Raw genomic sequence first — 576,716 nt, 5'->3', positions numbered from 1 at the left:
CTTAAAGATCAAATAAGGGAACAGCAATCTAGACTACTCATCCTTTCACAATGTCATCAGACAGTATGAGTAGTAACATAGCATATTTATTCATTTTTATTAATGCTAACAATTTTTAAAACTGTATTACTGAATAGCCAGGGAAATGTATCATGGCTATTTCCTAGACAGCTTAGACAGGCTCAAAAGAGAGTGAGAAAAAGAGAGAGAAAACATAATTTTGCCTACCCTTAATTTGCAGAGGAGCTAACCGACTTTCCCCATTTAGACAGTAGGAAACCTAAAACAGGTTTCATATCTGTCGACACTGTCAACCCCTATTTATGGCAACTGGGCACAAACAACCCTGTAGTAGGTAAATAGCATATTTAGCTAGCTAGAAAACATTAATAACTAACCACCAATTTCTTTAGCAATTGTAGTAGTGTAACATGAGGGCGCATACATTCAAACTAAATCCCATTGCCTACTTATCTCAGCCCTTGCACAGTAATCTTTAAGCTAAAACCAATATTTGTATATACATGGCAGAGCTGTGCTCTAATCATGGCCCACATAAACTGAGCCTTCCGTTTGATCATATGACTGCGCAAAAACTTGCTTTTGCCAAAAATTTTAAGCAAAGCTTCTCTTTTCTCTCCCTGCCCAGTCAACTCGTCTTTCAAAAAATTTCAGAGATCAAAGTGTCAAAGCAAACCCTACCTTTAGCCCTGCTGGGCTGCTAAATGCAGAACTCGACCTTTAAACTTTACCAGCTGGCCTTTTTTGTGCAAGGCTTTTCCATGCGTTTTTTCCAATTCAAAGTGACTCTGGAGAATGACAGCTGAAAGGCAGTCCTGTTCTGTTCCTGTTTTTGCCAATAATTTAAAGTTAGGATAATAACTTCTGCTGGTTTTTCATTCATATTTTCAATTGTGTGCAGTGTGTGGTGTGCTATTCTAGCAGTATTGAGGTCAGCTATTCATGCTATACTAAAATGTGTACATTACTGAATTCTGAGACCAGTTTGAAAACTGCTCTGAGGCAGAACTGCTTTTAAAAGGTACATTTTGCTCAAATTCGACTTTCGTGCTAGGGGCCACTTAAAAATGAATAACCCACAACGTGTTGGCATTTTAGGGATCTCCAGGGTGTCCTCTAGATATCCCAGAGATGGGGATCAGAAATGTATAAGGTAAACCCTTATAAAATGAGTTTTGCACTCCTGGGTAAAGTGACATTTCACATTTTAGTCCTCCCCCATTGTGGTAAAGCGTCACTTAAATTCAACTTTGATGGTAGGAGATTACAGTATGATTATTTGGCATCATAGATATCAAAAAACAATTTTAGTGCACTTATTTTCAATAAACATTTTTTTTTTATATATTCAAAATTTGATCACCAACCCTTTTATGGTTTCAAGTATGAAAAGCGAGCCTCAATCCTTTAAATTCATTCATATATAAATATAAGCACAGAAGCTTTACTTCAAACATGAAAAGTCTGCGTCACTTTTTAAAGGACAGTTACTATTTAACATCAGAAACACGGATGTACTTAGGTAAAAAGGCATTACAAAAGGAAATCCCTACTTTCAATCTTTTCTCAGTTATCCAAAATATTGAAACTGTCTTTTGTAACTTTTAAACTCAGCAGTCTTTAATGCACGCCTTTATAGAATGTTGGCACTAACTTAAAATCTAGTTGACCCAACAGTTTCCTTGTGAATTGGGACCAAGAATAGCCATGTATTATTGACACAGCTGTGCTCTTTCCCAGCAGGTGTCACTTTACACACCTCTGCCAGGAGAAAAAACACAACTTTTTCTGTATTTGTAATGTCCTGAAAGAGATTAATCTCCATTTGTTGTCTCAGACAGCTTATTCTCAGTGAGACAGCTGAAACACAGCTGTTTGAAAGCTTTTTTTTCTAGCGTTGAAAGTAAGCACAGTCACAGTCTATTTAAAAGTCAGGCATTTCAAGCCCATCAAAATCTATCGTTTTGTAATATGGTGTTTATTTCAGCAACAACCAATTCACTCAGATGATGTGAATGACTTTTAATAACTAATACAATGTATCTAAGGAGAATGCTGTAACATTTTGTATTTTAGTACTAGTGATTGCAAAGCACACGATTTTGCTTTTGTCTTCCTTTCTATGAAGCCTATTTTATTCCTATTGAATGTGGATTCTATTTTATCTTCAGCATTGTGGAAATTTGTACATATCTATAGTTTCTTACGTTGTCAATTTTAATGGTGGTAGCGTGCAGGTATTTAGCATATGTTACATAACTCATTTCTGGATTTTTTTTAAATGTAATTCATTCAATGACATTTGAATAACAGAATGATGGCCAAAAAAACACATTGAGCTCATTCCAGACATTTATAGAAGGTGGTCATACACTCAGAACACACAATACAGCGCGCTTAAGGCTGGCCATTCTTACACAAAGAGCGCAATCGCTACTCACTCACACAAGTACCACCGATGTCAAACCACAAACCACATAGACATTCAAACACACAATTAACCCACAAATCAACACTTAGGACAGAAACAAAACACAGCCCACAGACTATACTGAAGCAAAACCATTTGTAAATAATAATTGTAAGTCATATTTACAAGAAACGCTCTCAAAACTGGCCCCAAAAAACTGCACAAAAACGTCCCAAAGCCAAAATACACCAAATTCGCCAGTTTTGGCTGGCAGAACACTAAAAAAAGATCTTTGCATATCACGAATTATGAAAGTTACTAAGTGTGCAGATTAGGATCCTTTTTATGTACATATTAAGTTCCATGGGGTACTTATTCATCAAGGAAGAAATACCTTTTTATACCTAAACCTTTTTAGGTATCCCCTCTATGGGAGCCGGCTGATTCCGTTCTAGTTCTATATGGGTACCTCCAAGAAAGCAGCACATTCTTCGATGTGCACTTGAAACAGGCAGGCCACGAATATTGCAGCATGTACAATATTATTTGCGAAGTGGCACTTAAATTAATGCGTACCATTCAAGTTAATAATTTAGAGAAACATTTCCTCATTACCTGCCTACATAAAATGCAATTTGCATATAATCACACAAATAATGATAATCACATTAATGGCCAATACAAATCAAGCACATGTCGACGACCTTACCAAGCACAAATCTCCAACCTACCACTGCCAAGTTCTGAATGACCTAACGTCGTTTTAGAATACTCAAGCAAAGAAGTTCTCAGTCGGCAGTGGCTACCTCCTGGAGCTCCAGATCAGGGAAGAACAGAAATATACTGGGCTGGAAAGACACACAATCTCTGTGCACAGGGTACCTCCTCAGTAGATTCCTGTCCTGTCCTCTTCAGTAGATTCCTGTGTCCTGTCAAGACCACTCCCTTGGATAGCCTCTTTTCCAAAGAGGTCCACATTTGGGCGCTATTTGAAGAAATAGAAACCTTCTAAGGGGTTCACTGATACAACTGCTCCTTTAAAAGAACAAAGAAGAAATTGGCACAGAAGCTGTAATATAAAAACAATGCATTTATTAACCTCACATTAGTGAGACGGCATCACACAGTACCCTCAGGCTGCTGTATGAGACAGTCTAAAGAGTACAGAGAACAGGGGCCTTATACATGCATAGGTTACATAGTCAGCATAAAACCAAGGGGAGGTCCTGGCACATACAAGCATGCTTATTGACTAATATGGGTATACAAAATATGCTTGCTCAACAAAGTGGGAGGGGAGACTAAACTGAACACATCAGTAAGTATAGCTCTGGGAGAGGGAGAAAGCACATGACAAGCACATGGCTAACTAAAATGGTTGCCAAGAACAAAATGTATGACTTGTGCCTGAGTGTTGCGATGTGTGCATGTTTATGCCTCAGTTTTTGAATGATTGCGTGTGTTATGAGTGGGTGTTTAAATGAGTGCATGGGTTATGCCTGGGTGTTTGAATGACTGCATAGGTACAGCTTTGATGGCTGTATTATATATGTGGATGGATAGTGCCTGGATAATTGGACGAATGCATGAATAGTACCTGCGTCATTCAAGCAGTACATAATGAGTGCCTGCATGATTGAAATAGTGCATGTGTAATGCCTGTGTGATGGAATAAGTGCAGGGATAATGCCTGAGGGATTCAATAACTGCCTAAATAGTAGCTGAAAGCTTGGATGAGTGCCTGAGTAGTGCCTGGGTGAGTGTAAAGTATCTCCATTGCTGTTAGATACATAACAGTTGTGACGATATCTGTAACTCATTGTTTACCTCCTTCTGTTTTAGTGCATCTGTCCTTTTCTAATGAGCTATGTTTCAGAAAATTCTAGATATCACCTTTATATATAATAAACTCATCTGCTACCACAAAAACATATCTTACCACCTAAGCATATACAAACTGGTCATATAAGTAAACAAATCACATTGACAAACACTTCCTAATGCATAAATAACAAGTAGTGCTACTTCATAATACATATACAGGTGCAGTACATTTTCTTATCTTTTTTTCGTGACTACTCTACTCCTGTTTAATAATGTGACTAAAAGTACTACAATTCCCAGAATGCAAATGACATAGATGTAGCTATTCTGCATGTGATGCTTAGACATTTAGAACATTCATAGTATTAAATACAATACTCATTGTAACTTTCGAAATATATGATACAGTTATGTTTCTATAAACAACTCAGTTGAATACACAGCCACTAATGTATTTAATTCTCACTCCCCAACACATTTGATAATAACATCTTAAACAAACACACTGATATGAAACAAAGTATGAGATTAATTTTATATATCACTGTGATACTCTTTTTTATCAAACTCCTATATACATCTTCATTTTTTTAAATATTTACAAAGGTTATGTACATAACAGTGAATTGAGTTTGTAGATTATATTGTTGTTTTATTTCTTTTAAACAGTTTTGAAACAGTCAAAATGTGTAGAAAATAAGTACAAGAATGGTACAATACTCTCATACAAAGCAACCATAAAATGGCAACCTCTTCAACTTTCCAATCTTTGATCTTGCAAAAGGCATCAAATTAAATTGTGTCTTTCATTTTAGAGTACTGATGAAGTCATCAGCGAGGTCATTTGAGATGTCATCAGTGATGTCATGAGTGATGTCACTGACCATGTCATGAGTGATGTAATATGTGACGTCATCAGCAGTGGATTGCGGGCGCGTGAGTTATAGTAAGCTGAACTAATTATAATGGGGGAATTTCAATGGTTTTGTATGAGTGAAATGACCAGCTAACTATAACATGTGTGAAACCTATGGTTTTTTCAGTGAATTTCTAAGGTTTTTTAAATGCTAATTCCTAACTATAACGTCCCTAAAACTTATGTTTTTTCAGTGAATTTCATACGATTTGTAAATGACAATTTTTTAATGTATTAATTATTATATTTATTTCTTTTTATACTAATTTCCTACATTTTTGTAATAATTATTGTTAGGTATTTTATTTTTTAAATTACATTAGATATTTTGAATGTAAAATATTAAAAAACAAAATTCTAAAATAAAAAAAAAAAATCAATATATTAAAATTTCATTTTATATATTTTCTTTTTGCATTTTTTTGTGGTAAACGTATGGTAAACGTACGGTGCTTGCATCATCCTTTGTATCTGTACTCGCACTGTACGTGTACCCGCGCATACGTTACGAATATGTTTTGACGTTCCGCGTCACATGGGCACTTCCGCGTGACATCATGTACGTTAGTCCGGCGCATCGTACGCTTACTCCGCGAAAGTTTCTTAATGTTAAAAAAGATATATCTATGTTTTTAATGTAAATATTAAGGCAAGACATTATCTGAGATAATCATCAAAACAGTTTTGTTTTACTTTTGATAAGCATATATTACTTTTAAAAGCAACTATGCAAATCGCAGCAGTACATCGTACGTACGCACACCATACGCATACCGTACACGCACGCCATGTGACTTCAAAACAAGAGATTTGATTGGTTCATAATACTTCCTATTCCAACTGTTGAAAGACCCCACCCATTTTAATTATTCTTTTTGACTTTCACAGAGGAACCATCTCTTTTCTGGAGCTCCTGTGTCTTAGAAGAGAACTTTAAAATGGCTGCACTTCAGCAAGAAGATTCTTCTGAACACTCTTCAGAAGAGGATTTTGTGGCTAAGTAGGCACAGCCAAAAAGAAAAGAGGCTTTAATTTGGATTTTTTTCACCTTTCCAGATAGAGAGATGAAGGTAAATGCTTTGAAGGTCACCTGCAAGGTGTGTGGGACCAAACAATCTAGAGGAGATCCGACCAAAAAGTACTCCTTTGGAACCGCCAGCAGCATTCGTCACGTGAAGACAGTCCATCCTCGCAATTATACGAGAGCTTAATGTGATAGGCTGCGGGACGACCCTCCACCTGCTGTTCTCAGCACTTCAGCAGCACCATTCACAGCACCATCCAGTCCACATCCGGACATCCGTCCTGATTTTGGAGACTTGATTATTCTTTGTAAATTTTGCAAAGAGACATTGTGCTATGGGGAGCAATCAATTGATTTGATTTGCCAGCGCAAACAGGAGCACCATTGCTCCTGCCGCTATTTTTTTGTTTTTGTTTATTTGCTCGCGTTGGACACTTTTTTTGTTTGCACAGTTCCTTTTTTTCCTTTAAAAAAACCCCCAAAATTTCAAAAACTTAACAAAAAAATTCACAACCAACAAAAAGACAAAAAAATAGTTATTTTAAGAACTGACTTCACTGGTCAAAAAAAGAGCTACATTAGTATAATAGTGTGTAAAAGTTTTTTGAATGAATGTGTAGTGCATAAATGAATGAAAGAATACATTAGTAGTGTATGATGAATGTGAAAGTGCAGAACTATAAAGAAGTGTTACAGCATAAGTCTATAAGGTGTTTACTTACAGTATACTGTAGTACTTCCGAAGAATTTGAAAGTAACATATGTACATAAACATGTTACACGTCTATGCTTCCCTTTGCACTGCTGGTGAAACTGCCTGGGTGAATTTGTAAGTATTAGGGGCATATTTACAACCCCCTTGCACCTCTTTTATGCCGTTATTGCAACACTTTTGCGACGCAGTGACGGTGCAAAGACGCGCCAAGGTCCCTGGGAGATGCGTCATGTTGTACAGCCCTGCGCCAGAAGGATGCGTCCCTGCACAGGGGGGGGTGGGGGGGGGCGTTCCGACGGAGGAACGCCTCCTAAAAGTGGCTGAGGGAAATCTACAAAATTTCACTCAGTCACTTTTGGGCCCATGCTGCATCAAAATCTGGCGCCTGCTTGAAGCAGGTGTAAGGATTGACACAGCATTGTGAGCATAGGGTCCCCAGAGCATTGTTGGAGCTGTGTAGTCCTTGTGTTGCGCAACTCCAGCAATGTGCCGCCTTTACGGCACAGATGCGTTACGCATCTGCCGTTTTTGCCCCATTGTGCGCCACCTTGTAAATGCGGCGCATCCATGGAGGTGGTGGCATGGCGCACAATAACTGGCATAGCCCTGGGGAAGCGCCTGTTATCTGCCCCTTAGTGTTTTAATGCAGTGAATGGATTACTACACACTGATGAATGAGTCACTACAACAGTGCAACAGCAGTGACAGAGTGCTTGGTTAAAGTGTAAGGATATAGACTGGGGAATGGAAGGTGTGAAACACAAGTGAACAGGTGGATACAAGACTACATGCATAGTGCATAGAGGTTTGAAGCAATGCATGTCCTAAGGCGTACTTTCCTGCATCAGTACTTGGGTACTGAGTGAATGATTACAGTTCTGCAAGGAGAGTGGATGACTGAATTTATAAGTGCTTCACATTTAGCCCAGTGAATGGATAAGCACATACTGCTAAAAGGGTCAGTACAATACTGAAACAGCAGTGAGGAGTGATTGGTGGAAGTATAAGGATACAGACTGGGGAATTGATGGTTTAAAAGACAAGTTTACAGGTGCATAGAAGACTGCATGCATAGTCTATAGGGGTTTGAAGCAGTCCATGCCCTAAGGCCTACTTTGCTGCATGAGTACTTCGGTACTCACTTGATGATTATAGTTCTTCATGGAGAGTGCCTGACTTAATTTATACCAGCTTCACTTTTAGCACAGTGCATAGATAAGCACATACTGGTAAATTGCTCGCTACAATACTGAAATAGCAGTGGCAGAGTGTTTGGTGGAAGTGTAAGGATACAGACTGTTATGTTATGTTATGTTATGTTATTATATATTTATTAAGCGCTCGTACGCCCAGAGGCTTCATGGCGCTATAGGAGGGAACACAACACAACAGTTAAAAATGGAAGCAAATAATGATCTCAGCAATAGGCCTGCGAAAATAACCAGGTTTTAAGGGAATGTCTAAAATTAAGAAGGTTGCCACTCAGTTTCAACTGCAAGGGAAGGGAATTCCAAAAGGTGGCCGCCAGATGGTCAAAGCAGCAACCACCTAAGCGCTTCCTTTTATAGGAGGGAACAATCAGTAAAGATTTTTGTGCGGAACGTAGGTTTCGCGAGGGATCATATCTGAGAAACAGGTCTTTTATAAATTTAGGGCCAGCGTCTTGTAAAGATTTAAAAAGAATACAACCTGTTTTAAATGCCACACGCTGCGCAACAGGAAGCCAGTGCAGGTGCTTCAACCCAGGTCTAATGGATTGTCTGTTTGAGATTCCCAGAATCAGTCTAGCCGCCTGATTCTGGACCCTCTGAAGACGTTTTAATTCTCCAATTTGGAGCCCCAAATAGAGACTATTGGAGAAATCCAAACGAGACAGGACCAGAGCAATTGTGACTTGAATAAGGGCAGCCTGTGAAAGAAAGCAGGCAATTTTTCTTATCTTTTTTAACTGAAAAAAGCTGGAAGACACCACCGCGCCTACCTGTCTTTTCAAAGAAAGATCTTCGCTAATTAGTACACCCAAACTTTTAACTGAGGACGATCTAACCGGTGGGGCCCCCATGCTAGATGGCCAGAAGCATGGGCTCCAGCTTAACACACTCTGTCCAGGCAAGACCAGTTCAGTCTTGCCTGGGTTAAGTTTCAGATGGTTACAACTCATCCAAGCCTGAATGTGTGCCATGGTGTTTTGGAATTCCTCCACCGAATCCTTGGTGTTCAGAGGAAAGATGAGTTGTAGGTCGTCCGCATAATTAAAGATGGTAACTTTCGCCTTTCTTAGGGAGTACAATAGCGGGCGCAGATACAGATTAAAAAGTAGAGGTGACAAAGATGAGCCCTGAGGAACTCCGCAAGTAGTGGAAATAGTGGGAGCTGTAAAAGGGCCCAACCTTACGGATTGGGTGCGGCCCGTGATAAATGAACGGATCCAGCTCAGTGCAGGTCCCCTAAGGCCAGCCTGTTCGACACGGTTGACCAAGATGGTATAGTCAACCGCGTCGAACGCTGCCGAAAGGTCCAACAAGACCAGGGCCTGATGAGTCCCGTTATCCGCATTCCGCCTCAAGGTATTTTGTACCGCCAGGATGACTGCTTCAGTCGAATGGCAAGAACGGAAGCCGGCTTGATTAAATTCAAGATAATCTGTTTCTTCAATGAATTTGGACATGTTAGCACAGACATGTGCCTCCAACAGCTTCGCACAATACGGCAACAATGAAATGGGCCTGTAATTTAACGGGTCAAGGGGGTCGGCTCCTGCTTTCTTAATTAGGGGAATAAGTAAAGCCTTTTTAAGGTTGTTGGGGACTTTACCCTGTGAGAGAGAGCTATTTAACAGAGGAAGTATACCTTCAGGAATGACAGTGCTGACCTCTCTCAGGATGTACGGGGGACAGATATCATCAGGTGAACCCGATTTGACCCGGCCAAACAGTTTAGAAAGGGTATCACCATCAATAGCGGGTAAAGATTCCAACGTCTCACAGTTATAATACGTATCATCCGACAGAGAGGGGGACAAAACATTAGAAATACTTAGTTTTATTGTACAAATTTTGTTAAGAAAAAAAGAGTTCAACGAATTGCAGAGATCCTGAGTAGGAGTGACCAGTGGTGTAGTTCTGTCACTGCTACTAAGACCATCTACAATATTGAACAACTCCTTAGATTTATTCTGAGAATGCATTATTTTCTCAGAGAAATAGTCAGATTTATGTTTCAGGACAAGTTTCTGGTACTCTTTCCGAGCTTTACAGTAATTGGCTTTATCTTGTGCCAGATAACCGGTTCGCCATTTCCGCTCCATTTGACGAACTTCTAATTTTTGGGATTTCAAGTGAGTTGTATACCACTTATGTGCATCATTAAGGCGGGAGCGGGGAAAGTTAGAGCAAGGGGCATGAATGTCTGCTGCCTGGCGTAGCCAGTTGGAATAGGCTTCTTCAGTGCCATCGATGTCCTGAGGCATAAGGGGGAGAGACAACTTCAGAGAGTCTAAAAAAGCTGAAGTATCAATGTTCTTCCACAATCTGACTTTCCCACCTGTTTGAAATGGCTGCTTTTTGCTCCTCACAATGGCGAGAGTGAAATGTATCAAAAAGTGGTCCGTCCAAATACAGGGAGTGATGGAACAAACCGACAGGGGAATATTCTGAGACCATATTTGATCCAGATGATGACCTTTTTCATGGGTAGGCAGATGAATCTGTTAAATTAAGTTCAGATCTAATAGTACCTCTTTCAATGCAGCTGCCTGGGTGTCCAAATCAGTGGCATCAAGCCAGAGATTAAAATCACCCAGCAGCACAATATTTTTATAATTAATATTAAGAGGAGCTAGATGTTCTGCCAGTGAAACAGCAAATGCGGGCATAGTTTGGGGGGGGGGGCGGTAGATAAGGATCATAAGTAATGCCCCACTATCAGTATCCATTTTAAAAACAATATTTTCTGACCCCATAAGGTCAAGAGAGGGTAATAATGAGAACTTGTAAGTATTGCGAATAATAGCTGCTACTCCTCCACCCCTTTTATCAGCAGGTCTGTTGGCATTTAAAATGTAATAATCAGAAGGAACGGCTGCCAGGATATGTGGTAATGAATCAGCATTAAGCCAGGTCTCCGTGAGGAGCAAGATATCAGGTTGCTCAGCTTTTAACTTAAAAACTACGTCCATATGATGTTTAGCCATTGACCTAGTGTTCAAATAATAGCATTTAAGCACAGTATCTGGTTCCAGTGGCAAATGAGGAGGGCGGCGGGGGTTATAATGCAAATCATTACCAGCTATGTACTCAGGTTTAAGAATACCATGAGAGGCAGCACGATTAAGTATGTACGGTGGTAGTGGAGGGTATAAACTATCTAACGGTTTTAACAGCAGCAAGTCCTGGGAAGTATAAGTGTGTACACGACCAGGGGAACTGGCCCCAGGCCCCGGTCGGCCGCGGACGGGCGCAGACGGGCTTGACTTAAGCGTGACTTCGGCGCGCATTCGTCGCGCCCGCTGCGCTCGTCCGCTGCGCTCCCGGATACACATTTAGTTTTATGCCCTGCCTCCCGGAATGGCTAGACCGGTAGCTCCAGGCTAGCCCCACCCAAGATGGCACCTCGCCTCGCCCTCCACACAAACAGCACCAGCCACGGTGGAACGGGGCGGGGTACAGATGAAAATCAACACAGTCGATAGAGGGTAGTGAGTGCTATCGATTTTACATTAAAAATTACAGGCATAAAATAATATGCAGCGCTGACACCTAAATCGTGCCAGTACTGCAGCATTCACCCAACATTAACTGCGCGTTTTTAGAAAGGCTAAAGGTTCCCAGAGAGCTGAGATGCTGCCACCAACCTCACGTTCTCGAGGAGCCCTGGGCGTTTGATCGTTTTATGCCCTGCCTCCCGGAATGACTAGACCGGTAGCTCCGGTCTAGCCCCACCCAAGATGGCGCCTCGCCTCGCCCTCCACACAAACGGCACCAGCCGCGGTGGAACGGGGCGGGGTACAGATGAAAATCAACACAGTCGATAGAAGGTAGTGAGTGCTATCGATTTTACATTAAAAATTACAGGCATAAAATAATATGCAGCGCTGACACCTAAATCGTGCCAGTACTGCAGCATTCACCCAACATTAACTGCGCGTTTTTAGCAAGGCTAAAGGTTCCCAGAGAGCTGAGATGCTGCCACCAACCTCACGTTCTCTGGGCAATTGAAGGTTTAAAAGACAAGTTTGCAGGTGCATAGAAGAGTGCATGCATAGTGTATAGGAGTTTGAAGCAGTCCATGCCCTAAGGCCTACTTTACTGCATGAATACTTGGGTACTGACTGAATGATTACAGTTCTGCAAGGAGAGTGCCTGCCTGAATTTATAACTGCTTTACTTTCAGCACAGTGCATAGATAAGCACATACTGCAGAATGGCTCACTTCAATACTGAAACAGCAGTGGCAGATTGTTTGTAAGAAAGTGTGAGGATACAGACTGGGAAATTGAACATTTAAAAGACAAGTTTGCAGGTGCATGGAAGAGTGCATCCATAGTGTATAGGGGTTTGAAGCAGTCCATGCCCTAAGGCCTACTTTACTGCATGAGTACTTGGGGACTGAATGAATGATTACAGTTCTGCAACGAGAATGGATGGCTAAATGTATAACTGCTTCAATTTTAGCACAGTGCATAGATAAGCACATACTGCTGAATGGCTCACTACACTACTGAAACAGTAGTGGCATAGTATTTAGTGGAATGTAAATATACAGACTGGGCAATTGAAGGAATAAAGGAGAAGTTTGCAGGTGCATTGAAGAGTACATGTATAGCGTATAGGGGTTTGAAGCAGTCCATGCCCTAAGGCCTACTTTGCCTCATGAGTACTTGGGTACTGAATGATTGATTACAGTTCTGCATGGAGAGTGGATGGCTGTATTTATAACTGCTTCAATTTTAGCACAGTGCATAGATAAGCACATACTGCTGAATGGTTCACTACAATACTTAAACAGCAGTGGCAGAGTGTTTGGTGGAAGTGGAAGGATAAAGACTAGGCAATTGAAGTTTTAAAAGACAAGTTTGCAGGTGCGTATAAGAGTGCATTCATAGTGTATAGGGGTTTGAAGCAGTCCATGCCTTAAGGCCTACTTTGCTGCATGAGCACTTGAGTACTGACTGAATGATTACAGTTCTGCAAGGAGAGCGTGTGGCTGAATTTATAACTGCTTCAATTTTAGCACAGTGCATAGATAAAACATACTGCTGAATGGCTCACTACAATACTGAAACAGCAGTGACAGAGTGTTTGGTGGAAGTGTAAGGATATAGACTGGGCCATTGAAGGTTTAAAAGACATGTCTGCAGGTGCATATAAAAGTGCAGGCATAGTGTATAGGAGTTTGAAGCAGTCCATGCCCTAAGGCCTACTTTGCTGCATGAGTACTTGAGTACTGACTGAATGACTACAGTTCTGCAAGGAGAGTGCCTGGCTGAATTTATAACTGCTTCACTTTTAGCACAATGCATAGATAAGCACAGACTGCTGAATGGCTCACTTCAATACTGAAGCAGCAGTGAGAGAGTGTTTGGTGGAAGTGGAAGGATATAGACTGGGGAATTGAAGGTTTAAAAGACAAGTTTGCTGGTGCATAGAAAAGTGCATGCATAGTGTATAGGGGTTTGAAGCAGTCCATGCCCTGCTGCATGAGTACTTGGGTACTCACTTGATGATTACAGTTCTACAAGGAGAGTGCCTGACTTAATTTATAACAGCTTCAGTCAGTCAGTCAGTCAAGTTCACTTTATTCGATTTGTTAAAAATCATTAAAGACTTTAAAATATGTAAATACAAATTTACAAATTTACAGGATACATACATTTACAATGACCAGGCAAGAGCATTATATACAACACTAGGACACAAAGGCGATACAGATAAATGATATTTGAAGTGCAGCTTAAAGAGCTTAGGTAAGGTCCCCCAATGCCACCAAATTTGTTTTCGTTCTGTGAGCCGCCACCAAAAAGCTGGCTACTCCAAATATGATGGTAGTACTACCCAAGGACATTAAGTAAACTAGAGCCGGTCTAACTTGAAGATAGCCGGCCTCTCTTAGAATTGGGACCAAATATTTTTTCCTGGCATCCGAATATAAACTGCAAAACATAGTAAAATGCATAGTGTCCTGGTGGTAAAAATCATCACATTTACACGGCGGGCCCTCTTCTGGTATACTCCAGGACGGGTAACTGTCCAGGGAATAATGGATTAAATTAAATCTAAATGTTATTAATAAATGTCTATGGAAGGGCTTAGTTACAGTTTTGAGATAGGGCTCAAGGGAAGGGGAACTCAGCAGCAAATAATGTGATCTGAAGGTGGGTTTATTCAATTCTTCCTCCTCCCGAGTCAATCTGGCCCTATCCATAAAGATCGCTTTGGTCCATTTGATATCCTCCCTCTTAATGCAGGAAGGGGAATTAAAAAGTTCCGGACGTCCTAGCTGTAAGAAAGTATGTCTCACGTACTCCAGCCAGGCTATTCTCTTTACATGGTCCAGGGTCATAACATCGTGTAAAATAGCATGGTTGAGGGTTAATTCATCATTTAGCCAGGTCTTTAACCAAAATAATAAAGGAGCCAGTCTAAGTTTATCGGTAACGTAGTCTAGGCCCACCTCCCCATGAATAGAAAAGGTAGGGGTAGACTGAGGGACAGAGAGAAGAGGCCTCAGGAACTTGTTTTCCACTGTTTGTATTGCGTCCTGAGAAACGTACCCCCACAGTGTAGACCCATACATAACAACAGATATACACTTAGAATTGTAAATTTTTAAAAGTGCCTCCATGGGCCTGGCCCTTAACCTGTTTGCAAATCCTAGAAGGGCTGAGAAGGCCCTCGCCAGAGATAAACTTTTGATCTTAATTTGAGGTCCCCGTGAGCCCTTGTCATCAAAACTAACTCCAAGATAAGGAAAAACTGTCACCCTGGACACTGCCTCGCCCTTGCATAAGAAGGATATAGGCTTACCCCTATTTCTATGGCGGCCCACCACCATCGTGTGGGACTTCTTTTCGTTAATTTTTAAATCAAGATGGTCCATGAAGGCACCAAATGATGCCAATAAACGCTGAATTCCCAGCCCAGTGTGAGCTATCAGGACTGCATCGTCCGCGTATAGGAGAGCCGGGATGTTAACTTCTCCTACACGCGGGACGTCCCCCTCCAGTGCCTCAACATGCTTACCCAGACCATTTATATAGATGGTAAAGAGGAGGGGTGCCAGGATGCAGCCCTGGCAGACTCCTCTCTCTGATTTAAAACGATTGGTGCACCTGCCTTCCTTCGTAACCCGCACTGTGGCAAACAGGTCTTGGTGCAATGATGCCATAAAACTCACAAGTGATTTGTCGATCTCAGACACCAATAAGATTTCCCATAGTTTTGACCTGTTCACCAAGTCGAATGCCGAGGAGAGGTCCATGAAGGCCAAGAACAAGGACCCCTCCTTGGCAACCGTATACTTGGATATTAACAGGTGAAGGTTGGAACTCTGATCCAAGGTACCTCTTTTTGCCCTGAAACCGTACTGGATATTTGATAAGCTCCCACACCCCTCGATGTTGCCTCTAAGTTTGAATAACAAGACTCTGCCTAAGATCTTAATTGCAGAGTCTAGGAGGGAAATGGGCCTATAACACCCTGGGTCATTGCGTTGGCCCTTTTTGAAAATGGACACGATGATTGAAGTGGACCAACTACTAGGGAAAATATTTTCATTTGCAGCTGTAAAAACGTGGGTTAAAACCCCTGCCCAGAATTTAGGGGAGTACCTGTAGAAGTCAGCCGGGACCCCTCCGGCCCCGGAGCTTTCTTCTTAGAGGTCTCCAAGATAGCTCTCTCTACCTCGGCTTGGTTAAAAGTTAGGGGAGCGCACTCCAAGGCTGTCCATGGCTGTTTGGGGGCACCAGGCTTGTTGTCACCATATACCTCTCTAAAGTGGCTAATCCACTTTTTGTCTGGAATAACACAATCCAGGACCGAGTTGTCCACATCTAGGAAGAGGGGTTGGTTAACTATGGCCCAAAACTGGGAGCTGCCGCGAAGTATGTCAGTAGACATTAGTTTTTCCCAGGCCGAGTTTTTTATGTCCTTTTTCCTCTCGTTGATTGTTGCCTTATATTCCTTTCTCAACGAGGCTACCACTGACCTGTCTCTCGGGGAGGTTTTTAGGGCTGCCATTAACGCCTTATGGGCTTTAGAGCATTTTGTGTCAAACCATCTGTGTTTCTTATCCACCATCTGAGATGGCTTGGCCGTCAATGCTCCCGAGATTTGGACACAAATACTCTCAAATGCCCCCATGATCTCTGAGGCAGAAGCGCAATGGTCCTGGCAAGTTGTTATATACCCCTTGATGGTGGGAAATAAGTGATCCATAAAGTTCCCCAGTACTACGTTGGCCTATTTAAGTCTTCTCCCTTGATCTACAGGGCGTAGGGAAGGCCCCGGAATGTCAGGACGAGGTTTAAATCCCATGTGGTCTTCCCAGAGTAGTTTAGGCAAGACCGGGTTGTGATCACTATAGGTTGAGACTATGGCATTGTAGAACACAGCCCTATGTAATATGCCCGGGGTCATGAAGACATAATCCAGAATGGTACCGGGGTCAGAACCTTTAAACGTAACAGTTCTTATCCCTCCCTCTGAGATGCAGGCTTCATACAAATTATGATTAGCAAGCAACTCCTCAAGGGCCTCCCCTGACTTAGTGTGCTCAGAATGGGGGGTCCCAGTGCCTAGCAAACCCTCCTGTTCACCTAGAAAACACGGGTCACCACATGGATGAACGTTAAAATCACCTAATAAAATACATTCAAAATTAGTATAACTTTTGTTTTGACTGAGTATAATAAGAGCATGGTCCAGGGCACCTATGTGGTTGTTTCCATTGGCCCTGTCCCAAGAATTATAAAAATTTAATATTACAATTTTGCAGCTATGTGATACAGCCCACTCTACGATCAGTAAGTTTAGTGAACCACTTGGGATCATCTTACAAGTGCCCTTGAGATTCAGTGAGAATAAGAGGCATAAGCCACCCTTTGGTCTACCGGCTATGCTCGGTACAGCTGGGATTGCAAAAGTGGTAAAACCATCCAGCCAGAAATTTGGGGAGGTATCCCAAGTTTCTTGGCACGCTATAATGTCATGGCTGCTGATGTACCCAGTCCAGGCAGCATCCGCCCTCTTTGATCTGGAGTCAGCTATGTTCCAACTGATCAGTTTGCAGAGCCCGTGGTCAACAGGGGAGATGGTACTAACACTATTGGACAGTGGAATGGTTGACTGTCAATCAATTTCCTCTATGTCAGATAGGGGAGAAAAACGATTTCTCAGGGGTAGCCCATCAAACTCCTTACTTTGGTGCGTAGATTGTATAATTGGGACTGTCTGGATAAGGTCCCGCCTTGGTTTAGAGTGTGTGTACTGTGTGTAACCCGCTTGCCCTGTCCCGCTGACTTCATTGTTTGGGCTCCTTCTTACTTGCGCTGAGTAGGTAGGCCTGGTTTGAGTCATAGGTGATGGGTAGAAGAACCCGAGGGGGATTGGTCTCATCTGATCTCCTCCCCTAACATCAGAGCCGTCCCAGAAAAGTCTATCGGCCATGTCAAGGCTGTCAAAACTGATAACGACACAGTCCCCCTGTACTAACTTTGGTCGTTCCCCGATCCAGCCCACCCTTAGCGAATATGATCCTGTCAGCCACTCGAGTCCCACCACTACTAGCATCTGCACACCAAGACTTAGCCTTAATTATTAAATCAGCCGCTGATTCTGTCGTTCCCTCTACTAATGGGGGTACGCCAACAAAAATGGCCACCAGTGGCACGGCCGCCGGGGGTAAATCAAGAATCGATTTACTTCCCCTGGCCCTCGGGCCTGAGTTGGGTGGGTTAAGTGGATGACTAACACTCCCTTGGAATCCTGCCCTGTGGCGTCCTGCGCCTGCGGCTGTATTAGCGCTCAGAGGATTCACTTCGCCCTCCATGGTTGCAGGCAATCCAGAGCTACAAGAGGCCGGCTCTGGGGTTGTAACCACCAAACCTCTACCAGAATCAAGTGGGGCGACCCCTGTGACAGAATGTAAGACTGGGGTAAGATCATTAAACAATTTATCAATTAATGAGCATTTCTTCAATAACCCAGAAAGGCAAGTGTTCAGTGTGTCCACTATGTCCTTAGCGATCCCCACTAGCAGAGGCTCGATCCGAGCAAGGAACAATGTCTCTAACTGGTCTCCCAGATTAATATCAGGTCCAGGGGGTACAAATGAAGTACCCTCGGTGTACTCCAGCTTCTCCGAGTTCCGTTTGGCAGCACTGCCAGTGGTTTGTTGGCTCAATGACGAGTTCGGGACCACAGAATTCCCTTGTGAAGAACAAACAGTTTGTATCAACGGCAAGTTCGCATTGGATATGACCACCTTATGTTCAAGAGGGTTTACAGGAGCATGTTTGGCGACAGAAGATGGTGGGGGCGTGGGAGATAGGGAGGGCGATAAGCCCAGTTCAAGTTCGGCGTTTGCAATTTCCTTAGACAACACTCCCATTGCAGATGACAGGTAAGAAATGATAGACTCAGAGTGTCTGGGTAACTTAGCCTTCTTTCCCCCCTCATCAGTCAACAAATTTTTCTTTTGCTTACCCATTGCGTGAAGTCAAGGGAGTGGCCCTGCCCTGCCTCCTCCGGCCCCGGACGGCCACAGAAGGCCCACACTCTGCCCGGGCTCAGCCTGGCGCTGCCGGCGCGCTCCCGCGATGCGGGGAGTGCGTCGGCAATTTGAGTGCCTCCTGGTGCGGCTCGCCGGTGTGCGGCTTCCGGCCGCGATGCCTGCCGGGAAGTGTAGTCTGGTGCCCCACATGCTCTCCCCCTCTCGGCAGCCGCGGTAGTATGGTGAAAGTGGCGGCGGGGGGTGAGCGTGCACGACCACACAGGAGCAGCAGTCCCGCCTCTGCAGCGGCCCCCAGAGACCAAGTGTCAGGCAGCAAGGTATGCCCGGGATGTTGCGGCGAGTCCCCCGCTCCACCGGGTTTGCGTCGCCAATTTGAGCGCCTCCTGGCGCGGGTCCCCGGTGTGCGGCTTCCGGCCGCGATGCCTGCCGGGAAGTGTAGTCTGGTGCCCCACACGCTCTCCCCCTCTCGGCAGCCGCGGTAGGATGGTGAAAGCGGCGGCGGGGGGTGAGCGTGCACGACCACACAGGAGCAGCAGTCCCGCCTCTGCAGCGGCCCCCCGAGACCAAGTGTCAGGCAGCAAGGTATGCCCAGGATGTTGCGGCAAGTCCCCCGACTTAATTTATAACAGCTTCAGTTTTAGCACAGTGCATAGATAAGCACATACTGCTGAATGGCTCACTACAATACTGAGTGCACAGTGTGATTCTAGACAAAAAATATTGAACCTTGCATTTAATCAAAACACATTTACTAGTCTAGAAACAGTAAAGTTACTAAACACAATCTACATATATGACTGCTGCATTTTACTATACAGTTCTGATTCATTTTGCAAATACATAAGCAATTTACTACATTATTGGTGCCAACATTACATACAAAAAGTGACACAATAGAACCACAAAGAGGCAAAAGGGGCTTGTAAATCTGCTCCAGAGTGTATGCAGCAGTGTATATATGCTGACTGGGAAATTGTAGATTTGAAACACAAGTCTGACTCTAGACAAGCAACACTATAAATTACACTTAATGAGCTAATATTACTGCACACATCCCATAAATATAAATACTGCATTTTACTGTACAACCATGAGTCATTTTGCAAATACAAAATCAATAACTAGTTTCTAATTCTATGAAAACTTGAAAAGGGATAGATTTTTAAGCACTTATGTGTCTGCAAACACAAAACGTACAAAAATGCTTCACTCAGAATAATTCCTAAATGCACACAGACGCACAGTGTGATTCTAGAAAAAAAATATTAGACCTTGCATTTCATCAAAACACATTTACTAGTCTAGAAACGATAAAGTGACTAAACACATTCTATATATATGACTGCTGCATTTTACTATACAATCCTGATTCATTTTGCAAATACATAAGCAATTTACTGCATTATTGGTGCCAACATTACATCAAGAAAATGACACAATAGAACAGAAAAGAGGCACAAGGGTCTTGTAAATCTGCCCCAGAGTGTATGCAGGAGTGTATATATGCTCACTGGAAAATTGTAGTTTTCAAACACAAGTCTGACTCTAGACAAGCAACACTCTTAATTACTGTTGAAGACCTAATATGACTGCACACATTCCAGAAATATAAATACTGCATTTTACTGCACAACCATGATTCATTTTGCAAATATAAAAACAGTATCTAGTTTCTAAATCTGTCAAAACTTTAAAAAAGGATAGATATTTAAGCACTTATGTTTCTAGAAACACAAAACATACAAAAATGATTCACTCAGATTAATTAATAAATACACACAGACGCACAGTGTGATTTTAGACAAAAAATATGAAACCTTGCATTTTACCAAAACACAATCTACTAATCTAGAAATGGTAAAGTGACTGCACACATTCCATGTATATAGCTACTGCATTTCACTGCAAAACCCTGACTCATTTTGCAAACACATAAGCAATTTTCTGCATTATTTGTGCCATCATTTCATCAGAAAATGACGCAATGGCAGCACAAAGACGCGGAAGAGGCTTGCAAATCTGCCCCAGTGAGTTTGCAGTAGTGTATGTATACTGACTGGAAAATTATAGATTTGATACACAAGCCTAATTCTAAACAAGCAATACTATTAACTACTCTAGAATTGAAAAAGTGACTGCACACATTCTATATTTTTAGTACTGCACTTTACTGCACAAATCTTACTCACGAAACTCATTAACTTACCAAATGGTTTTCTCACAATGGTTATCCAAATGCAGACAAACTCGGAATGCGATTCTACACACTTTAGAAGGACAAACACATTACTCTTACTAAAAACAAAATGCCAGTCACACAGCAGATATTCTTATACAGAATCTCTCTACTTCAGTGTTCTTAGCAAAACCAGAACATGGCACACTTTCCCTCTCAATTTACACATATATACATGTTAATAACAAATCAAATTGCTTTGCACATTAATTCAAAACCAAACACACATTTCTATTGACTGAACATTTGAACCCTTTCCAACTGACATAATTTTGAACCCTACCCCCAATTTGTTTTGTGCTGTTACCATACTAACAGATCATGAAAAACTCAACTGACCACAGAGGTCAAAAGTTCAGCACACTGTAAAACACTCCTCCTCAACAAGTTTATGCTCTGCATAGGTATTTACTTATAAATACCAATAAAGAGAAAGGTTCTTGTTAGAAATCAACCAACATCTAAACACATTGGGGCCCAATACGATGTCGTGCAGATCGCCACTGTCATGGTGGCAGTGGCGATCCGCCCGACATTCATGCCCGCCCGCCACCCATTCCCCCCCACCATATTACTATGGTGGGGGGACCGCGGTGGACGGAAACAACATCCGCCGCTTTTCCCCCCTGGTCGCCTTGCGGCTGGGGCGGAAAAGGGTTTATATGGTGGCGGTGTCTATCAGACACCACCAGTCATATTAGGATAGGCTTACAACAATGCCTTTCTGTGGCGGCAATAAATGTCAATAAATATCAGGGCATATAAAACCAATTTCAGGAGTGGGGCCGCTGGAGGAACATGGCGGCCGCTAGCCAGACGGTCGCGGCTGCGCTCACCTCACAGGTAACGAAATGCGGCTTTGAGGTCTCGGCGATGATTTCTCTCTCTTTTTTGTGTCCCGCATATTTTAACTCCCTGGACGTCTGAGGATCCATGCGAGAGGGTGCGAGGGGTGGCTGCAGCGCTGGCGAGTAGCCGGCTTTCTCTGATGGGCACGAGCACGACCATACTGCCTGGAGGTGGGAGGAGGCTGCACGGCTGCGGAGACGCCGCAACGCTGTCTGCTTCTGGGTTCGTTCTCCAAGCGGCGCTGAATACACTGAGCCTGCGCTTGGGGGCTCTGAAGCAGGCATATTAAAGATAAGTAGACTGCTGAGTCATTCGTCGAACAGAGGAGTGGGTGGGCTTAAGGACAGTGAGGTAATCCGGGGGCAGTATAGTCTCCCAGGAGAGCCTCTGAACACTAGCCTTCCTTCCGTTGTGGCCTCCGGGACACCTAGGTGCTGGGAGACCTGAAGTGTTTTTTTCCCGTGCTGTATGGAGGTGGAGGTGGGGGCTACGAAGCCAGAGGCGGAAAAAGCGGCAGGAAAAGCGGCAGAGAAGGCAAAAATAGGTCTCTCCTCCCTGCCCCCAAAAGCAAGTCGCTATACTCCAGGGCAGCACACTCGAAGCACAATTCAGACATTATTCTACCGATAGTGACCCCCAGGAAATCTCCTCAAATCTTGGTGACGGGCGATAGGGGTCCACAAAAGAGACAAGGTGTAGCCACTGGGGAGGTGGAAGTGGAAGCAGGAGTAAAGGCAATGGATGTTCCAAAAAGTAGACGGAAAAGTAGGGGGAAGAAAATAATTGTTTTTAAAAACAAAATAACCCCTTCCTTAAAAACCAACCAGCGAGTTATATCTTCTACAACTAGATTGAGCAGTGCAGCTGAACTAAACACTCAAGAGGAAATGGAAGGAGGGTTGCCTAAAGCTAAGGTCAAATCTAAAACTAAAACTAAAGTACCAAATGACGACAGTGAAGCCTCCCCCCTGTTGACACCGTTTCAGCAATGTAAGCAGAGGGAGAACAGGCAGCCTACTGTAAACCCCCCTAGTCCTCACCCGGGTCCCACCTAGAAGTAACGCTGTCCAATAGATTCAATGCCTTAGGGGTTCAGGATTCGCATGTTCAGCCTAATCCCCCATTTGAAGTTCTGAGAGAGAAGACGGCTGAGGCTCAAGCTGTAACTATGGGGGGTGCAACCATGACAAGTGAAACTGGGGGTGCGGAGTCGGAGAAGCCTGGAAGTGTGGGGTCAGGGGTGCACACTCTGTCGGACATCTTGATTGCGATGAAAGGGGAGAAAACTTCAGAGATGAACCAGGCAGATCTAGCGAATAGATTTTTGGTTTCTGAAGCCAATCAGGTGGCAATCAAGTCTTCCTGTCAGGTGCTGGCCCTGAAATTAGAGGAGGTGGCCGCCAGAACGGACCAAATAGAAGCAGAGATACCAATTATTAAGAAAGCGATCAAGTCTGCCACAACAGACATGGCAAAGTTTGCAACCCAGAACAAGGCACTGGAAAGGCTTGAAAACCACTCACGAAAAAATAATCTGAGACTCCTGAACATACCAGAGAATCTTGAAGGGACAGACCTTAAGGGATTTAATATTCTGCTGTTACAAGGGACAGTCTTTAAAGGTTTCCCGGATGTAAATTTGATATCAGAGATCCAAAGGGTCCATCGGGATCCCTTCAAGAAAAAACCCGGCCAACATAAGCCTAGGAAGATTTTGGTTAACTTCCTCTCCTATACTATCAAAGAACAGATATTGTCGGCAAGCCTTAAAGAAGGTTTAGTTTCCTTTTCAGTTACAGGCCGTGAGCCATTTGTTTTTCAGATAAGGTCAGATATATCCCATACAACGGCCAATAGACAATGGGAGCTAGGGTGTAGGATGGAGGAGTTAAAAAGCCTAGGTGTGAAGGCCCAGTTGAGATTTTCAGCCCATCTAAGAGCTATGTTTAACAACCAAATGCACCTCTTCCGTACAACCGAAGAGGTGGACGAATTTATGGAAAAGATCAGAAGGGAGAAATTCCGAGAAATAACAATACAGAATTGAAACGCTAGAAGAATGGCCATATAAGAACATTTTCCATCGCAGCATCTTGGACTGTTTACTTATCTCCTTGTTGTTGTACAAATTATTTTTTTTGTTCTGTGAGGGGGCGCAGCCATATAGGTTCACCTATTCTGGAAGGGAGGGTTCCTTATGGGAGTTTAGGGGCACAGGAGGGAGGGGAGGGGGGTAGGGTGCATCGGGTGGGATAAATACTCATCCCACTCTAGGAGTTTACTATTTGGGCGAGCTGCTTTAGACAGGAGACTTCTAACCAATGGCAGGGGTAACAGTTCAATGTAGAAAGAAGTGCTTTATCTCCTGGAACTTTAATGGATTGAGATGCCCAAGGAGGCAGAGACTGATCATGAAGTATTTAGAGCTTTCCGAGGCGCATATTTGTATCCTTCAAGAGACACACTTGAGTGCCGAGGAATCTAAAAAGCTGTTTTCTAATACCCCCTGGGTTGAGAGCTTTTGTTTTTCTAGTCAAACCATAAACAATCAGGGAGTTGCAATTGTGATAAAGCGGGGGTTGGCTTGTTCAATTAAATCCATCCAACAGACCAAACGGGGAGGTGGATTGTTGCTTGTTTGACTATTGAGGGTAAGGATTTGACCTGTGCTTCCTTTTACGGTCCGAACGTGGACGATGCATCCTATATCTCCAAACTTTATTCATAGCTAATTTTGGAGAACCCGCCAATGATTGTGGGGGGAGATTTCAATGTCCTCTTGGATCCCCTAAGGGATAGGTCAAACCAAAGCCAATATAAAGGGGCACCCCATATTCGGCGTGCAATGAAGAACCTGATCCACAACTTAGATTTGGCAGATGCCTGGAGAGGGAAGATGAGTGAGGTAGCCGGGTCACTTTTTATGGTAAAAAAAACATCACTTCTCTAGGATTGACTATATATTAGTGAGTAAAGAACTCCTGACTAAAACATTTTCTATATCCATCCTACCGTTTCTTCTTTCAGACCATGCCCCGTGCTGTTTTCATACAATGAAATAATCAATCCAACTCAGACTAGGTGGACACTTAATAGGGGGAAATTGGCTGACTCTGACATTGTGCAGAGCATTACAATAACCTCTTTAGAGTTTTGTGAGATCAATATAAGTTCCACGAGCATGGAAATAGTTTGGGATGCCTTTAAGGCTAATCTAAGGGGTCGGCTCCATGGCCTTGTACGCTCCAAAAACCGAGCTGACAGTCAGGAGTTAAAATTGAGTGAGGTAAAAATTAAGAGCACAATAGGGGGGCCTCCGGAAAGGACGATTAAGGTGCAGGAAGACCTTGAACTAGCCAGGCAAGATCTTAGAGGGAAGTTAGAGGACAAATGTAAGGCCCAATGGCTAAATAAGAGCATGGAGAATTATGAGTTTGGGGAGAAGGCCAGTGCCCTACTTGCATGGAAAGCTAAATCTGACTGCATTAAAAATAACATTAGCGAACTTATTATAAATGAAGGTGGGGACAAGTCTAAGGATATAGAAGATATAAAGAACTGTCTGCTCTCCCTCTTTTCAGATCTATATAAAGAGAACATATGTCCCTCACAACATCAAATACGGACATGGCTTAACACCAAAACTCTATCCTCCCTCTCGCAAGCAGCTAAAGATCTCCTGGATTCCCCGATCTCTTCGAGAGAGATAAGAACCCAAATTAGGTTATCAAAAAACAAGAAAGCATCCGGCCTGGATACCCTCCCAAATGAGGTATATAAACACCTGGTGGACGAGGTCACCCCAGTCTTGGGAACTCTGTTTCAGTCAATTTACAACCCTACAGAGAAAGTCCCCAATTCATGGAGAGAGGCAACTATCGTTTTAATACCCAAGGCTAGGAAGGTCCCCCTGAGAGCAGACTCCTACCGTCCGATCTCCCAGCTAAATTCTGACTATAAAAACTTTAAGGGTATATTAGCAGGGAGATTAGCCAAACTGGCTCCCGGATTGGTCAATCCTGACCAAAAGGGATTCATCAACGGACGATATATACAGGACGAGACACAGCTTGTCATAGGTAACTGTTGTATTTAGCTAGTCTCTTTTCTGCCTGTGGGATTTCATTGTCACTCACATGATGTCACCACTGGAACGTTGGGTGACATCATGGAGTGTTGGGGGCTTAGCCTGGTGACAACTGGCAGTTGGAACCAGGCAGGCTGAGTGACAAGTAGGTCACTCCTGGTGGGTTCTTTATATTAACATCTTGAAGACTTGACCTGAAATCTATCTTGACTAAAACAACCTAAGTTATACCCGGCTCCAGACTTCTATTTACAATAGTAACATCGATCTCGCCGTAGTTAGAGCAAAACCCTTGGCGGTAATCGCTTTAGATGCCGCCAAGGTGTCCGACAGAGTTTGCTGGTCTTATCTTTGGGAGGTATTAGAAGCAATGGGCTGTGGGCTTGTGTTTATTCACACCCTAAGACAATGTTATGAGGGAGCCTCAGCAAAAATCTTGATTAACGGCTCACTCACTCCCAGTTTTGAGATACAGAGGGGAACCAGGCAAGGGTGTCCCCTATCACCCTTACTGTTTGACTTATATATAGAGCCGTTGGCCCAGGCAATAAGGCTAGATGATCAAATCCCCCCTTTTAAATCTCAGCAGTATTCGTCAAAAATAGCACTATATGCTGATGATATCATCCTTTTTACTAGCGACCCAGCAGCAACTATCCAGAGGGTTGAAACCCTCTTGGGGAATTCGGCTTAATTTCTGGCTATTTGGCCAACTCCTCCAAGACGGAGGTAATGTGCTGGAATATCGAGCAGTGGAGGGGACAGGCCATTACGGATTTTAAATATCTAGGCATCACTATTGTTAGAGAATTGGACAAGATTGCCCCTTTGAACCTGGGGAAAGTTACTAAGGAGTTAGACCGTCTGTTTGCAAGATGGAGGAATCTCCCCCTAACCATATTCAGCAAGGTAAACTTGGTCAAGATGACTATTCTGCCCAAACTGACCTATATTTTTAATGCTGTCCCTCTGGCATCCCCCCAGCAAGGTATTAAGAAAATACAGAGTAAGATTGGGAGTTTTGTATGGGGAGACAAAGGAGTGAGACTTTCATGGAAGAAACTAAGGCGGCGGTTGGTCAAGGGTGGGCTAGCTCTTCCTGACATCAGCTGGTATCTGGTAGCATTCCAATTTAAATCCATTCGGATGCATCTGGCAAATCCGGCAGGCTCAGCGTGGAGAGCACTGCTTGGAGAGCTGGTCAAGAATGTGGGGGCGACTGCACAGAAGGGTTTCTCGATCAATTTGGGCCACTGAAATTTTTCAAAAAAGTACGCTTGAAGGTCCTAAAAAATGCACTTGAAATCTGGCTTAAAGTAAGGAATATGTGCGGGATATGGTACTATTCAGACCACGCCCCTGTCTAAGACTCCCCGGGGACCCCTCCCTGTCTTAAAGATGGGTTGGCTGTACCTATTAGGAGAGCTGGAGTCTCTACTTGGTCATATGTGGGGGATACAAATTGTATACATCCATGGGAGGCACTAAGAACTAGGATAGGCCCCGGTATATCCAAGCTCAAGTTTTTGCAATTAATATCCTGGTTTGAGGTGGAGAGCGGGGAGTAAGGGGTGACTGGGACACAGAGCTTCTTTTTTTATCACCACAACCATTGAAGAAAGAAGTTTCAATTTGGTATAGATAACTGGTAGAAGCAGATGACCAGAATATCCCAACACAGGCCTCTGCTTGGAATCAATCTCCCTTTGAGTCCACAATTGGGGATCTCTTGGAACCTTCTCTAAAACTTCTTTATAAATTCACAAAATCAGCCAGTTTAAAGAAGAACCACTTTTTTTGTCACCAATAAAATATATTATACCCTAGCAGAAATTGCGAAATTTGCCCCAGCCCCCGAGCCGAAGTGTTACAGATGTATGGTTCCTAAGGCAGATGACATCCATGTTTTTTTTTAGTGTCCCGCACTGGACTTGTTTTGGAAAGGGATTGGGAAGTTTCTTTGCCGGATTTTTGATCTGAATATAGTGGTAAATGGATCTTTGGTCTTCTTTGCTGACAACTGTATTTCAACCAAGGACCTGGCAGCGGGGGAGAAAGAACTATTACTATGTCTTATTCTGTTGGCACGTAGAGAAATCTGTGCGAAGTGGAAAGACCCAAGCCCCCCAAGAGCGGGAGAATGGCTCAAATCAGCACTTGGCAATGGCCTGCCTCGACCTTGCCGATCCCAGCAGTACTCGGACTAATCTTTGGCAACCCCTCATTAACATGGGCCAAGAGCTAAGGTTGCTTAGGTAATTAACAGCGCAGGCACCCGGTCCTATGATTACACCATAACTCCAGTGAAAGGAGTTGGTCGGTAGACCTAAGCAATTGCAGTTGGCTGGAGGGAGCCCAGAGACAATGGATGTAACACTCTGCTATATGCTTATAGGTTATATGAGGAAAAAAAAAACAATAAATATCAGGCTTTTAAAAAACAGAAAATGGCACCCTAGTTTTCTGTGTAAAATGTTTTCAAACAACCAATCATTTCTTTTCTTTTTTCAAAACTGCATCTTACTTTTCAAACTGCCATTTAATTACAGAGACCATCTGAGTGCATCCAGACCTCTCTTTAAGATGCTTAGAATGTGGATTGTGGGGCACAGCTATATTTTCTGGAGCCAAAGGTACGCAGAACAGAAAGGAATTCACAAAGACCTAGGTTTACCAAATGTAGACATTAAATGGATTGGACAGAGAGGGTTAAAGTGGCACCAATTGATGCCATTGGTGAAATCCTTTTTACATCTCCAACACCCTGACCTCATAATTGTGCACTGTGGTGGTAATGACCTAGGCACTTTGACTGGGGTAGATCTGGAATTGTTTATGAAGGACACCTTTACAGAACTGATGTCACTTTTCCCCCAAACTGCCTTTGTGTATTCCAACATATGCCAAAGACAAAAATGGAACTGGTCCAATCAATTTGGTCCACAGATTGAGAAATCTAGAAAACATGTGAATAAATCTGTTTCTGCTTTTCTCTGAGACTATAGAATGGGGTCCATTTACAACAACAATCTGCGTTTCAATATCCATGTCATCTATCGGAGAGATGGTGTACGTTTTACTGATGAAGGGAACAGAGTCTTCCTCATGAACTTTAGCCTCTACTCTGCTTCCTATCTTCCAAGCAGTTTGCTATGGTAGGGTGGGAGCCACAAAGCTCCCGCCCTACCATAGCAAACTACAGTGTCCCGGAGGTAGGCACCCCGGGACACTGCAGGAGCCTGCCCTGGGGGGTAACGGTCCCCAGAGCCTCCACAAGGCTCAAGGAGGGGTGCCGCGTGGCCCCCCTCCCAACGATTAAAAGAACCAGGGGTTGGTGGTCCCCGGGGCTGGGGGGCATGTCACGGACCCCCCCAAATTTAAAATGTAGTGCCCTGGGAGGTGGCCCCCCACAGGTATTTTTTTTTTAAAAACAGGCTCCGGGGCATGGCGGACCCTGGGGCTGCGGGGGGCCATTAGCCCCCGCATATGTATTGTTAAAGCCCCGGGGGGCGGTGATCCCCGGGGCTGGGGGGCCGCTCTGGGACCACCATTATAAATAAATACATTGCCCCCGGGATTTGGCCCCCCGGGGGCAAAATGACAATAAAGCAGGCTTCATGTTTTTTTTAACTTTTCACGCCGCACTCGTACCGTACTCGTAAAATGCCATTCAAAAAAAATTATAATAATTTAGGCCTTGAGGGTCCTTGTGGGACCCCCTGAGCTTCTTTTGCGCACTTCTTTTTCAGTTTTCTTGTGCCTCGGTTCTGCCAAGACACAAGATGGCTGCCAACACTTCCTGGTTTGGAGTGTTGACAGACAGTTGACAGCCAATTAGCATGCAGCTCGTGCTCATAATGGTACGCGCACCGTCCTCGGACGGTATGCGTACCATACGCGTATGGTACTTCGTCTATAGATATATCTGTGATTTTACTTTTGATTTTCATAGGAACTACTGAACAGATTTACACAATTTAACGGAAAATGTAATCTGCGAACCAAACTCTAAATTTTTGCCAAATTTGGTGTGATTCCGTTCTGCAGTTCAGGCTGTAGCCGTGTCTGAAGGTCCCTATCGAAAATTGCATGGAGAAAACATGTTTTGGGACCCTCCTTTTTTCTCAGCCCCCACTTGACAAATCACCCCGAAACTTTTAGGAAAGGAGCGGAGCGCCCCATCTTCTTGGAGAATTTTGTGAAGATTAGTTGACCGGCGCCAAAGTTATTCCAAATAGAATGTTGTGGATTTCCAATGGAAACTAGGTCCTAACTATAACTACCTATTGGCGACCGCCAGTATATATATATATATATGTATGTATATATATATATATATATATATATATATATATATATATATATATATATATATATATATATATATATATATATATATATATATACGAACGAAAAACATAAGGAAAAAATTTAAATTCACTTGCAAACAAGTTGTTATTTTTTCGACCGATCTACTGCTGAGTGTGCTTTCAAAATAGGATGCTTTGCAGTAAATGTTAAGTGATGGCTGTCCAACCGTGAAAGCTGCACCAACCTGGGAATTAGGAGGGAGCCGTGGAGCTTGGAACTATCCGAGCCCACATACGAAACAATAGTATAAGCAGGAATCACTAACAGACTGCAATGTGAAGGCCCACTGGAGGTAGATGAAACGTAATGAATAATGTGTTAAAGCCCGGAACCCCCGAAAGGTAATAATATTATGAAAAGACACTACGAATTCCAGCTTGCAACACGTTCTAAATATTGTTGGAGCCCGCTAGAGGGCATTACTATGAAATGATGAATCAGTCAAACAAAATGTTGTCATTGCTACCGCACTGAAACATGAATGCCTGTGATGAAGGTGAAGATGCACCGAAACGTGTAAGGCAAGAATTGATATTCACACGCAAACAAGTTGGTGTACTTTGAACAATCTACTGGTAAGTGCGCTTTCAAAAGAGAATGATTTGGAATACATTACCTACTGGCGGTCGCCAGTAGGTATATATAGTTAGGATTTTTTCTCTATGGGTTTTTTGAAAATTCTATGTCTAATAACTTTGGCGTTTGTGGACGGAATTGGCTGAAATTTTCAGGAAAATGGCACATTTTGTTTCTGAGCAGCCCTTGAAAATTTGGGGGGGGTTCGTCAAGGGGGGGCCGAGAAAAAAGGGGGGTCCCAAAACGTGTTTTTAACATTGAGTTTTCCATAGGGCGGTTGGCCTCACTTTTAGCCCGAACGGCTGAATGGATTTGCACGAAACTTGGCAAAATTGTAGGGACTGGTAGCCCGATGTGCCTTTTGTAGGTCTCAATATATGTGCTCCAGTGGATTTTGAGAAATTAACGTTTAAAAAAAGATATATATCTGTAACAGCGGACCGGGCAGCGTCCTAGGACGCGTACTTTTCGCGCAACGGAGCTTTGTGAAGCGAAGCTGATTGGTTCTCCGGCGTCTGTCAACATTCCAAACAGTCCGTAGCGGCCGCCATCTTGTCTCTCGGTAGGATCGAGAGACAAGAGGAGGCCAAAGCGAAGGGGCAAATGACCATAAGGGGGAATAGTAGATCCTCGCTGACCCCCTAGGTTTGATGTGGAGGTTTTAAAAGGGCCCCGCGGGGCAAAAAAAAATAATAATAATAATAATCGAACACCTGAATGGATTTGCACGAAACTTGGCAAAATATTAGGGACTGGTAGCCCGATGTGCCTTTGCTAGGTCTCAATATATGTGCTCCAGTGGATTTTGAGAAATTAACGTTCAAAAAAAGATATATATCTGTAACAGCGCTCCGCTTCGCGTACTTTTCGCGTTACGGAGCTTTGCGAAGCTGATTGGTTCTCCGGCGTCTGTCAACATTCCAAACAGTCCGTAGCGGCCGCCATCTTGTCTCTCGGTAGGATTGAGAGACAAGAGGAGGCCAAAGCGAAGGGGGAAATGACCATAAGGGGGCATAGTAGATCCTTCCTGACCTCTTAGGTTTGATGTACCATTTTGCCAAGTTTGGTGTAATTCCGTTCAGCCATTCAGGCTGTAGACGTATGTAAATGTCCTATGGAAAATTGCATGGGGAAAACACATTTGAAAGTGTTGAAATTTAGAACCAATTAAAATGTTACTTTGGTTTTGTATTTGTGTGTGATGAAAGTTAATTGGTTATGTATATATGTCAAATGAGAGGAAACCACAGCCATTTTGTGATACTACTGTCTGAGGTACATTTGTGAGGAATTTTTGGTGGTGAATTTCTGGTGTTTGATTTACACAGTACTAACACTTCTGCTACTTTTAAAAAGGTGAGTTGTTAATTTGTAAGGGGAACTATGTTGTACACTTGAAGATAATTTGAAAAATGTTTTCTGTTATTTATTTGCAGTCCTTCTGTTATACTAAATACTTGATGAAGTTAGTTTTATATTATGTATTACTAAAAACGATAAATGAAAGTGATTATTTTTTTCTGCAATTTACAGCAAGCAATTTCAAAATAAAATGGCTCACAATGAAGAGACCGTGGCAATTTCTTTTGAATTGTCCACTACATTGATTGAAATTGAGAGCACCAATAATGAAATATTGTCACAAGGAGGACATGACTTGTATGATTCCATTAGATTGATTGAAATGGACAGCACCAAGAATGAAATATTGTCACAAGGAGATGACTTGAATGATTCCACTACATTGATTGAAATTGAGAGCACCAATAATGAAATATTGTCACAAGGAGGAGATGGCTTGTATGATTCCATTAGATTGATTGAAATGGACAGGACCAATAATGAAATATTGTCACAAGGAGGAGATGACTTGAATGATTCCACTACATTGATTGAAATTGAGAGCACCAATAATGAAATATTGTCACGAGGAGATGACTTGAATGATTCCACTACATTGATTGAAATGGACAGCACCAATAATGAAATATTGTCAGAAGGAGGAGATGACTTGAATGATTTTTTTGATCAATCTCTTGATGGCGAATTTATCGAGTGTTTGGAGACCATAGAGTTACAAGAATCATCATTGCAGACTTTTAATGAGGAGATTCCAGATGAGATGATTGAAGAGGAAATTACTGATGAGGACATGTTACTAGTTGTTTCAAATTTAGAAAATTTTGAAGAATAAATTTATATTTAGAAATCAAAAATTGTTTGAGACATTATTTATTTTTATTTTTAATTTATGAGGTTGTAGCGAAGTGATTGTAGTATAAAATGAGACTTATAGTATAGAGTGCAACATTTTTATGTTACATGGTAAGTTTACTCATATTTACTTCCCTTCTGCCACTATATTATCTCCAATGTGTATTTGACATGTCTTCTTCATCTCCGGCCTCCTTTCTCTCACTGTGTGTCTCCGATGCATCTTATCGCTGGTATTTTGTGTAATTACAGAAGAGAGTAAAATAAAATAGTTCGGAACGTGAAAAGGGGGCAAAGTAGAGTACTCCTCACCCCCTAGGCCTTTTTAGGCGGTCCCAAAAGGATCAGTTTCTGCTTTCCTGAGAGATTATGGTATGAGTTCCATATACCACAATAACTTGCATTACAACATGCAAGATATCTATCTCCTATTACCAACTTTTGGAGATATTCGCGCTAAGCGCGAATATCTCCAAAAAGTAACACCTGCCCTGAGCAGTTCTTAGCCATGTTATCCAATGGGAGGTGGATAACATGGCTAAGAGTATTAGCTCGGTAATGCATGAATATCGCTGAGTTTTTAGCGATATTCATGCATTGCGGCCGTTTATTATCGCATTTGCGATAAACCTTGATAATAGTAAGGTTTATCTTCGATAATTTCTGACGATGCTTAGTGGTAAAAAATTGGTTGGTAAGCATCGTTAGCGATAAATATCGCTTAACTTTGGTAATATGCCCCAACGTCTGTTAACGTTCGATTCGAAGGAAATGAGGAAGTGTTGAAAAACATTGTCTGCGCCATCTTGCCTTTTTTGAAATGCCACACTTTTGTCGTGCACGGCAGCCATTTTAGATGTCTTGACCAGACCCACTCTCTGCACGCTGTCGATTCGTAGCATGGCTCCTCACCCTCGCAAGCATCTTCCCCAGGCACTGGTCACCCCCGCTCTCTGTCTTATGCATGGGCAATAAACCTCCCCCCATCTGCGCTGCTCTTCCCTGAGAATCACACTGTGCCCGCCCGACACCTCCCTTTCGCCCTATTCACTACCGCACCCTGTGACACTCCTCTTCCTCTGTGTCCGATTGTCCAGGCTATCAGCTAGCCCTGCAGATGTAGTTTATGGCCCCAGCTGTAAAGAATCACCCCTCTTCAAAGGAGTTATAGTAGATCAAGGCCCACACCCGATGAGATCCGTCACACCACACGTGTTCCTACTATCTGAAAACTATCCTGTATTGTGATTGGGGAGGGGACCGAGCCTGAAGCGGAAGATTCCAGGAATGACTCTTTGTACATCAAAGTTTTTACAATTATGTGTCACATAAAAAATATATAGCACTCCAACAAAGTAGTAGGAATATAAAACTTTAATAACATATAAATATATACAACAAAACAAAAACAGTAAAAACATTTAAACAACGAAGAGACCGTGGCAATTTATTTTGAATTATCCAATAGATTTATTGAAATTGACAGCACCAATAATGAAATATTCTTGTCAGTAGCGGTCTGTTGTGCGAATAGTTCCAAGGCAGCAGAACGCGCTGAAATCTGGATGTCACGAAGGTGATGTCTAGCAAGTTGCCGCCCAGCAAATAACGGCGTGGGGCGCCGCGGGGGTGAGTGAGTCCAGTAGGCACCAGAGCTATTCTTACCGGCATTGCAGAATTACTGCTGGGGACAATGCCTGTGCTGGAGCAGGGTCACAGCAGAAACAAAAAGGATTCTGTTGAAGATGTTGTTGGTTTTCAATTTGAAAACAGTTCTGGTGTCAACTGCTATGCTAATGTAGTGGTTAATGTTTTGTTTTCTCTAGAAAATGTAAAAGAGGGGGAGGCAGTCCAAAGTTCCGTTAAAAGGGCAAAGGAAAGGATCGGTGGTTTGAACTATCAGTCAAAAAGGGGAGGGGGTGCAACAATTTTTCCTACCGGGTCACACTGTGCTTTCACCGGAAGTGAGGTCTGCAGGATTCTAGTAATTCAAAGTGAGGCTGGCGCCGACGTCCCGCGGATACAGTTTCGTCACTCCACGGGTGATCATGGCAGTCATTCCCCATCGGGGGTGGGAGACTCCCGCGGCTCCTCTAGAATCTTCAAGGTCGTGGAGGACTACGGTGGTGGAGTCAACCAGTGACCGGGCCATTTCTTTATGCTGGGCCCGCTCTTGCCAGGTCGACCGCCATTTTGAGAGTTCGGTAGCTACTGGCGATCGCGGGGTCAAATGAACGGACGGGCTCCACCCTGCCGGGCGAGACGTTGCAGCATGGCCACAGTGGAAGAAATCTTTTCCGGGCGCCTGGACCGCTGAGGGTGCAGCTGGGAAGCCTACACTGGGGAGGCGGGAGAGGCCTGTTCGCACCGTCTCTCCCTCCCAGTGCACCCCACGGCGTCTCGCTTGAGATTTGTTATGGCCGGACCAGGCGATGAGGACGAGGGGGGGGTCGGAGGCATGTGCAAGACATCCCCCCCCAGTGTTGTCGCAGCCATTATAAAAGAAAAAAGTGTCCCGTCCGTCTTCGGGCCGGGCTTCCGGTGGATGTCGGCCGGACGCCCCTGGCTCTGGCCCCATGAACGGGTTTCTTGGTTTATCGGCTGCAGCCGGATTCCGTCGGCCTCGGCCCCCCGACCGTTGGTGGCCGGACCGGAAGAGCATGTGGCGGGACTACCTGCAACTCTCAAGGGCCACCGCGGCCGGACTGGGAGAGAGAGGGGAGGGTCGAGGAGACATTCCCCCCCCCTGCAACTGTTCAGCGTTGTAAAGGCAATCCCCTGGCCGGGTCCCGTTGGTCTCGGCCTCTCCTCCGGCTACACCCTACGTTAGGATCTCCTGGCCGAGGCGTGGCAGCAGGACCTGCCTTATATGGGCTGCTCCCGGCTGGGCGTAGCCGGAACCCTGCCCCACCTTGGAAGTTTCCAGAGTGGGGGCGGATGTTCTACTGACTTGCATTTTCCCTAGTCTATCGATTTTTTTGGCGTGGCAGGCGGTGGGACAGCGAGGGGTGATTTGGTTTCTCTTACTGTTTTTCTGGTCTCTCACCACTGGCATATTTTAACGTTTTCTTGTTTCTAGGACATTAATAGGTTTTATCATTACGTTATGTTATCGTTTCTTTGTTCGTTGTTTAATAAAAGTTCATGTTCATCAGTGGCCTACTGATTTTCGTTTTCCTATTCTTTTCTTTCCAGGTTGTTTCATGCTAAAGTTTCTGTTAACAGGATACAGTGATCACTTCGTTATTATTGCATATGTCCTTTTCACTAGGGGTGCTCTCTGGTCGGGCCAGATGACGTATGTCTAGTAAATGGTCCGGGTGAAACAGGTGCATCAATCAGTGGGGATAGGCATGATAGATTACAACGGGGGAGAAAGGTCCGCATTACGTACCCTTTCACTACTTGCAAAGATTTTCCTACGTTTATTTGCAAACAGGGAATACCTCCAAAAAGAACTAATTCCCAAACAGTCAATGTTCGGACAATCAATCAATCAATGAGGAATGAAATAGGTACGACGTGTTAAAGGCTTGCGTTACCTACCCTTCACTATCTGCAAAGGGAGAGAGAATATTCCTATTCTTCCTCGTTTGCAGGTAGAGAAGATCCTTAAGAGAATTAACATCGAACAATTCAATGCTCGATTGAAACAATCAACAAGGGGTACTGTGAACACAAATGAACGCCGCTTATGTACATACGCATTGCTATTTTCAACAGGTTGTTCCTAATGTTTCTATTTTAGCGAGGTCAAAAAGAGATCCCATTAGTGGCCTACTGATTTTGCTCGATTCCTTTTGTTTTTTTACACGATTTTTCGCTATCTGCAAAGACTAAACAGAGTATTGCGACTCTGTGCTTGTTTGTAAATAGAGAATGAACCAAAGAGAACAATCAATCAAATGGAGAGAGAAGCAGGCACGACGGATTACAAAGGGGGAAAGGGCTGCGTTAACTACCCTTCACTATCTGCAAAGAGAGAGTACTCCTAATAGAAATGAGGGGTGGGGGGCAGCAATCAAAGCAGATCAGTGTGCATAAACACGAAAAAAAAAATTCTTACCACGTACTTGACATTCGACAGCTTATGATATTTGCTATTAAAAAACCATTGAAATTCACTGAAAAAACCATAGGTTATAGACCATATATAGTTAGGAATTAGCATTTACAAAACCTTGAAAATTCACTGAAAAAACCATAGGTTATAGACCATATATAGTTAGGAATTAGCATTTAAAAAACCTTATTTTACTCACACAAAACCATTGAAATTCCATATATAGTTAGTTGCACTAACTATATATTGCGCACCCGCAATCCACTGCTGATGATGTCACATATTACATCATTCATGACATGGTCAGTGACATCACTGATGACATCACTGATGACATCTCAAATGACATCACTGATGACATCTCATTTGACATCAATGACCACATCACTGATGATATCATTCATGTGACAATACAATGCATCTCCTCACATTTTAATATAACCTCTGTTTCACCCAGTGTTAAAAACAGAGTATAATTTTTGAAACCATTGACACACCAATACTAGTTACTACATACGTACTCACTGATTCCTACGTCTACACACACATTCACTCATTCACCCATACAATCATTCATACATACAATCACTCATGTTTACAACACAATCATATGCACTCATACACCTATACAGACACTCACACTCTGCCACTCATCCATGGAGTTACTCACACACCTAGTCAGTCCTGTAAAGAATCAATCACACTTCCATTTTCTACTCTATACAGTTAAACATAGAGCACCTTACGTTTTCAACCATATACTAACACATACTTACTCTCTTATACAATCATTGATACAAGTACACATTGATCTGTACAGAGTCACACACCTCCCATCCAGCCACACACACACTCAGTCTCCCATGCAAATACTTGGGCAATCAATCAATAACCCATATAGTTACTCATATAGCTACTGATCAACACATGCAGCAGTTTACAGAACAACAGACATAATGATGCACAAATTAAGACAGTTTAGTCACTAACCCATGCACTCAGTGAGACACATTTAATCACTCACTCATACATTCAGTCATGCACCTACTAAATCCTTCGTCCAGACACTTATACATCCACTCATTCTTCAATATGTAAGACATATTTTAACTTTACAGAAACATAGTCACTGGATGTTGTCATCAGTGATGTCACTGACCATGTCATGAATGATGTAATATGTGACATCATCAGCAGTGGATTGCGGGTGCGCAATATATAGTTAGTGCAACTAACTATATATGGAATTTCAATGGTTTTGTGTGAGTAAAATAAGGTTTTTTAAATGCTAATTCCTAACTATATATGGTCTATAACCTATGGTTTTTTCAGTGAATTTTCAAGGTTTTGTAAATGCTAATTCCTAACTATATATGGTCTATAACCTATGGTTTTTTCAGTGAATATATATATATATTCACTGAAAAAACCATAGGTTTAACACTCGTTATAGTTAGGAATTAGCATTTAAAAAAACCTTTGAAATTCACTGAAAAAACCATAGGTTTCACACCAGTTATAGTCAGCTGAACATTTCACTCATACAAAACCATTGAAATTCCCACGTTATAGTTAGTTGGACTCACTATAACTCGCGCGCCCACAATCCACTGCTGATGATGTCACATATTACATCATTCATGACATGGTCAGTGACATCACTGATGACATCACTGATGGCATCACTGATGACATCTCAAATGACACCACTGATGACATCACTGATGACATCATCCAGTGACTGTTTGTTTCTGTAAAGTTTAAATATGTTTTACATATTGAAGAATCAGTGGATGTATAAGTGTCTGGATGAAGGATTTAGTAGGTGTGTGACTGACTGTATGAGTGAGTGATTAAATGTGTCTTACTGAATGCATGGGTTAGTGACTAAACTGTCTGAATATGTGCATCAGTATGTCTGCTGTTGTGTAAGCTGCTGCATGTGTTGATCAATAGCTATATAAGTGGCTATATGGGTTATTGATTGGTTGCGCAAGTATTTGTATGTGAGTCTGATTGTTTGTGTGGGTGGCTGTGAGGTGTGTGACTCTGTGGATAGATGTGTGACCAGTTGATTCACTAGGTGTATGGGTTCAAGAGTGCATGTGGAAACAGCTGTATGGGCGGTTGACTGTGTGCATGGCTGTGTTGATGAGTGAATGGATATCTCAGTGGTACATGTCCAAGTAAGTACATATGTAAAACACAGTGCATGTGAGAGTTGGCATATATAAATGACTATACATGAGAGCCAGTGATTGTGTGAGTGGCTGTGTGGATCAATGTGTACTTGTATCAGTGATTGTATGAGAGAGTAAGTATGTGTTAGTATGGGTTTTTATATTTGAGGTGTTGTCTGAGGTGTTGTCTGTATAACTGTATAGATGAGAAAATGGTAGTGTGATTGATTCTTTGCATGTCTGACTAGGTGTGTGAGTAACTCCATGGATGAGTGGCAGTGTGTGAGTGTCTGTATAGGTGTATGAGTGCATATGATAGTGTTGTATTGATGAGTGTCTGTATGTATGAGTGATTGTATGAGTGAATGAGTGGATGTGTGTGTAGACCTAGGAATCAGTGAGTGCGTATGTAGTGACTGGTATTGGTGTGTCAATGGTTTCAGCAATGGTAGTTTGTATTTATCACTGGGTTTTTCAAAGGTTAGATTACAGTGTGAGGAGGTGCATCGTATTATCACATGGATGATGTCATCATTGATGTCATCAGTGATGTCATTTGAGATGTCATCAGTGATGTCATCAGTGATGTCATTTGAGATGTCATCAGTGATGTCATCAGTGATGTCACTGACCATGTCATGAATGATGTAATAGGTGACATCATCAGCAGTGGATTGCGGGCAAGCAAGTTATAGTGAGTCCAACTAACTATAACGCGGGAATTTCAATGGTTTTGTACGAGTGAAATGTTCAGCTAACTATAACTGGTGTGAAACCTATGGTTTTTGCAGTGAATTGAAGAGAGTGGAAGGGAAGTGAAGAAAGGGGGACTGAAAGAAAGTGAGTGTGGGAGGGGAGTGAGGGGAAGGGGAGTAAACATGGGGAATGAGGATAAGTGAGGGAAGCGGAGTAAGAGAACGGGGCTGAGAGAGGGTGAGAGAAGAGCAATGAGGTTGAGGAAAGAGTGGTAGATAAAGGCAAGTGAGCGTGAGACAAGGGGAATGAGGGAGTGAGGAGACAGAGGGAGTGAAGGAAAGAGTGAGAGAAGGGGACTGAGTGAGGGAGCATAGAAAGGTAAGTGAGGGAGTGTAGGTGAGTTATAGGGAGTAAGCGTGACGGAAGAGGAGTGAGAGAGTGACGGGACAGAGGTAATGAAGCTAAGAGAGAGGGAGTGAAGGAAGGAGAATGAGGATGTGATAGGACAGAGGGAGTGAGAGAAAGAGTGAGTGAAGTGGAGTAAGGTGAGTGAGGGAAGGGAAATGAGTGAGGGAGCGAAGGAAGGGAAAAGAGTGGAAGGGAAGTAAAGCAGGGGAACTGAAAAAAGTTTAGTGTGGGAGGGGAGTGAGGGAAAGGGGAGTAGACATGGGGAATGAGAATAAATGAGGGAAGTGGAGTAAGGGAACGGGGGTGAGGGAGGGTGAAAGAAGAGTAGTGAGGTTAAGGAAAAAAGTGATGAGAAACTAAATTTTGTTTGTCAAACTTACCTTATAAGAAATGTACACTTAATTACATATTTTTACTACATTTAATATATGTGGAAGAGGAAAAAAAAGTTATCATTTTTATAATATATATTTCAAAATACAAGAGACAAGGCAGGAGATTAAAAGTCAAAAAAGGGTACTAAGAGAAAAAGTAGGAGTGAAGGACACAGAAAGGGAAACAAAGGAACGGTGAAGGACAGAGAGTGGGAAAAAGAAATAGAGGGTGAGCAAATTACTAAGAGGATAATGAGGTGGATAGATTCAGTGACAGAGAGGAAGAGAGGGAGAGAGAAATGAACTGAAGGTGAGTAAGATACTAAAGGAATGTGAGTTAGCAAAACTAAATGAGGAAAGCGGAGTAAGGAAAGGGGAGTGAGTGAGAGGGAAGGGGGAGTGAGTGAGGGTGCATTCCCGACAATGAGGGATGGAAGGTGAGGGAGAGTGAGTGAAGGGGCGTGAGAGAGTGAGGGGACAATGGGAGTGAGGGTAACAGAGAGGGAGTGAGGGAAGTGGAGTGAAGAAGTGAGAGGATAGAGGGAGTGAGAGAAGGAGTGAGTAAAGTGGAGTAAGGTGACTGAGAGAAGGGGAATTACTGAGGGAGCAAAGGAATGAAAGAAGGGGAAGGGGGTGAAGCAGAGGAACTGGGAAAAAGGTGACTGTAGGAGGACAGTGAGGGTAAGGGGAGTTAAGGATGGGGAATGAGGATAAGTGAAGAAGATGAATAAGGGAAGGGAGGTGAGGGAGGGTGAGAGAAGGGCAGTGAGGGTGAGGAAAGAGGAGTGATAGAGGGTGGATAAAGGCGAGTGAGCGTAAGACAAGGAGAATGAGGGAGTGAGGACTTAGAGGTAGTAAAGGAAGGAGTAAGAGAAGGAGACTAAGTGAGGGAGTATAGTGAGGTAAGTGAGGGAGTGTTGGTGAGTTAAAGGGAGTGAGTGTGAGGGAAGGGGGAGTGACAAAGTGAGGGGATGGAGGGAGTGAGAGTAAGAGTGAGAGAGTGAGGGAAGGGGAGTGAGGATGTGAGAGGAAAGAGGGAGTGAGAGAAGTAGTGAATGAAGTTGAGTAAGGTGATTGAGGGAAAGGGAATTACTGAGGGAGTAAAAGATAGAAAGAAGGGGAAGGGGAGTGAAGTAGAGTGACTGAGAGCTGGTAAGTGGTGGAGGGGACAGAGGGGAAGGGGAGTAAAGGAATGGGGAATGAGAGGTAGTGAGGGAAGTGGAGTAAGGGAACGGGGGTGAAGGAAAGTGAGAGAAGGGCAGTGAGGGTGAGTAAAGAGAGGTGATAGAGGGTGGATAAAGGCAAGTGAGGATGAGACAAGGGGAGTGAGGGAGTGAGGAGACAGAGGGAGTGAAGGAAAGAGTGAGAGAAGGGGACTGAGTGAGGGAGCATAGAAAGGTAAGTGAGGGAGTGTAGGTGAGTTATAGGGAGTAAGCGTGATGGAAGAGGAGTGAGAGAGTGACGGGACAGAGGTAATGAAGCTAAGAGAGAGGGAGTGAAGGAAGGAGAATGAGGATGTGACAGGACAGAAGGAATGAGAGAAAGAGTGAGTGAAGTGGAGTAAGGTGAGTGAGGGAAGGGGAATGAGTGAGTGAGCGAAGGAAGGGAATAGAGGAGAAGAAGACTGAAGCATAGGTACTGAGAGAAGGTGAATGGGGATGAAAGTAAAAGGAAGGGGAGAGAAGGATGGGGAATGAGAGGTAGTGAAGGAACCGGAGTAAGGGAACAGGGGTGAGGGAACAGCAGAGAGCGTGAGTAAAGAGGGGTGAAAAACGGTGGATAAAAGTGAGTGAGGGTAAGACAAGGGGAATGAGAGAGTGAGGGGATAGAGGAAGTGAAGAAAAGAGTAACAAGAAGGGACTGAGTGAGGGAGCAAAGAAAGATAAGTAAGGGAGTGTGGCTGAGTTATAGGGAGTGAGCGTGACGGAAGAGGAGTGAGAGAGTGAAAGGATGGAGAGAATGAGGCTAAGAAAGAGAAAGTGAGAGAAGGGGAGTGAGGATGTGAGAGGACAGTGGGAGTGAGAGAAGGAGTCAGTGAAGTGGAGTAAGGTGAGTGAAGGAATAGGAATGACTGAGGGAGCAAAGGAAGGGAAGAGAGGGGAAGGGAAGTGAAGCAGGGGGACTAAAAGAAGTTGAGTGTGGGAGGTAAGTGAGAGGAAGGGAAGTGAACATGGGGAATGAGGATAAATAAGGAAAGTGGAGTAAGGGAACGGGGGTTAGGATGGGTGAGAGAAGAGTACTGAGGTTAAGGAAAAGAGTGATGAGAAAGTAAATTTTGTTTGTCAAACTTACCTTATAAGTAATGTAAACTTGATGACATATGTTTAATACATTTAATATCTATGTAATTCTAAAGCTTATAAAGTGCATGGTTACACTTACCAGTGTGTCCCCACGCTGAATAAACCACTGAGGAACCCATCCTGGCCTGTTCCTGTGAGGCGCCCAACTCCTGGGCTCCCCCTGGTGAAGCCAGGCATCCTTAGCGATTAGGGCCGGTGTGGAGACTAAGCAAGCTATTGCCCAGAGTTGCAGCGTGGGACCCCATGATTAGAGTAGGCACCGTGCCGAGAATTATCGGGTCCGCGGACATTTGAGCTCACGACCCTGACGCGACGGGAATTGAACCCTGGTCCCGGGCCAGACCTCTGCATCAGGGTCTGCCGCTCTAATCAGTGAGCCACACTCCTCCACTGTAGAAAAGGAAAAAATAATTACTTATAATTTTTATTATTTATATTTCAAAATGCAAGAGACAAGGCAGGAGATTAAAAGTCATAAAAAAGATACTAAGAGATAAAGTAGGAGTGAAGGACACAGAAAGGGAAACAAAGGAATACTGAAGAACAGAGAGAGGGGAAAATAAACAGAGGGAGAGCAAATTATTAAGAGGATAATGAGGCAGATAGATTCAGTGACAGAGAGCAAGAGAGGGAGAGAGAAATGAACTGAAGGTGAGTAAGATACTACAGGAATGTGAGTTATCAGAACAAATGGAGGAAAGGGAAGTAAGGAAAGGGGAGTAAGTGACAGGGAAGGGAGAGTGAGTGAGGGTGCATTCGCGACAATGAGGGATGGAACGTGAGTGAGAGTGAGTGAAGGGGCGTGAGAGAGTGAAGGGATAGAGGAAGTGAGGGTAACAAAGAGGGAGTGAGGGAAGAGAAGTGAGGAAGTGAGAGGGCAGAGAGAATGAGAGAAGGAATGAGTAAATTGGAGTAAGGTGAGTGAGAGAAGAGGAATTACTGAGGGAGCAAAGGAAGGAAAGAAGGGGAAGGGGAGTGAAGCAGAAAAACTGGGAAAATGTGACTGTAGGAGGACAGTGAGGGTAAGGGGAGTTAAGGATGGGGAATGAGGATAAGTGAGGAAGAGGAATAAGGGAAGGGAGGTGAGGGAGGGTGAGAGAAGGGCAGTGAGGTTGAGCAAAGAGGAGTGATATAGGGTTCAAAAAAGTGATTGAGCGTGAGACAAAGGGAGTATAATATATATTTCACAATACAAAATTCAAAATAACTTGTACAACATGTTATATGGTTTATTTTTGCTGTTCTTAGAATATATTGAATTTCACTTAAAACAGTGACTTCAATACTACTCATCATATGACAGCGGGCAAAAAAAACCACAATCAAAAAGATTGTGTTTAAAAAACCCATACAACGTTTCAATAAAAAATGTAAAATTTATAAACAACATATCTTAACTCACTTTTGATCCACGTACTTTTCCACGAGGCCAAATAGTATATGGAAAGTCCTTTTCTTTGGAAATTGCTCAATAGTATTCTTAAACTTCCATTTACCAGAGTTTCTGAAAGAAAAGCTCCAACATTTTTACATCATGAAACAATAGTTATATTTCCACCTCTGGCTTATTCATGATTAACATTTCCTATAATACTCATATCACTCACTATGTGATACACTTACACTACCTCTATGACAACTACAAGTGTTTTATTATCTTGATCACTCTCACTCACAAAGTAATTTTGAACAGCAAACTAAGTTTTAATAACTGTTCCAATCTTCATAGGCCAATTACCTTTCCTAAAATTTCGGTTGTAAGAACTCTAGGCAAGAATTTGGTAAGTCAAAATGCAAACGTTGTTTGAAAGTCAATTGCGTATCATTACAATTAGTCCAGCCTTTTTGACATTTTAAATAAGCTGCGTAATGTCCTGATGTTGTCGAAAGATCATCATGGAAAATAATTGCTGCAGTTGTAAAGGTTCTTCCTGAAATTGATAATTGAGAAGCCACACATTTTCTAATTAAAGTTCTCCATTTAGTTCCATCAGGTCTACATCGTTGGAACATTAAAATTACATACTGTCCATATCTTTGTATAAATAATGTTGATAGCATTGCAGATTTACATTGAGTACAGACCATGTTTTAATTTTCTTCTCTAACTAGATTATTAAAAGACACTGATTTGCAGTCCTGTAAAGTCAAATATATAAATCTTTCAGTGTCTATTATAGTAGTACTTGAAAAGGAACAATTGTCGCAGTTATGTTGCCATTTATAAGAAAGGCCAAAAAGATTTTCTACATCTACACCTTCATCTTGCAATACAACACGCATATACATTAGAAATTCCTGACAATTTGCTGAATATTCTGTGAAAATTGTTTAGACCAGAACATATGTCTAAAACATTTCGAGTTTCAGAAACACTTTGTATTTTTGTTCTATCACTACTACATTTCTCAAACACAAAATTCAACAAATAACAAAATCTTTGATCACGATTTTCAACAATCTGTTCTTGTACAGTTTGGAGAAAAAAAACAACATTAACCACTACATTAGAATAGCAGTTGACACCAGAACTGTTTTCAAACTGAAATCCAACAACATCTTTAACTGAATCTACAAATGGGGGTGGGGTCGCACACTACTCACACACTGGCGGTGTCGCCCCTAAGGACTCTGGTCAATGTAGTAAAGTGTTCGCGATGCATCATCTTTCGATCTTCTGCTATCTTCGCTGTCTTTGCCATCCCTGGACACGTGTTTCAGGGTATCACCCCTCGTCAGCAGGGATAGGCCCCAGTACACAGCCTATCCCTGCTGACGAGGGGTGATACCCCGAAACATGTGTCCAGGGATGGCGAAGACAGCGAAGATAGCAGAAGATCGAAAGATGATGCATCGCGAACACTTTACTACATTGACCAGAGTCCTTAGGGGCGACACCGCCGGTGTGTGAGTAGTGTGCGACCCCACCCCCATTTGTAACGTTAAAGCTCCCGTGAGCAGTGGGCTGACAAGCCTGGGATCCCGCACCTACGCGCCTGAGTGGTACTATACCTGGCAGATATTGGCAGCCATCGGCAACCCCAGTACACTGCCTATCCCTGCTGACGAGGGGTGATACCCCGAAACACGTGTCCAGGGATGGCGAAGACAGCGAAGATAGCAGAAGATCGAAAGATGATGCATCGCGAACACTTTACTACATTGACCAGAGTCCTTAGGGGTGACACCGCCGGTGTGTGAGTAGTGTGCGACCCCACCCCCATTTGTAACTTTAAAGCTCCCGTGAGCAGTGGGCTGACGAGCCTGGGATCCCGCACCTACGCGCCTGAGTGGTACTATACCTGGCAGCAATAGGCAGCCATCGGCAACCCCAGTACACGGCCTATCCCTGCTGACGAGGGGTGATACTCCAAAACAGGTGTCCAGGGATGGCGAAGACAGCGAAGATAGCAGAAGATCGAAAGATGATGCATCGCGAACACTTTACTACATTGACCAGAGTCCTTAGGGGCGACACCGCCGGTGTGTGAGTAGTGTGCGACCCCACTCCCATTTGTAACTTTAAAGCTCCCGTGAGCAGTGGGCTGACGAGCCTGGCATCCCGCACCTACGCGCCTGAGTGGTACTATACCTGGCAGATATTGGCAGCCATCGGCAACCCCAGTACACGGCCTATCCCTGCTGACGAGGGGTGATACCCCGAAACACGTGTCCAGGGATGGCAAAGACAGCGAAGATAGCAGAAGATCTAAAGATGATGCATCGCGAACACTTTACTACATTGACCAGAGTCCTTAGGGGCGACACCGCCGGTGTGTGAGTAGTGTGCGACCCCACCCCCATTTGTAACTTTAAAGCTCCCGTGAGCAGTGGGCTGACGACCCTGGGATCCCGCACCTACGCGCCGGAGTGGTACTATACCTGGCAGATATTGGCAGCCATCAGCAACCCCAGTACATAGCCTATCCCTGCTGACGAGGGGTGATACCCCGAAACATGTGTCCAGGGATGGCGAAGACAGCGAAGATAGCAGAAGATCGAAAGATGATGCATCACAAACACTTTACTACATTGACCAGAGTCCTTAGGGGCGACACCGCCGGTGTGTGAGTAGTGTGCAACCCCACCCCCATTTGTAACTTTAAAGCTCCCATGAGCAGTGGGCTGACGAGCCTGGGATCCTGCACCTACGCGCCTGAGTGTTACTATACCTGGCAGATATTGGCAGCCATCGGCAACCCCAGTACACGGCCTATCCCTGCTGACGAGGGGTGATACCCTGAAACACGTGTCCAGGGATGGCGAAGACAGCGAAGATAGCAGAAGATCTAAAGATGATGCATCGCGAACACTTTACTACATTGACCAGAGTCCTTAGGGGCAACACCGCCGGTTTGTGAGTAGTGTGTGACCCCACCCCCATTTGTATCTTTTACTGAATCCTTTTCCTTTCTGCTTACAATTACTGGTTCACCTACTTTTTTTCTTTTTGCTACAACTTCACTACAATTTTTCTAATTTCTACTTTTTCGGCCTACTACATGCTTTTCAAATAGAGGATATTGAGGTAAATTTGGAGCATACTCTCTTCTTAACCTATTATATTATTTTACACAATTTAGATCTGCACTAATCTTTGTCTCATCAAAATCAATCAAGTACAATCCAGATAAAGTTCTGACCCGAGATAAAGCAACATATGCCATACCCTCCTTGAACACAGAACTTCCAATTTTCACCAAAGCACTATCTACACTTAAACCTTGAGATTTACGAATAGTCACCGCATATGCCAAAGAAACAGGAAACTATTTTCGGTGGACATATAAATCTTTTACAAGCAAAAATTGAGCAGCACAACGACTGATTTGTTGTACTTCTTCAATACTACAACTTTAATTTTTAAAAATTAAATTCCATCTCTATTTCGGTAATTCACAAAATCAACAACATGACCCATTGCTCCATTTACTAAACCTCTTTCCACATGTAAATTCCGTCGTAAAATTATACGACAATTTAAACATTCATACAGAGTCTTTTCCAAACCAGCAGTTTTAGATATTGTTTTCTCTAAAGAATCCAATTTTGATTTCAACTTTTCTGACAAAATAATAGTTGCTCCTTCATGCTCTATTTTATCAATAGCTTCCAGTTTCACAATCTTTTGATTTTCTAACTTTAACATTTTGTTGTTGAAGATTGAACATTCTTGCAGAGTTGGCATCAAGCATATGACAGATTTGTTTTCAGGAATTTTCTTAAAAATATTCTCTGGGAGAATGTTTTCGTTTGGAAACAAATTTGAAATTAATCGTGCATGTAAAGCTTCTTTGCCATGCTCACTTACTTTTCCAATTCTTACATCTTGTAGAATATTTTTATAATCTTCATCCTTTGCCTATCGCATATTTTGAAGCAGTTCTGCATATTTGAAATTTAACCATATGTTAACATTTCCAATGCTTCCTAAGCACTTCCTGGTATCTTCATGCGTAAGCATTTTAAACACTGGTTGTCCTTTCACTGGAGTTAGCTGCAGTAGATCTCCAAAAAAAGATGATGTGTTTGCCTCCAAATAACACATCATACTCTGTTTTAAGAATTTCTTGCATTCTTAAATGCACAAAAGCAAGCCTTACATTTGATACCATGCTTACCTCATCAATGATAAGAAGTTTCATTTTCTTTAGGACTCTTGAAGCTTCATAACAAGCTTCTCCAGATAGCTTGTGGTATTGTAATTTATTATCATGCTCTACTGGCAGCATCAATAAACGATGTAAAGTAATCCCTTTAATGTTATGTGCTGCCAACCCAGTTGGAGCGGTAACAACATAAGACAGCGATGACTTCGTTCTTTTCTGCAGATAAGTTGCAATTGCTTTAATCAGAAAACTTTTTCCAGTTCCTGCTTCTCCACTCACGTACAGTCGGACAGGTATAAATGATGTACATGAGCACTCTTTTTTCTCATGACATAAACCATGCTCAATCTGTTCTGTGACTTCGTCATGTATTTGTCTCTGCTCAACATTTAGTATTTTTTCCAAATCTTCTAAGTTAACTACATCCTCCTGAGCTTGTTCCATGGCTCTTTCCACTTCATCCATGGCAGTGGCAGCTTCATTTTGGATAATTGGTCCTCCTAGTGGATCCTGACTCAATGAAGCAGAACTCTGACTGTCTTGAGAACTGTCTCTAGCAATCTCTGCTGCAATTGTAGCTTCTTGCTGTATTTCCTCGTTCAACATTTGCAGATAATTTGAAAAAACAGGACATTCTATGGTATCCTTGGTTGCATTGAACGAATCTCCATAACTGAGAAAATCTCCAAGTAGTTCCTCTTCTGAACGCCATGGCTTAAAGAGTTGCAAAAGAGCTAAATGGTAAAATTCCCTTTTGTCAGGAGATTCACAACTCAATTTTAGATGATTAATCAAATGGCCTTTTCTTTGTTTCACCAGACATCCTTCACATCCAATTACAGCATATACACCTTTATTGATATCTTCTGTGATGTTCCTCTTAAAAGTATAGGTTTGCAGAACTTCATAGAGACAAACGTTCTCAAGATGACTACTTCTATTTGGATAGTATGTATCCAACATGTTTGTCTTCAAAATATCTGTACTGTTCTTTCTCCGCCAAATACTCTATTTCTTGTACAGATTTCAAAACTCGGTTTCGTGTTGCAGCAAGACCTAGACTCACCCAAATGATAGTTCTAGATTTGGCATATAGACTTGCTGATGATAACCGATCAGAACATTCATATGCTCCAATTTCTTGATGCGACAACATCTTCAGACTGTAACTGTATCATTTCTTACTTAGACTCTTTTCATGTGAAATTTCCTCCCACATTTCCTTCAGTTCCGTCTTTTCTGATTTTGTGATGTAAGACGTCACATATCGAGCCACAGCAATAGAGTTGTCAGCAACATATTGAATATCCATGTTAGCATTCCACATGGACAAAATGACTGGGTTGTAGTCATTTATGTATTTCGACTCTTCATTTCTTCTTAGGTTGTATGTATTTTTCAGTGATTTTATTGTCACAGTATGTTGCAGAGAAGACATCAAATTATTCACTCTTCCTTTCGATGTTACTGGACGTGGAAATGCAAAACGACATTTTGTGTAGAACTTTCCTTGGAATTGTATTTTCGACGACAGTATTTTCCACAACGATGGGTTTGAAAGCATAAAACTTGATGTCTTAAATTGTTTTCCTCTGTACTTTTCGGAACAGCACATGTAGAATACTGTTCAATGAAACTCATCACATTTCCATCCGAATCTGTTCCAAATTTAGGTGCATCTTTGATCCATAGCAGCATATATATGTGAGGAGCACCTCTTGCTTGATACTCCTTTCTCCAAAAGAAATCCCAAACCTCTCCAAGCGGAGGATTTTTTTAATTTGTGATAAAAGACATCATAGCTTCAAACCTATGATTGAAATACCTGCATACATTAACTGGATCCAAAGAGCACAGTTCTCCAGGTGTCTTGTATTCAATATTTTCAATGTTTTTATTTGCCTCTCGTAGAAATTGAAGTAAGTCTTCCCAAGCATACACAGCACAGCTAAGAGTGAGGAACCATGTAGGAGTTCCTAAGTTTCTTAGAATACATTTCAATTCCCCATGACGATGGTACCAATACTCGTTAGTACCACGCTGACATGCCATGAGATTAATTAGCTGAGATTCCAAAACACTGTCTTGCAGTTTCACTTTATCCATAAAGTCCCTTGCCGAAACATTTTGCAGATGTACTCCACTTTTCAGTATAAGGTTCACTGCATAAGAAAGTCCAGACAAGTCACTCTCAAACAGTAGATGAAACAAATATGGAATGCATTGACGAAACCTTGGATCTTTTGCATATAATCTTAAAGTCTGGCATTCAGATGCAGGAATTTGAACAGGTCGGTCGTCATATCGTCCACCTTGACCTGTTGGAAATAACTGTGGAAAACACAGAGCTTCCAAACTTTCTTCCCATGCACTAATGGAACTTCCTTTTGCTTCTTTCATTTGAAACAAGTCAATAGCATTCCCCATTACTTCTTTGGAATGCAATGGATGAACACTATAATGTTCATACATTTGTTCACTTCTAGAGACAACAACTTTTTCAATTTGCCCAGCTGAGAAATCACTGTCCTCTTCCACAGTTGTTTCCTCTTCTCCAACATATACATTTTTGTAGTAGTGATTATTTTTTACCAAATACAATGTTGCCTTTTTGACTTTCCTAACATCCACTAATTCTTGCCAGTTTTTTTTACTCTTTGTTGGAACACCATTAACTAGAATAACCAGGGGTTCCTCTTCTACTTTTTCTACACCAATTGTATCAATATTTTTCTTAAAATCTAGAGGCAAATAAACAACTCTTCCCTTTAATCCTCTCTGTAAATCTGAAGGAGGCATTTTCCCTGTCTTAGCCTCCATGCGAACAATAGCCTGAAAAGGATGCACACATTGAATCAGAATAGACTCATAGGTATTTAAATCCATCAATTCAGAAGGAATGTCTACCAACTCCAGATTATTATGAACAGCTCTAGCAGGCATTTAGTTTTCATTTAATTTATTATAACAATATTTACAAATATGTTGATCAGAACCCAAATCAAAACAATTTTCTACCAACAAATAACTTGCAAAATCCTCCCACTCATCATTATTTTCCATTTCCCTTTTTACATATAAATCAACTAATCTAGTCTGATTCTTATAATGAGTTCGTCGACAACACACAGAAGAAAAATTAGGCCTTTCACTTGAATTGACCTTAAACTTTGTAATTTCATGTTCAAATTTTTCTGTACTTGAAATCTGTACATTTTCTTCCACATTACCTTCTATTACTGTATCAGTTTCTGCACTGTACTCTTTTTCACCAAAGTAACAAAACTCAATTTCTTCTCAAATGTTCTTCACATCTAATTCAGTTCCATGCAAAAGAGCACTGTTTAACTGTTTTAGCTTAAGTGCTGGACTTTTTGCATAATACAACCTTCTCACTAATTTCCTCACTTTATTATGATGCACTGCTAACATCCTAAAATGGTGAAAAACACTCTGACATACTTTTCTTGAAAGACAAGCCAGTGAATGCCCATGCAAACCTGTTTTTTCTCTCACTCTACAAGGATCTAACTCTTACAAAATCTTCATCTTTTGTTTTAGACTTTTCTTAGTATATGTCCGTAAGAAATTGAGAAACAAATCAATTGAGTCCTGTCGCACACTACAAATCCTACTACAATTCCAAGTATACACTGGAGCCTTAGGACATCTCCCTAAAACTTCATCAGCTAACACCTCTTCTGCATTTCTAGGCACAATTTTTTCTTTTTCAACCGGACAACCGTCCTTCACCTCATATGCTCGACCACTGGTGTCAACTGCATGCACCAAATCATTATCCTAAAAGTAACTTTCTTCATTAAAAAATGGCTCACAACTTGAACTATGCTTCCATTCTCCCAAAAAAAATCATAAAAATTAGTCCGATTAATTACTCTTTTCCACTTACATTTTGATTTGAAAACATTGATTACCTTATCTAGTGTACAAATTTTATTGATTACTAACTCATATAATTTATTTTTCACTTTAAATGCCTGATCCACAATCTTCACTATGCTTTTTTTTCTTTTAAAAAGCACTCTTCTTTTGATACATCTTTACATTTTTCAAAATTTAAAACAATTCTGTTATAAAACATTCGTCTACGAATGTCAATAAATTGATTTCTTCGTCTATTGCTATAGAGAATATCATCTCCTTCTACAGGTCTAACATTTTTTGTGGGGCACAGTTTTTTCTTTGTATTCAGAGATGTTTTTTTTCTTTGAAAGAACATCTTTTTTTTTTTACATTTCATTAATTTCCTTAAAAACTCCTTTGTTTGCTTACCAGGAGCATTCTTTTTTTTCACTGAAGATTGTGTTTTGTATAAATCTTCTATTTGTGTTTTCTTGGACCATGAATCATGTTTATATATTTTTTGTCGTCTTTCCTTCGTCGTCATATTCTTTTATCTTTCTATAGATGATTACAATCTGTGGTAAAGAAAAAATAACATATTATAGACCACTACAAACATACTACATAGCAATTAAAATAAGTAAACGATATAAACACTAGTTTACAACATAAGTAAGTTTATACCACAGCAACTGTGTCACAGCAACAGTGCAGTACAGTTTCATTAGTAATCTCACTCTCTGTCTGCACCATCTCACTCTGTGCCTGTGTCTCATGTCATGTTGTGCCTCTGTCTCATCTCACTCTGTGCCTGTGTCTCATCTCACTCTGTGCCTGTGTCTCATCTCACTCTGTGCCTGTGTCTCATCTCAGTCTGTACCTGCCCCATCTCTCTCTTTGTATGTGTCATTTCTCTCTTTGCATGTCTCATCCCACTCTATGCCTGTGCCTTATCTCACTCTGTGCCTGTGTCTCAGCTCACTCTGAGCCTGTGTCTCATCTAACTCTGTGCCTGTGTATCATCTCACTCTGTGCCTGTGTGTCATCTCACTCTGTGCCTGCCCCATCTCTCTCTCTTTGTGTGTGTCATTTGTCTGTTTACGTGTGTCTCATCTCACTCTGGTAAATGTTTATGGTAAAAAGTATGGCTTTAACATTTTTGACAAGGATCACACTGAGTGTCTGTATGAAATAAGGAATTATATTTTCACATTTGTCAATAATGTCACCTGTGTCTGCTCACAGTTTGCATCTCTAAGCTTAAAGGGTACTCTGTGCCTGTGTCTCACCTCACTCTGTGCCTGTGTGTCATCTCACTCTGTGCCTGCCCCATCTCTCTCCCTTTGTGTGTGTCATTTGTCTGTTTGCATGTGTCTCATCTCATTCTGGTAAATATTTTAAGGTAAAAAGTATGGCTTTAACATTTTTGACAAGGATCACAGTGAGTGTCTGTGTGAAATAAGAATTATTTTTTCACATTTGTCAATAACGTCACCTGTGTCTGCTCACAGATTGCATCTCTAAGGTTAAAGGGTACTTTGTGCATGTGTCTCACCTCACTCTGTGCCTGTGTGTCATCTCACTCTGTGCGTGCCCATCTCTCCCTTTCTGTGTGTCATTTCGTAAAATGTATGGCTTTTTTTTTACAAAGATCGCACTGAGTGTCTGTATGAAATAAGGAATTACATTTTCACATTTTTCAATAATTTCACCTGTGTCTGCTCACAGTTTGCATCTCACTGAGTGCCTGCCCCATCTCTCTAACTCTCATCTACTAGTACATATCCTAAAGCTTAACTGACTTCAAGATAACATGTATTCCCATATTTTTAAACACATCAACTAAGCAAATTATTCACCCAGATTCATTTAAAATCAAGCTTGACTCACAGTGTGATCTTAGGCACATGACCAGGATGTTACATGAAATCTACCATGTCTGTCTCTGCCTCCACTATGTGTCTTTGTGCTCATACTATCTCACTGTCTCTACTGGCAAAAAACAGACCACATATATATAAGCAAGACATACCATTCCTTTTTCATTTCAACGGCACACCCTGGATCTTTATTGCACAGCTTAGAGCCTATTTTTGAAGTAAGAGGCCTAACAGACATGCTGCCTAAGATTCCCTACTAGTGCATATCCTAAAGCCTAACTGACGTCAAGAATACATGTATTCCCATATTTTTAAACACATCAACTAAGCAAATTATTCACCCAGATTCATTTAAAATCAAGCTTGACTCACAGTGTGATCTTAGGCACATGACCAGGATGTTTCATGTAATCTACCATGTCTGTCTCTGCATGCAATATGTGTGTCTCTGCTCATACTATTTCACTGTCTCTACTGGCAAAAAACAGACCACATATATATAAGCAAGACATAACATTCCTTTGTCATTTCAACAGCACACCCTGGATCTTTATTTCACAGCTTAGAGCCTATTTGTGAAGTAAGAGGCCTAACAGACATGCTGCCTAAGATTCCCTACTAGAACATATCCTAAAGCCTAACTGACTTCAAGAATATATGTATTCCCATATTTTTAAACACATCAACTAAGCAAATTATTCACCCAGATTCATTTAAAATCAAGCTTGACTCACAGTGTGATCTTACGCACATGACCAGGATGTTTCATGTAATCTACCATGTCTGTCTCTGCATGCAATATGTGTGTCTCTGCTCATACTATTTCACTGACTCTACTTGCAAAAAACAGACCACATATATATAAGCAAGACATAACATTCCTTTTTCATTTCAACAGCACACCCTGGATCTTTATTGCACAGCTTAGAGCCTAGTTGTGAACTAAGAGGCCTAACAGACATGCTGCCTAAGATTCCCTACTAGTACATATCCTAAAGCCTAACTGACTTCAAGAATACATGTATGCCCATATTTTTAAACACATCAACTAAGCAAATTATTCACCCAGATTAATTTAAAATCAAGCTTGACTCACAGTGTGATCTTACGCACATGACCAGGGTGTTTCATGTAATCTACCATGTCTGTCTCTGCATGCAATATGTGTGTCTCTGCTCATACTATTTCACTGTCTCTACTGGCAAAAAACAGACCACATATATATAAGCAAGACATAACATGCCTTTGTCATTTCAACAGCACACCCTGGATCTTTATTGCACAGCTTAGAGCCTATTTGTGAAGTAAGAGGCCTAACAGACATGCTGCCTTAGATTCCCTACTAGTACATATCCTAAAGCCTAACTGACTTCAAGAATACATGTGTTCCAATATTTTTAAACACATCATCTAAGCACATTATTAACCCAGATCCATTTAAAATCAAGCTTGACTCACAGTGTGATCTTAGGCACATGACCAGGATGTTACATGTAATCTACCATGTCTGTCTCTGCATGCAATATGTGTGTCTCTGCTCATACTATTTCACTGTCTCTACTGGCAAAAAACAGACCATATATATATTCACTGAAAAAACCATAGGTTATAGACCATATATAGTTAGGAATTAGCATTTACAAAACCTTGAAAATTCACTGAAAAAACCATAGGTTATAGCCCATATATAGTTAGGAATTAGCATTTAAAAAACCTTATTTTACTCACACAAAACCATTGAAATTCCATATATAGTTAGTTGTACTAACTATATATCGCGCACCCGCAATCCACTGCTGATGATGTCACATATTACATCATTCATGACATGGTCAGTGACATCACTGATGACATCACTGATGACATCTCAAATGATATCACTGATGACATCACTGATGACATCTCAAATGACATCACTGACAATTTTCAAGGTTTTTTCTGAACGCCATGGCTTAAAGAGTTGCAAAAGAGCTAAATGGTAAAATTCCCTTTTGTCAGGAGATTCACAACTCAATTTTAGATGATTAATCAAATGGCCTTTTCTTTGTTTCACCAGACATCCTTCACATCCAATTACAGCATATACACCTTTATTGATATCTTCTGTGATGTTCCTCTTAAAAGTATAGGTTTGCAGAACTTCATAGAGACAAACGTTCTCAAGATGACTACTTCTATTTGGATAGTATGTATCCAACATGTTTGTCTTCAAAATATCTGTACTGTTCTTTCTCCGCCAAATACTCTATTTCTTGTACAGATTTCAAAACTCGGTTTCGTGTTGCAGCAAGACCTAGACTCACCCAAATGATAGTTCTAGATTTGGCATATAGACTTGCTGATGATAACCGATCAGAACATTCATATGCTCCAATTTCTTGATGCGACAACATCTTCAGACTGTAACTGTATCATTTCTTACTTAGACTCTTTTCATGTGAAATTTCCTCCCACATTTCCTTCAGTTCCGTCTTTTCTGATTTTGTGATGTAAGACGTCACATATCGAGCCACAGCAATAGAGTTGTCAGCAACATATTGAATATCCATGTTAGCATTCCACATGGACAAAATGACTGGGTTGTAGTCATTTATGTATTTCGACTCTTCATTTCTTCTTAGGTTGTATGTATTTTTCAGTGATTTTATTGTCACAGTATGTTGCAGAGAAGACATCAAATTATTCACTCTTCCTTTCGATGTTACTGGACGTGGAAATGCAAAACGACATTTTGTGTAGAACTTTCCTTGGAATTGTATTTTCGACGACAGTATTTTCCACAACGATGGGTTTGAAAGCATAAAACTTGATGTCTTAAATTGTTTTCCTCTGTACTTTTCGGAACAGCACATGTAGAATACTGTTCAATGAAACTCATCACATTTCCATCCGAATCTGTTCGAAATTTAGGTGCATCTTTGATCCATAGCAGCATATATATGTGAGGAGCACCTCTTGCTTGATACTCCTTTCTCCAAAAGAAATCCCAAACCTCTCCAAGCGGAGGATTTTTTTAATTTGTGATAAAAGACATCATAGCTTCAAACCTATGATTGAAATACCTGCATACATTAACTGGATCCAAAGAGCACAGTTCTCCAGGTGTCTTGTATTCAATATTTTCAATGTTTTTATTTGCCTCTCGTAGAAATTGAAGTAAGTCTTCCCAAGCATACACAGCACAGCTAAGAGTGAGGAACCATGTAGGAGTTCCTAAGTTTCTTAGAATACATTTCAATTCCCCATGACGATGGTACCAATAATCGTTAGTACCACGCTGACATGCCATGAGATTAATTAGCTGAGATTCCAAAACACTGTCTTGCAGTTTCACTTTATCCATAAAGTCCCTTGCCGAAACATTTTGCAGATGTACTCCACTTTTCAGTATAAGGTTCACTGCATAAGAAAGTCCAGACAAGTCACTCTCAAACAGTAGATGAAACAAATATGGAATGCATTGACGAAACCTTGGATCTTTTGCATATAATCTTAAAGTCTGGCATTCAGATGCAGGAATTTGAACAGGTCGGTCGTCATATCGTCCACCTTGACCTGTTGGAAATAACTGTGGAAAACACTGAGCTTCCAAACTTTCTTCCCATGCACTAATGGAACTTCCTTTTGCTTCTTTCATTTGAAACAAGTCAATAGCATTCCCCATTACTTCTTTGGAATGCAATGGATGAACACTATAATGTTCATACATTTGTTCACTTCTAGAGACAACAACTTTTTCAATTTGCCCAGCTGAGAAATCACTGTCCTCTTCCACAGTTGTTTCCTCTTCTCCAACATATACATTTTTGTAGTAGTGATTATTTTTTACCAAATACAATGTTGCCTTTTTGACTTTCCTAACATCCACTAATTCTTGCCAGTTTTTTTTACTCTTTGTTGGAACACCATTAACTAGAATAACCAGGGGTTCCTCTTCTACTTTTTCTACACCAATTGTATCAATATTTTTCTTAAAATCTAGAGGCAAATAAACAACTCTTCCCTTTAATCCTCTCTGTAAATCTGAAGGAGGCATTTTCCCTGTCTTAGCCTCCATGCGAACAATAGCCTGAAAAGGATGCACACATTGAATCAGAATAGACTCATAGGTATTTAAATCCATCAATTCAGAAGGAATGTCTACCAACTCCAGATTATTATGAACAGCTCTAGCAGGCATTTAGTTTTCATTTAATTTATTATAACAATATTTACAAATATGTTGATCAGAACCCAAATCAAAACAATTTTCTACCAACAAATAACTTGCAAAATCCTCCCACTCATCATTATTTTCCATTTCCCTTTTTACATATAAATCAACTAATCTAGTCTGATTCATATAATGAGTTCGTCGACAACACACAGAAGAAAAATTAGGCCTTTCACTTGAATTGACCTTAAACTTTGTAATTTCATGTTCAAATTTTTCTGTACTTGAAATCTGTACATTCTCTTCCACATTACCTTCTATTACTGTATCAGTTTCTGCACTGTACTCTTTTTCACCAAAGTAACAAAACTCAATTTCTTCTCAAATGTTCTTCACATCTAATTCAGTTCCATGCAAAAGAGCACTGTTTAACTGTTTTAGCTTAAGTGCTGGACTTTTTGCATAATACAACCTTCTCACTAATTTCCTCACTTTATTATGATGCACTGCTAACATCCTAAAATGGTGAAAAACACTCTGACATACTTTTCTTGAAAGACAAGCCAGTGAATGCCCATGCAAACCTGTTTTTTCTCTCACTCTACAAGGATCTAACTCTTACAAAATCTTCATCTTTTGTTTTAGACTTTTCTTAGTATATGTCCGTAAGAAATTGAGAAACAAATCAATTGAGTCCTGTCGCACACTACAAATCCTACTACAATTCCAAGTATACACTGGAGCCTTAGGACATCTCCCTAAAACTTCATCAGCTAACACCTCTTCTGCATTTCTAGGCACAATTTTTTCTTTTTCAACCGGACAACCGTCCTTCACCTCATATGCTCGACCACTGGTGTCAACTGCATGCACCAAATCATTATCCTAAAAGTAACTTTCTTCATTAAAAAATGGCTCACAACTTGAACTATGCTTCCATTCTCCCAAAAAAAATCATAAAAATTAGTCCGATTAATTACTCTTTTCCACTTACATTTTGATTTGAAAACATTGATTACCTTATCTAGTGTACAAATTTTATTGATTACTAACTCATATAATTTATTTTTCACTTTAAATGCCTGATCCACAATCTTCACTATGCTTTTTTTTCTTTTAAAAAGCACTCTTCTTTTGATACATCTTTACATTTTTCAAAATTTAAAACAATTCTGTTATAAAACATTCGTCTACGAATGTCAATAAATTGATTTCTTCGTCTATTGCTATAGAGAATATCATCTCCTTCTACAGGTCTAACATTTTTTGTGGGGCACAGTTTTTTCTTTGTATTCAGAGATGTTTTTTTTCTTTGAAAGAACATCTTTTTTTTTTTACATTTCATTAATTTCCTTAAAAACTCCTTTGTTTGCTTACCAGGAGCATTCTTTTTTTTCACTGAAGATTGTGTTTTGTATAAATCTTCTATTTGTGTTTTCTTGGACCATGAATCATGTTTATATATTTTTTGTCGTCTTTCCTTCGTCGTCATATTCTTTTATCTTTCTATAGATGATTACAATCTGTGGTAAAGAAAAAATAACATATTATAGACCACTACAAACATACTACATAGCAATTAAAATAAGTAAACGATATAAACACTAGTTTACAACATAAGTAAGTTTATACCACAGCAACTGTGTCACAGCAACAGTGCAGTACAGTTTCATTAGTAATCTCACTCTCTGTCTGCACCATCTCAATCTGTGCCTGTGTCTCATGTCATGTTGTGCCTCTGTCTCATCTCACTCTGTGCCTGTGTCTCATCTCACTCTGTGCCTGTGTCTCATCTCACTCTGTGCCTGTGTCTCATCTCAGTCTGTACCTGCCCCATCTCTCTCTTTGTATGTGTCATTTCTCTCTTTGCATGTCTCATCCCACTCTATGCCTGTGCCTTATCTCACTCTGTGCCTGTGTCTCAGCTCACTCTGAGCCTGTGTCTCATCTAACTCTGTGCCTGTGTATCATCTCACTCTGTGCCTGTGTGTCATCTCACTCTGTGCCTGCCCCATCTCTCTCTCTTTGTGTGTGTCATTTGTCTGTTTACGTGTGTCTCATCTCACTCTGGTAAATGTTTATGGTAAAAAGTATGGCTTTAACATTTTTGACAAGGATCACACTGAGTGTCTGTATGAAATAAGGAATTATATTTTCACATTTGTCAATAATGTCACCTGTGTCTGCTCACAGTTTGCATCTCTAAGCTTAAAGGGTACTCTGTGCCTGTGTCTCACCTCACTCTGTGCCTGTGTGTCATCTCACTCTGTGCCTGCCCCATCTCTCTCCCTTTGTGTGTGTCATTTGTCTGTTTGCATGTGTCTCATCTCATTCTGGTAAATATTTTAAGGTAAAAAGTATGGCTTTAACATTTTTGACAAGGATCACAGTGAGTGTCTGTGTGAAATAAGAATTATTTTTTCACATTTGTCAATAACGTCACCTGTGTCTGCTCACAGATTGCATCTCTAAGGTTAAAGGGTACTTTGTGCATGTGTCTCACCTCACTCTGTGCCTGTGTGTCATCTCACTCTGTGCGTGCCCATCTCTCCCTTTCTGTGTGTCATTTCGTAAAATGTATGGCTTTTTTTTTACAAAGATCGCACTGAGTGTCTGTATGAAATAAGGAATTACATTTTCACATTTTTCAATAATTTCACCTGTGTCTGCTCACAGTTTGCATCTCACTGAGTGCCTGCCCCATCTCTCTAACTCTCATCTACTAGTACATATCCTAAAGCTTAACTGACTTCAAGATAACATGTATTCCCATATTTTTAAACACATCAACTAAGCAAATTATTCACCCAGATTCATTTAAAATCAAGCTTGACTCACAGTGTGATCTTAGGCACATGACCAGGATGTTACATGAAATCTACCATGTCTGTCTCTGCCTCCACTATGTGTCTTTGTGCTCATACTATCTCACTGTCTCTACTGGCAAAAAACAGACCACATATATATAAGCAAGACATACCATTCCTTTTTCATTTCAACGGCACACCCTGGATCTTTATTGCACAGCTTAGAGCCTATTTTTGAAGTAAGAGGCCTAACAGACATGCTGCCTAAGATTCCCTACTAGTGCATATCCTAAAGCCTAACTGACGTCAAGAATACATGTATTCCCATATTTTTAAACACATCAACTAAGCAAATTATTCACCCAGATTCATTTAAAATCAAGCTTGACTCACAGTGTGATCTTAGGCACATGACCAGGATGTTTCATGTAATCTACCATGTCTGTCTCTGCATGCAATATGTGTGTCTCTGCTCATATTATTTCACTGTCTCTACTGGCAAAAAACAGACCACATATATATAAGCAAGACATAACATTCCTTTGTCATTTCAACAGCACACCCTGGATCTTTATTTCACAGCTTAGAGCCTATTTGTGAAGTAAGAGGCCTAACAGACATGCTGCCTAAGATTCCCTACTAGAACATATCCTAAAGCCTAACTGACTTCAAGAATATATGTATTCCCATATTTTTAAACACATCAACTAAGCAAATTATTCACCCAGATTCATTTAAAATCAAGCTTGACTCACAGTGTGATCTTACGCACATGACCAGGATGTTTCATGTAATCTACCATGTCTGTCTCTGCATGCAATATGTGTGTCTCTGCTCATACTATTTCACTGACTCTACTTGCAAAAAACAGACCACATATATATAAGCAAGACATAACATTCCTTTTTCATTTCAACAGCACACCCTGGATCTTTATTGCACAGCTTAGAGCCTAGTTGTGAACTAAGAGGCCTAACAGACATGCTGCCTAAGATTCCCTACTAGTACATATCCTAAAGCCTAACTGACTTCAAGAATACATGTATGCCCATATTTTTAAACACATCAACTAAGCAAATTATTCACCCAGATTAATTTAAAATCAAGCTTGACTCACAGTGTGATCTTACGCACATGACCAGGGTGTTTCATGTAATCTACCATGTCTGTCTCTGCATGCAATATGTGTGTCTCTGCTCATACTATTTCACTGTCTCTACTGGCAAAAAACAGACCACATATATATAAGCAAGACATAACATTCCTTTGTCATTTCAACAGCACACCCTGGATCTTTATTGCACAGCTTAGAGCCTATTTGTGAAGTAAGAGGCCTAACAGACATGCTGCCTTAGATTCCCTACTAGTACATATCCTAAAGCCTAACTGACTTCAAGAATACATGTGTTCCAATATTTTTAAACACATCATCTAAGCACATTATTAACCCAGATCCATTTAAAATCAAGCTTGACTCACAGTGTGATCTTAGGCACATGACCAGGATGTTACATGTAATCTACCATGTCTGTCTCTGCATGCAATATGTGTGTCTCTGCTCATACTATTTCACTGTCTCTACTGGCAAAAAACAGACCATATATATATTCACTGAAAAAACCATAGGTTATAGACCATATATAGTTAGGAATTAGCATTTACAAAACCTTGAAAATTCACTGAAAAAACCATAGGTTATAGCCCATATATAGTTAGGAATTAGCATTTAAAAAACCTTATTTTACTCACACAAAACCATTGAAATTCCATATATAGTTAGTTGTACTAACTATATATCGCGCACCCGCAATCCACTGCTGATGATGTCACATATTACATCATTCATGACATGGTCAGTGACATCACTGATGACATCACTGATGACATCTCAAATGATATCACTGATGACATCACTGATGACATCTCAAATGACATCACTGATGACATCACTGATGACTACATCCAGTGACTGTATAATTCTGTAAAGTTAAAATATGTCTTACATATTGAAGAATGAGTGGATGTATAAGTGTCTTGATGAAGGATTTAGTAGGGGCATGACTGACTGTATGAGTGACTGATTAAATGTGTCTCACTGAGTGCATGGGTTAGTGACTAAACTGTCTTAATTTGTGCATCATTATGTCTGTTGTTCTGTAAACTGCTGCATGTGTTGATCAGTAGCTATATGATTAACTGTATGGGTTATTGATTGGTTGCCCAAGCATTTGTATGGGAGACTGAGTGTGTGTGTGGGTGGCTGGGAGGTGTATGACTCTCTGCATAGATGTGTGAGCAGTTGATTGACTAGATGTATGGGTTCAAAAGTGCATGTGGAAACAGCTGTATGGGCAGTTGACTGTGTGCATGAGTGTATTGGTGAGTGAATGGATATCTCAGTGCTACATGTTAAAGTAAGTACATACATAAAATACAGTACATGTGAGAGTTGACATATATAAATAACTGTGCATAAGAGCCAGTGAATGTGTGAGTGGCTGTATGGATCATTGTGAACTTGTATCCAGGATTGTATAAGTGAGTAAATATGTTTTAGTATATGTTTGAATAAGTAAGGTGTGTATAACTGTATAGTTGAGGAAATGGAGGTGTGATTGATTCTTTGCATGACTGACTAAGTGTCTGAGTAACTCCATGGATGAGTGACAGTCTATGAGTGTCTGTTTACACTGAGTGTATCTAAGGTTATATTAGAGTCTGAAGAGGTTCATCGTATTATCACATGAATGATGTCATCAGTGATGTGATCAGTAATGTCAAATGAGATGTCATCAGTGATGTTGTCAGTGATGTCATTTGAGATGTCATCAGTGATGTCATCAGTGATGTCATTTGAGATGTCATCAGTGATGTCATCAGTGATGTCACTGACCATGTCATGAATGATGTAATATGTGACATCATCAGCAGTGGATTGCGGGTGCGCGATATATAGTTAGTACAACTAACTATATATGGAATTTCAATGGTTTTGTGTGAGTAAAATAAGGTTTTTTAAATGCTAATTCCTAACTATATATGGTCTATAACCTATGGTTTTTTCAGTGAATTTTCAAGGTTTTGTAAATGCTAATTCCTAACTATATATGGTCTATAACCTATGTTTTTTTCAGTGAATTTCATTGGTTTTTTAAAAGCTAATATCTGTAGCTGTAAAATGTATTCTTCTTTAAATCCAAAAATATATTTTATATGTTTATTAATAATTTTTTTTTTAATACTTTTTTTTTGTTCGCTCCCGGTTCGCGAACCGGGAAGCTTCCCTTTAGCTCATCTTGATGCCGCGACCCAGTCCACGAACCGGTAAACGTTCCGTTAGCGCAACTGCCGCGTTAGAAATCAACATCGTGACGCGTCGCGGAAGCGCGACGTATCACGTTGTCGCGTAATGCGTCTTATGACGCGCCGCGTTAGCGCACCCGGAAGTGCTCCGGTACGCGAACTGAGACGCGAAGCGCAGCTCCCCGGAAGCGATCCGCGGCGCGTCGCGAAAGCGCGACGTATCGCGTTGCCGCGTAATGCGTCTTATGACGCGCCGCGTTAGCGCACCCGGAAGCGCTCCGGAGCGCGAACCGAGGCGCGAAGCGCAGCGACCCGGAAGCGATCCGGGGCGCGTTCCGCAGCGCGTAACTTAAGCGTAAGAGGTCATGTGACTTGTTAATAAAACTTTTCATTGGTTCATTTCACTTTTGGTTTCATAATGATGTAAGGCTAGGTCAGGTGACCTAAAAATAACACTTTTCATTGGTTTAGAACTATTGTTTTTCCCAAATGATGAAAACCCCTCCTTCTTTCCTCACTCTGACTTTCATCTTTGTGAGAGGAAGACCTTTTTGGATAGTTCAGCAATGGCTTCATTAGTTGCTTCAGCTGGTGCACCCCCACCACCACCTCCACCTCCTCATGGGAAGAGAGGACCACCTCCCCAGTTCATCAGCAACACAGAGGAGGAAGAGGATGAACTAGAGGAAGAGGAGACAGAAGGACCACAGTTCTTACAAGAGGTGCCCCGGGTTTCCCATCGGAAAGCCAGTTTCATTTGGCAGTTTTTTAAAATCCCTCGAGGGCAGAAGAAAGTAAATGCTAGGTATGTCACCTGCCTCATTTGTAAAGACCGATTATCTAGAGGCACTGACAAAAAGTATAGCTACGGAAACTATACAATGCATCGTCACATGACCAGGTGGCATCCATTGAACTACAGCCAGGCGGAGATACGTGACATGCAAGATAACCCAACAACAACTCCTGTGGCCAGGTCAACATCACTGATATCGTTGACAGGAGCAGAGGCACGGGAAACCGTGCCAAACATACAGGAGAACTTTGCTCATATGAAATTTACTTGTATGTATTGCGGTGCATTGCTGTCATGTGGTAACATGAGCATTACGTTAATCAACTTAGCTTATGTAAATCACAATTGCCCTAACCGCCCCAGACAGTAATTTTTTTTTGTTGCTCCTGTTGAGCCCTTTTCAATGCCTGTTTTTTGTTGTTTCCCCTCCATCAAAAATACAAAAAAAAAAAAAAATTTCAAAAAATAAAAAAAAATATAAAACAACAAAAACATTAAAAAAAAAGTTCTTTTCAGAACTACCTCCCCTTTCAAAAAAAATTTGCTAGAATGTTTAGCACTCTGGCAAGCTCTATTTCTTTTAGTTCGCTTCCCCGTTCGCTTCCCGAAAAGAAGAGTAAGTATAAGGGAAGTAAACAGAGAGTAATGTTAAAAGAAAGACAGCTATAGGGAGTAAATCAGAGATACTGTTTAATGGATCTATTTACCGAAGAAAAGATGGAAGAGGGTATAATTGTGAAAAACAAAATAGATAAGGAAGTGAAAGAAAAAAAAGAGAGTAGAACAATAACAAAGAAGAGTTTCTTGGAGAATGTGAGTGAATGTTCAAAATCAGATTAAAACATGTGGAATAACAGAGAGAAAAAACAGAAAACAGAAAAGAAAAAATAACAGAAAAAGATTAATTGAAACAGCAAAGAAATGTAAATAACATAGAGCCATATCATCAACATAGGCAATAAAAGTTTTGCAGCTTTTATCGGCAGAAATGTGTCGCTAAAGCCACTTTTGCGGCGGAAAACTGCCGCTAAAACCACTTTTGCAACAGTTTTCTGCCAATAAAAACAGCAATAATTTTATTGGCTGTGTTCATAATATGCCCCTTAGTGTGCTTCAACTACACAGAAGAAGCATAAAGAACAAGTAGTGAAAGAGTGATCAGTCAAAGACACTAAGAGTAATAGAGACGGAGTGAGTGAACAAGAGTGAGGAACTATGAGAAGAGAGGGACTGAGAAAAGGAGTGGAAGGAGTAGAGTAAGTAGGTAATAGAGAAACGAATGAGGGAAGTAGCAAAGGCAGGAAACTGAGGGTTAAAGAAATGAAGCTGTCGAACTACTAGTAGGTGAATCTGATAGAAATGTAACGAAAAGAGTACAAAACATTTACCTTATAATTGTCGTTAACTTACTCACTTTTTGTTTTTATACTTTCAATCTGTGAAAGAGATAACAAACATTTGAAAAATATTAAAACATGTATTTAAAAATTAGAAAAGACAAGGGAAAAGATTGAAGGAGAAACAGTTTTTCAACAACTTTGACACTTACAGAAGCTTCTGCTTCTCCAGGCCCCCTACACAGTCCTAAAGATATACATTTTAAACTAACAGTATCTTGATGCAGATGAAGTGAGGCCTATCTTGGAACATGGTGCATCTTTTGCACTGCTGTTGTCTCACAAAAGTGACGCAATGGCAGCGCAAAAGAGGTGCACAATCATCATAAAACTGTTCCTAACATTTTAAATGATTGTTTCAGGATGGCAATAAGGTGTGTCCTATCCAGACGTTTGTTTGAGGTGAGGCCTACTCAGGGTTCCAAATGAAATTTCGAGTTGTTGAAGAGAACAGAGGACATAATACATGTGAAGGCCTACCAATGAAGTAAGTCATGTCCACTTCACTCTTGAACAAAGGCCAGACCTCTTCTGTGTCCGTGGACAGACCTAAACTTCATCTGCACAATGTCATTCGTAAACTTAGGAAACACAGGTGATGTAATTGAAAAATGTGGAGTTTCTTTTCCTCATTTCACAATCACATCACCTGTGTTGCCTTTGGTTAGGTATCTCATAGTGCAGATGGAGTCTAGCATATCAAAGAGTACATAGAAGTTGAGCAGTATATACAACAATTTTGACATTTACAGAAGACTTAGCTTCTTATCTTGTTGGAGATGAAATGAGGCCTGTCTTGCAACATGGTGCATCTTTTGCATCACTGCTGCATCGGTTTCATGTGGCACGGGTTTTTTACAGCATGACACATCTGCCTAGATGCATCAATTTGTAATTTTGTCGCCTCATAGCAAATCTTTTGCACCGCCGCTGCATCACAAAAGTGACGCACAGTGGCGCAAAAGAGGCATACACCTATCATAAATCTGTCCCTAACATTTGAAATGATTGATTCAGGATGACGATAAGGTGTGGCCTCTCCAGAGGTTTGTTTAAGGTGAGGCCTACTCAGGATTGCATATCAAATTTATGCTTGTTGAAGAATACAGAGGAGATAATACACGTGAAGGCCTACCAATGAAGTAAGTCATGTCCACTTCACTCTTGAACAAAGGCCAGACCTCTTCTGTGTCCGCGGACAGACCTAAAATTCATCTGCACAATGTCATTCGTAAACTTAGGAAACACAGGTGATGTAATTGAAAAATGTGGAGTTTCTTTTCCTCATTTCACAATCACATCACCTGTGTTGCCTAGGCTTAGGTATCTCATAGTGCAGATGTAGTGCAGCATATTAAACAGTACCCAGAAGTGCAGCACTGCATGCAACAACTTTGACACTTACAAAAGCTTCAGCTTCTGCATGCCCCCTACACAGTGCTAATTATATACATTTTAAACTGATGGTATCTTGCTGGAGATGAACTGAAACCTATCTTGCAACATGGTGCATCTTTTACACAAAAGTGACCCACAATGGAGCAAAAGAGGCGCACGGCCACCATAAATCTGACCCTAACATTTTAAATGATTGTTTCAAGATGCCAATAAGGTGTAACCTATCCACAGATTTGTTTCAGGTAAGTCCTACTCAGGGTTGCAGATGGAATTTAGGTTTGTTGAAGAATACAGAGGAGATAATACATGTGGAGGCCTACCAACGAAGTGAGTCATGTCCACTGCACTCTTGAACAAATGTCAGACCTCCTCTGTCTCCAGGAACAGGCCTAAACCTCATCTACACAATGTGATGTGTAATGTTAGGAAACACAGGTAATATAATTGAAAAACGTGCAATTTTTCTTGCTCATTCCACAATCATATCACCTGTGTTTCCTTTGCTTAGGTATCTCATTGTGGAAATGTAGTCTATCATATGAAAGACTACGTAGAATATGAGCACTGTATGCAACAACTTTGACACTTACAGAAGCCTCTCCTTCTCCATGCCTCCTACACAGTTCTAAATGTACATCATAAATACAAACAGTACAGAATTAATTATACATGTTAAATGGTTTATTTTTGCTGTTCTCAGAATGTATCAAATTTCACTAAAAACAGTGACTTGAAGGTATTCATCATATAACAGCGGGGAAAAAAACACAATCAAAATGATTGTGTTTAAAAAACCCATACAACATAACAAATCAGAATTCCGAACTCCTTAAAGTTAACTTACTTTCCATGACGTCGAAGGATGTCCTATGAACAGCTTACACTCTGTTGTGCTGTTATTACTTTCAGACCGCCACTTTCTGAAAGAAAACCTCCATCGTTTTGAAAAACATGTTACATACAATAAATGACTTCTTGCTCTCTACCACATGTTTCCACAAGGCCAAATCATGTCAGAGCCATTTATAACTCTTAGAATTCTTGTAAGCCAATCCCGTCATGTTGTATTTCCGCAACTTTCACAATTAAAATGTTGAAGATCATTTTCACAATCCTGGACTAGTAAGATCTTCCCCTTCTCGCTCAGTCATGTTCTACATTTCCTATGACACTGATACTGCTTACTATGAAGCAGACTTACACTATCTCTATGACTACTACAATTATTTAATTCTCTACATCACTTTTAATCACAAAGCAATATAAAACAGTAGACAGCATTGCAGACTTACATTCCCTCTACTCCATGTTTTGATTGGCTGCTTCAATTTGCTTATAAAAAGAAACAGTTTTTCTGAATTCATTCAAAGAGCAATTATTTCTCCATGACGTCCAGTGTTATGGTAAGAAGTTATGTCTCTGTACTACACTTATCCTCAAGGCCAAATCGTGTAGGAGCCATTAGAACTTCTTGAAATTCCTCAGAGCACATCCCGAGATTCTTTCCCTAAAATTTTGGTTTTAAAAACACCAGGTAAGAGTTTTTAAGGTCATACGGCAATTTTTTTTTGAAAATTAAAACAGAATCATTGCAGAATGACCAGCCATTTCTAGACTTTAAATAAGCTGTGTAATGTCCTGATGTTATTGAAGGACCGTCATGATATATAATTGCTGCAGTTACAAAAGTCCTTCCTGATATTGACAACTGTGAAACCACAAAATTTTTAATTAAAGTTGTCAATTTTGTTCCATCAGGCCTACATCGTTGGAACATTAAAATAACATACTGGCCATATGTTCGTATAAATAATGTGGACATCATTTCAGATTTACATTGGCTACACTCCATGTTGTGATCAGCTGCTTTTACTAGTTTATTAAAATAGACTGATTTACTGTCTGGCAAAGTTAAATATATAAATCTTTCTGAGTCTACACTAGTAGTACTTGATACCCTACAGTTCTCGCAGTCATGCTGCCATTGATAAGAAAGCCCAAACAGGTGATCTACATCTACACCTTCAGCATGCAATACATCAAGCATATACATTAAAAACTCCTGACAATCTTGCTGAATATTTTGAGAGAATTGTGTTTGGCCTGAACATCTGTCTAACAGATTTCGAATTTCAGACACACTTTCTATTTTTGTTCTATCAGTGCTACATTTCTCTAACACAGAATTTAACAAACTGCAAAATCTTTGATCAGAATTGACCACAATCTCTTCTTTTACATTTTCTAGAGAAAACAAAACATTAACCACTACATTAGCATAGCAGTTGACACCAGAACTGTTTTCAAATTGAAAACCAACAACATCTTCAACAGAATCCTTTTTGTTTCTGCTTATAATTTCAGGTTCATCGACTTTTCGTCTTTTTGCTACAACCTCCCCAGTATTGGTCACATTTCTTCGTTTCCGGCCTACCACACGTTTCTCAAACAAAGGATATTGAGGCAAATGTGGCGCATACTCTCTTCTTAACCTATTGTATTCCTTAACACAATCTAGATCCGCACAAATGTTTGTGACATCACACTCAATCAAGTACAATCCCGATAAAGTTCTAACTCGTGACAATGCCACATATGCCATACCCTCCTTGAACACAGAACTGCCAATATTCACCAATGCACTGTCTACACTTAAACCTTGCGATTTATGGATTGTCACCGCATATGCCAAGCATACAGGAAACTGCTTACGGCGAACATATAAGTCTTTTACAAGCAAAAATCTAGCAGAACAACGACCAATTAGCTGTACTTCCTCAATGCCATCAAATTTAATTTTTAAAAATTCAATTCCATCTCTATTTCTGTATTTTACAAAATCAACAACATTACCCATTGATCCATTTACCAGACCTCTTTCAACATGTAAATTCCTTCTTAAAATTATACGGCAGTTCAAGCACACATTCAGAGTCTTTTCAAAACCTGCAGTTTTAGATATAGTCTTCTCTAATGAATCCAATTTTGTTTTCAAATTCTCAGACAAAATAATTGTTGATCCCATATGCTCTACTCTGTCAATAGCTTCCAGTTTCACAATCTCTTGCTTTTCTAAATGCAACATTTTGTTGTTGAATTTGGCACATTCTGCAAGAGTTGGCATCAAACATATTCCAGATTTCTTCTCAGTAATTTTCTGAAAAATATTCTCAGGCACAACATCTTGTTCTGGATATAAATTTGACAGTAATCGTGCGTGTAAAGCTTCTTTCCCATGCTCGGTCACTTTTCCAATTCTAACATCTTGTAGAATAGTCTTGTAAACTTCATCCTTCGCCTGACGCATATTTTCATGCAGTTCAGCATAATTGAAGTTTAACCATATATTGACATTGCCAATGCTCCCTAGGCACTTCCTGGTATCTTCATGCGTGAGCATTTTGAACACAGGTTGCCCTTTCACTGGTGTCAGCTGCAGAAGATCTCCAAAAACAATGATGTGTTTGCCACCAAATAACACATCATACTCTGTTTTGAGAACTTCTTGCATTCTCAAATGCACAAAGGCAAGCATGACATTGGAAACCATGCTTACTTCGTCAATGATAAGAAGTTTCATTTTCCTCAAGATTCTTGAAACTTCACAACAAGCATCTCCAGATAGCTTGTGATATTGTAATTTGTTGTCATGCTCCACTGGCAGCATCAGTAAACGATGTAAAGTAATCCCTTTAATGTTATGTGCTGCCAGTCCAGTTGGAGCGGTGACAACACAAGACAGCGATGACTCTGTCCTTTCCTGCAAATAACATGAAATTGCTTTAATAAGGAAACTTTTTCCAGTTCCCGCTTCTCCACTCACGTACAGTCGGACAGGCTTCAACGACGTACATGAGCACTCTTTCTTGTCATGACTTAATCCATGATCAATTTGCATGGTAACTTCGTCATATATTTTCCTCTGCTCAACGTTGAGTTGTCTTTCCAACTCTTCTAAGTTAACCGCATCCTCCTGAGCATGTGCCATGGCTCTTTCCACTTCATTCATAGCAGTGGCAGCTTCATTTTCGATAACAGGTCTTCCTAGTGGATCCTGACTCAATGAAGCAGAACTCTGACTGTCCTGAGAACTGTCTCTGGCAATCTCGGCTGCAATCGTTGCTTCCTGCTCAATTTCCGCATTCAACATTTCTACATATTTGGGAAAAGCAGGACATTCTATGGTCTCCTTGGCAGCATTGAAAGAGTCTTCGTAACAGAGGAAATCTCCAAGCAGTTCCTCTTCTGCACGCCAAGGCTTGAAAAGTTGCAAAAGTGCTAAATAGAAAAACTCCTTTTTTTCAGGAGATTTGCCACTCAATTTTCGATGGTTTACCAAGTGGCATTTTCTTTGCTTGACCAGACATCCCTCACTTCCTATTACAGCATACACTCCTTTCTCAGTATCTTCTTTGATGTTCCTCTTGAATATGTAATTTTGAAGAACCTCATACAGACAAACATTCTCGAGGTGACTGCTTCGATTTGGATAATATGTATCCAACATGTTGGTCTTCAAAATGTCGGTACTGTTTGGCTCCTTTTCCGCCAAATACTCAATTTCCCGCACAGGTTTCAGAACTCGATTACGCGTTGCAGCAAGACCAAGACTCGCCCAAACGATACTCCTGGACTTGGCATAGAGACTTGCTGAAGACAACCGGTCAGAACATTCGTAAGCTCCGATTTCTCGATGCGACAACATCTTCAGACTGAAACTGTACAACTTCTTACTGAGGCTCTTTTCATGGGAAATGTCCTCCCACATATCCTTCAATTCTGTCTTCTCTTTTTTGGTGATGTAAGATGTCACATACCGAGCCACAGCCATACAGTTATCAGCCACAAACTGTATATCCATGTTAGCATTCCACATGGACAAAATCACCGGGTTGTAGTCGTTGATGTACTTGGACTCTTCGTTCCTCTTCAAATTGTATGTGTTTTTAGGTGATTTCTTCATCACATTATGTCGCAGCGAAGACATCAAACTGTTTACTCTTCCTTTAGAAATCACCGGTCGTGGAAAGCCGAAACGACATTTGCTGTAGAACTTGTCCTTGTTTCGGAATTTACGACGACAGTACTTTCCACATCGATGGCTTTGGAAACGTAGAACTTTTTCTCTTAGGCTTTTCTTCTCCTTTGCGTTTGGAACAGCACACGTAGAATACTGTTGTATGAAACTCATCACTGAGTCTTCTGGATCCGTTCCAAATTTAGGTGCATCCTTGATCCACAGCAGCATATGTATATGAGGAGCACCTCTTGCTTGGTACTCCTTTCTCCAGAAGAAATCCAACACCTCTCCAAGAGGTGGATTCTTCTTATTCATGATGAAAGACATCATAGCTTCAAATCTATGTTTGAAGTACCGGCATACATTGACTGGATCCAAAGAGCACAGTTCTCCGGGTGTTTTGAATTCGATGTTTTCGATGTTTCCATTCGCCTCTCGTAGAAATTCAAGTAAGTCTTCCCAGCCATACTCGGAACAGCTCAGAGTGAGGAACCATGTGGGAGTTCCTAAGTTCCTCAGCATACATTTTAAATCACCATGACGACGGTACCAGTACTCATTAGTACCACGCTGACACGCCATGAGATTAATCAGGTGAGAATCCAAAATACTGTCTTGGACATTGACTTTATCCATAAAGTCACTTGCCGAGATGTTTTGCATGTGTATACCACTTTTCAAGATGTGGTTCACTGCATATGACAGTCCAGACAGATCGCTTTCAAACAGGAGATGAAACAAATAGGGAATGCATTGTCGAAACCTAGCATCTCCTGCATACAATCGCAAAGTCCGGTATTCAGAAGCAGGAATTTGATGAGGTCGCTCATCATATCTTCCTCCCTGACCTGTTGGAAAAAGCTGTGGGAAACACCGAGCTTCCAAACTTTCCTCCCAAACACTAATGGGACTCCCTTTGGCTTGTTTCATTTGAAACAACTCAATAGCATTCCCCATGACTTCCTTGGAATGCAAAGGATGAACACTATAATGTTCATATATTTCTTCACTAGTACAGGGTTCTACTTTCTCAATTTGACCAGCACACAAATCGCTATCCTCTTCCTCACTTACTTCCTCTTCTGCAACATATACATTCTTATAGTATTTATTATTTTTTTTCAAATACAATGTTGCCTTTTTAACTTTCCTAACATCCACTAAATCTTGCCATATTTTCTTATTCTTTGTCGGAACCCCATTAACTAAGATAACCAGAGGTTCCTCTTCCACTTTTTCTACTCCAATTGTGTTAATGTTTTTCTTCAAATCTAGAGGCAAATAAACAACTCTTCCCTTTAATCCTCTCTGTAAATCTGATGGAGGCAATTTCCCTGTCTTTGGCTCCATTCTTACAATAGCCTGAAAGGGATGGATACTTTGAATCAAAATAGATTCATAAGTATTTAAATCCTTCAATTCAGAAGGAATCTCAACCAATTCCAGATTATTATGAACTGCTCTAGCAGGCATCTGGTTTTGATTTAATTTGTTACAACAATAAGTACACACACGTTGATCCAATCCCAAATCAAAACAATTTTCTACCATCAAGTATGTTGTGAAATCCTTCCATTCACTATTATTTTCCCTTTCACTTTTTGCATATAAATCCACTAACTTAGTCTGATTCTTATAATAAGTGCGTCGACAACACACACAAGTGAAATTTGGCCTCTCACTTGATTTCACCTCAAACGTCGCAATTTCCCTCTGGAAATTATCTGTACTGGAAACCTGTACACTATCTTCCACATTACCCGCTTCTTCTTGGTCAATTTCAACATTCTCCTCTTTACTTCCAAAGTAACAAAACTCAATTTCTTCACACATATTCTTCACATCTATTTCAGAACCATGCAAAAGAGCAGCGCATAATTGTTTAAGCATAACTGCTGGACTCTTAGCATAATACAACATTCTAACTAATTTCCTCACTTTATTATGATGCACTGCTAGCATCCTGAAATGATGAAAAACACTCTGGCATACTCTCCTGGAAAGACAAGCCAGTGAATGACCATGCAAACCTGTCACTTCTCTCACTCTGCAAGGATCTAATTCTTGCAACAACTTCATTTTCTGCTTCAAACTTTTCTTATTAAATGACCGTACAAAATCACAAAGCAAATTGATGGAATCCTGTCGCACACTGCAAATACTACTACACTTCCAGGTGTACACAGGATTCTTAGGACGTCTTCCTAAAACCTCATTACCTAACACCTCTTCTATCTCTGTTGTCACAAGTTTTTCTTTTTCAACTGGACAACCATCTTTCACTTCATAAGCTCGACCACTGGTGTCAACTGCATGCACCAAATCATTATCCTGGAAATAACTCTCCTCATTAAAAAATGCCTCACAGCTTGAACTATGCATCCATTCTCCAGAAAAAACTTCACAAAAATTACTACGATTAACTATTCTCTTCCATCTACTATTTCTTTTGAAATCATAAATTGCCTTGTTTAGCTTCCTAATTCTATTGATTATCAAAATAAATAACTTACGTTTAATTTCAAATGCCTGATCAATAACTTTCTCAACTATTTTTTTTTCTCTTATAAAAAACCACTTTCTGTTGACCTTTCTTAATATTTTTTAACAAATTGCCAATTATCCTGTTGCGGAACATTCGTTTATGAATGTCCCTAAACTGTTGTTTCCTTCTACTATCATGCACAGAGTTATCTCTTGCTCTAGCAGTAACATTTTTCATTGGCCTTTCCTTTCCGTTTGAGTTGCTTCTCTTTTTCTGGACTGAAACATTTTCTGTAGTAATATTTTTTTACTACAGATATTTCTTATGAATGTTTTTGTACTCTTACCCGGTGCTTTCTTGGTGACTTGACAAATCTTTTTGTTAGAGGACTGCTGCTTTTTTTCATTGACCTGCTGTCTTTGACGTTTTGCAGCCTTTCTCAGTCTTTCTTTGGTTGGCATGCTGAAATCTTGAAATGATCTGCAGTTGAATCTGTGGTAAAATATAATAAAAAATGTTATTAACCACTATTACCCAACAGTAAATCAATAACAGTAATCAAAAACTTAAAACACTACTTGACATTTTTACATAGAAGATTTTTTAGTGCTTGGCAAATTTAGAATACAGAAATAGCAGAAAAGAAATGGAATTTATATTCATTTTACCTGTGCTGTTTTATATGTGAATCTGATCTAATTTTATGAGCATATTTTAATATTTTATTGAAGACTCTACACATAACCTGTTTTTGAAGGTGTCTTTATTTTTAAATTAAACGGTTTACATTTTTACTTTTTATTTATTATAAATTTTTAAAATTAATGTTTATAGTTCCATAGGCTCAAGCACGTCAGCTTCCCATCCTATGTCATACAATTCTGACAAATCTGCATCCTCATCATGTTCTTCTTCATCCTCAGGATTTAAATCATCCAAGGGATCAACATCCACTGATGTTACAATTACGAGTTCAATGATGAGGTCGAAATCAACTGATTGCTGATTGTCGCTCATGTTGATGTTGTCTTTATCTTTAAAGAAAGATAACAACAATGAGATGTTGCAGAGTAAGAGACAAATCTCAGAGATTATAATAGTAAAATTGTTTAACAAGAGTAACATTTTGCAGCTATTATTTAGCCATGTCCAGCGATGCTGAGGAGGTGAAGCCTGTGTCCAATTTATCAGTGAACAGGACTCATCTCTTCTTAACCTTGGATAAGCCTCACCGACTCTGTGTCCCCTGCACATACTTAAATATAAAGGGGCAGATTTATGTTAACTGGCACATCCCCAGGGATGCACCAGTTAACGTGCACCGCTGCTGTGCCACCCATGGTGTGCCGCATTTACAATCAGATAGGACAAAGCTGCGTCAAAACCCTGCACCTGCTTGAAGCAGGCATAGGTCTTGACGCAGCACTGTGGAGATAGGGCACCCCTGAGCCTTGCTGGAGCTGCATCGCACTTGCGATACAACCCCAGCAATGCGCCACCTTTACGGCACAGATGCGTCACGCATCTGTGCCGTTTTTGCCCCATGGTGCGCCGCATTGTAAATGCAGCACACCATGGGTGGCGGAACAGCGGCGCAGGATGACTGGCACATCCCTGGTGATGCGCCAGTCATCATAAATCTATCCCTAAGCTTCTTATCTTGTTAGAGATGAACCGCCATATGTATCATCAAACTATTTTGCATTTCCTAAATAGCGAATTTTAAGGAATAAATAGCGATTCTTTACCATTCCTAATTTGCGATGAGCAAATTGCTAATTGCAAATTACCCATTCATTTCCATGGGCCAGGAGGCCCATAGGAATGAAGGTGCAATTTGCGATTAGCAATTAGCTGATCGCAAATTAGGAATTTTTCCAAGGGTGCAGGGGTGTCTCAAGAACACCCTGCTGCACCCCTGAAAAAGAAATTTGGGGGCATATGGCGCACATACATGCCCTAAGGGCATGTATTGGCGTCATATGGCACCTTTTGTTTTTTGGAAAAAAAGCTTTTTGAAAAGAATTCGCAAATTACCACCAACTAGAAGTTGGTGGTAATTTGCAAATCCTTAATGGCATTTTTTGCATATTTTTTGTTTGATACATTGCATTTAAGGAATCGCAAAATTTGCAAATCCTTAAGCGCAATCGCAAAATAAGGAATAGCAAATTTTGCTATTCCTTATTTTGCATCAAACTTGTTTGATACATACCATTTGTCTAATTAGCATTCGCAAAGGCCGAAATTCGCAGAATTTCGGCCTTTGCGAATGCTAATTAGCTTGATACATATGGCCCCAAGTGAGGCCTGTCTTGCAACATGGTGCATCTTTTGCATCACTGCTGCATCGGTTTCATGTGGCACGGTTTTTTTACAGCATGACACATCTGCCTAAATGCATCAATTTGTAATTTTGTCGCCTCATAGCAAATCTTTTGCACCGCCGCTGCATCACAAAAGTGACGCACAGTGGCGCAAAAGAGGCATACACCTATCAAAAATCTGTCCCTAGCATTTTAAATGATTAATTCAGGATGACGATAAGGTGTGGCCTATCCAGAGGTTTGTTTAAGGTGAGGCCTACTCAGGATTGCAGATCAAAGTTACGCTTGATGAAGAATACAGAGGAGATAATACATGTAAAGGCCTACCAATGAAGTAAGTGATGTCCACTTCATTGCGCCAGTCATCATAAATCTATCCCTAAGCTTCTTATCTTGTTAGAGATGAACCGCCATATGTATCATCAAACTATTTTGCATTTCCTAAATAGCGAATTTTAAGGAATAAATAGCGATTCTTTACCATTCCTAATTTGCGATGAGCAAATTGCTAATTGCAAATTACCCATTCATTTCCATGGGCCAGGAGGCCCATAGGAATGAAGGTGCAATTTGCGATTAGCAATTAGCTCATCGCAAATTAGGAATTTTTCCAAGGGTGCAGGGGTGTCTCAAGAACACCCTGCTGCACCCCTGAAAAAGAAATTTGGGGGCATATGGCGCACATAAATTTTAAAAACATTCCTTTACCTCAAAAACGATTTTCAAGTCATAATTTGAAAACACTGCCCACGGGGAAATGACTTAAAATGTCCTTAAGACACATGAAAGTGTTTTTTTAAAGCCTTTGCAACTTTTTTGGGTCACTTTTAACATGGCTATGTAACTCAAACAGTCAAAATCTAAATTTACCATGCACAGGTGGGAGCATATTTACAAGGAATTTGCTCCACGGGGAAAGGTCTTTTAATTTAATATGAGAAAAATAACATCAGAGACACTGAAATGCCTTATAAAGAAGCATACACCATTATGTCCTTGTCATAAATTTTAAAACCATTCCTTTTCCCCAAAAACGATTTTCAAGTCATAATTTGAAAACACTCCACATGGGGAAATGACTTAAAATGTCCTTAAGACACTTGAAAGCGTTTTTTGATTGCCTTTGCAGCATGTTTGGGTCACTTTTAACATGGCTATGTAACGCAAACATTCAAAATCTAAATTTGCCATGCACAGGTGGGAGCATATTTACAAGCAAATTGCTCCACAGGGAAAGGTCTTACATTAAAATGGGAAAAATAACATCAGAGACACTCAATTGCCTTATAAAGAAGCATACACCATTATGTCCTTGTCATAAATTTTAAAACGGTGATGTGCATACCTATTTAGCATTAACATTATACCAACTAGAACTTCACTCCACAGTGGTACTAAGTTATTGAAATGCACTAATGTTTCTTCTCATGTCATAATACAATTTCACCTTTGTTGGTTACTTCAAGCTCATTTCTCCGTTATCATTGATTATATATATATTTCAAGGTCTTTTCCCCGTGGGCAGTGTTTTCAAATTATGACTTGAAAATCGTTTTTGAGGTAAAGGAATGTTTTTAAAATTTATGTGCGCCATATGCCCCCAAATTTCTTTTTCAGGGGTGCAGCAGGGTGTTCTTGAGACACCCCTGCACCCTTGATTTCTTTAATTTAGATAGAGAATAGTGTGCTTTAAGGAGAAAATTATGAAGAAAGTTGTGTTTTTCAAATGTTGCTTTGTCTCAAGTGTTTTACAAATAGATTTTGTTTCTTTGAGAAATTGTAATTGGAGAAAATGTGAAGTATTAGTACTGACAGGGTTTTTTTGGTTTGGCCACAGAGGATTAAAATGTCACCAATTGATACCATTGGTGAAAACCTTTATGCATTTGCCAAAACCTGACCTGTTAATTGTGCACTGTGGAGGTAATGATTTGGGCACTTTGACTGGGGTAGGTCTGGAAATGCTTTTAAAGGACACCTTTGAGCAATTGATGGCACTTTTTCCTCAAACTGCCTTGGTATATTCAAATATATGCCAAAGACAGAAATGGAGGTGGTCAAACCAATTTTGTCCACAAATTGAGAAGTCGAGGAAGCATGTAAACAAATCTGTTTCAGCTTACATGAGAGACCATGGAATGGGCTCCATGTACAACAATAACTTGCGTTACTACATGCAAGATATCTACAGAGGAGATGGAGTTCACTTCTCAGATGAGGGCAACAGAGTTTTCATTCTGAATTTAAGACTGTGCATTGGTACCTACTTATAAGTACATAAATGTACCATAAACCCAAAAGCTCTTCTCAGAGCTACCCTACATCTGATCACTCACAATTATTATTTTTCTCTAACTTTTTTCACTAATTTTCAACAAAGTACGCTCCCCGGGGCGCTACCCGGTACGCGAACCGGAAGCTAACCTCGCGAAATTTTTTAAAAAAATGTTTTTTTTCGCACATATAAGCCTCCTCAGCCACCCTCAGAAAACCTAGGGGGTCAAGATAAGTCTACCGTGCCCCCTTCTACCCATTCTGAACATTATTTGCCCTCCATCTTGTATCTTAAGTCGACCGAAACACAAAATGGTGGACTCCCGTAACGCTTCAGGTTCGCGTACCGGGGCGCTCCCCGATAAGCGCACCATCAAAAAAGGTGGGAAAGTAATTTACAGAAAAACGACTGGAGACACTCTCACCAAATATAGATTAGCTCATACTACATACCAATCCCTATCATTTTCACAAATTTGATTGAAATTCCATTTAGCCATTTAGCCTGTAGACCTCTCTAAATACCGTGAGGTAAATTACTTCTCAAAACACATCTGAAGTGTTGGAATTGACAACCAATGAAAATGTTACTTTCATTTTCTACTTTTATTACCTGACATTTGATTGGTTATATACCTGAATATATATAAAGGAAGAGAAGGAAACACAGTCATTTTGACTACTACTTCCTGGTGTACATTTCAATTGGATTTTCACTAATCACTTCAACTTCTTTGTAAAGGTAAGTTGTTATTTTTAAAACTGAAGTATATTGTGCACCAAAAGTTAATATGGTAAACTTTTTCTGATAGTTATATACTATCCCTCTGTAGTAGTTATAGATTTAGATAGACTTCTCTGTTATAGTTATGGATGGAGTTAGGTTTCTCTTGTATAATTATGAAATTACTTACGTTAAATCACATACACTTTTTTATATTCCTACTTCCACTCTGATACTATACACTGCCCAAAGATAAATTCACTGATAAAAACTGCCTATCTAAAATTAATCCCAACACTGCCCTATCTCTACTAATATATATTTCTTTTATCCAAATTTCAGGCAACATGGAAGGCGAACAGAAAGTTTCATTTCAAATTGTCCTGCAAGAGAGCAGCCAAGAATTAATTGATCCAAATTATATAGAATTTATTGATGAAACTTGGGACCAAGAACTACTGCAATGTGTGCAAGCAGTAGATAACCTCCTTCAAAATGAGGACATTTTACACCCTCAGAGATTACAAACTATGTTCAATGAAAATGACGACATTTCAGACAGTGAAATGTTAGAAATGTTATTAAATTTTGAAACACAATCACAATAATAAATAATTGCTTAAAAAATAAAGAAATAAAAAAATAATCAACAAAACCAACAATCAATTAACATACAGTATTTGAAAAGTCTATCATTCTTTTTTCCTCATAGTACGCTCCCCAGAACGCTTCCCGGTTCGCGAACCGGGCGCTCCCCACGCAAAAAAAAAATTTCTTTTTTTTTTTTGCCCTGCGGGGCCCTTTTAAAGCCTCCACATCAAACCTAGGGGGTCAGGGAGGATCTACTATGCCCCCTTATGGTCATTTCCCCCTTTGTTTTGGCCTCCTCTTGTCTCTCGATCCTACCGAGAGACAAGATGGCGGCCGCTCCGGACTGTTTAGAATGTTGACAGACACCGGAGAGCCAATCAGCTTCGCTTCGCGAAGTTCCGTTACGCGTAAAGTACGCGAACCGGAGCGCTGCCCAGAGCGCGCTTACAGATATATATCTTTTTTTGAAGGTTAATTTCTCAAAATCCACTGGAGCACATATATTGAGACCTAGCAAAGGCACATCGGGCTAACAGTCCCTACAATTTTGCCAAGTTTCGTGCAAATCCATTCAGCCGTTCGGGCTAAAAGTGAGGCCAACCGCCCTATGGAAATTAACATTGGAAAAACACGTTTTGGGACCCCCCTTTTTTCTCGGCCCCCCCCTTGACGACCCCCCCCCCAAATTTTCAGGGGCTGCTCAGAAACAAAATGTTCAATTTTCCTGAAAATTTCAGCCAATTCCGTCCACAAACGCCAAAGTTATTAGACATAGAATTTTCAAAAATCCCATAGGGAAAAAATCCTAACTATATATACCTACTGGCAACCGCCAGTAGGTAATAAGCAGTACATAACATTCCTTTTTCATTTCAACTGCACACCCGGGATCTTTATTGCACAGCTTAGAACCTGTGTCTGCTCACAGTTTGCATCTCTAAGCTTAAAGGGTACTCTGTGCCTGTGTCTCACCTCACTCTGTGCCTGTGTGTCATCTCACTCTGTGCCTGCCCCATCTCTCTCCCTTTGTGTGTGTCATTTGTCTGTTTGCGTGTGTCTCATCTCACTCTGGTAAATATTTTATGGTAAAAAGTATGGCTTTAACATTTTTGACAAGGATCACACTGAGTGTCTGTATGAAATAAGGAATTATATTTTCACATTTGTCAATAATGTCACCTGTGTCTGCTCACAGATTGCATCTCTAAGGTTAAAGGGTACTTTGTGCATGTGCCTCTCCTCACTTTGTGCCTGTGTGTCATCTCACTCTGTGCGTGCCCCATCTCTCCCTTTCTGTGTGTCATTTCGTAAAATGTATGGCTTTTTTTTTTACAAAGATCGCACTGAGTGTCTGTATGAAATAAAGAATTATATTTTCACATTTTTCAATAATTTCACCTGTGTCTGCTCACAGTTTGCATCTCACTGAGTGCCTGCCCCATCTCTCTAACTCTCATCTACTAGTACATATCCTAAAGCCTAACTGACTTCAAGATAACATGTATTCCCATATTTTTAAACACATCAACTAAGCAAATTATTGACCCAGATTCATTTAAAATCAAGCTTGACTCACAGTGTGATCTTAGGCACATGACCAGGATGTTACATGTAATCTACCATGTCTTTCTCTGCCTCCACTATGTGTCTTTGTGCCCATACTATCTCACTGTCTCTACTGGCAAAAAACAGACCATATATATATATATATAAGCAAGACATAACATTTCTTTTTCATTTCAACAGCACACCCTGGATCTTTATTGCACAGATTAGAGCCTATTTGTGAACTAAGAGGCCTAACAGACATGCTACCTAAGATTCTCTACTAGTATATATCCTAAAGCCTAACTGACTCCAAGAATACATGTATTCCCATATTTTTAAACACATCAACTAAGCAAGTTATTCACCCAGATTCATTTAAAATCAAGCTTGACTCACAGTGTTATCTTAGGCACATGACCAGGATGTTACATGTAATCTACCATGTCTATCTCTACATGCAATATGTGTGTCTCTGCTCAGATTATCTCACTGTCTCTACTGGGAAAAAACAGACCATATATATATATATAAGCAAGACATACCATGTCGTTTTCATTTCAACAGCACACCCTGGATCTTTATTGCACAGATTAGAACCTATTTCTGAACTAAGGGGCCTAACAGACATGCTGCCTAAGATGCTCTACTAGTACATATCCTAAAGCCTAACTGACTTCAAGAATACATGTATTCCCATATTTTTAAACACATCAACTAAGCAAATTATTCACCCAGATTCATTTAAAAGCAAGCTTGACTCACAGTGTGATCTTAGGCACATGACCAGGATGTTACATGTAATCTACCATGTCAGTCTCTGCATGCAATATGTGTGTCTCTGCTCATACTATTTCACTGTCTCTACTGGCAAACAAAGACCACTTATACATAAGCAAGAAATAGCATTCCTTTTTCATTTCAACGGCACACCCTGGATCTTTATTTCACAGCTTAGAGCCTATATGTGAAGTAAGAGGCCTAACAGACATGCTGCCTAAGATTCCCTACTAGTACATATCCTAAAGCCTAACTGACTTCAAGAATACATGTATTCCCATATTTTTAAACACATCAACTAAGCAAATTATTCACCCAGATTCATTTAAAATCAAGCTTGACTCACAGTGTGATCTTGGGCACATGACCAGGATGTTACATGTAATATACCATGTCTGTCTCTGCATGCAATATGTGTGTCTGTGCTCATACCATCTCACCATCAATCACCATCTTACATTTTATCAAAAAACATGTAGCATAGTAAATCGTTTTACACACAGAGCAGAGCCCGTTTAAATAATCACTACATTACAAGAAACCTGACTCATTTCCAAAATACATTTCCAATATGCACCATATATTTTTTTGCTAGCATTACATAGAAACATGAGGCACAATGCAAGAATAAACAAGCCCAATATGCTTCTTCATCTTCCCCATAGTGCATACAGCAGTCTATCTATATTAAATGAATCATAACTCACCTTTAAAAATGCTTTAGAAGATTTAGAACAGTGTCAGTCGCACACACCAGATGTTCTTAAGCAGAATCTCTGAAATGCACCTCAAACACTGCAACCAGAAATGGCCCTGATTTCCTGTAATTCTTCACACATATCCCTGGAGTTAACCAATCAAAATTCTTCCCACACTATTTCAAAACCAAACTGACATTTTAATTGGTTCTAGATTTCAACACTTTCAAACTCACATAATATTCACACATCCCCCCAGTGCTCATTCAGCCTGTTACCATGGTAACTCCCACCTAACTCAGCACACAGGTGAAAAGTTCATCATACTATGTTGCAAATGAATCCAGCAAGGTTGTTTGAGCTCTCAATATACTATCTGATCATGTGCAATGTTTCTTTCAATGACTTTTTCTCAACCATTAGAATTACTTCTTTCAAAAAACAAAAGCATGCACCCTAATTTTCAGTGGAGAATTATAAGAAACCACCAATCATTTCTTCTTTTTCAAGTGCACTGAATCTCAACCACTTGTTTTCATAACTCCTACTTTCAAACTGCCATTTCATTTACACAGCCCATCTGAGTACAACCACATCTACCTTCAAGATGCCAAAATATGGATTTTGGGTCATAGCTTTGTTCACTGGAGTGAAAAGTATGCAGCAAACAGAGGTATTCCCAACCTTGATTTACCAAATGTGGATATTATGTGGATTGGCCAGAGAGGATTGAGATGTCAACGATTGATATCATTGGTAAAATCCTTTATACATCTACCACACCCTGACCTCATAATTGTGCACTGTTGAGGAAATGACCTGGGCACTTTGACTAGGATAGGTCTGGAAATGCTTTTAAAGGACATCTTTGGGCAATTGATGTAACTTTTTCCAAAAACTGCCTTGGTATATTCTAATATATGCCAAAGCCAAAAATGGAACTGGTCCAACCAATTTTGTCCACAGATTGAGAAAACAAGAAAGCATGCGAATAAATCTGTTTCTGCGTTACAACATGCAAGGCATCTATAGGAGAGATGGTGTACATTTTACAGTTTAGGGGAATAGAGTCTTCCTCTTGAATTTTAGACTATGCATCGATACCTAACTACTCTAAATTATTTTTTTACTCTAATTTTTTTCACTGTTTTACCCCGTGGTGCGCTCAGGGTACGCGCATCGGGAAGCGTACAAGAGAACGCACCCAGCGCTTACCCCGCGATTTAAAAAAATATATAGTTTTATTGCCCTTCAGGGTCCTTCTAGGCCCCCCTCAGAAAACCTAGGGGGTCAGGGGGTGTCTACCCTGCCCCCTTTTAATCATTTCCCCCTTTTTTTTAACACCTCTTGTATCTCGATTCTTCCGAGACACAAGATGGCGGACTCTCCGGACTGTTTGGAATGTTGACAGACACCCGAGAGCCAATCAGGGTTCCGCTCGCCCACTTCCTTGGCACGCCGGGTGCGCTCACCGGTACGCGTACCTGTAAGCGCTCGAAGCGCGCATATAGATATATATGTGTTTTTGAAGTTACTTTTCATAAAAACCGCTGGAGCAATTTTAAACAAATATGGAAAAGGCACTTCTGTGTACCAGTCCCTACAATTTTGCAAAGTTTGGTGTAATTCCGTTCAGCCGTTCGGGCTGTATCCGTGTCTAAATGTCCTATGGAAAATTGCATGGGGAAAACACATTTTAAAGTGTTGAAATGTAGAACCAATTAAAATGTTACTTTGGTTTTGAATTTGTGTGTGATGAAGTTTGATTGGTTATGTATATATCTAAAATGAGAGGAAAACATGGCCATTTTGTGTTACTACTGTCTGAGGTACATTTGTGAGGAATTTTTGGTGTTCAATTTCAGGTGTAAGATTTACAAGTACTTACTCTTCTCCTACTTTCAAAAAGGTGAGTTGTTAATTTGTAAGGGGAACTATGTTGTACACTTTAAGATAATTTGAAAAATGATTTCTCTTAGTTATTTACAGTCCTTCTGTTATAGTTATGGATTGAGATAGGCTTCATCACATGCAGTACTTTATATTTCTAGTTCCTGCCTGATACTATACACTGCCCAAAGAAAACTTCACTGTTAAAAACTCAGAAGTACCTTTGTCAACTTGACCCCTACAGTGCCCTAACTCTACTGATATAGTTATATTAATTTTTTTTTAAATGTGCATATTAATTTTAAAGAACTAAATACTTGATAAAGCTAGTTTTATATTATGTATTACTAAAAACGATAAATGAAAGTGATTATTTTTTTCTGCAATTTACAGCAAGACATTTCAAAATAAAATGGATCACAATGAAGAGACCGTTGAAATTTCTTTTGAATTTTCCACTACATTTATTGAGATTCTAAATGTCCCGGATATTGACAGCACCAATAATGAAATATTTTCTCTTCGAGGAGATGACATGAGTGATTTTTGGGATCAGTCTCTTGATGGCAAATTTATCGAATGTTTGGAGACCATAGAGTTCCAAGAATCATCATTGCAGACTTTTCATGAGGAGATTCCTGATGATGTGATTGAAGAGGAAATTCCTGATGAGGACATGTTACAAGTTCTTTTAAATTATGAAAATTCAGAACAATAAATTAATATTTAGAAATAAAAATTGTTTGAGATATTATTCATTTTTATTTCTAATTTATGAGGTAGTAGCAAAGTGATTGTAGTATAAAGTGAGACTTATAGTATAGAGTGCAACATTTTTATGTTACATAGTAAGTTTACTCATATTTACTTCCCTTCTCCCACTATATTTTCTCCAATGTATATTTGACATCTCTTCTTCCTCTCCTGCCTCCTTTCTCTCACTGTCTGTCTCTGATGCATCCTATCACCTCCATTTTGTGTAGTTTCAGAAGAGAGTGACATGTAATAGTTAATAACGTGAAAAGGGGGCAGGGTAGAGTGCCCCTGACCCCCCAAGCCTTATCAGTGGGTCCCAAAAGGCTCTGTTTCTGCTTTCCTGAGAGACTAAGGTATGCGTTCCATATACCACAATAACTTGCGTTACAACATGCAAGATATCTACAGAGGAAACGTTGTACATTTCTCAGATGAGGGAAACAGAGTCTTTCTGTTGAATTTTAGACTCTGCATCAGTACCTACTTGTAGGTACTTAAATCATCCACATAACACAACAGCTCGTTTTAGAGCTACCCTACCTCTAAGCACTCCAAATTCTTATTTTACACTATTTTCTTTCACAGTTTTTCCCTGTGGTATGCTCAGGGTACGCGTACCTGAAAGTGTATACGGGAACGCACCAGGCGCTTATCCCGCGAAAAGAAAAAATAAAAAAAAATTTTTTTTGAGCCCTTCAGGGCCCTTCTAGGCCCCCCTCAGAAAACCTGGGGGGGTCAGGGGGTATCTACCCTGCCCCCTTTTAATAATTTCCCCCTTTATTTTTTCACTTCTTCTGCCTCGATTCTACCGAGACACAAGATGGGGGACTCTCCGGACTATTTAGAATGTTGACAGACACCCGAGAGCCGATCAGCTTTCCGCTCGTGCACTCCCGTGGCGCGCCGGGTGCGCTTACAGGTACGCGTACCCCAAAGCGCTCGGAGCGCACATATAGATATATACATTTTTTTTAAGTTAATTTTCGTAAAAACCACTGGAGCAATTTTCACCAAATATAGAAAAGGCACTTCTGCGTACCAGTCCCTACAATTTTGCAAAGTTTGGTGTAATTCCATTTAGTGGTTCAGGCTGTAGCCTTGTCTATTCGTCCTATGGAATTTAACATGTTTTGGGACCCCCCTTTTTTATTTATTTTTTTTAAATCGCGAGGTGCGCGCACGTCGACAAAAACCCCATAAAAAATACAGTTAAATAAAAAGTTTGAGTGTTTAGATGTTGGGTGCCTCTAAAAAGAGCGTTGTGTTCATTGAGTGTTTTTTGTACCTACAAGTAAGTACCAATGCAGAGTCTAAAGTTTAAAAGGAAGTCTCTGTTCCCGTCATCTGTGAAATGTACACCATCTCTCCTATAGATGCCTTGCATGTTGTAACGCAAGTTGTTGTGGAATATAGAACCCATACCATAATCTCTGAGGATAATAGAAACAGACTTATTCACATGTTTCCTTGCTTTCTCAATCTGCGGACGATATTGGTTAGACCAGTTCCATTTTTGCCTTTGGCATATATTATCCGTGGGACCAGTCTATCCTCTTTTGTTTTGTTCTTTTATTTTCACAGGCACAGGGGACAACATCGTTCTGCCAATCGGTAATCTCTAACGGAGCCCACATTTTTTCCAAAGGCTTTAGTAGCGCCTGGGATTTCTTTCCACCTAATATTCTGTAAACTGGACTTTTATAGTCTCTCACTCGTATGGATGAGGGAATAGGTAGGGAGGAGAAGTTATTAAGTCAATTGCACCTTGTGTGACATTTTACCTAATCCTGATATACCCCTCAACTCCACTTTACGTCCTATTACCCGGTCAACAAAGTGGCTATTTATCTGTTCCACCCTCTAGGGCAGGCAGGCATTTATTAGTGCAACAACCACCATGACTATGGGGCCTGCAAACGGGACACATACGCATTCAAGTAGCTATTATGACAACAAGCATAGCTTATTAGTATGAGCTATATTTGAGAGGGGACGTTTATAATCATTGGGTTTTTACTACAGTATCGCACCTTTCTTTAGAGTATATGAGCATCAAGATTGCTTGCGCTGCGCATATGTTGGGGAGTAGTCCTTCCCTTTCTGCACATGCGCGGCGCGTCCTTAACAACTGAGCATGCGGACTGACCCTTCTTAATTCACTAGGATGTTCCGGTGAAGTTAATCACATAGCACACCTGACCCCTTAGATCTGCTTTAAATAACTTCCGCGGAATGCGATGTCATTTCCGGGCAGACGCAACGATGGGGTAGGTGTGGAGGAGACAGCACACAAGCGAATCTGTGAGTAGAATTTGGAAGTGAGTCGGGTACAGCTATGACTGAGCACCCTTGATATGGCATTCCGAGTCCGTTTTGTTAACCCCAAGTGATTATTTGTTACCTTTACAGCCTGTTAATGCGGGGTGTGTTCGTTGCCTGCTGCCGGTGGAAGCGTTTCCTCAGTGTAGCGAGGTGAGCACGCATTTAGAGTCTACAGCATCGGGGCATTAATTTTAGATGAGGCCCTACTAACATCATGTTTTACAGGGTTTGACAAATTTGGTTTTTAGGGTGGCAATATTCACGAGTGGGCCCTTCCCTTAACCACCGCATTTTATTTAGCATAAGATAGGGGTGTTTATTCCCTTTTTGGGCGCATTAGATGCACAAAATCAGGCCTAGCTGGATCTGGGCTTCCAGAGTTGCCTTGTGTAAGCCTGTGTCCCCTGTGTCTGCTACTCTGGTTGTTTCAAAATTTTATGTGCACACATTGGTGGCACATGATGTGGCGTCAAGATGTTTCTGATGCGTAAAACTGTATTATATTGTCCATTTTCTTTCCTAGGTATTGACCAGGAGCGGTTACAACATGCAGCTGTAGCCAGATGTCGGGTATACAGGTTACTGCCCGCCCTGGTTGATCATGAGGGTATTTTAATCTATTTCCACGTGCACCACTTATTTTTACATATTCTGGTCCTGACGAATTGCCAACGACCCTTAAGGCGACACAGGCATGAAACATGTTGACCTATGTCTACACCCTGGCATAATATGCCCTTGGGGCTAGATTTTATTTATTTAGCAGTTAAGACTGCTTTGGGTACAAATTACAAACATTCGCTGCATGGTTACCCACTAAATATTTTACACAATATTTGCACGCACTTTCTATCACCCTCACATGACCCCCTACCCCGCCCACCCACATGCACCATCCGGCAGTGCTGAAAAGATCTCCGATAAAGAGACCCTTCGGGGGCCCGTAGGGAATTGCAGTGCCGGCCCTACGAGGAGCAACTGCCCAATGATGAAGAATGACACCTCTCGAGGTGTGTGAGGGCAACAGAGGACACTAAATGTTTTCCCTGTTCACTGTGGGTCACTTTACCTAGGAATTCTGTTTCTTTTTCCTTCTTGGTTTGTAAATATGGGTGTCTTTTTGCACCCGCATACACAGATTACTTTTTGCACCTTGTATTAGGAACAGTGTCCCCTTTGTTGTAAGTATGATTTAATTAGGAGCATGGACACTGGACCTGGTCAAGCTCCTTGGTCCCTCCCCCTCCATTTTTTTAAGTATATATTAGAATATGCCACGGCAGTTTGTGGTAAAAGTGACATCAATTGCCCAAAGGTGTCCTTTAAAAGCATTTCCAGACCTACCCTAGTCAAAGTGCCTAGGTCATTTCCGCCACAGTGCACAATTATGAGGTATGGGTGTGGGAGATGCAAAAAGGATTTTACCAATGGCATCAATTGGTGACATCTCAATCCTCTCTGGCCAATCCACATAATATCCACATTTGGTAAATCAAGATTGAGAAAGCATCTATTTGCTGCATACCTTTCACTCCAGAAAATATAGCTATGTCCTACAATCCATACTCGAAGCATCTTGAAGGCAGATCTGGTTGTACTCAGATGGGCTCTAGAGATGAAATGGCATTTTGAAAAATAGGTGTTTAGAAAGAAATGTGGCTGATATTCAGTGCACTTGAAAAACATGAAATGATTGGTGGAAAAAGTAATTGAAAAGAACATTGCACAGGATAAGCTGGAATATTGAGAAGTCAAACACACTTGCTGCTTTGGTTTGCAACATTGAGAGATGAACTTTTCACCTTTTGAGTTCAGTTAGGTGTTGTATGGAGAGTTACCATGGTAATAAGCAGGGAGAGCAGTGGGGGAAGGTTGATAGTGATGAAATGTACAACCAATTAAAATATGAGTTTGGTTTTGAATTTGTGTGGGAAGAAATGTAATTGGTTATATACTTGGATATGTGTAAAAAATTAGAGGGAATCATAGCCATTTTGTGGTTGCAGTGTCTGAGGTACATTTCAGAGATTCTACTTAAGAAAATCTGGTGTGTGATTGACACTGTTCTAAATCTTCAAAAGCATTTTTAAAGGTGAGTTATTAATTTGTAAGGGGATATATGTTGTGCACTGTAAGTTAATAATAAAAATGTGTTGTAATGTGGAAGTTACTCACTTTCCCTGTCTTTCATTCTCGCTCACTGTCTTCCTCTCTCTCCACCACTGTTCTTTTTCCTTCCTCTCTTTTTCTATAAATCCTTCTGTTTCACTTACTCCTTTTTCCTTTTTCTTAAAATGCTTTTTTTATCACTCTCCTTTCCTTACTCTCATATCTTTTTCCTCACTGTCATTATCCCTTTACTTTACTCCTGTTTTCTAACTCCCTCTCTCCATGTGATTTACTTCCTTTTGTCTATTTTTCCCTCTCATTGTCTCTCTCTTTCTCTCTCCCTCACCTTTGCTCTCTTTATACAACACTACTAGCAAGACCCCCTCCTCCCCCCTTTCACTGTAGTAATCATTTGACTGAATTGAAGGATTTCTGTTATGTGTCTAAGGCCACAGTGTAAGTCTCATGTTTGCATGTAATGCTGGCAAAAAAGTAATGCTGCAAATTGGAAATGTATTTTGAAAATGACTCAGGTTTCTGCACTATATTGTAGTGCTGACATAGATAGGCTGTGTTATGTCTCCTAAACTTTTTCAAGTGGTAAATGTGTTTTGGTAAAATGTTTGGTTTTAAAATTTTTGTCCAGGATCACACTGAGTGCCTGTGCAAATTAAAGAATTATATTTGTACCGTTTTCTACAATCTCCCCTGTCTGTTTTGATATTGTGTCTCATGTTTTGATTAAATGCTGGTATATACATCTGCAGAGGCTTATTATGATATGGCTGCTGGTGTGTATTACACAGCGCTACCATGCTAAATCTTTTCCTTCTCTGCCTGTAGTCTCGCACCATGTCTGAGTCTGCTTGCACTATCTATGTCTCTGCTTCAACCATTTCACCCTCTCTCTGCACCATCTTTTCACTGACTGCACCATCTGTCCCTCTGCCTGCAGCCCTGCACCATCTATCCTCTGATTGTACCAGTTTAGTCTCTGCCTCCATTATCTCATTTTCTGTCTGCACCAACCCTCTCCCACTGCCTGCACCCGCTCATGTGCATCTGCAGAGGCCTAATAAGATATGGCTGCTGGTGTGTATTACACAGCGGTACCATGTTAAATCTTTCCCTTCACTGCTGTAGTCTCTCACCATGTCTGTGTCTGCTTGCACTATCGGTGTTTCTGCTTGAACTATTTCACCCTCTCTCTGCACCATCTTTTCACTGACTGCACCAGACTGCAAATCAATGACTTTTAATAATCTAGTTAGAGAAGCAAATCAAAACATGGTCTGTACCCAATGGAACTCAGAAATGTTATCAACATTATTTATACAAAGATATGGACAGTATATAATTTTAATGCTCCAACGATGCTGAGCTGATTGAACAAAATTGACAACTTTAATTAAAAAGTTTATGGCTTCTCAAATATCAATTTCAGGAAGAACTTTTGTAACTGTAGCAATTATTTTCCATGATGGTTCTACTACAACATCAGGACATTACACAGCTTACTTAAAATGTGCAAAAGGGTGGACTCATTGTAATGACACTCAATTGACTTTTAAACAATGTTTGCCTTTTGACTTACCAAATTCTTACCTAGTGTTTTTACAACCCAAATTTTAGGGAAAACAATTGGCCTAGGAAGATTAGTGCTGTAAAAAAAGGCTAATCTGCTGTTGAGAATCACTTTGTAAGTGAGGGTGATCAAGATATAAAAAAACTTTTACTTGTCATAGAAGTAGTGTACGTGTATCACATAGTGAGTGATATGAGTATTACAGGAAATGTTGATCATGAATGAGGCAGAGGTGTTTTAGATTTGTTTTACTTGTCGGACATGTTGGTGAAATTTTGTATTCCCTTGTAGAGGTTTCTTTTAATGGTATACAGCTCCTTGGTAAGATAAAGGATGAGCAGAGTGTGATCGTCATACCAGATGATGTTGAGGTTCTGATAGCATGCTATTTGTTTAAGGTTCTATGTTCATTATAAATAGCATCGAGTGGAGGTATAACCATTGTTAGATGGTCCAAAAGATGTGGGTGCTTTTGTTTCAGAAGGTCGGGAAACGGACGCTTAAGAGAACTATTAAGTCACTTCCAAACTATGGATTTCGCAGATACTATTTGGCAAACAGATGACTATTTCGGGTAAATGTTATTAGTATATGTTTGGACGTTACTTTATTCAGAGTGTATAAGAAATAAGTAGTAATGTTTTGTAACTTTGTGATTGTTCTTCACATTCCTTACTTACGTAAGAAATTCCTGTTTGAAAAAGACATTTAGGATATGTTTTTTTCTAATTGTTTCATTGTTAATGAAAATGTTGAATGGGTTTTTTAAACACAATCTATTTTGATTGTGGTTTTTTTTGCCCGCTGTCATATGATGAGTTGTATTGAACTCGCTGTTTTTAGTGAAATTCAATATATTCTGAGAACAGCAAAATAAAACATATAACATATTGTACAAATTATTTTGTATTTTGTATTGTGAAATATATATTATAAATCAATTGTTTATTCTCTTCCACAGATATTATATTTATAAGGTAAGTACGACAAACAAAAAATACTTATTCATCACTTTCTTACTTCTCTTTCTTTCTATCCTTTCTTCACTCTCTCTCTTACTCCTTTACCTTTCCTCATCTTACTCCCCTTCATTCACCTTTACACTCCTTCTCTCATCATCAGTACTCTTCCTTCACCCTCACTCATCTTGTCCAACTCCCTCTTTCCCCTTTCTGTCCCTCACTTGTCTTTTCTATCTTCCTCCATCACTACCCTTGTCTTGCTGTATCAATCAGTCTCTTCTCACTGCCCCTTACTCTCTTTCCTTCACATCATTCCTCAGTGACCTTCACTCACTTCAATTCTTTCACTTCGTCATTCCCTTTCGGTCACTCCCCTTTCTTTCATCCGTCTCTAAGTCTGTTCCTCTGTGTCAGTCAGTATAACTGATTTACTCCCTTACAGTCTGTCACTATCCCTCTGTTTCTCTCTTTTACTATCTCCCTTTCTCTCCAACAGTCTTCCTTTTCTTTTCTCTCTCTTTCCATAAATCCTTCTCCCTCACTTACTTCATTTTTCTTTCTCTTAATATGCTTCTTTTTCCTTCACTTCTCTTCCCTCATCCTTATATCCCTTCACTCACTGTTACTGCCTTTCATTCAATCTAAGTCCTCTTCCCCCACTTCATGTTATCATCACTCTGCATCAGTCCTATTCCCTTTCTCTTGCTTCTATTCTCTCACTCACCCTCACTCTCTTTCACTTACTCCATCCGAAAATATCCTTCCCTTATTCCTCTTTCACTCAGTCTAACCACTTCACTCACTTTTAGTTATTCGTTCTCCCTCTCTTTCTCTCTACTCTCTCATTCTCTCTCTCTCCTTCACCCTTCCTTTCTTTCCCTTTCTGTTTACTTCACTCCTACTTTCTTTTGTATTGTGAAATATATATTATAACTCCATTTTTTATTGTCTTCCACAGATGCTATATTTTTTTAAAAAAAAGTTTTAAAATCTTGTCATTATATATAAGGTAAGTTTGACAAACAAAAAATACCTTTCCATTACTCTATTATTTCTCTTTCTCTCATTCCCTTTCTTCACTCTCTCGCTTACTCACCTTCCTTTTCTTCATGTTACTCCCCTTCCCTCATTCTCTGTACTCCCCTTCATTCACCTTTAGACTCCTTCTCTCACCATCGGTACTCTTCCTTCATCCTCACTCACCTTGTCCAACTCCCTCTTTCCCCTCTCTGTCCCTCACTTCTCTTTCCTATCTTCCTCCATCACTGCCCGTGTGTTGCTGTATCGCGCAGTCTCTTCTCACACTTCCCTTACTCTCTTTCTTTCACATCATCCCTCACTCTCTTTCACTCACTCCACTTGTCTCACTCCCCCTCACTCTGTTTCCCTCACTCCATCTGTCAGTCCCCTTCCCTTACTCCCCTTTCTGCATTCACTTTTGCTAACTCCCATTCATTTAGTCCCACACTCCCCTTCACTCCATGTCTCTCTCCCTCTCTCCCTCTATCTCACTCAGTCTAACCACCTCACTCCCTGTCAGTCACTTGCTCTCCCTCTTTTCCTCTCTGACTCTCTCTTTCTGTCTTTCCCTCACCCTTTCTGTCTTTCTCTTTCTGTTTCCTTCACTCCTACTTTATCCCTCAGTCCCCTTTCCTCTCTCTTAATCTCCTTCCTACTCTCTCATTCCCCTTTTGTCACTCTTAAACTTATTCTTTCACTGTTAGTGCCTTTCACTCACCCTCAGTACTTTTCCCTCACTCCCCTTCCCTCACTCTCCTTCCTTCACTCCTTTTTTCTCACTCCATCACTCAATCTCATTTACTCCCCTTCGTTTATTCCTTCCCTCACTTTTCTTTCTTCATGTTTTTCTACCTGTCTCCCTTTCTCCCACTCACTCTAACTGCCTCACTCCTTCTCAGTTGCTTGCTCTCCCTTTCTCTCATTGTGTCTAACTGTCACTGCCCTTCATTCACCGTCATTCCCCTTCCCCCACTCCAGTTCCTTCTGTCTGTAATTCTCACCCTTTCACTCCCCCTCACTCTCCTTCTTCTTCTCTCACTCCCATTTTCTAACTCCCTCCATCCCCTCACTCCACTTCTCTCTCCCTCACTCCACATCTCTCACTTTCTCTTACCCCCTTTCTCAAACTCATACCCCTTCTCTCCCATTCCTTTAGTCTCTCACTCGTCTTCTGTACATTTTTCTCTCCCTCTCTCCCTGTGTTTCACTCAGTCTAACCGCTTCACTCCCTGTCGTTCTACCTCTTTTTATCTCTACTGTCTTTGTCTCTCTCTCATCACTCATTCTTCCTCTCTTTCCTTTTCTGTTTCATTCACTCCTCCATTATCTCTCAGTCCCTTTTCCACTCTTTAAATCTCTTTCTTTTTCTGTCATTTCTCTTTCGTCACCCTCAAACCCTTTCTCTCACTGTTACTGCCTTTCACTATTCTTCACTCCCTCACTCCCCTTACGTCACTCTGTTTCCTTCACTACTTTTTCATGACTCCCTCACTCCATCTCACTTACTCCGTTTTGTTCACTCCTTCTCTCTCTTTTTTTTCTGTATGTTTTTCTTCCTTTCTCCCTGTGTCTAATTTATTCTAACTGCCTTACTCCTTCTCAGTCCCTTTGCCTCCATCAGTGATGTCATGAGTAAGGTCACTGACCATGTCATGAGTGATGTAATATGTGATGTCATCTGCAGTGCATTGTGGGCGCGCGAGTTATATTTAGCTGAACTAACTATAACGGGGGAATTTCTATGGTTTTGTATGAGTGAAATGTCCAGCTAACTATAACTGGTGTGAAACCTATGGTTTTTTCATTGAATTTCAAAGGTTTTTTAAATGCTAATTCCTAACTATAACCTCTGTTAAACCTATGGTTTTTTCAGTGAATTTCAAATGTTTTTTTAAATGCTAATTCCTAACTATAACGTGTGTGAAAACTATGGTTTTTTCAGTGTATATATATATATATATATATTCACTGAAAAAACCATAGGTTTTAGGCCTTATCTAGTTAGGAATTAGCATTTGAAAAAACTTTGAAATTCACTCAAAAAACTATAAGTTTTAGGGGTGTTATAGTTAGCTGGACATTTCACTCATACAAAACCATTGAAATTGCTCCTATATAGTTAATTGTACTAACTATATTTCGCACACCCGCAATCCACTGCTGATGATGTCACATATTACATCATTCATGACATGGTCAGTGACATCACTGATGACATCTCAAATGACATCACTGATGACATCACTGATGACATCATCCACGTGACAATCACATACACCTTTTCATACACTAGTAAAATCTTTCATCACTCCTTGTAAAATACAGAGTATCATATTTGAATCCATCGTTACAGCAATACAAGTATCTAAAAACCCACTCAGTGATTCATAGATGCATACACACATCTAATCACTTACCTGTAGATTCACTCATACATGCTGTCAATGAACAATAGAACACTATCAAAAATACTTATACACCTAAATCGACATTACACACCAGCACACATCCTATTCACATATGACGTCATCTTACTCACTTATGCAAACAATGGATCATATTTACATATTTACTTAGCTACACACTTATACAAACACAACTTCATCTATTCATTTAGATAGTAAGTCATACTTAGTGAATTATAAAATCATTATTACAAGTATAAAGTTATCCATACAGTCACTCACACAATCATTGAGTCTTATGTATACTTATTTATATACAACAACTGACACATACATTGCTTTTATTTTTCTAGCTTGTTGGACATGTACCATTAAGAAATATATTTGCTCATCACCACACCCATAAAGATATTCACTCACCCAAACAACTGTTAGAACATGTAGTTTTAACTTCATATATCTAGTGAATCAACTATTCAAACATCTTTGGGCAGTCACACCCCCCCCGCCGAACCGCACACACATTCACTCTCCCATACAAATACTCAGTTAACTAATCAATAACTAATATAGACTTTCACATAGCTAGTAACCAACAGGAGAACCAGTTTACACAACAACTGACAAAGTGATACAGATATTCAAACAGTTTAGTCACTATCCACTATATTTAGTGAGACACTATAAATTGGTCATGAATGATGTAATATGTGACATCATCAGCAATGGATTGCGTGTGCGCGAAATATAGTTAGTACAACTAACTATATAGGAGAAATTTCAATGGTTTTGTATCAGTGAAATGTCCAGCTAACTATAACACCCCTAAAACTTATAGTTTTTTGAGTGAATTTTAAAGGTTTTTTAAATGCTAATTCCTAAGTATATAAGGCCTGAAACCTATGTTTTTTTCAGTGACTGTATATGTATATATATATATATATATATACATATATATATATATAATATATATCCGAATTACTGTTTGAACGCCACCTCCAAGAATTATTTTTGCAGCAAGCAGACACAGACCCAGGTTTGGTGCAAAGAATGCTTTCGCGTTTTAATCGGCCATTACGCGTTTCACCATCGAGGTGGCTTGATCACATGACAACGCCAAACAGATTGTAGACCAGTTAAAAACCCCCGCACCGTTGCACGTGACTTTGCAGTGAGTAATAAACATAAAAGAAATTTTTGTTTCCTCATAATACAAGACGACATTTAAAATAAGTTATAATCATTCTATCCCAGTATTCACAAGGCAAGCAAATGCAATTATTGTGTAAATACATCGATTTGCACATTGATATAAATATAGTTTAAAATACATATATTCCCTCTATCCTAATGCAAAAAATATATTTAGTACAAAAATATATTATAGTACAAAAATATATATGGACTTGTATTTAAAATCAATAAAAAAACATGTTATGTTCACAATGTTTCTGATTTCATAATACTTGCATAAATGCATTGAAAAATTGCCAATGATACAATAATTGCAAACAGAATCATAATCTATCTGACCTGTTGTATTGCCAAACTGGTTTAATTTGAAATTTTTAGCTTTAAATGCTCGTTTCTTGGAGTCAAGATTTACAAACGTGAGTGTAACCTTGTCTAATACTCCGTAATTCTTCATTGCCCAAAAAAATGAGGAAATATAATTAGAAGAAAGTGCATAAGGTGACTACAGGTTAAAAAACCAACATATTTTATGGTTAAGGGAAGGTATCGGCGGCTCATGGGAAAATGAAACATTTCTGATCATTTAAGAAACAAATATATTCAATTTGTATTGTAGATTCATAATGACTTAAAGGCGATATTCAATTATCATTTATAGGTCATATTAGAGCATTTAGAAGGCAGAAATAGGAAAAGGATTTATGGGGTAAAACCAAGCAAATTCGAGGAAACAAATGCTAGTTATTATACATAGTTTTCATAATTTTATTTTGTTCATAGGCATGTGTGTAGATCTTCAGTGGTGTTTAGCCCTCCTGGGTTCTTGCTATTAAAATTGAGAATGTATTGTGTCTCCAGTTTGCGCATTTTATGTTCCCTGTCGCCTCCTTTTTGGTTTTAGGGATGGTGTCAATTACATAATATGAGAGGTCCTGTAAGCTGTTGTTGTGGACCTCTTGAAAGTGCCTGGCGACAGGGTAAGTTGGGTCATGATTGACAATGGCCCGAATGTGTTGCAACACCCTCTTATTAGCAGGAAGCTTGGTGCTGCCCACATATTTTAATGGGCAAGTACATTCCAAAACATAGATGGCGTATTCGGTTTTGCAATGTAGAGGCTTGGAGATTTTAATTTCTTTCTCACTAAAAGCTGAGTGATACCTTTACTTGTTTACACCATATCCACACGCCTTGCATGAATTACATTTGGTAAAGCCATTAGATGTCTCTAACCATTTGTTGGGCAAAGTGGATTCAGGACAACTTGATACCAAGTGGTTGTACATAGAGGTTGCCCTCCTAAAAGTTATGCTGGGTCTTGGTGGCATATCAGTACCGATCACAGGGTCATTTCTTATCAGGGCCCAATTTTTGTTAATGATCTCGGTGATCGCTTTTTCCTGGGCACTATAGGGTATGATTAATCTCACTGATTCAGGGTTGCTTGCGTCTTTACCAGCTGGTTCCCTGAGTTTTTTGGGGACAAGGAGAGAATCCCTATCTAATTCAGATGTTTTATTAATGGCCGCTTGTATAGTTTTCAATGGATAACCCCTAGCAAGGAGTCTTTCATTGCATTGAAGTTGAGCCTCCACTAGGTCTAATGGATTGCTGCAGATTCTTTTTATTCTTAGCATTTCCCCATAGGGAATGCTATGTACTAGGTGCCTAGGGTGAAAACTGGAAAAATGCAAGACCGAATTGCCAGCTGTACTTTTTCTGTATAGCTTAGTTTCCACTTTATTGTTCGCCACATAAATTTCCACGTCCAGAAAGTAGATACTAGCCATATTAATAGATGAAATAAAATGCAAATTAACATTGTTAGTGTTAAGAACCTTGACCCATTCCTGGGCCTCCTCCACTGAACCATCCCAGACAAAAAGCAAATCATCTATGTACCTGTAATATAGTTTTACCTGCTTGTTATACCATTCAGCATGCGTGCCTCTGAGGACCAGCTCCTCCCACCAGCCCATAAAGATACAGGCATAATTGGGGGAGAAGCTGGCCCCCATAGCCACACCTCTTATTTGCTGATAGAATGTTTGATTAAAAGAAAACACATTGTTATTCAGACAGAAGGTAATCATGTCTACAAGCATGTTATCATGTTCGGGGCACATTGCTCTTCTCTTATTAAAAAAAATTCCAAAGCCCTCAGACCATCTTTGTGGTCTATACAGGTGTACAAAGATGATACATCTAATGTCAAAAGATGAAATTTGGAATTCCACTTGAAATCCTTGATTTTACTTAATAAATCACTGGTATCCCTCAGATACGAAGCCAAGCTAGTTACACAGTCTTGCAAAAAGAAGTCAATGTATCTTGAAGCATTTTCTAAAAGGCTCAGTCTGGCCGAGATAATTGGACGTCCCGGTGGTTTTAAGGCATCTTTATGCACTTTCGGAATGAAATAAATGTTTGGAATGACTGGATAATCATTTCTCATAAATTGGTATTCATCATTTGTTATGAGACCAGTACTTTTCCAGGCAATTAATTTCATGTAAAAAGCATTGGCAGTTTCCTTGATGGCTGATGCACTGCTGAGCCTGTAGCAAGTCCGATCATTTAATATATATATTTACTGAAAGAACCATAGGTTTCACACATGTTATAGTTAGGAATTAGCATTTAAAAACCTTAGAAATTCACTGAAAAAACCATAGGTTTCACTCATGTTATAGTTAGCTGGACATTTCTCTCATACAAAACCATTGAAATTCCCCCGTTATAGTTAGTTCATCTAACTATAACTCGTGTGCCCGCATGCCCGCAATGCACTGCTGATGACGTCACGTATAACATCACTCATGACATGGTCAGTGACATCACTCATGACATCACTGATGACATCACAAATGACATCACTGATGACATCACTGATGATATCATCCTTGTATAGAGTGGCAGACCTCCTCTTGGTGTAATATAACCTATGATACACACCTTTAGAAATAGAAAGTAACATTTAAAAAAAAAAATGGAGATACCAATACCACTTACCAACAACCTATTCGGGAATTTTAATGGTTTTGTATGAGAGAAATGTCCAGCTAACTATAACATGAGTGAAACCTATGGTTTTTTCAGTGAATTTCTAAGGTTTTTTAAATGCTAATTCCTAACTATAACGTGTGTGAAACCTATGGTTTTTTCAGTGAATTTGCAAGGTTTTTTAAATGCTAATTCATAACTATAACATGTGTGCAACCTATGGTTTTTCAGTGAATTTGCAAGGTTTTTTAAATGCTAATTCCTAAATATAAGGTGTGTGAAACCTATGGTTTTTTACATGAATATAAATATAACACAACAGCTAAACACTCAAACTAGTTATTTAATTTTTTTTAGGTTTTTTTACGAGCGCGCAACGTGCACGCACCTCACAATTTTTTTTTAACTATATATATATTTTTTTTTTCCTAAGAAGGCCTAGGGGTTCAAGGAGTCTCTACCCTGTCCCCTTTTCACGTTCTCCACTTTTGTTTTAAACTCACTTCTGCCTCGAGGGTGCGGGCAAGGTGTGCGCACCTCGCGTTTAAAATTATTTTTTTTTTGCCCTTTGGGGTCCTTCAGGGACCCCCTGAGAAGACCTAGGGGGTCAGGAAGTCTCTACCCAGCCCCCTTTTCATGTTCTCCACTTTTTTTTTTCAGTCATTTTTGCCTCGAAGGTGCGTGCAACATGCGCACACCTCGCGATTTTAAAAAAAAATGGGTTTTTTGCCTTTCGGGGTCTTTCAGAGACCCCATGAGAAGGTCTAGGGGGTCAAGGAGTCTCTTCCCCGCCTCCTTTTAACGTTTCTAAAAGCTTTTACGAAAATCGGGTAAATCGACATTTATATGCGCCGGTCGCGCAATGTGCGCGCATGCGTGCGCACACGTTGCGCGCACGTAAAGTCATGTGACATGAAAACAACACTTTTGATTGGTTTATAGTAGCTTTTGTTCCAGAATCTTCAAAAACTCCACCCACTTCCCTCACTATCTGTTTTGGTTTCCAGAGAGAAGGATATCTGCTTTGGTACAGCTACTTGAAAATGGCAGCACAGCAGTCCCAGAGCTCATCTGACTCAGACATTGGCATGGTGGAAGAGGAGCCACGTTCCAGAAAGATGAAGAACTCCTTCATTTGGCAGTTTTTCCCTTATCCGGAGGGGCAAAAGAAAGTCAATGCTCCAAAGGTAAAGTGTATCATCTGTGGCAGTGTGTTGTCAAGGGGAGACCCCAAGAAGAAGTACTCCTTCAGTATTCACACAATGCTAAGGCACGTGAAGAACTTGTGTCCACATAATTATGCACTTGCGACCACTAGAGCCCTGGCCAGGGATCTTCCACCTGCTGTGCCCACCACCTCTTCGGCAGCACAATCTCCAACATCAAGAGTGCTGGACATCCGTCCAAATTTTTCAAGAGTTCACATTTCTTGCAATGTTTGCAAATAAATTTTACGTTACGGTGAGCAGAGTGTGGACTTGATTGATAATAAGATTACACAGCACGTATGCCGCCGCAGTTAATTTTTTTCATTTAATATTTTTGTTCCAGTTAAACAATTTTTTGCTACCTGTTTACTTTTTTTTTAAACCAAAAAATATATAAAATTGTTTAAAAACTAAAAAAAATACATAACAAAAAAGAAAAAAGAAGTTATTTTCAGAACTAACCTCACTTCTCAAAGAAGAGATATATCTTTTATATACTGTGTCATACTTTTTTTGAATGAATGTGTAGTGTATAAATGAATGACTGCAATGACTGAGTGAAAAGGAGGAAAGGATTGATGGAATGAGTGAGGAAAGGGTAGTATGGTGAGTGAGGAAAGGGGAGTCAAAGAGTGACTGAAACAAGGGGACTAAGGGTAGGGGAGTGAGGTAAGTGGAGAGAAAGAGTAAGGTTAGGGCAGTAAGGAAAGAAAAGTGAGAGAGGAGGAGTGAGAAAGGGGGAGCATGGAACAGAGACAGAGAAGGGGGTAAGAGATGGAAAAGGAGAAGTAGAGCAGAGTGAAGGGAGTGAAGGTAAGAGAAGTAGATTGACGGTGAGGGAAGGGGTATGAAGGTGAGGGAAGGGGGCTAATGGAAAGTGAGAGATGGGAAGTGAGGGAGAGAGAAGTGGAGTGAGGGGATGGAGGAATTTAGAAAAGGGAGTGAGAGAAGGGGAGTAAAGAATGGAGTGAGAGAAGGAGAGCGAGGGGGAGTGAGGAAAAGGGAACGGGAAAGTGAAAGGGTACAAAGTACAGACAGGAGAAAGTGGAGTGGGGAAGGGTTGTGACGGTGAGTGAAGGGCAGTGACACTTAGGGAAGGTGTATGAGGGTGAGGGAAGGGAATGAGAGAGAAGGAAGGAGATTAGGAGAGAGGAAAGGGGACTGAGGGATAAAGTAGGAGTGAAGGAAACAGAAAGAGAAAGACAGGAAATGTGAGGGAGAGAAAGAGAGAGAGAGAGTGAGAGAGAAAGAGAGGGAGAGCAAGTGACTGAGAGGGAGTAAGGCGGTTATACTGAGTGAGATAGAGGGAGAGAGAAATGGAGTGAAGGGGAGTGTGGGACTAAAGGAATGGGAGTTAGCAAAAGTGAATGAGGAAAGAGGAGTAAGGGAAAGGGACTGACAGATGGAGTGAGGGAAAGAGAGTGAGGGGGAGTGAGAGAAGTGGAGTGAGTGAAAGAGAGTGAGGGATGATATGAAGGAAAAAGAGTAAGGGGAGAGTGAGAAGAGACTGAGCGATACAGCAAGACAAGGGTAGTGATGGAGAAGATAGGAAAGAGAAGTGAGGGACAGAGAAGGAAAAGACAAAGTTGGACAAGGTGAGTGAGGATGAAGGAAGAGTACTGATAGTGAGAGAAGGAGTGTAAAGGTGAATGTAGAGGAGTAAGGAGAATGAGGAAAGGAGAGTAAGAGGAAGAAAAGGAAGGTGAGTAAAAGAGAGAGTGAAGAAAGGGAATAAGAGATAGAGAAATAATAGAGTGATGAAAAGGTATTTTTTTGTTTGTCATACTTACCTTATAAATAATGACACGTTATTAGTACTTTTTATTATAAATATAGTATCTGTGGAAGACAAGAAAAAAATGAGTTATAATATATGATTCACAAAACAAAAGAAAGTAGAAGTGAATGAAACAGAAAGGGAAAGAAAGGAAGGGTGAGGGAGAGAGAGAGGGAAAGAGTGAGACAGAAAGAGAGGGAGAGCAAGTGAGTGACAGGGAGTGAAGTGGTTAGACTGAGTGAGACAGAGGGAGAGAGAAAAGGAGTGAAGGGGAGTGAGAGACTAAAGGAATGAGAGTTAGCAAAAGGGAATGAGGAAAGGGAAATAAGGGAAGGGTATTGTCGGATGGAGTAAGTGAAAGAGAGTGAGGGTGAGTGAGGGAATGGAAGCAAGAGAAAGGGAATAGGACTGATGCACAGTGAGGAGAACATGAAGTGGGGGAAGAGGACTCAAAATGAATGAAGGACAGTGACAGTGAGGCAAGGGATATAAGATTGAGGGAAAGGAAGTGATTGAAAAAGAAGCATCTTTATAGAAAGAGAGAGAAAATAGAAGGAAGAGTAGTCAAGAGAGAGGGAGACAGTGAAAGAGACAAACAGAAGGAGAGTGAGGGAGTGCGGAGGAATAAATCAGTTATAGTGACTGAGACAGAGGAAGATATTTAAAGACAAATGGAGGAAAAGAGAGCGAGGGAGGGAATAAAGGAAGGGAACTGAGCGGAAGAGAGTGAGGGAGTAAGAGAAGTGGAGTGAGTGAAGGTGAATGAGGAATGATGTTATGGAAAGAGAGTAAGGAGGAGTGAGAAGAGACTAAGCGATACAGCAACACAAGGGTAGTGATGGAGGAAGATAGGAAAAAAAAGTGAGACACAGACAGGGGAAAGAGGGAGTTGGACAAGGTGGGTGAGGGTGAAAGAGAGTACTGATAGTGACACAAAGACTGTAAAAGTGAATGAAGGGCAGTAATGAGAATGAGAAAAGGAGAGTAAGATGAGTAGAGGAAGGGGAGGAAGAGAGAGATTAAAGAATGGGAAAGAGAAAAAGAGAAGTAAGAGAGTGAAGTAAAAGTGTTTTCTGTTTGTCATACTTACCTTATAAATAATGACAACTTAATAGAATATTTTTATATAAATATAGTATCTGTGGAAGACAAGAAAAATTTGAGTTATAATATATATTTCATAATACAAAAGAAAGTAGAAGTGAAAAAACAAAAAGGGAAAGAAAGAAAGGGTGAGGGAGAAACACAGAGGGAGAGAGTGAGAGAGAAAGAGAGAGAGAGGAAGTTACTGACAGGAAATGAAGTGGTTAGACTGAGTGAGACAGAGGGAGAGAGGGAGAGAGAAATGAGTGAAAGGTTTGAGAGACTAAAGGAATGAGAGTTCCAAAAACGGATTGAGGTACGGGGAACAAGGGAAGGGGATTGACGGATGGAGTGAGCGAAAGAGTGTGAGGGAGAGGGAGGGAATGGGTGCAGGAGAAATTGAATGAGAGTGATGCAGAGAGAAGAGAACATGACGTGGAGGAAGAGGATTCAGATTGAATGAAGGGAAGTGACAGTGAGGGAAGGGATATAAGGGTGAGGGAAGGGGAGTGATGGAAAAAGAAGCATATTAAGAGAAAGGAAAAAGAAGTGAGAGAGAAGGATTTGTGGAAAGAGAGATAAAAGAAAAGGTAGACTGGTGGAGAGAGAGAGGGAGACAGTAAAAGAGAGAAACAGAGGGAGAGTGACAGACTGTGAGGGAGTAAATCAGTTATAGTGACTGACACAGAGGAACAGACTTAGAGATGGATGGAGGAAAGGGGAGTGAGTGAAAGGGAGTGAGGAAGTAAAAGAAGTGAAGTGAGTGAAGGAAAGAGAGTAAGGGGTAGTGAGAAGAGACTGATCGATACAACAAGACAAGGGTAGTGATGGAAGAAGATAGGAAAGACAAGTGAGGGACAGACAGGGAAAAGAGGGAGTTGGACAAGATGAGTGAGGGTGAAGGAAGAGTACTGATGTGAGAGAAGGAGTGTAACGGTGAATGAAGGGGAGTAAGTAGAATGAGGGAAGTGGAGTAATATGAGGAAAGGTAAAGGAGTAAGAGAGAGAATGAAGAAAGGATAGAGAGAAAAAGAAGTAAGAAAGTGATGAAAAAGCATTTCTTTTGTCGTACTTACCTTATAAATATAATATCTGTGGAAGAGAATAAACAATTGAGATATGACATATATTTCACAATACAAAATACAAAATAATTTGTACAATATATTATATATTTTATTTTGCTGTTCTCATAATATATTGAATTTCACTAAAAACAGTGTGTTCAATACTTCTCATCATATGCTTCCAGGCAAAAAAAAAAAACAATACAACGTTTCAATAAATAATGTAAAAAATAGAAAAAAACTTATCTTGAATGTTTTCTTCCAAACACCAATTTCTTACGTAAATATCAACAATCACAAAGTAATAAAACATTATTACTTCTTTTTTATACTCTCTAAGTAAACTTATGTACAAACATATATTAACAACATTTACCCGAAAGACTCATTTTTGATTGACATACTTTTCCACATGGCCAAATAGTATATGGAAAGTCCTTTGTTTGGAAGTTACTTAATAGTACTCTTAAACTTCATTTTCCTGACCTTCTGAATCAAAAGCTCCAACGTATTTTCTATCATCTAACAATAGTTATATCTCCACCCGATGCTATTTATCATGTACATAGAACCTTAAACAACCAGTAAGCTATCAGAATCTCAACATCATGTGGTATGCTGATGACACTCTGCTCATCCTTTATCTTAGCAAGGAGCTGTATACCATTAAAATAAACTTCATTAAGAGAATCAAAAATGTCAACAACATCTACAGCAACTATAACTAGTCTAAAACACCTCTGCCTCACTCATGATCAACATTTCCGGTAATACTCATATCACTCACTATGTGATACACTTACACTACCTCTATGACAAGTACAAGTTTTTTTTATCTTGATCACCCTCACTCACAAAGTAATTCTCAAAAGAAGACTAACCTTTTTTAACAGCACTAATCTTCCTAGGCAAAATATTTTCCCTAAAATTTGGGCTGTAAAAACACTAGGTAAGAATTTGGTAAGTCAAAAGGCAAACGTTGTTTAAAAGTCAATTGAGTATCATTATAAAGTGTCCAGCCTTTTGGACATTTTAAATAAGCTGTGTAATGTGCTGATGTTGTAGAAGGACCATCATGGAAAATAATTCCTACAGTTACAAAAGTTCTTCCAGAAATTGTTAATCGAGAAGCCACAACATCTTTTGTAAAAGTTGTCAGTTTTGTTCCATCAGGTCTACATCATTGGAGCAATAAAATGACATACTGTCCATATCTTTGTATAAATAATGTTGATAACATTTGTGAGTTACATTGGGTACAGACCGTGTTTTGATATGCTTCTCTAACTTGATTATTAAAAGACACTGATTTGCAGTTTGGTAACGTCAAAAATATAAATCTTTCAGTGTCTATTTCAGTACTACTTGAAAACGAACAATTGTCACAGTCATGTTGCCATTCATAAGAAAGGCCAAAAAGATTTTCAATATCTATACCTTCATCTTGCAATACAACAAGCATATACATAAGAAATTCCTGACAATCTTGCTGAATATTCTGTGAAAATTGATTTAGACCAGAACATATGTCTAAAACATTTCGAATATCAGAAACACTTTCTATTTTTGTTTTATCACTGCTACATTTCTCAAAGACAGAATTCAACAAACAACAAAATCTTTGATCCCGATTTTCAACAATCTGTTGTTGTAAAGTTTGAAGAAAAAAAACAACATTAACCACTACATTAGCATAGCAGTTGACACCAGAACTGTTTTCAAACTGAAATCCAACAACCTCTTCAATACTATCCTTTTTCTTTTTGCTTACAATTACTGGTTATTTTAGTTTTTTTTCTTTTCTCTACAACCTCACTACAATTTTTCTCATATCTTCTTTTTCGACCTACCATAAGCTTTTCAAATAAAGGATATTGGAGCATATTCTCTTCTTAACCTATTATACTCTTTCACACAATTTAGATCTGCACAAATCTTTGTCTCATCAAAATCAATCAAGTATAATCCAGATAAAGTTCTGACTCGAGATAAAGCAACATATGCCATACCCTCCCTGAACACAGTACTTCCAATATTCACCAAAGCACTATCTACACTTAAACCTTGAGATTTATGAATAGTCACTGCATATGCCAAACAAACAGGAAACTGTTTTCGGCGGACATATAAATCTTTTACAAGCCAAAATCGAGTTGAACAATGACTCAATTGTTGTTGTTCTTCAATTTCATCAAATTTGATTTTCAAATATTCATTGTCATCCCTATTTGGGTAATTCACAAAATCAACAACATGACCCATTGCTCCATTTACTAAACCTCTTTCCACATGTAAATTACGTCGTAAAATTATCCAAAAATTTAAACATACATATAGATCTTTTCTAAATCAGCCATTTTAGATATTGATTTGTCTAAATAATCCAATTTTGACTTCTACTTTTCTGACAAAATAATAGTAGCTCCTACATTCTCTGTTCTATCAATAGCTTCCAGTTTTATAATTTTTGATTTTCTATCAACTTTAACATTTTTCATTGAAGATTGAACATTCTTGCAGAGTTGGCATCAAGCATATCACTGATTTATTTTCAGCAATTTTTCTATATATATTCTCTGGGAGAATATTTTCGTTTGGAAACAAATTTGAAAGTAATCGTGCCTGTAAAGCTTCTTTGCCATGTTCACTCACTTTTCCAATTCTTATATCTTGAAGAATTGTTTTATAATCAGCATCCTTTGCCTGTCGCATATTTTGAATGAGTTCTGTATATTTGAAATATAACCATATATTAACATTTCCAATGCTTCCCAGGCACTTTCTGGTATCTTCATGTGTAACAGTTTTAAACACTGGTTGTTCTTTCACAGGAGTTAGCTGTAGAAATCTCCAAAAACGATTACGTGTTTGCCTCCAAATAACACATCATACTTTGTTTTAAGAATTTGTTGCATTCTTAAATGCACAAAAGCAAGCATTAAATTTGATACCATGCTTACCTCATCAATAATGAGAAGTTTCATTTTTTTCAGGACTCTGGAAAATTCACAACAAGCTTCTCCAGATAGCTTGTGGTATTTTAATTTATTTTCGCACTCTACTGGCAGCATCAATAAACGATGTAAAGTAATCCCTTTAATGTTATGTGCTGCCAACCCAGTTGGAGCGGTAACAACACAAGAGAGTGACGACTCAGTTCTTTTCTGTAGATAAGTTGGAATTGCTTTAATTAGAAAACCTTTTCCAGTTCCTGCTTCTCCACTCACGAACAGTCGGACAGGTTTAAATGACGTACATGAGCACTCTTTTTTCTCATAACATAAACCATGCTCAATCTGCTCTGTCACTTCATCTTATATTTGTTTTTGATCAACACTTAGTTGTTTTTACAATTCTTATAAGTTTATTACATCCTTCTGAGCTTGTTCCATTGCTCTTTCCACCTCATCCATGCCAGTGGTTGCTTCTTTTTGGATAATTGGTCCTCCTAGTGGATCCTGACTCAACGAAGCAGAACTTTGACTGTCTTGAGAACTGTCTCAAGCAATCTCTGCTGCAATTGTAGCCTGTATTTCCTTGTTTAACATTTGTATATAATTAGTAAAAAAAGGACATTCTATAGTATTTTTGCTTGCGTTGAATGAATCTTCATAACTGAGGAAATCTCCAAGTAGTTCCTCTTCTGTACGCCATGGCTTAAAGAGTTGCATAAGAGCTAAATAGTAAAATGACCTTATGTCAGGAGTTTCGCAACTCAGTTTTCGATGATTAATCAAATGTCCTTTTCTTTGTTTCACCTGACATCCTTCAGATCCAATCACTGCATATACACCTTTATTGATATCTTCTGCAATATTCCTCTTAAAAGAATAGCTTTGCAGTACTTCATAGAGACAAACGCTCTCAAGATGATTACTTCTATTTGGAAGTATGTGTCCAACATATTTGTCTTCAAAATATCTGTACTGTCTGGTTCTCTCTCTGCTAACTACTCAATTTGTTGTACAGATTTCAAAACTCGGTTTCGTGTTCTTGCAATACCTAAACTCACCCAAATGATTGTTCTAGATTTGGCATATAGACTTGCAGATGATAAGCGATCTGAACATTCATATGCTCCAATTTCTCGATGAGACAACATCTTCAAACTGTAGCTGTACAATTTTTTAATTAGGCTCTTTTCATGAGAAATTTCCTCCCACATTTCCTTAGTTCTGTCTTTTCAGATTTCGTAATGTAAGATGTTACATATCGAGCCACAGCAATGGAGTTGTCTGCAACATATTGAATATCCATGTTAGCATTCCACATGGACAAAATTACTGAGTTATATTTATTCATGTATTTTGACTCTTCATTTCTTTTTAAGGTGTAGGTATTTCTCGGTGATTTTCTTCTGACAGTATGTCGCAAGGTTGACATAAAATGTTTCACTCTTCCTTTTGATATTACTGGTCGTGGAAATCCAAAACGACATTTTGTGTAGAACTTGTCCTTTGATTTATACTTTCGACTACAGTATTTTCCACATTGATGGGTTTGAAACCGTAAGACTTGATGTTTTAAATACTTTTGTTCTGTACTTTTAGGAACAGCACATGTAGAATACTGTTCAATAAAACTCATCACTGTGTCATCCGAATCTGTTTCAAATTTGGGGGCATCTTTGATCCATAGCAGCATATGTATGTGAGGAGCACCTCTTGCTTGATACTCCTTTCTCCAAAAGAAATCCAGAACCTCTCCAAGAGGAGGATTTTTTTTGTTTGTGATAAAAGACATCATAGCTTCAAATCTATAATTGAAATACCTGCATACATTAACTGGATCCAAAGAGCACAGTTCTCCAGGTGTCTTGTATTCTATATTTTCTATGTTTGCAATTGCCTCTCGAAGAAATTGAAGTAAATCTTCCCAAGCATACTCAGCACAGCTTAGAGTAAGGAACCATATAGGAGTTCCTAAGTTTCTTAGCATATATTTCAAATCCCCATGACAACGGTACCAATACTCGTTAGTACCACGCTGACATGCCATGAGATTAATTAGCTGAAATTCCAAAACAGTTTCTTTCTGTTGGACTTTATCCATACAGACCCTTGCCGAAACATTTTGCAGATGCACTCCACTTTTTAGTATATGGTTCACTGCATAAGAAAGTCCAGACAAGTCACTCTCAAACAGAAGATGAAACAATTATGGAATACATTGGCGAAACCTTGGATCTTCTGCATATAATCTTGATGTCCGCTATTCAGATGCAGGAATCTGCACAGGTCAGTCAACATTTCGTCCACCTTGACCTGTTGGAAATAACTGAGGAAAACAACGAGCTTCCAAGCTTTCTTCCCAAACACTAATGGGACTTCCTTTTTCTTCTTGGATTTGGAATAACTCAATAGCATTCCCCATTACTTCTTTGGAATGCAGTGGATGAACACTATAATGTTCATAAATTTGTTCACTTCTGGACACATCCACTTTTTCAATTTGTCCAGCTGACAAATCACTGTCCTCTGCTACAGTTGTTTCCTCTTCTCCTACATATACATTTTTGTAGTATTGATTCTTTTTAACAAATACAACGTTGCCTTTTTCACTTTCCTATCATCCACTAATTCTTGCCAGATTTTCTTACTCTTCGTAGGTACGCCATTAACTAGAATAACTAGAGGTTTCTCTTCCACATTTTCAACACCAATTGTTTCAATATTTTTCTTTAAATCAAGAGTCAAATATACAACTCTTCCTTTTAATCTTCTCTGTAAATCTGAAGGAATCAATGTCCCTGTCTTAGGCTCCATACGAACAATAGCCTGAAATGGATGCACACATTGAATCAAAATAGACTCATAGGTGTTTAAATCCATCAGTTCAGAAGGAATATTTACCAACTCAAGATTATTATGTACAGCTCTAGCAGGCATTTTGTTTTCATTTAATTTATTATAACAGTATTTACAAATACATTGATCAGAACCCAAATCAAAACAATACTCTAACAACAAATAAGTTGCAAAATCCTCCCACTCATTATTATTTTCATTTTCACTTTTAACATATAAATCAACTAACCTAGTCAGATTCTTATAATGAGTTCATCGATAACACACACAAGAAAAGTTTGGCCATCACCTGAAGTGACCTTAAACCTTGTAATTTCTTGGTCAAAATTTTCTGTACTAAAATTCTGTACATTTTCTTCCACATTTCCTTCTATTACTGTATCAGTTTGTGCACTGTCCTCTTTTTCACAAAAGTAACTAACCTCAATTTCTTCACAAATGTTCTTTACATCTAATACAGATCCATGTAAAAGAGCACTGTTTAACTGTTTTAGCTTAAATGCTGGACTTTTTGCATAATACAACCTTCTCACTAATTTCCTCACTTCAGTATGATGCACTGCTAACATCCTAAAATGGTGAAAAACCCTATGGCATACTTTTCTAGAAAGACAAGCCAGAGAATGCCCTTGTAAACCCATTTTTTCTCTCAGTCTGCAAGGGTCTAATTCTTGCAACATTTTAATCTTTTGTTTAAGACTTTCCTTAGTATACTTACGTAAGAAAATGCGAAAAAAATCAATTGAATCCTGTCGTACACTACAAATATTACTACAATTCCAAGTGTATACTGGAGCCTTAGGATGTCTCCCTAAAACTTCATCAGCTAATACCTCTTCTGCACTTCTTGGGACAATTTTCTCTTTTTCAATCGGACAACCGTCCTTCACCTCATATGATCGACCACTGGTGTCAACTGCATGCAACAAATCATTAGTCTGAAAGTAAGTCTCTTCATTAAAAAATGGCTCACAACTTGAACTATGCTTCCATTCCCCAGAAAAAACATTACAACAATTAGTTCTATTAATTAGTCTTTTCCACTTACTTCTCGCTTTGAAAAGATTGATTGCCTTGTCTAGTGTACAAATTCTATTGATTACTAAAATAAACAACTTCTTTTCTAATTTAAAAGCCTGATCAACAATACTTTCAATTCTTTTTTTTCTTATAAAAAGCTGTTTTCCTTTTACAATTCTTTACATTTTTTAATACATTTAATACAACTCTGTTGTAAAACATTCTCTTGCGAATCTGAATAAACTGATTATTTTGTCTATTACTATAGACAATTTGATTGCCACATACTTTTCCAACATTTTTCTTTTTTATCTGCTTTTTCTTTGTACTTCCAGATAATTTTTTTATCTTTTCCACATTATCCACACTTTTTTTACTTTGGGTTAATTTCTTTAAAAAAATCCTTTGTTGTCTTACCAGGAGCATTCTTCTTATTCTCTGTACAATGTTCTTTAGATAAATCTTGTAATTGTGTTTTCTTGGAAAAGTAAGCCTGTTTATATTTTGTTCTTTTGGCATTCTTTGTAGGCATGTTGTTTTTTCTTTCTGTAGTTAATAACAATCTATTGGGAAAAAAACATGTTATAGACCACTACTAACATACTACATAGCAGTTAGAACAACTATATGATGTAAACACTTGTTCACTTCATAAGTAAGTTTAAGGTACAGCAACAGTGTCTGAGCAGAGTAGGAAATCATGCAGTGAGTGCTGTTTCTGAGTTTAGGGCAGTGCAGTGGTGTTTCAACATTATAGGGGAATTTGCTGAGAATGGTGTGTCAGGGTTCAGAGCAGTGCAGTGGTGTTTAGGCAGTAAAGGGGGTCGTGGTGGGATTGATATTTCTGACTTAGGAGCAATACAGTTGTGTGTAGGCAGTGTATGGTATCAAGCAAGGGCTACGAGTAAAAAGCACTGGATGTCCTAAAGTCTAACTCACTCCATGAGTACATGTATTTCCATGTCTTAAAACACATACACCGAGCAAGTGATTCTGACACAATATTTATAAAAACACACTGACTTGCATTCTAAATGAAAAAAGATAGAAAAATGCCTTGAAATTCACTGAAATGATTACTACATGTTACAGAAAGAGTTGGTATGGCGTTTCTACAGCACAACCAGGATCTTCAGTACACAGCATGGAGACTATTTGTAAATTAAGAGGCCTGACAGACGTACTGCATAGCAGTTTCTAGCACTACATATCCTAAAGCCTGACTCACTTCATCAGAACATGTATTCCCATATTTTTAAATACATCAACTAACTAAATTATTACAATAGTACAAAAAGACTCTCAAATCATTTTTAATTCTAAATCATAACTTTATTCTTCAAACATTTCATACTGTAATAAAACATCCAGCATGATTTCATCTGTAATTTCGTTTGCATTCTCGTCAACTTCAAAATTTGCAACTTGAAACTCAATGTCATCTACTGATTCTACCAAGTCAATGTCCAAACTTTGATAAAAAAAATCACTGCTTAAATCTCCTTCTCCATTATCTTGTGTATCAATGTTGTCTTCCAAAGGTACATTTAAGTCCTCTATGACTTCATTGGAAATTTCAAAATTGACTTGAAAGTCGTCCTGATTTTGATCCATTATATATAGTACAATGTTGCTGGTCCTTGCAAAAAAATAAAAACACTTAATTATATCATTTTCACTAATAGATAATAAAAAAAACTACCTTTATCAACTTCATAAGTACATGTATTCCTATATTTTTAAACACATCAACTAAGCAAAATATTCTGCCACATACTTCTGAAATGTACACTGACTCACACTGTGATCTTAGACACATAACACTATCCCTTGCAATTCAGTAAAATGACTACTTCAATGAAAGGGAGTCTTGCTGGGAGTATTCTTTCAGAGTTTACAGCACTGCAATTGTGTTGCAAGAGTTTAGAATATTTTTCTAGGAATGGAGTTTCAGGGTTTATAACAATGAAGTGGAGTTCAAGCAGTGTAGAGAGTCAAGGTAGGACTGAGAATGTACGAATGAAAATTCACTGAAATGATTACTACATGCTACAGAGACCGTTTCTTTTGCATTTCAACAGCACACCCAGGATCTAAATTGCACAGCATAAACACAATTTGAAAATTAAAAGACACATACTGCATAGGACTTTCTACAACTACATCACCTAAATCATGACTCACTTCATGATTTAGGTGATTTAGTACATAGAGGGGGAGATAGTGAAGACAGAGACAAAATGGTACAGCAGAGGGTACGAGACTACAGGCAGAGAGGGAAAAGATTTAACATGGTAGCACTGTCTAATACACACCAGCAGCCATAACATATTAGGCCTCTAAAGATGCACATGAGAGGGTGCAGGCAGAGGGTTCAGGCAGAGGGAGAGGGATAGGGCGGACAGAAAATAAATTTCCAATTTACAGCACTATTTCTATACCAGCATTTAATCAAAACATGAGACACAATATCAAAATAAAGAGTACCCTATAAGCAGAGAGATGCTAACATGAGGAGACACAGGTGACATTATAGAAAAAGGTGCATATATAATTCTTTAATTTACACAGACACTAAGTGTGATCCTAGTCAAAAATGTTAAAACCATACATGTTACCAAAACACATATACCACAGTAAATCGTTTAAGAGACAGAACAGAGCCAATGTAAATGAGCACTACATTACAGTGCAGAAACCTGACTCATTTCCAAAATACATTTCCAATATGCACCATTAGTTTTTTGCCAGCATTACATCCAAACATGAGACACAATGCAAGAGGAAAGAGGCCCAATATGCTTGTAAATCTGCCCAAGAGTGTATACCGCACTCTATCTATATTAAGTGGGTCATTGCTAAGAGGAGGTCTACTAAAACAGAGAGTATTATGAAGAAAGCAGAGGGGGGGAGTATAAAAAAAGGGGAACATTAGGGGACAGTAAAGACAACCACAACAGAGGGAACACAAGAAACAGTTTAAAAAAATAGCACTCTCAAGAAAGACAAGAAAAAATAAGGAAAGAGTGGAAATTTCAGAAAACAAAGAACAGTATAAGCAGAGAGAGGTAGACTGTGAGGACAGACAGGGGAGATTGTAGAAGAAGATCAAAATGTAATTCTTTCATGTAGACAGACACTCAGTGTGATCCTGGACCAAAAATTTAAAACCATACATTTTACCAAAACACATTTCCCATCCTAAAACATTTAACTGACAAAAAACATTCAATGTATATGACCACTACATTTCAATTAACAATCCTAAGTTAATTTTCAAATATATTCTAAATTTACTGCAATATTTGTTCCCAACATTACAACCAAAAACAATACATGGTGCAGGGCTGCAGGCAGACGAGAGTTGCTGCAGACAGAGGGCATATAAAACAGAGACAGGGTAATATGGTTAACACAGAGAGACAAATGGTGCACACAGACACGGAGATAATGCACACAAAGGGATAACATGGTACAGCAAGAAAGAAATGCTGCAAACAGAGAAAGAAATGTTACATGCAGAGGGGAGATGAAACACACAGAGAGGGAGATAATACATACAGAGAGAAAATGGTACAGAAAGAGGGTAAAAAGCTACAGGCAAAAAGAGAAAAGTAAATTATTCTGCCAGAATCCTCTGAAATGAATACTAACTCACACTGTGATCTTAGACACATAACAGAAATCCTTGCAATTCAGTCAAATGATTACTACAGTGAAGGGGGGGGGTCTTGCCAGTAGTGTTCTATAAAGAGAGCAAGGTAGAGAGAAAGAGGGAGACAATGAAAGGGAAGGAATTAACAAAAGGAAGTAAATCAGATGGAGAGAGGGAATTAGAAAAGAGGAGTAAAAGAAAGGGATAATGACAGTGAGGAAAGAGATATGAGGGTAAGGAAAGGAGAGTGAAAGAAAAAAAGCATATTAAGAAAAAGGAAAAAGGAGTACGTTAAACAGAAGGATTTATAGAAAAAGAGAGGAAGGAAAAAGAACAGTGGTGGAGAGAAAGAAAGACAGTGGGAGAGAGTGAAAGAGAGGGAGGGTGAGTAACTTCCACATTAGAACACATTTTTATTATTAACTTAAAGTGCACAACATATATCCCCTTACAAATTAATAACTCACCTTTAAAAATGCTTTTGAAGATTTAGAACAGTGTCAATCACACACCAGATTTTCTTAAGCAGAATCTCTGAAATGTACCTCAGACACTGCAACCACAAAATGGCCCTGATTCCCTCTCATTTTTCACACATATCCATGTACATAACCAATGAAATTTCTTCCCACATGAATTCAAAACCAAACTAACATTTTAATTGGTTGTACATTTTAACGCTTTCAAACTCACATAATGTTCAACCTTCCCCCACTGCTCTCTCTGCCTGTTACCATGGTAACTCTCCATAGAACACCTATCTGAACTCAAAAGGAGAAAAGTTCATCACTCCATGTTGCGAACCAAACCAGCAAGTGTGTTTGACTTCTCAATATACCAGCTTATCCTGTGCAATGTTCTTTTTAATGACTATTTCTAAACCAATAGTATTATTTCTTTTAAAAAACAGTAGTATGCACTCTAGTTTTCAATGTTAAATTATCAGAAACCACCAATCATTTGGTTTTTTTTCAAGTGCACTAAATCTCATCCACATGTTTTTTCTAAACTCCTATTTTTCAAACTGCCATTTCATTTCCAGAGCCCATCTGAGCACAACCAGATCTACCTTCAAGATGCTTAAAATATGGATTGTAGGACACAGTTTTTTTTCTGGAGTGAAAGGTATGCAGCAAATACATGCTTTCTCAACCTTGATTTACCAAATGTGGATATTATGTGTATTGGCCAGAGAGGATTGAGATGTCACCAATTGATGCCATTGGTAAAATCCTTTTTGCATCTCCCACACCCTGACCTCATAATTGTGCACTGTGGTGGAAATGACCTGTGCAATTTGACTGGGGTAGGTCTGGCAAATGCTTTTAAAGGACACCTTTGGCCAATTGATGTCACTTTTTCTACAAACTACCTTTGTATATTCTAATATATGCCAAAGGCAAAAATGAAACTGGTCCAACCAATATTGTCCGCAGAAAGCAAGGAAACATGTGAATAAGTCTGTTTCTGCTTTCCTCAGAGACTATGGTATGAGTTCTATATACCACAACAACTTGTGGTACAACATGCAAGGCATCTATAGGAGAGATGGTGCACATTTCACAGATGAGGGGAACAGAGTCTTCCTTTTAAACTTTAGACTCTGCATCGGTACTTTCTTGTAGGTACAAAAACACTCAATGAACACAACGGCTCTTTGTAGAGCCAACTAACATCTAAACACTCAAACTTGTTATTTAACTGTCTTTTTTTGTTGTTTTTTTCCACCGTGCGCGCACCTTGCGATTTAAAAATAAAATAAAAAATGTTTTGCCTTTCAGGGTCGGTAAGGAACCCTCTGAGAAGGCCCAGGGGGTCAGGGAAACTCTTCCCTGCCCCCTTTTCATGTTCTTCACTTTTATTTTTCACTCTCTTCTGCTTCGGACGCAAAATGGCGGCTGAAGGGTGCGCTCATCGTGCGCGCACTTCGCATTTACTTTTTTTGTAAAAAAATGTTTTGCCCTTCGTGGTCCTTCAGGGAACCCCTGAGAAGGCCTGGGGGTCAGGGAGTCTTACCATACCGCCTTTTCACGTTCTCCACTTTTGTTTTTCACTCTCTTGTGCCTCAAGGGTGCGTGCACCGTGCACGCACCCCGCGTTTAAAAAAAAAAATAAAAAAAAATATTTTGGCCTACGGGGTCCTTCAGGGACCCCCTGAGAAAGCCTAGGGGGTCAGGGACTCTCTACCCTGCCCCCTTTTCATGTTCTTCACTTTTATTTTGCCCTCTTTTCAGCCTCACACTGACAAAATGGTGGACAACACTTCCTGGTTACCACCGAATCGAATGTTCACAGACGTCTAACAGCAAATCAGAATTCCGCTCGCGCACACCGGATGCGTGCACCATGCGCGCACGGTGCGCGCACCATGTGCGCACAGTGCGCGCTTATACATATATAATTTTTTTCAAATTCAATTTTCTCAACAACTACTGGAGGGATTTACACCATTTAAACAAAAGGGTGATCTGCGAATAAGACTCTACCATTTTGCAAAATTTCTTGAAATTCCGTTCAGCCGTTCGGGCTGTAGCCGTGTCTAATCGTTCTATGGGAAATAACATGGCGAAAAAACGTTTTGGGACCCCCCCTTTTTTCTCAGCCCCCACTTCACGAATTCCCCTAAAACTTTCATGGAAGGAGCAGAGCGGAGCGGGCCATCTTCTTTGAGCAATCCACAAGGATTCATCAACTGGCGCCAAAGTTATTACCAATAGAATGTTGCGGATTTCCTATGGAAACTAGGTCCTAACTATAACTACCTACTGGCGACCGCCAGTAGGTAATATATATATATATATATATATATATATATATATATATATATATATATATATATATATATATATATATATATATACACTGAAAAAACCATAGGTTTGACACCAGTTATAGTTAGCTGGAAATTTTACTGATATAAAACCAATGAAATTCCACGTTATAGTTAGTTGGACTCACTATAACTTGCGCGTGTAATGCACTGCTGATGACGTCACATATTACATCACTCATGACATCACTGATGACACATCCAGTGAATGTGTGTCTTTCTGAAAAATAAATATGTGTTACATATGTATATATTATTGAATATCTTAGTGAATACATGTATTAGTGAGTAATGCTTAAATATTTAAATATATGTATTAGTATTTCACTTTGTGTATAAGTGGCTGCATGGGTTGATGAGTAGGTACATGTGTATGTATATAGGTTATTAGATGTTTTTCTTAGTATCAGTATGAGTGTTTGCATGGTTTGGTGGGGGTATTACTTAGTACATAGATGGAAGAATGACTGAGTCTCTGTTTGTATGTGTTTTGAAGACAGCATATGTGCAGGACTGTATGGGTGGATTAGTGTGCATATGTTTGTGTTAGTGAGTGAATGACTTTCTTATTAGTGTCTTTATCAGTAACTACATATGATTTAATGTAGTATATGTGAATATTGATGTATATAAGTGACTATATGTGAGAGTGAGGGATTGTAAGAGTTCCTGTTTAAATTAGTATGTGTTTCTATAAGTGATTTTTTAAGAGAGTAAGTATGTGTAAGTTTCCTTAGAAGTAAAGTGGTAGTGTGTGTATAGCTGTTTATGCAAATAAATGGATGTTCAATAGTTTATTTGCATGTGTGAGTATGTGTGTGAATAACTTTTGGATGACTGTCGGTGTGTAACAGGATGTGTAGGTGTATCACTACATATGATTAGTGAATATATGTATGAGTGACTATATAGAACTGTTGGTGAATTAGTGCATGTGTATATAGATGGTGGAATTATTGAATTGGTTGTTGTAACTGGTGTGAGTATCTCCATTTTTTTGAACATTTTAGTTTCTATTTTTGAATATGCGTTTCAAGGGTTAGATTACAGTGAAAGGAGGTCTGTCACTGTGTCACAAGGATGGTGTCATCAGTGATGTCATGAGTGATGTAATATGTGACGTCATCAGCAGTGCATTACACGCGCAAGTTATAGTGAGTCCAACTAACTATAACGTGGAATTTCATTGGTTTTATATCAGTAAAATTTCCAGCTAACTATAACTGGTGTCAAACCTATGGTTTTTTCAGTGAATTTCATAGGATTTGTAAATGCTACTTCCTAACTATAACGTGTGTAAAACCTATGGTTTTTTCAGTGAATTTTATTGGTTTTTAAAATGCTAATTCAAAAATATCTCGTGTATACAACCTATACTTTTGTCCATAAAGTTCTGGCAATATTTTTTTCGGAAACAAGCCGTTTTCTTCACTGTTCGAGTTGCATAGAGACTCCTTGTAAAGCGATACAGAATTAGAAAGTCTGTACCTTGCCTTTTTTTCAACACATTAAAATTTGTCTGTAAATAAAAATAGCCTTTCTAAACTTTCGTGCGCGACCCGGTGTGCGCACTCTCGGCAACAGTTCTCAATAAAATGGATAGCGCATTTCCAGGCTTTCGTGCGCGACCGTGTGCGCGCACCCACCTACATATTTCGTGAAAACTTTGCAATCTGAACTTATTGAATTTCTTCATAGACCCATCAAAGAACTTATACTACGTCAAAGACACTAAACCTAGGCTTCTTTTTTATTATTATGAAAATTTTCATTAAATGGAGCCGAATGTCTTTTTAAACTTTCATGTGTGACCGAATGTACACACCTTGCTATTTTCAAAAAAACATATAAAAGGTTTTATACTTTAACAATTGTATGCTTGAATCGAGCTCAAAAGATATATTAAATCCGGATATGTTTGAATTTACTCCTTTTCACGTTTTGAAACTTCGTTGAATTAGACCGCTACTTCCAAATGGCGTACGTGACTAGATACTATCACCGCGTACACGTCCTGAGACGCGCATGTGAAGTCATGTGACTTGAAAACAACACTTCCAATTGGTTCTTAGTAGTTTCTATGCTGCGTCAATACCTACGCCTGCTTCAAGCACATGCACAGTTTTGAAACAGCATGGGCCTGAAGGGAAACGACCACTAGAACGAGGCCGTTTCAACAAAAACTTTAACCACGCATGCATTACAACGCATGCGTGGTTACAACGACAGCCTTTACCACGCATACTTTTACTACGAGGTACGTAGTAAAGGCATGTATGGTAAAAGGTACATATAAAAAAGGGGAGTTTGGGGGGGGCTTCCCCCCCCAAAAAAAAACACTCACCATTAGACGTGATGTGCAGGCAATCGACATCTGAGAGGAAGGAAAAGGCCGTTTTTTTTTTTACTAATGACGTTACCACACTAAAATACGTGGAAAAAGATAGGCGTGTAAATAGCATTCCGTTGTAACGCATGCGTGGTAAAGGCATGCGTTACAACGGAGTTCGTTGAAAAAACATACAACCTGGGCCTGAAAGTCACTGAGTGAAATATCATACATTACAGTCAGCCACTTTCAAGACGCATTCCTTCAGAGGAACACTTACCGTTTATTAGAGGTAGATCGTCCGACTCCACCGGAGGACACCCCTAATAAAAAAGACATATATAAAAAATGCGGACTAGCTGCTGTATCGTACTAGCAAACTTTAACTTAAAAATCGTTAGAGAAAACAAAAAGAATAGAGCAAAATCAGTAGGCCACTGATAGGATCTCTTTTTGACCTCGCTAAAATAGAAACATTTGGAACAACCCCTCATGAGAAATATGAAACTAGTGAGAGAAACCGAGCTCGATGCCATGATGGCTGCAAGATAGCTCGGCGCCGCCGCCCACCCCGCCCAAAATAACGACAAACCCTATGCAAATATTATAAATAAATACAACACACCAGCAAAGTAACTGAGTAAAACGTTTTATTAAATAACTATTTACATGCCAGCCTGCTGCAACATGAAAACAACACTTCCAATTGGTTCTTACTAGTTTCTATTCTGGAATTCACACGCAGCTATCTTTTCTACTCTCAAGAGAGAACAACGTCCTACATTTTTCGGAAGACTTTGGTGAAATGGCTACCGTATCTCATTCATCTTCCGAATCTGAACAAAATGATCGACTACCTTTAAGAAGAAAAAAAGAATCTTTCATCTGGCAATTTTTCACTTATCCTGAAGATCAAAAGAAACTAAATGCACCAATACTAACCTGCACGATATGTGACTCGTTTCTCTCAAGAGGAAATCCAACAAAAAAATATTCCTTTTCCATACATACCATGGTGCGGCATGTAAAACAAGAGCACCCTGTGCAATTTACAGAGGGATTGACAAAAGCCCTGGCCACGCTATTACCATTAGAGGTGACCAGCACATTTTTTGATCGACGACCTGTATCTCCATCGAGTGCAGAGATAGACTTGAGATATTTAACTATATATGGTCTATAACCTATAGTTTTTTCAGTGAATTTGCTCCGCCGCCCACCCCGCCCAAATTAACGAGAAACCCTATGCAAATATTATAAAAATATACAACACACCAACAAAGTAACAGGGTAAAACTTTAATTAAATAACTATTTACATGGCAGCCTGCTGCAACATCGATCCAAATGCACGACACTGTTCCTGTCAAGGTAGCATAGCTGGCGGCCTAGCGGTGGAGGACCGTTGTGCAAATACCCCGGGGAAGACTCTGCATATGCTTGGTCCCTGACATTCTTCGATGTCACTGCCTTCCATAAATGTCATAAGTCCTGGATGTTGGGTGCCATAGTTGAGGGATTTACCTAAAGACACGTCCTGCGGTGCCCTGGTCCAACCATCACATATACCTGCGCCAGGAGACGGTGTGGGGTGCACTGGAAGGGAGAGGCGGCGCGAACGAGCCTCCCCCACCTCCCCAGGTGGAGGTTTCTCAGCTACACCCCTAAAGACACGTCCTGCGGTGCCCTGGTCCAACCATCACATATACCTGTGCCAGGAGACGGCGTGGGGTGCACTGGAAGGGAGAGGCGGCGCGAACGAGCCTCCCCCACCTCCCCAGGTGGAGGTTTCTCAGCTACACCCCTAAAGACACGTCCTGCGGTGCCCTGGTCCAACCATCACATATACCTGCGCCAGGAGACGGCGTGGGGTGCACTGGAAGGGAGAGGCGGCGTGAACGAGCCTCCCCCACCTCCCCAGGTGGAGGTTTCTCAGCTGCACCCCAACACTTCACTCGACATAGGCGGCCGGCTCCCAGGGTCCGGCGGAACTTTTAGCCTTTTGGTGACTCTTCCATTCTGGACCTTGTCCCACAATCCGTTTGACCTGAAGACACGTCCTGCGGTGCCCTGGTCCAACCATCACATATACTTGCACCAGGAGACGGCGTTGGGTGCACTGGAAGGGAGAGGCAGCGCGAACGAGCCTCCCCCACCTCCCCAGGTGGAGGTTTCTCAGCTGCACCCCAGCGCTTCACTCGACAAGCTGAGTTGCGCCCGCTCCTGCAGCACATTGCCTCGCTCGGCCAGCTCAATTACGCCTGCTCTTGCTATTACAGCGTCTCACCCGCCATCCGGCTGAATTGCACCCACTCTTGCGGTACAGCGACAGGCGGCTGCCACAGAGCTCAGGAAATGGCGGTCGGCTCCACAGACTTGGGCCTGGCCTGCAAGGATGGCTCTGGACAACCTTGGAACTCGGACGCTTCACTGCTACGGCATGGGTCCCATTCCCAAAAGCGTCCCATCAGCCTTGAAGATTCTACAAGAGTCACCGGGGCGCCCGACTCCCGCAGAGTTCCGGTGGGGAGCTTCTGCCATGATTGCTCGCAGAATGGCCACGACGTAGCCACGGGGTGCTCTCATGCTAACGCCAGCTTCAGTCTGAAACTTCCAGAAACACTGTAGACTACCAATTCAATCAGTTCCGGTGGAGCCCCAACGACGTATCGCGTTGTTGCATAATGCGTCATATGACACGCCGCGTTAGAGCACCCGGAAGTCCTCCGGTGCGCGAGGCGTGAAGCGCAGCTTCCCGGAAGCAATCCGGGGCGCGGAGCGCGTAACGTAAGCATAACAGGTCATGTGACTTGTTAATAAAGCTTTTCATTGGTTTAGAAATATTTTTATGAGCATATTTGACTATTTCATTAAAGACACTACACATAACCTGTTTTTCAAGTTATGTTTAATTTTAAATGAAACGGTTTACATTTTCACTTTTTATTTCCAGTAAATTTTAAAAATAAATGTTTATAGTTCCATATGCTGAAGCACGTCAGCTTCCCACCCTATGTCATACAATTCTGACAAATCGGCATCCTCATCATGTTCTTCATCATCCTCAGGATTTAAATCATCTAAGGGATCCACTTCCACTGATGTTTCAATGACAAGTTCAATGATAAGATCGAGATCAACGGATTGCTCATTATCACTCATGGTTAATGTTGTCGTTATCTTTAAAGAAAGAGAACAACAATGAGATGTTGCAGAGTAAGAGACAAATCTCAGAGACTATAATAGTAAAATTGTTTAACAAGAGTAACATTTTGCAGCTATTATTTAGCCATGTCCAGCGATGCTGAGGAGGTGAGTCCTATGTCCAAGTTTTCAGTGAACAGGACTCATCTCTTTTTAACCTTGGATAAGCTTCACCAACTCTGTGTCCCCTGCTCATACTTAAATGTAAAGGGGCAGATTTATGTTAACTGGCGCATCCCCAGAGATGCACCAGTTAATGTGCACCGCTGCTCTGCCACCCATGGTGTGCCGCATTTACAATGTGGAACACCATTGACCAAAAACAACACAGATGCGTCACGCATCTGTGCCGCAAAAGCAGCACATTGCAGGAATCACGTCATAAGCGCGACATGTCTACTGTAATGCACAGGAGCAAGCCACACATTGCATGGTGCATCACTCCTTATGCCTGTTTCAAACAGGCGTAACGATTTGATTCCGCAATGCTATAAAGCTGACTCAGTGAAATCTTCTAAATTTCACTGTGTTAGTTTTACAGGGCTTTCATGCAAATGAATGCCCACCCTGCAACAAAACGCCTATATGAAACCTGACGCAGGTTTCATGTATCGTTCCTAAACTGAAAAGCCAGAGACCTTCATCCATTTATTAACATATAATGAGCCTTATTTATGTTAAAAGTAACGCACCGGCGGCGCAAGGCCTTCATAAATCTGCCCCAATATACTTCCTCATAAGAGTGTATAATTAATTTTGCTAAACCATATTCATTTTTCATCAACTATACCATTTGTATTTTATGTACTAGTGGCTATACCGATTACTTTGTTTTTTACAATGTCTGCACTCGTATTAGATAAGAAACTTGCCTTGAAAACAGTGCATTTCTGAATAAACATTTCAAATATACACGTTCTCTCTTTTAATCCATAATCTCAACTAAAATGATTGTATATTGAAACAGTATTCATGAGTTCCACGTAACTTCAGCTGTACTAACTTAATATTTTCTTTTGTCGACCTGATTTACTCATACTAGAACCCACAGGCCTATAACAGCCCGTGAACCCTTTCTTTTACAGTACATGACAAAACAAACAGTTACAGACTTACCTTTACCAATGCTTTGTACGATGTACAACAGTGACAGTCACAAAATAGATATTCGTTTGACGGAAGTCTCAATTATGCTGCTATCACTGCAACCAAAATTCAATGGCACAGATATCCAGTCAATACAGACTCATATATGTCTCTTCAGCCAATCATATTTCCTCCCGCAAAATTTTGTATTCAAATTCACATTTCAGTTGGTTGTCCCTCACAATATTTTCAATGTCACATAAAAGTCACCCATCACCCACGGCCATCTCTGGCTGTTTCCATGGTAACACCTCATTCTGCACCTGGCTGAAGGCACAGGTCAAAAGTACATATCTCAACGTTCTACAGCAAACTAACAACACTGTTTTCCCTCCAGAAACACCTGCCTATCCACAGCTCTCTTACATGTCATTTTTTTCACACCCATTACTACTTTTTCTTTTACATAACATTAACATGCAACGTAGTCTTCAATCTTCACGTATTAGAATCAACCAATCATCTTTTGTTTTTCAACCACACCAAGCCTCATCCATTTTTTTTTATCCTGAATTTCAGCTTCTAACTGCCATTCCACTTCCACAACCCATCGGAGCACGACTGCATCTGCCTTGAAAATGAAGGTTTGGCTTTTAGGACACAGCTATATTCACTGGAGTGGAAAATATGCAGCAAGCAGACGAATTTCCAACCTTGATTTACCAAATGTGCAGATAACGTGGATTGGGCAAAGAGGATTAAGATGTCACCAATTAATACCATTGGTGAAAACTTTTATGCATCTCCCAGAACCAGACCTTATAATTGTGCACTGTGGTGGGAACGATCTAGGCACATTGACTGGGGTAGGTCTGGAAATGCTTCTAAAAGACACCTTTCGACAATTGATGACACTTTTTCCTCGAACTGCCTTGGTATATTCCAATATATGCCAAAGACAGAAATGGAATTGGTCCAATCAACATTGTGCACAAATTGAGAAAGCAAGGAGACATGTAAATAAATCTGTTTCTGCTTTCCTCAGAGATTATAGCATGGGTTCTATTTACCACAACTTGCGTTACCACATGCAAGACATCTATAGGACAGATGGTGTTCATTTCACGGATGAGGGAAACAGAATCTTCCTCTGCAACATCAGACTCTGCATCGGTACATACTTATAAATGCAGAAACAACTCAATTAACACAAGGGCTCTTTTCAGAGCCACCTTATATCAAAGCACTCAAACTTCTGATTTATCTCCATTTTCACACTCTTGTAAATAGGTGTGCGCGCCCGAGTGCGCGCACCCCGCAACTTTTTTCCCAACAAAAAAAATATATATTTTCGCCTTTAAGGACCTTACTGCACACCCTGAGAAAACCTACGCAGCAAAACAATCTCTACCTTCTCCCCTTTCCATGTTCCAACGCTTTGAAATGACAATATATTTACTCGCAGTGACAAAATGGCCGTCAACACTTCCTGATTTCCTTCGAATCGAACGTTAACAGACGTCACGCAGCAAAAAAAATTCCGCCCGCGCGCAGCCGCTTGAGTGCGCGCACCCGTCCGCGCTTACAGATATACAATTGACTTTGACTTTAATTTTCTCAGCAACTACTGAACAGATTTACGCCATTCCACAAAAAGCGTAATCTGCGAGCCGGACTCTACAGTTTTGCCAAATTTCTTATAAATCCATTCAGCCGTTCGACCTGTAGCCGTGTCTAAACGCCCTAAGGAAAATAACATGGAGAAAACACGTTTTGGGACCCCCCTTTTATCTCAGCCCCCACTTCACCAATCCCCCCCAAATTTTCAGGGAAGGAGCGCAGCGGACCGAGCCATCTTCTTTGAGAAATTCGCAAAGATTCATCCACCAGGGCCAAAGTTAATCCAAATAGAATGTTGACGATTTCCTATGGAAACTAGGTCCTAACTATAACTACCTACTGGCGACCGCCAGTAGGTAATGTATATCTATATATATATTACCTACTGGCGGTCGCCAGTAGGTATATATAGTTAGGATTTTTTCTCTATGGGTTTTTTGAAAATTCTATGTCTAATAACTTTGGCGTTTGTGGACGGAATTGGCTGAAATTTTCAGGAAAATGGCACATTTTGTTTCTGAGCAGCCCTTGAAAATTTGGGGGGGGTTCGTCCAGTGGGGGCCGAGAAAAAAGGGGGGTCCCAAAACGTGTTTTTAACATTGAGTTTTCCATAGGGCGGTTGGCCTCACTTTTAGCCCGAACGGCTGAATGGATTTGCACGAAACTTGGCAAAATTGTAGGGACTGGTAGCCCGATGTGTCTTTTGTAGGTCTCAATATATGTGCTCCAGTGGATTTTGAGAAATTAACGTTTAAAAAAAGATATATATCTGTAACAGCGGACCGGTTAGCGCTCTGGTTCGCGGACTTTTCGCGCAACGGAGCTTTGTGAAGCGAAGCTGATTGGTTCTCCGGCGTCTGTCAACATTCCAAACAGTCCGTAGCGGCCGCCATCTTGTCTCTCGGTAGGATCGAGAGACAAGAGGAGGTCAAAACAAAGGGGGAAATAACTATAAGGGGGCATAGTAGATCCTCGCTGACCCCCTAGGTTTGATGTGGAGGTTTTAAAAGGGCCCCGCGGGGCAAAAAAAAATAATAAAAATAATAATTGAACGGCTGAATGGATTTGCACGAAACTTGGCAAAATATTAGGGACTGGTAGCCCGATGTGCCTTTGCTAGGTCTCAATATATGTGCTCCAGTGGATTTTGAGAAATTAACGTTCAAAAAAAGATATATATCTGTAACAGCGCTCCGCTTCGCGTAACGGAGGTTTGCGAAGCTGATTGGTCATTCTGTCACTGGGCTATAGTTGGGCTACATCTGGCTGATATTTGGGCTACATTTGTTTTTTTGTGTGTCTGGCGGCCATCTTTGGGCTACATTGGGCTACATTGGGCTTCATTGGGCTACATTCGGCTAATTAGCAAATAGCTCATCGCAAACTAGGAATGGTAAAGAATCGCTATTTATTCCTTAAAGTTCGCTATTTAGGAAATGCAAATAACTTTGATGATACATATGGCGGTTCATCTCTAACAAGATAAGAAGCATAGGGATAGATTTATGATGACTGGCGCATCACCAGGGATGTGTTAGTCATTCTGTGCCGCTGTTCCGTCACCTATGGTGTGCTGCATTTACAATGCGGCGCATCATGGGGCAAAAACAGCACAGATGCGTGATGTATCTGTGCCGTAAAGGTGGCGCATTGCTGGAGTTGTATCGCAAGTGTGATGAAGCTCCAGCAAGGGTCGGGGGTGCCCCTGTCGCAGGGTTTCTGTTCTCACACAGAACTGTGGACAGAGGATTGGAACCTCGGCGAATTAGGGTGTCCCAAAACTCACGTTAGTAATCAAAAACTATTTAGCAAGCTAGGTACAGTGTCACATTGGATATAACAAACTCTCAATGTTTAGACAATCCAGAATATGAACTTATAGTACCTCAGGATACGTGGAACTCATGAACAGTCGGTCGTTATAGATTTCTTAGAAACCAGAACATGGAGTTAAGAAGAACAGATGTGTATTTGAAATGTTTATTTACTAATGCTGTCTTCTCAGGCGTAGTACCTTAGATAATAAAAGTACACATATTATCAGTAGCAAAATTACCAGCATAGTTACTAGTACATAAAAAGTGAATGGTGATAGTATGTTAACATGCTGTAAATGAATAAGAGTTAGCAACACTTATAAGCAGCCGCGGGCCGTGGAGGGAGTTACGGTGGGGCAGGGAGGCGGGGAGGGGGAGGGGCAAGGTAGAGAGGGCTCCACCCTGCTTCTCCCCCTCCCCGCCTCCCTGCCCCATCGTAACTCCCTCCACGGCCCGCGGCTGCTTATATCTCACCCTCCCTAATACACATATTATATTATTTGCTAAGAAGGTCTCTTTGTGTTGGTTTAGGGCGTGTCCATACTTTAGTGTCTTAGATTTGAAGAAATCACATCAGCATACACCAGCTCTCTCTTCATGTGAACCGCATCAACTGTTGTGTATGTGTGTTCGGCAAAGCAATATAAAACCCGCCTCATGCCCAGAATTGGCAGAAGTTGCACTTATGTTATGAGTATGAAGTCGTGGAGATCAGACCTCATAAAAATTCTGTATCGTGTTGTTCTTGAAACTTTAGCACTCGCTGTACAGATATAGTTTAACAAGTAAAGCAGATAGTAGACCAATAACATATTATTCTCATGTAAACCACGATGAACTACTAGGTGGAAAGCTAAAGCAACAACTAAGTGTCGTGTGCAGAAGTTGCAAAAAAGGAAAAATGGCGTTTAAACCGGTAATGAGCCCATGCTAACTTAACACGGTGTAAAGATATCCAGGACCTAGATGACACCTCCTCATGATCCGGAAACGAACTGAATAAGATAATAGAAGTGCCATCTCATGAGAGCAGATTGCAAGTTTATATGTGGACGGTCCGCAAGGTAAAGCATTAAAAACTAGGAAAATTCAATGCTAAAGAAAAATAAAACAGCCAAGTACTTTATCGAGTCTTAAGCCAATAGGCAAGGTAAATAATAAAAACTTGACAAATAAGTCAATGAATTGTCAATGAAATGCTAGTACTCAGCATATCAAACATGAAAAAGGTCTATGACATAACTGTGTATGCAAAATAAGCTGCAACAGCCTCCAATAGGAAGTCACCGTCTTCATCCGAAAACAGTTCAGCCATCCAATTTAAAAGCGGAAAAGAACATACGTGCTCTCCCAGCACCGGATCCTCTATCACCATCAGAGGACAGCTCGGTGGGTTTTCAAGAAAGCTGTGTTCCAAGAAAGACTGTGCTGCCGCCAGTAAATTCCAGGGACCAAGTAGTCCATGCATCAATGCCACAGCCATAATCCTTTCGCCAGGACAAATCAACTCGTGAGTAATGATAGGAGTCATCAGCTGATTAAAGTCGACGTCAGGAGAAACCGGTCCGCAGAGACACAAATCAATGGCCCAATCGAAATCACAGGTCAGGCAGTGAAATACAGGCTGGACACAGGTGAAGTAGGAGAACCGAAAAGATAATCCATATGCCGTGCTTAATATCGCCAACGGCATTGTGCCATAATATTCTAGCATGCGATTGCGGAACAGTGTCAGCAGCTGCAGGGTCGGAGGTTGCATAGGAGGGACATCCATATTTAAAAATGTAAAAAAGCACAAGAGCGTCCGCTGGTAATGCAAGTAAAAATGCCAATCCACGAACCAGAGTGCAGAAAATACAATGAAAGGGAGCAGGGATGACTCCAAAGATTTTCTCAAATGAAGTCACGAGACCACTGGTAACAACTTTAAAAAAGTGTGCCAGGGATTTTGTGGAGGATGCGTTAAAGATAGTCGGAAACATGTTGCTGAAATTGAAAGGCAAACCTGTGTACGGGTGTTCGCTATGTGAAGTACGAAAGTTTCACGGGCCGAACTCAAGGCCACCTCTCTCTGAGACAAAAGAGCTCTTATTCTTGCCATGCCGTTGAAACGTGTCCCAAGGTTGGTATTTGTGGCCAGATTGAAAACTCCCTATGTTCATGTGTGGGAGGAAATAGAACATTTCTGCAGCAAATAACCCGTTCACTTACTGTTACGATAAAAGGAATACTTTTAATTAACTCAGAACAATCTTCATTATTGAGCATCAAATAACTACCATTTTCCAACAACTTGAACGTGGGGATGATAGCAGGAACTGGCGTGCCTTGCAACACGCAAGCCATATTTGGTCGGTGTTTGTTGCATGAATCGTGTAACTGTATGTGCCTACACATTAGTGAATGATCTGGCGTCTCAGTGCATTCCTCTCCATTCAGATAAACTTCTTGATCATCTTTGAAGCATCTGTATGTGTATGGAAGCGACCAGACCTCATGAACAAAAGCACTACCTAAAGGTTCATAAAGACCTATTGGTATATATTTCATACAATTTGAAAACTTATATAAAGCAAAAGGCAGCGTTATTAAACCGTGGATAAGGCATGTTGCCAAAAAACCCGCAATCCTCTGCTGATGATGTCACTGAGCATGTCATGAATGATGTAATATGTGACATCATCAGTAGTGGATTATGGGTAATAGTATCTCTAGTTTACTCCCCTATAGCTGTCTTTCTTTTAACATAAGTGTGTGTTTCCTTCCCTTATACTTACTGTTTTTGGTTCGCTTCCAGTTCGCGTACCAGCGAGCGAACTAGGAAGCGAACTAAGAGAAATAGAGGTTGGCACAGTTCCAAATATTGTACCAATTTTTTAATAACGGGGAGGTAGTTCTGAAAAGAACTTTTTTTTTTATTTTTCTGAACATTTTTTTACTGTTTTTGAATTTTTCGGAACAGTTTTATATTTTTTGGGGTTTTTCTTGGAGGGGGCAATGAAAACGATTCATTGTAAAGGGCTCAACAGGAGCAACAAAACAAAAAAAAGAAGTATTTATTATTTTGGGCGTTTCGGACAAACTTGCATATGATAGTCAATAGCTCTGTTGATCAGAGTGATGCTTCTTTCTCCGTAGGAAATGAATCCATCGCAAAATACGCAGGTGTGTTTTACTTCACCAAATCTCATTTGTATATTTGGCACCATCTCCCTGCCCTCTGGTCCCGTTACTTCCGGTACAACAGATCTTCTGGCCATAATAGGGAGATTATCTAGGTCAGTGTTTCCCAAACTGTGGTCCGCGGACCCCCAGGGGTCCGTGACACATTCCCAGGGGGTCCGCAGGCAACAGTTTTAAAAGCACAGAAACTTTCTTGGATAATTAGCAGCTTTCCAGCAGCAATAAAAGTGTCAAGATAAAGCCAGTGATTAATGTATCTGCTGGAGCATGAGGAGAGTTTTGTTTAGTGGCAGCTTTGACTTAACTAATGTAGCACAGAGGGTTAATGTGCCTACTGCAAAGAACGTGTAACATGCATTTTAAAAAGCAGCATTTTATGTGCATAGGTTCGTGGTTACTGCTTTTGTCACAGAGATTCTTTTGTTACTGTGCACTTCATAAGTGACAATCGTAATGTAGCAGAGGGACCTATAAACTGTCATCAAAGAGCTGCTTGCAAACTGCATGGTACCAGTTAGTAACTTTTGTTTTTCCCAGTTATTCATTATCCTGATGCTGCTAAAAAGATTTATTTGGGTGGAAATACATTTTTAATGTTAAAGTCAGTGCTAGCCACTGTGTTATGTTCTGAATCCTGAGTTTGTGCTTTTCCAGACCAAGCACTCTTTAAACATTTTATATACACACTGATTTACATGTACAATTCAATGTCTCTATATGTGTGTGATGTAAAGTGCTCTGACATCCTACAATGGTATGAGAGATGCTATAAAACAAATGAAATACATGTGACAGAGGGTCTATTACTTCAATATAAAATACTAAGGGCCAGATGTACGATCCGTTTTTATATGCGTGAACGGGTTTGTGAACCCGCTTTCACATGCAAAAACGTATTGGGCCATGTTCATTGCCTATATCGTGAGTCACAATTTGTTTGCGACTCGCTAAAAAGGTTTTGCGACTTGCTATTTGGAAGGGGCATTCCCTTCCAAATAGCGAGTCTTAAACCATGTACAAATGTTTTGCGGTCGCAAAACACTCGCAATTACAACTTACTTCAAGTAGATGGTAATGCATTTGCAAATGGGAAGGGGTCCCCAGGGGACCCCTTCCCCTTTGCAAATGCATGCAAAATTATTTTTTAAGGGCAGGCAGTGGTCCCAGGGACCTCTGCCTGCCCTTAGAAAATGAAACTAAAACGTTTCATTTTCTTTTTTTTTTAATGCATGGTAAATGGGCTGCATTTTTTTTAAACTGCTTTATTTAAAAGCAGTCCCAGATATGGTGGCCTGCAGAGCCCAGCAGGCACCATACCTAGGAGGGCTGGCATTCCCAATAGGCTCTCAAATTGAGAGAGGCTCATTAATATTAATGAACCTCGCAATTTGCGACCCCATTGGGAATCCGAAACAGTGTTAAACACACTGTTGTACATTTCATTTAGCGACTCGCAATTTGCCACTCGCAATGTGTCGCCAATTGCGAGGCGCTAAATGAAATGGTCGTACATCTGGCCCCAAAATCCTTAGGGGCAGATTTACAAGCCCCTTGCGCCTCTTTTACGCCGCTGTTGCGTCACTTTCGTGAGGCAGCGGTGACGCAAAAGATGCACCATGGTGCAGGGTATTTACAACGTGACGCATCTGGGAGATGCGCCACGTTGTAAAGCCCTGCACCAGAAGGAGGCGTTCCGGCGCAGGAACACCTCCTAAAAGTGGCTGAGTGAAATCTACAAGATTTCACTCAGTCACTTTGGGGCCCATGCTGCGTCTAAACCCTGCGCCTGCTTGAAGCAGGCGTAAGGATTGACGCAGCATTAACAAGATTCGGCCCCCCAGAGCATTGCTGGAGCTGTGTCGCGCTTGCGACGCAACTCCAGCAATGCGCCACCTTTACGGCACAGATGCGTCATGCATCTGTGCTTTTTTGCCCCACGAGGCGCAGCATTGTAAATGCGGCGGCATGGCGCACAATAAGTGGCGCATCCATGCTGATATGCATGGATGCGTCACTTATTGTTAATCTGCCCCTAAGTACTTTGAGTATTTGTTTTGTGTCCACACGTGTGTATTTTTGTCGAATTACTGTTTTAATATTTGAAATTTAACTCATACAAATTGCTTGGGGGTCCCCGGCTTCCAGTGGTGACTCAATGGGGGTCCTCAGGAGTCAAAAGTTTGGGAACCACTGATCTAGGTCGTTCCGAAACTGTGCAGCACTGTAGTTGTTAGGATGCCACCTAGTCATATGGCGATGCATTGTGTAGTTTCCGAAACTGTATTTTTTGTCGGTCCCTCTGGACAGTCTATCTTGACATATAAGGCAAGTTACGTATCTTGCATTTACTTTTTTCTGACCTTTGGGAATTTTAAAAAATTGCCAAATGAAGTTTTCTTTCCGGTGAGACGTCTTGGGCTGCTCAGGCAAAAACTGCCTCTCTTCGTGCTCGTCCTCCTGTTCCTCTTCTTCTTCTTCTTGTTGAATTACAACTTGAGCAGGTGGTCCACTCTTCCTTGGATGTGGTGGAGGTGGTGGGGAAGCACCAGCTGAAGCTACTAAAGAATCCATTGCTCAGTGATCACAAAGGGTCTTTCTCTCACAATGATGAAAGTCAGAGTGAGGAAAGAAGGAGGGATTTTCATCATTTGGGAAAAACAAGAGTTCTCAACCAATCAAAAGTGTTCATTTTAGATTATATGACCTAGTCTTACATCATTAGGAAACCAAAAGTGAAATGAACCAATGAAAAGTGTTATTACCAAGTCACATGACTTGCTGTGTTTACGTTAAGCGCTTTGCAGGGCCTCCCGGTTTGCTTCCAGAAACCTGCGCTTTGGCACTCGCTTCGCGTACCAGTTCGCTAACGTAGCACGTCATATGACGTATCACGCGACAACGTGGAACGTCATGCGGACGGGAGGCGTCACGATGTTGTTTTCTAACGCGGCACTTGCGGTAAAGAAACGTTTACCGGCTCGCGGTCTATTTCGCGGCATCAAGGTCAGCTAACGGGAAGCTTCCCGATTCGCGAAGCGGGAACAAAGAAAAAAAAATATTTTAAAAAAAAATTATTCATAAACATATAAAATATATTTTTGGATTTAAAGAAGAATACATTTTACAGCTACAGATATTAGCTGTTAAAAAACCAATGAAATTCACAGAAAAAACCATAGGTTATAGACCATATATAGTTAGGAATTAGCATTTACAAAACCTTGAAAATTCACTGAAAAAACCATAGGTTATAGACCATATATAGTTAGGAATTAGCATTTAGAAAACCTTATTTTACTCACACAAAACCATTGAAATTCCATATATAGTTAGTTGCACTAACTATATATCGCGCACCCGCAATCCACTGCTGATGATGTCACATATTACATCATTCATGACATGGTCAGTGACATCACTGATGACATCACTGATGACATCTCAAATGACATCACTGATGACATCACTGATGACAACATCCAGTGACTGTATGCTTCTGTAAAGTTAAAATATGTCTTACATATTGAAGAATGAGTGGATGTATAAGTGTCTGGATGAAGGATTTAGTAGGTGCATGACTGACTGTATAAGTGAGTGATTAAATGTGTCTCACTGAGTGCATGGGTTAGTGACTAAACTGTTTTAAATTGTGCATCATTGTGTCTGTTGTTTTGTAATCTGATGCTTGTGTTGATCATTAGCTATATGACTAACTATATGGGTTATTGATTAGTTGCCCAAGTATTTGTATGGGAGACTGAGTGTGTGTGTGGGTGTCTGGGAGGTGTATGACTCTGTGCATAGATGTGTGAGCAGTTGATTCACTAGATGTATGGGTTCAAAAGTGCATGTGGAAACATCTGTATGGGCGGTTGACTGTGTGCATGAGTGTATTGGTGAGTGAATGGATATCTCAGTGCTACATGTCAAAGTAAGTACATATGCAAAACACAGTACATGTGATAGTTGACATATATAAATAACTGTGCATAAGAGCCAGTGAATGTGTGAGTGGCTGTATGGATTATTGTGAACTTGTATCAGGGATTGTATAACAGAGTAAATATGTGTTATTATATGTTCCAATAAGTAAGGTGTGTATAACTATATAGTTGAGGAAATCGAGGTGTGATTGATTCTTTGCAAGACTGACTAGGTGTGTGAGTAACTCCATGGATGAGTGACAGTCTGTGAGTGTCTGTTTACACTGAGTGTATCTAAGGTTATATTAGAGTCTGAAGAGGTTCATTGTATCATCACATGAATGATGTCATCAGTGATGTGATCAGTAATGTCAAATGAGATGTCATCAGTGATGTCATCAGTGATGTCATTTGAGATGTCATCAGTGATGTCATCAGTGATGTCACTGACCATGTCATGAATGATGTAATATGTGACATCATCAGTAGTGGATTGCGGGTGCGCGATATATAGTTAGTGCAACTAACTATATATGGAATTTCAATGGTTTTGTGTGAGTAAAATAAGGTTTTCTAAATGCTAATTCCTAACTATATATGGTCTATAACCTATGGTTTTTTCGGTGAATATATATATATATATATATATATATTCCTTTAAATCTCAAAAACTACTGAATGGATTTACACCACTTCTAAGAAAGTGTGATTTCTGGAACATGTTTTGGGACCCTCCTTGACCAATAACCCCTAAACTTTTAAGAAAGGAGCTGATCAAAAAAGAGTAACTTTTTGGAAAATTTTGTAAACATTCGTCAAATGACACCAACGTTTTAAACACATGGAGTGCTCCAGGAGAGGGGCCGCGCAACACCACTCCCAACATGAATGAAGCCGGGGACTGCAGGGACCCAAGTGAGCCCCCGCAGCCCTAGAGAGCCACAGCTCTTTTAAAAAAATAATTCCCACGAGACTTAACCCACCCCTGGGTCTCATTAAAATAAAATGCAGGAACTGCACCATTTTCTTTTTATTGTTATAAAAATGCTTTCTTTGGCCCTGGGGGTCCTTCTGAGACCCCCTAAGCATGCCTAGGAGGTCAGGGTGTTTCTACCATACCCCCTTCTCTTATTTTATACCTTTGTTTCTCTGTTTTCTGGTGACTCGCTTCCACTGAGTCACAAGATGACTGCCTACACTTCCTGGTTTGGAGTGTTGGCAGCCAATCACAGTGAAGCTCGTGCACTGGACTTAGGTTCCGCCCATGATATCAAAACTTTTATTTTTCTAATTTCTCAGCAACTACTGGACGGATTTCCACCATTTAAAAAAAGGTCTCTTTCTGAACCAAGCTCTACCTTTCTGCCAAATTTGGGGTTATTCCGTTCAGCAGTTCAGGCTGTAACACGTCACAAAGTTTCCTGTGGAAATTAACATGGGAAAAACATGTTTTGGGACCCCCCTTCTTTCTCAGCCCCCGCTAGACGAATCACCCCCAATGTTTCAGGAGAGGAGCTGACCTGGATAGACTTTTTGTGAGGAGAATTTCGCAAAGATTTGTGAAATGACGCTAAAGTTATTAACAAATCAAAAATGCTTTTCCTATGGAAACTAGGTTGCAAATAATAATTATTTTCATATATACAATTATACAATACATTAAAATTAATACTTTATTAATTGCTTTAAAGTAAATATATATATATACGTTATTTAAATGTGTCTGTTGGGCAGTGGGTCGTGACACTGACGAAGGCTTCTGCCGAAACGTTTGTTGCTGTGGAATAAACTACACGCTGCTTAGTAACCGCCGGAGTGCTGCTCTTTCTTTTCCTAAACACGGAGGAGTGTTCGAGCGTTCTATATATATATATATATATATCTATATTACCCACTGGCGGTCGCCAGTAGGCAGTTATAGTTAGGACCTAGTTTCCATAGGAAATCGGCAACATTCTATTGGGAATAACTTTGACGTTGATGGACGGAATTGGCTGAATTTCTCCACGAAAATGGCCAGCTCCGCTCCGCTCTTTCCCTGCAAGTTTAGGGGGGATTTGTCAAGCGGGGGCCGAGATAAAAGGGGGGTCCCAAAACATGTTTTCCCCATGTTAATTTCCTTAGGGCGGTTGGACTCACTTTTAGCCCGAACGGCTGAATGGATTTCCACCAAACTTGGCAAAATTGTAGGGACTGGTAGCCCCATGTGCCTTTGCTATGTCTCAAGATTTGTGCTCCAGTGGATTTTGAGTAATTTAGGTTAAAAAAATGTTTTTATATATCTATAAGCGCGCCCCGGTACGCGCAACGGTGCGCGCACCAGCGCGCTACGCGAGTTCGCGAGCGGAAAGCTGATTGGCTCTCGGGTGTCTGTCAGGATTCCAAACAGTCCAGAGCGGCCGCCATCTTGTGTCTCGGTAGGATCGAGACACAAGAGGTGGCAAAAACAAAGGGGGAAATGACCAAAAGGGGCAGGGTAGACCCCCCCTGACCCCATAGGTTTGATGTGGGGGCCATAAAAGGGCCCCGCGGGGCAAATTTTTTTTTCGATTTTCGCGGGGGGAGCGCCCGGTACGCGCACCGGGGAGCGTACCGGGAAGCGTACCCTGGAAAAGAAAGAATGACAGAGTTTTATTAAAATGTAGCATTTTTTTATAAATTGGAGGTAGTTCTAAAAAGAACAGTTTTTTTTATTCTTTTTGTTGTTTTATATTTTTTATTGTTTTTTTGAACATTTTTTACTTTTTTTTGGCTTTTATGAACAATTTTATATTTTTTTTGTAATTTTTATGGGGACAAACAAAAAACAGGGAATTGTAAACGGCTCAACTGCAGCATAAAAAATCAGGAAAAAATTAAGGTTTCCTTTTGCAGTTGTGGTTGTCTCCAGCACGGTTGATCAATTTGATACTTTGCTCTCCATAGGAAATTGTAGTCCCGCAAAATATACAAACTATTTTAAAATCTCCAAACTGGGGTTGGATATTTGGGACCATCTCCCTTGTCTCTGGACCCGATGGAGTGGGTTGTTTGCTTTTGGAGGTGCTCGGAGAAGATTGGGGAGGGTTTCTTGTCAGTTCTCTGACCTCTGCCACAGCATAGTTGTTTGGGTGCCTGCGTTGCATATGGCGAATCACTTTTTTGCAGGGTTCCCCCTGGAAAGTACAGTGCCACAGATCAGACATGTCACTTTTGGCGCATTGACTTTCTTTAGTCCCCTTGGGATTTTAAAAAACTCCCACACAATGTGCTCCTTCGGTTTATAGGGGGTATTATCTTCAGGCAGGAACTGCCTCTCCTCTTCCTGATCCTCCTCCTCTTCTTCTTCACCACCACTGTGGTGTTGTGGTGGTCCTTGTGGTGGTGGTGGTGGTGGTTGAGATGCTCCTGCTGCTGCTGCTACTGTAGCCATTTCTCACTTACTAGAAACAGGTCTTCCTCAGTCAAAGTACAAAGTGAGAATGAGGAAAAAAGGTGGGGGCTTTCATCATTTGGAAAAAAACTGTTCTGAACCATTGAAAAGTGTTATTTTAAGGTCACATGACCCGATGCGCTTATGCTACGTGCCCCGGGGAGCACCCGGGGGTGCTTACGTTGCGCGATCGTATGCGCTCGGGCGCTTCCAGGTGCGCTTACGCCGTGCGTCATAAGACGCATCACGCGGCTACGCGATACGTCACGATGATGTTTTCGTTCGCGGCAATAGCGCTAACGGGACGCTCACCGGTACGCGCACCGGGGCGCGCCGTAAGACTGCGCTTACCGGTACGCTCACCGGTACGCGCACCGGGAGCGCTCCAGGGCAAAAAATAAATAAATAAATAAATAAACATGAACAATATACATAAAAAAATAGTATTACATAAATATACAATATAGGATTCATTATAAAAAATATTAAATTTCATAGCTATAGAAATTTGCTATTAAAAAACCTTTGATATTCACTGAAAAAAAACCATAGGTTTCACACCAGTTATAGTTAGGAATTAGCATTTAAAAAACCTATTAAATTCACTGAAAAAACCATAGGTTTGACACCAGTTATAGTTAGCTGGAAATCTTACTGACATAAAATCATTGAAATTCCCACGTTATAGTTAGTTGGACTCACTATAACTGCGCGCCTGCAATGCACTGCTGATGACGTCACATATTACATCACTCATGACATGGTCGTGACATCACTCATGACATCACTGATGGCACCATCCTTGTGACAGAGTGACAGACCTCCTTTCAGTGTAATGTAACCCTTGAAACACATATTCAAAAATAGAATTTAAGATTTACAAAAAAATGGAGATACCCATACCAGTTACAACAACCAATTCAGTAATTCCACCATCTATATACACATCTACTCATTCACCAACAGTTCTATATAGTCACTCATTCATATACTCACTCATCATATGTAGTGATACTCCTATACATCCTGTTACACACCGACAGTCATCCAAAAGTTACTCACACACATACTCACACATGCAAATAAACTATTGAACATCCATTTATTTGCATATACAGCTATACACACACTACCACCTTACTTCTAAGGAAACTTACACATACTTACTCTCTTAAACAATCACTTATAGAAACACATACTTATTTAAACAGGAACTCTTACAATCTCTCACTCTTACATATACTCACTTATATACATCAATACTCACATATACTAGATTAAAACATATGTAGTTACTGATAAAGACACTAGTGAGACAGTCATTCACTCACTAACACACACATATACACACTCATTCACCCATACAGACCTGCACATATGCTGTCTTCAAAACACATACAAACAGTGAGTCAGTCATTGATGCATCTATGTGCTAAGTAATACCCCCACCAAACCATACAGACACTCATACTGATACAAAAAAAATAATAACTGATATACACACACATGTAGCTACTCACCAACCCATGCAGCCACTTATACACAAAGTGACACACTGATACATATATTTAAATATTTAAACATTACTCGCTAATATATGTATTCACTAAGATACACTTAATAAGCCAGTTAACCAATCAATTTTTTTTTTTAAAACATCCATTTAGACACTTATTTAAACATTTATTCTTCCATCGACCTTTACATATACATATATAAAACATATTTATTTTTCAGAAAGACACATTCACTGGATGGTGTCATCAGTGATGTCATGAGTGATGTCACTGACCATGTCATGAGTGATGTAATATGTGACGTCATCAGCAGTGCATTGCAGGCGCGCAAGTTATAGTGAGTCCAACTAACTATAACGTGGGAATTTCAATGGTTTTATGTAAGTTAAATTTCCAGCTAACTATAACTGGTGTCAAACCTATGGTTTTTTCAGTGAATATATATATATATATATATATATATATATATATATATGTATATATATATATTTATATATATTTTTTCACTAAAAAAAACATAGGTTTCAGGGACGTTCTAGTTAGAAATAAGCATTTAAAAAAAACTTAGAAATTCACTGAAAAAACCATAGGTTTCAGGAACGTTATAGTTAGTTGGACATTTCACTCTTACAAAATGATAGAAATTCCCCTGTTATAGTTAGTTGAGATAATTATAACTTGCGCCACCACAATGCACTGCTGATGACATCACATATTACATCATTCATGACATGGTCAGTGACATCACTGGTGACATCTCAAATGAAATCACTGATGTCATTTGAGATCACACAGAGACATTCAATAATAAAAGAATCAATAGTTTGTACTGCAGTAAAGTATGGACAGTAGATGTGAAGTAATACAGAAAAATATTCTATCGTAAAAGAAACACAACTTATGGTATACTGAGGCACAATTAATATATCTGAAATGATACACAAAAAGATTGCATCATAAAGGGTCCATTAGTTCTAGTGAACTCTGATAGCCACATCAAACTCATTCAGCATGTCAACAACCAGCAATGATGTGTGCTGTAGACGGGCAGGTCGTACTACAAGTAATATCTGTTGCCATCAATAGAACATCATCTGCAATAGCAACTCAATTTAAATTGTGAACACTGCTGTCTACAGTGTAGACCAGAGAGAGTGGTCAACAAGGGCCCACAGCTACGTAAGGTGGAATTCAGCTACACAGATTGTCATACGCGAAGCAACAAAAAGCGTGTCTGGAGCCTGTAATAATACCTATGCATGGTGTAGACAGAACACACTGAAGCAATGTCTTTTCCTACAAAACTGAGTCATCTACAAGACCAACTTGACCTGAAATGTGAACACTGCTATCTGCAGTGTTAATTGTAGACAGTTCTCACACAGATATTCATGAGTACTTTCTCTCACTTCCTCTTCACAAAAGACAACAACATAAATTGCAGAAAAATCTGCAATAAATAAAACAAAATAATTCAAATACCATTTTTGCTGTGTGCTGTATGGACTATTCAGTGTTCCTTTGCACTTACAAATTAAATTTGGTCATTGTAGTAAACCTATAAGTCATTTAAAAAAATATCTTCAAGCAAGTATACTAAAACATAATATGTATATTCCAATAGGCATTGTAGTTACTTGACTACTGGATTCTATAATTAAACAATCAGTACTCAATCTGAATTGTGAACACTTCTGTCTGCACTGTAGTCCAAACTCACAATTCAATAACACCTGAAAGCCATGTACCATTCAATTAAAAAACATGGACTTGGTTGCAGCAGATCATAGAGGGTACACAGAAATAATAACAAACTTCAACTTCTCTATACATCCTCAATCATACAATCAAGACCCTGTTTCACTGTTCGGACCTGCTGTACCACGGTGCACTCCACCCACTGGTGTCAACCAATCACAATATTCACACAGAGACATGTGCAACAGTTAGCTACGGAAGCACCGAGTCTGATGCACCTCAACGGGGGGAGTTCTAAGAAAACCAAGGAACAAGTAACATCTTCCATTGTGGGATCAAGACACTGTTCCACTGTTGGGATCTACTGTTGCTTGCACCTGGTCGAAGGGAGTACCTTCATCTCCACTCTCAGATGAAGTTCTAACATCCTCCATTGTCAGATAAATACACTGTTTGACTATTGGGACCTAGAGTTTGATGCACCTCATCGGAGGGGATACCACAAATCATCACAAACTGTAACTTCTGACATCCTCAATCATAGAATCAAGATCCCGTTCCACTGATCGAACCTGCTGTACCGTGGTGTAGTCCACCAACTACAGTCAACCAAGACCATTAATCATGTGCAGCAGTTAACTATGGAAGCACAAAGTCTGATACACCTCAACAGAAGAAACTCAGAAAATTCACCTGCACGTTATATTGGACATTGTCCATTGTGGATCAAGACACCGTTCCACTGTTGGGACCTAGAGTTTGTTGCACCTGGCCAAAAGGAGTACCTTCATCTCCACTCTCAGATGCAGTTGTAACATCATCCATTGTGGGATCAAGACACCGTTCCACTGTTGGTACCTAGAGTTTGATGCACTTCATCGGAGGGCTTACACAGAAATCATCACAAACTTTAACTTCTGGCATCCTCAATCAAAGAATCAAGACCCCGTTTCACTGTTTGTACCTGCTATACCACGGTCTATTCCAGCGACAGCAATCAAGCAAGCCCAATAATCATGTGCAGCATTTAACTACAGAAGCACAAAGTGTTATGCACCTCTACAGAGACAGTTCTGTGAAAATCCAGTAAAAGGTTATATCGGACATTGTCTATTCTAGGATCAAGACAGTGTTCCACTGTTGGGACTTAGAGTTGGTTGCACCTGGTCGAACAGAGTATCTACATCTCCACTCTGAGATGCAGTTCTAACATCCTCCATTGTGGGATCAAAACCCCGTTCCATGGTTGTGACCTAGAGTTCATTGCACCTGATCAGAAGGGGTACACAAAAATCATCACACACTTTAACTTCTGACATCCTTAATCATATAATAATAATAATAATAATAAGGGAGATTTATAAAGCGCCTGGTTACGCACAAAAGGCGTGTCCCTGCGCTGTGGTGAGTGGAGTCAACAGAGTCACAGGCCGCAAGGTCAGCCCGGCTTACTGCGTGTAGAGGTGAGTTTTAACTTCTTCCTAAAGCCAAGTTCAGATGGCTCCAGGCGAAGGTCCAATGGCAACGCATTCCAGCTTTTCGCGGCCAGGTATCTGAAAGACCTACCTCCCATGAGTGCCTTTTTTATCCTAGGGACCTTCAATAGCCCTGCCCAGGAAGATCGCAGAGCGCGCGCCGGCGCATACCGGGTGATCAAACCCTGAAGCGGAGCGGGTGCCTTACCACCCAAAATACGGTGGCATGTGCAGAGGGCTTTAAACTCGACCCTGCTCCATACTGGGAGCCAATGAAGGGCCTGAAGGGCTGTCTTGGACGCTGATCTTTTAGGGAATTTCAAGATCAGGTGAGCTGCTGCATTCTGCAGCACCTGGACGCGGTTGATGGCCTTGCCGGTGGCTCCCAGATAAAGCAGATTGCCATAATCCAGGCACGATGTGACAAGGGCATGCACAAGCGTCCTGCGGGCTGTCGTAGGGAGGAGATCTAAAACCTTCCGCAAGCTTTTCAGGACGCCGAAGCAGACCCCCACCACACGGCCTATCTGAGGCCCAAAAGAAAGATCCGCGTCAAACCACACTCCCAGGTTTTTTACTTCTTGACAGGGTGTGGGGACATCCCCTAAACAGGGTGGCCACCACGCCGATGACCAAACAGACGGCCCCCCCACCACGAGCACCTCAGTCTTGCTGCCGTTTAATTTAAGGCAATTGGTGGACATCCAGATCGCCAGTTCCTGCACTAAGGGCCCTGAACCTGTCCACCGCAAGACTGGGCGCGCGTGATAGGGAGATGACCAGCTGTGTGTCATCGGCGTAGGACACTATGTGCAGGCCGTGACTTTCAGCGATGGGCGCCACCGGGGAGACATAAAGATTAAATAAGGTTGGGCTCAGGGATGAGCCCTGAGGCACGCCCTGGCCCAAACCAATCTCCCTAGAATAGCAGTCTCCCTGTCGAACCTGGAAGCCTCTCCCTGTCAGAAAAGACTGGATCCATTCCAGTGCAGCTCTTGATACCCCTCCATCATTCAGACACTGTAGCAAGGTGGTATGAGCTACAGTGTCGAATGCTGCACTTAGATCCAGTAGGATGAGAGCCATGGTCTGGCCCTCATCCACCCCCTGGCGTAAGGTCTCCACTGCCATCAGTAACGCTGATTCAGTAGAGTGGCGGGGACTTCTGACATCCTCAATCATAGAATCAAGACCCCGTTTCACTGTTCGGACCTGCTGTACCACAGTGCAATTTCAACTTCATGCATAGCAATGGCTACTTAATTTTCCAATATTGCTCATCCAAGAAGATCGTGACTACATGGACCACTAGTTTCACTATCTTGAGAACTTTCCTTACTAATTTCAGCTGTAATAGTCTTTTCCTGTTCAACTTCATCGGTCAACATTTTTAAATATATAGCAAAAATTGTTCATGCAACGTTACCTTTCCATGTATTACAAGAATCTTGGTAACAGTCAAGGTCGCCAAAGAATTCACTTTCATTACACCGTGGCTTAAACAGTTGCAGAAGTGCTAAATAGTAAAATTCTCGCTTATCTAAAGTTTCACAACTAACTTTCTTGTGGTTTATGAGATTAATCTTTGCATGTTTTACTAAACAACAATGACATCCAACTACTGCATATTTTCCTTCTCTTACATTCTCTTTAATATTTCCTTTCAAGCTGTAATCTTGAAATACTTCATACAGACATAGCTGTTCCCAATGTTGACTCCTTTTCAGTTAGTACATGTCCAACATATTAGTTTTAAGATTGTCTGTACTGTCTGTTTCATTTACTGCTAATTCTTCAATTTCTTCAAATGATTTCAAGACTCCATTTCATTTGCAGACAAGACCTAAACCTACCCAAATAATTCTTCATGACTTTGAATTTAAACTTGAAGAGCACAATCAGTCTGAACATTCATACAATCCAATTTCTCGATGGGAAAGCATTTTCAAAGTAAAGCTGTACAATTCTTTACTAAGGCTTTTCTCTTGTGCAATTTCTTCCCACAGGTCTTACATCTCTATTTTCTCTGATTTTGTTATGTACGATGCAACATAACATGCAACAGGTATTGAGTTATCTGCAACATACTGAATGGCCATGTTCACATTCCACATTTTTTAAATGATTGGATTGTAATCATTGATATACTTTGACACTTCTCTTCCTTTTAACTTGTAGTTATTCTTTGGAGATTTCCAAGTTATTGTGTGCCTTACAGAAGAAAAACGAAACCAACATCTGGTGTAAAATTTTCCTTTAGACTTTTATTTTCTTCTGCAATACTTTCAACAAATGTGACTTTGGAAACGTAAAACTTGCTATCTCAAGCTTATATCTCCTTCTCTTGGTATCTCACATGTCACATACTATTCAATGAAAGACAATACTGTTTAATCAGAATCATTTCCAAATTTAGGTTCATCCTTGATCCTTAGTAGCATATGTATATGAGGTGCACTTCTTGCTTGATACTTCTTTCTCCAAAAGAAATCAGTAACCTCTCCAAGAGGTGTACTCTTTTTATTTCAGATAAAATACATCATAGGTCGAAACCTATCATTACAATATCTGCACACATTTACAGGATCTAATGAACACAGTTCACCATAAGTCTTTATTTCAACGTTTTTTATATTGGAATTTGCTTCTCTTAGAAAGTCAAGCAAATCTTCCCATGCATACTCTGCACAGTTAAGTGTGACAAACCATGTTGTTGTACCTAGGTTCCGTAACATACACTTGAGTTCTTCATGACGACAATACCAATACTCATTTGTTCCATGTTGACATGCCATCAAATTAAGTGTCCTTCTAAATTTTCATCTCTTTATTGAACTTTCTCCACAAATTCTTTCGCCAAAATAACTTATTGATGAACTATAGTTTTAAGTATGTGGTCACTGCAAACAACAGAGAAGAAATATCACTTTCAAACAAAAGGTGAAATATGTATAAAATTCACTGTTGAAATCTAGGATCTTCAGTATATAATCTGGAATTTCAAGTGATCAAATTGAGAAAGTGGACAAGTCAAGGACTGAAGATATTTATGAACATCACACAATATATCCTTTGCATTCAAAAGAAGTAATAGGAAGCAGAATTGAGTTATTTGAAATTAAAAAAGCACAGGGAACTCCAATGAGTGTATGGGAAAAAACCTTGGAAGTTCATTATTTTCCACAGCTATTTCCTACAGGAGAAGGTGGACGGTATAATGATCAACCTGTACATAATGCTGCTTTAGAATATCGGTCAACAAGATTCATCTTCCAAACGTATTACCTGTTAACCCACATTTACAGTTTTGTAATAAATATTGTTCTATTTAAGAAATAAGGTAGCCTTTTCAACTTTATTAACACCCACACATTCTTGCCATATTTTCTGACTTTTTGTTACTACAACATTTCCTAGAATGACTACTGCCTAATTTTCCTCTTTCACTCCAGCAATAGTTTCAATATTTTTCTTAAAATCCAAAGGTAACTACACCACTCTTCCTTCAAACCTCTTTGCAAGTCTGTTGGTGGCAGTTTACCTGTTTTAGGCTCCATCCGAATTATAGTTTGAAAAGAATGAAAACCTTGAATTAGAACTCATATGTATTCAATTCTGCCAGTTCCTCCGGAATAGCTACAAATTCTAAGTAATTATGTACTGCTCTAAAAGGCATTTTGTTCTCTTCTAATTTACATGTACTTTGATCACTACCTAACTCAAATTGACCTCCCACCAAGTAAATTGCAAATTCTACCCACTTACCTTTGTTCTCCTTTTCACTTTTCAAATGCAAATCAACATTCCTACTTTGACTTTTATAATCAGTACATTGACAACAAACACAAACATAGTTTTGTATTTCAGGCCACACTACATTAAACTTTCCAATTTCTTCTTCAAACAGATCAGTGCTAATCACTTTCCCATCTCCTCCAACATCTGTAATTGTCAAACTTTCACTTTCTATGAACTGCTCCTCTGAACCAAAATATCGCATTTCAATATCATCACACTTGTTTTGAACAACTAATAAAGACACATATAAAAGACTTGTACTCAGTTCACTTAAAAATAATGCATGACTTTTTACATAGTCCACTTTCCTCACAAACTTCCGCATTTCTGAATGATGTACTGCTAGTGCTAACATCCTCAACTGATGAAAAACACTTTTACAAACTTTTCTTCAAAGACAAGCCAGAGAATGCCCATACTTCTCAGTATATTTTCTTACATGACATGGATCTAGTCCTTGTGACAACTTAACGTTCTGTTTAATACTTTCTCTTCAAAATCACAATGAATAACTTCTGTTTTAAATTGAAAGCACTATCCACTATACTTTCAATACGCTGCTTCTCTTTGAATTAAAAAACTTGCATTTTATATTTGCAGCATGTTTTCATTGAATTCTGAATCACTCTAGATCGAAAAAGTCTCTGACGAATTTCATGAAACTGCTTTTGTCTCCGAGTAATAGATACTATTTCTTTATCATGTTTCCTTTCCCTTGTATTTGAAATTGAACTCTGTTTCACCTTACTTAAAAAATTCTTCTTTTTCCTCTTGTGAGATCCTTTTTCATTAAATATTCGTAATATTTTTTTTTACAAACTATCTTGTACTTATAGTTGAACAAAACATTTCTGTATTGCTTGCATTTTTTTCTAATTCACGCTTTTGCCTTTTTCCTGAAATATATATTTTTCTTCTCCTTTCTTTTTTTTTTTCACTTCTTCTTGGCATTTCCAAATTTTAATCCAAACTAAATAATTTGCTGATGTTAAAATAATAACATACAATTACAAAACTTCCACTAACGACACCCAGTGCTGCAACATGATTGAGCACGGCAGAGCAGCACTAGGATGACAAGTAGTGCCATAGAACATACAGCAAGTATTTATTTAAATATTTACGTACACCTTGACAGTTTATATGTAACTGCACTACCTCGTACTTTTCACCTCTCTGCTGCACCCTACCACCCATACCACTCTCTCTGCAACCCACTGCAGACAACTTTATAGATAGTATTTTTAAAAAAAATGTAATCTATGTACTTAAGATGATATCATCAACCAAACAGCACACACAAAAATTACCATTATTAGCCTACAACTACAACTTCCCAAACATAACACTGCCCCCTCGGCTTTAAGTGGGGGGGGTTTCTGTGGGGGACTCAGCACCAACACTTTATTTTTTGGGGCCTTGAAACAGGTCTTTATGGGGGTCTATTTTTGGTCCTCGCAAACCTCATCCATTTTTTTTCTTTATTGCACTGCAGTGAGACTATGAAAGCATGTACATTACTCACTACTTAGAAGTGCAGACATCATGCAAGGTGATTCACACTGTAGGAGAAGGGAAATCCTTTAAAAACGCACATTTTCTCTCAGAATTTCCTTTCTCTTTTTGCAACGCAGGAGCAACATCATCATGGGGTAATTATCAAACAGACCACCAGGTGCATATCACCTCTCAAACAGCTTCCCGGGTGCGCACACACAGCCGCACCCGAGTACTTCACAGGTCTTCAAAAGATCATTTTTTGGTAAAGAAGACTCAATTCTTTTTCACCCCTTTTTACAGCACCTAAATCTCCACTCTGCCTATTGCTGAAAGAATTAGGCTCCCCCGAAATTTAACTCTGGTTGCGCCTCTGGAAATGACCACAAGCAGGAAACTCCAGCACAAACCTGCTCTGACCTTAAACACTCTCTTGTTTTAGTGCTACGAAAACACACGCTTTGCCTAGCTCACTTAGTTCTCACACCCCCTCTTTAATATGAACATAAAAGCTTTCCAATTACTCTTATATTCCTATATTCCTATACTGTGCTTCACATGGAAATATAGAACTCAGGGTTCTCACCACCACAAATTAGCTCTCTGGTATACTTTCTCAAATGCAAGCAGTACAAGTATTCAGTATCTGTCAGTCATGGCCACTTTAAAACAGTTTACCTATACACAACTCGACAAAATGTTATGTTTCTAACTTAACGTCTTACACTTAAAAGCTCCTTAACATTTCTTTCGCAAGATGTACCTTTCTTTAAAACACCACCAGAGAAGGGTGGTGAAGTATGCTCCACAAAGAGTAACTCAAAGCTGTGTTATTCTTTATAAAGAAATCTGCCTGTCAATGCTTTTCGCAAGCCTTTTTGACCCCTTAAGAGGCTGGATGGATGAGTATAATACGCAGTATTTAGGATCGGGGACGGACGATGCATGGAAATAAGATCGTATCGTTAAATAAAGGGTGAGTGGATGCATGGCCAGATGCATCAATGCATAGATACATAGATGGATGTATCAATGTGTGGATGGAAGGATAAATGAATACAGGGACCAGTACTTACGATAGATGGGTGAGCTGCTAGATGCTTAGGATTGGTTCTGGGATAGATGTGTCTATGGATATATAGGCGTATGGCTGCATGAATGGCATAGTGCTCACAATAGGCGAGTGGGCTCATAGATGCTTAAGATAAGTGCAGGAACAGATGTATGTATGTATATAAGTAGGAATGTATGCATCAATTAAAAGATGGTTGGATGGCGCAGTGCTCAGGATAGATTATTGCTGGGCTCTAATTGGGCCGGGTCTGATGACCGGCACTTCGATTTCAAAAACTTTATTCGAATTTTTGCAAATTCATAAAAGCAATACAGACAATCCCAGATAAAATACCATATTTACAGTAGTTAAAAACAGCAATATAAAAACAGTTATGAATATGATTTTCAGATTTACTAAGGGTTCTCCATTGTTTTACGAACATGGGTAATGACTCTTAGAAAAGTGCTAGTGCGGAATATCAGCTCTTCATTATTCAAAGTCAATAACATCAAATTGGATTCCACTAAAGAAAGTGGCCTGTGCTTTTTAAAATAGGGTGCTAAAAACCATTTAAAAGATTTTTGATAAAATTTGCAGAAGAAAAATAAATGTAGATCAGTTTGCAGGCTGGTATCATCAAATGGGCACAAATTATTACCAGATTTCAAAAAGGTATAGCCTAGTGGGAAAGATAATAGGAATCTTACAGTACCTGCCCTGAGGCGAAAGAGCAAAGATCTTTCCCACTTAGACATTGGAAGCGTAAGGTACAGAGGGATTGGTTGTATATACAGATCTTTACTCACATAGGCCTGAATTGTTGGTTTAGTAAGCTCCCTTGCCAATCTTTCTTCTCTATAGAGTGCGTATAATGCAGTTTTTAAATCGTTTTTGTCCTTAGATGTAATTTTGCTAGGATCGTGGAAAAGATGACCTTTGCATACGCTGCTTAATTTTTTAAACACTCCAGAGAGCTAAGGGATTGACATCCCTTTATCACAGTTAAGGCAATCTCTAATGATATCCTGGGTTAGACCAGCCATGTCATTTTTCCATATAGCAAGCCAGAACATTGCCGGTCTGGAGGCAATAAAATCTGATGTATAATACAGATTCAATTCGCAATGGCAAATATATTCTGAGGAGGAAATAGGTGCTCCAAGGATTTTTCTACAGAAGCGGTTTTCCTCTGTCTGGATGCTTGGAGTTTTTCCCAGGCCCCAAATCTCTGCCCCATAGGTAGCGACTGGTACACATTGTGATTTAAATTTTTTTAAAATAGCCTTTGTAGCATCCACTTTCCTGGGCCGTGGGAGGCTGAGAATAGAATTAATGGATTTTGAGAGCTTGCTCGTGGCGTGGGCTAAATGTCCACTCCACGAGCCGCTCGCAGCAAAAACCATTCCTAAGTAGGGAAAGGAGTTGGTAGAATAAAGTTTATCAACACCCACTGAAATAGTACTTAATTGTCTCTTACCCGGGCCACAGGACATAATAAAAGATTTTTTTAAATTTACATTAAGATCAAGTTTTTCCATGCATTGCACAAATTCTTTTACCAGGCTACGCACGGCGTTCGGGGTGAGGCCCATGAGCACCGCATCATCTGCATAAAGCAGAGTTGGTAACAGTCTCCCCCCTATTTTCGGGACATCTGGGGTTGTTGATATTATGGATTTGTTTAGTCCATTTATATAGATAATAAATAACAGGGGTGCTAAAACACACCCCTGCCTGACTCCTCTCTCTACTTTTATGGGTTCTGACAACTCCCCCCCCATCCCGATCCTTACTTGTGCCCTTGTGTCAGTGTGCAAATATGCAAGAAAATAGACAAGCAAATCATCCAGTCCGTATTCTAAAAGAATCGCCCACAATTTAGACCTATTTACTAGGTCAAATGCGGACGATAAGTCCATAAAAGCTAAATGGATTGGTACAGACCGAGCAATTGTATATTTGCCAATTACTAGATTTAAGTTTAAACACTGCTCGGTTGTTCCAACCCCGCTCCTGAACCCCATTTGGCAGGAATCTAAGATCCCAATTTCAACTGCCCACTCATTAATTTTGTTATATAATACTCTTCCCAAAATTTTAAGAGTATTATCTAGGAGGGAGATCGGTCTATAGTTTTTCGGGTCTGTTCTCTCTCCTTTTTTATATATAGGCACTATTATGCTTGTAGACCATGTGTCAGGTATGGGCGCTAAAGGTAGGCTATTAAATACATTTGTCAGAATGGGTGCCCACAATTCTGGTTTCCATTTAATAATATCAATTGGGAGGCCATCCGGCCCTGGGGCTTTATTGCCGAGGCTTTGTTTAATACCGGCGATGACCTCTCCCAAGCTAATCTCTAAAGGGCGCAACTCGCCTAATACAGAATTGTTGTTAACATTTGATGGTATTGCATATACTTTAGAGAAATGGTTTTCCCACTGGTTGCTGGAAATGGTGCAGCTTATTGCTGACATTTGTGTGCCCAAATTCCGCAGCTTTTTTACAGCGGCCCAGAAAGTGGTGCCCTTTTTTCCAGAGGCTGAGTCTGATAGCTCCTCCCAACGTTCTGACAAAATAATTGCCTTACGTTTCCCTATTTCAGCTTTATAACTTTTCCTCGCCTCCCTAACCTTAGTTTGACATCTAGGTTTAGCATTCAGTGCATTACGTAGGGCCCTATTTGCGGCAGAGCAATTGTTATCGAACCACTTAGGGTCCATATTAGTTTTACCATTAGGGACAGTTAAAATTGTTTTTATAACTAAGCACAGATTAGTAAAATCTGAGATCACCCTTTGGTGATTCCCATCAACAGTGGTACAAGAATCTATAAAATTTTGATGTTTGGTAGTGAGTTGGTTAATTATATTACCACAATCCACTTTCCTCCATTTCAATCTTGAATTATTCGTAGTGGGCGTTATATCTCTGGCCCCCGCAGTGATTTTAAATACTGGGGGGGGGCCTAGTCTTATATTCGCAACCAGTGCATTATGATCCCCGAATGCAGTCTCAGTGATCTTAGCCATCGTTAGACTGTCAATAAGTTCGGGTGACATACAAATATAATCTATAGTTGAGGAATAATCTCTACCTCTAAATGTGGGGACATAGTTATCATTAGGAGTTGGGCTTGCATCCATGATGTTAACTAACATGTGTTCACGGATGAGCAAGTCCAATTCTTGCCCCCTTTTGTCTGCTCGGTCGTTACGAATATTAGCCCCTAGTCTATCTAGATTAGGGATTTTAGCATTAAAATCCCCAGCTAGAATGATCCTTTTTCTTGTAACATTTTCTAGGGGTTCAGTTAAACTTCTCAAGATTTTGGCTAATTCAGTAAAATTAGTATTAGGGATTGAATAGAAATCGTTATTATAAAAATTAATAATATAAAGGGGAACCTTTCTTTTGTATTCGATAATCTGAATATTAGGGCTTTTCGTTGGTATTACCTTAATACTCCCACCTGCAGTAATCCTAATGCCAGTTAACAATCCACTTACCGGTCTACCAAAATTAGGTTTGCCCGCAGTTACACTATTACAGTGAAAGCCCTCAATGTGCAGATTAGTAGTGGCCCATGTTTCCTGGAGCATAATTATGTCTATGTTGGATAGAGTCTCTAACCAATTTAGGTCAGACAATCTTGACTCCAAGCCGGCCACGTTCCAACTAAGGATCGCTAGATCAGAATTAGGCTTAGTTGGTATATTAAATATATTAGTACTAGCATCTACGGTACTTTCAGCAATTACAAATCTTTCTGGCGGGATTTCCCTTGCGGGTGACATGCTATCTATACCCTCACTCTTGCTTGACATTGTTATTTCCTTTTTGTCATTACTAATCCTCGTAGGTGGGGGGCTAGGAGTCTGATCGACATTAAGCGGCTGATTGTTTTTGCTATTGTGCTTGTTGTAACCACCCTGTTCTTCATATGGATTAATGGTTGGTGTCAGTCAGTCGACCATCTCTAAGCAACTATATCTGTTGTAAGTAGGAAGCCCCATGAAGTTATCCATAGGGCCCGCATCTCTTCCTGTATTCCCTCCCCAGTTACCCAGGTTCCCTCCCCAACTTCCCCATTCTTCACCCCAGTCTTGGTAGCCTGATCTACTCCAGTTTCTATCATTGCCCGGCCACGCACGACTCCTGGGGGGATAGAAGAAGGAGAGTCGCTTTGTTTCTATATGTTTATAGGAGCCCTGTGTATTCCAAGAACATATATAATCTACAGTACGAGGATCCTCAAAGTTAATTATAACACAGTCACCCTGGGTAGTTTTACGCTCTTTTCCAATCCAAGGTACTCTACGGACTGTTAGAATCCTAGTAGTGTAGTGTTGGGGTAACGGTCGATTGGCATTAAGCCAATATTGTACTTTATTTTTTAAAGACCAATTAGTTTCAGTAATATGATCGGCTACCTCTGGGACCCCAGTCATTACTACTACCAATGAACTTGCCTCGGGAGGCAGGTGTACCGTACGCCTATGCTCTTTTTCTCCCTTCTTTTGGTCCTTATCCAAGGGCAGGGGTATTGACTTTGTTTGACTCTCTGATTGTTTAGTAGATTGGGGAGGTACAGAATCATTTGTCGATTTCAATTTTTTTTTTTTTTACTTGGGCTGTTGGAGTCCTAGTTGTTGTTGCAGTAGTAGCGCTCAACACTTGTGCTATGGTCTTCTCGGGCCCTGGACCTACGGTTTTGTTATTTCCAGTTTTGGTCCCACCAGCTAAAGGGCGCTCAGAGTTAGGTGTGTTTGTTGCAATCTTAGGGTTAATTTGTGATGGGGCATGCAACCCAGCTAGATGTTTTTCAATAAATGAAAGTCTGGTCTCTATTGGGGCAAAATAGGATCTAAAAAGTTCCCCAATCTTTACTAGCAGGGTGCCGGTTGCCTCACAACAATTATGTGTATCCTTCCCTACTGCGCATGTCTCTATGCTTCCTAATTCCAGAACCTCGGTGGTCTCAGCAGTGGTTATTCTGCTATTCCCATTTAATGTTTGGCAATTTGTTACTTTGCTGCATTTTTTAGATGGTGCATTTTTCTCCTTAACCAATGCCACTTTATCTGGTTTCTTTTGCTTTGGTATTGCACCCTCTCTCTTGCCACGTAACTGTGTGTTCCCTACTTCGTCTGGTGTATGATTAATAAGTAAATTCGGTGATTTTTCTAAAGCCAGACTCAGTTGGGAATCTGATAAAAGTTGGGATGCAGACAAGTCAACTATATTCGGCAAACTGAACCTTTCTATTCTAACATCATTTGAGGCACATAAATCCTGGGATTGTACTGGGGTTCTTGCTAGTGCGAGGAGTCCCAAAGATGAGCGCCTAGCTATTTCTAGGTCTTGGGATACTCTACGTTCAAGGAGGACTATGCTCTGATCTATGGTTTCGTTCACCCTTGTTATAAAAGTGTCCAATGGCCCAATTTTCTGACCTCCCATCGCCGCAGTTTTACTTCTGCTTCCCCTTGTGGACATATTATAAGTTAATTCCTTATAAGTTTGGTAAGAGCGTGCAAACGTCGAGTCTCAAAAGCGGAAACAGTACAAATACCAGGGAACCAAAGAGCCAAGAGAGGGGGCCCGGTCCGGTCACAAACTGTCTCTATCGGGCACAAACGGGCCTGCCCTTGGCCCGGGCTTCGCCCGGCGCTCCCGCGCGCTCCTGCGCAGCGTGGAAATGAGTTCCTGATGTAGATGGGAGAAAGCGACCAGGAGGCGGGGCAGTCAGGGTGCGCAGACCAGATGTCAAAGGTCAAGCAGGGACTCCTGGGAATGCGAGTCCCTGCAGCGCTCCACCCCTGATTCCCTCACACCTCTCTCCCCTCAAGCAGAGCAGCAATCAACAAGGTGATGGCCCCGGGCGGCGTCACACGCCGCGCAGCGGCTCCCGCGAAGCGGGTGCGGCAAGATGTAGCGAAGGGGCTCCCGTCCAGGAGACAGAAAACAGCAGCGTCCCAGGTACAGTTCCCCACAGATAGATACAGGCGTCCAGGCATCCAAGGTTCAAGGTTCCCGCCGGTGCGTGGGAGGCCGATTTGTTTTAAAGGGGGTCAGCCGTCCAACCGGCACTTATTTTCAGGGTGCCTCCAAACGGGTCTCTATCGGGCTCTATTTTCGGCCCTCGCAAACATAGTCAATTTTCTTTTATTGCACTGCATTGAGAGCATGCACATCGCTGTATGCATGCCTATTTTGCTCACTACTGAGAACTCGAGACATCACGCTAGGTTACCCATGTTGTATAAGGAAGGTAAATCCTTTAAAGAATGCTTTTTTCCGAACGTAGGACAATTGGAGAGGATTTTCTAAAGCACACAATGATACTTATCTTGTTTTAGACCACGGCCCAACTTGCATAGTCCACACCCCGTTAAGAGCTTTGCCCCCCTTTAGAGCACCTCCACTTTTTCTTCTCCCACTTACAACACTAACTGCACTTTAGTAACACAGAAACAGTGTAAGCTTCCATTGAAATCTACAATGGCACCAAGTTTCATAATTTTCCATCAACGCTATCAGCCTTCTACCACAGTACAAGAGTGTCTATCAGCACAAATATTTCTTATCCACAGAAATGTTGTGTAATTTGTGTACCTGTCTGCTGGAACACTCATCACCAAAAGGCCATAAAACATGGGAAGTTACCAGAAAAACATATACCATACCATAAAGCGATTCATAAATGGGCACACTGCCACTGCACTACCCTCTTCCCCATCCTTCCTTAACTTTACAAAATTAAAGAAAGAGCTACACCAAGCCAAGTAGACACACTATAGCAATACAGGAACTCAATTTCAACAACTGTCTACCAGAACGCTCATGAGCAAAGCGTATTAAAACATGCAAATTTGCGGGTAAAACAAATGACATGCCATAGGGCACTTCATAAGTGCTTCTCGTGGTACTACATCACCTTTAGTAGCTCCACATCTGTACGCTACTATATTCTGTGTTTTACTCAGAAACATAACCACCTCCCCACACCCACCCCCGCCCTTCCTTAACCGTACAAAATCAAACAGAAACCCCCACCATTCCTATTAGCGCCACTATACCCATACACAGGCTTAATTTTAACAGGTGTGCGCTGGAACACTTATCAACAAAAAGTATTCAAACATGGAAATTGGTGGAAAAACATAAACAATCCCATAGTACTGTTAATAGATGGGTCCAGTGAAACTATATTACCTTTACTAACTACACATGCCCACGTTACAAATGTCTATCTTATAATCCGCAACATACGCCCCACCCCCACCCATACCCATGCTTAACCTTACAAAATCAAACAACGAGCCCCAGCACTCCCAATACCGCCACTATAGCCAAACATGGACTTAATGTCAAAAGGTGTCTGCCGGAACGCTCATCAACAAAAGCTATTAAAACCTGCATTTTGCAACTCAAACATACACCATACCATAAGACGGTTTATAAATAGTCACAGTACTACTACACCACCTCAACACCCGCCCTTGTCTAACTTTATGCAATAAAAGAAAGAGCCCATGCAAAGGTAGAAGCGCCACTATAGCCATACAGAGGCTTAATTTCAACAGATGTTTCCCGAAAAGCTCATCAACAAAACGTATTACAACATGCACATTTTTGGGTAGAACATATACCATGCCCTAGGGCGCTTTATAAGTGCTCACAGTGGTACTACATCACCTTTAGTAGCTCCACATCTGCACGCTACTATATTCTGTGTTTTACTCAGAAACATAACCACCTCCACCACACCCACCCCCGCCATTCCTTAAACGCACGAAATCAAACAGAAACCCCCACCATTTCTAGTTCTGCCACTATACCCATACACAGGGCTAATTTTAACAGGTGTCTATCGGAACACTTATGAGCAAACCTATTCAAACATGCAAATTGGCGGGTTAAACATAAACCATCCCATAGCACGGTTTATAAATGGGCCCAGTGAAACTACATTACCTTTAGTAACTGCACGTGCCCACGTTACAAATGTCCACCTTATAATCAACAACATACACACTTCTCCCACCCCCACCCATGCCCTTGCTTAACTTTATGAAATTAAACAACGAGCTACAGGACTCCCGTTACCACTACTATAGCCATACATTGACTTAATGTCAACAGGTGTCTATTGGAATGCTCATCAGCAAAAGCTATTAAAAACTGCAATTTTGCAATGTAAACATACACCATACCATAAGACGGCTAATAAATAGTCATAGTACCACTACACCACCTCAACAACCGCCTTTGCTAAACTTTACATAATAAAAGAAAGAGCCCCAGCAAACGTAGAAGCGCCACTATAGCCATACAGAGGCTTAATTTCAACAGATGTCTCCCGAAACGCTCATCAGCAAGAAGTATTAAAACATGCAAATTTGCGACTAACACATATCCCATGCCATACCGTGCTTTATAAGTGCTCCCAGTAGTACTACATCACCTTTAGTAGCTCGACATTTGCATGTTACTATATTCTGTGTTTCAATTAGCAACACACCCACCTCCCTCACACCCATCCTCGCCCTTAATTAACTGTACAAAATCAAACAGAAAAACCCACCATTCCTAGTAGCACCACTATACCCATACACAGGCTTAATTTTAACAGGTGTCTGCCGGAACACTTATCAGCAAAATTATTCAAACATGCAAATTGGTGGGTAAAACACAAAACATCCCATAGCACGGTTTACAAATAGGCCCCGTAAAACTACATTACCTTTACTAACTACAAATGCCCATGTTACAAATGTTTGTCTTATAATCAACAATATATGCACCTACCTCCACCCCCACCCGTACCCATGCTTAACCTTACGAAATCAAAGAACGAGCCCCAGCACTCCTGTTACCGCCACTATAGCCATACATAGACTTAATGTCAACAGGTGTCTGCCAGACCCCTCATCAACAAAAGTTATTAAAACCTGCAATTTGCCCAAGCAAACGTAGATGGGCCACTATAGCCATACAGAGGCTTAATTTCATCAAATGTCTCCCGAAAGCTCATCAGCAAAACGTATTAAAACATGCAAATTTGCGGGTAAAACATAAAACATCCCATAGCACGGTTTATAAGTGCCCCCAGTGGTACTACATCACCTTTAGTAGCTCCACATCTCTTTACTATATTCTGAGTTTCAAACAGCAATCTAACTACCTCCCCCACACCCACCCCCGCCCTTGGTTAACATTACAAAATCAAACAGAAACTCCCACCATTCCTAGTAGCGCCACTATAACCATTCACAGGGTTAATTTTAACAGGTGTCTGCTGGAACACTTACCAGCAAAAACTATTCAAACATGCAAATTGGCAGGTAAAACATAAAAACTCCAATAGCAAGGTTTATAAATGGGCCCAGTTGAACTACACCACCTTTATTAGCTAGACATCTGTATGTTACGAAATTCGTTTAAACACTCTGTAGACTGTATAGCAGGGCATGGGGGGAGTAAACAAAGATCTAATTCCCAAACTTTTGATATACTGTCCCTTCACTGTGTTTATATTAAAGATATTAAATGAAATTAATAAATTGACGAGTGTCTCAAAAGGGATAGTGAAGCTCAGCATCAGTAAAACACAGACCACTTCTACACCTACATATATCCACCACAGCGACACAGCCTAACAAATAGTATCACTTAAAATCACATGTAGTTCTCTAATGTCAACAAAGTCATACAGAAAATGTACTACACATTTTCATTTTTTTTTCTCTCACACATTTATAAAACATCTCTTCTAAAGAAGCACTCCCCAACCTTCTATTCCATAAGAAAAGGCAACAATTAATACGTTTACTACCATATATTTTACTATATCTACCTTTTCATTAATCACTAGTAAGAAACTACAAAACAATTAACTATACCCAAATGCAAACCAGAAACCATGTTCATATCATATCTCAACCTAGGATCACATGATTCAAACTATGCGTACATATAAAAGGTAGGTATCACTTTTCCTATCTCCATCTCCTCTCCATGTAATCTGCAAACACTGTAGACGGCCTCACAGTACAACAACCTACCTTGACTTACATTCAAATCTACCTCTCAGTGTCTAAAATGAGACCACAACCTGCCCACATAACATTTCTAGATTTAGTTTTATCACTTTTAACTGAATAACACATACATCTCCTACCACTACAACCCACCCCACTATTGCCACACAAAGTATAATTTGCAAACGTATGCCATTTTGTATATCTCCCCGAATACATTAGAAACCCAAACTAACGATGTACCTCATTTTCAAAATCATAGTCCTATAAAGATGACAAACTACACTTCTTCTCTGTGAAAAAGTTCCTAAACATATATAAAGTACTTATTTACCAACAGCTCAAACTTTATGCATATTTCATAACCAATTTCAAACACCATACTTTACTAACACTATATTACTTTGAAATAAAAAATACTTTCAAAATTAAAAACATCACTTCAAATACTTAATCACTACTACAGAACACATAACACACCTTGTTCATTTCTAACTCATCTTTGTAGTTGGTATGCAGATTGCAAATATCACACACGCATGGAATTCTTTCTTTGTCACACACTACATGTAATGCACCGCTTTCATCAAGAATGGAACCAGTAATGGCACAATTTCTCTGTCGCTCCACACATAAGTATATGTAAAGAACAAATCTGAATACTTCACAACGACATTCCAAAACTTATCTCCATTGGTTAATTTTGAATTTTCCATACCAAATAGCTACTTAATATTCCGCGCCACATACAGGTTACAAGTTCAACCTATTTTATCACCACACTTTCTGGAACATTCTACGACACCTGCAGGTGATAATTTCACAGCATAAGACACACAATTTGGGCTCATCCTTTAATCCCCGAATCCTGCACCAGCTCACCTTAGCAGCATCACACTCTAGGCAATATCTCACTTAATTTTCAAAGCCTACCACTTTTAGACCGGTAGGTCTGACTTGTTCACTTTGCACCCCCTGTATAGCACACCCTAAAAACCTCACAGAGGTTACCATGATCCTACCCTTGCCTTTTCCCGCTTTTTTCGCCCTATTTTCAAATTACTTGCTTCAACGGAATCACAAAATGGCGGACAACACTTCCTCCTTCCATGAGACTCTAGACAATATCTCACATATTTTCCGTACCCAGGACTTTTACACCAGTACTGGTCAGTAGTTTGTCCTAGTAGGTATAAACACATGCTGACACTACTCCACAAGTATAGCGCAGCGGCCACGACACATGATTTCACAGCATAAGACACACAGTTTGCTCTTGCGCTTTAATCCCAGAGTCCCGTACAACCTCACCTTACCGGCAACAGCCTCTAGACAATACCTCACTTAATTTCCGTAACCCACCACTTTCACACCGGTATGGGTGAATACTTCTCTTCGCACCCCCTCTATAGCACACCCTAAACACCCCACAGAGCTTACAGTGCTCCTACCCTCCTATTTCCCACGTTTTCTGCCCTTTTTCCCCCTACTTGCTTCAACAGAATCACAAAATGGCAGCCAACACGCCCTAGTTGCAACCGCACACACCGCTCGCAGCCAATAAACAGCAAGCTCGTGCTCGTAACGCCTCAATCAATCAGATGGCAGAATTCCCAAATATCGATATCTGTAAATTTTGATATTTCTCGAAACTACTGAAGGGATTTACACCAAATAAACACAAGCGTGCTTTCTACACCAAGACCCTTTTTCCTGCTAATTTTGGGGTAATTCTGTTCACCCGTTCGACCTGTAGCCTTGTCTAAAGTTTCCTACGGAAATTAACATTGAAAAAACATGGTTTGGGCCCCCTTTTTTCTCGGCTCCCCCTTGACGAATCACCCCCAAACTTTCAACATAGGAGCTGATCTCAACAAAGAATAACTTTTGAACATTTTGTGAAGATTTGTCAATCGGTGTCAAAGGCATTGGGAATGGAATGTTGCCATTTTCCTATGGTAACTAGGTCCTAACTGTAACTACCTACTAGCGACCGCCAGTAGGTAATATATTGTAGTGTAGTTCCTATATTCCCAATAGGCTCTGCGCATTGGAATAATATATCCTGCAGCTTAGACATAGGACTTTAGTCGACTAGGTCTCTGCCGAATATACTAGACTTAATTGTGAGTGCCAGCTAGCTCAGAGGTCACTAGAAACTTTCTCGAAAGTAAAAGAAGGGATTAGTCTCTGACAACCATATAACATGACAACTTTGTTTCCTCAGAATGAAACGTATCTCTAGAGTCGTGGAAACAACAGACGGCTATTTCACTCAGTCAGATGTGCATGCGTCGTTTCACCAAAGTTGCACAGAAATAGAGAGACGGGCGTTTTCAATAAAAGTATTTATTGAACAGTCTTATTTCTTAAGCATAGGAAATGCACTGCTACAATTGAAATGCTGGTTAAGAAGTACAATGCATATAATACGAATAGTATTATAAAATAGTACTGTAAAAGCACAATATGGTTTCTAAGCCATAAACATAGAATACATAAAATGCATAAAATACATACAGTGATAAAATAGTGGCTAAAAGTACTCAACTGGTGCTTCTAAAATACGCCTACCCCGGTGTACCTAACCTAAGTCTAGTACGAGGGAGGATTAAATGTGGTGTAGCTTAAGTCTAGTAATTTTCTGCCAAGAATCTGTTCCAAGAAGTGTCTAATCAGCTCCGTACCTTGGTTTTAGAATTATAGAAGTCTTGTATCTCTCTCTCAGGACTCGATCTCCCAGCAACCCGCAAGGGCAGCCTGGAAACACCGGAGCTAGATTTCTCGGCAAAAGAAAAGACAGCGTCTTCTCAGTGCATCAGTTGGAGGGTCGGCTTCCTTCGGCACTTGCAGCAGCAGGGCGTCGGCAAGTAGTTTGTCGATCTGCTCCTAAACCACTGTGTGCTTGACTGGGCAAATGTAGGCATATTTATACTTTGAAGGTGCCAAGTTTGATCTAAGATTGGACATAATATTGTCACCAGTGCCTCAGTTCCTTGAAAACTCCAGGAGTTCTTGGATAAATTAATATTCAAGCAGGGGGAAGTCCCTGACTGCTGAAGGCGGGTTTTTCCAAGAAATCGTTGTGGATTCTCGGAGTTTAGTGGAAGTAGCCATGCCGTATTTGGGCTGCATAGGCTAAGGCTAAATAAGGTAATGATTCCTATGCCTATATAAGGATTGGGTGAATTATACCTATATATGGGCAGGAATCTGGAAAATTACACTAGGGTCCTAGATTCCTACATAACACCCACTCCACGATTATTAAGTTCAATAATACCTAAGTACTGAACATATCTAAAGCAAAGTGTTCACAATCCCACCCCAAAATACAAAAATGCATTTGAATAGGCTTGTTCACATGAGTATATACTGTATGCAAACGTTATAGGCGTCATCTGAAATCAAGCATAAATCATGAGCATATATTCTCTCATTAAACAAAACAAAAGTACATTCATCCATTGATACCTGAAATCTGTCCCATAGCATAAGTCTTTAACTGTGTTTATTTTCGAGGTTGAAGCCAAATATTGTCATTTAGGAAGTTCAAACACGAAATCATGTTCTCTAAGAATAGTTCTACTTTAAGCAGATTACTCTGTGCCAAAAATTATATTTTTGAAAAAGTTCAAATTAGTAGATTGTTTTGAAAAATAAAGGCCGAATTGCAGAGTTCAGGGAACGCTGTGTGAAATAATCAAAAGTTATTCTCAGGAGTGTCAGGAGAAAACATCAGATCATCTAGGCTCGCAAAAAAAACATCTACCGTAGTAGGTGACATTGGAACCACTTCAGTTAGCAGATCAAAAGTGCAGAAGTGTGGATCATCGCCGTCAGCGTTTGATGCATTAGCAATGTCCGTAGTAGATGGTACCTGTACGCCTGTAGTTTCTCGTATCTAACCCTCCGTTAGACTTGCCGGTGAGACCTCAATGAATGCCGTCATCAGAATAGGCAGCCGTTGGGGGCAACACGATGCATGAGCCGTTACTGGACCTTGCAAAGCGTCAACATCCGATGGCAGTACTGATGGAAGTGTAAGACAAATGTCCAACAGGCATTCCTGTCTGCAAAGCAGGCATCGAAGAACAGGTAAGATGCAATCTTGCCAGATTGGTCTGAACGATAGAAACCAAGGTTGTATTCAGATCTCTTAAACGAGCCAAGACAAGAATCTGGAAAATTCTCTCACGATACCTCATGGCAAGGAGGCATTGTCCCATGGTAGTTTGGGTGTTGCTGGTGACCGGACTTGCCATATTGGAGCAGAAGCAATAAAAATAGAATTCCTGCTACTAGTCCCAAGAGGAGAGGCAGGCCGCCGAACACAGAGTGCACGAAATTTGGAAAAATGTCGAGGACTGCTTCAAATGGTGTTAACAGTCCCGAAAAAATTGTCTTAAATACATATGCGATGCCGCTGGTATCAGACATATTTAAGATTTGACTTAACATTTCTGCTAAGTGTACTGGGCAGTTTGTTGATAATAATGCATGTATCTCTGCAGAAGACCTTGCTACTTGCAGATCATACGTTTCTCTAGACGAGGTCAGTGGCTCATTTTTTTGTAAAAGAATGGCTTTCAGTCTGCTTAAAGTATCAATTCATATAAAAGAGATTTTCAGTGAAGGCCATAAAGCTGTCTCCCTTCCTGTCTCACTTTTTGGATACAATACTTGCATACAACAAGTGACCGTGGATGACACAGTTACGAGATAACTTTTTCCTGGCAACATGCCACATCAGCTATGATCATTGAGCATAACGTAGCTGCCATTGGATAGCTGCCTGAAAATAGGTACTATCGCTGTGAAGGTGAACCGTGCAGGTGGCAAGAGAGGTTATTTGCAGAACCGTCGCAGGCTCCATGCAAATTAATACCCTGGCATAAAAGTGTACCACTCAGTGAGTTTTTATAATTCTTACCACTAAGGAATACTTCCTGTCCCCCATTCCAACATTTGTGTGTGTATGGTAAAACCCAGGTTGACTTATTGTATTCTTTACCCAACCTTTCATACAGGCCCACTGGTATATGCTCCAGACAATACTAAAATAGGACGTCACTGGTATCGTAATGGTGCCATGAATTATCCATTCAATGACAGGTTTCTCAGAAACTGTTATTTGTAATCTTTCGAGTTTTTCAATGCTCAGCACCATATAGTCTGCTCCTCTTTGTGCCAAAGAGATTTGTTTATCTGTAAGGTTAAATACAGCAAACAATGACGTGGTATTGATTAGATGTCATGGCGCATAGCCTGAACGCAGATTTTGCAACGTCCAGCCTAGCAGCATGACAGAACATAATTGAGACTGGCCATGTTGTAACATTACCAAGTCTTGTTCTAGCTCCTTCAGCTACGCCAACTAGGAACACCACGCCCATCAGGATTCCATACTTGAACACCCGTTCGCTAGTGAAACACTCCGAGGACATTTTTATCTTACTATCTAACTCCAACCCTGACATGCTCCTGCTCACGGAGACTTGGCTGACATCAGACTCCCTTCCGGACATCTTGGCTGCCCTCCCCCCTGATTATTATATTCTCCACGCCGACCGCCCTGATGACCGGCCCGGGGGTGGGGTGGCAGCCATTATATCTAAACGCCTGACCTCTATCTTCTCCTACTCCCTTCCCCTCCCGGAGGTGGAGAATTTACTCATCAGTGTGCAAACCGACACCGGCCCCTTTACTCTCCTCCTCCTATACCGGCCTCCCCATTCTATGCCTTCTTTCTCTTCCATTATGAGTGAACAACTGTCCACCCTGTTAACGATGCACTCCTGCTTTGCCATTTTTGGCGACCTAAACTACTGGTTTAATGACACCAACGCAGGTCTCCATGCTACCGAGCTCTTCGAGACCCTTAAAAATCTGAATCTCACTCAACATGTCTCTCAACCCACCCATATCCAGGGACACATTTTGGATCAGATCTGGGCCTGTAACCTGGCCTTGTCCCCACCAGACATACTCCCCTGTGTCTGGTCAGACCACCACTTGGTGGACACCACCATCACAGTCGCCGGCCAGATCTTGGCCCCCCGGATGGCTGGTGGTCTGTCACGGAAATGGAGCACATACGATGCTCAGGGCTTTCTTATTGCCCTTGCCGACTCCTGCCCAGGCTCTCACCCCTCCACTGACATAGACGAACTAGAACAAGATATAGGCTCCTGGTTAGAGTCGGCCAGCGACCTGGTTGCTACCTTAGTTAAATTCCCTCGCACCAGGCATCGGAATTCCCATAGGTGGTTCTCGGACGACCTCAAGGCCCACAAATTAAAAACGCGCCAGTTGGAACGCACTTGGAGACGTGACTACTCTGACTCTGCCAGACAGTCCTATCTGGCGACACGTAAAGACTATAAAGCAGCCATCAGGTCAGCTAAAATGGAACACTTCTCTAAAAGGATCTCATCGGCAGCAGACAAATCCAAGGAGGTATTCAGAGTCCTGAATGAGTTAACTACAGATGACAGAACCCTTCCAGCTCAGACCCCCACTCAGGAGGCCTGCGACACTCTGAACTCTTTCTTTCTGGAAAAAATCATAAAAATCAAAAAGTCCATCCCCCTTTCCCCACTTCTCCTCTAACAACCCCTTGATTCTCACCACCTTTCCTGCTCTGGATCCTACCTCCCTAGCGGAACTTGCCACCCGTGTGAAATCTGGCTCCCAGAACGACTGTTGTCCACCATCTGTCCCACGGAGCATATGTCTCAATCTGCCAGACTGCATTCTACACTTACTCAACAGATCCCTCAGCAGTGGCACTGTTCCTGCCTCTTTCAAGGAGGCCATCTTGGTACCCCTCCTTAAAAAACCCGGCGCCGATCCTGCGGAGCCGTCGAATTACCGACCCATTTCCCTCCTTCCCTACTTCTCCAAACTCATAGAGGCCCATGTCACTCGGTGCCTGTCAAACTTTATTGAATCTTCCTGCCATCTCGAGCCTAACCAGGCTGGCTTTAGACCTGCCCACTCCACTGAGGCCGTCATCCTGGCAGTCCTCGACACACTCAGGAGCAACGCGGACGTGGGGCTACCCCAAGCCCTCGTCCTCATGGATCTGTCGGCCGCATTCGACACGGTGGATCACAACATCCTTCTCCACCGTATCGAGCAGGCAGGCATCCAGGGCACCACTCTTGAGTGGGTCAAGTCCTTCCTCACTGGAAGAACACAGGCGGTCCGCCTGGGCCCTTACACCGCCAATAAATCCCCCACGTCCTGTGGAGTCCCCCAGGGCTCTTCCCTTTCCCCGCTTCTATTCAATTTATATCTCCGGCCACTGATTCAATCTCTTCTGAAATGGGACATCATAGTCTATAATTACGCCGACGACCTGCAACTCATCCTTTCACTTAACTCACCTCATGCCATCAACACGTTCCACGCAGTCATGATCCATATTCAACTCTGGATGAACCAGAATCAATTAAAGTTGAACCCCGGAAAAACCGAGCTCCTTCTCCCTGGACTCAGTCACGCCCATTGGGGCCCGCAGTTCTGGCCTCCAGAGCTCGGCTTCCCCCCTATTCCAGCAAAAACAGTAAAAAGCTTAGGCGTAATCATTGACGCCGAACTTTCCCTCAAAGCCCAAGTTGGAGCGGTAGTCTCATCTTGCATGCACCAACTTCGGAGGATTCGCAAAGTCCGTCACCTTCTCCCCCCTGTGGCACTCACTCAAACTGTTATCTCACTTGTGCTCTCCCGCTTGGACTTTTCTAACTCTATTTATCACGGTCTTCCACAATTTTTGACACACCGCCTCCAAGTCGTCCAGAACCAAGCGGCCCGCTTGATTCATGGAACCCCTAGATGGCAATCAGCCAAGCCCCTACTCCATAGCCTTCATTGGCTTCCAATAGACCAAAGAGCTGCTTTCAAGGTGGCTTGTCTCACCTTTAAAGCCCTTTACTGTTCTGGCCCTGGATTTCTTAAATCCCTCATCCATCCTCACTGTCCAACACGCAACCTCCGATCAGCTCACCGTGACTTACTAGTCACTCCAAAAAACAAAACTAAGAAATTCGGCGGTCGCCGTTTCTCCTACCTCGCTCCTGTGCTCTGGAACCTCCTTCCTCTTCCAATCAAATCTTCTTCCTCCCGCCTTAACTTCAGAAAATTGTTAAAAACCCACCTTTTCCCCTCCCTAGGTTAGGCTTTCGCTTCCTGCGCTCCCTCCTCACTCACTCGGTTTATCAGCGCCAGGAAGCTTCGGCGTTAGTGCGCTCTACAAATGGCACCTAAGATAAGATAAGATGATGTCAATGGCAGATGACACGATGCTGTCCAAAGAATAAATTCTGGAGGACAGAGTCGTTAACCCATTGTCCACTACAGAGAGGCTTTTTTCTAAATTAATACGATCAATTTCTCGTATTCTTTCTGAAGTTTCCATTTGCGTCACTTTCCATAATTCGTTGTATGCCGCGTATATGCCGGCGTATATGAAACGTTTTGGCTGTGGTTTGCAAGGCCCCATTAAGAAATCTCACAAATCATTGCTTTCTTTAAGTAAAGATAAGTGTTGTTTAATTTCTGGAAGTTTAGATTTCTGAAGCCACTCATGGCACAGCTTCCCTACACTGTAAGTGGTTACTATCCCTGGATGTTGTCTCTGGGAATATCTTGGATCTGGCCTATTCACCGTGAACCCTTGTGTCTTGTTCAGGAATCTATCTTGAAAGTTATTAGTCTCTGTTTGCCAGATTAACCATTTTTTCAGGATTTCAGGATTAGTTCTGTTCTGTTTAATTATATAGGGGACGTCTACCTCCTCATCTGAAGTGCTATTAATGTCACTTGTGGGTTTAGGTATAGACGGTTTGTTTAAATCTTTAATCTTAGCCAGGCCAAGACAAGACGTCTGTAGAACAGTGTCATTTTTCAAACATAATTTGTTCTGGGATGATGCAGGCTCTAAATAAGGCTTCTATACCTTACACCTGCCAATCTTTAGTGCCCCAGACAGTTTTCGTCTCAATGTTGTCTTTCCAATAGTTAAAACCTAATGCAGACAATTGAGCATAAAAGGTTGCAGAATAAATTTGTTTAGTATTGGTCAACATTGTTTTCATTCCTGTCTTACTTAGATTTTGAAAATAAAATGTTTCTGGATTGGTAACATTAAACCCTGAGAAATATGAAAACTTTTCTTGAAATGTTTTATAGCTGCCTTTCGGCGGAGCAGGACAATGTTCCCATTGATTGTAATGAAACACATTTCTAGGGCTTGCATATTTATGCAAATAATGGTGACCATAATGATTAAAACAATACATTTGTTCATAATCTGATGACCCTTCTAAGTAGTCATGTTCTGTAAATGTAGCTGACATTTCTAAATCTTTCATCATGTTGTTAACAGTCTCAAAGTCCCAATCATCAGAAAATGTACTGGGTGCAACAAAGTCACTCAAAGAAACCTTAACCCCTTGCATGCGGCCGCGATTCTGCGCCTGTGCGGCAAAATTGCAAGTGGGCGGGTTCATGACGGCCCCCAGCCGTCATCAGCACACGAGCGCCGTAATGCATGACGGCTGGGGGCCGTCATCAGCATGCAAGGGGTTAAACTGATGTGAAATCTTCAATAATTCTACCGGACCATAGATGTCATAATCAGTTCTGTCCCATGCTATACCCCCAGGTATAGGAACGGCAGTGATGTTCACTGCTGACAGGCCTCTTCTTTCACGATGAGATGATTTGTAAGGTTTCAGGACCAAGTTGATTTTCTTACTTACTGTGTCCATAGTACTATATTTTCCATCAATCATCCTTCCCAAGCTTAACACTAGTACGAGCCAGAGCAGGAGGAAATATATACCTAATCCAATCCAAAATTCAATCCATGGTGAAACCAGATATGTTTTTTCCAGTAGATGAAGGAGTTCACTGGGATCCTCAGAAAAGTTATCGAAGTTGATAAAGTAGCCAGAAGCAGTTCTGTCAATTGTTGGGATTGCATCAGGATTACTTGCAATCACTGGAGCTGTTTCTTGTTTGCCATGTTTGTATAGTCAGATGTCACATCATTGTAGACAGGTGTGTCTTGACGAACTGTTATTTGGGTTTCCAGAGGTACAAGTTCCATGGCTTTGTTGCATAGTCCTTCTTTTCTTACTGCAGGTTTATCAAAAGTGATAAGTCTTTCAGCTTGTACCTCTTGGATTGTAGCAAGAGTTGGTCGTCTGCTACTTCTCGGGAGTCCACTGGACCTACTACTTATTATCGGCCACATGTTGTGGTTAGACCAGGTCGATGGATATACAACTCTGTTCTCCCTTTAACCAGCAAGGGGCGGTAGTAAAACTGTTCTTGTTCTGTAAGAAGGCCCAAATTCCTTCTTTACTGCGATTTTCTCCCTGACCAGATCCCCAATCTTTGGAATCCAGACAGGCCTTGCTGGGACAGGTGGTTTTTCCTCAGTGGGCGTTTGCTTCTCTATTGTATTACTCAGACTTCTTCTTGTTTCATTTAAGTCCTGTAAAACAGTCAAACGATCTTTGACATCAAAGGGTTTTTGTTCCACCACTGAAGTCTGACAATCGAGGTCTTCGATTATCATTCTAGTACCAAACATTAGTTCATACGGAGTGACTCCACCCAGAGAATTTCTTGGCAGATTGTTAAGACTACGTTGGACACTTATTAGATGTTTGACCCACCCATCACCCGAACCTAATACGTTAGCTGTTATGGATTGCTTTATGTCACGGTTTTTTCTTTGCACTATCGCATTACCCTCAGGATGGAAGGGACTAGAATTCCACAATGCAACTCCAAAGCTAGCCATGGCCTCCTTGTAAGCTCGAGAGCTAAACGCTGGACCCTGGTCAAAATGCAGGGTGCCAATTGCGTATGTGCCGATAAAGACTCGCAAATCCTTTGTAACAGTTCTGGCGTCAGCCGAGCACTGGGGCCACATCCAAATAAATCGTGTGCAGGAATCCACTGTGACCATAATATATTTATAGTTACCATCCCTTTGTAAGGGACCACAGTGGTCCAGATAAACACACGCTAGCGGTTTATCTGAAATCACGAGGGGCATCTGTGCAGGACATTTCACTGTTGACACTTTAATTTTCTGGCAGATTTCACACTCTAGATCATACGGGCACATGCATCAAGGTAAATTGCATTCACAAACAGTGCGAATCGCAAAATTCGGCCGTTTGCGAATGCAATTTCCTTTTTTGGATGCATCATGTTTTTTTATTTTTTCGCAATTTAAGGAATCGCAATTATGTTACGATTTCTTAAATTGCGATTGCATTTAAGAAATCGCATTTTGCTATTTCTTAAATGCAATGCATCACAATTTAGAATTTGCGAATTCGCAAATAGGGAGAGGTAAATTACCATGAAGTTCACCTTCATGGTAAGTTGCGAAAACTTTAAAAAATGCACAAAAGTGAATTTTTCAAAGTTTCATTTTACACACACACATGCCCTTGGGGCATGTGTGTGTGAAAAATGTTCTTAAAGTTAAATTTCAGGGGTGCAGGGGGGGTCCTTTGAACCCCCCCTGCACCCTTGAAATAGCATTCTCATTTTGCGATTCCTTAATTGCGAATCGCAAAATGAGAATGGCTTCCCATTCATTCCTATGGGCCTTTAGGCCCATAGGAATGAATGGGAAGGGATTCCTTAATTGCGATTCACAAATTGTGAATCGCAATTAAGGAAATGTAAGAAATCGCAAAAAAGATTGCGATTTCTTGATGCATAGCCGTTTGCGATTTCTTAATTGTGATTCCTTAATTTTCGCAATTAAGAAATCGCAAACGGCAACAATGATGCATGTGGCCGATAGTTTCTAGTTTGTTTCCTCATGCGCGGCCACCAATATCTCTGTTTTAATAATGATACTGTGGCGGAACTGACTGCGTGTGCAGATGCCAGTCCTTCATGTGCTGCTAAGATCAGTCCTAACCTATATTCCATGTTTGGAATTGCCCTATCCCCCACTCCAGAGATTCGAACAAAAGGAACATTATTCGCATCAGTTATATATGAGTACTTTATTGGAAAGCCTTTCGGGAGTGTCTTACCACTGTCTTTAACTGAAGCAGTGACAGCTTGCATTATGTCGTTGTCTATTTCTGTTTTTGACCGAGTAATCGCAGCTACGGAAGCCGTTTGTACAGCTGCCTTCGCGACTTCATCAGCCAATGAATTCCCTGCAACGTGAACGCCATCACGTTGATGACTCAGAGTATGTATCACGGAGTTTTTTGTAGTTCTTTCTGTAATAGAACTATTTGTTCCAAAATCATTTTATGCTTTATTGTGCCTCCTTTTGCGTCTTTTAAACCGTTTTGAACCCAGTTCTGCAGATATTCATTGTAAGACTAGACACAGTAATACGAATTGCACACTGTGAGTGTGGGGAATTCGCGATCGGTATTTTCAAGCGCCATCTTAAAAGCTTGTAGTTCAGCTCGCTGAGCTGTACAGTCTCCAAGTGATTGAGTTTTAGTGACCATAGGTCTGAATTTACCTTCGCGCCAGCGACCTTTAACAATCGCGCACGCAGCACTATAGGCTTGTTTACCCCCAATTGCGGGTTGTGCTGGTCCGTCTGTATAGATTATACAGCTGTAATGTTATAGGGGTAGAATTTCGGTCGGCAGAGGACTTTTGTATTCGTATTGTAGGAATTCTTGTGTCTTCAAGTAGGGGTCAAAAATGTATTCAACGTCTGTTGCAGCAAGAGAATTAACCCATTGTATCCTTTTTAGATGTAAAGTTTTAGCATTTGGAATGCTCGCTTTCGTCACTGCCTCTAAGGCAGGTACAGGTGTAAAGATCATTATGTGTTTACCCTGCTCTCTCTTTTGCTACTGCAGTTTGAACCGCTGTCAGAATTTTTTCTGTTGAAGTGAATTTCATTTCAGCTTGTGTGTACAAGTGTGATTTGTATGCAATTGGTACCTTTTCACCTTCATTAAAGTTCAGGTATGTGAATATGCATTTCCCTGGGATGACACGGATCACGAGATTGCGCGCATTGTCCCGTGTATCTAATTGTGTTTTTACTAACATGTCTGTTTGTACTGAACGCAAAATTTCTGTATGTTTCTGAGTCCAATTTGTTGGTTTGAAATCAGGTTTGATTAGTTCGTAGAGAGGTTTAACCCTTTCTGCGTAATTTAGAACATAAGTTCTTCCAAAATTTAGGAAACCTAGAATTGACTGTAAGTTTTTCAGCGTCCTTGGAGGTTGGAGCAGCGCACATTTCTCAAGAAATTTTGCTGTCAGGCTTTTGCCTTAACTTGACAACTTGTATCCTAAGAATAGGATGTTGAGGTGGGCAATTCGTGATTTCTTAAAATTGAATTTGTACCCTTCAGAAGTGAACCCAAGTATTTTGGTATTCACTTTTTTCAAGTGCACGTCCAAATCATCATCTGTAAGATATATGTCATCGACATAAGATAATGCCTCATCATCGTATATGTGTAGTATTGCTGTTACTCTGGCTGAAAATAACCCTGGACTATTCTTGAATCCCTGGGGGAGACGGCAAAATTGTCACTGTGTCCCCAAGATTGAGAAAGTGGTCAAGTGCCTACTTTCGGGTGCAATGTTTTGACAGAAAACCACATTTACCTACTTTGCAGCCAAGCGGAAGGCATCAGTTTCACGCACCAGCCAAGCAGCGCATCAGTCTCCCAGCCTCCCGAGCCCATCTCTCGCCGCACCCGCTTCGCGGGTGCCGCTTCGCCGGTGGGTGTTGGTAGAGGCACCATCTCGTAGGATTGAGGCGAGGATACCGGCAGCAAGACTCCAAGGCGGTAAGGGGCGCGAGGGACCAGCGGGGCTGCGAGCGTGCGGGGACTTCATTTCCCAGAAGTCCCTGCAAGACCAAGGAAGAGCTTCCGGTCCGCTCTCCCTGCTGGCCCGCCCCCCGCCCATCTAAGCCAGCTAAAAGCGTCCCTCTCCCTCCACCTCGTGGGACATTTACCTACTTTGCAGCCAAGCGGAAGGCATCAGTTTCACGCACCAGCCAAGCAGCGCATCAGTCTCCCAGCCTCCCGAGCCCACCTCTCGCCGCACCCGCTTCGCGGGTGCCGCTTCGCCGGTGGGTGTTGGTAGAGGCACCATCTCGTAGGATTGAGGCGAGGATACCGGCAGCAAGACTCCAAGGCGGTAAGGGGCGCGAGGGACCAGCGGGGCTGCGAGCGTGCGGGGACTTCATTTCCCAGAAGTCCCTGCAAGACCAAGGAAGAGCTTCCGGTCCGCTCTCCCTGCTGGCCCGCCCCCCGCCCATCTAAGCCAGCTAAAAGCGTCCCTCTCCCTCCACCTCGTGGGACATTTACCTACTTTGCAGCCAAGCGGAAGGCATCAGTTTCACGCACCAGCCAAGCAGCGCATCAGTCTCCCAGCCTCCCGAGCCCACCTCTCGCCGCACCCGCTTCGCGGGTGCCGCTTCGCCGGTGGGTGTTGGTAGAGGCACCATCTCGTAGGATTGAGGCGAGGATACCGGCAGCAAGACTCCAAGGCGGTAAGGGGCGCGAGGGACCAGCGGGGCTGCGAGCGTGCGGGGACTTCATTTCCCAGAAGTCCCTGCAAGACCAAGGAAGAGCTTCCGGTCCGCTCTCCCTGCTGGCCCGCCCCCCGCCCATCTAAGCCAGCTAAAAGCGTCCCTCTCCCTCCACCTCGTGGGACATTTACCTACTTTGCAGCCAAGCGGAAGGCATCAGTTTCACGCACCAGCCAAGCAGCGCATCAGTCTCCCAGCCTCCCGAGCCCACCTCTCGCCGCACCCGCTTTGCGGGTGCCGCTTCGCCGGTGGGTGTTGGTAGAGGCACCATCTCGTAGGATTGAGGCGAGGATACCGGCAGCAAGACTCCAAGGCGGTAAGGGGCGCGAGGGACCAGCGGGGCTGCGAGCGTGCGGGGACTTCATTTCCCAGAAGTCCCTGCAAGACCAAGGAAGAGCTTCCGGTCCGCTCTCCCTGCTGGCCCGCCCCCCGCCCATCTAAGCCAGCTAAAAGCGTCCCTCTCCCTCCACCTCGTGGGACATTTACCTACTTTGCAGCCAAGCGGAAGGCATCAGTTTCACGCACCAGCCAAGCAGCGCATCAGTCTCCCAGCCTCCCGAGCCCACCTCTCGCCGGTGGGTGTTGGTAGAGGCACCATCTCGTAGGATTGAGGCGAGGATACCGGCAGCAAGACTCCAAGGCGGTAAGGGGCGCGAGGGACCAGCGGGGCTGCGAGCGTGCGGGGACTTCATTTCCCAGAAGTCCCTGCAAGACCAAGGAAGAGCTTCCGGTCCGCTCTCCCTGCTGGCCCGCCCCCCGCCCTTTGCACCTCCTACAAAACAACACTTCCCTCCCGCAGCGCGGGACGCAGCTCGGGCAAAGACAGGGCAAAGACAGGGCCGTTTGAGGCCGTTCGAGGACGGCAGAGGACGGCCCAGGCCCTGTCACCCTGCACCCCACGACAACCCCCCTGGGCCCCTTTGAATTATTTAACGCACATTATTGGGGATCAGGATGCGTCCCAAAACAAGAAGCGCGTCCAAGAAAGCAACACTGGTGACGCAAGTGACCGGCCCTATAGACCTGTTTATATCCAGGGTAAATGACACCATTGACAAAAGCATCATCTTACTGGAGAAAAGAGTCTCTTTAGACCTCATACAGGCAAAACGATCTTCGCTCGGCTCAATTGCTACCGCAAATTCTCCTGTCCATCAGGGGGCAAATAATAATAATTGCTCCTTACCTCTGCCATTAACCATCGTTCCTATGGTGACTGTTCCAAACTCAGTAGACTTATCCGTAACCCAATCGGACTCCGATCAATCATATGTTGATCTGGACGCAACTCCTGATCTAGAAGCTTGCCAATCACCGGATGAGAAATTAGTTCAAAGTCCCATTTGTAATTCTTTACCACCTGAGCCAGAAACGCATGCAGAACCAACAAAAACAAAGGAAATCATCACTACTTTCACAAAGGAAATGCCAATCATCAAGGGAAAATCAAAAATAAAGAACCATAATTTGATCACACCTACCCCAAGTCCCTCGGCAGGTATACCCTGTTGGGTGGAAAACATGGTTATGGATCTAAAATCTGACCTTGAAGCCAAAATTACAGCACAGATCAAACCACTCATATCAAAGCTGGACAGACTTACGTCATTAATTAACACTAAATGCAGTTGTAAATTAAGTAGGAATGGTCCTGCCCCAACACAGGGAGCTAAGGAAACTCCTCACCAATCACCCAGCACTAAACAAATAACAGGTAAAACAGTCAATCCTAATATTTCACAAATTAAAAAAGCGGCAGAAACACTTCCTTTAGCAAAAAAAGGGAGCAACTTGGAAGTCTCCCAAAACACTCCGGAGGTGGTAGCTCTTCCTTCTGCCACACAAACAGGTTTAGTAGGTCAATCAAAAACAAATAATAGACAAACAAAAGGGAATCTCACTATCCCACCAGAGACCCCCTCTCAGGAAAAACCATCAGATCTGAAGACAAAGCAACCTCGGCCCAAAATAATTAACTTACCCCCGGAAGCCTCTCCCCTCGTGGTGGTGCTAACAGCGGTGCCCCCACTGAAGGAGGGTACGAGAGAAACCTTTGCAGAGTTGAGGAACAAATGTGCCCAATGGCTCCAACTCCACAGACCATTACCCGCACATATTAGGGGTGACATCTTCTCTGTACGTAGAGGAGACTGGGTTGGTAGAACCCCGAAGGCAATAGCGGGGGACGTCATCAGTATCAAATTCAGGGAGATTGGGGCGTCAAATTATATCTGTAATTCGCCCAACAGAGGTCCTGCCACAAAAATAAATCCCCTCCCCTTGTCTTACTTTTTATCCTCACCTTCAAGGCAGAATTTTCCCTTTTATGCATATCCATCAAACCCCGGCCCTGCCAATCCCCCCGAAAATAACATATATCATCCCCAACACTACTTAGATAGGCCTAATTTCCCACAAAAACTTACAACATTCAGTTTTACAGTGGCAACCACCGGCCTTATTTTCCCAATTCGCACACCATGCAACCCAACACCCCATCAACCTACCACAATATCCACATCACACCACCCAACAAGGGTGGCAACCTCACCAACCTCAGCAACCAATGCATTTTAGTACCCATCCTTGGCAACAGCCGCGGCAAGGATGGCTTCCCCCATTCAACCCACTAGGCCCAAATCATCATGGCAGAAATAGGGACGAATGGAGTGGCCAGGACCACCGGATAAAGTGCAACGATTCCACACGTTGGGATAGCTGGAATGGCCCCCAATTAGTAAACAGATACAGCCCCCTGGAATGTGTTGATTGACTACCACAATCACAACCTCAGGAAGACTCCCAACCTCAAATAGAAAGCCCGTCAGTCTCCCCAGACTCAGAGACCCTACCAGCTCCCGAGATCCGAAATGAATTAAAAAGTACAAAAAGTTCAAGGGATAGCGTAATAATCCTGAGCTTGATCTCGTGGAACATTGCGGGATTAAAGACAAAAATAGAGGATGGGACAATCCTGTACCACACGCTTAATCACCAAGTACTATGCTTACAGGAGACATGGTCCCTACAAGAATACCACCTGCAAGGATTTAAAACGTACTCGTCCCTTGCGCAGTCGGGACATACAGGTAGACCAAAGGGAGGTCTCTGTATTTTTATAGCCAACACTATCCAAAACGTTAAAATAAAGGTCATCGAATTGGCACAAAATTTGCAGATCCTTGGTCTTTACTTCCAGAAAAGAGAGTCGATGATCATTATCAATTTTTACAACAATCTGGATGAATTGGACTTCGAGAAAGTCTTGGCCCACCTTCACGAGAAATTAATTAATTTAAGAATGAAACAAGGAGAAGGAGGCCCGGTAAACATATTATGGGCAGGCGATTTCAACCTACATGCCTGTACCAAACCAAAAAGAAAATGTCCCGGCATGGTGACGGAAGAAGGCCTCTTACTCACTCACTTTTCCCACAATAAAATGGGAAGGCAAATGAATGATCTCCTATCCGATCTGGATCTCCAGATAGCAAACACCTCGGACTATGGGGAAAACTCACTTGCACCCACCTATATTGGAAGAGGCTACCAAACTACGGTAGACTTTATAATTATATCAGCATCCTTACAACTAAGAGTAAAGAACTTTGAAGTAATACCAAATTCCCAAAGCGACCATGCAATTCTAACTCTGGAAGTCTCATTAATTCACCAGAAATGTTCTTCAGAAATAATAGCTAACGCACTGACTCAGGAAGATATTAACATGGATAAAGTAAATGGGTACTCTATAAAATGGGAGAGGACAAATCCAGAGGAACTTACTAAAGAGCTAATAAGATTAGTCCATCCCCAAATTGAAATTTGTCTGGATACAGCCACCAATGATACGGATCTTTTAACCAACTTCGCCCAAATCATGGGAAAAATTAAGGTGCTACTAACAAGAAAACAAAAACCTAGCTCATCCAAGCCTAATGGCTGGTTCAATCAAGAGTGCACCAAGGCTCATACAAATCTAAAGCTAGCCCTAAATAAAAAAGAAAGGGATCCCAGAACAATAGCCACTCTTAGAAGTGAATATCTAAAAATAAGAAAAAGGAGGAAAGAGGAACTGAAGCGAGAGCTGTGGAATGAACTTCACACCAGTGCCCAGGAAAAAAACTCTAAAGCTTTCTGGAAAATTATAAGAACTCCTTTTTTGGCAGACGACATATGCCCAAAAATCGAAGCTGCCATAGACGCTGTAACTTGGGTGTCACATTTCACCAGCATCTTCCGAAAACCAACCCACGATCAAGACCTGGAAGAAGAGGAAAAAATACTCTCACCATACCCAATAGATATAAGCTTTGATATTCCCGAAATTCTCGTGGCACTGAACTCCACCAAAAAAGGGAAAGCTCCAGGGCCGGACGGTGTCCCGGCAGATCTTTTCAAACATCAAACAGATCTCTGGGCACCAATTTTAACAAGAGTCTGTACCGCTACAGCAAAAATAGGAATCTTGGAGTCTTGGACTAGGTCCATTATGGTGCCGATTTTTAAAAAAGGCAATCGCATGGACCCCGCCTGCTATCGCCCAATCTCCTTGTTGGACTCATTGGGAAAAATAGCAGGAAGAGTGATTTTAGAAAGACTTCAGGACTGGGCAGAAGAAAGAGGTATCTTATCCGACCTTCAATTCGGATTTAGAAAAGGATTAGGTACCGTGGAACAAGCCCTAAATTTATCATTAATTTTTGGAAAATATGTGCATGCAAAGAAAGCAAAACTTTATATGACCTACGTAGATTTGTCGGCGGCGTTCGACTGCGTCGCCCATACAAAATTGTGGTCCCTCCTGGCACAGATGGGGGTTGATCCCCCACTCCTGAATTTTCTAAGGGAACTCTATTCCAATCCATCTGCAAGAGTTCGTTATGGAATAAAGGGAGAACTGACGGAGTCCTTCGCAGTAGAGCGCGGGGTCAGACAAGGTTGTGTCCTGGCACCCTTCCTTTTCTCCCTCTACACCAACAACTTGGAGGTTGAGCTACTAAAGGGTGCCCGTGATCTCCCCTTGGCAAAACATCGCCCGATCCCCGCCCTGCTGTATGCGGATGACGCCGTCCTTCTTGCACAAACTCCCCGTGAACTCCAAAGGTCCCTTAATAGTTATTCCCAGTTTATGAGAACTCTTGACCTCCACATAAATGTGAAAAAAACTTTTGTAATGAATGCTGGGGTTGGGAAAAAACAGCAAAACTCTATTTACCTTGATAGTCAAAAAATTGATTCAACCAAAGAATACTCTTATCTGGGGGTCATGATAGACAATAAACTCTCCTGGAAACCAGCAATAGAAGCCAGAAGCCACTGCTTTAAAAGAGCACTAGCCGCTTTGGTATCGTTCTCTCAAAAATTAGGAAAACGTCCACCTAGAGAACTGATAACTACATATAAAGCCAAATGCCAATCCACAGCTTTATATGGAGCAGGTTTATGGGGACACATGGACGTCACCTCTCTGCAAACTGCAGAAAACAAATTCTTCAGATTTATCCTATCTGCCCCCAAAACTTCCTCCACTTACGCCTGCCACTTGGAACTAGGGGCACCATATATTGAAGACCTTGCCAAGTTACAACCAATTTTACTTTGGCGACGTATCTGGACATCGGATAAAAATGCCCTCACAAAAATGATAGTGGCGGACGCAATGTCCCTGGATTATGTTTTGAGAATTAAATGGCTGGCCTACATTCGGACCTTTCTTCGAGATCTTGGAATGGAAAAATATTATTTTAATCCCGAAAAAATTGGAGAACTCGCAAAGGAGAATTTAAAACAGCGAGCGTTGGACCATTTGATCAAACTAAGACTTCAGGTTGAGGCTGGGAAACAGTCGGCGCAACACGCCATGTTGGTTCAATCTACTCTTTCAATGCAGCCCTATTTAAATCTTGACATTGGTACCTTTGAACGATTCCTCCTGATAAGATTCAGACTGAACTTATTTCACAAACTGGTGGTTTTCCCAACACCAAACGTGTGGGACCCAAATTCACCTCCATGCCCATGTGATGGGATATCAGGTCAATCCACGCTTCATACAGTTCTGTTCTGTAAATTTTATCAGGAACACCGCAAACTCTGGCTACTGACCCTCTTAAAATCGTGGGGTCTCAGACAATGCAGAGTGGCCATGTTGAGCCTGCAGCTTTTGGATACCGAAGCCACATGTTACCATGTCCTTAATTTCTTGAAATGTATATACAGACACAGGAAAAACCTTTAAGAAAATATATTTGTACTGTATATACTAATGAAATTCCTTTTTGCAATCATTTTAAGTAACTAATAACTAGATCTCTTTGAAGATTTTTTAAATTGTATTGCTTTTATGGATTGTAATAATCCGAATAAAGTTTATTATTATTATGTCTAATGTGGTTTTATATTTTTTGCGCACAATGTCATTCATCAGTGCTGCACTATGTGAATTTTGTACTGCAAAAGTTTTGCAACAAGAGTTTAGGTGTCCGTAATCCAAAACTAGACAATATGAATTGTCTGGCTTGGAGACAGGAAACAAAGGATTGTTCATAGATGAGGTGCATGTTTCAATCCCCCTTGATATTCAAGTTGATCTAAGATCTCCCTGACTTGTTTTTTAGCTTCTTGCTTCACTAGATACTGCCTCTGAGCAGTAGGTTGATTTTTTAACTGGATTTTGTGGTGAGGAGAATCCTCATCCCATCCTACGTGATTTTTATATAATGCTGGAGCCTGAGCTACTGCCAATTTCCTGGCATATGTATATTTTTTATGAATTGGAATGTGATTTGAGAAGGCTGGCATAATTATCTCTTCGCCGTGTGGGCACTCCCTAACAACTGCTGGTGTCCAGTCTCTTTAAGCTAGAAGTATGTCATATTCCTTGGAAAGCTTGTCCCAAAAGAGAGCTTTTATTTTTCTAGTTTGTCCCCCTCCATCCGGAGTGTTACTTCATATACCTTGTGGGGTACACTAACCCTGGTGTCGGCAGTTTCAACTTGAATGCATCATTCAAGTCCACTGTCTCCAGATGATCCTTCAGGTTCTTGCGAACTATGGTTACTTCTTCTGCGCTGTCTAGCATTGTCTGAGCCCATTCCCCGTTCTTGAGTTGTGTCCTCAGAATCGTCGGCATGTCTGATCTTTACACTTGCTACCTTCTCCTTGGAGAATTGAGTTTTCTTATTTTTTGGAACGTGCTGTTCGTCTTTGGAATTCACGTGTTCTTCTTTCTGTTCTGACCGATCTCTCCTTTCTGATTTCTGTGGTGAAGTCTGAAAGGTACGAGAGGAACGTGTATCATTATCTTGATATCTATCAGGTTTTCTTAAAGTATCCCTATTTCTGAGGTTGTACCTCTTTTCAGAAGGCTCCCGTTGGGGAGACCTACCTCCTCGTTGCGGAGATCTTCCTCTGAAATGGGAATGCTTCTCTCTAGGAAGCGTTTGTTTAGTGTTCTCCCACTTCTTTTTAGGAGTAGTGAGATTATTTTTAATAAATGTTTTTTCAGCATTCTCTGTTAGTTGTGGTTTTAGTGGTTTCCCACCCAAACTATCTCTACCTAGTTCTTCATAGGATTTTTCAATAATTCTGGCAAGCTCATATGGTTGCTCAGTAATATCTGTTTCTTTTAGTTTCTGGCGGATTGCCACTGATGCTGCTTCACCTTTAATTTTGGCTAATAGTATAGCCGAGACCTGTTTGAAATCTTTCAGTAATTTCATACCTAGATTTAAAGCCGGTTCTGGACCGTATTCAGTTTGAATCTGTCTCAGAACGTCTTGTATCACTGCCATGGACGGTACATCATGTGTTTTAGTGTAGATTGAAGCAAAGACTGTGCCCCAAGTGTCACAATCCTCTACATGTGGTGCAATCCCCATAGGTAAACAGATTGTCAGAATCCTCTGTTTCTCATGAGGCGTACTATCAGGAAATACTGCCTCTATTTGAGTAATTTTTTGTGCTAACCAGAACAGAATTTGTTCTCGTTTTGCTGGTAGTTTACCAATGACTGACTGTATAGTCTGTGGTGTGATTTTGTTTGTGTTCCCCTGGTGAGGAGTGTGCTGTGGAATTCTTACAGCTGGTTGGACTGTTAATGTCCGCATGACATATTGAACCAATTGTCTATGTATTTTAATTAACTGTTTTAGCTGAGCTAACAATTCTGCTTCTGACATCCTTTCAATGTCTGGATGTGGTGTATAGCTGGCTAGTACCGGCCATGTTGCTCCTGGTCTACCTAGTGGACCGAGCCTGGTAATGTGATTTTGATGTTTTAGGGCACCTTTGAATCAGAGCTGATGCTCTTGGTAAGTTAATGGAATTGCAATGTCCTAGTAAGGAATGTATTCCTCGGGAGTGTGGTAAATAAATAATTAATTACCGGTTCTATTTTTGACTATAATCAATAAACAGGTAGCTCAATAAATGAGTCAAGATTCGAGGTAGCTGGAGTTGACAGGCTTTATTTAAGCATAAAAGGACAGGAACAGGACAGCCTGCATGGGAATAGGATGGCAGCTGCCGGGGGCAGGAATAGGCTAACTTTTAATAACAGTGCACAATATTTATAGTTAAACAGAATACATTACATTCAATATAGTAGGCGTAGCAGTAGGCGGGGTTTGTAGCAGTCGCGAAAGATAAGGGCAACATGATGTAACAAGAAGGCGTGTACAGGGCGTATACATAGACATGTGATGTAAACGTAACAGAATATGTCATAAAAGGGGCGGAAACATGGAGGGGGCTACCTGAGCAGCTGGGACCTTTAACCTAGTGGTGCGCGCAAACTGACAATGACGTGTTACCAGGGAAAACTGGGGGCTATGACTTCTGCGCTAGAAGAGGAGACGAAAGTCTGGAGTGTCAGAGCGACATGTACCCAGGCATATCTAGTATCTGGTGTTTATAGTACATGTTGATAGAATCCAAAAGTTATCAGGGAAAAGGCTAACAGACATTAAGACTGGTGCATGCATTATTCTATATGTAGTGCGTGTGTGAGGAATATTCTATGAACATTAATACAGTATTTCTCTTACATGGAGACATAAAGGCTAGACCATGACGGAAACTATTGATGCGATTCAGTAGCTTAGGAATGCAGAGAAGGAGGGCTGGACTGATAACTAGAAACATAACATATTCTTGGCAGACTGGGAGGCAGAGCCAGGCCTAGCCGGGCACTGCGAGGCATGAAAGTAAGCTAAGGGTCAGGGATACAGGTGGGGGCTGTATCACTCCTCGGAGAGGGTTCAGGAAACAGGAGCTGAATCTGAGTCCGGGCCCTTTTGAGGCCTAGAAATGGGGACAATTCAATGAATTAACGTGCACACTGTAAAACGTGGCAACGTAGGTTTACATAGGCCTAATATTCGTTGTTTTCACGAGGACTGGAAATTGGCATACTAGAGATGGACACAACTGGAATTGCGTCTTTAATCGATCAGAAAGGGGATACATGCATATCGATCATGCACATATGACATAACATGGGGAACACGTAGGCACATATAACATGGTAAAATTTACTTTTCCACATTCCCTCCTTGTGCCCTACGTTTCCGTCAGGAAACATCTATATTCATGATACCATCTATCATTTCATATAGCATCATTTGCTCGTCTCGAATTGTCTTGGAACGGGATTTAGGACTAGGAATACAAGAGGTAGCGCACATGCCGCAAATCGCAGGGCCACATTGTATACAGAGGCAGCAACTGAATATGATCATTACTGCAATACCTAGGAATGACAATACTTTCCATCCCCAGGCAGATATAATACTCCAGAGCCAACCGGACCATGTCCAGGTGCCTGGATTCTGGTGTAACTGATGGGCAATTTTATGAAGTCTGGTTATAGCTGAATAAACACACGGCGCGTTATTAGGAATGAAAATGCAGCAACTAGATCTGATGACTCTACATGCTCCTCCTCTATCGGCCAGTATGACGTCAAGAACGAGACGATTTTGGAGCACGACAAATCTCATAGCAGATTGCTCTTCGGTTAAGTTACCTAGAGCAGAAGTAGTCTCATTCACTACTGCTTCAAGGGTTCTGGTTAATCTACGTATTAACTTACTATTCTGGACAGGTCCTATAAAGAAGAAGAAACCTTTATTAAAGTCTTGATACTGTTCTAGAGTAGTTTCAGTTTGATCGACAATTGGGGACTCGATCTCCCTTCTATGTCTGACGTGTACTAGATGTGTGTTTCTGTGATAATCAGATGGGGCTAGAAAAACTGGTGGCAGTAGAAAGGCAATGTAACATGTTCCATCCCAATCGAGGGGCAGACGAACATATGCGGTCTGACCACACACAAAATAAGAATGACGTGAGGCTTTGAAAATAGATTTCCCACTGTCACTATACTCGACAGTAGTAGTACAATCACTATGTCCTACATGTGCGGAACCATTATTTCTGACACATAATTCGCCTTTGACTGGTAGTACTGAAATAGCAGGTAAGTCTGGAGTAGTATCAGACTGAACATTCAGGACCATAAAATTCGAAGAATAATTACCTAAATTATAAACCTCATTTTCTAGATTTAACCCTGTTCTATGGGAGAGACCTTGCTTGTCTGGGAAACATGTTCTATTCAGAAGGGACATATCATTTGAAGATGACGTTAACATGGACCATGCTCCACACGAACCATTATGTGAAAACGGATAAGGAAAGAGTGGCAAAACTCCCTTCGGTGTCTGGAAAGGGGGGAGTCGACCACACACCCAACAATTAGTGGCATTGCTGGTCTGGTGTGAATAGTGTAACATTCGGATGAATGTATTATTACGCATAGCAAGACGATAGGATAGCTCGTGAGGAGGCAGATCACTAAATGTGTGCTCTACTGTAGCATTAGAAAACTTATTTACATGAGAAATTGGAAAACATAAATGCAATGCATAACTTGTGCAGGTAACCATCAAACTTAGAAACAATATAAAACTGAGAAAAACGATACATCTGATAGAGTTTTGACTAACTCTCTCACTATGGGGGTCTATCTCATACATGTCAGATACCTGTCTAACCGTTTCACCCGAGAGGGACTTAGACAATTAAACTGGCTGACTTATTTTACTAGACCGGAGTTTTAACTTATACTCCTGCTGCGGAGTTTTCTCTAACAGAGGAACTTTTAATTCAGATTTAAGTTCTGGTTTCAGGCAGTCTTTAGAAATGGAACAGTCCTTTTCGAATGTCTTTTTACGAAGTCCATGGAATTTCTTGATGTGGGACAGATGGACCCATCCCTTGCGGCCTTCCAACTTCACGGCCGTGCGGGTGGTCAGAAGGACTAGTCTCGGCTCCTTCCAGCGAGGCTCCAGCGGACTTGAACGATCAAAGTTCCTGACCAGTACTAGGTCACCTGGGATGACCTCATGCGGTTTCACTTCGGTATTATCTGGAAATGCAGCGGCAACCTGTGAACGACAAGAGTGTAGGGCAGACATCAAGGAAGCTAGGTAATCTGTCAACATATTACTGGAAACATCTGTAATACTGCGGGGTCTAGGTGTACCCCACATGTTTGGGGGGCGGCCGAATACGACCTCATAAGGAGACAGGCCTGATCTGGAATGTGCGACCATTCGCATAAAGAATAAAGCGACTGGCAGGGCAACTAGCCAGTCTACACCTTTCTCTTGACATGTCTTGGCAATACGGACTTTCAGAGTTTGATTATGTCTCTCTACGAGACCGGCTGCTTCAGGATGGCGCACACAATGGAACTTCCACTGGTACCCTAACAGAAGGGAAACATGTTTCATTAACTCGGATGAGAATGGCTGGCCGTTATCAGAATACACGACCCTAGGGAGTCCATAGCGGGGAAAGAATTCACGAACCAACTGCTTGGCAGTGGTCGCGGCTGTATAATCTGGAACTGGATATGCTTCTGTCCATCTGGACAAAGCGCATACAACTACAAGGACATACTTGAAACCTCGACATCGCTCCATCTGAATATAATCCATCTGGAGGACTTCAAAAGGGTGGTCAGAAGGTTGGAATCCACCTTGTTCCACCGGGACACTTTGTCCTGGATTGAACTGGCAACATATCATACAAGTACGGACTTTCTGCTTGGCTGCAGCTCGTAAGTGCTTGTTGAACCAGAGGTTCTGTATACTGTCTAACATAGCTTTTTCTCCTAGATGTGCTGGACTATGTGCGGTATTAATAATGACTTGAACCATAGAGTCGGGGAGAAACCATGTGGCTTTTCCCATCGTCACCCATCCTTGATCTGTCTGGACCCCTCCTTGTTCGGACCATTTCTTGATTTCTTCGGGAGTAGCATGTAACTGTATGTCTATGACATCTTGTGTAGGGTCCTTAACTGTCATACAAGTAGTCTGTTCTGGAATGGATGTCTGTGTCTTGTTAACTGGAATGTCTGGAGTCTGAGCTGTAAGCTTGGCTGTTCGATCTGCTAGATTGTTACCTTGAGAAATGATGTCAGTAACTTTCGTATGTGCCTTGCACTTCATGATAGCGATAGCTATCGGTAAATGTATTGCATCTAACAGAGCTTGAATGAGGATGCAGGCTTGGGTCAGAGCAACTAGCTCTGCTGCTTGAGCAGACAGGGTGTCAATACGGTGTGTTTCAATAACTTCAGTGTCAGTAGTCACTGCATACGCGGCTACTAGTTCTCCTGTACTAGTTCTCATACATGAACCATCCACATAAAGTGTCAGGTCGGGATTAGGTAATGCAATGTCTGTCAGGTCTTGTCTTGGCTTAGTCATAGTGTTAATGACTTCCACACAGTTATGTGTGGCACGATTTGAAGTAACTGACGGTAACAGTGTAGCTGGATTTAAAACGTTGCAGCGTCTGATTTCTATGTGTGGCTGGAACAGTGTCAGTTCATAACCTGTTAAACGTGCAATTGTCAAGTGCTGAGTCTGTGTTCGGTTTAAAAGAACTTCCACGGAGTGTGGAACTTGTACTGTCAGGGAGTGTCCTAATACTATGGAATCACTTTGTCTGATTGCTAGAGCTGTGGCTGCAACTGACTTGAGGCACGCAGGCAGAGCCTGGGCTACTGGATCTAATGTGCTTGAAAAATAAGCACAGGGCTTGTACTGTCCGGCTTGATCTTGTGTGAGAACAGATAATGCAGTACCATCACGTTCTGTGACAAAAAGTGTAAAAGGCTTACTGTAGTTTGGTGTAGCTAGAACAGGTGCTTGGCATAAGGCTTTCTTTAATTCATTAAAAACAAGTGTATGTTCAGATGTCCAAGGGAGGACAGTCGATACGGCTGCCTCCTGTGTCGTTAACTGTATCAGTGGCTTTGCTAGAAATGCATACTGAGGAATCCATTGTCTGCAGTAAGAAGTGAGGCCAATAAAAGCTCGTACCTCCTTCTGTGTCTTGGGCTGTGGAAGACTCACTATTAACTGGATACGATCTGGTGTCAACTGCCTACCCCACTTGGACAGTAAGTGGCCTAAGTAGATCACTTGCTGGACACATAATTGTAATTTGGAAGGGGACACCTTGTGCCCCTGCTCGGCCAGAAAATACAGGACTGTAAGTGACGCACGCTCGCAGTCACGTTCAGAACGGGCTGTGATCAGTAGATCATCGACATACTGGAGCAGGGCAGTGTCAGTTGGCATGTGAATATTGTCTAGTTGTCTCTTAAGTGCTTGACTGTAAATACTAGGACTTTCTGTGAAACCTTGAGGAGCTCGTGTGAATTTATAGCTCCTTCCACTTAAACAAAAACCGAAAAGGTACTGGCTTTCTGGATGAATGGGGACACTGAAAAATGCATTCTTGAGGTCTATTACAGTAAAAAATGTAGCTTCAGAATCAATGGCTGTTAATAGGGATGAAATATCTGGGACTACTGGATACTGAGGTATGATACATTTATTAAGTTCTCGAAGGTCAATCACTAATCGATATACTGGAGGTGCATTTGGATCAGTACGTTTCATGACTGGAATGATAGGAGAATTACATACATTGGAGTCAGTTTCTACAACCACTCCTTGAGCAATGAGCTCGTCAATAATTTTGGATAAGGCTGCTACAGCCTCAGGTGGCAATCTGTACTGTCTGATCCGTGGCAGGACTATACCTTGCTTGAGAGTCACACGATGGGGTGTGATTTGCATAAAACCTACATCAGTTGGACCTTGCGCCCATAAATGCTGTGGTACATTTGATAATCTTGGATCAAAATCGCGTAATACATAGTGACCTTTAAAGTCCCTTAAGAACAATCATATTCCTTCTGGGGAACAGCAAATAACTGCACCTAATTCTTTCAATGTTTTAATGCCTAACAAATTTTCTGGACATGACTTCGTAAGTAACAAATCAGTAGTTCGGGACAATGGACCAACTTCTAGGGAAACTGGTTTTGAAATCTCGTTCACAATAGGCTTTCCTGAAAATCCAAGGGAAACATTTCTAGAGCCTGAGAGCGGAGCCCCTGGAACCTCGTCATGACTGATAGTAGTCCTACTTGCCCCTGTATCAATCAAAAACTTTCTGTCTTTCCCTAATACTTGACTGTGTACATAGGGACCCTCTTGATCTACAGGTATCTCGATGAGAGGCAAGCCTACCTCCCTCTCTAGGCTGTTTCATGAATACGGTTGATACTCTGGATACTCTGTCTGGGCATACTGGTACATCTGCTGTGTAACATGCTGTGTTGCAGCGATAGGCTGCGGTGCTGGAACTGTCTGTTGTGCATTCTGTGGTGACTGAGAAGTCTGTGAAACTTGTTCTTGTCTAGGCGGACGTGGTCTTTCTTTAGTCTTACCAGTTGCTATGTTGTGTTTCAGAACTGCACACTCGTTTATAAAATGACCTGGCTGTTTACAATAATTGCATGTCCCTTTAACGGGAGCTGCAGGATGACTGGCTTGATTCGGACCCCTCTTCTGACTGTCTTGTGGAACAGATTGTGCAACTAGTACTTTCATTTTCGTATCTTTCATACATTTCCTTTCGTGTTCTTGCTCTTCCCTGATTCTATTCTGGTGATACTGGAGCATCTGAAGCATTTGTGATGGGGTACTAGCTTGCCAGGTACTTTCGACTTTCAAAACTCGATTTTTAACTTGTGGACTTGAATTCTCGACTAGTTTAGTAACAAAAAGATGAGGGTATGACTCGCTACCTGTCTTCTGGGTACGTGTATTCTCCCATACGGAGCATGTCTTTTAATTCTCGATGGAACCCTGCTGGATCTTTGTCGTGACAAGGAATTAATTTCTTCATCTCTAAGAGTTCCATCTTTGTGATGGGGGTGTAAACAAATACTCGTTGCATTTCACCACCCTCTGTCCTAACTGGGTGTACTTCCCGTAATGGATGCTGTCTATCTATGTAGAATGATTTACTTTCTGGGGGTGAGACGTGAACAAAATGCGGGTTCAGGAACGTTCTATATTTGTGGCGCTGTTCTAGAATGACACTAATTAAATCTGTACCTAAACCTTTCCATCTATACTGGAGTAACTCGTTCAGAACATCATGTAACGGACCTGGATCAGAATGTTGCCCCTCATACAGTGTAATGAGGTGCTGGATCATATACATACCCACCAGTCGCTGCTCGGCTGGGGGCAGTTTCAGAAACATTTGTGCCACTATTTCGTCTGGAAAAGTGGTAGAATCAGTAGTCCATCGAACTGCTGATCGGGCTAATTCTTGTTCATGCATAGTACTAAGTTCACTATAACCGATTCGTGATTTCAGAATGTAATCGGTAGCTTGAAATACTTGCTCAAGAGAACCTTGTTCTGGTGCTGGGGGAGGAAAAACTTTCTTGTGTTCTAGGCGTGAATGTCGGTCGGGAAGTCTAGATTTACCTACATACGCTATTCTGGTGGGATTCTCGTCGTTTACCTCTTCAGTATCAGAGTCGTCTTCTTTCTCGCTTACTTGTGCTGCTTTTCGTTTCTCGTGTAACTTTATTATTTCCTTACGAATTTTCTTGTACATACTTTCTATACTACTGAGTGTCTTGTGTCTACCCTCAGCTATATTATCACTCCACCTTGTCAGGACTTTCATTTCGGTCGGATCTTTAGTCGGACAATCTTGTTCCCTTACTAAACAATTAATTAGAAATTTTAATAGCATGAGCTGGGTCTCAGCTTTCCTTAGAGACATGATTTCGCCAATACTGTCTGGATCGTCTCCTGTACGGATGAAACGATATATTCTGTCTAGATCTTCTTTCATATTCGGTAGGGTGTCCAAATACTCGGTCACCCGTCTTACACGCAATGAATATATAACCATATTATCATCGCCTGGGACTGGATCATAACGGCATTCGGTGAGAGCTCGTCTGATATCTGCAACGGACTGATATTTGGGCGTACGCTGTAACGCACGTTCATGTAACTCGACTAATGTTACACGTTTGTGTGGCGGCGGGGTACCAGGAGGACCTCCCCCCGCGGCCCCTATACTAGAATCGTCGACGGATACTCTTCGTGCTGGCAGAGTGACCGATGTAGCGGGAACTTGTACTACGGGCTGGACCGGGGGTACCGTAACAGGTGCTGTAACAGGTGCCCCGGTGTCTGGAAGAACAGGAATTACATTATTTACAGGAGCTGGCAGAGCAGGATTTGCATATTCTGGGACTGTGTCGTCCAAATAGGACGAGAGAAAAATATCAGCTGCGGTCGGTTTGTGACGTAGCTTAATCGGAACTAATGGCGGCGGGAAATTACATGGTGCTTCCGGGGTTGCTTTCGGCAAGCCCTCGGCAAGAAGAGGATACATACCCTTAATGAGGGCATTTCTCTGTCTGTCTGACTGTTCGGCTTTAACTCGTTCACCTACTTCGATTAATTCCCTTTCTTGGGCTCTTTCTGAGGATTCTCTACTTAATTCTGACTTTCTGATTTCTTTTTCGGTTCTTTTATGAGATTCTTTGCGCCATAACTCGATGGCATCTTTCTGGGACTGTCTGGATTTCTTTTTCCATAATGCTTCTTCTACTCGCATGATGCACTCGGCATCCCATGTACCTGATACAGGCCATCTATATTTCTCTTCTAGATCTTTAGTATACTCGACCCATAAGTCTAGATATAATATGGCACTTATGCCATGCTTATGATACATAAAATGACCTGGACTGTCCCTAGGCGGGACAGGAACTGCTTCTTCGAGCAGACCTTTTCTGGTTTTTAACTGACGTAACTTCGAGAACAGAGGCATGACTTAGACTGGAATCTGGACACAAATACAATACACGATAAACACAATAATAACTTGAAAACAAATCACTCATACCACAACATTGAAAACACATGAAATAACATTTAAAATAACAGTTCGGACAGAATACTACCTGGAATACTGAAAACAGAAACACATGAATTTCTCGAGAACAAAACATAACTTACTGGAATGACTAGATGCACTGCTAAAACAGTACGAAACTTACCGGTCCCATAAAGAGACACGTGAGGACCCGCATCCACCTAGGTGGACACTTCGTGTTGGATCTGTGTACCCAAACCCACGGACCAGAGACAAATTAATTGACCCTGTCTAGATACTACCCCAGCAACGGTACTCACCGGGCAGCAAGAACGGAAGGCCTCGGACTGGACTGGACTGCTACGACGACAGACGGATGAACTTCGGACTTCAGTTACAGGTGGGCCTCCGGATACCTCGGACCTTGGACTCTCGGCTTGGGCTCTGGTCGGGACTCGCCGCGTTCCTCCACCGCCTCGTCTGGACGCTGGACCGCAACCTCCGTCTCCTCCGTGGGCCTGAGGGATACTTGAAGCAGAAATATCTGCACGTGGCCGGTATGGTTCCGTCACGGCTGCAGAGGATCAGGGGGCCTGCGTGGCTTCTCCGGCGCGTGGGGAAAGGGCAAGTCCCTATTCGGGCGCCATTATGTGGTAAATAAATAATTAATTACCGGTTCTATTTTTGACTATAATCAATAAACAGGTAGCTCAATAAATAAGAGTCAAGATTCGAGGTAGCTGGAGTTGACAGGCTTTATTTAAGCATAAAAGGACAGGAACAGGACAGCCTGCATGGGAATAGGATGGCAGCTGCCGGGGGCAGGAATAGGCTAACTTTTAATAACAGTGCACAATATTTATAGTTAAACAGAATACATTACATTCAATATAGTAGGCGTAGCAGTAGGCGGGGTTTGTAGCAGTCGCGAAAGATAAGGGCAACATGATGTAACAAGAAGGCGTGTACAGGGCGTATACATAGACATGTGATGTAAACGTAACAGAATATGTCATAAAAGGGGCGGAAACATGGAGGGGGCTACCTGAGCAGCTGGGACCTTTAACCTAGTGGTGCGCGCAAACTGACAATGACGTGTTACCAGGGAAAACTGGGGGCTATGACTTCTGCGCTAGAAGAGGAGACGAAAGTCTGGAGTGTCAGAGCGACATGTACCCAGGCATATCTAGTATCTGGTGTTTATAGTACATGTTGATAGAATCCAAAAGTTATCAGGGCAAAGGCTAACAGACATTAAGACTGGTGCATGCATTATTCTATATGTAGTGCGTGTGTGAGGAATATTCTATGAACATTAATACAGTATTTCTCTTACATGGAGACATAAAGGCTAGACCATGACGGAAACTATTGATGCGATTCAGTAGCTTAGGAATGCAGAGAAGGAGGGCTGGACTGATAACTAGAAACATAACATATTCTTGGCAGACTGGGAGGCAGAGCCAGGCCTAGCCGGGCACTGCGAGGCATGAAAGTAAGCTAAGGGTCAGGGATACAGGTGGGGGCTGTATCACTCCTCGGAGAGGGTTCAGGAAACAGGAGCTGAATCTGAGTCCGGGCCCTTTTGAGGCCTAGAAACGGGGACAATTCAATGAATTAACGTGCACACTGTAAAACGTGGCAACGTAGGTTTACATAGGCCTAATATTCGTTGTTTTCACGAGGACTGGAAATTGGCAAACTAGAGATGGACACAACTGGAATTGCGTCTTTAATCGATCAGAAAGGGGATACATGCATATCGATCATGCACATATGACATAACATGGAGAACACGTAGGCACATATAACATGGTAAAATGTACTTTTCCACAGGAGGTTCCTCTACTTTGTAGTAGTGAAACTTGTGCGTTCCACCATCTGCTGGAGGAAAATGAATCCATGAATAGAATGCCTCTGTCTGCCGACTTTTATGAGCCTCTATAACAAATATTACTTTACCCCCTCTAGGTGATACTCCATTATTTATGAGTCTGTAAGTTATAGTTTGTCTTATGTTTACCGGGATGATTATAGCATCCGGGTCATTCTGTAGCCTATTTCTGTCATCTAAATCTGTGTGTACTGCTGCTGCAGCTAATTCTTCATCAGTAACCATTATTTTTACTGTTTGAAGAGTTTGCAGAATAAGTTTCAAGGAAACAAAGATTAGGTGCACAATATTTTGGAACACTGTATCCTTCAACGTTGTAAAAACCAAAAACTAATACATAGGATTTTTTGTCCTACTCAGTTTTGGCGGATATTATCCTTTCACCCACTCCAAACGTCTTTTGGAGTTTTTACGGGAGAAAAGGGGTCTGTGTGAAAAGCACGACTGAGTTACTTTAGTATCTAGCGTTAAATTATCGCCTTACCAAACGTTGGGCACCATGTAGTGTAGTTCCTATATTCCCAATAGGCTCTGCTCATTGGAATAATATATCCTGCAGCTTAGACGTAGGACTTAAGTAGACTAGGTCTCTGCCGAATACATTAGTCTTAATTGTGAGTGCCAGCTAGCTCAGAGGTCCCTAGAAACTTTCTCGAAAGTACAAGAAGGGATTAGTCTCTGACAACCATATACCATGACAACTTTGTTTCCCCAGAATGAAAGGTATCTCTAGAGTCACGAAAACAATAGACGGCTATTTCACTCTGTCAGATGTGCATGCTTCGTTTCACCAGAGTTGCTCAGAAATAGAGAGACAGGCATTTTCAATAAAAGTATTTATTGAACAGTCTTATTTCTTAAGCATAAGAAATGCACTGCTACAATTGAAATGCTGGTTAAGAAGTACAATGCATATAATACGAATAGTATTATAAAATCGTACTGTAAAAGCATGATATGGTTTCTAAGCCATAAACATAGAATACATAAAATGCATGAAATACATACAGTGATAAAATAGTGGCTAAAAGTACTCAACTGGTGCTTCTAAAATACGCCTACCCCGGTGTACCTAACCTACGTCTAGTACGAGGGAGGAGTAAGTGTGCTGTAGCTTAAGTCTAGTATTTTTCTGTCAAGAATCTGTTCCAAGAATTCTCTAAGGGTCTAATCTGCTCCGTACCTTGGTTTTAGAATGATAGAGGTCTTGTATCTCTCTCTCAGGACGCGATCTCCCAGAAACCCGCAAGGGCAGCCTGAAAACACCGGAGCTGGATTTCTCTGCAAAAGAAAAGACAGCGTCTTCTCGGTGCATCAGTTGGAGGGTCGGCTTTCTTCGGCACTTGCGGCAGCAGGGCGTCGGGAAAGTAGTTAGTCGATCTGCTCCTAAACCACTGTGTGTTTGACTGTGCAAATGTAGGCATATTTATACTTGGAAGGTGCCGAGTTTGACGTAAGATTGGACATAAGATCGCCACTAGTGCCTCAGTTCCTTGAAAACTCCAGGAGGTCTTGAATAAATTGATATTCAAGCAGGGGGACGTCCCTGACTGCTGAAGACGGGTTTTTCCAAGAAATCGTTGTGGATTCTCGGAGTTTAGTGGAAGTAGCCATGCCGTATTTGGGCTGCATAGGCTAAGACTAAATGAGGTAATGATTCCTATGCCTATATAAGGATTGGGTGAATTATACCTATATATGGGCATGAATCGGGAAAATTACACTAGGGTCCTAGATTCCTACATAACAATATGTATTACATTTCATAAATGCATGTTTAATTTTTTTTTAATTACATGTATTTGTTATATTTTTTTAAATGCATAATACATCTGATTAATTTTTTAAGTTAATGTTATTATTTTATATAATTAATATTAGTTTTTTATACATATATTAAAATCGATATTTTGCATACCTATATTGTTTACATTGATATTTGTAACTCAATTCTTTTGCGCCAGTAGACTGTACACAGCCGGACACGTTCCCTCCAGTTTTTGGGGTGCCGCCAGTAGTGGCTCCTGCTCTCCGACTTGGGCCACAACAGAACAACAGGGCCCTGACCAGGCTAATCATATAAACAAATACCCCGTCACCATGGACCGTGACAACGGGACGACGGGTAGGGGCCCGCAGGAAGACCCAGAGAACGGAGGCCCGGATCTCTCCATAAAGGATATAATGAGGGCAATCGAGGACTTCAGGGCGAATCTTGAGCCTAAATTGAACTCTGTAACAGAGGAGGTGAACCTCCTGAGAGCAGACTTCAGGAATAAGGTCTCCGTGGCTGAGACTGGCGTTGGGAGCCTGCAGTCCAAAACTAAACGGCTTGAAGAACAAGTGGCCACCCTCACGAAAAATCAAGAAGATATCTATGCCCAACTGGAAGACCAGGAAGGGAGAGCCTGGCGCAACAACATCTGCATAGTGGGGGTCCCAGAGGGGATGGCGGCGCCAACTATTGACTGATTCATAGAAGAACTGGTGCTCAACCACCTGAAGCCCAAACGCTTATCGAACTTCTCTCTTGAACGGGCACATAGGGCATTGGGGGGAAAACCATGGCCTGGGGTACCACCTCGCACAACTATCACCTGCATTCTGAACTTTAGAGATAGAGATGCAATCCTGCAGGCTGCACGGATGCATGACACGCTTCACCTGGATAATGCAACCATCTGCTTCTTCCCTGACTTTACGATACGGGTCCAGCATCAGCGGCATTCCTTTGATGGAGTTAAGAGGGACCTTAGAGACCAGTGAGTGAAATACATGATGCTCTTTCCTGCCAGGTAAATATGGGCAAATTTTGCGGGTCTGCGGTCCGCGAAATCTCAAAAAAATCTGCTAATTTGCCGATTTTCCAGCTAGCTCGCGGATTTTTTTGCGATTTGCACTCTGCTCAACTGGAGTACTCTACTGGGTAACCAGTAGGTGCTACTTCGTTGGGTAAATGTATAGTGCTTTTCCTACACTGCAGCTGCGTAAAGGGCCAGAAGATTTGTCTCCACTGACCATGTGTGCCTGTAACTTTGCCACCACGCCAAAAGGCGCCGAGGTCCCTTGAGTGAGCTGTCTATCATAGTTGGGAAAGGGCGGGAAGACGTTTGATACCGCTAGTGTGTGGTGCGGGGCTTCTATGCATGTCAACATGCCTCTTGTGAATAAATGGTCAGAGAGCGAGCGGGGCAGCAGGTGAGGAGAAAGCAGCCTCCTGGTCACAGGAACTACACGGGGATTTTGCTCAAGAAACTCATGAATGCAAAGACCTCCCTCGAGTATTACAGCTAATTTTCTACGGCAGATATGGGGTTAAAGCACACTTGCCCAGCCTCGACCATGCTCACTAATGTTTTATACTGATTAAAATGTTACTGAATTTGAGCTTCAACTCAGGCACCTGCTTTATATCTGTAAGTGCTTCCTGTTGAGGTTTAATTTTTGTGACAGGAGCCTCGTGCCAGAATGAATCCTGCCCTGCATAGTTATTCACGAAGATGCCACCGTTTTGTGCAATACCTCTACTCAACTGGAGTACTCTCTACTGGCTAATCAGTAAGTGCTACCTCGTTGGATAAATGTATAGTGCTTTTCCCACACTGCAGCTGCGTAAAGGGCGAGAAGATTTGCCGCCAGTGACCCTGTGTGCCTGTAACTTTGCCACCTCGCCAAAAGGTGCCGAGGTCCCTTGAATGAGCTCTCCATCATAGTTGGGAAAGGGCGGGAAGACGTTTGATACCGCTAGTGTGTGGTGCGGGGCTTCTATGCGTGTCAACATGCCTCTTGTGTATAAAGGGTCAGAGAGCGAGCAGGGCAGCAGATGAGGAGAAGGCAGCCTCCTGGTCACAGGAACTACACGAGGGTTGCGCTTGAGAAACTCATGGATGCAAAGACCTCCCTCAGGTATTACAGCTAATTTCGACTGCAGATATGGGGTTAAAGCACACTTGCCCTGCCTCGACCGTGCTCACTAATGTTTTGGACTGATTAAAACATTACTGAATTTGAGCTTCAACTCGGGCACCTGCTTTATTTATATCTGTAAGTGCTTCCTGTGAGGTTTGATTTTTGGCCCACAGGAAGCACTTACAGAGTTAAGGTAGGTGCCTGAGTTGAAGCTAACTTTGTAACCATTTTAGAATGGCGCCGGCAAGCTGCCAGAGTTGAAGTTGCAACTTCAACTCTGGCAGCTTGCCGGCGCCAGTTAAGGCCATTCTGCCTTAATTGTAAGTGCTTCCTGTGGGCCAAAAAACCCAATACGCCCGCGAGAGGATTTGCAGATTTTTAGGCAATTTCGCAAGAGTCGCTGATCGCGAAATTGCCGAAAATCCGGAACAGATTTTTAGCCCACACTTACTGCCAGGCTTAAAATCCTTGATGGTTGGAAAGCCTACTTCATAGACACGCCGGAGGAAGCTAGCGACTGGCTGGTGGGTTGACGCACTCTTGGTTGCAGAGGTGGACAGCCACGCGCTAAAGCAAGTCAACAGGGCAAAGAGCAGGAATAGGTGTAAGGCCCTAGACCGCTTTGGTTATAAAATGATACACCACTCAGGATTTACATCCGGGGCACGGGGTGGGAATTACAGTACGCAACACCTTGCCCCATGTTATCTCGAGCACATGGGCGGACAAAGCCGGCTACTTCTGCTCCTGTTATATGCCCCCTGGCCTATACTCCATCAGCCTCCCGAAGTTAAGCTCCTTCTTAACTGACCTCCCCTCTGGTGTTCTCATTGGAGGGGATACAAATGCTATTATGAATCCGGAACTGGATCGTTCCCATCCCCAAATGGGCAGGCAGGGAGAATGCAGGCTAGTAGACTTCATCACAGGCCTGGGCCTGTGCGACCTCTGCCGGGCACGGAACCCATCACTCAGGCAATACATTTTTTACTCGATGCACCATGGGTCCTTTTCCAGGATAGACCACTTTCTCACCTGTAATGAACAAATGGGAGATTTCACCAATACCAAGCATATGGGAAGGGGGATTTCAGATCACTCCCCCATTGGCCACACCCTTAGAGGTCTGGCTGTAAACAGGGCGGTGTTTCCATGAATAGATCCTTGGCGCCTCCATGATCCGGCACTTGGGGAGAAGCTTCAAGAGGGCTCAAAGCTCTATTTCGAAGAGACTCGGAGTTCCATGGACTCCCAAATTTCACTGTGGGAGGCCCACAAGATGGTCCTACGGGGCCTGGCTCAGGTACTGATTGGTGCACAGAAAAAGAGAAGTCCATATAGATCTGACAGCTTGAGCAAGAGATAGAGTAGCTAGAGAAGGACGATGCAATGACCTCATCTGTGGACTTACACCACAGACTGACGCTAAAGCAAAGAGATCTTAGGGTTTTGACTGAGGGAGAGGTGCGGGCCTATGCACTGGCTACACAACATCAGTTCTATGATGTGGGAGACAAGGCATTTAAGTTACTGGCATGGCTGGAACGCCATGATAGAGATCGCTCGTGGGTATCCAAAGTGAGGCACGCATCTGGTCTCTCCACTCGACAAGCATGGCCATAGCTGAGGCCTTTGCAGCCCAACAGGTATACTCCCCAGTATGCACTAGGACTGCAACTGATTGTGAGGAATTCTTATGGGACTTCGCGATACCCATGTTGTCCACAGGGGCACATGACCGGCTAGAAACTGATCTCATGGAAGAGGAGCTTGGTAATGCTCTGAGCTTCCTACAGTCAGGTCAAGCATCTGGGCCTAATAGGCTCCCTATCGAGATTTATAAAAGGCAGGCCGCAATCGTAACAGCCACCCTTCTTCAAATGTGTACAGAGGCGTGCAAGACTGGTAGGTTCCCTCTGGATCGGAGAAAAGCCACGATACTGGTGATTCACAAAGCAGTAAAGCCACCTGATCAGTGCAACTCATACCACCCGATATCGTTAATCAATGTGGAAGCCAAGGTCCTTGTCAAGGTCCTGACTGACAGATTGGTGTCCTTCTTAGTGGAGTTGGTACTCGTCGACCAGCCCGGTTTTATGCCTCGGAGAAGCACCTGTCTTAATTTGCGGCATCTCTATGTTACATGACCGAAGAGGTTGAGAGCTCTCAAACAGCATTGATGGCGCAGTATGCCTCCATGGCCTTTGACAGCATTGAATGGCCCTTCTTGTTCATGGTCCTTCAGAGGCTGGGTTTCGGACTGATCTTTGGCAGCTGGGTAAGACTTTTATACAAACTACTCATAGCCCGAGTGCAGGTTAACGGGGCTATATCCAGGACTTTCCCCCTGGACGAGGCACAAGGCAGGGCTGTCCCATGTCTCCCTCCTCTTCGCACTTGCGCGGGAACTATTGGCCCACTGGATCAGAAGGGAGCCTACGATTTGGGGCATTTTGATGTCTGAGGGGTGGGAGGAGCGTATCTCCCTCTATGCGATGACATTGTCCTGTACCTGGTAAGACCGATACCATTCGATAGCCCAAGCGCTGTACATCTTTTAACTGTTTGGTAGCTATTCCGGCTATACTATAATTGGTCAAAGTCTGTGATCTTTCCCCTGTCGCGTCCCTCCCTGGACTCCATCTAGGTGAATGGCCTCAGTAGTCATCGCGGGGTTTAAGGACTTGGGGGGTTATGTCACGCGACTCAAGAAGGTGTTCCTGGACAGGAATGTCGAGCCCCAGCTGAGTCGTCTGGGAGCGGATGTGAGTCACTGGTATACCTACCCACTTTCACTCATGGGTAGGGCGGCTTTGTTCAAAACGCTTACTCTCCTGAGACTCCTCTACATTCTGCAGAACACACCATATCCTATCCCTCTGCCGCTTTCAAATGGATAGTGCTGGTGGTGTGAACTTTGTTGTGGGAGGGAGGGTCCCTGAGAATAGCATTGTCTAACCTTCAAAGGGGAGTGTACGACGGAGGTCTGGCGATCCCCCATGTCAAGTTATACAATTGGACCTCGCAGCTCCAGGTGATTAATGGTTTATAAAGACAGTAGTGAACCTGCCTACAGGGTAGATAGGTTGGTTATGCCTGGGGGCAATTGAGATCCTCTCCTTTATACCCGGAAGATGCAGGCGGGTGGCCTGACCACACCAGGGTGGTACTACAGTGCTTGAAAGAGGCTGATAAACTCCTCAGGTGGGCGGGTAAACTGACCAGGGGAACCCCACTGTGGCTGGTTGACCATTTGCGAGAAGTGACTGCCTTGGCTGGTTTCAAGGGATGGAGGCTGATAGGGATCGAATACTTAGGTGATGTCTTGAAATGGCATTCCCCCCGCTCATTTGAGTACCTCCAAAAAGAATATGACTTACACCAGTCTCAGAGGTACCAGTATATCTGACTTTTGCATGTCCTAAGAATCTATTTACAGAGTGGTACGTCTGTTCCGGAATACTCCCCAATGGAGGATAGGCCACTGCTTGATCCCGATCGTGGAGAAACCCACGTCCACGGTCTATCGCAAGCTAATAAACAATACACCTGACCCCTTAATCACTCTCAGAGCAGCTTGGACCATCGACCTTGGTAGCCTGGACGATGAGGACTGGCAAGATGCGGTACAGAGTCCTAGAGAGATCGCAATCTGCTCCAGATTCAGACTGGTGCAGCTAAAAATCCCACACCGTACCTACTATCCCCACACACACCTATACAAATGGGGAAGAATCCAGTCAGGAAGGCACTTTTTTCATATTTTGTGGGAGTGCCCTGAGATCATTCACTTCTGGGTGAAGGTTGCTGAAATCATGTCCAGGTTGTGGGGCAGGCAGTTCCGATGAATCTGAAGTGGCTCTTATTGATGGTCAAGGGTGATACTGCATGGTCTAGGTATGTGGAAATGTGGTTTGTCCTGGCTGCAGGAGTGGCAAAACGCAACATTACTAGGTCCTCGGGGCACAGTTACTCCACAATTGGAGGACTGGAAGCAAGACCTTGACTGGTGTCAAAGGGCAGAAGAAACCATGTACAAAAGTAGGGGGTCTGCTAAAAATAGACGAAAGTGTGGGTGCTCTGGTGGAAGTACAGAGATTCTGGGACACTCAGGGAGGGGTGAGGGTGATGGAAATTGCTAATTGTCATTGTTGTTCCCTCATGATTATCTTCCTGCTGTTTTTTGCATTATCTCCAAATGTTAATTGTTGGTACTACTTCGTACTGTATGGTCTTCTGAGCATTGTTAAAAAAAAGATTTTAAAAAACTAGATATATGTACAAGGTATGCGAAATTCTATTGTTTGGAAGAAGAAAGAAACAGCCCAGCCTCATTTGCCCGCAATCCTAACGGCTGCCACCAGCAGCAGCAGCCACGGAGGACCATGGCAGCCCAGTATGGGGGCATTTTCAGGAATAACAAGGTAACATAACAACGCTGGGCAATTGTTAGAAGGTCTACTTGTTAGAGCCTCGGTTTCGCCTGACCGCCCCCTCAGTGGAGTTGTTGGAAACAGCCTGGGTCAGTTGGTGTGTCTCCAGATCTCCACTTCTTTTCCATTATTTCTAAACACTACGTACAACTACAGTCTGACGCTGTCTGCTCCCATCCAGAAGTCTGCGTATCGGGTGCAGTAATTGTCTTTTACAGCAATTGACTTTCACCTCTGGGACGTTGTCTTAGAGAAATTAAAAGGTGGATCAATATAGCCGCCTCCAAATACATTTTGGTAAACCTGATCTACCCCTAGGAAAGAAGAGAACTGCTCTCCCTGCTCTGTCCATTCTGATCTTTTTTTTAAATCCTGACACTACGGAACAAAGTTGAGTGTTTTTGTTTTTGTTGGAGGAGGAGGAGCCACGCTACTGGTGCCGCTGTTGCTATCGCTGCCCTGCTGCAGCCGCTGCCTGCTGCTGCACTCAGCTCCTCTCATCTCCTCCTCGTTCTGTCTGGTGCACCTGCTGTCACGTGCCACCAAGTGTGCCGCCTGAGGCTGTATTCGGCCTTCAAATGCAGAAATGAAGGGAAGGCTGCAAGTGACAGTAAGCAACAAGTCTCATTGGAATAGGTTGACTAACGAACCATTGGATTATTTCCAAAAAAAGCCATTTGAGTAGAGGCAAAAGTTTGCTTCCTTTTAACATTTAAGTACGCCGGTGCGAGATGTCCTCCAAAAAATTACGCTTGGACGTGTATTTTTCTCGTCCCCAAGTAGTATAAGCAGATTAGGGAGATCCTATAGCGGGTCGAGACATTTACAGCATCACTGTTATAAAGTTTAACCAGCCATTACAGGCTTCTTCCGCAAAACTCCTCGGTCTGCTCCTGTGGAGGCAATTCTGGATCAAGAAGGCTTGCTCATAAGCCCATCCTAGTTACATCACCTCATTAATCCATGGGAGAAGTACGGAGGATCCCTTGTGACCTTGCAGGGGGTCAGACAAAGTATTGCGATGGTGCCACGACCCAGACAAATTTAGGAGTGGAGGACGGCTCAAGTGGGCAGCAATCGGATCCCCCTCTATGTATAAATATGGGCCTCAGTTCTCCCATCTGTCATTCAACCAAACAGAGCCTGCAGAGTAAACAACACATCTCTCCAAACCAATCAAACTTAGAGCATCTTACTTCTGGTTCATTCACCACATCAGTCATTGACTTTTATGCAAAACTGGACTTGGGACATCTCTCTAACCAGCAGAGTCATCATAACACTACCGTGAATAGGGGAAAATCTAGTACTGACTGTGGCTGCATCTGTTGTCTCTCCGGAGCAGGGAGGCACTGACATAGGATTAAGTGATGACTGTGCACCTTATCATACCAGAGGCCCCCAGAAGGTTTCAGGGGGGATTTTCTGATTATGGATGAGAAGGCAACAGCATACAAAAGACTCTACCCAAGGGAAGCTTTAACACTTCCAGACATTGATATAGAAGTACAATCAAGGGGTTGGGAAGTCCCTTATGATCAAGTTGACAAAGATGTCTATTCTAAGAGTAGATTTAGGGAGAAGAACACCCCAATGTTAAGCTCTTCCCCCAGACAACTCTCACTGCCGTTTTTTATATTGTAGTACAAGTCACCTGATTGGTAGTTCCCTGGAGTCTGATCACGATGCACATGATGTACATGATGTTTTCTTGCCTTGTTCTCAAGTGAAGCCGGGAAATGAAAATGAGAAGCATGACGTGCCCTCTGAATATTTGGTCTGTATCGAAAGAATACAAGGGTCCATTGTGTCTTTACTGGAGAAATCTATATTAAGTTCAGACCACATTCCTGAAATGATTTCTATAATTTTGTTCGAAGTGCAAAAGGTAACAAAATCTGACATCACTAACCCTTTGCTTAAGATATGTATGCAAACGGAAGAACAGACAGATGCTAGGATTCGTTGTCCGGTTCCCCAGAGAGAGCTGAGAGATGTGTCTTTTCAAGCAGGAATACCCCTTTTCTTATTGCCCCCAATTGAACCTTTGTGTAAATTTGACAAGGAAGACCATTGTTTAAACTCACTCTTCGGGGACTCCATAGTGGGGTCCCCTCTGGGAAATGTCACACTAAAATCTTACCCTTTGTTCATCAAGGGAAAAAAGGGGGGCATTATGGTTATGAGAAAGATGAGAAAATCAGGAGCTATGTGGGGAAAAAAGGTAGAGAAGAGATGGAGGGGGAGGCTCCATTCCCTTCCACCTCACAGGGTCTATCTCCTACTTCATCGAGGAAAGGGAGGCCAAAAGCTAGGAAAGAGAGAGGTCCCGCAATAAATCCAAAAGGGGATAATATGAAAAAGAAACATAAAAAGATAAGACGATTTTCAAAACAGAAAATAGCAAAAGTACATTTCCCACGGATCCCCGATTGTCAAAGTGATCCCCAAATTACAATGGAGGAGGGAGGTCTTAAATTGCCTGTTGAGGAGGGTGCTCCTAGAGACCCGACTATAGTGCATTTTACATCAGACGTGAGAATGGGGGCAACAGGAATGGCAGATATTTCATCAAGTCCAGTGTCGCAATCTCCACAATTACCTTATTCCCTGCTGACAAGTGAGTCGTGCGCTCCCTTGAGTAGGGGGGTTTTCAAGGGAGGTGGGGCAGCTATACATCAGACGGCCTAGAGCATTGGGGGCAACAGTGGATGCAAGCCTAATGGTGGGGTCGCATGCACTGGGCAACATACAGATGGGATGTAATAGAACTTTCACAGGGACAACAACATCACATAACAGAACTTCAGATATTCCAATTACCACTACAGTGTCGCACCTAACGACTCAGTTTAATGAGGAGGCACAAGCTGTCAGTCTTGGTAATAGAGTGCCTCTATGGTTCCCTCCAAGAGACGGTGTAAAGAAAGATAATAGGGTGCCGAATGTCTCTTCTTCCATCGTGGATTTTATCTGGCTATTTGATGGTGAATCCTGTCCGGTAAACAGAGGATTCATTCTTAAGCTCTTTTATGAAATGGAAGCACTAAAGTTGGTGGAAAGTAGGGATATCTTGTCCGTGAAGATTAACCTGCATGAGAGAGTCTTTTATTCCAGGGCCATCTTGAGCTCTCTAATAGTGGCAAATTTGGTCATGCAGAACTGCAAGCATTTTTTAAAATGAGCACTGGATTTAATGCCTGTATTAGATTCTAAGGAATATCCCACTTTGTGCCCTACATTTCACTACCCCACAGTACAGAAGGCCGATAATCCTGTGGTGTTAGACGCTTTAGGCCCTGACTCAGAGCCCCCATCGGGTAATGCTAAAAAAATTATGGTCTCATTAAATAAAAGGGGTCGCTCAATGAATTTGGTGTCAGATGCCCTAGGCACCTACAAGGATACAAACATAGATGGCGATTTGGCTCAGTGAAGATGGGTTGCAAAAACCTTGAACACCAACTGTTCGGTGGTAGAAAGAAGTGGTTCTTTTAGATAGCCAGGGGGGGGTACCTCTGTCCTGGAATATGGCTGGTTTAGGTCATATAGATTAGACATTTTTTAAATCCTTGAATCCCATGATGGTATGTTTATCAGAAACCTGGTCATATAAAGATTTTGATTGTGATGGCTTTTTTGTTTTCTCTTGTTTAGCCAAGCACTCCGAAAAGGGACATGCTAGTGGGAGGGGGTATCCATCTTGTTCAAAAACATGATAAACTGGAATCAGAAAGTCTTTCGTCATCCATCAAATCTTTGAATTTGCATCAAGCTGTCATGTTTGGGAGAATCTGGCAGTCTTATTTTCTTTCTGGTGGCAAATCTATATATCCCTCCAGGGAGAAACTTTGACCATTTGTCATATATTCATGAGATAGCTACCATGGAAGAATGCCATTTGGTTGCATCAATGGGCGGTATGAACGCGAACATTTTGAATTTTGCACTGGAGACAAATCCAGACAAAGAAGAAATCTGGCATATTCAAGGTTCTCTACTACCAAATAAAATAAAAACAAACAAACAGGGTCTTTTCTTGCTCGATAGTATCAAAAGCATGGACTTGGTCATTTTAAATGGGAGGGTACCGCTTGATAAAATAGCAGATTTTACTTTCAACTCCCATCATATACAAAGCCTATTAGACTATGTGGTTGTCTCCTACCAAATGTCTGGGGCCTGTGAAAATTTAGTGGTATCTCCGTCAATATGGAGTGGCCACAGTGTAATGGGTTTGACAATAGCCTTTAATTTACACGCATTGAACCAAGGGAACCTGGACCAGGGATTGGTTGTTTTTAATAAAGCTGATGGACACACATTTTGGACCCCAAAAGATACCACAGAGGTAGGTGTGATAGTGAAGAAAAGGCACATAGAATGGCAGGGTTTTGATTCCTTAAACATTATACAGTTTTTTGAGGTACAAATGAAGGAGATAAAAAATGTAAGTACTTACTCAACTGGCCCCCGTGTTGCTAAGCAGGGTTTGCCGCTGCTGTAAGTATTAAATCAAGAAATTAACTGTATGAGATCACAAAATTAACTGTTTAGCCAGAAAACAACATTTACAATTCTCTATTGGCAAACAACAGGAAATTAACTACCTTAAGCAAGCTAGAAAACTTGGAGAAAAGAGAAGGGAGTTGATGCCAAATGGATTGGGTTGAGGGAAGCCGCAAGAGCCAAAGACTCAAAGAAATACTGGCACCTGATATCAGAATACTGCAATTCAAGACAGGGGGCTCAGCCTATTCCGATCCCAGAAAAGGAGTGGGTGGTCTATATTTCACTACTATATAAAAATATTGGTTCGGTACCTTTTTTGATGCCCGCAATGGAGGAGTTTTCTCTTCTGGAATATGGTCCCCCATCAAGGAATGAGGAAGTGGGTTACATAAAGAATACTAAAACCTCCAGAGCACAAGGGCCGGATGGAATCCCGAAAAAGGAGCCAGCGGGTTCGGGAGCTCTTATAGCGCCATTGTTTAACTTCTGTTTCCGAATTATTAATATCCCCTCCTCTTAGAAAGGGAGTATTAGAGTTCCTTGTATGAAAAGGACCCGAAGAGTCAACCTACTAGTTTTAGACAGATTGCGTTATTAGACGCTTCGGGTAAACTATTTGCAAAAGGATACTGTATCACCTGCAGCAATGCGCTATTGATCAGAACATCTTACCAACCGAACAGGCATACTTTAGAAAGAACCATGGAACCCTGGACAACATTGCGGCCGTCCAGACCATGATAGAGAATTATAATTTCTCACAAAGCATGCCAGTTTATACGGCTTTCATGGATTTCTCCACATAAAGTGGATCGTCAAACACTGTGGAGAAAGCTTCACCATCTTGGAATGCCATACCATCTACTGGGCCTCTTGATAGAATTACATACTGACACTTGGTGTCAAGTGATGATGGGAGGCCCACAAGGTCTATCTTGTAGGATCGAGACTGATAATGGGCTAAAGCAGGGCTGACTGTTGGCCCCTCTTCTCTTTTCCTTTTATATATATGATCTTCCAGGCATGATAAAATCCAGTGAGGGGGATGATCCTAGAATTGGTGCATTGTCCATAGGTTCCCTACTTTATGCAGACGAAGTTGCAATTTTTTATTTAACTCCTATTGGCTTGCAACGTCAACTGAATGCCCTAACTAAATATGCAGTGGACCATTTTCTGAAAATCAATATTTCCAAAAGTAAAATCTTAATCTTCCTCAAGAAAGGTCATAGAATAAAGAAAGGGTATAAGTGGTTGCTAGAGCATGAAGAACTATAACTGGTCGATTCATATTTGTATCTGGGAAAGCTTTTTGTAAAAACAGGCGTGATTCAGAACATATTAAACTATGTGTTGGCAAGGCTGCCTCACAGGCTGGAGCTCTGAACAGAGTTTATAAAATTTGAGGGAGATGCCATTTTAGTCATGTCCATGTCCTGTCAGTATTCAAGGTTAAAATTCAACCCTCAATAACTTATGCAGCAGCAGTATTGGATAATACCAACTGGCTCACCTTGGACAAGGCTGAAGGCCGCTTCTTCTGCCAAATTTGTAATCCAAATTCTCTGGCCGCCCCACATGTTCTACGCTTGGAATTTGGTCTAGTCTCTTCTTATATTTTAGCTTTGTCAGCGGTCTTGAGGTGAGGGTATACTCTCCTTTGGGGGATGAGGGTTCCCTTAGGGCAGCCTTGATAATGGAAATCTTTGACAAGCTAAAGGATCAATCAGAATTTCTTAGATCATTTGTTTACGCAAATGAACTATTTTGGCTCAGTTTAAATAGTAACTCACCTATCCCAAAGTCTGCATACTCTATTATTATGGAAAGAGATATAGCTTTAAGTAAATCTAAGTCCCAAAATGATTTGTTCTGTGGAAGTGCCTTTGGGAAAATGCTGCAACCTTATGTAATTTGGAATCATCCACATGGGATTAGAAGACAGATTCTTCTTTTGAGAATTAATCTGTTGCCCCTAAGATATGTTTCTGGCATTTCAGATAAAATCCTGAGAGAGGAGAGAATTTGTGAATTGTGTCATATTCAAATCCAGGATCTTTGTCATGTCCTATTTGTGTGTCAGGAATTACAAAGGGCCATCATTTATTAAATGTAATATTCATTCTGCCAAGGAGGCCCGAATATTTGTTTTATATCCTCCAAAATGAAATGGTTTGTTATAGGATATTCCATTTTTTTTAAAGTTTTCTGGCTATTTATTAGGAAATATTTAAAATCTCGTTATCAGGTTGTAATGTCTAATGGTTGGATACCAAAGAAGTTTGCACTGTATAAAAAGTATATTCATCCTTCTCTCCCACTTTTTAACCTATCGTTATATTTTGGGGAAAAAGGGAAATATTTGTAGTATTGTATTTAAAATATGTCCTTTTTACTGAATTGATGCATTGTTGTTGACCTCAGTAGGAGTCCCTTAACAAATAAAAAAATTAATTGAATTAAATTGAAATAGAATTATATTTTCCTCAGGAAATATTCAAAATCTTTCTTTTGAGCATATTACCTTTTAAGGAATACCAAACCAGGGATTACTCTAGCCCCATTCATCAAGAGGACACACCTTATGAGTGTAGGCAGACATTAGGGTTCTCTTGTCAGTGATCGTTGTGTCATGAATGATAAACATGACATCTTTGCTGTAGGTCCGATTGGAAGCTCTCCATTTTACCGAAATTCCTTGGGTAGCAGAAGTGTTATCACTGAAAGTGACATCATATCACCTTTGACACTTGATATGTCAAGGGAAATTTTACCGGAATTGTAGTTAGTGAGTGACACAAGTGAGTCTCACACAATCTGGGAGAATTGCTGGATGAGTGGGATCCTCTCTCCTAAGAAAATAGTGAAAGAAATAGGTTCTATTATGGTCTTTAAAGCAAAGTTTTCACATCAATTTGATAAAAAGCCATAGATTCCAAAAAGACACTCATTAAATATGTCCTTTGGTGTAGTGCCAAGCTAAGGAAACTTGAAAGACCCCTTGAGTTACAAAAGAAGTTCAAAAAAGTTTGCATGGCTGTCTTGGAAGATAACATGTTAGCTCTGGAAATGAACAAATCCACGGTGGTGCAGCACCAAATAATGACTACACCGTATAACATCCAACCATGTCTACTGTGCTGTATGGGGGGATATGACAGATACGTATTAACACATTTCAGATTTGGGTCTTTCCATCGTTTGATCAGTTACCCAGACATGAATAATTGGTTAAGGGATCTAAGCCTGTGTCCTTGTGACAACATCTCTTCACAAACAACAATTCATGTAATCCTATTCTGTAAATTCTATGCAAACGAAACACGTAGCTGGATTAAACCCTTATTAAAACAGGGGGGCTCGAGACAATGTCATCCAGCTCTATTGTATTTACAGATGTTAGATAGCTAATATTGCATCGCAACTATGGTGGGTTTTGTGAAAAGCGCATTGAGAGCAAGGAAAACTATAAATGCCTGGAAGTTTGAGGGGTCACATATGAGAAGTTTTAATACTGTGATGCATTATTTTGGCACAGAGGTCATATGCTATAACTGTTCAAATAATAGGAAAAACTGTAGAAACTGAGCAGTTTTTTATGAATTTGTATATATTTATGTAGATCATTTTATTTTTAGAACTGAGATGAGATGTTTGTATTGATTGTATTGATGATTTTATATGCCTAAAATCGAATATAGCTCATTTTGACTTTGACTTTGACCCCTTGATTTAATCCCAATTTGTTTTTGAAGTTTCCCATGGGTGTCCATGGAGGTCAAAAACTACACTCCTTTATAGGGTAAGAATTTTGGCATGGGTGACATTTTGGCCCACACATTAAAAGAATGTGCCAGATTTTTTGCCAATACTGCCACTCGTGCACTATGGATGACCCGCATCTCAAAAAGTATATCTAGTATAGTGGGGGCAGCATTTTGTCACAGATGCCCCTGACATATGCAACAGATGTCCTCCCTCATTCCATGAATTTCCACCAGTATGCCAGGGCCACCATTTTCCACTGGTTCCTCATGGCAAGATTTACCTTGAGTGTACCAACACCACCATTTTGCAGTGTGCCAGGAATTTGTATGGGTGTCTTTATAAGCCAAGAGGCATGCCAGGTCCAGCAGTAGCTTTGCAAGCATGAGCATTCTCACTCATGCACACTTACATTCACTGAATCACATTCAATCTCTCCACTACTAATCACTCTTGCTCAATCTTTTTCACTCACTTGCACGCATTCATTTTTACTTGGTCTCTTGCACTCACTCGTACCCTGACTCACAGTTTTGCACTCTCTCACTAGGTTTTAACCTGACGCGCTTATACTTATTCATTTCAATTCACACATACAATCTCCCATGAAACATACATGTTCACATATATACGTGAACTCGCACAAACTCACTCTCACCCACATGGACACACTTAAAATACATTTACGAGCTTTTTACTTTACATGTTACTTACCTAAGATGCCAGTAAAGGTCCTGTTTCAGGTCCTGCTTCTCAAAATTTTGTTACACTAAAATTAAATGTGCAAGGTAATTAAATGTTAATGTAATAAAGAATAGGCAGAAAACACGTAGGTTGGAGCCTGATACAGATAATGTGAGAGACCCCTGTGTACATGACATTGATTGTGCCACCTGTGAGGCAAGGGGTCACAAAAGCAGTGCCAGGGGTTACATGGGGAAAGCCAGGGAGTAGCAGGTGCAACCCCTGGCAACCCCTAAATGACATTCATGCCCATTTCCAATCTTTGACAATTGACGTTTGAGTGGAGCTTCTAAAGGAATTGGCAACATTCATTTCAAACATAGATAATAACTTGAATGAAGTACTGGACCAGTAGCAGGGTGGAGGATGTTCCGTGGGGCGGTGTGGTAGAGCGACGGGGGGGCAAGATGGCGGGGGTAGTAAACACCGGAATATGGATGAACAGAGGTAAATAAAACTGGACTAAGGTAATAATTACTCAGAATTCTTGTCGTACCTCAAAACAGACAATCACTTTTTTGATCCTTGGTTACATTACAGTACGCGAACTCCCCAGTACTTTGTTAGTTACTATGGATCCTTAGAACAAAACAAAAACCCCAGTTTTTGTGCGGAGGAAAATTCTTATGAAACTGACAGCAGAACCTATAAGTGGCAAATGAGAGCTGGGAGATGAAAAACCTTTTGTGGAAGGTAGGAAAGAAAACCAATGAGCTACAACTAAGGAGAAAAGGATAGAGAAAAATTAAAAAGGTAATCAATAAAAAGTAGGAAAAAAATAAGAAGTTGCTTAAAAAGGTGAAAAGGTCAAATTTGATTCATCATTAAGAGAAAATGCTACACAAATGGCCAAGCAGTAGAACCATTGTCAATTGCTTGGTTAAAGAATGGAACGGGGAAAGCAGGACTATATTAATATGGATATCCATACCCAGATGCCTGGTGTTTCTTTTGGGTGAGGCCAGCAAGGGGCTAATAGACTTACAACATCAACCGAAGAGTGGGTTCGTCCTTCAAAGAAGCTTAACTAAGCATTGTTGAAATCTTTTTTATTCCAATGAAGATTTACCAAATAGTGATAATACAATACATAAATCGGTAACTATTTTAACTTCAGTAGCTGAAGCTAAGAAGCCAGTTAAAAATGACATGTTCAAACAACCTGTTAATAATAAATAGGTAAGCAAAACTCAATCGGAATTCACTGGTGCTACTAAATCATTCAATGCTGGCTTTCAGATGGTCCTATTGTTATGGACCCAAGCCAACTGCTTAAAATTCAAAAGTTACCCATAAGTACAATTATTGAAATGGTCATACTGTACAATCAAATTGTTACATTTTCTACATTATAGCTCAAGATAAACAAGTACATATCAATTCAGAAACACTTTTTCAAAAGCTTACAACCCGGGTGTGACTAAAAAAACAATGAAATAACTAAATGGCTTAATGAATCATGATAAAAAAATATATGCCAGTTGGGGAATTGAATTATCACAGTCCATACAACGGGCTTGTCTGACAATTTAAGGTGCAACAGCAAGGAAATGATAGAATATATGGGTAAGACTAATATTTGGTGTCCATTGTATTGAAGGACCCTGTGGGGGGGACACACTTACAAATAAAAACGCATAAAATATCCTCATTTATTATCACCATGGAGCAGACAAGTGTAGTGTCACTCTAGTAAAAAAGACAAAACACCTGTTTATGATTTTATGGATGTATGATTTGATGAATGATACTTCATCCTTTGGGGTGGCGGAGAACGTTAGCACCACCCTGACAAACTAGCCTCCTCCAAACTAAGACAGCCCAGACGTTATCTCCTGACATTGAATGGAACCATCACCAAGGGATCATCCTGGACCCTAGGCTAGTGTTAAAGTGTACTCCTTCTAACAATTCCTAAAAACTGTGATTTAGAAAAGTTTTTGGAACTATAGACCTCTGGAGAAATGGGACCAAACTTCCAAGCTAACCCTACAAAGGTATGTTGATACTGGGCCAAAGATTCAGGTTGTACTGTTGTAGACGAATCTAGGACTCTAGTTAAATATTCCCGATTTATGCCCTTATGTGGTTATATCAAATCATATCCTTATATAGGCATAAGAATCATACCCATATTAAGACATAGCCAATGCAGTCCAAATACGGCAAGGCTACTCCCATAGACTCCTAGAAAGCACAACGTGTTCCTAACCAAACCAATCCTCCAGCAGCCAGGGAATTCCCCCTGCTTCTGTATTGATTTGTCCTAGAACTCCCGGAGTCCTGAAAGAACTGCGAGTTCTTAGTGACGTCTTATGTCCAACCTTACGTCAAACTCGGCACCTTCCAGGTATAAATATACCAGTATCTGCCCTAGCAAAACAGACGGTGGTTTGGAGCAGATCGACTATCTACTTGCCCGATGCCCTGCTGTAGCAAGTGCCGAAGAAGCCGACCCTTCCGCTGACGCACTGAGAGAGACGCTGTCTTTTCTCCTGCTGAGAAATCCAGCTCCAGTGTTTCCCTGTCACCCTTGCGGGTTGCTGGGAGATCGAGTTCTGAGAGAGAGATACAAGACCTCCTTCATTCTATAACCAAGGTACGGGCTGATTAGACCCTTAGAGAATTCTTGATTTAGATTCTTGGCAGAAACTATCTTAACTCAAACTACAGCTCACTTACTCCTTCCCATGTACTAGGCTTAGGTTAGGTACACCAGGGTAGGTGCATCTTAGAAGCACCAGTTGAGTACGTTTAGTCATGATTTTATCATTGTATATAATTTATCGATTTTAAACACTGTATGGCTTAGAAAACATGCCATGCTTTTACAGTATTATTTTATAATACTTTTACTGTACGCACTTTACTTTATGACAAGTATTGCGATTGTAGCAATTCACTTCTCTTGCATGAGAAAGAAGACTGTTCAATAAATAACCTCTTTTACTGAAAACGCCTGTCTCTCTGTTTCTCTGCACTTCTGGTGAAACTAAGCATGCACGATTGACTGAGTAAAATAGCAATCTATTGTTTCCGCGACTCTGGAGGTATACTCCTTATTCTTGAGGGAGCAAAGTTGTCATGTTTATGCGGTTGTCAGAAACTAATCCCTTCTTGTGAATTCGAGAAAGTTTCTAGTGACCTCTGAGCTAGCTGGCATTCATAATTAAGTCTAAAATATTCAATAGAGACCTAGTCGACCTAAGTCCTACGTCTAAACTATTGTTTATGTTATTCCAATGCGCAGAGCCTATTTGGAATATAGGAACTATACTACATGGCACCCAACGTTTGGTAAGGCGATAATTTAATGCTAGATACTAGAGTAACTCAGTCGTGCTTTTCACACAGACCCCTTTTTCCCGTAAAAACTCCAATAGACGTCTGGAGTGGGTGAAAGGTTAATATCCGCCAAAACTTAGTAGGAAGAGAATCCTATGTATTAGTTTTTGGTTTAGTCAGCGTTGAAGGATATAGCGTTCCAAAATATTGTGCACCTAATCTTTGCTTCCTTGAAACTTGCTCTGCAAACTTTCTGTCAGCAAAAATGCCAGAAAGTGACGATGAAAGGGAGAGAGCTAGAAAAGCAGCTCAAGCAGTCTTAGATGACACAGCTCTCCAACAAAATGACCCGGATGCTATATTCATCCCGGTAAATTTAAGGAAAACCATAACTATAAAACTTATAGAAAATGGAGTATCAGCAAGAGGTGGTACTGTCATATTTGTGGTAGAGGCACATGAATATCGGCAGACCGAGGTATTCTATTCATGGATAACTTTACCAGCAGCAAATGCTGTGACACACGAGTTCCACTACTACAAAACAGAGGAACCTCCGGAGGAATACGTCCCTTCGAGGACGTTGAAATTCCACTAACTTACCAAGACCATCAGCTCTGGTTTAATGGCGCCCTAAAACATCAAAATCACATTACCAGGCTCGGTCCACTAGGTAGACCAGGAGCCACATGGTCGGTTCTAGCCAGCTGTACACCACATCCTGACATTGAAGGAATGTCAGGCCGAGAACTTTTAGCTCAGCTAAAACAATTAATTAAAATACATAGACAATTGGTCCAATATGTCACGCGGACTTTAACAGTCCAACGAGCAATAACAATTCCACAGCACACCCCTCACCAGGGAAGACAAATAAAATTACACCACAGACTATACAATCAGTCATTGGCGAATTACCCGCAAAACAGGAACAAATTCCGTTCTGGTTAGCTAAAACAATTACTCAAATAGAGGCAGTATTTCCTGATAGTACACCTCATGAAAAACACAGAATTCTGACAATCTGTCTACCAATGGGCATCGCACCACATGTGGAGGACTGTGACACTAGGGGAGCAGTATTTGCTTCAATATACACAAAAACACGTGGTGTTCCGTCTATGGCGGTTATACCAGACGTACTAAGACAGATTCAAAATGAATACGGTCCAGAGCCTGCTTTAAATCTAGGTATGAAATTACTGAAAGACTTTAAGCAAGTCTCAGCTATACTATTAGCCAACATAAAAGGAGAAGCAGCATCCGTGGCGATCCGCCAAAAATGAAAAGAAACAGAAATAACAGAGCAACATTTTGAACTTGCCAGAATAATTGAAAAGTGCTATGAAGAATTAGGTAGAGATAGTTTGGGTGGGGAACCACTAAAACCACAACTAACTGAAAATCCTGAAAAAAGCTTCATTAAGAATAATCTCATTACTCCAAAAAAGAAGTGGGAGGGTAATTAACAAACCACTCCCAGAGAAAAACAGTTTCAGTCCAGAGGAAGGTCTCCCCAACGGAGAAATAGATCTCCAGGACAAGAGGACAGGTCTCCACAACGGGAGTCCTCTGAAAAAAGATACAACCTTAGAAATAGGGATAATTTAAGAAAACCTGACAGATATCAAGATAATGATACACGTCCCTCTCGATCTTTTCAGACTTCCTCACAGAAATCGGAAAGAAGAGGACGGTCAGAACATAAAGAAGAACGCGTCAAGTCCAAAGACAAGGAACCTGCTCATCAAAGTAAAAAACTACAATTTCCCAAAAAGAAGGTAGCTAGTATTAAAATAAAACATGCCGAGGATTCTGAGGACACAACTCAAGAACAGAGAATGGGCCCAGACAATGCTAGACAGCGCAGCAGAAGTGACCATAGCTCGCAAGATCCTGAAGTATCATCTGGAGACAGTGGACTTGAATGAATGCATTCAAGTTGAAACTGCCGACACCAGGGTTAGTGTACCCCACAAGTTATATGAAGTAACACTCCGGAGGGAGGGGGACATAACTAGAAAAATAAAAGCTCTCTTTTGGGACAAGCTTTCCAAGGAATATGACTAGGGCTCCCGGTTTTATGGTATTTATTTTTTTGCCATTTCCGTCTGTATTTATCCATATTTATTTTTTGGGCATTTTTTCTGTATTTATCCACATTTATTTTTGGAACAAACAAAAGACGACGCTAGAGCTAGTATTTTCCCACATTTATTTAAATTGAAAATTTTATTCGTTTTCTTGTACAATATAGTCTATATTGTACTAGAAAACAAATAACAAGCATTGGCATAGCCAATAGATCTCGCCTTTGGGACTTTATAAGTATTTAGTTATGCAGCACAATATCCTTGGTGCAACAATATCAACTGTTACATGGATAAAGATGTATAACGTCCCAAAGGCGAGACCTATTGGCTATGCCAATGCTTATTAAGGTTCATGTGGCACCAGTTTGCATGTGGAAGAATAGGTGCTTCAACAGCTGAGCACTGATTTTGAGGCTACGCAATAATAGTCACAGTATGCAAGTGCAACAAAAGCGTGCACATTTGTAAAACAGTTAAACTTGCATTCAACCCTTAAAAATTAATGCCCTCATAGGAAAATAGTTATCAGGTTTAAAAGATTCCAACCAAGCAGTATGTCATAGCTCAGGGAAACCAACATTAATGACTAAATTAAACAAAAATTTAAATTAAGTAACAATATATTCTTAACACAATGTTCTCTTGCAGACTCTATAAACAGAAAAAAATGGTCAGTGTTTTTTTTTTGGGGGGGATGTGTGGTCCCTACTTGTGAGATGCTTTTTCACTATTTCACTACATGCATTTCCCCACTGTGGCAATACAAATAAAATAAAAAGTAAGAAATAGCAAATAGGCAGATTGGGAACACATGGGATACTGGAATCAGTCAACAAAACCTCTCTAAGTAATGTAAATGCTCCTTTGAAGACCTGTGAAAAACATGTGCTTGTCAGATAAGACGCCAGAAACAACAGCTCGAGCTGCAGCAGCAGCCCGGGCCTGGACACAGGACGGAGGAGGATGGGGGGTGGAGGGGGTGAAGGGGGTGTTGCATTCCTTTGAGCCCTGTGATCGGCGTGCAGCCTGATGACAGGTAACTGGAGACAAGTCACAGGGCATGTGCAGGGCCATTAGGTAGCGCTTTCGCGTGCTAATGTCCCTGTAAATCACAGAAGGCAGAGGGAATTTCCTTTAAAAAGACAGTTAACGAGGCTTTGTTGTTTATTTCTCCCCTTCTAACCAGACTGCAGGCAATGTCTACCCACTGTGAGAGCTGCCTTTTACACGGGTGCTACGTGCCCAAGTCCATTAGCAAAACTTTGCTACCATCTGTCAGTGTCCCTTTGTTTCTACTTGGCGCCCTGCTGCTCTCTAAAGCCCTTGCCTTATCTTATCTTATCGCGCCTTATCTTCCATTCCAAGTGCCCCGTCGGTAGCAACACCCGACGCCAGTGTGCCAAATTTACTAGTATTTTGCAGTTTATAAATATAAATACAGACATAGGAGATATAGATTTCCGTCTGTATTTATATGTATAAATCCATAAAAACGGAAAACCAGGAGCCCTAAATATGACATACTTCTAGCTTAAAGAGACTGGACACCAGCAGTTGTTAGGGAATGCCCACACGGCGAAGAGATAATTATGCCAGCCTTCTCAAATCACATTCCAATTCATAAAAAATATACATATGCCAGGAAATTGGCAGTAGCTCAGGCTCCAGCATTATATAAAAATCACGTAGGATGGGATGAGGATTCTCCTCACCACAAAATCCAGTTAAAAAATCAACCTACTGCTCAGAAGCAGTATCTAGTGAAGCAAGAAGCTAAAAAACAAGTCAGGGAGATCTTAGATCAACTTGAATATCAAGGGGTGATTGAAACATGCACCTCATCTATGAACAATCCTTTGTTTCCTGTCTCCAAGCCAGACAATTCATATCATCTAGTTTTGGATTACAGACACCTAAAATCTTGTTGCAAAACATTTGCAGTACAAAACTCACACAGTGCAGCACTAATGAATAACATTGTGCGCAAAAAATATAAAACGACATTAGATATTTCAAATGGTTTCTTCTGTCAAAACATTGCACCAGAAAGCAGGTATTTGACCGCTTTCTTCAGTATGGTGGGCCAGTGGCAATTTTGTCATCTACCCCAGGGATTCAAGAACAGTCCAGGATTATTTTCAGCCAGGGTAACAGAATTACTACAAATGTATGATGATGAGGCATTATCTTATGTCGATGACATCTAACTTACAGACGATGACCTGGAGACGCACTTGAAAAGAGTGAACACCATTATACTGGGGTTCACATCTAAAGGGTACAAATTCTACTTTAAAAAATCCCGAATTGCCCACCTCACTGTCCTATTTTTAGGATATGAGTTATCAAGTGAAGGCAAAAGCCTAGCAGACAACTTCTTAGAGAAGTGTGCAGTACTCCAAGCTCCAAAAACGCTGAAAAACTTAGAATCAATTCTAGGTTTCCTGAATTTCTGAAGAACTTACATTCTAAACTACGCAGAGAGGGTTAAATCCCTCTACGAATTAATAAAACCTGATTTCAAACCAATTAGTTCGACACAGAAACACAATTTTTTTTTACGATCAATACAAACAGACATGTTAACTAAAACAAAACTGCAAAAACGCGCAAACAAACGCAACCTTGTAATCCGAGTCATCCCAGGAAGATGCGAACCGGAGGGCTTACTTGATTTAAGAAGCACACATGGAAATGGGTCTGAGGCACCAGGAGATCTTGAAATCTCTAATAGAATTACAATCACAATACTGGTGGCCGGGGATGAGCGTGCATGTTTATAACTTTGCATTAGATTGTCAGGACTGCAATGGAGATCGCAGTTGTGAACCGGACCAGATACCAGCCCAGACACCTCTATTAGACAGCATTAGGCTATCTACACGCAGACGTCCACACGAAAAAATGCGATCCCATAAATATTAAGACGAGATTCATTTGGATGTGACCCCAGTGCTCGGCTGACGGCAGAACTGTTATAAAAGATTTGCGAGTCTTTATCGGCACATACGCAATTGGCATTCTACACTCTGACCATGGTCCAGCGTGTAGCTCTCGAGCTTACAAAGAGGCCATGGCATTGCATTTCGGTACTCTAGTCCATTCCATCCTGAGGGAAATGTGGTAGTGGAGAGAAAAAAACGTGACATAAAGCAATCTATAACAGCGAGGGCATTAGGTTTGGGTGATGGGTGGGTCAAACATCTAATAAGTGTCCAACGTAGTCTTAATATTCTGCCAAGACATTCTCTGGGTGGAATCACTCCGTATGAACTTTTGTTTGGTACTAGAATGATAATTGAAGACCTCGATAGTCAGACTTCAGTGGTGGAATGAAAAACCTTTGATATCAAAGATCGTTTGGCTGTTTTACAGGACTTAAATGAAACAAGAAGAAATCTAAGTAACACAAAGGCCACTGAAGAAAAACCACCTGTCCCAAGACCTGTGTGGATTCCAAAGATTGGGGATCTGGTCAGAGAAAAGATCGCGGTGAAGAAGGTATTTGGGCCTTCTTACAGAAAAGCAGTACCTGTCTTAGCCATCAGCGGAACAGGATCAGTAGTACTACCGCCCCTTGCTGGTGAAAAGGAGAACAGAGTTGTATCAATTGACCTGGTAAAACCACAATCATGTGGCCAATCATAAGTAGTAGGCCCAGTGGACTCCCAAGATGTAGCAGAAGACCAAACCTTGCTACAATTCAAGAGGTTCAAACTGAGAGACTAATCACATTTGATAAACCTGCAGTGATTAAAGAAGGACTATGCAACAAAGCCATGGAACTTGTGCCTCTTGAAACCCAAATTGCAACAGCTCGTCAAGAAACACCTATCTACAATGATGTAGCCTCTGACTATATTAATATGACAAAATAGGAAGCAACTACAAAGATCATTAAAAATCCTGAAGCAATTCCAACAATTGATAGAACTGCGTCTGCTTACTTCATCAATTTCGAAGACTTTTCTGAAGATCCAAGTGAATATGAAGGAAAGCCAGCAAATAAATATTTCAAAGACAAAATAACTGAACTCTTTCATCAACTTGGAGAAACATATCTGATTTCACCATGGATTGAATTGTGGATTGTGTTAGGTGTACTTTTCCTCCTACTCTGGCTAATTTTGGTTTTAAGCTTGGGAAGAATGATTGATGGAAAATACAGTACAATGGACACACAGATCTTCTCACATTGAAAAAAGAGAACTATCATCAATCAATCAGGAGTTTGTTAAAGCGCGACTACTCACCCGTAAGGGTCTCAAGGCGCTAGGGGTGGGGGGGGGTTGGGGGGGTGCAGGTTCCATTCCATCAAGGAGGGGGTCTGTCGAAGAGCCAGGTTTTGAGGTTTCTTGCGAAGATGGGGAGCGATGTTGTCTGTCTGAGGTGGAGCGGAAGGGCGTTCCATGCTTTGGCCGCGAGGAAGGAGAAGGAGCGGCCTCCCGATCTGGTCTTTCTGGTGCGGGGGACCACAGCGTAGGAAAGCTGGGCTGATCGTAGGGTCCTTTGGGGTGCGTGGAATTTGAGTCGGCTGTTCAGGTATGCTGGTCCAGTGCCGTGGAGGGCCTTGTGTGCGTGGGTGAGCCTCTTAAAGGTGATTCTCGCCTCGACGGGGAGCCAGTGGAGTGTGCGCAGGTGCTGGGAGATGTGGCAGTGTTTTGGTAGGTTGAGGACCAGTCTTGCGGCGGCGTTCTGGATGTTCTGTAGCTTGCGGATGAGGTTTTTGTTTATTCCGGCGTAGAGTGCGTTGCCGTAGTCGAGTCTGCTGGTGACCAGGGCGTGAGTGACTGTCTTTCGGTGTTCGAAGGGGATCCATTTGAAGGTCTTACGAAGGAGGCGGAGGGTGTGGAAGCAGGAAGATGAGACAGAGTTGATCTGGCGGTCCATTTTGAGCTCGGAGTCCAGGATGATTCCCAGGTTGCGTGCGTGGTCTGTGGGGGTTGGCGGGTTTCCGAGGGCGGTGGGCCACCAGGTGTCATTCCAGGCGTCGGGGTTTGGGCCCATGATGAGTACTTCTGTTTTGTTGGGGTTTAGTTGTAGGCAGCTGTTTTTCATCCATTTGGCGACGGCTTCCATGCCTTCTCGAAAGTTGCGTCTGGCGGTATTGGGCTCGTTGGATAGGGAGAGGATGAGCTGGGTGTCGTCTGCATATGACACGATGTTGAGTCCGTAGGTTCTGACGATGGGGGCAAGTGGAGCCATGTAGACGTTGAAGAGCGTCGGGCTGAGGGAGGAGCCCTGGGGGACTCCGCAGGTGATAGGTGTGGGGTCCGAGAGGAAAGGGGGGAGTCTGACCCGCTGCGTCCTGCTGGAGAGGAAGGAGCAGATCCAGTCGAGGGCCTTGTCCTGGATTCCTGCATCGTAGAGTCTGCGTATTAGGGTGCGGTGGGAGACTGTGTCGAACGCCGCTGATAGGTCGAGGAGGGTGAGGGCTACTGTTTCTCCTTTGTCCAGTAAGGTGCGGATGTCATCTGTTGCGGCGAGGAGGGCAGTTTCCGTACTGTGGTTTTTTCTGAAGCCGGATTGGGAGGAGTCGAGGATGTTGTGTTCTTCAATGAATGTGGCGAGTTGGCTGTTGATGGCTTTCTCGATGACTTTCGCTGGGAACGGGAGCAGAGAGATGGGTCTGTAGTTTTTGAGGTCGGTGGGGTCCGCTGAGGGTTTCTTTAGGAGGGGGTTGACCTCGGCGTGTTTCCAGTCGTCGGGGAATGAGGCGGTCGCCAGGGAGCGGTTGATGGTTTGGCGGAGCATGGGTGCGATGGTGTTGGCGGCTCTGTTGAAGATGTGGTGGGGGCAGGGGTCCGTGGGGGCCCCTGAGTGGATTGACTTCATTGTCTTCAGTGTGTCTTCGGTGGTGAGGGCTGTCCAGTCATCAATCGCTGGTTTCCGGGTGTCGGGGGTGGTTGGTGAGGGTTCAGTGTGTTGGTTGTCTTCGTCGAAGTTGTCATAGATGCTCTTGATTTTGTGGTGGAAAAAGATGCTGAGTTTGTCGCAGAGGTCTTGTGAGGGAGGGATGTCGGTAGACTCGCTGGTGGGTTGGGCGAACTCCTTGATGATGCTGAAAAGTTCCTTGCTGTTGTGTGCGTGGGTGGAGATTCTGTCTTCAATCGCTTTTTTCCTCGTTTCTCTGATGAGTTGATGGTGGGAGTTGGTGGCGGCTCTGAAGTTGTTGTGGGCTTCTGTGGATTTGGTGTTTCTCCAGGCCTTTTCGAGGCTGCGGCATGTGCGCCTGGACTCTCGAAGTTCGGTGGTAAACCATCTGGTTTTCTTGGCACGGGTATTGTTGTTTTTCTTGAGGGGGGCTATGGTGTTGGTGCTGTCCGAGATCCATCTATGCAGGGTTCGGGCTGCGGTGTTGGGGTCGTCGTTTTCCGCGATGGTTGGGGTGGAGTTGTTGAGTGAGGAGGTGAGCTGGTCATCGGTGATTTTGGTCCAGTTTCTTTGTGGAAGCAGGTGCTGGTGTCTGTGGATGGTGGGTGTTCTGAAGGTGAAGTGGACGCAACGATGGTCGGTCCATGGGAGTTCGGTGGTGTGGCTGAAGGTGATGGAGTTTCCTGTAGTGAAGAGGGGGTCGAGGGTGTGTCCTGCTGAGTGCGTGGGCTCGGTCACGATCTGGCGGAGTCCAATGTTGTGGAGGTTGTCCAGGAGGGATGTGGTGTTGGGGTCCAGTTGATTGTCGAGGTGGAAGTTGAGGTCTCCCAGCAGGGTGTAGTTGGTGGATGCGATGGCCTGCGGGGAGATAATGTCCGTAATGGAGTTGGCCAAGGGTCCGCGGGGTCCAGGGGGTCGGTAGATGAGGGTTCCTCGGAGGGCGGCGGTGGGGCTGGCCAGTATCTTGAAGTGAAGGTGTTCCATCAGTTCTGTGGACTCGTCAGGGAGTGTGCTCAGGCGGAGGCTGGATTTGTGGACGATGGCGATTCCTCCTCCTGGGTGGATGGGGCGGTCCTTCCTGGAGATCTTGTATCCTTGGGGGATGGCGATGGCGATGTCCGGTCCCGAGGTGGTGTTGGTCCAGGTTTCGGTGAAGAATGCTACGTCTGGGGTTGTGCTGTCGAGGAGGTCCCAGATTTCTGTGGCGTGTTTGTGGAGGGATCGGACGTTGAGGAGGATGCATTGCAGGGTCTTCGGTTCGGTTGTGTTCTTGTGGGCGGGTTGTGCTGGATCCATGTTCTTGGCGGTGCTGCAGGTGTGCCGGCAGCGGTGACAGCTGAAGGGTCCATGGGTGTCGGCTGGTGATGCTAGCTTGCAGTTCTTGTTGCAGCCTGGGTTGAGTGCGTGGAGTGCTGCTGGGTCGTAGCGTTGGCGGGGCGGAGGTCCAGGGTTCCTGGTGCTGGTCGCGGACGGGTCGCAGACGAGCGCAGACGTGCTTGCCTTTGACGCACCTTCGGTGCACCAGCGGCGCGCCCGCAGCCCACGGCCGCTGTGCGGCCGCGCAGTGGCCGCCATTAAGTAGGGGTCGGGGAGGGCTGGACAGCTGGGAGGCGGGAGCGGGGAGGGGAGCTGGATTGGGCCGGTCGTGCTGGGGGGGGAGGGGCCGCGGGGGCAGCAGCGGCGGGGAAAGGTAAAGGGGGGTAAGAAGGGATAAAGAAAAAAGGGAAAATAAGCAGAAATAAGGCACAAAAGAGCAGAGATGCAGAAAAGAGCAGAAAGGAGAAAGATAGAAAGGGTAAAAAAACGAGTGAAAACGGGTGAAGGAGCAGAGGGAGAGAAAGGGAAAATGGGCAAAAATAAGGCACAAAAGAGCAAAGGTGCAGAAAAGTGAAAGATAGAAAGGGAAAAAAACGAGTGAAGGAGCAGAGGGAGAGAAAGGGAAATGGGCAAAAATAAGGCGCAAAAGAGCAGAGGTGCAGAAAGGTGAAAGATAGAAAGGGGAGAAAAAGGAGTGAAGGAGCAGAAGGAAAGAAAGAAAGGAGACAGAGGTCCACTGGACCACCAGGGATGAGGCGCAGGGAAACCTGCGGGTGGAGGAGGGTCTCGATCACCAACACTCAAGAGTGCAGGGGCAGGGGCACCTCACTTAATGGTGGAGCTGCGAGGGTGGGAGAGCAATTTCACTGACAATGAGTCAGTGGTCTTGCTCGCCTGTCCCCGCAGTGGCCGCCATTAAGTAGGGGTCGGGGAGGGCTGGACAGCTGGGAGGCGGGAGCGGGGAGGGGAGCTGGATTGGGCTGGTCGTGCTGGGGGGGGAGGGGCCGCGGGGGCAGCAGCGGCGGGGAAAGGTAAAGGGGGGTAAGAAGGGATAAAGAAAAAAGGGAAAAATAAGCAGAAATAAGGCACAAAAGAGCAGAGATGCAGAAAAGAGCAGAAAGGAGAAAGATAGAAAGGGTAAAAAAACGAGTGAAAACGGGTGAAGGAGCAGAGGGAGAGAAAGGGAAAATGGGCAAAAATAAGGCACATAAGAGCAGAGGTGCAGAAAGGTGAAAGACAGAAAGGGAAAAAAACGAGTGAAGGAGCAGAGGGAGAGAAAGGGAAATGGACAGAAATAAGGCGCAAAAGAGCAGAGGTGCAGAAAGGTGAAAGATAGAAAGGGGAGAAAAAGGAGTGAAGGAGCAGAAAGAAAGAAAGGAGACAGAGGTCCACTGGACCACCAGGGATGAGGCGCAGGGAAACCTGCGGGTGGAGGAGGGCCTCGATCACCAACACTCAAGAGTGCAGGGGCAGGGGCACCTCACTTAATGGTGGAGCTGCGAGGGTGGGAGAGCAATTTCACTGACAATGAGTCAGTGGTCTTGCTCGCCTGTCCCCGCAGTGGCCGCAATTAAGTAGGGGTCGGGGAGGGCTGGACAGCTGGGAGGCGGGAGCGGGGAGGGGAGCTGGATTGGGCCGGTCGTGCTGGGGGGGGAGGGGCCGCGGGGGCAGCAGCGGCGGGGAAAGGTAAAGGGAGGAAAGAAGGGATAAAGAAAAAAGGGAAAAATAAGCAGAAATAAGGCACAAAAGAGCAGAGATGCAGAAAAGAGCAGAAAGGAGAAAGATAGAAAGGGTAAAAAAACGAGTGAAAACGGGTGAAGGAGCAGAGGGAGAGAAAGGGAAAATGGGCAAAAATAAGGCACATAAGAGCAGAGGTGCAGAAAGGTGAAAGACAGAAAGGGAAAAAAACGAGTGAAGGAGCAGAGGGAGAGAAAGGGAAATGGGCAGAAATAAGGCGCAAAAGAGCAGAGGTGCAGAAAGGTGAAAGATAGAAAGGGGAGAAAAAGCAGTGAAGGAGCAGAAAGAAAGAAAGGAGACAGAGGTCCACTGGACCACCAGGGATGAGGCGCAGGGAAACCTGCGGGTGGAGGAGGGCCTCGATCACCAACACTCAAGAGTGCAGGGGCAGGGGCACCTCACTTAATGGTGGAGCTGCGAGGGTGGGAGAGCAATTTCACTGACAATGAGTCAGTGGTCTTGCTCGCCTGTCCCCGCAGTGGCCGCAATTAAGTAGGGGTCGGGGAGGGCTGGACAGCTGGGAGGCGGGAGCGGGGAGGGGAGCTGGATTGGGCCGGTCGTGCTGGGGGGGGGAGGGGCCGCGGGGGCAGCAGCGGCGGGGAAAGGTAAAGGGAGGAAAGAAGGGATAAAGAAAAAAGGGAAAAATAAGCAGAAATAAGGCACAAAAGAGCAGAGATGCAGAAAAGAGCAGAAAGGAGAAAGATAGAAAGGGTAAAAAAACGAGTGAAAACGGGTGAAGGAGCAGAGGGAGAGAAAGGGAAAATGGGCAAAAATAAGGCACAAAAGAGCAGAGGTGCAGAAAGGTGAAAGATAGAAAGGGAAAAAAACGAGTGTAGGAGCAGAGGGAGAGAAAGGGAAATTGGCAGAAATAAGGCGCAAAAAAGCAGAGGTGCAGAAAGGTGAAAGACAGAAAGGGGAGAAAAAGGAGTGAAGGAGCAGAAAGAAAGAAAGGAGACAGAGGTCCACTGGACCACCAGGGATGAGGCGCAGGGAAACCTGCGGGTGGAGGAGGGCCTCGATCACCAACACTCAAGAGTGCAGGGGCAGGGGCACCTCACTTAATGGTGGAGCTGCGAGGGTGGGAGAGCAATTTCACTGACAATGAGTCAGTGGTCTTGATCATCAGTAAACATCACAGCCATTCCTATACCTGGTGGTGTAACATGGGACGCTACTGATTACGCCATCTATGGCCCGTTTGAACTCTTGAAATATCCACACCAGTTCAAGGTTTCCTTAAGTGACTTTGTATCACCTAGTACTTTCTCTGATGATTGGGACTTTGAAAATACTAATAATATGATGTCACATTTAGAAATGTCAGCAACATTTACAGAACATAATTATTTAGAAGGTTCATCAGATTGTGAAGAAATGTATTGCTTTAATCATTATGGGCACCACTATTTGCATAAATCGGCTAATCCTAGAAATGTTTTCACTTACAATCAATGGGAACATTGTCCAACACCGCTAAAAGGCAGCTCGAAAACATTTTATGAGAAATTCCCATACTTCTCAGGGTTTAATAACACTGATCCAGAAATGTTTTATTTTAAGATTATAAATAAGACAGAAATGAAAAACATGTTGACAAATACTAAACTGATATATTCTGCAATATTTTATGGTAAATTGTCTACATTTGGTTTTGAATTTTGGAAAAACAACATTGAGACAAAAACTGTCTGGGGTACAAAAGACTGGCAGGTACAAGGTTTAGAATCATTATTCAGAGCCTGCATGATCCCAGAACAAATAATGTTCCTGAATGACACCATTCAACAAACAACCTGTCTTGGCCTAGCCAAGATAAAGGACTTAAACAAACCGTCTATACCAAAGCCCATACCTGATAGTAATAGCACTACTGATGTGGAGATAGAAGTATCCCATATTTTACATCAAAACAGAACTAATCCTGATTGGAGAAAATAGTTGATCTGGCCCACAGACACTAATAACTGTCAAGATAGATTCCTCAACAAAACACAGGGGTTCAAACAGAACAGGCCAGACCCAATATATTCCCATAGACAACATCCAGGGATAATAACAACATACAGTGTAGGAAAACTATGCCTTGAGTGGCTACAAAAATCCACACTACCTGAAATTACGCAACACTTGACCTTACTTAAAGAAGGTGCTGACTTGCGAGATTTCTTATTGGGACCTCGCAAACAGCATCAAAAACTTTTCATATACACCGGTATATATGCTGCTTACAACGAAGCTTGGAAAATAACGCAAATTGGAACTGCTGAAAAAATATGAGAAATTGATCGTATTGATTTGGAAAAAACACTGTCTGTAGTGGGCAATGGGTTAACAACTGTTCTCCATAATTTATTCAGTGGACAGCATTGTATCATCTGCTACTGATATAATAGAACAGGATATGGTAATGTTACAACATGGCCAGTCCCAATTACGTTCTATTGTACAGTTAGGCTGGGCGTTACAAAATCTCCGTTCAGGCTACGTGCCATGGTGTCTAATCAACACAACGTCATTGTTTTCTGTCTTTAACCTTACAGATAAGCAAATCTCTTTGGCACAAAGAGGGGCAGACTATACGGTGCTCAGCATTGAAAAACTAGAAAGATTACCATTGACAGTCTCCGATAAACCTGTAATTGAATGGATAATACATGGCACAATTACAATTCCGATAACGACTTTTCAGTTTCAATATTGCCAAAAGCACATACCAGCAGGCTTGTATGAAAGGTTGGATAAAGGGGACATCAAGTCAACCTGGAATTTACCTTACACACATAGATGATGGAGTGGGGGGAAAAAAGAGGTATTTCTTAGTGGTAAAAACTGTAAACATTCACTGAGCGACACACTTCTGTGTCAAGGAATTACCTTGCAGGGAGCCTGCGAAGGTTCATCAAATAACCTTTCATGCCACCTGCACGGCACCCCTGCTATACAAATAGAGCCTTTTTTCAGACAACTTTCCAACAGCAGTTACGTTATGTTAAGTGACCGCAGCTGTTGTGGCATGGTGCCAGGAACGGCCTATCTCGTCAGTGTTACATCCAGGGTCACTTGCTGTATGCAAGTATTGTATCCAAACAGCAAACAAGACAAGGAGGCAACGATATGGCCTTCTCTGAACATCTCTTCTATTCGAATTGATACTTTAAGCAGAATGAAATCCATTCTTTTACAAACAACAGTGCCTTTAACCTCGTCTAGAGAAACGTATGATCTGCAAGTCGCAAGGAAGGCAGCAGAGATACATGCATTATTATCAACAAATTGCCCCGTACATTTCGTAGAAATGTTAAGTCAAATCTTAAACATGTCTGATACCAGTGGCATCGCCCATGTATTTAAGACAATTTTTTCAGGACTGTTAGCACCATTTGAAGCAGTCCTGAGCATCTTCCCGAATTTCGTGCACTCTGTGTTCGGCGGCCTGCCTCTCATCTTGGCACTCGTGCAGGAATCTTATTTTTGTTCCTTCTGCTCCGATATCACAAGTCCAGTCACAAACACAACTCAGGCTACAATGGAAGAAACGCTCCTAGCAATGAGATGCCGAGATCGGATTACTAAAGTCCTCGGCTTGGCTCGGCTAAGAGATCTGAATACTACCTGGTTTCTTTCGTTCAGACCAATCTGGCAAGATTGCATCCTACCTGTTCTACGATGCCTGCTCTGTGGAGAAGAATGCGTGTTAGACGTCCGTCTCACACTCCCATCAGCAGTACCTATGGATATCGATACTTTTCTTGGTTCGGTAACGGCTCATGCAACGTGTTGTCCCCAGCGGCTACCTATTCTGATGACGACATTCGTTGAGACCTCACCATTACGACTATGTGGCGGTGAGGTACGAGATGAAAGTGGCACACAGGTACAACCTTCTGTGACCATTGCTGATCTAGACACTGATGACGGCAATGCATTTCACATATGCACTATTTCTACTTTTTCAGACATGGTCCAACTGTCCCCTACTGTTGTAGACGAATTCTTTGCCAGACTATCTGAGTTAATGTTCTCTCCTAACAACGAGAATAGCTTTTGAAAACACGAGCACACAGCATTCCCTGAACTCTGAATTCAGCCTTCAGTTTTGATAAACAGAACTTCTAAAAACTCTGGAACTATTTTTTCCCTGAAAGCAAAATTATTTTTTCCACGTTCCCAAAATATTTACTTTTTTGGCACATGATACTCTGCTTAAAGTAGAACTATTCTTAGAGAACAAGGTTTCTATTTCTGAAAACTCTAGAGACAATATTTTGACTTAGCCTCTAGCACATGTACAGTCTTGTATAAATATGTGATGAAATGGTCTCGACCTTCTCTTCAGTATTAAGAGCCATTTCATGAATGTAATTTTCGTGATTCATTCAGTCAACTTTCCAATGTACAAACAAAAAAGGATACACTGTTCCCCAGAAGGGACAAGAAATCGTGGTAACCAAGCGGAAAAGATCAGGTAGGAGGGGGAAGGGGGGAATCCCCCTTACGGAACTAAAACCCTCACACACCCAGCAAGCTAGGTGTCATGCTTCATCATCTGGGTTCTGCTCTTTGTCAGACTGGTGCTGCAATGTCTGACGGGCACCCGTAAAGGGGCTCTTTATCGGAGATCTTTTGTTCCTGCCAGTTGGTGCATGTGGGTATGAGGGCTTTAGGTGGGGTGCAGACGTGAAGTGGTGCAAGATTAAAAAAGGTTGGTGAGTCCACGACAATTTTATTGGTGTGGTACACTACCTTAATAAAAACAGTGACATGACAGAGCACGCTGGTGCGAAGATCCAGTGGTGTCTATCTTACCTAAAGGTCGACATGGACATGTTTCATGCTATTGAAGCAATTCGTCAGGACCTACAATTAAAATTAGAAATGAGTTCTACACGGTCGGGAAGGGGAATCCTACCTTCCTCTGGAAGTAGGACTACAGGCCAGATGGTCCTGCTCAGTCCAAATGGGACCTAAGAAAGGGCGACAAAAGGGAAAACAGTAAACCCAAAAGAACGCACTTATAGAAGACTTAGGTTACCGCCTGTAGCTACGGTCCAAGGGCTGATACACTGGATCCCGTAAAATATTGCCCTTCTAACTCCCCCTTGTTGTTGAAACTTTCCAATGTACACATATATGCATTATCTGAATGATACCACTGCTTGAAAACGTACAGTATAATACTCATTTTTCGTGTATATACCATTTCAAATGCATTTTATGTATTTTGGGGTGAGATGGAAAACACATGCATAGATCTGTTTCAAATTGCTTAGTATTTAGTAATGATGGACATTATACGTGGAGTGGGTGTTGTAGACGAATCTAGGACTCTAGTTAAATATTCCCAATGTATGCCCTTATATGGTTATATCAAATCATATCCTTATATAGGCATAAGAATCATACCCATATTAAGACATAGCCAATGCAGTCCAAATACGGCAAGGCTACTCCCATAGACTCCTAGAAAGTACAACGTGTTCTTAAACAAACCAAGCCTCCAGCAGCCCGGGAATTCCCCCTGCTTCTGTATTGGTTTGTCCTAGAACTCCCGGAGTCCTGAAAGAACTGCGAGTTCTTAGTGACGTCTTATGTCCAACCTTACGTCAAACTCGGCACCTTCCAGGTATAAATATACCAGTATCTGCCCTAGCAAAACACACGGTGGTTTGGAGCAGATCGACTATCTACTTGCCCGACGCCCTGCTGTAGCAAGTGCCGAAGGAAGCCGACCCTCCCGCTGACGCACTGAGAGAGACGCTGTCTTTTCTCCTGCCGAGAAATCCAGCTCAAGTGTTTACCTGTCACCCTTGCGGGTTGCTGGGAGATCGAGTCCTGAGAGAGAGATACAAGACCTCCTTCATTCTATAACCAAGGTACGGGGCTGATTAGACCTTTAGAGAATTCTTGATTTAGATTCTTGGCAGAAACTATCTTAACTCAAACCACAGCTCACTTACTCCTTCCCATGTACTAGGCTTAGGTTAGGTACACCGGGGTAGGCGTATCTTAGAAGCACCAGTTGAGTACGTTTAGTCATGATTTTATCATTGTATATATTTTATCCATTTTAAACACCGTATGGCTTAGAAACCATACCATGCTTTTACAGTATTATTTTATAATACCCCTTTTACTCTATGCAGTTTACTTTATGACAAGTATTGCGATTTTAGCAATTCACTTCTCTTGCGTGAGAAAGAAGACTGTTCAATAAATAACCTCTTTTATTGAAAACGCCCGTCTCTCTGCACTTCTGGTGAAACTAAGCATACCGATTGACTGAGTAAAATAGCTATCTATTGTTTCCGCGACTCTGGAGGTATACTCCTTATTCTTGAGGGAGCAAAGTTGTCATGTTTATGCGGTTGTCAGAAACAATTCCCTTCTTGTGTATTCGAGAAAGTTTCTAGTGACCTCTGAGCTACCTGGCATTCATAATTAAGTCTAACAAATTCAATAGAGACCTAGTCGACCTAAGTCCTACGTCTAAACTATTGTTTATGTTATTCCAATGCGCTGAGCCTATTGGGAATATAGGAACTACACTACAGTACCCACTTGGAGCTTTTCCACAGCAACAAATCCGATTCTGTCGGACCTCATTGAGAGATTAAAGTCACTTTGGCTAAAGCTTCAGGCTTGTCCCTCTGGAAAAATCCTAGCTCCAAAAAACTGACTACATCTAATGGCAGAAATCTTTACCCGACAAAGGCAGCCAGGTGAGGGCCCTGCCTTGGGAGTGAAATGCAAATTTCTTCTGCTCCGAGCTTTCCAGCCAAAAGTCAATGGCTTCACTGGGACCTCATACAGTGGCTATCTGACAACATAGAGCCTTTTCAGCCACTGTCCGCTTCCTTGCCCTACTGAAATAATTTGGCTTCCATATCAGAGATTAAGGACCTGATTTAGATCTTGGCGGATGGATTAGTCTGTCAAAACAGTGACTGGTATCCCGTCCCCGAAACATAAATCCCATAGGATATAATGGGATTTATATTTCGGCAGAAAAAATATCCATCACCTTTGTGAATGAGTGACCCATCCGCCAAGATCTAAATTAGGCCCTTAGTCTGAAAGTAGAAATTCCGACTGGGTCGAAATTGGTTTCTGTATCAGACCCCCACTACATCGCTCTCACCCTGACACTTAATGCTTTTTGGTGCTATTTTTACATTTACACTTTAAAAAGATGCCTAACTTTGTTTTTTCTTATTGGACTTTTGTCATTTTGGTGTCATTTTGGTATATTAAAATTTACTTTGATTTAGCAAATTGGTATGGGATTTTACTTATGTTGTGTTTTGACTTTATTACTGATTTGGTACTGCATAAATACTTTACACATTGCCTCTAAGTTAGGCCTGTCTACTCCATATCATAGCTAACAGGGGTTGATCTCAGGTTAGTTCATTGATTTTAATGCTTCACCTAATATGGTTTGAGTTTGTTACCTGATGGGGCTACTCACTCCCTCAACTAAAACCCCAGTTTTATGCAATGGGACATTAATTATATTTTGACACTTCTTCTTCAAGGATTAGGGGCAAAGATATAATTGACAGTTTGTGGTTAATGTCAAGTATGATCATCAAGTACAAAACAAAAGCAAAGGGCAACAACAGTAACCTTTGGAGAGTTGGTCTAGCGACTGTTAAGAGCATTGACGGTAATTTAACAGCTGGCACAATTTTGAAATGGGACGATTTTGCAAGTTGGATGGTCGCAGATGACAATAACCTAACAAAAGCATCAAGGGGCCTCTGAGACATTCAAGATGCTATCAGTTTTTTCTAACAGCCCTTAATCTCAGATCTGGTGGACAGAGCAAATGAGTAAAATCAGACAAAGTCTATCATCCTAGCCCATTTTTGGAGCGGTCATGTGGATAGGTATCTAAATGTAGGGTTTTCACTTCTCCTGATCAACAAAGAGCAAACAATAGCCACAAAAATATGAAAACGTAAAGGAGAATTTGAATTGAATGAAGGACTCAACATGTGATAAAAAAAATCTAAGAAGGTAAGCAAATGAGCAAAAACATTTAAAAAAATTCTGGGATCTCATGAGCTTAATAAAAGGTCAAATGTAAAATCATTAAAATAAATGTTTCCTACCTGAGGACTACATCCAATATGTTAAATTGGAATACTGTTGGGTGGCGGTTAATTATTGGCTGCTTATCAAGAATAAGCCTCTGTGCCTAGTAATAATAGCTTGTTCTTCCTAAACTGAAATCCATTCAAGAAACTGGTGCACCATGTTCAAATGATGTGTCTTTCAATGTGTTTAAAAGATAATTTATGTTTTTAATAAATATTTATTTTTTCTTCTGGCTCGACATATTTTTCCTGAATCTTGCAGTGGACCAGTCTCTGTCTGCTTTTTGTTTTTTAAATGGAAAGATCAGTAACCCACCAGATTATGGATTGATAGCACATTTAGGCCCTGATGTAAAACTGCATGCAAAAATATTACTGAATGAAGTTGGTTTGGGTAAAAAGAAACTAAATGTGGCCTTGAGTTGGGCATAAGATGAATAAGACAGGTAGGGACTGAAAGCAGATGAATAATCCTCAGTTTCTGGAACTACTCACCCATCTTTGACAGAATTAACTGGTCACTTATTAGGAAAAATTTGTAAAAGGTGATAAATAAGATTCTTTTCTAAGAGAAATCCAATTGGTAAATTGGAATACCTGGGTGTACATCAAGTTTGGATATGATCTAAAGCTATGATACCAACTAATCACAGGGGTGTGTATTGTCCCCATTGTCTATTAATCTGTGTATTGTATGTGCACGGGTAGGGTAACATATTTTTCACCCAAGTTAGAGGGACAGCACATTCTTCTGCTCCAGTATGTCAAGAATATGGTGATATTGGACTCTGAACCTTCATAATAGTTATAACTGTCAGTAAAAGTTGAAAACAATAGCATTCAGTTTCATTTTCAATATCTATAAAACTAAGAATCATTGTCTAAGAAAATAGTCGGGCTTTGCCTTGAATAAAACTAGATTACGTTGACACGTATGAACAATTAAATTGTGTATTCAGATAAACAGGCTCATCTGAAGCTACATTTGAAAGCATTGAAGTTGGAGGCGCATATCTTCAGTGTCATCAACCCCTTGGCTGACAAACCCTTTTCCCTATAGAATGCTAAGCCCTTTCCTGGCTATTTTGGTTACTTCGTGCTTACGCCTTTATAGCTCTTTTACCACATAAGTTATCCATGGCAAATATATGCGTTTCTTCCAACATTTTAAGGGTTCTGAATGTATTAAGGTTTTGTGGATCCCCATGGAAGGGACAGTGAAAATAGCCAAATATGTAACAAAATTTTGTTTAGTTTCACAAAAAATGGGAAAAAGTGCTGCACACGATGGCATTCTTGTCTAAAAATGGTAGCATCTTCCCAGCTTTCAAGAACAAGCACAGCTGTATCAACAAACCAATTTTTAATAGGTAGTCAATTTTTCCTAATTTTTGTAGTTTCAACCTACTTGTAGTTTGCAGTGGAAACAGGGGTAAAATCCATGGGTGATCTTTGAAAGCTAAACATCTGTGAAAAGTAGACAAAGGTTTGAATTCGGCAAGAAGTTACTTGTGTAGATCCCTCAAAGTGTTCTCAAAGAAACAAACTGTTAAAGTAAAAACAAAATATAAGTAGCATAAGTAGTAAACCTGCAAGGAGCTTCAGTTCAAAGGGGAAAGAGCCAATGTGAAGCATAAAAAAGGGGAAATAAGAATGTTACTAACTCATCATTTAGTGTTCATGATTACCTAACAATCATCCTTGAAGAAACCTATTGTGTGCTACTGAGTTTGTTTACTATACCAATAACATGTTAAAGGCATAGTGTGGTCATGGGGCCACTGTCTGGCAGGATTATGACACATATTTCAGGAGGATAAAAGGGCATGACTCTCATATTAGGTTGTATCAGACAGAAGATACAGTGAATTGACTCAGTGCTAGCATGACATTAATCTTAGGGGCATAATGCCTGTAGGCCCTTTCAAGCAGACTGGATAATAATGGAACAGTCTAGGTATTCAATTGTAATACAACTAACAGAGCAGCAGAAGCATGGGAATTTAAGCATGTGTGTGACTAAGAAAGCATTGTATTCCACTTGAAATAGGAATGTGGCAAAAAAATGTAGATGTAAGGACAAAGATACACAGAAGTAGAACCTAAGTCAAATAACTAACCCTATCTCATAAAAATCCACCTCTTACCTTCGACTCCAAAAGTTCAATTCCTGCTACCTGGCCACGTCCCCTACCCCAATCATCAGGCTGCAAAATTAATCGCCTCTCTCTAATCATTGGGTTTCAGTCATCAGACATCCATTTAGGGAGCAACACATTTTGCAAACATCACTTATCCATACATGTGTGAAAATGCCATCTTTCTTGCATTGGTATGCCCCCACTTTTTGCTGAATTGCTGATGTGCTTTCACTGAGTGTGCTCTGGGCTCCTGCCAACCAGGTGCCCAGGGCCTGTGTTCCTTCCCTAAAGCTGTGTTGAAACTAAATACCAATTGGCATCTCTGGCCACCTGCTAGCCCATAGTAAATGGTCCTGATATTGTGTGCTTCTAATATCAGACAACTAAGGCAGTTTGTGTTTACCTGCACAGATTAGACACTTTAAACTCTTGTCATGCAATGATTAACTTTATTTGATGTTCCTTGACCACAAGGAAAATGTGTGGCTCATCAATTTGTTTGCTTTAGATTATTAATCTGTGAGGAAGTCGTCTTTTGCATTGATGAGTCAAGATTTGCTTTTTTTTCTTTCTTTTTCTTTATATTGTATACTTTTCTATGATGATGTGTTTTAATATGTTTTATATGAATTATGCATTAATGACTGGTTTCCAGTCGATAAAAGTTGATTGACTGACTGACTGATAAACCTCCAAGGATTGAGACCTCACAAAAGTGAGAACACTCGTGAAAGGGAAGTTACACTTTTGGCAAGGTGCTTGTAAAATCTGAAATACTCCTGGTGCACCAGGCCAACTACAAGTTTCTGGTTTACCAACACACGACGTGTGGTTCTATAATTAGTATATACTATTGGTCTTGCACTTACTTTGAACGATAATTTTTTTCCCATGCTTCTGCTGCTCTGTTAGTTGTATTACAATTGAATACCTAGACTGTTCCATTATTATCCAGTCTGCTTGAAAGGGCCTACAGGCATTATGCCCCTAAGATTAATGTCTTGCTAGCACTGAGTCTATTCACTGTAACTTCTGTCTGATACAACCTAATATGAGAGTCATGCCCTTTTATCCTCCTGAAATATGTGTCATAATACTGCCAGACAGTGGCCCCATGACCACACTATGCCTTTAACATGTTATTGGTATAGTAAACAAACTCAGTAGCACACAATAGGTTTCTTCAAGGATGATTGTTAGATAATCATGAACACTAAATGATGAGTTAGTAACATTCTTATTTCCCCTTTTTTATGCTTCACGTTGGCTCTTTCCCCTTTGAACTGAAGCTCCTTGCAGGTTTACTACTTATGCTACTTATATTTTGTTTTTACTTTAACAGTTTGTTTCTTTGAGAACACTTTGAGGGATCTACACAAGTAACTTCTTGCCGAATTCAAACCTTTGTCTACTTTTCACAGATGTTTAGCTTTCAAAGATCACCCATGGATTTTACCCCTGTTTCCACTGCAAACTACAAGTAGGTTGAAACTACAAAAATTAGGAAAAATTGACCACCTATTAAAAATTGGTTTGTTGATACAGCTGTGCTTGTTCTTGAAAGCTGGGAAGATGCTACCATTTTAGGACTAGAATGGAAAATCCAAATCGGATTCAATGGAGGCATCCAGGTTGGTCATGTAGATGTTGAGGACACACACAGAATCATCAAATTACTCCTGTCGAAAACTAATTAGTTAGGAAAAGGGGATTCCATATGCCTCCAAGTAGCTCCCACCTTGTTGCTTTATCAATTCTCCAATGTAAACTCCTCTGCTTCAAATGAGCCAGCATTGACCCCACACATTTGTCAATGCATTATTTTACTATTGGGTATCAAACTCTGCAGCTATGACTGGTTTGAACTTCAACAATCTGAAATGGCAAGTGATTGACTAGGGTTTTCTTAGAACCCAAGAGGAGACGAGCAGTCTTCTCTCCAGAAGAGAATTATATTGGATCGATAAATGTGACTCAGTAGTACTTGGCCTGAATACTCTTGAGGACTGGAGGCAGGCTGCCCACATGTGAACGGCGTGATTTAAACTGGGCTGAGATTGACCATACACATAACTCTTTTGACAAACTTGGCAATGTATGCTAGTACTACTTTAATCTTTTCCCACATATTCAACCATCACCAGGATGAGACAAAACTGTTTTTTTTCTTTAAGAAATGTGGTTGTTGTTTTTGCATATATACTTGTATGCGTTATAAGGGCTTGACTTGTGGAGAGAGACATATGTGTACATGTACATATATCTTTGTTTATAATCAAAATAAGGCTTTTTAATACATACCTTTTTATGTTATCTCCCTCCCAAGAACCCTATATAATCACATTCCTATTTCTTTTCAATTAATACATTACATACAGCCGTTACAATGAAACACATGTATGGGTCTTTCAACATTCATGCCTAGATAAGTTAGGTCTATTTGAGGCATGGAACTATAATGTATGTTATGTCATTACAAGAGGCAGTATTTCTTCACTTTTTAAATATGTTTTCATTTTCTGCCCAAAAACACTTTGCTGTAGTAATATGGTTTTTATAATGAAGTTTGTTTAGCCGGACAATATGTCTGTTATTCTATGATTCAATGATACACTATTTAAGATAGTGAAATTAGATTTTTCTCCTCACATTTTGTTAAGTATAATAGTAAGATGCATGATATACGAATTGGTGTAGTTAATCCCTGAAGATCGTAGGACTATTGCCCTGATCCATCTGGTATGTCAATGTTATTAACATTTTCCCTAGAACATAATAACTGGGATACCCACATCACTCTTTCTTCTCTTTAGGTGTCTCCTTCTATCCTTTGTCCTGATGATGACCCTTCTCTGATTCATTACGCTATGTGTGGGTCAAAAGGTCGACCATTTAAAATGAGGACTGTTTTTTAATTTGATGTTGGATAACAACATCCGTGACATGCGTGTTGTAAATAACCTTTTGCTATCCCTATCAGACACATGTATATGATATTTTATAAAGCAACAGCGCACTATTGTTTCAATATATAATTTTTCACTGCACCATCACCATATAGGAGCACCTGGTCTTTATATTTGATTTTACTTTATTTTTGAAATTATAGTTTCTTTGAATGATAAATAAATACATTAGGTGTAGACACCTTACTTGTAAGAAGGGTTGGTTAAGAAACTATTGCCATCGAAGTCAAGTGCCACACTTCCCCCATAGGGACCATTTGTGTTATCAAGTATGGTTTCAACCATGGGCAGTGCAAGAACTCGATGTTAGGTCTTCTGATTGCTACACGCATTATGTTTGCCTAACTATATTTTATATATTTGTAGGCTTTCTTATGCTCACCCAGTTTTGTGTATTCTATTTTACTATATAATGGTTCCCAAGCAACTGTGGGTGGTAGGCTATTCTTTCATGCAACATGCAGCTATCAGGATCTAGAACAATAAGAGGCTGATTGAGATCTCGCTAGGAAAGCCCTCCGTATGACTTGGGTCTGGAGGGCTTTCCTAGCAATTTGCGCTCTGCGTGTCCGAGCGACCAATTCCGATGTATCCCTATGGTGCAGACTCAGTTCGCTCGGACTCCCATTGAACTCAATGGGAGCCTGTATACTGAACTCGTACATAGGCTCCCATAGCAAAAAGGGATGGGTGGGGAAAACCGTACACCCTGTGGCCGGCACCCCATGGTACGCACCACACTGTGCATGCATGGAAAGGGGGGACCCATGGGTACCCCCAGGGGACCAATCCGGAGGGCCCCGGGTGAAGGGGGGCCTGCTACTGCCCACTGAAGTCAGATTCCCACAGCCGTTTTGTCTCGCTGAGACTGAGTCAATACGGCTGTCTGAATTGTGCATCGTACTTGATCGTTTGGAATCCGGCTCCATTGCGCAGCAAGATTCGACTGCGAACGAGTCGGACTGACAGGATTGGCTTTGGAAACGATTTGGTCATTGCAGACGAGATCTTCACATCGTACTTGGTCATTCGGAATGGGGGAAGATACGGTCAGAGGCATAGGCTCCGAATCGTATTTGCTCATTCCGGAACCCGTCTGGAGGCCTTCCTAGCGAGAACATATTCGGCCCCTATGTTGCCAAGGGCTCGGATGACAACCTATATGTAGTTTAAGTAGTTGGACATCTGAATTATTCCTCACAGAATGGGATTATCAAGATTGCATTGTAGGTAGACCATAGGGCTTTAGTCACTAACTTGCATACAAGGGATCTTGCTGTACCTGGGAGTGGAAGGGGTGGGACGAGGACTTGCATCCAGTGGGGTTGTTTCCTAGTGGTATTCCCCAAACTGCAGGATATAAGTGGTTTTGACTGTGCCACAGGGTGACTTAGAGAAATTGCACAGACTAATTGTTGATATTCTCGGATAGTACTGTTTGTCTTGTTAACTACAATATAATTATTGGTAATGTATGTATCTTATAACTGTTGTCAAATCGATGTTGTAAAAAGAAACATGATCCCTCTTTAAACCATAAACTTTGGGTTCTCATTGGTTTTGAGACATTAACTCTACAGGGAGGGGGAGTCTGTACTGGATGCATCCCCAGCCTATTAGATAAGAACAGGATTAGGAGAAGAAACAGAGACTCAAGTATGATTTAGAGTTTGGCAGAAGGGTTACTCTAGCACAAATGAGACGGATGTCCCTTTTAACTTATTGTAAGTGCCATAGGATATAATGCACTTGTAAAAAGGCAGATGGGGTATCTGTCATATGTGTGATGGAGTAATCAGTCCGGACTAACTATAAATGAGGCCCAAAGAGTCTATAGGTGCTAGATTCCAATCACCCACTACTATTACAATGCTGTATCTTAACCCCACTATTCATTCTTCTGGGGCTAAGGGAAACCTTAGCCAGAATCAGTGAATGGTGATTGGGGATGCCTGGTGGGAGGGCTAGCAACTTTATTTAATAAAAAAAACCTGGACTTAATTACCACCCACGTGAAAAAGTGACAAACTTTCCAAAATATTCCAGGTTCACTCCACATAAGAGCAAGTTTTCAGTACAGAATCACTGTACATAATAGGCATTCAGATTACCCAGTCAGTGGTACTTATTTGATCGACCTTTAAAGTATGAATATCTCAGGTGACCACAGGAAATTACAATTTATGAACTTCAGATTGCTCAGACTTCCAGATTAGGAATTTTACTCAGAACACCACATAAATACTAAGACCCAGATTTATTAAGACTTTGTGTTTCCCTTGCTTGCTCAAGGGGCGATATGCATCACCTTGCTTGGCTCTGTAAAAGAACGTAAAGCAATAAAGCTGCTTGTGCCAGTTACATTACATTCCAACTTGGGATGAGTTCTATGGGTAGAGCATGGGCGTTCCCATGCATCCACCTGTGGATTTTGGTGCATTCACATATGTACTAAAGCTAGTATGCCTGGAAATGCATGAAAATGCTACCCTTTTCTCATTTAAATATTATTTCTCCTCACTACTTCCTCTTTCCATATGTGCTTCATTCTGCAGCCCACCTATAATGCAGAAAATGTGTTTTATTTGTGGAAGAAGGTGTTCTTTTCTGCACATAAACAATCCTGTATGTAGCACAAGCACCATTGCACTATGGTGCAAGGATTCCTGCATTGGCCCAAGGCAGCACACAGTGCTCCACCTCCAGGAGAGAGCAGAAGAACTCCTTACCTTTACAGATATTTAGCATTTCTGCCCCATCCCTTCCGTGCAATGCAGAGCAGCAACGTTGCTTGCTTCCTTTCGTTGCCTAAAATATTAGACTGAATACATTAGTTTCTAACTTAGCTAAATGGCTAAGTCACCCTACGTAAGGTGCTACATGTATTCAGTATGCCTCAGTTTCCAATACAAGTACAATAGCCAAGGAACAATTCCCGCAGGACTGTAATTCTACTGTTGACAATAAAAAGGAGTTTGCTAATAAGTGACTTCTATTTTTAATATGATGAAATAATTGTTATCCGGTGCTCTCCCCATGGTCAAAACTAGTATGGTTTTGATATACCTTCCGCATATTACACATATTGTGCTTTATAGGGATAGGATATTTTTAACTGCCTACTTAAAAATCAGGATGCGGATCCTCATATGCAAATTCTTATGTCACTTGTTCCTCTGAACAGCTTAGCTTAGCAAGGTTTCATATTGATATGTGTGACATTATAATCATTTCAGTGAAATTATGAGTGACATTCAACAACTATGAGAGAGCAAAATAAAGTAATGAAAACGAGGGAAACATAAATAGCAGACACTGCACCCGTTTGAGCAATGGGAAACAGTAAGAACATCTTAAAACTGCTGCAAATCCCCTGTACCCTGATAATGCAGCCCATCAATCTGGACTCCAGGCCGCTTTCTGTCCCACGTGGGACCTTGGGACCTGGCGAGACTCCCAGGATTTGAAAGGCCCCAACATAGATCTGTTGTCAGCTGTCTAATATTATTATAGTCAACAGTCTCACCATATGCCCTTCTCCCTTCCAGGCAGACAGCACAAGGCATCGAGCAAGCCTCAAGAGAAGGAGGCTGAGGCCCACATTTAGGTCACAGCCAGGCTGTATTATTTCAAAAGGCAATAGTTTAGCAGCCTCAATCCTAATAAGTAACAAACTGAGCCGTCAGCCATACAGCAGCACCACATCACTCGAGCCAGCAGACTTAATGACGCTCTGGCTCGGCAATGAAAGTTAAGTAGTTGGACTCGACCAGGAGAGGTATCAGGTTACAAGGGCTTTGCAGCAGTTTTAAGATGTTCTTACTGTTTCTCACTGCTCAAAGTTTCTGATATTTATATGTTTCTCTCATCTTGATTCATTTATGTTGCTCGCGAGAATGTGTCACTCATAGTTGTTGAATATCACTCATAATTTCACTGGAATTATTATGTCACACATATCATTCTGAAACCTTGGCAGCTAAGTAAAAGTTGCCTGAAAAATTCAAATCTTGACCGCACCTAGCTCTCAGTCATGATTGAGCACTGACTCCTGACTTCACGTGACGTCAGTGAATGCTCAGTAATGCTGCGCCATGGTGTTGAGTGGGCATCATTGAAACATTGTTGCAGAGTAGCAGCTAGAGCTGCTCACAGCTCAGCCAGATTATTAGCCTACCGGAGCTGTGCGCACCGCGCTGTCACAACTTTTACAATCAGTATTGTAATTGTGCATTATAGCAGCACTCCAGCTTGACAGCTGAGGAGGCGCTATAATTCGTGACATCGCATTTCAGTGCGGTGATGCGAATCACCACACTGAAATGCGTTAGTCTAAGCCTGATGCGGGATACTTGGCAGGGCTGATTAACTGAAAATAGTTTGCCATTTCTAAGAAGTTCAAAACGTGTACTCATTATAAAGCCACTCGGTCAGCTATTATCTCGCTTGTGATTTAAAGCAGAGGGTATTGTATGGATGAGGCAGTCTTTCACACCTACACCTAAACATTCAAAATACATCTATCAGAGTGTTTAGCCTTATGTGGAGAAGACAGGGAAAAAGTGTTCCCTCCTATCTCCCGGGTAGTAGGCCTCGCTGGTTTCCATCAATCCAGGCCAGCTCGGCGTCGCTTGGTACATGACAATCAGCTGACCTGAAGAGAGCTTCTACGACTCCCCTGAGGCTGCATTGATCTACTTGTATGACGCTAAATATATAACTAGATCCGCAGACATACAAATAAAAACGTCCACCCTATGAATAGAATGTGGTCCTATTTAAAACTTTAAATTATAGCCATATTTTCATGATAATGACAGTATACTTTTCCAGTTTCCGAATTCTGTTCTTACACACAGAAAGCATAAAAACACAACATTTCCACCATCTATGGAAGCGCAGAAAATGAACATTAAAATTAAATTTCAGTGTGCATTGCTAATTATTTACACATGTTTAGGCTCTTATCCAATGACCTCCTAATTATTTTTAAAGCTTATAAGACGATCTCATTAATAATCTATTGTGACATGCAGCCTTTCGCACCCCCTAGGGGGTTGCCTTCCTGATAGCACAACTAAATGGAGTAATTGCACCATGGTGTTAGAGCTCATGAATATTTAAAATTATAAATATTGTATCAGATCAAAACATCTTTATCACACTGTTTTTTATAGAATACGGCGAACTGTCGAAAGCTCTAGCCACAATGTTTTTCCATGAACCAATTAAAAATAGCTTTTTAATACTCCAGAATGATGTACTCTAAGCAAACCTTCAATCAGCATAAATTAAATGTTCAATAAGCATAAATTAAATGTTATTAATAACAAGTCTAATAAGGAGACTCATTTGGAATGCTCAATTCTCTTTTTCTTTTTCATTTCATTTTTCTTTTTCACTAATTATGTTCTGATTGTTTTATCTATATCGCCCAACAAGCCCTAACTAAAATATATTGTTCTGATGGAAGGTAATTCAATTCAATTCAATTAGTCTTTATTCGTTTATAAACAATCATAAAAGACACATGTACAAAAAGACATAACTGGCGTGAGCCATTTTTGACGAGGCGCCTTGTATGCAGGGCAGACAAAGAGGATATGCAACAGAGTCTCTTCCTCACATAGACAGGAGTGACAGAATGAGTCTTGATCAGACTCCCAGTTTTTAGTGAACAATTTTGTAAGGAGGCTTCCCACTCTAAATTGGTGGTAAAGCGTCCTGCCTCCAAAACTGGTAATGGAGTCCCAGTAGGCCTCCATACTATGCTCAGTTTTATGGCAAAGAAAGAGGCCTGTTAAGGAATCTCCGTTCACCTGAGAAAAGGATTTATGCCAGATCATCTCCCTGTATAAGGCTTTGAATTCCGATTTTGGGGGAAACGAGTTCCCTTCTGGGTCCAACCATAGGTGGGTATGGCCCATACTTATAAGAGCAACCTTAATCTTATGTAACCATGTAATCTTATTGGATTTATCAGCCTCTCTAATATTCTTAAGTGCCTGTGCATAGGTTGCCAACTCCGGGGTGGTCCAATTAAATGTCAGGTGATGCTTGAGTATGGATCACATTGGCTACTTTTGTCTTGTTCTGACACAGAGAACGTGCCACTTGTGTTGTTTGGATTGCAATAATACTCGGTTAACGTCAATAAGCAAAGGTGCAATGAAAGCTATTTGAAGGATAATGGTCCCTACTTACCACTTGTTAAATATTAAAATAATTACAATATCTGAATGCTGTGGGCCCTTCAAGGCCCTTGGCTTCACTACAACTGCACCGGCTGCGCTAATAATATCTATTCCCTACTCACATTGAATTTTCTCGAGTATGTTTTTAAATATAATGCATTTTTCACTATCAAATTCTTGTCCCACCAAGTTCATCTCATTTACTAACACAGTTGAATATATTTTTCCATTTTGCATTAAAAGAAATGAAACTCCCATTCAGGGACACTTTCAATAGACAAACTTAGTCCCTGACCACCAGCCCGCAGTGGTGGCAGTTCCGGAAATGCTGCCAAGCTGGCAGGATCCTGGCAACCATATAACAAGATCATTGCGGGGCTGGCGGGGTGTGGGAGGTGGTGTCGTGGTGGCGGCATGCTTTAGCTCTGGAAAAGAGCCAGAAGCTAATGCTGTTCCAACTGCGGTACCTCCAGCAAGTCGGGTGTACTGTTTTCATTAGTCATGTTTTGCAAACCTAACAGTGCACGAAGCGACATGATGGCATCATTACACATGGGCACATTTGCTCTAGAGCCATTTAAATGACTTATTACATGCCTTTCCTCCGCCGTTTTCATGGCGGTGTCTCTGCAATGAAAAGGTTGGTGGAAAGGCAGATCGTAATCAGGATGCAGGAAAGGCGACTGCCTCCATTGACTGCCTCTGCCTCTCCTGCTACCACCACAGGAGCAGGAATCTTGGTGACGGCCTCCCCTTCCCCATCGTAATCCGGCAGTTGAACCGCAAAAAAGCAGTGGTGGTTCCCTGACAGCCAGGATCATGATTGGCCCTTAGTTCTTTGTATTTACTGGCTTATCTTCTGGATTACGTACTTAGCAGCACAGATATCCTTTAACACAACCTACGTGGAATGTTATAGCTTCCTTATCAGAAAGATGATTCTTGCAGATAAATCAATGAGGTTCTTTTATTTTTATATGGTAAGATTAGGTGATACTTTGAGCTACTAAGCACCAGTGAACTGGCCTACACACCCACCTTTGTCACAGTAAGAAGGACACAGGGATTCACCATCTACCACAAATTATTCATGGCTGTATACAACACTCAAATGTGCTGAAAGTCCTTCATTTCAGCCCTACCTTCTCAAATAATCTGAATCGTCCATCCCATTTGAAGACTTCAGTATGACTGCTGAGGACTTGACACCCCAATGGTGGTAATGCTATACTTACAGTCCTTCCTAAAACTCTACTGCCCACTCAGAGTCATCCTACACACAGGGCACCAAGACATCAATCCATAATACCCCATCTTGAAACGATTTTACTGTATCCCCCTGGATGCCTAAATCTCTTTTAGCTGGCTTGTTCCACCAAAAAAAACCTACACTGCAAAATGAAATACAACTGTTTGATGGAAAATAGTTTTTACAATGCAAATTTAGATTGCAGTGCCTTTACCTCGCATTTATTACCACATACATTTTTACCATGTATAGGCCTTTACCACACATGACATTATAACAATTAAATATATATACAAATATATATGCTTACCTTACTAATGCATACTTTAGTTAGACTAATAATGCATGAGAAGGGTGATGGATTAAGGTTTCGTGTGTAAGAATCTTGCTTGGACTCAACCCTCTTGAAATAACATGTAATAAACTAACCAACATGTTTTGAGAATACTAATAATTGCACCACACAACATTTTCTTTATCTAGGGGAAGCTTTTAAATGTGCTTCACTAACAAGTAATCCGAATGTCTTAAAATGGCTGCGGAAAATGCGGGAACTCTTCTTCGCATGCGTCTACTGCATCTACGAAGTATGACGTATTTTGCTTTTGGTGGGAATTCTTTGCAGCTGCGCGATAGTAATCAAAATGGCCGCTTTGAATCTCACATGCTAATGCATATGGCTATGCTTAAACTAAATCACGTATGTCTTGCTAATTTGCTAACGCAATAGTTAAATAGAATAATAATAAGTGGTATACAGTGCATTAATTTATTTTCGTATTTTAACATGTACTTCTTTGACTTTATTATTAGCTCGTATTTGGGCCTGGAGGGTGACTGAAATCTCCATCTTGAAAATATGTATGCAAGCGTTGGGGACACTGAAAGACCTCGAGCAATGACATTGAAGAGCTGCCAAATCCCATCCTACCAGCGATGTGCCTGGGAACTTTACCTCTTTCCCCAAGAAAAGAAGACAATTTTAACAAATATTGTATACATTGCACAATAAATAATGTGAATGCTGCTGGGAGGATTAAAGCATGGGAAAGTAAAATTAAGGGTGGGACCTTAGAACAATTAAACCAAAGAAGATGACTACATATTAGTATGGTGTGATGACCTCTCCCCGTCTCACTGACCAATCGAATGAAGGGAATACACACTAAGAATAGTATAACTAAGGTAGGCTTAGTCAGTTAGATTGTCCGACTTTTCACAGATCTGTCACTGACCCAACGTTGCTGAAGGAGATCATGGATGCCAAGGAGCTCAGAGGGCTTGTCGAGCACTCTGAAAGAAGAATCGGGAGATTGCTGATGGAGAAGAATCTGACCATTTAGAAGGGGAACGAGAGTAGCACCAGAGAGGGGTGTAACACTGGCGTTGCATTTAGCAGAGTTTACCTGTCCTATCCAGATCTGTTGGCTCCTGATTAGTCTGGAGCCCTTTCTTTCCAGCCTTGGCCAGGGGTTGTTCCTCGCACCATTCTGGGTAAATATATATCTGTGTGGCATGTCCTTGTACCGTATCCCTTTCTCACCCTTCACAGGTACCAATGTCTAGAGATTTTACTAAGTCTTTAAAGATGTTCGCTTTGATCATTATTTTTCTCCTTGAGAGGTTGGTGATTGACATGTATTCGTATTTGACTCACAAAATATTGCATAGATAAAAGTTTTTAAACTCTCCCAAGTCTGTGGTCATTCAAAGAAATAAGAGTAAATGTATATTCATGTCTATTATGCTAACAACCTGATATATCGATCAGAGGAAATTAAGCACTAAGGTGTTAAAGTTTGGTAAGATAGGTGTACAGGTAAATTATAATTCAAGTCAGATACAGTACCTGATTGTGCAGCGCAGGATTGCCAGCCTATTGTATGAATGTTTAGGGCCCAGGTGAGTATGGTGTTTTAAAAATAATTCAAGCTGGTAATCTCGCTCCATCAAGGGCATGCAAGGTAAAAGCATATGCATGCTAAATAAATATGCAGTAAAAAATGCATTGCTAAGGTATGCAATGTTTTTACCTGCGTTGTACCATCATAAAACCCTGTTTGATCCCCAGAGGGATACAAACCACCATAAGAAAATTACAGCTGGAAGTTGGCCTAACGGTTAGGGCGGTCAGCCTCGAATCTGGGGAACTGGGTTTGAGTCTCTGCAATGACGCTGAACATGATTCTGGGCCAATCACTTAATCTCTCCATGCCTAACAAAAAAATGAATGTGTCCTCATGTAACACAGCTGGTGCTATGTAAAGCTCTCTGATACCCGATCCCTTTGGGTCAAGTTCGTGCTATATAATATTCTGTATACCAAAAAATATATATCCAAAACAAGAAAAAAACACAAAACTGATTAGCAATATATCCTTAATATGTAGATGGCTATGAAGATGGCTGGAATCCCAGAAACCGGTCCTCGGAAGCTTGTTTCCGGTCAAGGGAAGGCATGGCTTGGCAGTTCGGGGTGGACCATTCCCATGAGGCACAGGGTCAGACTGATTTGCATATAGCCATGTCTGAACTGGGGTGGCAGAGTGGGCTAAAGAACGGTGATGGATCAAACCCAGATCTTTTGACTGGGTGTGAGTGTTTGATTGGTTCAGATGCTCCGTCCATCACCACCCCCTTATGTATCGCTTTGGCCGCCATAAGTGTGGCACGGCATGCTCAGACGTGAGTCCCTTGCTCACTTTGCCACTGGATTCAAGCAAGCCGGGCTGAAGACGGCTGGAATGCCAGAAACCGGTCCTCGGAAGCTTGTTTCGGGTCCAGGGAAGGCATGGCTTGGCAGTTCGGGCTGGACTGTTCCCATGAGGCACAGGGTCAGACTGATTTGCATATAGCCATGTCTGAACTGGGGTGGCAGAGTGGGCTAAAGAATGGTGATGGATCAAACCCAGATCTTTTGACTGGGTGTGAGTGTTTGACTGGTTCTGATGCTCCGTCCATCACCACCCCCTTTTGTACAGCTCCAAGCAGGTCCCCCATTCCTCCAAGGCTTCCGGTCGGTGGCCGAGGGTGCCCCCCTGTCGATCCCTGCACCAAGAGGGGAAGTGCCTGCCATGCGGTGCAGGAATTAACAGAACTCCCATTTCTCCATGAGAGCTTGTGCTACGACCGGTTTATGGCCGCAGCACAAGTTCTCATAGAGAAATGGGAGTATACGGCCACACCATGTGCGGTTGCATTATAATGCTGTGGTCAGGACCAGCGACCAAAGGTCAATTGGACCGGATTCGGCAGAGGCGTCGGGCGGGACATCGAAATTAGGCCCCAAGGCTTTTGATACACAGTGTTTCATTTTCAATTGAACCAGAGCCTACAGGTCCCTTGTTTTTAGACTTTAGTGATAGGGAGGAGGCACTTGATTAGACTCTATAAAAGTGCTCTCATTCTCCCATTTGTGATTTTAAGTATTTTTGTTTTGTACCTACACCGGGATGGTTGATGTTATATCATTGATACTTTAATTCAGCCTGATACCTTTCTAACTGTATTTTGTGATATTTGTAAAGTACTTTGATATCTTTGTGTCTAGAACATGCTAGGTAAATATATTTTATTCATCAAATAAATATCACATTATCTTCTCCTGATCAGACCATTGGTGCTCCCAAATATAATGCATCTTGTGTTATTCCCAGAATCAAATCTGAGAAGATCAGTTACAGTAGAGTGAGCATATACTTTGTTACCATTATTAGGTACACTTTGGGGCCAATTATGATGTCGGTCGGTATTAAGAATTTAGGCAGTCAGAATTGAAACCGGAAGGTCATTTTGGCTGGATTCCAATGGGCTCAAGAAGCCCGTCGGACAGTCGGATGCCCCAACGTAATTCATGAGGACGGAGATACAGACGCTGGGATTACAATGTTAGTTTCCAACAGGTTTTCCATGTTGGGGTTTACAACATGGATACCCTAGCAGGGTCGCCTTCACCCTGTGGCCTCCAGTTGGGGGATGGGAGGGACATATGATGCCCCCCTGTTAATCCCTGCACCATGTGGCAGGTACCCTGAAGTGCCCGCCACACAGTGCAGTGATGAACAGAAACTCCTGTTTAGCAAAATGGGAGCTTCTGCGATGGCCGGTTTACAGCCTAAGCACAAGCACTCGTGGAGAAATGACAGTGAACGGCAACACCATGTGCGGTCACATTGTAATGCTGTGGTCAGGACCAGCGACCAGAGGTCAATTGGACCCGATTCGGCAATTGTGTTGGGTAGGACATCGTAATTAGGCACCAAGGCTTCTGATACACAGTGTTTTGTTTTCAATTGAACCAGAGCCTACAGGTCCCTTGTTGTTAGACTTTAGTGATAGGTAGGAGGCACTTCATTAGACTCTTTAAAATTGCTCTCATTCTCCCATTTGTGATTCCAAGTCTATTCATGTCTGGCACCAAGTTTCTGTAACAACAGGCCTAAGTAAGGTACATGTTGGTCGGTGATAACAATTTAGGCGGTCAAAATTGAAACCAGATGGTCATTATGGCAGGATTCCAATGGGCTCAAGGAACCCATCGACCAGTCGGATGCCCCAACATAATCTCTGAAGACTGTGTTTCTGCCAGAAGAGGGGTGGGAGCACAATGCCTCACCTCCCAGCACAGTTCACCCCTTAGCATTGTGGTAAATGCAGTTCAGTGATTTCTTACTTGAATTTTAGTTGTAGTGGTTCACCAAAGTTGGTGCAGGTTAGTGCTGTAAATCTCTAGACACATGTGTTTCTGGATGTTATCCTTCATCAGTAGAGATAAAAAATGAAAATTCCGTCTGGGGTTGCTGGAAAGGCTGCCACAGTCTCTCAGGTCTCAGTACCTCTCTCTGGCGCACAGGTGCATCTCCGAAAGCTCGTCAGCTCAGTGGCTCAAGGGAGCCTTTTCAAACAGAAGGGGGATGAGAGCACACTGCCTCACCTCCCAGCACAGTTCGCCCCTTAGCATTGTGGTAAATGCAGTTCACAGTGATTTCTTAATTGAATTTTAGCTGTAGTGGTTCACCAAAGTTGGTGCAGGTTAGTGCTGTAAATCTCAAGACACATGTGTTTCTGGATATTATCCTTCATCAGGAGAGAGAAACAATGAAAATTCCTTCTGGGGTTGCTGGAAAGGCTGCCACAGACTCCCAGATCTCAGTACCTCTCTCTGGCGCACAGGTGCATCTCAAAAGCTTGTCAGCTCAGTAGCTCAAAGAAGCATTTTCAAACAGAAGGGGGATGGGAGCACACTGCCTCACCTCCCAGCACAGTTTGCCCCTTAGCAGTGTGGTAAATGCAGTTCACAGTGATTTCTTAATTGAATTTTAGCTGTAGTGGTTCACCAAAGTTGGTGCAGGTTAGTGCTGTAAATCTCTAGACACATGTGTTTCTGGATATTATCCTTCATCAGTAGAGAGAAACAATGAAAATTCCTTCTGGGGTTACTGGAAAGGCTGCCACAGTCTCTCAGCTCTCAGTACCTCTCTCTGGCGCACAAGTGCATCTCCAAAAGCTCGTCAGCTCAGTGGCTCAAGGGAGCCTTTTCAAAAAGAAGGGGGATGGGAGCAGACTGCCTCACCTCCCAGCACAGTTCACCCCTTAGCATTGTGGTAAATGCAGTTCACAGTGATTTATTACTTGAATTTTAGCTGTAGTGGTTCACCAAAGTTGGTGCAGGTTAGTGCTGTATATCTCTAGACACATGTGTTTCTGGATATTATCCTTCATAAGTAGAGATAAAAAATGAAAATTCCTTCTGGGGTTGCTGGAAAGACTACCACAGTCTCTCAGGTCTCAGTACCTCTCTCCGACACACAGGTGCATCTCCGAAAGCTCGTCAGCTCAGTGGCTCAAGGGAGCCTTTTCAAGCAGAAGGGGGATGGGAGCACACTGCCTCACCTCCCAGCACAGTTCGCCCCTTAGCATTGTGGTAAATGCAGTTCACAGTGATTTCTTACTTGAATTTTAGCTGTAGTGGTTCACCAAAGTTGGTGCAGGTTAGTGCTGTAAATCTCTAGAACATGTGTTTCTGGATATTATCCTTTATCAGTAGAGATAAAAAACGAAAATTCCTTCTGGGGTTGCTGGAAAGGCTGCCACAGTCTCTCAGGTCTCAGTACCTCTCTCTGGCGCACAGGTATATCTCCAAAAGCTCGTCAGCTCAGTGGCTCAAGGGAGACTTTTCAAGCAGAAGGGGGCTGGGAGCACACTTTCTCACCTCCCAGCACAGTTCGCCCCTTAGCATTGTGGTAAATTCAGTTCACAGTGATTTCTTACTTGAATTTTAGCTGTAGTGGTTCACCAAAGTTGGTGCAAGTTAGTGCTGCAAATCTCTAGACACATGTGTTTCTGGATATTATCCTTCATCAGGAGAGATAAAAAACGAAAATTCCTTCTGGGGTTGCTGGAAAGGCTGCCACAGACTCTCAGATCTCAGTACCTCTCTCTGGCGCACAGGTACATCTCCAAAAGCTCATCAGCTCAGTGGCTCAAGGGAGCCTTTTCAAATAGGATGTGGATGGGAGCACCCTGCCTCACCTCCCAGCACAGTTTGCCCCTTATTATTGTGGTAAATGCAGATCACAGTGATTTCTTACTTGAATTTTAGCTGTAGTGGTTCACCAAAGTTCGTGCAGGTTAGTGCTGTAAATCTCTAGAGACATGTGTTCCTGGATATTATCCTTCATCAGTAGAGATAAAAAATGAAAATTCCTTCTGGGGTTGCTGGAAAGGCTGGAACAGTCTCTCAGGTCTCAGTACTTCTCTCTGGCGTACCTCTCTCTGTAGTGATTCACCAAAGTTGGTGCACTGTGTTTCTGCCATTGGGATTATGATGTCAGTTTCTAACAAGCTTTCCATGTCGGATTTTGCAACATGGAAAGCCTGTCAGAAAGCGACTTTGGGGGCTCCTAGCAGGTCCCCCATTCCTCCGTGGCCTCCGGTTGGTGGCCGAGGGTGCCCCCTGTTGATCCCTGCACTATGCACCATGTGGTAGACACCTTGAAGTGCCTGCCATGCGGAGCAGGAATTCATATAACTCTTATATCTCCATGGGAGCTTGTGCTTGTGCAAAGCATAAAATTGTACCATTAACCAATACAACATCTAGGCCAGTGAAGGGAGCTAACTTATGGAATCACCAGAGAGGACTTTTTCAACCAGCAGCAACATACATGGTTAATAGTTACTTGTAGTCGATCATTTATGAATGCTGACTATCAATCAATTGATGAAACTTTATTATGATGCATTGTAACATCCCTAAAAGTAAACACAATAAAACAGCACAAAAGCACGGCAACATATTAAAAGACTATCAAGAGGTTTTAAAACAAAATGACCTCTGCGCATGAACAGCAGGTTTTGAAAAATTACCCTACATACAAAACAGCTTCCTCATTTAAAAGATACAGTAAAAATCTTAAAGCAGGTCTACATTCAGTAACATTAAAAAAAATGTTTATTGAATCAGAAACAATCTAGCATACTCATTATAACATTTATTTAAAAAAATCATAAATTGGCCAGAAGACTGATCGCAGGGACAAGGCTTGGATTCAAGATTAGATACGTAACCTAAGGAGAAGCAAAGGTATTTCACAGTATCAGATCTAAAACAGAACAGCAAAGAGCATGTACTGGCCAGACTGATATAATCAGTGGAAAGATCAGATAAATTCGAATGAAGAAATTGAATGCTGACTAATTATTTGGTAATTGAATGTCACTGAACATATCTAGATTTCTTCATCTATCTATTTCATCCAAAGTGCCTTCAGATACTGTACTGTATTTTGTAGTGACTAACATAATCCTTAATGAATAAATAATGAGGCTGCAGTCAAGTGGGCTCCAATTGTATATGTTAATAAGTGTGTTTGGGGAAGCGAAATTACCATTACATTGCAGGCATTACAATGTAATGCCATTACGACTGCATCACAACGCAGATACAATTACAATGCATCCCTTTACAACACATTTATGGTTAAAGTAAGTGTTCAGGTGAGTTTAAATATATTTATTTGTCTTTTGTTATTTTAATAATTGTTGTAATTTTTTTAATGAGTATATAATTTGTGATTTTTTAACATTTATGTTATTTAAAAAGGATATTTACATAGCCTTATAGGATTGGGGTGTGTAAGGAGTATTGAGTGGGGAACAGTATTAATGTTCCGCTATTAATTTTAAATAAACAAATAAGATGTAATTAGTTGTTAATAATTTAAAAATTCCTAAAATATGAAATACAAACTTTAAACCACAGGGAGTGAGGGATTTAGGGGTTGAGGTTTGGGAAGTGTATTATTAGCCAGGTATTCATGTTAATGCCTGAGTATTAATTTATTTAGAGAATTAATCAATAAAATGTATTATTTTTTAAAGAAATCATTTATAATAAGAGAGGGTTTGTAACCTAACCCCTTAGGCATGGGATGTGAGTGATTTAGGGGTACTGATTGGGGAAGTGCACTATTACCCATGTATTAATTGTAATACCCAAGAATTAATTTATTTAAAGAGTTAATAAATACAATTTAATATTTTTATAAAAAATAATGTATAATAGGAAAGGGACTGTAACATAACCCTTAAAGTACGGGGTGTGAGGGATCAAGAGGTTATGGGTGGGGAAGTGTATTCATACTCAGTTTCTAATTTCAATACCTGACAAATAATTAATTTAGAGGATTAATACATATAAATGTAATATTTTCATAAAAAAATAATTTATAATAAGAAATGTTTGTACCCTAGCCCTTTAGGCACAGTATGTGAGGGATTTAGGGATTAAGGTTGGGGAAGTGTATCAATACGCAGGTACTAATTTTAATTCCTGAGTAATAATTAATTTAGACAATTAAGATATATAATGTAATATTTGTATAAAAATAATTTATAATATGAAAAGGTTTTGTAACATAACTAAGCATGGGCGTAAAATCCGTTCCGCTCGCGGATTTTTCGCAAATTCGCAATCCGCGAACTCTTGCGAATTTGTCGAAAATCCGTGAATTAGCTCGCGGCGGATTTTTTGCTTGGTGATACAATATTGCGGCGCGCGGCGTGGTGCACGGCGTTTACTTTCCGTCATTCAGCGGGAGTTTGGCGCCCGCGAATACGTAATCGCGGCTTGCCACCTTGCACAGCGCGCTTCGCGAGAGTTCGCAATTGCGAACACGTAGTTGCGGGGGAAAGGAACAATCTCGCACTCGCGAAATAGAGATTTAGCAATTCTGCACAAGAAATCCACCAGCAAACAGGATAAACCTTCAGAAAATGATGATTTTTATCAGAATCACTCCTCAGGTTGACATTTGCATGGCCTTTTTTTTTGCAAGGAGTCCATTTTTTTGGGGGGGGGAGGAAGGAAGTGCCCCACAGTCTCCAACTTCCTGTTCCTGTCCAGCAGGCTCCTCCCAGTGCTTTCTTCATGTGCTGGTCACTTTCATTTGGACCTTGACCTGGAAGGATTACTTTTTGTGGGTGCTGCTGGATATTTGGATTTGAGGCCTTTTTGACTTTCTTTGGATCACTTTTGGATTAGAAATCAACTTTCACAAGTAAGTTTGTTTGGGGCATTACAGTTGCTGCAACTACAATTTTGGAACTTTTTTCAGAACATTAAATAAAATATATTGTGGGTAGCCACAGTATCCAGTAGGACCAGTGTTGGTTATGGGTGCATGATACAACTGTTTTGTTGTATTTAAACACCATTGAGGCCATGGATGGGCTGGGATTGTGCTGATTTTTGTTGTTTTTGTCGTTTTGTTTGGGGCTGCTGGTGGGGCCCTTTGCCCAGGGGTGGTGAGTGTTGCATGGGCCTAGTCTTTCTGTGGGGTGTCTTCTTGAATGTAAACATCATTGAGGCCATGGATGGGCTGGGATTGTGCTGATTTTTGTGTTTTTGTCATTTTTTTGGGGCTGCTGGTGTGGCCTTTTGCCCAGGGGTAGTGGTGCTTGAACTGAGTGTGCCTGTGGTGTGGTATCACTCTCTTTAATGTAAACATCCTGGATGGCATTGGATTGTGGTGATTTTTGGGTGTTTTTCTGGTTTTTTGGGGTGTACTGTTGATGTGGACTGGCCATGTGGGTGGTGGTGGTGGCCATCTTGAGTGCTGGCTGGTACAGGCAACATGTGCTTGGGGTGCAAGGGGCCATTTTGAAGAGAGGCAGTGTCTGAGGCCTGCACTTATTTTGCCTACTTTTCATCCATTATCCCCAGGGGTAGTGAGTGTAGCATGGGCCTAGTCTTTCTGTGGGGTGTCTTCTTGAATTTAAACACCATTGAGGGCATGGATGGGCTAGGATTGTGCAGAATTTTGGGGTTTTTGTCGTTTTTTGGGGCTGCTGGTGGGGCGCTTTGCCCAGGGGTGGTGAGTGTTGCATGGGCCCAGTCTTTCTGTGGGGTGTCCTCTTGAATTTAAACACCATTGAGGCCATGGATGGGCTGGGATTGTGCTGTTTTTTGTGTTTTTTGTCGTGTTTTTGGGGCTGCTGGTGTGGCCTTTTGCCCAGGGGTAGTGGTGCATGGACTGAGTGTGCCTGTGGGGTCTCACTCTCTTTAAGGTAAACATCCTGGATGGCATTGGATTGTGGTGATTTTTGGGTGTTTTTCTGTTTTTTTGGGGTGTACTGTTGATGTGGACTGGCCATGTGGGTGGTGGTGGTGGCCATCTTGAGTGCTGGCTGGTACAGGCAACATGTGCTTGGGGTGCAAGGGGCCATTTTGAAGAGAGGCAGTGTCTGAGGCCTGCACTTATTTTGCCTACTTTTCATCCATTATCCCCAGGGGTAGTGAGTGTTGCATGGGCCTAGTCTTTCTGTGGGGTGTCTTCTTGAATTTAAACACCATTGAGGGCATGGATGGGCTAGGGTTGTGCTGAATTTTGTGGTTTTTGACGTTTTTTGGGGCTGCTGGTGGGGCCCTTTGCCCAGGGGTGGTGAGTGTTGCATGGGCCCAGTCTTTCTGTGGGGTGTCCTCTTGAATTTAAACACCATTGAGGCCATGGATGGGCTGGGATTGTGCTGTTTTTTGTGTTTTTTGTCGTTTTTCTGGGGCTGCTGGTGTGGCCTTTTGCCCAGGGGTAGTGGTGCATGGACTGAGTGTGCCTGTGGGGTCTCACTCTCTTTAAGGTAAACATCCTGGATGGCATTGGATTGTGGTGATTTTTGGGTGTTTTTCTGTTTTTTTGGGGTGTACTGTTGATGTGAACTGGCCATGTGGGTGGTGGTGGTGGCCATCTTGAGTGCTGGCTGGTACAGGCAACATGTGCTTGGGGTGCAAGGGGCCATTTTGAAGAGAGGCAGTGTATGAGGCCTGCACTTATTTAGCCTACTTTTCATCCATTATCCCCAGGGGTAGTGAGTGTTGCATGGGCCTAGTCTTTCTGTGGGGTGTCTTCTTGAATTTAAACACCATTGAGGGCATGGATGGGCTAGGAATGTGCTGAATTTTGTTGTTTTTGTCGTTTTTTGGGGCTGCTGGTGGGGCCCTTTGCCCAGGGGTGGTGAGTGTTGCATGGGCCTAGTCTTTCTGTGGGGTGTCCTCTTGAATTTAAACACCATTGAGGCCATGGATGGGCTAGGATTGTGCTGTTTTTTGTGTTTTTTGTCGTTTTTTTGGGGCTGCTGGTGTGGCCTTTTGCCCAGGGGTAGTGGTGCATGGACTGAGTGTGCCTGTGGGGTCTCACTCTCTTTAATGTAAACATCCTGGATGGCATTGGATTGTGGTGATTTTTGAGTGTTTTTCTGTTTTTTTGGGGTGTACTGTTGATGTGGACTGGCCATGTGGGTGGGGCCATTTTGAAGAGAGGCAGTGTCTGAGGCCTGCACTTATTTAGCCTACTTGTCATCCATTATCCCCAGGGGTAGTGAGTGTTGCATGGGCCTAGTCTTTCTGTGTGTTGTCTTGAATGTAAACATCATGGATGGCATGGGATTGTGCTTATTTTTCTGTGTTTTTCCATTTTTTGGGGTGTATAACTGAACTGATGTTCCTCTGTCTTCCATTGCGTTTAGGTGCACAAGACTCTAGAGAACCACCAGTGCCAGGAAGAAGTCCTGCAGCGGTGTGTGTGACACAGACAACTCTGCAACTCGTGCAACTGCTGCCTGCTGTTCTGAAGAAGATGGCCCCAAAAAAAGTTACCTGTAGCTCCTCTAGCAAGAAAGTTGCCAGTAAGGAGCAGAAGAAGCAAGTTACCAAGGAGACTGGTGTGCCGGCCGCCCCTTTTTTTGGGAGTAAAAAAAAAGTATGCCTGCAGCAGCAGCGGGATCTGCTGGGGACCAAGCTGGGAGCAGCACCCCCGCTCCATTGGGCTCAGTGCCACCACCACCACCACGCCAACTTAAGTCCAAGCCCTTCAGTGCTGCAGAGGCACTTAGTCTAGTTGTTCAATCACCATCGACCAGTGATGTTGGCTCATCGCAAGAAAGTAGCAGCAATGTCCCTCAATCAACACAGGTTGTTGTAACTCATCTGACGAGTGTTGAACAACCACAGCCGCAACAAAAACCACATGTGCAAGTACAAGCCCAAGTACATGTGGAAGGAGAGGCAGCGCAAGAAGATGTGCAAGCAGAGGTGCATGGAGGGTCACAAGTGCCCACAATAGTTGTTCCTCCCGAAGTAGGGGCACATCAGGAAATCGACAATCAAGGCGAGGTATCATTTGAGGAAGACACTCCTCCTGATGATCATTCATTGTCTTCCACACCCCTAGCAAGGAAGAGATCAAGGGTGGTGTCTACATCTTCTTCAAGCACACCTCCTTCTGATGATACGGATCAAAATTGGGAACCAGCACCACTGCCGTCTGAGAGTGAGGCACATGATCTGACAAAGGTAGTTAAGCGTAAAAGGAAGCTCGTCCAAAGTCTCAGAGTTATGGAGTGTGATGATGAGGCTCAACAAGAAGTGGCAGATACTGCTGCTGATGAAGACTCTGACAACGACGACCCAGTCATCATAAAGGTCACTGCAGCCCCAGCGGGCATGCAGCAAACAGACATTTTGACCCTAGCCCGAAAAGCTGCTGAGCGTGATGATGATGATGTTGTCGACGAGGAGGCAGTGGAAACATCACAATCATTGGAGTTAAGTACACCAACTCGTACCGCTTCCATATTTCTTTCTCACAAGAAGGGACCTCCATCCACCTCGACCTTAATTAGTGGCGGTGAAAGTGCACAACGTACAAAAGTTGGGCAATCCATATCCTCCACTTCATCTGACATTAGCAGCATGACCACCACCACCAGTATCGCCGCCTCCTCCAGGCCCCACAGACACTTCAAGTCCCCAGTTTGGGACTCCTTTACTGTTTGCCCAAAAAGGGAAACGTTCGCCATTTGTATCCTTTGTAAGCTTGCAGTTAGTCGTGGTAAGTCAGGTACCAACTATGGTACCGGAGGCCAGAGAGGTCATCTTGAGAGACAGCACACTGTCCTATGGTTTGCGCACCTAAATGCGATCAAGGAAGCCCGAATTGGAAGTCAAGAAAACGTTGATGTTGCATCTGATGATGACGAGGAGGAAGAAGACGTGTCAAACACTTCACTTACACCCAGTACCCCTGTCAGCAGCACACCCCATGTGAGGCACACTAAGAGTGTTGGAGCGAGTGAGACACCAACGCGCAAAAGTTCACCAGCGAGCATAATTGGGTCAACGAAGTCATTATCATCCCGTAAATGCTTGGTCCAGGGCAACATTAGAACCATGTTTTCTTCAGACGCGCCATATGAACGCAACCACCCACTGGCGCGTCTGTATAACACTAAGCTGGCTAAAATGCTAGCTGTGGACCTTCTCCCTTTTTCTTTTGTAGAAGCGGTAGGTTTTCTAGAATTAGTGGCAAGGCTCTGCCCTAAATGGAAGGTTCCTAGCCGGTTCTATTTTGCCAGAGTTGCGGTTCCAGCACTACATGAAGATGTGCTGGAGGTGATTGGGGCAGCTTTGCAGTAGAGTGCTGTTCACACAATACATCTGACAACAGACATGTGGACCAGTGGCGCAGGCGCTGATTACATGTGCATCACTGCACACTGGGTCTCTTTTTCAGGTGTTAAAGCAAAGCTAAACGCAGGTATTGACCCGGACCAAGTTTTTAAAGCTGCTCGTAAACATGCAACACTAGCCAAGTTTGGCTGGGAGAAAAGTCACACATCACAAAACATTTCGGACGAGTTTAACAAAAAGGTCTTTCACTGGCTGTCCCCAAAAAAACGCCAGATTGGTTATGTTTCCACGGAAAATGGCGCCAATGTAGTTAAGGCCATGGCGCTGGGTGACTATTTCAGAGTGCCGTGTTTGGCGCACTGTATCAATCTGGTAGTTCAAAAATTCTTGAGTGATAAAGACAGTCCAGCGTGCGAGGTAATGGCCACCTGCCGCAAAATGTGCAACCATTTCAGCCATTCTTTTAAGGCCCGGAAGCATCTGAGGAGCCTGCTACTTGAACGTCGAATGCCAGTGAAAGCACTCATCCAGGAGGTGGCAACACGTTGGAACTCAACCTTCTACATGCTTGAGCGTCTGTATGAGCAGTATACGGTACTTGATCACTATTTTTTAAAAGAGGGTACAGCTCAGAAGGACCTGCGGATGGGTGCGGCGCAATGGGACATAGTTAAAAGCCTGACAGACATGCTTCGTCCTTTTGAGTTCTTCACGCGTGCAGTCAGCCAGGAGGACTGTAATTTGGGAAAAGCTATCCCATTGTTGTGCATGCTGGAGCACCAACTGAAGGCGGTGTCTTCTGAGTTAGAAAAAGATGAAAAAAACAAAGACCCTTTTCTTTTGTCGGAGAAATTATTAGAGCGACTACGTGGTGATGAACGTCTTAAAAAGATCAACTCAGAACAGCATTACATTTGTGCTACTATTCTAGATCCACGCTACAAAAAGGCGCTGGCAGGCCAAGCATTCTTTCCCTTTGCTGATGAAGATGTTAAAAAGTACAAACGTTGGCTAGCCTGGTCAGCCAAGAGGTTTGAAAAAGAACGGCAGGATATTGAAGGAGAAGGCAGTACATCAGCATCAGCATCAGCAGGCCATCCCCAGTCAAAAGAATCCACTTCTGCACCTGTGGCTGTGGCACAAGTGACCTCTCAGCCGTTAAAGACACCGGCAACCGGATCATCTGCACCACACACAAGAGTAACAGTGGCTGCTGAAGAGGATTGGCTAACTTTGCTTGGGTATGGTTCTCGAAAAAAGGTGACAGGCACAGCAAAAAGTAAGCAAAGTGGAGGAACCGTTGAGGACCTTGACTCGATGGTGCAGGACTATCTGAATGACTCAACAGAGGTCTTTCTTAATGATGAGCCATTGCAGTGTTGGCATGGGAAAAAACAATTGTGGCCACAGCTCTCCAACCTGGCAATAAACTATTTGTCTTGCCCACTCGCAAGTGTGTCTTCTGAACGTTTTTTCAGTGCTGCTGGTGGCATTGTAACTCCCAAACGGAGCCGCCTCTCGCCCAAAAATGTGGAGAGGCTAACAATGATCAAGATGAATCAGCACCTCATACCACCAGATTACAAAGTACGAGAAAGCACGCCGCATGAAGACGAGGAGGACGGCAACGTAGATGAGGGGATTTGTTCTCTGTCCGGTGACGCTGACCTCATCCTGCCTGAATTCGCAGAGTATGATGACGAAATCTTCTTCTTATTCCCTGACACCGAGCCCTGAAAATGAGACAATGAATCAATAACTTTCTTTTTCGTCCTTATTCACTTTTATTCCTGTGTGTCTGTCTTTCTTTGTTTTGCACAGTTAATTTAATTCAAACTTTAATCACCTAATCCCAAAAACAAGCCCATCAGCAGAACTGTCTTCACTTGTTTGCTTATTGATTTGAAGGTGCCGCAGTCTACATTCCTCAGGTTCACAAGTTCAGAAGAACATGCTCCTCTATCCTCCTCCTCCTATTTCCCTCAAAGCAGAGGGCTGGATTACGCCCAATGAAGAAATACTCAGCACTTGTGGGGGTGTTCTACTTCTTTGCGGGTGAGTTGACGGCTCTGGGCCCATTGCTGTGAAGCTCTAATAACGGATAAAAGTGTTTTGGACCAAATATGAGGCGGAAATTTCTTGCCATTTTTGCTGACTTGCTTGCCTTTGAGGTGCTCTTTGGCGGGGTTCCAGGTGTTTGTGGGTGAGTTTTGGGGTCTGGGAGCACTGCTGCGGCAGTCTAATCTTGATTGCATTTGCTTTTCAGGAAATCTGTGGTGGAAAACAGGAGTTATGATGATGACCTAGCTTCACAGCGCGTTTGGACCGAAGGCCGAGAGATATTGTAAGTATGAGATTTTGCTTTTTCACTGTTTGGGGGTGTTGTCGCGTGCTTTTTTGCGGGTGGGTTGGCGGGTCTCTTGGGGCATTCCTGGGAAGGTCTAATACCGGATAGAAGTGGTTTGGACAAAATCCATAAGGAAAAGCCTTTTTTTGCTATTTCTTCTGACATCTTGCTCAATGTAGCGTTTTCGGGGGCCTGTTTGGGGGGCTTCCTGGTGTTTGTGGGTGGGTTGCGGGGTCTCTGTCGATGCACTGCTGCGACAGTCTAATCTTGATTGCATTTGCTTTTCAGGAAATCCGTGGTGGAAAACAGGAGTTATGATGATGACCTAGCTGCACAGCACGTTTGGACCAAAGGCCGAGAGATATTGTAAGTATGAGATTTTGCTTTTTGGCTGTTTGGGGGTGTTGTCGCGTGCTTTTTTGCGGGTGGGTTGGCGGGTCTCTTGCGGCATTCCTGGGAAGGTCTAATACCGGATAGAAGTGGTTTGGACAAAATCCATGAGGAAAAGCCTTTTTTTTTGCTATTTCTTCTGACATCTTGCTCAATGTAGCGTTTTCGGGGGCCTGTTTGGGGGGCTTCCTGGTGTTTGTGGGTGGGTTGCGGGATCTCTGTCGAAGCACTGCTGCGACAGTCTAATCTTGATTGCATTTGCTTTTCAGGAAATCCGTGGTGGAAAACAGGAGTTATGATGATGACCTAGCTGCACAGCGCGTTTGGACCGAAGGCCGAGAGATATTGTAAGTATGAGATTTTGCTTTTTGGCTGTTTGGGGGTGTTGTCGCGTGCTTTTTTGCGGGTGGGTTGGCGGGTCTCTTGGGGCATTCCTGGGAAGGTCTAATACCGGATAGAAGTGGTTTGGACAAAATCCATAAGGAAAAGCCTTTTGGCACTTTTTGTAACTTAGGGTTCGTTAGGGTTAGCCCTAGCAGCAGGATTGCATGTGTTTCGGGGTGTTCTAGATTTTTGCAACTGAGTTCTGGGGTCTTAGAGCACTCTTGGAGCAATGCTGGCTATGGATACTTTTGCTTGCTTGCAAGTGGTTTGAATACAATCCACGGTGGGTAAGGGTGTATTTGGGCCTACTTTTACTTTCAAAGTACGTTTTGTCACCATTTTTCTGCTAGGCCTCGTTTTTTTAGATCTGATTGGGGGTCTTCTACATTTTTGCGACTGGCTTTAGTAAGGGTCTTGGTGGGAGCATTGCTGGGAAGGTCTAATTTTGTTCTAAAACACAGTTTACAGTACACCTAGCTTGAGGGGAAAGATCCGCTAAATTAATTTGGCCATACTTATTTATCCTTAAAAAGGTGACTCAGACAGATTACGCAATTTCAAAAATATTGTACTGTCTATTAGGAAAATCAAAGTGTGACTTTTTGCACCACACAGCGTACATACCTTATATTTATTTATCAGTGGTATTGTAATAGCACTTCCTGTTTTCCGTTCAATAATTACAGGCCGGGTTTCAGTCAACATCCGCCAGGCAGGCAGTGGACAGGGTGTCTTCTGTCAGTGGTCACTGGTCACCAACATTGATGGACGAAGCGTCAGCTGGAATGGAGGAGTGCCGCTAATAAGAGGAATTGTTTGCTGCATGCAACTTATTTACCAAATTCAACAGGACAACTCCAACAACATACAGAATACAGATACAGTATCCATTGTTTTCTTCTATGAGTGTGACTGCATGTGGTTAGCTTTAGTTTGTACCCAAAGATTTCTTTATCTTCAATTATTGTTTGTCCATGCTGTGCTTTTTTTTTCTTCTCTCAACAAAACCTACCCAAAAAGAAACCCCCATTCCCATCCATTTTCCAAACCCTAACCCTCTTCCCCCGGGATGTGTGGTTTTGCTTGATGTCTGACTAAATGACATCAATAATTCCACACACTTGCTGGGGAGGATAAGGTCATAGCAACAGGCTGGTGAAGGAATACGAGGATATATTCTAGACTTACTCAGCTTCAGTACTATTTCTTGTAGTAGTAGGAGCCAATGTCAAATAAATTCAACGCAAGTACTAGTTATACTTGCAATACTTTACCATTTGTTAGGCTACATTGTGGCACTGTTCTAGTGTACTGTCACCTGCTATATTCTCTATCGTACCGTAACCGTTGTAATGCTACAGTAAGGACAAACCAGGTTTCGTTTTCTTTTTTCCCATAGGCATGCAACTGCCACTGTGTCACACCACTAGTACCACCGCAACGAGGAAATTTCATCCGCCCAGGATTGCCAACCTTAATCCCCATTTCCCGTGGAGCCAGCCCTGGGCCTAGCCCAAATTTCTAACACAAATTACAGGTAAGATAAGCGTTTGGTGGGAGGTAGTATAATGGAGTATTAGGACTAGACGAGAGATTGACGGTAGTACTACTAAAGTCCTAGGACTCTTCAGGAAAACAAACTTACTGTTAAACCCCCACCCACCAGACTAAAAAGCATTAAAAAAACAGGTATGGTCAGATAAAGTTTAAAAAAGTATATTTATGTAGCCCTAACAAAATAATCTCCCTCAAGACCCTCCCTAACCCCAACGATTGTCTTTGAAAAGTCCCAAAAAGAACCCAACTCCCAAATCCCACCCCCCAAAAGTCTCTAAAAAAAGGGCAAGGGACACTCCACTACTGGAGGGTGCTGGTGAATTTTGCGGCCAGGGCATCATACTCCTTGCGGAGGGTGGCATGGTCGAAGCGGAGGCCCTCCACCAAGTTCTTGTACCTAAGGACCTCCTGCTCCAGGTAGGACATTCTGACTCCTAGGTGGCGCTGGCGTGCCTTGCAACTCCTGTGGGGGGCAGCTGGTCTTTTTGCTGCTTGGCGGTGGCGGTTGGCTTTGTTAGCCAGGCTCCGTACCGCTGGAGCACTGCGCTGGCTGGCAGCCCGTGGGGGCACGGAGGAGGATGCAGCTGTCCCAGTGGAGGATGTTGTGGTTCCACCGGTTGACTGCGTGTCCTCCTCCTCCAGGGCCACCAGCCGCCGATATTCGGCGACAGTGGCATCCAGCCTCCGTTGCCGGGCCATTCGAGCCTGCTCCCTCCGTGATGTCGATTTGGAAGGAGCAACTATATGAAGAAAGAAAGACATAGTCTGTAACCAATGCTCCTTAACATTAATAACACAAAGTGATTGAGCCGAAAGTTGTGTCACAGTACAAGTAGCAAATTGAAAGCACAGTACATAACTATTGAGGACAGTATCTATCTAACCTCCCACTTCTGCATCCTTGCTCTAACATTAGTGGGAGTTTAATTAACAAATTCTACGACCACTATGGACTTCCATTACAGTCGACTATGACAGTACACCAGTCTTATTCTTCTTCTTCTCTCTTGTTTAGGAAAATTGGTACGTTATCTTATGCAAGCCGGCAGAATGCCAGCGCAGTGAACTTGCACCCGAGAAAAACAGACGCACACCATGATGAGTGAGACAGACTTGCGTTACTGTACCGGTCCAGTACATGCAGGTGGTGAAGCTATTACTTTTCTATTACGGGTGGCACTGAGAATACTCTGTTACAAGGGCTACTGCTTAATTAATTTACCTTTCACCCTACAGTGCAAATGAGTACTAGAAAAGGAAAATGAAGAAGCTAAATAATTTGATTATCTATCACTTCACATGGGATGTATTTGATGACATATGGGATGACTTTAGGTGCTTTGCTTATTATTGAGTGAACAGTGATATACCCACAAATGAATGACGTACTACTACTAAACTAAAGTTATTAAGAGAGGTACGGAGTGTCCACCGTAATAACCGGATATATGCTGTGCTTGCAGTTGCAATACAAACTACTGCTACTATTCATGGTAGTATTGGACAAATTTACAATTTATTTTCCTTGCCTTCCCTACACTGGAACGGATGTGCGGGTGCGGTGTTACATGCTCTTCAAGGTAACACTTAGTTCATCCAGTGACCATCTACTCTCTCTAGATACACATGTGCTATCTAAGAGTCAGATAATACCATGCTCCAGGCATCCATCCATTCAAAGTATATGCACACATACAGTTTCTGTTTCACCCACCCAGGCTGTTGTCCTTCCACCCATCCTTGCTTCATCATTGACCCAGCCATGCACCATACCATATTCTTTCCTTCCCAGCCACCTCGGGGGCCAAGCAAACACATATCATTCTTCTTTGCCATCCATCATAAAATTTCTCGTCCTTCCACACTTACTTACACCCTTCTTTCGCTTTTCGTTCATCCCATCCATCAAGTTCATCTAAGATCTTATTGGGATTCTTCTCACCAAAAACTTCACAGCTAAGTCGAAGTACATTTAGAGGAGGCTACTACCTGGTTGATTTATAATACACCCGTGCAGAAAGCACACTATGCAGTCTTCAATCTCAATAAGTAAGGAATATATAGCTTACCTCTTCCCGCCACCACCGTGCGAACCCTCACAGGAACGTCCGGCACTTGCACCGCCTCCTCCCCAGAGTCCTCGCCCAACACCACCACCTCCGCGGTGGCCCCACCACCAGATGTTCCACCTACAAAGTACATTTAAGAATGTTAGAATACACCACTCACTACTATATAATATTTGGTCTAGGAGGAATAAACAAATGTTAAAAAAACGAAATACAATGTAATAATTTGTAACTGTCTACTCTAAAGTAAAAATGTCCCTTTTTCCAAAAGAAATGTGTCCAATTAATCGTTAGCACTAAGCACTTTTCCATTTTCAGTTAAACGTTTACTTTTATGACAAATTTGATTTTAATAAATGTGTTTACTTTTAATAAAGCTTTTAAACTTTAATAGACTCTGTGGTTTTTGGTCCTCCAGACTAGAGTGGATGAGCTAAAGGTTTTGGAATTTTTGCAAGCATGAGTGCCTCTGGCACTTCTTGACTCTGACTCCGTACTTTTGTCCTGCGTTGGATAATCTAATGATCATTGGGGATCAATCATCGGTGACTTTGGGAGCTAAATGACTCTGCCACACTATCTAGTCATTAAGGAGATTGGGGGTTCTTCAAAGTCTGATATCACTGAGGTATGTGGAAAGAAAGTCTACCTGCGCCTATTATAATTGATAAACAATGCACTATTTAGTGTTCATAGTTCGGTTTGTGCAGATTTGTCCCTGCAACAGTAGTAGAATGGATTGTCCTCCTATCCAAACCAAAAGTAAAGTAGTATCTTATTCTTTCTTGGTGGTCATTCACCTTTTTATTGTTGGCAATTGTCAAAGCATAAACATTTAGAAGACTTGAAAAGACATTATGGACAATCCCAGAGGACTGCACTCAGTGCATAGAGCTATTGCTGACTAGAATGGGAGTCCAATGGAATTGCCAAATGTGCAATCTTAGTTAGCTACACAGACAGACTAATAAGAATAATCTAGTAATACCACAGGGAGTCATAGTCGAGGCAGGATAAGAATTTAGATCCAGTCTACAAGAAGATCAAAGACGATTTAGAAAAAATCGAATGAGGAACGCTAGGAAAAAATAGGTACTCTATATTAAAATTAAAACTTACTGGGGCCAGCAAAGGAGCCCTCGCCTGCCCGATCCTGGCCTGCATCCTCCTGAACAGCACCCTCCTCCTCCTCCTCCTGTGTCCTCTTGCCCTTGGGGGGAGCTGATGTACAACATGAAAGAAAGAAAGACCAGAAAACATGGATGAGATTTGTCAACCAAATCAAACATTTCAAAAGAACAATAACAAAATATTTTGGAGAAATAGCAAATAGATAGACAACTATTCCACGGGATATATTGACCTATCTCATGTGGTATACTACGTTATTCGTATTGCCTGATTTGCGGACCGTTGACTTTGAAAGTTCCTATGTAACTCACTAAACAGACTACTAAAAAGGTTTGCCTAGGCCTGGCAGGCAGCAGTCCGCAGCACGCGAAGTGACAGACAAAGTCCATCCTGCTTGCAGATCAGTGAATACTCAAACTATCAATCCACCGACCACCACCACTATTTCTTCTTATAGCCATGTGTCTAAAGGAAGGACTGGACTTCAGTCTGTTGGGGCTGATTTAGAAGTCCCTTGCGGCTCATTTTCCTCCATTGTTGCGTGACTTTTGTGACGCAGCGGCAGAACAAAAGAGTCGCCATGGTGCGGCGTATATATAAAAAAAAACGCATATGGGAGATGCATCACGTTGTAAAGCCCTGCGCCATCAGGGGGGTGGTCCGGCGCAAGGGAGGGCGTTCCTGCGTGGGAACGAATCCTAAAAGTGGCTGAGGGAAATCTACAAGATGTCAATCAGTCACTTTTAGGACAATGATGCGTGACTCAAACCCTGCGCCTGCTTGAAGCCGACGTACGGCTTGATGCAGCATTGGGGAGATAGGGCACCCCAGAGCATTGCTGGAGCTGCGCCATCGTTGGCACACAACTCCAGCAATGCGCCGCCTTTACGGCACAGATGCGTAAGGCTTCTGTGACGTTTTGGGCCAATGGGTGGTGGTGGCATGGCGCACAATTACTGCCGCATCCCTGCTACTTTGCAGGGATGTGCCGGTAATTGAAAATATGACCCTTAGTGTCTAGCATTACGCAGTTCTTTACACTACACTCATACATAATTTCTCAGGCCAATGAAATGAACACAAAATACAAAACAAATAAGCATAGTAGCAAGCAAGGCTACTGAGAAGGAGAGCAGTGCACCTGAAATGCATAGAAGATTTTGAAATATAATTTACCTACAATGTAATCGGCAGCATTATTGCTCTTGGTAAAGAACAAAGATTTGCAAATAACAGAGCCGGATAAAACAGATTAGTGATGAAATAGCTAGAAATAGCTACTACTACTCACCAAGCCCGGGGACCTCTACGCCGAGCGCGTCCAGCAAGTCCCGTTCCCGGTCCATGACATCCGTCCAGCGGTGGGTGGCCTGGTTATAGGTGCGCCGGACCCCAGAGAGCTTAAACATGGCCCGGCACACCTTCTCCCACCGCTTCCGGCGCTCCCGGATGCCATAGCCGGTTGCGATCTTGCCGCCTCCCAGGATGGGCTTGGGGAGGCGGCGCTGGACGTGGAAGAATAGTGCGGCCACCTCCTCCGCGCTAAAGATCTCCCATGGCATCACTAGCTCCCCCCTCAAACGCCCGCACGGGAGCCGGGCACGGGGTGCGGGACCCTTCCCCTTTTTAGGGTGCTTCCCGGCTCCCTTTACCATGGTCTGGGCAGAAATGAGCTAAATAATAAAGAAGAAATAGAATAGGGAAGAAGAAAAGAAAAGAGTTTAAAAAAGTAGTTTAAAATTAACAAAAAGTAGCAGAAAACACAAAAATATAGAGCTAGAAAAATAGAGGGATAGATAATAAGTAAAATAGATCAAATAAACTTCAAACAAGCAAAGGATCGCAGAGATTCAGAGAGGATACAGAAAGCATGCCCAGAACCATAGCAATGAATGAGAAACAAGATGGCCGCGCCCATTCACGACCGCGTGGGTAAGTTCGCGCGAGATTTTCCTCGCGATCACACGCGAAATTGTACTAGCGAGCAGCACACTTTGCGAGATTACACATAGCGGCCGGAAACGGAATTACGTCACGCAAACAAGATGGCCGCGCCCGTGTACGACCGCTAGGGTAACTTCACAAACGTATAGCTACAAGCGCCTTGCGAACACGCAAAAAATCACGCGAACATACACGCCGCAACAAAAAATTTGTGTATTCGCACGCATTCGCGGCTTCCGAAATCGATCTCACACGGATTCGCGCCCCGCAAATCGCGCGAAATTGCAGAAAAACGATTTTTGCTAAACTGAAAGCAATCAGCAGGTGCAAAAGTTCAAACTTAACATTAGTAACCATTCACTCTAGTGCTTCCTGAGGGGCCCCTCCAGAGTTCAGTTGCCTATTTGCAACTATTCCATGCCCCTGCTATGACCCAAATAGCAGGCTCATAGAATAGCTACAAGTAGACCATAAAGGTCCTGTGAAAAAAAATTGCACTGCAACAGAAAGCAAATTACAGATAAGGAAGGAAGCAGGTGCCAGCCAGACTGGAAGTTTCAAAATTACTGACACATTAATCACCCCCTAATTAATTCATGGCAGTTGAAGAAGGGCAGGTGTGCTTGCTTTCACTGCAACAGAAAGCAAATTACAGATAAGGAAGGGAGCAGGTGCCAGCCAGACTGGAAGTTTACAAATAAGTGACACATTAATCAACCCCAAATTAATTCATGGCAGTTGAAGCAGGGCAGGTGTGCTTGCTTTTTTTCACCCCCATAATCTACAGTGATAAACAAACCTAATGGGTGGCAGTGAGGATATACCAGAGGGTGGCATGGGTGTACCAGAGGGTGGCAGTGGTGAAACAGAGGGTGCTGTGAACCTGTGATGATAAACCAGACGTAGAAACAACATAGTCGCGGCCGTTGCGATCCGAAAAGTAAGTTCGCAATTGCGAAATGATCCACAAATCCTCGCGAACGCTCACCAACACAAAAAACTTAAAAATCCGCTAATCCGCGAGAGTTCGCGGATTTTGCGTATTGCGAATCAGTAAATTTGCAAATTCGCGTACGCGAGATCCGCTAGATCCGCCCATGCTTAAACATAACCCTTTAGGCACGGAATGTGAGGGATTTAGCAGTTATGGGTGGGGAAGTGTATAATACTCTGGTGTTAATTGTAATACCTGAGTATTAATTTATAAAGATTTTTGGGGGGATTGTGATGTCAGTTGGAAAGCCTCCGACACTTGCAGAAACTTTCGGACCATAGTTAGAGTCTTTCTGACCGACAGGGTCAGTTTTCAGTCTGACCACCGAATTATGATGTCGGCGGTCGGATCATGTACCAGCCGGTCATTCCGACGCAGTTCCAACTGGCTCTCAGAGTATTTCAGCTGGTCAGAACTGCACCATAATCCCCTATGGATGGTTTTACTGCCATCTGGAATATGATGTTGGTTTCCCACAGCTTTTCCGTGCCGCCCTTCGCGAAAGGCTTTCGGAAAGCAACTTTGGTGCCACTGCGGCCTACGGATGGTGGCTGAGGGGGTACCTAGAGTACCCCCCTGTAAATCCCTGCACAGTGTAGAAGGCACCATGGGGTGCCTGCCACAGTGTGAAGGGTTTTACACACATATCCATTTCTATATGGTAGCCTGTATTACTGCCGGGATATGGCCGTAACATATTGGAATGAGAGTATCCGACTGAAATGTGTTCGGTCGTATCATAATCAGTCGGTCGGAACTGCCAATTGGAGGTCGGTTGGTTCCGAGACGGTCCGAGGCAACTCCCACCAACATCGTAATAAGCCCCTAATTGTTGTTTCATTTGAAATATTATAACAATTAAAAAATATACCCATAGAATAATGTGTAGAAAATGTAAAAATAATAAATGAAGCATAACACAACTAATTGTTTTTAAAGTATTACATATATTTGATTAATAATGAAAAACAAAAATGATATGATAAATAGAAATAAATATGAACTACACTTTCAAAAAATCAGTAATTATTTTTTTTAATAAAGATGTAAATGTACAAATATTTACACATGTTTATGTAATTGTGCATTATGTAAATATTTTTTTAAACATAAAAAATATATTTTTACATGCTTTTCCATTGTATTAAATGGTAATAATTGTCCTTTTAGCTTTTTCCTTTTAGCCTTGAAGTACGCAATGGAGGCCCTCATTAGGATGTCCGGTGCAAAGACTTCTCCCACCAGTCAGAATCTCCTAGACTGTGTCAGAACTCTTCTGACTGACTCGGTCATTTTGCATTCCGACGGACCCATTATTATGTTCACAGTCGGAAAGTAATCTATGCGATCATTCCGAATTGGTTCTGAGTGACTCTCGGAATATCCGTGTCAGTCGGAACCAAATTGTGCACCTCTATGGACATTTCCGATTTCACAATTACAATGTCAATTTCCAACAGCCTTTGTGAGTCGGCCTGTCTGACACGAAAAGGCTGTCGGAAAGTGTCTTTGGGGGCCCCTAGCAGGGCCCCCTTCATCCTGCGGCCTCTGGTTGCCGGCCGAGGGGGTATCTAAGGGACCCTCCTATAAAACTCTGCACCGTGTGGCAGTCACAATGGGGTTACACCCCCCCATTTCCTCATAGGAGCCTGTGTTACAGCCAGTGGTCGGGCAGAACACAAGCTCCCATAGGAAAGAATGGGACTCCGACCGAACAGTGTTCAGTCACATTGTAATTGGGCGGGCTCAACTGCCGACAGCAAGTTGTCAGTCCTTATTCTGAGTCGGTGTTGGGTAGAAAGTTTCCGCCCAACATCGTAATGAGGCCCTGTTTGTACAGTCGGTGGAGCGTTGCGGGTCAGGTCAGATGCAAGGAAGAGCTGTGGTTGGGTAGTAACTTTCAATACCCTAAATTTAGAGTTGTAGGTGGCCACACTTTTTGTAAGGAAAGAGGAGGAAGGTAGTTGTAAGGTAGTTAGTGGAAAAATCAATGTTATGTATGTTTTAACCCATTTTTCATCCTATGCAGGTAGCTGTTGTAGGCCTATGACGGGACAATTGCAGTTATTGGAAGATACGTTTAAAAACAGTAAATTACTTATTTTAACATACATGTTATTTGTCCCTAAAGAGTGTACCATTAGTGTATACATGATTGACATACTTAGTTTACTTCTAAGTCCCTTGTACAATTGTGTACCATGTACCCAGGGCCTGTAATCTAAATGCTGCTAGTGGATCTCCAGCACTAGTTGTACCAGCTACACAAGTAGCCTTTCAAATCTGTCTCTGGTCTGCTATTACAGGCCCTCTGTGTGCAGTTTACTGCCACTCTGACTTGTTAGTTAAAACCACTTGACAAGCATTAAACCTCCCTTTTATTATACATAGTTCAACCCTAAGGTGGCCCTACATAGCCCTAAGGCCAGGGTGCTCTGCAACTAAATGTAGGACAAGTACTTTTTATGTATTGTCCTGATAGTGACGGACATCTACATTTGTTTTTCACTACTTCTCTCGCAGGCTATAATTGGGAATTCCTTAAACTGTTTTAAGCTGTTATTTCTAATTAGAAAGGAGTTGCAACATCGAGTTTAATATCTTGGGAATGGTATTGATAAATTCATTTTAGCTGTAAAGTTCTATTTAATATTACTATTTTAGAAATGCCACTTTTAGAAAGTAGACATTTATCTGCTCTTACTGTCTGGGTGCCTGCCAACCTGTCTATAATACATACCTGGGCAGAGTGAACACTACACATTGTGCATTCCCTCTAGACAGCCACAAACACAGGAAGGGTGGATGTAACAGATAACTCTTCTGCATTTATCTACATTATGATAACTCTTACTGGGCAGGAAGAGGGAAGGGGATCTCACACTTACACCTGAATAGGCAATGTCCTGTGTCCCACACAAAGGGCTAATTACCCCCAGAGATGGTGGTAGACAGGACTGGGATGAAAGAGGACCTGTGCGCTTTTAGGGCTTGCTTTGAAGTCACCCCCACTTAAAAGGCACATTTGGATATAAGTTCTGGGGTGCTGACCAAACAGTATACTACTGGACCTGTAAAGAATTCTGCCACCGATTCAACTAGATTTTGGCCTTACCCTTCTTAGGCGAAGGTATGTTCACCTCATCTCAACCCTTACGGTCCTGATTTCCTCTTTTCTCACCACACGTACCTCTGCCTAACTACTTACAGGTTATGCACATAGGTTGCATTGAACGTACCTACTGAGAATGTGGTTCTTGCCTACCTAATTAAGGTACATTGCCCAGTCTTACTACGGCTCCGTACACGGCCACTTGTAGGGCTTCGAGCCACTAAATAAACCCCCTTACTTTAGGTCCACAGACCACCCTGAAGCTGCATGGCAGTTTAACCGTGGATGCAGTACACACCATTCTAGCAAACGGCACACCACTTGATCTCACTCCGGTTGGATTATGGCCACTCATAAGGCACCTAACACTTACACCTACTTCTTGTTTTAGGTCCATAGACTAGCCTGAAGCTTCACAGCAGTGTTACGGCGGATGTTGTACACAACACTTCCAGTTAATTTACATACCGGTACTTGAGACCATAAACCATGCAGGGCGCATACCACCATCTTCCTGCATGGCTTATATGACCTAATAGACGATAGCCCTTATTACCACTGTATTTAGCATGACCACAAGCATATCCGCCATTCTGACACATGCATAATTTGTGCATGCACTTCCTCCATGGTTGCTAAGCACTCTCTTCTTGCATCCGAAGCACTTGGAAGCACGGCATATGTGATCGACTGCACATTATGACGACACAAGCTGAATGAAAAAAACCCTTTCTTTCACTCATCGGCATGACCTTGTCCTATTGCTTTTAAAGTTCATCCTTAACTGCTTTCCCTAAAATCCTTCTAGTTTCTGTCATTTTTCCCTTTTCCGGCATCCTTTACTCAGGCATGTAAACATAATGTCCTGATGATGATCGAAATAATGTACAATCGGGATCGAAACGTCGTCGACCATATGTACTCTGTAAACACTTTACCAATGCATAATATTTATGTGTAATGGGGTCTCACTGTATTTCTGGTTGCACCTACTCAAATGTATAACTTGCAAACCGGTCTGCCTGAGCTTTCCTGTTTGTTTTTTGTCTTTTCTATATGTTCACCCAGTAGGACGATGGCTTGTGTCCCACTTCATTGTTTCAATGTTATATTCTTAGAATTAAAATATAAACTGTTCAGCTGGATAGCTTCAAATATAGTTCTGATTCTGGTTCCATATTAATTTTTTAGAAAATCCATTGTCCTTGTTAAGGGACCACTATGTTCAAAACTGTGTGTGTGTGTGTGTGTGTTGTACAAAAGATACTTTACTCGTTGCTTCTTTAGGTAAGCTTGACTGCTCAGTGCCAAGCTACCAGAGGGTGAGCAGAGGTTATCTTTTAATGTATATCTACCTTACCCTGACTAAAACGTTGGTCCCTACTTGGGCAGGATGCATACCTCTGCCAACTAGAGACCCAATTTCTAACAGAAATGTATTCAGAAACTTGCTTTTAAATTTGTCTTATAGATATATGTATTTATTAGGCTCTATGATGTAATGGTATTCAAGCAGACTTGGATTATGAGTCCCTTCACCTTTTTATTTTTAATCATCCTGACTCTCTGTGAAATCCCATATCCCTCAGACAGGATGCAGGCACACAACCCTTGTGGAAGTTTGGTTCCTCAACACTGGGTATTTTAGCTCGCTCTTTGATCAAGTCTAGTCAAACACACTTTATTCGATTAAGAAAAATCATAAAAGTATACTATACAAATTGATAATGCCAAAGTTACATCAATACACTAAAAACATGTTAAAACATATTTACATGAAGAACGTCAATTCATAATTATTTCTTAAAAACACATACTTAAGGCATCGATCTCACATTTTCGCCAGTCTAGTCTTCCTGCTTCTAATGGATGCTACTAAAAAATTAGCAACACCAAACATAATCACTGGGGATTCCATTAGTTGTAAATGGAGCAGTGCTGGCTTAATTTGTAAGTAACCCTTATCTTTTAAAAGTGGGAGAATAAACTTTAACCTGCCACAACTATAAAAAGAGCGGAAAAATAAAAAGATCATTATATCTTGGGGTGAATGGCCATCACATTTGCATGGTACTGCTTCCTCTGGCCTGCGCCAACCCATAGGATCAGAGAGGAAAAAATGGATTTGATTAAAGCGGAATTTTGTTATCAACCAGCGATGGAAAGGGATCGTTATGATACTGAGATATGGTTGAATAGATAGAGACACAATTAGTAGGAAATGGGCCCTAACGGTAGGTTTATTTAATTGCACATATTCCCGCTCCTGGTTTCTGAGTTTCTTAAAATTGGACTTAACTCAATTGATGTCACCCTTTACCAACCCATCTTGGTTAATAAAAATCTCAGGGCGACCCAATTCCATAGCGGTTGTCTTGATAAAAGATAGCCACTGAATTTCCTTTGATTTCTCCACTCGCTCTTTGATCAATGTAACCACATTACAGCCAGCCACAGAGCTGAAACTGGATGTGCAAAGACCGTGACTATCCAAAATGAAATGAGAGTGTGCCATAAGAACACCTTAATGAATACATATCCTTTATCGGAAATCTAAGCCACAACTGCGTTAACTTCAACTTCAATTGCTTTCAACAAGAGTATTGTTGCACCACTGTCCAATCCCGAGGAGACCACTAAAAACATGTATGGGTCAAAACGTGTCAATACCTGAACAGGAATGATCATATGTAAAATTTGTTAAAAAGTAACTTAAGAAATAGGAAATGTCAAAAGAACAAAATGCCGGACGTTTCACATAGCCCTCTGAATAAGCATGACTTTATCCATTTGTCCATTGACAAACATGAGCTATAAGCATCCCTCCTAACTAGGTGAACTGTTGATACAATTTAATCCATGAAAGAACTAGAATCGTTATAATATAATGAATTTTTAATCTAAAAAATCCGCTTCTTCTTCTTTCTTTGCGCACAAGCACTGTAAACTTTATTTATGTACAAGGTTGCTCATGAATATTTATCACCATATAAGTGTTCTCTGATCTTAATCATTGAAAGTGAAAAGTGACATTTCTCTCCTGCGTGCTTTTCAATTTCTGATAATTAAAATGTGAACATAACTACAATTGCTTTGCTGTAATGCAAAGAAACATTTTTGCATTTAAAAAAATGTTGGCAATAAGAAGGCGAATAGGGTGCGTCTATACATTTTCATGATTGCAGGTCCAACACCTTTCGAGACTTACCAAGATCCATTCCCATGTTTGTGCTTTAAGAAAAGGTGATAGAGCAATCCTAATTATTCTGGAAGTACAAATTGATGTTATCTGTTTTTGGCTCTTATGGTACATATAAGATATTGTAGTGTAGTTCCTAAATTCCCAATAGGCTCTGCGCATTGTCATAATATATCCTATAGATTTGACGTAGTACTTATGTCGACTAGGTCTCTATCGAATATACTAGACTTACAGCCTGATTCATCAATCTCCCGTTTTGCGAGCCCCTAATAGCGATTCATAAGGAATCGCTATTAAGGACTTGCAAAACGGGATTCATGTAGGAATTGCTAAATAAATAGCGATTCCTACACAATCCTTATTTGCGAGTAGCAAATTGCTAATCGCAAATAGGGAATAACTCCCCATGCATTCCTATGGGCCAAGGCCCATAGGAATGCATGGGGAGTTATTCCTTATTTGCGATTAGCAATTTGCTACTCGCAAATAAGATAGCGATTTAAAGGGTGCCAGGGGTGTCCAAGGGACACCCTGTAGCACCCCTTAAATGCAAATTGAAACAGATGTTGCGCACACACATGTCCAAAGGACATGTGTGTGTGCAACATGCAACTTAGAAAAATGCTTTTAAAAGCATTTTTCCAAATTTTCGCTATTTTCCACGAGGTTTGACCTCGCGGTAAATAGCGGGCCGAAATTGCGAATTCGCAATTTTTAAATGGATGATGAATTGCATTTAAGGACTCTCAAATAGAGATTCCTTAAATGTGAATCCTCGCAAAATAGCGAAATCGCTATTACCGATTTTTGCATTTGGGATGAAGAATCCCAAATGCAAAAATAGCGCTCGCAAAGGGCCAGATTCTCAGAATCTGGCCCTTTGCGAGCCGATTTCGGCCTGATGAATCAGGCTGTTAGTTGTGTGTGCCAGATAGCTCAGAGGTCACTAGAAACTTTCTCGAATACACAAGAAGGGATTCGTTTCTGACAACCACATAAACATGACAACTTTGTTTCCCAAGAATTAGAAATATATCTCTAGAGTCGAGGAAACAATAGATAGTTATTTTACTCAGTTAATCGTGCATGCTTCGTTTCACCAGAGGTGCAGAGAAATAGAGAGACAGGCGTTTTTAATAAAAAGGTATTTATTGAACAGTCTTCTTTCTCATGCAGAGGAAATTAACTGCTACAATCGTAATACTGGTTGCAAAGTACAATGCGTACAGTACGAAGAGTATTATAAAATAATACTGTAAAAGCATGATATGGTTTCTAAGCCATAAAACACATAGAATACATACATTAATAAATAAAGACTAAAAAGTACTCAACTGGTGCTTCTAAAATATGCCTACCCCGGTGTACCTAACCTAGGGCTAGTACAAGGGAAGACATAAGTGAGGTGTAGCCTAATTTCAGTATTCTTTTGCCAAGAATCTAATCCAAGAATTCTCTACGGCTCTAATCAGCTCCATACCTTGGTTTTAGAATGAAGGAGGTCTGGTATCTCTTTCTCAGGACTCGATTTCCCAACAACCCGCAAGGCTAGCTTGGAAACACTGGAGTTGGATTTCTCGGCAAGAGAAAAAACAGCGTATCTCCAAGAAATCATTGTGGATTTTCAGAACTAGTGGAAGTAGCCATGCCGTATTTGGACTGCAAAGGCTAAGTCTAAATATGACTATGATTTCTATGCCTATATAAGGATAGGGTGATTTATACCTATATATGGGCATGAATCGGGAAAATTACACTAGGCTCCTAAATTCATATACAACAATATTATAAACAACTTAGGAATGCAATGATTCTAATTGTAGGAGATTTAGAACACAGAGGTAGCCCATGCCATTTTATTGATTGATTGAAAAGCTTTATTTTGATCTCTAGAATCATACCAGCAACATACATATTACAAAGACACAATAAATACACTCACTTACATGCACATAGGCATCACAATCACGTTTCTCCCAAAACAATCCTAAAGTGTATTCAGACATATCTTCTATCCTTTTGTCAGTGATTCTAAACAAGTTTTGTAAATCCAGGCACAATGACATGCTACCATCAAGTACGAAGAGAGAGAAAAACACAAAAGTGTACAACGTTTTAAAAGGCTATTAGTGTGAAATGTGGTTTGCTGACCCTATCTGTCATTTGTGGCATTGTAAACAACCACACGCTTCTAAATAAATGAGACAAAAATTCAGCACAGTAAAACTATTAAAAAGTACTCTAACATTTTGAGATAAAATGTAAAAGTTATAATTTTATAGAAAAATCTTATTAAGCAACACAAGTTTCAACTGTGAGTTGCGAATAAAGGAATGGAGAACATCATACCTTTTCAGATATAAAACAAACACCTAGCCATTTACTTGAAGGCACTTGGGGCCTGATGTAGGTAATCTCATCTTACCGATTCCTAAATACCCAATTTTACCGATTCGGTATTTAGGAATCAGTAAATATGATGTAGGTAAAAAATCTTTAAAATGTACCGATTCAGTAACATTCCTTATTACCGATTCGGTAATACCAATTCGGTAATAAGGAATACCTTCCCATTCATTCCTATGGGCCTTTTGGCACTATCATAGGTGATTTTCCCAAAAGATCTAGTATTCTTTGTTAACATAGATGTGTGCATATTCTCCCACAGCTTGCTTTCCAACTCTCTCTTTGCTTTGAATAGTTCCCTTTTATAGGTAACTCTGCATTTCACACAATAAATTGATGGCAGCCGTGTAGGAGCCTTATCAAGGAGCTCCCGGTTTGGGGATTACCTTTTGGTAGTTATCCCCATACAAACCTTTCCTTTCTGACCATCTGATCGCTCCCGGTCCTGGCCCACCTACTTGCTTGCCCGAACGGACCAGGGAGCCCATCAACATCCATCCTACCTGCTGGGCGACCATCAACAACCATCATCCCTGCACCTCTGATCTCCTCCCCTTCAGCTCCCCACTCCAACTGCGGGCCTGATACACCTCCACCCACCTGCGACATAGATCGAACCTGCCCAACTAGCCCACAAACCACCTTTCTAAGAGTCTCTACTACCGCCCCTCCCAACATCGCTAACTCATCTCCTAGCCCTGTCAATAGACCTCACTCCAGACCCTTTCATTCAGTTTTCCTCCTTCTTATTTTATGAGGGGAAAATGCCTCGCCTCACCTGGCAAACAGCTCAGGAATCTGAAGCACCGCTCTCACCGACGGAGAGAGCGGTGCTTCAGATTCCTGAGCTGTTTGCCAGGTGAGGCGAGGCATTTTCCCCTCATAAAATAAGAAGGAGGAAAACTGAATGTGAACAGGTGACATTTAGCATTATTGTTCACGTCTGTCTTTCTTGTAATCAACCTTTTTGTAATTTTTTCAAACACAAGCAGTAGCAATCAAGTTAATGGGTCATGAGGAAGCGGTAGGTACAAGTTTTGACCTTTAAAAGTCCGCAGAAACATGTCGACCAGATTACCCAGTCAGAAGTTATTTGTTTGAACCATCTGACTTTTTTGCACTCTATTGTTTTTAGTTTTGGGTGTGCATGACTCCAGAATAAAATTAAATTGTATGCATTATCCAATTTTATTATGAACACTTTCACCTTTTTTCACTAATCACTTATGCACTGCTTTTAGTTACTAGTAAATAACACCTACCAGACTTCTATCTTTAATGACTATCGCCTCTACCTATGGAGACAAAAAAATGGACTACCTACTGTGAAGTAGACCATATGATGTACTGGGTGACACAGAATGAGTAACTGATGGACATTTTTTCACTATGGGTATATGTCCAATAGTTTGTCTTCCAATTAAATTCTGAAGCAGACACATAGCCAGCCTTCACACTCATAGTTTTATTTTTGTTGCTAGACCCACAGTTATCCATTGTTTTCTAATAAGCTTACCAGGGGGATAATAACTGTGCACAGGTCGTTAAACTGCCCCTTGAACCCTCCCTCCATTGCATATTGTTTATAACCCTCTACCACTACCCTTGAGACACCTTCGCCCGTGCAAGCACACCCCTAGTCCACTTGATCTTACTGAAGAGGAAATCCTTGCCATCCTTAGAGACTACAACCTTAGAGACTACAACTACAAGCACACTGCTAGTCCACTTGACCTTACGGAAGAGGAAATCCTTGCCATCCTTAGAGACTACAACCCAGACCCAACCACCATTTGCCCGCTAGGCATGAGTGCCGAACATGCCATCCGCACAGTCTCTATCAACACCAACAGATGGTCTAATTTCCGCAACAGAAATGTGGTCAAAAGTAACCTTGCGCCTGTTCACTTATCCGCCCTGACTCCCGACACCCCTGCAGAGTCCTCTTTGTCTGGCCTCTTAATTAACTGCCGATCGGCGTTTAAGCACGCCGTTGACATTCCAGCACTCATCCTAAACAAAAACTTCGACCTAGCTATTCTAACAGAATCATGGCTCAACGATTCCTCATCTCCTTGCCTGGACCTCTTAGTCCCTCCAGGCTACAACATCGCCAGGCTGGACAGACAATCTAGCAATAAAGGAGGGTGCATTGCCTGCATCTACCATTCTAACCTCAGCGTCTCTGAACATCTGGCTGATTCCTCTGACCATTGTGAATACCTTGCACTCTCCATTTGCAACAACTCCACCCTCTAGTGCAACCTACACATCATCTATCATCCCCCTGGCATGAACGACTCCTTCACTGACCACCTCATGGAACTTATTATTGCTAAGTTCTCCTCCAATACCAAAGATATCCTACTGGGCGATTTCAACCTGCATTGGATTGACCGCAAGGACCCTCATGTCAACGCCATCAAAGACCTCCTGTCCGATCAAGCCCTGACCCAAGCCTGCTCTCTCTCCCAACACATTCAAAAGGGGCCACCCTTGACTGGATCATTTCCAAGGAATCAACAGTCAAGCTTATCTCCATTGACCCATGCGACAGGTCTGACCACCATGCCATCGCATTCCGGTTACAGGGCACCCATAAGATTAGGGCCTCTCAACCAGTGATTCCCAAACGCTGGATTAGAGATACTAGAAACCTGGACCACAATGAACTAGAGGCTCGCTGCAAATCTGACCTCCCCCCCACATTGTTCAAGTTAATACTGAGTCAGCAGTTGAAAAAGACATACGAATAACTTATGAGAGTGATTCAGGTGAACCCTTCCTTTCATTCTCGGACCACACAGATACCTCAGAGGATGAATTTGATGAATCGAATAAGGTGGAGTCATTGGATGGATCTACAAATAGCTTAGTAGCCGACCAAAATGATTCAGTTTTGGACTCGACATCGGAAGAAAGCACTCCTAATGCTACCATGGTATACAAGGAGATGATGGCCAAAGAGGCTCAAGAGACTCAGAATGTAGACATCATACAAGGAGGTAAAAGTCTAACTTGGGAAATATCCCTCTCTCCAGAAGTTTCACTCTGAAATTAATCATGAAACCGCAGAAGGTGGAGAGGGAGTAATACAAGAGACTACGCAAATCGTATCAGTAGTCCTTAACAACTCTAATGAGATATCACTAAATGCACTAAATGCAATCTACAAACTTATAGTAGAGCATAGAGCAGAGACCCGCTCCGAAAGTCAGAAAACACAAGCTGCCTGCTGCAAACGTCAGAAGAGTCGCTAAGACCTGTAGTGAATTTTCAGAGAGGATAAATGTGGCAGAAGAAAGAATCTCAACATTAGAAGACTAACTAACGACACAGAAAAAAGATATACATATGATCTCCGCGGATCATGAGGATATGCAGATAAAGATTGCGGATTTGTAAAATAGACTCCGGAGAAATGATCTCAGAATACTAGGGATACCGGAGGGGGCAGAGGGATCGGATATTCGCTAATTTGTTCTGGATCTCTCCCAGGAAGCATTCCCTGAGTTAACAATGTGGGACTGGACTACAGAGCTACAGAGAGTTCATAGATTCCCTTTTAAGATCTCTGAGAGGAAAAAAGGTTCTTCGGCAACAAAAAGGTTTCCCAGAGCTATTCTGATTAATCTGAATAACTTTTTAGCACGAGACGCTCTGTATGATCTTGCGCGATCCAATAAAAAACGACAAGGGAAAGTCCATCAGTTCTTTGTGAGACCTGATTTCTGTCACCATACAGTGGAGAGGAGGTGGCACTTAAGAGGACTAATCTCTCCTTTCCAGAATAAGGGTGCACAGGTCTTTCTGCTAAATCCGGCAACTCTAAAAACAATCTTTAAAGGTCATACCCGTTTCTTTATATCAGAGATACAAGCCCAAGGCTATTTGGATACACTCTGAGACACTATGTGATATTATGTGATACCAGAACTAATGTGTGCCCCTTAACAGAATATCAAATCATTCAATCGTCTATGGATTTAATAGGGGTTAATGCAATTTGAAATGCATAGAAAATTGATATAACTGAGAACATGAAATATAATCCTACTGGTATATATATATATGCAATATTTAAAAAGGAGTAGAGAGGGGACTGGAGTAAAGTCTCTTCCCATCGACAAGGGCCATAAGCCCTTTTTCCTTAGATATGGGGTGAAGGTGGGTGGGGGGAGAGGAGGGTGAGCACAGGTGGGGTGGTGATAAGGGGGAGTGGAGAGATAGGGTCACGGCAGGGGGGCGGGGGAGAGTAATAGGGGTAGATAGGGTAGGGGGGTCTGGGTTAGAGAAAAATAAAGAAAAGTTGAAGGTCAGACATGTACAGATGGAGGTAGAAATGGGTTTGGCATACTATGTAAAGACAGTATATACAACAATGATGAAGGAAAGACAGAACATCCTAAACATCCTAAACAGAGAATATGGCTAGATATAGAATATGTTCATCAAATGTGGGGGGTTTAAATGACAAGGCAAAACGCGCAAAAGTATTTGAAATTATTATTACATTGAATCCTGATGTTTTATGTCTACAAGAGACACATATTCCGTGGGGGAACAAAAAATGTCTTGAAATGAGAGGCTATAACTTAGCAGTATGTTCTACCCAAACGACAACAACCAGAGGTGTGGCTACATATATTAAATATCAGAGGGGAGTAGTACATCGAACAAAAGCAGATAAGTGGGGTCGTTGGGCCATAATGGAGCTATCATTGGGATTTTCTGTAGTTAATATATATGGCTCAAATTTAGATGACCCTAATATAAGGGAGGAGCTAGCGGTAGAATTAGCACAATGGTCACGCTATCTGATTATATGTGGCGATTTTAATATTCACATGGGAGGGGATATCACTAACACAAGATATACAGGGAGAAAACCTAAGGTGTTTAAAGCAGTTTCTACACTCAAAGGCATTCACGGGCTTATGGATGTATGGGCAGAAAAATATTAGAATGACCCAGGCTTCACATACTACTCATATCCCCATAAAAAGTTTGTTCGCTTGGACTATTTTTTGGCACCTGTACAATGGTTGGACAATATAGACATAGAGAAACTTCCACAATTATATTCCGATCATAACCCACTAATTCTGGAAATTAAGGAAGTTCAGGGTTTGAGTAGCCAATCCCCATGGACTTTTGATAGGAAACTATTACTAGATGATAAATTCTGCACGCATATCAAGCAGTAGACACAGTCTTTTTTTGATTGTAATAGATTTAGCGCTACCCGGGCATCAGTATGGGATACATATAAGGTTGCATTAAGGGGGGAAATTATAGGATTTGCTGCTCACAATCGTAGAGAACAGAAAAAACTAACGGATTATCTAATCCATAAATTGGGGAAATTGGAAGCAGAACATATACAAATAATCCATAATGGGACATCGGAAGATGTATGAAAAGAACATTTGTCTAAAATTGTATTGGCTAAGGCTGATATCAATCAATATGTTTATGAAAAAGCTGCTCAAAAGTTTCAGATATATAGGATGAAGTTATATGAATATGGAGAAATAACGGGGAAGCTACTCGCGATAAGGACGAGACAGAAAGATGTTAGAAATAATATATAAAAAATGAAAGATTTAGACGGGACAGTGACATCTGATTCTGTGAAGATCGTTAAAATCTTCGAGGATTTCTATAGTAGATTATATCAAGCAGAACCTCTGATAGAAGATCAAATGGAGCAAGATGATTTACAAGACATAGATAGCTGTGGTATATTCCTTCCCAAGATAAGCAGTGAAATGATCCTAGAATTAGAGCAAGAAATCACACTAGAGGAAGTACAGCAGGCAATATTCTCCCTTTCTTCTGGCAAAGCTCCTGGGCCAGATACAATCCCAATTGAGCTATATAAAATGATATCAACACAAATAATACCTTGTTTGCAAGATTTATTTTTGGACGTACAATATCGTGGAATACCCCCTAGCTCATGGCAAGATACAGATGTTGTTGTGTGTTTAGAGAAAGATATACCTCCAGAAACACCCTCGTCATATCGCCCAATATCACTTATGAATACAGATGTAAAGATCTACTCGAAAATCATGGCCAGCCGATTACAGAAAAGCATTGCTGCAATTATTTCACCATGGCAGCACGGCTTTATCCCAGGCCGGGGGACCACAGATCACACTCGACAGGCAATATCAATATTAGACATAGCGGAGGTTGAGGAGAGAGATGTGGCTGTGGTCCTCTTAGACGCTGAGAAAGCCTTTGATCGGGTGACCTGGAGGTATCTGTGGGATAAAGTAGCGGAAAGAAATTTTGGACCAGGATTTATACGGGCTATGCAGGCTATGTACTACAATCCACATGCCAAAATCCAGATAAAGGGCCATACTTCCAAAAGATTAAAGATAGAGAGAGGCACTCGCCAGGGCTGTCCCTGTTCCCCAACCCTCTTCGCACTTTATTCAGATCCTTTTATCTCCTTGATTTTAAATAACCCCATAATTAAACCGGTAATATCTCATAATTATGAGACAAAAATATTAGCGTATGCTGATGATATTGCCTTAATAACACCTGCACCACGAGAAGCAATTACAGAAGTAGAGAGACTGGCAGAAAAATTCGGGAAAAGATCTGGCTATTTGTTAAATAGCACAAAGACACAAATCATATGCTCATCTCACTGTATACTGGATAATTCTCGGGTAAAGGAGTCTGCAGTATACCTAGGTGTTAGATTAACAGCAAAAATGGGGGATATTTGGACAATAAATATAGACCGAGTTCTGACCTCCATCAGTAGGGAAATGAAACGATTAGATTATTTACACCTCACAATAATTGGCAAGATAAATGTAATTAAAATGAAAATCTTTGCAAAAATATTATATCTAATGCGGGCTATTCCCATAGAATTAATGACTAGAAAAATACGGAAAATTGAAGGGATCTTTACCAATTTTATTTGGAGTTACCAAAGAACTCTTTGTGCTTATAAATACTTGAATCAGCCGATTGATCAAGGTGGTTGGAATGCCCCAAATATACAGCTATACTACTGGGTGACGGCCCTGCAGAACCTAGGTATTTTATATTATCATAAGAAGATACAAAATGAACAGACAGATATACCTACTATTTATGAATTAGCAATTGGGGAAGCTGCAGCAGGGCTATTCCAACGCCAAAGCGATATGAGGAAATATCAAAGGAAAGGATATAAATGTATCGAATGTACAATTAGAAACTGGAAAAAGATCGTGAAAACATGTGAGATTAATACATTTACAAAATATACATCACTGTGGCATTCTGATTGCTTGCATACGAATATATATGACGATATGGCAAAAAAATGGGGAAAAAAGGGGATTGTAATGCTGACCGATGTTTATGAAAACTCAGAGATGCGTAGCTTAACAGGAATTGCACAAAAATATGATCTACAAAGCGATTCATGTTTTAAATACTTACAAATTAAGAATTCTATGAGAGGTATCCCAAAAGAGAATATTAGTCTTGATCCTATATTAATACTTCATCCTATAGGTAATCCCAAAATTAGAATAGGAGAATTCTATCTGGAATTGCAAAAATGTATATCTAATGATTTAGAGACAACAGAAGTGAATTGGTCAGCCAAATTGAACAATGGGGATGTTGATATAAATAAAGTGCTGTAAATAGGTAAAAATGTATTTATGGCATTTAACTTGAAGGCTCAACAATATAAGACTGTATACAGCTTATATTATACACCAGCAAAACTCTTTAAATGGGGGAGGAGAGATTCGGATAGATGCCCAAGATGTCAAAACGGGCCAGCTGATATGATACATATGTTTTACTCCTGTGTTAAATTAGACGAGCTAAAAACGGGAATTGAATTATTTATGCAACAGGCATTGGGGAGGAACCTCAAGATTACTGCCACATTAATGATGCTGGGTTTTGATGTAACATTGCAAATTGATACCCCACAAAGAGATTTTGTGTTTTTAAGTTTAGCAATAGCACGTCTTTTGCTTGCCACAGTGTGGAAGGATTCCAAACCACCAACTTTTCATCAGTGGCTAAATCGACTAATTTGTATTGGGAAATAAGAAATTGCTTTATATAAATGTAAAGGTTCAAAAAATAGAAAAAGAGGCATGAATATCTGGAAACCACTTATTGTTTGGATGGAGGAACGAAATAGACAAGGAGTAGGTTAAATAAATAGATTTTACAGTCTGACTTTATGCTAATACAACAATAGATATCCGTAAAGAAATATGATATTCTCTTTTTGTTATACATGTTCTTTGTTTCCCTTTTATTTAGTATTGTATCTAAACTACCCATTGTATAATGTTATAATGCCATACTTTATTTTCTTTTTTTCTGTTTTTCCTTTATGTACTCCAATGTACCATGTATCATGTCTGATTTTCAATAAAAAGCCTTTTTATGTCTTCTTAATGTTAGTGCTTTGACAATTTCCAACAACAAAATGTCAATGCCAACCAAGAATAAGCTAGTAGTTGGCTTTTTGATTTGATAGTAGCACATACCATACCGCTAGTGTTTCAGGGACTATTCTGCACATACAGAAGTATGGACAAGAGAAATAGGACATTGTTGATGATAGGTGCAGTTCGACTTTCCACATACCTCAGTCAGAAGTAACTGTGTGAAACTCGGGAGCCCTCACCTTGTTGGAAATTCAAGTCCTCCTGGTGGTGATGAGGAGTAGTTGGTTCTGTCTGTAATTATAAAAATGTTGCACGTTAAAAAGCAAACATTCATCAGTTGTGCCAAAAAGTATTGCAAGTTCTGGCTAAGCATATAAGTTAACACCCTCCCCAAAAAGATGACTTTTCTTCAGTCTCAATTTTCTCTTCCATTACGGGATGAAATAGGGGGTGGTGTATGGCATCTAAAAATATGAAATGTTTTTTCTAGGCGTCACAACATCGGATGCGGCACTACCCGACACCAGTGTACGGGCCAGCAGCGCGGAGGGGTCCACTCCAGGGGCGGATGCGGCGTCGCCACAAGTGCCACCAGGAGGAGCTGACGGGGATGGCTCAGCAGCGGCGGACGGTGGTAAGTTATTATACTCCTTACTTATTAACATTTTAGAGTAGGCTCGCAAAGGAGTGTATGATGTACTGTACAGTAGACATTACAGTAGTACAAGTACACTGTACTGTTAAGAACAGTTACTAATTCAGAACTACATTTTTGTCAATCACGGAGAAGACAGTCAACCTTGACTTGGTAATAGCATTAGCGGCGGTAGTTCTCAGGTAAGCAATGGCCCCCTCTATTTGACTTCAACTCAGCTGGGAAACCTTTTTCGTGAAGGTAAGTTATATCAGAGGATCTTGAGGGATGTGAAGAACGAAAAGGGAAAGAAGGGTGAAAGGAAGGACGAGCGAATCGTAACATTTATGACTGTAAAGAATGATACGTGTTTTTGAATGCAGGCAGAGATGGCTGATAGGAAGGAATGAGATGCATGGCTGCTTGAAGCAACGATGGTTGGAGGAGAAAGAAAAGATGACTGCCTGTGTGGGTGAATCAGAAAATGCATGTGTGGTGTGCATTGCAATATATTGTTTGAGTCAAGCTCAAAAGCAAGTCAAGACGGTGGTTTACCAAATAAAATGAAAAGGGTGTTAGTTGGTTGTTGAGAAAAAGTAAACTTGCTACAAGTTGAGACATTAAGAAGAATGATAGACGTTTACTTTGGAAGCCTGGATGGTATCTTCTTCTTCCTCATAGATAGCAGAGGTGTGTGTATTATAGCAGACGCTCAGCGGATGAATAGTGTTACTTTGAACAGCATGTCCGTGCCAGAGTAGCAGAGCAGAGGAAATCCAAATACTAGAAGTTGTGATTGTTCATGCAATTTAAATACTCCCTTGACTAACAGTACAGTAGTTTACTTTGCAAGCACAGCATATATTGTGTATGTATTGTATAGTTGACATTATATCAAGTCAAGTCCCTTCCTCCGGCAATTATGGGTACCACACTCACTCCCTATGTTAATAATTTTCTTTCAGCTGTGTCATGGGTGGACTATTGCTGTTGTTCACTCAATCCATCAAAACAAAGCACCTAAAGTCATCCATCATATAAGCAAAGATCATGTGATAGGCAGGATATATGATCAGAAATCAATAATCTTCATTTTCCTTTTGTAGTAGTCAAGGCCCGGGGGGGGCAGTGCGAAATATAAATTACATTGAGCAGTAGCCCTTGATGTAACCGAGCATGGCCAGTGCCACCCCTATAGATTTTAGATCATGGGCTTTATGATGTTTGGAACTCATTACATGCAGATGAGCCAGGTTATACTTTTTTTTTGGCCCCGCATAGTACATTTGTTCGTTTAGATTATTTTTTTATTTCGTTGCCATTTATAGGAAAGGTTAATTTAGAGATTCTGCCCAAACTCATATCTGACCATAATCCCTTAATACTTGATATTATGCTGGGCCCACAGATGGCAGAGGGAAATCGGGCATGGTCTTTTGAAAGAAATCTTTAATTGGATGAAGATTACTGTCAATTTATGGCTAAGGTGATACATGAGTTTTTTTAATTCAATAAAGGAATTGCCTCGAATAAGATAGTCTGGGATACCCTAAAAGCTACAATTAGGCTAGAAGCCCTTAGCTTTTCGAACGCACAACGTAAAAAATTACTGGTTAAACATAGGAACGACTCTAAAATGGTCATTTTAGCTGAGCATAAGTTAGCCGAGATGATCAGACTCGGTCAGGATGTAGCTGCGGCCCAAAGAGATCTTACTATCAAAAGAGCCACAGTGTACACTAATATTGCTGATCAAATCACATTAAAATATATTCAACATAAAGAAGAATCGTATGAATTTAGTGAAAAAACTGTAGAAATTTGGCTAAAAGGCTAAGGGAGAAAGCAGTCTTTAATGATATCCCTAAGATCCTTAATACAAGTGGTGTGTTGCAAGAAAGCAAAGAGGGCATCTTAGAAGCCTTTCAAAGGTTTTATCAAGCCCTATATAGTAAACCGGCGAATGAGGCTTTTGGCTATGGAGAAGGAGAATATTTGATAGATTTAGAGACTGTTGAACTCAAAGACATGCAAAAAACACTGCTGTACGCACCTATAACCTGGGAAGAATTAGAAGCTGCATTATTAGATCTAGCTCCAGGTATGGCTATGGGTCCTGATAGCATACCACTTGAGTTTTATCTTACCTTTAGAAAGCTGCTTAAAAAAGAGTTAATAGAAGTGTGCCAACAATCTTTCTTGGGCAACCCCCCAGACTCATGGTCTGAAGAAATTATAGTAATTTTTAAGAAAAAAGGTAAGAAGGATACTGATATGGGGTCATAAAGACCGATTTCTCTCCTAAACACTGACAGTAAGATTTATTCAAAGATAATAGCTAACAGGCTAAATGATCTCATGCCTGGTTTAGTTTTCAAAAGGCAGCATGGGTTTATTATGAAACGAGATGCAACTGATCATGTCAGAAGAATTATCTCCATGCTGGACTGGTCGCAAGCCACTAATCCCCTTGTTGCGGTAGCCCTGTTAGATGCAGAAAAAGCATTTGACAGGGTTTCCTGGAGGTTTTTATGGTCAGTCTTAGCCTGGAAGGGATTCCCTGTGGAATTTAGTAAGGCAATACAAGCTCTGTATATTCAGCCAAAGGCCTCAATCCGTATTTCGGGTAAACTCTCTGGAAACATAGCAATAACAAGGGGGACGAGACACGGGTGTCCCTGTTTCCCCTTGTTATTTGCTTTGTACATTGAGCCCTTTTTAAATAGTCTAGAAAACAACTTTGGAATTAAACCTGTTTGGATACATAATGTAGCGTATAAGGTATTTGCATACGCAGATGATATTGCAGCTGCAATGTCAGACATCAAAACTGCCTTACCTAAGACAGTGGAAGCAGCCGACAAATTTGGGGGGCACTCGGGGTATAAATTAAATGTCACTAAGGCACAGTTACTCCATTCAGACGCAGGGCAGCCCAAAGGATATGAATTTTGAATTGGATGCTACATATTTGGGCATTAAAATCTTAGCAAAAATAGATGATATTGTCCTGGCTGAATCTCAATCCAATCATAGCTTCAGTAAACAAGACGTTAGATAGGCTGAACAATCTTCATCTATCTCTTTATGGGCGCAGTAATGTCTTACAAAGGCTTATTTTTCCAAAATTGTTGTATTTATTTCGCACGATCCCTCTGCTCTTTTCTACATCTTTTTTTGCCCGAATCTATAGAATTTGTTCTAGGTTTCTTTGGAGTTACCATAGGTCTAGGAGAGCCATGAAATGGTGTACATTACCTAGGGCCAGAGGAGGGTGGGGGATACCTAATTTCCGTCTATACTATTGGACAGGTCTTTTGCAACACATGGGCGTCTTGCTTTTGCAGGATGTAAGAATTGAAGAGTTAGTTAGTCCCTCAATATACGAGATGGTACTGGGCGAGGAGGCCCGACAATGTTTAATGCGTATAATTGAGCCGAGTTATTATACAAAGACCAAATTTAAAATCATTTTGACTGTTTTTGAAATTTGGAGAAAAATTAAAAAGAGAATTGGCCTGTACTCAAACCTAACCTATTATACTCCATTAAATAACTGTCCTTTATTACCAGGTGTGTTTACAGATCAGGTCATGGTGAGATGGCACCGAGCAGGTATACGCCAATTGGTAGATCTATTTCAAGGGAACCAGATAGCCTCTTTTTTGTTTTTGCAGCAGAAATATGATTTAGCTCGAACAGAATTTGTTTAATATCTTCAGTTACATAGCTTTTTAGAGCAGAAAATAATTCAAGGTCAAATCTCATTTACTAAGGTTAAGATCCTAGAAGCAATTCGATCAAGATTGAGAATAGGTCCCATTTACCAATTAATGGTTGAAAATCTAGGGGATGATTTATCGACCTGGGAGGACAAATGGCAAAACAAATTGGGGGTGGACAAAGTAGACATGGATAGAATAATTGAATTATCCATAACAGTTTTAATTAGTGGCTTGTTAAAGAGTCAACACTTTATGTCCATATTTGATTCATAATATACTCCTGCAAAACTAGCAAAGTGGAAATCTACAAGAGGGAATAAATGCAATCGGTGTGGGCTAATCGCTGCGGATGCTGTTCATATATTTTTCCTGTGTCCTAAATTGAGTCCATTTATTAAGGATGTCGAATATTTTTTAAATGTTAGTTTAGGTATCCGGATGCAACTCTCGGCGGAACTGGTTATCCTGGGTCTACAAGAAAACTTAGCTAGACCTAGGACCGCAGCAGAGGAGGATGTATATTCATTTGTATGTCTATCTTTCGATTATGTATAACAACTCAGTGGCTTGATATAGATCCACCATTTTTTAATAACTGGCAAGCTAGATTACTGACTATATATCATTTGGAGATTGCGGTATATAAATCAAAAGGAAGGAGAAGAAAGCTTATGGGTCAGAAACTGTGGTCTCCTCTGTCAAAATGGATTTGAATGTATGAATTTATGATTTACTGTGTTTCAATGGCATAATGCTTTAAAAAGAGATTGGGGAACATGGCTATAATCTGTTTTTAATGTGATGGATTGTCTTCTCTTTGTCTTTTCTGGCTGTCTGCTGACATAAAATAAAAAGTATATAAAAAACAGTTAGTAATTTAGAACTACATTTTTGCCAATCACGGAGAAGACAGTCAACCTTGACTTAGTAATAGCATTAGCGGCGGTAGTTCTCGAGTAAGCAATGGCCCCCTCTATTTGACTTTAACTCAGCTGGGAAACTTTTTTCGTGAAGGCAAGTCATATGAGATGATCTTGAGGGTTGTGAATAACGTAAAGGGAAAGAAGAGTGGAAGGAAGGACGAGCGAGTCGTAACATTTATGACTGTAAAGAATGATACGTGTTTTTGAATGCAGGCAGAGGTGGCTGATATGTAGGAATCAGATGCATGGCTGCTTGAAGCAAGGATGGTTGGAGGAGAAAGAAAAGATGACTGTGTGGGTGAATTAGAAAATGCATGTGTGGTGTTCATTGCAATATATCATTTGGGTTAAACTCAAATGCAAGTCAAGCCGGTGGTTTACCAAATAAAATGAAAAGGGTGTTAGTTTGTTATTGAGAAAAAGTAGTTGGTTATTGAGAAAAAGTAAACTTGGTACAAGTTGAGACATTAAGAAGAATGATAGACGTTTACTTTGGAAGCCTGGATGGTATCTTCTTCTTCCTCATAGATAGCAGAGGTGTATGTATTAGAGCAGACTCTCAGCGGATGAACAGTGTTACTTTGAACAGCATGTCCGTGCCAGAGTAGCAAAGCTGAGGAAATCCAAATACTAGAAGTTGTGATTGTTCATAAAATTTAAATACTCCCTTGACTAACAGTACAGTAGTTTACTTTGCAAGCACAGCATATATTGTGTATGTATTGTATAGTTGACATTATATCAAGTCAAGTCCCTTCCTCCGGCAATTATGGGTACCACACTCACTCCCTATGTTAATAATTTTCTTTCAGTTGTGTCATGGGTGGACTATTGCTGTTGTTCACTCAATCTATCAAAACAAAGCACCTAAAGTCATCCATCATATAAGCAAAGATCATGTGATCGGCAGGATATATGATCAGAAATCAATAATCTTCATTTTCCTTTTGTAGTAGTCAAGGCCCGGGGGGGCAGTGCGAAATATAAATTACATTGAGCAGTAGCCCTTGATGTAACCGAGTATGGCCAGTGCCACCCCTATAGAAAAGTAAGAGCTTCCTATCCCCACCTGCATATACTGCTTAAAGTAATGCAAGTCTGCGTCATCATGGCTTGTGTCTGGTTTTCTTGGGTGCAAGCTGAGTGACCTGGCATTATGCCGGCTACCACAAGTTCACGTACAAGTAATTTCTTTTGCAAAACAAGAGAAAAAAAGAAGAAGACTGGTGTAGTCTCTGACTCTCTGACTATGTAGTGAGTCCATAGTGCTGCTAGTAGAATTCCCGAAACTCCCACTAATGTCACAGGCCTACAAAGACTGCGGAAAGATACATGCCAAAATGTTATACTGTGCTTGCAAGTTGCTAGTGTTACTGTGAGACAACTTTCTGTTAAAGACTATTGGCTACAGTATTTTTCTTTCTTTCTTCATATAGATGCTCCAAAAAAGCTCACCCGGAAGGAGATGGCTGTCCGGGCCAGGGCACGTAAGCTGGAGGCCATCTGCGCTGAATATCGGAGGCTTTGGGCTTGGGAGCAGGAGGAGACGGCAACTACTGCATCCTCCTCCAGTGCCCCCGGGTCCACCAGCCAGCAGCTTCCAGCTAAACGGCGCCGTGGCCCGACAGCCTCCCGCTGCCACCGCACAGTAGCAACAACATCAGCTTCCCCCCCCCCCCAGAGTCTGGATGGTACATAAGCGCCGCCTCCGAAAGAGAGTGGACTACCTGGGCCGATTGTCAGAGAAGCAACAGCGCCAGATTCGAGACCTCCGCAAAGAAGTGCGGGACCTTTCCACAGGACTCAGAGGACCCTGCCGGAGGAAGTGACTTTCCCTTGCCCCTTTTTTAAAGACTGTTGTGGGGTGGGAATTGGGCGTTGGGAAAGGGACTTGAAGGACTTTTGGACATTGGTTGGGGTTAGGTAGGGGGGTGGGTTCGGTTAGTTTATTTTTGTTAGGGCAAATATATTCATTTACTTTACATACTTAAACATAGTATACGCGTTCATATTATTTTGTGTGGTGCTGAGCGGGGGTTACTGGACGTTTGCTTTCTTCAAACTTACCAGCATGAATTATCTAAACGTCCAAACATGTACAAAAGTGCCACTAACAGAGTTAGTGAATTCAAGTGCCCTACTAGTACTTTACTAGTACTACTGTGACACTGTCAGTCTCTCCTCTCCTCCGAGTCCTAGCCCATTATTCTACCTCCCCAACATGCTTATCTTACCTGTGATTCGTGTTTGAGAATAGGGCTAGGCACAGGGCTGGCTGCATGGCAAATGGTGATTAAGGTTGGGTGTTGACTTGAATCCTGGATTTTTGAAAAATCATCGTTGTGCTGGTAGTAGTAGTAGTGGTGCGCACTGGCAGTAGCAGCATATGAAAAAAAAGGAAATTAAACATTGATTTGCCTAAGTGTAGCATTAGAAACAGTACGATAGACAGTACGGTAGAGAACAGTGCCATCAATTGTAGCCTAAGCAGTGCTAAAGTATTCAAAAGATAACTAAGTACTAGTTGCGTGGAGTATGGCTACTATAAGAAATAGTATTAGGGCAAAGGACAAAGCAACGCAAGCATTAAGCATTCGATTAGTCACGTGTAGGAGGAGGATGTTGTTGATGATCAATTCACGATGACGCACATGAAATTCTGATTAGAATGACTTTTCTGTTGCTTTGACCTTATCCTCCCCAGCAAGTGTGTGGAATTTATTGTTGTCATTTAGTCACACCTCAATGAAAAACCAAACAGCCCGGGGGAAGAGGGTTAGGGTTTGAAAATTGGATGAAAATGGGGTTTTTTGGGAAAGTTTTGTGGAGATAGGAAAAGAAAACACAGCATGGACAAACAACAGATGAAGAAAAACAAATCTTTGGATTCGAAGATATCCATAAATGGAGAAGTGTGGCTCAATGGTTAGAGCAGCAGACCTTGATGCAGAGCTCTGGCCCGGGACCAGGGTTTGATTCCCGCCTCGGCCTCAAATTCCTCTGACCGGATATTCTCGCCTCAGTGCCTATTCTAATCATGGTTCCCACGCTGCAACTCTGGGCAATAGCCTGCTTAATCTCCACAACGGCCCCAACAGCGCGAGGATGCCTGGTTTCACCATGGGGGTGCCCAGGAGTGGACACTTCACAAGGAAAACCAGGAAGGGTTCCTTAGCGGTATGAGTACAAGCGCCGGGAGACCCGGTCCGGGTAGCTGCGCGCTATACAAGTACAAAAACATTTACATTTACATTTACATAAATCTTTTAAGGGACATAAAAGAAGTGCACTATTGCATGTATGAAGTTTTTTGCTAAATGGATGGTTAGGTTACTGAAAAGTAGTACTTACTACAACTTACTAGTAACTATGAAGAAACAATTTGACAGTACAAGGCTGCAGTAATAATTATAATTACGCAATTTCACTTGCCTCTCTGCCCTTAGAGAAAATAAACACTTATAGTTATTAGTACATTAAATTAGTTTTAAAAATAGCAAATAAACTTATCAAATAGCTGGAGGAATGAATTTGAAGCAGAGAGCAAACAAACGCACAGAGTCACACTCGTAGAAGTTCAAGTTCACAACAATAACATTTAAAAGATAAGGAGAAGTTAAGAGGATACTGTAACTGTATGTTGTAGTTGTACTGTTGAATTTGTAAAGTTGCATGCATCCAGCCATTCCTCTTATTCGCGGTACTCCTCCATGCCATCTGATGCTCCGTCGATCAATCTTGGTGACCAGACACACTGTCCACTGCCTGCCTGATGCGGAATTGCGGATCGCTAATGGTAAGCCTGAGTTAAACATTTGTTCCATGGCACAGGGTAAAAGCCGGCCTGTATTTGTTGATGGAAAAACAGGAAGTGATATTAAAATACCACGGTGAAAAAAATATAAGGTACGCTGTGTAGTGCAAAAATAACACTTTCAGTTTCAGAGATGACAGTATTACATATAATCATCATTTCGAAAGTGCGTGCTCTGAGTCTCCTTTTCAAGGATAGTAATTAGTAAGTATGGACGATTTCTGCTGATCGTGCCAAAATGCTCACTGCAACTAGGCCCAAACTCCCCTTTTCCACCATGGATTTTCATCAAACTACTTGCAATCAAAATTAGACCTTCCCAGCAGTGCTCCTAGACCCATAAACCCACCCCCAAAAATCTAGAACCCCCCCAAGCAGCCCCCCAAAAACATGCAATACTGCTAGGCGTCAGTTTAAATCGTGCCAAAACGCTGTCCGCAACTAGGCCCAAACCCCCCTTTTCCACCATGGATTTTCTTCAAACCACTTGCAATCAAAATAAGCCCTTCCCAGCAGTGCTCCCAGACCCCTCAACCCACCCCCCAAAATCTAGAACACCCCCAAGCAGCCCCCCAAAAACATGCAATACTGCTAGGCCTCAGTTTAAATCGTGCCATAACGCTGTCTGCAACTAGGCCCAAACCCCCCTTTTCCACCATGGATTTTCTTCAAACCACTTGCAATCAAAATTAGACCTTCCCAGCAGTGCTCCCAGACCCATCAACCCACCCCCCAAAATCTAGAACACCCCCAAGCAGCCCCCCAAAAACATGCAATACTGCTAAAAAAAAAGAACTTTGCCACCATGGATTTTCTTCAAACCACTTGCAATCAAAATTAGACACTCCCAGCAGTGCTCCCAGACCCCTCAACCCTCCCCCAAAAATCTAGAACCCCCCCAAGCAGCCCCCAAAAACATGCAATACTGCTAGGCCTCAGTTTCAATTGAGCCAAAACGCTGTCTGCAACTAGGCCCAAACCCCCCTTTTCCACCATGGATTTTCTTCAAAACACTTGAAATCAAAATTAGACCTTCCCAGCAGTGCTCCCAGACCCCTCAACCCACCCCCAAAAATCTAGAACCCCCCAAGCAGCCCCCCAAAAACATGCAATACTGCTAGGCCTCAGGTTAAATTGTGCCAAAACGCTGTCTGCAACTAAGCCCAAACCCCCCGTTTCCACCATGGATTTTCTTCAAATCACTTGCAATCAAAATTAGACCTTCCCAGCAGTTCTCCCAGATGCCTCAACCCACCCTCAAAAAGCTAGAACACCCCCAAAAAGCCCCCCAAAAACATGCAATGCTGGTATCCCCAAAACATGGCAAATCGCGCCGTTAACAAACAATTTCTGTTTTCAGCAGTTCCACTACTTCGATCCTCTTGAAACTTACCAGGACACTTGTTCCAGCGATTCCCAAAAATCTCAGCAAGGCCGAACAAAATCGATCCACTGGAAGGTGTGCGACTAGTTTTTTTCACCCAAACACACGCGTCCGTAAAACACCAAAAAAGGCCAAAATTTGGCCAATTCTGGACCAAAAAACGCCAAACCCCCCCTAAAACCTTGCCAACATCATTATGAATTGAGCCTGCATCGGGCCCTGAGCCCTAGACTCTGCGGGAACCCTACCAAATTAAACCCAAAAACCCTAGTAAACCACACTGAACCCTAAATCCTAGAAATGCTTTGTCTGTCAGTGTCAAAGAGCCTAGGTATGCTGCATCAGGTTGCTTCCCTCAGTGGTACCTGCCTTGAGTTGACCCTGATGGGCTAAAAATCCGTTACGCTCAAGAATTTGCGAATTTTCAACAATTTCATGAGATTCGCGGATTGCGAATTTGCCGCGGAAAAACAGCAAATTTCGCGAGCGTAACAGATTTTTGTCCCATGCTTGCGGCAGGGCCATGCAGACGGTCAAGGCAGGTACCTCTGAGTGAAGCAACCTGATGTAGCATATCTTGCCTCTTTGTCACAGACAGACAAAGCATATGTAATTGTATGCAGCAAGCCACATATGAACTGCTGTCTGGACTCTGCCTGGCATAACAACACTACACTGCCTCGAGCACTCCATCCATACCACGACTAGACAGACACGTAGTTCTGCTGTAGTAGTTGTTGTAGACTGGTTTACCTGTTTGCCACTCACAAATTGGCCATAGTTCTTCCGTAAACCGACACTGATGATCCATCCATCCCAGTGAGTGACTGTAAAGAAAAAATATATATTATTTAATCAATCATCATGGTATATTGGCAAACGGTAAGTCCAAGGACATTTTGCATATAAGAAAATGCAACGTAGTGGCCCCTGCAGTTGAAGTACAATTTGAATTAAACAAGGTAAAAAAACTGCAGAGTAGACTTGAGTTACATTTAGTGTGTAAAAGATTAAATAATATCAGAAGACATATGATTCAATTCATGCACAACAAACAAACAGCAATTGCTTTCATCAGAGCCAGACAGCCATTGCTGTCACTGCATGCCATCTTCTTCTCATTATTCATTACCTGTTCCACTTTTTGTCCGCATCTTCTTCTGAAAGTGAGGGCCCACAGGGCAGCCTCTCCTGTCTATTTCAGAAGTAACTGTCAGCAATCAGCAAGCATGTAGTCAGTAATTCCAGTCCCACTTGAGGGGACTCGTCTTCGAAGACAACGTTTCTTTATTCTGCGTAATCCAGCCATCTGCCTTGAGGGAAATGAATAGGGGGAGTCTGAAGGAGGAGGATAGAGGAGCATGATTGAGTTGTGAACTTGTGAACCTCAGGAATGCAGACTGAGGCACCTTCAAATCAATAGGGAAATAAGATAAAGACGGTGCTGCTGATGGACTTGTTGTGATTAGGTGATTGGAGTTTTGTTGTGGTAAAAGTTACAAAACAAAGAAAGACACACAGGAATAAAAGTGAATAAGAACGAAAAAAGGGAAGTCATTTTCAGGCCTCGGTGTCAGGGAAGAAGAGCTCGTCCTCAAACTCTATGAATTGATACGGGAGTAGGTCAACTAACAGAGAAGAACTTCCGTCACCTAAATCGGTGTCCTTTTCTTCCTTCGTGCATTCACCTATTTTGTAATCTGGTGGTATGAAGTGCTGATTTATCTTGATCAGTGTTAACCTCTCCACATTTTTGGGCAAGAGGCGGGTCCTTTTGAAGTTACAATGGCACCAGCAGCACTGAAAACACGTTCAGAAGACACACTTGCGAGAGGGCAAGACAAATAATTTAGAGCCAGGTTGGTGATCAGTCGCCATAGAGGCCTTTTCCTATACCAATACAGCAATGGGTTCTGATTAACAAAGACCTCTGTTGGGTCATCCAGATAGGCCTGTACCATCGACTCAAGGTTCTCCAGGGTTGCTCCAGTTTGCGTACCATCTGTGGCCTTTGCATCACTGGAACGAGCAAACCCTTGATGAGTTAGCCAATCCGCTTCCGACAATAATATGGCTGGGCCTGGTGCACGTGAGGAATATGATGAAACGGTTGCTGGTGTCATTAACGGCTGTGAGGGAAAGTGACTCCCTTTGGCTACAGATTCAGAAGTGGAACTTGACGCCGGATGGCCTGCTGATTCAGTGGTACTTCTGCCAACTCCTTCAATTTTCTGCCGCTCTTTTTCGAACCGAGTGGCTGACAGAGCTAGCCAATGTTTGTACTTTGAAACATCTGCTTCATCAAAAGGAATGAATGCTTTGCTGTCCACTGCCTTTTTGTACCATGAATCCAGAATAGTGGCACAGATGTAATGTTGTTCTGTATGTATGTTTTAAAGCCTTTCATTGGCAACTAGGCCGCTTAATAACCTCTCCGCCAACTGATATGCGTCTTGCTTTCCAGCATCATCTCAGAATGTTGAAGACACCACCTTCAGTTGGTGCTCTAGCATGCGCAACAATGGGATAGCTTTGCCCAAAGAACAGTCCTCCCTGCTGACTTCATGCGTGAAGACCTCAAAAGGATGAGGCATGTCTGTCAGGCTTGCAACTACCTTCCATTCCTCCAACTCTAGCCTCATGTCTTTCATAGTAGAACCCAGTTCATAGACATACTCATTGATTACCCCACACTGCTCAGACAGACGCTCAAGCATGTAGAAGGTTGAGTTCCAACGTGATGCCACCTCCTGGATGAGTCCTTTGACTGGCAGTCTACGTTCATGTTGCATGCTCCTCATCTTCTTCCGGGCCTTAAAAGAATGGCTGAAATGTGTGAGGATTCTACGGCAGGTGGTCAGTAACTTGCTGACTGTGATATCTTTTTCACGAAATCTTGCACAACAATGTTAATACTGTGCGCCAAACACGGCACTCTGAAATAGCCACCATCATTCATGGCCCTAACTATATTACTGCCATTATCCGTGGAAACAGAACCAATCATGCGATTTCTTGGATGCAGCCATTCATAGACCTTCCTGTCAAACTCCTCCAAAAGGTTAGGTGCAGTATGAGATTTCTCCATGGCAAACATGGCTACTGTTGCATGTTTCCGAGTAGCTTGAAAAACTGTGTTGTGTCAACCCCTGCAAAATATCAGAGTGTGCAGTGATGCACATGTAATCAAGGGCTTGGCTACTGGTCCACATGTCTGTTGTCAGGTGGATAGTGTGAACAGCATTTGATTTAGTTAACCGTTCAAAGCTTTGGTTTACTTTGCGGGATATGGGTTTAGACGTTTCTTTAGTTAACTTTTTAAGTGATCTTCATCAGAACCTATCTGCATCCGTCAGGGTAACAAGGGAAGGCAGGTGTACTGGGCAATTTAGTTCAAGAAGGGGGGGTCAGACAAGGATGCATTCTGGCCCCTCTTCTATTCACTTTTTACATCAATGCCCTCGAAAAATCATTGGACTTGGCCACACTGGATATTCCACGTATGGGTGGGTCGGGTATCCTGGTCCTCCTGTACGCGGATGACGCAGTCCTCCTTACACGCACGGGCATAGGCCTACAGAGGCTGTTGGACCACTTTGGTTCTTTTAGGGAAGCCCTGGACTTAAAAATTAACACTTCAAAATCCCATGTAATGGTGACCGAAGCACGGAAATAGAACATGAAGGTTAAAACCTTCACGTGCAACGACATAGAAATATCAAGGGTGCCGTTTTTCTGCAATCTAGGAGTTTTATTTGACGAGAAATGGGGCCTGCAGATGAAGCATAAGAGCAATGTGGCTTTAAGATCCACCACAGCTCTTCTGAACTTCTCTAGGAGATTGGGGGCAAGACCTATGGAGGCAATGCTAAAGATCTACAAGTCCAAGTGTTTGGCAATTGCCTCCTATGGGTCGGATATCTGGGGTTACGTACCATCCCCCGGCATACAAATTGCAGAAAACAAGTTTCTTAGATCCCTTTTGTCACTCCCTCAATCATCCCCTACATTTTCCATACACTGCGGAGTGGGATTGGGTTACGTCTCTGATCACCTGAAAATGGCCCCGTTGTTACGTTGGGTTAATACCTGGTTGAATGAGGAGATCACATTAAACTACCTGATACTGAAGGACTGTGTTGCCCTAGATAAAGCGGACAGATTTCCTTGGCTGTCGTATGTTAGAGCGGCATGCGGCAGGTTAGGGCGTCCTGAAATGTACTCATCACCACAGGGCATCTGGAAGGAGGACATAGGGTGGATCAAGCTCAATTTTCGCAATTTGTTGGAAGCAGAGAGGGAGGAGGTAGAGCTTAGAAAACTTATGGTGAGATCTATTTATGGCCTATCAACCTCTCTAGGGATCGAACCGTACTTGAAGTATGTCATCAAGCCCTTCCATCGCTTCCTTCTGGTTAGATATCGGTTTAATCTCATCCATCTTATACTGGGCTTATACCCTAAATGGGGGAAACCAGAAGAGACAGCACCATGTACATGCGACAGCTTTTCCCCACAGGATACGCTCCACCTAGTGATGTTCTGTGAGCATTACTCGGTGGCTCGTAAACATTTTATATACCCAATCCTGAGGGAACTTGGTTTTGTCCAGGTAAGGCCTGCCCTCCTACACTTACAAATGCTTGCTTCTGTCCGGGTCACCTACAGTGTAGCTGGTTTTTTGGTGGCAGCAGCCCGTCTGAAAAAAAAGGAGACTACTGAATTTATAATTATTCTGTAAGATTAAATTGGGTTATGGTCATTAAATCAACATACTCAATAATGCACTTTGAATGGATTTAAATTGCCATCGGCCAATGATTCTATGATATTCGGTTTTATATTGCACAATTAATTTTTAAACAAATTTTTAATGAATTTTAGGTGTAGGCCTTATGAACTGAATTGTAATAATTAACTTGTATTTAATTTTTATATTTTTGCAATGTGTGGAAGAAGTTTTGTATTGCTTTTTATGGTTTTAACTAACCGAAATAAAGAACTTTGGCTGAGTGTGAACAGCACTCTTCTGAATGGCTGCGCCAATCACCTCCAGCACATCTTGATGTAGTGCTGGAACAGCAAATCTGGCAAAATAGGACCGGCTAGGAACCTTCCATTTAGGGCAGACTGTTGCCACAAATTCTAGAAAACCCACCCCTTCCACGAAAGAAAAAGGGAGAAGGTCCAGCGCTAGCATTTTAGCCAGCTTTGAGTTATACAGACGTGCCGTTGAGTGGTTGCGTTCAAATGGCGCATCCGACCAAAACATGCTTCTAATGGTGGGCTGGACCGTTTTACGTGATGATGATGATGCAGATTTCTTCAAACCAGTTAGGCTCATTGATGTACTTTTTCGCATTGGTGTCTCTCCCAGACTCTTAGTGTGCCTGATACATGTTCCAGGGTTAGAGGGTGTGGGTGCTACCACTGCAGTGCTGCTGCCAGGGGTACTGGGTGTACCAGAAAAAAATGCCTGTCGCTTCTTCACTTCCCCCCAGCATGATCAGCCCCTCGTCATCATCAGATGCAATATGAATGGATACAGGCCTCAAAATGGCCCCCACCCACATGGTCAGGCCCCAACAGCACCCAAAAAGTCAAAAAAACACACACAAATCACCGCAATCCAATGCCATCCATGCCCTCAATGATGTTTAAATTCAAGACACCCCACAGAAAGACTAGGTCCATGCACCACTCACTACCCCTAGGCAAAATGGTTGAAATCAAGGCAAACTGGGTGCAGGCCTGAGTACACTGCCTGGCTTCAAAATGGCCCCTTGACCCCCACCACATGGCCAGGCCCTGCCTGGACCAGGCCTCAAACTGGCCCCCACCCACATTGTCAGGCCCCAAGAGCACCCAAAAGGTAGAAAAACACACAGAAATCCCCACAATCCAATGCCATCCATGCCCTCAATGATGTTTAAATTCAAGACACCCCACAGAAAGACTAGGTCCATGCACCACTCACTACCCCTGGGCATATGGTTGAAAGCAAGGCAAACTGGGTGCAGGCCTGAGCACACTGCCTGGCTTCCAAAAGGCCCCTTGACCCCCACCACATGGCCAGGCCCTGCCTGGACCAGGCCTCAAAATGGCCCCCACCCACATTGTCAGGCCCCAACAGCACCCAAAAAGTCAAAAAAACACACACAAATCACCACAATCCAATGCCATCCATGCCCTCAATGATGTTTAAATTCAAGACACCCCACAGAAAGACTAGGTCCATGCACCACTCACTACCCCTAGGCAAAATGGTTGAAATCAAGGCAAACTGGGTGCAGGCCTGAGTACACTGCCTGGCTTCAAAATGGCCCCTTGACCCCCACCACATGGCCAGGCCCTGCCTGAACCAGGCCTCAAAATGGCCCCCACCCACATTGTCAGGCCCCAACAGCACCCACAAAGTAGAAAAACACATAGAAAGCCCCACAATCCAATGCCATCCATGCCCTAAATGATGTTTAAATTCAAGACACCCCACAGAAAGACTAGGTCCATGCACCACTCACTACCCCTGGGCATATGGTTGAAAGCAAGGCAAACTGGGTGCAGGCCTGAGCACACTGCCTGGCTTCCAAAAGGCCCCTTGACCCCCACCACATGGCCAGGCCCTGCCTGGACCAGGCCTCAAAATGGCCCCCACCCACATGGTCAGGCCCCAATAGCACCCAAAAAGTCAAAAAAACACACACAAATCACCACAATCCAATGCCATCCATGCCCTCAATGATGTTTAAATTCAAGACACCCCAGAGAGAGACTTGGTCCATGCACCACTCACTACCCCTGGGCATAATGGTTGAAAGCAAGGCAAACTGGGTGCAGGCCTGAGCACACTGCCTGGCTTCAAAATGGCCCCTTGACCCCACCACATGGCCATGCCCTGCCTGGACCAGGCCTCAACATGGCCCCCACCCACATGGTCAGGCCCCAACAGCACCCAAAAAGTAAAAAACAAAAAACCAAATCACCACAATCCAATGCCATCCATGCCCTCAATGATGTTTAAATTCAAGACACCCCACAGAAAGACTAGGTAAATGCACCACTCACTACCCCTGGGCATAATGGTTGAAAGCAAGGCAAACTGAGTGCAGGCCTAAGCACACTGCCTGGCTTCAAAATGGCCCCTTGACCCCCACCACATGGCCAGGCCCTGCCTGGACCAGGCCTCAAAATGGCCCCCACCCACATGGTCAGGCCCCAACAGCACCCAAAAAGTCGATAAAACACACAAAAAATACCCACAATCCAATGCCATCCATGCCCTCAATGATGTTTAAATTCAAGACACCCCACAGAAAGACTAGGTCCATGCACCACTCACTAACCCTGGGCATAATGGTTGAAAGCAAGGAAAACTGGGTGCAGGCCTGAGCACACTGCCTGGCTTCAAAACGGCCCCTTGACCCCCACCACATGGCCAGGCCCTGCCTGGACCAGGCCTCAAAATGGCCCCCACCCACCTGGTCAGGCCCCAACAGCACCCAAAAAGTAAAAAAAACACACAAAAATCACATCAATCCAATGCCATTCATTCCCTCAATGATGTTTAAATTCAAGACACCCCACAGAAAGACTTGGTCCTTGCACCACTCACTACCCCTGGGCCTACTGGCTAGTGAGGCTTTACAGGCACTCCAAAATAAAAAAAAATAAAAATCAACATATAACAGTGAGCTAACATTCCATGACATAAATAAGATTTAAGTTAAAAAAAAATCACAGAAACAGTTGTATCATGCAGCCATGACTAACCCTGGGCCTACTGGATACTGTGGCTACCCACAATATATATTTTTTTTAAAGTTGTAGTTGCAGCAACTGCAATGCCCCAAACAAACAACACCAACTTACTTGTAAAATCTCAAATCCAAAAGTGATCCAAACTCCAAAGTCCAAAAAGTCCTCAAATACAAATATCCAGCAGCAGCCACAAAAAAGAATCCTTCCAGCTCCAGATCCAAATCAAAAGTGACCAGGACATGGACAAAGCACTGGGAGGAGCCTGCTGGACAGGAACAGGAAATTGAAGACTCTGGGGCACTTCCTTCCTCCCACCCCGCCCCCCCCAAAAATGGACTCCTTGCACCAAAAAGTGCAGCCAAATGTCAATCTGAGGAGTTATTCTGATCAAAATCATCATGTTTAGAAGGTTTATGCTGCCAGCGGTGGATTTCTTGTTCAGAATTGCAATGTTTGCAAGTTTGGGAAAGCGAGCTGTTCAAATCTCCCACCGGAAGTCAGCTGCGCGCCGCATCTACGTGTTTGGGATGTATGTCAGTACAACGCGGTTGTTTTCAACGCTGTACTTTACATCGCAGATTTTACAACGCAAGTCGTTACAACAGATGGATTTTGGAATCATATAATCATATAATTTTATATTCCAACACCAGTCCCCGTAACTGTAGGGAAGGTGTTGGAATATAAAATTACAAGATTCCTTATCCCACAGCGCCATCCAGCGCATGTCGTAGTAACGACTTGCGTTGTAAAAGACGCGTCGTAACTGCACTCCGGGGTAACATCCGCATTGTAAAGGATGTTCCCCACGTGTTCGGTATTGTTTATTCCCGCGATGCGTGATGGCGGGCCCTTATGACGTACTCGCGTTGTCAAACTCTCGCTGTGCAAGATGGCGTGCCGCGATGATGTAATCGCGGTCGAAAAACTCTTGCGCGATCACGCAGCAAGATCCAAAATGGCTCAGCACACGCAAACCGGGAGAAAACAACTCTCCAAACACGGAATCATGGTAAGTCAGCACCGCGTGCGCGATATTGTATTTTTCAAGCGCGACCAAGCAAAAAAATCCGCCAGCTTGCGGATTTACGGATTTTTGGGCAAATTCACGCAATTGGCAGACAGCGAAATTGCCAAAAATCCGCAAATTCCGCGAGCGGAACGGATTTTCAGCCCGCGCTTACAAATTACTCGACAAGGGATCATGCTAACTCAGATCGATGAACTCATGAACGAGAAACTAAGTTCAATGTACAAGAAGATAGAGAAGTTGAGCACCATTATAGGCCAATTGAAGAACAGTAGTGGCACTGTCTGTTCTAGTGTTCATGAAGGAGGGCACCAAATTACTCGATATCAATCACCAACACAATTACCATCACAAGCGGAGGGCCTGGTTCCATCTGGCAAGGGTAAAACAAGCAACACGAGTAATGTGGGCAGGGATACGCCTATGACAACCTTCCACACTATAGCTAATAACAGGGTGGGTAGCACACAGGGTGGGCCATGGGACTTATATGAAACTCAAGGGAGTTTATTTAATAGACACCCTGCACAAACAGCTCCTGACGGACTAGGAACTCATCCTGACCGGGCAGTAACATATAGTCCAAAATGCACAGACTTAATACCAAACACTGAAGTCTAATGATTATCCCCCGCATCATGCCCCTTTGTCCTAATTTTAGCTCGGGTCCTCATTCTAAGAAGACAGCAGAAAGAGTCTTGGTGCAACCTACGGAATAAAACAGTCAACTGGTTAACTAAATTTAAAACATTCAACCCATTAAACACTGAAGATATTCTCATGGTTCGCAGGGTAGGGTGGGTTGGTGAATCCTCAAAAAACATAATAGGCGAATGCGTGGTGATACAGTTCAGACGCCCCCAGATGGTTCGGAACCTATTCAATATGAGAAAGGAGATTTCCCCCCGAAACACTTGTGTTTGCGCTCTTCCCCTAGGATATTTCTATAGACCACCCTCTGGAAACAGTGTCAATGGTGCGGACACTCTTGTTTCACTTTCAAACAGATTCGAGGGATTATCTTCACTAGATATCTTAGATTGTCAACAAAAATCCTTAACTCGTAGATTGAATAATGGCCTTGTCACTCCTCGGTAAAATGACCACATGGCCCAGTCACACTCTCTGTATTTACAAAACGTAGAAGTCCCACAGTGTGCTCTAAAGGTTGATGAGATTTATGAACTATCTAAGCAAGTGGGAGTAGGGTCTACACCTAGCTTACAAACCCCTCCTTTTGTGGCGCACTCAGATCAGTCAATGGGAGTTAACATGCCAATACGATAATACATGATAATACGGAAAATGGGTTACAGTTGACCGCAGAGCAAAGTAAGCAAATGGAAGTACGCCTTACCTCGTGGGACGTGGCAGGGCTAAACAGGAACCTAATAGACATGGTATGGAATGAATACATAGAACAGAGTGATATCTGCCTCTTGCAGGAGACCTGGTCATTGGAAATCCCCCATGGAGTGGGATTGAAGACATATAGTGTGAATGCCAGCACATCAGCAAAAGGCAAGCCATCAGTGGGCCTTGTAATATGGATAAGGATTACCCTTGAAATTGATATAGTTCCTCTGTATATACCGTCACAGGACATGGTCGGAGTAAAAACAGTTACACGGATGGTAAAGATCTATACCTAATTAACATCTACAGTAGACCAAGCCCTGCTATTAAAGAATCATTAGTAATAGAACTGCTTGAATCATTTCTAAGCACACTAGGGCCAAAGACAAGAGTAATTGTTGGTGGAGACCTTAATTGTAATTATGAACCGGTCGCTGGTTTTGACAACCTTTATGAGGATGAAGACTTGGCAAGTAACATTCCTGCCATAGAAAGCAATAGGGAAGTGTGGTGCACTGTAGCAGTTGCACAAATTATGAAACTCACTATGGGTCATGAATTAAGAGCATGTAATGGTTGCATGCCCTCCAACAGACCAAATGCATATACATTCTGTAGAGGCAGCTCCCGGAGCAATATAGACTATAAACTGGTGTCAATAGAGTTCTGGCCATATGTTCTTGACTTAAAAATAGATCCTAGAACTGAGAGTGACCATTGTCCCCTACGGTTGATGTTAGCGCCCCAACCCTTCTCTTCCTCTCTTTTGAGTAGCAGAGATAATAGTATCATTGAGGATGACATCATACTAAGTAACAACTGACGAGCCGTAAAGTGGTCTCATATTCTAGGGAATAGCCAGTCTATGAGAAGTATCTATAATACTTTTGCTGATACTATTACATCTTTCATATACATACCAGTAGACAAAATCCCAATGTTAGATCTACATAACACCATTGTAGATGCTTAAAATCCAGTTGTAAGCAACTTACCCAAGGAGAGTAACGCAGGAAGTACAAATCGGAATGAGGCGGTAAATCCCAGGTATAATAAAGATTACCGGGTAGCAAAAGCAGAATTCATTCAGGCAATTAAAAACAACAATGTAATTGCAATAAGGGAAAAGGATAAAACACAAGAGAACCGTTACAAAAGTAAAAATAAATGGCATGACAACACTTGGACAGACCTAATTATTGCAGCTAAGTCTAAGGACAGTCAGGTTTTTGGAGATTGATAGCGAAAGGGAATAAGGCAGGAAGGGTCCTTAAGGACCTCTTTCTGGATGCCAATACCTGGATTGATCACTTTTCCCACCTCTGATCAGAAATCGAATGCAAGCAATTCGTCATTACTGAAGATTTGGCTTTCACCTCAAAGGTTGCCAATTTACATTTTAGCTTGAAGGAAACAATATCGGCAATTGAGGCAGTTAAACAAGGGAAAGTTCCTGGACCTGGCAAAATTCCAAGAGATTTACTGAAACATGATATTAGTGTTTGGGGACCATACATAAATTATTTGTGTAATGCTATAGTCTCAGGCACACCGATGCCCGAAACATGGAAAGGGGCTGAAATTATTACGATTTTTAAAAAGGGCAACTGATATAATCCAGCGAATTATCGCCCCATTATTTTAATAGATATTTTAAAAATAAAATTTGCTAGGCATATTTTAAATAGAATAAATGGGTGGATTGAAAAGAATGGGGTACTCTCAAAATATCAGGCAGGATTCAGAATCAAAACCAGTACGATTGACCAAGTTTTTAGATTTACATGTCTATGCTGGAAATACATAAACTTAAGAAAGGGTCATTTGTACATTGCCTTTGTAGATTTAAAGGCAGCATTCAACCTCGTACCCCGAAACCGTCTGTGATTCATTGAGAAGTCAAGGGGTGCCAGGAGGACTACTCGTACAAATAATTAGGCTCCATGATGATAATTTCGCTAAAGTAAGATGGAGCCCGAGGGGTGAACTCACCAAGGCAATATTAGTGTTTGGGGACCATACATTAATTATTTGTGAGAAGGGGTGTACGTCAGGGGTGTGTATTGGCGCCAACCTTGTTCTCACTGTACGTAAACAACATCCCTAACTTTTTGAATGGCTGCCTAAATGACTCTCCTAGGTTGGGGCTGACGTGGTGCCAGCACTTTTATTCACTGATGATACCATTTTAATCTCACAAACCCCAAAAGGACTGCGATGTCTAATGGACTCTTTTAATACATATTGTACTATGAAGGGGCTCGAAATTAATTCCAGCACAACTAAATACATGTCAATAAATCCACAAAGATCCTTTAAAAAGAATGTATTGCTTAATAATCAGAAACTAGAGTACGCGCAAAGTTTTAACTATTTAGGCATCATATCAGATACTAAATTGTCCTGGAAGCCACAACTGGAAAAAAGCAAGATAATTCTTCTTCAAAATTCATCGCCTATATTAAAGAAACATGGGGTCGGTATTTCGAAAGCAGTGTCCCCTGCCCTGGAGGTATTTAAACACAAAGCTCAATCATCTTCCCTTCATGGAGCCGAAATATGTGGGCCTCACTGCAAAAAGAATTTTGAATTGGGAGAAAATAACTTTTTTAGGAAACTACTAAGTCTCCCTACTAGAACGCCCTTAATCACGATTGTCATGGACCTAAACATCAAACGCACTGACCATCATGCTCTATTAAGACCTCTCTTATTCTGGGTGAGGATCTGACCAACCCCAGAGCTGTCACATTACAAGGAAGGCCTAGAGGAGATCACAAAAATTGATCAGAACAGGGACTTTATTAAGGAAAACAATCTACATATGCTATTGTTCTGTCCCACATATGATACACCCATGATAAAAAATGGATTAAGCCACTATCCAAAAACTTGAACACTAGATGCTGTAGTGAGGCTCAACGTATACTAAAGACAGATACTTCCCAATTGATTGTTTTCAGTGTGAGTAGATACTTATTTAATGTGAGCCTTATAAGAGCTTAAGCTGGACTGAGGCAATAAAAGTAAAGAAACATGCAAAATTCAGTAAATGTTTTTAAAAAAAACCTGCACTTGCACTTTATGATCTATGGTTGTTTATCGGGAAACCGTGATTCTGAAATGACTCATACCAAGTTACTGCATAACTGAAACCATTACGTAAACAGCATTGGATGCATGTATGGATAAAAATGTTATGGATTTCAAAACAATGTCGCCTTATTTAAATACCTAGCTTTTATTGTCTTTTATTGGGTTTTTGTAGCATATAAGTTTTTACTGCGTAGCTAGAATAGATCATACAATTGCCATTTTATTTAAATGTCCCTACCACGTTGACCTGTAACTAATAGACTTACACTGATTCTATTCAAAATGAAAAGTGTTTTAAGATATATCTTTTATGGTTTAAATTGACCGAAATAAAGTTTGAAATGAATATGCATGGTTGTCTCAGAATCTTTGAAACGTATTACTACTTCAAATCCACGGCGTGCTCAGTACCATTACCCATACAAGGTACTAGTTTTTTCTCACTTTTAATTTGTAGTTCTCAAACTGGTATTTTTAAAATTAATATTTTGGGAAGCACCTTTGATAGATGGTGAGACTATATTTATTTCTCTGACACCTTGTTGGGTTCTGGAGTTTAGGACAATCCACATTATTGTGGATTACACTCCAATGCGTATACATACGTCTTGGTCTTTCTTGTCCATTTTGGTGTGATGATTTTTCACTAGATTCTGAGTTCTTGTATCAGATTATTTTGCAAAGTTGATGAAATAATCTATTCAAGTTGTATAAGAAGTTACTGGTTTTCCTTTCCTAAAAAAATAATTCTTGTGTCCTAACGTTTCTGCATAAAGCTAAACTCTTCAGAGAGCACCACTGGTAGATGGTGAAAATTGTCTAGTTTCTCAGGTACCGGGATTTCTGACATCTTTTCTTTCTCAGTTATGATACCCAAATCTGTTTGGTGTTACTACATTTAGGGGATTCAAAGCTGCAAGATGGAACTCTATCACTTATGATGTGTTTGCCTTCCATTTCATTGTACTCCGGGTAATTGCTTGTCCCTTTGCGACGCTGTTTTGTTTAGATCTGCCTACAGGACAGTTCTAGTAAGACATTGGTTTTATTGCTGCCTACCCTGTACTCTGAGTGTGGTAATCGTACTATCTTGTCACAAAATTATATTGAATACTACAGGTGGTGTCGCATCAGGATTCTTAGCAACCAGTATTGGTTAAAATGTAATTTACATGTCATAGGTATATGGTATACCACTTTACTAGGAACTCACATATCAATTAAATAAGCCAATCAGGTACAAGCACATTTTGCCATGCTTTAGGGAGTGAGCCGAGGCACCTTACCACTAGACAGAAGTGGTAGCATGCAGAGTACTAAGGCCAGCAAAAAGTACAAAAACAAATTCATAAAAATAGGAGGGGGAAGGAAAAGGTTTGGGGGAAGAACAGCCAAAGGCTGTCAAGTCTAAAATCCCAAAACCAATTTTGTTATGTTTGCTGGGCACCTACACAACCAGACTCATTAAAACCCATCATGCACCGTATGATTGGCACATGATTTGGTGCAATATCTCCTCCCATACATTACCATCTACTCCTGGATCATTCATGTATTACCGTGAATGTGCTGAAATTGTTTAAAATGTTTTGAGAAGTATTAAGGACCTGATTTAGAGTTTGGTAAATGGGTTAATCTGCCACAGATGTGATGGATATCCCGACTGGCTTATTACAGGTGCTTTCTATACTATCGCATCTGTTATACATCAGATGGGTCATACCCATTGGTACCCATTCACCAAACTCTAAATCAGACCCTTACTGAATTGCCAGAAAGCTGAGAATTAATCAACTTCTTCACCATGCACAACATGTCCCCAATTACGGTGAGAAAACACATTGCTGTGAAGTAAGTTGGAAACTTTAGATTCAATATACTTGCAACAGCTGCCGTTTCTCATACACCTTTCAGGAATCCTTATGCTAATTCCTAACAACACCATTATGGGTGCAATTCTGCATATAACAATGTTCACATTGTACATTTAAGCAGGTGTAAATGTGCCACTCGAGTACAAATGCACCCTCTAGCTTTTCGTTCTCCATCAGGACAGTATGTTTACATGTGTAACCTATTCCTCTTTACCACAACCATTTTTGGAGGGGAGGTTCTCTGTACATTCCCAGCTAATTACAACATTTCTTCTACTCTCCACAGAAATAAATATCCTATTATCCTATTTCTTGCAAAATCGCAGCGAATACCCACAAACACACACGTTGAGGTTATTCACTTAATTTATGAAGCATTGAGACCCTGATTTATTTTAGAGCACAAATTGGTGTTTTGAGAATTGCACATATCACTTGCACTCGCAAATAATGCCGATTTTCTGAATAGTAGGTGAATATTTGAATAGTATTTACAGGCATATATTGCATTTATATATATTCCGCCATGATTTATTAAGTTAATCAGGCATGGATTGTGCATGAGTTACTTAAGATCTAGGTGTAAGAAATACAAGCATTTTGATGAATCATTTGTAAACTGAGCCTAGTTTTTACTGAAGAATTATTAATTGCAGTGAACACATATCCCTTTAGGTATCTGCAATTTCTAATCATATGAGCCTGGTTTATGAAGCATAAATAAATCAATTAGGTTATATTTGTAGAGCACAGCTTCTCACCAGAGAGGCTATCCTGGCACTTGCAGCCGGTGTCAGTTGCAGAGCTAGGTCTTGAGCCCTTTCATGAAGTTGGTCAGTGAGAGGGCAGTGTGAAGGTGGAGGAGAACGTGTTCCAGGCTTTTGTAGCACGATGGGAGAAGGAGCGCTCTCTGGCACGGCAACAGCATATATGAGTGATCTGTGCTAGTGTGAGGTGCAAAGAGCAGAGGTTCCTTGGGAGTCAGTGGAAGTGCAGGTGATTGTTCATGTAGGCAGGTCCTTGGTCATAGAGGGCTTTGCAGGCGTTGGTCAGGAGCTTGAAATGGCATCTCTTCTGGACCGGGAGTAAGTGGAGGTCCTTCAGGTGCTGGGTGAAATGGGTTCTCTTAGGCTGGTTGAAAATCAATCTGGCGGCTGCATTTTGGATAGTCTGGAGTCTTTGCATGAATTCATGAGTTCGGTGGTGGTGCTTGCATAGAGTGCATTGCCGTGGTCCAATCGTCTGGTAATGACGGCCTGTGTGACCATCTTCCTAGTGCTGGTGGAGCCACTTGAAAATCTTGTGCAGCATGTGAAAGCAGGCTGAGGAGATGGCATTAACTTGATGTTTCATGGGGAGTTCACTATCGAGGAAGATGCATAGGTTGCAGGCATCGTCTTTCAGCTGGTGGGGGGGTAGGTCTGAGTTCCGACAGCCACCAGGAGTCGTTCCAGAAGGCAGTGTGTTTGCCAAAGATAAGGACTTCAGTTTTGTCTGTGTTGAGCTTCCAGGTAGTTGTCTTTCATCCAGGCTTAGACGCTGTGGTACTGGCAGGGATTGTGAATGTTAAGATGGTGATAGTGATGGAGGAAGGACTCGTAGAAAAGAGACTTGTTTGAAAGCAATCCGCTCCTTTAGCTCACTAACAAGTATTAAACACTGTTGTGTGTAAAACTAATGTGCACCACACCAACACGCGGGTTAGTGAATCTTGCATATGTGTTTACTAATGTTAATAACTTCAACAAATTACTGAGATGGCTTTAACGGGAAATATTTATTGCGCATGCGTCAACTGCATCTATCCATAATGAACTGTCGCTTGGAGGGAAATTCTTGCGCATGAGCAGAAGGTACTAATATGGAGTCTTGAACACTTGCGTGCTTTGCATCTGCTTGCTTGAAACTAAATCGAGTGATTTTACTAATGCTAACGTGGGGAAATAATTAATAAATAAATGGAGACAGAGTAGATATGGGTGGTATACAGTGAAATCATTTATTTCTGAAAGTAACATCTGTCTTTCTGACTTCATCACTAGTGCGCATTTGGGCCTCTTGTGTATGACTGGAGTGAGCTGAGCCATGTGATATTCACCCATGGGCACTGCCAGTCAACCCGGAAGGATGACATAAGGGTCAGGAAGAGGACAAGGATGCAGACTGCATGAGCCTGAAAACCGGCAGTGAAATACTTAAATGAATGAGCTTACATGCTAGACTTTTTACAATTGTTGCAGATGAAATGTGAATGAGGGTGGGAAAATACAGCATGAATACAAATTAAGGGGACAGGTTTATGAACAATGGCCTGGCTACGTAAAGTGACATATAAGCATGGTGTGATGATCTTCCTCCCTTGCCTGACCAATCAGATTTAGTATTTTTACGATATTGAAACATTCATGGGTGGTTCATTTCAGTATGAAAGGTATAATTGAGATAGAGAGAAGTCGATGTTGAGATGCAGTGAGCCGTGGGTGCTGTCGGAGTAGCGAAAGATGCTAATGAAGAATTGAATGCAGAGCCTGATATCCTGAATTATTAGGATTAGAAAGAAGATTGCAGAAGAATCTCTAGAGAGGTCATCAATCAATCAATCATTCATTTGAAAAGCGCACTACATACCCGCGAGGGTCTCAAGGCGCTGGGGGGACGCTACTGATCGAACAGCCAGGTCTTGAGTATCCTCCTGAAGGTCAGCAGGTCTTGGGTCTGTCGTAGGCTCAGTGGGAGGGTGTACCATGTCTTGGAGGCGAGGTGGGAGAAGGATCTCCTACCGGTGGTTGTTCTTCGGATGCACAGGACGGTGGTGAATCAGAGGTCGGCAGAGCGTAGCTGGCGGTTGGGGATGTAGAAGAAGAGACGTCTGTTGAGGTAGGCTGGGCCGGTCTTGTGGAGTGCCTTGTGTGCATGGGTGAGGAGCTTGAAGGATATCCTCTTGTTGAAAGGGAGCCAGTGCAGGTTTCTCAGGTGGGGGGTGATGTGGCCTAGGCGTGGTACGTCGAGGATGAGTCCTGCCGACGCATTTAGGATGCGTGTTGGATGCGTTGTAGGTGTTTGATGAGCTTGGTCTGGGCTCCCTCGTAGAGGGTGTTTCCATAGTGGAGTCTGCTGCTGACGAGGGCCTGGGTGACTGTCTTTCTTGTATCTGTCGGGATCCATCTGTAGATCTTGCGGAGCATGCGGAGGGTGTGGAAGCAGGAGGAGCAGACGGCACTGACTTGCTTGGTCATTGAGAGCGTTGAGTCTAGGATAATTCCTAGGTTGCATGCGTAGTCGGTGGGTGTCGGGCTGCCCGTAGTGCCGTCGGCCACCAGGAGTCGTCCCAGGCTGAAGGGTTGGAGCCGAGGATGAGGGCGTCCGTCTTGTCCGAGTTCAGCTTCAGATGGCTGGTCTTCATCTAGCCGGCGATGGCCTTCATTCCTTCGTGGAGGTTGGCTTTGGCGGTGATAGGGTCCTTGATGAGGGAGAGGATCCGCTAAGTGTCGTCGGCATAGGAGATTATGTTGAGGTCATGCTGTCGGGCTACGTGTGCGAGCAGGGCCATGTAAATGTTGAACAATGTCGGGCTGAGGGAGGATCCCTGGGGTACGCTGCAGATGATCTGGGAGGCTTTGGAATGGAATGGGGGGAGGCGGAAGCTCTGCGTTCTGCCGTAGAAGAAGAAGGTGGGCCAATCCAGAGTCTTGTCTCGGATCCCTGCGGCGTGGAGGCATGTGCATAGTGTGCGGTGGCAGAGGGTGTCGAAGGCGGCAGAGAGGTCTAGGAGGATGAGTGCTGCGGTCTCGCCGTTTTCCAGCAGGGTCCTGATGTCATCCGTGGCGGCGATGAGGGCAGTCTCGGTGCTGTGGTTGCTGCGGAACCCTGACTGGGAAGGGTCCAGGATTCTGTGTTCTTCAAGGTATCGGGTTACCTGTCTGTTGACGGTTTTCTTGATGACCTTGGCCAGGAAGGGGAGCAGAGAGATGGGCCGGAAGTTCTTGAGGTCCCTTGGGTCTGCCTTAGGTTTTTTGAGTAGGACGTTGATCTCGGTGTGTTTCCAGATCTCTGGGAAGGTCGTGGTCTAGAGGGAGAGATTGATGACGTTGCGCAGGTAGGGTGCGATGGAACTGCTTGCTCTGTTGAAGACGTGGTACGGGAATGGGTCTGACAGAGAGCCGGAGTGGATTGTGCGCAAGGTCTTGATGGTGACATCGATGCTCATGCTGGCCCAGGCTAGCAGGGGGTCGTGGTTGATGGTGTGCGGAGGGTCTGTTGTCTTGCTGTCTGTTGGGGCTGTCTGGGTGTTGAAGCTGTCGTGGATGTCTGCTATCTTGTGGTGGAAGAAGGTGGCGAGGGAGTCGCACAGGGCTTCTGACGGCAGGATGTCGTTGGTAATGGAGCTGGAGTTGGAGAGTTCCTTCACGATGTTGAAGAGCTCCTTGCTATTGTGTGCATTGTTGTTGAGGCAGTCTTTGAAGGAGGTCCTCTTGGCCGCCCTGATGAGGTGGTGGTGGTTGTGGATGGCGTCCTTGTGTGCTGCGTGGCTTTCCGGGGTTTGTTCACTGTGCGATTTCTTCTCTAGTTTCCATCAGGCTTGCTTGGAGGCTAGGAATTCTGAGATGAACCAGTTGGCCTTCTTGCTGGTGTCTCTGTGGGGGGGTTTCTTCAGTGGGGCGAGGGTGTTGGCCCATCCTCGATCCGGCGTCTGAGGCTGTGGGCAGCATTGTTGGTGTAGGATCGTGGGCTGAGAGTGAGGTTTGTGTGTAGTTGGTCTTCGATGATTTCTCCAACAGCGGTGGGGGATATGATGGGTGCAGTGGTGTGTGGTGGGCTTCTGGAAGGCAAAGTGGATGCAGCGGTGGTCGGTCCAGAGGAGTTTGGTGGTGTGGCTGACGAAGACGTGCAGGCTTGAGGAGAAGACAGTTGCTTCAGTCCGAGGTTGGCGAGGTTATCGATCAGAGTTGCTGTCGTTATTGTTCTCAAGGTGACCGTTCAGGTCTCAGAGAAGGATGTAGTCGGTGGAGGTCAGGGCGTGTGTGCTGATCAAGTCGGCGATGGAGTCGCTGAACTGGGGGCGGGGTCTGGGTGGTCGGTAGATGAGGGTCCCTCTAAGGGTGGAGTTAGGGTCTGTGTGGATCTGGAAATGCCTGAGTTCGGCGGTGCTGAGCGCGTCATCGGTGCTAGTCGAGACCCTGATGCTGTTCTTGTGAACGATGGCGATTCCTCCTCTGACTCTGTTGGAGCGGTCCCTGTGGTTGATCTTGTAGCCTTCTGGGATGGCTATGGGTTATCGGGTGCGGAGGAGTCGTTAAACCAGTTCTCTGTCAGGAAGGCGACGTCCAGGGATGTTGTGTCGAGCAGGTCCCAGAGCTCGACGGCATGCTTGCTTGCGGAGCGGGTGTTCAGTGGTATGCATCGGAGGTGGTTGGGGTCTTTCTTGGCAGGTGGTTCGTCGGCTCTGAGGCTGGTGTAGCTGCAGTTCCGGCAGGTGAAGGGGCTGTGTGTGCGTTTCGGGGGCGGCCTTGAAGCAGGTGTGGCTCTGTCTGGAGTTGAGAGCATGCAGAGTGCTGGCGTCACAGTGGCAGCGGTCGTCGTGGCGGGTGTAGGGGCCAGGAGTTCTGGGCACGGTCCAGGCGCAGACGGGCTTGCCTTAGGCGCGCATTCTGCATGCCAATGGCGCGACAGCGTGGCGGTAGGCATATATGGGGAGGTGGGAGTGAGGAGCAGCTGGGAGGCGGGAGGCGGGGGCAGCGAATGGGCAGTGGGCCGTCAGGGGGGCGGGGACACAGGGGATGCATCGGGGAGGGCAGTGAGGGACAACGAAGGTAACAGAAGGAAAAAGGGACACAAAAGCGAGGGAAAAACGAGTGGCACAGAAGGCAAAAGATCACAAAAAATGAGTGGAACAGAAAGTAAAAGGGGCACAGAATGAGGGAAAAACGAGTGGCACAGAGGGCAGAAGGGCAGAAAAAAAGGAGTGAAACAGAGGGCATGAGCGCACAAAAAACAAGTGGAACAGAAGCCAAAAGGGGCACAAAAATGAGGGAAAAAATGAGTGGCACAGAAGGCAGACGGGCCCAAAAACAAGTGAAACAGAAGGCAAAAGGGGCACAAAAACGAGGGAAAAATGAGTGGCACAGAAGGCAAAAGGGCACAGAAATACTGGAAAATTAGTGGCACAGAGGCAAAATACAGAACACAGAAATACAGGGGCAGCTAAGAACAGAAGGCAGAATGGGCAGAGAGGCACGGAGGCAGCGAGGGAAACAGAAGGGAAAACTGGGCAGAGACACGGGGCAGCGAGGGGAACAGAAGGGAAAACCAGGCAGAGACACGGGGCAGCGAGGGGTACAGAAGGAAAGACTGGGCAGAGAGAGCACGTGTACAGCGAGGGGAACAGAGGGAAGAAAAAGGGGCATGGACCACGTACAGGCAGCAGGGGAAGACAGACAACAGCAGTCACAGACACAACAATGAAAATACAGGCAATACAATAAAAGCAATAAAGCGGAGGATGAACAAACCTACCTATGGCCTACCACTGGCCACCAGGGATGAGGCGCAGGTGGTAGCCTGCGAGTGGTGGAGGGCCTCAAACTTCCTCAGCAGCGGCAGCTGGGGCAGGGAGACCCAGGCGGTGCTGTGCGGAGGGGGAGCCACCTACCTGTGGGGTCAAGGGTCTATCCTGTCCTAATTCGTGTCCTGAAGCCTTTGCTGCCTGGTCTATCCTGGGGAACCCTTCCCAGCTCTTTGGCCGGGGGTTGGTCTTTAGACCATCCTTTTCGTACTACTTGCAGATGTTCTTTTCTCTTTGTCCTCCCCCTTTCTGAGCATTATTCATTGCGTAAATCCAAAGTATGTGTCTAATTGAAATTTCTCTCCTGAGTTTATAAAACTTTGACTCCAGCGGTTTTACTCAACTAAGTATGTGTGTTTATGGGCCTAGGTGAGTATATGGTATTGGATTGTCTGTTGTTGTTGGTGCGCCGCTGGATCAATAGCAGATACAATGGTGAATGCAGCAGTGTTAATGTGGTGATAGTGATGGCATTGGTGATAATGGTGATGATGGTGGTAATCATGCTAATGTTCATTAAAATGGATGATAGTGATTGTGGTGTTAGTGGTGCTGATAGTGGGTGTACTGGTGATAGTGCTGGTGATACTACTGTAGATAAAGGCAATGATGGCTGTTATACTGGTGGTATTGCTTGTAGTGGTGTTGATGATGGTGCTAATGTGTACCAGGTGCTGGTGATAGAGGAGGGGGCAGTGGTAATTGGTGATTGTGGTGTTAGTGATGTTAAGGGGTAGTGGTGTTTGAAACAGAGGTGGTAATAGTTGTCGTAGTAGCAATGGTGCAAATGGTGCTGGTTATGGGGGGAGGACAGTGGTGATAGTGGTGGTGATGTGAAAGTATTGGTGAAGGCAGTATTGGTCGAGGAGGTGGTGTGGGTGGTAACATCATTTGCATTGAAATTGTCTGTGCTAATGATGTCAGTGGTGGCAATGGTAATTGTGGTAATGATGATAATACTGATTGATTGGTGGTAAAAGTGATGGTTTTAATTATAATGGTAACCGTAGAGTTGTAAGAGTGTTCTAGTCAACGTGGTGAAATTGGTGCCGTGGTAACAGTGGAGTTAGTGGGGAAGATGTGTTGGGAATGGTGGTCGTAATAATGTTACTGGTAATGATGATGATAGTCATGGCAATTGTAGTTACAGGGGAAATGGGGTGGGAATATTGGTGGTGATGGTATTGGAGGTGGTAGTGGAATCATAGTAGTGGTATTGGAGTTCATGGCTGTTGTGATAATGGTGTAGTGGTGTAGCTAGTGACAACTTTAATGGTAATGGGCAGATTTGTGGTGGTAAAGGCGGTGGCAATATTGCTTATGGTGCTGGAGACATTAATGGTGGTGGTAATCAAGATGAAAATGGTGGTAGTATTTTTAGTGGTCATGATAATGTTGGTGGTAGAAGTCATCCTAATGGTGGTGATTGTTACCGTATTTGTTGAGAATAACGGTGGCAAAGTTTGTGGTAAACCCAATTGAGGAAATGATGGGTGTGGTATTTAAAGTGGTGGGAATAATAGTGGTGGTGGTCACAACGGAGTACTGATGTTGGTAATAATAGTTGCAATGGCCATTCTGTGGTAGTAGTAATGATCATGGCATTGATGTTGATAGTGGTGGTAGAGGTAATTGTGTCTGTGACAGTGTAATATTGGTGGTGGTTGTGTTAATGGTGGCGCTAATGGTGTCTATGTTAATGATGGCAATGGTGGCAGTTATGGTTGTGGTGGTGGTGTTAATAAACGTGATGGCAATAGAGATAATGGGGGTGGTGATGGTGTTGATGGCAATTACTGTGGTGACAATTGTAGGGTTAGTGGTAATGGCAGTTGTGGTTATAACTCTTGTTATATAATGGTAATTGTGATGTTAGTGGTGGCAATAGTGGTGGATGGTCTTGGTAATGATAATAAAGGTGGTGGTAATTGTTGCGGGGTAATGAGGTAGGAATGGTTGTGGTGCAATGTTAGGTATGATAGTAATGGTAATAGTTTTAATGATAGTGTTACTGGTGGTGGAGGTAATTGTGAATATGTTAACTTTGATGGAAATGGTGCTGGTAGTAATTGTTGCAGTAGTGTGGTAGTTCTATGGTGATAACAGTTGTTTTGATAACAATGGTATTGGTAATTATGGTAGTTGGTGGTGGTACTTGTTATGATACTGGTGATAATAGTGATAGTGCTTGCAGTAATTTTGATTTTAGTGGTGGTACTGTGATGGTGCTAACGGCGGTGGGTGGTGAGCAGTAATTGTGGTTGTAGTGGTAATGGTTGTGTTGGTAAGGGAGGTGATATTGGTTATGGTGGTAATGATAGGGGTTTGTGCTGATAATTATGATGGTGGGGTGATAATTGACAGCTAGTAACTGTTGTGGTGACAATAGCGGTAATGGTAGTAGTGATGGAGGTAACTGGTGTGTTAAAGGTGGCAATGGTGTTGATGATAAAGGTGATAATGATAGTAATGCTGGTGATAATAGTTGGTCCAATTGTTTTTTACAATTAGTATCTGTAAGCAGAAACGAAAACAAAAGATTAAGTTTGTATTATGAGAGCTGAGAGTAAAAGGCATTGTTAGAAATGGGATTTCTGGTTGGGTGAGGTTTGCACCAAAGGCAGGCAGAAACCACCACTCTAGTCAGGGTAAGGGAGAAACACACTGTAGATAACCCCTGCTCACCCCCTAGGTAGCTTTGCATGAGCAGACAGGCAATGTGTATAGTATTTGCAGCAACACTCACAATAATACAGTGAATCACCACAAATGGACACTACACCAGTTACTATAAAAATAAAGTTATCTTATATATATATTTAGGTCAGATCAAAAATGCCAGCAAACCAACATATCAATAAAGTTACTTCAAAAATCAATGGCTCTCTTGTAATGTTGTCTATCTTCTCACAGACAGTTCACTTGTAGCACTGTCATTAGTCGTATGAAAATGGTTTTCTGCATACCTGAAAAAGGATCACTTGTAGGCTCAGTATGACTGGGAGCCTGTCTCCTGCATGTGGAAGTGACTGTTATCACAACAGCGGAGTTGTAATAGTTGATTTGGCCCATAACAATGTCCCCAACGTGGAGGAATCATCACCGCACTTGATAGAAAGATTGCTCTCCCTCCGGTACTGCCAAACTCCCCTTTTCACCAGGCACGAGCGTGTGTCACTACTGTCAGCTCTGAAATCACCCTCTACTCAGGCGCGTGTAGCCCGGACCGCTCTAATGTGGTCTGCGCTGCTTCTAACCAATGAGGAAGTCGGATTCCATGCAACCTGGGAGTTAGGGGCATCTCCTGAAGGTCCCCAAGTATTTGTGCACAGAGCGCTGTGCTCACACCCCAGACTTGTGCTCCCCATCCCCAATGGTAACCCTCCTCCACTCTGCCAACTGGTGGGGGCTGTTACCTGGGTGCGCGGTCTCTGTTGGGTCACTGATCATGCTGCAGCGGCTCCCCGGGGCACTCCGTACTTCCCGGGCTGGCACGGCTCTCGCAGCTGATGACCCCCTGGTTGCTGGGCAACGCCTTGCGCTGGGTCCAATCCCAGCGTAGCTCTTCCCTGACATCAGCGGGGAAGCAGACACAGAGTCCCAAGGCTCCCGGGCCGGTGGCGGTGATTTTTTCCGCACTCAGCACCTCTCTCCTTTTTGGTACTGGGCCGGCGGCGGTGATGTGTACCTGGCACAAAGCTTCTGATGAAGCCCCCGGGTTGGCGGCCGTGAAGTTCACACACAAGCAGCAATCTAGGGCAAAGCAGACGCCCCACAGACCCTCGCTAGTCTGCAAAGCCCAGTAAGTCACAATCGTGGGTAGATCACTCTCGAGGCAGCGCAGTCCTCATGACAGGCCCCCAGCTGTGTGCCGATGAGCACACCCAGTCTGGAGCACAAGGGCAGCTTCGAGAAGGTGCAGGCTCAGGAGGCCACAGTCTGGGTGCAGAGACACACACTCAAATGTTGATAAAAATGGTTTCTTCTGGTAAACTTTTGTGTTCCTGAGTTTTAACAGGAGGCCAGCTCTCTTCTGGCCCTTGGAGAATCTCAGGACACAGAACACAGCAAAGTCCTTGATTTGTAAGTAGGGGTGGGACACAGCACACAGCAAAGTCCCTTTTCCTCACCCTTAGTAGATTCAGCAAACTGCAGGTCAGCCTCAGAACACACAGCAAGGGCAGTCTTCCTTTCCAGTCTCTTCAGTTGATCTCCTTGGGCAGAGGTTCCTCTTGATTGTAGAAGTCTAATTTTACTGGGGTTTCAGATCTTACTTTTATACCCTAAAAGTCTTTGTTCTTACATGTGAGAGGTGTCCGAGATCCAGTCCAAACCAGTTCTAGAGGCCCTCTGTCAGGGCATGTCCTCTTCCTTTGTGAGTGTGGGCCAGAGCCATCAGACGCACTGCAGGAGGTGTAGCCAGCATTGTGGGAGGCAGGCACAGCCCTATTCAGACCCAGATGCTACTCCCCCCACTCTACATGCAGATAGGTCTATTCAGCCTAGTGCTGACTCACCCAGCCTCCTGCAGCCACCCCCAGCCCCTGTCACTCACAACAGACAGTCAATACACAAACAGGCAGAAGCACACAGAAAGGTAGTACAGGAAAATAGCCAATTTCTAAAAGTGCTATTTTCAAAGATGGAATTTAAAAACCATATTTTCCAAAAGACGCGTTATCAAATTCTGAGTTCAGGGATACCAGACTTCAGCTTCACATCTTGCTCCTATGGGGAGATATGCCGGTACATATGGGACACAACATTCCCCATTCTTTCCTATGTGCAAGATGGCCTTTCAATAGTGAAAAACGAAATTGGCAGTATTTCACTATCAGGACATGTTACCCACACCAGAACATGTCCTACCTTTCACTTACACTGCACCCTGGCCTGGGGGGGTACCTTGGGCCTACCATAGGGGTGTCCAGTGCGTAAGAAAAGGTAATGGTCAGGCCTGGAAAGTCGGTAGATTGGCCAGGACAACATGGCGGTGAGCAACTGCACACAGGCACTGCGGTGGCAGGCCTGAGACACCATTTTAGGGCTACTCATGTGGGTGGCACAATCAGTGCTGCAGGCCAACTAGTAGCATTCAAATTACCAGCTCTGGCACACTCAGTGCACTTTACTAGGGACCTACTGGTAAAACAGATACGCCAATCATGGATAACCAATCATAATAACAATTTACAGGGAGAGCATATGCACTTTAGTACTGATCAGCAGTGGTAAAGTGCCCAGAGTTCTATAGCCAACAACCACAGGTCAGGAAAAACAAGGGAGGAAGAAGCAAAAGGTTTGGGGATAACCCAGCAAAAAGGGCCATTTCCAACAGGCATACACCTCAAAATATTGCCTAGTAAATGCCAGTGGCAAAGGTCAATCATTTTGCTAAATCTTTTTTTTAAAAACATGTGCTATAATGCCCTGACTTAGTGAACAGAAAAGCGACATGTTGTCATGAGAGCAAAACAAACAATTAAATGTGGAGGGTTGATTAGTGAACATCAACATGCCTTTATGACAGGCCAATGCATCCAAACGGTAGCACTACCTAAAGAAGGAGCCATAAATCAGAAATTAAAAGTAGTGTCATCCAAGTAAATGCATGAAAGATCACACACTGTCTCTAATTATACGCAATGTGCCATGTCACATCTGCAGATTCACGTAGGGCTACATGATGTTCATCACCAAAACATAAAGAAGACACAAATGGGACAATGTTACCATGGGGTAAATGCCACAGACTTGATGAACAGCCCATCAAAGCAATGTCAAATGATGAAAGTATAAGAGAGTCAACTCCCTCTCGTTGTGCAATTCTTATTTTACATTCTGAAGAATTCATTTCTTGCGATCCGGTAAATAGCTCAAACTGTCAGCAGTGAGTCCTAAAATTGAAGCTCAGAACAGCACTTGTAAAACTTTTTTATGTAATTCTCTGCCAATATGAATATTTCTAAAGATAATGAACTTGTTGAGAAAGTCCTCTCCCAGTAAACGTTATAAGCCTAATTCTGGCTGTGTTAGACGCGCTATCTGATGCTAATATGTACATGCATCATTGAATGAGTTTGCGATTCCTTATTTGCGATTTTTAAGGAATCACAAATAAGGAATCGCAAAACGATATGCATCATGAAATTTGTGACTTTTTAAGGATTCGGTAAAAATCGCAGAATATATTGCGATTTCTGGTTTTTGCGAATTTGCAAATTGCGAAATCGCAATTAGCGATTTCGCAAATTGCGAGGTCGCACATTGATGCATGTTGATGACATCAGAACCAGGAAGTGTGCTGTCCAAGCCTCATTTTCATTGCTGAGGCTCAGGGGCAGGAGGGAGCTGGCTCTGGGAGCAGAGGAGAGTGAGAGAGCCAGGAAGTGTGCTGTCCAAGCCTCATTTTCATTGCTGAGGCTCAGGGGGAGGAGGGAGTTGGCTCTGGGAGCAGAGGAGAGTAAGAGAACCAGGAAGTGTGCTGTCCAAGCCTCATTTTCATTGCTGAGGCTCGGGGGGAGGAGGGAGCTGTCTCTGGGAGCAGAGGAGAGTGAGATTGAGAAAGACTGAGTACACCTGCAAAGAACTGCAAAATGGAACCTGAAACTCAAGCAGAGGACAGCCAAAGTGCAAGGAAGAGAAAAATACAATTCTCAGAAAAAGAATTAGAAACCCTAATTGAGGGTGTAGTGCACAGCAATGACAAGCTGTTTGGTAAAGCCTCACTGAAGGTACCTGAGCAGGAAAAAAGGAAAATATGGATCAGGATCCAGAACCGAGTTAATGCCATTGGGGTGACTCAACGTACCACAGAGGAACTGAAAAAGAGATGGTACGATTTGCGCAGTCGTGCCAAGGCGCGCATTGCAGACCGTTTGAAGGAGGCACATAAGACAGGAGGGGGCACACCACCAGACACTGGAAACACTCCGATGGAGGAATTGGTGGAGTCAACCATCCAGCCTGAAGATGTTGTTGGAGTCACGCAGCTGGACACCTCCGGAGCTGCACACACGTCTGAAGGTAAGAGAAATGCATGTTTACATTGCCCCAAGTACAGAAGTCCGGATGTTAGCTCAGCACAGCATATGCACACACTGCAAAGCATGTACTACTATTACATTAGTAAGGGAAGTGCATCATGGGAGTTGTAGTCAGGCCAAGTACTTACAATGACACACACACACAGACATGCCAAAAACAGTTTGAAATAGTGTAGCAGATGTCCAAAATAACTTGAATTTTATTATTTGTGAACTGTGACATAACCTCACAAGCATACATTGTTGCAGTTTTGCACTGTTTAACCTCACAGATGCAGAACGTAATGAGGCCGGGGAATGTGATGGCCTGGAAATACACCACAGCAGCGCATCAGAACATGGGGACACACCAGCCCTGCCAACTGCCCAGTCACGTGTGCCTCATTCCCTTAAGTCACCTGTCCCAACACTGCGTCCCATGGCGTCCGATGATGAGGTCAGTGCTGCACCTGCAGTCAGTGTACGGCAAACATTCAGCGCAACACCCACACCAACACAGATCTGGAGAGGCAATTGTAGATCGCACAGGAGAAGACGCAGAGCACGCAGACCACAGCTGGTGGAGGTGAGAAATCCGGTCTGGGGTGGCTTGGAGGGACAGATGCTCCGTTCACATCGCCTGCATAGCAAGAACACCCGGTTAGTGAAGGAGGAAATAGCTAAGATGTCAGGCAACATTGCATTACTGGCCAGTAGTGTCCAGGAACTCACAAAGGTCATGCAGGAGGGGCATGCATCGCGCAACAGACAGCCCCGCCAACTGATGCAGCAGCCCAAACATCAGGGAAAGACCAACAATAGGCTGGCCACAGCCACAACACTGCTGGCGCGTAGATCAGTGACTATGCAGATTGAAATGTCGCATTGGAGCGGAGATGTTGCCAATGCACTACATCAAGTGACAAATGCAATAGACATGATGACTGCATCTGGTAGCCGAGTGAACATGACTGCACAGGATGAAAGTAGTGAGTGTGCCTCAAGCCTGAGCAGTACAACAGTGCCTGTTGCAAGTGCAGTGAGACGCAATACTCGCAGTGCCACCCCATCCACCACCAAAGAAAGGCAAGAAGATGCTGCCGCACACAGACGTCTGGGTGTTCGAGGAAAAAAATGCTAGGCTCCCATCCAGAAATTTGGTTTTAAATGGTGACCTAACCATTGACACGCTGTGACCTAATCACTGACTCTCAAGTACATTTCATTTTACATTTGGACTTATTTAATTTATTCCAATGAGTCGTGTGACATTAGTCACTTTGGCAGTTTGCTGCTGTTCCCTGGTCACAATCATTTACATAAAGTATACTTTGCATTGCATGTAATGTGTTTGTGTCATCATTACTCACCTCAGAAGTAATTCTGTGTAATCTCCAATCTGCACCTGCGCCCTTCTGCTGCGCCTGTGCCTTGTAGGGCAGGGTGGTGTGGCACTTGTTGATTTCCATCCTCCGAATCACTGTCAGACGGCTCCATTTCCAAACCTCCCTTTGTCGCTATTTTGTGCAGCATGGCACATGCTGCCACTATCTTGCAGCATTTGACGGGACTGTATTTCATTGCACCTCCGGTATTATGGAGGCGTCTAAATCGGCTCTTGAGCAGGCAAAATGTTCTCTCTATCATGTTCCTTGTTGAGATATGTGCTGCATTGTATCTCCTTTGGACGGCTGTGGCTAGATTGAGATATGGTGTCATCAGGTAATTTTGCAAGGCATATGCGCTGTCACCTACATGTGAGAGAAGAAAGGCTGTCAGTGGTTGTATGAGTTTAACATTTGTACAAGGCATGGAATGATGTATTGCACATAATTACCTAGCAAATGTCCCTCTCCAAACTCTCCCCTTGCTAGACGGGTCTGAATACCACTTTGCCTGAAGATATACGAATCATGTGCACTGCCAGGAAATTGTGACACAATGTCCGTTATAATGTTCTTTGCATTACATACAACCTGAATATTCAGGGAATGATAACTTTTCCTATTGCGATACATATATTCTTGTGCTGCAGGGGGACATATCGCCACATGGGTGCAATCAATACAACCCAGTACTTGGGGGAAGCCAGCAATTTGGTAAAAGTCCTGCTTGGTCTTAGCAATTTCATGGGCTGTGGTAGGGAAAATTATGTGTGTGTGTATCCGGACCATCATGGCATCAAGGAAAGCTGCCAAATTTCGTGACATTGCACTTTGCGACACACCTCCTGCTACTGCAATGACTCCCTGAAAAGTGCCTGACGCCAGTAGATGTAGGCAACATAACACCTGGACATGCGTTGGAATTGCATTGGTCCTATGAGTCTGTCGTTGCAGGATGGGGTCCAATTCATTGATTAAATTATGTATCATTTGCCCATTCAGCCTATACTTATCATATATTTCGTCCTCCTCCTGTCCAAGCAAAGTTATGCGGACTCTGAAGATGCGCTCATTAATTTGCCTCCCTCTCTGTTGAGCAGCTTGCAGCCTCATTCTCCTCACCATCAGGTACAGACCAGCCATTTTGAAAACTGGGACCTCATTGTGGGTGTGTTTATATACGTTTCTGTTGGTCTTCAGCTGTTTCTGATTTGCACTTTTTTTAACACCTGGTAGTGTCCCTTCTTAAATTGCGATTGCAATTTTGCGATTTTTAAGAAAATCGCTAATTGCGAATTTTCATGCATTTGTATTGCGATTCCTTATTTGCGATTCTTTGTTTGCAAATCGCAAATGAGAAATCGCAATGATTTTCGCAGAATATTTTTGCGATTCCTTAATTTTGTGAAAAAAAACCTTTTTTCGCAAAAATAAGGTTGATGCATTTCTACACTTGAAATTGCGATCGCAATTGCGTTTTTTTTGCGATTCGCAATTTTACCGACTTCAAAATTGCTTGATGTATGTGCCTATAAGTTCCTTAATGCTAATCAGGGTTTTATTGTCATAAAAAAGGTATCCACCCTAACGTGTTCGGTCAATCTCTAATTTAACAGTGCATACACAGCAGCTCCTTGCAAGTCGTGCTGATTATGACAGGAATCAGAATATGAGTGCAATTAGAAATGTCCATACTAAATAAATCCATTTAATTTAAATTGAATCCCTATTATTCCCTGATAATCAGGTGCCAGGAATCCTTAGTCATTAAAATAATGGCAGCGGCACTGAAAGAAAACCAATGTATTGGAAGCAATAAACGGTCCAGGGAGACTGGAGCGATAAAGGGTACATTCTTTCTGAGGACTTGGGCTTCAACAAGACCCACATTCATGCTGCAAAATGTAATTATAGCTTTTTAAACAAAGCTTCCTTTTTCATGACAAGGTATCTAATATGGTTAATACTAAAGTATGGTGCCAGATTGTATAGATCTTCCAGCTTTCCCTTTACCTGCAAGATTGTATAACTTTAAAAACAGGTATTTCTGCTAGGAACGGCCCTACTTGTAGTTTGTTGGTCCTCGCCCAGCAACTCTTTCTGACATGCCTGCTGAACAATATATATTCAATAAGCCCCTTAATGCAGATGCTAATATTGTTCATGTCAAAATATGAAATATAAAGATGTATTCTTTCCACAGCCTGGAGCAGATACAGCATAAATCATGCTCCAGTGTGAGTTTATGACTCAAGGGTTTGTCAGTTTCACCTGCTGCGTTGTATTGAGGACCGGTCCTCACTTTTTCTGTTTAGTTAAGGGCTCCATTTATTTTACTTGTGGGTGACAATCCATTTATGTTATCATCTGGTTATGGACTCGACATTTCGTGACATCACATTTTTCAGGTTTCCGAATCAGCGCTGGTCTGCTCTTTTCTCCAATACTTACTTATGCAATTAAAAATATAAACAATATTGCGCATAATAGTACTTAATAAATGTGGGTATAACTGCTAAGCAATTAATGGATGACAATAAAACGAGCAGTTTAACCAAAAATCTATTTATCAAAAAATATTTGAAAGGCCTTCAGAGAAATTAGACGAATAAAAGAAATATAATTAAATAGGCATCTTTTATGTTCTGCAATAACATTCAAAATCTGTTAAACGTCTTGCTTTTAGACAATGGGCCAGAGGTTCGACCATTTGATCTTTTGAGTTTCTAATTGCAATTTATTTGCCGCTTGCGAGTAGAGATTCGCAAAGTCAAATGTACATATGTGTCTGGGACACCTTTAGCGATACCCAAATGGGTCGCAAATGACCTGCCTCATTAGGGCCAGATGTACGAATCATTTTACCGGTCGATGGGCGGTTTGTGACTGGTAAAATGCTTTCTGTTATGTACCAACCCTATTTTACAAGATGGTAACCTATTAAAAACTCTTAAAATAGGGTTTGCTAGTTGCTATTAGGAAGAAGAATGTTAAGGATGCCCTTCCTAATAGCAAGTCACACTGGGATGTAGAAATGTTTTGCGACCAAGAATGCGGTCGCAAAACATTCCCAGTTACCATCAGCTTCAAGTTGGTGGTAACCCATTGGCAAACTCAAAGCGGTCCCCTAAAACCCCTTCCTTAGGTGAATTTGGAGAGTAAAATTTTTTAGGAGCAGGCTGTCACGGGCCGATGTCTACTCTTAAAAAACAAGTATTTGCAATGCAATCAGACTCGCCTTTGGGACCTTATCTGTATTTAGCTATGCAGTTAGCCGGAAAAGAGGGGCCCCTTTAGACCAAGGAGTAGGGCACTGTACAGTGAATAAAAGACAATATCCTTTGGACAAGGCTATCATATCCAGACATCAATCAATCCATACATTGCATTCAAGTCTAGTTCCTTACTTTTCACACTCACTCGTCCAAGCTAAGGAAGATTAAGCCACATATAGACAGCAGATACAAAATGCAAAAGCGCTAATAAAAATCTACAAATTGATTTATTATTACTACGGAACATAGATAAAATAGGACATAAAATTGGTTGACATGATCTCTTATAATGTTCATTAGCAGCAGTCCTTTATACAATACAATAACATAATATAATAAAAATCAAGACTATAAAGGAGGGAGAGTAACTAACACAGATATGCACAATATGTCATTTGAGATTTACACATCTGTGATATAACAATGCCTAGAGCGTGGAACCTGGTATTTTGTAGTTTACACTCGTTAGCCACTGCCCATGTTCACGGATTGTGTAGTTAACCGGGCGTTGACGCGTTTCGATGGATTAATTATATCTCCATCTTACTCAAGACCAAACACTTGACTCTCTTATATTTAATAACTTGCAAATGACCGATAAAAAACGTGTGTAATGAGATACAAACATCAATCAGTTATCCCTGATATGCAACGAGGTTAAGAAAGCTATCATTGTAATACAGGTATGTTACATATTTGATATATATTTTGAAGCCTGACATTTCATGGGATACAGGGTGGGCTGTCCTACTACTTTATGATAATACATCCTACCCCCTCCTCAATATACATAGTCCTCGATGTACAAACCAGAGTCTGATAGAACAAATTCTAGACATTTTGCCTTAAACCTAAAGATCAAAGTCACTTAAAAAATATCTCCAAGTATATATGGCCATCTTCTCTCCATTTATACATACTAGCATCCAATCTAAACTTGATATTCCACCCTTCCAGCACTCAAGTAGCGTTCAGCATACTTCAATGTAACCAAAAACAGATCCACCTCACCTATTGTTGGTGAAGAAAGCCACCATCTGTATGCATGTCAGGTGCTTTTCTTAGAGCTAAGGGAGTAACCTCCTTAGGTCGATCCAGGTATACCTGTGAATTGTCTGAAAACAATTAGAGGTATAGTCGTTATGTTTGGTACCTCCAAGTTCCTTAAGCTAACCTTACTCGTAGGGGGACATAAGGAGACCTCATCTTTATTTTTATTGATCTTTTCCCTTCAGAGTGGCTCGTTATAAGTACATCGGCCAAGTTGTGGTATCTATAACCAGACAGCTTATACCTGTCTCTGAAAAGCATAGATAATATAGATCAAGGCTCAACTCTTACTTGATGGATATTATAGAAGAGACGGTAATCTTATAATATTTACCTTTTATTAGCGCGGTTATAATTTGAGGATGGCCTCGGGCTCCTTATGAGTCGTACCGTTATTCCTCCTGTGGTTGTTCACAAGGATTCTGCCTTTGCGGTTTACCTTTTATAATTAGGGTCTGAAATCATAGTAATGGACCAGTGTTATAAGTCTCTTAATAACTGTCCTGATGTAGCCCTAAAGAGGATGCAAAGCTGTCCATATCCCGCGGTTTCTAACTAAAAGATGTGATCTCTTCCTTAGATGTCTACATGAGACTCTTGTCAGGGCGTGATTTAAGTACAGGGCATCCATGATGAACCCAGTGAATTCGTAATATAGACCCTGTTTTGTGTGGTCCCTTATCGGCAATGCTGCACTCCTGCTAAAATACTACATCACGCAATAACAACAATCCACACTTTAGCATACTTAGCAGAACAGGTCACTTTATTAAGACAGGCAAACAGATAATCCTTCTTCTTAAAGCAAAACTTGTCACGAGAGAGAAAATAACATATTGACAAAATTATAAACGTTTTGCATCCTAAATATACTCAAAACATACTGTACAATCCCAACATTTTCTTTTTCTCCTCTTTATATTTTCCTAACCATCTTTCCATTTACCCTCCCCCCACCCCAGAGGGAAAGGATAAGCCCGCTCTATACTATCCAGACCCCCAAAAAAGCACCTAAACCCTAGAGAAACAGCGAAAGGATAAAACTGTTACCTGTCCTAACGTGACGTCAGTTTTTATTTTTTTATATATATAAAAATAAAATAAAATAACCAAAAACAAAAAAGGGGAAGGGTGGGTGGAACAACAAACTCCAGCTAACGAGAAACTCCTCAGAATGAGGCGTTCCCGCCAGCCGCAATTCCCCTAGCGCCCTCCCCTAAATCCTGCCCCCATTCCCTGCCTCAGCCAATCGCGCAAGGTGGATTGTTCCACCGCGTGAATAATCTCAGGGCGACACCAGCTCGCACTGAGTTCCCCCCGGGTCCCATCGCGCAATAACAACAATCCACACTTTGGCATACTTAGCAGAAAAGGTCACTTTATTAAGACAGGCAAACAGATAATCCTTCTTCTTAAAGCAAAACTTGTCATGAGAGAGAAAATAACATATTGACAAAATTATAAACATATTGCATCCTAAATATGCTCAAAACATCCCAACAATATTTATCAATAACACCCACATACTGTACAATCCCAACATTTTCTTTTTCTCCTCTTTATATTTTCATAACCATCTTTGCATCTACCCTCCCCCACCCCAGAGGGAAAGGATAAGCCTGCTCTAGACTATCCAGACCCCCAAAAAAGCGCCACCCAGGAAAACCAAAGGGTTTTCCTGTCCCCACCCAAAATGTGAAAAATTAAATCTATCTAATATTGCTATCACACCATAAGTTTTTGCCCCAAACAACCGCCAGCAAATCTCTCAATTCCATCAAATAGTATGCTTGACCCAACTGAGACACATGTACCCCATCTTCCCGAAAGAGATGCTGTTCAACATCAGTGATGTTTTCATGAGACAATACTTTGATACCCATGGCAGGACAAAATGTTTTCATTGCCCGATTTAGTTTTCTGCGAGCTTTCTTCATAGCAGTATGGCTGCGAGCCCCCCTCCAGTGATGACGATAAATACATTCTGTCCAAACCACCGATGTACCCACCCAGTTGTCCTTTATGACTGCTATATCCAACTTCATCCGTTTTATAAGCGTTAAACCAGAAAACTGAACAAGATCATTTTCGCCTAAATGAATAATCAATAAATCTGGAAAACCTCTCTCCTGTGACAACTTTGAAAGCAAAGGGAATAAATCCCCTCATTTCATCCCACCAACTCCCTTCTAAAAAACTTCATGACGCTTGCTGTGAAGGCCTAGAGCTCTGCCGCAAATCTGCTGCTCTGCAAATGTAGCTGACCATTTTACAAACTAGTGTCCTATAATCCAGGTCCGCATTTTCCTTGGTTGAGAATTAACTCGACCTAAGGCAAGAAAAAACAAACATTAGGCGTGCATACTTACCAAAAATACCATATGCTGTCATTTCCGGACATAACGAGAGCAACAATCTGATTTCCATCTACTGATTCTTTGGATATCTTCCCAACCCCAACCCAACCTGGATGCCTCAGTGGCAGCCACAATTCTGAAAGAGTGGGTCCCAAACAATACTTTTTTTTCCCACCCAAGTCAAAGCCTTCCGTAACACAGCTAACAACTGAAAACAGGTAATGCTGTACCCATTATTATCACAAAATATCACCCCATGACGAAAATCCGGGGATTTCAAGAAAGACTCCCTTTCGCCCAGACGACAACCACCCAAAACACCACTCCCACTCAAATGAATCAATGCCCCCTTACCTAGTTGATCGTGTTTCGACTTTCTCAACAAAATCTTCAAAGACCCCTGTTGAAAATGAATGTCACTAGTCTGTATGCACAATTGACCCCGAAACCCAGGAATTCGGACACTCTAAACACCCCAAAAAACAACCATATAATACAAAGCCTAAAACGGACAACCTCCCACCCATTATAACAACAACTTGGCAAATGTACCAACAACTGCTGCAAAAGAGTAAAAGTAATTGGCTCACGCAAAGGCAAAGGATGAGCCCTCTCTCTACTGAAACCTTTTAACATACGACGTAACAACACACCACCCCCTAAGTCTAGCCACAAAAACAATTGACCGTATGGGATAAACCCTTGTCCATCAAGGACAGAACAAACTGTAAGATGAAAGCTTCGTTAGCAACGGATAAACCTGACAGATTCTGAGATGTAGCATAACTTAAAAACTCAGACCAAGCCCGGAGATAACTGCGTCTGGTGGAAGGAGCAATACATTGTTCGACCTGCTCGATGATCCTCAATCCCCCAGTACCCAGATGTCTTGAGGAATCGCTGTTTTGCAGCTGTCCGCCCCAGGCGCCAAAGAGCGAAATTTCTGCCAATTAAAGCGAGATAAAGCATCTGCAATTGTATTATTAACACCAGAAATGTGTCTCGCTCTAAAGACAATATTTAATGTGAGACTCTGCAACATGAAAGATCTCAACAAATGCAAAAAACGTACATCTCTCGCTCTTTGTTAATCCACCACGGACATATTATCGATATGAAATAAAACACACCTGTCTCTGAAATCCTCACCCCAAACCCGTAAGGCTACAATGAGAGGAAAGAACTCAAGGAAAGCAATACTGCACCCTTGTTGAACCCACTGCGGAGGCCATCGCTCTGCACACCAACGTCCTTCCCAAAAAAGGCCAAAACCATGAGCCCCAGACGCATCTGAAAATATTTGGATCTGCCATATTGTATTATCTTCAACAAAAAAGATGGAAACACCATTAAATTCTTTTAGGAACTGTAGCCAAATGAAAAGATCATCCTTGACGGCTTTAGTAAGTCTTATCCTATGGTGAGGAAGGGAAGCTCCTGATATCGCCATGCCAAGCCTCCTGCAAAACGTTCTGCCAGCCCCAACTACCCTACAAGCGAAATTCAAATAACCCAGCAAACGCTGCACCTGTCTGAGTTCAATTTTCTGCCTGCCCAGAACTTCCAGTAAAAAAGACCTAATTTCATCCACCTTAGCAGCTGTTAAACGAGCCATCATAACTTCAGTGCCAATCTCAATACCCAAAAAGGTAACTTGGTAGAGGGACCCTCTGTCTTTTCAGGAGCTAATGGCACACCAAAATCTTTCGCCATATCCTGGAAACAGTCTAAAACTCTGCGACATTGATTCAACTTTGCCTGTCCTATGAACAACAAGGGGAGAGGAGTTGGCCTAACGGCTAGGGCGCTCGACCTCGTACCTGGGGATCTGGGTTCGAGGCTCGGTAACAACGCCAAAACCTCCTGTGATTCTTGGCAAATCACTTAATCTCCCCGTGCCTAAAATGAATGTGTGTCCGTCCTCATGTAACGTAACTGGTGCTATGTAAAGGGCTTTGATGCCTGATTCGGTTCGGGTCTAGTTCGCGCTATATCAAAATCTGCACAAAAAAAAACATGAAATCGTCAAGATAATGAGAAACAGAAGTGTGCCCACTTCTCTGCACCAAACACCACTGTAAAAAAGTGCTAAAGGTTTCAAACAGGGCACAGGAAATTGAACATCCCATAGGTAGCACTCTATCAACATAAAATGCACCATCAAAGAACATGCCTAAGAGCTCAAAGTCTGATGGGTGAATAGGCAACAAACGAAAAGCAGATTGCACATCATATTTCGCAAGCTCCGCACCAGTTCCAGCCAAACGTACCACCTGCTACCTTCTTGGGAACTACTCCAAAGGGAGACACAATCAAGTTTTTTAAAGGACACTGACTAAATGGGTCCGCCATCCATCCAGCTTGTAATTCCTTGTCAAGTTTTAGTTGCACAATATGAGGTAATTCTTTGTCAGACTTTAAGTTATCAGCCCAACGATGACAGCGTGGCCCTTGATAACGTATTCTAAATCCCACCGTAAAACCCCAAAACAATTTAGAGGCAGCGTCCGCATCAGGATACTTTTACAGCCATGCCAACATAGCCTGCAAATTAACCGGGGTATTTTGGAATAAATTGTTGAAAGTTCCTTCTGCCTCTCTGGGCTCTCCCTTGGTCCCCAAAAGTTTGGTTCGGGAAACACTGGGTAATGGCATGCCTACCTCCACATTGCGAGCATTCATGTTTAAATCTGCAAAACTGCCTGGTGCAGATGCCCCGGTTGAAATTCCAACACGCACCTGCTGCAGGCAATTGTGCCCTACCCAATACACCCGCCCCCATTTGGGTGGGACGCTGCAGAAAGGGCCGATAAGTTATGGGCAAACCGCTAGCAGTGTATATCATTGCAGGCGTCTGATTAGAGGACATCCACTGTAACCAAAGTTCTTGATCCACCTCCCCAACAAGGTTTGTCAGTGAAAATGCTGACTCTGGCCCTAAATTCCTCATTATAATTGAGCCAAGCGTAACCGCCAACTTGTAACTGTGCTCTACGAATAATATCTATATATTTAAACATAGCCACCGCCCTATCCGGATGTCTCTCACGGTACACACTGGCATAAATTAAAAAGGCAGCAGTCCAATTTTCAATATTCTTGGGTACTCTGGGACGTTTAGATAATTCCCATTCTTCCTGCTTGGAACCCTCTCTGGCTTGAATATCTCTATGCAGCAATTTGAACACATCGGCAAATTCATGTTTCCAAATCTTTTGTTTGGTTTTCTCAGAGAGATGCATACCCAGAGGCATAGCTAAACCCATTTAAGGAAGTTTTGTCAGAACATTGCTAGGACCTGCAACCTGACTAGTATTGGGAATGCTCTCATCAGACATGTGTCTGTCATCACACAAATTATTATTTACCCTTGTAACATTACGCGGAAAAGATGTCAAATTGGTCACAGACTCTACACCCATGTGTTTCACTCCGCTCAAAGGTTGATTTGTGATCCCAACATCAACTTCCTCCAAGACAACAGTACTGCCACCCACCAAAGGACGTGACCAAGCAGCCCACCAATGAGGCTTACCTGAGGTTAGCTGAGCAGCACGCTTCTGAAATTCCTGAGGATCATCGCAACCGCGATATCCGCTGCGCTGATCTTGGTCCGACGAGAAATCCGCTCTTGATCTCTGTAACAGACTAGAAGAATTGATTGTACCCCGACCCCTTCTAGATAACTTTTGATTAGAACCCAACTGAGTTGCATTATTATTATCCAAACTCTCCAGCAAAACCTCTTCATATGCATTATCATCACCATAACCTTGATCACAACGAACCATGGATAAATCCCAAACATCATTACTTGTGCTAGGTATCTCACCATCACCAACCCCACCATCATAACCTGTCCAAGAGGTCACAGGTCTCCGCGTAGAGAGCCCGGCCATGACTCAAAATCCGCACTTGATCCACCTCATGAAGAAAAAGACCTACCAGAAGCCGCACTTTGCTTCGCATACGCCGAACTGGAGACACTAGACGCTGACCTAGGAACCGACTTCTCTGTAAACTTCTTACCGCTCCTGCCAGAAGCCGCTGTGAACTTACCAATACCAGGACCCCGATGGAAACTCCAACCTCCGACACCGAAATAGCAGCATGTTCCACCCAGAACGATTGTCCACATTGAGGCCCAAATGTAGAATCAAAGTCAACCTGAGGGTGAGAGGGAGGGGGGCGAGAAACTGGAAAAATAGAGACAGTGCCCGAAACATTACTGTCATTATCTAACTGCTCCAAATGAGGCCCTCTTCCATATGCTGAAAAAGTAGCACATCCCCACTCCCCACAGCATCCTCGAAAACCATGTCATCAGAGGTAAATTGCTTGTTCTGGTCCGACGTAGAGTTTGCCCTGGGGGGGCCCCTAGACTGGGGAACCAACACTGACTCACTCCTAGAGTCACCTCGAATAGGCTTCATAACCTGAGGATTGCCATCATTACGGCTTTCAGAAAACCCCTCTGACCAGTCAATAAACCCTTCCTCTTTGACCTCACTGTCCGACGAGTAGTCCACCAAAACTGCTGAGTGTCCAGCATCCAGAACGGGGGGAGCAATATCAATGCATGTGGAAGCTTTTTGCAATTGCACACACGACTCCTGAAAATTGCCCTTCAAATGTACCGGTGTATTTGGTAACCAGCGGTTAGCGTCATCAAAAAGCTGAACATTTTCCCCATGACCACTCCCTTCTTCACTGCTGAATCTATTGAGGGGGGCCGGAACACTTCTGACAACCCTGCCCCTTCTCCTGTTGCCCCGCTTGCCAGCCTGTCCTAAACATTGCATAGGTAAAACCCCCAACCGCCTTCCAGTCATGACTGGCAAAGATGCACAGCGCTGAGTGTTCCCTTTCGCGTGAGCACTGCGGCCTGAAGGTGCACCCACTGCGCATTAACGCTGCATATTTATTATCCGTGATGTTCAGCAGCTGTGTGCGTCTCTTGGCGGGCAGGCAAGCCACCACCGATTCACTCACCCCTTGTGCAGCTGACCGCTTCGGGCGCCTGGAGCCCTCCACCACAAATTCCTGGGAGCCTGGGTGAAGCAAGTCATCTCTCCCCGCCTCCACAAGGGTGCGGATAGCGTCCCTGATGACAGCTTCCTCTGACTTGGCCCAAACAGAAACTCCTCAGCTGTGACGAACGCCGATGCGACGACAACAAACTCCAGCTGACGAGAAACTCCTCAGAATGAGGCATTCCCGCCAGCCGCAATTCCCCTAGCGCCCTCCCCTAAATCCCGCCCCTATTCCCCGCCTCAGCCAATCGCGCAAGGTGGAGTGTTCCACCGCGCAAATAATCCCAGGGAGCCATCGGCTCGCGCGAGGTCCCCCCGGGTCCCATTAGCTCTGGCATTGTATTGCCCTTTAACATTATCCCATAAGGACCCTTCATGACTCTCATTTGTTAACTATATAAAACGAGACAAAGTCCTTGTATTGCACATTAATATTATATCATATAGCCCCATCCTGTCTCCCGTATGCTGAATAAAAAAATCGGGACCAGGACGGCAGCTATTCTATGATCGAGCAGCTTGAGCAAAACACGCCCGGCGCTTACTTCGAAGGATGCGGGCTCCCGCCTAGAATCAATCAATCAATCAATCAATCAATCAATCAATCAATCAATCAATCAATCAATCAATCAATCAATCATTTGTAGAGTGCGCTACTCACCCGTTAGGGTCTCAAGGCGCTGGGGGGGGCGGGGCACTGCTATTGCTCGAAGAGCCAGGTCTTGAGGTGCTTCCTGAAGCGGAGATGGTCCTGGGTCAGTCGTAGGTGGGTGGGAACGGAGTTCCAGGTCTTTGCTGCCAGGTAGGAGAATGATCGTCCTCCGGCGGTGGTTCTGCGTATTCGTGGGACGATGGCGAGGTTGGTGGATCGGAGCTGGCGGGTGGGGGTGTAGAACGCGAGTCGGCTGTTGAGGTATTCTGGGCCCATGTTGTGGAGTGCTTTGTGTGTGTGGGTGAGGGGTCTGAACGTGATTCTTTTGCTGACCGGGAGCCAGTGGAGGTTTCTCAGGAGGGTTGAGATTTGGCTGCGGCGGGGGATGTTGAGGATGAGTCGTGCGGAGACGTTTTGTATGCGTTGGAGACGGTTCTGCAGTTTGGCGGTGGTTCTAGCATAGAGGGCATTCCCGTAGTCCAGTCGGCTGGTGACGAGGGCCTAGGTGACTGTTCTTCTGGTTTCGGTGGGGATCCATCGGAAGATCTTTTGGAGCATGCCTAGGGTGTTGAAGCATATGGATGAGAGGTCGTTGACCTGTTTGGTCATTGTGAGCGCGGAGTCTAGGATGAAGCCCAGGTTGCGTGCATCGTCTGTGGGTGTCGGTGCGGTGCCCAGCGCCAAGGGCCACCAGGAGTTGTCCCACGCAGAGGGGGATTGTCCGAGGATGAGGACCTCCGTCTTGTCCGAGTTGAGCTTGAGACGGCTGTGCTTCATCCAGTCTGCCACCTCTTTCATTCCAATATGGAGGTTTGTTTTGGCGGTGGCTGAGTCCTTGGTGAGGGAGAGTATCAGCTGGGTGTCATCGGCGTAGGAGATGATGTTGATGTTGTGTTTTCGTGCGATGGCGACGAGGGGACTCATGTAGATATTGAAGAGTGTTGGGCTGAGTGATGATCCTTGAGGTACACCGCAGATGCTTTTGGTGGCTGAGGAGCGGAAGGGGGGCAGGCGGACTCTCTGGGTTCTGCCAGTGAGGAACGAGGTGACCTATTCCAGGGCCTTCCCCTGGATTCCCATGTTGTTGAGGCTGTGTACTAGGGTGTGATGGCATACGGTGTCAAAGGCAGCTGAGAGGTCTAGGAGGATGAGTGCGGCTGTTTCTCCATTGTCCATTAGGGTTCTGATGTTGTCTGTGGCTGCGATGAGGGCGGTCTCGGTGCTGTGATTTTCTCGAAATCCGGACTGAGAAGGGTCGAGCAAGTTGTTGTTCTCGAGGAAGGTAGTCAGTTGTTTGTTGACGGTCTTCTCGATGACTTTAGCTGGGAAGGGGAGAAGTGAAATGGGTCGGAAGTTCTTGAGGTCCCTGGGGTCTGCGGTGGGTTTTTTCAGGAGGGCGTTGATCTCTGCATACTTCCAGCTCTCAGGGAAGGTAGCTGACGTGAATGAGCTGTTTATGACGTTCCGCAGGTGGGGTGCGATGGTGGTGATGGCTCTGTTGAAGATGTGATGGGGGCATGGGTTGGAGGGGGATCCGGAGTGGATGGTGCTCATGACGTGGATGGTCTCTTCAATGCTGATGGGTGTCCAGGCATTGACGGTGAAGGTGGGGTTCGCTGGGCTGGTGTCCGGAGGTGGAGTTCGGGGTCCAAAGCTACCGTGTATATCTGCGATTTTGCGGTTGAAGAAGGTGGCTTGGGAGTTGCAGAGGTCTTGTGAAGGGGTGATGTCGTTGTTGCTGGCGTTGGGGTTGGAGAACTCTTTGACGATGCTGAAGAGATCCTTGCTGTTGTGGGTGTTGTTGTCTAGTCGCTCCTTGAGCTTGGTGTTCCGGATCTGTTGATGGTATTCGCGGGTGGCGATTTTGAGGGCTGTCATGTTTTCCGTTGTCCGTTCTTGGCGCCAGGATTTTTCGAGGGTTCAGCAGGATTTCTTTGCAGCTTTGAGGGTGTCTGTGAACCATGAGGGTTTCCTGGTGGTGGTTTTACTGTGGGTGTTCTTTAGTGGGGCGAGGTCGTCGGCGCAGTTGGTGATCCATTGTGCGAGGTTGAGCACTGCAATGTTGGTGTCGGGTATGTTGGTGTCGGCAGGTGAGTTCCGGCTCAGTGATGTGGAGAGCTGGTCCGTGGTGATTTTGTTCCAGCATCTGTGGGGGATCCGGGGCATGTGGTGGTGGGATGAGGTCCTCTTGAAGGTGAAGTGTAAGCAGCTGTGGTCGGTCCAGTGTAGTCCTGTGGCGTGGTTGAAGGCGATGTGGTTGCTGGCTGAGAAGATGGCGTCAAGGGTGTGGCCGGTGAGGTGCGTGGGGGAGTCCATTAGTTGCTTGAGTCCGAGGCAGGCGAGGTTGTCGAGCAAGGTGGCGGTGGTGTTGTCATTGTTATTATCCAGGTGAAAGTTCAGGTCTCCTAGGAGGATGTATTCTGGTGAGACTAGGGCGTGCGGGCTGATGAGGTCGGTGATGGTTTCGTTGAATTGTGCGCGTGGACCCGGAGGTGTGTAGATGAGCGTTCCTCTGAGGTTGGTCTGGGGGTCAGTGTGGAACTGGAAGTGTAGGTGTTCGGTGGTGGGGATGGTGTCTTCATTGTTGGTCGTGATGCTGATGGTGTTCCTGTAGATGATGGCGATCCCTCCTCCTGTTTTGTTGATGCGGTCCCTCCGGGTGATTTTGTAGCCGTCCGCGATGGCTATGGCGATGTCAGGGGCTGAGGAGGCGTTCATCCAGGTTTCCGTGAGGAAGGCGACGTCAGGTGGTGTTGTGTCGAGGAGATCCCAGAGGTCGATGGTGTGCTTGTGTACGGAGCGGGTCTTGAGGAGGATGCACTTGAGGTTGTTGTTATTGCTGCTTGGTTTGGCAGGCGTGGTGCAGGTTTGAAGGCAGGTGAATTTGCAGGCTTGGCAGGTGAAGGATTCGTGGGTGTGCTTGGGGGTGGCTTGATAGCAGGCGGGTGTTAGTCCGGTGTTGAGTGCGTTGAGGGCGGCGGTGTTGTAACTTACTCGGTTGGTCCGGGTCCAGCGAGGTCCAGGTGTTCTGGCGTTGGGTGTGGTCCAGGCATTGACGGGCGTAGACGGGCTTGCCTTTTCGCGCCCGCTGCACGTTCGCGCAGTCTCTGCCATAAATGGCGAAATGGGAGGGAGGAGCAGCTGGGAGGCGGGAGCGGGGCGGCGAATGGGGAGTGGGATCGGAAACAGAAGAGAAAAGGGAGCGGGCCGAAGGGGAGCAGCGGCGGTGAGTGGGGGGGACACAGAGCGGGAAACAATCACGGGAAGAGCGGTGAAGGGACAAGCCTCGAAATAAGCAGTGGCACAAGCAAAAAATGCAGTAACCAAAACAGTGGCACAAGGAGAATTAAAAGGGCACAGAGAAGAGAAATGGACAGAATACTCAGGGCAGCAGGAGCAGCGGCGAACTCACGGCAGCAGCGGTGAAGATCGGGATACACACGGGGGGCCCTGCGTTGAGTGGAGTGACCGGCCCTGCGAACAGGGTCAAGGGTCACCGGCCACAGGTAGCGTGTAACGGAGGTAGTGGACGACCTGGTTCCTTTATATTATCTAAGTTAAGGGAAACCTGAATGTAATCGGTATAGTCCTGGGACGTCATGTTTTCTGGCTACAGACCTCAATCACTTCCGGGTTAAACCCTGGCCATAAAGTCTGTAGCACAGACAATGGAACGCAATCGTCACTATTGGGCGCCATCTTAGCCTACGTGGAGTCCCCATACCACAGGCTTTTTCCAGAGGATGATAGAAGTTAAAGGCCATGTGCAGGACCTCACGGCAGCCAAATGCAAAATTGCATACAATTTAAAAGGCAGGACCACTCTCTATCTTGTTGTCTGAGGTGCCCCCTACTTCAGAGAGAAATATATGCCCCATCTGAGGTTGAGAGAGAGAGAGGGGCCCCTTCTTAGGGTGGACTCTGTCCAATTATGCCACATATCGATGGGTATAATAATCCGTTTGTGATCAGCTAAAAAAGTCTTTATCGCTCTGATCTTGTCACACGTTGTGGATGTTTTAATAAACAATATATGAATTCAAAGGGGAAGGAGGGGGGGAAACAAATAGTGGTTACAAATAAATCTTACTGATATATTCACAAGAAGTAGAATGAAATGCCTGTTACTTTCACTTTCCAGTTCCAGAAAATGTTAGAATAAAAGCTTGTAAGTAAAAAATGGGGGGTGACTCCATGCCAATATATTAGAAAATCATCCTGTATACCATTAATCAATAGAAGGAAACCTGTCTGCGCTGACGTTGTGCTATAGGAACAGTTTAGACGATAAATGACATCCAATCTTCCCTTGAGTTGAGCCCCCTGGTGATGGTGTCTAGTTTACACATGAACCATTGTTCCCTCATTTTTCTGTTTTTTTCTACCACCACGTCTATTTTGTTTAATCTTTTTCCAGTATAAACCACTTGAAATCATCACATCTGTGGTTATTCTGTATCCCATGGTATTACCTGTATTACAATGATAGCTTTCTTAACCTCGATGCATATCAGGGATAACTGATTGATGTTTGTATTTCATTACACAGGTTTTTAATCGGTAATTTGCAAGTTTTTAAATATAAGAGAGTCAAGTGTTTGGTCTTTGGAGATATAATTTATCCATTGAAACACGTCAATGCATGAACACGGGCAGTGGCTATTACGATGTGTAAATCTCAATTAACATATTGTGCTTGTCTGTGTTAGTTACTCTCGCTCTTTTATGGTCTTGATTTTTAATATATATTGTTATTGTATTGTATAAAGGACTGCTGCTAATGAACTTTTTAAGAGATTGTCAACCAATGTTCTGTCCTATTTTATCTATGTTTTGTATTATTAATAAATCAATATGTAGATTTTTATTTGCTCTTTTGCATTTTGAATCTGCTGACTATATGTAGCTTAATCTTCCTTAGCATGGTCGAGTGAGTGTGAAAAGTAAGAACTAGACATGAATGTCTGGATAAGATAGCCTTGTCCAAAGGATATTGTCTTTTATTTAGCTATGCAGCACATTACCCTCGGTGCTGAAACATCTTCTGTTCTTTAACATGGACGGAAAGTAAGCAGCAAACTGCATGATACGCCAGGTATGGGAACGCATGGAAAGAAATTATTTATGCCTTTCAGTGAAAAAGTGGTATAGTCCAAAGCTCTGTTTTTAATATAAAATTAGGGCCTTCGGTGGTCATATCACTGAAAATACAAGATTTAAAAAATATATTATTGTCTACGGGTGCTCGTGGAAGACAATTTCTATGGACCGGAATCGTGCAAATGCTAAAGTAATTCAGGTATTTTACTAACCTCTACTGGTCGTTTTCTATCAAGAAAGTTAAATAGAGGCAGTTGCCAGAAAAATAAAAAGAAAGTAAGTCTCAGCAGAAAGCAATTCTGGTATTACCCCTGCTGGTCGTTTTCCATCAAGACAGCTAAATAAAGGCAGTTGAACAGAAAATAGGCCCTAAGCAGAAGCAGACAAGTCTTAGCACTGATCTCTAGAGCCCACATAGTACATACACATATGAGTATATAATAAGTATATACTAAAGTATATACAGGAGGTCTCGAATGCTCTACCTAATGAAAAGATAACTGTCCATTTTTATTTTTGAAATGCATCCTGTTTTCCTTTAAAGGAAATGGGCTACATTACAAAAAATAAAAACACTTTATTTAAAAAGCAACCACAGACATGGTAGTCTGCTGACCTCAGCAGGCACCATCCCTTTGAGTGCAGGCTGTTCCCAATGGGTCTCAAAGTGAGACCTACTTCATGAATATTAATGAGGTAGGTCTATTTGCGATTGACTGGGACTCTCAAAATATGTCTAAGACACAGTTGTACATGAATGTTTGCAATTTCCTAATTGTGTATCTCAAAAAGTTTCAATTAGGAAATCACAAACTGACTTTTTTGTACATCTGGCACTAGCATTCATGAGGCAGGTCGCAATTTGTGACCCATTGCAAAGACTGGTACTCACATGGAGGATGGCCTGCTGGTGTCAGCAGACCACCTTGTCTGTTACTGCTTTTTCAATAAAGCAGTTTTTTTAAAACTGCATAAAGTTTTCCTTTAGGGAAAACGGGATGCATTTAAAAAAGAAAAATTACAAGTTTTCTTTAAATCTTTTTAGAGTGAGAAGTAGTCCGTTGAACCCCTGCCTACTCTTAAAAATGTTGGCGCCCCTATTCACAAAGAAGAAGGGGTCCCTTGGAACCACTTCCCGTTTGCGAAAAGCTTATCACCAATTTGAAATTGGTGGTAAACTGCAAATGTTTTGCGACTGCATTCACCGATGTAAAACATTCCTACATACCACTGCGACTTGCTAATAGGAAGGGACGCCCTTAGCAAACCCTTTCCTACCCTATTTTGAGGGTGGTTCTAGGTTACCGACTCCCAAAATAGGGTTGGTGCATTTGAAAATGCATTTTATCTGTCGCGACTGGGAAAATGCTTCATACATCTGGCCCAATATTTTTACCAGAGGCCTCAAGATAAATCGTTCAATCCCTGTGTCAGACACTGTGGCTGAACTGTTTATTCATTTGAAGGCCTCTGTGTAAAAGAATATTGCCTGAAAGGAATTCCGAGCACATTGGCAGTTACAGATTTTAGGTTGACTGTCCCAATGCCTGCTCACTGAGCACATTGGGCAGAATAAATTAGCATTTCTGAGTTATGTTAACGTGAGAGGTCAGTCTGACTCAGACCAAATTGTATGTTAATGACGCTCTGCATGGAAGGAGTTTCCAGAAATTATTAAGGTAATTAAACACTGATTGAGAAAAAAAATATTGGCATCTAAAATTGTTTCACTTTATATATCTGGTAGGTTTTGAGTGACTCATTAAATGGAAACATTTTTGCAAGCAATGTTAGAAATTAACATTGAAAGAATGCTGACTAACAAACATATCAATTTTAACCCCTTCTGTGCGCACAACGGCAGGGAACCATTGTGCACCACAGTGCTCGTGTGCGCAGGATGGCTCCCAGCCGTCCTGGCACATGGTACCGGAAATACCTCTGATGCAGGTACCAGAGGGATTTCTTTTTCTCCTCAAAAGCCTCGGGAGCTGGGGAAGGGCTTCCCCAGCTCCAGAGCCCCCTCCCTGGTATCTGTGAAATGACGATCAGCGTGCATTTCGTGCTGACGTCATTTCATAGACACCAAAACTTCACTTTTACTTTCTTTGTGCTCAGGGGACTATCTCAGCCCCCTGAGCAGGTAGAAAGATGGGAGAGGTATCATCAGAAAGGAGAGAATCTCCCCTCCCCAGTGGATTGGTGATCCCCAAGCAGGGTTCCACCCACTAGACACCAGGGAGGGGGGGAGCGGACCCTTGGACAAGGGCCTTTGCTCTCCCCCAAAAATTGCCTAATTCAATCTTTCTGCCCTCCCCAGGGGGAGGATGGGGCAGTAGCCCCCAATCTTCCCCCACTAGACATGAGGGATTTTTTGGGTAATTAGGGGCGTCTGCTCAAATCGGGCATGCCAATGCCTCTACCCCTTCAAAATTACAGCCTTTCTGCTGCCCCTGGGGAGCAGATGGGGGCAGTAGCCTCCAATGTACCCCACCAGGGATGCAAAAAGCCCACTAGACGCCAGGGATTTTTTTTCCGGCAATTTGAATTAGGGTTGGGACTGCCCAAAATGGGCATGCCAATGCTTCCAACCCCTTGCAAAAATTACAGTCATTCTTCCCCCATGGGGGCAGATGGGGTAGTAGCCCCCCACACTGCCCCACCGGGGGGGGGCAAAAAGCCCACAAGATGCAGAGGAATTTTTTTGTCAATTTGAATTAGGGGTGGGGGCTGCCCAAAACAGGCATGCCAGTGCCCTCACCCCCACAAAAATTAAAGACTTTCTGCCCCCTGGGAGGCAGAAAGCCCACTAGAAACCAAGGAGTTTTTTGGGCAATTACAATTAGGGGTGGGGGTAGCCCAAAACGGGCATGCCAATGCCTCCACCACTGCAAGAATTACAGCCTTTCTGTCTCCCTGGGGGGCAGATGGAGCAGTAGCCTCCAATCTGCCCCTACGGGGGGACAAAAAATCCACAAAATGCCCGGGATTTTTTTTTGACAATTTGAATTAGGGGTGGGGGCTGCCCAAAACAGGCATGCCAATACTGCCACCCCTGCCTGCATACTGCCACCCCTGCCTGCAAACATTCCAGTCTGGGGGCAGATGGGGCAGTATGCCATAATCTGCCCCTGTAGTGTGTTTATCTAGGTACCTGAATCGATATTCCTATTCTTTGCCCTTGTCCGGTTATAAATCAATAATATCCCTACAACGGCATAGAAACACTTTTCATAATTCAGTCATAGCGCATGCTGTCACATTAAGCAAGCCTACTCCTCCAGCCCCCTAGAAAGCACACCGATTTCTTAAACAAATCCAAGCCTCCAGCAACCTGGGAAATCCCCGCTGCTTTGTTTTGATTTCGTCCGATAACTCCTGTAAAGCACTGTAAGAACGACCAGTTCTTAGTGACATCTTTATTGACATCTTATGTCCAGCCTTACATCAAACCCAGCACCTTTCAGGTATAAATATACCAACGTTGTCTTAAGCAAACACACGGTGGTGATGAATCTGGAGCAGCTACTACTTGCCCGAGAGCCCAGCTGATGCGAGAGCCCACGGATGCTGCCCCTCCCTTTTGACACGCTGAGAAAGACGCTGTCTTTTGTCTTGCCGAGAAATCCAGCCTCCGGCGTTTCCAGCTTACCCTTGCAGGTGACTGGGATACCGAGTCCTGAGAGAGAGATACCAGACCTCCTGCCTTCTAATACCCAGGTACTGAACTGACTAAACCCTTACAGAGAATTCTTGAGTCAGATTCTTGGCAAAAGAAACTTAACTTAAACTGCTACTTACTTACTCCTTCCCACGTATTAGGCTTAGGTCAGGTACACCGGGGTAGGCGTAGTTAGAAGCACAAGTTGAGTACGATTAGTCAATGTATATATGTATGTATCTATTTTATCCATTTTAAAGTATCATATGGCTAAGAAACCATATCAATGCTTTTACAGTATTATTTCATAATCCTGCTTTTACTGTATGCACTTTACTTAACTATAAGTATTGCAATTGTAGCAATTCATTTCTCTTGTATGAGGAAAGAGACTGCTCAATAAATAACACCTTTTATTGAAAACGCCCGTCTCTCTTTTTCTCTGCAATCTGGTGAAACTAAGTACGCACTTATTGACTGAGTGAAATAGCTGTCTTTTGTTTTCACACGACTCTAGAGATACACTCTTATTCAGGGAGAGCAAAGTTGTCATGTTTTATGGTTGTCAGAAACTAAATCCCTTCTTGTCTATCCAGGGAGGTTAAACTCCTCCGCTTATTCGAGAACGTTTCTAGTGAACTCTGAGCTAGCTGGCAAAAAACTTAAGTCTAATATAGTCAGTAGAGACCTAGCTAACCTCAGTCCTACGTCTACACTACTGAAGATATTATTCCAATGCGCAGAGCCTATTGGGACTATAGGAACTACACTACATGGCTCCCAACATTTGGTAAGGCGATAAATCTAACGCAAGACGTTAGAGTAACTCAGTCGTGCTTTTTCACACAGACCCTTTTTCCCGTAAATACTCCAAAAGACGTCTGGAGTGGGTAAAAGGTTAAAATCCGCCGGAACTTAGTAGGAAGAGATTTCTATGTATAATTTTTGGTTTATTCAACGTTGAAGGATACAGTGTTCAAAAATATTGTGCACCTAATCTTTGTTTCCTTGAAACTTGATCTGCAACAAAAACCTTTCTGCTAGTAAAAATGACAGAAAGTGAAGATGAAAGGGAGACAGCTAGAATAGCAGCTCGTCTCCTTGAGGATGACACAAGTCTCCTGCAGACTGACCCGGATGCAATACTCATCCCGGTCAACATAAGAAAAACTATAACTATTAAACTTATAGAATATGGACTAACATCGAGAGGTGGTACAGTCATATTCGTAATTTAGGCACATGAATATCGGCAGACAGAGGTATTCTATTCATGGATAAACTTTCCAGCAGCAAACGCTGTCACACGTGAGTTCCACTATTACAAAATAGAGGAACCTCCGGAAGAGTACACTCCTTTCGAGGAGGTGGAAATCCCATTAAAATACCAAGAGCACCTGCTCTGGTTTAAAGGCGCCCTAAAACATAATAATCACATCACCAGGCTCAGTCCACTAGGTAGACCAGGAGCGACGTGGCCGGTTCTAGCCAGCTACACACCACATCCTGACATTACTAAAATGTCAAGCGAAGAACTCTTAGTTAAAATAAAAGAATTAACACAGGCATATAGAGACTTAGTTCAAGCGGCAACTGAGGATATAACTTTCCTTCAGAAATTGAAAGAAACAGATATAGCAGAACAACCATTTGAACTGGCCAGAATCATAGAAAAATCCTATGAAGATCTAGGAAGAGATAGTTTGGGTGGGAAACCAGTAAAACCCCAACTAACTGAAAATCCTGAAAAGATATTTATTAAAAATAATCTAAACACTCCAAAAAAGAGCTGGGATGGAAATAAACAATCCACTCCCAAAGAAAAAAGATTCCAGTCCAGAGGAAGGTCTCTTCGGCGGAGAGAAAGATCTCTGGACCAAGGACACAAGTCTCCCCGGAGGGAGCCCTCTGAGAAAAGATACAACCTTAGAAATAGGGATAATTTGAAGAAACCTGATAGATATCAAGATATTGATACACGTCCCTCTCGATCTTTTCAGACTTCCACACAGAAATCGGAAAGAAGAGGACGGTCAGAACACAGGGAAGAGCACGTCAAGTCCAAAGACAAGGAACCTGCTCATCAAAGTAAAAAATTACAATTTCCTAAAAAGAAGGTAGCCAGTATTAAAATAATCAAACATGCCGAGGATCCTGAGGACACAGCTGAAAAACGGAGAGTGGGCTCAGACAATGCTAGACAGCGCAGCAGAAGTGAGTATAGCTCGCAAAATCCTGATGAATCATCTGGAGACAGTGGACACGAATGAATACATTCAGGTGGAAACTGCAGATACCAGAGTTAGCAAACCTCATAAAATATACGAAATAACATTACGTATAGAGGGAGATAAGACTAGGAAAATAAGGGGTCTATTTTGGAATAACCTCTCAAAAGGCTATGACATCCTTTTAGCTGAAAAAGACTGGCCACCGGAGTTTGTCAGGGAGTGCCCTCATGGCGAAGAAATGATTATGCCTGCCTTCTCAAATCACATTTCAATTCATAAAAAATATACACTTGCAAGAAAGTGGGCAGTAGCCCAAGCTCCTGCATTATATAAAAACCATGTTGGATGGGATGAGGACTCTCCTCCTCACAAAATCCAGTTAAAAAGTCAACCAACTGCACAAAGGCAGTACCCAATTAAGCAAGAAGCTAAAAAACAGGTCAGGGAGATCTTAGATCAACTTGAAAACCAGGAGGTGATTGAAACTTGCACCTCACAAATGAACAATCCTTTGTTTCCTGTCTCCAAGCCAGACGATTCATATCGTCTAGTTTTGGACTAGAGACATCTAAACTCATGTTGCAAAACTTTTGCAGTACAAAACTCACATAGTGCAGCACTAATGAATAACATCGTGCGCAAAAAATACAAAACAACATTAGACATCTCTAATGGATTCTTTTGTCAAAACATAGCACCTGAAAGCAGGTATTTGACCGCTTTCTCAATAATGGGCTCGCAGCGAAAATTCTGTCGACTCCCACAGGGGTTCAAGAACAGCCCAGGATTATTCTCAGCAAGAGTAACAGAGTTACTACAAATGTATGATGATGAGGCATTATCTTATGTCGATGACATCTATCTAACAGATGATGACTTGGATACTCACTTGAAAAGAGTGAACACCATAATACTTGGATTCGCAGCAGAGGGTTACAAATTCAACTTTAAAAAGTCACGTATTGCCCATCTAACTGTCCTGTTTTTAGGATATGAATTATCAAGTGAAGGCAAAAGCCTGGCAGACAATTTCTTAGAGAAATGTGCTGTAATCCAAGCACCAAGAACGCTGAAAAACTTACGATCAATTCTAGGTTTCCTGAATTTCGGAAGAACTTACATTCTAAATTATGCAGAGAGGGTTAAACCTCTCTATGAACTAATCAAACCAGATTTTAAAACAATCAATTGGACTCAAAAACACACAGAGATTTTGAGATCATTGCAAACAGACATGTTAGCTAAAGCAAAATTGCAAACACGCGATAACACACGCAACCTTGTAATCCGGGTCATCCCAGGAATATCGGATTCACATACCTAACCTCTAATGAGGGAGAAACGGTACCAATAGCATACAAATCACATTTGTACACAGAAGCTGAAAAAACATTCAGTATTAAGGAAAACATTGTACATGCGGTTCAAACAGCTGTAGCAAAAGAAAGAGACCAAGCCGAAGGCAGACGGATTACTGTTATAACAGCAGAATCAGCCTTTGAGGCATTAACAAGCCCATGTAATTTAACTACCGTGGCATTAAATCCAAAATGGATACAATGGGAAAATTCTCTTGCTACAGACAAAGTGAAATACTATTTTGGCTCAAACATGAAAAGATTAAAAAATCTAGAATATGAAAGAGAATATCCTCTGCCAATCGACATTCTGCCCATACAACAGTACGCCTGTGTAATATATACAGACGGATATGCACAACCCTCAGTTTGGGGAAAACAAGCCTATAACGCCACATGCAAGATTGTTAAATACGTGTGGTGCGGAGGTAAATTGTGACCTCTGGTAACAAAATCACACTCTGTAGAAAACAATTCAGATCAACAAACTGAAGTAATAGAGTTAAAAATGGAGCTAGATAATGCCGATCGCGAATTCCCGACACTAATAGTGTGCGATTCATATTACTGCGTCAAATCATACAATAACGACTTTTAGAAATGGGTTCAAAACGGTTACAAAGATGACACAGGTGCCACAATAAAGCAAAAATCGCTTTGGGAACAAATAGTTCTTTTACAGAAAGAACTACCAAAGACTCACGTGATACATTCATTGAGTCATGAACGTGATGGCGTTCACGTTACAGGGAATTCATTGGCTGAGACAGCCACAGCGGAAGCAACTAAGCCGGCTTCCGTAGCTACAAAAAAGCGTTCAGGAAAATACATAGACGGGGAAACGATGCTGGCGGTAAAAACGTCATCAATAGGCGACTGTGCAGCGCTACCCGTCAACTATCCACTCAATTATACATACATAATCGATGCAAACTCCGTTTCTTTTGCTCAAATCCCTGGAGTGGGGGATAGGGTAATTCCAAACACGAACAGGAGAGTATTTGTAATAGCAGACGCACATATGGGTGAGGGTCTAAGACACCTTAAGATTAAGGAATCTCTGAAAGAATTACAATCAATATACTGGTGGCCAGGAATGAGCCTGCAACATCACAAATTCGCAATAAACTGCCCAGACTGCAACAGAGATCGCAGTGGCGAACCGGCCGGTGTATTGCCATGGCCCTTCGCTTAGATAGGACAATGCTATCTATATGCAAAAAACAGTAGGAATAAAAGCGTCAAATTAACATAAAGAGACTAGTTTCACTTAAAATGTAGACTCCAGCTCTCGGCTGACGTCTGAACTGTTATAAAAGATTTGCGAGTCTATAGCGGAGTAGACGCAATTGGCATGCTACATTCTGACCAGGATCCTGCCTTTAGCTCTCGAGCTTATAAGGAGGCCATGACCAGCATAGGCATTGCATTGCGGTAAACTTATCACTTCCTTCCTGAGGGAAATGGGATGGTGGAAAGAAAAAACCGAGACATAAAGCAATCTATAACGGCGAAGGTATTTGGTTCGGGGGTTTGGTGGGTCAAACATCTAATAAGTGTCCAACGTAGTCTTAACAATCTGCCAAGAAATTCTCTAAAAGGTTTCAGTCCGTACGAACTATTGTTCGGGACTAGAATGCATATCCAGGACCTCGATAGTCAGAGTTCAGTGGTAGAAAGAAAATGCTTTGATATCAAAGATCGTTTGGCTATTTTACAGGACTTAAATGAAACAAGAAAAGATCTGAGCAACATAAAGTTGAAACAACAGCCAACAGCCACTGAAGAGAAACCACCTGTCCCAGCAAGGCCTGTCTGGATTCCAAAGATTGGGGATCTGGTCAGGGAGAAAATCGCGGTGAAGAAGGAATTTGGGCCTTCTTACAGAAAAGCAGTACCTGTCTTAGCTGTCAACGGAACAAGATCAGTTGTACTACCGCCCCTTGCTGGTAAAAAGGAGAACCGAGTTGTATCCATTGACCTGGTTAAACCACAATCATGTGGCCAATAATAAGTAGTAGGCCAAGTGGACTCCCAAGAAATAGCAGAACACCAAAGTTTGCTACAAATCAAGAGGTTCAAACTGAGAGACTAATCACATTTGATAAACCTACAGTGAATCAACAAGGCATATGCAACAAAGCCATGGAACTTTTTGCCTCTTAAAACCCAAATGCAACAATTCGTCAAGAAACACCTGTCTACAACGATGTAGCTACAGACTATGCTAATGAAATAAAGAAAAATCCAGAAGCAATTCCAACAATTGACAGAACTGCATCAGGCTACTTCATCAATTTCGATGACTTTACTGAGGATCCGAGCGAACCTGATGATCAGCCAACAACAACAAAAACTTTTAAAGACAAAGCTAAAGAACTCTTTCATCAACTACGAGAAACCTATCTGATTTCCCCATGGATTGAATTTTGGGTGGTGCTAGGTGTACTTTTCCTCTTGCTTTGGCTCATCGAGGTGCTATGCTTGGGACACTTCATTGAGGGAAAATATATTACAATGGACACAGCAAGCCAGAATATCAACTTGGTCCTAAAGCCACACAAGTCTTCACACATCGAGAAAAGAGAACTTTCTTTAGTAAACTTCACAGCCAATCCGATACCCGGTGGGGTAGCATGGGACAAAACAGATTACGAAATATATGGCCCGGTCGAGCTCTTGAAGTATCCTCATCAATTTAAGGTTTCATTAAGTGACTTTGTAAAACCAAGCACATTCTCTGATGATTGGGACTTTGAAAGTATTAATGATATGATGTCAGACTTAGTTATGTCAGCAAAATTTACAGAACATGATTATTTACAAGGTTCATCAAATTATGAACAGATGTACTGCTACAATCACTATGCTAACCATTATTTGCATAAAACTGCTCAACCTAGAAATGTTTTAAATTATAATCAATGGGAACATTGTGCAACTCCACCAAAAGGTAGTTCAAAAACATTTTATGAGAAATTCCCATACTTCTCAGGGTTTAACACAAGTGAAGCAGAAACGTTTTATTTCAAACTGTTAAATAAGACAGGAATGGAAACCATGCTGACAAATACAAAATTAATCTATTCAGAAACATTTTTTGAAAAAATGAATACATTTGGTTTTGATTTTTGGAAAAATAACATTGAAACAAAAACCATCTCGGGTACCAAAGATTGCCAAGTGCAAGGTATAGATTCATTATTCAAAGCCTGCATCATCCCAGAACAAATTATATTTTTGAATGACACAATTCAACAAACAACCTGTCTTGGCCTAGCCAAAATTAAAGACTTAAACAAACAGTCTATTCCAAAGCCAACACCTGACAGTAATAGCACTACAGATGTTGAGATAGACGTATCCCATATTTTAAACCAAAACAGAACACATCCTGATTGGAATAAATGGTTGATCTGGCCCACAGACACAAATAACTGTCAAGATAGATTCCTGAACAAAATATAGGGGTTCAAATTGACCAGGCCAGACCCTAGATACTCCCAGAGACAATATCCAGGGATAGTAACAACATACAGTGTAGGAAAACTCTGCCTCGAATGGCTACAGACATCCACACTGGCAGAAATTAAGCAACACTTAACTTTACTTAAAGAAGGTGCTGACTTGCGTGATTTCATTATGGGACCACGCAAACAGCGTCAAAAACGTTTCATAGCGGCCTCTATATATGCAGCTTATAACGAAGCTTGGAAAGAAACTCAAATTGAAACAGCAGAAAAAATACGGGAAATTGACCGTATTAATTTGGAAAAATCACTTTCTGTTATGGACAATGGGTTAATGACTCTGTCTTCCAGAATATATTCACTGGACAGTATTGTATCATCTGCAATCAATATAATAGAGCAGGACTTACTAATGTTACAACATGGTCAGTCCCAAATGCGTTCTATTGTACAGCTTGGCTGGACGTTACAAAATCTGCGTTTAGGCTACGTGCCTTGGCGTTTAATCAACACAACGTCATTGTTCTCTATCTTTAACCTTACTGATCCACAAATCAGCTTGGCACAAAAAGGAGCAGAATATACAATTCTGAGCATTGAAAAACTTGAGAGATTACCATTGACAATGTCAGAACGACCTGTCATTGAATGGATAATACACGGAATAATACCTATTCGGATAACAACTTTCCAATTTCGATACTGCCAAAAGTATATACAGGCAGACCAGTATGAAAGGTTGGGTAAAGGATACATTAAGTCAACATGGAAATTACCTTACACACACACATGTTATAGTGAAAAAGGACAGAATGTATTTCTTAGTAGTAGTAATTGTGAAAAATCACTAAGTGGTATACTTCTGTGTCAGGGTATAAATCTACATGGGGCCTGTGAGGGGACTTCAAATAACCTTTCATGTCACCAGCTTGGCATACCTGCAACTCGAATAGAGCCATTCTTTAGACGGCTTTCGAACGGGAGCTACATTCTAATAGTGGACCACAGATGTTGTGGCTTGGTGCCAGGAAAAGCTTATCTAGTAAGCGTTTCTTCCATGGTCACTTGTTGAATGCAAGTATTGTATCCGAACGACACTCCAGACAGGGAGGGAAAAATTTGGCCCAGTTTGAAAATCTCTTCTATTCGAATTGATACTTTAAGCAGAATGAAGTCTGTTCTTCTACAGACGCCTGTGCCCTTGACGTCATCAAAAGAAACATATGATCTCCACGTTGCAAGGACAACGGCAGAGCTACATAACCGTTTATCAACAAATTACCCCTTACACTTCGCAGAAATGCTAAACCAAATCTTAAACATTTCAGATACGAATGGTATCCCGAGTGTATTTAAGACAATTTTTTCAGGACTGTTGTCACCTTTTAAAGCAGTCCTGGGCATCTTTCCTAATTTTGTCCATTCGATCTTTGGCGGCCTTCCACTCCTGTTGGGACTCGTAGCAGGCATTTTATTTTTGATACTCCTGCTTCGTTATGGCAAGCCATGTCACAGACAAGACTCCAGCAACAATGGAAGAAACGATCCTAGCTATACGCTATCAGGACCGCATAACTAAAGTCATTGGATTAGCCCGGCTAAGAGATCTGAATATGACCTGGTTTCTTTCATTCAGACCCATCTGGCAGAATTGTATCTTACCTGTGTTAAGATGTATGCTGTGCGGAGAAGAATGCGTGTTAGACGTCTGTCTCACACTACAATCAGAAGTACCATTGGATACAGATACTTTGCTAAGTCCTGTAACGGCTCATGCATCGTGTTGTCCCCAGCGGTTACTTATCCTGATGACGGCATTCGTGGAAACTTCACCACTGCGATTAAAGGGTAGTGAAGTGCAAGATGAGAGCAGCATCAACCAGGTACGACCTTCTGTGAGCAATGCTGATCAATACATCGATGATAGCAATCATTCTCACGACTGCATAGTTGCGGCATTTTCCAACTTGATCGAACATTCACCTGAAGCGGTAAACTGCTTTTTTGAAAGTCTGTCTGAAATGATGTTCTCCCCTGAACAAAAAGAATAACTTTTAAGCAAACGAGCACTCAGCGTTCCCTGAACTCTGAATTTGGCCTTCAGCTTTGAAAAACAAAAGCTTCTGGAAATATTTGGAACTGTTTTGACTTCTTCCCTTGAAAAACAAAATTATTTTTTTCCCCGATTCCAAAATATTTACCTTTTTTTGGCACTCATCCTCTGCTTAAAGTAGAACTATTCTTAGAGAACAGAGCTTCTATTTTTAGGAACTCTAGAGACAATATATTACCTCAGGCTCTCGCATATTTATATGTGATGAAATGGTCTCGCACTTTTCTTTTCTGTATTAAGAGCCATTTCATGTGTAATTTTCGCAAAATCATTCCGCTGATATATATGCATCCTATTTTATGAATGATTACTCTGCTTGAAATACTGTACCTATACTCATTTTTCGTGTATTTCGCATATGCCATTTCAGATGCAAAAAATGTATTTTGGGGTGGATCGGTATACACATGCACAGTTAGATATGTTTACTATTGCTTAGTTTAGTAATTATGGACATGAATTCGTGGAGTGGGTGTAGTGTGTTTATCTAGGTACCTGAATCGATATTCCTATTCTTTGCACTTGTCCGGTTATAAATCAATAATATCCCTACAACGGCATAGAAACCCTTTTCATAATTCAGTCATAGCGCATGCTGTCACATTAAGCAAACCTACTCCTCCAGCCCCCTAGAAAGCACACCGAGTTCTTAAACAAATCCAAGCCTCCAGCAACCTGGGAAATCCCTGCTGCTTTGTTTTGATTTCGTCCGAGAACTCCTGTAAAGCACTGTAAGAACGACCAGTTCTTAGTGACATCTTTATTGACGTCTTATGTCCAGCCTTACGTCAAACCCAGCACCTTTCAGGTATAAATATACCAAAGTTGCCTTAAGCAAACACACGGTGGTGATGAATCTGGAGCAGCTACTACTTGCCCGAGAGCCCAGCTGATGCGAGAGCCCATGGACGCTGTCCCTCCCTTTTGACGCGCAGAGAAAGACGCTGTCTTTTCTCTTGCCGAGAAATCCAGCCTCCGGCATTTCCAGCTTACCCTTGCGGGTGACTGGGATACCAAGTCCTGAGAGAGAGATACCAGACCTCCTGCCTTCTAATACCCAGGTACGTAACTGACTAAACCCTTACAGAGAATTCTTGAGTCAGATTCTTGGCAAAACAAACTTAACTTAAACTGCTACTTACTTACTCCTTCCCACGTATTAGGCTTAGGTCAGGTACACCGGGGTAGGCATAGTTAGAAGCACCAGTTGAGTACGATTAGTCAATGTATATATGTATGTATCTATTTTATCCATTTTAAAGTATCATATGGCTAAGAAACCATATCAATGCTTTTACAGAATTATTTCATAATCCTGCTTTTACTGTATGCACTTTACTTAACTATAAGTATTGCAATTGTAGCAATTCATTTCTCTTGTATGAGGAAAGAGACTGCTCAATAAATAACACCTTTTATTGAAAACACCCGTCTCTCTTTTTCTCTGCAATCTGGTGAAACTAAGTACGCACTTATTGACTGAGTGAAATAGCTGTCTTTTGTTTTCACACGACTCTAGAGATACACTCTTATTCAGGGAGAGCAAAGTTGTCATGTTTTATGGTTGTCAGAAACTAAATCCCTTCTTGTCTATCCAGGGAGGTTAAACTCCTCCGCTTATTCGAGAACGTTTCTAGTGAACTCTGAGCTAGCTGGCAAAAAACTTAAGTCTAATATAGTCAGTAGAGACCTAGTTAACCTCAGTCCTATGTCTACACTACTGAAGATATTATTCCAATGCGCAGAGCCTATTGGGACTATAGGAACTACACTACACCCCCGGGGAACAAAAAGCCCACTATAAACAGTTTTTTTTTGTGTATTCATGTAGGGGTTGGGGCTACCCAAAATGTGCATGACAATACTCAAACCCCCCGAGAAATTCCAGTTTTTCTGCCCCCTGGAGGGGGCAGATGGGGACAGTGGCCCCATATCTGTCCCCAGGGGGCAGAAAGCCCACTAGGTGCAAGCGATTATGCTGGCTTTTTTTATGGGTGGGATTGGGCCTGCCCAGAATGGGCATACCAATGCCCCCCCCCCCCAAAAAAAACCAGCCACAGTCTTTCTACCCCCCTTGGGGGCATATCAGGGCAAACCCCCATTTCCCCTCAGGGCAGCAGACTTGTTTTTAGCAATGTGCCTACCTTTGGATTTTGGGCTCTAGCGAAGCCAGCAAAAAGGGAAACCTAGCAAACCTGTATATTTTGGAAAACTAGACACCAAGGGTAATCCAGGATGGGGGGTAATTTGTGTGGCTCTCACCAGGCACTGTTACACAGAATCTCTTGCAAACCTCACACTTAGTTAAAAAACACACATTTTCCTCACATTTCTGTGATGGAAAGTTGGGGAGTCAGCGTGGATCCACAAAATACCACCCACCCTGCATTCCTCAAAGTCTTACAAGAAAAATGGCACCTCACTCGTGTGGGTAGGTATTGTGCCCGCGATAGGAAATGGCCCAAAACGCAACATGGACACACCTCATTTTCTCAGTGAAAACTGACCCTTTTTTTGAAAAGTGCCTAGTTGTAGATTTTGAACACTAGCTCTGCCAGCACCCAAGGAAACCTAGCAAACCTATACATTTTTTAAAACAAGACACACAGGGGAATCCAGGATGGGGTGACGTGTGTGCCTCCCACCAGGTTCTATTACCCAGAATCCCTTGCAAACCTCAAACTTAGTTAAAAATACCACATTTTCCTCACATTTCTGTGGTGGAAAGTTCTGGAATCTGCGTGGAGTCACAAAATTCCACATAACCCGCTTTACACAAAGTGTTCTGAGAAAAATGGTACCTCACTTGTGTGGGTAAGCCTACTGCCTGCAACAGGAAACGGTCCAAAATGCAACACGGACACACCACATTTTCACAGTGAAAACTGACCCTTATTTTGCAAAGTGCCTACCTGTAGATTTTGAACCCTAGCTCTGCGGGCACCTTGGGAAACCTAGCAAAACTATACATTTTTTAAAACTAGACACCCAGGGAAATCCAGGAAGGGGTGACTTGTCTGGCTGTCACCAGGTTCTGTCACCAAGAATCCCATGCAAACCTAAACATTTGTAAACAAAAACGCATTTTCCTCACATTTCTGTGGTGGAAAGTTCTGGAATCTGTGTGGATCTACAAATTCCACCCACCCCGCATTCCCCAAAATCTTCCGAGAAAAATGGTACCACACTTGTGTGGGTGGGCCAAGTACCCGTGACAGACAAGGGCCCAAAACCTATTGAAATGACATCAAAATTACCTATCACATAACAACCTGGGTTTGCAAGGGGGGTCCCATGAGTTTTATGCCTTGGGCTCTGCAGTCATCTAGGGAAACCTACCAAACCCACACATTTCTGAAAACTAGACACCTGGGAGTGCTGCAAGGTATCGCTTGCATGGTTCCCCCAACATTTCCCTACCCAGAATCCCATGCAAACCTCACATTTTGTGGAAAAAATAAATGTTTCTGTGTGGGAAAGTTGAAGGATCACTGGGCTGACACAAATATCCTACCACCCAGTGTTGCTCCAGGTCTCCCGATAAAAATGGTACCTCACTTGTGTGGGTAGAAATAGTGGCTGCAACAGGAAATGGCCCAAATTGTAATGTGGAGACTTCAAAATTACCTATAACAAAACTACATGGTTTTGGGGAGCACCAGGTTTTTTGGCCCTGGGCTCGCCGCCATCTATGGAAACCAACTAAACCCACGTGATTCTGAAAACTAAACACACGGGAGATCAGCGAGGTATGGCTTGCATGGGACTCACAACTTTTTCCTACCCAGAATAACCTGCAAACTTCAAATTTAGCTGAAGAAATCACTTTTTTCTCAAATTTCTGTGTAGGAAAGTTCTGGAATCTACGTGGATCCAGAAATTTCCTACCACCCAGTGTTCCCCCAGGTCTCCCTATAAAAATTATACCTCACTCGCGTGGGTGGTTCAAGTACCCGCGATAGGCAAGGGCCCAAAACTTATTGAGGAGACATCAAAATGACCTATCACAAAACAACCTGGTTTTGCAAGGGGGGGTCACCTGGGTTCTTGGCCCCGGGCTCTTTGGTCTTCTCGGGAAACTACCAAACCCACACAATTCTTGAAAACTAGACGCCCTGGGAAGTCCATCGAGATGTGGCTTTCGAGGATCCCCCAACATTTTCCTACCCGGAATGCCCTGCAAACCTCAACAGACATAGCATTCCTCCTTTACCCAAAAGAAAAAACAGACAGAAATGGGAAAATAAAATGAGAGAGAGAAATAAAGAAAAAAAAGAAAGAAAAATCATGCATCTACAATCACATATTCAGTCCTTCAGACGAGATTGCCTCACTGGGTCACGTCGAAGATGGTACCTCACAGTCCCTTGATGGCTTACATCTCTGCTTGGCTCACCTGGCTCAACAGGCAGTGGTGAGGTGTCTTCAACAGAGGACCTCTGTTAGGGCACCTCCTGGGAGCAACTCCCCCGGTCTCAAAACCCAATGCACCAATCGTGTGGGCTCCAAGAAACCAAGCTGACCACCGGGCAAGAACTTGTCTTCCTCTGCCCCTTTGACCTGAGGCGGGGCATTAGGGTCCACCTAGGGACTAGCCAGAGAAGTCTGATACGCCTTGAAGAAAGAGACATTCCTTGTGACTGTTTCTCCAACTTTCCGGGTGGTGATCACAGTTCCTTTCACTGCTTGCGCTTTGCATGAATCAAGCTCAAAAGGTAATGCAAACTTCCCCCTGGAGTGTCTATTTTTTACCATCACAAGGTCACTCACTTTGAGAAAACTCTGTTTGGCTCTGTGTGTTCAGGACATGTGTTAATTCCTTAGGTTACACTTCTGCAACGTTTCTGTAACATTTTCTTGGCTTTCAAACACAACTTCTTGTTGAGGAACGACATCCCCGACAGAGCGGTTCATGCATACAGACAAAGGACTACGATGAGTTGTAAGTTGAGGAGTTAAACGGAACGCCCTCAGAAAACCATAAAAGGCACAATTCACATTCTATCTGTTGGCCAGAGCAATTCTGATGATTTTATTCAGAGTGCGCATGAAGCACTCTGCTTCTCCATTTGCTTGTGAGCAACATGTGTAACTTTCCAGTGACGCACACCCCTGGATTGTAAATACTTGGTGAATTCTTGGATTGAGAAGGGAGGGCCATTGTCTTCTTTTATGTAATTTTTTGTAATTATAAATATATATGCAATACATCAAAAGGGAAAATTGCAGTAATTCATTCCGTCACCCCGCCATCCCCCCTCCCCAGACCCTACTGCGCCACCGGTGAGTATAACAAGAAGTGAGAATTCAAACATAAATATTAAGAAAAAACAAAAATCACTTTAGCGATTTATAAAGGTTAAGCCCTTCAAAGAGAAAAAGATATCTAGTTAAACAAGCCTTTGTTTTACAAAACCATCATCCCAAAAACAGGAAGAAGAGACATGAAGAGAGAGAAAAGAAAGAGAAAATTAAAACAAAAGAAAAAAGGAAACACTTGCAAAAAAAGGAGGAACATCTGTAAGAGCCTTCAGCGTATCCTATTTGTTTATTGTGCTAAGCCACCTGGTTAAAGGATCCCATATCTCTAGACCTTTTCTTTTGGCTTGCCTACCTTTTTTGGCGTAGATGGCACTCTCCAGTTTACATGTGGCTATCATCCGGGCCAGCCACTGGGAAAACGATGGCGGGTTCAAGTCTATCCAATGAGGGGCAATACACATCTTAAGAATAGTCATTGCGATGAAAATCAAAGTGCCCCATTACTCCTATTAATCGTATCATGCATTCCCAGCAGGATAGTGGCTGGGGTTGGATGCCTAATAATAAAACCCACCCAGGAACTGCTGCACTTTGTCCAATAAAGGTTCTAATTTCGGGCATGTAGCAAACATGTGCACAGAGTCTGCCCTAAACTCGGAGCATCTAGGGCACAGTGTACCTCTGCCAGTTCCCCACTTGGCAATCTTGCTGGGCTTTATATACAGGAAAAATCCTGTCTTATAGAATTGCGCCTGTAGTTTGGCTGACAGCAGATTGCTCTGTGTGAAGTTTAGTGCTAAATAGAAGGTGTTGGGGGTATTCAGTTTCAACTGCCACTTTTCATCTATCTTTCCTAGATTGTCGGGCATTTGTTGGTTTAATATTGTGTAGATGTATCCAATCCGTGGTGGGACTGACCCCTGCACTTTATCTATAAGAACCAGCTTTGCGAAACCTGTAATCCCCCCAATTTACGGGTCAGGAAATCTTTAATGGCATTATATAAGAAAGTCTGATTGTTACCCAAACTGTAGCAGACTTTGAGATCGCTAAAGGGATAAATACCTTCGGGAGTCACCAAATGCCTCAGCTTTGAGATACCTGCTCGATACCACTTTTGGAGGTACACCTTTCCAAAAATGAGTGGTAAATTAGTATTATCGATAATGGGTGTATAGTGGTTTTCTACCCAGCCCGAATAATCTACGTATATTGGAAAAACCCCTGTACGCATTCGTCATAGTCTTAAATCTGACCCGCTTGCAGTAGCCAAATTCAAGTTGCCTCTAAAGACACCGCCTGGCAGCTTCCCCTTATAGGGATGTATAGGGAGATGGAAGTCCCATGGGGCGCGAGTCAGAATGCTCATGTAATAATTCAGAGCAATATTGCAGGTCTGCAGCCCAATAGTATAATTTTAGATTAGGGAGAGCCCAACCATCTATATCTCTAGGGAGAGAAAGCAGTTTCATAGCCCTTCTCGGCTGTGAGTAGGCCCAGATAAAGTGGGAAAAGATTTGTTCAAACTTATGGAGCATACTGTTGTTAAACTTTAAAGGGATTGCTCTAAAAAAAAGTAATTTGGGAAAAAATCATTTTTAAAACATTTCATCTGCCTATGATAGTCAAGTGTATATTGTTAATTCTATTGAGTGATTTCTTAGTATCAGCCACTAACGGGATCAGATTTTCCTTTACAATTGAGTCTATGTCTTCGTCCATATTGACCCCTAAATATTTAGCTTTTTGGACTACTCTATTGTCAACCCAATTAATTTTTTCGTTTAAGATGATCTGTGTTTTTTTATTTGTTAAGCGCATATCCAGATACCTTCCCAAACTTTTGAGCCTCTTGCTCCAGAGCCTTGATGGTGGCTTTGGGTTCTGGGGTCACTACAGCAAGGTTATTGGCATAAGCCTTGATCTTAGTTGTCCTTACAGAACCTGCTCACTGCAATTATTTCGAGGTTAAGTTCAATTTTTGTAATAAGGGGGTCAATGTATGGGTGTAGAGCAGTGGAGAACAGGGGTACCACTGCCTTGTTCCTTGTGAGATCTCTATTTGCTCCGACAAGTGCCCGTTTATTGAAATTCTGGCTGTGGGAATCTGATATAAAGCTTGGAGGGCCTGCACTATCCTGGGACCAAAGCACATCTGCCTCATGACGTCCCAAGGGAATTGCCAGGAAACTCGATCGAAGGCTTTTTCAGCATCCAGTAGAATTAATGAGATCGGGTCTCCTGACACCCTTGCAGCGTCAAATAGAGTGATGGTCTGGCGAATGTGCTCTGTAGTGCCTTTTTTAGGGATTAACCCAGGCTGCCATTTGGAGACTAAAGACTCAATGCTTGTAGATAATCTGGATGCGATAATTTTGGAGAATATTTTCAGTGTTTATAAGGGTTATTGGCTTGTAAGAATATCTCTCTAGTGGTGACTCGTCTTTTTTAAGGAAGATTACAATTTTTGCTGTGGACCAAGAGGGAGATGGAGAAGCCCTGTTAAAGATGGAAATTACAACTTCCGTAAAAAGATCTTTAATTTGCTGGGAAAAGATTCTGTAGAACTCAACTGGGATGCAACCCAAGCAGGAGCCTTTGCCATCTGGCAGGCTTGCGAGTGCAATTGCAATCTCTTCCCAGGTTGGAGGATTTTCCATTTGATCATGACTCTCTGTGTTAAGTTCAGACACTGAAATAGTCTCAAAGTATTCAGCAATTTCTATTCCTCTGATCTCTGGTGGGGCCTAATATTCTCTTCTGTATAGAGTTTTTCATAAAATTCCCGGAAATCTTCCTGTATTTTATCTGGGTCGTTGGTAATCCCTTCTGCAATTGTTTGAATTGAAGAGATTATGTTATCAGTTGCCTGTTGTCTAGTGGGGATGGCTAATTGATGGCCAATAAGCTCACTAAACTCATATAACTTCTCTCGTGCCGAGGCTTACTTTGCAGTCACTCTCTCTGTGAATATAGTCCCGATCTCAGCTTTGGCAGAGACTACCGCCATTGGTGGAGCCTCAATTTCTACTCCTTGCTGGATGGCCTGTATTAGTATCTTATCTGCTTTTATAATTTTCCCTTGCAAACAAGTAACCTGCGCTTTCTCTCTTTTGTTCCTCCTAATGGAGAATTGCAATGTCTCCCCCCTGATTGCTGCCTTTAATGTATCCCACACAAACATTGTCAGTGCTGAACCAACGTTTATATTCAAGAACTCAAGAATCCAACCCTGCATATGTTCCAGGTAATTGTTATCATATAAGAGCGCTTTTTCAAAGCTCCAACTTGAGCCTGGTCCTCTGTACTACCGTCCCTCTAGATTGAAAATAAGTGGGTTGTGATCTGACATGAATCGGGGTGCGATATCAATAAAGCAGTCTTGAACCAGAAAAGAAGAAACCAAAAAGTAATCGAGCCTTGCCATAGAAAGATGGGGAGCCGAAAAAAAAGTAAAACCATCTAGTTTGGGTTTTAAGTCTGCCCATACATCCTTAAACCATGGGTGTTCATTAGGTTGTGCATAGCCTGAAAAACATTTGGTTTCTTGCCTCTGTATTTCCAATGATCATCCGATTTCCAGGTACTATGCAGGTTAAGGTTTAGATCGCCACAAAGAATTATAGGGAGCAGCCAGTGTACTAATTCCCCATTTACCCAGTTGATTATCCCCAGGTCGTCCAGGTTACTTCCGTAAACAGAGCATACTGTGAAAGCAAAATTTATGGTTAGGGGAGTCAGATTTTACTTTATTACATTTTATAGTAAGTTTCTTTGAAGCTAAAATCCCAACTCCTTTAACCCTAGTGCCTTGTTAGTTGCCCCAATAACTTTATACCCCAATGAATTCAGCAAATGTTTCTGTGCTCCTTCAGTGTGTGTCTCTTGGAAGCAGACAATATCAGCCCCCAGTGAGCATAAAACCCATGCTACTTTTTGCCTTTTTGTGGAGTCATTTAGGCCACAGATATTTACCGATGCAATTCTAGTTTGTTCAACATGCTCATTTACTAACCTGAATAGATTGACCCTGTCTACTAACCAAAGCTTTTTTAGCGGCAAACATATAAATTAAGATCATATTTAAAATCGTCAAAGCATTCAATTTTTCCTTTTTCCCCTCCCCCTCTCTATTCTTTTTCGTGCACTCTTGATTTCCTCCTTACTCCCTATTATCTTTGTGTCATTTGTGCTAGGTTGCCCATGCCCCATTCCTGCTTGTAATTCGCCCCCAACTTCAAAGAAAAACACAACCTTTTCTCCCACTGCGTGCTTTTTGCACCCCCTTCCCTCCCTCCCCACCCACCACCCCAAAGAATGAGCAGTCAGGGGGACCCTGAATGATGGTGAGCATGTGTGAGTTCCAATCGCCTGGCCAAGTGAATTCTAAACGCAAGTCGGCATATCTCTAAATAATCTGACCAGCCAACTTACAGAATGAAGAGAATAAAAAAGAAGTCTCGCCTTCGTGTCCTTGTGACATAATAGTTAGTAAGTGAATACAAATGTGAAAAAAGATATACTAACAACAGGAGAAACGAAAAACTACTGCCGACACTGCAAGGATTAACATATTGGCTTAAGACGATAGTCACAGTCACAGTTTATCCTCAGGTTATTACAATCTTTTTCTCCCCTTAATATATTTTAAATACTCTCCAGCCTTGATTTCCGACAAGAAAACCAGGGTGGAACCATCATATATGACTTTCAGTCCCACTGGATTCATTAGGTACACTTGGGCACTTTGCTGTTGGAGAGGAGATATTAGTTGGCGGAGCCTCCATCAGTGCTCTACAGTTGCATGACATAAATCAGGATTGGCAAAGAATTTTATTCCATCAGCTTCTTTTTGGGAGTGCGGCCTAGCCTGGTCGTAAACCATCTGCCTCAGAAGAAAGTTCCAAAAAAGACTAAAAAAAAACTGGGATTCTCACTGCCAGCGCTGCCGCCATCTCGCCTCTGCTTTAAGTTGAAGGGAAAGCGATGTGCTCTTTGAACCTCTTGGTCCCAGTTCCAGTTGGCCTGCACGGGGAAGGCAGCTCGAAGAACTTTAGCGATGAACCCTCTAGGATCATCACCTTGAACCCCTTCGGGAATCCCCAAAAGACATAGATTATTCCTCTGATGCCTGTTTTCTTGTTCCTCCATTTTGGCCATTAGGTCTGTTAGGCATGCCGAGTAAGAGGCACCCTGATCTTTTACGTTGGCATTTTCTGACTCCAGAGTCTCTGTCCCTGCTTCTACCATTGAGACATGATCACCGATATCTGTGCAAATCTTGTTTAGCTTCCTCATGCCGCCTTGGAGAATTTTGGCAGCCCCTTAAGCCGCACAATTATCGGATCGGGCTTTTGCTTGGAACTGCTTTATAGATTTCAGTATAGAAGTTAAAGATGGTTCGATCAAATGTTCAGCAGCAGACTGCGTGCTCTCCTCGAGGTAAAGATTGGGGGATCGAAGGTGAAACAAATTTAGGGAATCTGAATAGTTCCATTTAAGTTGGCTGCGCCTTTTACTTTGTGTGTTTTTTTTCTGCTGGATGGTTCTCGAGGTAGCCGTGGGGTCAGATTCATTATCAATTGAGATGCTGTCTTAACTTGAGCTAATATTTTCATTTGTCGTGCCTGACATGGATCCGTCAGAGACAGAAAAGAGGTTTTCGCCAGCGGGATCCGGAGTCTGGGGACTGTGGGGCCAGGGTTCTCTTCAGGAGCATTATTGACATCATTGTCCCTGCCATCCTGGGGGTCTTTGCCTGTACCATCCATGACAACAGTAATGTCCAAAGCACAGGTTAGAAGCTCTGGGGCCACCGCTGGAGACATTACACCATCTGTCCCACTATCGCTTGTGATAGTCTGTGTTGCAGTAAGGGTGTTACTCTGGTCCACACCTATCTGCCTTGGGGCCCTCTCCTCCTGGCTCAGCGTAAGTGGGTTATTGTAATCAACCCCTGCTGGTGAATTTAGTTCTGTGGTTCTGGAGGGTGCCTTAGCTACACAAAAATGTTTACAAATGGAGTGTGAAAAGCCTGCTCCTCCCACTGCACCCTCTTTCAATACGCTGCCTCCCCCATGATTGTCAGCGGTCTTTTTGGTTGCCCCCGGGTCCTGTTTACCTTTAGGAAGGAGATCCGTTTTTTCCATGTCTCCTTGTGTCAAGGCTGCTTTTGATTTAAGATTTTTCAGCCCCCGAGTGGCCATGCTCCACTCGATCAGTTGTCTTGGTCTCTGCCTCTGGGCGACAATCTTGCGGTTCTTACCAGTTCTGTTAGGACCACAAAGTCTGCTTTCACCTGGTCAACCAGGGCTGTATGGCCCCCAGCCTCAGTAAAACAGCAAATCAGCCGGGACGTAATTCGAATTTTTATCGTCCTGCCACGCAGGGCCCATTCTGAGGCACTACATGCTTCATCCACGGACATCGGCGTTGCAGGTCAGCATCGAAGGTCAGCAAGCGGACTGCTGAATGCTCCCAGCGTGTGGCGTGGCGATTGGAAAGGGTGCTGCTCACACTAGCGCCATCTCCTGCTCTCACGTGCTACGCGGGAGGGCCATTGTCAATGCGCAATTCCATCAGAAGAACATGAGTGGCCATGATTTTCTCCAAACAAGCAGTAGTCTGACTGGCGGTGATGGATTCCATAACTTCAACCTCATGATATTTTGAACAAGTCATCAATGACCACAGCATATTTCTCCCGTTCGGGAGGCTACCAAAATCTGTACTTGCTCTCTGCCATGGGAATGGCAGGATGGTTTCAGTGATGATGGGTGCTGGCGGATCAGCAGGACCTGCAGTTTGGCAGAGGGAGCACTGACAAACAGTCTGCTCTACTAGTGTATTCAGGTTCGGGAACCACACCTTGCATCTCAGTTGAGATTCATCTTCACAATCCCTTAATATGCCAGATGGGCCTTCTCAACCACTCTCTGATGTAAGATGCCAGGAATCACTAGATGTGACCCTCTCATGAGACAGCCTTCTGGGGACACTAACAGCTTATTATGAACACTGTGTAGAGATGTTAACGTCATCTTCTCATCGTCTGTTTGATTGTAGTTTTGTCAAGTAGATTGCCGCACCTTCCAGACTGTAGTGCAAAAATGCTCAAATGGATACATTCATTGATGTTGGCGGCTTTAATATTCTCCTCCAGGGAGATTGGGATTGGTCTGGAGTGCTCAACAATGAAACAAGTATATTCCTTCACATGTTCCACGTCAAGCTCTTCACTCTTGGTAGCAGGACAGGCATGTCAGGATAGATAATCTGCCAGGTTCCAAGTTTTTGGGTGAAAGACAACAGTGCAGTGTTATTCTTGCAACTGGAGAATCCACTTTTCAATTTGAGGCTGGGGTTTGGATGATTTGCCGCATGAACAATGGAATGAGCAGCTTGTGATCAGTGTGTACAACAAAATGTTGGCTGTAGAGATTGACGGCATCCCAAAAGCAAGACTATGACTTCCTTTTCAATGTGAGAATACCTCTGCTCTGTCACAATCAATGGGACACTGGGGCCCACTCACCATTGCTTTGTTTTGGAGACAACACAGCTCCAAGGCCTGTGGGTCTAGCATCAACTGACATTTTGTATTGTTTTTGCTAGATCAAAGAATGCTAAGGTGGTTATGACTTAATACTTTTTTTCTACAAAAGTGTTTTTCTACAGCAGCAGGACAACACCACACATATGGCATCCTGAAGTGAGCACTAACAGCCCATTTGAAACCATCAGCAAACCCTGACTTCAAACAATTTTTGCTGCGTCAGGATTGTCAGTTACCTGAGGAATCCGTCAACACTTTCTACGCTCACCTGAGAAAACTAGCTAGCACCTTTACACTGCTAGATGCAGAAGATAAGATCCTAGTTCAATTCATTCAGGGTTGCTCTTCTAAGAAATTGCTAAAGAATATTTTCCAAGTTTAACAAATTCCCGTTGCGGAATGCTGACCATGGGTAGGTCAAAAGAACTGTCTAAGGTGTGAGCCACTCATATAGAGGCAGTACTACAACACTTGATCAAGACAGAACCTGTCAATGCTGTAGTTGCCAAAACCCAGGACAAGAGGAAAGCAAGAAATAAGGCGGCCTTTGTGCCTAAGATATGCTATGCTTGTGGAGGGCCTTACCCACACCAGTGACTATGGCCTGCACAAGGAAAGTGGTGCTCAGTGTGCAACAAATTGAATCATTTTGCAAAGGTATGTCGCTCACCAACACCCCAAAAAGGGCAAAGGCCTAGAACAGTCAATACACTAATCCAATAGAAGAAGTGGACATGGACAATGATGACATTCAGGGGGTGTTCCACGCAATACACGCCGTGCAACCCGAGTGATATCTACACGAACGCATCCCAAAGTGCAACATACGCCTGGGAGGTCATCAAGGCACTGATTGACGCTGGAGCCTCTATCAATATCTTGGCCCAGACATGATGTTCACCCTGCCAGTAATACCCACTCTGAGACCCACACTAACAAAGTGCTTGCCTACGGGTCAACTCCTCCACTTCCATTATCAGATGTATTCATGACTGAGATTACATACGAGTCTCGCTCGACGCAGGTCAAGTTGTATGTCACCAAAGGAGGTACAGGGATATTGCTGAGCTTCCGGACAGCAGAGCACCTTCAACTCATTGTGTATGCCCTCAGCATACACAAAGAAAATGTAGATGACTTACTGACTCAGTTTGCCTCACTGTTTGAGGGCATAGGTAGTCTGAAAGATTGACTGAAATGTTTACACATCGATCACTCAATCCAACCAATAGCTTGGAAACATCGATGGGTGGCGTTTAACCTCCGGCCTAAAGTGGAAGAGGAACTGATCAAGCTGGAACAGGTGGATATCATTGAAAAGTTATCATTGAAAAGTTTGATGACCCAACTTCCTGGGTGTCTCCAATTGTGGTGGCACACAAGCCCAAGCAACCGGGAGACGGTTGAATATGTATGGATATGCGTCTACCTAACCTGGCCATTAAACGGGAGCGGCATCTGATGCACACTCTGGATGATATAGTGGCCAAAGTAAGTGGCTCTAAGTGGTTCTCAAAAATGGACTCACAAGCTAGTTATCACCCAATGTTGTTGGATCCTACATCCTGAGCCATTACCACTTTCTCTACCCATGTAGGCCTGAGGAGATATAAGAGTCTCAGTTTTGGAGTCTCTAGTGCTGCTAAGGTTTTTCAGGAGAGCATCAGAAGTGTGCTTTTTGGCCTCTAGGGAATCCTTAATGTCAGTGATGGCATCTTAGTCCATATCCCCAAGTTAGAGGAACATCTTGATAATTTGAGGACCGTTTTCCAATACCTTAAAAAATTGACTAACGCTTCATTGGGAAAAATGTGAGTTTCTCCAGAAGGAGACTAGGTTTTTTTGGATACCACTTTTCTCAAAATGGGCTATTTTCCAGATCCCGTCAGTCTCCAAGACATTCAGGCTACTCCCACACCTATCATGGTAACAAGAGTGAGAAGTTTCCTGAGCATGGTCACGTATAGTGGCCGGTTCATCCGTAATCTCACAGACCTCACTGCTCTGCTAAGGGAGTTAGTCCAATCCAATGCCATCTGGAAATGGGAAATGGATGGATGAGTGAGTGGGTGAGCCAGTGCCTTTATGGTATGGGATAGTGAGTACGTGTGTGGGAAGCTGAATGGGTGAGTGAGCCTCTGTATGGATGTATGAGTGATTGAGAGCTTGTGTGATTATGGGTCAGTAACTGTGTATGTGAAAGGCAGTACAGGCGAGTGACTGGGTATATGAGTGAATGTATGCATGAGTGAGTAGATGTGAGAGTGGCTACATGGATAAGTACATGCTTCGGTCAGTGACTGTATAGGTGAATGAGTATGTGTTACTATTTGTATGAGTGAGCAAGTGGATGTGAATGTAACTGTTTGGGTCAGTACATATCTGTATGATTTTTTTTTATTTTTTTTTTATTGAGAGTTCAAATATAGCAATACAATACAATAGAAATCCAATTAACACAGTACGAGGAAAAAAAATGCTGAAAATCATTCATACAAATTGTCATTTTAACATTTAAGTTATAAAGTGCAAGTTTGTGTAAGAGCAGACAATTAGTAAACTGGTTCAAATAACCAAAAGATTTTGTTTAGAATTGAAAGAATACATAACATACATATATATTAAATGTTTTCATGTTTTCACATTTAATATTCCAAAGCTAAGTTCAAAAGTGCAGCGTGCGAAGATAGAACCGTCGTACTAGACTAATAAATATTTTCAATAAAGCATAAATCAGGTTAGGTAATAACAGGAGAAAACTAAACATCGAACACACTCCAATATTTATCATATTTTTTGAGAGCCCCTGACCTAAGGGCATATTTTTTCTCCCTACCCTGGATTCGCTGTAGTTTTACCTTCCATGCCTGGAAGGATGGGACGGAATCTGTTCTCCAGGACTGTAATATAAGGGATTTAGCTATTAGAGAAGCTATAAAAAGGGGCTCATCATATTGGGTGTGGAAAGGAGAGCGGCCTATGAGGGGAATTAGGTCGTTGAATATAATATTTGTTTTAAGGACAATTGAAAGATATTTTTCTATTTCCTTCCATAAAACCTGGATTTTTGGACACTCCCAAATAATGTGTTTCCAAGTGCCTTTTTCTTCACATCGAAAGCATTTGTCGGCTACGAGGGGGAAGATATCATGTAAAAAGGAGGGGGTTCTATATATTAACCATTTATTGTAGAATTGCATACGTTTAAAGTTTGCTCCTCGAAAGATGGTTTTATTGAATTTGTTTATTTTGTCCCAAACCTGTTGATTAATTATAATATCTTCCCTTTTTTTCCATCGTTCAATTATCTTGCTGTAAAAGTCCCGTTCCTTACTTTCTATTAATATTTTAATCCAGATACACATTTTCTTTTGTGTTATATTATTAAGGGTAGTGGAAATATTTTCTTTGTGGGATAAATTTCCTATATTAAGTTCCCTAAGTTTTGGACATATCGTAATAAATTACCAGTTCAGAATTGTGTGCGAGTGAATTAACTGGCTGTAAATTTCATCCCAAGATTTCCACCTATTTCCCAATAGGAAGTCTTCAATTTTTTCAAAACCATTTTGCTTCCAAAGAGTTATTATATTTTTGTCCATACAACCTGCTTCTCCCAGGCTAAAATTCATTAAGTTCGTCTTATTACTTACATTGGGTAAATCATAAAATTTTAAGAACTGAGTTTTGACCTTGAAAATCCACTGCAAAGTTTTATATCGTACTTTTTTGGGGTCTTTCGTGGTTCTTACCGGATCATAGATTTTCAATTCCAACAGCATCCTTTTCATAAAAAAATTGTCTGTCTCATGGCAATCTAAAGAAAAAAAAAACCTATGACTGTAATGTGCAAAAGACGCAAAATAATATTCTTTAATATTTGGAAGGGACAACCCTCCTTGTGTGGAGGATAAATATAAAGTGCTCAGAGCAAGTCTAGGGGATTTTTTTGCCCATAAGAAAGAGGAAATCAGAGCTTCTATTTTTTTAAAATATGAGGCCTGGATTGCGCAGGGAATCGCACTAAAAAGGAAATTAAAAAGAGGTAATACCGACATTCGAATTAGCGATGCCCGCCCTATGAGAGACAGGGGTAGTAGATTCCATCGATCTAATAGTGAACCCACCTTTTTTAAAAGAGGTAGAAAATTCAAGAAATAAAGATCGTCTAGGCTATCCGATATAAATATACCAAGATATCTCTTTGGATCCGTGTTGTATATCTGTCTGAATTCAGGAGCTAAAGTGTCTGTAGTGCAGTTAAGTAGGATAATTTCTGTTTTGTTTACATTAATTTTATAACCCCCTAGCTTTTGAAAGTCAGAGAAGATTTCTAAAATCTTCAATTGACTTGAGGGTTTAGAGTCTAAAAAAAGGGCAATATCATCCGCGTATAGTTTTATATTTGTCATTCCTAAAATTGGGGCGGTGGCAGCTTTGATATTCCTAATGGCGATCGCTAGAGGTTCTATAAAAAGTGCAAATAAAATTGGGGACAAGGGGCAACCTTGTCGTGTGCCTCTAGTGACCTCACAGGACCCAATGTTGGTATTATTAATGATAATTTGTGCCCTAGAGTTCGTGTACAAGAGTCGTAAAAGAGAGATAAAAGCATTCGGGAAACTAAAACTATGTAAAACTGCAAACAGACAATCCCAGGAGACTAGATCGAAGGCTTTCTCCGCATCTAAAAACCAAATTTGAGCCTTAACCTTGTTAGTTTTAAAATAGTCTAACGCCTCCAGTAAAAATGTAGTATTAGAATGGAGATGCCTGCCTGCAATAAAACCGCACTGATCATAAGCTATTAGTGATCCTAATAGTTTATTTAATCGGTTTGCTAAAAGTTTAGTACAAATTTTATAATCTGTGTTCAGAAGGCTAATCGGTCGGTAAGAATTTATATTTTCCTTGTCCTTTCCCTTTTTTAAAATACTAACCACCACCGCTGTGTGAAAAGAGTCTGGTGGAGGACCTCCATGAAGTAAATTATTAATTAATTCCAAGAATTCTTTACGCAATATTCCCCCAAATTTTTTAAAGAATTCAATGGGAAGGCCATCCTCACCATTGGCTTTGCCATTGGGGAAAGACTCTATCACTTCATCTAGTTGTGATACTGTGAAATCCTGTGTGAGGTAGATCTTGCCCTCAGCATCCATTTTAGGTATTTCCAGTGGCTGAAGAAAATCTGTGATAGATTCAAGTGTGGTCCCCTCAGAAGCTTGATACATCCCCTCGTAGTGTTTTAAAAACAGCTCGCCAATGGCAGTGGTGGTCTTAACTTGATTTTTAGTGATGGAGTCAGTTAACTGATCTATTCTGTTGCGAGCCTGCTTTTCTTTAGATTGCCAGGCCAGAAGCTTTCCTGTGTACTCACTCTCCTCATAAATTTTTTGTGCCTGAAAATTACTATTTGTCTCACCTAGTTCATAATAAAATTCCTTCCTCTTGCGTTTCGCCTCGAGCAGATTGTGGCTGGAAATCTGGGATCTAACCCTATAATGCTCTTGGGTAGCCTGGGACAGTTCAGTTTGGAGTTTGATTTTCTCCTCCCGTTTTGCCTTAATCTTGGGGATCTCTTTAGATGTGATTATTCCACGTATAGTAGCTTTGAATGCATCCCAGATTATGTTTAAAGGAGCTGTACCTCTATTCTGTGAAAAAAATAGCTCGACCTGATCATTAATGTCAGTGCACCATTGTTGGTCAAGGAGTTTGAGTTTGTTAAAAAACCATCTATTTATAGATCTTGCTTCATAATTCCCCAGTTTGACCTCCATGCAAAGAGCCGCATGATCCGAAAAGGCATTGGGTAGGTAATCGTAATTATATAATTCTAGGTCGTGGGAGGACAAGAAAAAATCCAGCCTTGACGCAGAATTATATTTTGCTGAGTGGCATGTGTACTCACGCTTGGTGGGATTCAGATTGCGCCAATGATCAATAACGTCAAGATCTATCTTGCAACTTTGAACAGCTAATGAGACTTGGGATTTATTCTGTCGACGGTCTTTCTTGGAAGAGTCCAATCGAGGATTTTGTAATAGGTTAAAATCACCCCCCCAAATTATTGGTCCAGAAAGGCCGGTTAATGCCTGCTTAACCTCTAAAATAGGTTGCGGGTCGTCCAAAATAGGTGCGTAAATTGTGGCAAGGATAATGTTGACATTATTTAATTTACCATGTACGACTGCCCATCTGCCTCTAGGATCTATGGATGACCCTTCTAGGTAAAAACCTGCATGTCTTCCTATTAGAATAGAAACTCCTCTCTGGGCCAACCCTGCAGGAGCAGATATGTTATAGCCCGTCCAGTTTTTGAAGAGTTTAGCTGACTCTGCCTGATTTTTGTGATGGGTTTCCTGCAAATAGATGACATCAGGTATTAGATTTTTTAACCAGCTTTCAATAGCGTTCCTCTTACGGACGTTATTCAACCCATTAACATTTAATGAAATAAATTTCACCATGTCATTGATGTTCTAAATATTGATCATAGCCCTCAAGTAAAGTGCACGAGTGCAGAATTCGCAAATATGCAAACATCAGCGACAGCATCAAAAACTGATAAGTAGTACTAATATATAAAAATGAAGAACAAAAGTGACAGATAGTCATGGGAAAAATCATGAAAAATCTAAAGTTCAATGTGCAAATATGCAAGCGAGCAGCAATAATGTAAAGTGCTATCTGAGGGGACCCATCATACATTGCGCAAGACATGGAGATAGAAGAGATAGCAGCTTGGTTTTGAACATTTAGATATTCAAGACATTCGACGTAGCCCCTAGCTAAAGTGCAAGTATGCGGAATAAATAAATAAATTTGCAATAAGTTTGAGACTCCTCCCAGAGCGAAAAATGTGCACCTATGTTTGTAGGATCTTGTCAATTAAACGATATCCAGAGATTAGCCAAAGTGACATGTGCTAGAAGTTAATGAATAATCTTCGTACCGTAGTCATTAAAATGTGGAAAAACATATTGCATTTGAACTCTCTTTTTTTCCCCCATGCGACACCCCCCTTCACCCCCCTTCCCTCCCCCCCTGAGTGGACGGAGACCCCAGAGTCCCACTTCCGTCCTGCTCTGTTGTCTCTTCCTTTTGGATGCCATCTCTTTGCATCCTTGTGTGCTTCCTATTTCCAACAAGTGTCCGCCGTACATTCGTGATTAGTGATAGATTCAGCAGAATACATCTACTTGATTTATTATCCCTCAAGGCCGTCAAGTAGTGTCTGGGCTTCACGTTGGGCCGTGAATATAAAGAATTTTCCTTTAACCAAAACTTTAAGTTTTGATTGCTGCACTATCATAGCCTGGGCTCCTTTGCTCTTAAAGGGGTCAATGAGCTTCACAAAGTCTCTGCGTCTGTGAGCAGATGCAACCGATATATCACCAAAAATCCTGAAATTATTCACCCCCTCTGCATTAAAAGTTCTTTTAGAAAATGCGGTATTTAGGATTTTTTTTTTTACCCTAAAGTCTGCAAAGTTGAGGAGGATAGTACGGGGGAATTTTAAATTACTGGGTTTATGTGCAGGGACTATGTGTGCTCTTGTTATAGTCAAATCACCTTGTAGGTCAGGGATCGCGTTTTTTAATAATGAATCTGACCAGCTAACTACGTCCTTGTCTTCAAGGCCCTCTGGTATGCCTACTAATCATAGATTCGATCTCCTATTGTAATTCTCAAGGTCCTGGAGTTTTTCCTCTAGATGGATTTTCTCTCTGTTGGCCTCCGTAAGATTTTTCTGGATTGTAGACAGTGAGTCCTCTAGAGATAATATTCGAACTTCGGCTTCAGAGATCCTTAGAGGAATGTTCCCAAGGCACTCTTCCATCTTCGTAAGCCTGCTGTGTAGAAGTGAGATTTCCTGAGCCTGGGATAATTTGAAATCTCTTAGTTCCTGGAGAATCGTAATTAAGATATCTTCCATCGTATTTACTTTTGTAGCACTCGGGAGAACGGACAAGACATCATCCTGGGGGGTCAAGGACTTCTCTAAGCTTAGGGCTTGATTCGGAGCTGTCGTAGTTTGCTTATTGCCGGGGGATAGACTAGAGACTGTACTTGCGGACGATGACGGAGGGGGGACCACATCCGAGGCGGAAACCGTTGGTATAGGCAACGCTGCTACTCCTTCCAGCCTTGCTGCCCCTACGATGTTTAGCACCGGAGTCTTCTGTGGCGATTTTTGCGTTATGGGGCTGCCTGCTCTCCCTACCGTGTTGGAGGACACCCGTTCTATAGTGACTCTTGTACCCCCTTGATCTCTCTCCCCTCGTGAAGGAGTACTTGAAAGTTGACCCTGCTGACCCTGCTGAAGAAGGGGTTTTGAGAAGAGAGGGTATTGTTTGGGGGTAGATCGACTCTCAGGACACGAAGAAGGGGACGTATTAGCGGCCTTAACCGGTTGGTCCACGTTGAAACTGAGAGACTCACCCGCTTGGGAGCTAGGAATTTCAGTCAGGGGCCTGTTTTTGAGGATTTCAATGGAGCGTCGTCGCTCGGCCCTACGCTCAGCTAAGGAGCAGTCTTTCTCTCCATCCCCGCCACCCGGAGTTCGTGCAAAATGAATATCCAATGTCCTGTTTTTGGTTCCCCCCGCCCTTACGTTGGACCCCCCCTGGTCCGTTTTTTTACCATTATCTCTCTCATTTTCCTCCCCCTTATCCCCCCTGTCGCCGGCAGCGTGCAAGCTCAATTCCGCTGACAGCTCCGACAGAGTCAGGCTCTCTGCCTCTTCATCTTCTTCACCCTCTTCTAGTTCATTGTCCTCGTTGATATCATTATCTTCCTCCATGTGTTTCCTTAATACGTTATACTTGTTTTTTATATTTTGATCATTAAGCTCCATTACTTTCTGTTTTAGAGCTTCTTGTTGTTGCTTTTTCCTTCTGTTTTTTCTCTCCCCCCTTTTAGTTGCTGGAGAGCTAATCGGAGTAGGGAGCTTCACTTCCTTTCCCAGCTCTGGCTTGAGCTGTTTGCCCCTTGCTCTTGCCGCCATCGTAGGTCGCAGAACGCAGATCGCAAACGTATCGCAAACGTATGCTCATGGGAATTAGAACATTTTGAACGGGGATTTTGTTAGCAGTGAGAGAGTGGGACAGTGATTAGCTCCCCTCAAAGCAGGTGAAAATGCGTAACGAAGTTACAATGGTGCAGAAGGGCTCCTTTACTCTCCCCACGCCACCAAAAGTTCAGAAGACAGCTGTGCGGAGGTTGATGAAAAGATTGCAGGGGGGTGTGGTACAAACAAAGCGAGTGCAAGCTGGGAAGAGCCCTGCCCAGCGCGCCTTACCTCGTAGAACAAGTCAGACCAACAATCTCCCCCCGACTCCGGTGCCTCACCTTCGCTTACAGGACCCTAACGTTCTCTTGCTGCTCTGGCTCACTTCCAAGTGCTGCCAAATGCTTCCAAAATGCTGCCAAATGCTGAGTAGGTTATGTCGAGTCAGGTCACTGGGTGGAGCTCTGGGCGGCGCTCTTCCCTGCCATGTCCCTTGGAAGTTCTTACTGCAACCACCGCAGCTCAGGGGCTTAGGGGCCGGGGATGGTATCCCGGTCTGTGCGCTTCACCCTCCGTAGATTCCAGCCCGGAGCCCAGAGTCCAGCTGTCCCCCGCTGTCTCAGAGAGAACAGGGGAAGTCCAAGCACCTCCCCAAATGATGAGGAAAAATCAGCGCTGCTCTCGTTGCCGCGCAGCAGCAGCCCAGCAGCCCGGCAGCTCGGAGTGCCTCGCAGGACCCCCCGTCGGCTCCGTTAGACGATAGACAGCTAGCTAGCAGGGCAGCTAGCTAGCGAGGACAAAAACAGGCCTGGAACATCGAGAGCGGGAGTGGCAGTGGCAGCGGCAGCGTTGCGGCGGACATGGGCGTATCCAAAGAAGGAGGAAACAGGAAGCACAGCGGCGGCGCGGGTGGGTCCGCATCAGCCGTTCATTCTGCTGAGGTGTCACTAGCCCCTACATATCTGTATGATTGACAGTATGGGGGAGTGTGAAGGTGTGTGAGAAGTTCTGTGGGTGACTCACTCAGCGTATGAGTTTCTATATGGATATATGAGTGAATATGTAAATTGTTGTACTGGTGACTGAGCGGGTGTATGAGTGGCAGTATGGGTGAGCAAGTGGATTTATATGTAGATCTATGAATTAGTGAGTGTCTGTCTAGGTAATGGTATGGCTCTGTCACTCAATTTGTGAATGGTTGTATGGGCGTGTCAGTGGGTGTTTAAAAGATTCCATAGGGGTGTGAGTTGGTGCATCAAAGATAATGTGGATGATGTCATCACGGATGTGATCAGGGGTGTCATCACTGATGTCACTGACCATAACATGAGTGATGGAATACGTGAGGTCATAAGCAGTGCTTTCCGAGGGTGCAAGATATAGTTAGTTCAGGTATCTATATTGGCTAAACTTCTCTGGTTCTGTATGAGTTAAATGTCAGTCTAACTATAACGTCTCTGTAAACTTTGTTTTTTTAGTTAATTTTTAAGGCTTTTTAAATTCTATTTGCTAACTATAACATCCATGTAACCTTTGTTTTGTTAGTGAACTTTCTAAGGTGTTTTAAATGCTAATTACCAACTATAACATCTGTGTAACCTTTCATTTTTTTGTGAATTCCTAAGGTTTTTTTTAACAAACAGTCGCGTTTGCACAGTGGTGGAGAAAGGGGGCTGGGCCTCCGACCAGCCCTCTGGAATTCCACTGCATAGGGCTTACAGGAAGTACCAGTAAGGCTTCTTAGCCCCCAAGGTCCCTCTGGAGCAAAGGGGACTTTATCTCACAACTAGTAGTGCACCAGGAGGCACGTTTGCAGAGAGCTGGAGAAAGGGGGTGTGGCCTGCAGTGTGGGAATTACTAGAGGCAACTGGAGGGGAAGTTGGCTCTCAAGGACGTCCTTCGGGCCCGATAACATCTCCAATTACATTACTAATGACATCATCCAGTGACTATGTGTTTCTGCCAGCAGGTAGTTATAGTTACAACCTAGCTTCCATTGGAATAGCATTTTTCGTTTGATTAATGTACCTGCAATTCTCCAAAAGTCTATCAAGGTCAGCTCCTATCCTAAAATTCTGGGGGTTATTCATCAAGTGGGGGCTGAGAAAAAAGGGGGGCCCCAAAACGCATTTTTCCCACGTTAATTTCGATAGGAAAATTTGATTCGAGCTACAGCCCGAACTGCTGAACGGAATTACTCCAAATTTGGAAGAAAGGTAGAACTTGGTTCAGAAAGCAACCTTTTATTTAAATGGTGTAAATCAGTTCAGTAGTTTTTGAGAAATTCAAAAAATAAGGAGAACAAATCATTTTTTCCATAGGAAACTTTGCGCAAGGCATACAACCGAAACTACTGAACGGAATTACCCCAAGTTTGGCAGGAAGGTAGTGCTTGGATCAGAAACCAACTTTATTGTTAAATGGTATAAATCCATTTAGTAGTTGCTGAGAAATTAGAAAAATAAAAGTTTTATTATCTGGGTGGATCCTAAGTCGCCTGCGTATGCTTTACTGTGATTGGCTGGCAACACTCCAAACCAGGAAGTGTTGGCAGCCATCTTGTGACTCGGTTGAAGCAAGTCTATAGAAAACAGAGAAACAAAGGTAGAAAACAAGGGAATGGGCAGAGTAGAAACACCCTGACCTCCTAGGCATGGTCAAGGGGTTCCAGAAGGACCCCCAGGGCCCCCAAAAACATTTTAAAAAAACAAAAACAACAAATTCGCGTCATTCGCGCTGGGGTCGTGGGTACTCATGTTTTATTTTAATGAGACCCTGGAGTGGGTAGGTCCCGGGAGCCTTTATTAAAAAATTATAGCGGGGGCTTGCTGGGGCTGTGGGTGCCCGCTGGGATCCCCGTAGTCTTGGGGCTTCAGTCATGTTGGGAGGGAGGTTGCATGGCCCCCTTCCTGGAGCTCTCCATCTGCTTATAACTTCGGCGTCATTTGATGATTCTTTACAAAACTTTCCAAAAAGTTTCTCTTTTTTGATTAGCTCCTATCTTGAGATGTTATGGGGTTTTTGGTCAAGGGGGGGATGAGAAAAAGGGGATGGGAAAACGTGTTTTCTCAATGAATTTTTCATAGGAAACTTTAGACAAGGCTACAGGTCAAATTGCTGAACAGAATTATGCCAAATTTAGCAGGGAGAAAGGTCTTGGTCTAGAAAGCGCGGTGTTGTTGAAATGGTGTAAATCCGTACAGTAGTATTGAGATACTAATGGGAAAATATATATATATATCTGGTCGGTGCTTTATTCCCAAGCACGAGCTTGCCTCTGATTGGCTGCTAACTCTTCAAACCAGGAAGTGTTCTCTGGTTGGCAGCTAACCCTTGAAACCAGGAAGTGTTAGCAGCCATCTTGTGCCTTGCATCGAGTGAAAATATGAAAGAAAATTTCCGGTGGCAATTTAATATAGCAGAGCTCTGTGTAATGATGATTTGGACACAGTGCGGGTTTAAGATTTATTAACAATAAAGGAGAAACAGGTGAGCGCCAGGCAGCAAAACTTCCACTCCAGGGCACTACTAGGAAAATAACCCTTTCATGCTCCCTCTGCCCAACATCACTACTTCAGAGGTTTGTCTTTAGAAGCCAGTCTGTTGGCTTGCAGCTCGATACCTTTGCGAGCCAGTATGGTGCTGTGTCTGTATCTCTGCGAGCTACTACGCTGCTGTTCCTTTGGGAGTGGACAGCTCGTAGTTCTGACTCTGTGAGTTGAGGGGACGGGCCGCAGTTGTCCCTCTGCGAGCCTGGGTATGAACTGTTAATATGTCTCACTATATAAGTATTGAAAAACCAGTTTGTGATTCAGTCTGTCAGCTGGCATCTGTCCGAGGCATTCCTGAAACATACCCTCTTCCCACATCACCAGCATACCGTCAACAACCTTCTTCGGCCCGAAAGTCTCCCTCTGCGAACCGCTGGTGGGCTCGCAGCTCTTCCTGTGCGCCTTTTTGGGACCGCATTTTTACAAGCAGCTCACCAGCTTGTGGAAGCCGGAGAAGAGATGCAATGGAGGCAACGGTGATGCAGGTCAGACACCGAACACTACTCCGACATCCCCCAGCAGGAGCTCCTTGTCATCCCCACTCACCCCCAACAAACAAATGTGACAGGAACGTTTTTTAAATGTGGAGCCTAACAAATCGACTGGTGTTGCGGTTTAAATAAAAGATATGCTTGTGAGGTTCAACAAATAAAAATCTTAGTCATGTATGGATTTACATATAAAACATTTTATTAAAACAAAACAACAAATAAAACTATATGTGTAAAACATTTTATTAAAACAAAACAACAATAAACCTATGTATAGCCCTGGTGTGTCATCCCTCGACAAGTTGTGAATCACAGCCTGCAAGAGAAAAAGAAAACAGGATGGTGTGTTATGCGTCCAGCAAAACAGAGGTAAAAAGAGGAAGAGTTAGATTGCAGGAAGATAGAAAGAGAGAAACAGTGTGAGAGAGAGGAAGAGAGAGAAAGAATGACAGAGAGAGGAAGAGAGAGAGTGAAAGAGAAAGAGAGAGAGGAAGACAGAAAGAAAGAGGAAGACAGAGAAAGAATGAGTGAGAAAGAGAGAGATACAAGGAAGAGAGAAAGAGAGAAACAGTGTGAGAGAGAAGAGATAGAAAGAGAGAGGAAGACAGAGAGAGAAAGAGAGGAAGAGAGAGAGGGAAAGAGTGAGAGAGAGAAAGAGTTAAACAGTGTGAAAGAGAGGAAGAGAGAGAGAGGAAGAGAGAGCAAGGAAGAGAGAGGGAGAAAGAGTGGGAGAGAGAAAAAGAGATAAAGAGAGCGAGGGGAAGAGAGGAAGAATAAGAAAGAAAGAAAGAATGAGATACAAGGAAGAGAGAAAAACAGTGTGAGAGAGAGGAAGAAAGTGAGAGAGGAATTGAGAGAGGGAAAGAATGAGAGAAAGAGGAAGAGACATACAAAGAAAGAAAGTGTGAGAGAGAGAGAGAGAAAGGAAGAGATGGAGAGGGAGTGTTGACACTGGAGAAAATAGTCGCACCTCACCTTTGTGTCACTGGTGTGTCTCCAACCACAGGCCGGGACATACTGCACCCTCAAGTTTATTTATCTGAAAGATAGTATAGAATTAGTATTTGAAGACTATATACAACTGCGCATGCGTAATTCACTGTTTCTGCTTTGGGCACCCAGGCTGCTCCATCCCATCTCTTTCCACTGCTCAGAGGTGTCTAACAACTGCTGCGTAACCAGGGCCATATAATCAAGAACAACGATAACACTATCCCCAGTTTAGCGTCAGGAAACTGCTGCAAAAGTGGTGATAAGGGGCTTGATAATATTCCTTTGTGAATTTCCATAGAAGCCCATGTTTGATGTCCTTCACACTAGAACCTGGGCTTCTATGAGAACTCCCAAGGGCATATTATCGAGCCACTTATCGCCGCTTTAGCGGCAGTTTCCTGCCACTAAAACAGTGATAATGTTATCGCCATTCTTGATATTATGGTCCCCAGTCTGGTGTAGCCCATACACTTGCACTGCCAAGAGGTGTATAAAAGTCGCTGAGCACCCAGGCTGCTGCACCCCATACACTCCCACTATGCGGAGCTGACTGCCTGCCGCTGCGCACTCAGGCTGCTGGACCCCATCCACTCCCAATGGTCAGAGGTGAGTGCCTGCTGCTGCGCAAACAAGCCTCTCTGCTCACCTTCCGCCACCAGCGTGTGTCAAAGAGAGGTGACCACATGCCGGAGGAACCTTCTCAGCCTCAGTACACGCAGAGAACAGAGCTCACATTGCAGTCTAGGTGTTGATTGCCAGGATGGCCACGCATCATCGCAGGTTCTACACGTGTTCAGCTCTTGTGGTGTATGGGGGGGACGTGAGTTTGTGAATCAGAGCCTGTTAGATAAAAAGCAAGATAAGATTTGCGTCATGCATCCATGAAAGGAGAGAGAGAGAGAAAGAGTGACACTAGAGAAAATATTCGTGGCACACCTTTGTGTCACCGGTGTGTCTCCAACCACGTGCCGGGACATAGTGCACCCTCAAGCTCCCATATCTGAAAGATAGTAAATAAATAGTAATTGTAGGAAAGACCAGTATGCAGGAACGAAAAGACAGAGACAGTAATTCTCTTGATGTGGTTTAATCCTCAGGGCATGTTTTGTAAGCAGCAAGTATAAAGGAAGAACGACAACTCCTGTTAACTTCTACCTTCCATCCTTTTCACATTCAAAACATAACATTCCCAAAGCAACGCGAGGCAGCAATGAGCTGTGAGAGCTCATAGTTGGAAGTCAGCACCGGCTCCTTGGGCATTGCACAAGTGCTCGCGTTACCAATCCAACGCTGTGGCAGAGTATATACGAGTGCGTATGCCTAAATCGCTCTGCCGTCTTTCTGCATTCAGGGTGCTGTACCCCATCCAGTCCCGCTGCCCAGAGTTATCTGCCTGATGCTGCACACCAAGGCCTTACTGCTCACCTTTTCGCGGTCACGGCACCCTCCACATCATGCAGCTCCGTTATGCAAGGTAATAGGTCTCACATTTGCTGCTGAATCTTGATATTGCCTTTCATCATCTTAGGTTTTACACCCACTCAGTGCTTGCGGTGCTACTAACTCAGTAAGAAGTCAGGTCATGTACTCTAAACTCCAAAATGGCGCAGAGCGCGTGCGCACAGTCTTTTATATTAGCAGGGTCACGTGTTCTGTGACGCCTGTGCTGGATGGGTATGGTGTGAGTGTATACCAGCCGTGAGGGAGTGGCTGTGGCATCAGGGTTGCCAGATTGGGCTAGATCATGCACAGTTGGGCTATATTTTTCCAGTTGTGTTGTAAAATTTTCGTTTGTGCTAGTTGCCAGATTATAAATATATATAGAACGCTCCAGCAAAGTAGTATGTTAAAGCGCTTTATTAGACAAATGTTTACTTGGCATACTGCTGCAACATCAATTCCAATGCATTCACCACCTGCTTGATGCTGTGCCTTCCCCTCCTTCCGTAAAGTAGCAATATTGGGCTAGTTTGGGCTACTTTTTAGTTAGTTGGCTGTGGGCTATAGAAAGCTTTAAAAATCTGACAACACTGCTTGAGGGTGTCTGTGTTGGAGTGCTATCCAAAGTGTCACTCTGTGAACCAAGTCCCACAATATGGCCAACATGGAAGGTACGGGGAATTACTAACCCTATATTCATCCGTAGTTGCACACAAGAAAGATGGTGGACATTTGACATCTGTGTGGATATGAATGTTTATTGCACATTCAGTGGAGTGTTGCAACTGTAGCAATACAGGGCCATGGAAAGTTGAAGTTTCCGCTTTTGGCACATGGAGTGCAGCCAATTAGAGACATTGTCGCTGTCGGAATTAGGCTGTGCCAACATATGTACTTATACAATCACTCCAATAATCCTCATACACTTATAAATTCAGAATACACTCTCCTTGCAGTACACTTATGATGCAGTCTCTATGTACGTAATTGTACAATGACCGAGACAAAGTTACATAACTAAAGTTTTCCCCCAGTGTCAAAGGTAAGATGGTTGCATATGCTGTCCAGAGCACTATGTAATGTGGTAGGGCCTAGGGGCAGCATGTTGCATACATAATGAACACATGGACACAGATAGATAGTGGAACTGGGTACGGGCACATGCGCTCGACTCCGTTTTATTAACAGGGTCACATGTCCAGTGACGTCTGTGGTGGTGGCAACAAGTACTACAGTAATCATTGGATCAGACACAGTGATTCTATCATAAAGGGTCAATGATTTGTGCTGCGCTATGGTATGGGTACCAAGTATGAAATCATACAGAAAAGATTCTATCATAAAGGGTTCATGACTTGTGATACACTGAGGTAGGACAGCAGATGTGAAATTATACACAAAATATTGTATCAGAAAGGGGGCATGAGTTGTGCTCCACTGACTTAGGGGCAACGGAAGCATTCAGCATGTGCGCAGTCAACTAAAATGCGTGCTCTGGGGGGCCGCACTGGGAGCAATGTCTCTTGCCTATTGGACAGCCTCATATGCTATTGCAACTCGATGTAAATTGTGAGCCCTGCTGTTCGAAATGTAGGTGGATGAAATAAAAGATGAAACATTTATGAAATACACTGTCGAAATATGTAGGTTTCAGGTACGTTATAGTTCAAATTGTGAGCTCTGCTGTCTGCAGTGTAGACTGCCATTTAGTGTTTGTTTGAACTTGCAAGATGAATTTGGTCATTATAGTAAAGCTATAACTGACATAAAACAAGTTCCTGAAGCATGGATACTAAAAGCATATTGTGTAGATTTGAGGGACGTTATACTTAATTGGGATTTTCACCAGAAACTACTTTAAACTTTGTTATTTCTTTTTGAAATTTCACATCACTATTATCTTTCATCTCTTCTTCAACACTTATCAAACTGTTATTTTCTGTACACTTCTCCTAACTACCAAAGAAACGTAACTTTACATCATTACCAAACTTGTTTTATATCATTTATATTAAAACTCGATTTCGTGCCGCAGCAAGATCTAGACTTATCCAGATGATTCCTCTTGACTTTGAATATAAACTTGCAGATGTCTATCGATGCGAACATTTTTAGGATCTAATTTCTCAAGGTGAAAGCATCTTCAAGCTGAAGCTGTACAATTTTTGGCTAAGTGTCTTGTCCTTTGAAATTTCTTCCCTGATTTCTTTCAATTCTGTCTTCTCAGACTTGGTAATATATGACGTGATATAGCGAGCAACAGCAATTTAGTTATCTGCAAAATATTGTATGTCCCTATTTGCACTCCACATCTTCAAAATCACCGGATTGTTATCATTAATGTCCTTTGATTGTTCTGTTCTTTTTATATTCTAAGTATTTTTGGGTGATTTTTGAGTGATCGTATGCCTCACTGCTGACATAAAACTGTTCAGTCTTCCTTGCGATGACTTATGGTGCACTAAGTTAGTAGTAGCTTTAGCGCTCAGCCTGTACATGCCCTGCGATGTTGCGTGGTCCAATGTCTTTTATCTATTGAATTGTACCTTAATAAGGCCAAGTGGCGATGAGTTGTGGTGCACTGAATTAGTCGTACCTTTGGCACCGAGCGTGTACGTATCCTGCGATGATGCGTGGTCCGGAGCAGCTGCACTCGGAGCTATGATTTGTCTATTGAATTCTGCTTCAATATGGCCACGTAGCAATGACCTATGGTGCAGTGAGTTAGTAGTACCTTTGGCACTCACTGTTTACGTATCCTGCTATGATGCATGGTCCATGGGGGGGCGTACTCGGAGCAATGTCTTCTGTCTATTGAATTCTGCCTCAATGAAATTTTCGAGTGATAGTATGCCTCACTGCTGACATAAAACTGTTCACTTTTCTTTGCGATGACTTATGGTGCACTGAGTTAGTCGTACCTTTGGTACTCAGCGTGTACATACCCTGCAATGATGCATGGTCCAGGGGGTCGCACTCATACCAATGTATTTTGTCTATTGAATTCTGCCTCAATACGGCAACGTGACTATGACTTATTGTGCACTGAGTTAGTAGTACCATTGGCACTGAGCATGTATGTATCCTGCAATGATGCGTGGTCCGAGGGGGCCACACTGGGAGGAACGTATCTTGCGTATTACACTGCGTCATCTGCAATCGATACTCCATCTGAATTGTGATGCCTGCTGTGCGCCATGAAGATCGAAGGCAGTAATCTGTCCAGACATAAGTCTGTGGTGCTGGGCTGCTGGGTTCGCAGGGGGCCGGTGTCGAGGAGGCCTGTGGTCATGGCAGCAGCCACGTGGCAGGGTGAGGCCCACCGCTCTGGCAGATGCATTGGCCTTCACAGTTCACAAGTGAACCACGCGCAGAGCCCCGACTTATTTATTCATAATCTTACACTGGAGTGTCGTACATTGGACGAGCCCACTGAGCTTCCGCTCCCACGGGAGGACAACACAGCTACATGTCGGAGATTTTCCCCACTGCGTGAGGTAATATGATTGCGTCTATTGTGCACAACACTACAAGCACCAACAGTATGTATACAGATGGAGAGGTTTATGATCTGTATAGTGTGGTCTGTCCAGCACATCACCGCTACACTTGGTACTGTGTGCATTATTATTAATGATGGATGAGTTGCGTCCTTCACACATACTTGCTTGCCACATCTGGCAACATTCAAGAATTGTGTGGCGGAGGGACCATGCCGTTTTTGGAAGGTCTGCTGTCCTGTTCCGCACTGCTTTGGTGGTAGTAGGGAGGGGGTTAGCCACGGGGGACATCCTGCAGCTAGTGGCAGTGCATGTTGAGGCCTTAATGGGTGTTTGAGCTGCGTGATCAGTAACTCTATGATGGGAAACAACCTTTCCAACGCCACCATTACATCGCACTAAACTTACAATGCAGGCATTACAAGGCAACATCTTTTACAATGCATGACACCACAAGACAGGCATTACAACGCATACCATTACAACGCATAACACTGCATCGCATGTCACTAAAACGCAGGCATTACAATGCATAGCATTGGAGTTAGAATAGTAATTTTTAACCCCTACACTATCCAACATTTACCCTACTGTTGCACCCCCTGGAGTTAGAATAGTAATTTTTACCCCTATACTATCCAATATTTACCTTAAATGCAATGGAATGGTATGCATTATACTGGTATGCGTTGTAACGGTAGTATGCGATATAATGAAATGTGTTGTAAAAGTAGTTTTTTTTTAAATGCGATGTAGTGTCATGCGATGTAATAGAATGGGTTGTAGTGGATGTTGCGATGTAAAAACTGTGTTGTAAGTGAATGTGTTGTAAATGCATGCGTTGTAACATCATACATCCCTCTATGACATATGTTGCGCTTCAGGTATGCTTACACCAGTAAATGCAGATGTTAGATTCGTACTGCAAATGTGGCTTATTCCCTGTTTTTGGATTGCACCCCAGATTTGGCTTTTCCTTGAAAATATTGGGTACTGGTGCTTTTGTGTTAATTTTTGTACGTGGACGTCTACTTTGTATATTATCACCACTAGTTGTTGTTTTTATTTGTGACAAATTCGATTTTGTAGAAGCTATTGCTGGAAAACTGGAGATATTGCCTGTTTTTATTAGGTTGACAATAAAGTGATAATTTAAAATCACTGAAAAAAACATAGATTTAATGAACATTGTAATTCCAAATTAGAATAAAAAAAAACCTTTGAAATTCACTGAAAAAACATAGGTTTGAGGGATGTTATAGTTACAAATTAGCATTTAAAAACCTTTGAAATTCACTGAAAGAGCCATAGGTTTCAGGGACGTTATAGTTACAAATTAGCATTTAAAAAACCTTTAAAATTCATTGAAAAACAATAGGTTTAAGGGACGTTATAGTTAGTTGGATATTTCACTCATCAGTGATGTCATTTGAGATGTCATCAGTGATGTCACTGACCATGTCATGAACGATGTAATATGTGATGTCATCAGCAGTGCATTGCGGGAGCGCGAGTTATAGTTAGCTCAACTAACTATAACAGCGGATTTTCTATGGTTTTATATGGGTGAAATGCCCAACTAACTATGATGTCCCTGAAACCTATGTTTTTTTCAGTGATATATATATATAGGATGAACATGTGACTCCTACCTGTTCTACTGCTGGCGCTGAGGAAGGCTTAGAAAGCCGAAATGCATTCGCCGTATCTGCAGGGTTTTAGAAATAAAGTGCCTCCATCAACTCTCCTACTGTGGCCTTTTCTCTTTCTCCGGGGGAGTGTACTGTCATGCTTTAGCGCGGTGGCCAGTGATGCGCTTCAGAGGCCCCCGCATCGTCAAGTTGGCCTGGCTACATCGGCTTTTCTGCTGTGGCGGATTTTCTACATTGTTCAAGGGTTTGGACAAGCCAGAGCCCACCACCGGATGCAGGAGGAGACAAAGCGGTGTTGGATTAACTGTACACCATGCTGGGCGGAATGGAGGTTCGTTTCTGCCCCCGCCGAAGTGACACCTGAACTGGGGGTTGATGCGGTTGGGGACTCGAGAGGGTGATCAAGTACCACATCATGCAGGATATTGGTCTCAGTTGACATCTTATGCCCCGCATTCCGCTCATTGATTTCGTCCCTGGCTATACCTACCTGGATGGAAGAACAGTATTCTGGGACTTGCAGTTCGCGGACACAGGGCGATTTGCAGCAGGTGAGCCAAAGCACTGGCTTGGGGGCGGAGCGGATTACAACCAAACAGATTGTGGCGGGACACTTAAAAAGATGAACATGTGACTCATACCTGTTCTACTGCTGGTGCTGAGGAAGGCTTAGAAAGCCGAAATGCATTCGCCGTTTCTGGAGGGTTGTAGAAATAAAGTACCTCCACGAACTCTCCTACTGTGGCCTCTTCTCTTTCTTCGGGGGAGTGTACTGTCATATATATATATATATATATATTACCTACTGGCGGTCGCCAGTAGGTATATATAGTTAGGATTTTTTCTCTATGGGATTTTTGAAAATTCTATGTCTAATAACTTTGGCGTTTGTGAACGGAATTGGCTGAAATTTTCAGGAAAATGGAACATTTTGTTTCTGGGCAGGCCCTGAAAATTTGGGGGGTGTTTGTCAGGGGGGGGCCGAGAAAAAAGGGGGGTCCCAAAACACGTTTTTCCCATGTTAATTTCCATAGGGCGGTTGGCCTCACTTTTAGGACGAACGGCTGAATGGATTTGCACGAAACTTGGCAAAATTGTAGGGACTGTTAGCCCGATGTGCCTTTGCTAGGTCTCAATATATGTGCTCCAGTGGATTTTGAGAAATTAACGTTCAAAAAAAGATATATATCTGTAAGCGCGCTCTGGGCAGCGCTCCGGTTCGCGTACTTGACGCGTAACGGAACTTCGCGTAGCGAAGCTGATTGGCTCTTCGGTGTCTGTCAGCATTCTAAACAGTCCGGAGCGGCCGCCATCTTGTCTCTCGGTAGGATCGAGAGACAAGAGGAGGCCAAAAAAAAGGGGGAAATGACCATAAGGGGGCATAGTAGATCCTCCCTGACCCCCTAGGTTTGATGTGGAGGCTTTAAAAGGGCCCCGCAGGGCAAAAAAATAAATATTTTATTTTTGTTTTTTTGCGTGGGGAGCGCCCGGTCCGCGAACCGGGAAGCGTTCTGGGGAGCGTACTATAAGGAAAAAAGAATGATAGACTTTTCAAATACTGTATGTTAATTGATTGTTGGTTTTGTTGATTATTTTTTAATTTCTTTATTTTTTAAGCAATTATTTATTATTGTGATTGTGTTTCAGAATTTAATAACATTTCTAACATTTCACTGTCTGAAATGTCGTTATTTTCATGGAACATAGCTTGTAATCTCTGAGTGTGTAAAATGTCCTCATTTTGAAGGAGGTCATCTACTGCTTGCACACATTGCAGTAGTTCTTGGTCCCAAGTTTCATCCATAAATTCTATATAATTTGGATCAATTAATTCTTGGCTGCTCTCTTGCAGGACAATTTTAAATGAAACTTTCTGTTCGCCTTCCATGTTGCCTGAAATTTGGATAAAAAAAATATATATTAGTAGAGATAGGGCACTGTTGGGATTAGTTTTAGATAGGCAGTTTTTATCAGTGAATTTATCTTTGGGCAGTGTATAGTATCAGAGTGGAAGTAGGAATATAAAAAACTGTATGTGATTTAACGTAAGTAAATTCATAATTATACAAGAGAAACCTAACTCCATCCATAACTATAACAGAGAAGTCTATATAAATCTATAACTACTACAGAGGGATAGTATATAACTATCAGAAAAAGTTTACCATATTAACTTATAGTGTACAATATACTTCAGTTTTTAAAATAACAACTTACCTTTACAAAGAAGTTGAAGTGATTAGTGAAAATCCAATTGAAATGTACACCAGGAAGTAGTAGTCAAAATGGCTGTGTTCCCTTCTCTTCCTTTAAATATATTCAGGTATATAACAAATCAAATGTCAGGTAAAAAAAGTAGAAAATGAAAGTAACATTTTCATTGGTTGTCAATTCCAACACTACAGATGTGTTCTGTGAAGTAATTTACCTCACAGTATTTAGAAAGGTCTACAGGCTAAATGGCTATATGGAATTTCAATCAAATTTGTGAAAATGGTAGGGATTGGTATGTAGTATGAGCTAATCTATATTTGGTGAAAGTGTCTCCAGTCGTTTTTCTGTAAATTACTTTCCCACCTTTTTTTGATGGAGCGCTTCCCGGGGAACGCCCCGGTTAGCGAACTGGCGAGCGCCCCGGTACGCGAACCTGAAGCGTTACGGGAGTCCACCATTTTGTGTTTCGGTCGAATTAAGATACAAGATGGAGGGCAAATAATGTTCAGAATGGGTAGAAGGGGGCACGGTAGACTTATCTTGACCCCCTAGGTTTTCTGAGGGTGGCTGAGGAGGCCCATATGTGCGAAAAAAATACATTTTTTTAAAAAATTTCGCGAGGTTAGCTTCCGGTTCGCGTACCGGGTAGCGCCCCGGGGAGCGTACTTTGTTGAAAATTAGTGAAAAAAGTTAGAGTAAAATAATAATTGTGAGTGATCAGATGTAGGGTAGCTCTGAGAAGAACTTTTGGGTTTATGGTACATTTAGGTACTTATAAGTAGGTACCAATGCACAGTCTTAAATTCAGAATGAAAACTCTGTTGCCCTCATCTGAGAAGTGAACTCCATCTCCTCTGTAGATATCTTGCATGTAGTAACGCAAGTTATTGTTGTACATGGAGCCCATTCCATGGTCTCTCATGTAAGCTGAAACAGATTTGTTTACATGCTTCCTCGACTTCTCAATTTGTGGACAAAATTGGTTCGACCACCTCCATTTCTGTCTTTGGCATATATTTGAATATACCAAGGCAGTTTGAGGAAAAAGTGCCATTAATTGCTCAAAGGTGTCCTTTAAAAGCATTTCCAGACCTACCCCAGTCAAAGTGCCCAAATCATTACCTCCACAGTGCACAATTAACAGGTCAGGTTTTGGCAAATGCATAAAGGTTTTCACCAATGGTATCAATTGGTGACATTTTAATCCTCTGTGGCCAAACCACTTAATTTCCACATCTTGTAAATTGAGGTTAGGTACATTTCTGTTCTCAGCATACCTCTGAGCCCAATAGATGTAACTATGTCCAACAATCCAGACAGAAAACATGGTGAGAGAAGGTTCTGCTGCAGTCAGATGAAGTGTGGCAATGAAATGGCAGTTGAAAAAATAAGAGTTTAAAATGAAAAAAACTGTGGAGTTTCTGTGTTAATGAAGCAGTAACAGTGATTGGTGGATTTTGATTGCTGAAAACAGAAAGTTAGGGTGCATGGATGAGTTCTTTGAAAGATGTATTTTGAATGGTCAATAAAAAATCATTAAATGAAAGATTGCACTGGATATGCAGGTGCACTGAGAGTTCAGAGTTCAATTGAAACATTGTTGTGTGAACTTGCAAACACCAGAGGTCTTCCAGGAGGTGGTTGCTATGCAAAAAAGGCAGAGAGGGCAGAGGGGGGAAGGGTCTTGATTTGAAAGAAGTGAGGGAAGAGTTTTGATTGGGTGACATGAGAGATATGTGTGATGAATTACAGCATTTCTGTGCCATTGTTGGTTCCAGCCTCTGGTGTTCATACCTTTTGCTCTGCTAAAGAAAAATTGGTGTGTTTCTGAGACTGTTTTGAAACTCATAAAGTATTTGCCAAGGTGAGAAAAGATTTATTTAATTTAGATAGAGAATAGTGTGCTTTAAGGAGAAAATTATGAAGAAAGTTGTGTTTTTAAAATGTTGCTTTGTCTCAAGTGTTTTACAAATAGATTTTGTTTCTTTGAGAAATTGTAATTGGACAAAATGTGAAGTATTAGTACTGACAGGGTGTTTTTGTGCATAGGAGCTGTGCAGTGTTTTCAAATTATGACTTGAAAATCGTTTTTGAGGAAAAGGAATGCTTTCAAAATTTATGACAAGGACATAATGGTGTCTGCTTCTTTATAAGGCATTTGAGTGTAGTTACATAGCCATGTTAAAAGTGACAAAAAAATGCTGCAAAGGCAATCAAAAAACGCTTTCATGTGTCTTAAGGACATTTTAAGTCATTTCCCCATGTGCAGTGTTTTCAAATTATGACTTGAAAATCGTTTTTGAGGAAAAGGGATGCTTTTAAAATTTATGACAAGGACATAATGGTGTATGCTTCTTTATAAGGCATTTGAGTGTCTCTGATGTTATTTTTCCCATTTTAATGTAAGACCTTTCCCCGTGGTGCAAATTCCTTGTAAATATGCTCGCACCTGTGCTTGGAAAATTTAGATTTTGATTGTTTGAGTTACATAGCCATGTTAAAAGTGACCCAAAAATGCTGCAAAGGCAATCAAAAAACGCTTTCATGTGTCTTAAGGACATTTTCAGTCATTTCCCCATGTGCAGTGTTTTCAAATTAAGACTTGAAAATCGTTTTTGAGGAAAAGGAATGCTTTTAAAATGTATGACAAGGACATAATGGTGTATGCTTCTTTATAAGGCATTTGAGTGTCTCTGGTGTTATTTTTCCCATTTTAATGTAAGACCTTTCCCCGTGGTGCAAATTCCTTGTAAATATGCTCGCACCTGTGCTTGGAAAATTTAGATTTTGATTGTTTGAGTTACATAGCCATGTTAAAAGTGACCCAAAAATGCTGCAAAGGCAATCAAAAAACGCTTTCATGTGTCTTAAGGACATTTTCAGTCATATCCCCATGTGCAGTGTTTTCAAATTAAGACTTGAAAATCGTTTTTGAGGAAAAGGAATGCTTTTAAAATTTATGACAAGGACATAATGGTGTATGCTTCTTTATAAGGCATTTGAGTGTCTCTGGTGTTATTTTTCCCATTTTAATGTAAGACCTTTCCCCGTGGTGCAAATTCCTTGTAAATATGCTCGCACCTGTGCTTGGAAAATTTAGATTTTGATTGTTTGAGTTACATAGCCATGTTAAAAGTGACCCAAAAATGCTGCAAAGGCAATCAAAAAACGCTTTCATGTGTCTTAAGGACATTTTCAGTCATTTCCCCATGTGCAGTGTTTTCAAATTAAGACTTGAAAATCGTTTTTGAGGAAAAGGAATGCTTTTAAAATTTATGACAAGGACATAATGGTGTATGCTTCTCTATAAGGCATTTGAGTGTCTCTGGTGTTATTTTTCCCATTTTAATGTAAGACCTTTCCCCGTGGTGCAAATTCCTTGTAAATATGCTCGCACCTGTGCTTGGAAAATTTAGATTTTGATTGTTTGAGTTACATAGCCATGTTAAAAGTGACCCAAAAATGCTGCAAAGGCAATAAAAAAACGCTTTCATGTGTCTTAAGGACATTTTAAGTCATTTCCCCATGAATGTAGGTAGGCCTCACCTTAAACAAACCTCTGGATAGGCCACACCTTATTGTCATCCTGAATTAATCATTTAAAATGCTAGGGACAGATTTATGATAGGTGTATGCCTCTTTTGCGCCACTGTGCGTCACTTTTGTGACGCAGTGGCGGTGCAAAAGATTTGCTATGTGGCGACAAAATTACAAATTGATGCATCTAGGAAGATGTGTCATGCTGTAAAAAAACCATGCCACATGAAACCGATGCAGCAGTGATGCAAAAGATGCACCATGTTGCAAGACAGGCCTCACTTCATCTCCAACAAGATAAGAAGCTTAGGGATAGATTTATGATGACTGGTGCATCCCCAGGGATGTGCCAGTCATCCTGCGCCGCTGTTCCGCCACCTATGGTGCGCTGCATTTACAATGCGGCGCACCATGGGGCAAAAACGGCACAGATGCGTGACGCATCTGTGCCGTAAAGGTGGCGCATTGCTGGAGTTTTTTTTTGTGACTTTGCCTCACCTTAAACAAACCTCTGGATAGGCCACACCTTATCGTCATCCTGAATTAATCATTTAAAATGCTAGGGACAGATTTATGATAGGTGTATGCCTCTTTTGCGCCACTGTGCGTCACTTTTGTGACGCAGCGGCGGTGCAAAAGATTGGCTATGTGGCGACATATTTAAAAATTGATGCATCTAGGCAGATGTGTCATGCTGTAAAGTCCTGTGCCACATGAAACCTGCGTCAGTTTTCATATAGGTGTTTTGTTGCAAGGTATGCATTAATTTGCAAGAAAGCCCTGTAAAACTAACACAGTGAAATTTAGAAGATTTCACTGACTCAGCTTTATAGCATTGCTGAATCAAATCATTACGCCTGTTTGAAACAGGCATAAGGAGTGATGCACCATGCAATGTGTGGCTTGCTCCTGTGCATTGCAGTAGACATGTTGTGCTTACGACGTGATTCCTGCAATGTGCTGCTTTTGCGGCACAGATGTGTGACGCATCTGTGCTGTTTTCACTCAATGGTGCTCCACATTGTAAATGCGGCACACCATTATTTGCTGATAATTTGTTTTAAAATACCTGCACCAGCTACTTTCTCACGCTCAGAAGCCTCCGCTCAGCCGAACGAGGGCTGACGCGGTGAGAGCGTTGCCTGGCCAACGCCGCCTTTCCACCGGCGGACACGCCCAGCCACGCAGGCCACGCCCCCCCGCCACACTAGAAGAGCAAGCACTGACTGATAGCGCGCCGCTCTACACACTCACTCCTGAGGCAAAATAGCCGGGAGCATTTTACTCTGTGTAATTATTTGCTGATAATTTGTTTTAAAATACCTGCACCAGCTACTTTCTCACGCTCAGAAGCCTCCGCTCAGCCGAACGAGGGCTGACGCGGTGAGAGCGTTGCCTGGCCAACGCCGCCTTTCCACCGGCGGACACGCCCAGCCACGCAGGCCACGCCCCCCCGCCACACTAGAAGAGCAAGCACTGACTGATAGCGCGCCGCTCTACACACTCACTCCTGAGGCAAAATAGCCGGGAGCATTTTACTCTGTGTAATTATTTGCTGATAATTTGTTTTAAAATACCTGCACCAGCTACTTTCTCACGCTCAGAAGCCTCCGCTCAGCCGAACGAGGGCTGACGCGGTGAGAGCGTTGCCTGGCCAACGCCGCCTTTCCACCGGCGGACACGCCCAGCCACGCAGGCCACGCCCCCCCGCCACACTAGAAGAGCAAGCACTGACTGATAGCGCGCCGCTCTACACACTCACTCCTGAGGCAAAATAGCCGGGAGCATTTTACTCTGTGTAATTATTTGCTGATAATTTGTTTTAAAATACCTGCACCAGCTACTTTCTCACGCTCAGAAGCCTCCGCTCAGCCGAACGAGGGCTGACGCGGTGAGAGCGTTGCCTGGCCAACGCCGCCTTTCCACCGGCGGACACGCCCAGCCACGCAGGCCACGCCCCCCCGCCACACTAGAAGAGCAAGCACTGACTGATAGCGCGCCGCTCTACACACTCACTCCTGAGGCAAAATAGCCGGGAGCATTTTACTCTGTGTAATTATTTGCTGATAATTTGTTTTAAAATACCTGCACCAGCTACTTTCTCACGCTCAGAAGCCTCCGCTCAGCCGAACGAGGGCTGACGCGGTGAGAGCGTTGCCTGGCCAACGCCGCCTTTCCACCGGCGGACACGCCCAGCCACGCAGGCCACGCCCCCCCGCCACACTAGAAGAGCAAGCACTGACTGATAGCGCGCCGCTCTACACACTCACTCCTGAGGCAAAATAGCCGGGAGCATTTTACTCTGTGTAATTATTTGCTGATAATTTGTTTTAAAATACCTGCACCAGCTACTTTCTCACGCTCAGAAGCCTCCGCTCAGCCGAACGAGGGCTGACGCGGTGAGAGCGTTGCCTGGCCAACGCCGCCTTTCCACCGGCGGACACGCCCAGCCACGCAGGCCACGCCCCCCCGCCACACTAGAAGAGCAAGCACTGACTGATAGCGCGCCGCTCTACACACTCACTCCTGAGGCAAAATAGCCGGGAGCATTTTACTCTGTGTAATTATTTGCTGATAATTTGTTTTAAAATACCTGCACCAGCTACTTTCTCACGCTCAGAAGCCTCCGCTCAGCCGAACGAGGGCTGACGCGGTGAGAGCGTTGCCTGGCCAACGCCGCCTTTCCACCGGCGGACACGCCCAGCCACGCAGGCCACGCCCCCCCCGCCACGGCATCCCTCAGATGACATAAATCATGCTGCAGCACCGGAAGCGCAGCGGACGAGCGCAGCGGGCGCGACGAATGCGCGCCGAAGGCGCGCATAAGGCAAGCTCGTCTGCGCTCGTCCGCGCCGAGGACGGGCCTAGGGCCACCCCCCCTGCCACCGCACCCCTTCTCACGGAGGTAGTTACAGCAAGACTAGTCTACACGTCCGCTGAGCTACTTGAACTCAAACAAGGATTGCAAGTTCCCCATGCCTTACCACAATTTAGACATAACAACGTCACAGTGGGCCCACATAAATGCCCTTTATGTACAAACATCCCTCCTCCTTTTACTAAAACTGTCACCAATCAAGTGTCAGCTGCGCTAATAAACGCTAGATCACTTCCCAAACATAAGCTGGAAGTGGCCGACCTGATCGACTCACATAAACTAGACCTACTTTTTCTCACCGAAACTTGGGGGGACGAAGCGTCCGGCCCTGACTTCACAGCAGCCACTCCAACTAATTACAGTGTCTGTAGACTGGACAGACCCAAACAGAAGGGAGGAGGCATAGCAATTATTCACAGCAACCAGTTTAAACTCACCACGACGCTAGTCAATTGTGCTGAGTATGAAGCCTTTCTTTTTACTATAGGCCTCTCGCCCAAAGACTCATTCAAGGGTATGCTAATCTACCGCCCCCCCGGGTCACGTGCTAAGTTCCTTGCTAACATAGGTAATATGATCGAAGCCTCGGTAGGTGCCCCCCATTTTACCTTACTGGGAGATTTTAATTTCCACTTGGATTCCATTACTGATCCGCACACAGCTCAGCTAACAAATGATTTAGCATCTATTGGCCTGCTGCAATTAATAAAAGATCCCACACATCAAGCAGGTCACACTCTAGACGGCCTTTTTACCAACAATCCTCATATTGTTGTCACCAAGGTAATCCCGCTGACTTGGACGGACCACTCAGCCGTATGCTTCTCCATTGCAACCCCGTCTACTAAAGACAGTCTCACATCCTCGGCTACTATATCATACAGAGACTGGAAACACATCAACTTGGATCTTTTAGGAGAACTGATGCTGGCCAATCATATTCCTGATGGAACTCAAGACCCCATCTCAGCATCTGCAAGCTTTCTAAGCTGTCTCAATAAGGCCTGTAACAAACTAGCCCCTATCAAAACTCGTCATCTAAGTAGGCTAGCCCCTTCAGCACAGTGGTTCACTGAGCCCGTGCGAATTCAGAGACAGTACTGTAGGAACCTGGAAAGGCAGTGGCGTCGACATTATGACTCTACGGACAAGCAGACCTACAAAAGTGCACTACGGATTTACAAAAAACTCATAAAAGCAGAAAAAAGTCGCTACTACACCGCCCAAATTAATGAGGCAAAAAACTCGGTAGGGCAACTATTTCAGGTAGTCACTCACCTATCCAACCCCCCGGTTCCACGCCTAGAAGGATCACAAGCTCTCTCGGACTCCCTGGCCAAATTTTTCGAGGACAAGGTCAACTCCATCTTTCTGAACTTTCGTCACTCCATCAATCCTCCAATCTCTACGCTTACTACGACCCCTTCGATCAAAAACAATTCCCCGATCTTTTCTTGTTTTGAACCAACCACACAGCAGCAAGTTCAACAGCTGGTGGCTGGTACTAAATCGGGCTCCCCTCTCGACCCTTGTCCTGCTGCAATCTTCAATCATATACCGGAAGCCATCTCGCCTGCTTTATCTACAATCTGCAATGCAATGTTTGCAACAGGCATCTACCCGCCTGTCTGGAAGAAGGCTATAATCAAGCCTCTTCTAAAGAAGCCCACTCTTGACCCTCTCCTCCCGGCCAGCTACAGGCCTATTGCATGTCTCCCCTTCCCAGCCAAAATTTTCGAGAGAATAATGAACATCCAACTCTCGAAATTCATCAATGATAATGAACTTCTTGATGATACTCAGTTCGGCTTCCGACAAGGCCACGGAACGGAGACAGCACTACTTAAGGCAGCAGACGAAATAAGAGCCACGATGGACAAGGGAGGTTCCGCTGTCCTTGTACTTCTGGATCTTTCCGCCGCCTTTGACACGGTCGATCATCTTACACTGATCGACCGTGTCTCGGCTGCGGGAATAAGAGGCAGAGCTAAGGACCTCCTCGCCTCATTCCTGGCCAACCGTCCACAGACTGTGAAGTTGGGCAACTACACCTCCCCGACCTTCTCTCTCTCGTGTGGAGTGCCACAGGGTTCCTCGCTAAGTCCGATGCTCTTTAATATCTACGTATCGGACTTGGCGAGGGTAATAAAATCCTATGGAATCGCACTCACAACCTATGCTGATGACACTCAGTTAGTGTTATCGGTACACAACGATGGCACTGCAGTCGCGGCCAACTTCCAGGAGGGAATGAGGGCAATAAGTTCCTGGATGTCATCAAATTGTCTCAAACTAAACTCCGACAAAACGGAGGTGATGACATTCGGGAACTTGCAACCCACCTGGTCCCCTCAGTGGTGGCCTTCCCAGCTGGGGAACCCCCCTCAACTTGTAGTCAAGGTGCGCAATCTGGGAGTAATCTTCGACACCAAACTGACATTCTCTCATCATGCCAATGCGGTGGTATCCTCTTCCTTTTATATCTTAAAAAGGATAAAAAAATTATTGCCATACCTGCCGCCTTCTGCGGGCAAAACCCTGATCAGCTCCCTGGTGTTCTCAAGAACAGATTATTGCAATGCCCTCTTTCTAAATGCCCAAGAAAAGGTCCTTCAAAAACTACAGACGGTACAAAATGCCGCAGCCAGGGTTCTTTTGGCTATTCCCAAATTCACTCCCACGTCCCCCTATATCAGAAAGCTACATTGGCTCCCCATACGGAGTCGAATCAAATTCAAGGCTTTATGCATAGCCTATAAAACTATTAATAGCCCCGGCCCGCAGTTTTTAAAAACAGCTCTCCGTCCCTTGGAGCATGCAAGAACCTTACGATCATCCTCAGCACATTTACTGAGGGTTCCACGGACAAGGAGGACGAACTGGGGAGACAGATGTTTTTCCATAGGAACTGCTAAACTGTGGAATACATTACCATCTCACATCAAAACTGCCCCTTCCCTACTACACTTCAGAAAGAGCCTTAAAACCTGGCTGTTTTCATCCTAAACTATTTCTTGCCTCCAGAGTGAGTTCAGTAGTACTAGCGCCGAGACACCCTCACGGGTATTTGCGCGCTCTAAAAATCGCATAAAATAAATAAATAAATAAATGGGTGGCAGAGCAGCGGTGCACATTAACTGGTGCATCCCTGGGAATGCGTCAGTTAACATAAATCTGCCCCTTTACATTTAAGTATGAGCAGGGGACACAGAGTTGGTGAGGCTTATCCAAGGTTAAGAAGAGATGAGTCCTGTTCACTGAAAACTTGGACATAGGCCTTACCTCCTCAGCATCGCTGGTCATGGCTAAATAATAGCTGCAAAATGTTACTCTTGTTAAACAATTTTACTATTATAATCTCTGAGATTTGTCTCTTACTCTGCAACATCTCATTGTTGTTCTCTTTCTTTAAAGATAACAACAACATCAACCATGAGTGACAATCAGCAATCAGTTGATTATGACATTATCATTGAACTTGTAATTGAAACGTCAGTGGAAGTAGATCCATTGGATGATTTAAATTCTCAGGATGATGAAGAACATGATGAGGATGCCGATTTGTCAGAATTGTATGACATAGGTTGGGAAGCTGACGTGCTTCAGCCTATGGAACTATAAACATTTATTTTTAACGTTTATAATAAATGAAAAGTAAAAATGTAAACCGTTTGATTTATAATTAAAAACACCTTTAAAAACAGGTTATGTCTAGTGTCTTCAATAAAATATTAAAATATGCTCATAAAATTAGATCAGAATCACATATAAAATAGTAGAGGTAAAATGAAGAAGAATTCTATTTCTTTTCTGCTATTTGTGTATTATATATTTGCCAAAGCACTAAAAAATGTTCAATGAAAAAATGTCAAGTAGTGTGTTAAGTTTTTGATGACTGTTATTGATTTACTGTTTGGTAATAGTGGTTAATAAAATTTTTTATTATATTTTACCACAGATTCAACTGCATATCATTTCAAGATTTCAGCATGCCAACCAAGGATAGACTTAAAAAGGCTGCAAAACGTCAAAGACAGCAGGTACATGAAATAATGCAGCAGTCCTCTACCAAAAAAACTTGTCAAGTTACCAAGAAAGCACCGGGTAAGAGCACAAAAACATTCATAAGAAATATTTGTAGTAAAAAAAATATTACTACAGAAAATGTTTCAGTCCAGAAAAAGAGAAGCATTTTAAACGGAAAGGAAAGGCCAATCAAAAATGTTACTGCTAGAGCAAGAGATAACTCTGTGCATGATAGTAGAAGGAAACAACAGTTTAGGGACATTCGTAAACGAATGTTCCGCAACAGGATAATTGGCAATTTGTTAAAAAATATTAAGAAAGGTCAACAGAAAGTGGTTTTTTATAAGAGAAAAAAAAAAGTTGAGAAAGTTATTGATCAGGCATTTGAAATTAAACGTAAGTTAATTATTTTGATAATCAATAGAATTAGGAAGCTAAACAAGGCAATTTATGATTTCAAAAGAAATAGTAGATGGAAGAGAATAGTTAATCGTAGTAATTTTTGTGAAGTTTTTTCCGGAAAATGGATGCATAGTTCAAGTTGTGAGGCATTTTTTAATGAGGAGAGTTATTTCCAGGATAATGATTTGGTGCATGCAGTTGACACCAGTGGTCGAGCTTATGAAGTGAAAGATGGTTGTCCAGTTGAAAAAGAAAAACTTGTGACAACAGAGACAGAAGAGGTGTTAGGTAATGAGGTTTTAGGAAGACGTCCTAAGGGTCCTGTGTACACCTGGAAGTGTAGTAGTATTTGCAGTGTGCGACAGGATTCCATCAATTTGCTTTGTGATTTTGTACGGACATTTAATAAGAAAAGTTTGAAGCAGAAAATGAAGTTGTTGCAAGAATTAGATCCTTGCAGAGTGAGAGAAGTGACAGGTTTGCATGGTCATTCACTGGCTTGTCTTTCCAGGAGAGTATGCCAGAGTGTTTTTCATCATTTCAGGATGCTAGCAGTACATCATAATAAAGTGAGGAAATTAGTTAGAATGTTGTATTATGCTAAGAGTCCAGCAATTATGCTTAAACAATTATGCGCTGCTCTTTTGCATGGTTCTGAAATAGATGTGAAGAATATTTGTGAAGAAATTGAGTTTTGTTACTTTGGAAGTAAAGAGGAGAATGTTGAAATTGACCAAGAAGAAGAAGGTAATGTGGAAGATAGTGTACAGGTTTCCAGTACAGATAATTTTCAGAGGGAAATTGCGACGTTTCAGGTGAAATCAAGTGAGAGGCCTAATTTCACTTGTGTGTGTTGTCGACGCACTTATTATAAGAATCAGACTAAGTTAGTGAATTTATATGCAAAAAGTGAAAGGGAAAATAATAGTGAATGGAATGATTTCACAACATACTTGATGGTAGAAAATTGTTTTGATTTGGGATTGGATCAACGTGTGTGTACTTATTGTTATAACAAATTAAATCAAAACCAGATGCCTGCTCGAGCAGTTCATAATAATCTGGAATTGGTTGAGATTCCTTCTGAATTGAAGGATTTAAATACTTATGAATCTATTTTGATTCAAAGTATCCATCCCTTTCAGGCTATTGTAAGAATGGAGCCAAAGACAGGGAAATTGCCTCCATCAGATTTACAGAGAGGATTAAAGGGAAGAGTTGTTTATTTGCCTCTAGATTTGAAGAAAAACATTAACACAATTGGAGTAGAAAAAGTGGAAGAGGACCCTCTGGTTATCTTAGTTAATGGGGTTCCGACAAAGAATAAGAAAATATGGCAAGATTTAGTGGATGTTAGGAAAGTCAAAAAGGCAACATTGTATTTGAAAAAAAATAATAAGTACTATAAGAATATATATGTTGCAGAAGAGGAAGTAAGTGAGGAAGAGGATAGCGATTTGTGTGCTGGTCAAATTGAGAAATTAGAACCCTCTACCAGTGAAGAAATATATGAACATTATAGTGTTCATCCTTTGCATTCCAAGGAAGTCATGGGGAATGCTATTGAGTTGTTTCAAATGAAACAAGCCAAAGGGAGTCCCATTAGTGTTTGGGAGGAAAGTTTGGAAGCTTGGTGTTTCCCACAGCTTTTTCCAACAGGTCAGGGAGGAAGATATGATGAGCGACCTCATCAAATTCCTGCTTCTGAATACCGGACTTTGCGATTGTATGCAGGAGATGCTAGGTTTCGACAATGTATTCCCTATTTGTTTCATCTCCTGTTTGAAAGCGATCTGTCTGGACTGTCATATGCAGTGAACCACATCTTGAAAAGTGGTATACACATGCAAAACATCTCGGCAAGTGACTTTATGGATAAAGTCAATGTCTAAGACAGTATTTTGGATTCTCACCTGATTAATCTCGTGGCGTGTCAGCGTGGTACTAATGAGTACTGGTACCGTCGTCATGGTGATTTAAAATGTATGCTGAGGAACTTAGGAAGTCCCACATGGTTCCTCACTCTGAGCTGTGCCGAGTATGGCTGGGAAGACTTACTTGAATTTCTACGAGAGGCAAATGGAAACATCGAAAACATCGAATTCAAGACACCCGGAGAACTGTGTTCTTTGGATCCAGTCAATGTATGCCGGTACTTCAATAATAGATTTGAAGCTATGATGTCTTTCATCATGAATAAGAAGAATCCACCTCTTATTCATGATGAAAGACATCATAGCTTCAAATCTATGATTGAAGAACCGGAATAAGAAGAATCCACATCGGGTAACAAAAAAGATAAAGGGGGGAAGATGGCGGCTGAGTAGGACGCTCGGTCGGAGAGCTCCTGAAACCTGACTCCTCTGACATGAGGAAAGCATGAGGAAAATGCGATGAAAATATAAAAGAAACAGATGAATCTTACAGGGATGCTGCAGTGTTAAAGAATAAGGAGATCAGCCATCTCAGCTAAAAGAATACAAGTGTAACGCACCCCTCTCTTAAAACCAAAGCACTACAACCAAGGACGACGGAGCAACAAACAAAAGCAGTTACGGGGATGTTAACTCACCTCGTGTCAAAATACAGTTTTCCGCTGGAGACGCTGGAGACGAGTGGTGTAAACGGTGTAAGCGGTGTAAGCGCCGCGGAGATAGTCGCTGTGCTTCGAGTCCCTCGATGTTCTGAGAGAGAGCGGAGCAACGGGTCCGTCGTACATCCAGGGAATTGTCCAGGGAACCGAGCCGGGATCTGGGCTGCAGCCGTCAGAGCAAAAGCAACAGCAGGCAAAGCAGCCGGGAGAGTTTGGTATCTCTTCCGGGGCGCGAGCGGCCGAGCCTCACCAGACGACGCGAGTCCGAGGTTCGGCTTCCGGAGAGAGAGAGGCAGAGCCCCGGCGGTCTGCACAGTCCCAGGAGTGGGGCTGCAAGAAGAACACACAAGTTGGAAACACACCCGAGGCAGCCCAGGAAACGTTAGTACTAAAGATAAGTGGCCCAGATCTCTCAACTTTGAGGCGCTAAAGGCTCATAATTTAACTTGTAAAATAAATGCTGACAAGTCAATGAAAGTTAAAACGCTGATACATATGAGTGCTGGGCTAAGAGGCACAGAGGGAGACGAGAGGGAGTGCACCAAGTCCCCTGAACAAATTGAAAGCTTGAAAAGTTTAGAGCCCTGCATCGAAAATAAACAGGACGCTATACCAGAGAAACAAGAGAGGAAAGTTATATCAAACTATAGCCTGCGAAATAGAGCCTTTCTAAGCCAAGAACAATACCCGAAAGGAATCTCTCCCAGAGAGATAAAAAAGAGAGTTAGAAAGCCACCTAAAGAGAGACTAAAAAAAAAAACATTGAGACTGAAAAAGAAATAACCTCAACGAAAAATAAACCTGATATACTGCAGAAAAGAAACATTAAAATAACACCGTCGTTAAGGACCTACTTTAAAGTCCAGTCTAAGCAAGACTTTCATATCAAAGAGGTGTCTACACAAATTATACCTGAAAACCTAATCCCAAGTCCAAATCTAACACAGCAAAACACTGTATCACCCTTGACAGTACCAATCTGCTTGGTCCACAAGAAAGTATCTCTAGTTAGCAGCAAGAACAAAACGCAAAGTAAAGCTGATACTAGAGAAGAAATCAGAGAGGCAGAAATAGAGGCAGATACCAGCCTTCCAGCAGGCATCATGGCCACTGGGGTTACTAAAGATATTGAAAGCCTAGAGGAAAGAGAAGAAACAGTAGGCAACAGGAATGGGTTGCCCGAGATTGAGACTGAGACTGAATTACAAGAGACAGGTCACAGTATCCGGGAAAATCAGACAGATAGACTTCTTGAGACTGAATTACAAGAAATAGGACATAGTATCCCGGAAAATCAGACAGATAAACTTCTTGAAAAAATATGGATGGATATGAGAGAGAAATTCACCATTTCAGAAGCTAAGCAGGATAAAATACAAGAAGTATGCGAAAAGCTAGACAACAAACTCAACGAACTGGGAGACAGAGTGACTGCCATAGAAAGTGAAGTTGGCACCTTAAGTAAAAAAGTGGAAAAAAATCAAAAAGACATAAACTTTCTGAGGCAGGATAACAAAATAATGCACGAGAAGATGGAATCGCTTGAGAATCAAGCAAGAAAAAATAACATAAGGATCTTAAATGTGCCAGAAAATCAAGAGGGATCTGATATCAAAAAATATGTGGTGGAACTATTATTAGAACATTTCCCATGGGCAGACAGAGCACAGCTTGAAGAAGATATACAAAGGACACATAGGGATCCTTTTAGTAAAAATAAAGAGAGGAAAACACCAAGAAAAATTCTCGTAAATTTAAAAACCTATGTGCTAAAAGAAAGAATTCTGGGAGAGGCACTGAAAAAAGGCAATTTTAACAAAGAGAACTGGTCTTTTAAAATTAGATCGGACATGTCTAAAGCTTCACAGACCAGACAATGGGAGCTAGGGAACTTAATGCCAGAATTACAGCAACTTGGTGCAACTGTGCAGATGAAGTTCCCTCCGTCATTAAGGATAATGTGGAGAAACAAAATGCGAAATATAAGGGACCCAGAGGAAGTAAAATCTCTCCTGGACTTAATGCGAGAAGAAATTATGTCGAAAGAGCTAAGAAGGTAAAAAGAAATGCTATTAGCATATGTAGCTCTCGTATTATGGAGAATCAAAATGCGAAATATAAGGGACCCAGAGGAAGCAAATTCTCTCCTGGACTTAATGCGAGAAGAAATTAAGTCGAAAGAGATAAGAAGGTAAAAAAAATGATATTAGCATATGTAGCTCTCGTATTAACAATGATATATGTCGCTGCAGAATTAGAAACACATTAAAGACATGTCAAGAGTCAGGGGGAAGAGGAGCCGTAAAGGGTTAAGGAATAACCCTAAGAAAAGAAGAAGGAGGCTTCCCCAGGGAGGGTGGAAATAAAACACTAAAAGAAAACACAAAAAAATATACAGTTCAGAAAAAGGGTGGGGAGCAAAATAGGGAAAAAATAGAAAAAAAAATCCTCAAACGTCAGAGAATGGAAAAGGAGATGCCTTTTATACACAATGAAATACAGTATCCGGGTTTGGGAAGCGATAACGAGAAACAGAGCAGAAGGGGAATATGAATACGAGTAAAAATTTTAAAATCCTCTCCTGGAACGTAAATGGAATGAGAACCAAAAGTAGAAGGAATAGGATTCTAGAATACCTTAAAACATCAGAGTGTGAAATTATTATACTACAGGAAACACACTTGCTAAAAGAGGAGTGGGCCCAAATAATGAAGAACCTAAGATGGGTAGATAGATACATATGCACCACACAAGATTGTAATATCAAAGGGATTGGGATAATAATAAAAAAATCACTCAAGGCCACAGTAGAATCGGAAGAAGTAGACAGCAAGGGGAGATGGGCAATAGTAAAAATAAGGATCGAAAATAATTCTTACACAATATCAGGATACTATGGCTCTAACTTAGATGATGCTGACCCCTTACAAAAATTATACTCCCATCTATTATTAGCCACTAGCCCAATAATCCTGGGAGGCGATTTTAACCTTATAATGGACCCTAAAATCGACAGGTTTCCCCCAGGCAGGCAGGCAAGCCTACCGAAAATGAGAGAATGGATTAAAATATACAAAAGGGACCTAGAACTAATAGATATTTGGAAAGAGAAAGGGGAGAAAACTCAACCTTTCACATTGCATAACAAAAAATTAGGGCATAGGTCAAGAATTGATTACTTCCTTATAGATAAAGACCTATCAGGAAAAGTTAAAAACTTAGTACATATACCGGCTCATCTATCAGATCACTCTGCGGTCCAATTAACTCTCCAAATAGAAACAATAAAAACTCAAAAAAGATTCACGGTAGAACGGTCAATCCTATTAGATCAACAAATTGTCAGAGAACTTAAAACGGAGACAGAAAATTTCTTTGAAAACAATAAAATTGGTACGACTAAACAAATTACGTGGGATGCATACAAAGCAGTACTAAGGGGGAAACTACTAAGTTTGGGTGCATATAAAACTAAAAAAATCGGACAAGAGATAAAGGATCTGGAAAACAATATCAATTCCCTAGACTCTGAAATAAAAGTGGAAAAGGATACAACAAAGAAAAATGAGTTGGAAAGAATGAGGCAAAATCAGAAAGAAATTCTCGAGAGTATATTAGAAGAGAGAGTACGTACAAAGTGGGCATCAAGCAAACTAAGAAACCATGAATACGGAGAAGGGTGTGGAAAGTGGCTTGCATGGAAATTAAGAACAGATCAAACCAGAAATAAAGTAGGAAGTATACATCTAGACGACCAGATGAATCAAAGCACGGATGAGAAGGTCATCAGACAAGAATTCAAGAAATTCTTCACAGAACTTTATACAGAAGACACGAACCCCTTAGAAGACCAGATTGAAGAGTACCTTGATGCTATACCATCTTTAGCCTTAACAGAAGAAGAAAAGGTAGAACTGAACAGAGAATTTCAAATAAGTGAGGTAGAGGAAATAATTAAGAACTTAAAAAAAGGTAAAGCAGCAGGCCCAGATGCCCTACCAAATGAATTCTATCTGACATTAAAGGACACCCTCGCACCATACATTACAGAGTTGGCAAACCTGATCCTCATACATCAAAACAAAATCCCAGACTCCTGGAATGATGCCATAATAACGATTATACTAAAACCAGGCAAGGACCCTAGCAGATGTGAGTCTTATCGACCTATATCGCTGCTGAATGCAGATTATAAAATCTTTACGAAAATCATGGCAGCTCGGCTAGGAAAGGTAATGCCTCAACTTATAAACTTGGACCAAAAGGGATTTACTAAAGGAAGGCAACTGCATGAGATAACTCATGAACTCCTGAGCACTATTGACCTAGCTATACAAGAAAAAATTCCGCTTACAATACTAACTATCGATGCCGCAAAGGCTTTTGATAGAGTCAATTGGCTCTTTCTTGAAAAGGTGATGAATAAGAATAACATAGGACAACCATTTATCCAAGCCATGAAAGAAATCTACAAAACACCAAGGTCCAAAATTCTAGCTAATGGTAGCTTGACAGAAGACGTGATTATAGGAAGAGGAACTAGACAGGGATGCCCTCTCTCACCTCTGCTTTTTAACTTATATATTGAACCATTAGCAAACAAGATAAGAATTACTAAAGAAATAACTCCATTCATATACCATAACTGGGAAAAAAAGATCGCATTATATGCAGACGACTTGATGATCTTCACGAAAGATTATGTCTCCTCCAAATCGACCATAGAAAAGATCTTAATTACATATGGGAAGATTTCAGGCTACCTTGTAAATCACTCCAAGACCGAAATAATGACCTGGAATACGCACTTCAAAAACTCAAATATCAGAAAGGAAATAAAATATCTAGGAATCCTGATAAACCATGATCTCGAGAAAATCCCACAACGTAACTTAAACAAAGTAGCAGGAGAAGTGAGAAAATTACTCAAAGTATGGTCCTGTCTCCCTCTTAGCATAATTGGAAGATCAAATATCATCAAAATGTCTATTCTGCCCAAGTACACCTATCTCTTTAACACTATCCCCTTGGAATTTAAAAAATCTTTACTAAAAAAATCACAAGGAGAAATCGCCAGTTTTATATGGGCCTCAAAGGGAACAAGGATAGCCTGGAGAAAACTTAGAAGAAGCAAGCAAGACGGAGGACTAGCAAGCCCAGACTTGACGGAATACTACAAGGCGTTTCAATTTAAAAATATACGAACATTACTCAGAACCCATTACTACTATCCAATACACTTGCAAGCATTAACGGATTCAGTAGACCATTTCTTATTCAAATTCGGACACCCAAAATACTTAAAAAAAATAAAATTAAAGACCTTAAGAGAGGCGGCGAAACTCTGGACACAAATCAGAATAGCTTTGAATATTCCTTATTACAGCACACTGGCCCCTATATGGGAATCACCAGGAACTCCAGAATTTCTAAAAGATGCACTGACAAACCCCTTGAAACTAGCCAATATTAACTATTGGGGCCCAATAATAAAAGGATCCTCTCTGGTCACTTGGGAAGAATTACAAAGTATAACTAACGATTCAATAGCAAAATTCAAATATTACCAAATGTCAAGCTGGGCCAAGACCATCCTCGGAAACAATCAAGATAGCGAGAATTTGGAAAAGGATATGGTAAAAGACTTACATATCAAAAAAGAGATTGCAAAATGGTACTGGATTCTTATTGAAGCAACAAATAAGGACACACGAATTGAGGATGAAATCTGGGGGAGAGACTTGCAAATAGATAACTTGGATAACATCTGGGAAAAATCAGTTGGGAAATGTTGGTCAACTCTAAAGTCAGCGGCACTAAAAAGAAATCATTTATACACAATACATCGTGCATATTGGACTCCGAAAAAACTCTCCAAATTTAAGAATGCTGAAATTAAAAAATGCCCGAAATGTGGGGAAGAAAAAGCAGATGACATCCATATGTTTAAAAACTGCCCGTCTTTGGAAGATTACTGGGAGGAAATCGGTAAAACCGTGAGTAAGATCATACAGAAACAACTAATTGTAAGTACAACTTTAATTCTTTTTGGAATAGAAGACACTAATGATGAAATAAGGTTATCTAAACATCATGAGAACCTCCTATTCGTATTGATAGTACTAGCGAGAAGAGAGATCTGTGTTAACTGGTTGAATGCGTCACCTCCCACTTTTGGGTCATGGATGAATTCTGTTATAAGAGTTAATAAGCTAGATAGAAAAGAGACAACTTCCCAAAAATTTAAATTTTGGGAAATTTTGGAAAAATATTTAACTTCTAATTTAGAGTTGGCACAAACAGTCCTATGATTAATGCGAAATGACATCTGGTGGACAAGTAAAGTACTTGCCGAGTAGTCAAGGTGGCTAGCTCTTACCTCATTCGCAAACCAGATATCCTATTATATAATGGACTAAGGATACTCCTCTGCGTAACTCATTGAAGAGGAAGACCAAGGGACCACCCCGGAATCCACGCTAAGAGGCAGAAACCTAAAGCTCCATTCATATAAAAAATCGCAATATGAGGAAATAAAAAAAAAAAAAAAAGAAGAATTCACCTCTTGGAGAGGTGTTGGATTTCTTCTGGAGAAAGGAGTACCAAGCAAGAGGTGCTCCTCACATATATATGCTGTTGTGGATCAAGGATGCACCTAAATTTGGAACGGATCCAGAAGACTCAGGGATGAGTTTCATACAACAGTATTCTACGTGTGCTGTTCCAAACGCAAAGGAGAAGAAAAGCCTAAGAGAAAAAGTTCTACGTTTCCAAAGCCATCGTTGTGGAAAGTACTGTCGTCGTAAATTTCGAAACAAGGACAAGTTCTACACCAAATGTCGTTTCGGGTTTCCACGACCGGTGATTTTTAAAGGAAGAGTAAACAGTTTGATATCTTCGCTGCGACATAATGTGATGAAGAAATCACTGAAAACCACACACAATTTGAAGAGGAACGAAGAGTCCAAGTACATCAACGACTACAACCCAGTGATTTTGTCCATGTGGAATGCTAACATGGATATACAGTTTGTGGCTGATAACTGTATGGCTGTGGCTCGGTATGTGACATCTTACATCACCAAAAAAGAGAAGACAGAATTGAAGGATATGTGGGAGGACATTTCCCATGAAAAGAGCCTCAGTAAGAAGTTGTACAGTTTCAGTCTGAAGATGTTGTCGCATCGAGAAATCGGAGCTTACGAATGTTCTGACCGGTTGTCTTCAGCAAGTCTCTATGCCAAATCTAGGAGTATCGTTTGGGCGAGTCTTGGTCTTGCTGCAACGCGTAATCGAGTTCTGAAACCTGTGCGGGAAATTGAGTATTTGGCGGAAAAGGAGCCAAACAGTACCGACATTTTGAAGACCAACATGTTGGATACATATTATCCAAATCGAAGCAGTCACCTCGAGAATGTTTGTCTGTATGAGGTTCTTCAAAATTACATATTCAAGAGGAACATCAAAGAAGATACTGAGAAAGGAGTGTATGCTGTAATTGGAAGTGAGGGATGTCTGGTCAAGCAAAGAAAATGCCACTTGGTAAACCATCGAAAATTGAGTGGCGAATCTCCTGAAAAAAAGGAGTTTTTCTATTTAGCACTTTTGCAACTTTTCAAGCCTTGGCGTGCAGAAGAGGAACTGCTTGGAGATTTCCTCTGTTACGAAGACTCTTTCACTGCTGCCAAGCAGACCATAGAATGTCCTGCTTTTCCCAAATATGTAGAAATGTTGAATGCGGAAATCGAGCAGGAAGCAACGATTGCAGCCGAGATTGCCAGAGACAGTTCTCAGGACAGTCAGAGTTCTGCTTCATTGAGTCAGGATCCACTAGGAGGACTTGTTATCAAAAATGAAGCTGCCACTGCCATGAATGACGTGGAAAGAGCCATGGCACATGCTCAGGAGGATGCGGTTAACTTAGAAGACTTGGAAAGACAACTCAACGTTGAGCAGAGGAAAATATATGACGAAGTTACCATGCAAATTGATCATGGATTAAGTCATGAGAAGAAAGAGTGCTCATGTACGTCGTTGAAGCCTGTCCGACTGTACGTGAGTGGAGAAGCGGGAACTGGAAAAAGTTTCCTCATTAAAGCAATTTCATGTTATTTGCAGGAAAGGACTGAGTCATCGCTGTCTTGTGTTGTCACCGCTCCAACTGGACTGGCAGCACATAACATTAAAGGGATTACTTTACATCGTTTACTGATTCTGCCAGTGGAGCATGACAACAAATTACAATATCACAAGCTATCTGGAGATGCTTGTTGTGAAGTTTCAAGAATCTTGAGGAAAATGAAACTTCTTATCATTGACGAAGTAAGCATGGTTTCCAATGTCATGCTTGCCTTCGTGCATTTGAGAATGCAAGAAGTTCTCAAAACAGAGTATTATGTGTTATTTGGTGGCAAACACATCATTGTTTTCGGAGATCTTCTGCAGCTGACACCAGTGAAAGGGCAACCTGTGTTCAAAACGCTCACGCATGAAGATACCAGGAAGTGCCTAGGGAGCATTGGCAACGTCAATATATGGTTAAACTTCAATTATGCTGAACTGCATGAAAATATGCGTCAGGCGAAGGATGAAGTTTACAAGAATATTCTACAAGATGTTAGAATTGGAAAAGTGACCGAGCATGGGAAAGAAGCTTTACATGCACGATTACTGTCAAATTTATATCCAGAACAAGATGTTGTGCCTGAGAATATTTTTCAGAAAATTACTGAGAAGAAATCTGGAATATGTTTGATGCCAACTCTTGCAGAATGTGCCATCTTCAACAACAAAATGTTGCATTTAGAAAAGCAAGAGATTGTGAAACTGGAAGCTATTGACAGAGTAGAGCATATGGGATCAATAATTATTTTGTCTGAGAATTTGAAATCCAAATTGGATTCATTAGAGAAGACTATATCTAAAACTGCAGGTTTTGAAAAGACTCTGAATGTGTGCTTAAACTGCCGTATAATTTTAAGAAGGAATTTACATGTTGAAAGAGGTCTGGTAAATGGATCAATGCGTAATGTTGTTGATTTTGTGAAATACAGAAATAGAGATGGAATTGAATTTTTAAAAATTTAATTTGATGGCATTGAGGAAGTACAGCTAATTGGTCGTTGTTCTGCTAGATTTTTGCTTGTAAAAGACTTATATGTTCGCCGTAAGCAGTTTCCTGTTTGCTTGGCATATGCGGTGACAATCCATAAATCGCAAGGTTTAAGTGTAGACAGTGCATTGGTGAATATTGGCAGTTCTGTGTTCAAGGAGGGTATGGCATATGTGGCATTGTCAAGAGTTAGAACTTTATCGGGATTGTACTTGATTGAGTGTGATGTCACAAACATTTGTGCGGATCTAGATTGTGTTAAGGAATACAATAGGTTGAGAAGAGAGTATGCGCCACATTTGCCTCAATATCCTTTGTTTGAGAAACGTGTGGTAGGCCGGAAACGAAGAAATGTGACCAATACTAGGGAGGTTGTAGCAAAAAGACGAAAAGTCGATGAACCTGAAATTATAAGCAGAAACAAAAAGGATTCTGTTGAAGATGTTGTTGGTTTTCAATTTGAAAACAGTTCTGGTGTCAACTGCTATGCTAATGTAGTGGTTAATGTTTTGTTTTCTCTAGAAAATGTAAAAGAAGAGATTGTGGTCAATTCTGATCAAAGATTTTGCAGTTTGTTAAATTCTGTGTTAGAGAAATGTAGCACTGATAGAACAAAAATAGAAAGTGTGTCTGAAATTCGAAATCTGTTAGACAGATGTTCAGGCCAAACACAATTCTCTCAAAATATTCAGCAAGATTGTCAGGAGTTTTTAATGTATATGCTTGATGTATTGCATGCTGAAGGTGTAGATCACCTGTTTGGGCTTTCTTATCAATGGCAGCATGACTGCGAGAACTGTAGGGTATCAAGTACTGTAGACTCAGAACGATTTATATATTTAACTTTGCCAGACAGTAAATCAGTCTCCTTTCATAAGCTAGTAAAAGCAGCTGATCACAACATGGAATGTAGCCAATGTAAATCTGAAATGTTGTCCACATTATTTATACGAACATATGGCCAGTATGTCATTTTAATGTTCCAACGATGTAGGCCTGATGGAACAAAATTGACAACTTTAATTAAAAATTTTGTGGCTTCACAGTTGTCAATATCAGGAAGGACTTTTGTAACTGTAGCAATTATATATCATGACGGTCCTTCAATAACATCAGGACATTACACAGCTTATTTAAAGTCTAGAAATGGCTGGTCATTCTGCAACGATTCTGTTTTAATTTTCAAAAAAAAATTGCCGTATGACCTTAAAAATTCTTACCTGGTGTTTTTAAAACCAAAATTTTAGGGAAAGAATCTTGGGATGTGCTCTGAGGAATTTCAAGAAGTTCTAATGGCTCCTACACGATTTGGCCTTGAGGATAAGTGTAGTACAGAGACATAACTTCTTACCATAACACTGGACGTCCTGGAAAAATAACTGCACTTTGAATGAGTTCAGAAAAACTATTTCTTTTTATAATCGAATTCAAGCAGCCAATAAAAACATGGAGTAGAGGGAATGTAAGTCTGCAATGCTGTCTACTGTTTTATATTGCTTTGTGATTAAAAGTGATGTAGAGAATTAAATAATTGTAGTAGTCATAGAGGTAGTGTAAGTCTGCTTCATAGTAAGCAGTATCAGTGTCATAGGAAATGTAGAACATGAGTGAGCAAGAAGGGTAAGATATTAGTAGTCCAGGATTGTGAAAATGATCTTCAACATTTTAATTCTGAAAGTTGCGGAAATACAACATGACGGGATTGGCTTACAAGAATTCCAAGAGTTATAAATGGCTCTGACATGATTTGGCCTTGTGGAAACGTGTGGTAGAGAGCGAGAAGTCATTTATTGTATGTAACATATTTTTCAAAACGATGGAGGTTTTCTTTCACAAAGTGGCGGGCTGAAAGTAATAACAGCACAACAGAGTGTAAGCTGTTCATAGGACATCCTTCGACGTCATGGAAAGTAAGTTAACTTTAAGGAGTTCTGAATTCTGATTTGTTATGTTGTATGGGTTTTTTAAACACAATCATTTTGATTGTGTTTTTTTTTCCCCGCTGTTATATGATGAATACCTTCAAGTCACTGTTTTTAGTGAAATTTGATACATTCTGAGAACAGCAAAAATAAACCATTTAACATGTATAATTAATTCTGTACTGTTTGCATTTATGATGTACATGTAGAACTGTGTAGGAGGCATGGAGAAGGTGAGGCTTCTGTAAGTGTCAAAGTTGTTGCATACAATGCTCATATTCTACGTAGTCTTTCATATGATAGACTACATTTCCACAATGAGATACCTAAGCAAAGGAAACACAGGTGATATGATTGTGGAATGAGCAAAAAAAATTGCACGTTTTTCAATTATATCACCTGTGTTTCCTAACATTACACATCACATTGTGTAGATGAGGTTTAGGCCTGTTCCTGGAGACAGAGGAGGTCTGACATTTGTTCAAGAGTGCAGTGGACATGACTCACTTCGTTGGTAGGCCTGCACATGTATTATCTCCTCTGTATTCTTCAACAAACCTAAATTTCATCTGCAACTCTGAGTAGGACTTACCTGAAACAAATCTGTGGATAGGTTACACCTTATCGGCATCTTGAAACAATCATTTAAAATGTTAGGGTCAGATTTATGATGGCCGTGCGCCTCTTTTGCTCTGCTGTGGGTCACTTTTGTGTAAAAGATGCACCATGTTGCAAGATAGGTTTCAGTTCATCTCCAGCAAGATACCATCAGTTTAAAATGTATATAATTAGCACTGTGTAGGGGGCATGCAGAAGCTGAAGCTTTTGTAAGTGTCAAAGTTGTTGCATGCAGTGCTGCACTTCTGGGTACTGTTTCATATGATGGACTACATCTGCACTATGAGATACCTAAGCAAAGGCAACACAGGTGATGTGATTGTGAAATGAGGAAAAGAAACTCCACATTTTTCAATTACATCACCTGTGTTTCCTAAGTTTACGAATGACATTGTGCAGATGAAGTTTAGGTCTGTCCACGGACATAGAAGAGGTCTGGCCTTTGTTCAAGAGTGAAGTGGACATGACTTACTTCATTGGTAGGCCTTCACATGTATTATCTCCTCTGTATTCTTCAACAAGCATAAATTTGATATGCAATCCTGAGTAGGCCTCACCTTAAACAAACCTCTGGAGAGGCCACACCTTATCGTCATCCTGAATCAATCATTTCAAATGTTAGGGACAGATTTATGATAGGTGTATGCCTCTTTTGCGCCACTGTGCGTCACTTTTGTGATGCAGCGGCGGTGCAAAAGATTTGCTATGAGGCGACAAAATTACAAATTGATGCATCTAGGCAGATGTGTCATGCTGTAAAAAACCCGTGCCACATGAAACCGATGCAGCAGTGATGCAAAAGATGCACCATGTTGCAAGACAGGCCTGACTTCATCTCCAACAAGATAAGAAGCTAAGTCTTCTGTAAATGTCAAAATTGTTGTATATACTGCTCAACTTCTATGTACTCTTTGATATGCTAGACTCCATCTGCACTATGAGATACCTAACCAAAGGCAACACAGGTGATGTGATTGTGAAATGAGGAAAAGAAACTCCACATTTTTCAATTACATCACCTGTGTTTCGTAAGTTTACGAATGACATTGTGCAGATGAAGTTTAGGTCTGTCCACGGACACAGAAGAGGTCTGGCCTTTGTTCAAGAGTGAAGTGGACATGACTTACTTCATTGGTAGGCCTTCACATGTATTATGTCCTCTGTTCTCTTCAACAACTCGAAATTTCATTTGGAACCCTGAGTAGGCCTCACCTCAAACAAACCTCTTGATAGGACACATCTTATTGGCATCCTGAAACAATCATTTAAAATGTTAGTGTCTTGCGACACTTTTGTGAGACAACAGCAGTGCAAAAGATGCACCATGTTTTAAGATAGGCCTCACTTCATCTGCATCAAGATACTGTTAGTTTAAAATGTATATCTTTAGGACTGTGTAGGGGGCCTGGAGAAGCAGAAGCTTCTGTAAGTGTCAAAGTTGTTGAAAAACTGTTTGTCCTTCAATCTTTTCCCTTGTCTTTTCTAATTTTTAAATACATGTTTTAATATTGTTCAAATGTTTGTTCTCTCTTTCACAGATTGAAAGTATAAAAATAAAAAGTGAGTAAGTTAACGACAATTATAAGGTAAATGTTTTGTACTCTTTTCGTTACATTTCTATCACATTCACCTACTATTAGTTCCACAACTTCATTTCTTTAACCCTCAGTTTCCTGCCTTTGCTATTTTCCTCATTCCTTTCTCTATTACCTACTTACTCAACTCCTTCCACTCTTTTTCTCAGTCCCTCTCTTCTCATAGTTCCACACTCTTGTTCACTCACTCCGTCTCTATTACTCTTAGTGTCTTTGACTGATCACTCTTTCACTACTTGTTCATAATGCTTTCTCTGTGTAGTTGATGCACACTAAGGGGCATATTATGAACACAGCCAATAAAATTATTGCTGTTTTTATTGGCAGAAAACTGCTGCAAAAGTGGTTTTAGCGGCAGTTTTCTGCTGCAAAAGCGGCTTTAGCGACACATTTCTGCCGATAAAAGCTGCAAAACTTGTATTGGCTATGTTGATGATATGGCTCTATGTTATTTACATTTCTTTGCTGTTTCAATTAATCTTTTTCTGTTATTTTTTCTTTTCTGTTTTCTGTTTTTTCTCTCTGTTATTCCACATGTTTTAATCTTATTTTGAACATTCACTCACATTCTCCAAGAAACTCTTCTTTGTTATTGTTCTACTCTCTTTTTTTTCTTTCACTTCCTTATCTATTTTGTTTTTCACAATTATACCCTCTTCCATCTTTTCTTCGGTAAATAGATCTATTAAACAGTATCTCTGGTTTACTCCCTATAGCTGTCTTTCTTTTAACATTACTCTCTGTTTACTTCTCTTACACTTACTCTTCTTTTTTTTTTTTACTTTTTTTTTGGTTCGCTCCCGGTTCGCTCCCGGTTCGCGAACGGGGAAGCGAACCAAAAGAAATAGAGCTTGCCAGAGTGCTAAACATTCTAGCAATTTTTTTTGAAAGGGGAGGTAGTTCTGAAAAGAACTTTTTTTAATGTTTTTGTTGTTTTATATATTTTTTTTATTTTTCTGAACATTTTTTGTTTTTTTGTATTTTTTTAACAGTTTTTTTTTTTTTTTATTTTGATGGAGGGGAAACAACAAAAAACAGGCATTGGAAAGGGCTCAACAGGAGCAAAAAAAAAATTACTGTCTGGGGCGTTTACGGCAATTGTGATTTTCATAAGCTAGGTTGATTAAGGTAATACTCATATTGCCACATGACAGTAATGCACCACAATACAAACAGGTAAACTTCATATGGACAAAGTTGTCCTGAATGTTTGGCACGGTTTCCCGTGCCTCTGCTCCTGTCAAAGATATCTGTGATGATGACCTGGCCACAGGAGTTGGTGGGTTGTCCTGCAGGTCACGTATCTCTGCCCGGCTGTAGTTTAATGGATGCCACCTGCTCATATGACGATGCATGGTGTAGTTACCGAAGCTATACTTTTTTAAGGTGCCTCTAGATAACTTCTCTTTACATATGAGGCAGGTGACATATCTAGCATTAACTTTTTTCTGCCCTTCAGGGATTGAAAAAAACTGCCAAATAAAACTGGTTTTCCGATGAGAAACCCGGGGCTGCTCTTGTAAAAATTGTGGTCCTTCTGTCTCCTCTTCCTCTTGATCATCCTCTTCCTCCTCTGTGTTGCTGATGAACTGGGGAGGTGGTCCTCTCTTCCCATGAGGAGGTGGTGGTGGTGGTGGGGGTCCACCAGCTGAAGCTACCAATGAAGCCATTGCTCAAATATCAAAAAAGGTCTTCCTCTCACAAAGATGAAAGTCAGAGTGAGGAAAGAAGGAGGGGTTTTCATCATTTGGGAAAAACAATAGTTCTAAACCAATGAAAAGTGTTATTTTTAGGTCACCTGACCAAACTTACATCATTATGAAACCAAAAGTGAAATGAACCAATGAAAAGTTTTATTAACAAGTCACATGACCTGTTACGCTTATGTTACGCGCTGCAGAACGCGCCCCGGATCGCTTCCGGGTCGCTGCGCTTCGCGCCTCGGTTCGCGCTCCGGAGCACTTCCGGGTGCGCTAACGCGGCGCGTCATAAGACGCATTACGCGGCAACGCGATACGTCGCGCTTTCGCGACGCGCCCCGGATCGCTTCCGGGGAGCTGCGCTTCGCGTCTCAGTTCGCGTACCGGAGCACTTCCGGGTGCGCTAACGCGGCGCGTCATAAGACGTATTACGCGACAACGTGATATGTCGCGCTTCCGCGACGCGTCACGATGTTGATTTCTAACGCGGCAGTTGCGCAAACGGAACGTTTACCGGTTCGCGGACCGGGTCGCGGCATCAAATTGAGCTAACGGGAAGCTTCCCGGTTCGCGAACCGGGAGCGAACAAAAAAAAATATTTAAAAAAAAATTATTAATAAACATATAAAATATATTTTTGGATTTAAAGAAGAATACATTTTACAGCTACAGAAATTAGCTTTTAAAAAACCAATGAAATTCACTGAAAAAACCATAGGTTATAGACCATATATAGTTAGGAATTAGCATTTACAAAACCTTGAAAATTCACTGAAAAAACCATAGGTTATAGACCATATATAGTTAGGAATTAGCATTTAAAAAACCTTATTTTACTCACACAAAACCATTGAAATTCCATATATAGTTAGTTGTACTAACTATATATCGCGCACCCGCAATCCACTGCTGATCATGTCACATATTACATCATTCATGACATGGTCAGTGACATCACTGATGACATCACTGATGACATCTCAAATGACATCACTGATGACATCACTGATGACATCTCAAATGACATCACTGATGACATCACTGATGACATCTCAAATGACATCACTGATGACATCACTGATGACATCACTGATGTCATCTCAAATGACATCACTAATGACATCACTGATGACATCACTGATGACATCTCAAATGATATCTCAAATGACATCACTGATGACATCTCATTTGACATTACTGATCACATCACTGATGACATCATTCATGTGATATTATGATGAACCTCATCAGACTCTTATATAACCTTAGATACACTCAGTATAAACATACACTCACAGACTGTCACTCATCCATGGAGTTACTCACACACCTAGTCAGTCATGCAAAGAATCAATCACACCTCCATTTCCTCAACTATACAGTTATACACACCTTACTTATTCAAACATATACTAAAACATATTTACTCACTTATACAATCCTGGATACAAGTTCACACAGCCACTCACACATTCACTGGCTCTTATGCACAGTTATTTATATATGTCAACTCTCACATGTACTGTATTTTACATATGTACTTACTTTGACATGTAGCACTGAGATATCCATTCACTCACCAATACACTCATGCACACAGTCAACCGCCCATACAGCTGTTTCCACATGCACTTTTGAACCCATACATCTAGTGAATCAACTGCTCACACATCTATGCACAGAGTCATACACCTCCCAGCCACCCACACACACACTCAGTCTCCCATACAAATGCTTGGGCAACCAATCAATAACCCATATAGTTAATCATATAGCTACTGATCAACACATGCAGCAGTTTACAGAACAACAGACATAATGATGCACAAATTAAGACAGTTTAGTCACTAACCCATGCACTCAGTGAGACACATTTAATCAGTCACTCATACAGTCAGTCATGCCCCTACTAAATCCTTCATCCAGACACTTATACATCCACTCATTCTTCAATATGTAAGACATATTTTAACTTTACAGAAACATACAGTCACTGGATGTTGTCATCAGTGATATCATCAGTGATGTCATTTGAGATGTCATCAGTGATGTCATCAGTGATGTCATTTGAGATGTCATCAGTGATGTCATCAGTGATGTCACTGACCATGTCATGAATGATGTAATATGTGACATGATCAGCAGTGGATTGCGGGTGCGCGATATATAGTTAGTACAACTAACTATATATGGAATTTCAATGGTTTTGTGTGAGTAAAATAAGGTTTTTTAAATGCTAATTCCTAACTATATATGGTCTATAACCTATGGATTTTCAGTGAATATATATATATATATATTACCTACTGGCGGTCGCCAGTAGGTATATATAGTTAGGATTTTTTCCCTATGGGATTTTTGAAAATTCTATGTCTAATAACTTTGGCGTTTGTGGACGGAATTGGATGAAATTTTCTGGAAAATGGAACATTTTGTTTCTGAGCAGACCCTGATTTGGGGGGTGTTCGTCCAGGGGGGGCTGAGAAAAAAGGGGGGTCCCAAAACGTGTTTTTAACATTGAGTTTTCCATAGGGCGGTTGGCCTCACTTTTAGCCCGAACGGCTGAATGGATTTCCATGAAACTTGGCAAAATTGTAGGGACTGGTAGCCCGATGTGCCTTTTCTAGGTCTCAATATATGTGCTCCAGTGGATTTTGAGAAATTAACGTTTAAAAAAAGATATATATCTGTAAGCGCGCTCCGGGCAGCGCTCCGGTCCGCGGACCTTAAGCGTACCGGAACTTCGCGTAGCTAAGCTGATTGGCTCTCCGGTGTCTGTCAACATTCTAAACAGTCCGGAGCGGCCGCCTTCTTGTCTCTCGGTAGGATTGAGAGACAAGAGGAGGCCAAAACAAAGGCGAAAATTACCATAAGGGGGCATACTAGATCCTCCCTGACCCCCTAGGTTTAATGTGGAGGTTTTAAAAGGGCCCTGCGGGGCAAAAAAAACAAAAAAATGTTTTAGTTTTTTTTGCGTGGGGAGCGCCCGGTCCGCGAACCGGGAAGCGTTCTGGGCAGCGTACTGCAATGAAAAATGAATGATAGACTTTTCAAATGCTGTATGTTAATTGATTGTTGTTTTTGTTGATTATTTTTTATTTTCTTTATTTTTTAAGCATTTTTTTTAATGTGATTGTGTTTCATAATTTATTAAACTTTCTAACATTTCATTGTCAGAAATTTCATAATTATCATGGAATATACATTGTAGTCTCTGAGGGTGTAAAATGTCCTCATTTGCAAGGAGGTTATCTACTGCTTGTACACATTGCAGTAGTTCATTGTCCCAAGTTTCATCGAAAAATTCAATGTCAATTTGATCAATTGTATCAATCAATTCTTGGCTGCTCTCTTGCAGGTCCATTTCAAAAGAAACTTGGTTTTCGCCTTCCATTTTGCCTGAAATTTGGATTAAAAAAATATATATTAGTAGAGATAGGGCAATGTTGGGAATACTTTTAGATAGGCATTTTTTATCAGTGAATTTATCTTTGGGCAGTGTATAGTATCAGAGTGGAAGTAGGAATATAAAAAAGTGTATGTGATTTAACGTAAGTAAATTCATAATTATACAAGAGAAGCCTAACTCCATCCATAACTATAACAGAGAAGTCTCTCTAAATCTATAACTACTACAGAGGGATAGTATATATCTATCAGAAAAAGTTTACCATATTAACTTATAGTGCACAATATACTTCAGTTTTAAAAATAAAAACTTACCTTTACAAAGAAGTTGAAGGAATTAGTGAAAATACTATTGAAATGTACAGCAAGAAGTAGTAGTCAAAATGGCTGTGTTTTCTTCTCTTCCTTTATATATATTCAGGTATATAACCAATGAAATGTCAGGTAAAAAAAATAGAAAATGAAAGTAACATTTTCATTGGTTGTCAATTCCAACACTTCAGATGTGTTTTGTGAAGTAATTTACCTCAGGGTATTTAGAGAGGTCTACAGGCTAAATGACTAAATGGAATTCCAATCAAATTTGTGAAAATGGTAGGGATTGGTATGTAGTATGAGCTAATCTATATTTGGTGAAATTGTCTCCAGTGGCTTTTCTGTGAAGTACTTTCCCACCTTTTTTGATGGTGCGCTTCCCAGAGAGCGACCCGGTACGCGAACCGTTGAGCGCCCCGGTTCGCGAACCTTAAGCGTTCCGGGAGTCCACCATTTTGTGTTTCGGTCGAATTAAGATACAAGATGGAGGGCAAATAATGTTCAGAATGGGTAGAAGGGGGCACGGTAGAGTTATCTTGACCCCCTAGGTTTTCTGAGGGTGGCTGAGGAGGCTTATATGTGCGAAAAAAAAACATTTTTAAAAAAAATTTCGCGAGGTTAGCTCCCGGTTCGCGTACCGGGTAGCGCCCCAGGGAGCGTACTTTGTTGGAAATTAGTGAAAAATGTTAGAGTAAAATAATAATTGTGAGTGATCAGATGTAGGGTAGCTCTGAGAAGAGCTTTTGGGTTTATGGTACATTTAGGTACTTATAAGTAGGTACCAATGCACATTCTTAAATTCAGAGTGAAAACTCTGTTGCCCTCATCTGAGAAGTGAACTCCATCTCCTCTGTAGATATCTTGCATGTAGTAACGCAAGTTATTGTTGTACAGGGAGCCCATTCCATGGTCTCTCATGTAAGCTGAAACAGATTTGTTTACATGCTTCCTCGACTTCTCAATTTGTGGACAAAATTGGTTTGACCACCTCCATTTCTGTCTTTGGCATATATTTGAATATACCAAGGCAGTCTGAGGAAAAAGTGCCATTAATTGCTCAAAGGTGTCCTTTAAAAGCATTTCCAGACCTACACCAGTCAAAGTGCCCAAGTCATTACCTCCACAGTGCACAATTAACAGGTCAGGTTTGGGCAAATGCATAAAGGTTTTCACCAATGGTATCAATTGGTGACATTTTAATCCTCTGTGGCCAAACCACTTAATTTCCACATCTTGTAAATTGAGGTTAGGTAATTTCCTGTTTTCAACGTACCTTTGAGCCCAGTGAATATAACTATGTCCAACAATCCAGACAGAAAACATGGTGAGAAAAGGTTCTCCTGCAGTCAGATGAAGTGTGGCAATGAAATGGCAGTTGAAAAAATGAGAGTTTAAAATGAAAAAAACTGTGGAGTTTCTGTGTTCATGAAGCAGTAACAGTGATTGGTGGATTTTGATTGCTGAAAACAGAAAGTTAGGGTGCACGGATGTGTTCTTTGAAAGATGTATTTTGAATGGTCAATAAAAAATCATTAAATGAAAGGATGCACTGGATATGCAGGTGCACTGAGAGTTCAGAGTTCAATTGCAACTAAGTTGTGTGAACTTGCAAACACCAGAAGTCTTCCAAGAGGTGGTTGCCATGCAGAAAAGACAGAAAGGGCAGAGGGGGGAAGGGTTTTCATTTGAAAAAAAGTGAGGGAAGAGTTTTGATTGGGTGACATGAGAAATATGTGTGAAGAATTACAGCATTTCTGTGCTTTTGATAGCTGCAGACTCTGGAGTGCATACCTTTTGCTCTGCTGAAGACAAATTGGTGTGTTTCTGAGACTGTTTTCAAACTCAAAGTATTTGCTAAGGTGAGAAAATATTTCTTTAATTTAGATAGAGAATAGTGTGCTTTAAGGAGAAAATTATGAATTATGTGGCGCAAATTGCTTGTAAATATGCTCCCACCTGTGCATGGAAAATTTAGATTTTGAATGTTTGTGTTACATAGCCATGTTAAAAGTGACCCAACCATGCAGGAAAGGCAATCAAAAAACGCTTTTATGTGTCTTAAGGACATTTTAAGTAATTTTCCCATGTGCAGTGTTTTGAAATTATGATTTGAAAATCGTTTTTGAGGTAAAGGAATTGTTTTTAAATTTATGACAAGGACATAATGGTGTATGCTTCTTTATAAGGCAATTGACTGTCCCTGATGTTATTTTTCCCATTTTAATGTAAGACTTTTCTCTGTGGCGCAAATTGCTTGTAAATATGCTCCCACCTGTGCATGGCAAATTTAGATTTTGAATGTTTGTGTTACATAGCCATGTTAAAAGTGATACAAACATGCTGCAAAGGCAATCAAAAAACGCTTTTATGTGTCTTAAGGACATTTTAAGTAATTTTCCCATGTGCAGTGTTTTGAAATTATGATTTGAAAATCGTTTTTGAGGTAAAGGAATGTTGTTAAAATTTATGTGCGCCATATGCCCCCAAATTTCTTTTTCAGGGGTGCAGCAGGGTGTTATTGAGACACCCCTGCAGCTTTGGAAAAATTCCTAATTTGCGATGAGCAAATTGTTAATCGCAAATTGCACCTTCATTTATATGAGCCTCCTAGCCCATGGAAATGAATGGGTAATTTGCAATTAGCAATTTGCTCATCGCAAATTTGGAATGGTAAAGAATCGCTATTTATTCCTTAAAATTCGCTATTTTGGAAATGCAAAATAGTTATATGATACATATGGCGGTTGATGTCTAAGAAGATAAGAAGCTTAGGGATACATTTATGATGACTGGCGCAATGAAGTTGACATCACTTACTTCATTGGTAGAGCTTTACATGTATTATGTCCTCTGTATTCTTCATCAAGCGTAACTTTAATCTGCAATCCTGAGTAGGCCTCACCTTAAACAAACCTCTGGATAGGCCACATCTTATTGTCATCCTGAATTAATCATTTAAAATGCTAGGGACAGATTTATGATAGGTGTATGCCTCTTTTGCGCCACTTAGAAAACACTGTCCATGGGGAAATGACTTAAAATGTCCTTAAGACACATGAATGTGTTTTTTTAAAACGTTTGCAATTTTTTTGGGTCACTTTTAACATGGTTATGTGACTCAAACAGTCAAAATCTAAATTCGCCATGCTCAGGTGGGAGCATATTTACAAGGAATGTGCTCCATGGGGAAAGGTCTTATAATGTAATATGGGAAAAATGACATCAGAGACACTGAAATGCCTTATAGAGAAGCATACACCATTATGTCCTTGTCATAAATTTGCAAACCATTACTTTTCCCCAAAAACGATTTTCAAATCATAATTTCAAAACACTGCACATATGGAAATGACTTAAAATGTCCTTAATTCAAAATTTGCTATTCCTTATTTTGCGATTGCACTGAAGGATTTGCAAATTTTACGATTCCTTAAATGCAATGTATCAAACAAAAAATATGTAAAAAATGATATTAAGGATTCGGAAACTACCACCAACTTCTAGTTTGTGGTAATTTGCGAATTCTTTTCAAAAAGCATTTTTTTCTAAAAAACAAAAGGTCCCATATGACGCCCATACATGTCCTTAGGGCATGTATGTGTGCCATATGCCCCCAAATTTCTTTTTCAGGGGTGCAGCAGGGTGTTCTTGAGATACCCCTGCACGCTTGAAAAAATTCCATTTTTTGTGATGAGCTAATTGCTAATCGCAAATTGCAACCTTCATTCCTATGAGCCTCCTAGCCCATGGAAATGAATGGGTAATTTGCAATTAGCAATTTGCTCATTGCAAATTAGGAATGGTAAAGAATTGCTATTTATTCCTTAAAATTTGCTATTTAGGAAATGCAAAATAGTTTGATGGTACATATGGTGGTTCATCTGTAACAAGATAAGAAGCTTAGGGATACATTTATGATGACTGGTGCAATAAAGTGGACATTACTTACTTCATTGGTAGGCCTTTACATGTATTATCTCCTCTGTATTTTTCATCAAGCGTAACTTTAATCTGCAATCCTGAGTAGGCCTCAACTTAAACAAACCTTTGGATAGGCCACACCTTATTGTCATCCTGGATTAATCATTTAAAATGCTAGGGACAGATTTATGATAGGTGTATGCCTCTTTTCTGCCACTGTGCGTCACTTTTATGATGCAGCGGCGGTGGAAAAGATTTGCTATGAGGCGACAACATTACAAATTGATGCATTTAGGCAGATATGTCATGGTGTAAAAAAAACGTACCACATGAAACCGATGCAGCAGTGATGCAAAAGATGCACCATGTCGCAAGACAGGCCTCACTTGGGGCCATATGTATCAAGCTAATTAGCATTCGCAAAGATCAAAATTCTACGAATTTCGGCCTTTGCAAATGTAAATTAGACAAATGGTATGTATCAAACAAGTTTGATGCAAAATAAGGAGTAGCAAAATTTGCTATTCCTTATTTTGCAATTGCACTGAAGGATTTGCAAATTTTGTGACTACTTAAATGCAATGTATCAAACAAAAAATATGTAAAAATGACATTAAGGATTTGGAAACTATTGTGGTAAATTGGTGGTAATTTGTGAATTCTTTTCAAAAAGCTTTTTTTTAAAAAAACAAAAGGTCCCATATGACGCCAACACATGCCCTTAGGGCATGTATGTGTGCCATATGCCCCCAAATTTCTTTTTCAGGGGTGCAGCAGGGTGTTCTTGAGACACCCCTGCACCCTTGGAAAAATTCCTAATTTGTGATGAGCAAATTGCTAATCGCAAATTAAACCTTCATTCCTATGAGCCTCCTAGCCCATGGAAATGAATGGGTAACTTGCAATTAGCAATTTGCTCATTGCAAATTAGGAATGGTAAAGAATCGCTATTTATTCCTTAAAATTCGCTATTTAGGAAATGCAAAATATTTTGAAGATCACTGTTATTGTTTTACTGTTTGGTAATAATGGTTAATAACATTTTTTAATATATTTTACCACAGATTCAACTGCAGATTATTTCAAGATTTCACCATGCCTACAATAGAAAGACAGAGAAAGGCTGCAAAACGTCAAAGACAGCAGGTGAAAAAAAATAAGCAGCAGTCCTCTAACAAAAAGATTTGTCAAGTCACGAAGAAAGCACCGGGTAAGAGCACAAAACAATTCATAAGAAATATGTGTAGTAAAAAAAATATTACTACAGAAAATGTTTCAGTCCATAAAACGAGAAGGAAATCAAATGGAAAGGAAAGGCCAATGAAAAATGTTACTGCTAGAGCAAGAGATAACTCTGTGCATGATAGTAGAAGGAAACAACAGTTTAGGGAGATTCGTAAACGAATGTTCCGCAACAGGATAATTGGCAATTTGTTAAAAAATATTAAGAAACGTCAACAGAAACTGGTTTTTTATAAGAGAAAAAAAAAAGTTGAGAAAAATATTGATCAGGCATTTGAAATTAAACGTAAGTTATTTATTTTGATAATCAATAGAATTAGGAAGCTAAACAAGGCAATTTATGATTTCAAAAGAAATAGTAGATGGAAGAGAATAGTTAATCGTAGTAATTTTTGTGAAGTTTTTTCTGGAGAATGGATGCATAGTTCAAGCTGTGAGGCATTTTTTAATGAGGAGAGTTATTTCCAGGATAATGATTTGGTGCATGCAGTTGACACCAGTGGTCGTGCTTATGAAGTGAAAGATGGTTGTCCAGTTGAAAAAGAAAAACTTGTGACAACAGAGGCAGAAGAGGTGTTAGGTAATGAGGTTTTAGGAAGACGTGCTAAGGGTCCTGTGTACACCTGGAAGTGTAGTAGTATTTGCAGTGTGCGACAGGATTCCATCAATTTGCTTTGTGATTTTGTACGGTCATTTAATAAGAAAAGTTTGAAGCAGAAAATAAGGTTGTTGCAAGAATTAGATCCTTGCAGAGTGAGAGAAGTGACAGGTTTGCATGGTCATTCACTGGCTTGTCTTTCCAGGAGAGTATGCCAGAGTGTTTTTCATCATTTCAGGATGCTAGCAGTGCATCATAATAAAGTGAGGAAATTAGTTAGAATGTTGTATTATGCTAAGAGTCCAGCAATTATGCTTAAAAAATTATGCGCTGCTCTTTTGCATGGTTCTGAAATAGATGTGAAGAATATATGTGAAGAAATTGAGTTTTGTTACTTTGGAAGTAAAGAGGAGAATGTTGAAATTGAGCAAGAAGAAGAGGGTCATGTGGAAGATAGTGTACAGGTTTCCAGTACAGATAATTTCCAGAGGGAAATTGCGACATTTGAGGTGAAATCAAGTGAGAGGCCTAATTTCACTTGTGTGTGTTGTCGACGCACTTATTATAAGAATCAGACTAAGTTAGTGGATTTATATGCAAAAAGTGAAAGGGAAAATAATAGTGAATGGAAGGATTTCGCAACATACTTGATGGTAGAAAATTGTTTTGATTTGGGATTGGATCAACGTGTGTGTACTTATTGTTGTTGCAAATTAAATCAAAACCAGATGCCTGCTAGAGCAGTTCATAATAATCTGGAATTGGTTGAGATTCCTTCTGAATTGAAGGATTTAAATACTTATGAATCTATTTTGATTCAAAGTATCCATCCCTTTCAGGCTATTGTAAGAATGGAGCCAAAGACAGGGAAATTGCCTCCATCAGATTTACAGAGAGGATTAAAGGGAAGAGTTGTTTATTTGCCTCTAGATTTGAAGAAAAACATTAACACAATTGGAGTAGAAAAAGTGGAAGAGGAACCTCTGGTTATCTTAGTTAATGGGGTTCCGACAAAGAATAAGAAAATATGGCAAGATTTAGTAGATGTTAGGAAAGTTAAAAAGGCAACATTGTATTTGAAAAAAAATAATAAATACTATAAGAATGTATATGTTGCAGAAGAGGAAGTAAGTGAGGAAGAGGATAGCGATTTGTGTGCTGGTCAAATTGAGAAAGTAGAACCCTCTACTAGTGAAGAAATATATGAACATTATAGTGTTCATCCTTTGCATTCCAAGGAAGTCATGGGGAATGCTATTGAGTTGTTTCAAATGAAACAAGCCAAAGGGAGTCCCATTAGTGTTTGGGAGGAAAGTTTGGAAGCTCGGTGTTTCCCACAGCTTTTTCCAACAGGTCAGGGAGGAAGATATGATGAGCGACCTCATCAAATTCCTGCTTCTGAATACCGGACTTTGCGATTGTATGCAGGAGATGCTAGGTTTCGACAATGCATTCCCTATTTGTTTCATCTCCTGTTTGAAAAGCGATCTGTCTGGACTGTCATATGCAGTGAACCACATCTTGAAAAGTGGTATACACATGCAAAACATCTCGGCAAGTGACTTTATGGATAAAGTCAATGTCCAAGACAGTATTTTGGATTCTCACCTGATTAATCTCATGGCGTGTCAGCGTGGTACTAATGAGTACTGGTACCGTCGTCATGGTGATTTAAAATGTATGCTGAGGAACTTAGGTACTCCCACATGGTTCCTCACTCTGAGCTGTGCCGAGTATGGCTGGGAAGACTTACTTGAATTTCTACGAGAGGCAAATGCTAACGTAGATAACATCGAATTCAAGACACCTGGAGAACTGTGCTCTTTGGATCCAGACAATGTATGTAGGTACTTCAATCATAGATTTGAAGCTATGATGTCTTTCATCATGAATAAGAAGAATCCACCTCTTGGAGAGGTGTTGGATTTCTTCTGGAGAAAGGAGTACCAAGCAAGAGGTGCTCCTCATATACATATGTTGCTGTGGATCAAGGATGCACCTAAATTTGGAACGGATCCAGAAGACTCAGTGATGAGTTTCATCCAACAGTATTCTATGTGTGCTGTTCCAAACGCAAAGGAGAAGAAAAGCCTAAGAGAAAAAGTTCTGCGTTTCCAAAGCCATCGATGTGGAAAGTACTGCCGTCGTAAATTCCGAAATAAGGACAAGTTCTACACATAGGGGTCGATTAGGATGGCGGACGGAAACGTGTACCGTCCGCCGCGGAAGGTGGCAAGCTACTCCGGACCTGTCCGCGGAAAATCCGCAACAGCAATTAGGATAAAACATACAAAAAACGCCGACCGCGGCGTACGGAGCACTCCAATCCCCGTCCGCGGCGGTCGGAGTACACCTGAGTCCGCGGCAGGCGGACGGAACAGTAAAAACACCGACCGCCGCGTACGCACATGACCGCGAATACATCCACCACCCCCGCTATACCTGCGCAATGTCCGTGTCCGCAATTAGGATAACTCCGCAAGTACCCCGGTAGTCACCGCCATCCACGTCCGCAGCGGAACCAATGCACCGAGAATCCGTGCACCACAGCGGAACGACAACACAAACAACATCCCTACTGTCAAACCAATGCCATACATTGGCACGGAAGTTTATCACCAAACACACGAAAAAAAACGCCCACCCACCGAAAATATCCAAACCAATCACAACACACAATGATCCACCGCCAAGCACCACACAATCCACACCTGCCAACACTCCCACCTAGCACCTGACTGCCAATAACCATTCAGACACGGTCTAGACACACACCATAAAAGAACTCCCACCCACTCCACAACTCCTCTGCATCACAGCATAGCTGCTAGCAGGACACACCACTGAACTGAGCCCAAAGAGAAATAGCATTCACACAACCCACACCCAAACACACCCACCACACAAACACCCACCACACCATTCTTACACACCACACACCTGCACCACCCCATCCACGCAAACCCACACCCCGAGCACCACACACCATGGCACCAAAAAAAAACCCCAAATTCACTGACACCGAGTTGAAGGTTATGGTCGATGAGATCATCCGTGTGGAACCCCACTTATTCGGGGCCCTAGTGCAGCAGACCAGCATAGCCAGGAGAAACAGCATGTGGGACCGGATAGTCACCAGGGTGAATGCCTCCGGGAGCGTCCCGAGGACGAAGCAGGACATCCAGAGGCGGTGGCACGATCTAAAGACCCGAGTCAAAGCCATACGAGCCAAGAACTATCTCCGGGCTAATCATACAGGCGGTGGAACCCCTCCGGAGCCCTTACCCTACACCGAGTGGGAGGAGAAGGTGATGACCATCATCCACCCTGAGAGCCTTGATGGACTTCCTGAGGGAGAAGAGGCTGGTAAGTACAAACCAAGCACCACGAGCACTACTACATGGTGTGCCTCACACAACTGTGAAGACACATCTCCCAGAGCCCAACCCATGCATGCAGTCCACATACTCACCAACGTCGAAATCACTCCAACAGGCCCCCATGTCCATAGGGATGGCGGTGGCGGTGGGTGGTGGTGGGTGTGAGGGGATGGAACCACAACTCCCAACAGGCCCCCATGTCCATAGGGATGGCGGTGGCGGTGGTGGTGGGTGGTGGTGGGTGTGAGGGGATGGAACTACAACTCCCAACAGGCCCCCATGTCCATAGGGATGGCGGTGGCGGTGGTGGTGGGTGTGAGGGGATGGAACCACAACTCCCAACAGGCCCCCATGTCCATAGGGATGGCGGTGGCGGTGGTGGTGGGTGGTGGTGGGTGTGAGGGGATGGAACTACAACTCCCAACAGGCCCCCATGTCCATAGGGATGGCGGTGGCGGTGGTGGTGGGTGGTGGTGGGTGTGAGGGGATGGAACTACAACTCCCAACAGGCCCCCATGTCCATAGGGATGGCGGTGGCGGTGGTGGTGGGTGTGAGGGGATGGAACCACAACTCCCAACAGGCCCCCATGTCCATAGGGATGGCGGTGGCGGTGGTGGTGGGTGGTGGTGGGTGTGAGGGGATGGAACTACAACTCCCAACAGGCCCCCATGTCCATAGGGATGGCGGTGGCGGTGGTGGTGGGTGGTGGTGGGTGTGAGGGGATGGAACTACAACTCCCAACAGGCCCCCATGTCCATAGGGATGGCGGTGGCGGTGGTGGTGGGTGGGGTGAGTACCAGTGCAGACAGAATCGGCCAAAAAAGTGAAAACAACCTGTCAAGTCCACATTACTCATCATCACATTTTGGTTTTGCAGGTCATCCTCATCTGACAGCTGGAAGCAACACCCGCCCTCCAGACTCGCCAATCACAGACGTCTCAGGGGACGATTGGCCAGCCACCTCCGGGGCAGAGGATGATCCCGGCACAAGCAGCCAGCCAGGGCCATCTGGCTCCCAGGTCACCCCTGCACCAACAACTACGGCCTCTGCCATTGTGACAACACCGGCCACTGTGACCTGCACAGCCACCACCAGCACCACCTCCACCACCACCACCACTGCTACCACCACTCCTGCCACCCTGCCCAACCCAACGGCCAACGCCGTGCCAGCGCCATCCCAGCCACGCAGGGAGAGTGTGAGGCAAGGCAGAGATGCAAGGCCAGATCCGGCAGGCAGGAGCATACGTCAAAGAACACGGGAGGATACCAACACACCCAATCCAGTGCAACAGTCATTGGAGGCACTGGGCAGGGTGGAGGTGAGCTACCAACGTGGTCAGGCACAGGCAGACCGGGCCCACCAGGACTTTGTAGATAACACTGCAATGTTGGGGGCCATTGAGAGGCGGCTTGGCCAACTAGTGGACATCTTCACCAGGACAATCAGGCCACAAACACCGCCACCGCCACCGCCACCGCCACCGCCACCTGCGGCGGATGTGGTACCCGATGCCCCTGCGCAACCAGCTGACACCGTACCGGCAGTAAGACGGAGGGGCCGACCGAGGCTGGAAGTGGGCGACAGCAGTGTGGAAGCACCTGCCACACGCTCCAAGAGGAACAGAAAATGACTGTCCCAGTACCTGCGCATGCCATTCACCCTGCCAACTATCCGGTCCCACCTGCCACAGGCCTGCTGTACTAGGCAGACACCACCCTATGTGGTGTCCGCACGGACATTTCATCTGCCATAACCTTCAACTCTCACTCCCCCACCCCTTCACTCATTTGTAAATATGCACCTACACCCATGCACATTTTGTAAATAAAAGCCACTTACTCACTCAATCATGTGTTGTCTCCATGTTTATTCACATGAATGCATCAGAAACAGATGTTACTAGGTACAGGTATCCAACTGGTACAGAATCATGGCGCTGCGGGAGTGACCTAGGGAAAATAGAAACCGCAAAGACACGTCAGGAAACAAGATCACACACATCAGAACACACTGCAGTGCAACATTTAACTACCCACACGCATCACAACAGTAATGGATGAGACGACACACATCATGGAGACGTGCATTGGCCACAATTTAGCACACACACACACATGCATGCATCACATAGCAGAACACAGAGATGAAGCACACCACTATGCCACAACACCAGCACACATTCACAGGGCATACCCAAGCAGCACAAGAGGAGCACACTCACAATCAAGGGAAGTAGCGATCAATGATCTGGCGCCTCTGGTCCACACCTTCCTCCTCACCACTATCCTCATCAGTTGACATGGCTGGGTCGGGAGGGCGAGGAACTTGCAGTTCATCAGGGTCCAAGAGCAGTTCAATGTTATAGCGCACAGCCAGGTTGTGAAGCATGCAGCACGCTATCACGATCTTGCATACTTTGCCTGGTGAGTAAGGCAGGGCCCCTCCAGTCTTATCCAGGCACCGAAACCTTGACTTGAGCAGGCCAAATGTCCGTTCTACCACTCGACGTGTCCTACCATGGGCATCATTGTATCTCATTTCTCCTGGTGTAGTGGGATTGCGTAAGGGACTGAGCAGCCAAGGCCTGTTTGGGTAAGCCGAGTCGCCTGTGTTGGTGGAAGAGAGAGAGGGAGAAACATCACAACCTGCATTGTGGGGCACACCATGCCACACAGATATCACTCCTGTCACCACAGCATACTCACCAACAAGCCACGCTTGTGCTGGACGAAGATTAGCCATCAGTTGGGGGACCATGCTGCTCCGCATGATGTGGGCGTCATGTGCAGAGCCAGGGAATCTTGCACACACATGTGAGATGATGTTGTCGGCCTGGCACACCACCTGCACGTTCAGGGAATGGAAGTGTTTCCGATTCCTATACACCTGCTCACGTGCCCGTGGTGCAATGATCGCGATATGCGTGCCATCAATGGAACCCACAACATGTGGTATACGACCCAGGGCATAGAAGCCAGCTTTGACCGCTGGCAAGTCCGCCGCCTGAGGGAAATGTATATAGTCATGCTTGTACAGCATCATGGCTGTCAGTACATCCCGGAGTACCGTGCTGAACATGGCCTGTGACATTCCCCCGGCATCTCCAACTGTGTACTGGAATGTGCCTGTTGCGAAGAAATGGAGTGCCGCCATCACCTTTTGCGTGGGTGTCATGGAACCTGGATAGGTTCTTCGCGGCTGCAGATGAGGAGACAATAGGGTCACAAGTTGCAACAATCGACGGCGATCCAGCCTGAATTTCCGGATCACCTCCTCGTCCACCATATCCTCCAGCACAGTGTATGGGCGAAGGACATTTGGAGCCCTCCTGTGTGGGAGTAGATGGAATGGAAGTCAATTAACATACAACGCACGTGTGTGCACCTCAATCACATGTCAACGCCCTCTACCAACATGTAGTATCCAGTGTATGCTTGTCATATGTGTGACTCCTCTGATTGTCAGGACAACATGGACCGACGTAGCTACAATGTGCATCCACTAGCAACATGATGTTTAGCAACATGTGCAATGCACAGTGTCTCACCTCAACATCACTGCCAACCAGACATGTGACATGACCCACATGTGTAGGCCCAACATCACATGCACACATGCAAGTACATGCACACATACTAAATTAAACACCCCCCCACCCCCCCATATCATGATGCCCCAATGGCAACACCAGGAATGGTGGGCATACGGACATCACATGCATGGGGACACAATAGGCAACACACATGTACAGTACACAACAGAACCCCCACCATAGTCATCATCTGACACATACCACTCACTCACAACTGATTCACAGGTGCCCATTCATACGGGATCTACTGTGTACATGTGAGGTACGACTGAATTGTGTAGGGTACTACCCGATGTGGACATGCACACGTGATGGACACTTGTGGCTCACCGATGGCCATGGTATGGACACACATGGGATGGAGCATGACATGTGTAGCCACGCAATCACGCACACAACCGTGAGCAGGCAGCTGCAGACAATGGTACAAGGTGCATCATCGGCTAAGATGCTAACATTGATCACGCCATGGCGGTGCACTGCATCCGCTGTTTACGTCTGGGCATACGCGGGCCGCCTTCGACATTCACACTGTCTGCACGTGCACAGACCGTCACGCCCACACACCGGCAAGTGCATGTGTAAGGTTCCGGGACGGATGGTCGATTTGCAACAATGTTGTATCACTGGCGCCTCCATGGCGGTGCACGTACACAGCGGGGGAGGTGCAGGCCTATACACCCTGTAGATGTACTCAATGGACATGCCAGTTCATGACCCCCCTTACAGTCACCTTGCATCATCCACCGTACACCGGCCGGAGCGGCCGGCCCATGAACAACCGCCGTGCCAGGCCCTGCCCAGGACCGCCGTGCCGGCCATGGCAACAACCGCCATTGCACGGCCCTTCCACTACCGCCGTGCCAGGCCCTGCCCAGGACCGCCGTGCCGGCCATGGCAACAACCGCCATTGCACGGCCCTTCCACTACCGCCGTGCCAGGCCCTGCCCAGGACCGCCGTGCCGGCCATGGCAACAACCGCCATTGCACGGCCCTTCCACTACCGCCGTTCCCTGGCGGTCCGTGCAATGGCGGTTGTTGCCATGGCCGGCACGGCGGTCCTGGGCAGGGCCTGGCACGGCGGTTGTTCATGGGCCGGCCGCTCCGGCCGGTGTACGGTGGATGATGCAAGGTGACTGTAAGGGGGGTCATGAACTGGCATGTCCATTGAGTACATCTACAGGGTGTATAGGCCTGCACCTCCCCCGCTGTGTACGTGCACCGCCATGGAGGCGCCAGTGATACAACATTGTTGCAACTGAAGCTTCCTTCCGTGAGGCTTGCACGTGCGGTTGCCGATGTGTGCCCGTGACGGTCCCTGCACATGCAGCCAATGGGAAGAGGGACGCTGGCCGCATACGGCCAATCGCAAGTAGAGGAAGCTGTGCACCGCAACAACAGGGCCAGTCATTGGGCCATTTCACGATCACGCTTCCAGGGCTGACCAATTGCTGGCGACGTATGCCACTGACACGTGCTGAGGGCCCTATATATGTGTGTTGGCCAAAATGAAACTTTCTACCCTGGGGACCATTGCTGCCTGTGACCATCACCTCGACCTGCTGCTGCTGCTGAGCTGACCACCGACTGCTGCCTGTGACCATCACCTCGACCTGCTGCTGCTGCTGAGCTGACCACCGACTGCTGCCTGTGACCATCACCTCGACCTGCTGCTGCTGCTGAGCTGACCACCGACTGCTGCTCTAGTGCCATACTCCGTGATCTTGCCATGTCGTCAGGCAAAGAGATCCGGTCTCGACCCTTCACCGCCGCGGAGCTTGATGTCCTCGTGGACGGTGTACTCCGCAACTATGGACGCCTCTACGGCGCACCGGGACGGGTGGTAAGTGCAGTGTGGGACATGTTGGTGTGCATGAGGGGGCCAAATGATCAGGCCTATTTCTATCTTAGCTGTGTAGTGTGGGCTAGACATATGTTCCTGATTGTGCATGGCTGCTGACAGTAACGTCTTGCCCCTATGTGTGTGACAGGCCACCTGTCCACTGACTTACACCCTTTTGTCTCCCATCATGGTAGGTCAAGCTGCACCTTCGCAAGGACCTGTGGAGGAGCATAGCAAGGGAAGTACGGGCATTGGGGGTGTGCAACAGACGACATACACACTGCCACAAACGCTGGGACGACATTTCCAGGCTGAGCAAGAATGTAGCGGAAGTAACACTGGGCCTGATTCCAAGGACGCCCCGTCTGGCCCGACGCTCCATGACCCCTCTCATGCAACGTATCATTGCAGTGACGCATCCTGAACTGGCCGAACGTCTGAGTGCCGATCGACAGCAAACTAGCGGTGAGCATACTGTCTGTGTAGGAAACCTGTGAGTGCTATGCATGTATTGGTGCACAGACACACTATTGAGTTCCGTGTTGCGTATGTATGCCTGTGATGCCTTTTTGGTCCCATTGGGCGGTACTCATTTGACATCCAGGTCCGCCATGTTGACACGCCACTTGCTTAGTAGTTGAGTGTAAAAGCACATCCCCTAGTGGTCCATGGCCCCATGGCAGAAAATGTGAGGATGACTGGTAGGGGTGGGCCATGTGCAGGATGAGGGCTCCTAAACCTTTGTCTGCTATGTGATTTGGCTATCCTGTTCCTTCTGTACGTGAGTGTGCCCATGACTCACACATCTTTTCTGTGCATTTCAGCTTTGACAGAGGACACTCAGCCACAGACGGTGGAGAGTAGCCGAGGAAATGAGTCCGGCTCAGACTTCGCACACACGCAGACTGACACGGAGGAGGCCAGCGCCGGAGAGGGGGACAGGACCGTCCCTGAGGACTCGCATGTGGAGACGCCATCGTCCTCCTCGTCGGACACTCTGGGTGAGCCTGCACTGTTGTCACAGACTGGGAGTGGGCACTCACCACCTTCTGTCGTAAGACAGCACACAGGGCCCACACTTCCGCCAACTGCACCATGTACTGTTCGTGGCCGGAGGAGTAGGGGGAGCAGAGTGGCGTTCGGTGCAGGCACCGCTGCCCCTGCCACGGTGAGCCAAAATGCACTGTGTGCTGAGGCCGTTGATCTGCTCAGACAGCTGTGTGTGGGGCAGACCAATATGACAAATGCTTTCCAGGACCATGATAGGAAGTTGGGGCAGGTGGTGGCATTCATGGAAGGGATGCATGGCGATCTTGCAGGTCTACACAGGACAGTGCAGTCATTGGCAAGCAGTGTGTCGTCTGCAATAGTACAGTCGAACGAACAGGGTGCTACTTGTGTTTCACCATCTACACCGCTGGATGTCTCAGGGGGTAGTGATTATTCTGAGCAGGACTCAAATACAGCTTATTGCACTAGAAGCAGCGTCAGACAGCACGTCAGGGCACGCAGGGCACAGACCCCATCCCCTAGATCAGCTAAATCTGTTCACGTAGACGACGTCAGATGCACTGGAGTACACACACAGGATCCACAAGTGTTGTTGGGGGACATGCCTTCCGGAGCTACACAGCCATTCAACACGAAAGGTACTCCCAAGGCAAGGGATAGTCACATGTCCATGGACTGTTCCTTGGACAAGGCCAGTCAGAAGACAAAGGCACCTACTAAGAGCAGGGAGACTCCCAAGAGCAGGCCCACAGCAGAGGTAAGGGACACTCCCAAGGACAGTGAGAAGACTAAGGCACCTACTAAGAGCAGGGAGACTCCCAAGAGCAGGCCCACAGCAGAGGTAAGGGACACTCCCAAGGACAGTGAGAAGACTAAGGCACCTACTAAGAGCAGGGAGACTCCCAAGAGCAGGCCCACAGCAGAGGTAAGGGACACTCCCAAGGACAGTGAGAAGACTAAGGCACCTACTAAGAGCAGGGAGACTCCCAAGAGCAGGCCCACAGCAGAGGTAAGGGACTCTCCCAAGGACAGTGAGAAGACTAAGGCACCTACTAAGAGCAGGGAGACTCCCAAGAGCAGGCCCACAGCAGAGGTAAGGGACTCTCCCAAGGACAGTGAGAAGACTAAGGCACCTACTAAGAGCAGGGAGACTCCCAAGAGCAGGCCCACAGCAGAGGTAAGGGACTCTCCCAAGGACAGTGAGAAGACTAAGGCACCTACTAAGAGCAGGGAGACTCCCAAGAGCAGGCCCACAGCAGAGGTAAGGGACTCTCCCAAGGACAGGGACACACACAGACAGCAGGTGTCTGCTGGAGACAGGTGCACCACAGACGACAAGTCTGCTGGCAGGAACAGGGCGGCGAGCAGGGCACAGGCTACATCCAGAGACAACACTCCACCTAAGGATAAGGCACATCCTACGGACAAGGCATCTGGCATGGACAATGGCGCTATCAAGGACAGGCATACTTCACCCCTGGCTGCACTGAGGCTGATGTTTTCTACTAAACGTAACACTGATGTCTCCGCGGCGGAGTCCCCCCATACCTCCACTCCCATCCAGGCCAGTCAGAAGCAGAGGAGGGTGTCCCCTGTTGTTGCATCCCCCATTACACATCATTCCGAGTCCAGGCGGCAGGCACAGAGCAAACGACAAGCAGGCTCCAGCACGTCCCCCGAAACCAGATCCCCCGCAGCAGTTGCTCCACCTATGCTGGGTGGTGATTCTTTGGAGTCCCCACCACTTGGCAGTCCTGTCCTGTCCAGGGTGCACTCACACCACCCTAAGAAACGCAGACACACACCATTGACACCTGCCAACCCCGATTTGGCTCTAGGTGAGCTATCCCCAGCTCCCAGGCCCACCCTGCCTCCTGGCCCATACAGCCCTGTGGCTCATCATTTCAGTTGTCCCAGTGGCGCTGGTGCAGTTGACTCTCGTGTATCAGATGGTGGCACAGTGTCAGTTGTGCCCTCTCCTGTTGCAGATCCTGGCAGGGTATGTGGGTCTATGGCTCACGTGTCAGTTAGGAGATCTGTGGCTGTGTTGCACACTCCTGTTTCTGGTGCTGGCAGTCTGTCTGGGTCAGTGGCTCACGTGTCAGTGACTACATCTGTGGCTGTGTCTCACACTCCTGTTGCTGGTGCTGCCAGTGTGTCTGGGTCCGTGGCCCATGTGTGTGTCACTCGGGCTGTGGCTGTGTCTCACACTCCTGTTGCTGGTGCTGCCAGTGTGTCTGGGTCCGTGGCCCATGTGTGTGTCACTCGGGCTGTGGCTGTGTCTCACACTCCTGTTGCTGGTGCTGCCAGTGTGTCTGGGTCCGTGGCCCATGTGTGTGTCACTCGGGCTGTGGCTGTATCTCACACTCCTGTTGCTGGTGCTGCCAGTGTGTCTGGGTCCGTGGCCCATGTGTGTGTCACTCGGGCTGTGTCTGTGTCTCACACTCCTGTTGCTGGTGCTGCCAGTGTGTCCGAGGCAGGTAGTTCACGCAGTCCCCCTGATTCTGTGATGTGAGGTGCTGTACACTTCACTCAAATGTTAGTTCACATGGTGTGTCCATTGAGAACTGCGTGGCACTCTTGTGGTCCCTGTGACGGTTTGGTAGGGACACGTAGTTGTGCTGCCTCTGATGTACCTGTTCTGTACTGCACATTGCCCTGTTGATGCTCTGATACTGCATTCTGCCCTCTCGTTTACTGCCTCTGATGTACCTGTTCTGTACTGCACATTGCCCTGTTGATGCTCTGATACTGCATTCTGCCCTCTCGTTTACTGCCTCTGATGTACCTGTTCTGTACTGCACATTGCCCTGTTGATGCTCTGATACTGCATTCTGCCCTCTCGTTTACTGCCTCTGATGTACCTGTTCAGTGCAATGGACTGTTGATGCACTTAGCCCCTCTCATGTGTGCCTCTGATGGACCTGTTCTGTGCAATGGACTGTTGATGCACTTAGCCCCTCTCATGTGTGCCTCTGATGGACCTGTTCTGTGCAATGGACTGTTGATGCACTTAGCCCCTCTCATGTGCTGCCTGTGATGGACCTGTTCTGTGCAATGGACTGTTGATGCACTTAGCCCCTCTCATGTGCTGCCTGTGATGGACCTGTTCTGTGCAATGGACTGTTGATGCACTTAGCCCCTCTCATGTGCTGCCTCTGGACCTGTTCTGTGCAATGGACTGTTGATGCACTTAGCCCCTCTCATGTGCTGCCTCTGGACCTGTTCTGTGCAATGGACTGTTGATGCACTTAGCCCCTCTCATGTGCTGCCTGTGATGGACCTGTTCTGTGCAATGGACTGTTGATGCACTTAGCCCCTCTCATGTGCTGCCAATGATGTACCTGCTCTGTACAGCACAATGCCCTGTTGATGCTCTGATACTGCATTCTGCCCTCTCGTTGACTGCCTCTGATGTAGCTGCTCTGTACTGCACAATGCCCTGTTGATGCTCTGATACTGCATTCTGCCCTCTCGTTGACTGCCAATGATGTACCTGCTCTGTACTGCACAATGCCCTGTTGATGCTCTGATACTGTATTCTGCCCTCTCGTTGACTGCCTCTGATGTAGCTGCTCTGTACTGCACAATGCCCTGTTGATGCTCTGATACTGCATTCTGCCCTCTCGTTGACTGCCTCTGATGTAGCTGCTCTGTACTGCACAATGCCCTGTTGATGCTCTGATACTGCATTCTGCCCTCTCGTTGACTGCCAATGATGTACCTGCTCTGTACTGCACAATGCCCTGTTGATGCTCTGATACTGTATTCTGCCCTCTCGTTGACTGCCTCTGATGTAGCTGCTCTGTACTGCACAATGCCCTGTTGATGCTCTGATACTGCATTCTGCCCTCTCGTTGACTGCCAATGATGTACCTGCTCTGTACTGCACAATGCCCTGTTGATGCTCTGATACTGCATTCTGCCCTCTCGTTGACTGCCAATGATGTACCTGCTCTGTACTGCACAATGCCCTGTTGATGCTCTGATACTGTATTCTGCCCTCTCGTTGACTGCCTCTGATGTAGCTGCTCTGTACTGCACAATGCCCTGTTGATGCTCTGATACTGCATTCTGCCCTCTCGTTGACTGCCTCTGATGTAGCTGCTCTGTACTGCACAATGCCCTGTTGATGCTCTGATACTGCATTCTGCCCTCTCGTTGACTGCCAATGATGTACCTGCTCTGTACTGCACAATGCCCTGTTGATGCTCTGATACTGTATTCTGCCCTCTCGTTGACTGCCAATGATGTAGCTGCTGTGGTGCCCACTTTGCCCATGCTCACGCATACACTGTGATTTTACCCCTATTTTGTACAATAAAGGTTGTCTATCAGGTCTCGTGGTCTGTCGTTGTCATTCCTGCTTGCGTACTACTAATGTGTATTTGTATATGCTTCTCATCAGTGGTTTCGGTAACATGACACTCCCCCTCCCTACGTCACGTCCCTTACTGGTATTCCCCTGCAGACAGCCAATGGTTTGTGCCTTACCTGCGTCGTCGTCCGTGGTGGGCCATGACTAGGACGTGGTGGATCGCGAAGAGCATCGGGAAAGCGTGTAGCGCTGGGTCCATGGTGTTGGTCAGCTTGCGGTGGGTATCTCTGCTATGTCACCTGTCTTCGCAGTGGGGATTCCGCCGTGTTCAGACAGGTTGTTTTTCCGCTGCGGTTTTATGTGTATTTTCCGCCATCTTGATTTGGAGGACGGTCTTCGACGTCAGTCCGTACGGCGTGGCCTCCGGATGTGTTCCGTCCGCCACGCTCTCGTGTGTAGTTCGGCGGCGGAGCGTGCTTTCCCGTCGCGGACGGGAATTTGACACGTTTTCCTATCCTGATATGGCGGACGGAGTATCCGCGGCAGGCGGACACGGAAAAGGCTTTTTCCGCCTACTACAGGGCCGCGGTGGCTCTTCCGTCCGCCATCCTAATGAGCCCCTAAATGTGGTTTCGGCTTTCCACGACCGGTGATTTCTAAAGGAAGAGTAAACAGTTTGATGTCTTCGCTGCGACACAATGTCATGAAGAAATCACCTAAAAACACTTACAATTTGAAGAGGAACCAAGAGTCCAAGTACATCAACGACTACAACCCGGTGATTTTGTCCATGTGGAATGCTAACATGGATATACAGTTTGTGGCTGATAACTGTATGGCTGTGGCTCGGTATGTGACGTCTTACATCACCAAAAAAGAGAAGACAGAATTGAAGGATATGTGGGAGGACATTTCCCATGAAAAGAGCCTCAGCAAGAAGTTGTACAGTTTCAGTCTGAAGATGTTGTCGCATCGAGAAATCGGAGCGTACGAATGTTCTGACCGGTTGTCTTCAGCAAGTCTCTATGCCAAGTCCAGGAGTATCGTTTGGGCGAGTCTTGGTCTTGCAGCAACGCGTAATCGAGTTCTCAAACCTGTGCGGGAAATTGAGTATTTGGCGGAAAAGGAGCCAAACAGTACCGACATTTTGAAGACAAACATGTTGGATACATATTATCCAAATCGAAGCAGTCACCTCGAGAATGTTTGTCTGTATGAGGTTCTGCAAAATTACATATTCAAGAGGAACATCAAAGAAGATACTGAGAAAGGAGTGTATGCTGTAATAGGAAGTGAGGGATGTCTGGTCAAGCAAAGAAAATGCCACTTGGTAAACCATCGAAAATTGAGTGGCGAATCTCCTGAAAAAAAGGAGTTTTTCTATTTAGCACTTTTGCAACTTTTCAAGCCTTGGCGTGCAGAAGAGGAACTGCTTGGAGATTTCCTCTGTTACGAAGACTCTTTCAATGCCGCCAAGGAGACCATAGAATGTCCTGCTTTTCCCAAATATGTAGAAATGTTGAATGCGGAAATTGAGCAGGAAGCAACGATTGCAGCCGAGATTGCCAGAGACAGTTCTCAGGACAGTCAGAGTTCTGCTTCATTGAGTCAGGATCCACTAGGAGGACCTGTTATCGAAAATGAAGCTGCCACTGCTATGAATGAAGTGGAAAGAGCCATGGCACATGCTCAAGAGGATGCGGTTAACTTAGAAGAGTTGGAAAGACAACTCAACGTTGAGCAGAGGAAAATATATGACGAAGTTACCATGCAAATTGATCATGGATTAAGTCATGATAAGAAAGAGTGCTCATGTACGTCGTTGAAGCCTGTCCGACTGTACGTGAGTGGAGAAGCGGGAACTGGAAAAAGTTTCCTCATTAAAGCAATTTCATGCTATTTGCAGGAAAGGACTGAGTCATCGCTGTCTTGTGTTGTCACCGCTCCAACTGGACTGGCAGCACATAACATTAAAGGTATTACTTTGCATCGTCTATTGATGCTGCCAGTGGAGCATGACAACAAATTACAATATCACAAGCTATCTGGAGATGCTTGTTTTGAAGTTTCAAGAATCTTGAGGAAAATGAAACTTCTTATCATTGACGAAGTAAGCATGGTTTCCAATGTCATGCTTGCCTTTGTGCATTTGAGAATGCAAGAAGTTCTCAAAACAGAGTATGATGTGTTATTTGGTGGCAAACACATCATTGTTTTCGGAGATCTTCTGCAGCTGACACCAGTGAAAGGGCAACCTGTGTTCAAAATGCTCACGCATGAAGATACCAGGAAGTGCCTAGGCAGCATTGGCAACGTCAATATATGGTTAAACTTCAATTATGCTGAACTGCATGAAAATATGCGTCAGGCGAAGGATGAAGTTTACAAGACTATTCTACAAGATGTTAGAATTGGAAAAGTGACCGAGCATGGGAAAGAAGCTTTACATGCACGATTACTGTCAAATTTATATCCAGAACAAGATGTTGTGCCTGAGAATATTTTTCAGAAAATTACTGAGAAGAAATCTGGAATATGTTTGATGCCAACTCTTGCAGAATGTGCCAAATTTAACAACAAAATGTTGCATTTAGAAAAGCAAGAGATTGTGAAACTGGAAGCTATTGATAGAGTAGAGCATATGGGATCAACAATTATTTTGTCTGAGAATCTGAAAACAAAATTGGATTCATTAGAGAAGAGTATATCTAAAACTGCAGGTTTTGAAAAGACTCTGAATGTGTGCTTGAACTGCCGTATAATTTTAAGAAGGAATTTACATGTTGAAAGAGGTCTGGTAAATGGATCAATGGGTAATGTTGTTGATTTTGTGAAATACAGAAATAGAGATGGAATTGAATTTTTAAAAATTAAATTTGATGGCATTGAGGAAGTACAGCTAATTGCTCGTTGTTCTGCTAGATTTTTGCTTGTAAAAGACTTATATGTTCGCCGTAAGCAGTTTCCTGTTTGCTTGGCATATGCGGTGACAATTCATAAATCGCAAGGTTTAAGTGTAGACAGTGCATTGGTGAATATTGGCAGTTCTGTGTTCAAGGAGGGTATGGCATATGTGGCATTGTCACGAGTTAGAACTTTATCGGGATTGTACTTGATTGAGTGTGATGTCACAAACATTTGTGCGGATCTAGATTGTGTTAAGGAATACAATAGGTTAAGAAGAGAGTATGCGCCACATTTGCCTCAGTATCCTTTGTTTGAGAAACGTGTGGTAGGCCGGAAACGAAGAAATGAGAACAATACTGGGGAGGTTGTAGCAAAAAGACAAAAAGTCAATGAACCTAAAATTACAAGCAGAAACAAAAAGGATTCTGTTGAAGATGTTGTTGGTTTTCAGTTTGAAAACAGTTCTGGTGTCAACTGCTATGCTAATGTAGTGGTTAATGTTTTGTTTTCTCTAAAAAATGTAAAAGAAGAGATTGTGGTCAATTCTGATCAAAGATTTTGCAGTTTGTTAAATTCTGTGTTAGAGAAATGTACCACTGATAGAAGAAACATAGAAAGTGTGTCTGAAATTCGAAATCTGTTAGACAGATGTTCAGGCCAAACACAATTCTCTCAAAATATTCAGCAAGATTGTCAGGAGTTTTTAATGTATATGCTTGATGTATTGCATGCTGAAGGTGTAGATGTAGATCAGCTGTTTGGGCTTTCTTATCAATGGCAGCATGACTGCGAGAACTGTATGGTATCAAGTACTACTAGTGTAGACTCAGAAAGATTTATATATTTAACTTTGCCAGACAGTAAATCAGTCTCCTTTAATAAGCTAGTAAAAGCAGCTGATCACAACATGGAGTGTAGCCAATGTAAATCTGAAATGATGTCCACATTATTTATACGAACATATGGCCAGTATGTCATTTTAATGTTCCAACGATGTAGGCCTGATGGAACAAAATTGACAACTTTAATTAAAAATTTTGTAGCTTCGCAGTTGTCAATATCAGGAAGGACTTTTGTAACTGCAGCAATTATATATCATGACGGCCCTTCAATAACATCAGGACATTACACAGCTTATTTAAAGTCTAGAAATGGCTGGTCATTCTGCAATGATTCTGTTTTAATTTTCAAAAAAAAATTGCCGTATGACCTTAAAAACTCTTACCTGGTGTTTTTAAAACCAACATTTTAGGGAAATAAGCTTGGGATGTGCTCTGTGGAATTTCAAGAAGTTCTAATGGCTCCTACACAATTTGGCCTTGAGGATAAGTGTAGTTCAGAGACATAACTTCTAACCATAGGACTGGACGTCATGGAGAAATACATGCACTTTCAATGAGTTCAGAAAAACTGTTTCTTTTTATAAGCTAATTGAAGCAGCCAATCAAAACATGGAGTAGAGGGAATGTAAGTCTGCAATGCTGTCTACTGTTTTACATTGCTTTGTGATTAAAAGTGATGTAGAGAATTAAATAATTGTAGTAGTCATAGAGGTAGTGTAAGTCTGCTTCATAGTAAGCAGTATCAGTGTCATAGGAAATGTAGAACATGACTGAGCAAGAAGGGGAAGATATTACTATTCCAGGATTGTGAAAATGATCTTCAACATTTTAATTCTGAAAGTTGCGGAAATGCCAAATGACGGGATTGGCTTACAAGAAAGAAGAGTTATAAATGGCTCTGACCAGATTTGGCCTTGTGGAAAATTGTGGTAGAGAGCAAGAAGTCATTTATTGCATGTAATGTGTTTTTAAAAACGATGGAGATTTTCTTTCAGAAAGTGGCGGGCTGAAAGTAATAACAGCACAAAAGAATGTAAGCTGTTCATAGGACATCCTTGGACGTCATGAAAAGTAAGTTAACTTTAACGAGTTCTGAATTTTGATTTCTGATGTTGTATGGGTTTTTTAAACACAATCATTTTGATTGTGTTTTTTTTTCCCCGCTGTTACATGATGAATACCTTCAAGTCACTGTTTTTAGTGAAATTTGAAACATTCTGAGAACAGCAAAAATAAACCATTTAACATGTATAATTAATTCTGTACTGTTTGCATTTATGATGTATATGTAGAACTGTGTAGGAGGCATGGAGAAGGTGAGGCTTCTGTAAGTGTCAAAGTTGTTGCATGCAGTGCTGCACTTCTGCGTATTCTTTCATATGCTAGACTACATCTGCACAATGAGATACCTAAGCAAAGGAAACACAAGTGATGTGATTGTGAAATGAGCAAAATAAATTGCACGTATTTCAATTACAACACCTGTGTTTCCTATCATTATGAATCACATTGTGCAGATCAAGTTTAGGTCTGTCCAGGGAAACATAGGAGATTTGGACTTTGTTGAAGAGTGCAGTGGACATGACTCACTTCATTGGTAGACCTTCACATGTATTATCTCCTCTGTACTCTTCAACAAGTGTAAATCTCATCTGCAACCCTGAGTAGGCCTCACCTGAAACAAACCTCTGGATAGTAGACATCTTATTGGCATCCTGAAGCAATTATTTAAAATTTTAGTGTCTTGCGACACTTTTCTGAAACAACAGCAATGCAAAAGATGCACCATGTTTTAAGATAGGCCTCACTTCATCTGCATCAAGATACTGTTAGTTTAAAATGTATATCTTTAGGACTGTGTAGGGGGCCTGGAGAAGCAGAAGCTTCTGTAAGTGTCAAAGTTGTTGAAAAACTGTTTGACCTTCAATCTTTTCCCTTGTCTTTTCTAATTTTTAAATACATTTTTTAATATTTTTCAAATGTTTGTTCTCTCTTTCACAGATTGAAAGTATAAAAACAAAAAGTGAGTAATTTAACGACAATTATAAGGTAAATATTTTGTACTGTTTTCGTTACATTTCTATCACATTTAACTACTATTAGTTCCACTGCTTCATTTCTTTAACCCTCAGTTTCCTGCCTTTGCTACTTCCCTCATTCCTTTCTCTATTACCTACTTACTCAACTCCTTCCACTCTTTTTCTCAGTCCCTCTCTTCTCATAGTTCCTCACTCTTGTTCACTCACTGCGTCTCTATTACTCTTAGTGTCTTTGACTGATCACTCTATCACTACTTGTTCATAATGCTTTCTCTGTGTAGTTGAAGCACACTAAGGGTAATATTATGAACACAGCCAATAAAATTATTGCTCTTTTTATTGGCAGAAAACTGGTGCAAAAGTGGTTTTAGTGGCAGTTTTCTGCCACAAAAGCAGCTTTAGCGACACATTTCTGTCAATAAAAGCTGCAAAACTTTTATTGCCTATGTTGATGATATGGCTCTATGTTAATTACATTTCTTTGCTGTTTCAATTAATCTTTTTCTATTATTTTTTGTTTTCTGTTTTCTATTTTTTCTCTCTGTTATTCCTCATTTTTTAATCTTATTTTGAACATTCACTCACATTCTCCAAGAAACTCTTCTTTGTTAATGTTATACTCTCTTTTTTTTTTCTTTCACTTCGTTATCTATTTTGTTTTTCACAATTATACCCTCTTCTGTCTTTTCTTCGGTAAATAGATCTATTAAACAGTATCTCTTCTTTACTCCCTATAGCTGTCTTTCTTTTAACATCACTCTCTGTTTCCTTTCCTTATACTTACACTTTTTTTTTTTTTTTTAATTTTTTTGGTTAGCTCCCGGTCCGCGTACCGGGAAGCTAACCCGAAAGCGAACCAAAAGAAATAGAGCTTGCCAGAGTGCTAAACATTCTAGCAATTTTTTTGGAAAGGGAAGGTAGTTCTGAAAAGAACTTTTTTTTTTATATTTTTGTTGTTTTATATATATATTTTTTTTTGGAACATTTTTTGTTTTTTTTGTATTTTTTGAACGATTTTATATTTTTTTTGGGTTTTTTTGGGGGGGGGAAACAACAAAAAACAGGCGTTGAAAAGGGCTCAACAGGAGCAAAAAAAAATTACTGGGGGCGGTTAGGGCAATCATGGTGTTCATACGCCAGGTTCAGTGCATTGATGCTCATGTTGCCACAAGCTAATAATGCACGACAGTGCATACATAAGTGGATCATGTGCCCAAAATTTTGTTGAATATTTGGCACAGTTTCCCGTGCCTCTTCTGGTGATAGAGAAACCGGTATTGTTGGTCTGGCCACAGGAGTTGGTCTGGGATTGTCGTGCATATCCCTTAATTCCGCCCGGCTGTAATTTAGGGGATGTTTCCTCGTCATGTGCCTGTGCATAGTGTGATTGCCAAAGCTATATTTTTTTGTCCGTCCCTCTGGACAATTGTTCCTTGCATATCAGGCAGGTGACATACCTCGCGTTGACTTTTTTTTGCCCACGAGGTATTGAAAAAAACTGCCAGATGAAACTGGCTTTCTTTCTGGAAACCCGGGGCAACTCTTCTAAAAATTGTGGTTCTTCTCCCTCCTCATCCATTTCTTCCTCTTCCTCCTCAGTGTTGGTAAGGACCTGGGGAGGTGGTCCTTTCTTCCCATGAGGAGGTGGTGGTGGTGGTGGGGGTCCACCAGCTGAAGCTACCAATGAAGCCATTTTCCAAGAAGCAAAATAGGTCTTCCTCTCACAATGATGAAAGTCAGAGTGAGGAAAGAAGGAGGGGTTTTCATCATTTGGGAAAAAACAATACTTCTCAACCAATGAAAAGTGTTATTTTTAAGTCACCTGACCTAGCCTTCCATCATTATGAAACCAAAAGTGAAATGAACCAATGAAAAGTTTTATTAACAAGTCACATGACCTCTCACGCTCATGTTACGCGCTGCGGAACGCTCCCCGGTTAGCTTCCGGTTCGCTCCGCTTCGAGCCTCGGTACGCGCCCCGGGACACTTCCGGGTGCGCTAACGCGATACGTCACAAGACGCATTTCGCGTCAACGCGATACGTCGCGCTTTCGCGCCGCGGATCGCTTCCGGGGAGCTGCGTTTCGCGCCTCGGTCCGCGCCCCGGGGCACTTCCGGGTGCGCTAACGCAGTACGTCATAAGACGTATTACGCGGCAACGCGATACCGTCACTATGTTGATTTCTTACCGGTTCGCGGACCGGGTCGCGGAATCAAAGTGAGCTAACGGGAAGCTTCCCGGTTCGCGGACCGGGAGCGAAACAAAAAAAATATTTTAAAAAAATTATTAATAAACATATAAAATATATTTTGGGATTTAAAGAAGAATACATTTTACAGCTATAGATATTAGCTTTTAAAAAACCAATGAAATTCACTGAAAAAACCATAGGTTATAGACCATATATAGTTAGGAATTAGCATTTACAAAACCTTGAAAATTCACTGAAAAAACCATAGGTTATAGACCATATATAGTTAGGAATTAGCATTTAAAAAACCTTATTTTACTCACACAAAACCATTGAAATTCCATATATAGTTAGTTGTACTAACTATATATCGCGCACCCGCAATCCACTGCTGATCATGTCACATATTACATCATTCATGACATGGTCAGTGACATCACTGATGACATCACTGATGACATCACTGATGACATCTCAAATGACATCACTGATGACATCACTGATGACATCTCAAATGACATCACTGATGACATCACTGATGACATCTCAAATGACATCACTGATGACATCACTGATAACATCTCAAATGACATCACTGATAACATCTCAAATGACATCACTGATGACATCTCATTTGAAATCAATGGTCACATCACTGATGATATCATTCATGTGACAATACAATGCATCTCCTCACACTTTAATATAACCTCTGTTACACCCAGTGTTAAATACAGAACATATTTTTTTAAACAATTGACACACCAATACTAGTTACTACATACGCACTCACTGATTCCTACGTCTACACACACATTCACACATTCACCCATACAATCATTCATACATACAATCACTCATCTTTACAACACTATCATATGCACTCATACACCCTATACAGACACTCACACTCTGCCACTCATCCTTGGAGTTACTCACACACCTAGTCAGTCCTGTAAAGAATCAAGCACACTTCCATTTTCTAATCTATACAGTTAAACATAGAGTACCTTACATTTTCAAACATATTCTAACACATACTTACTCTCTTATAAATCATTGATACAAGAATACATTGATCTGCACAGAGTCACACATCTCCCAGCCAGCCACACACACACTCAGTCCCCCATACAAATACTTGGACAATCAATCAATAACCCATATAGTTACTCATATAGCTACTGATCAACACATGCAGCAGTTTACAGAATACCAGACATAATGATGCACAAATTAAGACAGTTTAGTCACTAACCTATGCATTCAGTGAGACACATTTAATCACTCACTCATACAGTCAGTCACGCACCTACTAAAACCTTCATTCAGACACTTATACATCCACTCATTTAGTTGTGATGTGATGTCATCAGTGATGTCATTTGAGATGTCATCAGTGATGTCATCAGTGATGTCATTTGAGATGTCATCAGTGATGTCATCAGTGATGTCACTGACCATATATGGTCTATAACCTATGGTTTTTTCAGTGAATATATATATATATATATATATATTCACTGAAAAAACCATAGGTTATAGACCATATATAGTTAGGAATTAGCATTTAAAAAACCTTATTTTACTCACACAAAACCATTGAAATTCCATATATAGTTAGTTGTACTAACTATATATCGCGCACCCGCAATCCACTGCTGATCATGTCACATATTACATCATTCATGACATGGTCAGTGACATCACTGATGACATCACTGATGACATCTCAAATGACATCACTGATGAGATCACTGATGACGTCATCCAGTGACTGTGTGTTTCTGTAAAGTTTAAATATGTTTTACATATTGAAGAATGAGTAGATGTATAAGTGTCTGGACGAAGGATTTAGTAGGTGCATGACTGAATGTATGAGTGAGTGATTAAATGTGTCTCACTGAGTGCATGGGTTAGTGACTAAACTGTCTTAATTTGTGCATCATTATGTCTGTTGTTCTGTAAACTGCTGCATGTGTTGATCATTAGCTATACGAGAGGCTATATGTGTTATTAATTGGTTGCCCAAGTATTTCTATGGCAGATTGAGTTTGTGTGGGGGTGGCTGGAAGGTGTGTGACTCTATGCATAGATGTGTGAGCAGTTTATTCACTAGGTGTATGAGTTCAAGAGTGCATGTGGAAACAGCTACATGGGCAGTTGACTGTGTGCATGAGTGTATTGATGAGTGAATGGATATCTCAATGCTACATGTCATAGTAAGTACATATGTAAAACACAGTACATGTGAGAGTTGGCATATATAAATAACTGTGCATGAGAGCCACTGAATGAGTGAGTGGTTGTATCGATCATTGTGAACTTGTATCAGGGATTGTATAAGAGAGTAAATATGTGTTAGTATATGTTTCAATAAGTAAGGTGTGTTTAACTGTATAGTTGAAGAAATGGAGGTGAGATTGTTTCTTTGCATGACTGACTGGGTGTGTGAGTAACTCCATGGATGAGTGGCAGTGTGTGAGTGTCTGTATACACTGAGTGTATCTAAGGTTATATTAGAGTCTGAAGAGGTTTATCGTATTAGCACAAGAATGATGTCAAATGAGATGTCATCAGTGATGTCATCAGTGATGTCATTTGAGATGTCATCAGTGATGTCATCAGTGATGTCACTGACCATGTCATGAATGATGTAATATGTGACATGATCAGCAGTGGATTGCGGGTGCGCAATATATAGTTAGTGCAACTAACTATATATGGAATTTCAATGGTTTTGTGTGAGTAAAATAAGGTTTTTTAAATGCTAATTCCTAACTATATATGGTCTATAACCTATGGTTTTTTCAGTGAATTTTCAAGGTTTTGTAAATGCTAATTCCTAACTATATATGGTCTATAACCTATGGTTTTTTCAGTGAATTTCAATGGTTTTTTAATAGCAAATATCATAAGCTGTCGAATGTCAAGTACGTGGTAAGTGAAAACATTTTCGTGTTTATGCACACTGATCTGCTTTGAATGGTGCCCCCCCCCCTCATTTCTATTAGGAGTACTCTCTCTTTGCAGATAGTGAAAGGTAGTTAACGCAGGCCTTTGCCCCCGTTGTAATCCGTCGTGCCTGCTTCTCTCTCCATTTGATTGATTGTTATCCAAGTATTTACTGTTTTAGAATTAGTTCTCTTTGGTTCATTCTCTATTTACAAACAAACACAGAGTCGCAATACTCTGTTTAGTCTTTGCAGATAACGAAAAATCGTGTAAAAAAAAAGAAAAGGAATCGAGCAAAATCAGTAGGCCACTAATGGGATCTCTTTTTGACCTCGCTAAAATAGAAACATTAGGAACAACCCCTCATGACAAATACAAAACTAGTGAGATGAACTGAACTCCACACAATGATGGCTGCAAAACAGCTCGGCTCCGCCACCCACCCCGCCCAAAATAACGATAAAGAGCGGCTGCCATGATTGGTTGCGGAATGGCCACAACGGAGCTACGAAATGGTGGTGCTCTCATGCTAACCCCAGCTTCAGTCTGAAACATCCAGAAACACTGTAGACTACCAATTCGATCAGTTCCGGTAGCGCCCCAATGTAACCCGGTAGAGAAGAACTAGCCCTCCCCTCTTTGACTGATGGTTCTTGTTGCCTGTCCCTTCTGTTGTCATTTAACAGAACTATTTAGCCTGCTGAAAGGGGTTGTGTTTCGACCGCTGGTTGGTGGAGACATTTTGACTATATTCTGGACCTGCGTTGTCGCGTAATGCGTCATATGACGCGCCGCGTTAGCGCATCCGGAAGTCATCCGGGGCGCGCAGCGCGTAACGTAAGCATAACAAGTCATGTGACTTGTTAATAAAACTTTTCATTGGTTCATTTTACTTTTCTTATTCTAATGATGAAAGCCTTGGTCATATCACCTAAAAATTACGCTTTTAATTACTTCCGAACATTATTTTTTCTTAAATATATGTTATAATGTTCCAGGCTAATGTACTTTCCCGGAAATTTTACAACTGTCCTGCAAGTAAAATATATTCTTTTTTCGAGAAAAAGAGCGTTTCTTCGTCCCATGACGGAGCCGTTGAGCAAAAGAGGGTCGACCTGCTGTCTTAGTCGCCGATACGCCTGAATATGAGATTCTTATCGATCACTTTATGTTGCAAGAATAGAAAACACAACAGCCCTTGACCATTTATCTTTACTGCGTTCCTTCGTATTATACCTTTTACCCTTCATGTAATTGGTCTGCTTTATTTCACTTGCCTTTTAATGATTCTAAAACAGTGACTATTATTAAAAACTTTACCAATGTATATACTACTACCATGTTTTCTTTTAAAAACCTTTATTGTGAAAATTTCATTATACAAATACGAGCCTATAACCACGTGGGCCTGCCACGGAGCAAACTGTAATCGTATATGATGAATAGACATTTACACTGTAGAGGAACGTAACGGGCGGGCCATTAGGTTGCAAGAACTAAGGTGTCTAACAGTTACGGAATCGGTGGACGTACATTTTATAATTAAAATACGACAGGGCCAGTTACAATAAAATTATCTAGATATACATTTGCGGGCAAGTACCATGGGTGACGTTAATTCGAACTTTCAACAGTACAGTAATCAATAACACATCAGAACTTAATATCAATAGGGATGTCGAAATATTCAATCAATTCTCGTCCCCGCCCGCCATGTGCTTCAAAACTGCATACGTATCTCGTGATTTCAAGGTTCTGCAACCAGTACACAACAAGGAGTTACGAGTCCCATTTATTCCGGCGCCATTTTGGGCGAGGACGGGCAGGTCCAGGATATAGTCAAAATGTCTCTACCAACCATCGACTATGATGATGTTCATATGCTGTATTTATTAGAGTAACACTCATCTGTCCACATGAAATTAATTTACCACAATCTAAACATGTCATTTTAATCTTTCCAAAGTTCTTCTAAATATTTGGGACCGTTTCCCTTGCCTCTGAAGCTCTCAGTGCCACTTCTTTGATGAATGTACTAGCAGGTCAGGGGTTCTCCTCCAAATCTCTCTTTTATGCAGCACTATAATTAATTGGTGCCACCTCTCCATATGACGATGCATGGTATAATTACCACAACTATATTTTTTTTCGGTTCCTCTGGAGAGTTCATCGTGGCAGATGAAGCGTGTAACGTACCGGGCATTTACCTTTTTTTGCATGTACAGGAAAGGAAAAAAAAATCGAGCGTCCGAGTTCTAAGGTGTCCCAGGGCCATTTTAGTGGACCAGGCCCAAATCCAAAGAACAGGCCGCCATTTTGAGAGTCCTCTTGCAGCCGCCTGTCGCTGTAGCATCAAGAGCAGCCGAAACTCAGCTGAATGGCAACTGAAACGGTAAATGGGCGCCCCACTACATTTCAGCATTGTAGGATGACCACACCAGTACAGCAACTTGCTAGACATCACCTCGGTGCCATCCGGATCTCGGCGCCCCACTGCAGATGAAGTGCCTCTCAACTATGAAACCACCACGGTGACATCCGGATCTTGGCGCGTTGTGCTGCCTTCGGCCTATTCGCACATCGGTCCGCTACTGACGCCATCTCACAGGCTAATGGGGTGACCCACGCCGAGTTTCAGCATTGTAGGATGACCACACCAACTTGCTAGACATCACCTCGGTGCCATCCGAATCTTGGCATCTCAACGCCTAGTGGTATCTTCCATACAGAAAATATTGTTACGCTGCCTTTGGCCCCATTCGCACATCAGTCCGCAACTTAGACATCACCTCGGTGCCATCCGGATCTTGGCATCTCAGCGCCTTGTGGTGTCAGTCAGAAAATATTGTTGCGCTGCCTTTGGCCCCATTCGCACATCAGTCCGCTACTGACACCATCTCACAGGCCAATAGGGCGCCCCACGCCGACTTTTACCATTGTACGATGGCCACACCAGTGGCACAACTTGCTAGACATCACCTCGGTGCCATCCAAATCTTGGCATCTCAACGCCTAGTGGTATCTTCCATACAGAAAATCTTGTTACGCTACCTTTGGCCCCATTCTCACATCGGTCCGCAACTTAGACATCACCTCGGTGCCATCCGGATCTTGGCATCTCAGCGCCTTGTGGTGTATTCTCTTCAGAAAATATTGTTGAGCTGCCTTTGGCCCCATTCGCACATCGGTCCGCAACTTAGACATCACCTCGGTGCCATCCGGATCTTGGCATCTCAGCGCCTTGTGGTGTCTTCTACTCCGAAAATATTGTAGAAAATATTGTTGCGCTGCCTTTGGCCCCATTCACACATCAGTCCGCTACTGACACCATCTCACAGGCCAACAGGGCGCCCCACGCCGACTTTTACCATTGTACGATGGCCACACCAGTGCCACAACTTGCTAGACACCACCTCGGTGCCATCCGGATCTTGGCATCTCAGCGCCTTGTGGTGTCTTCAAATCAGAAAATATTGTTGCGCTGCCTTTGGCCCCATTCGCACATCGGTCCGCTACTGACGCCATCTCACAGGCCAACGGGGCGCCCCACGCCGACTTTCAACATTGTAGGATGGCCACAGAAGTGCGACAACTTACTAGACACCACCTCGGTGCCATCCGGATCTTGGCGCGTTGTGCTGCCTTCGGCCTATTCGCACATCGGTCCGCTACTGACGCAAACTCACAGGCCAACGGGGCGCCCCACGCCGACTTTCAGCATTGTAGGATGGCCACACCAGTGCGGCAACTTGCTACACACCACCTCGGTGCCATCCGGATCTTGGCATCTCAGCGCCTAGTGGTGTCTTCTATTCCGAAAATATTGTTGCGCTGCCTTTGGCCCCATTCACACATCGGTCCGCTACTGACGCCATCTCACAGTCCAACGGGGCGCCCCACGCCGTCTTTCAGCATTGTAGGATGGCCACACCAGTGCGGCAACTTACTAGACACCACCTCGGTGCCATCCGGATCTTGGCGCGTTGTGCTGCCTTCGGCCTATTCGCACATCGGTCCGCTACTGACGCAAACTCACAGGCCAACGGGGCGCCCCACGCCGACTTTCAGCATTGTTGGATGGCCACACCAGTGCGGCAACTTACTAGACACCACCTCGGTGCCATCCGGATCTTGGCGCGTTGTGCTGCCTTCGGCCTATTCGCACATCGGTCCGCTACCGACGCAAACTCACAGGCCAACGGGGCGCTCCACGCCGACTTTCAGCATTGTAGGATGGCCACACCAGTGCTGCAACTTGCTGGACACCACCTCGGTGCCATCCGGATCTTGGCGCGTTGTGTTGCCTTCGGCCTATTCGCACATCGGTCCGCTACTGACGCCGCCTCACGTGCCAACGTATTTTCTCCGCATTTTACACCCTATGCCGCATAACAGGTCATGTGACTTGTTTATAAAACTTTTCATTGGTTCATTTTACTTTTGGTTTCCTAATGATGGAAGGCTTGATCATGTGACCTAAAAACAACACTTTTCATTGGATGAAAACTTTTTTTTTTTCCCAAACGATGAAAGCCCCACCTTGTTTCTGGATGTTTCAGACTGAAGCTGGCGTCAGCATGAGAGCACCACCATCTCGTAGCTCAGTCGTGGTCATTCCGCGAGCAATCATGGCAGCCGCTCCCCACCAGAAGCCTGCAGGAGTCGGAGCCCCCAAAACTTTTGATGAATTCTCAAGGCGGAGGGGACGCTTTCGAGAATGGGGTCCAAGACCTAGCAGACAAGCGTCCGATTTCTAAGGTGTCCCAGGGCCATTTCAGTGGACCAGGCCCAAAAAGGAAACAGCCTGCCGCCATTTTGAGAGTCCTGTGACAGCCGCCTATCGCTGCACCGCAAGAGTGGGCGCAACTCAGCTGAATTGCGGCTTTTGACACAGTGGACCAAAAACGGACGGAATGGCAACTGAAACGGTAAAGGGGCGCCCCACTACAACAGATGACACTCCACCTGGAGAGGCCCGTTCACGCCGCCTCCCCCGGGGCGCCCCACGCCGTTATTCGGAGCAGCATTGTAGGATACCAAAACCAGTGCGGCAACTTACTGGACATCACCTTGGTGCCATCCTTCTGCTGCCTTGGAACTATTCGCGCAACAGTTTGCTACTGATGACCCACCCCCCGCGACGCCCCATGCCGTTATTTGCTGGGTGGCAACTTACTAGACATCACTTTCGTGTCATCTAGATTTCAGCGCGTTCTGCTGCCTTGGAACTATTCGCACAACAGTTTGCTACTGATGACCCACCCCCCGCGACGCCCCACGCCGGAAATCTGGACGTTGTGCTGCGTTGGGACTATTCGCACAGCCGACCGCTACTTCGTTGTTTTTCCCTAAATTTTTTTATATGTTATTACTATTTTTGTTTTCTTGTATATATTTATAAATTATTAAAGTTTTATAATCTTACTACTTTGTCGGAGTGCTATATATTTTTAATGTGACACATAATTGTAAAAACTTTGATGTACAAAGAGTCATCCCTGGAATCTTCCGCTTCAGGCTCGGTCCCCTCCCCAATCACAATACAGGATGGTTTTCAGATAATAGCAACGCTTCTGCTGTGACGGATCTCATCGAGTGTGGGCCTTGATCTACTATAACTCCTTTGAAAAGGGGTGATTCTTTACAGCTGTGGCCATAAACTACATCTGCAGGGCTAGCTGATACCCTAGGACCAGCCTGGACAATCGGACACAGAGGAAAAGGAGTGTCAGAGGGTGCGGTAGTGAATAGGGCGAAAGGGAGGTGTCGGGCGGGCACAGGGTGTGATTCTCAGGGAAGAGCAGCGCAGATGGGGGGAGGTTTATTACCCATGCATAAGACAGAGAGCGGGGGTGACCACTGCCTGGGGGAGATGCTTGCGAGGGTGGGGAGCCATGCTAAGGATCGACAGCGTGCACAGAGTGGGTCTGGTCAAGGCATCTAAAATGGCTGCCGTGCACGACAAAAGTGTGGCATTTGAAAAAAGACAAGATGGCGCAGACAATGTTTTTCAACACTTCCTGATTTCCTTCGAATCGAACGTTAACAGACGTTGGGGCATATTACCAAAGTTAAGCGATATTTATCCCTAACGATGCTTAGCAACGATTTTTTTACCGTCAGAAATTATCGCAGATAAACCTTGCTATTATCAAGGTTTATCGGAAATACGATAAAAAACGACCGCAATGCATTAATATCGCTGAAAACTCAGCGATATTCATGCATTACCAAGCTAATGCTCTTAGCCATGTTATCCACCTCCCATTGGATAACATGGCTAAGAACTGCTCAGGGCAGGTGGTAGCTTTTGGAGATATTCGCGCTTATCTCGAATATTTCCAAAAGTTGATAATAGGAGATAGCGATGTTAGCGACTGTTTCCAGTCGCTAACATCTTGGCATGCCCACTTTGCATGTCATTAGTGATAAATATCACTCACATGCAAAGTGGGGCCCAAGATGGTCGCTATATTCTACTAGCCGTCGCTAACTGGTGTTAGCAACAGCTAGGTAATACACATATAATTTTATCTCCGCGAAGCGGAGCGCTGTTACAGATATATATCTTGTTTCTGAACGTTAATTTCTCAAAATGCACTGAAGCACATATATTGAGACCTAGCAAAGGCACATCGGGCTACCAGTCCCTACAATTTTGCCAAGTTTCGTGCAAATCCATTCAGCTGTTCGATCCTACCGAGAGACAAGATGGCGGCCGCTACGGACTGTTTGGAATGTTTACAGACACCGGAGAGCCAATCAGCTTCGCTTCGCAAAGCTCCGTAACGCGAAAAGTACGCGAAGCGGTGCGCTGTTACAGATATATATCTTTTTTTGAACGTTAATTTCTCAAAATCCACTGGAGCACATATATTGAGATCTAGCAAAGGCACATCGGGCTACCAGTCCCTACAATTTTGCCAAGTTTCGTGCAAATCCATTCAGCTGTTCGATTATTATTATTTTTATTTTTTTTTGCCCCGCGGGGCCCTTTTAAAACCTCCACATCAAACCTAGGGGGTGAGCGACAATGTACTATGCCCCCTTATGGTCATTTGCCCCTTCGCTTTGGCCTCCTCTTGTCTCTCGATCCTACCGAGAGACAAGATGGCGGCCGCTACGGACTGTTTGGAATGTTGACAGACGCCGGAGAACCAATCAGCGTCGCTTCACAAAGCTCCGTTGCGCGAAAAGTACGCGTCCTGGGACGCTGCCAGGTCCGCTGTTACGGATATATATCTTTTTTTAAACGTTAATTTCTCAAAATCCACTGGAGCACATATATTGAGACCTACAAAAGGCACATCGGGCTACCAGTCCCTACAATTTTGCCAAGTTTCGTGCAAATCCATTCAGCCGTTCGGACTAAAAGTGAGGCCAACCGCCCTATGGAAAACTCAATGTTAAAAACACGTTTTGGGATCCCCCTTTTTTCTCGGCCCCCCCTTGACGAACCCCCCCCAAATTTTTAAGGGCTGCTCAGAAACAAAATGTGCCATTTTCCTGAAAATTTCAGCCAATTCCGTCCACAAACGCCAAAGTTATTAGACATAGAATTTTCAAAAATCCCATAGAGAAAAAATCCTAACTATGTATACCTACTGGCGACCGCCAGTAGGTAATATATATATATATATATATATATATATATATATCACCTACTGGCGCTTGCCAGTAGGTAGTTATAGTTTCCATTGGAAATCCGCAACATTCTATTGGGAATAACTTTGGCGCCGGTGGACACATTTTCGCGAATTTCTCAAATTAGGTGGCCAGCTCCGCTACGCTCCTTCCCTGAAAATTTGGGGGGGATTCGTTAAGCGGGGGCCGAGATAAAAGGGGGGTCCCAAAACATGTTTTCCCCATGTTAATTTCCATAGGGCGGTTGGACTCACTTTTAGCCCGAACGGCTGAATGGATTCCCACGAAACTTGGCAAAATTGTAGGGACTGGTAGCCCGATGTGCCTTTGCTATGTCTCAAGATATGTGCCCCAGAGGATTTTGAGTAATTTAGGTTAAAAAAAATATATATCTATAAGCGTGCCCCGGTACGCGCACCGGGGAGCGCACCCGGCGCGTAACGCGAGTTCGCGCGCGGAAAGCTGATTGGCTCTCGGGTGTCTGTCAACATTCCAAACAGTCCGGAGCGGCGCCATCTTGTGTCTCGGTAGGATCGAGACACAAGAGGTGGCAAAAACAAAGGGGGAAATGACCATAAGGGGGCAGGGTAGACCCCTCCTGACCCCCTAGGTTTGATGTGGGGGCCATAAAAGGTCCCCGCGGGGGGAGCGCCTGGTACGTGCACCGGGGAGTGTACCAGGGAGCGTACGAAGGGAAAACCCAGTGAAACAGTAAAATAATAATTGAAAGTGCTTAGAGGTAGGGTAGCTGTGAATAGAATTGTTGTAGGTACCAATGCAGAGTTTTAAATTCAATGTAGACCGTCTCCTTTGTAGATAATTTGCATGTTGTTACGCAAGTTATTGTGGTATATGGAATCCATAGCATAGTCTGTCAGGAAAGTAGAAACAGATCCTTTAAGCACACCCTGAGAAGGTCTAGGGGATCATAGGTAGTCTATCCTTCTCCCTTATGATGTTTTCCAGTATTACATTTAATCTCTTCTAAATCTACAGAAAAGTAGCGGTGATATCGTGCATTAGAGACCGACAGTGAGAGAAAGGAGGCAGGAGATGAAAAACAGATGTCAAATACACTTTGGGGATAATATAGTGGGAGAAAGGAAGTAACTATGAGCAAACTTACTATGTAACTCCAAAAAATTGCACAGTATAGTATAAGTCTCACTTTATAATATAATCTTTTTGGTACGACTTCAAGAATTACATAAGAATTACATATAAAAATGAATAATGTCTGAAACAATTTTTAATTATTAAATAAAAATGTATTGTTGAGATTTTTCATACTCTATTAAAACTTCTAACATCAGATTATCTGGAATCTCCTCCACAATTTCTTTGCATGATTCCATTGCTTCAAGACAGTTTATTAGTTCTAGATCCCCAGACTCATCCATGAAATCAAAGTCTTCGTTAAGAATGTTGTTATGCATAATTTCAAAAGAAATTGTATTGGTCTCCTCTTTACCTTCCATTTTTTGGCTGTAAATTGCATAAAAAATAACTATTTTAGTAGAGTTAGGGCACTGTTGGGTTTAAGTTCAGACAGGTACTTCTGAGTTTTTACCAGTGAAGTTATCTTTGGGCAGTGTATGTTATCAGGCAGGAAGTAGAAATATAAAAAAGGTGCCTGTGAAGAAGCCTAAGTAAATTCATAATTATACTAGAGAAGCCTAAATCAATCCATAACTACAACAGAGAAGCCTATCTGAATCTATAACTATAACAGAGGGACAGTAAAAAACTATCAGAAAACGTTTTTCCAATTTAACTTAAAGTGCAGAACATAGTTCCCCTTACAAATTAACAAATTACCTTTCAGAAAGGAGTTGATGTTTTCAGAGGAAACCCTTTATAAATGTACCTCAGGTAGTAGTACTCAAAATGGCCGTGTTTCCCTCTCATTTTTCATATATATTGATGTTCATAACCAATGAAATGTCAGCACATAAAATTACAAAATGAAAGTAACATTGTCATTGGTTGCAAATTCTAACACTTTCATATGTGTTTTAGTCATGTAATGTATCTCAGGATATTTAGACAGGGCTATAGCCCAAATGGCTCAGTGGAATTCCACCAAATTTGGAAAATGGTAGGGGCTGCTATGTAGTAGGGCCTATTCTATATATGGTGAAAGTCTCTCCAGTGGTTTTTAAGTAAATTGACTTTCAAAAAGTTTTAAGGGCGCTTACCGGTGCACGCCCCGGTACGCGTACCGGCAGCGCTACGGGAGTCCTCCATCTTGTGTTTCGGTAGATTTGAGACACAAGATGGAGGACAAACAACGTTGGGAATGGATAAAAGGGGACACGGTAGACACCCCCTGTCCCCCTAGGTTTTCTGAGGGGGGCTTTGGAGGCCCATATAGGCCCAATAAAAACAATTTTTTTTAAAAAAATTCACGGGGGGAGCGCCCGGTACGCGTACCGGGGAGCGTACTTTGGTGAAAAACAGTGAAAAAAGTTAGAGTAAAATAATCATTTGGAGTGATCAGAGGTAGGGTAGCCCTGAAAAGAGCTTTTGGGTTCTGTGGCTTATTTAGGTACCTACAAGTAGGTTCCAATGCCCAGTCTTAAATTTAGGAGGAATACTCTATTCCCCTCATCTTAGAGGTGCACACCATCTCCTCTGTAGATATCTTGCATGTTGTAACGCAAGTTATTGTTGTATATTGAACCCATTCCATAGTCTCTCATGTAAGCAGAAACAGATTTATTCACATGTTTCCGTGCTTTCTCAAATTGTGGACAAAATTGGGAGGACCACTTCCATTTCTGTCTTTGGCATATATTGGAAAATACTAAGGCAGTTTGAGGAAAAAGTGCCATAAATTGCGCAAAGGTGTCCTTTAAAAGCATTTCCAGACCTACCCCAGTGAAAGTGCCTAAGTCATTTCCACCACAGTGCAGAATTATGAGGTGAGGGTGTGGCAGATGCAAAAAGGTTTTTACCAATGGTATCAATTGTTGACATTTCAATCCTCTCTGGCCAATCCATTTGATGTTCACATTTGGTAAATCAAGGTTGTGAAAATTTCTGGTAGCTGCATACCTTTGAGCCCAGTGGATGTAGCTATGTCCAATAATCCAGACAGAATACATGGTAAGAGGAGGTTCTGGTGCAGTCAGATGAAGTGTGGGAATGAAATGGCAGTTGGAACAGTAGGAGTTTGCAAAAAAAAACTGTTGAGTTTCAGTGCTCTTGAATCAGAAGCAATGATTGGTGGATTCAGATAGTTGAAAACTGAAAGTTAGGGTGCATGGTTCTGTTTTGTGAAAGAAGCAATTTGAATGGTTAAGAAAAAGTCATTTAAAGAAACATTGCACTGGATAAGCTGGTGTATTGAGAGGTCAAACATCCTTGCTAAGTTCAATTGCAACATTGTAGAATAAACTTTTAAACCTGAGAGCTCAGTGAGGAGGGAGTTGCTATGGTAACAGGTAGAAAGGGCTGAGGGGGGAAGGGTGTTGGTTTGAAAATAGAGAGGGAAGAGTTTTGATTGGTTACCATGAGGAATATGTGTGTAGAATTAGAGGTTCTCTGTGCCATTCATGGTTGCAGTGCCTGGAGTGCATACCTTTTGCTCTGCTAAAGAAATATTGGTGTGTGTGTCTGACACTGTTCTCAATCTCCCAAAGCATTTGTAAAGGTGAGTAATGATTCATTTAATATAGATAGAGACTTGTATACTCTATGGAGAAGATTTGGAAGCAAATTGTGTTTTTTTAATGTTGCTTTGTGTCATGTTTTTCGAAAATGCGATGTAGTGTCATGCGATGTAATAGAATGGGTTGTAGTGGATGTTGCGATGTAAAAACTGTGTTGTAAGTGAATGTGTTGTAAATGCATGCGTTGTAACATCATGGGTAAGTATCAGGGACCCCCTGTTAAGGATCGACTCCTGGGTCAGGGAAACAATAGTTTTTTGAGAAAGTATACACCCAGGCAGACTTTGGCTACAAGAAACTGGCTAAATCGCAACACATTTTGTGAACAACATATGATAAATAAACAAGGAATAAAACAACAATTAGTACAATAGACTGTTATGATATCAAAAACATATTTTTTAATCTCGATTTTTTTTAAAAAAGGGTTAGTAAATATCACTGTGTGTATATGATGTATACAATAGAATATTTGATACATTAATTATGAATGACAATTCCATGATACATTATTAAAACCAAAGAGAGAAAAAATGATTAAAAATTAATCTTTTCGTTTAAAAATATTTCTCCAAATATTGATAGACTTGGGCTGTAACATCATACATCCCTCTATGACAAATGTTGCGCTTCAGGTATGCTTACACCAGTAAATGCAGATGTTAGATTCCTACTGCAAATGTGGCTTATTCCCTGTTTTTGGATTGCACCCCAGATTTGGCTGTTCCTTGAAAATATTGGGTACTGGTGCTTTTGTGGTAATTTTTGTACGTGGACGTCTACTTTGTATATTATCACCACTAGTTGTTGTTTTTATTTGTGACAAATTCGATTTTGTAGAAGCTATTGCTGGAAAACTGGAGATATTGCCTGTTTTTATTAGGTTGACAATAAAGTGATAATTTAAAATCACTGAAAAAAACATAGGTTTAATAAACATTGTAATTCCAAATTAGAATTAAAAAAAAACTTTGAAATTCACTGAAAAAAATAGGTTTCAGGGTCTTTATAGTTACAAATTATCATTTAAAAAACCTTTGAAATTCACTGAAAAAACATAGGTTTGAGGGACGTTATAGTTACAAATTAGCATTTAAAAACCTTTAAAATTCATTGAAAAAACAATAGGTTTAAGGGACGTTATAGTTAGTTGGATATTTCACTCATCAGTGATGTCATTTGAGATGTCATCAGTGATGTCACTGACCATGTCATGAACGATGTAATATGTGATGTCATCAGCAGTGCATTGCGGGAGCGCGAGTTATAGTTAGCTCAACTAACTATAACAGCGGATTTTCTATGGTTTTATATGGGTGAAATGCCCAACTAACTATGATGTCCCTGAAACCTATGTTTTTTTCAGTGATATATATATATAGGATGAACATGTGACTCCTACCTGTTCTACTGCTGGCGCTGAGGAAGGCTTAGAAAGCTGAAATGCATTCGCCGTATCTGCAGGGTTTTAGAAATAAAGTGCCTCCATCAACTCTCCTACTGTGGCCTTTTCTCTTTCTCCGGGGGAGTGTACTGTCATGCTTTAGCGTGGTGGCCAGTGATGCGCTTCAGAGGCCCCCGCATCGTCAAGTTGGCCTGGCTCTATCGGCTTTTCTGCTGTGGCGGATTTTCTACATTGTTCAAGGGTTTGGACAAGCCAGAGCCCACCACCGGATTCAGGAGGAGACAAAGCGGTGTTGAGTCACTGTACACCATGCTGGGCGGAATGGACGTCCGTTTCTGCCCCCGCCGAAGTGACACCTGAACTGGGGGTTGATGCGGTTGGGCACTCGAGAGGGCACCGCATTTCAAGTACCACATCATGCAGGATATTGGTCTCAGTTGACATCTTATGCCCCGCATTCCGCTCATTGATTTCGTCCCTGGCTATACCTACCTGGATGGAAGAACAGTATTCTGGAACTTGCAGTTCGCGGACACAGGGCGATTTGCAGCAGGTGAGCCAAAGCACTGGCTTGGGGGCGGAGCGGATTACAACCAAACAGATTGTGGCGGGACACTTAAAAAGATGAACATGTGACTCATACCTGTTCTACTGCTGGTGCTGAGGAAGGCTTAGAAAGCCGAAATGCAGTCGCCGTTTCTGGAGGGTTGTAGAAATAAAGTACCTCCACGAACTCTCCTACTGTGGCCTCTTCTCTTTCTTCGGGGGAGTGTACTGTCATATATATATATATACCTAATCCCTAAGGTGCATAAGGATACAGCCAAGCCGCCGGGAAGACCAATTATTTCGGCGTGTGGGGGGTTGTTAGAAAAAGCCACTGCGTACATTGATTTATTTCTTCAAGAACATGTGTTGGCACTTCCATCTTATGTTAAAGATTCTAGTGACCTCCTAAGAAAACTGGATGAACTGCAATGGCGTAGTGACTATTGGTTGATTACTCTTGATGTGTCATCACTCTATACCAGTATTGTGCATGCAGATGGGCTAAGGGCTGTTGAGTTCTTTTTTGGGAAACGGCCAATAGAATTGGTCGAACATAACAAAATGTTGCTCACCATGATCAGTTTTTGTTTACATCACAATTATTTCATGTTTCTGAATAAATATTATCAGCAGGTCAGGGGCGTTGCCATGGGGGCCTGTTTCTCTCCCAGTTATGCCTGTCTCCATATGGGATACTGGGAGAGACAGGTCCTCAATGGTATTCACCAGGAAATGTGCACCCGCAATATCATACGATGGTACAGATACATCGATGATATTTTGATGATCTGGCGGGGGACCCAGGAAGAGGCTGAAAAATTCATTGTTGCCTTGAACACTAATGAGTTCAATTTGTCTTTCACATCGCATATCAGTCAAAAGGAAGCCCATTTTCTGGATATAACCTTGGAGGTCAGTCAGGACAGGCTTGAAACAAAACTTTTCAGAAAGCCGACTGCTGGAAATACTATCCTGCATGCAGGAAGCCACCATCCACCGCATCTAATTCGGAGCATCCCCTATGGGGAGATGCTTAGAATTCGGCGGGTGTGCAGTACAGATATTCATTGTAAAACAGCACAGGCAGCCAGTAAACGAAGGTTCCTGGCTAGGGGCTATGCAGAAAACCTTATCGATACAGCTATAAGGAAAGCAAATGGCCTGTCCCGCAGCAATGCACTGATCCACAAGAAGATACACAGGGCTAGAAAATCTGAGGTCAACCAACCAGTCAGACTTATCTGGACGTACAATAGTCAACATACGGCACTACGTAAAATAATCAACCATCACTGGAATCTGGTTAAACTAGATCCAGTAATAGGAGAACATATGCCTAGCAAGCCAATCATTACCTTCCGAAAAGCATACTCATTACAGGATGCCTTAGTTAAATCAAGTCCGGAGGTAATTCCACCAAAAAATTGGCTAGCAGCAAGTCGGGGCTTTAAAAAGTGCTCCAGCTGTAAGGCATGCTCGCAGGGGCTCAATAAAACTGAGTACCTAACAGCATTCTCCACAGTGCCATGTAAAATCAACAAACAGTTGACATGTAAGACAGAATATGTGGTCTATGTGCTGGAGTGCCCGTGTGGTCTGCAATATATTGGTAGTACCAAATTGCAGGTGCACAAACGGGTACTCCAGCACATTAGGGCTACAAACACCAATGACACCGCATATCCAGTGGCTAGGCATTTTAGGGAGTTCCACAATAATGAAAGTGGACTCCTTAGATACTATGCCATAGACTCTGTTGGCCCACTCAGGAGAGGTGGTAATAGAGAAGGTATCCTAAGAGCACTAGAGACTAGATATATCCTAGAAATGGATAGCAAGGCTCCTAATGGTCTCAACTCCACTGAGGATATTTACACGTGCCTTTAGGATTCAGATCAGTTGGTTTCTCCCCAACTTTCCATCTCCCATCTTTTTTATCTGGATAATGGTTCTTTTGATTATGTCCTTTGTAAGTTTAACGGTAGCTGGCCAAGACAAACACATATGAAAGAAAGAACTTAGTTGTTTGGTCCACATTTGTTAAAAACTTTGTTCCATATCAGGAGGTGCAGACGGTTGTAGATATAAAGCAAAAAACTAAATCAGCAAAACTATTCGTTTTTAATCACTTTGTTTAAAAATGCATTCTAATCTTACAATTTCTGGGGGCTATGTTTGGTGCTATCATTAATATGTGGAAATGACATTATTCAAATTTAACCAATTGGTTTCCATTTGTCAGGTTAGCACCAGCCAATAGAATAGTAAATAGCGTATTTTGCACATGTATCCGATCAATGGAAATATTAAATTGCACACGTTAATTTATTTGGAAAAGTAATTATTACTTGAATACCATGTAAATAGTTGTAAATATATGAAATGCTCTGTATATAATTTTTTAATGATATTAGAGTTTATTTCTATTTTGTAAATATTTGCACGGTGTGTCGGATATGAAAATGTATTTAAACATTTATTAATGAAATAGTTGGCATAAAGTTAAACCTGTATTCCAACAGTAAATGCATTATGCTGGTTATGGCTTAATGGGCACTCCCCCATGAAAAGAACATCTAGCCAATCAAATTGTAGATAGTTGAATGCACGAGCACTTTAAATTCACGTAACTCTCTCAGTGCGCCATGTGACCAAGGCCTCTGTGTAGGCTGAAACGTTATGCTGCCGTGGCGTACTAAGCAATAAAAGAACTCACTTGCATCTGGGTCTTCCGTTTTTCCTCTTGTGTGATGGCTCTGGATTGCGGGCGCGTCGTTGAGAGGGTAACGAGTATGAAATATATATATATATATATATATATATATTACCTACTGGCGGTCGCCAGTAGGTATATATAGTTAGGATTTTTTCTCTATGGGTTTTTTGAAAATTCTATGTCTAATAACTTTGGCGTTTGTGGACGGAATCGGCTGAAATTTTCAGGAAAATGGCACATTTTGTTTCTGAGCAGCCCTTGAAAATTTGGGGGGGGTTCGTCCAGTGGGGGCCGAGAAAAAAGGGGGGTCCCAAAACGTGTTTTTAACATTGAGTTTTCCATAGGGCGGTTGGCCTCACTTTTAGCCCGAACGGCTGAATGGATTTGCACGAAACTTGGCAAAATTGTAGGGACTGGTAGCCCGATGTGCCTTTTGTAGGTCTCAATATATGTGCTCCAGTGGATTTTGAGAAATTAACGTTTAAAAAAAGATATATATCTGTAACAGCGGACCGGTTAGCGCTCTGGTTCGCGGACTTTTCGCGCAACGGAGCTTTGTGAAGCGAAGCTGATTGGTTCTCCGGCGTCTGTCAACATTCCAAACAGTCCGTAGCGGCCGCCATCTTGTCTCTCGGTAGGATCGAGAGACAAGAGGAGGTCAAAACAAAGGGGGAAATAACTATAAGGGGGCATAGTAGATCCTCGCTGACCCCCTAGGTTTGATGTGGAGGTTTTAAAAGGGCCCCGCGGGGCAAAAAAAAATAATAAAAATAATAATTGAACGGCTGAATGGATTTGCACGAAACTTGGCAAAATATTAGGGACTGGTAGCCCGATGTGCCTTTGCTAGGTCTCAATATATGTGCTCCAGTGGATTTTGAGAAATTAACGTTCAAAAAAAGATATATATCTGTAACAGCGCTCCGCTTCGCGTAACGGAGGTTTGCGAAGCTGATTGGTCATTCTGTCACTGGGCTATAGTTGGGCTACATCTGGCTGATATTTGGGCTACATTTGTTTTTTTGTGTGTCTGGCGGCCATCTTTGGGCTACATTGGGCTACATTGGGCTTCATTGGGCTACATTCGGCTAATTAGCAAATAGCTCATCGCAAACTAGGAATGGTAAAGAATCGCTATTTATTCCTTAAAGTTCGCTATTTAGGAAATGCAAATAACTTTTATGATACATATGGCGGTTCATCTCTAACAAGATAAGAAGCATAGGGATAGATTTATGATGACTGGCGCATCACCAGGGATGTGTTAGTCATTCTGTGCCGCTGTTCCGTCACCTATGGTGTGCTGCATTTACAATGCGGCGCATCATGGGGCAAAAACAGCACAGATGCGTGATGTATCTGTGCCGTAAAAGTGGCGCATTGCTGGAGTTGTATCGCAAGTGTGATGAAGCTCCAGCAAGGGTCGGGGGTGCCCCTGTCGCAGGGTTTCTGTTCTCACACAGAACTGTGGACAGAGGATTGGAACCTCGGCGAATTAGGGTGTCCCAAAACTCACGTTAGTAATCAAAAACTATTTAGCAAGCTAGGTACAGTGTCACATTGGATATAACAAACTCTCAATGTTTAGACAATCCAGAATATGAACTTATAGTACCTCAGGATACGTGGAACTCATGAACAGTCGGTCGTTATATATTTCTTAGAAACCAGAACATGGAGTTAAGAAGAACACATGTGTATTTGAAATGTTTATTTACTAATGCCGTCTTCTCAGGCGTAGTACCTTAGATAATAAAAGTACACATATTATCAGTAGCAAAATTACCAGCATAGTTACTAGTACATAAAAAGCGAATGGTGATAGTATGTTAACATGCTGTAAATGAATAAGAGTTAGCAACACTTATAAGCATCCGCGGGCCGTGGAGGGAGTTACGGTGGGGCAGGGAGGCGGGGAGGGGGAGGGGCAAGGTAGAGAGGGCTCCACCCTGCTTCTCCCCCTCCCCGCCTCCCTGCCCCATCGTAACTCCCTCCACGGCCCGCGGCTGCTTATATCTCACCCTCCCTAATACACATATTATATTATTTGCTAAGAAGGTCTCTTTGTGTTGGTTTAGGGCGTGTCCATACTTTAGTGTCTTAGATTTGAAGGAATCACATCAGCATACACCAGCTCTCTCTTCATGTGAACCGCATCAACTGTTGTGTATGTGTGTTCGGCAAAGCAATATAAAACCCGCCTCATGCCCAGAATTGGCAGAAGTTGCACTTATGTTATGAGTATGAAGTCGTGGAGATCAGACCTCATAACAATTCTGTATCGTGTTGTTCTTGAAACTTTAGCACTCGCTGTACAGATATAGTTTAACAAGTAAAGCAGATAGTAGACCAATAACATATTATTCTCATGTAAACCACGATGAACTACTAGGTGGAAAGCTAAAGCAACAACTAAGTGTCGTGTGCAGAAGTTGCAAAAAAGGAAAAATGGCGTTTAAACCGGTAATGAGCCCATGCTAACTTAACACGGTGTAAAGATATCCAGGACCTAGATGACACCTCCTCATGATCCGGAAACGAACTGAATAAGATAATAGAAGTGCCATCTCATGAGAGCAGATTGCAAGTTTATATGTGGACGGTCCGCAAGGTAAAGCATTAAAAACTAGGAAAATTCAATGCTAAAGAAAAATAAAACAGCCAAGTACTTTATCGAGTCTTAAGCCAATAGGCAAGGTAAATAATAAAAACTTGACAAATAAGTCAATGAATTGTCAATGAAATGCTAGTACTCAGCATATCAAACATGAAAAAGGTCTATGACATAACTGTGTATGCAAAATAAGCTGCAACAGCCTCCAATAGGAAGTCACCGTCTTCATCCGAAAACAGTTCAGCCATCCAATTTAAAAGCGGAAAAGAACATACGTGCTCTCCCAGCACCGGATCCTCTATCACCATCAGAGGACAGCTCGGTGGGTTTTCAAGAAAGCTGTGTTCCAAGAAAGACTGTGCTGCCGCCAGTAAATTCCAGGGACCAAGTAGTCCATGCATCAATGCCACAGCCATAATCCTTTCGCCAGGACAAATCAACTCGTGAGTAATGATAGGAGTCATCAGCTGATTAAAGTCGACGTCAGGAGAAACCGGTCCGCAGAGACACAAATCAATGGCCCAATCGAAATCACAGGTCAGGCAGTGAAATACAGGCTGGACACAGGTGAAGTAGGAGAACCGAAAAGATAATCCATATGCCGTGCTTAATATCGCCAACGGCATTGTGCCATAATATTCTAGCATGCGATTGCGGAACAGTGTCAGCAGCTGCAGGGTCGGAGGTTGCATAGGAGGGACATCCATATTTAAAAATGTAAAAAAGCACAAGAGCGTCCGCTGGTAATGCAAGTAAAAATGCAATCCACAAACCAGAGTGGAGAAAATGGAATGAAAGGGAGCAGGGATGACTCCAAAGATTTTCTCAAATGAAGTCACGAGACCACTGGTAACAACTTTAAAAAAGTGTGCCAGGGATTTTGTGGAGGATGCGTTAAAGATAGTCGGAAACATGTTGCTGAAATTGAAAGGCAAACCTGTGTACGGGTGTTCGCTATGTGAAGTACGAAAGTTTCACGGGCCGAACTCAAGGCCACCTCTCTCTGAGACAAAAGAGCTCTTATTCTTGTCATGCCGTTGAAACGTGTCCCAAGGTTGGTATTTGTGGCCAGATTGAAAACTCCCTATGTTCATGTGTGGGAGGAAATAGAACATTTCTGCAGCAAATAACCCGTTCACTTACTGTTACGATAAAAGGAATACTTTTTAATTAACTCAGAACAATCTTCATTATTGAGCATCAAATAACTACCATTTTCCAACAACTTGAACGTGGGGATGATAGCAGGAACTGGCGTGCCTTGCAACACGCAAGCCATATTTGGTCGGTGTTTGTTGCATGAATCGTGTAACTGTATGTGCCTACACATTAGTGAATGATCTGGCGTCTCAGTGCATTCCTCTCCATTCAGATAAACTTCTTGATCATCTTTGAAACATCTGTATGTGTATGGAAGCGACCAGACCTCATGAACAAAAGCACTACCTAAAGGTTCATAAAGACCTATTGGTATATATTTCATACAATTTGAAAACTTATATAAAGCAAAAGGCAGCGTTATTAAACCATGGATAAGGCATGTTGCCAAAAAACCCGCAATCCTCTGCTGATGATGTCACTGAGCATGTCATGAATGATGTAATATGTGACATCATCAGTAGTGGATTATGGGTAATAGTATCTCTAGTTTACTCCCCTATAGCTGTCTTTCTTTTAACATAAGTGTGTGTTTCCTTCCCTTATACTTACTGTTTTTGGTTCGCTTCCAGTTCGCGTACCAGCGAGCGAACTAGGAAGCGAACTAAGAGAAATAGAGGTTGGCACAGTTCCAAATATTGTACCAATTTTTTAATAACGGGGAGGTAGTTCTGAAAAGAACTTTTTTTTTTATTTTTCTGAACATTTTTTTACTGTTTTTGAATTTTTCGGAACAGTTTTATATTTTTTTGGGTTTTTCTTGGAGGGGGCAATGAAAACGATTCATTGTAAAGGGCTCAACAGGAGCAACAAAACAAAAAAAAGAAGTATTTATTATTTTGGGCGTTTCGGACAAACTTGCATATGATAGTCAATAGCTCTGTTGATCAGAGTGATGCTTCTTTCTCCGTAGGAAATGAATCCATCGCAAAATACGCAGGTGTGTTTTACTTCACCAAATCTCATTTGTATATTTGGCACCATCTCCCTGCCCTCTGGTCCCGTTACTTCCGGTACAACAGATCTTCTGGCCATAATAGGGAGATTATCTAGGTCGTTCCGAAACTGTGCAGCACTGTAGTTGTTAGGATGCCACCTAGTCATATGGCGATGCATTGTGTAGTTTCCGAAACTGTATTTTTTGTCGGTCCCTCTGGACAGTCTATCTTGACATATAAGGCAAGTTACGTATCTTGCATTTACTTTTTTCTGACCTTTGGGAATTTTAAAAAATTGCCAAATGAAGTTTTCTTTCCGGTGAGACGTCTTGGGCTGCTCAGGCAAAAACTGCCTCTCTTCGTGCTCGTCCTCCTGTTCCTCTTCTTCTTCTTCTTGTTGAATTACAACTTGAGCAGGTGGTCCACTCTTCCTTGGATGTGGTGGAGGTGGTGGGGAAGCACCAGCTGAAGCTACTAAAGAAGCCATTGCTCAGTGATCACAAAGGGTCTTTCTCTCACAATGATGAAAGTCAGAGTGAGGAAAGAAGGAGGGATTTTCATCATTTGGGAAAAACAAGAGTTCTCAACCAATCAAAAGTGTTCATTTTAGATTATATGACCTAGTCTTACATCATTAGGAAACCAAAAGTGAAATGAACCAATGAAAAGTGTTATTACCAAGTCACATGACTTGCTGTGTTTACGTTAAGCGCTTTGCAGGGCCTCCCGGTTTGCTTCCAGAAACCTGCGCTTTGGCACTCGCTTCGCGTACCAGTTTGCTAACGTAGCACGTCATATGACGTATCAAGCGACAACGTGGAACGTCATGCGGACGGGAGGCGTCACGATGTTGTTTTCTAACGCGGCACTTGCGGTAAAGAAACGTTTACCGGCTCGCGGTCTATTTCGCGGCATCAAGGTCAGCTAACGGGAAGCTTCCCGATTCGCGAAGCGGGAACGAAGAAAAAAAAATATTTTTAAAAAAAATTATTCATAAACATATAAAATATATTTTTGGATTTAAAGAAGAATACATTTTACAGCTACAGATATTAGCTGTTAAAAAACCAATGAAATTCACAGAAAAAACCATAGGTTATAGACCATATATAGTTAGGAATTAGCATTTACAAAACCTTGAAAATTCACTGAAAAAACCATAGGTTATAGACCATATATAGTTAGGAAATAGCATTTAGAAAACCTTATTTTACTCACACAAAACCATTGAAATTCCATATATAGTTAGTTGCACTAACTATATATCGCGCACCTGCAATCCACTGCTGATGATGTCACATATTACATCATTCATGACATGGTCAGTGACATCACTGATGACATCACTGATGACATCTCAAATGACATCACTGATGACATCACTGATGACAACATCCAGTGACTGTATGCTTCTGTAAAGTTAAAATATGTCTTACATATTGAAGAATTAGTGGATGTATAAGTGTCTGGATGAAGGATTTAGTAGGTGCATGACTGACTGTATAAGTGAGTGATTAAATGTGTCTCACTGAGTGCATGGGTTAGTGACTAAACTGTTTTAAATTGTGCATCATTGTGTCTGTTGTTTTGTAATCTGATGCATGTGTTGATCATTAGCTATATGACTAACTATATGGGTTATTGATTAGTTGCCCAAGTATTTGTATGGGAGACTGAGTGTGTGTGTGGGTGTCTGGGAGGTGTATGACTCTGTGCATAGATGTGTGAGCAGTTGATTCACTAGATGTATGGGTTCAAAAGTGCATGTGGAAACATCTGTATGGGCGGTTGACTGTGTGCATGAGTGTATTGGTGAGTGAATGGATATCTCAGTGCTACATGTCAAAGTAAGTACATATGTAAAACACAGTACATGTGATAGTTGACATATATAAATAACTGTGCATAAGAGCCAGTGAATGTGTGAGTGGCTGTATGGATTATTGTGAACTTGTATCAGGGATTGTATAACAGAGTAAATATGTGTTATTATATGTTCCAATAAGTAAGGTGTGTATAACTATATAGTTGAGGAAATCGAGGTGTGATTGATTCTTTGCAAGACTGACTAGGTGTGTGAGTAACTCCATGGATGAGTGACAGTCTGTGAGTGTCTGTTTACACTGAGTGTATCTAAGGTTATATTAGAGTCTGAAGAGGTTCATTGTATCATCACATGAATGATGTCATCAGTGATGTGATCAGTAATGTCAAATGAGATGTCATCAGTGATGTCATCAGTGATGTCATTTGAGATGTCATCAGTGATGTCATCAGTGATGTCACTGACCATGTCATGAATGATGTAATATGTGACATCATCAGCAGTGGATTGCAGGTGCGCGATATATAGTTAGTGCAACTAACTATATATGGAATTTCAATGGTTTTGTGTGAGTAAAATAAGGTTTTCTAAATGCTATTTCCTAACTATATATGGTCTATAACCTATGGTTTTTTCAGTGAATTTTCAAGGTTTTGTAAATGCTAATTCCTAACTATATATGGTCTATAACCTATGGTTTTTTCTGTGAATATATATATATATATATATATATATATATATATATGTGTGTATATATATATATATTACCTACTGGCGGTCGCCAGTAGGTATATATAGTTAGGATTTTTTCTCTATGGGATTTTTGAAAATTCTATGTCTAATAACTTTGGCGTTTGTGGACGGAATTGGCTGAAATTTTCAGGAAAATGGAACATTTTGTTTCTGAGCAGCCCCTGAAAATTTGGGGGGTTCGTCAAGGGGGGGCCGAGAAAAAAGGGGGGTCCCAAAACGTGTTTTTAACATTGAGTTTTCCATGGGGCGGTTGGCCTCACTTTTAGCCCGAACGGCTGAATGGATTTGCACGAAACTTGGCAAAATTGTAGGGACTGGTAGCCCGATGTGCCTTTGCTAGGTCTCAATATATGTGCTCCAGTGGATTTTGAGAAATTAATGTTCAAAAAAAGATATATATCTGTAACAGCGGACCAGGCAGCGCTCCGGTTCGCGGACTTTACGCGTTACGGAGCTTTGTGAAGCGAAGTTGATTGGTTCTCCGGCGTCTGTAAACATTCCAAACAGTCCGTAGCGGCCGCCATCTTGTCTCTCGGTAGGATCGAGAGATAAGAGGAGGCCAAAGCGAAGGGGCAAATGACCATAAGGGGGCATAGTAGATCCTCCCTGACCCTCTAGGTTTGATGTGGAAGTTTTAAAAGGGCCCCGCGGGGCAAAAAAAATAAAAATAATAATAATCGAACGGCTGAATGGATTTGCACGAAACTTGGCAAAATTGTAGGGACTGGTAGCCCGATGTGCCTTTGCTAGGTCTCAATATATGTGCTCCAGTGGATTTTGAGAAATTAACGTTCAAAAAAAGATATATATCTGTAACAGCGCTCCGCTTCGCGTACTTTTCGCGTAACGGAGCTTTGCGAAGCTGATTGGTTCTCCGGCGTCTGTAAACATTCCAAACAGTCCGTAGCGGCCGCCATCTTGTCTCTCGGTAGGATCGAGAGACAAGAGGAGGCCAAAGCGAAGGGGCAAATGACCATAAGGGGGCATAGTAGATCCTCCCTGACCCCCTAGGTTTGATGTGGAGGTTTTAAAAGGGCCCCGCGGGGCAAAAAAAATAAATAATAATAATAATCGAACGGCTGAATGGATTTGCACGAAACTTGGCAAAATTGTAGGGACTGGTAGCTCGATGTGCCTTTGCTAGGTCTCAATATATGTGCTTCAGTGGATTTTGAGAAATTAACGTTCAAAAAAAGATATATATCTGTAACAGCGCTCCGCTTCGCGGAGATAAAATTATCTCTGTATTACCTAGCTGTTGCTAACACCAGTTAGCGACCGCTAGTAGGAGATAGTGACCATCTTGGGCCCCACTTTGCATGTCAGTGATATTTATCACTAATGACATGCAAAGTGGGCATGCCAAGATGTTAGCGACTGGAAACAGTCGCTAACATCGCTATCTCCTATTACCAACTTTTGGAGATATTCGCGCTAAGCGCGAATATCTCCAAAAGCTACCACCTGCCCTGAGCAGTTCTTAGCCATGTTATCCAATGGGAGGTGGATAACATGGCTAAGAGCATTAGCTCGGTAATGCATGAATATCGCTGAGTTTTCAGCGATATTAATGCATTGCGGTCGCTTTTTTATGGCATTTGCGATAAACCTTGATAATAGCAAGGTTTATCTGCGATAATTTCTGACGATGCTTAGCGGTAAAAAATACGTTGCTAAGCATCGTTAGGGATAAATATCGCTTAACTTTGGTAATATGCCCCAACGTCTGTTAACGTTCGATTCGAAGGAAATCAGGAAGTGTTGAAAAACATTGTCTGCGCCATCTTGCCTTTTTTCAAATGCCACACTTTTGTCGTGCACGGCAGTCATTTTAGATGCCTTGACCAGACCCACTCTCTGCACGCTGTCGATCCTTAGCATGGCTCCCCACCCTCGCAAGCATCTCCCCCAGGCACTGGTCACCCTCGTTCTCTGTCTTATGCATAGGTAATAAACCTCCCCCCATCTGCGCTGCTCTTCCCTGAGAATCACACCCTGTGCCCGCCCGACACCTCCCTTTCGCCCTATTCACTACCGCACCCTCTGACACTCCTTTTCCTCTGTGTCCGATTGTCCAGGCCGGTCCTAGGCTATCAGCTAGCCCTGCAGATGTAGTTTATGGCCCCAGCTGTAAAGAATCACCCCTCTTCAAAGGAGTTATAGTAGATCAAGGCCCACACTCGATGAGATCCGTCACAGCAAACGCGTTCCTACTATCTGAAAACCATCCTGTATTGTGATTGAGGAGGGGACCGAGCCTGAAGCGGAAGATTCCAGGGATGACTCTTTGTACATCAAAGTTTTTACAATTATGTGTCACATTAAAAATATATAGCACTACAACAAAGTAGTAAGATTATAAAACTTTAATAACTTATACATATATACAACAAAACAAAAACAGTAAAAACATATAAACATTTTTAGGGAAAAACAATGAAGTAGCGGTCGGCTGTGCGAATAGTCCCAACGCAGCACAACGTCCAGATTTCTGGACGGCACCCAGGTGATGTTGCCTGGGTGCCGCACTGATTTCGGCATCCGGCGTGGGGCGTCGCGGGGGGTGGGTCATCAGTAGCAAACTGTTGTGCGAATAGTTCCAAGGCAGCAGAACGATGGCACCAAGGTGATGTCCAGTAAGTTGCCGCACTGGTTTTGGTATCCCACAATGCTGCTCCGAATAACGGCGTGGGGCGCCCCGGGGGGGGGAGGCGGCGTGAACGGGCCTCTCCAGGTGGAGTCTCGTCTGTTGTAGTGGGGCGCCCCTTTACCGTTTCAGTTGCCATTCCGTCCGCTTTTGGTCCACTGTGTCAAAAGCCGCAATTCAGCTGAGTTGCGCCCACTCTTGCGGTGCAGCGATAGGCGGCTGCCACAGGACTCTCAAAATGGCGGCAGGCTCTTTTCTTTTTGGGCCTGGTCCACTGAAATGGCCCTGGGACACCTTGGAAATCGGACGCTTGTCTGCTAGGTCTTGGACCTCATTCTCAAAAGCGTCCCCTCCGCCTTGAGGATTCAACAAAAGTTTTGGGGGCCCCCGACTCCTGCAGGCTTCTGGTGGGGAGCGGCTGCCATGATTGCTCGCGGAATGACCACGACGGAGCCACGAGATGGTGGTGCTTTCATGGTGACGCCAGCTTCAGTGTGAAACATCCAGAAACAAGGTGGGGCTTTCGTCGTTTGGGAAAAAAAAAAGTTTTCATCCAATGAAAAGTGTTATTTTTAGGTCATATGATCAAGCCTTCCATCATTAGGAAACCAAAAGTAAAATGAACCAATGAAAAGTTTTATAAACAAGTCACATGACCTGTTATGCGGCATAGGGTATAAAAAGCGTAGAAAATCCGTTGGCACGTGAGGCGGCGTCAGTTGCGGACCGATGTGCGAATAGGCCGAAGGCAACACAACGCGCCAAGATCCGGATGGCACCGGGGTGGTGTCCAGCAAGTTGCAGCACTGGTGTGGCCATCCTACAATGCTGAAAGTTGGCGTGGGGCGCCCCGTTGGCCTGTGAGTTCGCGTCAGTAGCGGACCGATGTGCGAATAGGCCGAAGGCAGCACAACGCGCCAAGATCCGGATGGCACCGAGGTGGTGTCTAGTAAGTTGCCGCACTGGTGTGGCCATCCTACAATGTTGAAAGTCGGCGTGGGGCGCCCCGTTGGCCTGTGAGATGGCGTCAGTAGCGGACCGATGTGCGAATGGGGCCAAAGGCAGCGCAACAATATTTTCGGAATAGAAGACACCACAAGGCGCTGAGATGCCAAGATCCGGATGGCACCGAGGTGGTGTCTAGCAAGTTGTGGCACTGGTGTGGCCATCCTACAATGGTAAAAGTCGGCGTGGGGCGCCCTGTTGGCCTGTGAGATGGTGTCAGTAGCGGACCGATGTGCGAATGGGGCCAAAGGCAGCGCAACAATATTTTCTGACTAGAAGACACCACAAGGCGCTGAGATGCCAAGATCCGGATGGCACCGAGGTGATGTCTAGCAAGTTGCTGTACTGGTGTGGCCATCCTACAATGCTGAAACTCGGCGTGGGGCGCCCCATTAGCCTGTGAGATGGCGTCAGTAGCGGACCGATGTGCGAATGGGGCCAAAGGCAGCGCAACAATATTTTCTGAATAGAAGACACCACAAGGCGCTGAGATGCCAAGATCCGGATGGCACCGAGGTGGTGTCTAGTAAGGTGCACTGGTGTGGCCATCCTACAATGCTGAAAGTCGGCGTGGGGCGCCCCGTTGGCCTGTGAGATGGCGGCAGTAGCGGACCGATGTGCGAATGGGGCCAAAGGCAGCGCAACAATATTTTTGGAATAGAAGACACCACAAGGCGCTGAGATTCGGTTAGCACCGAGGTGGTGTCTAGCAAGCTATGCAGCTGAGTTGCGTGCGCACTTGCGGCGAATAGGTCGAAGGCAGCACAACAATGTTTTCTGAATAGAAGACACCACAAGGCGCTGAGATTCGGTTACCACCGAGGTGGTGTCTAGCAAGTTGCTGCACTGGTGTGGCCATCCTACAATACTGCTCCGAATAACGGCGTGGGGTGCCCGAAGGGGGGGGGAGGCGGCGTGAACGGGCCTTCCTAGGTGGAGGCTCGTCTGCTGTAGTGGGGCGCCCCTTTACCGTTTCAGTTGCCATTCAGCTGAGTTTTGGCCGCTCTTGATGCTACAGCGACAGGCGGCTGCAACAGGACTCTCAAAATGGCGGCCTGTTCTTTGGATTTGGGCCTGGTCCACTAAAATGGCCCTGGGACACCTTAGAACTCGGACGCTCGATTTTTTTTTCCTTTCCTCTACATGCAAAAAAAGGTAAATGCCCGGTACGTTATACGCTTCATCTGCCACGATGTACTCTCCAGAGGAACCGAAAAAATATATAGTTATGGTAACTATACCATGCATCGTCATATGGAGAGGTGGCACCAATTAATTATAGTGCTGCATAAAAGAGAGATTTGGAGGAGAACCCCCGACCTGCCAGTACATTCATCAAAGAAGTGGCACTGACAGCATCAGAGGCAAGGGAAACGGTCCCAAATATTTAGGAGAACTTTGGAAAGATTAAAATGACATGTTTAGATTGTGGCAAATTAATTTCATGTGGACAGATGAGTGTTACTCTATAAATACAGCATATGAACATCATCATAGTCGATGGTTGGTAGAGACATTTTGACTATATCCTGGACCTGCCCGTCCTCGCCCAAAATGGCGCCGGAATAAATGGGACTCGTAACTCCTTGTTGTGTACTGGTTGCAGAACCTTGAAATCACGAGATACGTATGCAGTTTTGAAGCACATGGCGGGCGGGGACGAGAATTGATTGAGTATTTCGACATCCCTATTGATATTAAGTTCTGATGTGTTATTGATTACTGTACTATTGAAAGTTCGAATTAACGTCGCGCATGGAACTTGCCCGCAAATGTATATCTAGATAATTTTATTGTAACTGGCCCTGTCGTATTTTAATTATAAAATGTACGTCCACCGATTCCGCAACTGTTAGACACCTTAGTTCTTGCAACCTAATGGCCCGCCCGTTACGTTCCTCTACAGTGTAAATGTCTACTCATCATATACGATTACAGTTTGCTCCGTGGCCGGCCCACGTGGTTATAGGCTCGTATTTGTATAATGAAATTTTCACAATAAAGGTTTTTAAAAGAAAACATGGTAGTAGTATATACATTGGTAAAGTTTTTAATAATAGTCACTGTTTTAGAATCATTAAAAGGCAAGTGAAATAAAGCAGACCAATTACATGAAGGGTAAAAGGTATAATACGCAGGAACGCAGTAAAGATAAATGGTCAAGGGCTGTTGTGTTTTCTACTCCTGCAACATAAAGTGATCGATAAGAATCTCATATTCAGGCGTATCGGCGACTAAGACAGCAGGTCGACCCTTCTTTTGCTCAACGGCTCCGTCATGGGACGAAGAAACGCCCTTTTTCTCGAAAAAAGAATATATTTTACTTGCAGGACAGTTGTAAATTTTCCGGGAAAGTACATTAGCCTGGAACATTATAACATATATTTAAGAAAAAATAATGTTCGGAAGTAATAAAAAGCGTAATTTTTAGGTCATATGACCAAGCCTTTCATCATTAGAATAAGAAAAGTAAAATGAACCAATGAAAAGTTTTATTAACAAGTCACATGACCTGTTATGCTTACGTTACGCGCTGCGCGTCGCGCCCCGGATGACTTCCGGATGCGCTAACGCGGCGCGTCATATGACGCATTACGCGACAACGCAGGTCCAGAATATAGTCAAAATGTCTCCACCAACCAGCGGTCGGAACACAACCCCTTTCAGCAGGCTAAATAGTTCTGTTAAATGACAACAGAAGGGACAGGCAACAAGAACCATCAGTCAAAGAGGGGAGGGCTAGTTCTTCTCTACCGGGTTACATTGGGGCGCTACCGGAACTGATCGAATTGGTAGTCTACAGTGTTTCTGGATGTTTCAGACTGAAGCTGGCGTTAGCATGAGAGCACCACCATTTCGTAGCTCCGTCGTGGCCATTCCGCGAGCAATCATGGCAGCCGCTCTTTATCGTTATTTTGGGCGGGGTGGGTGGCGGAGCCGAGCTGTATTGCAGCCATCATGGTGTGGAGTTCAGTTCATCTCACTAGTTTCGTATTTGTCATGAGGGGTTGTTCTTAATGTTTCTATTTTAGCGAGGTCAAAAAGAGATCCCATTAGTGGCCTACTGATTTTGCTCGATTCCTTTTGTTTTTTTACACGATTTTTCGTTATCTGCAAAGACTAAACAGAGTATTGCGACTCTGTGTTTGTTTGTAAATAGAGAATGAACCAAAGAGAACCAATTCTAAAACAGTAAATGCTTGGATAACAATCAATCAAATGGAGAGAGAAGCAGGCACGACGTATTACAACGGGGGCAAAGGCCTGCGTTAACTACCTTTCACTATCTGCAAAGAGAGAGTACTCCTAATAGAAATGAGGGGGGGGGGCAGCATTCAAAGCAGATCAGTGTGCATAAACACGAAAATGTTTTTACTTACCACGTACTTGACATTCGACAGCTTATGATATTTGCTATTAAAAAACCATTGAAATTCACTGAAAAAACCATAGGTTATAGACCATATATAGTTAGGAATTAGCATTTACAAAACCTTGAAAATTCACTGAAAAAACCATAGGTTATAGACCATATATAGTTAGGAATTAGCATTTACAAAACCTTGAAAATTCACTGAAAAAACCATAGGTTATAGACCATATATCGTTAGGAATTAGCATTTTAAAAACCTTATTTTACCCACACAAAACCATTGAAATTCCATATATAGTTAGTTGCACTAACTATATATCACGCACCCGCAATCCACTGCTGATGATGTCACATATTACATCATTCATGACATGGTCAGTGACATCACTGATGACATCACTGATGACATCTCAAATGACATCACTGATGACATCACTGATGACATCTCATTTGACATCAATGACCACATCACTGATGATATCATTCATGTGACAATACAATGCATCTCCTCACATTTTAATATAACCTCTGTTTCACCCAGTGTTAAATACAGAGTATAATTTTTGAAACCATTGACACACCAATACTAGTTACTACATACGCACTCACTGATTCCTACGTCTACACACACCTTCACTCATTCACCCATACAATCATTCATACATACAATCACTCATCTTTACAACACTATCATATGCACTCATACACCTATACAGACACTCACTGTCTGCCACTCATCCATGGAGTTACTCACACACCTAGTCAGTCCTGTAAAGAATCAATGACACTTCCATTTTCTTGTCTATACAGTTAAACATAGAGCACCTTACATTTTCAAACATATACTAACACATACTTACCTTCTTATACAATCATTGATACAAGTACACATTGATCTGCACAGAGTCATACACCTCCCAGCCAGCCACACACACACTCAGTCTCCCATACAAATACTTGGGCAATCAATCAATAACCCATATAGTTAATCATATAGCTACTGATCAACACATGCAGCAGTTTATAGAACAACAGACATAATGATGCACAAATTAAGACAGTTTAGTCACTAACCCATGCACTCAGTGAGACACATTTAATCACTCAGTCATACAGTCAGTCATGCACCTACTAAATCCTTCGTCCAGACACTTACACATCCACTCATTCTTCAATATGTAAGACATGTTTAAACTTTACAGAAACAAAAAATCACTGGATGTTGTTATCAGTCATGTCATCAGTGATGTCATTTGAGATGTCATCAGTGATGTCATCAGTGATGTCACTGACCATGTCATGAATGATGTAATATGTGACATCATCAGCAGTGGATTGCGGGTGCGCGATATATAGTTAGTGCAACTAACTATATATGGAATTTCAATGGTTTTGTGTGGGTAAAATAAGGTTTTTAAAATGCTAATTCCTAACGATATATGGTCTATAACCTATGGTTTTTTCAGTGAATTTTCAAGGTTTTGTAAATGCTAATTCCTAACTATATATGGTCTATAACCTATGGTTTTTTCAGTGAATATATATATATACATATATATATATATTCACTGAAAAAACCATAGGTTATAGACCATATATAGTTAGGAATTAGCATTTACAAAACCTTGAAAATTAACTGAAAAAACCATAGGTTATACACCATATATAGTTAGGAATTAGCATTTAAAAAACCTTATTTTACTCACACAAAACCATTGAAATTCCATATATAGTTAGTTGTACTAACTATATATCGCGCACCCGCAATCCACTGCTGATGATGTCACATATTACATCATTCATGACATGGTCAGTGACATCACTGATGACATCACTGATGACATCTCAAATGACATCACTGATGACATCACTGATGACATCACTGATGACATCATCTAGTGTCTGTGTGTTTTTGTAAAGTTTGAATATGTTTTACATATTGAAGAATGAGTGGATGTATGGAAGACTGAGTGTGTGTGTGGTTGGCTGGGAGGTGTGTGACTCTGTGCATATCAATGTGTACTTGTATCAGTGATTGTAAAAGAGAGTATATATGTGTTAGTATATGTGTGAAAAAATATGGTGTTCTGTGTTTAACTGTATAGATGAGGAAATCGAAGTGAAATTAATTCTTCACAGGACTGACTAGGTGTATGAGTGCATATGATAGTGTTGTATAATGAGTGACTGTATGTATGAGTGATTGTATGGGTGAATGAGTGAATGTGTGTGTAGACGTAGGAATCAGTGAGTGCGTATGTAGTAACTGGTATTGGTGTGTCATGATGTCATCAGTGATGTCATTTGAGATGTCATCAGTGATGTCATTTGAGATGTCATCAGTGATGTCATCAGTGATGTCACTGAAGTATGGTGTTCTGTGTTTAACTGTATAGATGAGGAAATGGAAGTGTGATTGATTCTTTACAGGACTGACTAGGTGTGTGAGTAACTCCATGGATGAGTGGCAGTGTGTGAGTGTCTGCATAGGTGTATGAGTGCATATGATAGTGTTGTAATAATGAGTGACTGTATGTATGAGTGATTGTATGGGTGAATGAGTGAATGTGTGTGTAGACGTAGGAATCAGTGAGTGCGTATGTAGTAACTGGTATTGGTGTGTCATGATGTCATCAGTGATGTCATTTGAGATGTCATCAGTGATGTCATCAGTGATGTCATTTGAGATGTCATCAGTGATGTCATCAGTGATGTCATTTGAGATGTCATCAGTGATGTCATCAGTGATGTCACTGACCATGTCATGAATGATGTAATATGTGACATCATCAGCAGTGGATTGCGGGTGCGCGATATATAGTTAGTACAACTAACTATATATGGAATTTCAATGGTTTTGTGTGAGTAAAATAAGGTTTTTTAAATGCTAATTCCTAACTATATATGGTGTATAACCTATGGTTTTTTCAGTTAATTTTCAAGGTTTTGTAAATGCTAATTCCTAACTATATATGGTCTATAACCTATGGTTTTTTCAGTGAATTTCATTGGTTTTTTAAAAGCTAATATCTACAGCTGTAAAATGTATTCTTCTTTAAATCCAAAAATATATTTTATATGTTTATTAATAATTTTTTTTTTTATATTTTTTTTGTTTCGCTCCCGGTCCGCTAACCGGGAAGCTTCCCGTTAGCTCAATTCGATTCCGCGATCCGGTCCGCGAACCGGTAACAAATCAACATAGTGACGGTATCGCGTTGCCGCGTAATGCGTCTTATGACGTACTGCGTTAGCGCACCCGGAAGTGCCCCGGGGCGCGGACCGAGGCGCGAAACGCAACTCCCCGGAAGCGATCCCCGGCGCGAAAGCGCGACGTATCGCGTTGCCGCGAAATGCGTCTTGTGACGTATCGCGTTAGCGCACCCGGAAGTGTCCCGGGGCGCGGACCGGGGCGCGAAGGGGAGCGACCCGGAAGCTAACCGGGGAGCGTTCCGCAGCGCGTAACATGAGCGTGAGAGGTCATTTGACTTGTTAATAAAACTTTTCATTGGTTCATTTCACTTTTAGTTTCATAATTATGGAAGGCTAGGTCATGTGACCTAAAAATAACACTTTTCATTGGTTAAGAAGTATTGTTTTTTCCAAATGATGAAAACCACTCCTTCTTTCCTCACTCTGACTTTCATTATTGTGAGAGGAAGACCTATTTTGCTTCTTGGAAGACCTATTTTGATTGTATGAAAATGGCTTCACTGATTGCTTCAGCTGGTGCACCCCCACCACCACCTCCACCTCCTCATGGGAAGAGAGGACCACCTCCCCAGGTGGTTACCAACACTGAGGAGGAAGATGAAGAGATGGATGAGGAGGGAGAACAACCACAATTCCTGGAAGAGTTGCCCCGGGTTTCAAGAAAGAAACCCAGTTTCATCTGGCAGTTTTTTTCCATCCCTCGTGGCCAAAAAAAGGTCAATGCCAGGTACGCAACATGCCTCATATGCAAGGAACAATTGTCCAGAGGGACGGACAAAAAATACAGCTACGGTAATCATACCATGCATAGGCACATGATGAGGAAACATCCCCTAAATTACAGCCGGGCGGAATTAAGGGATATGATGGACAATCCTCGACCAACTCCTGTGGCGAGACCAACAACATCGGTTTCTTTATCACCAGAGGAGGCACGGGAAACTGTGCCAAATATCCAACCTAATTTTGGGAACATGATACACTTATGTATGCGCTGTCGTGCATTATTAGCTTGTGGCAACATGAGCATCAATGCACTGAACCTGGCGTATGAACACCATGATTGCCCTAACCGCCCCCAGTAATTTTTTTTTGCTCCTGTTGAGCCCTTTTCAACGCCTGTTTTTTGTTGTTTTCCCCCCCCCCAAAAAAACCAAAAAAAATATAAAATCGTTCAAAAAATACAAAAAAAACAAAAAATGTTCAAAAAATACAAAAAAAATATAAAACAACAAAAATATAAAAAAAAAAGTTCTTTTCAGAACTACCTTCCCTTTCCAAAAAAATTGCTACAATGTTTAGCACTCTGGCAAGCTCTCTTTCTTTTGGTTCGCTCCCGGGTTAGCTTCCCGGTACGCGGACCGGGAGCTAACCAAAAAAAAAAATTTAAAAAAAAAAAAGAGTAAGTATAAGGAAAGTAAACAGAGAGTGATGTTTCAAGAAAGACAGCTATAGGGAGTAAAGAAGAGATACTGTTTAATAGATCTATTTACCAAAGAACAGACAGAAGAGGGTATAATTGTGAAAAACAAAATAGATAACGAAGTGAAAGAAAAACAAGCATTGGCATAGCCAATAGGTATCGACTTTGGGACCTTCTAAGTATTTAGTTATGCAGCATAATATCCTTGGTGCAGCAACATCAACTGTTGCATGGCTAAACACGTATAAGGTCCCAAAGGCGAGACCTATTGTCTATGCCAATGCTTGTTTCTTAAGTAGAATTGCAATACGTCTGGCTCTTCCATGTGAAAAGATCTTATCTTGTGCTCTAAAGATTGCTAAAGTCTCGACAGAGAACAGGCTAGATTGTAAGTAGGGTAAATTGCGCTTGGTGATCTGTTTGAGGGAGCGTCTGCTTTGCCTGGTGTCTTTGGAGAGCAATTTTGATTGTTATACTGGACAATATAGCCCTAATGTAAATAACATAGGGGCATATTATCAACATAGGCAATAAAAGTTTTGCAGCTTTTATCGGCAGAAATGTGTCGCTAAAGCTGCTTTTGCGGCAGAAAACTGCCGCTAAAGCCGCTTTTGCACCAGTTTTCTGCAAATAAAAAGAGCAATAATTTTATTGGCTGCATTCATAATATGCCCCTTAGTGTGCTTCAACTACACAGAGAAAGCATTATGAACAAATAGTGATACAGTGATCAGTCAAAGACACTAAGGGGCAGATTTATGTTAACTGACGCATCCCCAAGGATGCGCCAATTAACATGCGCCACAGTGCGCCACAGCTCCGCCACCCATGGTGCGCCGCATTTATGATGCGGCGCACCATGGGGCAAAAACGGCACAGATGCGTGACGCATCTGTGCCGTAAAGGTGACGCAATGCTGGAGTTGCGTCGCAAGCGCGACGCAGCTCCAGCAAGGCTCGGGGGTGCCCCATCTCCACAATGCTGCGTCAAGACCTATGCCTGCTTCAAGCAGGCGCAGGCTTTTGACGCAGCATTGGCCTGAAAGTGACTGAGTGAAATCTTATATATTTCACTCAGCCACTTTTGCGAGGCGCACCAGCCCCGGAACGCCCACCCTGCGCCGGAACGCCCACAAGCGACGCAGGGCTTTACAACGTGACGCATCTGCCTAGATGCGTCACGTTGTAAATCGTTCGTAGGGATGCGCCACGTTTACGCCGCCTTGCGTGACGCAAAAGCGGCGTAAACGTGGCGCAAGTGCCTCATAAATCTGCCCCTAAGAGTAATAGAGACGGAGTGAGTGAACAAGAGTGAGGAACTATGAGAAGAGAGGGACTGAGAAAAAGAGTGGAAGGAGTTGAGTAAGTAGGTAATAGAGAAAGGAATGAGGGAAGTAGCAAAGGCAGGAAACTGAGGATTAAAGAAATGAAGCAGTGGAACTAATAGTAGTTCAATGTGATAGAAATGTAACGAAAAGAGTACAATATACTTACCTTATAATTGTCGTTAAATTCCTCATTTTTTATTTTTATACTTTCAATCTGTGAAAGAGAGAACAAACATTTGAAAAATATAAAAACATGTATTAAAAAATTACAAAAGACAAGGGCAAAGATTGAAGGACAAACAGTTTTTCAATAACTTTGACACTTACAGAAGCTACACAGTCCTAAAGATATACATTTTAAACTAACACTATCTTGATGCAGATGAAGTGAGGCCTATCTTAAAACATGGTGCATCTTTTGCATTGCTGTTGTCTCAGAAAAGTGTCGCAAGACACTAAAATTTAAAATAATTGCTTCAGGATGCCAATAAGATGTCTACTATCCAGAGTTTTGTTTCAGGTGAGGCCTACTCAGGGTTGCAGATGAAATTTCGAGTTGTTGAAGAGAATAGAGGACATAATACATGTGAAGGTCTACCAATGAAGTGAGTCATGTCCACTGCAATCTTCAACAAAGTCCAAACCTCCTATGTTTCCCTGGACAGACCTAAACTTGATCTGCACAATGTGATTCGTAATGATAGGAAACACAGGTGATGTAATTGAAATACATGCAATTTATTTTGCTCATTTCACAATCACATCACTTGTGTTTCCTTTGCTTAGGTATCTCATTGTGCAGATGTAGTCTAGCATATGAAAGAATACGCAGAAGTGCAGCACTGCATGCAACAACTTTGACACTTACAGAAGCCTCACCTTCTCCATGCCTCCTACACAGTTCTACATATACATCATAAATGCAAACAGTACAGAATTAATTATACATGTTAAATGGTTTATTTTTGCTGTTCTCAGAATGTATCAAAATTCACTAAAAACAGTGACTTGAAGGTATTCATCATGTAACAGCGGGGAAAAAAAAACACAATCAAAATGATTGTGTTTAAAAAACCCATACAACATCAGAAATCAAAAATCAGAACTCCTTAAAGTTAACTTACTTTCCATGACGTCCAAGGATGTCCTATGAATAGCTTACACTCTTTTGTGCTGTTATTACTTTCAGCCCGCCACTTTCTGAAAGAAAATCTCCATCGTTTTTAAAAACATGTTACATACAATAAATGACTTCTTGCTCTCTACCACAAGATTCCACAAGGCCAAATCTTGTCAGAGCCATGTTTAACTCTTGGATTTCTTGTTAGCCAATCCCATCATTTGGCATTTCCGCAACTTTCAGAATTAAAATGTTGAAGATCATTTTCACAATCCTGGAATAGTAATATCTTCCCCTTCTTGCTCAGTCATGTTCTACATTTCCTATGACACTGATACTGCTTAATATGAAGCAGACTTACACTACCTCTATGACTACAACAATTATTTAATTCTCTACATCACTTTTAATCACAAAGCAATGTAAAACAGTAGACAGCATTGCAGACTTACATTCCCTCTACTCCATGTTTTGATTGGCTGCTTCAATTAGCTTATAAAAAGAAACAGTTTTTCTGAACTCATTCAAAGTGCACATATATCTCCATGATGTCCAGTCCTATGATTAGAAGTTATGTCTCTGAACTACACTTATCCTCAAGGCCAAATTGTGTAGGAGCCATTAGAACTTCTTGAAATTCCACAGAGCACATCCCGAGATTATTTCCCTAAAATTTTGGTTTTAAAAACACCAGGTAAGAGTTTTTAAGGTCATACGGCAATTTTTTTTTGAAAATTAAAACAGAATCATTGCAGAATGACCAGCCATTTCTAGACTTTAAATAAGCTGTCTAATGTCCTGATGATATTGAAGGGCCGTCATGATATATAATTGCTGTAGTTACAAAAGTCCTTCCTGATATTGACAACTGCGAAGCTACAAATTTTTTTATTAAAGTTGTCAATTTTGTTCCATCAGGCCTACATCGTTGGAACATTAAAATGACGTACTGGCCATATGTTCGTATAAATAATGTGGCCATCATTTCAGATTTACATTGGCTACACTCCATGTTGTGATTAGTAGCTTTTACTAGCTTATTAAAGGAGACTGATTTACTGTCTGGCAAAGTTAAATATATAAATCTTTCTGAGTCTACACTAGTAGTACTTGATATCATACAGTTCTCGCAGTCATGCTGCCATTGATAAGAAAGCCCAAACAGCTGATCTACATCTACACCTTCAGCATGTAATACATCAAGCATATACATTAAAAACTCCTGACAATCTTGCTGAATATTTTGAGAGAATTGTGTTTGGCCTGAACATCTGTCTAACAGATTTCGAATTTCAGACACACTTTCTATGTTTCTTCTATCAGTGGTACATTTCTCTAACACAGAATTTAACAAACTGCAAAATCTTTGATCAGAATTGACCACAATCTCTTCTTTTACATTTTTTAGAGAAAACAAAACATTAATTACTACATTAGCATAGCAGTTGACACCAGAACTGTTTTCAAACTGAAAACCAACAACATCTTCAACAGAATCCTTTTTGTTTCTGCTTGTAATTTTAGGTTCATTCACTTTTTGTCTTTTTGCTATAACCTCCCCAGTATTGTTCTCATTTCTTCGTTTCCGGCCTACCAGACGTTTCTCAAACAAAGGAAACTGAGGCAAATGTGGCGCATACTCTCTTCTTAACCTATTGTATTCCTTAACACAATCTAGATCTGCACAAATGTTTGTGACATCACACTCAATCAAGTACAATCCCGATAAAGTTCTAACTCGTGACAATGCCACATATGCCATACCCTCCTTGAACACAGAACTGCCAATATTCACCAATGCACTGTCTACACTTAAACCTTGCGATTTATGGATTGTCACCGCATATGCCAAGCAAACAGGAAACTGCTTACGGCGAACATATAAGTCTTTTACAAGCAAAAATCTAGCAGAACAACGAGCAATTAGCTGTACTTCCTCAATGCCATCAAATTTAATTTTTAAAAATTCAATTCCATCTCTATTTCTGTATTTCACAAAATCAACAACATTACCCATTGATCCATTTACCAGACCTCTTTCAACATGTAAATTCCTTCTTAAAATTATACGGCAGTTCAAGCACACATTCAGAGTCTTTTCAAAACCTGCAGTTTTAGATATACTCTTCTCTAATGAATCCAATTTTGTTTTCAGATTCTCAGACAAAATAATTGTTGATCCCATATGCTCTACTCTATCAATAGCTTCCAGTTTCACAATCTCTTGCTTTTCTAAATGCAACATTTTGTTGTTAAATTTGGCACATTCTGCAAGAGTTGGCATCAAACATATTCCAGATTTCTTTTCAGTAATTTTCTGAAAAATATTCTCAGGCACAACATCTTGTTCTGGATATAAATTTGACAGTAATCGTGCATGTAAAGCTTCTTTCCCATGCTCGGTCACTTTTCCAATTCTAACATCTTGTAGAATAGTCTTGTAAACTTCATCCTTCGCCTGACGCATATTTTCATGCAGTTCAGCATAATTGAAGTTTAACCATATATTGACGTTGCCAATGCTGCCTAGGCACTTCCTGGTATCTTCATGCGTGAGCATTTTGAACACAGGTTGCCCTTTCACTGGTGTCAGCTGCAAAAGATCTCCGAAAACAATGATGTGTTTGCCACCAAATAACACATCATACTCTGTTTTGAGAACTTCTTGCATCCTCAAATGCACAAAGGCAAGCATGACATTGGAAACCATGCTTACTTCGTCAATGATAAGACGTTTCATTTTCCTCAAGATTCTTGAAACTTCAAAACAAGCATCTCCAGATAGCTTATGATATTCTAATTTGTTGTCATGCTCCACTGGCAGCATCAGTAAACGATGTAAAGTAATCCCTTTAATATTATGTGCTGCCAGTCCAGTTGGAGCAGTGACAACACAAGACAGCGATGACTCTGTCCTTTCCTGCAAATAGCATGAAATTGCTTTAATGAGGAAACTTTTTCCAGTTCCCGCTTCTCCACTCACGTACAGTCGGACAGGCTTCAACGACGTACATGAGCACTCTTTCTTATCATGACTTAATCCATGATCAATTTGCATGGTAACTTCGTCATATATTTTCCTCTGCTCAACGTTGAGTTGCCTTTCCAACTCTTCTAAGTTAACCGCATCCTCTTGAGCATGTGCCATGGCTCTTTCCACTTCATTCATAGCAGTGGCAGCTTCATTTTCGATAACAGGTCCTCCTAGTGGATCCTGACTCAATGAAGCAGAACTCTGACTGTCCTGAGAACTGTCTCTGGCAATCTCGGCTGCAATCGTTGCTTCCTGCTCAATTTCCGCATTCAACATTTCTACATATTTGGGAAAAGCAGGACATTCTATGGTCTCCTTGGCGACATTGAAAGAGTCTTCGTAACAGAGAAAATCTCCAAGCAGTTCCTCTTCTGCACGCCAAGGCTTGAAAAGTTGCAAAAGTGCTAAATAGAAAAACTCCTTTTTTTCAGGAGATTCGCCACTCAATTTTCGATGGTTTACCAAGTGGCATTTTCTTTGCTTGACCAGACATCCCTCACTTCCTATTACAGCATACACTCCTTTCTCAGTATCTTCTTTGATGTTCCTCTTGAATATGTAATTTTGCAGAACCTCATACAGACAAACATTCTCGAGGTGACTGCTTCGATTTGGATAATATGTATCCAACATGTTTGTCTTCAAAATGTCGGTACTGTTTGGCTCCTTTTCCGCCAAATACTCAATTTCCCGCACAGGTTTGAGAACTCGATTACGCGTTGCAGCAAGACCAAGACTCGCCCAAACGATACTCCTGGACTTGGCATAGAGACTTGCTGAAGACAACCGGTCAGAACATTCGTACGCTCCGATTTCTCGATGCGACAACATCTTCAGACTGAAACTGTACAACTTCTTGCTGAGGCTCTTTTCATGGGAAATGTCCTCCCACATATCCTTCAATTCTGTCTTCTCTTTTTTGGTGATGTAAGACGTCACATACCGCGCCACAGCCATACAGTTATCAGCCACAAACTGTATATCCATGTTAGCATTCCACATGGACAAAATCACCGGGTTGTAGTCGTTGATGTACTTGGACTCTTCGTTCCTCTTCAAATTGTAAGTGTTTTTAGGTGATTTCTTCATGACATTGTGTCGCAACGAAGACATCAAACTGTTTACTCTTCCTTTAGAAATCACCGGTCGTGGAAAGCCGAAACGACATTTAGTGTAGAACTTGTCTTTGTTTCGGAATTTACGACGGCAGTACTTTCCACATCGATGGCTTTGGAAACGCAGAACTTTTTCTCTTAGGCTTTTCTTCTCCTTTGCGTTTGGAACAGCACACGTAGAATACTGTTGGATGAAACTCATCACTGAGTCTTCTGGATCCGTTCCAAATTTAGGTGCATCCTTGATCCACAGCAACATATGTATATGAGGAGCACCTCTTGCTTGGTACTCCTTTCTCCAGAAGAAATCCAACACCTCTCCAAGAGGTGGATTCTTCTTATTCATGATGAAAGACATCATAGCTTCAAATCTATGATTGAAGTACCTACATACATTGACTGGATCCAAAGAGCACAGTTCTCCGGGTGTCTTGAATTCGATGTTATCTACGTTAGCATTTGCCTCTCGTAGAAATTCAAGTAAGTCTTCCCAGCCATACTCGGCACAGCTCAGAGTGAGGAACCATGTGGGAGTACCTAAGTTCCTCAGCATACATTTTAAATCACCATGACGACGGTACCAGTACTCATTAGTACCACGCTGACACGCCATGAGATTAATCAGGTGAGAATCCAAAATACTATCTTGGACATTGACTTTATCCATAAAGTCACTTGCCGAGATGTTTTGCATGTGTATACCACTTTTCAAGATGTGGTTCACTGCATATGACAGTCCAGACAGATCGCTTTCAAACAGGAGATGAAACAAATAAGGAATGCATTGTCGAAACCTAGCATCTCCTGCATACAATCGCAAAGTCCGGTATTCAGAAGCAGGAATTTGATGAGGTCGCTCATCATATCTTCCTCCCTGACCTGTTGGAAAAAGCTGTGGGAAACACCGAGCTTCCAAACTTTCCTCCCAAACACTAATGGGACTCCCTTTGGCTTGTTTCATTTGAAACAACTAAATAGCATTCCCCATGACTTCCTTGGAATGCAAAGGATGAACACTATAATGTTCATATATTTCTTCACTAGTAGAGGGTTCTACTTTCTCAATTTGACCAGCACACAAATCGCTATCCTCTTCCTCACTTACTTCCTCTTCTGCAACATATACATTCTTATAGTATTTATTATTTTTTTTCAAATACAATGTTGCCTTTTTAACTTTCCTAACATCTACTAAATCTTGCCATATTTTCTTATTCTTTGTCGGAACCCCATTAACTAAGATAACCAGAGGTTCCTCTTCCACTTTTTCTACTCCAATTGTGTTAATGTTTTTCTTGAAATCTAGAGGCAAATAAACAACTCTTCCCTTTAATCCTCTCTGTAAATCTGATGGAGGCAATTTCCCTGTCTTTGGCTCCATTCTTACAATAGCCTGAAAGGGATGGATACTTTGAATCAAAATAGATTCATAAGTATTTAAGTCCTTCAATTCAGAAGGAATCTCAACCAATTCCAGATTATTATGAACTGCTCTAGCAGGCATCTGGTTTTGTTTTAATTTGTTACAACAATAAGTACACACACGTTGATCCAATCCCAAATCAAAACAATTTTCTACCATCAAGTATGTTGCAAAATCCTTCCATTCACTATTATTTTCCCTTTCACTTTTTGCATATAAATCCACTAACTTAGTCTGATTCTTATAATAAGTGCGTCGACAACACACACAAGTGAAATTAGGCCTCTCACTTGATTTCACCTCAAACGTCGCAATTTCCCTCTGGAAATTATCTGTACTGGAAACCTGTACACTATCTTCCACATGACCCTCTACTTCTTGCTCAATTTCAACATTCTCCTCTTTACTTCCAAAGTAACAAAACTCAATTTCTTCACACATATTCTTCACATCTATTTCAGAACCATGCAAAAGAGCAGCGCATAATTGTTTCAGCATAATTGCTGGACTCTTAGCATAATACAACATTCTAACTAATTTCCTCACTTTGTTATGATGCACTGCTAGCATCCTGAAATGATGAAAAACACTCTGGCATACTCTCCTGGAAAGACAAGCCAGTGAATGACCATGCAAACCTGTCACTTCTCTTACTCTGCAAGGATCTAATTCTTGCAACAACATCATTTTCTGCTTCAAACTTTTTTTGTTAAATGACCGTACAAAATCACAAAGCAAATTGATGGAATCCTGTCGCACACTGCAAATACTACTACACTTCCAGGTGTACACAGGACCCTTAGCACGTCTTCCTAAAACCTCATTACCTAACACCTCTTCTGCCTCTGTTGTCACAAGTTTTTCTTTTTCAACTGGACAACCATCTTTCACTTCATAAGCACGACCACTGGTGTCAACTGCATGCACCAAATCATTATCCTGGAAATAACTCTCCTCATTAAAAAATGCCTCACAGCTTGAACTATGCATCCATTCTCCAGAAAAAACTTCACAAAAATTACTACGATTAACTATTCTCTTCCATCTACTATTTCTTTTGAAATCAAAAATTGCCTTGTTTAGCTTCCTAATTCTATTGATTATCAAAATAAATAACTTACGTTTAATTTCAAATGCCTGATCAATAACTTTCTCAACTTTTTTTTTTCTCTTATAAAAAACTAGTTTCTGTTGACCTTTCTTAATATTTTTTAACAAATTGCCAATTATCCTGTTGCGGAACATTCGTTTACGAATCTCCCTAAACTGTTGTTTCCTTCTACTATCATGCACAGATTTATCTCTTGCTCTAGCAGTAACATTTTTCATTGTCCTTTTCTTTCCATTTGATTTCCTTCTCGTGTTATGGACTGAAACATTTTCTGTAGTAATATTTTTTTTATTACAAATATTTCTTATGAAATATTTAGAGCTCTTACCCGGTGCTTTCTTCGTGGCTTGAGAAATCTTTTTGTTAGAGGACTGCTGGGTTTTTGTTTTCACCTGCTGTCTTTGACGTTTTGCAGCCTTTATCTGTCTTTGTATTGTAGGCATGGTGAAATCTTGAAATGATCTGCAGTTGAATCTGAGGAAAAATATAATAAAAAATGTTAATAAACATTATTACCAAACAGTAAATCAGTAACAGTGATCAAAAACTTAACACACTACTTGACATTTTAATTTGAAGATTTTTTAGTCATTGGCAATCTTACAATACAAAAATACCAGAAAAGAAATGACATTTATATTTATGTTACCTATGCTATTTTATATGTGAATCTGATCTAATTTTATGAACATATTTTAATATTTTATTGAAGACACTACACATAACCTGTTTTTGAAGGTGTCTTTATTTTTAAATTAAACGGTTTACCTTTTTACTTTTTATTAATTATAAAATTTAAAAATAAATGTTTATATTTCCAAAGGCTCAAGCAGGTCAGCTTCCCATCCTATATCATATAGTTCGGACAAATCTGCATCCTCATCACGCTCTTCTTCATCCTCAGGATTTAAATCATCCAAAGGATCAACATCCACTGATGTTTCAATTACAAGTTCAATGATGAGGTCAAAATCAACTGATTGCAGATTGTCGCTCATGTTGAGGTTGTCTTTATCTTTAAAGAAAGATAACAACAATGAGATGTTGCAGAGTAAGAGACAAATCTCAGAGATTATAATAGTAAAATTGTTTAACAAGATTAACATTTAGCAGCTATTATTTAGCCATGTCCAGCAATGCTGAGCTTGTGGAGTGGTGTGGCTCACTGGTTAGAGGCGGCAGACCCGAGAGCAGAGGACGGCCCGGGACCAGGGTTCGATTCCGACGCGGCAGGTTTCTGGACCAGGGTCAGCGGACTCGATAATTCTCTCGCCTCGGTGCCCACTCTGATCAGCGATCACACTCGGCAACTCTGGGCACTAGCTTGCCTCATCTTCACTAACGGCCCCACCAGACCGCCGGGGATGCCTGGTCTCACCCTGGAGATACCCATTAAGGGACCATCTCTCAGGGAAGCCAGGAAGGGTTTCGCAGCGGTCGAAGCGCGGAGGTACCCCTTCGGGAGTGATTCCAGCGCTATATAAGCACATAATTAATTAATTAATTAATTAATTAATTAATTAAAGGTGAAGCCTATGTCTAATTATTCACTGAACAGGACTCATCTCTTCTTAACCTTGGATAAGCCTCACCGACTCTGTGTCCCCTGCACATACTTAAATGTAAAGGGGCAGATTTATATTAAATGGCACATCCCCAGGCATGCACCAGTTAACGTGCACCACTGCTCTGCCACCCATGGTGTGCCGCATTTACAATCAGATAGGAGAAAGCTGCGTCAAAACCCTGCGCCTGCTTGAAGCTGGCATAGGTCTTGACGCAGCATTGTGGAGATGCGGCACCCCTGAGCCTTGCTGGAGCTGCATCGCACTTGCAATACAACTCCAGCAATGCGCCACCTTTACGGCACATATGCGTCACGCATCTGTGCCATTTTTGCCCCATGCTGCGCCGCATTGTAAATGCAGCACACCATGGGTGGCGGAACAGCGGCGCAGGATGACTGTCACATCCCTGGTGATGCGCCAGTCATCATAAATGTATCCCTAAGCTTCTTATCTTGTTAGAGATGAACTGCCATATGTATCATCAAAATATTTTACATTTCCTAAATAGCGAATTTTAAGGAATAAATAGCGATTCTTTACCATTCCTAATTTGCGATGAGCAAATTGCTAATTGCAAGTTACCCATTCATTTCCATGGGCTAGGAGGCTCATAGGAATGAAGGTTTAATTTGCGATTACCAATTTGCTCATCACAAATTAGGAATTTTTCCAAGGGTGCAGGGGTGTCTCAAGAACACCCTGCTGCACCCCTGAAAAAGAAATTTGGGGGCATATGGCACACATACATGCCCTAAGGGCATGTGTTGGCGTCATATGGCACCTTTTGTTTTTTTGAAAAAAAGCTTTTTGAAAAGAATTCACAAATTACCACCAATTTACCACAATAGTTTCCAAATCCTTAATGTCATTTTTTACATAGTTTTTGTTTGATACATTGCATTCACGTAGTCACAAAATTTGCAAATCCTTCAGTGCAATTGCAAAATAAGGAATAGCAAATTTTGCTACTCCTTATTTTGCATCAAACTTGTTTGATACATACAATTTGTCTAATTAACATTCACAAAGGCCGAAATTCATAGAATTTTGATCTTTGCAAATGCTAATTACCTTCATACATATGGCCCCAAGTGAGGCCTGTCTTGCGGCATGGTGCATCTTTTGCATCACTGCTGCTTGGGTTTTATGTGGTACTTTTTTTTTACACCATGACATATCTGCCTAAATGCATCAATTTGTAATGTTGTCGCCTCATAGCAAATCTTTTGCACCACCGCTGCATCATAAAAGTGACGCACAGTGGCACAAAAGAGGCATACACCTATCATAAATCTGTCCCTACCATTTTAAATGATTTATCCAGGATGACAATAAAGTGTGTCCTATCCAGAGGTTTGTTTAAGGTGAGGCCTACTCAGGATTGCAGATTAAAGTTACGCTTGATGAAGAATACAGAGGAGATAATACATGTAAAGGCCTACCAATGAAGTAAGTAATGTGCACTTTATTGCGCTAGTCATCATAAATGTATCCCTAAGCTTCTTATCTTGTTACAGATGAACCACCATATGTACCATCAAACTATTTTGCATTTCCTAAATACCAAATTTTAAGGAATAAATAGCAATTCTTTACTATTCCTAATTTGCAATGAGCAAATTGCTAATTGCAAATTAACCATTCATTTCCATGGGCTAGGAGGCTCATAGGAATGAAGGTTGCAATTTGTGATTAGCAATTAGCTCATCACAAAATAGGATTTTTTTCAAGCGTGCAGGGGTATCTCAAGAACACCCTGCTGCACCCCTGAAAAAGAAATTTGGGGGCATATGGCGCACATAAATTTTAACAACATTCCTTTACCTCAACAACGATTTTCAAATCATAACTTCAAAACACTACACATGGGAAAATTACTTAAATTGTCCTTAAGACACATAAAAGCGTTTTTTGATTGGCTTTCCTGCATGGTAGGGTCACTTTTAACATGGCTATGTAACACAAACATTCAAAATCTAAATTTTCCATGCACATGTGGGAGCATATTTACAAGCAATTTGCGCCACAGAGAAAGGTCTTACACTAAAATGAGAAAAATAACATCAGGGACAGTCAATTGCCTTATAAAGAAGCATACACCATTATGTCCTTGTCATGATTTTAAAAACAATTCCTTTTCCCCAAAAACGATTTTCAAATCATAATTTCTAAACACTGCACATGGGAAAATGACTTAAAATGTCATTAAAACACATGAAAGCGTTTTTTGATTGCCTTTCGAGCATGGTTGGGTCACTTTTAACATGGCTATGTAACACAAACATTCAAAATCAAAATTTTCCATACACATGTGAGAACATATTTACAAGCAATTTGCGCCACATAAATCATAATTTTCTCCTTAAAGCACACTATTCTCTATCTAAAGTAAAGAAATATTTTCTCACCTTAGCAAATACTTTGAGTTTGAAAACAGTCTCAGAAACACACCAATTTGTCTGCAGCAGAGCAAAAGGTATGCACTCCAGAGTCTGCAGCTATGAAAAGCACAGAAATGCTGTAATTCTTCACACATATCTCTCATGTCACCCAATCAAAAGTCTTCCCTCACTTTTTTCAAATGAAAACCCATCCCCCCTCTGCCCTTTCTGCTTTATCTGCATGGCAACCACCTCCTGGAAGAACTCTGTTGTTTGCAAGTTCACACAACAATGTTGCAATTGAACTCTGAACTCTCAGTGCACCTGCATATCCAGTGCATTCTTTCATTTAATGATTTTTTATTGACCACTCAAAATACATCTTTCAAAGAACACATCCGTGCACCCTAACTTTTTGTTTTCAGCAATCAAAATCCACCAATCACTGTTACTGCTTCATGAACACAGAAACTCCACAGTTTTTTTCATTTCAAACTCTCATTTTTTCAACTGCCATTTCATTGCCACACTTCATCTGACTGCAGGAGAACCTTCTCTCACCATGTTTTCTGTCTGGATTGTTGGTCATAGTTATATTCACTGGGCTCAAAGGTACGTTGAAAGCAGGAATTTACCTAACCTCAATTTACAAGATGTGGAAATTAAGTGGTTTGGCCACAGAGGATTAAAATGTCACCAATTGATACCATTGGTGAAAACCTTTATGCATTTGCCCAAACCTGACCTGTTAATTGTGCACTGTGGAGGTAATGACTTGGGCACTTTGACTGGTGTAGGTCTGGAAATGCTTTTAAAGGACACCTTTGAGCAATTAATGGCACTTTTTCCTCAGACTGCCTTGGTATATTCAAATATATGCCAAAGACAGAAATGGAGGTGGTCAAACCAATTTTGTCCACAAATTGAGAAGTCGAGGAAGCATGTAAACAAATCTGTTTCAGCTTACATGAGAGACCATGGAATGGGCTCCCTGTACAACAATAACTTGCGTTACTACATGCAAGATATCTACAGAGGAGATGGAGTTCACTTCTCAGATGAGGGCAACAGAGTTTTCACTCTGAATTTAAGAATGTGCATTGGTACCTACTTATAAGTACCTAAATGTACCATAAACCCAAAAGCTCTTCTCAGAGCTCCCCTACATCTGATCACTCACAATTATTATTTAACTCTAACATTTTTCACAAATTTTCAACAAAATACGCTACCGGGGCCGCTACCCGGTACGCGAACCGGGAGCTAACCTCGCGAAATTTTTTTTAAAAATATTTTTTTTTCGCACATATAAGCCTCCTCAGCCACCCTCAGAAAACCTAGGGGGTCAAGATAACTCTACCGTGCCCCCTTCTACCCATTCTGAACATTATTTGCCCTCCATCTTGTATCTTAATTCGACCGAAACACAAAATGGTGGACTCCCGGAACGCTTAAGGTCCGCGAACCGGGGCGCTCAACGGTTCGCGTACCGGGTCGCTCCCTGGGAAGCGCACCATCAAAAAAGGTGGGAAAGTAGTTCACACAAAAGCCACTTGAGACAATTTCACCAAATATAGATTAGCTCATACTACATACCAATCCCTACCATTTTCACAAATTTGATTGGAATTCCATTTAGCCATTTAGCCTGTAGACCTCTCTAAATACCGTGAGGTAAATTACTTCACAAAACACATCTGAAGTGTTGGAATTGACAACCAATTAAAATGTTACTTTCATTTTCTACTTTTTTTACCTGACATTTGATTGGTTATGTACCCGAATATATATAAAGGAAGAGAAGGAAACACAGCCATTTTGACTACTACTTCTTGGTGTACATTTCAATAGGATTTTCACTAATTCCTTCAACTTCTTTCTAAAGGTAAGTTTTTATTTTTAAAACTGAAGTATATTGTGCACTATAAGTTAATATGGTAAACTTTTTCTGTTAGTTATATACTATCCCTCTGTAGTACTTATAAATTTAGATACAATTTTTTATATTCCTACTTCCACTCTGATACTATACACTGCCCAAAGATAAATTCACTGTTAAAAACTGCCTATCTAAAATTAATCCCAACAGTGCCCTACCTCTACTAATATATATTTTTTTTATGCAAATTTCAGGGAAAATGGAAAGCGAACAAAAAATTTCATTTGAAATTGTCCTTCCAGAGTCCAACACAGAAATCATTGATCCAAATGAGATTGAATTTATGGATGAAACTTGGGACCAAGAACTACTGCAATGTGTACAAGCAGTAGATAACCTCCTTGCAAATGAGGACATTTTACAACCTGAGAGACTACAATGTATATTCCATGATAATTATGAAATTTCTGACAATGAAATGTTAGAAAGTTTAATAAATTATGAAACACAATAAAAAATGCTTAAAAAATAAAAAAAAATAAAAAATAATCAACAAAACCAACAATCAATTAACATACAGCATTTGAAAAGTCTATCATTCATTTTTCATTGCAGTACGCTGCCCAGAACGCTTCCCGGTTCGCGGACCGGGCGCTACCCACGCAAAAAAGCAAAAAAAAAAATTTTTTTTTTTTTTGCCCCGCGGGGCCCTTTTAAAGCCTCCACATTAAACCTAAGGGGTCAGGGAGGATCTACTATGCCCCCTTATGGTTATTTCCACCTTTGTTTTGGCCTCCTTTTGTCTCTCAATCCTACCGAGAGACAAGATGGCGGCCGCTCCGGACTGTTTGGAATGTTTACAGACGCCGGATAACCAATCAGCTTCGCTACGCGAAGTTCCGGTACGCTTAAGGTCCGCGGACCGGAGCGCTGCCTGGAGCGCGCTTACAGATATATATCTTTTTTTAAACGTTAATTTCTCAAAATCCACTGGAGCACATATATTGAGACCTACAAAAGGCACATCGGGCTACCAGTCTCTACAATTTTGCCAAGTTTCGTGCAAATCCATTCAGCCGTTCGGGCTAAAAGTGCGACAGACCGCCCTATGGAAAACTCAATGTTAAAAACACGTTTTGGGACCCCCCTTTTTTCTCGGCCCCCCCTTGACGAACCCCCCCCAAATTTCCAGGGGCTGCTCAGAAACAAAATGTTCCATTTTCCAGAAAATTTCAGCCAATTCCGTCCACAAACGCCAAAGTTATTAGACATAGAATTTTCAAAAATCCCATAGGGAAAAAATCCTAACTATATATACCTACTGGCGACCGCCAGTAGGTAATATATATATATATATATATTACCTACTGGTGGTCGCCAGTAGGTAGTTATAGTTAGGACCTAGTTTCCATTGGAAATCTGCAACATTCTATTGGGAATAACTTTGGCGCCGGTGTACAAATATTCGCGGATTTCTCAAATTAGGTGGCCAGCTCCGCTACGCTCCTTCCCTGAAAATTTGGGGGGGATTCGTTAAGCGGGGGCTGAGATAAAAGGGGGGTCCCAAAACATGTTTTCCCATGTTAATTTCCATAGGGCGGTTGGACTCCCTTTTAGCCCGAACAGCTGAATGGATTCCCACGAAACTTGACAAAATTGTAGGGACTGGTAGCCCGATGTGCCTTTGCTATGTCTCAAGATATGTGCTCCAGAGGATTTTGAGTAATTTAGGTTCAAAAAAATATATATATCTATAAGCGTGCCCCGGTACACGCACCGAGTTCGCGCGCGGAAAGCTGATTGGCTCTCGGGTGTCTGTCAACATTCCAAACAGTCCAGAGCGGCGCCATCTTGTGTCTCGGTAGGATCGAGACACAAGAGGTGGCAAAAACAAAGGGGGAAATGACCATAAGGGGGCAGGGTAGACCCCTCCTGACCCCCTAGGTTTGATGTGGGGGCCATAAAAGGTCCCCGCGGGGGGATCGCCCGGTACGTGCACCGGGGAGTGTACCAGGGAGCGTACGAAGGGAAAACCCAGTGAAACAGTAAAACAATAATTAAAAGTGCTTAGAGGTAGGGTAGCTGTGAATAGAGTTGTTGTGTTCTGTGGGTGATTTAAGTACCAACATGTAGGTACCAATGCAGAGTTTTAAATTCAATGTAGACCGTCTCCTTTGTAGATAATTTGCATGTTGTTACGCAAGTTATTGTGGTATATGGAATCCATAGCATAGTCTGTCAGGAAAGTAGAAACAGATCCTTTAAGCACACCCTGAGAAGGTCTAGGGGATCATAGGTAGTCTATCCTGCTCCCTTATGATGTTTTCCAGTATTACATTTAATCTCTTCTAAATCTACAGAAAAGTAGCGGTGATATCGTGCATTAGAGACCGACAGTGAGAGAAAGGAGGCAGGAGATAAAAAACAGATGTCAAATACACTTTGGAGATAATATAGTGGGAGAAAGGAAGTAACTATGAGCAAACTTACTATGTAACTCCCAAAAATTGCACAGTATAGTATAAGTCTCACTTTATAATATAATCTTTTTGGTACGACTTCAAGAATTACATAAGAATTACATATAAAAATGAATAATGTCTGAAACTATTTTTAATTATTAAATACAAATTTATTGTTGAGATTTTTCATACTCTATTAAAACTTCTAACATCAGATTATGTGGAATCTCCTCCACAATTTCTTTGCATGATTCCATTGCTTCAAGACAGTGTATTAGTTCTAGATCCCCAGACTCATCCATGAAATCAAAGTCTTCGTTAAGAATGTTGTTATGCATAATTTCAAAAGAAATTGTAATGGTCTCCTCTTTACCTTCCATTTTTTGGCTGTAAATTGCATAAAAAATAACTATATTAGTAGAGTTAGGGCACTGTTGGGTTTAAGTTTAGACAGGTACTTCTGAGTTTTTACCAGTGAAGTTATCTTTGGGCAGTGTATGTTATCAGGCAGAAGGTAGAAATATAAAAAAGTGCCTGTGAAGAAGCCTAAGTAAATTCATAATTATACTAGAGAAGCCTAAATCAATCCATAACTACAACAGAGAAGCCTATCTGAATCTATAACTATAACAGAGGGACAGTAAAAAACTATCAGAAAACTTTTTTCCAATTTAACTTAAATGCAGAACATAGTTCCCCTTACAAATTAACAAATTACCTTTCAGAAAGGAGTTGATGTTTTCAGAGGAAATCCTTTATAAATGTACCTCTGGTAGTAGTACTCAAAATGGCCGTGTTTCCCTCTCATTTTTCATATATATTCATGTTCATAACCAATGAAATGTCAGCACATAAAATTACAAAATGAAAGTAACATTTTCATTGGTTGCAAATTCTAACACTTTCATATGTGTTTTAGTCATGTAATTTACCTCAGGATATTTAGACAGGGCTACAGCCCAAATGGCTCAATGGAATTCCACCAAATTTGGGAAAATGGTAGGGGCTGCTATGTAGTAGGGCCTATTCTATATATGGTGAAAGTCTCTCCAGTGGTTTTTAAGTAAATTGACTTTCAAAAAGTTTTAAGGGCGCTTACCGGTGCACGCCCCGGTACGCGTACCGGCAGCGCTACGGGAGTCCTCCATCTTGTGTTTCGGTAGATTTGAGACACAAGATGGAGGACAAACAACGTTGGGAATGGATAAAAGGGGACACGGTAGACACCCCCTGACCCCCTAGGTTTTCTGAGGGGGGCTTTGGAGGCCCATATAGGCCCAATAAAAACAATTTTTTTTAAAAAAATTCACGGGGGGAGCGCCCGGTACGCGTACCGGGGAGCGTACCGGGGAGCGTACTTTGGTGAAAAACAGTGAAAAAAGTTAGAGTAAAATAATCATTTGGAGTGATCAGAGGTAGGGTAGCCCTGAAAAGAGCTTTTGGGTTCTGTGGCTTATTTAGGTACCTACAAGTAGGTTCCAATGCCCAGTCTTAAATTTAGGAGGAATACTCTAATCCCCTCATCCTAGAGGTGCACACCATCTCTTCTGTAGATATCTTGCATGTTGTAACGCAAGTTATTGTTGTATATTGAACCCATTCCATAGTCTCTCATGTAAGCAGAAACAGATTTATTCACATGTTTCCGTGCTTTCTCAAATTGTGGACAAAATTGGTTGGACCACTTCCATTTCTGTCTTTGGCATATATTGGAAAATAACAAGGCAGTTTGAGGAAAAAGTGCCATCAATTGCTCAAAGGTGTCCTTTAAAAGCATTTCCAGACCTACCCCAGTGAAAGTGCCTAAGTCATTTCCACCACAGTGCAGAATTATGAGGTGAGGGTGTGGCAGATGCAAAAAGGTTTTTACCAATGGTATCAATTGTTGACATCTCAATCCTCTCTGGCCAATCCATTTGATGTTCACATTTGGTAAATCAAGGTTGTGAAAATTTCTGGTAGCTGCATACCTTTGAGCCCAGTGGATGTAGCTATGTCCAATAATCCAGACAGAATACATGGTAAGAGGAGGTTCTGGTGCAGTCAGATGAAGTGTGGGAATGAAATGGCAGTTGGAACAGTAGGAGTTTGCAAAAAAAAACTGTTGAGTTTCAGTGCTCTTGAATCAGAAGCAATGATTGGTGGATTCAGATAGTTGAAAACTGAAAGTTCAATTGCAACATTGTAGAATACACTTTTAAACCTGAGAGCTCAGTGAGGAGGGAGTTGCTATGGTAACAGGTAGAAGGGCTGAGGGGGGAAGGGTGTTGGTTTGAAAATAGAGAGGAAAGAGTTTTGATTGGTTACCATGGGGAATATGTGTGTAGAATTAGAGGTTCTCTGTGCCATTCATGGTTGCAGTGCCTGGAGTGCATACCTTTTGCTCTGCTAAAGAAATATTGGTGTGTGTGTCTGACACTGTTCTCAATCTCCCAAAGCATTTGTAAAGGTGAGTAATGATTCATTTAATATAGATAGAGACTTGTATACTCTATGGAGAAGATTTGGAAGCAAATTGTGTTTTTTTAATGTTGCTTTGTGTCATGTTTTTCGAAAATGCGATGTAGTGTCATGCGATGTAATAGAATGGGTTGTAGTGGATGTTGCGATGTAAAAACTGTGTTGTAAGCGAATGTGTTGTAAATGCATGCGTTGTAACATCATACATCCCTCTATGACAAATGTTGCGCTTCAGGTATGCTTACACCAGTAAATGCAGATGTTAGATTCCTACTGCAAATGTGGCTTATTCCCTGTTTTTGGATTGCACCCCAGATTTGGCTGTTCCTTGAAAATATTGGGTACTGGTGCTTTTGTGTTAATTTTTGTACGTGGACGTCTACTTTGTATATTATCACCACTAGTTGTTGTTTTTATTTGTGACAAATTCGATTTTGTAGAAGCTATTGCTGGAAAACTGGAGATATTGCATGTTTTTATTAGGTTGACAATAAAGTGATAATTTAAAATCACTGAAAAAAACATAGGTTTAATGAACATTGTAATTCCAAATTAGAATAAAAAAAAACTTTGAAATTCACTGAAAAAAACATAGGTTTCAGGGTCTTTATAGTTACAAATTATCATTTAAAAAACCTTTGAAATTCACTGAAAAAACATAGGTTTGAGGGACGTTATAGTTACAAATTAGCATTTAAAAACCTTTGAAATTCACTGAAAGAGCCATAGGTTTCAGGGACGTTATAGTTACAAATTAGCATTTAAAAAACCTTTAAAATTCATTGAAAAAACAATAGGTTTAAGGGACGTTATAGTTAGTTGGATATTTCACTCATCAGTGATGTCATTTGAGATGTCATCAGTGATGTCACTGACCATGTCATGAACGATGTAATATGTGATGTCATCAGCAGTGCATTGCAGGAGCGCGAGTTATAGTTAGCTCAACTAACTATAACAGCGGATTTTCTATGGTTTTATATGGGTGAAATGCCCAACTAACTATGATGTCCCTGAAACCTATGTTTTTTTCAGTGATATATATATATAGGATGAACATGTGACTCCTACCTGTTCTACTGCTGGCGCTGAGGAAGGCTTAGAAAGCCGAAATGCATTCGCCGTATCTGCAGGGTTTTAGAAATAAAGTGCCTCCATCAACTCTCCTACTGTGGCCTTTTCTCTTTCTCCGGGGGAGTGTACTGTCATGCTTTAGCGCGGTGGCCAGTGATGCGCTTCAGAGGCCCCTGCCTCGTCAAGTTGGCCTAGCTCCATCGGCTTTTCTGCTGTGGCGGATTTTCTACATTGTTCAAGGGTTTGGACAAGCCAGAGCCCACCACCGGATTCAGGAGGAGACAAAGCGGTGTTGGAGTCACTGTACACCATGCTGGGCGGAATGGAGGTCCGTTTCTGCCCCCGCCGAAGTGACACCTGAACTGGGGTTGATGCGGTTGGGGACTCGAGAGGGCGCCGCATTTCAAGTACCACATCATGCAGGATATTGGTCTCAGTTGACATCTTATGCCCCGCATTCCGCTCATTGATTTCGTCCCTGGCTATACCTACCTGGATGGAAGAACAGTATTCTGGGACTTGCAGTTCGCGGACACAGGGCGATTTGCAGCAGGTGAGCCAAAGCACTGGCTTGGGGGCGGAGCGGATTACAACCAAATAGATTGTGGCGGGACACTTAAAAGATGAACATGTGACTCATACCTGTTCTACTGCTGGTGCTGAGGAAGGCTTAGAAAGCCGAAATGCATTTGCCGTTTCTGGAGGGTTGTAGAAATAAAGTACCTCCACGAACTCTCCTACTGTGGCCTCTTCTCTTTCTTCGGGGGAGTGTACTGTCATATATATATATATATATATATATATATATATATATATATATATATATATATATATATATATTCACTGAAAAAACCATAGGTTATAGACCATATATAGTTAGGAATTAGCATTTAAAAAACCTTATTTTACTCACACAAAACCATTGAAATTCCATATATAGTTAGTTGCACTAACTATATATTGCGCACCCGCAATCCACTGCTGATGATGTCACATATTACATCATTCATGACATGGTCAGTGACATCACTGATGACAACATCCAGTGACTATGTTTCTGTAAAGTTAAAATATGTCTTACATATTGAAGAATGAGTGGATGTATAAGTGTCTGGACGAAGGATTTAGTAGGTGCATGACTGAATGTATGAGTGAGTGATTAAATGTGTCTCACTGAGTGCATGGGTTAGTGACTAAACTGTCTTAATTTGTGCATCATTATGTCTGTTGTTCTGTAAACTGCTGCATGTGTTGATCAGTAGCTATATGAGTAACTATATGGGTTATTGATTGATTGCCCAAGTATTTGCATGGGAGACTGAGTGTGTGTGTGGCTGGATGGGAGGTGTGTGACTCTGTACAGATCAATGTGTACTTGTATCAATGATTGTATAAGAGAGTAAGTATGTGTTAGTATATGGTTGAAAACGTAAGGTGCTCTATGTTTAACTGTATAGAGTAGAAAATGGAAGTGTGATTGATTCTTTACAGGACTGACTAGGTGTGTGAGTAACTCCATGGATGAGTGGCAGAGTGTGAGTGTCTGTATAGGTGTATGAGTGCATATGATTGTGTTGTAAACATGAGTGATTGTATGTATGAATGATTGTATGGGTGAATGAGTGAATGTGTGTGTAGACGTAGGAATCAGTGAGTACGTATGTAGTAACTAGTATTGGTGTGTCAATGGTTTCAAAAATTATACTCTGTTTTTAACACTGGGTGAAACAGAGGTTATATTAAAATGTGAGGAGATGCATTGTATTGTCACATGAATGATATCATCAGTGATGTGGTCATTGATGTCAAATGAGATGTCATCAGTGATGTCATTTGAGATGTCATCAGTGATGTCATCAGTGATGTCACTGACCATGTCATGAATGATGTAATATGTGACATCATCAGCAGTGGATTGCGGGTGCGCAATATATAGTTAGTGCAACTAACTATATATGGAATTTCAATGGTTTTGTGTGAGTAAAATAAGGTTTTTTAAATGCTAATTCCTAACTATATATGGTCTATAACCTATGGTTTTTTCAGTGAATTTTCAAGGTTTTGTAAATGCTAATTCCTAACTATATATGGTCTATAACCTATGGTTTTTTCAGTGAATTTCAATGGTTTTTTAATAGCAAATATCATAAGCTGTCGAATGTCAAGTACGTGGTAAGATTTTTTTTTTTCGTGTTTATGCACACTGATCTGCTTTGATTGCTGCCCCCCACCCCTCATTTCTATTAGGAGTACTCTCTCTTTGCAGATAGTGAAGGGTAGTTAACGCAGCCCTTTCCCCCTTTGTAATCCGTCGTGCCTGCTTCTCTCTCCATTTGATTGATTGTTCTCTTTGGTTCATTCTCTATTTACAAACAAGCACAGAGTCGCAATACTCTGTTTAGTCTTTGCAGATAGCGAAAAATCGTGTAAAAAAACAAAAGGAATCGAGCAAAATCAGTAGGCCACTAATGGGATCTCTTTTTGACCTCGCTAAAATAGAAACATTAGGAACAACCTGTTGAAAATAGCAATGCGTATGTACATAAGCGGCGTTCATTTGTGTTCACAGTACCCCTTGTTGATTGTTTCAATCGAGCATTGAATTGTTCGATGTTAATTCTCTTAAGGATCTTCTCTACCTGCAAACGAGGAAGAATAGGAATATTCTCTCTCCCTTTGCAGATAGTGAAGGGTAGGTAACGCAAGCCTTTAACACGTCGTACCTATTTCATTCCTCATTGATTGATTGATTGTCCGAACATTGACTGTTTGGGAATTAGTTCTTTTTGGAGGTATTCCCTGTTTGCAAATAAACGTAGGAAAATCTTTGCAAGTAGTGAAAGGGTACGTAATGCGGACCTTTCTCCCCCGTTGTAATCTATCATGCCTATCCCCACTGATTGATGCACCTGTTTCACCCGGACCATTTACTAGACATACGTCATCTGGCCCGACCAGAGAGCACCCCTAGTGAAAAGGACATATGCAATAATAACGAAGTGATCACTGTATCCTGTTAACAGAAACTTTAGCATGAAACAACCTGGAAAGAAAAGAATAGGAAAACGAAAATCAGTAGGCCACTGATGAACATGAACTTTTATTAAACAACGAACAAAGAAACGATAACATAACGTAATGATAAAACCTATTAATGTCCTAGAAACAAGAAAACGTTAAAATATGCCAGTGGTGAGAGACCAGAAAAACAGTAAGAGAAACCAAATCACCCCTCGCTGTCCCACCGCCTGCCACGCCAAAAAAATCGATAGACTAGGGAAAATGCAAGTCAGTAGAACATCCGCCCCCACTCTGGAAACTTCCAAGGTGGGGCAGGGTTCCGGCTACGCCCAGCCGGGAGCAGCCCATATAAGGCAGGTCCTGCTGCCACGCCTCGGCCAGGAGATCCTAACGTAGGGTGTAGCCGGAGGAGAGGCCGAGACCAACGGGACCCGGCCAGGGGATTGCCTTTACAACGCTGAACAGTTGCAGGGGGGGGGGAATGTCTCCTCGACCCTCCCCTCTCTCTCCCAGTCCGGCCGCGGTGGCCCTTGAGAGTTGCAGGTAGTCCCGCCACATGCTCTTCCGGTCCGGCCACCAACGGTCGGGGGGCCGAGGCCGACGGAATCCGGCTGCAGCCGATAAACCAAGAAACCCGTTCATGGGGCCAGAGCCAGGGGCGTCCGGCCGACATCCACCGGAAGCCCGGCCCGAAGACGGACGGGACACTTCTTTCTTTTATAATGGCTGCGACAACACTGGGGGGGGATGTCTTGCACATGCCTCCGACCCCCCCCTCGTCCTCATCGCCTGGTCCGGCCATAACAAATCTCAAGCGAGACGCCGTGGGGTGCACTGGGAGGGAGAGACGGTGCGAACAGGCCTCTCCCGCCTCCCCAGTGTAGGCTTCCCAGCTGCACCCTCAGCGGTCCAGGCGCCCGGAAAAGAGTTCTTCCACTGTGGCCATGCTGCAACGTCTCGCCCGGCAGGGTGGAGCCCGTCCGTTCATTTGACCCCGCGATCGCCAGTAGCTACCGAACTCTCAAAATGGCGGTCGACCTGGCAAGAGCGGGCCCAGCATAAAGAAATGGCCCGGTCACTGGTTGACTCCACCACCGTAGTCCTCCACGACCTTGAAGATTCTAGAGGAGCCGCGGGAGTCTCCCACCCCCGATGGGGAATGACTGCCATGATCACCCGTGGAGTGACGAAACTGTATCCGCGGGACGTCGGCGCCAGCCTCACTTTGAATTACTAGAATCCTGCAGACCTCACTTCCGGTGAAAGCACAGTGTGACCCGGTAGGAAAAATTGTTGCACCCCCTCCCCTTTTTGACTGATAGTTCAAACCACCGATCCTTTCCTTTGCCCTTTTAACGGAACTTTGGACTGCCTCCCCCTCTTTTACATTTTCTAGAGAAAACAAAACATTAACCACTACATTAGCATAGCAGTTGACACCAGAACTGTTTTCAAATTGAAAACCAACAACATCTTCAACAGAATCCTTTTTGTTTCTGCTGTGACCCTGCTCCAGCACAGGCATTGTCCCCAGCAGTAATTCTGCAATGCCGGTAAGAATAGCTGTGGTGCCTACTGGACTCACTCACCCCCGCGGCGCCCCACGCCGTTATTTGCTGGGCGGCAACTTGCTAGACATCACCTTCGTGACATCCAGATTTCAGCGCGTTCTGCTGCCTTGGAACTATTCGCACAACAGACCGCTACTGACAAGAATATTTCATTATTGGTGCTGTCAATTTCAATAAATCTATTGGATAATTCAAAATAAATTGCCACGGTCTCTTCGTTGTTTAAATGTTTTTACTGTTTTTGTTTTGTTGTATATATTTATATGTTATTAAAGTTTTATATTCCTACTACTTTGTTGGAGTGCTATATATTTTTTATGTGACACATAATTGTAAAAACTTTGATGTACAAAGAGTCATTCCTGGAATCTTCCGCTTCAGGCTCGGTCCCCTCCCCAATCACAATACAGGATAGTTTTCAGATAGTAGGAACACGTGTGGTGTGACGGATCTCATCGGGTGTGGGCCTTGATCTACTATAACTCCTTTGAAGAGGGGTGATTCTTTACAGCTGGGGCCATAAACTACATCTGCAGGGCTAGCTGATAGCCTGGACAATCGGACACAGAGGAAGAGGAGTGTCACAGGGTGCGGTAGTGAATAGGGCGAAAGGGAGGTGTCGGGCGGGCACAGTGTGATTCTCAGGGAAGAGCAGCGCAGATGGGGGGAGGTTTATTGCCCATGCATAAGACAGAGAGCGGGGGTGACCAGTGCCTGGGGAAGATGCTTGCGAGGGTGAGGAGCCATGCTACGAATCGACAGCGTGCAGAGAGTGGGTCTGGTCAAGACATCTAAAATGGCTGCCGTGCACGACAAAAGTGTGGCATTTCAAAAAAGGCAAGATGGCGCAGACAATGTTTTTCAACACTTCCTCATTTCCTTCGAATCGAACGTTAACAGACGTTGGGGCATATTACCAAAGTTAAGCGATATTTATCGCTAACGATGCTTACCAACCAATTTTTTACCACTAAGCATCGTCAGAAATTATCGAAGATAAACCTTACTATTATCAAGGTTTATCGCAAATGCGATAATAAACGGCCGCAATGCATGAATATCGCTAAAAACTCAGCGATATTCATGCATTACCGAGCTAATACTCTTAGCCATGTTATCCACCTCCCATTGGATAACATGGCTAAGAACTGCTCAGGGCAGGTGTTACTTTTTGGAGATATTCGCGCTTAGCGCGAATATCTCCAAAAGTTGGTAATAGGAGATAGATATCTTGCATGTTGTAATGCAAGTTATTGTGGTATATGGAACTCATACCATAATCTCTCAGGAAAGCAGAAACTGATCCTTTTGGGACCGCCTAAAAAGGCCTAGGGGGTGAGGAGTACTCTACTTTGCCCCCTTTTCACGTTCCGAACTATTTTATTTTACTCTCTTCTGTAATTACACAAAATACCAGCGATAAGATGCATCGGAGACACACAGTGAGAGAAAGGAGGCCGGAGATGAAGAAGACATGTCAAATACACATTGGAGATAATATAGTGGCAGAAGGGAAGTAAATATGAGTAAACTTACCATGTAACATAAAAATGTTGCACTCTATACTATAAGTTTTATTTTATACTACAATCACTTCGCTACAACCTCATAAATTAAAAATAAAAATAAATAATGTCTCAAACAATTTTTGATTTCTAAATATAAATTTATTCTTCAAAATTTTCTAAATTTGAAACAACTAGTAACATGTCCTCATCAGTAATTTCCTCTTCAATCATCTCATCTGGAATCTCCTCATTAAAAGTCTGCAATGATGATTCTTGTAACTCTATGGTCTCCAAACACTCGATAAATTCGCCATCAAGAGATTGATCAAAAAAATCATTCAAGTCATCTCCTCCTTCTGACAATATTTCATTATTGGTGCTGTCCATTTCAATCAATGTAGTGGAATCATTCAAGTCATCTCCTCGTGACAATATTTCATTATTGGTGCTCTCAATTTCAATCAATGTAGTGGAATCATTCAAGTCATCTCCTCCTTGTGACAATATTTCATTATTGGTCCTGTCCATTTCAATCAATCTAATGGAATCATACAAGCCATCTCCTCCTTGTGACAATATTTCATTATTGGTGCTCTCAATTTCAATCAATGTAGTGGAATCATTCAAGTCATCTCCTTGTGACAATATTTCATTCTTGGTGCTGTCCATTTCAATCAATCTAATGGAATCATACAAGTCATGTCCTCCTTGTGACAATATTTCATTATTGGTGCTCTCAATTTCAATCAATGTAGTGGACAATTCAAAAGAAATTGCCACGGTCTCTTCATTGTGAGCCATTTTATTTTGAAATTGCTTGCTGTAAATTGCAGAAAAAAATAATCACTTTCATTTATCGTTTTTAGTAATACATAATATAAAACTAACTTCATCAAGTATTTAGTATAACAGAAGGACTGCAAATAAATAACAGAAAACATTTTTCAAATTATCTTCAAGTGTACAACATAGTTCCCCTTACAAATTAACAACTCACCTTTTTAAAAGTAGCAGAAGTGTTAGTACTGTGTAAATCAAACACCAGAAATTCACCACCAAAAATTCCTCACAAATGTACCTCAGACAGTAGTATCACAAAATGGCTGTGGTTTCCTCTCATTTGACATATATACATAACCAATTAACTTTCATCACACACAAATACAAAACCAAAGTAACATTTTAATTGGTTCTAAATTTCAACACTTTCAAATGTGTTTTCCCCATGCAATTTTCCATAGGACATTTACATACGTCTACAGCCTGAATGGCTGAACGGAATTACACCAAACTTGGCAAAATGGTACATCAAACCTAAGAGGTCAGGAAGGATCTACTATGCCCCCTTATGGTCATTTCCCCCTTCGCTTTGGCCTCCTCTTGTCTCTCAATCCTACCGAGAGACAAGATGGCGGCCGCTACGGACTGTTTGGAATGTTGACAGACGCCGGAGAACCAATCAGCTTCGCAAAGCTCCGTAACGCGAAAAGTACGCGAAGCGGAGCGCTGTTACAGATATATATCTTTTTTTGAACGTTAATTTCTCAAAATCCACTGGAGCACATATATTGAGACCTAGCAAAGGCACATCGGGCTACCAGTCCCTAATATTTTGCCAAGTTTCGTGCAAATCCATTCAGGTGTTCGATTATTATTATTATTATTTTTTTTTGCCCCGCGGGGCCCTTTTAAAACCTCCACATCAAACCTAGGGGGTCAGCGAGGATCTACTATTCCCCCTTATGGTCATTTGCCCCTTCGCTTTGGCCTCCTCTTGTCTCTCGATCCTACCGAGAGACAAGATGGCGGCCGCTACGGACTGTTTGGAATGTTGACAGACGCCGGAGAACCAATCAGCTTCGCTTCACAAAGCTCCGTTGCGCGAAAAGTACGCGTCCTAGGACGCTGCCCGGTCCGCTGTTACAGATATATATCTTTTTTTAAACGTTAATTTCTCAAAATCCACTGGAGCACATATATTGAGACCTACAAAAGGCACATCGGGCTACCAGTCCCTACAATTTTGCCAAGTTTCGTGCAAATCCATTCAGCCGTTCGGGCTAAAAGTGAGGCCAACCGCCCTATGGAAAACTCAATGTTAAAAACACGTTTTGGGACCCCCCTTTTTTCTCGGCCCCCCCTTGACGAACCCCCCCCAAATTTTTAAGGGCTGCTCAGAAACAAAATGTGCCATTTTCCTGAAAATTTCAGCCAATTCCGTCCACAAACGCCAAAGTTATTAGACATAGAATTTTCAAAAAACCCATAGAGAAAAAATCCTAACTATATATACCTACTGGCGACCGCCAGTAGGTAATATATATATATATATATATTTATATATATATATATATATATATATATCCACACAAAACAGGTTACCCTCTGTGGGAGCGCCCATGGACAGTCCTTTTGCAGTGAGGACCACAATCACCTTGTGCTCGCAGTTGGCATCGTAAGTGCGGGGCTTAACGCGTTTCGAATTCCCAATTCTTGTTCACAAGCCCATGCAAAAAGAAACAAACAGCAAACTGCTTTGAGAACACCTGTATTTAATTCAACTGTCCCGCCCCACTGGGCGTGTACTTCCGCCCGCAAGGGCATCTGGTATTTGGTGTCCCAAAATTATGAAACCCCTGTGGGTGTTTGCTGGTTCTCCTAATAAATGCTCATAAAATCCCTCGTGGGTTGACACCAGCATAGAAGTTCACAAAGTGTTTGTTTCATCTCTTGTCACTCACGTTTAGACATATCCACTTTAGTGTCGGAAAATCCAGCCACTCAGGTTCCGCAAAGTCACGGCGGGCAGCTCCCGCGACTGGGCACAGCCGCTACTAAATCCACACAAAACAGGTTACCCTCTGTGGGAGCGCCCATGGACAGTCCTTTTGCAGTGAGGACCACAATCACCTTGTGCTCGCAGTTGGCATCGTAAGTACGGGGCTTAACGCGTTTCGAATTCCCAATTCTTGTTCACAAGCCCATGCAAAAAGAAACAAACAGCAAACTGATTTGAGAACACCTGTATTTAATTCAACTGTCCCGCCCCACTGGGCGTGTATTTCCGCCCGCAAGGGCATCTGGTATTTGGTGTCCCAAAATTAATGAAACCCCTGTGGGTGTTTGTTGGTTCTCCTAATAAATGCTATTAAATCCCTCGTGGGTTGACACCAGCATAGAAGTTCACAAAGTGTTTGTTTCATCTCTTGTCACTCACGTTTAGACTTATCCACTTTAGCGTCGGAAAATCCAGCCACTCAGGTTCCGCAAAGTCACGGCGGGCAGCTCCCGCGACTGGGCACAGCCGCTACTAAATCCACACAAAACAGGTTACCCTCTGTGGGAGCGCCCATGGACAGTCCTTTTGCAGTGAGGACCACAATCACCTTGTGCTCGCAGTTGGCATCGTAAGTGCGGGGCTTAACGCGTTTCGAATTCCCAATTCTTGTTCACAAGCCCATGCAAAAAGAAACAAACAGCAAACTGCTTTGAGAACACCTGTATTTAATTCAACTGTCCCGCCCCACTTGGCGTGTACTTCCGCCCGCAAGGGCATCTGGTATTTGGTGTCCCAAAATTAATGAAACCCCTGTGGGTGTTTGCTGGTTCTCCTAATAAATGCTCATAAAATCCCTCGTGGGTTGACACCAGCATAGAAGTTCACAAAGTGTTTGTTTCATCTCTTGTCACTCACGTTTAGACTTATCCACTTTAGCGTCGGAAAATGCAGCCACTCAGGTTCCGCAAAGTCATGGAGAAGATGTGGAAGCAAATTGTGTTTTTTAATGTTGCTTTGTGTCATGTTTTTTGAAAATGCTTGGTAAAAAGTTTTTAGTGCATAGAGGAATTGTATTTTGTAAAATTGTGAAGTTTCAGTAGTGACATGGAATGCTTGTACATAGGACCTGTGCAGTGTTTCTTAAATGTGATGTGAAAAACGATTTTGGGGAAAATGAATGGCTTTTACATTTTTGAGAAGGAATAAATAGTGTCTGCATGCTTAAAGAAATAAATTTGACCCTTTCACAATGATGTTACCTGTGTTAACTCAGAGTAGGAAGCACATTGAGTTTCTTTGCTGTTGGTTTGTGTCATGTTTTTTGATAATGGTTGGTATCAACATTTGCAAGATAGAGGATTTGTATTTTGTGAAATAGTGAGGTTTCAGTAGATAAATTGAATGCTTGTACATAGGACCTGTGCTGTGTTTCTTAAATGTGATGTGAAAAACGATTTTGGGGAAAATGAATGGCTTTTTCATTTTTGAGAAGGAATAAATAGTGTCTGCATGATTAAAGAAATACATTTGAACCTTTTACAATGATGTCACCTGTGTTACCTCATACTAGGAAGCACATTGAGCTTCTTTGCTGTTGGTTTGTGTCATGTTTTTTGATAATGCTTGGTATGAACATTTGCAAGATAGAGGATTTGTATTTTGTGAAATAGTGAGGTTTCAGTAGTGAAATTGAATGCTTGTACATAGGACCTGTGCTGTGTTTCTTAAATGTGATGTGAAAAACGATTTTTGAGAAAATGAATGGGTTTTACATTTTTGAGAAGGAATAAATAGTGTCTGCATGCTTAAAGAAATAAATTTGACCCTTTCACAATAATGTTACCTGTATTAACTCAGAGTAGGAAGCACATTGAGTTTCTTTGCTGTTGGTTTGTGTCATGTTTTTTGATAATGGTTGGTATCAACATTTGCAAGATAGAGGATTTGTATTTTGTGAAATAGTGAGGTTTCAGTAGAGAAATTGAATGCTTTTACATAGGACCTGTGCTGTGTTTCTTAAATGTGATGTAAAAAACGATTTTGGGGGAAATTAATGGCTTTTACAGTTTTTGAGAAGGAATACATAGTGTCTGCATTATTTGTATTTGTATTTGTATTTGTATTTTGTGAAATAGTGAGGTTTCAGTAGTGAAATTGAATGCTTGTACATAGGACCTGCGCTCTGTTTCTAAAATGTTATTTAAAAAACGATTCTGAGGAAAATCAATGGCTTTTAAATTTTTGAGAAGGAATAAATAGAGTCTGCATGATTAAATAAATATATTTGAACCTTTCACAATGATGTCACCTGTGTTACCTCAGATTAGGAAGTAGATTGTGCAGATGAGGTGAGGCATGTCCAGAGGTACAGAGGAGGTGAGGCATGTGTTCAAGACTGTAGTGGGAGAGAGGCCTTTCCTGGGGAGCATAGGTGGTGAGGCCTGTGTCTAAGAGTGTAGTGGACTAGACTTCATGAAGCCTATCCCCCACTGCACTCTTAGACACAGGCCTCACTTACTTTGTACCCCTGGACAGACCTCTCTTCCACTACACTCTTCAATACAGGCCTCACCTCCTCTGCACCCCTGGACAATCCTCACCTCATCTGCAACCCTGAATAGACCTCAACTCCTCTGCATCCTTAGACAGGCCTCAGCTTATTTACACCCCTGGACACGCGTCACCTCATCTGCACCCAGTTACCATCAATTATACCCAATACATTGAGGCCTGTCCAGAGGACACAGATGAGGTAAGGCTTGTCCAAGGGTCAGAGGAGGTCAGTCCTCTCCACTGCACTCATGGACACTGAATGCTTGTACATAGGACCTGCGCTCTGTGTCTAAAATGTTATTTAAAAAACGATTTTGAGGAAAATCAATGGCTTTTAGATTTTTGAGAAGGAATAAATAGTGTCTGCATGATTAAATACATATATTTGAACCTTTCACAATGATGTCACCTGTGTTACCTCAGATTAGGAAGTAGATTGTGCAGATGAGGTGAGGCATGTCCAGAGGTACAGAGGAGGTGAGGCCTGTGTTCAAGACTGTAGTGGGAGAGAGGCCTTTCCTGGGGAGCATAGGTGGTGAGGCCTGTGTCTAAGAGTGCAGTGGACTAGACTTCATGAAGCCTATCCCCCACTGCACTCTTAGACACAGGCCTCACCTTCTATGTACCCCTGGACAGACCTCTCTTCCACTACACTCTTCAATACAGGCCTCACCTCCTCTGCACCCCTGGACAATCCTCACCTCATCTGCAACCCTGAATAGACCTCAACTCATCTTCATCCCTAGACAGGCCTCAGCTTATTTACACCCCTGAACATGCGTCACCTCATCTGCACCCAGTTACCATCAATTATACCCAATACATTGAGGCCTGTCCAGAGCACACAGATGAGGTAAGGCGTGTCCAAGGGTCAGAGGAGGTCAATCTTCTCCACTGCACTCATGGACACTGAATGCTTGTACATAGGACCTGAGCTCTGTGTCTAAAATGTTATTTAAAAAACGATTTTGGGGCAAATCAATGACTTTTACATTTTTGAGAAGGAATAAATAGTGTCTGCATGATTAAATAAATATATTTCAACCTTTCACAATGATGTCACCTGTGTTATGTCAGATTAGGAAGTAGATTGTGCAGATGAGGTGAGGCATGTCCAGAGGTACAGAGGAGGTGAGGCCTGTGTTCAAGACTGTAGTGGGAGAGAGGCCTTTCTTGGGGAGCATAGGTGGTGAAGCCTGTGTCTCAGAGTGCAGTGGACTAGACTTCATGAAGCCTATCCCCCACTGCACTCTTAGACACGGGCCTCACCTCCTTTGTACCCCTAGACAGACCTCTCTTCCACTACACTTTTCAATACAGACCTCACCTCCTCTGCACCCCTGGACAATCCTCACCTCATCTGCAACCCTGAATAGACCTCAACTCATCTGCATCCTTAGACAGGCCTCTGCTTTTTTACACCCCTGGACACGCGTCACCTCATCTGCACCCAGTTACCATCAATTATACCCAATACATTGAGGCCTGTCCAGAGGACACAGATGAGGTAAGGCTTGTCCAAGGGTCAGAGGAGGTCAGTCCTCTCCACTGCACTCATGGACACAGGCCTCACCTCCTTTGCACCCCTGGACAGGCCTCACCTCATCTGCACAATCTGCTTACTAATCTGAGGAAACACAGGTAACATGATTGTGAAATGTGCTAATATATTTTTTTAATAATGCAGATACTATCTAATCCTTGTCAATAATGTAAAACCAATACATGTGCCTGAAATCTTTTTTTAAATAACATTTACAAAACAGAGCATAGGTCATACGTATAAGCATTTGATTACACTACTGAAACCTCACTCATTTAGAAAATACAATTCCTTTATGCACTAACATTTCTTTACCAAGGATTATTAACAATGTATTAGTCTCTATTATATTCGCTTCCTGATTTACTCTATTTTTCCACCTGTCCCCATCTAACACCCTCTCTCTGACTTATTCTTTTTTACATCCTGACTCTGTGTTACACTCTCTTACACTCTTTGTTTGACTTACATTCTCTTGCACCCTGTATCTAATTTATTCCCTCTCTCTCTTTTTTACAGCAATTTGTAAGTCATACTTACTCTTACATCCTCTTCCTGATTTACTAGTGTTTATATCGTTTGCTTATTGTCATTGCTTTGTTGTTTGGTAATAGTGGTCTATAATGTGTAATTTTTTTCTTTACCACAGATTGAAATCAAGATTTCAATAGTAAGGAAATATGCCCTCAAGGCAGAGGAGAAGAAAAGATGCCAAGCGGAAAAAATCAAAAACAGCAGCGGAATTACAGTACTCCTCTACAACAAATACTTCAAAAAACAGGAAAAAAGCTCCTGGTAAGACAACTAAGTCTTTCTTACGGAACATATGTAGATCAAAAAAAAATGTTGGTCAGAATGTGGATAAAGAGAAAGAGAGAGCAAATTTGAAAAGGAAGGAGAGGCCCCCCAAAAATGTTACTACTGGAGCAGGAGAGAATAATATGTATAGGAATAGAAGGCAAAACCAATTTAGGGACATTCGTAAACGAATGTTTCGCAATAGGGTGGTTTTAAATTTGTTAAAAATATTAAAAAAGGTAAACAGGGAGCTGCTTTTTATAAGAAAAAGAAAAGTGTAGAGAAGATTGTTGATCAGGCTTTTGAACTTAAGAAAAAACTATTTATTTTAATAATCAATAGAATTAGGACACTTAACAAGACAATTGATGTTTTCAAATCAAACAGTAAATGCAAAAGAGTCATTAATCGGACTAATTTTTGTAAAGTTTTTTCTGGAGAATGGATGCATAGTTCAAGGTGTGAGCCATTTTTTAATGAGGAGAGTTACTTCCAGGAGAATGATTTAGTGCATGCAGTTGACACCAGTGGTCGAGCATATGAGGTGAAAGGCGGTTGTCCGATTGAAAAAGAGAAACTTGTGCCTAGAGAAGCAGAAGAGGTGTTAACTGATGAAGTTTTAGGGAGACGTACTAAGGGTCCAGTGTACACTTGGAAGTGTATTAGTATTTGTAGTGTGCAACAGGATTCATCGATTTGTTTCGTAATTTCTTACGTACATATAGTAAGAAAAGTCTAAAACAGAAAATGAAGATGTTGCAAGACTGAGATCCTTGCAGAGTGAGAGAAATCACAGGTTTGCAAGGGTATTCCCTGGCTTGTCCTTCTAGAAAAGTGTGTCAGAGTATTTTTCATCATTTTAGGATGTTAGCAGTGCATCATAACAAAATGAGGAAATTAGTGAGAAGGTTGTATTATGCAAAAAGTCCAGCACTTAAGCTTAAACAATTAAACAGTGCTCTTTTGCATGGAACTGAATTAGATGTGAAGAAGATTTGTGAAGAAATTGAGATTTGTTATTTTGGTGAAAAAGAGGACAGTGTAGAAATTGACACAGAAATTCAAGGTAATGTGGAAGACAATGTACAGATTTCAAGTACAGAAATGTTTGACCAGGAAATTACCAGGTTTAAGGTGAAATCAAGTGAAAGGCCGAATTTTACTTGTGTGTGTTGTCGACAAACTCATTATAAGCATCAAACTAGATTAGTTGATTTATACGTAAAAAGTAAAAAGATAAATAATTATGAGTGGAAGGATTTTGCAACTTATTTGTGTGTGGAGAATTCTTTTGATTTGAGTTCTGATCAGCGTATTTGTAAATATTGTTATAATAAATTAAATCAAAACAGAATGCCTGGTAGAGCTGTTCATAATAATCTTGAGTTGGTAGACATTCCTCCTGAATTGATGGATTTAAATACATATGAGTCTATTTTGATTCAATTTGTCCATCCTTTTCAAGCAATTGTTCGCATGGAGCCTAAGATAGGGAAATTGCCTCCTTCAGATTTACAGAGAGGATTAAAGGGAAGAGTTGTTTATTTGCCTCTAGATTTAAAGAAAAATATTGATACAATTGGTGTAGAGAAAGTGGAAGAGGAACCTCTGGTTATTCTAGTTAATGGGGTTCCGACAAAGAGTAAGAAAATCTGGCAAGATTTAGTGGATGTTAGGAAAGTAAAAAAGGCAACGTTGTATTTGGTCAAAAACAATGAGTACTACAAACATGTATGTGTTGGAGCAGAGGAAACAGTTGCAGAAGAAGACAGTGATTGTTCAGCCGGCCAAATTGAAAAAGTTGATGTGTCTAGAAGTGAAGAAATATATGAACATTATACTGTTCATCCTTTGCATTCCAAAGAAGTGATGGGGAATGCAATTGACTTGTTTCAAATGAAAGCAGCAAAAGGAAGTCCCATTAGTGTATGGGAAGAAAGTTTGGAAGCTCGTGGTTTTCCACAGTTATTTCCAACAGGTCGAGGTGGACGATATGACGATCGACCACTTCAAATTCCTGTATCTGAATACCGGACTTTAAGATTATATGCTGAAGATCCAAGGTTCCGTCGATGCATCCCATATTTGTTTCATCTACTGTATGAAAGTGACTTGTCTGGGCTGTATTATGCAGTAAACCATATACTGAAAAGTGGAGCACATCTGCAAAATGTTTCGGCAAGGGACTTTATGGAGGAAGTCAATCTGCAAGACAATATTTTGGAATCTCATCTAATCAATCTCATGGCATGTCAGCGTGGTACAAACGAGTATTGATACCGTCGTCATGGGGAATTGAAATGCATGCTAAGAAACTTAGGAACTCCTACATGGTTCCTCACTCTTAGCTGTGCTGAGTATGCATGGGACGACTTACTTCAATTTCTACGAGAGGCAAATGCAAACATACAAAATATAGAATTCAAAACACCTGGAGAACTGTGTTCTTTGGATCCAGTGAATGTATGTAGATATTTCAATCATAGATTTGAAGCAATGATGTCTTTCATTACCAACAAAAAAAATCCTCCCCTTGGAGAGGTTTTGGATTTCTTTTGGAGAAAGGAGTATCAAGCGAGAGGTGCTCCTCTCATACATGTGTTGTTATGGATTAAAGATGCACCCAAATTTGGAACAGATTCGGATGACACAGTGATGAGTTTCATTGAAGAGTATTCAACATGTGCTGTTCCGAAAACTACCGAAGAAAACAGTTTAAGGCAACAAGTTTTACGCTTTTAATCCCATCGTTGTGGAAAGTACTGTCGTCGAAAATTCAGAAACAAGGACAAGTTCTACACAAAATGTCGTTTCGGGTTTCCACGACCAGTGATTTCTAAAGGAAGAGTAAATAATTTGATGTCTTCTCTGCGACATACTGTGACGAGGAAATCACCAAAAAATACATACAATTTAAAAAGAAACGAAGAGTCCAAGTACATCAACGACTACAACCCAGTGATTTTGTCCATGTGGAATGCTAACATGGATATTCAGTTCATTGCTGACAACTCTATTGCTGTGGCTCGATATGTGACGTCTTACATCACAAAAAAAGAAAAGACAGAACTGAAGGAAATGTGGGAGGACATTTCACATGAAAAGAGTATAAGTAAAAAATTATACAGTTTCAGTTTGAAGATGTTGTCGCATCGAGAAATTGGAGCATATGAATGTTCTGATCGGTTATCATCAGCAAGTCTCTACGCCAAGTCTAGAACAAATATTTGGGTGAGTCTAGGTCTTGCTGCAACACGAAACCGAGTTTTGAAATCTGTACAAGAAATTGAGTATTTGGCGGAGAAACAACCAAACAGTACAAGTATTTTGAAGACAATCATGTTGGATACATACTATCCAAATAGAAGTAGTCATCTTGAGAACAGTTGTTTGTATGAAGTTCTGCAAAACTATATTTATAAGAGGACCATCAGAGAAGATATCAATAATGGAATATATGCTATCATTGGGTGTGAACAATGTCTAGTGAAGCAGAGAAAAGGCCATTTGATTAATCATGGAAAATTGAGTTGCGAAAATCCAGAGAAAAGGGAATTTTACTATTTAGCTCTTTTGCAACTCTTTAAGCCATGGCGTACAGAAGATTCTTTTAATGCAACCAAGGATACCATAGAATGTCCTGATTTTCCAAATTATCTGCAAATGTTGAACAAAGAAATAGAGCAAGAAGCCACAATTGCTGTAGAGATTGCTAGAGACAGTTCTCAAGACAGTCAGAGTTCTGCTTCATTGAGTCAGGATCCACTAGGAGGACCAATTATCCAAAATGAAGCTGCCACTGCCATGGATGAGGTGGAAAGAGCTATGGAACAAGCTCAAGATGATGTAGTTAACTTAGAAGATTTGGTGAAACAACTAAACCTTGAGCAGAAACAGATATATGACGACGTCACAGAACAGGTTGAACATGGATTCAGTCATGAGAAAAAAGAGTGCTCATGTACATCATTTAAGCCTGTCTAACTGTACGTGAGTGGAGAAGCGGGAACTGGAAAAAGTGTTCTGATTAAAGCAATTGCAACTTATCTGCAGAAAAGGACTGAATCACCGCTGTCTTGTGTTGTTACCGCTCCAACTGGGCTGGCAGCACATACCATTAAAGGGATTACTTTACATCGTTTACTGATGCTACCAGTGGAGCATGATAACAAATTACAATACCAAAAGCTATCTGGAGATGCTTGTTCTGAAGTTTCCAGATTCCTGAAGAAAATGAAACTTCTTATCATTGATGAAGTAAGCATGGTCTCAAATCTAATGCTTGCTTTTGTTCATTTGAGAATGCAAGAAATTCTTAGAACAGACTATGATGTCTTATTCGGAGGAAAACACAATATTGTTTTTGGAGATCTATGGCAGTTGACTCCAGTGAAAGGACAACCAGTGTTTAAAATGTTCATGCATGAAGATACCAGGAAGTGCCTAGGAAGCATTGGAAATGTTAATATATGGTTAAATTTCAAATATGCAGAACTGCTTCAAAATATGCGACAGGCAAAGGATGAAGATTATAAAAATATTCTACAAGATGTAAGAATCGGAAAAGTAAGTGAGCATGGGAAAGAAGCATTACATGCACGATTAATTTCAAATTTGTATCCAAATGAAAACATTCTTCCAGAGAATATTTTTAAGAAAATTACTGAGAACAAATCTGGGATATGTTTGATGCCAACCCTGCAAGAATGTTCCATCTTCAACAACAAAATGTTAAAGTTAGAAAATGAAGAGATTGTGAAACTGGAAGCTATAGATAAAATAGAGCATATGGGAGCAACAATTATTTTGTCAGAAAATTTGAAATCAAAATTGGAGAAGAGTATATATAAAACTGCTGGTTTTGAAAAGACTCTGAATGTATGTTTAAATTGTCGTATCATTTTGAGAAGGAATTTAAATGTTTAAAGAGGTCTGGTAAATGGAGCAATGGGTCATGTTGTTGATTTTGTGAATTACAAAAATAGAGATGGAATTGAAATTTTTAAAATTAAATTTGATGGCATTGACGAAATAGAACAAATTTGTCGTTGTTCAGCTAGATTTTTGCTTGTGAAAGACTTACATGTTCGACGAAAACAGTTTCCTGTTTGTTTGGCATATGCGGTGACAATTCATAAATCTCAAGGTTTAAGTGTAGATAGTGCTTTGGTGAACATTGGAAGTTCTGTGTTTAAAGAGGGTATGGCATATGTGGCATTATCACGAGTCAGAACTTTATCATGATTGTACTTGATTGAGTGTGATGAAACAAAGATTTGTGCAGATCTAGATTGTGTTAAAGAATACAATAGGTTAAGAAGAGAGTATGCTCCACATTTGCCTCAATATCCTCTGTTTGAAAAACGTGTGGTAGGCCGAAAAAGAAGAAATGAGACTAATTGCAGTGAGGTAGTAGCAAAAAGACAAAAAGTAGATGAAACTGTAATTGTAAGCAGATAGAAAAAGGATTCTGTTGAAGATGTTGTTGGATTTCCGTTTGAAAACAGTTCTGGTGTCAACTGCTATCCTAATGTAGTGCTTAATGTTGTTTTTTTTCTTCAAAATTTACAAGAATAGATTGTTGAAAATCGGGATCAAACATTCTGCTGTTTATTGAATTCTGTGTTTGAGGAATGTAGCAGTGATAGAGCAAAAATAGAAAGTGTTTCAGAAATTCGAAATCTTTTAGACATGTTCTGGTCAAAATCAATTTTCACAGAATATTCAGCAGGATTGTCAGGAATTTTTAATGTATATGTTTGATGTATTGGAAGATGAAGGTGTAGATATAAAACATCTTTTTAGCCTTTCTTATCAATGGCAGCATGACTGCGACAACTGTAGTTTATCAAGTAGTACTACAATAGACACCGAAAGATTTATATATTTGACTTTACCAGACTGCAAATCAGTGCCTTTTAATTATCTAGTTAAAGCAGCTGATCACAATATGGTGTGTACCCAATGTAAGTCTGCAGTGCTGTCCACATTATTTATACAAAATTATGGTCAGTATGTCATTTTAATGTTCCAATGATGTAGACCTGATGGAACTAAATTAACAACTTCTATTAAAAATTTTGTGGCTTCTCAGTTATCAATTTCAGGAAGAACTTTTGCAACTGTAGCTATTATTTATCATGACGGTCCTTCAACAACATCAGGGCATTACACATGCTATTTAAAATGTCGAAAATGTTGGACTAACTGTAATGATACTCATTTGACTTTCAAACAACGTTTGCCTTTTGACTTAAAAAATTCATACCTAGTGTTTTTACAACCAAAATGTAAGTAAAGGTAATTTGGCTATGAAGACGGGAGCAGTTAATAAAAGTTACTCTGCTGTGTAAAATTATATTGTGAGTAAAAGTGATGAAGATAATATAAAAATTATAGTTATCATAAAGGTACAGTAAGTGGATCGCATAGTAAGTGATATCAGTATTATAGGAAATGTTCAACATGAGAGAGCCAGAGATGGAATTATGAATATTTAAATATTGTGAAAATGTTGTTTGAGCCTTTCTTTCAGAACGTCGGGAAAACGGTAATTTTAGAGTTTGTTTTAAGTAATTTGAAAATATAATGATACATCTGACACTATTTGGCCTTAAGGAAAGGTGAAGGAATGAGGAAAGAGTCATGACTGAACACAAGGAGTATATGAAAACATTGAAACATATTTCAGATGTTCTTGGAGCTTTTCTTCTAGAAAGTCGATGTAATGGAATTTTTAGAGAACAGCAGAGTACCTTCCAACGAAAAGGACCTTCATGATGTACTATTTGGCCTAAAGGAAAAGTAAGTGAATCAAAGATTAGTGTACATATGTGATTTGTAGGTTTATATGTGTTTTTTTAAACACAATCTTTTTGATTGTTTTTTTTTCCCGCTGTCATATGATGAATAGTTTGAACTCACTGTTTTTAGTGAAATTCAATATGTTCTGAGAACAGCAAAAATAAACTATCTAACATGTTGCACAAATTATTCTATAGTTTGTATTGTGTAATTTATATTGTATTACCATTGTCTCACACTCACTTTCCTTTTACCTCTCTCTTTCAGCTCTCTTTACTCACTCACACTGTCTTTCTCTCACTCTGTTTCACACCCATTCGTTTAATGCACTTCTTTCCCAACCCCTCATTTCCATTTCAACTGTCTGCATCCCCTCTCTCCCTTGCACCACTTTTCAGCTTTCAGTCTCTCTGCTTTACTTCCCTTTTCCGTCTTTTCCTCCTTTGCTCTTTTAGTAATTCCTCTTTACTCACTCACCAGTATTGTCGCACTCTGTCACTATAACTCACCCACTCTCCCTCGCTTATCTTTGTTTGCTCCTTTCTTTTGACCTCTTCTCTCTATTTTCCGTTCACTACCTCTATGTCCTCAGTCCCTCACTCTCCTTGTGTTATGTTCACTTGTGTTTATCTACCTTCTATCATTTCTCATACAACAACTTCACTGCTTCTCTCTCATCGTTCTTCACCCCATTTCTTTTAGTCCGGTTCCATTACTACCCCTCATTTCCTATCTTTCAATGTCCTTCTCTTTACTTTCATCACCGAATCACTTTCTCTAAGTACCACTGCTTTAGTCCTCTTCTCCTCTCTTACTCATTTTCCTTTCCTCACTCATTGTACTCCACTTCACCCAGTCCTTCCCTTAGTCTCTCTGTCTACTAACTTCCTCACTCCTTTTCCCTCAATCCTTCTATATTATCCTCTCTCCCTTCATCCCTTCATCCCTTCACTCTATGACTCTCCTTCACTTACTCTCAGTTATCTTCCATTCCTCATTCTTCTTAATGCATCCTCAATCAGACTCCTTTCCCTCTCAGTCATTCTCTTTTTACTTACTCCTGTTTCCTGATTTATATTTGCTAACTCACATTCTTTTAGTATCTTTCTTACCTTCAGTTCATTTCTCTCTTCTTCTCTTCCTCTCTGTCAGTGAATCTATATGCCTTACTCTTAGTAATGTGCTCTCCTTCAATTTCTTTTATCCTCTTTTTGTCCTTCTATATTACTTTATTTCCCTTTCTGTGTCTTTCACTCGTACTTTATTTCTTAATACACTGTTATGATTTTTAACCTCTTCATTTGTATCTTTTATTTTAAAATATATATTTTACTAATTATAACTTATTTTTTCTTCTCTCTTTCACAGATACAAAGTGTAGTAAAAAAATGTAATTAAAGTTACAATAATTATATGGTAAGTGTGACTAAAAAATGTAGTTTGTCATCACCCTTTGCTTTAACCTCACTACTATTTTCTCACCCTACCTCACTCCTGTTTCCTTACTCTGCTTCCCTCACTTATTCGTATCCTCCATGTTTACTCCCCTTTCCCTAACTCCCCTCCCACATTCAACTTCTTTCAGTCCCCCTGCTTTACTTCCCTTACCCTCTGTTCCCTTCCTTTGCTCCCTCACTCATTCCCTTTCCCTTACTCATTTACTTCACTCCTCTCACTCCTTCTGTCAGTCCGTCTGTCCTCACAGTTCCTCACTTCCGTTCCCTCACTGTGTCTCTCGTACCGTCGCTGTCTCTGTCCCCTCACTCTGTCCATACTCTTTCGTCATGCTCACTCGCTACAACTCACCCACACTCCCTCACTTACCTTTCTTTGCTGCTTCACTCACTCCCTTTCAGTCACTCCTTCCTTTACTCTCTCTCTCCTTTCTCTCTGTCACTCCCCATGTCTTACCCTTATTCACTTTTATCCACCCTCTTTCACTCCTCTTTACTTACAGTCACTGCTCTTTTCTAACCGTCCCTCACCGTTGTTCCTTTACTCCGGTTCCGTCACTACCCCTCATTCCCCATCCTTTACTGTCCTTCCCTTTACTTTCAACACCCACTCACATTCTCCCAGTACCTCTGCTTTAGTTTTCTTCCTCTCTCTTCCCTTGTTTTGCTCCCTTATTTATTTTCCTTTTCTCACTTACACCCTATTACACCTTCTCTCTGTCTTACTATCTAATACACAGTCCCTCTGTGTTGCTCCCTCTAGCTCTCTTTCTCTTAACATCACTCTCTCTGTGTGCTTCCCTCATGCTCACTCCTTTATTTATTTTTATTTGTTTTTTGGTGCGCGCCCCGGTACGCGCACCGGGGAGTGTACCGGTACGTGTACCCTGGAGAAAAAAGAATGACAGAGTTTTCAAAAAATGTAGCATTTTTTTATAAATTAGAGGTAGTTCTAAAAAGAACAGTTTTTTTATTCTTTCTGTTGTTTTATATTTTTTTATTCTTTTTTTGAATTTTTTGGTTTTTATGAAGAATTTTATATTTTTTTTGTATTTTTTATGGGGAAAAACAAAACACAGGGAACTGTAAACTGCTCAACTGGAGCAAAAAAAAACAGGAAAAAATTAAGGCTTCTTTCGGCACTGGTGGTTGTCACCAGCAAGGTTGATGAGATTAATACTTTTTTCACCATAGGTAATTGTTTTTCCACAAACAATGCAAACGATTTTGTACCCACCAAACTTGGTTTGTATGTTTGGCACCATCTCCCTTGCCTCTGGACCCGATGGAGTGGGTTCTTTGGTTGATGAGGTTCTGGAAGACGATTGAGGTAGGTTTCTGCACAGTTCTCTCACCTCTGCTGCAGAATAGTTATTGGGATGCAATCGTTGCATGTGGCGAATCATTGTGTGATTGCCAAATGAATATTTTTTGGCAGGGTTCCCCCTGGATAGTACAGCGCCACAGATGAGACAGGTCACCTTTGCAGCGTTTACTTTTTTGGAACCCCTTGGGATTTTATAAAACTCCAATATAAAGTGCTCCCTAGGTTTGTATGGGGGATTGTCTACTGGCAGGAACTGCCTTCTCTCTTCCTCCTCTTCCTCCTCCTCCTCCTATTCTTCTTCACCACCAATGTGATGTTCTGGTGGTCCTTGTGGTGGTGGTGGTGGTGGTGGTGGTGGTTGGGCAGATGCTCCACCTGCTGACAGTACTGTAGCCATATCTCTAAGAAAAAAGCAGATCTTCCTCACTCAAAGAACAAAGTGAGAATGAGGGAAAAAGGTGGGGGCTTTCATTATTTGGAAAACAAAACAGTTCTGAACCAATGAAAAGTGTTATTTTCAAGTCACATGATCCATGCTTTCATCATTTGGAAACCAAAACTGTTCTGAACCAATGAAAAGTGTTATTTTCAGGTCACATGACCCGACTCGCTTACGCTACGCGCCCCGGTGTGCGCCCGGCGGCGCTTACGTTGCACGATCGTATGCGCTCGGGCGCTTCCGGGTGCGCTTACACCGTGCGTCATAAGACGCATCACACGGCTACGCGATACATCACGATGTTGTTTTAGTTCGCGGCAATGGCGCTAACGGGACGCTCACCGGTACGCGCACCGGGGCGCGCCATAACACTGCGCTTACCCGTGCGTTCACCGGTACGCGCACCGGGAGCGCACCAAGGCAAAAAAATAAAAAAAAGAGAAAAATATACATAAAAAATAGCATTACATAAATATACAATATAGGATTTATTATGAAAAATATTATATTTCATAGCTATAGAAATTAGCTATTAAAAAACCTATGAAATTCACTGAAAAAAACATAGGTTTGAGGCCCTATATATAGTTAGGAATTAGCATTTACAAAACCTATGAAATTCACTGAAAAAAACATAGGTTTCACACCAGTTATAGTTAGGAATTAGCATTTAAAAAACCTATGAAATTCACTGAAAAAACCATAGGTTTCACACCAGTTATAGTTAGGAATTAGCATTTAAAAAACCTATTAAATTCACTGAAAAAACCATAGGTTTCACACCAGTTATAGTTAGCTGGAAATTTTACTCGCATAACACCATTGAAATTCCCCCGTTATAGTTAGTTGGACTCACTATAACTTGCGCGTGCAATGCACTGCTGATGACGTCACATATTACATCACTCATGACATGGTCAGTGACATCACTCATGACATCACTGATAACACCATCCTTGTGATAAAGTGACAGACCTGCTTTCACTGTAATGTAACCCTTAAAACACTAATTCAATAATAGAAACTAAAATTTTCAAAACAATGGAGATACCCATACCAGTTACAACAACCAAGTCAATAATTCCACCATCTATATACACATCCACTCATTCATCAACAGTTCTATATAGTCACTCTTACATATACTCACTCATCATATGTAGTGATACACCTATACATCCTGTTACACACCGACAGTCATCCAAAAGATACTCTCACACATACTCACACATGCAAATAAACTATTTAACATCCATTTATTTGCATATAAAGCTATATACACACTACCACCTTACTTCTAAGGAAACGTTCACATACTTACTCTCTTAAACAATCACTTATAGAAACACTATCTTATTTAAACAGGAACTCTTACAATCTCTCACTCTCACATATACTCACTTATATACATCAATATTCACATATACTAGAATAAAACATATGTAGTTACTGATAAAGACATTAGTGAGACAGTCATTCACTCACTAACACACACATATACACACTCATCCACCCATACAGTCCTGCACATACTCTGTCTTCAAAACACATACAAAGAGAGAGTCAGTCATTCATGCATCTATGTGTTAAGTAATACCCCCACCAAACCATACATACACTCATACTTGTACTAAGAAAAACATCTAATAACCCATATACATACACATGTAGCTACTCACCAACCCATGCAGCCACTTATACACAAAGTGAAACACTAATACATATATTTAAATATTTAAACATTACTCTCTAATATATGTATTCACTAAGATACACTTAATAAACCAGTTAACCAAATATTTTTTTTAAATCCATGTAAACACTTATTTAAACATGTATTCTTCCATCAACTTTTACATATACATATATAATACATTTTTATTTTTCAGTAAGACACACATTCACTGGATGGTGTCATCAGTGATGTCATGAGTGATGTCACTGACCATGTCATGAGTGATGTAATATGTGACGTCATCAGCAGTGCATTGCACGCGCAAGTTATAGTGAGTCCAACTAACTATAACGTGGGAATTTCAATGGTTTTATGCGAGTAAAATTTCCAGCTAACTATAACTGGTGTGAAACCTATGGTTTTTTCAGTGAATATATATATATTACCTACTGGATAAAAGGGGGGTCCCAAAACGTGTTTTCCCCATGTTAATTTCCATAGGGCGGTCTGTCTCACTTTTAGCTCGAATGGCTGAATGGATTTTCACCAAACTTGGCAAAATTGTAGGGACTGGTAGCCTGATGTGCCTTTGCTATGTCTCAAGATATGTGCTCCAGAGGATTTTGAGTAATTTAGGTTCAAAAAATGTATATATCTATAGGCGTGCCCCGGTACGCGTACCGGGGAGCGCTCCGGGTGCGCCACGCGACTTGCGCACGGCAAGCTGATTGGTTCTCGGGTGTCTGTAAACATTCGAAACAGTCCGCAGCGGCCGCCATCTTGTGTCTTGGTAGGGTTGAGACACAAGAGGTGGCAAAAATCAAAGGGGGAAATGAGCAAAAGGGGGCAGGGTACACCCCCCCTGACCCCCTAGGTTTGATGTGGGGGCCATAAAAGGGTCCCGCGGGACAAAAAAAAAAGATATATTTTTTTTTTCGCGGGGGGAGCGCCCGGTACGCGCACCGGGGAGCGTACCGGGAAGCGTACTTTGGTGAAAAATAGTGAAAATAATAGTGTAAAATATTCATTTTGAGTTATTACAGGTAGGGTAGCTCTGAAAAGAGCTTTTGGGTTCTGTGGCTGTTTTAGGTACCTACAAGTACGTCCCACACACACCCACACGCACACAACCCCACACCCACACACTCCCCACACACACCTCACACACGCACACCTCCACTCACACCCAAACACCCCACACCCCCACACCGACACCTTACACATCCATACCCACACCCATATCCCACACACCCACACTCAAACACACACCTCACCCCCCTCCAACACACACACACACACACGCACACACAGATATCTCACAGACACACCCCACACATACCACACACACACCTCCCCCCCACACACACACACACACCTCACAGACACATCCACACATCCCACACATACATACACATCCTACACACATACCTTCCACACCCACACACACCCCACACACACCTCACACACCCACACTCCCACCTACACCCAAACAACCCACACACCCACACCCACACACACACCTTACACACCCACATCCCCACCCACACCCACATACCCCACACACCTATACACCTCATCCCCCAGACACACACACACACACATACACAGCTCATAGACACACCCCGCACATCCCCCACACACACCTCCCCCACGCCCACACATGGGGAAAACTCAGTGAAACACTAAAATATTAATTTAAAGTGCTTAGAGGTAGGGTATCTCTGAATAGAGTTGTTGTGTTGTGTGGGTGATTTAAGTACCAACATGTAGGTACCAATGCTGAGTCTTAAATTCATTGTACATCATTTCCTATGTTGATAATTTGCATGTTGTTATAGAAGTTATTGTGGTATATGGAATCCATACCATAGTCTGTCAGGAAAACAGAAAGAACATGGAGGCTGGAGATGAAAAAGAGATGTCAAATACACATTGGAGATAATATAGTGGGAGAAAGGAAGTATCTATGAGCAAAATTACTATGTAAAACAAAAACGTTGCACAGTATACTATAAGTCTGACTTTACATTATAATCAATTTGGTACTAGTTTAAGAATTACATATAAAAATGAATAATGTCTCAAACAATTTTAGAATTATTAAATATAAATTTATTTTTGAGATTCATTTCCCAAATTAAATATAACGTCTAACATTTGACTCTCCGAAATGTCCTCTTTTTGAGTGAACATAACTTCCAAAATTTGACTGTCAGAAACGTCCTCATATTGAATTAACAAATCCACAGATTCTACACATTGTAGAAGTTCATGGTCCCGTGATTCATCCATTAATTCCAAGTCATTGGGTTCAATGATTTCTTCATTGTTCATCTCTAGGACAATTTCAAAGGAAATGTTCTGTTCTCCTTCCATTTTTGTGCTGAAATTTGCATAAAAAAATAAATCAGTAGAAATATGGCACTGTTGGGTTTAAGTTCAGACAGGTAGTTTTGATTTTTTAACAGTAAAGTTAACTTTGGGCAGTGTATGGTAGCAGGCAGGAAGTAGAAATATAAAAAAGTGCCTGTGAAGAAACGTAAGTAAATTCATAATTATAGCAGAGTAGCCTAAGTCAATCCATAAATATAACAGAGGAGCCTATCTCTAACTATAACTATAGCAGAGGGACAGTAAATAACTATCAGAAAACGTTTTTACAAATTAACTTAAAGTGCCCCTTACAAATTATCAACTTACTTTACAGAGAGGTGAAGAAGGCAAAATGCGAAAATCCTTTCAAGATGTACCTCAGGTAGTTGTAGTCAAAATGGCCGTGTTTCCCTCTCATTTTTCATTTATATTAATGTACATAACCAATCAAATGTCAGGGAAAAAAAGTAGAAAATGAAAGTAACATTTTAATTGGTTGTAAATTCTAACACTTCAGATGTGTTTTTGTGAAGTAATTTACCTCAGGGTATTTAGAGAGGTCTACAGGCTAAATGGCTCAATGGAATTCCATCGAATTTGGGGAAATGGTAGGGATTGGTATGTAGTATGAGCTGTTCTATATTTTGTGAAAGTGTCTCCAGTGGTTTTTATGTAAATTAACTTTTAACATTTTTTTAGAGCGCTTCCCGGTGCGCGCCCCGGTACGCGTACCGGCAGCGCTACGGCAGTCCTCCATTTTGTTTTCGGTAGATTTAAGACAGAAAATGGAGGACAAACAACGTTGGGAATGGGCATAAGGGGGCATCGTAGGCACTCCTTGACCCTCTATGTTTTGTGAGGGGGTCCTAGGAGGCCCAAATAGGCAAAAAGAAAACATTTTTTTTTATTTTTCACGGGGGGAGCGCCCGGTACGCGCACCGGGAAGCTTACCGGGGAGCGTACTATGGTGAAAAATAGTGAAAAAAGTTAGAAAAAGATAATCGTTTGGAGTGATCAGAGATAGGGTAGCCCTGAAAAGGGCTTTTGGGTTCTGTGGCTGATTTAGGTACCTACAAGTAGGTACCAATGCACAGTCTTAAATTCAGGAGGAATATTCTATTCCCCTCATCTGAAAAGTGCACACCATCTCCCCTGTAGATATCTTGCATGTTGTAACGCAAGTTATTATTGTATATTGAACCCATTCCATAGTCTCTCATGTAAGCAGAAACAGATTTATTCACATGTTTCCGTGCTTTATCAAATTGTGGACAAAATTGATTGGACCACTTCCATTTCTGTTTTTGGCATATATTGGAATATACCAAGGCAGTTTGAGGAAAAAGTGCCATCAATTGATCAAAGGTGTCCTTTAAAAGCATTTCCAGACCTACCCCAGTCAAAGTGCCCAAGTCATTTCCTCCACAGTGCACAATTAAAAGGTCAGGGTGTGGCAAATGCAAAAAGGTTTTCACCAATGGTATCAATTGGTAACATTTCAATCCTCTCTGGCCAATCCATTTAATCTTCACATTTGGTAAGTCAAGGTTGTGAAAATTTCTGGTAGCTGCATACCTTTAAGCCCAGTGGATATAGCTATGTCCAATAATCCAGACAGAATACATGGTGAGAGGAGATTCTGATGCAGTCAGATGAAGTGTGGAAAAGAAATGGCAGTTGGAACAATAGGAGTTTGCAAAAAAAACCTGTGGAGTTTCAGTGCTCTTGAATCACAAGCAATGATTGGTAGAATGAGATAGTTGAAAACTGAAAGTTAGGGTGCATGGTTGTGTTCTGTGTAAGACGTAATTTGAATGGTTAAAAAAAAGTTATTTAAAGAAACTTTGCACCAGAAAAACTGGTGTATTCGCAGGTCAAACATCCTTGCTGAGGTCATTTGCAACATTGTAGAATAAACTTTTAACCCTGGGAGCTCAGTGAGGAGGGAGTTGCTACGGTAACAGGTAGAAAGGGCTGAGGGGGGGAAGGGTGTTGGTTTGAAAATACAGAGGGAAGAGATTTGATTGGTTACCATGAGCAATATGTGTGTAGAATTAGAGGGTTTCTGTGCCTTTATGGTTTGCAGTGCCTGGAGAACATACCTTTTGCTCTGCTAAAGAAATATTGGTGTGTGTATCTGACACTGTTCTGAATCTCCTAAAATATTTGTAAAGGTGAGTTATGATTCATTTAATATACATAGAGACTTGTATACTCTATGGAGAAGATTTGGAAGCAAATTGTGGTTTTTTAATGTTGCTTTGTGTCATGCTTTTTGATAATGCTTGGTAAAAAGTTTTTACTGCATAGAGTAATTGTATTTTGTAAAATTGTGAAGTTTTAGTAGTGACATGGAATTCTTCTACATAGGACCTGTGCTGTGTTTTTTAAATGTGATGTCAAAAACGATTTTGGAAAAAATGAATGGCTTTTACATTTTTTAAAAGGAATAAAGAATGTGTGCATGTTTAAAGAAATACATTTGACTCTTTACAATGATGTTACCTGTGTTAACTCAGTGTAGGAAGCATATTGAGTTTGTTTGCATAGAGGAATTGTATTTTGTAAAATTGTGAAGCTCCATGTGAAAGCTTTTGCCTCAGTCTTAAACTGGTTTTTACATTTTTGAGTATACTGTGGCGCAGAGGTTTAAAAAGTGACGCATCTAACTACATGTTTCACTTTTTAAATATGGTGCAAAAAGGTACATGTTTAGGCTTTCCTGGGGAGCGTAGGTGATGAGGCTTGTGTCTAAGAGTGTAGTGGACTTGGCTTCATGAAGCGTATCCCCGACTGCACTCTTAGACACAGGTGTCAATTTGACTCTTTACTATGATGTTACCTGTGTTAACTCAGTGTAGGAAGCATATTGAGTTTGTTTGCATAGAGGAATTGTATTTTATAAAATTGTGAAACTCCATGTGAAAGCTTTTGCCTTAGTCTTATCCCTGCTGTGAGGCAGATGTTTGTACATAGGATCTGTGCTATTTTGGGGAAAATGAATGGTTTTTACATTTTTGAGTATAATCTGACGCAGAGGTTTAAAAGGTGACTTATCTAACTACATGCGTCACTTTTTAAATATGGTGCAAAAAGGTACATGTTTGGGCTTTCCTGGGGAGCGTAGGTGGTGAGGCTTGTATCTAAGAGTGCAGTGGACTAGGCTTCATGAAGCCTATCCCCGTCTGCACTCTTAGACACAGGTGTCAATTTGACTCGTTACAATGATGTTACCTGTGTTAACTCAGTGTTGGAAGCATATTGAGTTTGTTTGCATAGAGGAATTGTATTTTGTAAAATTGTGAAGCTTCATGTGAAAGCTTTTGCCTCAGTCTTATCTCTGCTGTAAGGCAGATGTTTGTACATAGGATCTGTGCTATTTTGGGGAAAATGAATGGTTTTTACATTTTTGAGTATAATGTGGTGCAGAGGTTTAAAAAGTGACGCATCTAACTACATGCGTCACTTTTTAAATATGGTGCAAAAAGGTACATGTTTGGGCTTTCCTGGGGAGCGTAGGATGTGAGGCTTTTATCAAAGAGTGCAGTGGATTAGGCTCCATGAAGCCTATCCCTGTCTGCATTCTGAGACACAGGTGTCAATTTGATTCTTTATAATGATGTTACCTGTGTTAACTCAGTGTAGGAAGCATATTGAGTTTGTTTGCATAGAGGAATTGTATTTTGTAAAATTGTGAAGCTCCATGTGAAAGCGTTTGCCTCAGTCTTATCCCTGCTGTGAGGCAGATGCTTGTACATAGGATCTGTGCTATTTTGGGGAAAATGAATGTTTTTTGTATCTTTGAGTATATTGTGGCGCAGAGGTTTAAAAAGTGACGCATCTAACTACATGCGTGACGTTTTAAATATGGTGCAAAAAGGTACATGTTTGGGCTTTCCTGGGGAGCGTAGGTGGTGAGGCTTGTGTCTAAGAGTGCAGTAGACTAGGCTACATGAAGCCTATCCCCGACTGCACTCTTAGACACAGGTGTCAATTTGACTCTTTACAATGATGTTACCTGTGTTAACTCAGTGTAGGAAGCATATTGAGTTTGTTTGCATAGAGGAATTGTATTTTATAAAATTGTGAAACTCCATGTGAAAGCTTTTGCCTTAGTCTTATCCCTGCTGTGAGGCAGATGTTTGTACATAGGATCTGTGCTATTTTGGGGAAAATGAATGGTTTTTACATTTTTGAGTATAATCTGACGCAGAGGTTTAAAAGGTGACTTATCTAACTACATGCGTCACTTTTTAAATATGGTGCGAAAAGGTACATGTTTGGGCTTTCCTGGGGAGCGTAGGTGGTGAGGCTTGTATCTAACAGTGCAGTGGACTAGGCTTCATGAAGCCTATCCCCGTCTGCACTCTTAGGCACAGGTGTCAATTTGACTCGTTACAATGATGTTACCTGTGTTAACTCAGTGTTGGAAGCATATTGAGTTTGTTTGCATAGAGGAATTGTATTTTGTAAAATTGTGAAGCTTCATGTGAAAGCTTTTGCCTCAGTCTTATCTCTGCTGTAAGGCAGATGTTTGTACATAGGATCTGTGCTATTTTGGGGAAAATGAATGGTTTTTACATTTTTGAGTATAATGTGGCGCAGAGGTTTAAAAACTGACGCATCTAACTACATGCGTCACTTTTTAAATATGGTGCAAAAAGGTACATGTTTGGGCTTTCCTGGGGAGCGTAGGATGTGAGGCTTTTATCAAAGAGTGCAGTGGATTAGGCTCCATGAAGCCTATCCCTGTCTGCATTCTGAGACACAGGTGTCAATTTGATTCTTTATAATGATGTTACCTGTGTTAACTCAGTGTAGGAAGCATATTGAGTTTGTTTGCATAGAGGAATTGTATTTTGTAAAATTGTGAAGCTCCGTGTGAAAGCGTTTGCCTCAGTCTTATCCCTGCTGTGAGGCAGATGCTTGTACATAGGATCTGTGCTATTTTGGGGAAAATGAATGTTTTTTTTATCTTTGAGTATATTGTGGCGCAGAGGTTTAAAAAGTGACGCATCTAACTACATGCGTGACGTTTTAAATATGGTGCAAAAAGGTACATGTTTGGGCTTTCCTGGGGAGCGTAGGTGGTGAGGCTTGTGTCTAAGAGTGCAGTAGACTAGGCTACATGAAGCCTATCCCCGACTGCACTCTTAGACACAGGTGTCAATTTGACTCTTTACAATGATGTTACCTGTGTTAACTCAGTGTAGGAAGCATATTGAGTTTGTTTGCATAGAGGAATTATATTTTGTAAAATTGTGAAGCTCCATGTGAAAGCTTTTGCCTCAGTCTTATCCCTGCTGTGAGGCAGATGTTTGTACATAGGATCTGTGCTATTTTGTGGAAAATGAATGGTTTTTACATTTTTGATTATAATGTGGCGCAGAGGTTTAAAAAGTGACGCATCTAACCACATGTGTCACTTTTCAAATATGGTGCCAAAAGGTACATGTTTGGGCTTTCCTGGGGAGCGTAGGTGGTGAGGCTTGTATCTAAGAGTGCAGTGGACTAGGCTTCATGAAGCCTATCCCCGTCTGCATTCTTAGACACAGGTGTCAATTTGACTCTTTACAATGATGTTACCTGTGTTAACTTAGTGTAGGAAGCATATTGAGTTTGTTTGCATAGAGGAATTATATTTTGTAAAATTGTGAAGCTCCATGTGAAAGCTTTTGCCTCAGTCTTATCTCTGCTGTGAGGCAGATGTTTGTACATAGGATCTGTGCTATTTTGGGGAAAATGAATGGTTTTTACATCTTTGAGTATATTGTGGCCCAGAGGGTTAAAAAGTGACGCATCTGCCTACATGCGTCACTTTTTAAATATGGCGCAAAAAGGTACTTGTTTGGGCTTTCCTGGGGAGTGTAGGTGGTGAGGCTTGTGTCTAAAAGTGCAGTGGACTAGGTTTCATGAAGCCTATCCCCGACTGCACTCTTAGACACTGGTGTCAATTTGACTCTTTACAATGATGTTACCTGTGTTAACTCAGTGTAGGAAGCATATTGAGTTTCTTTGCATAGAGGAATTGTATTTTGTAAAATTGTGAAGGTCCATGTGAAAGCGTTTGCCTCAGTCTTATCCCTGCTGTGAGGCAGATGCTTGTACATAGGATCTGTGCTGTGTTTCCTAAATGTGATGTCAAAAACGATTTTGGGGAAATGAATGTTTTTTACATCTTTGAGTATATTGTGGCACAGAGGTTTAAAAATTGACGCATCTAACTACATGCGTCACTTTTTAAATATGGTGCAAAAAGGTACATGTTTGGGTTTTCCTGGGAGCGTAAGATGTGAGGCTTGTATCTAAGAGTGCAGTGGACTAGGCTCCATCAAGCCTATCCCCGTCTGCATTCTTAGACACAGGTGTCAATTTGACTCTTTACAATGATGTTACCTGTGTTAACTCAGTGTAGGAAGCATATTGAGTTTGTTTGCATAGAGGAATTGTATTTTGTAAAATTGTGAAGCTCCATGTGAAAGCGTTTGCCTCAGTCTTATCCCTGTTGTGAGGCAGGTGCAAGATTTTGATGTAACAGTGTCCTAAAAGTGACGCACTGAAATCTCATAGATTTTACTGCGTCATTATTACGAGGCTTTTTGTGGAGAAATGACCACTCTCTGTACATTACACTTGACAGAGGTATAATATGGTGCAAAAGGTTTTAAAAATGACGCATCTACCTACATGCGTCACTTTTTAAATATGGTGCAACAAGGCACATGTTTTATGACGCCAATGCGTCACAAAAAGTGACGCTTCAGTAGCGCAAAACTGACGCATGGCTTTATAAATGAGGATCAATTATGTCATCTGTGTTACCTGAGATTAGGATGTAGGTTGTGCAGATGAGGTGAGACATGTCCAGAGGGACAGAGGAGGTGAGGTTTATGATCAAGACTATAGTGGGAGAAAGGCCTTTCTCGGGAAGCATAGGTGGTGAAGCTTGTGTATAAGAGTGCAGTGGACTTATACACAGGTCTCATCTTCTTTGTACTTGTGGACAGAGCTGTCTTCCACTATACTCTTCAATACAGGCCTCACGTTTTGTGCACTCCTGGAGAATCCTCACCTGATTTGTAACCCTGAATAGATCGTTTGCTTTTTGTCATTGCTTTGTTGTTTGGTAATAGTGGTCTATAATGTGCTACTTTTTTCTTTAACACAGATTGAAATCGTTATTTCAAGAGTAAGCAAAGATGCCTACAAGGGAAAGGACTAGAAAACAACATGAGACATGTCCAGAGGGACAGAGGAGGTGAGGTTTATGATCAAGACTGTAGTGGGAGAAAGGCCTTTCTCGGAAAGCATAGGTGGTGAAGCGTGTGTATAAGAGTGCAGTGGACTTATACACAGGTCTCATCTTCTTTGTACTTGTGGACAGAGCTGTCTTCCACTATACTCTTCAATACATGCCTCACGTTTTGTGCACCCCTGGAGAATCCTCACCTGATTTGTAACCCTGAATAGATTGTTTGCTTTTTGTCATTGCTTTGTTGTTTGGTAATAGTGGTCTATAATGTGCTACTTTTTTCTTTAACACAGATTGAAATCGTTATTTCAAGAGTAAGCAAAGATGCCCACAAGGGAAAGGACAAGAAAACAACGTAACCGGGAAAAATCAAAAACAGCAACGGAATTACAGCACTCTTCCACAACAAATACTTCAAAAAACAGGAACCAAGTTCCTGGTAAGACAACTAAGTCTTTTATTCGGAACATATGTACTTTAAAATAAAATGATGGAGAGCATGTAGAAAAAGAAAATGAGAGAGTAAAATTGAAAAGGAAGGAGAGAACTTCAAAGAATCCTAAAACTGGAGCAGGAGAGAATAATATGTATAGGAATAGAAGGCAGAATCAGTTTAGAGACATTCGTAAATGAATGTTTCGCAATAGGGTGGTTTTAAATTTGTTAAAAAACATTACGAAAGGTAAACAGAGAGCTGCTTTTTATAAGAAAAAGAAAAGTGTAGAGAAGATTGTTGATCAGGCTTTTGAAGTTAAGAAAAAATTATTTATTTTAATAATCAATAGAATTAGGACACTTAACAAGACAATTGATGTTTTCAAATCAAACAGTAGATGGAAAAGAGTAATTAATCGGACTAATTTTTGTAAAGTTTTTTCTGGAGAATGGATGCACAGTTTAAGTTGTGAGCCATTTTTTAATGAGGAGAGTTACTTCCAGGAGAATGATTTAGTGCATGCAGTTGACACCAGTGGTCGAGCGTATGAAGTGAAAGACGGTTGTCCGATTGAAAAAGAGAAACTTGTGCCTAGAGGACCAGAAGAGGTGTTATCTGATGGAGTTTTAGGGAGACGTACTAAGGGTCCAGTGTACACTTGGAAGTGTAGTCGTATTTGTAGTGTGCGACAGGAATCAATTGATTTGTTTTGTAATTTCTTACGTACTTATAGTAAGAAAAGTCTAAAGCAGAAAGTGAAGTTGTTGCAAGACTTAGATCCTTTCAGAGTGAGAGAAAAGACAGGTTTGCAAGGTCATTCACTGGCTTGTCTTTCTAGAAAAGTCTGTCAGAGTGTTTTTCATCATTTTAGGATGTTAGCAGTGCATCATACTAAAATGAGGAAATTAGTGAGAATGTTGTATTATGCAAAAAGTCCAGCACTTAAGCTTAAACAATTAAACAGTGCTCTTTTGCATGGAACTGAATTAGATGTGAAGAAGATTTGGGAAGAAATTGAGATTTGTTATTTTGATAAAAAAGAGGATAGTGTAGAAATTGACACAGCAATTCAAGGTAATGTGGAAGACAATGTACAGATTTCAAGTACAGAAAAGTTTGAGCAGGAAATTACCAGGTTTATGGTGAAATCAAGTGAAAGGACAAATTTTACTTGTGTGTGTTGTCGACGAAGTCATTATAAGCATCAAACTAGATTAGTTGATTTATACGTAAAAAGTGAAAAGGTGAATAATTATGAGTGGAAAGATTTTGCAACTTATTTGTGGGTGGAGAATTGTTTTGATTTGAGTTCTGATCAGCGTATTTGTAAATATTGTTATGATAAATTAAATCAAAACAGAATGCATGCTAGAGCTGTTCATAATAATCTGGAGTTGGTAGACATTCCCCCTGAATTGATGGATTTAAATACATATGAGTCTATTTTGATTCAATGTGTCCACCCTTTTCAGGCAATTGTTCGCATGGAGCCTAAGATAGGGAAATTGCCTCCTACAGATTTGCAGAGAGGATTAAAGGGAAGAGTTGTTTATTTGCCTCTAGATTTAAAAAAAAATATTGATACAATTGGTATAGAAAAAATAGAAGAGGAACCTTTAGTTATTCTAGTTAATGGGGTTCCGACAAAGAGTAAAAAAATCTGGCAAGATTTAGTGGATGTTAGGAAAGTCAAAAAGGCAACGTTGTATTTAGTCAAAAAAATGAGTATTACAAACATGTTTATGTTGCAGCAGAGGAAACAGCTGCAGATGAAGACAGTAGTTGTTAAGGCGGCCAAATTGAAAAAGTTGATGTCTCTAGAAGTGAAGAAATATATGAACATTATACTGTTCATCCTTTGCATTCCAAAGAAGTAATGGGGAATGCAATTGAATTGTTTCAAATGAAAGCAGCAAAAGGAAGTCCTGTTAGTGTATGGGAAGAAAGTTTGGAAGCTCGCTGTTTTCCACAGCTATTTCCAACAGGTCGAGGTGGACGATATGACGATTGACCACTTCAAATTCCTGCATCTGAATATCGAACTGTAAGATTATATGCTGAAGATCCAAGGTTTCGTCAATGCATTCCCTATTTGTTTCATCTACTGTATGAAAGTGACTTGTCTGGGCTTTCTTATGCAGTAAACCATATACTGAAAAGTGGAGCACATCTGCAAAATGTTTCGGCGAGGGACTTTATGGAGTAAGTGAATCTGCAAGATAATATTTTGGAATCTCATCTAATCAATCTCATGGCATGTCAGCGTGGTACAAGCGAGTATTGGTACCGTCGTCATGGGGAATTGAAATGTATGCTAAGAAACTTAGGAACTCCTAGATGGTTCCTCACTCTTAGCTGTGCCGAGTATGCATGGGACGACTTACTCCAATTTTTACGAGAGACAAATGCAAATATACAAAATATAGAATTCAAAACACCTGGAGAACTGTGTTCTTTGGATCCAGTAAATGTATGCAGATATTTCAATCATAGATTTGAAGCTATGTTGTCTTTTATTACCAACAAAAAAAATCCTCCTCTTGGAGAGGTTTTGGATTTCTTTTGGAGAAAGGAGTATCAAGCGAGAGGTACTCCTCACATACATATGTTGTTGTGGATTAAAGATGCACCCAAATTTGGAACAGATTCGGATGAAACAGTGATGAGTTTCATTGAAGAGTATTCAACATGTGCTGTTCCGAAAACTACAGAGGAAAACAGTTTAAGGCAACAAGTTTTACGCTTTCAATCCCATCGTTGTGGAAAGTACTGTCGTCGAAAATTCAGAAACAAGGACAAGTTCTACACAAAATGTCGTTTCGGCTTTCCACGACCAGTGATTTCTAAAGGAAGAGTAAATAATTTGATGTCTTCTCTGCGACATACTGTGACGAGGAAATCACAAAAAAATACATACAATTTAAAAAGAAACGAAGAGTCCAAGTACATCAACGACTACAACCCAGTGATTTTGTCCATGTGGAATGCTAACATGGATATTCAGTTCGTTGCTGACAACTCTATTGCTGTGGCTCGATATGTGACGTCTTACATCACAAAAAAAGAAAAGACAGAACTGAAGGAAATGTGGGAGGACATTTCACATGAAAAGAGTCTAAGCAAGAAATTATACAGTTACAGTCTGAAGATGTTGTCGCATCGAGAAATTGGAGCATATGAATGTTCTAATCGATTGTCATAGCAAGTCTCTATGCCAAATCTAGAACCATCATTTGGGTGAGTCTAGGTCTTGCTGCAACACGAAATCGAGTTTTGAAATCTGTACAAGAAATAGAGTATTTGGCAGAGAACGAACCAGAAAGTACAGATATTTTGAAGACCAACATGTTGGATACATACTATCCAAATAGAAGTAGTCATCTTGAGAACGTTTGTTTGTATGAAGTTCTGCAAAACTATATTTATAAGAGAACCATCAGAGAAGATATTAACAATGGAATATATGCTATCATTGGGTGTGAACGATGTCTAGTGACACAGAAAAAGTGCCATTTGATTAATCATTTAAAATTGAGTTGCGAAAATCCAGAGAAAAGGGAATTTTACTATTTGGCTCTTTTGCAACTCTTTAAGCCATGGCGTACAGAAGAGGAACTACTTGGAGATTTTCTCTGTTACGAAGATTCTTTTAATGCAACAAAGGATACCATAGAATGTCCTATTTTTCCAAATTATCTGCAAATGTTGAACGAAGAAATAGAGCAAGAAGCCACAATTGCTGCAGAGATTGCTAGAGACAGTTCCAAGACAGTCAGAGTTCTGCTTCATTGAGTCAGGATCCACTTGGAGGACCAATTATCCAAAATGAAGCTGCCACTGCCATGGATGAGGTGGAAATAGCTATGGAACAAGCTCAAGATGATGAAGTTAACTTAGAAGATTTGGTGAAACAACTAAACTTTGAGCAGAAACAGATATATGACGAAGTCACAGAACAGATTGAACATGGATTCAGTCATGAGAAAAAAGAGTGCTCATGTACATCATTTAAGCCTGTCCAACTGTACGTGAGTGGAGAAGCGGGAACTGGAAAATTTTTCTGATTAAAGCAATTGCAACTTATCTGCAGAAAAGGACTGAATCACCGCTGTCTTGTGTTGTTACCGCTCCAACTGGGCTGGCAGCACATAACATTAAAGGGATTACTTTACATCGTTTACTGATGCTGCCAGTGGAGCATGATAACAAATTGGAGTATCACAAGCTATCTGGAGATGCGTGTTCTGAAGTTTCGAGAGTCCTGAAGAAAATGAAACTTCTTATCTTTGATGAAGTAAGCATGGTGTCAAATATAATGCTTGCTTTTGTGCATTTGAGAATGCAAGAAGTTCTTAGAACAGACTATGATGCTATATTTGGAGGAAAACATATTATTGTTTTTGGAGATCTTCTGCAGTTGACTCCAGTGAAAGGACAACCTGTGTTCAAAATGTTCACACATGAAGATACCAGGAAGTGCTTAGGAAGCATTGGAAACGTTAATATATGGTTAAACTTCAAATATGCAGAACTGCTTCAAAATATGCGGCAGGCAAAGGATGAAGATTATAAAAATATTTTACAAGATGTAAGGATTGGAAAAGTAAATCAGCAAGGAAAAGAAGCTTTACATGGACGGTTAATTTCAAATTTGTACCCAAATGAAAACATTCTTCCAGAGAATATTTTTAAGAAAATTAACGAGATGAAATCTGCCATATGTTTGATGCCAACTCTGAAAGAATGTTCCATGTTCAACAACAAAATGTTAAATTTAGAAAATGAAGAGATAGTGAAACTGGAAGCTACAGATAAAATAGAGCATATGGGAACAACAATTGTTTTGTCTGAAAATTTGAAATCAAAATTGGATTCATTAGAGAAGAGAATATCTAAAACTGCTGGTTTTGAAAAGACTCTGAATGTGTGTTTGAATTGTCGTGTCATTTTGAGAAGGAATTTAAATGTTGAAAGAGGTCTGGTAAATGGAGCAATGGGTCATGTTGTTGGTTTTGTGAATTACAAAAATAGAGATGGAATTGAAATTTTAAAAATTAAATTTGATGGCATTGATGAAATAGAACAAATTTGTCGTTGTTCAGCTAGAGTTTTGCTCGTGAAAGACTTATATGTTCGCCGAAAACAGTTTCCTATTTGTTTGGCATATGCGGTGACAATTCATAAATCTCAAGGTTTAAGTGTAGATAGTGCTTTGGTGAACATTAGAAGTTCTGTGTTTAAAGAGGGTATGGCATATGTAGCTTTATCACGAGTCAGAACTTTATCAGGATTGTACTTGATTGAGTGTGATGAAACAAAGATTTGTGCTGATCTAGTTGGTGTTAAAGAATACAATAGGTTAAGAAGAGAGTATGCTCCACATTTGCCTCAATATCCTCTGATTAAAAAACGTGTGGTAGGCCGTAAAAAGAAGAAATGAGAGTAATTGCAGTGAGGTAGTAGCAAAAAGACAAAAAGTAGATGAAACTGTAATTGTAAGGAGAAGGAAAAAGGACTCTGTTGAGGATGTTGTTGGATTTCGGTTTGAAAACAGTTCTGGTGTCAACTGCTATGCTAATGTAGTAGTTAATGTTGTTTTTTTTCTTCAAAATTTACAAAAACAGATTGTCGAAAATCGGGAACAAACATTGTGCTGTTTATTGAATTCTGTGTTAGAGAAATGTAGTAGTGATAGAGCAAAAATAGAAAGTGTTTCAGAAATTAGAAATCTTCTAGACATATGTTCAGGTCAAAATCAATTTTCACAGAATATTCAGCAGGATTGTCAGGAATTTTTAATGTATATGTTTGATGTATTGCAAGATGAAGGAGTAGATATAAAACATCTTTTTAACCTTTCTTATCAATGGCAACATGACTGTGATAACTGTGCTTCATCAAGTACTACTAGAATAGACTCTGAAAGATTTATATATTTGACTTTACCCGACTGCAAATCAGTGCCTTTTAATAATCTAGTTAAAGCAGCGGATCACAATATGGTGTGTACCCAATGTAAGTCTGCAATGCTGTCCACATTATTTCTACAAAATTATGGTCACTATGTCATTTTAATGTTCCAACGATGTAGACCTGATGGAACTAAATTCACAACTTCTATTAAAAATTTCGTGGCTTCACAGTTATCGATATCAGGAAGAACCTTTGCAACTGTAGCTATTATTTTTCATGACGGTCCTTCTACAACATCAGGGCATTACACATGCTATTTAAAAACTTCTAAAGGTTGGACCCAATGTAACGACACTCATTTGACTTTCAAATAACGTTTGCCTTTTGGCTTTATAAATTCATACCTATTGTTTTTACAGCCAAAATGTAGGTAAAGGTAATTGGCCTATGAAGACGGGAGGAGTACTGATATATATTCATACATCTGACACTATTTGGCCAAATGGAAAGGTGCAGGAATGAGTAAAGAGTCATGACTGAAAAAAAGGAGTATATGAAAATATTGAAAATATTTCAGATGTTCTTGGAGTTTTTCTTCTAGAAAGTTGATGAAATGGATTTTTTACTGAACAGCAAAGTACTTTGCAACGAGAAAAGGACCTCCATGATATACTATTTGGCCTCAAGGAAAAGTAAGTCAATCAAAGATTAGTGTACATTTGTCATTTGTCAGTATCTAAGTTTTTTTTAAAAACACAATCTTTTAGATTGTGGTTTTTTTTCCCGCTGTCATGTGATGAGTAATTTGAACTCACTGTTTTAAGTGAAATTCAATATATTCTGAGAACAGCAAAAATAAACTATGTAACATGTTGTACAAGTTATTCTATACTTTGGATTGTGTAAATTAAATTGTATTCCCATTCTCTGACACTCACTTTCCTTTTTCCATCCTCTTTGAGCTCTTTTAACTCACTTATAATGTCTTTCTCTCACTCTCTGTAACCCCTGTTCTTTTACTCCACTTCTTTGACAAGCCCTCATTCTCATTTCAACTGTCTGCATCCCCTCTCTCCCTTGCATAACTTTTCAGCTTTCAGTCTCTCTGCTTTACTTCCCTTTTCCGTATTTTCCTCCTTTGCTGTTTTAGTAATTCCTGTTTACTCACTCAGCAGTATTATCGCACTCTATCACTATAAATCACCCACTCTCCCTCGCTTATCTTTGTTTGCTCCTTACTTTTGACCTTTTCTATCTATTTTTCGTTGACTACTTCTATGTCCTCAGTGCCTCACTCTCCTTGTGTTATGTTCACTTGTGTTTATCTACCTTCTATCATTTCTTTTACAACAACTTCACTGCTCCTCTCTCATCGTTCTTCATCCCATTTCTTTTACTCTGGTTCCATTACTATCCCTCATTTCCTTTCTTTCAATGTCCTTCTCTTTACTTTCATCACCAAATTATTTTCTCTCAGTACCACTGTTTTAGTCGTCTTCTCCTCTCTTTCCTTTTTTTGATCCCTTACTCATTTCCTTTTCTCACTCATTGTACTCCACCTAACTCAGTTTTTCTCTTAGTGTGTCTGTCTACTAACTTCCTCACTCCATTTCCCTCAATCGTTGTATATTATCATCTCTCCCTTCATCCTTTCATTCTATCACTGTTCTTCACTTACTCTCAGTTATCTTCTATTCCTCATTCTTCTAAATGCATCCTTAATTAGACTGTTTTCTGTCTCAGTCATTATCTTTTTACTTACTACTGTTTCCTGATTTATTTTTGCTAACTCACATTGTTTAAGTATCTTTCTTACCTTCAGTTCATTTCTCTGTTCTTCTCTTCCCCTGTGTCAGTGAATCTATAGGCCTTGCTCTTAGTAATTTGCTCTCATTCTATTTCTTTTTTCTCTTTTTATCCTTCTACCTTACTTTATTTCCCTTTCTGTGTCCTTCACTCTTACTTTATTTCTAGATACACTGTTATGATTTTTAACCTCTTCATTTGTATCTTTTAATTTAAAATACATATTTTACTAATCATAACTTATTTTTTCTTCTCTCTTTCACAGATACAAAGTGTAGTAAAAAAATATAATTAAATTCACATTTATTATATGGTTAGTGTGACTAAAAAAACGTAGTTTGTCATCACCCTTTGCTTTAAGCTCACTAATATTTTCTCAACCAACCTCACTCCTGTTTCTTTACTCTGCTTCCCTCACGTATTCTTATTCTCTATGTTTACTCCAATTTCCCTGTTTCCCCTCTCATATTCAACTTCTTTCAGTCCCTATTCTTTACTTCACTTACCCTCTGTTCCCTTCCTTTGCTTCTTCACTCATTCTGTTTTTCTTAATTATTTACCTTACTCCTACACACACACCTCATCCCCCTCTCAACACATACACACACTTCTGACATACACCCCACACACACACACCACACACACACCTCATACACAGAAAAAAATCCCCCAACACACACACTTCACATACACACACACATTCCATACACACACATACATCCCACACATATACCCCCCACACCCACACACCCCTCACACATATCTCACACACCCTCACCTCCACCCACACCGAAACACCCCACACAGCCACAACCACAGAAACACCTTACACACCGACACCCCGACCTACACCCACTGACTCCCTATAACTCACACAAACTGCATTACTTATCTTTGTTTGCTATTTCACTCAAACCCATTCAGGTACTGTTACCTTTATTTTCTCTGTCCTTTGTGTTTGTCACTCCCCATCTCTTATCCTAATTCAATTTTTCACTCTCTTTCACCCCTCTTTACTTATACTAACTGGTCTTTTCTTACCCTCCCTCACCGTTCTTCATTTATCCCAGTTACGCCACTACCGTTCATTCTCAATTTTTTTCTGTCCTATCTTTTTCTTTCAACACCCACTCACATTCTCCCACTATCTCTAGTTTAGTGTTCTTCCTCTCTCTTCCCTTCTTTCGCTCCTTTAGTGATTTTACTTTTCTCATTTTCACCCTATTACACTTTGTCTGTTTTTAACTATGTAGTAAACAATCCCTCTGTGTTTCTCCCTCTAGTTCTCTTTCTCTTAACATTACTCTCTTTGTGTTCTTCCCTCATGCTAACTCCTTCATTAATTTTTTTTTTCTTCTTTTTTTTTTGTGCGCTCCCCGGTGCGCGCCCGGTTCACGTACTGGTACGCGTACCCTGCAGAAAAAAGATTGACACAGATTCTTTAAAAATATAGGTTTATTTTTTATAAAGTAAAGGTAGTTCTAAAAAGTTCTTTTTGTTGTTTTATATTTTTTTATGTTTTTTTGAACATTTTGTACTTTTTTGGGCTTTTCTGCACACTTTTATTTTTTTTTGAGAAACAAAAAACAGGGAATTGTAAATGGCTCAACTGGAGCATGAAAAAAATCAGGAAAAATTAGGTTTTTTTTGGACACTTATGGTTATCACCAGAAACCATGATAAGTTCAATGCTTTGCTCACCACAAGCAAGTAACTTGTTACAATATTTGCATAAAATGTTGTAATCATTAAACTTTGGTTGGATAGTAGCCAATGTGTCTCTTGCCCCCGAACCCGATGGAGTGGGTTGTTTTGATGTTGAGCGTCGAGAAGTTGATGGGGGTAGTTTACTGCAGAGGTCCCTTAACTCTGCATTAGAGTAGTTGTTTGGATGCCTACGCATCATGTGGCGAATCATCGTATGATTCCCGAAGGAATACTTTTTGTTAGGGTTCCCCCTGGATAGCTCAGCACCACAAATTAAGCAAGTCACCTTTGCTGCGTTGACTTTTTTAAAACCCCTTGGGAGTTTGTAGAACTGCCATACAAAGTGCTCTTTGGGTTTGTAGGGCTGTTTCTCTTCTGGCAGGAACTCTCTTGTCTGTGCCTCCTCTTCCTCATCCTCCTCCTCTTCCTGTTCACCACCAATATAATCTTCTGGTGGTCTTTTAGATGGTGGTGGTGGTGGTGGTGGTGGTGGGCCAGATGCTCCAGCTGCTGATACTACTGTAGCCATTTTCTGAGATAGAACTCGAAACAGGTCTTCCTCAGTCAAAGGACAAAGTCAGAATAAGGAAAAAAGGAGGGGGCTTTCATCATTTGGAAAACAAAAGTGTTCTGGACCAATAAAAAGTGTTATTTTCAAGTCACATGATCCAAGCTTTCATCATTTGGAAACCAAAACTGATCTGCACCAATGAAAAGTGTTATTCTCAGATCACATGACCCGACGCGCTTACGCTACGCGCCCCGGGGCGCGTAGCGTAAGCGAGTCGAGACGTTGCTCGATCGTATGCGATCGCATGCTTCCGGGTGCGCTTACGCAGTGCGTCATATGACGCATCACGCGACTACGCGAAACGTCATGATGTTGTTTTCGTTCGCGGGAATAGCGCTCTCGGGACGCTCCCCGGTAATCGCCCCGGGGCGCTCCGTAGCATTGCGCTCCCCGTACGTTCATCGGTACGCGCCCCGGGAGCGCCCCGGGGCGCGTACCGGGGCAAACAATAAAAAAAAAACATATTTACACAATTTAAAATTTGTTATAACAATTATTACTTTCATTCCTAAAACAGGTGAAACAGGCGCAAGATTTGGACGCAATAGCGTTATAAAAGTGACGTAGTGATATCTCACAGATTTTACTGCGTCACCTCTACGACCCTTTCTTGCGTCAATACGTCCATTTTGCATACATTACACATGACGTAGGTATAATGTGGTGCAGGGGTTTACAAAGTGACGCATCTACCTAGATGCGTCACTTTGTAAATATGACTGAATAAGGTGCATTTTTAACAGCACTGGTGCGTCACAAAAGTGACGCACCAGGGCGTAAAAGTGACGCATGACCTAATAAATGAGGCCTTCAGTCTTCTAGTCATGCGTCATATTAAATATATGACGTATTATTTCGCAAGTACTTACAGAAACGTCAGTATTTCAGACGTATCTGTAAGTGCAAAAGTGATGCATTGCTGGAGTGTGTCACAAAAATGATGCAACTCCAGCAATGCATCCTTTCACATGGGGCCAGGCCGCATGTGAAAGGGCCTGCATCAGTCTTACACCTGTTGTGAAACAGGTGCAAGATTTGGACGCAACAGTGTCATAAAAGTGACGTAGTGATATCTCACAGATTTTACTGCGTCACCTCTACGACCCTTTCTTGCGTCAATATGTCCATTTTGCATACATTACACATGACGTAGGTATAATGTGGCGCAGGGGTTTACAAAGTGACGCATCTACCTAGATGCGTCACTTTTTGTAAATATGACTGAATAAGGTGCATTTTTAACAGCACTGGTGCGTCACAAAAAGTGACGCACCGGTGGCGTAAAAGTGACGCATGGCCTCATAAATGAGGCCTTCAGTCGTCTACTCATGCGTCATATTAAATATATGACGTATTATGTCGCAAGTACTTTTAGATATGTCAGTATTTCAGACGTATCTGTAAGCGCAAAAGTGATGCATTGCTGGAGAGTGTCACAAAAATGATGCAACTCCAGCAATGCATCTTTTCTTACCCTTCCACACCCCCGTTCCTTTTCTACATTTTGTTTGAATAACCACATTCCCCATGTTCACTCTCCTTCTCCTTACTTTCGTTCCCAACACTCACCTTCTTTCAGTCCCCCTACTTCACTTCCTTTCTCCTCTCATACTTTTCTGTTCTTTCTTACTCATTTTCCTTTCATTTATCAATGCACTCCACTTCACTTACTCTTTTTAATTTTTTTAAGAATATAGCTCTTTGATGAGAATTGGAGATAGTTCTGAAAATAACTTTTTTTTTCTTCTTTTTTCTTTTTTTAGAACTACAACAAAAACAGGGAATGGAAACTGCTCAACAGGAGCAAAAAAAAAAAAAAAAAAATTAGGGCTGGTAACGGCAGTGATGGTTCTCCAATGCTCGAACCATGAGCAGAACACTTTGCTCCCCACAGGAAAGTAGCTGATCACAGTATCTGCATTTAAGGGCGCCTTTTTTTAAATGCAGGCTGAATGTTCGGAACCTGCTCTTGTGATCTCCCCCTCACCGATGGTGTTCGTCCTCCTGTTGATGTAGAGGCCCCATCACTGGGAACCTTTTGTGCCAGAGCCCTGAGACTTTCTCGGGCAAAATTCTGGGGGTGCCTTCTCTCCACATGGCGAATCATTGTGGAGTTCCCAAAAGAATATTTTTTATTGGGGTTACCCCATGACAGGACTGTGTGACAGATCCTGCGCTCCACTTTTGGAGCATTTACCTTTTTTTGAACAGCAGGTATGGAAAAAAAATTCCAGATGAAATGTTCTTTTATTTTTGGCTGAGGAGGCTCTTCATTGATGAACTCTTCGGAGTCATCTTCACTGCTGGATGGTCTAGCAGCCATGATAATTGAAGATATCTAACAAAGAACCAAGAGCAAAACAGGCAGGTCTTTCAGTCACAAAAGTGAAAGAAGACGTGAAGGAAATGGGTGGGGATTTCATTCTTTATAAAAAAAACTGTTAGTAACCAATCAAAAGTGTTATTTTCAGGTCACATGACCCGACGCGCTTACGCTATGTGCCCCGGGGTGCGCCCGTAGTCGCGCTCTGGGGCGCTCCCGCGGGCGCGTAGCGTAAGCGCGTCAGGACGTTTCGCGATTGTATGCGCTCGCGTGCTTTCGGTTGCGCTTAGGCTGTGCGTCATATGACGCATCACGCGTGTACGCGATACGTCACAATGTTGCTTTCGTTCGCGGCATTAGCGCTCCCGGGACGCTCCCCGGTACGCGCCCCAGGGCGCGCCGTAATATTGCGCTCACCCGTGCGTTCACCGGTACGCGCCCCGGGAGCGCCCCCGGGTTAAAAATATATATTTATACTATATAAAATTCGTTTAAAAATGTTTCACTTTCTATACCTATAAAGATTTGCTATTAAAAAACCATTGAAATTCACTGTAAAAACCATAGGTTTCACACCAGTTATAGTTAGGAATTAGCATTTAAAAAACCTATTAAATTCACTGAAAAAACCATAGGTTTCACACCAGTTATAGTTAGCTGGAAATTCTACTCGCATGAAACCATTGAAATTCCCACGTTATAGTTAGTTGGACTCACTATAACTTGCGCTTGCAATGCACTGCTGATGACGTCACATATTACATCACTCATGACATGGTCAGTGACATCACTCATGACATCACTCATGTCATTTCCGATATATATAAAACATATTTACATTTTATAGAAACACATAGTCACAGGATGATGTCATCAGTGATGCCATCACTGATGTAATATGAGATGTCATCAGTGATGTCATCAGTGATGTCACTGACCATGTCATGAATGATGTAATATGTGACGTTTTCAGCAGTGCATTGCGGGGACACGAGTTATAGTTAGCTCAACTAATTATAACAGGGGAATTTCTATTGTTTTGTATGAGTGAATTGTCTAATTAACTGCAACGTCCCTGAAACCTATGTTTTTTTAGTGAATTTCTAGTTTTTTTTAAAATGTTAATTCCTAACTATAACGTCTGTAAAACCTATGGTTTTTTTCATTGAATATATATATATATATATATTCACTGAAAAAACCATAGGTTATAGACCATATATAGTTAGGAATTAGCATTTAAAAAACCTTATTTTACTCACACAAAACCATTGAAATTCCATATATAGTTAGTTGCACTAACTATATATCGCGCACCCGCAATCCACTGCTGATGATGTCACATATTACATCATTCATGACATGGTCAGTGACATCACTGATGACATCACTGATGACAACATCCAGTGATTATGTGTTTCTGTAAAGTTTAAATATGTTTTACATATTGAAGAATGAGTGGATGTATAAGTGTCTGAATGAAGGTTTTAGTAGGTGCGTGATTGACTGTATGAGTGAGTGATTAAATGCGTCTTACTGAATGCACGGGTTAGTGACTAAACTGTCTGAAAGTGTGCATCAGTATCTCTGTTGTTGTGCAAGCTGCTGCATGTGTTGATCAGTAGCTATATAAGTAGCTATATGGGTTATTGATTGGTTGCACAAGTATTTGTATGGGAGACTGAGTGTGTGTATGGCTGGCTGGGAGGTGTGTGACTCTGTGCAGATCAATGTGTACTTGTATCAGTGATTCTATAAGAGAGTAACTATGTGTTAGTATATGTTTCAAAAATGTAAGGTGTTCTGTGTTTAACTGTATAGATGAGAAAATGGAAGTGTGATTGATTCTTTTCAGGACTGACTAGGTGTGTGAGTAACTCCATGAATGAGTGGCAGAGTGTGAGTGTCTGTATAAGTGTATGAGTGCATATGATAGTGTTGTAAAGATGAGTGATTGTATGTATGAATGATTGTATAAGTGAATGTGTGTGTAGACATAGGAATCAGTGAGTGCGTATGTAGTAACTAGTATTGGTGTGTCAATGGTTTCAAAAATGATACTCTCTATTTAACACTGGGTGTAACGGAGGTTATATTACAGTGTGAGGAGATGCATTGTATTATCACATGAATGATATCATCAGTGATGTGATCATTGATGTCAAGTGTGATGTCATTTAAGATGTCATCAGTGATGTCATCAGTGATGTCACTGACCATGTCATGAATGATGTAATATGTGACATCATCAGCAGTGGATTGCGGGTGCGCGATATATAGTTAGTGCAACTAACTATATATGGAATTTCAATGGTTTTGTGTGAGTAAAATAAGGTTTTTTAAATGCTAATTCCTAACTATATATGGTCTATAACCTATGTTTTTTTCAGTGAATTTTCAAGGTTTTGTAAATGCTAATTCCTAACTATATATGGTCTATAACCTATGGTTTTTTCAGTGAATTTCAATGGTTTTTTAATAGCAAATATCATAAGCTGTCGAATGTCAAGTACGTGGTAAGTAAAAACATTTTCGTGTTTATGCACACTGATCTGCTTTGAATGCTGCCCCCCACCCCTCATTTCTATTAGGAGTACTCTCTCTTTGCAGATAGTGAAGGGTAGTTAACGCAGCCCTTTGCCCCCTTTGTAATCCGTCGTGCCTGCTTCTCTCTCCATTTGATTGATTGTTCTCTTTGGTTCATTCTCTATTTACAAACAAGCACAGAGTCAAAATACTCTGTTTAGTCTTTGCAGATAGCGAAAAACCATGTAAAAAAACAAAAGGAATCGAGCAAAATCAGTAGGCCACTAATGGGATCTCTTTTTGACCTCGCTAAAATAGAAACATTAGGAACAACCTGTTGAAAATAGCAATGCGTATGTACATAAGCGGCGTTCATTTGTGTTCACAGTACCCCTTGTTGATTGTTTGAATCGAGCATTGAATTGTTCGAAGTTGGTTCTCTTAAGGATCTTCTCTGCCTGCAAACGAGGAAGAATAGGAATATTCTCTCTCCCTTTGCAGATAGTGAAGGGTAGGTAACGCAAGCCTTTAACACGTCGTACCTATTTCATTCCTCATTGATTGATTGATTGTCCGAACATTGACTGTTTGGGAATTAGTTCTTTTTGGAGGTATTCCCTGTTTGCAAATAAACGTAGGAAAATCTTTGCAAGTAGTGAAAGGGTACGTAATGCGGACCTTTCTCCCCCGTTGTAATCTGTCATGCCTATCTACTCCCCACTGATTGATGCACCTGTTTCACCCGGACCATTTACTAGACATACGTCATCTGGCCCGACCAGAGAGCACCCCTAGTGAAAAGGACATATGCAATAATAACGAAGTGATCACTGTATCCTGTTAACAGAAACTTTAGCATGAAACAACCTGGAAAGAAAAGAATAGGAAATCGAAAATCAGTAGGCCACTGATGAACATGAACTTTTATTAAACAACGAACAAAGAAACGATAACATAACGTAATGATAAAACCTATTAATGTCCTAGAAACAAGAAAACGTTCGAAATATGCCAGTGGTGAGAGACCAGAAAAACAGTAAGAGAAACCAAATCACCCCTCGCTGTCCCACCGCCTGCCACGCCAAAAAAATCGATAGACTAGGGAAAATGCAAGTCAGTAGAACATCCGCCCCCACTCTGGAAACTTCCAAGGTGGGGCAGGGTTCCGGCTATGCCCAGCCGGGAGCAGCCCATATAAGGCAGGTCCTGCTGCCACGCCTCGGCCAGGAGATCCTAACGTAGGGTGTAGCCGGAGGAGAGGCCGAGACCAGCGGAACCCGGCCAGGGGATTGCCTTTACAACGCTGAACAGTTGCAGGGGGGGGGGGAATGTCTCCTCGACCCTCCCCTCTCTCTCCCAGTCCGGCCGCGGTGGCCCTTGAGAGTTGCAGGTAGTCCCGCCACATGCTCTTCCGGTCCGGCCACCAACGGTCGGGGGGCCGAGGCCGACGGGATCCGGCTGCAGCCAATAAACCAAGAAACCCGTTCATGGGGCCAGAGCCAGGGGCGTCCGGCCGACATCTACCGGAAGCCCGGCCCGAAGACGGACGGGACACTTCTTCTTTCTTGTATAATTGCTGCAACAACCCTGGGGGGGATGTCTTGCACATGCCTCCGACCCCCCCCCCCTCGTCCTCATCGCCTGGTCCGGCCATAACAAATCTCAAGCGAGACGCCGTGGGGTGCACTGGGAGGGAGAGACGGTGCGAACAGGCCTCTCCCGCTTCCCCAGGTGGAGGCTTCCCAGCTGCACCCTCAGCGCTCCAGGCGCCCGGAAAAGGGTTCTTCCACTGTGGCCATGCTGCAACGTCTCGCCCGGCAGGGTGGAGCCCGTCCGCTCATTTGACCCCGCGATCGCCAGTAGCTACCGAACTCTCAAAATGGCGGTCGACCTGGCAAGAGCGGGCCCAGCATAAAGAAATGGCCCGGTCACTGGTTGACTCCACCACCGTAGTCCTCCACGACCTTGAAGATTCTAGAGGAGCCGCGGGAGTCTCCGACCCCCGATGGGGAATGACTGCCATGATCACCCGTGGAGTGACGAAACTGTATCCGCGGGACGTCGGCGCCAGCCTCACTTTGAATTACTAGAATCCTGCAGACCTCACTTCCGGTGAAAGCACAGTGTGACCCGGTAGGAAAAATTGTTGCACCCCCTCCCCTTTTTGACTGATAGTTCAAACCACCGATCCTTTCCTTTGCCCTTTTAACGGAACTTTGGACTGCCTCCCCCTCTTTTACATTTTCTAGAGAAAACAAAACATTAACCACTACAATAACATAGCAGTTGACACCAGAACTGTTTTCAAATTGAAAACCAACAACATCTTCAACAGAATCCTTTTTGTTTCTGCTGTGACCCTGCTACAGCACAGGCATTGTCCCCAGCAGTAATTCTGCAATGCCGGTAAGAATAGCTGTGGTGCCTACTGGACTCACTCACCCCCGCGGCGCCCCACGCCGTTATTTGCTGGGCGGCAACTTGCTAGACATCACTTTCGTGCCATCTAGATTTCAGCGCGTTCTGCTGCCTTGGAACTATTCGCACAACAGACCGCTACTGACAAGAATATTTCATTATTGGTGCTGTCAATTTCAATAAATCTATTGGATAATTCAAAAGAAATTGCCACGGTCTCTTCGTTGTTTAAATGTTTTTACTGTTTTTGTTTTGTTGTATATATTTATATGTTATTAAAGTTTTATATTCCTACTACTTTGTTGGAGTGCTATATATTTTTAATGTGACACATAATTGTAAAAACTTTGATGTACAAAGAGTGATTCCTGGAATCTTCCGCTTCAGGCTCGGTCCCCTCCCCAATCACAATACAGGATGGTTTTCAGATAGTAGGAACACGTGTGGTGTGACGGATCTCATCGGGTGTGGGCCTTCATCTACTATAACTCCTTTGAAGAGGGGTGATTCTTTACAGCTGGGGCCATAAACTACATCTGCAGGGCTAGCTGATAGCCTGGACAATCGGACACAGAGGAAGAGGAGTGTCAGAGGGTGCGGTAGTGAATAGGGCGAAAGGGAGGTGTCGGGCGGGCACAGTGTGATTCTCAGGGAAGAGCAGCGCAGATGGGGGGAGGTTTATTGCCCATGCATAAGACAGAGAGCGGGGGTGACCAGTGCCTGGGGAAGATGCTTGCGAGGGTGAGGAGCCATGCTACGAATCGACAGCGTGCAGAGAGTGGGTCTGGTCAAGACATCTAAAATGGCTGCCGTGCACGACAAAAGTGTGGCATTTCAAAAAAGGCAAGATGGCGCAGACAATGTTTTTCAACACTTCCTCATTTCCTTCGAATCGAACGTTAACAGACGTTGGGGCATATTACCAAAGTTAAGCGATATTTATCGCTAACGATACTTACCAACTAATTTTTTACCGCTAAGCATCATCAGAAATTATCGAAGATAAACCTTGCTATTATCAAGGTTTATCACAAATGCGATAATAAACGGCCGCAATGCATGAATATCGCTAAAAACTCAGCGATATTCATACATTACCGAGCTAATGCTCTTAGCCATGTTATCCACCTCCCATTGGATAACATGGCTAAGAACTGCTCAGGGCAGGTGTTACTTTTTGGAGATATTCGCGCTTAGCGCGAATATCTCCAAAAGTTGGTAATAGGAGATAGATATCTTGCATGTTGTAATGCAAGTTATTGTGGTATATGGAACTCATACCATAATCTCTCAGGAAAGCAGAAACTGATCCTTTTGGGACCGCCTAAAAAGGCCTAGGGGGTGAGGAGTACTCTACTTTGCCCCCTTTTCACGTTCCGAACTATTTTATTTTACTCTCTTCTGTAATTACACAAAATAGCAGCGATAAGATGCATCGGAGACACACAGTGAGAGAAAGGAGGCCGGAGATGAAGAAGAGATGTCAAATACACATTGGAGATAATATAGTGGCAGAAGGGAAGTAAATATGAGTAAACTTACCATGTAACATAAAAATGTTGCACTCTATACTATAAGTCTCATTTTATACTACAATCACTTCGCTACAACCTCATAAATTAAAAATAAAAATGAATAATGTCTCAAACAATTTTTGATTTCTAAATATAAATTTATTCTTCAGAATTTTCTAAATTTGAAAGAACTAGTAACATGTCCTCATCAGCAATGTCCTCATGAAAAGTCTCCAATAATGATTCTTGTAACTCTATGGTCTCCAAACACTCGATAAATTCGCCATCAAGAGATTGATCAAAAAAATCATTCAAGTCATCTCCTCCTTCTGACAATATTTCATTATTGGTGCTGTCAATTTCAATCAATGTAGTGGAATCATTCAAGTCATCTCCTCGTGACAATATTTCATTATTGGTGCTCTCAATTTCAATCAATGTAGTGGAATCATTCAAGTCATCTCCTCCTTGTGACAATATTTCATTATTGGTGCTGTCCATTTCAATCAATCTAATGGAATCATACAAGTCATCTCCTCCTTGTGACAATATTTCATTATTGCTGCTCTCAATTTCAATCAACGTAGTGGAATCATTCAAGTCATCTCCTTGTGACAATATTTCATTCTTGGTGCTGTCCATTTCAATCAATCTAATGGAATCATACAAGTCATGTCCTCCTTGTGACAATGTTTCATTATTGGTGCTCTCAATTTCAATCAATGTAGTGGACGATTCAAAAGAAATTGCCACGGTCTCTTCATTGTGAGCCATTTTATTTTGAAATTGCTTGCTGTAAATTGCAGAAAAAAATAATCACTTTCATTTATCGTTTTTAGTAATACATAGTATAAAACTAACTTTATCAAGTATTTAGTATAACAGAAGCACTGCAAATAAATAACAGAAAACATTTTTCAAATTATCTTCAAGTGTACAACATAGTTCCCCTTACAAATTAACAACTCACCTTTTCAAAAGTAGGAAAAGTGTTAGTACTGTGTAAATCAAACACCAGAAATTCACCACCAAAAATTCCTCACAAATGTACCTCAGACAGTAGTATCACAAAATGGCTGTGGTTTCCTCTCATTTGACATATATACATAACCAATTAACTTTCATCACACACAAATACAAAACCAAAGTAACATTTTAATTGGTTCTAAATTTCAACACTTTCAAATGTGTTTTCCCCATGCAATTTTCCATAGGACATTTACATACGTCTACAGCCTGAATGGCTGAACGGAATTACACCAAACTTGGCAAAATGGTACATCAAACCTAAGAGGTCAGGAAGGATCTACTATGCCCCCTTATGGTCATTTCCCCCTTCGCTTTGGCCTCCTCTTGTCTCTCAATCCTACCGAGAGACAAGATGGCGGCCGCTACGGACTGTTTGGAATGTTGACAGACGCCGGAGAACCAATCAGCTTCGCAAAGCTCCGTAACGCGAAAAGTACGCGAAGCGGAGCGCTGTTACAGATATATATCTTTTTTGAACGTTAATTTCTCAAAATCCACTGGAGCACATATATTGAGACCTAGCAAAGGCACATCGGGCTACCAGTCCCTAATATTTTACCAAGTTTCGTGCAAATCCATTCAGCCGTTCGATTATTATTATTATTTTTTTTTTTTGCCCCGCGGGGCCCTTTTAAAACCTCCACATCAAACCTAGGGGGTCAGCGAGGATCTACTATTCCCCCTTATGGTCATTTGCACCTTCGCTTTCGCCTCCTCTTGTCTCTCGATCCTACCGAGAGACAAGATGGCGGCCGCTACGGACTGTTTGGAATGTTGACAGACGCCGGAGAACCAATCAGCTTCGCTTCACAAAGCTCCGTTGCGCGAAAAGTACGCGTAGCGGAGCGCTGCCCAGTCCGCGGTTACAGATATATATCTTTTTTTGAACCTTAATTTCTCAAAATCCACTGAAGCACATATATTGAGACCTACAAAAGGCACATCGGGCTACCAGTCCCTACAATTTTGCCAAGTTTCGTGCAAATCCATTCAGCCGTTCGGGCTAAAAGTGAGGCCAACCGCCCTATGGAAAACTCAATGTTAAAAACACGTTTTGGGACCCCCCTTTTTTCTCGGCCCCCCCTTGATGAACCCCCCCCAAATTTTCAGGGGCTGCTCGGAAACAAAATGTTCCATTTTCCTGAAAATTTCAGCCAATTCCGTCCACAAACGCCAAAGTTATTAGACATAGAATTTTCAAAAATCCCATAGAGAAAAAATCCTAACTATATATACCTACTGGCGACCGCCAGTAGGTAATATATACACATATACATATATAAGTTCATTTATATATATATATTCACTGAAAAAACCATAGGTTATAGACCATATATAGTTAGGAATTAGCATTTAGAAAACCTTATTTTACTCACACAAAACCATTGAAATTCCATATATAGTTAGTTGCACTAACTATATATCGCGCACCCGCAATCCACTGCTGATGATGTCACATATTACATCATTCATGACATGGTCAGTGACATCACTGATGACATCACTGATGACATCATCTAGTGTCTGTGTGTTTTTGTAAAGTTTAAATACGTTTTACATATTGAAGAATGACTGGATGGATGGAAGACTGAGTGTGTGTGTGGCTGGCTGGGAGGTGTGTGACGCTGTGCATATCAATGTGTACTTGTATCAGTGATTGTATAAGAGAGTAAGTATGTGTTAGTATATGTGTGAAAAGTATGGTGTTCTGTGTTTAACTATAGATGAGGAAATCGAAGTGTGATTGATTCTTCACAGGACTGACTAGGTGTATGAGTGCATATGATAGTGTTCTAATAATAACTGACTGTATGTATGAGTAATTGTATGGGTGAATGAGTGAATGTGTGTGTAGACGTACGAATCAGTGAGTGCGTATGTAGTAACTGGTATTGGTGTGTCATGATGTCATCAGTGATGTCATTTGAGATGTCATCAATGATGTCATTTCAGATGTCATTAGTGATGTCATCAGTGATGTCACTGAAGTATGGTGTTCTGTGTTTAACTGTATAGATGAAGAAATGGAAGTGTGATTGATTCTTTACAGGACTGACTTGGTGTGTGAGTAACTCCATGGATGAGTGGCAGTGTGTGACTGTCTGCATAGGTGTATGAGTGCATATGATAGTGTTGTAATAATGAGTGACTGTATGTATGAGTGATTGTATGGGTGAATGAGTGAATGTGTGTGTAGACGTAGGAATCAGTGAGTGCGTATGTAGTAACTGGTATTGGTGTGTCATGATGTCATCAGTGATGTCATTTGAGATGTCATCAGTGATGTCATCAGTGATGTCATTTGAGATGTCATCAGTGATGTCATCAGTGATGTCACTGACCATGTCATGAATGATGTAATATGTGACATCATCAGCAGTGGATTGCGGGTGCGCGATATATAGTTAGTGCAACTAACTATATATGGAATTTCAATGGTTTTGTGTGAGTAAAATAAGGTTTTCTAAATGCTAATTCCTAACTATATATGGTCTATAACCTATGGTTTTTTCAGTGAATTTTCAAGGTTTTGTAAATGCTAATTCCTAACTATATATGGTCTATAACCTATGGTTTTTTCAGTGAATTTCATTGGTTTTTTAACAGCTAATATCTGTAGCTGTAAAATGTATTCTTCTTTAAATCCCAAAATATATTTTATATGTTTATTAATAAATTTTTTTTTTAATATTTTTTTTTCTTCGTTCCCGCTTCGCGAATCGGGAAGCTTCCCGTTAGCTGACCTTGATGCCGCGAAATAGACCGCGAGCCGGTAAACGTTTCTTTACCGCAACTGCCGCGTTAGAAAACAACATCGTGACGCCTCCCGTCCGCATGACGTTTCGCGTTGTCGCGTGATACGTCATATGACGTGCTACGTTAGCGAACTGGTACGCTTACCGAGTCGCAAAGCACAGGTTTCTGGAAGCAAACCGGGAGGCCCTGCAAAGCGCTTAACGTAAACACAGCAGGTCATGTGACTTGGTAATAACACTTTTCATTGGTTCATTTCACTTTTGGTTTCCTAATGATGTAAGACTAGGTCATATAATCTAAAATGAACACTTTTCATTGGTTGAGAACTATTGTTTTTCCCAAATGATGAAAATCCCTCCTTCTTTCCTCACTCTGACTTTCATCATTGTGAGAGAAAGACCCTTTGTTACCAGTGAGCAATGGCTTCTTTAGTAGCTTCAGCTGGTGCTTCCCCACCACCTCCACCACATCCAAGGAAGAGTGGACCACCTGCTCAAGTTATAATTCAGCAAGAAGAGGAAGAAGAGGAACAGGACGACGAGCACGAAGAGAGGCACTTTTTGCCTGAGGAGCCCAGGACGTCTCACCGGAAAGAAAACTTCATTTGGCAATTTTTTAAAATTCCCAAAGGTCAGAAAAAAGTAAATGCAAGATACGTAACTTGCCTTATATGTCAAGATAGACTGTCCAGAGGGACCGACAAAAAATACAGTTTCGGAAACTACACAATGCATCGCCATATGACTAGGTGGCATCCTAACAACTACAGTGCTGCACAGTTTCGTAACGACCTAGATAATCTCCCTATTATGGCCAGAAGATCTGTTGTACCGGAAGTAACGGGACCAGAGGGCAGGGAGATGGTGCCAAATATTCAAACGAGATTTCATGAAGTAAAACACGTCTGCGTACATTGCAATGGATTCATTTGCTACGGAGAAAGAAGCATCACTCTGATCAACAGAGCTATTGACTATCATATGCAAGTTTGTACGAAACGCCCCAAATAATAAATACTTTTTTTTTGTTTTGTTCCTCCTGTTGAGCCCTTTACAATGAATCGTTTTCATTGCCCCCTGCAAGAAAAACCCAAAAAAATATAAAACTGTTCAGAAAAATTCAAAAAAAGTAAAAAAATGTTCAGAAAAATAATAAAAAAAATATAAAACAACAAAAACAATAAAAAAAAAAGTTCTTTTCAGAACTACCTCCCCGTTATTAAAAAATTGGTACAATATTTGGAACTGTGCCAACCTCTATTTCTCGTAGTTCGCTTCCCAGTTCGCTCGCCGGTACGCGAACCGGAAGTGAACCAAAAATTTAAAAAAAAAAAAAAGAACAGTAAGTATAAGGGAAGGAAACAGACACTTGTGTTAAAAGAAAGACAGCTATAGGGGAGTAAACTAGAGATACTATTACCCGTAATCCACTGCTGATGATGTCACATATTACATCATTCATGACATGCTCAGTGACATCATCAGCAGAGGATTGCGGGTTTTTTGGCAACGTGCCTTATCCACGGTTTAATAACGCTGCCTTTTGCTTTATATAAGTTTTCAAATTGTATGAAATATATACCAATAGGTCGTTATGAACCTTTAGGTAGTGCTTTTCTTCATGAGGTCTGGTCGCTTCCATACACATACAGATGTTTCAAAGATGATCAAGAAGTTTATCTGAATGGAGAGGAATGCACTGAGACGCCAGATCATTCACTAATGTGTAGGCACATACAGTTACACGGTTCATGCAACAAACACCGACCAAATATGGCTTGCGTGTTGCAAGGCACGCCAGTTCCTGCTATCATCCCCACGTTCAAGTTGTTGGAAAATGGTAGTTATTTGATGCTCAATAATGAAGATTGTTCTGGGTTAATTAAAAGTATTCCTTTTATCGTAACAGTAAGTGAATGGGTTATTTGCTGCAGAAATGTTCTATTTCCTCCCACACATGAACATAGGGAGTTTTCAATCTGGCCACAAATACCAACCTTGGGAGCAGATTTCAATGGCATGGCAAGAATAAGAGCTCTTTTGTCTCAGAGAGAGGTGGCCTTGAGTTCGGCCCGTGAAACTTTCGTGCTTCACATAGCGAACACCCGTACAGAGGTGCAGACCCTTTTCAATACTGATTCGCCTTTCCATTTCAGCAAGATGGTTCGGACTATCTTTAACGCGTCCTCCACAAAGGCCCTGGCGCACTTTTTTAAAGTTGTTACCAGTGGTCTCGTGACTTCATTTGAGAAAATCTTTGGAGTCATCCCTGCTTTCTTTCATTCTATTTTTTTCCACTGTGCTTCGTGGATTCCCATTTTTACTTGCATTACCAGCGGACGCTCTTGTGCTTTTTTACATTTTTAAATATGGATGTCCCTCCTGTGCAAGCTCCCGCCCTGCAGCTGCTGACACTGTTCCGCAATCGCATGCTAGAATATTATGGCACAATGCCGTTGGCGATATTAAGCACGGCATATGGATTATCTTTTCGATTCTCCTACTTCACCTGTGTCCAGCCTGTATTTCACTGCCTGACCTGTGATTTCGATTGGGCCATTGATTTGTGTCTCTGCGGACCGGTTTCTCCTGACGTCGACTTTAATCAGCTGATGACTCCTATCATTACTCACGAGTTGGTATGTCCTGGCGAAAGGATTATGGCTGTGGCATTGATGCATGGACTAATTGGTCCCTGGAATTTACTGGCGGCAACACAGTCTTTCTTGGAACAGAGCTTTCTTGAAAACCCACCGAGCTGTCCTCTGATGGTGATAGAGGATCCGGTGCTGGGAGAGCACGTATGTTCTTTTCCGCTTTTAAATTGGATGGCTGAACTCTTTTCGGATGAAGACGGTGACTTCCTATTGGAGGCTGTTGCAGCTTATTTTGCATACACAGTTATGTCATAGACCTTTTTCATGTTTGATATGCTGAGTACTAGCATTTCATTGACAATTCATTGACTTATTTGTCAAGTTTTTATTATTTAGCTTGCCTATTGGCTTAAGACTCGATAAAGTACTTGGCTGTTTTATTTTTCTTTAGCATTAAATTTTCCTAGTTTTTAATGTTTTACCTTGCGGACCGTCCACATATAAAGTTGCAATCTGCTCTCATGAGATGGCACTTCTATTATCTTATTCAGTTCGTTTCCGGATCATGGGGAGGTGTCATCTAGGTCCTGGATATCTTTACACCGTGTTAAGTTAGCAT

This window comes from Lissotriton helveticus, chromosome 3_1 (genome assembly GCF_964261635.1).
Source record: "Lissotriton helveticus chromosome 3_1, aLisHel1.1, whole genome shotgun sequence".
NCBI classification, from domain to species: Eukaryota; Metazoa; Chordata; class Amphibia; order Caudata; family Salamandridae; genus Lissotriton; species Lissotriton helveticus.
The sequence above is the reverse complement of the archived record's forward strand: the minus strand, read 5'-3'. Positions refer to the sequence as shown.